We start from the raw sequence: 468,614 nt of genomic DNA on the forward strand, positions 1-468,614 counted from the left end.
TTTTTATCTCTTATCTAAAGGTACAGGAACTGTTCGTACTGTCAGTACAGAGTGGTTGAAAGCATAATATGAAAACAGTACATATTGGTATGAACATTGGAAAAATTTTCCCAACTGGCTGGAAAAAAACTACCTTGTTTGGATTAATGCAACTATGCACTACATGTAATAACAGCGATGGTTTCATTCAATAACCTAATCCGTGAGTGTGTAACATATAAAACACAATAGACTGCATGGGAACATATAAAACACAATAGACTGCATGGTATTGAATATTCAACTATATGAAAGGGAATTGCGGTGGATTTTTTGAGCACAGGTTCTATTTTTGGTACATAGCTATTCTGCAGTGTAATCGGATGACACGTATGCTTTTCAAGGGGGAAAAGGACAACTAAAACGTATTTAGAGGGATCATTTTAACATATCGAGCTATAGATATATATTTTTCTTTAACGTTTTGCGCAAACAACAACGAAGGTATGTTTCCTACGCAAACGCCTTTGTAATTGTTTGTTATGCTCAGAGTTAGTATAAAGCGTATATCACACAATGTTATAGTATATATAAAAGGATCAAAGTTGGTTCTTCTGAAACCTAATGACTGTTGTAATTATCTGGTCTCGTTCATGTCGACAAAGGCGGCACACTGAAATCTGTTTTGGCTTATATATATGCAACAGATTGGAAGAATTATATAACCGTATTTTTTACAATAATTTCTTACTAAGAATTGGTTTACGATCTGCGAGTCTTTGAATAATCTGATCATGGGTGACTGAGAGTCGTCCAGGAAGTGTTACCGTGGAAACCCGTCCCATTTGATCACCATGGTCCAGCAATGCGTACTTTTTTAAGTCACCCCAGAAAGCAACCATGGGCATGCAAACCAAACAACCAAACCACTGACCATCACTCTCAACCCCAGTCGCCTTGCACTGAGACTGTGACTGTGTTGATCATTGGCAGGTGTGTCGTGAGTCCCTAAGAAAGGGAAAAGTTACCTCACAGGATCTCAGCCAAAAGTGCAGTGCGTTTACTTTTGTGTGTGGCAGTAGTCTTGGGTGTGGCGAAAGAATTCACTCGTTACCAAGGGCGTAGGAACCGGGGGGCTGGGGGCGACAGCCCCCGAGTGAAAAATATGGGGGGGGGGCGGAAGTATCATTCCGCCTCCCTCTTCGCAAGTCAGAAGACCCCTTTTTTATTTCCAAATGAGAAAAACATCTCATTTGGAGCACCAAATTGCATCTAAGGCCAGGTGAAAATGCAAAATTATTTACAAGACGGAGTGGGTGTTCAAGTGTGCTATATTGCACCAAATTTCGTGTGAGGCCCTTGAAATGCAAAAAAACACCCCCTCCCCTTAGACCCCTCCCTCAGGCCGGCCATCAGTCTTCAGCCCCCCCCCCCACTCAAAAGTACCTTCCTACGCCACTGCTCGTAACTAAACGCACTGAGGGAATTGTTTCACTTCAACATTAACACCACGTGGTGTATACCGCTTATGTCATAACATTTGCGTTTATCCTACGTAATAAACTTCATGTAAGTCACTGAATGTATATACCTTATCATAGGTAACATAATGTGTTATTTTGCGTCATGTAACAGTAGTATGTGTCGGTACTCAACATCGTGAGAGTGTAACGTAATGTGTTTATCATTATGTATAATGTGAGATATGGATATATTTGCTCATCAGTGTGTTACACATGATGTGTTGGTTATGACGTCATGTAACATATTTTGCTACTTTTGAAAGTGGCATGGCATGAAGGTTTATCCTATTACACCATCTATTAGACGTAAATATGGTAAACTACTTTGCCACAACTTAGTAGCAATATGTTGATATCGCTTCATGTTTCATATTGTGATGCTTAAATTCATTTTAAATAACGTAAAATCATGCTTGCCACAAACTTTATAACGTTTGGTCGTTTTAAAAAAAAACAGTGCTATACAGTGCGTTTCTTTACCATATGTGTTACATGTATTATGTTACATGACGTGTTACATTTACCTCAAGTAACGTATTGTGTTACAGTGCGTCGGAAGCCCCCAAAAAATGCTGTTATTGTATGGACGTCCATGACCATACCCCATTTTAAACAATGACTATGGCAATTTGGAAGAAAAATATAGCAAATCCCTACCATACTTACCCCCCCCCCCTTCACCCGGAGAACCAATCCTCTCACAAAGTCTCACCGAAACTCATTCATCCAGACCTCACCGCGGTTTACGTAAATGCTTTTTTTTTACAAATTCTATTTCTCGAAAATGGGAGAGCGCAATCTACATAGATAGCGGGTCTTTTTGTGTGGAGCGCCCGTGTCATTGATACACTGCAAGTAATAATTTCAGTCTCTTACACTCGAAATTCCTTAAGTTTTCAAGTCCGCGGCTAGAGCTTAGTCGGTGTTTCCAACTGACATACTTTAATCTATAGAACGCCGAAAGAGTAATGTACTATGTGGTTTACTTCTATGCTGTCTGTCATAATGTTGTTGTCTCTTTTGATGTTGTTGTTTTATTGAATGTTGTTGTCTCCTCTAATGATATTATTTCCTTTGATGTTGTTGTCTTCTTTTAATGACGTTATGTCCGTTGATATTGTTGTTTCATTGAATGTGGTTGCCCCTTTGATGTTGTTGTCTCCTTCTACGCTGTTGTCTACTTTGATGTTGCTGTCTCATTTGATGTTGTTGTCTCCTTTGGTGCTGGCGGCGCTGTTCACTTTTATGACGTTAACATACGTATACAAATTCAAAGAATTTAGTTCCTCAGAAATAGCCAAAATGTCCGAGATGGACCTACTCGCCCATCTTGTTTAGGGCTTAGGTTATGCGAACAAAATGATAGCAGAAATGATGGAAATCTCTGTTAAATCGGTGAAGAACCCACGAAAGTCATTCAACCTATAAAAAAGAGATATATGTGGTCAAGTTACAGACACGCGTGTATGTAATTTGACCACATCGGACCTAGCCTAACGTTAGGTAAATAATATATAGCCTTAGTTAGTATACCAGTTTACCGAATTGCATGGGTTAACAACTACAGGATATGTGATGTCATTGTATGCGTTAACATAAGGAAAGCACAAATCTTCGATCATAATGCTAATCCTAATGCGTTTTTTTTAAAGGGCAGAGTAGTTTAGGTGCCGACTGCAAGGAATGTGAGCCATAGTGGGCTTTGCTATCCCATTGCTGTTCATGCCTCATGAATCATGTTGGTGTTTGGTCTTAAAATGCTAACAGTAACATTAGGCCTTACTTGCTTTCTTTCAAACTAGACAACTGACAGTTTAACTGCCAGGCACGGACCTTGTATAAATTCTGGAGACAACAACATCAAATGATACCACAGCATCAAAGTAGACATCAACGTCGAAGGAGACAACAACATCAAAGGAGACAACAACAACAAAGGAGGCAACAACATCAAAGGAGACAACAACATTGAAGGAGACAACAGCATCAAAAGAAACATCAAAGGAGAACACGGCATCAAAGGAGACAACAACATAAAACGGCAGACACTATAAAAGTAAACAACATAATACATTCCCCTTTCGGCGTTCCATACATAATAACCAACATACGATAGGTGATGGCTTGGATTACCATCGCACGTGTATTTTGAGCTGGTAGAGTAAGAAGTTTAGCATATATTGCTGTGACCTGATGTAATCTCCATATTTAACCAATTAATTTCGAAAATGTTCCAAGCATATAAACATGAGAAAGTAGTCTGAAACGATGACATAAATCGTCTCTTTCGGTCTTGCTAGGAACTTTTTGTCGGTTACGGATAAATTTCCGTTTTGGTTGTACGTCAGGGGCGGACCGGCCCATAATTTGTGCTACCGAACCATGAGACGTATTTTGGACGAAACTCTAACAAGTTTCGCGACTAAGAGTAAATCAACCCCTTTGGCAGCGCAACTTCAGCTAGCGACACCTTTGACACCTTGAAATTAGCGGAAAACAACGGTTCTGAATCGGTATACCGGTAAACCAATCCCCCTATAGAGTGATTGATGTACTTTATTACCGGTAAACCAATCCCCCTACTGATGAATGTACTCTATTACCGGTATACCGGTAAACCAATCCCCCTCCTGATGAATGTAGGCCTACTCTATTACCGGTATCCCGGTAAACCAATCCCCCTACTGATGACTGTACTCTAATACCGGTATACCGGTAAACCAATTCCCCTACTGGTGGATGTATAATCTATTACCGGTAAATGAAACAGTTTGTCAAATTGCTCCAACAATAGTTCTTTACGAATTAATCATGTTGATGAACGCCCTCTATTCGATATGCTTTGTTGTCCTGAAATAAGAAGCATTATTGTTGCTTGGGCGGGATGGGGAGGATGAGGGGGGGGGGATACAATTGTAGGCTAGATTTTTTCCTGCTATCTATAACTCGTTTGCATGCTGTTGTTAATGTGTCAAATTGCCCCAGCATTCAAGCAGACCACGCCATTTTTAGTAGGTCGATCCAACTTCATTCTTTGCATATAGAGGACCAAGATATTGGACATTTAACAATGACCTGTTCAATGACACGGTATAAGGGCTTACCGTTATGGATGACGGAAGCTTCAACGATGCGTCCCCAAGTATGTATGTATGTATATTAGATCTTCCTGCAAGCAGGAACTCGCAAAGAAGCCTCGTTGGGTTATTAAAGACGCAAGCTGACCGAAGTCAGTCTCTTACATTCATATTTAACGTCCATGAGCATGAATTGTTAATTGTCAACAACTCTGTAACTGGACGACATACATTAATCTGGGAGTGACTCGAACCGGGGACCTTATGATTGAAAGGCACCGGCGTTAACCACTGAGCTAACACTCCAAAAGTGGGAATTCCTCAAAGTGGGAATTCCTTAAGTTTAAAATTATAACTCATAGTATTACCTGTTCTAAGAGAAAGGGCAAACGAGCGACGCAAACATGCAGATGTGCTCATGAGAAAGATTGCTGCCATTGAGCAAAAGCTCTTTGAGAGTGAGACACCGGAGTTGCACACCCAATTAAGGAAGGCCCAACATGATTTAATTTTGCTCTTTGTGTACAAATTAAAGGGAAATAACTCTATCCAGAACATCACCACTAATGGTGGTATGAGGTTAACCGACAAAGATGACATTCTATAGAGAGAGAATTCGAAACTATTTCTCCACACTTAATTCTTCAGATTATTTATTATTTATATTATTATTTATTATATATATGTAGAGGATTTTGTTGACGGGCTCCCAAATCTAGCTTTGAGTAACGACGTATTCGTGCTCCTTTGAGGGAGAATTCTCATGACGAGTGCACGCAGGTACTTAAGTCACTTATTTAACAATGACAAAGGCACCTAGCAGCGACGGTCTTTCAGTAATTTTTCATAAGAAGTTTTGGCCCAGTATTGGTGATTTGGTGGTGGACGCGTTAAATCGTACATGGCGTGCTGTCGAAAAAGCAAGGCAGAGGAATTATGACACTCATTCTTAAACCTGGTAAGAATTCCACCGCGTTAAAAAATTGTCGTCCGATAACTCTATTAAATACTGATTATAACATATGTGCGCAAAGGCTATCGCAGCTAGGCTAAAATGTGTTATTTCTGTAAGGTCTTTAACCCTTTGCTATCGGGTTTCATAAACGGTAGATTCATAGGTGAAAATATACTTAATTTGATATTATACTATACTGACTATACTGATAAGAATAACATCCCTGGTCTCCTCTTTGTATTGGATTTTGAAAAGGATTTTGACAGTCTCGCGTGTAGATTTATTCACTCTACACTTTCATATTTTAATTTTGGTGAGAGTTTTAAGAGGAGCTGGTTAAGGAATTTTACAGCAATTGCAACACATGCATGTGTATGTAATAATGGTTTTACTACCGGATATTTCCCATTCCGCGTGGAGTAAGACAGCGTTGTCCGCTGAGTCCGTATCTGTTTATAATTTGTGTTGAGGTTCTGACATTTAAAATGATTCATAATAAGAGAGTTAAAGGTATTACTATTGCTGGCAGTGAAGCTAAAGTCCACAAGTACACTGATGACGCAGTTCTCTTTCTAGATGAGAGTAACGAGTCGATAAGAAAATCTCTTAGTACTCTCAGGGCCGTCATAAGAGATTACAGGGCCCTGGGCACAGCAATTTAGCGGGCCCCATCAATCAAGTGGGTTCAAAAGGGTCGTGTGGAAAAATTGGCATCCTGCCGACGACCCAAATATATATACCTCATCTTACGAACAATCGCTCAAGCATAGAAATGTCCAATTTTTGCCCCCCCCCCCTCCTCCCCCCGATGAGGTAGAGAATAATAGAAATATGAAACACCATAGGGATTTTCTGAATTCACTGTAGAGCTCTATAGAGCAAAATGACGTGAGACATCTTTAAACTATTCTTTCAACAAGGGGGTATATAATACTACGATTCATATGAGATCGATCCTATCATAGAAGAAAAAGCAGGCAGATTACGCAGATAGAAAATATATCAAGACAGTTCGAATCTGAGATACTTCATAGAAGATAGACTGAGATACGGTATCTCAGTCTATGATAGACTGTCTATCTTCTATCTTCTATCAATCTATATTCCAGCTGCTTACCATCCCTTCCCCACAAACACTGGACCCACCATATCTTAAAACCTCTGTGTTGAATCCTTCAACTGGGAAACTTGCGGCATTTCTTGATCGTAAACTGATTTTCAGGATGTCGTTTTCGATGCACATGAGAGAGAGCCGACTCAACCTTTGTTGTCCCATTCTGTTGCGGAGTTTATTCTTGATTAGTTTTAACCTTGAAAACGAACGCTCCCCGTTACAATTTGTAACCATCATGCATATCAAAATTCGGAGGGCAATTTCAACATTCGGGAACACATATTTCAATTGATCTGAAATGAGTTGCTGTACATGTCTTGGAGCGTGGTGCATTCTTCATCGAGGACGAGGTGGTGCTTGAATTGCTTGCATTCATTGAGTAATTCGTGGTAATCAAGATTTTCATAATAAACTTTAGCCAAATGTTCACAGCTCGACTAAGTTCATCACAGTCAATTGTTTTCAGCTGATTGAAGAAAGAAAACAGGTTTCCAATGTTCTCGTATGCTTCCGCGCGTTTGGTGACCAAACGCGCATTTAGAACACCAGACGCTCCACGGTTCGTGAGAGGTTCTTGCCGAATCATTACATCGTTAGCGTTGGTTTCTCGGTGCAAGTTGTCAACTCAATGAGCTTTCCCCTAAATAACCCAATTTTTGTACAGATTAAAAAACGGGGCCTCTGAGATCGCGGGGCCCCTGAGATCGCGGGGCCCTGGGCTAGTGCCCAGTGTACCCATGCGTTAAGACGGCCCTGAGTACTCTCCATGCCTGTCCCAACTCGTATGATTGTGCTTACTTATTCCTAATCCTCCCAACAGTTTTATTAAAACTGTTGAAACTATAAGTTTTTGACTTTATTTTGGGCTTGGAATCCCGACAAAGTGAAGCGCTCTACCTTAGTAAATTCAGTTAAGGACGGTGGTTTAAGGGATATATACATAGAAAGTTTTATTCACAGCCTAAAATGTTCACGGGCGAAGCGTTACTACTTTTTTAAGAAAAGTCACCCAGGAAAGAACCTGGGCACGAAAACCAAACTACCGAACGACTGATCCGCTTTCAACCCCAGTCCCCTTGCATCGGGACTGTGACTGTGTGATCATCGTGTGATCACTAGGGGATTACTGCGGTGGCAGTCCGAGTCCATAGAAGATCTGTTTTAATATAAGCTTATCCCCTTTCGGTAGAGAACTTACTTTTCACTGTAAGTTTCTTTCTCAAGAAATGAATAAAATTTCGAATATGTTTGTTAGGCAGGTGGTGCAGGCTTGGAGTAAAATAGTATACCATGAGTCATCGGATTGTTGTGAAAGTCAGATTATTCGGAATAATTAACATATTCGTGTAAATGAGAAAACCGGTTTTTTATAAAAGATTTGCTTGATTGTAACGTCTTGTATGTAGGCGACTTATTTGATCAGGATGGAGCTCTCATTTTGTAAAATGTCTTTGAAACAATTCCCGACATGAAAAAAAAAAAAAACATTTTTCTTGTAATGGGGGTCTAGTAAATGTAAATGGAGACAAAGAATGTGTGCATTGGAGATCAGACCTTCCCTCACATGACAAGGACAACTTTTTGAAGAAATCAGTGAATGCTCCATTTATGTCTAAGCAATGTTACTCCATTCTATTGAAGAAAAAAAAAACAGTGATTGCTTCATCTATGTCTAAGCATTGTTACTCCATTCTATTGATAAAACAGTGAATGCTTCACGCTATGTCTAAGCATTGTTACTCCATTCTATTGACAAGTATTGTCAGCATTCCCACTGCTCCAAAGAAGTGGAACAATTCGTTTACAGATATTTCGGACAGAGACTGGCAACAAATATTTCCCATGACCTTTTCGATCACTACCGAGCCAAACCTTCAATATTTTCAGTTCAGTTTCTTCACAGAATGAAAAAGGTTAATATTCCTTCCTGCACATTCTGTTCTATTGAGGACGAGACGATTGAACACTTGTTTGGGGGGGGGGGGAGGGGGTGAAGTGTCAATTCGGAGTTTATTCTAAATGCTGAAAATAGATTTCTTAATGAACAATTTTCTTACGGTAAAAGATGCGTTTTTAGGGTATGGGAACTTCCGATAACACCAGTAGAAGTTCCTACTCTCTCACATGAAATATTATATTTATGCATGTAAAATGCAGAAAGAAAAACATTCTCGTAAGGAATTCTTTTATGAGATGAAATTGGCTATTCAAGTGGACAGCACAATTACATTACTCGTAAGAAGCCAAAGAAATGCTGTGTTACTTATCCTGAACTAAGAAATGCTGAATACCAAGGAGCGGTTACGGTCGGCGGAACTCAAGTCATCCCAATATAACGAACAGCCCCGCGTGGCTCTAGAGCTCTTTACCGTAACGCAGCCTCTCTGATCCTCGGCTGCGGCTGTTCCAGTCATTCCTTCTTGCCGTAACATGTGAACCTGCCTGTACTTTTACTTGTAACAAACGCTTTTCCGTTCCCTGTAACTCTGCCCAGCACCGTACTTTATCAGAATTTTTTCACCTGCTTATACCTGAACTTTTATAAATATTTACCTGTGGAAAACGTACGCCTCAACAGCACCAGTCTCGTATCAAGCGGCCGGACCATCCCCTACACCACCGGACCCTAAGGTAATTTCTAAGGTCTACAAGACAACTCTTTCCAGGGCATAATTGTTCGTTCCAGGATTCGTTGGGTGGAACAGGGAGAAAAATACAAATTATTTCTTTACCTAGAGAATCGTCATAAATCTGTAAACATAAGCTCAAAAGTGTCGCAGGACAGCATGTTATTTTAGATGAGTTAGCTAATTTTTACAGGCAGTTTATATCGCAGTGTGAGTTGTTCTCCTTCGTTGATCCTCCAATATCTTCATTGTCCAAATCCTCTCACTGATGAGGATGACAACATTTGTGATGGAGAACTTACTACAGATGAATGAAGAGCTTCCTTATTTTCTTTCAATGATAACAAGAACCCGTGTAGTGACGGTTTAACTGCCGAGTTGTACAAGCTCTTTTGGCCTGATATTGCAGTTGGTCATAAATTCTTTAAATTTTGCTTATAACCATGGCAACTTGTCGCACGAGCAGTCTCGTAGTATCATTACTCTTCTGCCAAAGCCTGATAAGGACCTCACCTTAGTTAAAAATTATCTGAGTCCAATAAGTCTTTCGAATGTAGACTATAAAATTTGCCATGGCCTCTATAGAGTTAAACGTATTATCAGTAGGCTACTGTAGGTTGGTTGATTCTCATCAGACAAGGTTTATTAAAGGGCGATTTATTGGTGATAATATTTCAGTGAATTTTACACATGATAAACTATTCTCGTTGGTATGTCAATTTATGGTATGGTATTTGTAGATTTTGATAAAAGCCTTCGATAAATTGGAATGGAATTTTGCTTTTAAGACTCTTCAACTTTTTCAACTTCATAAAATATGGTAATGAAATGCGAATGGTTTAATATGCTGATGACACAACTCTTTTTCTTGATGGAAATGAGGCCAATTAAATGAAATTAGTAGGATTTTTCAACCCATTGAGAAATAGCTCTGGTTTAAAGGTTAATTGCAATAAAAAACGAATGTATTACCTATAGGATCGTTAAAGAGAAACAAACAAGTTACGTTTCATGGACAGGTATGATTTTAACTGTACCACTGGTCCAATTACTGTTTTGGTTATCACGATCGAAAAGGTTGAAGATAACTTTTACGGCTCAATATCATCCCCAAACTTTCCCGCCTGAAAACAATTCTCAATCTGCGGTCACAGCGTGACCAGTAAAATTACTTTGATCAAAACTTTTGCCCTTTCGCTTTGATTGAGGAAGTTTGTAATGCTTGGGCTGTCTGTAACTTTGGTATTCCATCATGCGAACTTATGGACCAGATCCTTTGGAATAATTCATGTATTAAGGTCATCATTTATGTCATTTTATAAGAAACGGTATGATAAAAGGTATTATTTATGTAAAGGATCTGCTCAATGAAGATGATACATTTTTGTCTTTTCCTCGGTTTCTAAACAAATTTAACATACGCTGCACCTTTTTTCAGTTCTTTGGTATTATTTATGCTATTCCTGGTTCTTGGAAGCGAGGCATCAATATTGTTACGCATACGTTGAAAGATGATTCTTTATTCCAAAAAATTCAGCCAACACCTAATGTTTCTCGATATATTTACAGTGTTTTAATTCAGCATCATTCATTGCCGCCAAGGGCTACCATAAATGGCAAAATGTATTCAATTAAAATCAGGAACAATAGCGGAATATTTATCTTTTTCCTCCTCGAAAAGATAGTCGACCACCTGTTCTGGGATTGTGAATATAGTTCTAACTTTATTTTGGGTATAAACTTAATCTTAAGCATCCGTATAACTCCCTAATTTTATATTGCAACATAAACTGTGGGGAAAGATTCAGAGAGTGAATGATTACAAGTTTAAGTTTGTACTTCAAGTGGTACAGCATCTGTACAAAGCAAGACCTGTAAACCAATTTCTTTTGAGATGTTGAAGAATGATTTTTGTAATAGTGAATTCTTAATTGGGTAATAATTTTGTTGTAAATGTTTTCCTAGGGATCCCTTATGTAACGTCCATTGGTGTATATGTAACTAGAAGCAAAACTGATGATCTTTTAAAGCATTATACTGGAATGAAATTTCCTTTAATAGTATAAACTTAAGTTCGTATATAATTTACTGAAGCCAATAATGTATTGCTTTTCCGTCCATTTATTCAAAATCTGCTTTATGTTACAGAATGAAAATATAATATAAAGTAATACTAAAATATTAATAATGTTACTCACAGTCACCAATGAATCATGAAGAGGCACAGCCAAATGCTTGAATGGACATGCAAATACAAATCACTACAAACGCAAAATAAAGATGAAACAACAGCCAACGACATAAGTCAACACAATTAGAGAAAGTATTTTGCATTTGCATAAAATTAACTTTGTTCTTATTCTTTTTTGTTGACATTAGGTAAATATAATTTCCATGTTTATTGCAAACTTAAATTTATAAAAGAATACCTCTATACAAAGATTCTTGTTCGGGCGATTAGTTTGGAAAATATAATTGTTCACATGTAGAATTAAAACGTTATGTGGTTGGTTACATCAATTCCCAAAGCCAAAGCAGATACCCTTTTTTTTGGGGGGGGGGGGGGGGAATAAAAATTGCATTCTTAACATAAATAAAAAATCTAAAATAGTTGAACTGACAATCCAAAAACTCTCTAGACTTTCAACCTGCGTTGTACAGAAGTTCATTTGGGAAATTGAAATAACATTCATGAACGTGTTAAACCAGTCATTATTATTATATACCAAATTTATATAGTGCTCTTTTCATGCTTAAGCATGCATGTCCAAGAGCGCTTTACAATGACAACAAAATGACAAAACCCTTAAAATATGAAGATGAAGAATAAAATTGACGCAGCTTGAATGTTAATATAAAATTATACATATATCTATACTAAGGAAATTTTTTAAAAACAATATAGATTTACAGTGAAATTCCTAAAAGGAAAAGTGAGTTTTATGTAATTTCTTAAGAGTGGCTAATGTTTTGGCATCACGGATATTATTTGGCAGTGCATTCCATAGCTTGCTAGCAGCAAAGTTTAATTGTCTGGGTATTGGCCGATCTCAAAGTTCTGTTAGGCTTGTACACTGTTAGCATATCAGTTAAGTATTGAGGTGCTTGAAAATGGATTGATTTATATGCATGTACTAATAGTTTGAACTCGACATGACGATGAACAGGCAGCCAGTGAAGACCTCTTAAGACAGGTGTGATGTGAGAGAAACCCGAAGTTCTTGTGATACGTGGCGCAGTGTTTTGGACACGTTGCAGCCTATTCAAAGTCGATTGTGGTGCACCAAAAAGCAGCGAGTTGCAGTAATCAAGACGCTTGTTGAACGTTTAATATTTTCCGTGTTGCCAGACCCCCCCCTCCCCCCCAAAAATAATAACACTTTCCAGATCTTAAGTAAACTTACTCGGACAACTAGGCAACACATGTAATAAGAAACATGCTGTGAAAGGGCAAAAGGTTTAACAAAAAAGTTGCGGCCAAAAGGTGTTTAATCCCTGGGGCCCATGTTTTAAGGCACTTTTTCAATATAGAACATTTGGTAAGAATATTTAAAAGGTACAAAATGAAAAAGAGATATCAAATAAGTTCACGGGACCATGCATGAGCAATCTCACTTGACAATTTGAAATAAACGTGGCTTCTCTTGTTACATAAGGTCCTAGTGGAAACATGTAAGATTTTGTTAAATTAATTGAAAGGCCTGACGCCTGCCTTAGCAAATTAAGAACCCTTATATTTCAAGTGAGAAATTTCTTGCTACCATCTAGAAATAAAACGGTGTCGTCTGCATACTGTAAAAACTTAACTTCCTGACCTCTAATAGTTATGCCTTTTAACTTTCATATTATTTATAAATTTTAAATCCAATACTTCGGCAGCCAGAATGAAAAGATAAGGACTCAATGAACAACTTTGCCTCACGCTCCGCTGTAGCAGGAAGAAACTAGTGGAGTGGCCGTTGTTACACAACACAGGCGTTGCTATCGTTGTTATAAAAAAGAACCTGACCCATTGTCTAAGACTGTTCCCGAAATACAAATAAGATATTGTTCTATATATAAACTTCCACTCGAGCTAATCAATAGCTTACTCAAAATCCATCAAGAAAGTAAAACCTGGAATGCCCTGATCAGAAGAATAATCTAATAAATCTTGGACGAAGCTAATGTTTTCACCAATAAATCTGTTACTAAGAAAATCTGTTTAATGGGGACCTAAACAATTAGGAATTATACATTTAATTCTAGATACAATTGCCTTAGAAGCAATTTTATAATTGTTAGAAGTGAAATAGGCCTATAATTTTGTAACACAGTGGAATCTTTAATTGGTTTTTCAATTAAGGTAATGATCCCCCTACTCTGCTCAGAATCCAGACATCCACAATTATAACCATAATTTTAAGAATCTTCAACAAACTGTCCTGTTGTTGGCCAAAATGCCTTATACAAATTAGACGAAAGACCATCCCTGACTGGAGTCTTATCGTTTTTCAACATAGAAAGTGTCTCGATACATTCATCTAAAGTAAGTTCACCTTCACATGACAACTGATCTTCCTCATTTTGAATTGGGAGTTCATCAAAATATTATCTTGATAGCAGCCCGTGGAAGATATAAAGGCCCTCATAGAAACTTCTATAATGGAGGATATGATCTTGTTGCATTAAAAGTGTACCACTAATAATTTGTAAATGCAATTAAAAGACTTTTCTAAATTTGACAAATATTTTGATATTTCCCCCCTTTATTTACTCATTTTGCGCGAGATATAATGATCGTACCGTGAAGTTTTTAACTGTAATATAGGCTTGTTTTGATCCTCCTTAAGTTGGGCACGAACCTCAGAACTTTCTCTAACAAAAAGTATAGCTGCTCCAGTGCGACAATCTCTAGCTTTAACTTTTAAATATTCCATAAGAGAACTTTTCTTAAGCTCATCATTAAGATGCCCTTTCATCTGACGACCCACCAAGCTATTGATGCCAATCATGTCAGTAAACAAGTCAGAACATGTTGCCATCGTGTTATGTTTATATCACAAAACTTTGAAAATAGAGGGCGTTTGAGTCATACTTATGCAAATATTTACACTGTCTTAGGCCTAACACTTTGTACTTTGAAGGCGATCTGCCTTATGACATGATATAAAATGTCATTCGACATCTGAGACTTTCTCATGTATATTCAGTCACTTAGAACTTTTTTAATAGAGGGCTTCATAATGACATTAAATACGATGTCATCTGATCTCATCCATATTCATCAACACTTCATCCTTATACTTAAGACCAACAGTCAAAACTATAGATCGGTCCTCCAGTATTTGACCTCTCTCATCAATATTTCATGAACAATTTATCCTAAAAACAAATGACTTAATAATAAAACATTAGCATTTAGTTCCTAAACAATAGCCTCATTGGCATAACAAAGAAAGTGTCCTACAGCGACGAACACACTACTTTTACCTACAGTTAAAATATTGAATTCTTTATATACAAAATTTCATTGACATTTCATATCATGAGGAAAGACAGAAAAATTATTAACATCCCGGTCCTTGAAAAGAAGTCAATTGGATTATTTTAGTCTTAAGTGTGAACCTTTGATACTTTAAATCCACAATGAAAACTTATAATACCCAATATTACCTTCATATAGTGCTAAGTACTCAATTTCCATATCTTTGTACCTTTTCTTTATATTTATTTCACTTTCAGCTTTCACATAAAGAAAAAAAAAGAAAAAATGAAAAGAAAAGAAAAAAGAGGCTTGCCTAGTAATTCTAATCATCTCCTCATAGCAAGCAATATGTTCTTAGATGCACTTGTGAGACTAGAGATATGTTTGAATAGAATCAAAAGTAAAATTCCCTAAACAAATTCTTGAATTCACACACATCAACTTTCAAGCATACTCAAGGGAGAAAATGCTCATTCCAGACACACGAAAAGCAAGCATTGATTGAATTATACACAAACCATAGTGACATTGTATTGGGGAACTATAGAATGCTTCCAGTAAGGTGCGTCGATTTACCTTTAATACCCGTAATTTCATTTATACCCATACCGACGGTTTTGAAATCTGTCATCAACGAAAATACCAGGTATATCCGAAACAACCTTGAATACCCGGTAAAATGTTAGCTTGTGAAAATACTGACCCATGTACCTCCCCCATGTATTGTTAAAATTGTGTGCATTATATATTGTATTCAAAATGGCTGCGCCCATGCATCGTTAATATCATTGGTTCAGTATATAATTCTTTTACTGAACATTTTGCTGAATATAACAATGTCATAGTATGTCCTCTATGAACATCTCAGAGGTTATTTACCTGCATTTTTCAGTTATCTTAAGATGCCGTACCTCAAATTAAGTTAACTTACAGTTTGTGGTCATGAGTTTTAGTTATTATGTATTCGTATCAGTCGAGGGTAAATCGAGATGGATAGGTACGTTGTTAATTTGTTACTAGAATTCAATTGTGGCTGTTTAGAGGCAGACAGAAGTGCAATAACTTAAGTGTTACCTCCACTATTTGTTTAATTATAAAGTGTTTATGTTATGAATCCTTGAAGGTGTGATTCATGCATTAATTACCATGTTTCATAGCCATTAACTATTCATTATGTATTTTAAAGTTGTTTCATAGACCTATTTATTATGTAAGGTAGTATTTTATCTTAACTGTTGATTGTCTGAGGTTTCATATATGGACATGTGCTTATGATTTCTTTTCATATTTTATATCAGTTCTCAGGGCTTAAGAATCCGTCAGGTGGCCGTTGTACCACCGTCCTCTTTAACGTTGTTTATATTATTAACTGGCTTTAATACCCACTAATGGCCTTATGACCCCAATAATAAATTGGAGCAGTACAAGCTATAGGTTTGGTCTCTTCTTTTATGTTGCACGTACAGTATCACACAAATCAATCCACGCATACCTGCTATTTGACAAAGGGAAAGAGCCACAAGATTTGCCATCTTAAGAAACTACAAAACCTTTCCATATTGAGTAATGGATATGAGAGGACAATCTGAACAACAAATAAAATCAACTACGACCAAACAATGTTAGTAATTTGGAGCTACAATGGTAACCATCAGAATTTATAACCTGATTTCTCTTTTAACACCCATTTCTGTTCTTTTTTGTAGAATTCCTCGCCATAAACCTTATATTCGTTACTCCTGTAATGAAATGAAAAGACGGAAAAACTTGTAAAATCTGAACAAACTTACAGTTGATACAACTTAATCTCCAGCCTTAATAATATGATATGGTGGGTGCACTTCCCTTTATCAATAACTTCCCACTAGTAGAAAGACACATTTTGTGTGCCTTGATGTACAAGCCCCAGAAATATTGGTAGGTATGTCTGTAAGTTGCCCAAGCCTAGTTGTCACATGCTGATTCCACCCCCCCCCCCACCCCACAGCCGGGATCAGTGTTTGATTATTGAGTTTCAAGAATCAGGCAAACACAACAATGACATAATCATACTAGAATTGATTCACTTTCCTATTACAGAAATTTTGGAAAGTAAGTGGACAATTAAGGTAATTTCAGATATGAGACATAACAGTTTGCTTAAATTGAACTATTATATTTTCTTAGGCCACCAAAACATTAAAAGCTGGATTTACTTCTGAAAGTTTCCCCCACACATGACCTTCAAGCTAAAACAAAAGACTACAAACTTAGTTCTTTCATGAGATCTCGCAAACATTTGAACAGAAAAATGAAAGAAAATCTCATGTCACTGGCAATAAAAAGCCTGGTTCCTGCTTCAAGTTAAGTTCTTGTAATCGCTTTCTCCTGAACGGGAGTGACCTACCAGTTGTGTTCAGTGCATTTAGTTTTGCTTAAATATAATTAAATCATTCCATACTTGTTCGTTCCTCCTGTTTATCGACTGATACAGAGAAGTTTGATGTGAATGATACTCACCAAGCGACTCTTATACGGGGATCCAAGTAGTACTTAAGGGTGGTAGCAACGTTAATATGCTCGCTCTTCTTTTTGTCTTCAACAGATAGTGTCAGCTTTTTCAGCTCTACACTCAGACTCTTGACCAACCTACAGGAGCAATCAACCAGCGTAAATTGTTAACAACTCATCAATACGGAAAGTACCCGTGCAACATTTCCTAAACAAAATTCGTCAAATCCATATATTCTTATGAATGTGCAGCTCAGGTGACCAAACTGATGATCAAAGAACTGCTGGATTCTCACACAGAGATAAAAGGTCTTTTGCTACATAGATCAAAGTAACCCTTAAACATTTCTTTGATGTGTCACACGAATGATGCTTAAATACTTTACAGTACCACATTTATCACTGATATTGCAAAGAAACAGAAAATATATTCAAGTACGACTGAAAACACATGACCATCAATGTTCAAACTTATATAAATAAGTGTGTACGAACGACGTTCATTGAAAGGCCAGCAACGGTCAAACTTTCGTACACTGTGTGTTGTACCACTGTTATTCCTTGGCCATGCAATGATTCTTAGATGTGAGATTTCCTTGGAGGTGGGGGTGGAGGTGGGGGCAACTTATTGACTAATACCCAGATTTCTACATTAGCATTATGTCCAAAGTCACCCTGTGGTTGACAGCAACTAAATACAACTCTTGTTGGGGACCAATCTGACAAGCATGTTAGTGCACATTTGGCATGATATTGTTTGCAATCAGAACAACTCAAGCTTTGAGTAGTTGTCATTTCTCATAGTAATCTGGACACCTTGTGGTGACAATCTATGACTTTACTTCCTCAAACATTCCAATCCATCTGATATCTGCCCCAGTTCACTTACTGTTCCATTTCCTCATTCCCACCCTGCATGTCCTTCTCGGCATTCTTTATGTCATCCTTCTTGGCCTTGACTTCTGCCTCAAGCTTCTCCATCTGTTTGTCAAAACCCTTTGGGGTAGAACGTTTATGGTTGCATAAAACTGCTGCAGCCTGGACAGCTTGATGGTCGGCCCGCTTCAACAATAGTAATCTGTCTTCATGTGTTTCATTCACAGTTTTCAAAGCTTCTAAGGACGACACATACAAGAAATAATAAACCGTGGGGTCTCGAAGATGATAACAATTAAGTTTTATAGAGATTACTAAATAAATGGTTTATCATTTTACTGAGACACGATGAAGAAGATCAGGAAGATTCAGGATCACCATGGGCTTCAGATATTATAAAAACCAAGTTTGTTTCTGAGTAAATATAATTTGGACAAGACAAGAAAAATACAAGACAAAGCAATAATTACCGCTTATGTTTTAATAATCACAAAAAATCTATTTGCGATAATTTGCAGGATTCCCCATTTCCGAACATTTCTATCTTCATACTCATTCTCCCAAAAACCTAAAATGTATTTTAATTGTCTCGAACTTCAAATCTGCTACTGAACGTAAACGTAAAGAAATCGATTGGATCTTTCGTAGTAAGTCTCACATCACCCGATCACCAGCCTCAACAAAGACTTAGGACCCCTTAGCAACCATCAGTTCTACAAACATATGTAATCCGTTTTATTGCTCCTTAATGCACTTCCTGTATAGTCATGGTTTATTTATTTGGTTCTTATTCCATCAATGCAACTTACACTTATCTAGCATCATACTTTCATTGTATGACATTTTGTACTTTTCATTCGACTGCTAAGTATTGCTGACAAAGGTCCCAGGGGGACCGAAAATTCCAATATATTTTCTAAAACTTTACTCCTTATTTGTCAATTATGAGTCATATCTTATTTCTCTGGTTTTCTCTAATAATAAATATATATATATATATATATATATATATATATATCTATATATATATATCTATATATATATCAGTGTTCTCCACTACCGGTTTTGTCCGGGCGCGCCGCCCGGACAAAATTTGAAAAGGCTGGCTAGCCCCCGGACATAAAGCTACCGCCCGGACGAAAAACTTGGTCGCCCGGACAAAAAAAAATACACTGGCACCTCGTCAAACATTTTCTAAAAGTCACTCATATTCTTTAAGAGTGACGAATTTGATCGAAAATACATGTTTTGTTTCTGCCGTGGCCGCGAAACCGGTACGAAACTTCTGTCAAATCAGTGACAAATAGCCTAGTAGCGCACGCCGCAACGTTCGGTGTCGGGTTGTGATAAAGTTAAAACAAATCCTCAGTACGGTCAGCTTATGAGGTGTACACGCCAGTATGTAGCCTGCAGACAGCGTTACATTTTGAGCAAATGAGCCTCCGGCAATAGTAGCGCAATCGCACGTGAATTTCGGAAACATGTCTGTTCCGTTTTTTCGGAAAAAAGCCTCGGAACGAGGCGCCAGCCCCCGATGAAGGACCTGCTGAAGGGGGTCAGGACACTGGAGAAGATGTTGAAATCCAACCAGATGCTGATCTCCCGTCCACTTCGATTTCGGGGGGGTCGCATGATCGCCAAATACCCAGCGCAAGGCCAAACGAAACATCAACTAGGGCATCAACAGTAAAACGCTCGCGTGTGACTCACAGAACAAGTGGATTCAATACCGAATGGCTGAGCAAATACAAGTGGCTGGAATATCGAGAAGGGGTTGGTAAGTCATTTCCCACTAGCCCCTCCCCGCCCACAAATAATAACGAAAATTTTGACAACATTGGGTGATCGTGGTGTTAAACAACCCTTTTTAATTACGGTCGCCATGGTCGCATTGGCAACCACAATTCTCGCCTGGCGATGAGAATTTCTGGAAAAATTAATGCTAGTCGCCAGCCCTATCATACTGTGGCGATCAGTTTTTGCAACTGAAAATTTCACCAATGCTTTACAAAAAACTGAAATATACTTACTGACTAAACGCACGTTGTTAAAAAATTAATATTGAATGGATTTCCCTTACAAAACTGTCGATATTATGAAACAAACTACGTTCGGCAAAGTCCTGTTTCTAGAATGCCTAACAATGAACAGCGTGCACGATACGTACATCAGTTTACAACTGCAGTGTTTAACCCTACTTAAATATCACTGTAGGCTGGCTTCATGTGTTTCGAATTTTCCCAGGTACCTTGCCAAACAACCACCTGTCTAACACCTGTTTTTTAACATTTTTGGCACGTTTCCAAAAAACCTTTTCATGGAGTAAACTATTTTGGCTCCACTCTAGAATTAATTAGGTCAGTCAGTAAAGGATCGGTAAAGTTATGCGAAATATTATCTTATACGTTCAAGAAAAGTAGGTTAATATCCCCGTAACATTAGGGTAAGTAAAACACACCTCAAGCCAACTGACTCCTTCGCATGAACAAAACAATCTATTCCCCATGATACACCAGGCACAGTCTATACCATACAGACATAGCACGATATCAAGGCCTCAATAGCTACAGTATGGCCATCTTTATGAAAGTAAAACGTGCAATCCCATGTTTTAGGCCTCTTGGCATGATTAACTAAATGCTAAATATTGTTTCCATGTCCTTGTAGAGAACGTCAACTTCGCAAAATACAATTTAAGTTGTGTTTTTGTTGTTACGTGAGATCCGTAACCGACGAAGTGGTTAGGCTATTTACTATACACTTAACTATGGTAGGATATTAATTTTTCCTTTTTTTGTGAAAATTCTAGAAAATACTTTCTTTTTCTGCTGCTCAACACCAGATGTGGTCTTATGGTTAATTCATAAATGGGTGTACTAGAGCCTTGTTTACATGAAATTAGTTGCATTTAGCACGATATGCCAGTTTCGCGTGAATTTTTCGAAAGTATTTTGCTCGATCTTTCGTAAAATACTTTCGAAAGGTGTACCAACTTACTTTTCGTACACAATTGTTAATTTCTCTACTGATTTTCAGAGTTTTGTTCTCTATACAGTGAATGTTGTAAAGGACGGGTTTTTACGAACTTCAAAAGTCATGAAGTTGATAAACTTTATTTCTTTTCAACTTTCTCACTGCAATTGTTATCCTGTTGGTGTTGAAATAAATAAAGACTAATTTGTTATTTGATCATCTATTTATCATTCTTTCATTCATTGTGTGCATCTGTGTAATAAGGACTGATAATTGGTTGATATGCCTGAACTTGGCAGTTATCCCAGTCAAGCACAGGCTTTGTTGGGTTAGCCTTGCACAGTGTAGAATAATTTTTCATTGGACTTAGGGCCTATTCATTACTACTCATATTTCAACAACAATTTTGAAGTGTTCTTATTTTTTTTCATTTGGCAAATGTAAGAGAAAATTTAAAACACTGCCTAAAAAATAGCAATTCCTGGAGATACATGCAAGGCAAATATAGCACCAAATGTTGCACCATTTGGCGTCTAGCCCACCTTTAGACCCCTCCCCCAGGACGGCGATTACCCCCAGGACCGCGATTACCACCCGGACAAAAAAATGACCTGCGGAGAACACTGTATATATATATATATATAAATTGAAATTGAAATCGTAATCGTAATGAGTTGTAAAATCCAGAACAATGAATATAAATATATATATATTTGAAATCGTAGCGAGTTGGAAAATCCAAAACAGTTAAAAAGCTTCCAGCCTCCACTGGGATTCGAACCCAGGCCTCTCGCTTTATATGTGGACACCCTAACAACTAGGCTATGGACGCTGATTGTATGTCCAGAGATTAGAAACCGGTTAGGAAGGTCCGAATTCCTCTGTAGGCATTTGTCACCTGTATCGAACAATACTAGTTCTGTTTTGGTGACAATATATTTGCCTTACTCTAGAGATCAAACATGATGCTAACCAACTATATACAGGGATGTAAGTGCAGCCCAAAAAAAAAACCGGAAAAATTTTTGGAGACCCCAGGTGAATGCCGTCCTAACACATCCTACTCCTAGCTCTGACTACTTGCACACTATCGTTATGTTAGGCTAGCTAAGAAGTATTAGCGCTAACACATCTTACCCCTAGTTCTTACTACTTACACACTATCGTTATGTTAGGCTAGCTCAAAGTTACGAATACGTCGCAGCGAACTACGGAATAAAAAACAGTCTCACATTCGAATGCGATCACAAAAATCGACTTTCATATGCGTATCCCGTAGATTTCCGCCGCTCACAAATATCACAAGCGTTAATTCCAAAACTTATGTCGAGCACCAGCAGTTATACGAAGATATTAATTAGCAGTCCAATCAACATGAATTAGGCAAGGTTTTTCAACGACAGAAATGAGCTATAGCGATTTGAAGTTCGCACGTACGCAACGATATTCACATGGCACAATGTTGTACAGTGCAATGCGATGATGCGAAACTGGAAATGGTGTTTTGAGTGATCGATAAGTGAAAATTGAAGTTAGCTTGCTGCAAGGGCCAGGCATTTTTGCCGCGTTGTGTCTTTGATATTCGAACAATATTCGAACAACTTTATTGGAATTAAAAAAAAACCGGATTTCCGTAAAAATACGGAAGACCTATTGGAATTAAAAAAGAAACCGGATTTCCGTAAAAATACGGAAGACTTACATCCCTGTATATATTTAACAAAGATTCAATCATTCACTTCCTGCTGCAAGAGTGCTCAAGTTACAACACGCTATAAATTACAGTATAGGTATACAATCTAACATGGACCCGCATATTGCACTTAAAGCATACCACCATTATGCATGCCCAAAGTCCCTCCTCCCCGACAACAAGGCAAAATATGGATGAAACAAGAGCCCAAGGGCACTGTGGTTCCTTGCTTGGGGTATATGACAATACACTACCCCATTCACAACTTGTCCCAAAATATCAACCATGTCACACCTTGGCATTGAGATTTAACTGCATTAAATGTCAAAATTTAACTTTGAACTTGTATGTAACTTCACACACAAAGGTCACCCGGAGGTCAACCAATTGACATTTTTGATCGGTGAGACCTAAATAGAGCATGACTGTAAAAATTCAAACATTTTTTCTTTGCCCATTTTCTCCCCCCATAATACTACTTTTTTAACATTAGCTGACCTTTGGTGACCTTGGATCACATGACCGTTAAGTTTGAAAATATTCCCCTATACCATTTGCAACTTGTCCAAAAAAATCAACCTTGTCACACCTTGGCACTGGGAGTTATTGCATTAAATGTCTGAAAATTAACTTTGACCTCGCACACGAAGGTCAAATGGGGGTCAACCCATTGACATTTATGATCAGAAGGTACCTTTAACATCTGAAAATAGCATTGAAACTGTAAAAATCCCCAAAACACGAAAAGGTCACCAGAGGTCAAATTGAGGTCAAGGGTCACCCAGATGCAGGTCGACAATTGGATTACATTGAAGCAACTCCCAACCCTAACGGACAATTTGTTCTCAAGTTATCGCAAAAATACTAGTTTCTTATCATTAATTGACCTTTGGTGACCTTGTATCATATGACCGTTAAGTTTGAAAATATTCCCCTATACCATTTGCAACTACTCCAAAAATATCAACCTTGTCACACCTTGGAACTGGGAGTTATTGCATTAAATGTCTGAAAATTAACTTTGACCTCATATAACTTCGCACACGAAGGTCACACAGGGGTCAACCTATTGACATTTATGATCAGAAGGTACCTTTAACATCTGAAAATAGCATCGAAACTGTAAAATATCCACAAAACACAAAAAGGTCACCAGAGGTCAAATTGAGGTCAAGGGTCACCCAGATGCGGGTCGACAATTGGATTTCATTGAAGCAACTCCCAACTCTAACGGACAATTTGTTCTCAAGTTATCGCAAAAATACTAGTTTTTTATCATTAATTGACCTTTGGTGACCTCGTATCATATGACCGTTAAGTTTGAAAATATTCCCCTATACAATTTGCAACTACTCCAAAAATATCAATTTTGTCACACCTTGGCACTGGGAGTTATTGCATTAAATGTCTGAAAATTAACTTTGACCTCGCACACGAAGGTCAAATGGGGGTCAACCCATTGACATTTATGATCAGAAGGTACCTTTAACATCTGAAAATAGCATTGAAACTGTAAAAATCCCCAAAACACGAAAAGGTCACCAGAGGTCAAATTGAGGTCAAGGGTCACCCAGATGCGGGTCGACAATTGGATTACATTGAAGCAACTCCCAACCCTAACGGACAATTTGTTCTCAAGTTATCGCAAAAATACTAGTTTCTTATCATTAATTGACCTTTGGTGACCTTGTATCATATGACCGTTAAGTTTGAAAATATTCCCATATACCATTTGCAACTACTCCAAAAATATCAACCTTGTCACACCTTGGAACTGGGAGATATTGCATTAAATGTCTGAAAATTAACTTTGACCTCATATAACTTCGCACACGAAGGTCACACGGGGGTCAACCCATTGACATTTATGATCAGAAGGTACCTTTAACATCTGAAAATAGCATTGAAACTGTAAAAATCCCCAAAACACGAAAAGGTCACCAGAGGTCAAATTGAGGTCAAGGGTCACCCAGATGCAGGTCGACAATTGGATTACATTGAAGCAACTCCCAACCCTAACGGACAATTTGTTCTCAAGTTATCGCAAAAATACTAGTTTCTTATCATTAATTGACCTTTGGTGACCTTGTATCATATGACCGTTAAGTTTGAAAATATTCCCCTATACCATTTGCAACTACTCCAAAAATATCAACCTTGTCACACCTTGGAACTGGGAGTTATTGCATTAAATGTCTGAAAATTAACTTTGACCTCATATAACTTCGCACACGAAGGTCACACAGGGGTCAACCTATTGACATTTATGATCAGAAGGTACCTTTAACATCTGAAAATAGCATTGAAACTGTAAAAATCCACCAAACACTAAAAAGGTCACCAGAGGTCAAATTGAGGTCAAGGGTCACCCAGATGCGGGTCGACAATTGGATTACATTGAAGCAACTCCCAACCCTAACGGACAATTTGTTCTCAAGTTATCGCAAAAATACTAGTTTTTTATCATTAATTGACCTTTGGTGACCTCGGATCACATGACCGTTAAGTTTGAAAATATTCCCCTATACCATTTGCAACTTGTCTCAAAATATCAACTGTGTAACACCTTGGCACTGGGAGTAATTACACTAAATGTCTGAAAATTAACTTTGACCTCATATAACTTAACATACAAAGGTCACCTTGGGTCAACTTATTGACATTTTTGATTGATGAGACCTAAATTAGACCACCAAACTATAAAAATTCAAACATTTTTTTCTTTGCCCATTTGCTATCCCCAAAATACTAGTTTTTTAACATTAATTGACCTTTGGTGACCTCGTATCACATGACCGTTAAGTTTGAAAATATTCCCCTATACCATTTGCAACTTGTCCGAAAATATCAACCATGTCACACCTTGGAACTGGGAGTTGTTGCATTAAATGTCTGAAAATTAACTTTGACCTCGTATAACTTCGCACACGAAGGTCACACGGGTGTCAACCAATTGACATTTTTGATCGGAAGGTACCTTTGATATCCAAATCTAGCATCAAAACCAAACATTTTCTTTTTTGCTCGTTTCCTCCCAAAATAAGCACATTTTTTCTAATGTGACCTTTGACCTTTTGACCTTGGTTTCAGATGTAGTTTAATCTCCTGATTCCAAAACACAAAACGACAAGTCTGTACAACCATCCTAACTCCGACCGAAAAACTTTGACCCCATATAACTTCGCACATAAAGGTCACACGGGGTCAACCTGATGACATTTATGATCAGAAGGTACCTTTGACATCTGAAAATAGCATCAAAACTGTAAAAATCCCCAAAAACACGTAAAGGTCACCAAAGGTCAAATTGAGGTCAAGGGTCACCCAGATGCGGGTCAACAATTGGATAACATTGAAGCAACTCCCAACCCTAACGGACATTTGGTTTTCAAGTTATCGCAAAAATACTAGTTTTTAATCATTAATTGACCTTTGGTGACCTCGGATCACATGACCGTTAAGTTTGAAAATGCTCCCCTAACCAGTTCACAACTTGTCCCAAAATATCAATCTTGTCGCACATTGGCACTGGGAGTTATTGCAGTTTTAATATTTTCGGTTTTTGGACCATAACTGACCTTTGGTGACCTTTGTGGGCACCAGAAACAATAGGGCACACCTTCTCCATATGGCGGATCTATAGTCCAAGTTTGGCCTCAATCCAACATTCCCTTATTGAGATAGAGCGTACCCAAGCAAGTGTCACAGACACACACACACACACACATACACACATACACACACACGCCAACCTGACTGCATAGGTTCCTTTTGCTAAAGCAAGGAACCAAAAAGGCTCCCGTAACGCCTTCGATATCACCATGGGCTGCTACAATGACGCAGAAATATGTGAACTTGTAGGCTTGTTTATACTGCATCATCTAGAACAACCTGACCAGCGTAGGCCTTTCAAGAGATGACGGTCTGTGATGAGAAACCACCCAGACCCCAAAGCATAAGAAAGCATCTAATCCAGATTTTCCAGTCATTTGGCTTACAAATAATCGTCCAAACTAATCTCACATCAGTTAACTACCTGGACATCAACCTTAACCTTGAAACCGGCATACACCAACCATATAGGACACCTAACGACCTACCCATGTACATAAACGCGGAATCCAACCACCCACCACATATAATCAGGCATATCCCCGTCATAGCAAAAGAATATCTATGTGATCATCAAACCGTCTTCAACACTACAGCTCACATGTATGACCAAGCCCTGAAATCAAGTGGATACACAGAATCAATACAGTACACTCAACTGTATCCCTTCTGGTGATCCTCCTTATCTATTCTGTATTTGTACCTGTATTGTATTCTTGTGTTTCAGGTTTTCATTTCATTTTTATAATTTACTCATTCCGCCGCTTTCAACATGTCTCACCATTTTCTTTTGCTTCAGAAGCTCAGAAAATTGATGCAGAAATCCCAGCGCTATTCTCTCCACCTTTGCAACTACAGGTTCTACTCTCTCTCCCGCATTATTCCCTCTACAGGTTACACACCAACCAGCACTAGGAACACTCCCTCCAGGACTCCAGAGAGGGTCAGGCCAACTTACTTTTATATACAAACAGATACATACATACATATATATATATATTATAGTAATAATAAAAAAGGTTTATAAGCACAACAAGTACAGAAAACTGTGTGCACAGCTGTGCTAGAAAACAATTAAATAAAACACATTGTAACGAAACAAAAGTTAGACCTGGTTGAGATTCTGGCTGAAATCAGAACCATTGACAAATAAGTAGTGTTTAATTGCCTCCTAAATGAAGCAGCATCTTGGACTTGTTTAAGGCTGTCAGGAAGCTTATTCTACAAATTAGGTCCAGCCTTCGCAAACGATCGATACCCATACAAGGATTTAACTCTTTTAATAACATAGTTCTGAGCACTACGGTCAGAGGTTACCAACAGATCATGGATATATTTAGGACCCAGCCCTCTAACAGTCTTAAACACAATCAGCATGATTTTAAAGTAAACCCTCACATGATCATATACTTCTATCATAAGTCATTCTTGCAGCAAAATTTTGAACAGATTTGAGTTTATCATGTAAATGTTGGTTGACACCAAAATAAAGTGAGTTACAATAATCAATTTGAGAAATAACCACGGATCTTGGACAAGAGTGCTTAACTCAGACTTAGTAAGATAGCACCGCCTTTTAGAAATATTTCTAAGATTCTTAAAACACCTGGATTTAAGTGAACAGAGTTGATGAAGAAAAGACATGGTATCCTCAAAATGAACACCAAGGTTACAAACAATTTGTTTAAAACGTACACAATCAACAGAGTTAAGAATGACACCCTTGATACAAATCAGTTTTAATATAGGAGGGGGAGCAAAAAAAAAAAAAAAAAAAAAAAAAAAAAAAAAAAAAAAAAATTATTTGGTTCTTGGATTGGATTTATTTGTACAGCCCCTCTTCAAACTCTTTGCGATATTCCCACAATAAATTTTTTAAACCAGTTTAGGACAATACCAGTACTACCAATTTCATTAGATAATCAAAAATAAGAACAGTAACGTCAATGGTGTCAAAAGCCAAGCTTAAGTCAAGGAGTACCAGCACAGTGGCATATCCACTGTCACTGGTGTAACGATATGGAAGCTTGTTTACTTGAATGACACCACTCTGTGGTTGTCAAGCGAAGCATCATGAAATTTTTGATAATTTTATCAAGCGTGTGAGTGGTTTAATGACCAATGTATCGAGTTATGTTTAATGTTCAAGGTCAAAATTGGCGAACTTGTAATTGTATGATCAACTGAGAGGGTAATACAGTACCTTTATCTAGGCTATTCTACTTTAGCGTGTTAGGCTGCCGTAGCATTTAGTAGTCATTGCACGTGCTGACGATAAAGGTAACGTACAGTAGGCCTACGCATGTATAACATTGGGGATTGCAGTGTTTAATACACACTATTTTATGTGTGAAAAACTAATAAAAACAACTTAAAGTGGGTATCGTCTAGCAGGGTTGCCAAATAACGTTTCGTGTTGTCACCACAGAATCAAAGTAAAGTTGTCACAGTGAAGTCGACAAAGTAAAAGACATCTAGTGATAGGCCAAACTCCCAAAGTACAGAAAAGTAATTGGAAAGAGTTTACGTCTGTATTTCAAGGTCATTGTTAGATTAGACTTTAGAAGTACAGTAGCATAATTTTGTAACAAAAATGAGTACTATTACAGTGCCATTACAACAAAACTTGGACCTCAAGGGTAATTTGAAGAAGAACTGGGATAAATTCAGATTGTTGTGGGATAGTTATCTTACTCTGACTGAGTTGGATCAAAAGATGAGAAAATCCATGTGGCAACATTTGTAACTTGTATAGGCCCTGAGGTGTTGGAAATCCACAACAATTTGCTGTATGAAAATGCTGTAGATCGTACAAAAATTGCAAAATTAATGAGCTTATGGGAAGCATACTGTATTGGGCAGACAAATGTAAGCTATGAAAGAAACAAGTTTAACAACTGCACCCAGGAACCAGTGAAATGTTTGACAAATTTGTTGTGAAACTGAGAATTTCTGCATCCTCGTGCGCATATGGCACACTAAAGGATCAATTGATTCAAGATCATATTGTATGTGGCATAGCTAGTCGAAATACTCAGAAAAAATTATTGCAAACAGCAGATTTGGATCTCCCAAAATGTATTAACATTTGTAAGGCGGCTGAAGTGGCTGCAGTACAAATAAAAGGTATGAGTGATCAAAGTGCTGAAGTCCATGCTGTCAGGTACAACCCTAAGTCAAGATGCCACAAAGGTAAATGGGTTGAAGACTGTAGGTACTGCGGAAGAAGTCATGAGGCAGACAAAATAAAATGTCCAGCATATGACCAATCTTGTTCGAAATGTGGAAATATGAATCATTTCGCAGTGAAATGTAAAACCAAATGGAAGTCAAAGAAAAGGAAAGATTTTCATAAAAGTCATTAGAAATCAGTCAAACAGGTTTGACTTGAGTAGTGACCAAGAGGCACAATTTACGAGTGAATCAGTTCTATCTGTTACATTGCAGGAAGATGTAAACAATGTTGATATAAACAGAGTGGGTCCATATGTGACCAAAGTATATGCCACGTTCCAAGTTGAAGGTTCACTTGCAAAGTTTCAAATTGATTCAGGGCATCAAGTAATGTGATACCTGAAAGGTATGTCCCTGAAGGCACTGAGGTCAAAGAGTCAGACCACAAAAATCTGAGCATGTACAACAATGATCCAATGCCAATTGTGGGGATTTGTAAATTGAGGTTGAGAAACATAAAGAATATGAAGAAATATTCTGTGCAGTTTGTTGTTGTGCAAGGAAACAAGCAAGTGCCACTTCTTGGATCGTGGGCATCACAGCAAATTAAATTGATTAAAGTGTTGTATGAAAACATAGATAACAAACCAACTCAAAGTTATGAAATAAATGGGGAAGTAAAGCTAATTGAGAAAACTAACTTACTGCTGAAAAAAGAAAATGTGATAAAAGATTATCATGATGTATTCACAGGCCTAGGGTGTATGCCAGGTAAAGTACACTTGGAAACTGATCCTAATGTCACGCCAGTCATTATACCACCAAGACGTGTTCCAATATCTATAAAGCCTAAGCTTAAAGAGGAGCTGAAACGATTGGAAAAATTGCATGTGATAGAGAAGGTTGACAAACCTTCTGACTGGGTGTCAAGTCTGGTTAGCATAATCAAACCCAATGGTAAACTGAGTGTTTGTATTGACCCACAACCATTAAATAAGGCTCTAAAACGGGAACACTACCCGTTACCCGTTATCAAGATATTCTGCCAAGTCTTAATGATGTTAAGGTTTTTAGCAAATGTGATCTGAAAGAAGGATTTCTCCAATGTGAGTTGGATGAAAGTTCTACCAAAATGACCACATTCCAAACCCATGAGTGAGGTACAAGTATAAACGCATGCTGTTTGGAATCTCCCCAGCACCTGAGCTCTTCCAACAGAGGCTAGATCAAAACCTTGAAGGGCTTGAGGGTGTTCATATCATAGCTGATGACATATTGGTCAATGGTAAAGGGAAAACAGAAGCCCAAGCAGACAAAGATCATTACCGAAACATGACTAAGCTGCTTGCAAGATGCAGAGAGCAATCTATCAAGATCAACAGAAATAAGTTTGAATTTAAGTGCAAAGAAATCAACTTTATAGGGTATGTTGTTACTAAAGACGGTCTCAAAGTCGACCCAAAGAAAGTTGAGGCAATCATTCATATGCCTAAACCAACCGACATCACAGCAGTAAAAAGGTTCTTTGGAATGGTGAAATACTTGTTTAAGTTCCTTCCAAGCTTATCGGACACGAGCGAACCGATTCATCATCTAACACATAAGGAAGCAAAATGGAGCTGGGGACAAGACCAAGACGCAGCATTCAAGGAGGTGAAGCGCAGTGTCAGCAGCACATCTTTGTTGAAGTACTTTGATCTGCAAAGCAAAACTGAAGGTCAGGGAGACGCATCGGAAAAAGGAATCGTTTTCACACTGATGCAGCAGGGACAGCCGTAACCTTTTCGAGTAGAGCGTTAACCACCGCAGAGACTCATAAATCTCACATATCGAGAAAGAACTTCTTGCGTTTATCTTCGGTTTGGAGCGAAACCACCAATTCATCTACGGACGCAAAATAAAGCTTTGGACAGATCATAAGCCATTGGTTTCAATCTCTAAGAAACAAATCACGACTGCCCCAGAGCGCCTCCAACGGCTACTTCTAAGACTGGTGCAGTATAATGATGTCGACATGAGGTACCAGCTGGGAAAGGAAATGTATCTAGGTGATACATTATTGCAAGCCTTACTCCAGAATGACGAACGATCTGCAGTGGAAGTTGAGACAGAAAGTGTAAACATTACAGACTTCCTTCCGGTATCTGAAGCAACTTGCAAGTTAATCCAGAAAAGTTGGTGTCAATATTTTCACCATCGATGGTACAGCTGGATTATCTCTGTATTGTGGACTACTACTTTCTGATTACTTCAAAGTTGACACACTGTTAAACAAGAAAGATGCGCCGGCAGTGATCAAAATCATGAGGCGATATTTCTCTACACATGCATGGTATACCAGTAACAGTACAGTCAGACAAGGGACGACCATTTTAGTCCTGTGAGTTTGCTGATTTCGCGTAGTCGTATCAGTGTCGACCACGTAGCCAGTTCACCGCTCTTCCCTCAAAGCAACATTGGTAAAGTCAAAAACGTGATAAAGACCGCGAAGAATTTGATCAAGAAAGCAAAGGAGGATAAGCAAGACATCTATCTCAGCTTGCTTAGCTTGAGGAATACTCCTTCTGAGGGTCTGTCATCATCGCCATCACAACGTCATTTCAGACGAAGGACCAGAACTTTTATACCTACTGCCAAGAAACTTCTCACACCTAAGGTTGTGAAAGAAGTCAAGCAGAAGAAAAAAGATTGAGAAATGAAAACCAAGCCGGACATTACAATCGTAGTGCTAAGCTTCTTCCAGAACTGAACAAAGGACAACAATACGTGTTCAACCATCAGGACGAGACAAAGTTTGGGAAATAGCTAGCATTGAAGAACTTGTCAACAAACGCTCCTACAAATCATCACAGAAAGATGGACGCAATTCAGTCGTAATCGTAAACATTTACACGCTACCAAAGAACCACTGATTGACAGACTTGAGCTGTTCTATGACTTAATGACTCACAAATTGCACTGCCAACCAGCATCTATTGCAGCAAACAACGACAGCAATTTTTCTCGAACACTCAAATTTTGAATACATGGCTCAGATCATCAAGCAGGATGAGAACTCAAAATAATCCTGAAAATGCATCATACATTCCATTCCATCCTATATCATACTCATCAGATAGTATTTAGTAGTTTTATTATGTGTTATGATAGATACTCCTGTTGACTGTGTTATGACACAAAAACATTTCAATATTTCTTCATGTCAACTTCAGAACAGAAATTTTTCAGGCCTCAATCACTGATGTAACGTGAGTAACCGAAAAAACAACTTTTTCTCTATGTGACATTTCTTTAACAAGTGGAAATCTGATAACCATAATTTCGTTAGTACTCATAGTCCCAAGGGTGGAAACAAGATCACTAATGAGGAGAGACCCATCATGTGTGAGTGATAGATCACAGAAATCTGTAACGTGAGTAACCGTGTAACATGAGCAACCAATGTGTACCTCAGTAACCAAGCTAACACACTGAAACAATGCAGGAAATGCCTATTATTGTCTTGTTAATAATTGCTCAATAAAAGAGGGCAGTGGGGGTTTGGCTAGGGTTAGTACAACACCTGGAGAGTACTCTCCCATCACCCATGAAGAAGATTCAGCAAGAAGCTAGGAGGGTGGCCACCAGACGACGAGTTGCATCCTACCGGGAGAAGAGGAAGGAGGCCATGAAGAAGTTGCCTTTCAGCAGTGCACGAGCATACTCAAAAGCAACAGCAAGAATACGCGACAGATTGCCCGAAACACCACATCGCCGGAAAGCTGTTAGTCGTAATCTCTGCAGGTCTGAGCTAGGCGACGACATTCACCCATCGACTACAACAACTTCTGCTATGCCACCAACCACTAACGCGAGAGGTCTCAGCGATGAAACTGTTGAAGTTATCCAGCAGTTTTATCAGCGAGATAACATCGGTCAGCAGGTGCCAGGCAAGAAGGATGTGGTCAACATCTGGCCAAAAGAAGGGGGCAAAATAAAGAAGCAAATGAGACATTTGACTTCATCCATCATGAAACGTTTGCCCTATTCCGGGAGGACTATCCCAACATCAAGGTCGGCAAGAGCAAATTTGCCGAATTACGTCCAAAACATGTCCAGTTAAGCAACAAGATAAGGTATACATGCATGTGCAGATATCATGAGAACTTTATGTATGCTGTAAATAGTTTACACGATGCTTCTCCAGAATTTTCTGCATACTCCCATGACCTACCCGCCAAGCTTCTCTGCCAAAATCCAACAAGGGAATTTTGGTTCAATGAGTGTGACCACTGTAAGAACGGCGCTGGGTTCATGATGAACTTCAACCACGACCGGGGAGCTGCAACATGGTATGTGTGGAAGAGTGAAGAAGAAAACAGGTTCACAACCTGCTCAGGGAGTGGCAATGCTGGTATAGAACTCGGTGACTGGTATGCCGTTGAATACGAAGGGGTATTGTACCCCAGTGTTATAGAAGCAAAGGGGGACCAGAACGATGAACAAGTGTCAGTGATGCAGCCAGCTGGGCCCAATTGGAAATGGCCAAACCCAAGGGACAAGATATTCTATATCAGGGAGAAACTCATCACCAAACTTGATGCACCAACCTTGGCCAATAACCGTGGGGACTTCAAATTTTCTGGCGCCTATTGAAGACTGAATAAATCAGCTCTTGAAGAGAAAGCCTCTTCCAAACATTACTCAATATTCAATCGAGTTGTTAATGTTGAACATATGTTACCAATTTCTTATTGATTCATGGTTGTTGTTCAGTTGGCCTGTTACTTCCCCAGAGACATTTAGTTCCCTGAGTATTATATCTGGGTAAATTAAAGTTTGACACACTGCTAGTCCTCAAATAAAACTTAATTACAATGTTCAGAATTTGCTGCCGATTTGTGAAGATATGATTCTTGCATTATCTCAAAAGGACATTGTATATATCTCTTTTAGATTGTAATATTATTGAATTACACTGGAGAAGATGTTCAAAATGTCAATTCCACTGATATATGGGTGTTTCCTAGTCATTATCCAGCAGCAAGTTTCTCACAGACTCTGATTCCCTATGTATTGTATAGGTGGACAAACTGTAACGTGAGTAACCGTAACGTGAGTAACCGTTGAATGCCTCCTTTTCAACGAGACGGGAAACCAGATGTGATTTTGATTGTGTTCAGTATTTGTATCATCACCTAAGGTCCAAAAAACATGTATTCATTTTCTTCAAATATAACCAGTATGAGGACACTTTTTGAATGCAGTTTGTTTTTGGCGTTGGGGTGATTTTCAAATGTAACGTGAGTAACCGACACTTTCATGTTCCTATATCCTACAAGAAACAAGATAATCAAATAGTGTTTTCGCCAATGTTCAGGTAAATTTGTTACCCTATCAATGCATAGAGAGCAGTCATTCAAATTAATGAATGGTGGAGCTATCAGACCATTTGTAAGCCAAAGTCTTCAAAAATGTAACGTGAGTAACCGTGGAATTGCCCCTATAGTTTTTAAAATTATTTGATCTAAGCCATTCCCCTTGATGACAGGAGAAATATCTGTAAGTTTTAGACCATCCATACTACCAGTGATGATCACAAATTAACAAGATGACATATGCAAGGAAGAAGAAAATCAATATTACTTTGTAGGAGATCTCTCGGAAATATGTCACTAGGGGAGCATTTAATTCCAGTATCACTAATTATCTCTCTTAACTCATCAATAGCATGTAAAGTGTATATGTATGTATATATATATATATATATATATATACATATATATATATATATATATATATATCACACGTATAAGTATAATCAGTAGAAGCAGAAAGTGCTCAATACCGTAGTAGAGCAATAATATCACATATAGACAAGATATACAATTTACACCATATTGCTACCCTGGGTTTCACGCACGCCTGCGTGAAACCCAGGGTAGCAATATGGTGTAAATTGTATATCTTGTCTATATGTGATATATATATATATATATACATACATATATATATATATACATACATATATATATATATATATATATATATTCATATATATTTTGCTACAGCATAAATTCAATGCAACCATCCATTATCACTGCTTTCAGTAAAAGCAACACTCACTCACCGTTTGTAAACTCCACTAGTTTGTCCTGTAGAGTGATTGAGGCATTGCAAGTCCTGAATACTCTAGTAGTCAGGCGAGGCATCTGTGTCTTCAGGTATGTGTTCAGTTTGGTCGGTGTCAGTTTATCAAACAATTCTTCACTTTCTTCTCTATGATGTTTAAATTCCTGAATTTTCTCATAGACCTACAAGATATGAAGGCAAGAAATGAAGTCATCTTTAAATGTTCAGATCGGATGATATTATTACTATTTTGTGTGGCTGTTTTGTTATTTTGTGTTCAATTATTTGGTACCAATAACTTTATACGGATGGTGTGCCAACCTCTAAAGACACAAAAAATACTATATAATTGTAAAGCCGGGAGTGGTCAGGTTGTCTGTGTGGTAACGCCCATTGCGGGAGATGGGGTGACACAAATGATTGAGTCAAAGATTGGTTTACTTGGCAAGCAGTGTAATAACACTCCCCTCTAGCGAGCTATAAATGTGAAAGAAGAAAACAAGAAAACCACTTAAATAGTTTCTTAAGGATTAAGAAACAGTATAGCCTGACCGTTCATGATAAGTAACACCCCTTTAAATTTTTAGAAATAAATTAGAAGACTCCTTTAAGCTGTCTCAGTGAGCTAAAATTAACCTGGCCGCAGAACAGCAGACCTGTCAACCTGTTTGACCCCAAAATAGGGAGAATAACATTTTTCAAAATAGGGAGAACAAGGGGAAAATAGGGAGGTTGGTAATTTCAACTGAAATGATATAAATACTCCTAAATAAGTATAGTCTACTTATGCAATACAATGAGAGAATCATCCAATCAGTGTTTCTTGTTGTAGTTAACAGCAGCTCGCTTCGCTTTGTACAGGGTTTCTTTAGTAGGCTTCCATTTGAAATAGGGAACAGTGGACTCTGGGTACTGTGACTTCATGGCTAGTATGCTAGATAGAGTCCCATCAAGCTTGAGACTTGACCGACTGTCTGTCTTGTTCTTGCGAACTACACTGAATAGCCTTTCCTGTTCAGCGTTACTGTGGGGAATTACTACATAGGACTAATTGTTGGCTATTTTCAGAAATGTCGCAAGTGTAGAACATAGAAAAACCGGGAGAATAGAATATGAAACCGGGAGGTTGGGAGATTTGGGTAAAAACCGGGAGAGTTGACAGGTATGGAACAGTAACAATTAATCTTAGACATATCTAGGTGATGTTCCTCAGACAAAATGATAACTGGAATTTACAAACAATACATGTGCAGTTTACCCCTTGACATAGGTATAAAATTGAACACCACTGGGGGTCTCACTTTCATATAACCCTAATCTTTGCTTCCAACAATATTACCAAACATATGGGCATTTTCCCTTAATATAAATGGCAGCTCAAGAACTGAATAAACATTTGGTTCCTTTCAACTCATTCTATACATTACTGAAACAATTCACTAAGAATCAATGGGATACAAATCAGTACCATACCTACACTGTTATGTGTGCAACAATTATGTTTAACGACACAAGGGCGCAGCCATTTTATAACAATGCTATGGTGAAGAATATCTGAGGGCACTATGAGTGAACACCTCTACAGTCACTAACTCATACAGCCTAAGTGTAATATAACCCGATAGGCTCCAGAGCTTACAATACACTTGCCCAGTCAGGGTATAATCTAAACATGCAAGCTATATACAAACATAATATCCCAGAGGGTCATTTGCCATAAGCCATGCCTATTAAACAATTAGTTAACATAAAATCTCAAGTCACATGTATGCAGTAGTAGAAGAAAAGTTAGTTCCTTTACTGTAACTTGTTCCCCCCCCCCCCCCCCCATTGGAACAGCGAATGTAACTTGAACACAAAGCTATAATGACAATCTACTCGTCCTTGTTCGAGCCCTACAAACAACAATTAAAATACAGGGTATTTGCCCTCGAGATAATCAATCTTAGGAAGACTACAAATGAAATACATATTTACCTCATAGAGCTTTTAAGTTGCCACGCAATGGTGAAAATAAACATTTTTTTAATCAATGAGGTGTTGCATGCACGTGTAGTATTACGAGCACTGAATAACAAGTAAAAGTTAACTTTGGTTAGAGACTTTTTGCAGGGTGTCCAACACTCAACTAAAGGAGCTGTGGGGAACCAAATAGGTAAAATAATGCATATTCTCACATCATATTGTGGCTTCTGACACAAGGAAATTAATTTAGTACACGATATTCTCTTTAATTTCAAGGTTCTTGCAGTAGTATGTATGCTCTCAGTTTGTCCTGAGACATACCGCGATTAGCAAGGTTCAACAACCTCATGAATATCAAGTAAAAAAAGTCATGAATAGTAATTACAAGAGGTCATTGACTATGCCGGCATTATGCTGGCCAGCATTTTGCTTTGAACACTTATTCGGAAGTTTGGCAGTAAAATGCAAACAAATGAAGTTTGTATACAAGTACCAACAATGTATAGCACTTTCTGTACTGAGAAACTTCACATTTTCAGCATTTCATGATAAACAAAAATTGCATAAACTTACTTTTTTCTCTACTTCTACTTTTTTCTGATATTCTACTTTGCTCTTTCCGACGAAATTAAACTCAACAAAACACTTGTTTCCCTCCTGCGGCAGCAACATGATATGCTTAACCATGAGATTGCAGCAGCCCACTGCGCCCTCCTCGTCCCCTTCCTCCTCCTCTTCGGCAGCCTCACCTTCTTCCGCCTTGTTACCAGCTCTAAAGGTCAACTGAATCCCAGCAACAGAGAAAGTCAAAAGAAAAGACGTCAGATCACTCAGGTCAGACGATTACATTTTATGACAAGATAATGCAAGCATTCCCAAACAATTGATGAACTTAAATTGTACAAACCACATGCACCAGAAATCACAGGATTTGGTGAACACTAAGTAATTGCTTCTTTTCTATAGACTTGCAAATAACACATGCATGCATACTTGGGACTTCCAGTTGGTTGTTTTCACATCTTCTATAAATCTACTTGTTTCATCTCCAGTATTCACATCTATCTATGTTGCCTCACACTATTTTTGGATACACTCATAAATATTTAAAAAAATATAAACATATAAAATAAAATTACTCTGAGGGTATGACATTTATGTTAGCAAAAGGCAATTTTTGACCTTGACACTTATATCATCTTATTATAATAACATTGTGATAACAAATATTGATTAATATCCCAGGATGTACACTGATCAATATCCCAGGATGTACATTGTACAATATCCCAGGATGTACACTGATCAATATCCCAGGATGTACACTGATCAATATCCCAGAAAGTACACTGATCAATCTCCCAGGATGTAGACTGATCAGTATCCCAGGATATACACTGATCAATATCCCAGGATGTACACTGATCAATATCCCAGGATGTACACCGATCAATATCCCAGGATGTACATCGATATCCCAGGATGTACACTGATCAATATCCCAGGATGTACACTGATCAATATCCCAGGATGTGGACTGATCAATATCCCAGGATGTGGACTGATCAATATCCCAGGATGTACACTGATCAATATCCCAGGAAGTACACTGATCAATCTCCCAGGATGTAGTCTGATCAATATCCCAGGATGTACACTGATCAATATCCCAGGATGTACACCGATCAATATCCCAGGAAGTACACTGATCAATATCCCAGGAAGTACACTGATCAATATCCCAGGATGTAGACTGATCAATATCCCAGGATGTACACTGATCAATATCCCAGGATGTACACCGATCAATATCCCAGGAAGTACACTGATCAATATCCCAGGAAGTACACTGATCAATATCCCATGATGTACATCGATATCCCAGGATGTACACTGATCAATATCCCAGGATGTACACTGATCAATATCCCAGGATGTGGACTGATCAATATCCCAGGATGTGGACTGATCAATATCCCAGGATGTACACTGATCAATATCCCAGGAAGTACACTGATCAATCTCCCAGGATGTAGTCTGATCAATATCCCAGGATGTACACTGATCAAGATCCCAGGATGTACACCGATCAATATCCCAGGAAGTACACTGATCAATATCTCAGGATGTACACTGATCAATATCCCATGATGTACATCGATATCCCAGGATGTACACTGATCAATATCCCAGGATGTACACTGATCAATATCCCAGGATGTACATTGATCAATATCCCAGGATGTACACTGATCAATATCCCAGGATGTGGACTGATCAATATCCCAGGATGTACACTGATCAATATCCCAGGAAGTACACTGATCAATCTCCCAGGATGTAGTCTGATCAATATCCCAGGATGTACACTGATCAATCTCCCAGGATGTAGACTGATCAATATCCCAGGAAGTACACTGATCAATATCCCATGATGTACATCGATATCCCAGGATGTACACTGATCATTCTCCCAGGATGTAGACTGATCAATATCCCAGGAAGTACACTGATCAATATCCCAGGATGTACACCGATCAATATCCCAGGAAGTACACTGATCAATATCCCATGATGTACATCGATATCCCAGGATGTACACTGATCAATATCCCAGGATGTACACTGATCAATATCCCAGGATGTACACTGATCAATATCCCAGGATGTGGACTGATCAATATCCCAGGATGTGGACTGATCAATATCCCAGGATGTACACTGATCAATATCCCAGGAAGTACACTGATCAATCTCCCAGGATGTAGTCTGATCAATATCCCAGGATGTACACTGATCAATATCCCAGGATGTACACCGATCAATATCCCAGGAAGTACACTGATCAATATCTCAGGATGTACACTGATCAATATCCCAAGATGTACATCGATATCCCAGGATGTACACTGATCAATATCCCAGGATGTGGACTGATCAATATCCCAGGATGTGGACTGATCAATATCCCAGGATGTACACTGATCAATATCCCAGGAAGTACACTGATCAATCTCCCAGGATGTAGTCTGATCAATATCCCAGGATGTACACTGATCAATATCCCAGGATGTAGACTGATCAATATCCCAGGAAGTACACTGATCAATATCTCAGGATGTACACTGATCAATATCCCATGATGTACATCGATATCCCAGGATGTACACTGATCAATATCCAAGGATGTACACTGATCAATATCCCAGGATGTACACTGATTAATATCCCAGGATGTACACTGATCAATATCCCAGGATTTACAATGAGCAATATCCCAGGATTTACACTGAAAAATATCCCAGGATTTACACTGATCAGTATCCCATGATGTACACTGGTCGATATCCCAGGATGTACACTGATCAATATCCCAGGATGTACACTGATTAATATCCCAGGATGTGCACTGATCAATATCCCAGGATGTACAATGATCAATATCCCAGGATGTACATTGATCAATATGCCAGGATGTACAATGATCAATACCTTATCAATGAAATAGAGTGCTACACCCCGTTGTCTGATTTCCCTGTCCGTGCTCTCCCAATCCTTTTTGTATGCATCTCTGATTTTCGGCAAACGTTTCTTCAATGTCCTGGCAGTCTCATATTTCATCCAATCTTTCTCTCCCTAAAACAAATGCAAATTTAAAAAACATGCAAATTTTGCCACCTTGTCAGAAATTAAAATGTTTAAAATTCAATTATTTTAATATAAACTATAGGTAAAAATATATGGAGGTCACAAAGACAATCTTCATTTATGTAGTGCCTTCAGAAGAACTTGCATGTCGCAAACTAAGCTCAGAAACATGGGACTCTTAGGGCCTGTTCAATCATAGCCAAATAGCTCCAGATTGGAAACATATCACAACATTTATAATAAAGATTGGTCTCAATGTCTGCAATAATTTGGTGAAAAATGGAGAGGAGGTAATGTAATCTCAAAAAGGTACATGAAACCAAGTGCCCTACCTTTGTCTGTCTAACCAAGCCCCCTCCCCCCAACCCCGACCTTAACAGCATAGCGTAACAACATGATATACCATAGCAAAACATAGAATAGCATTGCAAATTCTATTGCATATCTAATTGAGGACAACATAATATACAACATAATTTTGTAGAGCAAACTGACATCACTTACAACATGGTATAGAATACCAGAGGGCACAAGTTGTATATATCGTGCTACTAACCCCCCCCCCCCGCCACAGGCACCAGTTATCGCGGGCCTTCTCCTGAACTTTTCGGGAGCCGTTTCCGAAGCCCTCGTTTTTAAAGGTTTTTCGGGTGCCGTTTCATAAGCCTGCGCCACTCATCCAAAATGTACTTTCTTATGCAAACTGTCCAAAGTACAACATGTCACGGTCAAGCAACGACCTTTCTTACGTGAACTGTCCATCCCCTCATCATATTTGATATGATGGTCCCCTAATCATAGCGCTCCCGTTTGTAAGAGAAAAAATAGTATCAAAACATTGGTAGTTGCAAGACTGCCAATGCACTTATAGCCAGAATGACCTTTCCTGCATGAACTCTCCAAAGGAACTTACGTCACAGTCAAGCAGCACTAAAACACAAAAGTGCTTATCAGGAATGTTAGATCAAGAAGATATGATGATTGAAGATAAAAACTTTTGTGTTTTTTGGGGGCATGCCTGCATGCCGTTCATATAAAAGCCAATGCCGCTGTTGCAAATGCACTCAATTTCTCTGATCTTAGAGAGTGTCTGTTGGATTCAAATATTCAAAACGTCACAAGAACGTTGTGGCTGGTTGGGACGTTTAGACTAGCGCCCAAAAGCGGGAGTGCTGCTGGAGCCGCCTGGTAAAAATTTGCATACTGTACCTGAACAATGTCTCTAGTGTTACAGAGACTTTTCACTGAAACCCGCCGGGTACCATTTAGACCTGACAGGCTGCGGCGGTTAATGCAATAACTATAACCGGGACGTCATAAACCACGCTCATGATTGGAAGATGGCGGAGTGGCCGACAGACGAGGAGTAACAGAAAGGAAGGGTGTGAGAAACGATCTCAGACAATTTTTAAAGTACATTTTGCAGTGCTGCAAAACTCCTCCAAAATGCAAAGACTAAGGGCTTCTATTAAGATTATCGGCTCTTTTTAGGGCCACGATATTCCAGAAAGAGCAAGCTTTTCTCCTCCATTAAACAATACCATCTGTGTGTTTGTGTCTATTTTTTATTGATTTGTTTTTATCCGTATTCATAAATTGCATATTCACTAAGGATGATATCTGTCTCCACTTTGATGGTCTGGTTTTATTCACGGTTTAGTAGGTTCATATATTAAGGCGGGAGATGCAAAATTTGCATGCGTTGAACTTTTTGTCTTCGTTTGTTTTGGGGTTTTGCCCGTTTAAATAACGCGCAGAGTCGTTAAGTCACCACTAATGTCATAAGGAGGGTAAATTTCATTGTCTAGCACACTCCCTTAACTTTCTGAAACCGAGCCCAAAAAGATTTCCTCAAAGAGCAAAAGAGCACAACGTGAGCAAAAAGAGAGTAATTGAGTGTTTTGCGAGCAAAGTCTTTGAGCAATTGAGAACGTGCTCTAATTAGAATTATAGCACCAAGCAAAACCTCATGATGTGGTTCATGTGATGGGCACGAGTGCACAAAATAAGTGACTCAAAGAGCTAAAGAGCAAATCATGAGCAAAAGGAGAGTTATTGAGTGTTCGCAAGCAAAGTCTTTGAGCATTTGAGAGCGTGCTCATATTAGAATTAGCAAAACGAAAATGCATTTTGAGGTTAATGTGGTGAGCAAGCGAGCAAAGAGCATAAGAGCACACCGTGAGCAAAATGACAGTAGTTGAGTGTATCGCGAGCAATGTCTTTGAGCAATTGAGCACATGCTCATAATAGAATTAGAAACAAAACAACAACTCATGATCCTTGATTGACCCCTATACACTTTGGACATGGGGATCACAAAATATTTTGACCACAGGGTCAAGTTAAAAAAGAAGGCGATATTTGTAGTTTTTTTGTTTTTTTTCTTATTACTTTGTGTGCAACACACCGTCATGCAAGAAAGTACAGTGGGTACAAATAACAGTGATGTAGTGCATCAAGTTTTCTCGGTTTTTTCACGGTGCGGTCTCGGGCAAGAGCAAGATTCTTTCTTCAGATTGAGCGTATATAGTCACCAATGTCTTTTGACGACTTACAACTCATTGTCATCATCCTCCACGGTCACACCCGCTTTCCTTTTTGTTCTTCAGTCCATGATTTAAAACCTTCGTCATGGCCTTATTGAGTTGGATCATGGTCATCCAAGTTTCTACCGCATCGTACAAATGATCACCATCCTCCTCGATGTCCTCCTCATCAAGTTCCTCTTTGTTCTCAGTCCATGATTGATATCTTTGACATTGCCTGATTGAGTTCGAGCAAGTGCATCCTAGTCTCTATGGCATCATACGCACGTTCTCCATCATGTCATCGCTATCGTCACCACCATCATCACTACCACTACTGCAAGTACCATCTGATGTTTCGTGGCACGGTTTATCCAGCGCTTGTCCTTTCTCGGCGAGTTTCCTCCCGTTCGATGACTGTGCAGTTCCTTCTGAAGCTATTCCCTCTGCTTTGTGTCATTATAAAAATTGGGGCGAACGTCTTCCAAACAATAACTCTATCAAAGACGAGGTTCTCAAAAAGCGTCAACTTTGGTGATGAAATGTCTTCGAAAGCTTGGGGAATTCGTCGATTCGCTGATTCGTTTCTTCATTCACAAAGTAGGGTTTATATTCTGCCACATACATCTGCAAGCTGGCGTTGTACAATTCATCCAGGATTTCTGGAAAAGTTTGTTTGTCATCCATGATAACCAGTTGGAATATTGTTCTTGATTTGAACTCCTCGCTCCTTCTCAATATTGATGCGAAAGAAATCAAACTGAATTCCATCCTGAAATATTTCATCCTTTTTTAGGCTCATTGCCAACATAAAAATGACATCATTATCTGGTGGTGTTTCAACTCATGCGTTTCTTAAATTAGATGACAATGTCATCGAATGTGTTACGACTTGTTTACGCATTACTAATTATAAAAGATAACAACATCGATGACAACCTTGTGGCCACTTCTAGTTAGAAACTACATTGCTTGCCCGTGACCTTTTGTGCTTTGGACAGTTCACATTAGAAAGTACATTGGATAAGTGGTGAAGGCTCCCCCAAAACAGGAGACAGCCCCAGAAGAACGGGTGCCTGCGGAATAGTAACAGGAGAGACTGCACCTGGAAATAACCACACAGGGACTGAACCAATGGCTCCGGACTGTGCTGGCGAAGCCATGATGGCTCTACTTGATGTGGTGGAAAATATGACATCTGTGGGAACTCCACCAAAGGTACCGGACAAATGACTGAACTGCATTCCACCTCTAACGTGCTCAGCGATTTGCGAAGCCCGATTTCAAAGGCTTGAAGACAAGTTTGATGTGTGAATGGGGTAGATAGATCTTCTGCTTCAGCAGCAACAAGAACAACTGCAGAAGCAGGAAAAGATAATAAAGGCATTAAGAAACGACTTTCAGAGCGCACAACTTCTGTAGAGCAACAAATAGTTCAGTAACCTGCCGAAGTTTATCCTACACCATCAGTATCCGATGCCATCGGAGGAGCATTGGAAGCCGTCAACGATGAAGATAATTTAATTTCAGTTATTATCCAGCCCCTCAGACGTTGACGTCTCCGAAAAGACTGCAGGCAGTGCAGGATAGTGGTAAGTGGCAGGATAGCGATAATGGCTCGAAAGCTTATGGTGCCTTTTTCTTCAGTACATGAAAGGGTTAATGGTAATACTTCCAGTAAGGTTAATAAGCAGCAGCTTGATGTTAGCAGGCTGTGTGAGATACTGTAAGGTGGTTGATTTTTTCTTATGCCCCTGCTCCTTCTCCACAGGCAGAAGTGAGTGAGTGGAAGAGGTTGCGTACCGGTATTGATTTAAGGAATACACATTTAAGGCACACCGTCTGTGCAAAGCAGGTGTAAATATGTTAATTATAGATGGTAAGGGGGAGGCCGGGGGGGGGTGTATTGTTACGTGTTATAGGCATTGGCTCATAGCTTAAAAAACAGCATCAATGACGCAGTATCTCAATACTGGAAGTTCTAATTTCGATTCCTAGTTTCATATCTTTGCTCTGTCTCTACAATTATCAATATCAATCATGGTACAACAAATACAGAACTTGCATTTGCAACGAAAATTCTCTGCAGGTTACACTTCATTCCTGCGAGTGTTGCCTTTAGCGCCCATTGCCTGTTTGTCGAGAGAACGGCGTTGCAAGGTTTATTAATGTCATAGAATATTTAAGAACTTGTTTTTTATGTGATATCCTTCACCTTGGGTCAGTCTCTGTTGGACTTTTTGGTCATATAGTTTATGATATATCAGGTTCCTAGACATCAATCAGCTTATCTTCGTGATGAATTGAAAAGTATTTTTGTATACGTGAAATGTACATCTTATGTAGTAACTTCTTGTTAATTTTTCTTCACACTGGTGAATATTAATGTACGATTTAGTGCAAAGAAATAAAACAGGAATGTGTTTTTTCAAGGTTAATCAAAGTTTATTGAATCAAAGCAATGAATGAAATGGCGTGAAAAGTACTGAATTAAATTAAGAAGTCCAAAAAGTTACTATATCCCAAGTGCCCACATATAGGAGAATCCAACCTGCAGATGCAGAAAGAGTTCTGAAAATGAATGAAAACGAAAATAAAAACAGAACGTTGGATAATAGGAGACAATATATAAAGTCACATGACGAATGACTTCACATTGCTTTTAAATGCAACAAGCCCATATTACATAACATGTTGTAGTGGAACTTGTAAATGCATTTTCTCTCTGAAAATGACAGAAACATACAGCATTACAGGGTGAAGAACTTCGAAACAAAGTGAAATAGGCACATGCACAACCAAAAACCCCCCAAAAAATAACTGCTATATGAATTCACAAACAAAAGAATACTGCCAAAATGCGTTGCAAACACTGTACGTAAATTCAGTGCACACTTATCCATGGGGCAAAGTAGAGAACCAATGTTAACTTGTCACTGACTCGACCAACCTGTAAATTGTAATGCAGCCTACACTACAGTGACTTTATCCAGAATTAGCAGGTGGGCCTATGTATCTGGGTACACCGGATAAAATCACACAAGGGTAAAACTATACTTAGTACTAACCAGAGCCGACCAAGGCAGTACTTTTTCTTTAATATAAGCTTAGTTAATTTTCAAGTACTATTATATGTACTGGGCAAGTTGACATGAAGGTATTGCCAGTGCTGAAAACCACCAGTAACAGTTCTAGTCAGTAGTAAACTAATAATACCAGCATAGGCTTAGTATTGTGTAGTTGTACTATCACTACCCTTCTACTAAGTGCTTGAGTCCTCCAACATTCAAGGCAACGACATTGTATTCGTAAACAATGTCTTGAAAGCAAACATCATATTCATAATTCATAAAAACATGGTCCCGTAATATGAATACACTGCGCTATAGAATACTTAAAACTACAACCCTAGGCTACACACTATGGTAATGTGCATATACAAGTACATATGCAATTAACCACGATAGGATACGTTGATGCCCGTTCACAAGTACAACCTTAAAAAAGTCACTTTAATTCAACCCAGAATGCTGGAAAAACTCTGAATTTAGCCTCAAATCATTGTTTAATTTGTTTTAAAGGATCGACCGGACGATGGGTGGTATTTTCTTGAAAATGGAAAATGTGCAATTCGAAAGATGAAAGGATTTTACTCACGTTTCGTTTTTATTTTTCAAGCCGGGACAAAGAAATTTCTGAATTTCATCCACATTGTGAGTCCGACATCGTCGCAAACAGATATTTAATGAATATTCAACTTCTTTTGTTCAAAGTTTTGCTTGAAGCAATTCGATTGCTGCTTTATGAATATGTATTAAAACAGCTTTTCAGATGATATCCAAGCCGCAGTGTACTAAAATATAGTGATGGGCTTAGCTCCCACAATGCATTTCACCGCTTTTGCGAAGTGTTTAACGATTGCGCAATAACACAAGTTTCGGAGCGTGTGCAAAAATGGCTCGCAAAAACTGTTTTTGGGGCCGATTTGGCCCTATTTGGACATAAATCCGTGAAAAAGTCATAGAATGAGATAAAATTCTCGAATAAAAAATAGTAACTTTTGTCGGCCTATATGATATATCCTTGCTCTAGAAATTCCAGAGAAAAAAAACTTTGTATGAAGACACTGAAAAATTTTTAAGAGAAGAGAGAATCCCACTTACTGTTACAATATCTCTATACATGTAATGTATTGAGATAAAAACAGAACTTCCCTTCATAGTAACGAACTATCAATGTATGAGTGAGAGTATTCACATTTTTTTTTGTGGTGGGGGGGATAACTGTTCATTAAGAAAATAAAGAAGTAACGTTAATTATGGATGGTTGAGGGGGGGGGTGGGTTTAAGGTAAATCTCTCACATATTGGTGTTTCCTTGTTTTATCAAAGTATTCATAGTTTTTTTCGTGATAGGACAATATTGGCAAATTTAACCAAATTGGGTTAGTTTCCAGAGATCTATAGGCATTGATTCATGCTTTAGACAAGATTGATTTCCTATTAAAGGAATTGTCTGGTGGAAGATTTTGATACATTGTCCTTGTAGTTATTATTTTTCTCTTTCTAACCATGTAAAAATTGTCCCCATTCGACGTTTTCTTCTTGTAGAAATCTGGTTTTCAAATTCACCAGTTTCTCACCAAAAGTACCGTTTGTTCGAACGCTTCAATATGGTGATTGACGTAGTGCTTGCAGATAGGCAAAACAGGCGACTTGAAGTTAGCACTCCCAATTCCGCAGCAAATTAACTCACGTGTAAGCACATTGGATTGCCTCATATATATAACGTACATACTCGTGAACGTATATACTACGATGCTCAGTTGGTGTACTTGTATAGCATTACACATAGTACACTCACACTCAAACCACAGTTCATTAACTGTTCTTCGAAATCGCTGAAATAAAATTCACGGATCAAATTAACAGTAAAAGGAAACTTGTAAAGTATTCGTTAAACCGAAAGATGAAACTTGGCGGGATCGATGTCATCGCAGAACTGTCCGATTGTAAACGTTAGAGTAGCCTATACACGCGAAGATTCTTCGCGCTGGAGCTGGATACCGCGATGAATAAACAACGAAGAGCCTGCGTTTAAAACTTATCTTGTGTTACACAAAGACCACGAAACCATCGATCTACTACATATATTGCGGCTTAAGGAGTTTTTTAAATCATATCTAATTTATAAGAAATTTCACCGGAAATTATTGACGAAATTGATCGAATCGTTGTCAGAGCAGAATATAGCACTGAGAAGCTTAGGCTTCGCAGAACTGTCCGATTGTCAACGTTTGAGTACAGCCTACATGCGAGCATTTTTCGCGTTGGAGCTGGATAGCGCGATGTATAGCCTGAACAACTCAGAGTCTGCTGTTAAAATTTACCTTGTGTTACACAAAGACCACGGAACCACCGCTCAAGTACATGGCGGCTTAAGGAGTTTTTGAAAACATATCTAATTTTTAAGAAATTTCACCAGAAATTAAGGAAGAAATTTATCTGTATACAAACGCTGTTTTTGTTGTGATTACCGTATAGGTACTGTGCGGAGGGTGGGTTATGACGCAATCTGCTATGGCAGAGCTGACGTCACGTATTGTACTGTTCAAATCATATTTGAAATGTCTATCCATAACGATTAAAAAATCGTTTCTCTGTCAAACGCAACATTAGCGTTCTCATACTTTGACAACATGTTTGGAAAATTATTTACTATTTTTTAAGGTAACTTCTTTGGGCCACCAGACAATCCTTTTAACGGACTATCAAAGTAAACGTGAGTTTCATATTCTTATAGTGGTTTAGTGTTTATATGTTTCATAAATATATACTCTCCATCCCCCGCACAGTCCATATCCTCCGTTTTCTTTTTAAGTTCAAGAAACATGTGAGCATATTTTTAGACCTATTTTAATCAGGCTGACACTACCCTTTTATTACTAACTAAAATAAAAATATACATGAAAAACTGCCATCTTCGACCACATGTTAGCCTAACAACCACACAAAGTCAATGGGAAATGTAGCCTAACCCTCGGTTTGTAAAAAAAACTTTGCGTAGCTTTGTTTACACACTTTCCTTGCTGCTATCGTCACGCGCATGGTTGCCGAACACCACACTTAGCCTAAGCATCTCTTTATTCGCTGAAATTGTGACACAGTTAGCTAGAACTAAAGTATCTGTGAAATTCTGCGACCTTCGACCACATGATAGCCTAACAACCACACTAAGTCAATGGGAAATGTAGCCTTACCATCGGTTTGCACAAAAAAAAAATGTGTAGCTTTGTTTACAACTTTAAAGGAAATCGACAGTTGTTTGGAAGGTATGTGCTTTGTCTTAGAAAGGGAACGTTATATTTTACGTACACCGTTGCTGTGGCGATGGATTGAAGGTTTTAACTTCGATTACTTTTCAGTGGTATAATGGTTTCCTATTTGGTGGTAAGTGATTTTATCCACACACAAAAAAAAACATGATTTAAGGAAAGGCCACCTTCAGCGGAAGTAAACCTGTGTTTTCTATTGCAGTTGATGGGTTATTGGTTTTTCGTCATATATTCGGTAGCTTGACGTTATTTGCTAAATGATAGCAAATTTTTTTAATTAAACTTTTAATAAAGGCCCCCTATTTGCTATACGGTCCCAGCACTAGGAAGAGGGTAATTGTGCTTACTTGATCCTGATGAATGCTTACAACCATTTTCGGTAAACAGCATATTGAACTTTGGAAAAGAGCCCTCCTAAACCTTAAAAAAGCCCTCGAAAGTACATTAAGAGGGGTGTTTTTAACTTTTCATTTTCCAAAATAGCCCCCCAAAACCAAATCTTAATTCCTACCCTGCAGGGAGTGTTTTTCGTGTGTAAATCAAATTTCCCCATAAAAATATAAAAAGAACGGTAAAATAACTGAACACCTTTGTCACATGCTCTATGATCACACGCACATAGCGCGTCGGTTGGACTTAACTCCCATGTTTTTTGAATAATTTTTCAGCATCAATAAACAAGTTTAAAAGAACTTGCTGTTGTTACAGTAGTTACATTTTCACCAAAAATCTATAAGCCTAACCACCCCTACAGTATAACAACCCATCAAACTCAAAAAGGCATTTTGGGTTGAATATTATTCTGTTCAATTAGTGTTGGCTTGGATTGAGGACTACTCCAGTAAACTGATAAGGGTTTACAGTTTACATGAGATACCCTCATAATCAGTCTGTCCATAAATTTATGAGTTGAGTTACCATAATGATGATTGATTTTGCGAAGGGTGAGGAAGGATTCGAATAAGAGTAGGGGTTAACTAATTCTATTGACAAAAAGGAAAGCAAAGTGAGAGAGACCACCTTCTACTGATCTGCTTCATTAAAATAGCATCAGGACCTGGGACAGAAATTGTTTCATGTTTATTCTTTATGGCCTTGTTGCCCTTCGTAAAGATGCAAGTTGGGCCTTGGTGCCTTACCTCATGGCCTTGGTGCCCTTTAAAATTTTGCCGCATTCAAGGCCAAAGTGGCCTTGCCCTACAAATTGTGAAATTTGAGGCCTAGATAAGTGGTGAAGGCTCCCGAAAAACAGGAGACAGCCCCCGAAAAAGGGGTGCCTTTGGCTTCCAGAGGGGGGCAGTCTCCCTAAACGGCTCCCGAAAAGTGCAGGAGACTGCCCTGGAAAATCTGGTGCCTGCTGCTTCTTGAGGGGGGAGGGGGGGCGGGTGAACTAGCACGATATACAGTATACTACTGGCACCTAACATCATGTGATCTCAATGGCATCTAAATACGAAAAGTTTGAAAAATCATAATAATAATAAATAAATAAATACGTAAAAATTTGTTGCTTTTTAAACGATCCAAACAGGCAACTTTATAATTAAACTGAGCAGATTGTTACAGTCTGATCAAAATAAAAAGAAATATTTTGAAAGCTCATCATAACCAGAATTGAATAAGTGTTACCCAACTGAATTAGTAAGATGACCCCAATCTTTACATACTATATTATTCTATAATTAAACCCAAAATATTGTCATTACCTACTTCAATTGTCTTTCTTTGTTTTGTTTTATTTGTTTTTTACTGACCTGTGTTAGTTTTATTCTCAGTTTTGCCTGCTCCAGAAGGTATTTATACACATGGAAGTCGTACTTTTTCTGTTCATCCTTAGATACCTCCTATGCAATGGAGAAAATGAAATAACGTTCACCCATTCATTCATTTCCTACGCAATGGAGAAAATGAAATAACATTCCACCATAACTATGGGTAGGATATCTGCTTTTATGTATCTCATAGTACTTAAACAAGGTTTCAATTTAATTTTCCAGGATTGAGCATATACAGTAGGTGAGCTGAAATTGATATCTCAGCTTGGTTACTAGGACACGGTTGGATGACGCCAATCATTGCATGAAAACGAAGGCAATGTTCTGCAGTATACAAATACAGCACATTCTGTCAGCATGTCACAATATTTGAGTAAATGCTAGAAAAGGATAAACTCTGCATGAATGATATTTAATTCAATTTAACTGATTCCTCATGAATATTAATAGGTTTAAGGTAATTCTCATGAATAGGTAACTTGAATAGGTGACTCTCATGGAGAGAAACTAGATCCACTTGTTTATTGAGTAATCCTGTGAGAAATATCATAATTATCGATTCGAAAATTTTGTGACGTCGTGTTTGTTTCCAGGAATTGAAAGCAAATATGGCGCTTAATTAAAGGAAAAATGGTGGGGCTATGCAAATAAACCCAAACAAGGACATGTTGACTTCACACTAGGTCTTCCATGTGCACACAGATTGTTTTATAGTTATTGCAATATTAAATCAAATATAGTTACCATAGTAGTGACACATTAAATCCACATCAATTCTTTAAAATGAAGTACAGTTAGATTGAATAAATTTCCCACCTTATAATTCCTTGACAAAGTATAATTGCCCTACCACTAAGTCAAAAGAATATTTTTCCATAGAGTTATAGATATATATGTATAACACTAAGTCAAAAGAAGATTTTTCCATAGAGTTATACTTACAAATCCATGAGAGGATTACGCCACATTTATTCAATGCAAAGTACAGTTCTAATACTAAAACTGAAGAACGACTTACTGGCCGCAAAGATTCAAAGATTTGCTTGTTGATCTCTTTGATAGCTGTATGCATGTGGTCTATCATCCGAGTGTAGAGATCGCCCACCTCTTCGGCTTTGAGCTGGTGGACAGAATTCTCACCTACATATAATAAACAGACAAACAAAACTATCATCAGACACATTCAGAATGTAGTTGCCGCAGAGGTGACATCTGTGGATGTTTACCAGTAGTACACCTTCACACTGATAATAGTTATTGTTTCTTCCAGTGCTTCAACGTACAACAAAGCTGTCATGTCTTACTTGGTGTAATTTTACAATCCATTTTCACCTCCTCTCCACCACACCTCCTCTACCCCACCCTGCTCCTGCCCCCCCCCCCAGCAGGACACCATCCACATGCCCTTATTATTTTACAAAATTGTTATTTTATCCAACATAGATATATGTGTAGATGAAACTGAATGATTTATCCAAAGCACACAACTTCTTACTGCCATAGGAAAACTTGATATTGGGAGGAAAGGGTTCCTCGAGGGGGGCAAGGACAGGTCCCTTGTTATTCACATTCCTCCGCTCTTTCTCTATTATTTCTTCTTTGGGTTTTTCATCTTTACCACTTGATTCCTTGTCCTCGTTCTCTTTCAATGTCCCCTTTGACCTTGCCCCATCTTCAGAGTTGTTGGCAGGAGTCCTTTTCGCACCACCCTAAACAAAAGACAGTTAGAAGACTTGTCAATAACAAAGTAGCACATAGGACTTTCCATTGCTTGACTGTGAATTGGTCTTCCAAAGCTGACACTATATTGAGAACAAAACGCTGTTTGAAAGTACAGAAGTTATGTGGTTAAACATGACAATAGAAATAGCGATTGTAATGATTCTACTCACATTGGCAGGTTCAGACACGGTAAGTTTTATTACTTGTGCAACTGTTTTTGGCTCACCAACTTTAAGGTTATACTTTTCAATAGGAAAGTTTTTGTCAGTCAGAAATCAGAGTGCAAATTTTGACCGTTATTGGCAATCTTTAAACCCTTGGCAAGAGCGGTGAAATGCATTATGGGAGCTCCAACCATTACTCGATTTCAGTACACTGCAGCTTTGATATCCTCTAAAAATCCATTTTAATACATTTTCATAAAGCAGCAATCGAGTTGATTGAAGAAAACTTTGAAGAAAAGAAGTTGAATAATCATGAAATATCTGTTTGCGACGATGTCGGACTCATGATGTGGATGAAATTCGAAAATTTGTTTGCCCCGGCTTGAAAAATACAAACGAAACGTGAGTAAAAACCTTTCATCTTTCGAATTGCACATTTCCCGTTTTCAAGAAGGTACTACCTCCATTGCTCGGTCTATGGTATAAAGCAAGTTAAACAATGATTCTGGGCTAAATTCGGAATTGTTCCAGCATTATGGGTTGAATTAAAGTTACATTTTTAAGGGTGCTCTTGATCACAGGTATCAACGTGTCCTATCGTGGTTAAATGCATATGTACATGTGTATGCACATTACCATAGTGTGTAGCCTAGGGTTATAATTATAAGTATTCTACAGTGCAGTGCATTAATATTACGGGACCATGTGTTTATAATGATGTTAGCTTTCAAGACATTGTTTACGAATACAATGTCATATCCTTGAAGTTAGAAGAATTAAGCAGTTCAAAGTAGGGTAGTGCAAGCACAACTACACTGCACTTGTAGGTCTATGCTGGTACTATTAGTTTACTACTGAATTCTGCCACTGGTGGTTGTCAGCACTGGCATTACCTTCATGCCCAGTACATAATAGTACTTGAAATTAATAAGGCTTCAAAAGGTAATGCCTTGGTCGGCTCTGGTTAGTACTAAGTAGTTTTACCCTTGTGGATTTTATCCGGTGTACCTATACATAGGCGCACCTGCTAATTCTGGATCAAGTGACTGTAGGCTACATTACAGGTTGGTCAAGTCAGTGACAAGTCAACATTGGTTCTCTACTTTGTCCAAAGGATAAGGCAAAAGATAAGTCTGCACTGAATTTTCGTACAATGTTCAATAGGCATTTTGGCAGGATTTTTTTGTGTGTGAATTCATATTGTAGTTAACTTTTGTTCTTAGTTGTGCATGTGTAAATAGATATATTTACATGCTTCTTCCTCTCCTTCATCTGCTGTGTTCATTTTACTCTTTATAAGTAGTAGTGAAACTTTGAAAAAATTACTTCCTTTGTTCTGCCTGTTTGTAGTAAACAACTTCCAAACTCCTGCCCTTTTCTTATAAACAGTGTGTCCCATTATTAGTATGCAAATGTAGTATTGGATGGTTAACCCTGATTGGTTCTAAGTGTTGCTACTGGGACCAAGGGTCAATGAGAGGAGTTAAGTTGGTCACATGTTTATATGCTGTGGTTAAGGAGCTCACTTCCAGGAGTCTTAGAAAAAGATGCAGTTGTCTTGTGAGCCAGTCAACAGGGCATAAGTATAATCTGGGCATCTTGAGGTTAAGTTTGTCCACTGCGTAGATATATATAGAGTTGTTGTTAAAGGTGGGCTCGCTTGTAGATTCTGTCCTTTACACCACATAAGGGGCGGCTGCACCTCTTCAGAAAGGATTGGCAAAAAAGGAAAAAGAAATGAACAATAAAAAATAATATCAATACTACCCTCTACTGGTTCGTCGCTGTTGTCACGTAATTTCTCAGCAATCCTGTATTTACGGCTAGTAAGCAATATACGGGTTTGGGTTACTGGAGCGGTGGCCTTGAGGAAATTCCTAAATAGTTCTTGTCTGTGGCAGTTTCAGTAGTATGCGGTAAATTATTGCACCACGTTTTCTTGGATGCTGTGTGATACAAAACTCTGTGTTTTGTTTATATGTTCAGAACTGTTCACGACCAGTGGGCTGTTCAGTTCAGGTTACGGTTCAGTTTTGCATCAGACGTAGGCTTTGTAGTTTAACCAGGGAGCTGCTACTCTAGCAGCTCCCTGGTTTGACTATTTTTAGGCCTACATGGTGAGCAGTTGAAGTCCGAACTGTTCGAGTACTCTGGTTTCGTAGTTGATTCACTCATTAGTAAAGCTGTACATGCTTTATCAAATATCAAAAGTTTAGGCTATAGAAGTGCAGTAACCTAATGCTATTTTACTGTAACAAACCAGTGCATTTCAAACTTTTCCAGATGCACCAGTCTTGTACTAACTGGAGTAAAGTATTTGCAAATATTGTAACCAAAGTCGCAAGTCAATATTTTTTTACAGCTCAAGAAACTAATAGTGAATATAAGTCTGATACACACTGACAGTGTCACAAAAATAAAAACGCAAATACAAAGTGAAAAAATTGACTAACGTGATTACAACATTGGGTATCAAACGTATGGTCAAGTCCGTCATTTGTGAACAATTGGTATTTCATTCAATTTAGGTATGAATTATACATAGACACAGTCTTTATTTTTATATATGCATTTTCGTTATATATCAGGAGGGAAGGACAAAGCATTTTTTTGTCATACAGTATATCATTTATCATATATAGATAAATATATATTAATTATATTTGGGCTCCTGGCCACGGGCCCTTTAGGCGATCACAGAGCACTTGCCCTAGCTGCACCCCATCCTCGTAACCGGTGCACCGAATTAAAAATAACGAAACTTGAACGGTAAAAGGGAAGGAAAAGACATTGTCATAAGGGGCGGCTGCACCTCTTCAGAAAGGATTGGCAAAAAACGAAAAAGAAATGAACAATAAATTAATAGTTATTTCCACTGAACTATTGTACTCCAGAATTGAATATTATTATTAACAGACTTTATAGAGCTGCAGCACTTTGGTGCCTGTTGTTGTCACGATCGGCGTTCCAAGTTCCAAAACAGCCTTTTCAATAAACATTTACTAGCTACAGTTGTATCAATGAAAATTACTGGCTATATCAAAGACATTTCTGGCCTATCTTTGTATCTACAAGTATCAGAAGTTGAAAAGTGAGACTACTCTGTACATGTACCTTGCCAATTTTAAATACATTATGTAGTATTGAATTACGTACTATTTTAACTCGTTTGTTTTTGGGGTTAAAAAGTGATATCGAATGAGGTGTATCAAGTCAGCAAGAGGCCAGGGAACCAGAATGAACACTTGGGAAGGGCCGTTTCCTGCCATCTGGGAGGGGGTTGTAAAACCAAAAATTTTCTTGTACGCTCTGCACCAACTGATGGTGGCGCTCTGCTCAGATGGTCGTGCCTACAACTTTGAAAATCCTGGCTACGCCCCTGAATTATTATACTGCAGATTTCAATGTCATATAAACAAATACTACTTGCAATGTACTGTATGCTTCTGGTTTAATTCACTTAATTTAAAAGAATTGAATATAAAATGAATGTCAATCAATACATACATGTACAGGGTGTTTGATTAATTCAAATGTGAAGAACATTTTTGAAACACTTCAAAGTAGTTTACAAAAAAATACTTTTCACAAAGTTGTGTATAAACCACACAATTTTGGGAATTTTTCAAAGATGTCGAAATACAACATACTCCAAAATTCGGTGATTTGATATGGAATGACCCAAATATAAGAAACTCACCCTTGTAATATCCAGTGTCTGTATAAATTTAATTGTGACATGCTTTTGCTTAAGCTAGGGTTTGCAGTAACAGCGCGGATCGCACAAACAGTTCTCACAATCCCGCATCAAATTTGAAGCAGTGCGGGAGGGTCGCGCACAATCACCGGGAAATTCCCGCAGTCACTGGCAAATTACTTCCACTAAGCAATTTCAGTACCAGCGACAATAAACGAAAATTCCCACAAATCTCCGACCACATGGTAGCCTAACTTCACACCAAGTCAACATAAAATCTAACCTAGCCATCTGTTTGTTAGCTCAAGTTGTGTCGCAAATAAAAAATAAAAATATACATGAAAAACTGCCATCTTCGACCACATGTTAGCCTAACAATCACACAAAGTCAACGGGAAATATAGCCTAATAAGCCATAAAAAAAAACTTTGCGTAGCTTTGTTTACACACTTTCCTTGCTGCTATCGTCGCGAGCATGGTTGCCGAACACCACACTTAGCCTAAGCATCTCTTTATTCGCTGAAATTGTGACGCAGTTAGCTAGAACTAAAGTATCTGTGAAATACTGCGACCTTCGACCACATGATAGCCTAACAACCACACTAAGTCAATGGGAAATGTAGCCTTACCATCGGTTTGCACAAAAAAAAAATGTGTAGCTTTGTTTACAACTTTAAAGGAAATCGGCAGTTGTTTGGAAGGTATGTGCTTTGTCTTAAAAAGGGAATGTTATATTTTACGTACACCGTTGCTGTGGCGATGGATTGAAGGTTTTAACTTTGATTACTTTTCAGCGGTATAATAGTTTCCTATTTGGTGGTGAGTGATTTTATCCACACACGAAAAAATACATGATTTAAGGAAAGGCCACCTTCAGCGGAAGTAAACCTGTGTTTTCTATTGCAGTTGATGGGTTATTGGTTTTTCGTCATATATTCGGTGGCTTGCTAAACGATTGCAAACTTTTAATATAGGCCCCCTATTTGCTATACGGTCCCAGCACTAGGAGGAGGGTAATTGTGCTTACTTTATCCTGTTGAATGCTTACAACCATTTTCAGTAAACAGCATACTGAACTTTGGAAAAGAGCCCTCCTAAACCTTAAAAAAGCCCTCGTAAATACATTAATAGGGGCGTTTTTAACTTTTCATTTTCCAAAATAGTCCCCCAAAGCCAAATCTTAATTCCTACCCTGCAGGGAGTGTTTTTCAAGTGTAAATCAAATTTCCCCATAAAAATATAAAAAGAACGGTAAAATAACCGAACACCTTCGTCACATGCTCTATGATCACACGCACATAGCACGTCGGTTGGACTTAACTCCCATGTTTTTTGAATAATTTTTCAGCATCAATAAACAAGTTTAAAAGAACTTGCTGTTGTTAGTTACATTTTCACCATAAATCTATAAGCCTAACCACCCCTACAGTATAACAACCCATCAAACTCAAAAAGGCATTTTGGGTTGAATATTATTCTGGTCAATTAGTGTTGGCTTGGATTGAGGACTACTCCAGTAAACTGATAAGGGTTTACAGTTTACATGAGATACCCTCATAATCAGTCTGTCCATAAATTTATGAGTTGAGTTACCATAATGATTGCTGATTTTGCTAAGGGTGAGGAAGGATTCGAATAAGAGTAGAGGTTAACTAATTCTATTGACAAAAAGGAAAGCAAAGTGAGAGAGACCACCTTCTACTGATCTGCTTCATTAAAATAGCATCAGGACCTGGGACAGAAATTGTTTCATGTTTATTCTTTATGGCCTTGTTGCCCTTCGTTAAGATGCAAGTTGGCCTTGGTGCCTTACCTCATGACCTTGGTGCCCTTTAAAATTTTGCCGCATTCAAGGCCAAAGTGGCCTTGCCCTACAAATTGTGAAATTTGAGGCCTAGATAAGTGGTGAAGGCTCCCGAAAAACAGGAGACAGCCCCCGAAAAAAGGGGTGCCTTTGGCTTCCAGAGGGGGGCAGAGTCTCCCTATTCGGCTCCCGAAAAGTGCAGGAGATAGTCCATCGGGGCAGGCCTCAACATGTGCTTAAAAAACAAGTTTCGTTGCACATATTTAGTACCAAAGTTTGTTGCTTGGAAGTTGTAGAGGGATGTCCTAGGAACATTTTTCACGATGTTGAATGATTGGAGAGGTGTTAATTTTCGAGTAAACAACAAACAAATGACGTCACTCCTATACGGTGTATGACGATTACAACAAAGCAGTTCCTTGTCACAGCAACACGAAAACGGCATTAAATGTATTTGGACTTATTAGAACCAAGATGTTTTTGTTGACAGGTATAGAGGGATGTCCTGAGATTATCTTAGGAGTTGTTGGATGCTTGGAGAGATGTTATCTTGCGGGTAAACAACAAACTACCTCACTATGAAGTGTGGGCTAATTTAAAAATCAGCAACGACTATTCACAGAAACATGATAATAGTTTTCAAATGTTACTAAACCTATTTAGAACCAAGGTTTGATGGTTGGATGATGTGAAGAAATGTCCTTAGAATACTTGAAGAGTTGTTGGATGCTAAAAGAGGTAATACTTTACGAGTAAACAATAAACATATGACGTCATAGTCCATTAAGGCAGGCTTCATAACGTGCTTAAAAAACAAGTTTCGTTGCACATACTTAGTGCCAAGGTTTGTTGGTTGGAAGTTGTAGAGGGATGTCCTGGGAACATTTTTCGCGATGTTGGATGTTTCGAGAAGTGTTATTTTTCGAGTAAACAACAAACAAATGACGTCACTCTTGTACGGTGTACGACAATTACAACAAAGCAGTTCCTTGTCACAGCAACATGAAAATGGCATTTTAATGGTCTTGCACTTATTATAACCTACATGTTTTTGTTGACAGTTTTACAGGGATGTCCTGAGATTATCTTAGGAGTTGTTGGATGCTTGGAGAGATGTTATCTTGCATGTAAACAACAAATGACCTCACTAGGAAGTGTGGGCTAAATTGAAAATCAGCAACGACTATTCACAGCAACATGATAATAGTTTTTGAGTGTTACTAAACCTATTTAGAACCAAGGTTTGTTGGTTGGATGCAAGAAATGTCCTTAGAATACTTGAAGAGTTGTTGGATGCTAAAAGAGGGAATACTTTACGAGTAAACAATAAACATATGACGTCACTGTTATAGGTTGGACGACAATTAAAACTCAGGAGTTCCTTGTAAAAGCAACATGGAAACCAAATAATTTAAATGTTCTTGCCCTTATTTAGAAACAGGATGTGTTGGTTGAAAGTAATCGAGCGATATCAAATTGATACTTAAAGAGTTGTTGGGTGATAGGAGAGGTGTTATTTTACGAGTGAACAATATACATATGACGTCACTCTGATACGTTGAAAGATAATGAAAATAGAAGTTTCTTGTCTGAGCAAGATGATAAAATAATTAAACACAGTATTAAAAACCAGGATGTGTTGGCTGAAGTAAAAGAGGAATGTCCGAAGTATATTTTAAGAGTTGTTGGATTTTTAAAGCAGTGTTATTTTTCGAAAACATCAAATTTATGTTGTGTTAAACATAATTTGAACAAATGCATTTTAAACACTGTCCGTCTCCTTTAGTCTGCCTCGAGACTCACCTTTAACGCAAATGTACCTGGTCAAAAACACAGTGACCAGGCAAAAATATGTTTTTAGGTTTGGGAAAATTACAAGTAGCACCTTCCCATGAGAGTAGGACCGGATGACTCTGAGATCGTGGGGACAACTTGAAAAGGCGTAACGGTCACACAAAAATAAACATAAGGAATACATACTGTAGTAGGTTTACTACGCACATGAATCTTGTATTAAACACAATGGGGTAACTTAAACTTTAAAAATTTAAATGATATAATAAGGAAACTTACAGATCTTATCAGAGCTGTTAAGTCTAACAAGAAATCCACTTTGAAAATAAAATGCCTAAAAGTCCTAAGTTTGAACACAATCGCGGCGCGGGTCAACCAAATAAAGTCGCAAAATATAATTACTTCCTTGGGTTACTTCGATCAGGGGCAGGTTCACTCTGTTAGGGCGTTTCGGGGGTAGGTTTGCTCTCTGGAAGGCTCTAGACCACTCCCTGGTATCTGGGCCAATTGACCTATCAGCTGTCAATTAAGTTACTAAATAATTACCAGGCGCATTACTTAACCTGAATCTAAACTTATAAATGGGTCTCTTCAGTGTCCTTAAATAAATTTGTAGATACACATCCATCACCAAGAATATTCCTACCTAAACAAAATAGCTATTAAACTGTCTATTTCTCCATCAGTGATAGAGGCTTGGAGCCAGTACATGTATTCCTAGAAAACAAGGGCCACACAAAACAATTACTATGTTAAAAAATGACAAAGGTCACACAGGGCCACCTGACCACAAACTGTTGCCCTGTAGTAGTAGCAAAAAAGTGAAACTTTAGGGAACTCCTCAATCTACCAAAGTAAGTTATTCATTGTGAAATGTATAAAACAAAATAAGAAAAAGAACGGAAAAGATCAAATGAATAAAACAAAATTGGAAAATGAAAGAAAATGATCAACATAAACAACAACAAAACATTGACCAGGTTATGCTTTGGTTACACAAACAATCCTTTCTGAGTTATATGACTTCCTCGTCACTGTCAACATGACCAACACCCAAAGCCACTTGCTTAGGAAGAAGTAGTCTTCCTCTGTTATGTGTAGACAGAATGTCTTGGGCAATAGCATTGTCATCCTTTCATCACATCTCTGTTCAGCAGCTTCTTTGAGCCGTTTTTCATCATCTCGTGTCAGACACTGAAACAGCTGTTCTGTCTGCCCGCTAACAGATCTTCTTCCTTTCGAAAACTTGAGTCCTGATTGTGTCAGAGAAATCTCTGTAGAGGAAGCACCGCAAATATCCTTGTCTTTGGCACCGATAGGCCTGCACTTTTATCTGCAACAAATCAAAACCAAATTTGTTTGGTTGATACAGTATTTTGAATTGTCCTGTTGATCACACTGTGGTTCACATTAATTGTCTACACTGGAACTCAACTGACTAATAAGCCATCTGACATTCCATTTATTTCAGTGTAAGTCTGGAGCCATGAGCTTGGTAGGGCATAGTTACAAACCCACACACTACAAAGGTTTGAGAACATATGCAACGCTACTTGACAGGATTTCCCATACTAAAAGAAGACCTCCCCATACATGCATCAAAGTAAAATAAACCAAGCAAGATGGTTTGATATGAAATATTTTATTCCAAATTTTTAAAGTGCTGTAATAAGACTATAGGTGCAACTAAATTGAGTGCCATGCTGATGCTAAATAGCTGGAAACTTACATTTGCCAACTCGCTTTGTTAGGTGTACAAAATACAAGAAGGGATCTGGGACTAGGCAATTCTGTAGCATTGCCTAAGCCTATATACTTAGTGGCCGGTATATAAGCTACATTACACGCTACATTTGTTTGTGTGTGTGCCAGTAATAACAGCAGCCATAGAGACATGCTCTGGGCTTAGTAAGGCCCTGTTTTGACAAATTAATCCAAGACTAGAGGCTAGACCATAGGCCAACATTGAATATTGATAGGCCTAACGTTAGTCTGCCTATCGAACCTACACTGGTGTTGATTTCATTTCTTTGTTTCATGACAAAAAAAACATGAAATAAATGGTATCATAAAATAACAGATACCAGTATATAGTAGCTGTCGATCTATCCTTCATGGGTGCTACGTTAATCACTTCTAGTCTAAGGCAAACTACTAGTAGTATAGTATTGAAGTTATGTATACTTTCTTGTCACAGTAATGCTATAACGTGAGTATTAGTAACAGGCCTTGAATTACCTTCATCTTTCGTGTACTGAATCATGGAAGCACCGTCTAGGTACGAAAATTTGCCACCCTCAATACTGCTTCATATCTCGGCACATTTGACGTCGGTTTGCCAACTGTTGGCTGTAAATTTTGTTAGACTTTCAGCCCATCGTTCTCTTGTTATGCAGTACGTTATGCAGACGAATTGTAAACACGTACCAACGTTACATACACACAGTCTGTGCATATACATCACGCCGAGCCAAGCAGTTTCTGTATCAGCTGACATATCACATGCCATACAATAAGGATTTTTATTGGCTCTTGACTGAAAAATCGCTGCGTTCGGAGAAGTCCTAACAACGCAAAGCGGACTATAATGAGTCCGTCTTGAACTGCTCTTTACTCTTAAGATAACACTTCCCGAACCATCCAACATCGAGAATTGTAATTAGCATATGAAAACCCACCATAATATGTGATCAAACCTTGGTACTAAATATGTGCAACGACAGTGAACGATATCGAGCCTGCCCCGATGGACTAAGACTGCCCCCGAAAATCTGGTGCCTGCTGCTTCTTGAGGGGGGAGGGGGGGCGGGTGAACTAGCACGATATACAGTATACTACTGGCACCTAACATCATGTGATCTCAATGGCATCTAAATACGAAAAGTTTGAAAAATCATAATAATAATAAATAAATAAATACGTAAAAATTTGTTGCTTTTTAAACGATCCAAACAGGCAACTTTATAATTAAACTGAGCAGATTGTTACAGTCTGATCAAAATAAAAAGAAATATTTTGAAAGCTCTTCATAACCAGAATTGAATAAGTGTTACCCAACTGAATTAGTAAGATGACCCCAATCTTTACATACTATATTATTCTATAATTAAACCCAAAATATTGTCATTACCTACTTCAATTGTCTTTCTTTGTTTTGTTTTATTTGTTTTTTACTGACCTGTGTTGGTTTTATTTTCAGTTTTGCCTGCTCCAGAAGGTATTTATACACATCGAAGTCGTACTTTTTCTGTTCATCCTTAGATACCCCCTATGCAATGGAGAAAATGAAATAACATTTACCCATTCATTCATTTCCTACGCAATGGAGAAAATGAAATAACATTCCACCATAACTATGGGTAGGATATCTGCTTTTATGTATCTCATAGTACTTAAACAAGGTTACAATTTAATTTTCCAGGATTGAGCATATACAGTAGGTGAGCTGAAATTGATATCTCAGCTTGGTTACTAGGATACGGTTGGATGACGCCAATCATTGCATGAAAACGAAGGCAATGTTCTGCAGTATACAAATACAGCACATTCTGTCAGCATGTCACAATATTTGAGTAAATGCTAGAAAAGGATAAACTCTGCATGAATGATATTTAATTCAATTTAACTGATTCCTCATGAATATTAATAGGTTTAAGGTAATTCTCATGAATAGGTAACTTGAATAGGTGACTCTCATGGAGAGAAACTAGATCCACTTGTTTATTGAGTAATCCTGTGAGAAATATCACAATTATCGATTCGAAAATTTTGTGACGTCGTGTTTGTTTCCAGGAATTGAAAGCAAATATGGCGCTTAATTATAGGAAAAATGGTGGGACTATGCAAATAAACCCAAACAAGGACATGTTGACTTCACACTAGGTCTTCCATGTGCACACAGATTGTTTTATAGTTATTGCAATATTAAATCAAATATAGTTACCATAGTAGTGACACATTAAATCCACATCAATTCTTTAAAATGAAGTACAGTTAGATTGAATAAATTTCCTACCTTATAATTCCTTGACAAAGTATAATTGCCCTACCACTAAGTCAAAAGAATATTTTTCCATAGAGTTATAGATATATATGTATAACACTAAGTCAAAAGAATATTTTTCCATAGAGTTATAGATATGTATAACACTAAGTCAAAAGAAGATTTCTCCATAGAGTTATACTTACAAATCCATGAGAGGATTACGCCACATTTATTCAATGCAAAGTACAGTTCTAATACTAAAACTGAAGAACGACTTACTGGCCGCATAGATTCAAAGATTTGCTTGTTGATCGCTTTGATAGCTGTATGCATGTGGTCTATCATCCGAGTGTAGAGATCGTCCATCTCTTCGGCGTTGAGCTTGGGGTAATAATTGTTACCTACATATAATAAACAGACAAACAAAACTATCATCAGACACATTCAGAATGTAGTTGCCGCAGAGGTGACATCTGCAGATGTTTACCAGTCGTACACCTTCACACTTCCCAATGATAATAGTAGTTGTTTCTTGCAGTGCTTCAACGTACAACAAAGCTGTCATGTCTTACTTGGTGTAAACTCCAAAACTTACTGGTTTGGATATTTACGAGTGACGAGCTTACCTGTCTCGCCACAACCTTAGCACCCTCATTCTACCGCGCCTAGAATGTCCTGGTAACCTTTTAACACTGTGCACCCTCTGTGACCCGGCTTCACGGGTCACTGCCCATCCTTCTCATGAGACCAAAGCCCTCCAAAGTGGTCTTTGCCTTGGAGTCGAGTAGTAGTCCTCCCCGACAGAAGGGGAAGGCTACCCCCTCGACTCCATAACTAACATCGAAATTCTGACGCTTCCAACGGGAGGGGGAGTACTTCCCGTCCAGTAGGGAGGGAGACTACCCTCTACGACCCCGTCCACGTCTGACCCCTTAGCTCTAACAGAGAGGCCTAAAATAGCAGGAGATACTCTTAAGTTAGACCCAACGCCCTGAACACCGTAGTGTCGCTGTGGTGAGGAGACAGGTAAGTATAGTGACAACCAAAAGTGAGATATGTAACGTTACTTCATATACAGTACCGCTTTTAAGTAAATTGGAAAACCGCGCTCTTAATTGCGCTCTGTGCGTTTAAACCGCGCTCTATCTTTTGTTAAAACCCGCATTGAAATGCAGTTAATTGCGGGGAACTGTTTATCAGAGCGCAGATTCCGTCGGAAGGCTTCCCTAATTCTATTCATGTCAGCTAAAAGTGTGAAGTTCATTGTTACTGTCAGACGGTCAATGGCTGTAATCCTACTTAATTCCGTCCAATCCGGTAACAAAAGAATATCGATCGTCGCCGGTACAAAGAAGACCGAAGGTTTATACTCGGTCAAGGGAAGGGATAGTGTATAAGCACGTATCTTACACTGTTTAAATTCAACGTACAATACAAACGTTCAAATGGGAGCAAAACAGTTGGTTTGATGAGTGAAACGTTAGCAAACAAAATTCCCGCGATTGCTGCGAACAATAAAAATTGCCGTTTAATATTCAAACAGTTCTCAACGTCCGTTCGGAAATAACAATATTCCTGAAAATTATTCAGGAATCATGATTTTTCCTACCACAGATTAAGTGAGAAAGCCGAATTGATCATTTCCCGGGGCTAGAACAGTACAGTATACTGTTCTTGCAAGTAATACGGGCTATTCGCGCACATGTTACATTACGGAACTGAGTTGGCACTCAGTTGTATACTGCACTGAGACATTGCACGTTGTCACTGCCCTTGGAATTCTCAAAGTATACAGCTTCACGGGCACTGTTCAAAACAACACTTCAAACGTTTTTGCACGTTCTCATTTAGTATGCATGGGCCGATCCTACCTCTAAGCCTACATCAAAAGTTACGCCGTATACACCTCGCAAGAAAACCACGATAACCTTAAATGAAAAAACAATATTTTGCACTTGAAGATCTGACTTCCCTCAAAATGCAATGATAAGGTCTACCCCCAGTACTTCTTGATACATTGAGTTTCCAATTACTAGTCACAAATATTTTCTGAAAAAAAAGTACGATATTTTTCACAAAAAATTGATGATTAGATAAGTGCTTCCTCACAATCAACGAGCCGCCCCGAATTCGCTCCGCTTACGTAAAACTTCTATATATATTGCACGTGGAAAACCCGAGTTTTTACACACAGAATTCCCATTGACATTGGTCACGGAACATAAGTAGGTCATCGACATTCGAACTTGGCAACTTGCCCAAGTTCATTGCACCATGGCAACGACACAACAAATTGTACATGATTGTACATTTTCCCGCCATCTGGACGCCAAGTTATAACTTTTGGTGTAATATGCAAATTATGAATGGTAGTGTACTGCGCGGTTAAAACTTAAACTATTGCGACACACACAAATTCTGTGTGTTGTAAAAGTAACTTTTGTATCAAATGTAAAGTACTGTATGGTAGGCCTACTATAACTTCTAAAAGACGGTTTTCCTCAGGCAATAGGGAAAAGGGGTGTTTCGGTGAACTCGATCCCTTTGTATAGTACTTGGATACTTAAAATGACCATGTACATGCAGTTTCTATTTCTCTTTATGAAGCTCTGATCATCATTTTTATCCTTTGCGGATCTTTATTGGAATAAATTCGAAATGTATTGTTTGACGCCAGTATTGAACGGTAAGCATTTCTTAAATTGTTGACCGAGCTTCAAAATCCATTTTCAAACAAGTCTGTTAATTTTCATGAGGGTTTTATAAAAAATCGACATACAGCTAGGGAACGAAAGCTGTTCTATAGTATCCAAATAAAATACATGTTTCTCGTACTGAGATCTGAAAAAAAACGGGTGGCCATTTTTCTTCTTTTCATGCGCTGCTACTAGTTTGGAATATGTTCCAACCTTTACAAAATAATTTTTAAGGATAGTTTAGATTTCTTGTAATCCGGAAAGAAACTCGGGAATCAGGAAAAAGGAGGCCCATCAATTGCGCGGACAAGAAACATGTTTTGAATTTAACCGGCCCTGCTTCAAATTTGTTGGGTGGAAGTTCTTTTTTCTTTTCATTCTGTTGGAACCAATGGTAATTTATGTAAAAAATTCACACAAGAAACGCTTAGTAACACTTTTATTATTTCTTCAAAATGTTGCCAACTATTTAAAGTAAACTTATCCTCCGTCATAACAGAAATAAGACCTGACGTTGTGCTGTCGTCTCTTTCTGAACAGGGAGATCCATGTGGTCTTGCCAGATATTTAATGCATAAAATATTTACACCATATGAGCTTTTAAATTGTAATGTTAATGGGATTAAGAAAAATGCACTTGATAAGGATAGGGTATTTGCAATTAGGAAATGTATTATGGAGCAGTTTCATGTACCACTTCACATTCAGAAAAGAGTTTGGGGACAGTGCGTTAAAAAGATGGACACAGCCAACAGAAATGCTAAGAGATACTTAGCAATGGCAGTCAAATCTTGAAGTACAGTATTTTTTGGTATATTCCATTTTCCTCTATTTTTTGTCATCATATATTTAACTTATTCTTGATGTGAAACCTTTGAAGACTGTAGTCAAAAAGAACTACATGTTAATTTTGATCCCTTGCATGGTAATTTTAATATTTTACTTATTGTATTTTTCAATGTTGTTGCCTTTGTAAGTGCAATGTTTCCTAGTCTAATAGACAGTGTGTTGCTTTTAGTTTGCTTTTCTAAGCATGACACTGTTGTACTGTTTTCTTTTATATTATTAATTTATTTGCTTTGTGAGTGCAAAGCCATCACATTTAGTTTCCCGGCGATGTGGGACGCTCGTAGTGTCATTCCGGAGTCCCTGGCTGTCATCAGGACTTCCCAGGTCAGCTGGCATAACCTCTCGGAGTGGGTGCCCCCCTGTCTGTTTATGTACGCTACCATGGTGGTATTGTCCGTGAAGACGGTGGTTGCTGTGTTTTTCAGGTTTTCATGGAACGACCCTAAGGCCCGTTTGACAGCCAACATCTCTAGGTGAGTTGATGTGCCATGACTTTTCTACTGTGGACCACGTCCCCCAGGCTGTCAGGTTGTTCCAGTGGGCTCCCCACCCTGTCAGCGAGGCGTCCGTCGTGACCGATGTCTTTGGCAGACTGGTGGTGAAGGGGACCCCTTGGTCCCAGTTCTGTGTCGTGCCACCATTGTAGATGGGGGTGATTTCTTCCGATCGGCGGATCGGCGCTGTCTGGTCCAGGATTTGCAGGTTGGCCGTCTTCCGCAGGTGGAGTTGCAGCGGACGCATGCGTAGCCTGCATAATGTCACCACGTCGACCAGGCTGGCCATTAGCCCCAGGGCTTGGAGCCACGTTCCTGTAGGTGACTCTTGCGACGATATAATTTGGGCTGTGGCTGTTCTGACTGCCTCTATCCTTTGTTCTGAGGGACTGGCTATGCCTGTAGTGAAGTCTAGTCTGGCCCCCAGGAACTGGATCGTCTGTGTTGGTGTTAGCTGGGATTTTGTTTGATTGATTATCCAACCCAGTTCCTGAAGGGTTTGCACCATTTTCTGTACGTTGTGTGCCACATTGGACTTCGAGTCTCCTACTATGAGCCAGTCGTCGAGGTAGGCGTACAACGTTACTCCTTCTTTCCTGAGGTAGGCGATTACCATTCCAGCCACTCTTGTGAAGACTCTTGGTGCCGTAGACAGGCCGATCGGGAGTGACCTGAATGTGAATCTCCTTCCGGCGTATTGGAAGGCTACAGTACTGATTTCGCTTAACTCCCGTTAAAATTCGTTGAAAGAAAAATAACCGAAATTCTTCGTTTTTCACCGAAATTCCCCGATTTTTATCGTTTTTTATCGATTGGTTATCTCAGTCATTTCCTTCGTGGAATTTTCAACGGTAATTCTTTTTTAAACGAAATAGAAGGTCAATTTGTGGTTACGCGAAACGTCTGAAAACGCGTAACTTCGTTTATTAATATCAGTTAGACTTTGGTTCAGTCGTTTGAAAGAGGGAATATTTACACAAGCATTCTCATGCTTATATGAGTAGTAACACTCAAAGAAACGTGTAATTAAACTGACGGGGGACGTTTTCTGACTGTGAACCCCAAACACAGTGACATAAGTCTTAACTTCGCCAGGCCGTCACAGAGGTTGCAGTCAAAGCTATGTACCACGAGGCACCCTTCCAAATAAGTTGAAGTTCTGTTTAACCATTTAAATATCAGTGAATGGTATATAAACTTGGTTTACTTGCAGATTACGAAAAATAGTTATTTCTAAGAGATGTAAATTTGGTTTTTTATGAGAGTTGAAGTATGAAACTTTGTTTCCGAGCGAAAACATGTTACTTGAAGCAAAATAAAGATGCCCCGCCCATTCTGCGAGGACGCTTCCATTTTTCAAAAAGGCGTTTTCTCTTTTTATTTTTTCTATTTTGTTTACATTTTAAACATGAAAATTATTTAAAAATATGTGAAGAACTTAGTAATGTACTGCAAACTATCTATAAAAAAGCAGAAAAACGATGTTTTAGGCATGAATAATGTGTTCAATATAACTAGAGTAGTAGGCCAATAGTCATAAGCTCATGATAGTGTCGTCAATTTGTTTTCCCAGTTTATATTTGCGACATATATCACCCGTGTACATCGATCAATGGCATGTTGAAATCCCGTGTGAAAATATGTTGACCCCAAAAGACGCAAATGGTCGTTCTAGAAAGTACCGTCATAACATTAACAACACAAGGCCAGTTTGCTCTCTCAGGTCTGCACGTGTACAGCCATTTTTTTCACACATGGTATTATGCTGTGCATGCATTGCAGGCGGGATTGCGGCAAACATAAAAGAAAATGAATGAAAATGAAAAACTTACGATATTTTTCACAAATATTGATGCTTAGATAAGTGCTTCCTCACAATCAACAAGCCGCCTTAGAATTCGCTCCGCTTACGTAAAACTTCTATATGGGTCTGTTCACGTTAAAGCGCCCAAATTAGCATAAATGGCATTTGGAGCATGGTGACAAAATAATTAGATTCTAGAGATACAAATATTATCCCCATGGAGAGGGTCCACCTAGCTGTACCTACCATAGCATAGACAATTTCCTGAGATATGCATATATATATGCTATACTCCCAGAGGTGCCGAAATGTGGACGGAAAATGTTGCCGTTTTCAAACTGCACTATTTGTACTTCGAGCTATTCTCAACTCCAAAAGTGGATTACTCCAAATTTTGTCATGATTGAACTTTGTGGCTATAGGTTCCCTCTCATAAATATTTCAGAAAATTTCATCGAGGAATTATTGCGAAACCGGACCAGTGTTTCGGACATCACTTTTTCCGTCCACATTTATACACCAATTTGTGAGTGGCGTAGTTTGGGGTTAAATAACAAATGTTGAAAGTGGTGTGCTTTTTCGATACTGTCATAGTTGTATCAAATAAAATATATATCAGATGCATGTCTATTCAGCCACATTTTACTACACGATAAAGTTAAACAACATGCAAAATGTTTCCGTCCACATTTTGGTGGTGTCCGAAACATCATGAAGCAACTAATATATGAAGTATGTTAAAACCCACAAGACTATTTTGTTACTCTAATTAAAGCATAAGTACTCCCTCAACTACAGTATGTACATGACACATTTCCACTCATCCGTTTTGATTTTATAAACATTTAAATTTTTCCGTCCATGTGTGTGATGTCCGAAACACCAGTGATGTCCGAAACAAGTTTTAATTAATATTGCTTTATATTGCTTGAAAAAAAGACACAATAGATGAGCACTTCATATATTATGACAAGTTCTATTGTTACAAACATACATACTGCACTACTCAAAACTTTTTCCATCTTTACCAAATATTATAGCAAAATAACCTTAAAAGTATATTTCGGACATCACCATGTGTTTCGGACATCACTTTTGTGAATCCAACATATTGTAAAACAGCACTAGTTTCAACTGAATGATTCAATTGGTTGATTTCAGTGTGCTAGAATACACTAAGATCCTACAACAGAATGCTTCTTAACTTTTGGTGTCATGTGACCAACATGTATTCATCTTTTGATGACTTGTGACAAGTCTAAAATGATATTCTACATATTTGGGTATGAATGTTACTGGGAACATCAAATTACTTGGATTTTTGTAGAACTGACATCATTAACACTACAATTTTCCATCATTTAGTACTGAAGAAGTAAAAAAACCGTTTAGTGAATTTTTTTCTGACATAACTTGTAACAGGATACCATCACAGTATACAGTACATTAGAAAGTAATGCTCTAATTGTCTAAGCTATAGCAGAATCAAGCTATTTGTCACAACCATAGAAAGCATATTTATAGGCTAAAAGAACTACATCAAAGGGCACGTGGGTACCATGCATGGACTGTCATGTGATGTGTTCCAGCTTCCATGGCGGTACCAATTTGATATTTCCCAATATCATATTGAGAATTGTAAAGTTAATTACACACAATTGGAATAGGCCTAGAGTAGCTCATGTTTCTATCACATCGGTCTACAGCATAGTATGTCAACGTCACTTTGGAAAACTTAACACCGTTCAGTGTCGTCTGTCACTCTATATGTATGGAATCAGTGTGCATCTATAACACCCTATGTCAGAGCAGTTTAACTGTTGATGGGAACTTGATGGTTGTCAAGAAAAGCTACCAGTACTTTGGGAAGATGTTAGCTAAGTAGTAGGACCGTGGAACGTGTCTGGGGATCTAACCTATAAATGTTGGTCAACGACTATAACTATAATGTTAAGGTACGACATTGCTAGGTAACTGTGTGTTGTCTGCTTCTAGAAGCCCAAATATACATTTACTGTACTAGTTAGTAAATCACAATGGGCAATGTGGAGATTAATGCAGTATATCAGATTATTAGTACCACCCTGGAACACATTACAGTACATGACCCTCTTTGACTGGTACGCGGATTAACTGTGTGATGAAACCTCCAGGTTTACTTGATGGTGTCAACAGTATATACACAGAGTGGTGCATCATGCATGACCATGTTTTCATTCTGAGTTGCTTCAGACTTCAGAGCTTTAGTGATATGTATACAGATATTTATCATTATGAAACTTAAGGATAAAGCTGAACAATTTGCTGAGCTGCTGTATACCATAACATCTAGGCCTTATACTTAAATGTAAGTTTAGGCCATAAGCTTAAATACTAACAATCTTACAAAGTAAATCATTTAATTCATATGTGACAAGAAGTATTTGTACAAACCATGTAATACTTGTTTTTCACATTATAGCCAAGGCATCATTAGGCCGTGGTACATCCCTTGATTTCGTTTCATTCCGTGCAACTCAAAGAGGGAGGGGATAATATGTAAATGATAAATATGAAAATATTATTCTGAATGGATATTCAGTTGTCCCCACTTGCGATGCTGGTATATATGCTTAAAAATCGGTAAAAATCTAACAGAAATCGGGTCCTTTTGCGTTATTGTACGAGGCTATTTTCTACCAATCAGAAATGTCGTACGAGAGACATTCTTGCGGCATACACGAAATTTCGGCGAATCAACCAATCACAACGTTTGTTAATATTGACAGAACAATTGTTCCGAAAACAAAAATGGCCGCGTTCAGTAGTGGAGGTGTTACACGAAAGTCGCTTCGAGAAAACTGTATTATACACGTTAAAGATTGCTCTAAATCAAAATTTATTGAACTGACAAGTAATTCATAAGAGAGATTTAAGAAATTTGCCTTGGAGTGGACACAATTTGATTGCAAGGAGGCAGAAATAGCCAGAAATTCCGCGACGGCGATCGGCCTAACGTTAACAATTTCAGAATGTGTAGGGGAAGTTTTACTACATCGAGACATATGATGATACCACATTGAATATTACAAACGGTTTTGCGACATAACTAAAGTCAAAAGGCAGGCAAAACTCGCTGAAAAACGCGCTGCAGGTATGTACTAGTATTTTTGTCAAAAATATGTAAGATTCTGTATTAATCCATTTTTTTCCCCAACCAGCCCCTTAATTTTAGTTAGGCCTAGCCTAGGCGGCTAGGCCCTACCACTGTTTTTCCAAATTGCCCACTTGGAAAAAAATGTATGTTCGGCGTAGAGCTCAGCCAATTTGACTAAACTTGGCGAATTTTAACGTACACAATATAACCACTATGCAAAGGTAATATAGCGATAGAAATATCTTGCTGTGCAAGGCAAAATATCTACTAGTAGTAGGCCTATGTAAATTTTACCCTAATTCAAATCTGGCTTTTCGAATTCAATCCAGAAAAGATATGCTCACACACAGTATAAGGTCTATTAGTAAACAGTTTGACTGTGATGTAAACAACACCATTGACCAGCATATTTCTTTCAAATGTCTCAACTTGTGGGTTACACCAGGCTGACAAAGCAAATGACAGGTTTGATCAAAAACACTGCATATAGCCTACTGCATGTAGCCTACATAGAGCATATTTTATCAACAAAATTTAATTTTCTTGTTGTAATTTTCTTGTCATCATTCAAACATGAGCAATATACATAGTCCTGATACACTGATGGTATGCATGTACTTCTTAGTTCATTATGACTTATGGGAATGGGCCCTCCATAGGAAGAAGACATGTATAGATTAATTTTTTTGTTACGGCAAATACGGTAAACAAAATAAAAACAGTATTTATAAGGGTAGGCTCTATATATGCATTTTGAATTTGGAAATGTAACCTTTTCTGTCAACTTGTGTTAAGATTGCGAGGTAACTTTAAATGCCTTTAAGAAATTCAAAGATTTTGCTAGAGCATGTTGCTGAACATTGGCAATTTATTCTTCCTTCAAATTATTAAACATAAAAGTTAAACTCTAAATATTATTTTCCTTTTTGATTATTGAATGATCCCAATGATTAGGGAGTAAAAGTTGGGGGCAAAATGCTTTGAATCTTAAGTAACAAAAACTGTGGAGGCAAATAATCCTTGCTCAAAATTTTAAAACTTACCTTTCTTGTTGCAAAACATTATTTAACAGAGCTCTATTTTTTCTTTCAATTTTACTCATATAGAAACAGATGTAAACAAGCTGAATGATGACGCAGATGAAAACGAACCGCCAAGGAAACGCGCCCTCTGGTCCGACATAACAAGTGGTCCAAGAGAGTGGAGGGAACGCCACATGTTTCCGAATGAATGCTTCATCTGTCGTTCCGTCAAAATGAAACCTTATAAGTTCACAGGGAAAAGACTGGTAGTGAGACTTTTGAGGTGTGAGATTGTTAATGGTGGAAAGGATATAAGAATTGTATACCCAGTTGGTTGCTCTACGGGGCCAAGCGGGCATGAAACCCATGAAATGGATATCAAACTCAAAGACGCTTTTAGAAGGGATTCCAAAGGAACATAGGGCTAAGTCAGTTGATAAAACTAGACAGAGGTTGCCGTCAACAAAGACCTTAGGATTGACTTGGCATGCTGAGTCAGACAAATTTCAACTTAAGAAGCTAGTAATGGTTAGTAATGTTGAAACCTTAACCAAGCAAATTGTTTTAAGCAAGCTATCATCAGTGTTTGACCCTCTTGGAATTATTGGGCCTATTATAGAAGTAGCTAAGATTTGAATGCAAAATCATTGGGGAAAAAGAACTTGATTGGGATGATCCTAATGTAGGGGGTCTAGAATCAGAAATCAGAGGGTGGTTGGAAAATTTAGTTAATTTAGACAAAATTGATATTGGAATATGCTTGTGCCCAAAGGGTAAGGCAGACCAAAGAATGCATGTGTTTTGTGATGCTTCAAGTGATGCATATTCAGCTGTGGTTTATTTAACAACCATGGGGGTAAATGGAATCAGGGTGCAGCTAGTAGCTTCAAAAGCGAAGGTGGCTCCTGTAAAAGCTATAAGCATACCTAGATTAGAGTTGTTTATTTGAGAAACATTACAAAGATTTGTCGTGTGGAAATCCTAGATTAAGTTAAGTTTTGTGGTAAAGTAAATTTTACTTAAAAGCGGTTATAAATTCCCTTCAGACTGTACACAGTCCAAGATGTATTGCATTTGTATCAGTGAATTTTGGTATAAGAACATACCATATAAGCATACATGTTTAATTTAAGAAAGTGTTTCCGTGTGTTTGTGTCGAATGTAGACAGAAAGTGTTATATATAAGTTTAATATTATGTGATATAAATACTCCACAAATATCTTACTGTACATAGATTTGCAGTAATGAAGAAAGATTCTTGATGGTTAATGTATGAGACTGAGTAAAATGTATTAATTTTGTTTTGTTTTTTTATACTTGAGATAGAGTACCTCATGGAAGGGGAGAATGTTCTAGAGAGTAAAGCAGTCTAACAATTTTGCACCTGCTATGTTATGAAACTAGGCAAATGCTTTCAAAATGCCATCTATTGTTTGCCCAACCATTCTGTTTTTGTTATGTAAAATTAGCATGTTTTGTATTGAGTTACAGAATAGTGTGTTTTTAGACACAGTGGTCAGTTGTAAACTGTTCTTCAGAGAGAAAGGTTGAGTGAGAAATGAGTATAATACAAAACACAACTTGTAAAGACTGAGTAAAAGAGAAAGAGAAAAAGAGAGAGATGAGCAACGAAATAAACGAGAGAACAAGCAAATTTCCTTTTGAGTATTATTTCACTTTGTCTGGTAACAATCAGCCTTGGCAGTCATCAGGATGGGTAAGGATTTAATTTTTTCCGAATGAATGAAATGCTCATGATCAGAGATTGGAATTTTTTTGTTGTTGTAAATTACTAGAAAAAATTGTATTTGGGATGAAGTGGCCATATTTCAGGAAAATTGAGTATTTTACTTGGAGTGCTGTATCAATCCCCACCCGGAAGTGTGGTAGTTTTTTATTTATTTTTTTTATTTAATAGTGAATATTGTATTTGGAAGGATGTAAGCATTCTTTCAGGAAAATTGATGAAAGGGAGTCTTATTTTAGCAATACTTGGACTTAACTAGGAATGGTATCGTGTCGTCCAGGGGTGGTAGTATCTCTCATCTTCTTGCACCTCGAATAGAGTGGATAAGCATCTGTCTTTTGAGTCATCAAGCTTGAAAAAGTATTTCACTTTTGAATGAACAAAGTGCTCATAGTTTGAGTTGTAGTCAAATTTGGTTTGGGAGGGTATAGCATTCTTTCAAGGCAATTGAGAAAATCTTTATTTAAACTAAAGGAAGTCCATGTTACAACCTACTCAGTCCAACTTCTCTAAATACAAACAAAGATGTGGATGAAATTTTGAAGATTATTTGAAATTTCCTTCCTTTTTGTTCTCTACCATATATACTCAATCCTTTCAACTGGTTAAAATGGCCTTAATTAATTAACTGGCTTATAAATTAGTAGGATTTTTAATGATTAAGGCTTTTAGATAATTAACTAGTTAAAAATGTTTTTAAATAAGTAATCTAATTAACCAATTGGTTAATTAGCTAACATATTTTAGCAGTCATAATTCATTTATGATTTCATTCAAGGTCTGAAATAAAAAAAATTGAGTGCACTCCCATGAAACTTGCAGTGTTAGTGTAATTTCTCACTTCAGTAAAACAGTAGTAGTGGAACTGGTATATGGGTTTTAAGTATGGTGATGTAACCCCCTTTTCCATGAATTTTCTTCTCGCTTAACCACAACCATGCGTGGGGATAAAGCAATTTGTGATTAGCAACTCCTAATTCATCATTCTGTGATAAATTTAGCCCCTCCCTCGATCAGTTGCACGGAAATTGAAAACAGAGCACATAAATGCCCTATGTACCATGGCCTACATGATGAATCTCAATAAAGAAGGATATTTAAACTAGTACTTATAGTACTACTAGTGTAGGCTACTACTGTTGCTTAGCTGGGCCAGTGGAAGCAATCTTCAACATTGGCAGATCCAGCTCAAAGGTGCATGTGGAGCGGGTGGGAGCGGGTGGGTACCATTTGAAGGGGTGCAAAATAGTTGTTACTGCTGACATTACAAAATAGGACCAAGCATTCTAGTGGAGTTTAGGATATGATAACCCGGTCCTCCCCTCTGAAAATTGTTTAAATAGTAGACTCAATGATACTAGCTACAATTGACAGGTGGGTGCCAAATTAGCTACAGTATGTAGGGATGTCTCCTGTGTACATCTGTATATTTATTAAATGGTAAATATTTGCTGTTTGTTATTGCAGACTTCATCTAGGTAATGATGGAAATGTGGAAACCGTAAAAGTTGAAAAGAATTCTATAACCCTTTTGGGGGGAAAAGTTCTTTGCAAATGGTATGCTGGACAGGTAACGAATGTGGTGAAGAAGAGATTAACTTTATGCAAATGGTGATCAATGAATGGGGGTTACATCTCTATGTTCCGACGTCTCTATGTTCCGACGTCTCTATGTTCCGACGTCTCTATGTTCCGACGTCTCTATATTCCGACGTCTCTATGTTCCGACGTCTCTATGTTCCGACGTCTCTATGTTCCGACAAATTGTTTGGACTCTTAATTTTTTTTGACCAAAATTTTTTCGGACCCATTTTTTTGTGACCCAATTTTTTTCGGACCCCATTCTTTTTGGACCCAATTTTTTTGGACCAACATTTTTACGGACCCAATTTTTTTTCGGGCCCAATTTTTGTTCACCCCAATTTTTTTATGGACCCAATCTTTTTGAACCTAAATTTTTTGGACCCGATTTTTGGGGACCCATTTTTTTATCGGACCTTATTTTTTGGGACCTAATTTTGGGTCACAAAAGAATGGGGTCCGAAAAAAGTTGGGTCCCAAAAAGTTTTGGTCCAAAAAGATATTGGGGTCCAACAAAAACTTGGTCCAAAAGAATTGGGTACCCTAAAAATATTGGGTCCAAAAAAAATTTGGTCCAAAAAGATATTGGGTCCAAAAAATGGTGTCCGAAGAGATATTAGGTCCAAAACATAGGGTCCGAAAAAAAATTGGGTCCCAAAAAAGTTTGGTCCAAAGAAAAATTGGGTCCAAAAAAATTTTGGTACAAAAAAAATGGGGTCCGAAGACAAATTGGGTCACAAATGGGGTCAGAATAAAATTTGGTCAAAAAAAATTAGAGTCCAAACAATTTGTCGGAACATAGAGACGTCGGAACATAGAGACGTCGGAACATAGAGACGTCGGAACATAAGGATGTCACCTGAATGGGCACTATGTGTAGTGTTATGGAGTGTTAGCTCAGTGGTTAACGCCGGTGCCTTTCAATCATAAGGTCCCGAGTTTGTGTCACTCCAAGATCAATGTATGTCGTCAAGTTACAGAGTTGTTGACAATTGACAATTCATAATCATGGTCGTTAAATATGAATCTAAGAGACTGACTTCGGTCAGCTTGCGGCTTTGATATAAAGCCAATGATGGCTTCTTCGCGAGTTCCTGCTTGCAGGAGGATCTAAACTACATGTGTGTATTCTGGATATGTATGAATTGAGTATGTAGTAAACAGTGATAATTCATTTACATTAAACGGGGTTATCATTTACACCAAGCCTTCAGATTTTCACTTATCACCTATCTTTTCACCTATCGGCTCTGTCCAGATGTTCAATTTGAAATATGTGCCTCAGGGCATTTCTTTTCCCAAGAATTTACAGTGCCATTATTTTTCAGTCCACCTTGTTGATTTCCCAGTCTATGGTGTTTTAATAAACTGCATTCCCTCAAAAATTCATAATATCTAGTGTACAGTAAATCTGCTACTGTCTGACTGTTGTGTATATTTTGAAGCAGACTTTTGTTGCTTAAACAGGTTTGAATAGCAAAAATATTACTTCATATTGTTGTTACCTGCTGAAATATGTACTATTGTTATGCAGCTTTGTGAACATTTTTCCAAGGTGATGTCCGAAACATTCAGTGATGTCCGAAACGCTCATTAAGTAACTTTTAATGAACACTGAGGATTTGAACTATAATAAGTTCAAAACTGTCATTATACCTTGAAGGTAGCTTGTCAACAACAAAGACCCCTTTGTTTCAAATTTAATTTTGATATGATATGCGTTGTGTAGAAAACATTACAGTGATGTCCTAATACAGTTGTGGTGATGTCCGAAACATAGTCCAAGACAGTCTTATGCAAATCTATAAAACAAGGGTTTGCATTTTTCATTATTTCAAATGAATTTGATGCTGTTTGTTAGCATCACATATCGTGATGTACAGTCTGATATATACCGTATTGCTAAGTATTAACAAGCATGGCCTTCGTTTAAAAATTGTCTTGTTGATCACTTGTATCCCTTTTCTTTGTTTTGAACTTGGAACCTAGGAAGGGTCCATAGATCTCTTTTGGTACGGGTATCAACTTACTAAAATGCTTTTCTATTCATTATTATTGCCATTAAATGAACATCACTTGGTTTATTACTAAATATTAGGTTTAATATATTAGGTAAACCATTGGTGGGTGATGTCCGAAACGAGATCATTTTGGAGGGGTGATGTCCGAAACAAGAGTCAAGAAAAAAAAAATTCTGAGAGGACATGACCCAGAATTTTCAGCTTTTGGTTAATATATGTGCTTATGTTGTGGTTTAATTTTATGGTGTAATTGTTACTATTAATTTCAATTTTGTTCTTTAAAGAAAAACTTTTTAAACTTTATTTCAGGAAAAATTGAATATTTTCTAACGATACTCTAATATTTTTTACAAAACATCATCGATATTATTGAAAACTTGTCTTACAATAGCAAATTTTGTGTTAATAAAGAAAATAAAAACAGAATTCCCAAATGTAGCAGCAATGGAATGACACACCACCATTAAAAAAAGAACAAATTTGGGAAAATTTATAGATTGTCACACTTTCAACCATCTTGAATATAATTTCCAGAATAGTTTAAGCTCTGGTCAATTCTGATTCATAAATTGCAGATATTAGTTATGTTATTTACTTACAATAGAAGTTCTTTACTGTAATTTGAAAATTTGGTACCTCAGGCAACCAAATTGGGCGCTTTAACGTGAACAGACCCATATATATAACACATGGGAAAACCCTAGATTTTACACACATAATTCCCACTGACATTGGTCACAGAACATAAGTAGGTCATTGAACTTTGCCCAAGTTCATCGCACCATGGGAACAACACAACACATTGAACATGATGTTACATCTCCCGCCATCTGGACACCGAGTGTAAATTTTGATGTTATATGCAAATTATGAATGGTACTGCGCAGCGCGATTAAAACTTAACCTATTGCGACACAAATTTTGGCTGTTGTTGAATTAACTTTTGTATCAAATGTAAGGTACTGTATCATGTATGTGACACAAGAGAAAGAAAATGAAATCGGAGGCTGCTCAAACCAGTTTCAACTTGATTTTTACAACCCATCGCACAACACGTGCATGCGTAATTTGTTTTCTTAACATGACTTTTAATAAGTAAGCAGGAAAGGTGGGTAAGTTTACTAATTTAGGCGAGTTTTTGTTAAAAATCTTGTGATAGATAGACAAATATATTGTTTTTTTCTTCAAAAGTTACGATGTTGCCGAAGGCCGAGTGATATAAATTCAGTGATCTGAACTTCTGAACACCACGAATACTGATCATGTGTGTTATTCTTTTCAGCAATTATTACACGAAAGGTTCCCAATATTATTGGGCCTAATTAGTAATTAACATACATTGATCGAGTGTCTTGTTGCCTGAATTGCTACCTGCTAGGAAAAAAAAACCTTAATTATTGTACTCATAATGTCCTATTTTCATTAAAAGGCGATCGGGAAACAGCGTTTAAACGTTTAACCGACCGGCAGGCGATACGGTGAAACGGTTAGCGAAATATCTGTTGGGTCACACCCTTACTTAAATACACACAACAAAAACAACCTTATTCAATGAAAATATACTGAAAACCATATCGCAAAAACACAAAATCGCTTATAACTCGAAAACGGAAGGAGATATCGACTTTTGTCGGCTGTGTAGGGATTTCCTAAACCGAATTTTGATGCGCTCTATCCACCTGTGTCATTTATGAGCTTCTCTGACGTAAGCTGCAGTACGTAATTTCTCTATACCAGTTCCGCGAAATTTATTTACTGTACGCAATAAGCATCGTTCGCTATGTTTTCTTTCACAACGAATATTCAAAGTTGTGCTCCACACGCTTCACAGATATTGTTTTATGTCGTTCATTTTCAATTCTACTTTAAAATTACCTTTTTCGAACGATGCATTGCATGCTTTATTAAACATTCCTGATTAGTAAAACTAAGGAAGGATATTCAAATATGTATTATTTTCATTTGATATGATTTTATGAGCTGTTCCACTTGAAAAACGATGAAAAAACCGAAAAACAAAAACATTTACTTTTCAGGTGGCGCATACCGGGAGACTCATAAAAACTCCCCCTTCTCATTAAATTAAATGTACATGCCGTCAGGCCAGTTGAAAGCCGTCAGGCTAGTTGAAAGCCCTCCCTACTAATGTTTGATCAGCTCTTCCCAATATACAATACTCAAATAAGCAATGAAAATATATTCATTTTCCACAGATTTCTACCCAACGTGGGCCCCAAGTCACTGCTTTATTTTCTTAGTAGTCATGGATACAATTGTTTGCAACTCTCTTGCTGGCCAGGTGTTTTCAAGTTTTATTAATAGCACGACTTCTGATTGGTTCATTCAAGATAAACTTTCTATCCCTGCTGGATTGTTCTACTTATAATATGAATGAATATTTGGTTTTCAGGTAACATCCATTCCATTACGAACAGTAGGGGTAAAATAATGTTTGCTTCTAGAGGCAGAGAGCCAAAGGTTCAGATAAGTACTATGCTAATTAACAGATGGTAGGCGTGAATTTGACAAAGCCAGGTTTATGATTGGACTAAGCCTCTCAAAAAAAAAAGTTTGGTGGTGGGGATATCCAGGGTAGGGAATACACATGTTAGCAGCAAATTGCAGGTGGCCCAGACCCAGGCTGCGACCTAAATACCAGGGCAGTCCATCTGCATTCACGGGCAACTTACAGTAACGGGTTAGGGGGAAAATAACAGGATGTTTTTTTTGTTTTGCGTGCATTGAAGCTGGGGGAGATTTTTTGTACGGAATGCGCTCTCAGAAAAGTTTGTTTAGTGAGTGATGTTCTGTAGTAAACGGTACTGTAGTACGTCAAGTAACACAGGAATTTATTGGAAATAAAGATCTCTTTGATATCCAGCTACGACTGTTTCATTGTGGATATTTTTTTGTTTTATTTCTAGTTTTTCTGACGCTGCGTTCCTTGGTGAGCTAACCTAAACTTATCTTAGTTTAATACTAGCCTATAACTTAAGAGTCGTAGAATGTGCTTATTACGATCGATCAAGACTAGTTTTTATTATCCTAGCCAAATCATTTTTCAAACACCTAGTAAGGAACTTACTCTATCTACAATCAAACTTTTGTAACATTTGTAATATTCCTCTACAACTTCTGGTAGAGTCTGAAAACGGCTGTAATTAAACTAAGGATTCAACGCAAGTCACAACCTTGATATGTCTAGAATTGCCTTTGCGGTTTTTTATCGCGATAACTTTCGTGGAATTTTCGTTGAAACTTCGTTGACAACCGTGCCCGCAGTAGTCTAAATCTTGGCAACGAAATTATTCGTTTTTAACCGATTTTCAACTTTTTTTATCGATTTCCAACGTTTGTTATCGATCGTTGATTTTTTTTCAACGGGAGTTAAGCGAAATCAGTACTGTAGGTACCGTTGGTGGTGTCGATGTATTGGTATGTGTAAGTAGGCGTCCTGTAAGTCTACGCTTGCCGCCCACATGCCCTTTCTGAGTAGGGGTAGGATTAAATTTAGGGTCTCCATACGGAAACGTTTTGGTTCTACGTAATTCTTGTTGAGGGGCTTTAGGTTCAAGATGGGGCGCCAAGATAAGCTTGCACGGTTTCGTGAAAACTTAAACCGGTTTTTCTATAGCAAAAAACCGAATCTGGCTCAAAAACCGGTTTTTTTCCCCCTCCCGAATTGCATTGAAAACATCAAAATCTCGATCGCTAAGATGCGTATTTTTGAAGCTTTACCAACAGCGGGTTCAAGTCTGTTCGTTTGCAGTAAATTGTTAAAAATAAGAAGAATAAATTCAAGAAATGTTACTGCCTTCATGACTCTCATTTTATAACCCACGTTAACTAAACTGAAGTAAAATGTCGAAAAGAAATGTGTTAGTGAAATTTTTTCTTTAAGTTTTAACATCACGTACACGTATCGTTTGTCTTGTGTTTACTGTACTTCACGGAGTTCAAATTCGTGTTCAGAAAAAAATGTCACGGTCATGTTAAATTATATGTTATATTTTCGGAGATGAGGGCCGAGCGTAAACTCCATTATGACCAATTTGAGATCGTAAAAAAAAAAATGCCTTACAATGATTGGTCCAATGAAGGTACAGTACCAAATTGCACGAGGCTCTAGCCATGTTCCCAGGTGGTATCTTGGCGGTAAAATAAATTTCTCTTCAAGGAGTGAAGAGAATTTACCGTCTACACTTCAAGTACAAGTTGAAAAATATCGCTGGCAAAAGCGGGGATTAGGTCGGCAAAGAATATGTATGTATGTATGTATGTATGTATGTATGTATGTATGTATGTATGTATGTATGTATGTATGTATGTATGTATGTATGTATGTATGTATGTATGTATGTATGTATGTATGTATGTTGTTGTTATATAAATTGTTAACGTTTAAGTTGGAAACATGTGTTCTTCAACATTAACGAAAAACAAACTGAGAGACGCCTTGTCTGATAACTGATAAGAAGAACTGTTTAAAGGAAACTTACAAAGAAAATAAAATCTATTAGCATACAAAGGGGAATTTTCCCAACAGCAACATCTGTAATATCCAGCCATGTATGCAACATTTTTACTCCTTTAATATTCCTTGACTCAAGCCTGACGCCAGGTGTCTTTTGTGATTGTTCTAATGTTACTTGTTGCATCTTAGTTGTTAAACTCAGAACCCCCCCCCCCCCCCGTGATTGTTCTGATGTTACTTGTTGCATCTTAGTTGTTTAACTCAGAGCCCCCCGTGATTGTTCTAATGTTACTTGTTGCATCTTAGTTGTTAAACTCACAGAGCCCCCCCCCCCCCCTGCGATTGTACATGTCGTATGGTATTGTGTATTGCGCAATGTACCTTTCAAGTTTTAACGTTCATTTTTTGAACACGAACTGTGAACAATGTGTTTGTAAAGATTTTCTCTGTATCCTCTACTATTAAATTGAAGTTAAATAATAAGAACAACACAAAGAGGACAAACACGTTGGATATAACAATATATTTTGAACTGCATCTCGTCATTTGAGTGTGTACTTCTCACAACTACTAACGTTGGCCAACAAGGTCAGTTCAATACTACAAGGTACCTAACTGATGCACGCATATAAGGGCTGCATAGCCTAATGTTAGGCCTAGCTATCCACCCTCAAGCACTGGTTATGGCGTGTGCCCATCGTAGCTGACAATGTCGTCTATCAGAAAAGCTTTCTCTTGTTGCAATTTACTTTCATAATGCAAAAAGAACAGTAAATAGGAGAAACCAAAGTCAATAAACTTTGTTTTTTCCAGTATTTGCAATTCACATTTCGGTTTTTCCGGTTTTTTCGGTTTTCTTAAAATAAAAAATAGTACCGAAATTCGGTCGAAAAAAATCGGTTTCGGTACTAAAACCGGTTTACCGTGCAAGCCTACGCCAAGATCCGTCCCTCTTTTGTGTTAGAAACAGGGAGGAGCGGAAGAGGGGTCCCGCCTCTCCCGACACCTCTACAATTGCCCGCTTTGCCAGCAGGGCTGATACTTCCCCTTCTAGTGCTGCTTGTTGGACGGGGTCCGTGGGTATAGGAGTTGGTCTTCCCCCCTCCCCGAAGGGCAGAGTGGAGGTGAACTCTATCTTGTACCCTTGTGAAATCGTCTCCAATACCCACTTGTCCCCGCCCATAGTGTCCCATTGCTGGGTGGAAAGTGCAAGTCTCCCCCCACCTGCGGCGTTGCCGTGGTGAGGTGGGCACCCCTAGGGCCGAGCGGCAAACGGCGGTCTAGTGGAGGAGCGGTCGCCGTCCCGTCGGGTCGTCGCCGGGCTTCTGCCTGAGCCTCGTGTTCCCCACGGGCGAGGTGGTCGACAAGTTGTTTCTCTTGATCTGCCCCGTGGGGTTCCTCTCATGGGTGTCCTGAGGGACGTTCCTCTGCCTCCTCTGGTTGGTCTGGATTCTCTTGGGCGGTGCGGTCTTGCCCTGAATCTTTCCGAGGAGCGGAATTCCGATTTGGCTAATGTCTCTCTGCGTGAGACTTCCTCCTGTAGTTTCTGTTGAAAACTGCCAGCGAAGAGATCGTCTCACAAGGAGGGCAGGGCTAGCATTCTCTCCTTAGCTTCCACGGACGGCCAGCGGATGGAGGAAATGACGTTTTCCCTCCTGGCCTTCACTGAACGTATGGCGACTCTAGCGAACTGGTCGAACGCCAATCTCACAAGCGGTCCCAGGAGTAGTAAAAGTTGGCCTGCCTCGTTTCTGGACACATAGCTATCGTCCTGTGGAAGTTGTTGGTGATATCTCATAAGCACCTCCGCGGTCAACATAAGAACGGAAGTAAACTTCATTCCGGAGCGTGCAGCTAGGTCAACATCAACTAGTAGCTCCTCTAGCTTCTTCTGGCTAGGGTTTTTGAAGATGTGTGAGGAGGAGGGGCCTTGCTCGGACCTCAGCTTTTCTCTAGCCTCCTGCGGTATTTGTCGGGCATTTGAAGAGGGTTTTCCATGCTTCGTCTGGAACCCTGATGGCTCGTTCCGCTTTGGCCGGAAACGCGGTCCATCTCTTTTTGTCCGCGATCGCCTCGAACCTGTCATAACAGGAGGCGTCGACTGGTATGGTAGATCTCGGTCGGGTAGAGGTCTCCCCTGTAGCTGTGAGTTTAGAAACTTGGGTTGGTTTAGCTGTCACTTCGGGAGTGTCTTCGAACCCAAGGTGCTTCCGGAAGATTTCGGCCACCCGCGTGGTTAGTTCCTTGGGTAAAGTCCCTCCCGCCATGGGAGTCTCCTCTTCCTCGAAGTTGCCTGAAAGCTCCTCTTCCAGAGGGTCGAACTCCGGGGGGACGTCAGAGTTGTCCTCCAGACCCGAAAGATTTACGGAGGCTCTGCAGTCCAGAGTGTCCTCTCCGAGGGCGACTGCCTCCTGTTCCAGGGGCGGTTCCGGGACCGTAGTGGTCGTTGTTGCCGCTTTCCGGCTCCCAGCTTCTGCTTCCGCTTCGACTCTCTGTTGCTCCCTCTCGAGGAGCGGCTTAAGGAGACCTGTCAATTGGGCTAGCCACGAGGGTTCTTCCTCGTGACTTTGTTTGTGAGGTCGATACCTCCTCTTAGCCCTTCTGTATCCATCGTCGGAGGAGTCGGAAGACTGGTCTGATGCTGGCGACCATCCCCTCCTGGTGCCTCGTCTGGGAGATTGGGACCGTGATCGGGTGCGGTCCCGTCTAGCCGGCTTGCGTGAGGGATTCCTTCCTCTGCTGTCTCAGTAGGGGATCCCAGCTGGGGATCGTGATGGCTGTGGTTCTCAGTCCCCGCTCCGGGACCGGCTCTGGTTGGACAGCGACCCTCCGGCCGCTGGCTCTCTGCTATGTGCCCCGGAAGGAGCTCGGATTGGGATTGTCGGTACCCGTGATGACTGCCTCTCCGGCGGGTTATTTCTCTGCGACCCAGGTTGGGAAGCCTTCTCGGGGCCGGCGAGGCCGGACTTTTTCTCTTGGCCGGAGCCTTGCCCTTGTCTTTCCCCTAGGTCATAACTGATCCGGACGTCGCCGGGACCGTGGGAGGCACTTTCTCTCTCTTTTTCTCTTTCTCTTTCTCCTTCTCTTTCTCTCTCTTTCCCTTTCTCTCCTTCCTCCTCGGCCCCTTCTGGGCCCCTCTCCAACACCTCTCCTTCTTCTTCCTCTCCTAACAGTGCTCGGTCTCCTGTAGTTCGGGAACCACTGGGGTTGGGGAGCAGGTCAAGTATATCCTGAAGCTTGCTTCTCTGACCTGCTAGCCAGGTATCAATGTCTAGCCATTGGCTGGGGGTAAAGTTAATACACACCAGGCAGGGGTCCCTCCTCGTGCACGTACGGCACTTGGGACAGAGATCGTGTTCATCCCAGGCCCTCCCTTGGCCGGAACATAGAGCAATTAACACACTTCAACTGGCTCCTAGACATGACTGAAAACCCCGGTTAAGGAAGGAAAAATTCTAAAGAAAACGATAGGAGAAGGGGGAGGTGGGGGAGATAAAGAGGGAGAGAAGCAACAAGATCTGTGGGATAAACACAAAAACTTTAACACCGTGCCTCGGCTAGAGGCCCGCGGCTTACAAGGTAACAAATAGGCCTAAGCCAACCCACAAATTGGGGAGAGAACTAACAAAAATAAAATAACGAAGGGCAGGAGAAGAAAACGAGATTAACGAAAGGCAGGAGAAGTAAAGTGAACAACAACTAAACAGTGGGTGAGGGAAAAAACAACGCAATAGCGTATGTAGCCTAAAAGGCGGGAACTAGCGTAACTTTGGCGAGATGGAAGGGGTATACGGATAAACAAACGTGACCTTCACTCACCTCTTTATTGAGTTGGCTGCGCTGAGTATCATCACCTGTCGCACCATCGTCCGTTCCCGTATAATACAAGGGAGATAGCAATGAGTCCGGCCGCTGGACACAGTACGGGGCGAATTATTATACGTAAAATGATATGGATAAAATGGTAAAACAAACTACATCAGGTCCGATGAATTATGTTAACGAATTCCCCGCGCAGTGCACTGATAAATAATATAATGTTCACTCCATTCGAGAGATCGTTATTTCCGACGTAGAAATATAATGTTCCGAGGGAGAAAAATCCAATGTAAACAGATAAATTAATGAGCGAACAACTCGCGAGAAATTTAGGTCCGTTCACGACGATAGATCGTAGAGTTCCCCCCGATAATAAGAGGGCGCTCGAGTATATTACAAAAGAAATGAAAAGGTAGTAAATACAGAGTCGCTACATCAGCCCCCTCGCAGATCACAGATTATCCAAAAGTGATCGATAAAGCACGAGACAAAATGTCAAACAAATATGAAATACTCATATATTTACATGGGATTCTCAACCATAACGCGCTGGCCAATGAACGTGCCTACCAGAACGCGTTATTGCTCTGGGGTTGGGCGCAGCCTCATGCGATTGAGTCGTGGCTGCCGAGGTCGGTGTCGGTGTCGTCGATCGTTTCGGCACTGGTTTTGCTGTCGTTGTGGAGTAATTATGGTTTGCTGGGGTGTCGTCAGGCTCCTCCAACATATACACCACTTTCAATCGGTCGATCGATACAGCATCGTGTTTGCCGTTGATGTCCAGTACAAAGTACTTGTCAGTCCTCTTGATGACTCGATGTGGGCCACGGTATGGAGGTTGTAAAGGACGCTTCACGGGGTCGTCGCGTATCCATACGTGAGTGCATGTTGACAAGGCCTTGGTCTGTTGTGACGGGCGGGTATTCGTTCTAGTCTGCGTTGGAACTAGTTTAGCCATAGATCTCTTGAGACGGTCGTCATATTCAAAGGGGTCGAGTGACGATTCGTCTGAACTGGCGGTGACCAACTGACAGGGTAGTCGTAGTGTGGTACCAAAAACTAGCTCAGCTGCACTACATCCGATATCTTCTTTCAGCGTTGTTCGGATGCTGAGAAGGATCATGGGTAGGGTTTCTGTCCACTGGATGTTGTTACGTGCCTTGAGTGAGGACTTGAGGTGTCGATGGAAGCGTTCCACGAGACCATTGGCTGCAGGGTGGTAAGCTGTCGTACGGATACGTTTACTTCCCAACAGTAGTGTCAACTGCTTGAACAGGGCGGACTCGAACTGTGCGCCTCTATCGGTCGTGATTGTCGACGGAGTCCCAAACATGGCGATCCACCTCGTGACAAATGCTTTCGCGACTGTCTCGGCGGTGATGTCAGGAATGCAAATTGCTTCTGGCCATCTCGTGAAGCGATCAACAATGGTTAGAAGGTATCGGTAACCATTTGAAGGCGGTAACGGTCCAACAATATCGATATGGATGTGGTCGAATCGTGCGTCGGGTGTGGCGAAAGTACCGAGAGGTGTGACAGTGTGTCTATGAATCTTAGCTTGCTGACATCGCAAACATGCTTTAGCCCACTGACGGACGTCTTTGTTGATGCTCGGCCAGACAAACCGTTCCCTGATCAGGCGTTGTGTTGCACGAATACCTGGATGGGACATCGAGTGAAGTGCGTCGAAAACTGCCCGGCGGAACTTAGCAGGTACAAATGGTCGTGCATTACCAGTCGACATGTCACACAGTATGGTGCCATCCTTGGTCGGGAGAGGTACGTCACGAAGCTTGAGCGATGGTGACTCACGTAAGGCGATGATGTCGTCATCGTGCTCTTGCTGCTTGGCGATTTCTGCGAAGTCGATGGGCGTGTCAGAACGAGGTTGGTTTAAGGCGTTGACATGGACTCTGGAGAGAGCGTCCGCGACTACGTTGTCGACTCCTTTAACATGGCGTATGTCGTTGGTGAACTGCGACACGTAATCTAGTTGCCTTATTTCTCTCGGCGAGTAACGGTCGGAACTTGCCTTGAGTGCGAAGGTTAAGGGTTTGTGGTCGGTCAGTACGAAAAACGTCCTTCCTTCCAGGTTGTGGCGGAAATTCCGTATGGTTTGGTACGCGGCCAGGAGTTCACGTCCAAAAGCACTGTACCGAGTTTCAGTGGGGCTCAGCTTCTTGGAGTAGAAGGAGATCGGTTGCCACTGATCGTCGTGGTATTGTTGTAAGACCCCACCGATTGCCCCATCTGAGGCGTCGAACATAATGCAGATGGGCTTAGTTGGGTCAGGGTGTGTCAACAGTGTGGCGTTAGCAAGAGCAGTCTTACTAGCCTTGAAAGCTTCCGTCGCTCCGTCAGTCCAGATGATTGGCGCTGATTTCTTCTTCTTACCATCTAGCAAGTTGGTTAGCGGCAACAACAATTCCGAACATTGAGGTAGGAACCGCCGGTAGAAATTTACCAGTCCGAGATATTCCCGTAGTTTCCGTAGCGTTGTTGGACGAGGAAAATCCTGGACTGCTGCTACCTTTTCCTGGAGTGGTCGGATTCCGTCGGCGTCGACACGGTGGCCAAGAAAATTGCGCGCACTTACGCCAAAGGTGCATTTGTCGGGATTGATGACAACTCCGTACTCGTTGAGCTTGGTGAAAAGTTGCCGAAGATGGTGTTCATGCTCTTCAACCGATGCACTGGCGATGAGAAGATCGTCGATGTAAGCGTAGCAAAACGGAAGTCCTCGCGTGACCTCGTCGATGAAACGTTGGAATGTCTGAGCCGCGTTGCGTAGACCAAATGGCATCCTGATGAATTCGAAAAGGCCAAATGGTGTTGTTATCGCTGTTTTGCCCACGTCGGACGGCTCTACTGGTATTTGGTGATAGGCTCGGACCAGATCGATTTTCGAGAAAATCTTCGCGCCATTCAAAGAAGACGAAAAATCGTGAATGTGCGGAATGGGGTATTGGTCCGGTACAGTGACGTTGTTGAGTCCTCTGTAGTCTCCACATGGCCTCCAGTCTCCCGATTTCTTCGGGACCATGTGAAGAGGTGAAGCCCAGTTGGAATCAGATTGACGGATGATTCCGAGTTGGAGCATGTGGTCAAATTCCTGACGTGCAATCTTCAATTTGTCGGGTGCCAGTCGACGAGCACGCGCCACCACTGGTGGACCATTGGTCTTAATGTGATGTCTGACGTTGTGTTTAACAGGTGATTCGGTGAAAGATTGTCGAATGAGGTCAGGGAATTCAGCTAGTAGCGTTTTAAAGCGTTGGTCGGACTTCGGTGAGGCAAACATGATGTGGGAAGGGGCATGGTTGCTGCTTTTCCCATGGACACTGAGATTCGTGGTCTTGTCGATCAGTTTGTAGAGGCAAACATCGACCAGGAGCTGATACTTCCGTAAGAAATCCATACCGAGTATGGCTCTCGTGGTGTCGGCAACGATAAAAACCCAACGGTAGGTCCGTCTCAGCCCCAAATTCAGCGTTAGAGATCTCATGCCGTAAGTCTTGATTGGCGTGTCGTTGACCGCGAGTAGCTCGTGTGTAGCCGGTGTGTGTCGTCGGTCATTTGCCGTTGCGGGTAGGACACTTACCTCGGCCCCAGTGTCAATGAGGAAGCGTGTGCCGTTGTCTCTGTCGGTGACATAAAACAGGCGACTTTCCCCTCGGCCAGCAAGACCCGTCGCTACTAGTCGCTGGCCGTGGAGTTTTCCGCTTTAGTAACTCCTTTGTGGGTGCACGGCGGCCGGCAGTGATTGGCATCGTCACCAAAGGTGTGGTGGTACCAGCAAATACCTCCAGTTGGTGTACTGTCACGGGACTTGCGGTTGTTATTAGACTTGGGGCGCGACTTCGAACGACCACGACTTTGGTCACGTTGTTGTTTGGTCAGCGACGCCACCTGCTTCGTCAGTACGTCGATTTGTCGTTGAAGTTGAGCGATTCCGTCGCTCAGAGCTGGTGCTGTTGTGTTTTGCACTGCCGCCACTGTTGCAATCGGGTGCGGGATTACCACTTCCATAATTTTGTCCGCGAGAGTTGCCAATTCCTCGATGTTGGTTTTGTCGCTGGTTGTGGCAAGGACAAGTTGCACATTTGTCGGCAGTCTCTGTACGAAAAGCTGCTTCAAAATGTTGCCGTCGACTTTGTTGGAAGCAAGCAGCTGCTTCAATCGGCGGAGCAGTTGGGATGGCTTCTTGTCGCCTAACTCTTCGGCCGTCAACAACTGATGGAGCCGCTTCTGCTCGGACGCAGTTGTGCGTTTGATGAGCTCCTTCTTGAGCGATTCGTATGGGTCGGCTGGTGGGGGTTTCAGGAGTATATCGCGCACCTCTTGCGCTACCTCGGGCTGCAAGGAAGCGATGACATAAGCATATTTGGTTTTTTCGTCTTTGACCCCTCTCGTTGTATATTGGGCTTCCACTTGGGCAAACCAAATATGGGGGTCGTTCGGCCAGTAGGGCGGTAGTTTCAGGCTGACTGCTGCCAGGGGGGTGGGTGCCTGGGCGGGTGTTTCGTCGTTCGTTGACATCGCTCGCAATGAGGCTACGCCCGCTACCAAAAACAACCACTAGCGTTGGCAGGCAAACTAAAAACTAATCCCAAATCAAGCTAAACTATCGATATTATAGTATATATCATAAGCCAGTCAATTTACTCGACGATTAGAGCTTTAACATGGAGGCAGTTGAACCCCTACACTATAGGTAAATCATTGCACGGTTCCATCACACTATGGGTATATTAAGTCATTACTATCATAATACCCAAAAGAATATTTGTTCAAACCACTGCGTAGAATTCAGATTCCTGAGAATCCAGCTATATAATCATATTTCAGAATTCAGACTCAAAAGTCTCTAAAACAATGGTATACAGTGTTCCGAAACTAGCACTGCCTGACTTGATCACGTCAGGGGTCACCACTTCAGCGAGATAGAAGGGGTATACGGATAAACAAACGTGACCTTCACTCACCTCTTTATTGAGTTGGCTGCGCTGAGTATCATCACCTGTCGCACCATCGTCCGTTCCCGTATAATACAAGGGAGATAGCAATGAGTCCGGCCGCTGGACACAGTACGGGGCGAATTATTATACGTAAAATGATATGGATAAAATGGTAAAATAAACTACATCAGGTCCGATGAATTATGTTAACGAATTCCCCGCGCAGTGCACTGATAAATAATATAATGTTCACTCCATTCGAGAGATCGTTATTTCTGACGTAGAAATATAATGTTCCGAGGGAGAAAAATCCAATGTAAACAGATAAATTAATGAGCGAACAACTCGCGAGAAATTTAGGTCCGTTCACGACGATAGATCGTAGAGTTCCCCCCGATAATAAGAGGGCGCTCGAGTATATTACAAAAGAAATGAAAAGGTAGTAAATACAGAGTCGCTACATAACTACGGTAAACAAATCGCAGAACTGCTACCAATGTTAGTTTTCTGCACAGAAAAAACGGCGCGAACGCCGCTAACAAAAACCAGCCCTAAAAACCTCTCAAATAATAGGAAAAGGATACTTATCGGGCTGCAACGGTTAGAACTGCTTCTAAAAACAGTAGGTGGAAAAAATTTCCGATCCTAGAAACCAAAAGTGGACAGAAATCGATGGAAAATATCCGCTCGAAAAATAACGAAGTAGACGCTTTGGTTGGTAGAATGAGAAGGATGGGCAGTGACCCGTGAAGCCGGGTCACAGAGGGTGCACAGTGTTAAAAGGTTACCAGGACATTCTAGGCGCGGTAGAATGAGGGTGCTAAGGTTGTGGCGAGACAGGTAAGCGAGGAGCGAAGTAAATTTTTACAATCCATCTTCACCTCCTCTCCACCACACCTCCTCTCCCCCACCCTGCTCCTGCCCCCCCCCCAGCAGGACACCATCCACATGCCCTTATTATTTTACAAAATTGTTAATTTAACCAACATAGATATATGTGTAGATGAAACTGAATGATTTATCCAAAGCACACAACTTCTTACCGCCATAGGAAAACTTGATATTGGGAGGAAAGGGTTCGTGTAAGGGTGCAAGGACAGGTCCCTTGTTATTCACATTCCTCCGCTCTTTCTCTATTATTTCTTCTTTGGGTTTTTCATCTTTTCCACTTGATTCCTTGTCCTCGTTCTCTTTCAATGTCCCCTTTGACCTTGCCCCATCTTCAGAGTTGTTGGCAGGAGTCCTTTTCGCACCACCCTAAACAAAAGACAGTTAGAAGACTTGTCAATAACAAAGTAGCACATAGGACTTTCCATTGCTTGATTGTGAATTGGTCTTCCAAAGCTGACACTATATTGAGAACAAAACGCTGTTTGAAAGTACAGAAGTTATCTGGTCAAACATGACGATAGAAAAGCGATTGTAATGATTCTACTCACATTGGCAGGTTCAGACACGGTAAGTTTTAATTACTTGTGCAACTGTGTTTGGCTCACCAAGGTTAGAAGAAAAAAATCAGTCAGAAATCAGAGTGCAAATTTTGACCGTTATTGTGCAATCTTTAAACACTTGGCAAAGCTGTGAAATGCATTATGGGAGCTCCTACTATTGATCAATTTCTTGATTACTCGATTTAATACATATTAATAAAGCAGCAATCGAATTGCTTGAAGCAAAACTTTGAAGAAAAGAAGTTGAATAGTCATGAAATATCTGTTTGCGACGATGTCGGACTCACGATGTGGATAAAATTCGGAAATTTCTTTGCCTCTGCTTGAAAATTACAAACGAAACGTGAGTACAAACCTTTCATCTTTCGAATTGCACATTTCCCGTTTTCAAGAAGGTACTATCCTCCATCGCTCGTTCGATGGTATAAAACAAATTAAACAATGATTTGGGGCTAAATTTGGAGTTGTTCCAGCATTCTGGGTTGAATTAAAGTGACATTTTTAAGGGTGCTCTTGATCACCGGCATCAACGTATCCTATCGTGGTTAATTGCATATGTTCATGTGTATGCACATTACCATAGTGTGTAGCCTAGGGTTATAATTTTAAGTATTCTACAGTGCAGTGTATTAATATTACGGGACCGTGTGTTTATGAATAATGATGTTAGCTTTCAAGACATTGTTTACGTATACCATGTCGTATCCTTGAAGTTGGAAGAATTAAGCAGTTCAGAGTAGGGTAGTGCTAGCACAACTACACAGCACTAGGCCTATGCTGGTACTATTAGTTTACTACTGACTTCTGCCACTGGTGGTTGTCAGCACTGGCATTACCTTCATGCCCAGTACATAATAGTTCTTGAAATTAATTGAGCTTAAAAAAGGTAAGTGCCACTGCCTTGGTCGGTTCTGGTTAGTTAGTAGTTTTACCCATGTGTGATTTTATCCTGTGTACCTAGATACATAGGCCTACCTGCTTATTCTGGATCAAGTCACGGTAGGCTACATTACAAGTCAGTGACAAGTCAACATTAGTTCTTTACTTTGTCCTAAGGATAAGTCTGCACTGAATTTTCGTACAGTGTTCGCTAGGAATTTTGGTAGGATTCTTTTGTGTGTGAATTCATATTGTAGTTAATTTTTTTGTTCTTGGTTGTGCATGTGTAAATAGATCTATTTATGCTTCTTCCGCTCCTTCATCTGCTGTGTTCATTTTACTCTTTATGTAGTGAAGTGAAATTTTGTTGTGTGCACACGTTGTATATTTCCATGTATTACGTAATAGTCAGTTTGTAGCGTTAGTTGTTTGCACGTGTATTGCCAGTTCTGCATACACCTTTTTAATGGCAACAGCGCCTCTGCAGAGCTCCGGGGTTCGCCTTGTTATCCCTCTCATATTTTGTTTATATTCATTACTCTGGATCGTTAATTGTCCAGAAATACCTTTATCTTTACTATGTGGAGTCCGTGAGGAGATGTTCCCCTTCTTAGAGGCAGGAAGCCTCAGGTTTTGGATGGGTTTGGCTTCAGGCTTGAAGCCACTGGTTTCCCAAGATGACGGATCTCCTAATACTATATAGAGAGCTGGCTGGCGAGAGATGGAGTCTCCATGTCCGCGTCCTCGATGTCCGCGAGCGTGGAGAATTATTGTTATCCGCGAGCGAGTTGACTTCAGTATAGTAAGAGATTAAGCCATAAATATTGTTTCGTAAATGCCCTATTGTTATTTAATTGAATTGTAGTTTTAAGTGTTGCCCCTTTGGCTAGGTTGTACTTTATTGTTTAATGTACATGTTAGGTTGTGTATTTGGACCTTGGTCCTATGGGTTTATAGCGTGTGTTGTGTATTGTTAAGCACGTGGGTGTTATTGCGTACTTTTATACTGTACTATTACAGTACCGGTTAGGTTGGATTTTAGTTTACAGTTAAGTGTATTTTATTGTAACTGTATTTTAGTATTGTACTGCTCGCAGTGTAAAGAGCGTATTTGTATTTTGAACATGATTGTTACTGTTGTTTACTAAAGAGTTGTCTCAGAGCTTGTTCTTTAATCTTAGCCATTTTGGATAGCTATAGAGTGACAAGTCTCTTGAGAGTTTGTGGGTTCAGGAGGTGAAAATTCCTGCTGTCTAAGAACAGTTAGGTGAAAATGCCTATAATGGGTTGCAGCTGGCAACTGACCGTTATGAAGGTGCCAAAAGTCCTCGCCTGTTGGCAAACATATTGTATTATTTATGCAGGTTATATCATTATGTTCATTTTACATTGTTCTTTATACACTTTATACATTTTTATACAGTATTGTACGAGTGCTACGTTGTATTAATATTACGTGGATTTAGTATTAATGGTACAGATAGAGTTCTGTTATTGGTATTTCACAGTTTGAGCATAGGTTCTGTGCATATTACATAGTATTTCATAGGTTGAGTATAGGTTTTTCCCCGAGACAGGATAGTTTTAATTAAGCCATTTAAGTTCATCAAGCCATTTTAAATTGTCATGTGTCATGACTAATTCTTCATTTGTATATTATCATTTTGTAGAGTCTGTAATAAATCGTCAGCCGTTGTTTCAAAGCAAGAACACTCTTGCATCCTCATTTATAACTTATGAGTTTGAAGCGTAGGACCCTAAATCTGGTAATTTCCCCCGCCATCCGCGGTTCGCTTCATTTATAAGTAGTAGTTAATCTTTGAAAAATTACTTTCTTTGTTCTGCCTGTTTGCTCTGTCTGTAGTAAACAACTTCCAAACTTCCTGCCCTTTTCTTAGAAACAGGGTGTCCCATTATTAGTATGCAAATATAGTATTGGATGGTTAACCCTGATTGGTTCTAAGTGTTGCTACTGGGACCAAGGGTCAATGAGAGGAGTTAAGTTGGTCACATGTTTATATGCTGTGGTTTAGGAGCTGACTTCCAGGAGACTTAGAGAGAGATGCGGTTGTCTTGTGAGCCAATCAACAGGGCATGAGTAGAATCTGGGCACACTTGAGGTGAAAATTTGTCCACTATGTAGGTATATATAGAGTTGTTGTTAACTAAGCTGTCAACCTTGTCTGATGAAAACATATCTTAACATTTCTGGAGGAATTATTTGTTGGAGGAATTATTTGTAAATTATATATATACATCTTGTTTACTGTGCCTATTCACAGTAATGGAATTGATGGAGCGGAGAGCTGTCATTTAGTCGCTGTTTTGATATTATTGCATCTGGACTTCCTACTCTCCTTGGGAAGGGCACCATTCAAAGTTATTTGTTATTTACTGGAAGTTCATCTTTAGCTATCGCCCACCGTCCCTTTTTGTACCTTTTGTACTTGCGGACATTCATTGACCTTTAATTTTTATCATTTATGGTGCATACCAGTCATCAGGTGTCTACTGTTTAATTTAATACCTTTGGGGCCTAAAAAAAACATTCTATAAGACTTATTCACATGGTCAAGAGGTTTCTAGCTAGCAACAACAATAAACAGCCACGACAGGAATACAGTGCTACTGGAAGATACAGACCCGCCTGCCAGATAAGCCTACAGTATCTCTTATTTTATTAACATACACAATATACTAGTCTTGTGGCCACTTGACACTCCCTAGTTAATTGTACCTTTTATCCAACAATTAAGTGTAAATTGATACCTGTTTTTAAGTATAATTGTATAACAGTGCGTTCATTTGAAGTGTACTTTGCCAAGTTTCTTACGCTGCATATTTACTTAAATATTGAGGCCGAGTTCATATCTAGTTAACATATTGAATCTAACAGCAAGTGTTATTCTTTTATAAAGCTGTTGTATTCAAAATATAGTGGTTAGCTGTCCCCACACTTTGTAACCACTAGGGGGAATCCCAACAAGCCTGCTGGTCAGCTAGCAAGAACCCCATACAGTATCTCGCATTTCTTACATCAAGCAAAACAAAATGCATGATTTGGTTTATATGCCAACATAACGATGACGGCATATCATCTACAGTACAGTAGTGGTGTTACAACTCGTTTTGTGCATTTCTTAAATAAGATGACAATGTCATCTAATGTGTTACGACTTGTTTACGCATTACTAATTATAAACGATAACGACATCGATGACGACCTTGTGGGCACTTCTAGTTAGAAACTACATTACTTGCCTGTGACGTTTTGTGCTTTGGACAGTTCACATAAAAAATTTAAGTACGTTCTGGATAAGTGGCAAAGGCACCCGAAAAACAGGAGACTGCAGCCCCCGAAAACTGGTGCCTTTGGCTTCCAGAGGGAGGGGGGGAGATTCTCCCAAAACGGCCCCACAAAAATGCAGGAGACGCCTCTGAAAAAACGGTGCCTGCGGCTCCCAGAGGGTAGGGGGGTTGAAGTATCACGATACATGCAACTGGCACATAGCACCATGTGATCTCAATGGCATCTAAATACGTAATTTAAAAAAAAATAATAAATAAACAAATACATCAAAATTTGTTGCATTTGTGAGTCATATGAATTGATAGCAAACTGCGCTGTTGCACTGGTTTGCTTGTGTCTAAACTAACACTTGGCCTAGGCTTCGTTCTACTTGGCCTTTACAGTTGGCCAAGCTTAACAGTAAAGTAACTAATTCCAGTTGGTAGAGTAGCAAGGCCTAAAGTTAGGACTAATTTGGTTAACAACATAGATAAGTTTCCAGCTTCAATGCAACTACCCCCAAAAGCTCACATAAAAAAATTAAACCTAAGAAACAAATAGTATTATGTGATGTGAAAATTTGTTAAAATAGAATCGCAACTTTGACATATTAATGTCCATACCAATAGTACCAGGTTCACTAGCCTACGCTAAGCCTAACTCAGACTGTACCTGACTGAGATTATCGCTAGACATAATCCAATGGAGTGTGTTCCAAACAAAAAGTGGATATAACAGCCCTTGAAGTAGCAAAGAGACAACAGCGACTTGCAGAAATATACAGATGACAATTTTACGCCTGGAAATGGTATTTGTTGTCTGGTTGTGTTTTCCAAACTGTACGTAACATAGAGTACCACACAGTGCAACGTAACTGAATTCGAGTGCCACACTAGTCATACTGTATTCAATGCTTCGTCAGCAGCGTTAGTACAGTTTGGGCGTTCACCCAAGTATAACAACATCACCATATAGGGAATTCGTCAACGTCACCATATTGGGAAAACGTCACCATATTGGGAAAACGTCACCATATTGGGAAAACGTCACCATATTGGGAAAACGTCACAATATTTGAACAAAGTGACAATATAGGGAAATCCATAGTGCAAAGTCATCCAAAGTTAACACAATGATTTGACTACCTGTGATTTTAACACCTAGTTGGCCTACTTCCTATAAGGAGTAAGCTGCAGTAGCGTATGTTGCACTTGTTTTTCTTTTCACAGGACAAATTCACTACCAGTGAATGAAGCTATCATGTTGAAACAGCCATCCGTGATTTGACACGGAATGACCCTAATTATAAACGATAACAATGACTTCCTCCTGGGCAGTTCTAGTAAGAAAGTACATTGCTTGCCTGTGACGTTTTGTGCTTTGGACAGTTCACATAAGAAATTTAATTACATTCTGGATAAGTGGCAAAGGCTCCCAAAAAACAGGAGACAGCCCCCAAAAAACTGGTGCCTTTGGCTTCCAGAGGGGGGGGTGGAGAGTCTCTCGAATCGGCCCCACAAAAATGCAGGAGACGACCCTGAAAAAACGGTGCCTGCGGCTCCCAGAGGGTAGGTGGGTTGAAGTAGCACGATACATGCAACTGGCAAATAACACCATGTGATCTCAATGGCATCTAAATACGTAATTTAAACAAGAGCATCAATGACGCAGTATCTCAATACTGGAAGTTCTAATTTCGATTCCTAGTTTCTTATCTTTGCTCTGTCTCTACAATTATCAATATCAATATATATAATATTTTTGGTCATATAGTTTGACGTCAATGACAACAGTCAAATAAGAAGAGGCGAACAACTCGACCATATTCTTGATGCCCGCCTTGAGAAAGCTAGACCTATCGACCTACTGTAGGTTACTGTAGACTGTAGTGGTGACTACCATCAAAACTGTGTACACTTCCAATTATCAAAACAACCCACGTTTTTCCATCTCAATAATTTTGACATGAAGATTGCGTGGATTTATGACTTGGAAAAAATAATGTACATATGTAGAATATAAGTTTTAAATTGAAAGTGATGGGTGGCCTCCTCCTCCCCTAATAGCCACCCCAGTTCCTCTCCATTTTAGTATTTTCTTTTAATTCTTTGTATATTTGATGTCAAACATCACAGGTTCAAAAGAAAGCTAAACATACTTCTTATAACCTTATTATATCCTTATAAATAAGACATAACCTTATCCAATTTTTATAGTCTTATAAAAGTTGTAATGCTATGGCCGGCTCCTCTTTTATACATACTCCAGTGAAAATAAAATGTGATAGATTATAATTTTTGTTTTTAATTCTTTTTTTGGGGGGGGGGGGTTAAAGAAATATACCAAACAAGCTGTTAATTCATAATGATGCTTCATTCTAGAAATGCACAATATACACTCTATTCCAAATGAATAGTTGTTGTATTATCCCATTAACATTATGTTAAATATATGGAGTCACAGTTAATATATAAGTTGGAAACTTAACTTAAAAATTAAAACACACTGTAAGGCAATCAAACAAACTTACTGTACCATGGCCCAAAACTGCCTGAACACCACCAGTACAATGCTAATGTGGCTATTACTAAATGAAGGCCTAATATAGAATGCATTAGGCCTAGCCTAAACTTGTAGCCTTCAGCAGCACAACAAAGTGTATACGTAATTATACAAAATACCTGATGGGCAATCAAACAAACTTATCATGACTCTTGCTCTGAAAAACTACCTGAACAAAAGAACAATCCTTAAATTGATATTACTAAAACCATGGAGCTATAAACAGACAAAGTCCTAATATAAATTAAATGCACAACAATGTGTATATGGAATTAGTGTGCATTGGTCGTGAGGGTGACCATTTTCGTATATCTAACATGTAGCTGCCATGAGGCATAGCCAATCTGCTACAAACCAGACTTGGAGGCGGGGCTTGAGTCATAGCCAATCTGCTACACAAGACTTGGAGGCGGGGCTTAATCATCAAAAACAATGAAACAAACAAGTTTTGGAGCGTGTGCAAAAAGGCCTCATTTCAACTGTTTTTCAGAGGGATTTGGCCAAATTTGGACATAAATCGGTGAAAAAGTCATAGAATGAGATACAATTCTGGAATAAAAAATAGTAACTTTTGTTGGCCTATATGATATATGCTTGCTCTGGAAATTCCAGAGAAAAAGAACTTTGTATGAAGACGCTGAAAAATTTTTAAGAGAAGAGAGAGTCCCACTTACTGTTACAATATCTCTATACATGTAATGTATTGAGATAAAAAATAAATAAATAAATAAACAAATACATACATACATACATACATAAAAATTTCTTGCATTTGTGAGTCATATGATTTGATAGCAATCTGCCGCTATTGCACTGGTTTGCTTGTGTCTAAACTAACACTTGCCCTAGGCATCGTTCTACTTTGCCTTTACAGTTGGCCAAGCTTAACAGTATTTAGTAACTAATTCCAGTTGGTAGAGTAGCAAGGCCTAAAGTTAGGCCTAATTTGGCTAACATAGATAAGTTTCCAGCTTCAATGCAACTACCCCCAAAAACTCACATAAAAAAATGAAACCTAAGAAACAAATAGTATATATGTGATGTGAAAATTTGTTAAAATAGAATCGCAACTTTGACATATTAATGTCCATACCAATAGTACCAGGTTCACTAGCCTACGCTAAGCCTAACTCAGACTGTACCTGACTGAGATTATCGCTAGACATAATCCAATGGAGTGTGTTCCAAACAAAAAGTGGATATAAAAGCCCTTGTAATAGCAAAGAGACAACAGCGACTTGCAGAAATATACAGATGACAATTTTACGCCTGGAAATGGTATTTGTTGTCTGGTTGTGTTTTCCAAACTGTACGTAACATAGAGTACCACACAGTGCAACGTAACTGAATTCGAGTGCCACACTAGTCATACTGTATTCAATGCTTCGTCAGCGGCGTTAGTACAGTTTGGGCGTTCACCCAAGTATAACAACATCACCATATAGGGAATTCGTCAACGTCACCATATTGGGAAAACGTCACCATATTGGGAAAACGTCACCATATTGGGAAAACGTCACAATATTTGAACAAAGTGACAATATAGGGAAATCCATAGTGCAAAGTCATCCAAAGTTAACACAATGATTTGACTACCTGTGATTTTAACACCTAGTTGGCCTACTTCCTATAAGGAGTAAGCTGCAGTAGCGTATGTTGCACTTGTTTTTCTTTTCACAGGACAAATTCACTACCAGTGAATGAAGCTATCATGTTGAAACAGCCATCCGTGATTTGACACGGAATGACCCTAATTATAAACGATAACAATGACTTCCTCCTGGGCAGTTCTAGTAAGAAAGTACATTGCTTGCCCGTGACGTTTTGTGCTTTGGACAGTTCACATAAGAAATTTAAGTACATTCTGGATAAGTGGCAAAGGCTCCCAAAAAACAGGAGACAGCCCCCAAAAAACTGGTGCCTTTGGCTTCCAGAGGGGGGGGGGGGTGGAGAGTCTCTCGAATCGGCCCCACAAAAATGCAGGAGACGACCCTGAAAAAACGGTGCCTGCGGCTTCCAGAGGGTAGGTGGGTTGAAGTAGCACGATACATGCAACTGGCAAATAACACCATGTGATCTCAATGGCATCTAAATACGTAATTTAAACAAGAGCATCAATGACGCAGTATCTCAATACTGGAAGTTCTAATTTCGATTCCTAGTTTCTTATCTTTGCTCTGTCTCTACAATTATCAATATCAATATATATAATATTTTTGGTCATATAGTTTGACGTCAATGACAACAGTCAAATAAGAAGAGGCGAACAACTCGACCATATTCTTGATGCCCGCCTTGAGAAAGCTAGACCTATCGACCTACTGTAGGTTACTGTAGACTGTAGTGGTGACTACCATCAAAACTGTGTACACTTCCAATTATCAAAACAACCCACGTTTTTCCATCTCAATAATTTTGACATGAAGATTGCGTGGATTTATGACTTGGAAAAAATAATGTACATATGTAGAATATAAGTTTTAAATTGAAAGTGATGGGTGGCCTCCTCCTCCCCTAATAGCCACCCCAGTTCCTCTCCATTTTAGTATTTTCTTTTAATTCTTTGTATATTTGATGTCAAACATCACAGGTTCAAAAGAAAGCTAAACATACTTCTTATAACCTTATTATATCCTTATAAATAAGACATAACCTTATCCAATTTTTATAGTCTTATAAAAGTTGTAATGCTATGGCCGGCTCCTCTTTTATACATACTCCAGTGAAAATAAAATGTGATAGATTATAATTTTTGTTTTTAATTCTTTTTTTGGGGGGGGGGGGTTAAAGAAATATACCAAACAAGCTGTTAATTCATAATGATGCTTCATTCTAGAAATGCACAATATACACTCTATTCCAAATGAATAGTTGTTGTATTATCCCATTAACATTATGTTAAATATATGGAGTCACAGTTAATATATAAGTTGGAAACTTAACTTAAAAATTAAAACACACTGTAAGGCAATCAAACAAACTTACTGTACCATGGCCCAAAACTGCCTGAACACCACCAGTACAATGCTAATGTGGCTATTACTAAATGAAGGCCTAATATAGAATGCATTAGGCCTAGCCTAAACTTGTAGCCTTCAGCAGCACAACAAAGTGTATACGTAATTATACAAAATACCTGATGGGCAATCAAACAAACTTATCATGACTCTTGCTCTGAAAAACTACCTGAACAAAAGAACAATCCTTAAATTGATATTACTAAAACCATGGAGCTATAAACAGACAAAGTCCTAATATAAATTAAATGCACAACAATGTGTATATGGAATTAGTGTGCATTGGTCGTGAGGGTGACCATTTTCGTATATCTAACATGTAGCTGCCATGAGGCATAGCCAATCTGCTACAAACCAGACTTGGAGGCGGGGCTTGAGTCATAGCCAATCTGCTACACAAGACTTGGAGGCGGGGCTTAATCATCAAAAACAATGAAACAAACAAGTTTTGGAGCGTGTGCAAAAAGGCCTCATTTCAACTGTTTTTCAGAGGGATTTGGCCAAATTTGGACATAAATCGGTGAAAAAGTCATAGAATGAGATACAATTCTGGAATAAAAAATAGTAACTTTTGTTGGCCTATATGATATATGCTTGCTCTGGAAATTCCAGAGAAAAAGAACTTTGTATGAAGACGCTGAAAAATTTTTAAGAGAAGAGAGAGTCCCACTTACTGTTACAATATCTCTATACATGTAATGTATTGAGATAAAAAATAAATAAATAAATAAACAAATACATACATACATACATACATAAAAATTTCTTGCATTTGTGAGTCATATGATTTGATAGCAATCTGCCGCTATTGCACTGGTTTGCTTGTGTCTAAACTAACACTTGCCCTAGGCATCGTTCTACTTTGCCTTTACAGTTGGCCAAGCTTAACAGTATTTAGTAACTAATTCCAGTTGGTAGAGTAGCAAGGCCTAAAGTTAGGCCTAATTTGGCTAACATAGATAAGTTTCCAGCTTCAATGCAACTACCCCCAAAAACTCACATAAAAAAATGAAACCTAAGAAACAAATAGTATATATGTGATGTGAAAATTTGTTAAAATAGAATCGCAACTTTGACATATTAATGTCCATACCAATAGTACCAGGTTCACTAGCCTACGCTAAGCCTAACTCAGACTGTACCTGACTGAGATTATCGCTAGACATAATCCAATGGAGTGTGTTCCAAACAAAAAGTGGATATAAAAGCCCTTGTAATAGCAAAGAGACAACAGCGACTTGCAGAAATATACAGATGACAATTTTACGCCTGGAAATGGTATTTGTTGTCTGGTTGTGTTTTCCAAACTGTACGTAACATAGAGTACCACACAGTGCAACGTAACTGAATTCGAGTGCCACACTAGTCATACTGTATTCAATGCTTCGTCAGCGGCGTTAGTACAGTTTGGGCGTTCACCCAAGTATAACAACATCACCATATAGGGAATTCGTCAACGTCACCATATTGGGAAAACGTCACCATATTGGGAAAACGTCACCATATTGGGAAAACGTCACAATATTTGAACAAAGTGACAATATAGGGAAATCCATAGTGCAAAGTCATCCAAAGTTAACACAATGATTTGACTACCTGTGATTTTAACACCTAGTTGGCCTACTTCCTATAAGGAGTAAGCTGCAGTAGCGTATGTTGCACTTGTTTTTCTTTTCACAGGACAAATTCACTACCAGTGAATGAAGCTATCATGTTGAAACAGCCATCCGTGATTTGACACGGAATGACCCTAATTATAAACGATAACAATGACTTCCTCCTGGGCAGTTCTAGTAAGAAAGTACATTGCTTGCCTGTGACGTTTTGTGCTTTGGACAGTTCACATAAGAAATTTAATTACATTCTGGATAAGTGGCAAAGGCTCCCAAAAAACAGGAGACAGCCCCCAAAAAACTGGTGCCTTTGGCTTCCAGAGGGGGGGGGGGGTGGAGAGTCTCTCGAATCGGCCCCACAAAAATGCAGGAGACGACCCTGAAAAAACGGTGCCTGCGGCTCCCAGAGGGTAGGTGGGTTGAAGTAGCACGATACATGCAACTGGCAAATAACACCATGTGATCTCAATGGCATCTAAATACGTAATTTAAACAAGAGCATCAATGACGCAGTATCTCAATACTGGAAGTTCTAATTTCGATTCCTAGTTTCTTATCTTTGCTCTGTCTCTACAATTATCAATATCAATATATATAATATTTTTGGTCATATAGTTTGACGTCAATGACAACAGTCAAATAAGAAGAGGCGAACAACTCGACCATATTCTTGATGCCCGCCTTGAGAAAGCTAGACCTATCGACCTACTGTAGGTTACTGTAGACTGTAGTGGTGACTACCATCAAAACTGTGTACACTTCCAATTATCAAAACAACCCACGTTTTTCCATCTCAATAATTTTGACATGAAGATTGCGTGGATTTATGACTTGGAAAAAATAATGTACATATGTAGAATATAAGTTTTAAATTGAAAGTGATGGGTGGCCTCCTCCTCCCCTAATAGCCACCCCAGTTCCTCTCCATTTTAGTATTTTCTTTTAATTCTTTGTATATTTGATGTCAAACATCACAGGTTCAAAAGAAAGCTAAACATACTTCTTATAACCTTATTATATCCTTATAAATAAGACATAACCTTATCCAATTTTTATAGTCTTATAAAAGTTGTAATGCTATGGCCGGCTCCTCTTTTATACATACTCCAGTGAAAATAAAATGTGATAGATTATAATTTTTGTTTTTAATTCTTTTTTTTGGGGGGGGGGGTTAAAGAAATATACCAAACAAGCTGTTAATTCATAATGATGCTTCATTCTAGAAATGCACAATATACACTCTATTCCAAATGAATAGTTGTTGTATTATCCCATTAACATGTTAAATTTATGGAGTCACAGTTAATATATAAGTTGGAAACTTAACTTAAAAATTAAAACACACTGTAAGGCAATCAAACAAACTTACTGTACCATGGCCCAAAACTGCCTGAACACCACCAGTACAATGCTAATGTGGCTATTACTAAATGAAGGCCTAATATAGAATGCATTAGGCCTAGCCTAAACTTGTAGCCTTCAGCAGCACAACAAAGTGTATACGTAATTATACAAAATACCTGATGGGCAATCAAACAAACTTATCATGACTCTTGCTCTGAAAAACTACCTGAACAAAAGAACAATCCTTAAATTGATATTACTAAAACCATGGAGCTATAAACAGACAAAGTCCTAATATAAATTAAATGCACAACAATGTGTATATGGAATTAGTGTGCATTGGTCGTGAGGGTGACCAATTTCGTATATCTAACATGTAGCTGCCATGAGGCATAGCCAATCTGCTACAAACCAGACTTGGAGGCGGGGCTTGAGTCATAGCCAATCTGCTACACAAGACTTGGAGGCGGGGCTTAATCATCAAAAACAATGAAACAAACAAGTTTTGGAGCGTGTGCAAAAAGGCCTCATTTCAACTGTTTTTCAGAGGGATTTGGCCAAATTTGGACATAAATCGGTGAAAAAGTCATAGAATGAGATACAATTCTGGAATAAAAAATAGTAACTTTTGTTGGCCTATATGATATATGCTTGCTCTGGAAATTCCAGAGAAAAAGAACTTTGTATGAAGACGCTGAAAAATTTTTAAGAGAAGAGAGAGTCCCACTTACTGTTACAATATCTCTATACATGTAATGTATTGAGATAAAAAATAAATAAACAAATACATACATACATACATAAAAATTTCTTGCATTTGTGAGTCATATGATTTGATAGCAATCTGCCGCTATTGCACTGGTTTGCTTGTGTCTAAACTAACACTTGCCCTAGGCATCGTTCTACTTTGCCTTTACAGTTGGCCAAGCTTAACAGTATTTAGTAACTAATTCCAGTTGGTAGAGTAGCAAGGCCTAAAGTTAGGCCTAATTTGGCTAACATAGATAAGTTTCCAGCTTCAATGCAACTACCCCCAAAAACTCACATAAAAAAATGAAACCTAAGAAACAAATAGTATATATGTGATGTGAAAATTTGTTAAAATAGAATCGCAACTTTGACATATTAATGTCCATACCAATAGTACCAGGTTCACTAGCCTACGCTAAGCCTAACTCAGACTGTACCTCACTGAGATTATCGCTAGACATAATCCAATGGAGTGTGTTCCAAACAAAAAGTGGATATAAAAGCCCTTGTAATAGCAAAGAGACAACAGCGACTTGCAGAAATATACAGATGACAATTTTACGCCTGGAAATGGTATTTGTTGTCTGGTTGTGTTTTCCAAACTGTACGTAACATAGAGTACCACACAGTGCAACGCAACTGAATTCGAGTGCCACACTAGTCATACTGTATTCAATGCTTCGTCAGCAGCGTTAGTACAGTTTGGGCGTTCACCCAAGTATAACAACATCACCATATAGGGAATTCGTCAACGTCACCATATTGGGAAAACGTCACCATATTGGGAAAACATCACCATATTGGGAAAACTTCACCATATTGGGAAAACGTCACAATATTTGAACAAAGTGACAATATAGGGAAATCCATAGTGCAAAGTCATCCAAAGTTAACACAATGATTTGACTACCTGTGATTTTAACACCTAGTTGGCCTACTTCCTATAAGGAGTAAGCTGCAGTAGCGTATGTTGCACTTGTTTTTCTTTTCACAGGACAAATTCACTACCAGTGAATGAAGCTATCATGTTGAAACTTTTATGAAACTTATTACTACTGTATGTAGGGTTGGGCGATATTTGCTTTTTAATGTCACGATAAATTGTTCAAAAATTATCGCGATATTCCGATAATTACGATAATTTTTTCTTGTTGTGTTTAGTGTGTTCACGAACACACTAAAAACAACTGCCGATTTCCCACCGGTGTTTTCGCGCAGCAAACACACCGAGCATAATGGCGGGTTCAGGGGCCCGCCTTAGAGCCCCGTTGGGGTCAAGGGGTGGAACCCCTTGTGGGGGTCCAGGGGCGAAGGCCCCCGGAAAAGTTAAGTATTTTTGCGTGTCTGGCGATAAAAAAATTCGCAATTGAGGATTCAAAATACTGACTAACTTTATGAATTTAAATTGTCACGAAACTGATGAAAGTTTTAAAATGACAAGTTAGAGTAGCTATATTATGTGATAAAATGAAAAGAGAATTATTCTGTCTTACGATCTTTATAAAGTTTAACTTACAAAACTGTCGATATTATGAAACAAACTACGTTCGACAAAGCCCGTTTCTAGACTGCCTAACAATCAGTTTACAACTGCAGTGTTTAACCGTACTTAAATATCATGATAGGCTACATGTGCTTCGAATTTTCCCAGGTACAGTACTTTGCAAAACAACCCCCCTGTCTAACACCTGTTTGTTAACATTTTTGGCATGGTTCCAATAAACTTTTCATGGAGTAAACTATTTTGGCTCCACTCTAGAGTTAATTAGGTCTGTCAGTAAAGGGTTAAAGTTATGCGAAATATTATCTTAGACGTTCAAGGAAAGTAGGTAAATATCCCCGTAACATTAAGGTAAGTAAAACACACCTCAAGTCAACCGACTCCTCCGCATGAACAAAACAATATTTTCCCCATGATTCACGAGGCACAGTCTATACCATACAGACATAGCACGATATCAAGGCCCCAATAGCTACAGTATGGCCATCTTTATGAAAGTAAACCTTGTAATTCCATATTTTAGGCCACCAGGCGTGATTAACTTAATGCTAAATATTGTTTCCATGTCCTTGTAGAAATCGTCAACTTCGCAAAATACAATTAGTTGTGTTTTTGTTGTTACGTGAGAACCGTAACCGACGAAGTGGCTAGGCTATTTACTATACACTTAACTATGGTAGGATATTATTATTATTTTTTTTTGGAAATTCTAGAGAATACTTTCTTTTCCCCCCGCTTTACACCAGATGTGGTCTTCTGGTTTATTCATAAATGGGTATACTAGAGCCTTGTTTACATGACACTTGTTGCATTTAGCACGATATGCCAGTTTCGCGTGAATTTTTCGAAAGTATTTTGCTCGAGTTTCGTAAAATTAGAAAGGTGTACCAACTTACTTTTCGTACACAATTGGTAATTTCTCTACTGATTTTCAGAGTTTTGTTCTCTATACAGTCAATGTTGTAAAGGACGGGTTTTTTACGAAGTTCAAAAGTCAGTAAATGAAGTTGATAAACTTTATTTCTTTTCAACTTTCTTAACCATGGAATGCTAGAATAACATTTACACATAAAACGGAGAATTTTTTCTACATTTATTTCAAATTTCTTTCACAAGAAATTATCGTCATTTGTTCAATCCTCAAAAAATATCGTCTTCAAAAAAAATTATCGCGATAATAATAATTTTCGATATATCGCCCAACCCTAACTGTATGTAAGTTCAATGAATAAGTACCAAATTTTGTTTTACACAATCTATAAAATGTGAGACAGAAAGTTCTTGAAAGGAATGTGAGATAACAAACATGTGACATATCCACCTGTGATATTAGTTATATATTATCTAATCGACCATCCACTATTACCAATGTGATATATTAGTTTTGATCTAATCGACCATTATTACTCACTGTATGATATCACCTGTCATATGCCTGCGACCTACATGTCTAACTTAAACATGTGTTCAAATTCGGCCTTTGCTATCTTAAGATGACCAGGAGCTAGATGCCATGGTTGAGCAAAAAATTGGGGGTCCTCTGATAGTAATATGGTGTGTGACATTGTGTTTGACTTCAGACTTTGACTTTGGACGGGTCATCTGGTGTGACAAAGGTAGGGCTTAATGGTGTTACGATTGTTTTGATCCCATGAACCCATAATGAAGACTCCGAATCGATTTACCTACAATTCCTGACATCAAATAGTACTGAAAAATTGGCCAAAAAATCGGCACCCAAGATTGCTGTTGCTACATTGGCTATTGATGAATACCCAACGATAAGTACGCCGTAGTCCTTAGTCTAAGGTTAGTGACTTCTCACCATAAGTAGAAATAGGCGTGTGATTTGCTGCTTGTAATTGACAGACGTTGTATCTTGGTTTATCAGATAGGGTAGGCAGTAAAACACTTACTTCTGCTCCAGTATCAACAAGAAGACGCTTACCGCTACTACGATCAGGCTCCATGGTTTGGATGTCTGCCGTCTGCTTGAGAGTGAACGAGACTGTCGTCCACGCCCGTTCCTCTAAGTCGATCTTCCCCTATTGTGGTCATCCTACGGGTCAACTCTGTTACATGAATGGACAGTGAAGCAACCATGGAACGTAGGTCATCCATCTGTGTCTGGGTGGAGTTGTCTGAAGTTGCTTGGTTGGGTACTGGAGCAGCAGCCTGAGGTCGTGCCAGAGATTGTGCCTGAGAAGCAATACCTGCCACAGACCGAGGAGTTGGTGATCTCTAGAATTTTGTCTGCCAACATGGCCAGTTGTTCTATCTCCACACTGTCCCTTGTTGGTGCCAGGATGAGATGTGCCTTCATTGTTAACACTGGAGGAAAAGCTGCTTGAGTATACTGGGTTCTAGCATGGGCTCTCCCAGTTATTGCCTCATCCTTCTTAATAGTTAGGTAGGCTTCTTGTGTCCTAGCTCTTCTGTGATAAGTAATTGATGCAGCCTCTTTTGCTCGGAGGTTGACGTTCGGTGAGTCAACTCTGCTTTTATTTTACAATAAGGATGAGCACCTGGTGGATGAATCAAAAGGTCTCAACTCCTCCGCAACTTCTGGTTGAAGGCGACATAAGCAAATTTGTTGGATTCAATCACAATACTTGGAGTGTGAAATTGAGCCTCTACCTCGGCAAACCATACTGCGGGTCATTCGGCCAGAAGGAGGGTAACTTTTGGCATTTTCTGATTATGGAGGTCTCATTTCTCAGCAATTTAACATCCTACTTCCTTTCTATTACAGATGCCTATAGATTCTATCCCATAGAACATGAATATAATAAATTAGGTAACAAAAAACATAAATTTGTCTTGTGGAGTTAGGTCAACTTAAAAGTGTCAAAATATTCAATTTTTGTAGTTTTCACTACAAAAAATTCTATTTTTAGTGATAAATTGCTACTAAACCATTGCTTCAGGGTTCTTGATTCTTTCAGAGGGTATTACGTACCCTTCACCATGGTTTTATCTCAAATTTACCCTATGTGGACTATGGCATTACCATAGTTTTACCCTAATTAGCCATGATTTTACCCTAGCTGTACCAATTAGTTTCACCCTAATTGTACCATTTTCCTGCCATTCCTGGACTTACCGTCCTACTGCTTTACCTCAAGTCTTTTCATAGTGTTTAAAAACTACGTGTTTTCTTGTTACTATTTTCTTACAGTTATACGTCTCAAAGTTTTATGAAATATGAATGAGAAATAAAGAGACCAAAAAAAAAAAATGTGTTGTCATTCTTAAAAAAAGAAAGTTCTCTGACCAAAAGTCTTGTGCAATACGTACCAACGTGGAACGGTACAGCCACCACTTTACTGGTAACCTGTATTCGTAACCTGTATTCATGTGCATATTTATTTGCAGTGAACTTGACTTTGTTACAGGATGATTTGAAGAGAAATGGATACTTATACATGGTAAAGGTTTTTTTTTCAGCGAATATACTAGTTTTCAATATTGGAAATGATGATATTCATGCCACTAAAACAATTTTTCTACGGTCGAAATTTCCTTTCCACTCCTTGAGTCCTTTTTTGTGTCTTTTGTCAAAAACGATTGGATTAAACACCTTTCCTTCATCAAATTTAGTTATTACCAGACATAAATTGGTTAAATGACTGAGAAATTGACCTTCGAAATGATAAGTTTCACCTAATTAAATATTAATGAGGAGTGACGTCAAGAAACCCTGTGCATGTTCTACAAGAAAGCACTTTTCGCACCGCTGGAGACTGACTGGGTACGCCCAGCTAATAACAAGTTAGGTGAATGTGCTACAACTACAAACCACCTAGCGGTGAAGTCTGACATTCGCCTTCAGATTGAAGGTGATTTTCGCCGTTTATCTGGGGCTGCCTTTTTTGGACGGTGGTGTGCTGGGGAGGGGTTTTTCGTTTCGCTCCGTGCTGGTCGTCCTTTTGTGTTTTTTTGAATGTTTGAGGGGGGGGGGGTTGGGCGTTTTGTCTCTGCAGGTCGGCGGGCGTATGTTTTATTGGCTCGCTTGACCTGAGTTTCGTTTTTCAGAATGGGATGGTTCGGTAGTGCCGTTTGGCCGTGACGTTTTATATCCCGCATGGCGGGTCACGTTAAAAGCACTTCAAACTATTGAACATGCACGGAGCAATGTCACGTCGGGGTCACCAATTAAGGGTAACATATGATATATCATGTTCACTTACCCTAGTTTTTCTTACATGCTCCGATAGGCCTCCAACTTGAAGGTCCTCCCAAAGAAAACAGATGAGGCGCAACCCCGGGTAGCTGTGTTTATACAGCCAGCCATGGTGAGACGATAAACCTAACCGCTGGCAAAGCGCTCTACACTAACGTTAGGCAATACAACCTAACTTGAGGCACTTGCGTAATGATACTGGCACAGCCGCGATTACAGTAGTTAACATGCGCCCGAGTATAAATTTCAAACCTAGGTCCTACCAAGGTAAATGGTGATAATGGCTTGAATATTAAAAACCGTTCCTCCGAATAGTATAGGTAGCTCCTGGTTGAAACGTTAAATACAATTACTAACAAATATCTTTGGTACTAACTTCCGAAGGTGGAATATCTTTATTACGACGAATAATTTGCGTGTACACACGAGGAGAGATTCTTACTGCACGCTATGCATATGCGAATCCACATAAGTTAACGCATAAGTTGTACAATGAACTCTCTCTAGCCAAGCTTTTGTAGTGGTATGCCAAAACTATGTATGCAAATACGCACAGTCTGGGAGTAAACAGCAAGTAGAGCTTTGGAACGCGAAAAGGGTAAAACAAGTCGCTACAGAAGTAAAGGAAGGAATGGTGCCAGTAATGTACACAGTAAGTGGTCTTTTAAGTATGCTAAGAGTTGAAGATGAAAGTATAAAATGGACGTGTTAGTAATGTTCTATGTGCTGTTTATGTTGGCAAGAGTTTTAGATATGAAGATTAAGACTAATGTATGTATTTATGATGGTAGAGTGTTTTTGCTGTGGTTGGGGTTATTGTTTAGACAAATCTTCATTTAAGCATTTGTAGCCTACTGTTTTAAGAACTTGTTTAGTTTAGTATTCTATTTTTTTCATGAGTAGCACCTTAAATTTGATCATGGATCAACCATGAAGACATACAGGATGAGTTTAATATAATCCCTTTCCGCTTCCATAGATGCTATTTCACATAAGCCTACCCACAGGAAGAACGCCAAGGAAATTCTCAACCTTTAGCCTTTTACCTACAGTAAGTGATGGGAGCTTTGTTAACTACCATTCAATAATCCCAGTTCCCAATCAACCTCAGGTCAATTGCAGTGAATAATTTTAACGGTCGTCCGGGCGTCCGAGACGACCAGAAACATCGTCGGGCTACCAAACTTTTTAAAAATAATAAGGCAGGTAGTCCGGCGGGACTACCTCATAATTTAAACAACAACAGACTCAACTGCTGTTGAAATAAAGAAAAAAATGTCCCAAGTTACTGCCGAATGCATTCAAATATTTTATATTCTACCGCGATCACACCCCCAGGCCATATGCCTCCCCCCTCCACCAAAAAGTTTCGTACATCGGCCCCTCCACCAAAAAGTTTTGTACATCGGCATCGACAAGCCTAACACACACAAGTATATAGACATTGCAACGTTTCGGTGCCGACAGCAGCTCAGTAAACTTCAAGCAGTTGTCTTAAAGTTAATGCCTTTTTGTTTACCTTCGTTGCTTCCCCCACCAGTTGCTAATTCATCATAATTATTTAGGGACTGTTTTATTTAATTTCAGCAAATGTTTTATACCTTGAATCAGTAATAGTTTATCATCCTCTTCGCTTCGCGCTGCCCGCGGCGAATGATCGATCTTTTATTTTTACACAGTGAGTCAATGGAACTCTCGTATTGACTTAACTGTATGTGAGAGAAATCACACACTAAATCTCCATTGACGTGGTCGCCGTGAAGCAGGCAATCGACTTGCCTAAAGTCGATTTACTTATGTGCGATCCAGATAGCCCTGTTGATGCAAAGTAGTGGGATCCAATTCACAAAGTTACTTTAACAAACTAATGACATAACATGACGTTTAGCATAAACCACTTTAGAAACAGGAGTAATTGTCAATCTGGTAGTAAAACTTTTTTATGAATGGAAAGTTTTTTTTATTAATTTTAATTTGATCGCACGTGTTGCGGTCGATCACATCATCACAGTATGGTTGTAGGCTACTTCTACAGCCTATCTAGAGAGAAATGTCATGATTCATCCATAATAAATAAAAAAAATTAAAAAAAACCGCGAATAAGTTTAAATCGCGAAGTTTTTTGGCGGGATTTTTTTCCAGCGTTCGTAATACACAAGTTGCGAATAGCTTATGCCTTGTTTTTGTTGGATTAAGGAGTTCGTTATTACTATTACAATTGACACACCTAGTTGAATAAAGCACCGTCGTATGAAGTAAATATTTGTGAATAACTGTATTGGAAAATGTGGCGATTTTTGAATAATGTAGAGCCGCCAAAGAAGAAGAGCAAATCGGCAGAGGAAAAGAGAGCGGCAGGTAAAGAATATGACCAGACGAAGCGTCAGCGTTCATTTCAGAACTCCTGGCTGGCTCACCCTAATTTCAAGTTATGGCTACGCTACGATAAGGAAACAGCGCTGATGTTCTGCAACATCTGTGAGCAATGGGCTACATCAACAGGCCAAGCCATGGGCAAAACCGAGTTTGTGAAAGGGTGTTCATCACTGAGAATCGAAAGCCTCCACAAACATGCAAAGAGCGAAACCCACACCGGAGCGGTGGCCGCGAAAGGCGCTGCCGAGGCCCCTCCCGGTACGTCAACGGCCGACAAGCTGCTCCGGCAGATGAATCAAACGGTAATCAACCGACTGGAAGTCATGTTTCGTACATGCCATTTCTTGGCTAAAAAGGCACGCCCATTCGCGGATTTTGTGGAGCAGTGTGACCTGGATGAGGCAAAGGGGGTAGATGTTGGTCAGACCTACAGAACCGAACCAAAATGCAGGGAATTCACTGACGCAATCTCGGAGATCCAGCGGCAAAACCTCGAGAAAGAAATTTCAGACTCCAAATTCTTCTCTGTGATGTGTGATGAAGCCACGGATGCGGCTGTAGTGGAGCAGATCATTTTATTTGTACGGTAAGCATCTCTCATGTGCGGTGACTGAAAGACGTGGTGTGTTGGGGGGGGGGGGGTGGTTGGATGTTTGGCAGACCTGCGTTCTAATCAATAACCATACAGTAGGCTATAGGGCCAATTCATTTTCAGTGCTAATATCAATGTGAATAAGTCAACCTGTCCTAAATTTGGAGCCTATAGTATAGGCCTACTGAATTTTTTTAAACAGATTAATGATTTGCAATTTAAATAAGTTTACATGCTGTGTGAGATTCTGTAAAATTTGCAAATTCCGGGCCAATACCGATAATTTTTTACAGATGAATGTTATTTTCATGAAACTGATTTTACATGCCAGGATCGGGGGGGGGGGGGCTCAAAATAGCCTACCACACTGTAGTATATGCGAATTTCGAGCCTATACCGAAATTTTTTAATTAAACTGGTTATACATCTCGGGGTTATTCTAAATAGCCTAACACAATGTAGTTTATGCATATTTCGAGCCTATACCAGTATTTTTTCATAAACAAATCAAATCAAATTTTATTCTTGCAATTTATTGTTAGGTTTCAAAATGATGGTTAGTTTTTCATTTTATCCATTCACGATCCCAAAGAAACTAAGCATTATACTGATGTGTAGCTCATATTTCTGTTATATTTGTTATTTCAGGTATTCAAACTATGGAAAGGTAACAACCAGATTCCTCAGCATTCAGAAGTTGGAGCGGGCCACTGCTGCTAACTGTTATGGAGAGATCATAGCTGCACTTCACGAGTATTGTGGTATCCAGGAGCCAGAACTTTGGAGCAAACTGGTCGGATTTGGGAGTGATGGGGCATCGGTCATGACTGGAAGGAGGAGTGGTGTGGGAGCACGCATGAAGGAACATCAACCAAAGCTTCAGACAGTACACTGCATTGCTCATCGTCTTGAGCTAGCAATAGAGCAGGCATCCAAGAATGTCCCGATGGTGTGCAAGATGGACCAGTTCCTGATCAACATCTTCTTATTCTACCATAACAGTACTCTGAATAGAGGTCTGCTAAGACGCACAGCAGAAGCGTTAGGAGTTACCAGGTTCATATCAACCAGAACAGGTGGAACAAGATGGATTGGTCACACACAGAATGCACTGACCAACTTGTTGTTTGGTTATCCTGCGATAGTGCAACATCTCCTGGAGGTAATCATTGCTTTGTACTTAATGCTTAAGCTTGTCACCAACAACATCACCAATATCATAACTTCAACAAACTTAGGCCTATTGTATTTTCATGCAATTATTTATTTAACACTCTCAGATCAAAGAACACAACCAGACAAGCAATGATTCCAAAGGAAAGAGTGCTGGCTTCCTCAAGTTATTGCTATCCAGGCCATTCCTTGGGTTTCTCCACTTCATGGTAGATGTAACCAACATCCTGGGACGACTCTCTCGTACTTTCCAGAGAATGGACATGAATTTACCTGAAATGCCCAAACTTGTGAAAGACACGGTGACCTCTCTTGACAAGTTGAAATCACAGTAAGTGACTGACAATTACCTCCACTACTTTCTTATCCTTAGTTATCAGAACTTGTTTGGTTTTGATTTTGAATGTATACGCTCAAATTACTGAAGTTTCACTTTTCTTTCTGTTAAAGACAAGGACCTGCATTGAGACAGTTCCAGAGGGCAGCCACTGACGGTACGTTCCATGGCCACAAGATCGAGGGAGAGCCAATCAACAAAGCCGAGTGTGATCTTGCAGTCACCAGCATCACAGAGGCTATCAACATTAGATTTGACATTGATGCCATACAACTTGCAGCAGCCAAAGTCATCAGTTTCAAGTCCTGGCCCATTGAGGCAGAAAGAGGTGGGTTTTTCGTGTGCATGATTGAATCATGTAACATGGTATGATGAACAAATTTGACATTTGATCAAATGTAGTTCAGTATTCCAAATCTCCAGTAGGTTTGTTTTTCTTTTCTTTCAGACTTTGGTGATGCTGAGATTGCAGAACTGGTGGATTACTTCAGCCCAGTCCTTGAAAAAGCTGGCACGAACACAAATTCAATCGAGATGGAATGGTCAAGTGTCAAAGAAAGTGCTTACACAGAGTGAGTTCTCAATTAACAAATCAAATGTTTTGTTTGTTTTATATAATAATTATATCACCCTGTCCCCCTATCTATGCAAACCAAGCTCTTTAGAACTATTCCTAGTGATGTAGTATTACAGCACCAACTCAGTCAGCTAACTTGAACTTATTCCATTTTTCTCCACAGCTACAAACCAGTGTACAATGCATCATGGGAGCAGCTTGGAGTCAAGTATAGAGTCGATGCTGAAAATCTATTTTCACTGGTGGATCTCATCCTGACAATCCCTGCTCACTCTGTGGAATGTGAGCGGGGATTTAGTCAGATGAAACGCGTGAAAACCGACTGGAGAAACCAGCTGACAAGTACCGCACTAACTAGTACCCTGAGGATACTGATAGAAGGGCCGAGCATTAAAGAGTTCGACCCGTTACCGGCGATTATCTTTTGGAACTCAGTTGCCAAAAATGTGTGAGACGCCCTTTCCAGCCCCCATATGGGAAGAGGACCCCCGCTGTGGAAGCTGAAAAGGAGATAGTAGAGAGTGATGATGGTGAATGATGATGATGAAAATCCTGTGATTACAGTGCAGAGTGGTGATGATGATGGCGACGATCCTGTACCTGTAGTTTTGTAGAAAATCAATACATCACTGACTAGTCCCACATCTTGTCTAGTCCTTTATTCGAGTCATTGTCAAATCTACTCCGAAATTTGGAAGGACTACCTGGTTTTGCGCAGGACTACCAACCTTTCTTTGTTTGGTTGTCCTTCGGACTACCTCTTGAAATTGCTTAAAATTATTCACTGCAATTGTCTCTTCAGTAATGGAACTGACAGCATATCATCACTGCATGACAGCCTTTGACAGGCAAGCATTAAAGAATAATTGGAAATTGAACTATAACGTCTTTAGTACGCACGAGCATGGGCGTCAATCCTGGGGGGGGGCGGGGAACACGTCCTCCCCACATTTCGATGGGTGGGGGAAACACTATCAAATGTCCCCCACCCCACACATTTGAAAAGAGTAGTGTCGTGGCTCTAATTGGTTAGGGCTTACACATCTCAGGATTCATGTTTCATGATTCATGGATTCAAGTTCAGTTCTATGAAAAGTGACCGAGATTTTTCACATCGGTAGACCTGCATGCAACTCTCTGTTCTAACCCTAACCCGCACCTGAACCCTCTAGAAATACACCAGCGGAGAATCCCTGCAAGGTACGCTGGTGATGGCGAGCAACGTTGTGCAGTCCACTGAAAAGAAGTTCCGCAGTAAGTATTACAAGGTACTCGACAGCGCTGCTACCAATCTAGGTCATTACTTCGCGTCTACGGACATCATAGGCGTACGAGGCGGGGGGGGGGGGGGCAGGGGGCAGACTGCCCCCCCCAAATTCCCAGAGGACAATAAATTCGGGCAAAAGTCCTGAAAAATTCGGGTAGCCTACTAGCCTAAGAGGAGAAAAAAATATATATATAAATGTAGTAGCTTGCCCGAATCTTTTTCATATTTTTGCCCGAAAATTCCATGGAGAGCGTTCTGTGTTATTTGTTTTGTGACATTAATATTAATGTTATGAAATAGTGATACCATCTCTTTGATGTTACCGAAACACTCCATCGAGACACCTTACAGGGCCTCTTATGTATTTATCTAGGTCATGGATTCAGTTTTCCCACGAGAAGTTTTTAACTATCTTATTGAATCTTGGTACAGGGCCTTTTCCCAAAATAGATTCCATTATGTCTGTGGAACATTCGAGAAGGTTCTCTCACGTGGTATGGAAGTTTCCATAGAAAGGGGATGGACTTCCAAACTCCCAACCAATCAGGGCAGATCAGTGCCAGCGCACTTATTTTGATATCGTTAATTTAATACAGGATGGTCAGGTTATTGGCTGCCTACTGATTGTGCGCAGTGAGATTTTATGGAAGTAAGGTATAAAAGGAAAAGGAGGCCGAAAGTTTTATGACTTGGTCAGCAAATTTATCACTCCGCCGAAAGTTCATCACTCCTAATTGTTTAATTGACGGAGTCAAGTCAAGTCAAATCATTGTTGTTGTGATCTTCACGTTCTGTGCTCAAACTGACACAATGAAGGCAAATAAACGCTTGATAAAGTTAACAAATTTAATTACGTTCTCGTGCTTCGCTTGACAACCACAGAGTGGTGTCATACAAGTATACAAACTTTCATATCGTTACACCTTTCCTTCTTTAAAAAGAAAACTTTCTTAGATCTAACTTCTATTTTTAAACTCTAATTTCCTTTTTCAAAACTAATCATATTTCTTACCCTTAAAAGTATTAAAACATATTTACAAACACTTAACGCTTACAAGTGCTCATCAATGGCCTAATATAGGTCATTTACAGCAAACACAATCGGGTCTCTGCTTACGGTTCCTTTGGCTTCTTCTTAAATATGGTTCTGGTTCTTGAGTTGTGCTTGAACTCTCATTACATGCTGCATCGTTGTTGCTGCAATCGACACTGGTTGGCAGTGCGTTTTGTGAGTCATTTACTTCATAGAACAGCTCGCTTCTGTCAATCAGCGGTTCTTTGGTAGCTCGTAAATGTTTACGATTACGACGGAATTCACGTCCATCTTCTGTGATGATTTTGTAGGAGCGTTTGTTGACGAGTTCTTCAACGCTAGCTTTTTCCCATACTTTCTCTCGTCCTGATGGTTGAACGCGTACTGTTTGCCCTTTGTTCAGTTCTGGAAGGAGCTTAGCACTACGATTGTAATATCGTGCTTGTTTTTCATTTCTCTTCTTTTTCTTCTGCTTGACTTCCTTCACAACCTTAGGTGTGAGAAGTTTCTTGGCAGTAGGTATAACTGTTCTAGTCCTTCGACTAAAATGACGTTGTGATGGCGATGACGACAGACCCTCTGAAGGAGTATTCCTCCAGCTAAGCAAGCTGAGATAGAAATCTTGCTTATCCTGCTTCGCTTTCTTGATCAAGTTCTTAGCGGTCTTTATCGCATTTTCGACTTTACCATTGCTTTGTGGGAAGAGCGGCGAACTGGTTACATGGTCGAACTGATATGATTGCGCGAAATCAGCGAACTCACGGGAGGAGAAAGGTGGTCCGTTGTCTGACTGAACTGTAACTGGTATACCATGTGTAGAGAAATATCGCCTCATGATTTTGATCACTGCCGGCGCATCTTTCTTGTTTAAGAGTGTGTCAACTTCGAAGTAATCCGAAAAATAGTCCACAATACAGAGATAATCTGTACCATCGATGGTGAAAATATCGACACCAACTTTTTCTCCCTGGTGATCTGGTATGTCGTGGCTCACCAATGGTTCTTTGGATTGCTGAGTGCGGTATGTATTACAGATACTGCACTGTTCAACATAGTCTTTGACTTCTTTACTCATACCTGGCCAATAAACCGTATCTCTCGCTCTCCTCAGCGTACTTTCAATACCAGTGTGTGAGTTGTGAAGTTTTTCTTTAATGTCCCTTCTCAGAGGTGTAGGAATGACACATCTCTGTGCTTTGAATATGATACCATCATGGATGGAAAGCTCGTCGCGAATTTGGAAGTATGGGCTAGTTCCGGTTGGCAATAGCTTTTTGTCTTCAGGCCAGCCCTCTGTAATGTATCGTTTCAGATTCTGACAGACAGGGTCACTGTTGGTCGACTCCTGAATTTGCTTGCGAGTTGCTTTAGATACCGGAAGGAAGTCTATAATGTTTACACTTTCTGTCTCGACTTCCACTGCAGATCGTTCCTTATTCTGTAGGAAGGCTCGCGATAATGTATCTGCGAGATACATTTCCTTTCCCGGCTTGTACACAATGTCAACATCGTACTGCACCAGTCTTAGAAGTAGCCTTTGGAGGCGCTTTGGGGCAGTCGTGATTTGTTTCTTAGAGATTGAAACCAATGGCTTGTGATCTGTCCAAAGCTTTATCTTGCGTCCGTAGGTGAATTGGTGGTTTCGCTCCAAACCAAAGATTAACGCAAGAAGTTCTTTCTCAATTTGTGAGTATCGAGTCTCTGCGGTGGTTAACGCTCTACTCGAAAATGTTACCGGCTGTCCCTGTTGCATCAGTGTGAAACCGATTCCTTTTTCCGATGCGTCTCCCTGACCTTCAGTTTCGCTTTGCGGATCGAAGTATTTCAATACTGGTGTGCTGCTGACACTACGCTTCACCTCCTTGAATGCTGCGTCTTGGTCTTGTCCCCAGCTCCATTTTGCGTCCTTATGTGTTAGACGTCGAATCGGTTCGCACGTGTCTGATAAGCTTGGAAGGAACTTAGACAAGTATTTCACCATTCCAACGAATCGTTGTACTGCAGCAATGTCGGTTGGTTTAGGCATATCAACAATTGCCTCAACTTTCTTTGGGTCGACTTTAAGACCATCTTTAGTAACGACATGCCCTATAAAATTGATTTCTTTGCACTTAAATTCAAACTTATCTCTGTTAAACTTAATAGATCTCTCTCTGCATCTTGCAAGCAGCTTAGTCATGTTTCGGTCATGATCTTTGTCTGCTTCGGCTTCTGTTTTCCCTTTGCCAGTGACCAATATGTCATCAGCTATGATATGAACACCCTCGAGCCCTTCAAGGTTTTGATCTAGCCTTTGTTGGAAGAGTTCAGGTGCTGGGGAGATTCCAAACGGCATGCGTTTATACTTGTACCTCCCCCATGGGGTTTGGAATGTGGTCAACTTGGAAGAACTTTCATCCAACTCACATTGGAGAAATCCTTCTTTCAGATCACATTTGCTAAATACCTTTACATCATTAAGACTTGGCAAAATATCTTCGATAACAGGTAACGGATAGTGTTCCCGTTTTAGAGCCTTATTTAATGGTTGAGGGTCAATACAAACACGCAGTTTACCACTGGGTTTGATTATGCTAACCAGACTTGACACCCAGTCAGAAGGTTCATCAACCTTCTCTATCACATGCAATTTTTCCAATCGTTTCAGCTCCTCTTTAAGCTTAGGCTTTATAGATAGTGGAACACGTCTTGGTGGTATAATAACTGGCATGACATCAGGATCAGTTTCCAGGTGTACTTTACCTGGCATACACCCTAGGCCTGTGAATACATCATGATAATCTTTTATCACATTTTCTTTTATCAGAGGTAAGTTAGTTTTCTCTATTTGCTTTACTTCCCCTTTAATTTCAGAACTTTCAGTTGCTTTGTTATCTATGTTTTCATACAACACTTTAATCAATTTCATTTGCTGTGATGACCGCGATCCAAGAAGTGGCACTTGCTTGTTTCCTTGCACAACAACAAACTGCACAGAATATTTCTTCATATTCTTTATGTTTCTCAACCTCAGTTTACAAGTCCCCACAATTGGCATTGGATCATTGTTGTACATGCTCAAATTTTTGTGGTCTGACTCTTTAATCTCAGTGCCTTCAGGGACATACCTTTCAGGTATCACATTACATGATGCCCCTGAATCAATTTGAAACTTTGCAAGTGATCCTTCAACTTGGAACGTGGCATATAATTTGGTCGCATATGGACTCACTCTGTTTATATCAACATTGTTAACATCTTCCTGTAATGTTACAGACAGAACTGATTCACTCGAAGATTGTGCCTTTTCGTCACTACTTTCACTACTCAAGTCAACCTGTTTGACTGATTTCTTATGACTCTTATGAAAATCTGACTTTTTCTTTGATTTCCATTTGGTTTTACATTTCACTGCGAAATGATTCATATTTCCACATTTCGAACAAGATTGGTCATATGCTGGACATTTCATTTTGTCTGCCTCATGACTTCTTCCACAGTACCTACAGTCTTCAACCCATTTACCTTTGTGGCATCTTGTCTTTGGGTTGTACTTGACAGCATGGACTTCAGCACTTTGATCACTCATACCTTTTATTTGTGCTGCAGCCACTTCAGCTGCCTTACAAATGTTAATACATTTTGGGAGATCCAAATCTGCTGTTTGCAATAATTTTTTCTGACTATTTCTACTAGCTATGCCGCATACAATACGATCTCGAATCATTTGATCCTTTAGTGTGCCATATTCGCACGAGGATGCAGAAATTCTCAGTTTCACTACAAATTCGTCAAACAATTCATTCGGTTCCTGAGTGCAGTTATTAAACTTGTATCTTTCAAAGATTACGTTTGTCTGCCCAATACAGTATGCTTCCCATAAGCTCATTATTTTTGCAATTTTTGTACGATCTACAGCATTTTCATATGGCAAATTGTTGTGGATTTCTAATGCCTCAGGGCCTATACAAGTTACAAATGTTGCCACCTGGATTTTCTCATCTTTTTTATCCAACTCAGTCAGAGTGACATAACTATCCCACAACAATCTGAATTTCTCCCAGTTCTTCTTCAAATTACCCCTGAGGTCCAAGTTTTGTGGTAATGGCACTGTAATAGTACTCATTTTTGGCTAAAGTCTGATCTAACAATGACCTTGAATTTGAAAAACAGACCTTAACTCTTTTCAATTACTTTTATGTACTTTGGGAGTTTGGCCTATCACAAAATAACTCTTTTAGTACTGTCGACTTCACTGTCACTGTGACGACTTTACTTTGACTCTGTGGTGTCAACACGAAACGTTATTTAGCAACCCTTCTAGACGATACCCGCTGTAAATTGTTTCAGTATCATTATCATTTATTTTCACACAAAATACAACGCAATACTCGGAAACGTCTCCACACAGGCTATGTTCATAAACACGGCAATCACCAATGTTATACTGTACGTGCAAAGGCCTACTGTACGTTATCTTTAACGTCTACACGTGCAATAACTGTATTAAATGCTACGGCAGCCTAACACGCTTACGTAAAATAGCCTAGATTCGGATATTACCCTCAGGTTGATCATACAAGATCGCCAATTTGTGACCTTAGACGTTAAACAAAACCCTATACTTTGGTCATTAAACCACTCACTTCTGACACCATGTTGTGATCTTCACGTTCTGTGCTCAAACTGACACAATGAAGGCAAATAAACGCTTGATAAAGTTAACAAATTTAATTACGTTCTCGTGCTTCGCTTGACAACCACAGAGTGGTGTCATACAAGTATACAAACTTTCATATCGTTACAATTGTAATTTAGTTTTATTTGTTAAGAGAATCGACAGAGAAGAAATTATACCGAATCATTAATCAAATCCTATCTCGTCAAATTGTTTTTTGTGTGAAGTCATTGTTTTCTTCCGTTCGAGACATCTCCTGAAGAAGCGTAAATACGGCATCAAGACATCCCAGTACCTTTCTATCGCGAGTCCCGATATAGTTTTACTATCGGAGGAGCCGGGCTCGACACAATATTACATGGTGGAGAGCGGTTGCTTTCTTCAGGAACAAAACGGTAACGGAACTTTTCACAACTTTCGTTCGTTACGATCAATAACGAACAGGAGATTTTTTGGCCCGAAGACCTAACGAGGAACACAACGTATGTTCACGACCTAGCCTAACTGAAACACTCTACGAGGGAAGACGGCCTATACTAGCCTAAGCCTGTACACCGGATGCCGGAACCACTGATCTGTACACTAACGTTAATCAACCCAGCATGCAGTTCGCGTTTGAACATTCGCGCAACTAGTACGTAGAATACTACAGCTCTAAACATCAGAACTGAACATTTTCGCGATCTAAGCCTAGGCTCTACCCGATGTTATCGGCGAACGAATCTGAAGTTCTTACGAGATGTAGGCCTACCTGCTACTACCTTCTGCTGCTACTACCTGCCGCTACTACTACTACTGCTAGCCGAGGGACTTCAATCATCGTTTGCAGTTCCACTACCAGTTCTTAGTTAAACTTAAGGGTGAGTGAAGTCATGCCAATTTATATCCCAACCCCTATTTTGAGATCAGAGTGTAACGATAAGTTATTTTAATCGTGTCCATGTATTGAATATTTGTTTTTGTATTTAATTGCGGTCGATAGTGTGTCTAGGCTCATGTTGTATACTCGTAACTAGCCTAATTGTATGCGGCATAATGTCCGTCAGTGAACAGGAAACTTCGACCTCTGTTAATGTTATGCAGAAACATAGGCCCACTGATTTTTTGCCATCACGATTTCAGGGCGATGTAATTGATGCAGATTTAGCCGAAGCTCATTATTTGGGATTTGAAGATTATTTAGAGGTGCATAAATTGCCGTCCCAAACCACCCCTGAGGCTGTAGCGAAAGAATTTAATGAAATATGTCGCATATTTAAGTGAACACTTAAAGGCCAAGCCAGACTCTGGATTGAAAACAAAAATTTTTCAACTATTGCTGATATGCGCAAGCAATTCCTTGCTCGTTTCAGTCCAGGGACTTCTTCCTACGCTGAACCACAGGCATTTCATGCATTAAGCTATACGCCAGGTGATACAGCTCAAGCTCATTTGGCCAAAATTTCAAAAGCTGCAGCACAATTAAGCTATGGCGAGGACCAAATTAGAGATAAATTCATCTCGACCCTGCCATTGCAATGCCGCTCAGCAGTGTTAATGTCTGCATCACCAAAAGCAACAATTGCAGATTTGGTCATGAAAGTACAGTGCTATTTTGACTTACAAATCCAAAGTCAACCCACAGTTTCTTCCGAACCATTTATGGCAATGCACGACAAAGCGTCTTCTGTTCAGACTCCTACTATTTCTGCATCTTCTGAGATACACGAGTTGTGTACCAAAATTCAGGAATTAGAGACCAAGTTTGATCAGTCACGTAGGTCAGAATCGCAAGACAATCCAAAAGATATGAGGCAAAGATATAGTTCTCGTGATTCTCGTGGTCCTAGGACAGGTCAGAATAATAACAGGAGAAGGTTACCTTTTTTTAATCCTTCAATCACATGTCATTACTGCCAAAATCGAGGTCATTTTGCACAATATTGTCAAATTCGCCTAAGCCATGAAATGGAGGCTAATGTAAAGAGAGTACCAACACAGAATTTTCATTAGGGAGCACTTATGATTGCACTCATCATACAGTGACACCAGACAATGTACCAAGTAAGGGAAGATCGAAACGTAAAGCAAATAATATTTGGAAGAATAGTAATATTCCTAGTTCTAGATATACAGGGAACGACCGTAATGTGGATATTCAACTGGACACACGTAATTTTGTAAGAGGTACTTTACATGATGGTAAAGGAATTTCATTGTTGTTTGATAGTGGAGCGACACGCTCTATCATTTCTTCTTCTACAGTGCAAAATTCAAAGTATTTATCCTCTATACAACCAGTCTCAGTTGATGTAGTAAACCTAAAGTTGGGTAATGGTCAGTTTATTCATGCGTATAGCACGATAACATTTCAGGTCAAAATTCAGGGTCATGGATTTCAGCTTTCTGCTTTAATTGCTGCAAACCTGACAGGTATTGACTTAATATTAGGTAGTCAGACTCTGAAGGAATTGAATGGATCTTTGGACTTTACCACAAACTGTTTTAGAATTAAACAAGCCAAAGTTTTCCTTAGGCCAGTGCAGAGATTTGTTATTTACCCAGGTCAGCAAAGATACATTACTGTACAGGGACGTCTTCCACTATATGCACGAAATGCAGATGTGGTTATTAAACCGTTTCCTCTAATATCTCGTATGTGTCCTTCACGAATGTTAGTGAAAATGCATAAAGGTAGAACAAAGATTCTACTAAGGAACATGGGTAACCAGAAATTTTTTCTGAATCCTTCTCGCACAGTGGCTCATTTAAATTTAGCAGATATCATTACGGTCACAGAAGACATACCTACTGATTCTCTAGATTTTCTCAATGTCATGAGAGACATCGAAAAACCGTCTCTTTTTCGAACCAATTCTGACTCCAAAGAGAATCGTGATGAAACTTACACGATATAATTTACATCGTTATCCACATTTGACAGACGATGATCCCCTGGTTTCCAAATCCGAACAGGAGATCATGAGAGATAACATTAATTTGGAACAAAGTATTCAGAGTGCTTCAGAAACGGAAAGCATTTATGAATTTCTAGACTCACATAGAGATGCATTTTCTCCTTATGGTGAATTATCTCACTGTCCAAATTATGAGGCTGATATTACTCTTACTAATAATGAGCCATTTTACATACGTCCCTATAGACTTTCAGATGAGGACAAAGTCATTGTCGCCAGTGAGCTTGACAAATTAGTGCGATTAGGAATGTTAGCGGTAGGACATCAGTCTTATACTTCACCGGTTTTCCTCATTCCAAAGAAGGGAACAAAAGACAAAAGGGTTGTCACAGATTTTCGCTACTTGAATAGTAGAATAAAACGTCTCAATCACCCATTTCCATTACTGAATGAGACTATCCGTACCATAGGGTACTCTGGAGCCAAAATTCTGGGTGTTCTCGATTTAAAGTCTGCATCCTTCTGTCTGCCACTTACAGTAGTGTTCATGCACAACAATATACAGGTATTGCTTCATTTCATGGAGGAAAGCATTATTATTATAAACGCTTACCACAGGGATTGAATTTATCTCCAGCAATCTTTCAGTGGCAAATTAATGATAATTTGGCAACGATCCCAAATTCAAATAAGTTCTGTATTGCTCATCATGACGATATTATTGTGTACAGTGCAGACAAACGATCTCACAAACAACACCTACAGGCAATTTTTAAGGTTTTAATGGACAACGGATTGAAAATCTCTCCGAAAAAGTGTAGCATTTTTCAAAATTCAGTCCGATATATGGGACATTTGCTCTCAATAACCCCAGAAGGTGAGGCTTGTATCCAACCTTTGCATGACAGATGTGCAGCAATCAGGAACACACCGAAACCACACAATGTTAAGTCAGTAAGACGATTTGTAGGTGCAGTTAATTATGTGGCTTCATTTTTTCCAAATATTCAAGCACTATTGAGACCATTACATCAGTTGAGTCGTAAGAGAAAGGTATTTAAATGGACAGAAGAACATCAGTGTGCATTTAAAAATATTAAAGAGTTGTTGTGTAATCCACCTATATTGCATATGCCACAGAAATATGGTCGTTTTGTATTATATAGCGACACATCACGAGTAGCAACAGGATCATATTTGACACAAAGAGTTAATGGCAAAGAGAAGATTATTGCATATTACTCTAAGATATTACCACCAGCTTGTCAGAGGTATAGTGTAACTGAATTAGAAATGATGGGTCTATTTATTAATGTGACAGCATTCAAACATTTATTGCAAAATGTAGAATTTGAGGCATATGTTGATCACTCAGCCATTGTTGAATTGTTTAAGTCAAAACAAGAACCAGCAACTTCACGCTTACGCAAGCTTCTGTTCAAATTGTCAGAATTTACATTTCAGGTTAGTTACAAAAAGGGCTCAGAATTGGTTTTGGCAGATTATTTGTCTAGAGCACCACAGGAATTCCACTCTGAAATAGATCAGGTTGCTCAAGAGGTCAGTTCTTATGAGGATTTTTCAACTCCACCTAAGGAGACGTTTAATCCAATCATGACAAGGTCAAAGGCAAGGTCAATGGGAGTCAAAGTTCCAGATTTATTTCCGAATAAAGTCACAAAGGAGTCTAAGCAGGATTCCACAGCCAAAGAATCAACAAATAGAGTTAAAAGGACATCCGTTCCTAAGGCAACACATTCTAATGAGCATGTTACACAGAGACCACAATCTGAGTTACAAAAGAGGACTACACCAGTTATTTCTACTGATAAGAGAGATACATATAGTCAAAGGCCTACTATTACTATGCCGAGTGCAAATAGACATACATTTAGTCCTGACATGTTAGTTGTGCCAAATTTTACAAGTGTTTCTCAACCTACAGAGCCAAGATTAGTCTATCAGAGTAGACATAGAGTGCAAGAGATAATCAGAGAACCACCACCAGAATTATTTGTTCAGCCGAAGCCAGTCATAACAAACATTGATCATTTGGTTACAGGGCACATTCCAAAACAAAAGGAATTGAATAAAGTCATGAAGGCAATTCAAGGAAAGCTGATCAAAAACTATGATCTGCCATTTGATGTAAAAGAGTTGCAAATTCAACAACAAACTTGTCCTTACTACAAACCAATTTATGATTTTCTTGCACACGACATTATTCCAAGTAATGCTAAGCATGCTAGAACTGTTCGTTCTCAAGCAGAGGATTATTTGTTATGTAATAGTTTGTTATTCAGGATATTTTTGCATGAGACTAATGATGCTAAGATGACTCTTCAGTTAGTCGTACCTGAAACTATGGCGGAACAAATAATATCTCGATATCATGATGACTTGTTAAGTAATCATCAGGGTGTAATACGTACATATTTGACTATTAGACAGCATTTCTATCTGCGCAATATGTTTCAACGCATCAGTAATTATATTCAGGCATGTCTCCGTTGTCAAGAATTCCGTAAGAAACCGGACAAATTGAGACAATATCATGCTCGCATTCCTGATTCTTATCGTCCTTTTGACAGACTTAGTCTGGATTTCAAGACTATGCCCACAACGGCTACAGGATTTAAACATTTGATGGTTGTTTGTGATGAGATCACTAGATTTGTTGTATGTGTTTCTCTTAAGACTCTTGATGCTGAAACAATATGTGAAGCATTATTGCAGAGGGTAGTCACAACTTTTGGTCCACCGTCTTGTATTATAAGCGATGCGGCAGCTTCTCTTACAGGAAAATTAGTGGAGCTCTTGAGTAAAGCTTTAGGCATTGAACAAAAGTTCATCAGTGTAAACAATCATGGAAGCTTACAGGTTGAAAGACACATTCAGACTCTTTCAAATTTCCTCAAAGTGAACTTAAATCAGTTTGGTACGGATTGGGTACGATTTGTCCCAACATCAGCATATGCATATAACACATTTTCCTCTCCTCAGTTAGGTAGCTATAGCCCATTTGAACTTGCATTTGGACGTAAGCCTCCAAATCTTACAAATTTATCGTTCAATCCAATGGCAGGATTATCACAATCTCATGGAGAATATGCTGCATTGTTAAAGAAACGATTTGATCATTTGTCAAGGGTAATGTTAGTCTTACAAAAGAAGCAACAAGATGCTCAAAATGTTAAGATAAGTGCAAAACTGGACAAAGGTGCAATTTATTCAACGGGTCAATTAGTGTATCTATATAAGCCAACGTCTTCCTCCTTGACTGCAAACTCTCGCAAAATTGCTGCAGAATGGTGTGGACCACTAGTGATCCATCAAGTTTTAGATAGGACTCATTATTTGTTGGCCACTCTCAAAGGAGAAATTCTTAGTGATGTATTCAATTATAACAGGCTTAAACCATGTTTTGTAAGAGCATCTTCTGAAACTAAGAATATCACCAACATTCAGAAATTGCGTCAGGTCTTGAAAACAAAAGGTTCATCAAGTGAAAAGCTTTCACGAATGCGAAATGTTTTGAGTAGTAACACTTCTAATGCAGAAAATGTTAATGTCATGCAAGATGCACATATTGAGTTTCATGATGAGTTTGGTAACATTTTGCCAGGGGTAACTTCAGATCACATCATGTGTCTTATGACCACTAAGCCAATGAATGTTGCATCCTTTCTAGAGAATAGAGCACATAATGAAGGATTAGCACTTCCATATCCTTCCACGAAAGATAGCATATTAAGGCAAAAGAAAGTTTTTGCAAATGCTCCACACTGAAAACTTAAATTGGTTCACCGACTAACATAACGTTAGTCCATCTGGTGCCTCTCCCGACTAACATAGCCTTAGTCAGTTGATATACCGACTAATTTATTCCTTAGTCAGCTGGATTTCTTAGTGGGTCATCTTAGTCCGTCAACTTAGTCGATCAACAATTTCTTAGTCGCTAAATGTATATTAGTCAGTTACATTAGTTGGTGACATTAGTCGGTCTTTACCGACTAATTTATATGAGCCACCGACTAGTTTATAGCAGGTTTTACATTAGTCAGGATGGTGCCTCTCCCGACTAACCTTTCTTAGTCGGTATCGACTGACTAGTTGCACTGACTAGAATCACTGAAAGAATTAAACCCGACTAGTTTCACTGACTAGCATCACTGAAAGAAAAGAGAGCAGAAGAAACACAAATAATGTGTACATTGGCAGTATTATTTCTGATAAAACTTCTGATGTCTACAAAGGCTGACTTTCGACAGATAGAGAAGAAATCACTGTAAACAAAAATCTGAAAATATGATTTTATTCCAACAAAGTTAAGACAAGTTAATGGCTCAAACATGAATCGCAAAAGTATAGCACTGCACAATAATGCAAAGTTGAATCTTGGGCAAGGGTTCCTCATGACTTTCGTTTTAAAGTGGTACCCCAAATCGACACCAGTTAAGTCTTCAGGAACAAAGAGTGTTTCTCTTAACTACAAATGGCCTCCCACTTGTCTTCAGGAAGCCAAAATCTGCACCATTATTGACCTGTGAACAGAAAATATGATATACGTGTAAGCACAGATACAGATATAGCACATGATAACTCACATTATCATAAACATACATTTACATTAAAATTTTATAACATATTGGGAAGTATACATTTAAATCTAGGTCCCTCAAATTATAAGCCAGGAATAGCAGCTTTACCAAATAATTATTAGCTTTGCACAGCATAACACCAAGTTATTTTTCAAAGCTTAATAATTATGTTAATCATGTTAATAATGATCCCAATAGACCGGGAGCCCAGAGGGTTTGGTTAGCTGGGAAGGTAACCAATTGCCTTGTACATCACAATGTTCACAGTGCATTCCTGTATATGAAACCAGATGACTGGCAAACCGACTGTGGTGGGTGTGGCTGGGAGAGCAATTGTAAAGTCACCTGATAGCTAACCTAGATCAGTTTTCATGGTAACACATCAAAGTAAGTACAATGTGTCAGGTATGGCCCCAAGAGCAACAAATGGCCATCACCAGTAATTATTGGTGGTGGGGTACCCCTGCCAGTGATCTATAATTGACCCCTCAAGGCTGACCTAGGTCAGCTCATGAGGTAACCACTTGAAACCTACTGGAAAATGTTGGTCAGGACTTCAGATACAACTGCTGGGCATAGCCAGTAATTTTTATTGGTGGGGTACCCCTGCCAGTAGACCCCCAAAATGCCCATCCCCCATTGACCTAGATTAGCTCATGAGGTAACCAGTTAAAAACTACTGTAAAATGATTGGCAGAACTCTATATGTAAGGGATGGGCATTTCCAGTAATTTATATTAGTGTGGTACCCCTGCCAGTAGACCCCCAAAATGCCCCCCCCCCCCTCATTGATCTAGGTCAGCTCATGATTTAACCAGTTGAAAACTACTGGAAAATGATTGACAGGATTCTATATGTAAGGGATGGGCGGACTCTGGCAGTGGTGGCCCACCAATATAAAATACTGGAAATGCCCATCCTTACATATGAAGTGATACCGATCATTTTCCTGTAGGTTTCAACTGGTCAAATCATGAGCTCACCTAGGTCAATGAGGGGATGGGCATATTGGGGGTCTACTGGCAGGGGTACCCCACCAATAAAAATTACTGGCAATGCCCATCCCTTGTATCGGAAGTCCTAACCAACATTTTCCAGTAGGTTTCAAGTGGTTACCTCATGAGCTGACCTAGGTCAGCCGTGAGGGGTCAATTGTTGATCACTGGCAGGGGTACCCCACCACCAATAATAACTGGCGATGGCCATTTGTTGCTCTTGGGGCCATACCTGACACATTGTTCTTACTTTGATGTGGTTACCATGAAAACTGATCTACAGTAGGTTAGCTTTTAGGTGACTTTAAAATTGCTCTCCCAGCCACATCCACTATAGTCGGTTTGCCAGTCGTCAGGTTTCATATACAGGAATGCATTGTGAACATTGTGATGTACCAGGCAATTGGTTACCTTCCCAGCTAACCAAACCCTCTGGACTCCCGCTCTACAGATCAGTGAAAACTTGACCAAACTTATGAAGCTTGCACGTAAATGATATACTAGACTGTTTTTTTTTTAAAACAGGTTATGAAAAGTATCTTTAATATCATTAAACAGTTGGGTACAATAGTTAAACTCACTCTTCCATCTTTTTTCTCTATGGTACTTGTTCCTTTGCTTTTTGGGCTCTTGGATAAACTCTTTTGTTCTGCGAAGGGTACCAATATATCATCTTAAAACATGTCTTTAAGCCATATATAACACAGTTCTCCTCTTCTGTTGTTGCCTCCACACTGGTGTCGTACATCACAGGAAACCTCACCCTTGACTTAGATATTTGGCTTTTCAATTCCTGCTGGAAAAAAGAAACAGCAAAGTATTCATCATTTGAAGAAAAAAAAAAATAAAGTTGTCAACACAAAGTTATGTGAGATTTGCTTCCACTATAGTCTCAAAAAACAATCCCAAAGTTTGAAGCAGACTGTATAAAGCTGAAAATTTGAACGAGAGTGTCATCACCATTGCAACCAGAATCAAATGCCCAGAATACAGAGATAATAAAACATGGGCTAAATCTTTGTTTGTTTTTATGATCTTTAAAAATATAAAATTTTAGAAACAGAAATGCACTGAGCCAACTTATTTATAGGCCTAATCGTTTTTAGTTGTTATTTTGCTTGCTCACATAACAAGCCTGTTTAGACCTAGGCTAGAGGAGAATCAATACTTTGTTACACTAAGTTTGTCTTTCGGCCGTTTTGATTTAGTCTTACTAGTAGTACTAAAGTATATAATGGACCGGCGAAGACTAGAGAATACCCAGAGTTTTAGCAACTGCGTTAAACTGTATCATCTGATCTATTATTTACGTCAATGAGTTTCATTCAATCTAGGATCAAAAAGAGAAAACTAATTAATCTTAACCTTTAAACTTTGCTACTAAACAGATATGCTTGAATTACAAATAAATGTCAAAAAACATCATAATCTACGAATCGATGCATATACATATACATAAACAGAATAATTTGAATTCGCGCAAGTGAACCCTGCACTACATTGGACAGAAAAAAAACGTGCAATTATAGACCAAACTAAACATACTAAATTTTCCGTTACTTCTACATAAAATATCAATACAAATACAACAACTTACTCTTTTGGCAGTATACTAAAAGCACATGTTATAATAACTTCAGACTATCAAGCTTTCCTGAGAAAAAACGGTTAATACTTCTTACAGTAAACAAGTCGACCGTGAAGGAATGTCGCAATTGTTTCCTGAGCGTGACCGGAAATTAAATACTAAAAAATGATAAATGAAAAGGTTAAATAGAACTGAAGCCTGCATCCTAACTGCTCGCAACATATAATACCGTTGACTAGCCAACATAATTTGTTCAGCCTACTGTGACTGTACGTTTGAAGGTCTAGCCTTGCTTATTCAATATCACAAAGCCTACCCATTTAGATTCACATGGGAAATTACAGGAAGTCTTTACCAAATGAGTGTAGACTTCAAATAAACTATTGAGACTTATAGTTCCAGCATTTGTTTGGGAATAAATTAGAAGATTATGTGCCACTGTTCAGTCTAGCCCAATACACACATAACACATTGTTAATTGGTGTTTAGAATGCACACTGTAGTGTTGAGAATGCACTGCAGTACCCAGTAGAAGCCTATAGGCTACTCACTGTCATTGCACTTGTGTATTGCGAAACGCCAGCGTGACAACGGTAGCGTTACACTAACGATAATACATGAGTACTAGTGCCAGTGGCCTAACAATTAACTTTAATTTTACCTTCAAGTTAATGGAATAACAGGTAGGCCGATGATGGCAGTTAATACCTCCATTCTTCCAAAGACCTTCTTGGGTGATTTACGGTTGAAAGTTGCTTAGAGTGATCGTATGAAACTATGCCAAGTCCAGCAAGCTGCCGTTGCCTCTCGGTTTCCAAATTGAAGTGAATCGAATTGGGTTAAAATACATTAGTCCGTCGACACCGACTAAGCTACGATTATGGCGTAAATCGGGTGTCCGTATCGTTCTTAGTCCATGGGTTAAAATACCTTAGTCCGTCGCCACCGACTAAGCTGCGATTATATTTTTCTTAGTCAGTGTAAACTGACTAAGAAGCAGCGATGAAACGAAGATTTTTGCTAGTTCGTGTGCATTGACTAACGTTACAAACTAATTTAACGTTAGTCCGTGGCAATATTGACTAGTTTATTTTTTCAGTGCACAAGGAGACATGAAAGTCGAACGTGCTCGATACAAATTGGGTGAATTGCAGGTTCTGGTCACCTATCAGACACCATGTTTTCCAACAGGCTTTAAAAGTCATGATTTTTGGTGGAATGTAGGAAAATATTCCAACACAGGGGAAATAATGAATTTTCTCCATGGAAAGGGATTGAACATTACAGGCAGTCCAGGCAGGATGTTGCAAACATTATATGGTTAAGTATGTATAACTGCATATTGCCAAAGTTCAGATGAACAGGTGTTTTACCCACGATTGTATGAATGGAATGCGTTATGGCAATTACCTGCATACCTATTAAAGTGGAAGTCATTGTACTGTATGGTGTAACAATATAAGCTTTATTGTTAAAACCACCACCAAGTGACCTAGTTTCATCTTTTATAACAAATGTGTAATGAGTATACCTTATTTCTCCATATGAATTCGTTCAAACGTTTACCCGGCAATTAGAACCTATCCGGAATATTGGCAACATGGGTTTTCATATATTGAGAAATATTTTAAGGATATTTACATTTGCATCATTTATGTTATAATGAAGGCTATTTAGAGACAGCATTGGTGATGTGCAACTTTTGCTTACAGCAACAGTTATCGAAGCAAATGAAATTATAGATCTTTTGAGGAAGTTATGTATATATATTTTCTTTTCCTCAAATATTCATGCAAAAGTAAATTTCATCAAGAAGTTGAAAGACAAGATGTTAAGTATTATGTAATTTGAAGAAAGATTTGTTGATGTCATAGTCTATGGGGTCTCTTTTATGGTATCGAATATCTAGTACTTTGGTACTTTACTAGACTATCATTTCGGAGTGCATACCTAGGGTCACCATGCTATCGAGTCACATTTTGTTGATTTTCTTGAGGTGAATGTATATGATTCACAAGGTTTCAAAGCAGTTTTGAAACTATGCCTTCATTAAAGAGGAGGATTTGTAAATGAGTTTGTAATATTTTAAGGTTCTTTTTTAATGTACGAAATTTTTTATGGAACGCTGAGGTGTTCTGTTCAGTTAAAAGATAACTAAGTCAAGTTTTCTCTGATCTCTCCCAATTCACGGCATGATTTCACTTTTGATATAAATGTATTATTGATGTATGAAATGCATAAATGTATTTTGTAAGAGATACTGCATATTTTGCTGTGTCATGTAACTTTAAGATATCTTAATGATATATATTTTTTTTTAGATTACATCATATGATGTCATCAATATTGAAGAGGTACACTTCAATTTCAAGGAAATAGTGTCTATGTATATAACATATGATTATTTTAATAATTCGTAACCAAGATGTTAACCTTTGAGATATATGAAGACCATTTATCGAAGTCAATGAATATTAGTGAATGTGCTTACAGTACTCTACCTTCTTGAGATAATGATAAGTTAAAGCAGTATGATGTTAAAATTTTGGAGTATCCAAAAATTTTAAAAGATTGAGGGGGATGTTATGAAATAGTGATACCATCTCTTTGATGTTACCGAAACACTCCATCGAGACACCTTACAGGGCCTCTTATGTATTTATCTAGGTCATGGATTCAGTTTTCCCACGAGAAGTTTTTAACTAGCTTATTGAATCTTGGTACAGGGCCTTTTCCCAAAATAGATTCCATTATGTCTGTGGAACATTCGAGAAGGTTCTCTCACGTGGTATGGAAGTTTCCATAGAAAGGGGATGGACTTCCAAACTCCCAACCAATCAGGGCAGATCAGTGCCAGCGCACTTATTTTGATATCGTTAATTTAATACAGGATGGTCAGGTTATTGGCTGCCTACTGATTGTGCGCAGTGAGATTTTATGGAAGTAAGGTATAAAAGGAAAAGGAGGCCGAAAGTTTTATGACTTGGTCAGCAAATTTATCACTCCGCCGAAAGTTCATCACTCCTAATTGTTTAATTGACGGAGTCAAGTCAAGTCAAATCATTGTAATTTAGTTTTATTTGTTAAGAGAATCGACAGAGAAGAAATTATACCGAATCATTAATCAAATCCTATCTCGTCAAATTGTTTTTTGTGTGAAGTCATTGTTTTCTTCCGTTCGAGACATCTCCTGAAGAAGCGTAAATACGGCATCAAGACATCCCAGTACCTTTCTATCGCGAGTCCCGATATAGTTTTACTATCGGAGGAGCCGGGCTCGACACAATATTACATTAATAAAGGCCTGATGAATTTCTTTATTTAGCATCATGATGCCCGAATTTTTCCGTGTAACACCACCGTAAGCGCAGCTCATCTGGGCTACCACGCTCTTTGCACTACCGCCCAAAATTATTAACAGGGAACGCCGCTAACAATCGTGGTGACAAGTATGCATGGAGATTAGCAGTCTCTGAAGTGAAAAAAAAACCGCAGTAAACATTTTTTTCTCACTAGTCAACTGTATATCTGGACATCAGTAGTAGTAACGATGGTTTAGGACAATCTATTGTTAAGGGATTATATTAATATTGTTATTAATATTTTTATGAATATTTTTATGAATTTTTTTTATGAATTTTTTTATGAATTTTTTTTATGATTTTTTTTTATGAATTTATTCATGAATTTTATTTATTTATTTTCTAATTTTATTGATCTATTTTTAAAGTGGTGAGGGGATACGTTCACAGAATCATGAACCCCAAACACGACATGCCGTAGCCTTAACTTTTCACCACGCTAAGTTTCTAAGTTTTTTTTATTTATTTTTTTATTTTACAAGGCCAAGAACTGTTATTTTATTTATTTATTTTTAAAGTGGTGAGGGGATACGTTCACAGAATCATGAACCCCAAACATGACATGCCGTAGCCTTAACTTTTCACCACGCTAAGTTTCTAAGTTTTTTTTAACGAGGCCGGGTATTTTCACTATATAGGTAATTGTTCCATATGGAGATAAGGTGGATCATAAATATAAAAAAGAAAAAGAGAGACTAAGTAAGAATAAATAATATACATAAATAAATAACTATCGAGAACAATAAATAAATAAATAACTTAAATTAATGAAAAGAAAGAAAAGACAATGCATGTTTAAGGAAGTCGGATCAGTCTGCTCTTTCTGGAGAAATTGGTGGCCCTAAAAAAGAGCCGTTGGAAGCCGTTGGTAAGTTGTCCTACCATTCGATGATGGCCAACTCCTGCTCGAACTCCGCCGTCAACTTGTAGCGGAGTGCCTCTTTCTGTACTGCAAACCAGTCGAATTGGGCCAATAGCAGGTACCACAGTAAAAATCTAACCTGACGTGTCCTGTGTTCCGTTTCATTGGCCGGAGTTTGGTACTGGACGTCGTGCACCGAATCCTTCAGCCATATACGCTTATCTCTGATCCCACTGTGTCTGACTCTGACCGTCACTTCTTTTAGGAAAATCCTAAACTTGGCTCTGTTGCAAAACCTAACGAAAGTGTCGCTGTGAACGATCTTTTCAAACTCCTCCTTAAAGAGAAGTTTCAACTCTTCGCCGTACGCCTGGTATAATTGCCTAGCACTTGCCATTATGGTTATGGAAAAGTACAATTTGGAAGTTCAAGAACGAATGAAGTTTTGAATAAGATGAAAACTCTTTTTAAAGGAAAAAGGTAAGAAAAAGATTGCAGGTGCTCTTTGTTCACGAGTCTAAAGCTCCAGAGTGAAGCCGGTGATTATCTTTTAACCGACCATTAGGTGGTGGGGTACGCAGCTTAAAAAAAACGAGGTTCAAGTTAGGAGAAGTTTTAGGGATTACCGGTACTCTTTGTTTGACGTTCTATAAGGAGCTAATTTAAAAGCACGCTGGTACCATCAGAGGGTCTTCGGTGAATGAGGGGGTTTAACTCAGTCATTAGCAAAAAATAAAGGTTAAAGTTAAAAAACGAAAGTTGTGTAAGCTTGTCGAGGACTGATTTATGTTTGACGTTCGATAAGGAGCCTAACTCTAATGGGCGTTGGTACCAGCAGAGTGTCTTCGATGAATGAGGGGATTAACTCAGTCATTAGCAAAAATAAAGGTTAAAATTAGGTTTGACGTTCGATAAGGAGCCTAGCTCTAATGGGCGTTGGTACCAGCAGAGTGTCTTCGATGAATGAGGGGTTTAACTCAGTCATTAGCAAAAATAAAGGTTAAAGTTAAAAAACACGAAAGTTGTGTAACAACAAGTTTAAGTTTGTCGAGGGCTGATTGACAGATTGAGCCTGTAATGGATTTAAGTCTAGGGGGAAAGGATGTTAATGGCCTATCCTAAGTCGAATAACCAATCACGCGCTCAGATTGATTTCAGACATGCGCATTGAAGGATTGAGTGGTAGGGCCATCCTAAATCGAATAACCAATCACGGGTCTAATTGTTTTTAGACATGCGCACTAAAGAAATGAGCATGAGGGCCACGCCGTTTCAGTTTCGCGGGCCTCACTCTTACCCACGCGTTTGATCAAGATAGAAGTCATTTGACATCACCAACTTGACATCACCAACTTGACATCACCAGCTTCCCCCATCAACCCGTCCAGTTCCGTCCCCAGTCCGCCGCCGGTATCGCCAGATCCGGAGACTCTGTCTGACGACGACTCGGTTGTCGGGTCTCCGGAGGCTATGTCTGACAGCGACTCTGGAGGCTCGGTGATCGTCGAGCCGAAACGTGCCACTGGGACGAGCTGGTACGACGAGATGGGGGAACCCTCACTGAAAAGGTCGGCCTCAAGTGACGACTCCGACGACGATATGTCGTCTAGAGCGCGCTTGAAGCTTACAGAATCCTCGTCGGCGTAGTTTTGCCCCATTGCCCTCTCATGGCCCATTCATTTTCAGTTGCCACCTTCAACGTCAATGGCATGAGGGATCATCGCAAGCGCAGTCGCATTTTCCAATATTGTATTTCAATGGAAGTCGACTGCGTTTGCCTGCAAGAAACACACATTTTGGAAGAAGATGTCCCTCTATGGGCTTATGAGTGGGGTGGTGGGCTGCATGCTTCGTTTGGTTCGTCTTCATCCTGTGGCACTGTCATCCTCCTGTCACCTCGTCAGGCAGGTTGTGCCACTAGGGTGGAGACGGATCACGAGGGCCGATTGGTTTGCATTCTTTTCAAGTATCCACAGGGTAACATCTCCCTTTGCAATGTGTATGCTCCCAATCGGCCTTCTGCTAGACGAGACTTTTTTAACACACTGCCTTCCTTTGTTCCTGGTAGTGCTCCATGTGTCATGGTCGGAGACTTTAACTGTGTCCCAGACTCGGGTCTTGACAGACTCGGGGCTTCTGTGTCTGCTAGTCCCGACGCTGGGATCACAGAATTGGACAGATTCACTTCGGCACACCTTTTAGCCGATGTCTGGAGGCATGTGCACCCGTGTAGTACGGTGTATACGTGGGTGAGGCCTAACGGAGAAGATGCCTCCAGGATAGATCGAGTGTATGCGCCCGTAAGTTTTAAATTTTCGGGTTGCGAGACGCTCAGCTGTCCGCTCTCTGACCATGACACTGTGGTAGCACGTTTTGTTTTGCCTTCCATTTTCCCGATCGGGCGGGGCCTATGGAAGCTTAACTGTCGGATTCTTGGCGAGGCAGAATTCCGCCAAGGTTTCGAGACCAGGTACAAAGGATGGCAAACATTGAAGCCGGCCTTTGCTTCTACATCCCAGTGGTGGGATGATATCAAGTTGCGCATCAAACGCTACGCAATTCAGTATTGCGTGACCCGCGCACGACGTCGAAGAGAAAAATTCTCGAAGCTGTGCGCGGAGGTGAAGTTTGGGGACCCTTCGGCAGTCATCGCTTTGCAGACTTATCTCGATGAAAAGTACCACGGTGCCCGCGTCAGGGCCCGTGTCGAAGCGGTGGAAGCCGAGGAGCGCCCTTCACTGAGGTTTTACCAGTCCGTTAGCTCATCGGCGGGTGACAGACGCGTCCCGTCTGTGCGCGCTACCGATGGGACCGTGGTCAGTGACCCTCACGGCATTGTCCGCGTATATAAAGAGTATTATTCGAGTTTGTTTACGCGTGGCAATGTCGACTTGTCGGCACAGTCTGATTTATTGAGGGGAATCTCAAAAACCGTTCCCCACGATGTCAATGATATTTTGGGGGGGGGGGCGGAATAACCACTGTTGAGCTTTGGAAGGCGCTTTCGAAGATGAAGAATGGCAAGTCCCCGGGTTCGGACGGGCTTCCGAGGGAGTTCTACCGAACCTTCTGGGCAATAATAGGACCCGACATCAGAGCCGTCTTCGAAGACGCCTTCCAAAACGGACTGTTAAACGAAAGTCAACGTCTGGGCATGATTACTTTGCTGCCAAAGTCTGGGGACCCCTTAGATCCCCATAACAAGCGTCCGATCACCTTGTTAAATGTGGACTACAAGTTGCTGGCCAAGGCTTTGTGCAACCGCCTTGCACTGGCCATGCCGCATCTTGTTGGTGATCTCCAGACTTGTGCAGTGAAGGGTCATTGCATCCAGCAGAACTTGTGGTTGATGCGCGACTTGACCGACTTTGTTATTGAGCGTGATCTGCCATGTGCATTGGTGTCTCTGGACCAGCAGAAGGCCTTTGACATGGTGGATTGCGGTTTTTTAATGAATGTATTGGAGACGTTTCAGTTGCACCCAAATTTTCGTAAATGGATTTCTGTTTTGTATGAACAAAGTTTCAGTTCTGTTATCGTAAATGGGTTTTGTTCGGAGGTTTTTAACGTAGAGAGGGGGGTGCGCCAGGGGTGCCCTCTGTCTCCATTACTTTATGTTTTGTTTAGCGAGTCCCTCTCTCGTCTTTTGGAAAGGGACTCCAAACTTGTTCCATTCGTTGTGCCAGGGGGTGCCAAAGTGAAATGCGCTCAATATGCAGATGACGTGACATGTATTGTTTCGAGTCTCGGCTCCTTTCGCGCACTCTCGCAGGATCTATCTATTTTTGAGAGAGCTACCGGGGCGAAGTTGAATCCAGAAAAGACAAAGGGCCTTCGTCTTGGTAGCTGGAGATACAGAGACTTACCATTCGGTGCGTCGTGGTCGGATCAGAATATCAAAATTAATGGTATATGGTTCGGCTACGATGCACCTTGTGATGTCACCTGGAACGAGAGGGCTGAGGTATTTCAGAGCAGACTCGAAACCTTTGGCACCCGCTGGCTTTCGGTCTTGGGGAAAGTCACTGTTATTAATCGTTTCGTTTCGCCCATCTTGTGGTACCCGGGCGCGGTGTACCCTATTCCGCGTCGCGTCCTGGTACGGTTGGAGAGGGCGATTTTTTCATTCATATGGTCTGGTGGTACAGAGCTTGTCAAGAGGGCGGTATTGTACCAAAAACTGGAGAAGGGGGGACTAGGGGTGGTTCATCTGGGAAGTAAATTGACCTTTTTGTTATTTAAGCAGTTGTTTGTAGCGGTAACTGACCCAGGGTTGCCTTGTTCATATTTTGTACGTTTTTGGGGCGGTTTGCACCTGCGTCGATGGGTCCCGGCGCTGTTTAGCAACAGAGAATCGCATAGTAGTACTCCAAACAGGGTGGTGCGTGTCATCTGCTCCGCTCTGATTGAGTTGCCCCCTGTTGACCTGTCACAGCCGGCCCTCGTTCACAGTTCGTTGAGGGATAAGGCCTTGAATGCAATTTTTGTCCAGGGACGTCATTCTGCCGAAGTATGGCGTTCGGTGCATTCAAGGCTGAATGGTTGCAGGCTCCGTGATCTTGCATGGAGAGTTGCACACGGTGCCTTGGTGACCAACCTAAAAAGATATCATTGGCGATTGGGTGATGGACTGTGCCCTAGGACCGGCTGTGACAGCTTAGAGAGTACTGCTCATGTTTTTTGGCATTGTTACTTTGTAGTCAACTTATGGGAGTGGTTCCAGACCTGGACCGACCGTGTTACGGGAGACCGTTCATGGTCGGTAGGGCAGGGCTTTATTTTATACGGGGTAGACCCTCCAGTTTGTTCGGTAGCTGTGTTGCACCGCATCATTTTTGTTTGCTCTATAGTAAAAAAACATGTTTGGCGGAATAGATGTAATTTGGTTTTTAGGGGGAAATTTGCCAGTTGGCAGGCAGTCCTGGAGGCGGTGAAGTCTGACATTCGCCTTCAGATTGAAGGCGATTTTCGCCGTTTATCTGGGGCTGCCTTTTTTGGACGCTGGTGTGCTGGGGAGGGGTTTTTCGTTTCGCTGCGTGCGGGTCGTCCTTCTGTACGTTTTTGAATGTTTGAGTGGGGGGGGGGTTGGGCGTTTTGTCTCTGCAGGTCGGCGGGCGTATGTTTTTTTGGCTCGCTAGACCATAGTTTCGTTTGTCAGAATGGGATGGTTCGGTGCCGTTTGGCCGTGACGTTTTGTATCCCGCATGGCGGGTCACGTAAAAAGCACCAACTTGTCGAAATATTCGTTCTAAGTTTTCATACGCTCGTAAACTAAAAACCAAAATATCAAGCATGGATGCCACGAATCAAAAAATTGTTGCTGCTTCTTGCTTTGAGGATTTGGAAGTCATCGCTGCTGAGGAAATCCTGAACGAGGGGGAACGTGAGCAATTTTTTGAGCGCATGTGTGATTTTTTACGTCCGGAGGATCAGCCTAGCGATAACGTATCATCCAGTCAACAAGAAAGAGGTAAGACGTTCATTTCATTCGAATATATATTCACGTATAGGTTTAGAAGGAATCGTTTATTCAATTCAAAATAGAAAACATTCCAAATTAAACTAAATTCAGTAACAGTTACGATTAGACTCTTTAACCCTGTATTTAATTTTCTGCTCTGTGTTCTTAATGATTTGTATTTTATTTGTACGTGTTCTTAACAGATATGGTCAGAGAATGGTTAAACGAGTCGGGGTTGCCCAAAATGGATGCCTTGGAGACTATGGTATTAGACTGGCTAGTTGATGGCGGGGAATGTGAAGGGGTTACTGATGAAGAAATGATTTCAGTTATCCCTACGCTTCCTCCTGTCCATGAAAGTGCATCTACCGCCCTTATTCGACAACAAGACACAGACCAGGATATTGTAGGAAGGATCAACGAAGGATCTTTGCCTTCTGGACTCTCTACACAAGCGCCCCCCGAACAAACCGGAGAAGGCCGTAAACGCCTAAGGGATATCGCAGAAGAAGAAGGAGACATTGACCCTTCATCTGAGCATGACACCAGTCAAGACAGTTTCAGTAATTATGATGTAAGTGAATTTTATAATATTGATAAAGTGACTGAAAAATATGTTAAAAAATTCAAAGCGACATCAAACGATTACTGTATTACGTTTAACTTAATAGAGAATGACAGAGTCAATATTGATAATTTCCCCCAAATTTTAGGTCAGATATTTGATCATTTATTAGGTAATGAATTAAGTTCTAATATATCCCCTCACGATATGGTTCGCATTGTTATTACATCAGAACAATTAGATACACCTATTGCGTTACCGTTCATAAGACGTCGTGACGTGACAGTGGAGAAAATTATGGCCGAAATCCAGAAGGTTTTACAGTCCAATCGGGAATTATATCTAGACAGTGAACTTAGGCTGAATTTGATCCATTTGAAAATGCCTTCAGGTGGGGGTAGGTCTAACCGGTATAAATTTACCGGTAGACAATCAATTGATGATTTTTTTCGTGGTAAGCAATGCATCATTTCCATTCCACGGGGTAACGATGAACTTTGTTGCGCTCGAGCTCTAGTGACAGCCCTTGCTATAAAAGACAAAAATCACCCTAAGTTGAGTCAAATAAAAAAGGGTAGAAAGATTCAGCTCGAATTAGCGAAAGAATTACACGAAAATGCGGGGGTACCCCAAGGAATGTGCGGCATTCCAGAACTGCAAACTTTTCAAAATCATTTTCAAGGGTCGCCGTTTTCAAATAATTGTTTTAAGCGGTTTACAGTCCCCCGAAGTGATTTTCAAAGGCTCAGATTTAGCGATAGGGAAACAAATTTTTCTCCACTTGCACGACGGACACTATCATTTATTACTTCAACCAAACGCTTTTTACGGTAAAGGATACTATTGTCATTTTCACAATACATTGTACGATGATCGCTTCAGACACGTATGTGAGAGTACATGCAACGTTTGTTTTGCAGGAAATTGCAAGACCGAAGTGAATAATCAATGGATTCATTGTAACAAGTGTAAACGTGAATTTAAAAATGAAAACTGTTTTAGAAATCATATCAACGAAAAAAGCAAAGGTGATTCTATGACTGTTTGTGAACGGTTTCGACAATGTAAACACTGCGATCGGTTAGTGAGGTTAAGGAAAACCAGGGACGGGGGTTACAGCAAGCATAATTGTAATGAGTATTATTGTAAGATTTGTCATTTGACTGTAACAGATGGTCATAAGTGTTCTATTCAAGTGCATAAGGATAAACAAAAGCCTTTGGAAAAAGAAGGGGAAGAGGGTCAGGAGATGGGGGAAGTGTGTGCGCAACAGGGTTCAAGTCATAAAGAAGACAATGAACAAAACTCTGCCCCTCGCGCGTACGTATTTTATGATTTTGAGACCATCCAAGAAAGTGGAACACATGTGCCAAACTTATGTGTTGCCCAGGTGGTTTGTGAGGGGTGTATCTCTGAATCATTTGAGACTCTGTGTAATTTCTGTGGGGATAAACAAGTCATATTTTCGGGGGCTAACACTCAAAACAAATTCGGGGAATGGTTTATTAAAAAAGAGAATACGACTTTTATAGCGCATAATTTCAAAGGGTTTGACGGGTATTTTATTTTGGATTTTCTTTACAAATTAGGGTTGACGCCGAACATCATTACCACGGGCGGGAAAATTATGCAAATTGAACTGTCGAGTCAAAAGATTCGGTTTATCGATTCCCTTCATTTTATGCCTATGCCTTTAGCTGCTCTCCCCAAAACGTTTGGGATCGATGAGTTGAGGAAAGGCTATTTTCCACATTTATTTAATACCGAGGCAAATCAAAACTATGTGGGCCCTTTGCCCGATGCATCCTTTTACACACCAAATGCCATGTCGGTTAAAAAGAGAAAGGAGTTTTTGAGTTGGTATGAAAGTGAACTTCAGAAGAATGTCCCGTTTGACTTCCAAAAGGAAATAGTGTCGTACTGTATCAGTGATGTTGATATTTTGAGACGTTGTTGTTTATTTTTTCGTGAATTCTTCATGGCAATTACAGAGAAAGACTTGCGAGGCGTTGACCCTTTCAAACATTGCATGACGATAGCCTCCGCATGTAATTTAGTGTTTAGGCGTAATTTTTTGAAGCCTAATACAATTGCAGTCTTCCATCATCAAAAACAAAAGCAAAATTCTTATGTATCGCTTCAGTGGTTACGGTACGAAAGTGTTAGGAGGAACATATACATACAACATGCTCAGAATGAAGGGGAAAGGAAAATGGGACCGTACTGGGTAGATGGGTTTGCTACGGAGGGTAACGTTATTTTTGAATTTCAAGGGTGTTGGTGGCACGGATGTCCGACGTGCTATGACGAGGACACAATACATCCGTATCATCAAATTACAATGGGGGAGCTCTACAATCGGACTGTAAAGACAAAGCAATTCTTTCGTGATGTTTATCCGGGTCATGTTTACGTAGAAATGTGGGGGCACCAATGGAATCAATTAAAACTAGATCTGTCCCTCGATATGAAAATGTGCATTGCACAGGTACCAAGAAACCTCGAGCCATTGAATCCTCGAGAAGCATTTTTCGGGGGAAGAACCAATGGAGTCAAATTACTTCATGAAGTTCAAGGGGGTGAACAAATTAAATATGTCGATTTTTGTTCTCTGTATCCGTACGTCAACAAGTGTTGCTCCTATCCTATGTATCACCCAAAAGTGGTGACTGATGATTTATCACATGATATGTCTCAGTACTATGGATTAGTGCGGTGTAAGATACTACCCCCCAGAAATTTATTTCACCCAGTACTTCCAGTCAAAATACATAACAAACTGATGTTTCCCCTTTGTTTGAGTTGTGTTTCAAGTAAATGTCAAACCCCCTGTACACATTCTGATTCAGAAAGAGCACTCACTGGTACATGGGTAACGCTTGAAGTTCAGAAAGCGGTTGCAAAAGGCTACAAAATTTTGAACGTCGAAGTTGTATGGCATTTCGAGAACAGGGCACAGTATGATAAAGAAAAGAAAACGGGGGGTTTATTCACTGACTACATCAACACGTTCTTGAAAGTCAAACAGGAAGCTTCGGGGTGGCCTTCATGGTGTATCACTGCAGACGATCGAGACAAGTACATTGCAGACTATGCAGCAAACGAGGGCATTGAATTAGATTCAAGCAAGATTAACTATAATCCTGGGCTCAGAGCACCAGCTAAACTAATGCTGAACAGCTTTTGGGGAAAATTCGGTCAGCGGTCAGATTTGGAAAAAACCGAAGTCGTGAACAACGTGTCACGCCTTTACGAATTAATACAAGACTCTGACAAAACTGACGTAAGAAACATACGTTTAACTAACGAGGAAATCTTAGAAGTTTGCTACAAAGAGTACCAGGAATTGGCTCAACCCAATGCCCGTGTTAATGTCGTAATTGCAGCCTTTACAACTTGTCACGCTAGACTGCGTTTGTACGATGTACTCGATCGTTTGCAGGAAAGAGTTTTATACTTCGACACAGATAGTATAATCTATGTTACGAAGCCAGGGGAATGGGAACCACCCACCGGGGATTATCTCGGGGACTTGACTAATGAAATCGATCCAAAGGACGGACAGTTCATTGCTTCCTTTTGTACGGGTGGGCCAAAAAAATTACGCCTATACGTTAGATAGTGGCATGTCCGTATGCAAAGTTCGCGGAATTACTTTAAATTATGAAGACACTCAAAAAGTGAATTACAATACTTTGTATGAAATGGTACAATCAGTGAATGAGAAAAAACAACCTCCCGTCGTAACGGTCACTGATACACATAAAATCACCCGGGATGTCAAAAGAAGGAAGATCGTCAATAAGACGATGAAAAAAGATTACAGAGTCGTTTACGACAAAAGAATCATTTTAGATGAATTCAGAACCGTACCTTATGGATTTGATTTCTAAGACGTAATGTCATCAATGGGGGAGGGGGGTTATATGGGACGGTGGGAAAAAATGGAAGGTATGAGTAAAAGTCGTAAGATGTAAATAAGAGAGAATATTATATGTATATATATTTTGAGAATTTATTATTTAACGTAATTTTTTGTAAAATGAATTTCAATTGAAGAAAAAACATATTGAAATAAAAGAAAGAAAAAAGAGAAGGGTATTGACCCCCCCCCCCCACACACCCCATCATATTTCGTGTTTTGTTTCACTTGCTTTTGCGTCTTCTTTATTTATGTTCCTCTTTTGTATTTAAAAGCTAAGATGATATATGATGAACTAATGATTAAGGAAGTAATGACGGAAAATATAAAAAATAAAAATAATAAATAAATGAAAATAATTATTACAGGGCTTCCCATTTTAACCATTTATGCCGTTTAGACATTGGTCTAGCTGGAGATGATCTTCTACGAGAATTTCTTTTCCCGGGAGGAGTGGGTAATAATCGGGCGGGTGGATCCTTCAATTGGTGCATATATTGTCGCCTTGTTACATTTCCGACATAGGCTTCGGGAAAATTGATTGTCATTAAACCTCTCATAAACTGTTGCCACCCAATAGGATTAAAATCTTTACGCGATTGTAACAGATCGAGGATTAAGTCGGTGATGTTAGAACCGATTACTGGATTACCCTCATAGATTAACTCCCCTTTTAAATTCCAGTCGATAGTAGGTTCATGATCTGATAAACGCTGATGATGAATACGGTCTAACAAAAGTTTAGCCTTGTTTTTAATAGATTTTGGAAAATGTTTGATTAATTGATAATTTGGTTCCTCCTTGGAAGATTGATCCTTGTTAATAGGGGTAGTAGTTTGACTCTGGGACTGATCCATCGTCGTCGTCGTATCGCTCATAACACGCAGCGCGATAGGTTCCCCAACTGTTTTTTCTGCGTCCAAATAGCGTTGTAGAATCTGATGGTACAAGTCCACTTTTTCGTACAGGGTTAGGTCCTTCCTATCTAGAGTGTTTTTCATGGCTTCATCCAATTGGTGGAGTCGAGATGGTGTTTTATCCTGATTGGTTGCGTGAACCACTCGAGCCACATCCTGAGGCATCAGAACCATCTTCTTGGTATATTGCATGATATTTTATCGTTGCGTCACAGCACCTAGTAACATGCCTCCCAAAGATTGAATGATAGGTTTTAATATCAAACTCAAAAAGCCTCCCCTCTGTATTAATATATCCTTGCGCTTTTTATTGGATAGGCGTTTGTTGGATAGTTCCCTGAGATGTTTCTTGTACCGCGACAATTTCGACTTCTGGACGCGAGATAATGGCACATTTCCTTTTACAACATTGGCGGCGCATCCACATAAACTTTTGATTAACTGGGGGTCCGCGTGTTGTAGGAAAGCCTTTCGCTGTTTGGGGGAACATTTCGATAAAAAATCAATTTCCCGGGCATGGTTTCTCAAGCGACGTGATGGTGGTGCCATGTCTGCGTTTCAGATAAAAAATGAAGGCCTTAGATCTGTGTGTCTATGTTTTACCAGTTTGTGTTTATTTCCTTCGATCATTTGGGTACGTATGCATACTGCGTCTCATGTGGAAAAATGTTTGTACGAAGACGAAAATCCTCGGGCGTGTAAGGCTTTAAATCGATGAAGAGGTATCCGTATGGATTCTTGGTAGCATCTGCAAACGCTTCTTGCATAAATTTGACTTGACCGGGATACATCTGTTTGGCCAAATTTGAGACTTGGGTTTTGTCTCGGGTTTTTAAATAACACGATATAATGTGCATTCAGTGTGATATTACGCGTTTCCTTTGCCCCGTAAAAGAAATTTTGTAAAATATATATCACGGAAATATTTCTGTGATGTGATCCTTTGGAGAACAAATCAGTTATGCGTTGATCGTTCCCATGTGACGTCATAATATCGTCTAAAATCATCAACGTTTTGTAAGTTGGGTCAAGATATGTCTCCAAATCCGTCGGGAGACCTTCAACAAAACGGATGTTAGAGAGGGCAGCAGACAGCTCCATAAAAGCTGGCTGGTATTCCCCATAGCAATACACAATCCTCTCAGGCGTTCCTTCAATGACATCTTGCGTCAAAATTTTCTTTACAAACTGCGTTTTACCACAACCAGTAGGCCCTGCAATGACGCACGTAAAGGGATGTTGTAGTTTCGTCGAATGCATTTAGAGAAATGAACCCGTTTTCAAATGTTACCCTAAATATAAAGAGAAAACAAATGTCTCGACTACGAAAACGGTGCACAGTCGTCTCATGGCCGTTATCGTCATTAGCCTACGCATAATTGAATCCTGATTACCACGCACACTCCTTTTTAAAAATGATTCTGGCAATTTGAAATGCCAAATATTCGTCATCTACGATAGGTAGGGCGACGTCATAGCGTCGTTCGATAAATGCATTGACCAAAGAGTCGTTTAGTTGACGTTTAGTTGGAAATACCCCTCGACATAAAGGGCGCAACATTACGTCTGACTTGATGATCGTCATTAATTGTTTTGTATTCATGGTGATTACAGAGAAGAGCGTTAAAAGTCTATGAATACGTTGCGAGTTTTATCCACTTCTACCACGGCGTCATATTCAGCGTATACAACCACATTTACACTTCTGGTCAATGCGTGCTCAAATTGCATTTCAAGGCGCACATTACCGTTTTTGCGGAGATTAAAGTGGCCTCCGCTCGCTAGGTCAGGGGTCATGTCAAAGGCATACAACGTGTAACCTTTGGCGTAGTCACTTCGGCTGATCTGATTGCCTTTGTCACTAAACATACTATTTAATCCCGAATAAAGGGTCTGATAGGCCATGATGTAGCGGTCATCCGTAAAACTAGGGCGTAACGGTTTCCATGGTAGCTGTTCACCGTTGACGTATAACGCTAAAAAGTTCAGATGATGGTGATAAAAATTAAATGGGTTTCTGTTGTAAGCACCATTAAAAGCTTCCGTGTCAACAATTCCCAACACCACTCGTTTCGGTAGATTACCCAAGAACAAACTTTCCCGTTTGAAGATTAAGTTTCCTCTCGGGATGGAAAGCGATGTGACTTCTACTATGTTGATAGGGTATTTAGCAGTGCCTTGCTCCAAAGCCTTGGCATGTGCTAAAGCCACTTCAGGGTGAACTTTAACATGACGTACGTAAAGCGAAGCATCCACAATGCGAACTTTAAAAGATGCGTTTGCTTCACTGGACAAGAGACAAAAAGCATCTTTGTTACGGTGTAACTTCATTTTCATTTCAACACCACCTAATAACATCTTTTGCTGAACAAACATATCACAATGTAAGGGGCCAACCAGATCGACGACCTTACTATTCTTGACAAATTCGTATCTGGCTTTTAGGCCTTCATTCACCACTTGTTGATCTCCGTTGGGATTACAAGAATCCATTTTTCCAGCAGTATCTTTGTAGAACAGGCTTCCAGTGAGTTGAGATTCCTTGGCTTCCGGGCCATAAGAGAGCAATGTCTCCATCATCGCACGATAGGCGTAAGTATTCGTTGAAGGCGTTACCAGACGATCGTTTAACGTGACATCTACTTCGGAAAAGAGAGACTGTAATAACAAATTAACGGGACCAACGTTTGCGTCCGGCGGGAGATCATCGCCGTTACTTTGACTCAACTTTGCCCTCACGTGAAGAATAGTTTGAGACAGATCGAGATAATCCTCGGTCGATCCCTGCACGGAAAATTGTATCGGGGATGTATCGGTGATATTAGTGAGAGGATGATATTGAATCCAATTGCCCTTCACGATACTGGTTAGTGTTGGGGGTACTGTGAACAAATCCAACTCTGATTTCATGCACTCGCATGAATTATTGTGAACAAGGGCCATGATGGTGATGATGATGATGATTACACGTCGAAAATATCCAGAGACCTCTTCACTCGCTTGGTTCGTTGTCTTCTGACGTTTTTTGGCTTTGCTTTTCTTTTTAAAGGTTTCCTTCTCGAAGTTGATCCTTCCAGTACACTCGTGACCATCCGTTGTCCTGCTTGACCAAGTCGTCGCTTAGCAGAGGTTTTAATGTGTTCTCCTTGCAGCGCATCGTTCATAATTTCCGTTCCCGTATACAACGCCTGTTTGCCCAGTGTTTTAAAAATGGAAGGGCTGATCTGGCTAATCGCCCTAAGATACCTCCTAATCCGTGTCCTCTCTGATGGTGGTAACCAGTGAACACTGGAAGTCCACGTCCTACCTGGCGAAGGTAGTAGTCTTCAAATGAATTCTTCATATTGATACGTTTAGGATTAGGTAAAAAGGGAAGATTTACTCTGCTTGAAGTGGAGTTTCACGATCACACGCCCAAGTTGAAATGGAATCAATTGTCCGAGATCATCCCTTAAATCTATTTGGATGTTTTCGATCATTCGGGATCGAACGGGAATGTAATGCGGATTGGTGTACGACACCGTGATGTGCTCCCCTGGGCGTTTATCTCCTATTTTAACAACGCGCAGTAAGGGCACGTGAGCATCCCCTACCCTCTGATGATCGACTATGTCACTGTAAACAAAAAAACTGGTGACGCCATTGTGTACATCTGAGACAACGTCACCGATGTTGAATCCCTCCGTACATATCTTGTTATGGTCTAAGAAACCAAACATTTGACTGAGACCTTGAAGAGCGAGGCTGTAACCTCTTTTTACTCTCACCGCGGTTTTGAAAGAATGTTTGTTGAGATGTAGTTTCACGTTGGCTGTCTCCGCTGGGGTTAATTCGTCGTGAAAGGCATCTATGACTTCCTGTATGGTGTCATAATATCCCTCGGGTAAACAAATCTCTCTCTCGTTGAGGAGCATGCTACAATTTTTATATGTCACATTGTGCCAATTGAAAGGATACTGAATTTCACAAAGCGCTACTTCCCAATTCCCTGATAATACAATAGGCTCTGCCAACTGCGTCGTGAAACTAGAAAGCGTGTTACGTGGAAAATATTCGTATGAACTGTTGCTAGGCAACGTCACGTAAAAGTGCGATGCCATCATATCTTGTCCACGTCCTTCACCCAACTGTTAAATTTTGCTGGATATCCCTGCCATTTAACGAGATATTCAGTGCGGCCTCCTCGCTTTCGCTTCTTCAAAACTTTTTCGACTCTAAATAGGGCGCTCTCATCGACGTGAACACTTTGTAGTTCATGTTCATAAAAGTTACCCTCAATGGCCTCACCATCCCAGTCCTGGAGTTTGTATACGGGTATAGGTTTGGGTTTCCGCTTCACTACCGTGAATACTTCTTCACTCCAATTAGGTAAATAACCCTTTTCAAATTTGAGTTTTGATTTTGCAATTCTAACTCTTTCCTCTAAGTTAAATTTAAAATTGTCATTCGGTTTCCGTGCTATTGAAGGATATAACGTCTGCCACACCCAGGGGCGGATCCAGGGGGGGGCCGACCCGGCCCCGGCCCCCCCTTTTTGGAAATCAGTTGCGTTTTTTATGTGGGAGTACTTCAAATTCCTAATAGGCATAACTTGGTGGAAGAAAAGCCTAATATATCCAGCTGCTCTTCCCTGAAACGCGATCGTTTTTATTCCAAATTTGAAACTAAGACAATTATCAGGTCTACGCGACATCACGTATTAATTACATACGGCTCAGTACTATAGTGCTGACTATTACTGTCAGGGAAAATCAATGCACAGTTAGCACTACAGACCCCAAAGCGCCTATAGCGTTATAGGATCTTTGGTTAGCGCGGATGAGTGTTTCCACTTCTTTCTGTAAACAGTGAAACACCGTGAGGTCATCATGATTCACGCGTGTGCATTTGTGACTCCATTTCGGGAAAGAAAAATTTGACCTGTGGAAGCCTCTACTGACCGAGCCACACATCGTTTTTGAACGAGCTTACTGAGGCTGAAAGGTAAATAAATCATTTCGAAAAAATCGGGTCTTGATCTATAACTATTATAAGGCATATTGATAGATTGAATACTGGCTAGAGCTAGGATTACAATAGGCGTACTTGGTACTTACGAATAAAAAGCTGTTTCGCTGACAACGCGATCATATTGAATTAGTGTGAGGCCCAATTTCGCGAAATCAAAATAGAGAAGTCAAACCTGAAACTAAGTCTTAGACTATTCACCAAGTTGGGTAATAAAGTTAGGGTTGTACTATCCACAAGAAAACTAATGGGATTGATATTGATGTGTGGTTAGGTCATAACTAGACATTCTGGGAAATAGTATTCACCGATTTGGCGTGACGTCACTGTGTGCCCAAACAGAGGTGTTTGTTCTATCTAATCGGATACAAATAAAAAATAGCCTAGGCCTATGGTGAAAATTCCCCAAGGTCATTGCGCCAACCAGGGGTCTGGGGACCTCATGTCTGGAGCTGAAGACCCCTGTCACAAAGCAAAAAAAGACGGGAAGCTGAGCAAAAATTTCAGTTTGAAAGTTCCCGATTGTTCATGCTAGAAACAGCATAGCACTGTTTTGCTTCCAAAGGGCACACGACTCACCTTTGACCCCCCCCCTTCCCGCCCTGTGATTCATTCCGAACCAAATCAGCACACTTGGACCCCCATGGGGGACCCATGGCCCCTCGTCGTGATGCGGATGGCGCCACCACTGCCAAGGATTGGGTGACATTTCAGCTATTTTAGGTACTAATCTACTACAAAATGAGCTATTAGGGTAGAGTGTCTCAACTAAAACTTCGCCCTCCGCTAGCTGTGTATGTCTTGATACAGGCTAGGTGAAATCACTGTCAGTCTGTCAATGTTATTAATTTCCTACAATTATTTTTCAAAAGTTTGCAACTTTGTGGGATATTAAAGCACTATCTCTGTAGTTTATAATGTCATACTCATAGACGCGTGAAACACAAACTTCAATCAATATTGCGGATTACAGAGGCTGAGCAATTAGGCCTACTGTAAACATATTCATATTATCAAAACAGGATAGGCTACTGTAGGATAGGCTAAAACAATATTGGATTTTTTATTGTTTACATTTGTTAGAGATATAGATATAACCTACATGCATAACGGCACGCCGTCATCTAATGTCATATATGGGGACAAGGTTTATATATACCGCCTATTTGAAAAGAGTCTTACAAGTCCTATAAACTGTAGGTTAAAGCGTACTCATTCTCCCCAGGATGGAATACAGGCTATACTTTTTATGGTCTTGTTTTTAATTTGTGTCTAGTAACTCATTAATTGACTTCTTTTCCTGAAAATAGCTATTCCCTCATGACCTGCCCTCAAGCTCAAAATTGTTTCCATGTTTGTGTACAATTTTTAACAGCAGTAGGGGCCTACCAAAATGGTGAAAATCGATGATCTGTCAACAGCACTGATACCTTGCGATGTTGGTAACATCTGTCATACGGTCGGTGAATGGAGGGCGTTAACTGCTTCTGGAAATGGAAACTGTTTGTACAACAGTATTTCCATTTTACTTAATGGTAAGAAAAATGACAAAAGTGCACAATATTTTCATGTTAATTGTTCTATGTAAATTGTGTTCAATGGCTCCAGGATCCAAAATAAGGTGGGGTTAAAAGAGTTGTTAAGCCCAAATTGAAGGGGAAATGTGAAATAAATACTGAGAAAAATGTCATGTCATATGTATGTAGACAAAATACATAGTATGTATTATTTTTTTTACTAGAAAAACCTAGATGTTTGTGAATTGTTTTTATACTGTAAAATGAAACATTAAGGTGTTTTAGATTGTCATGTATTATGAAGAATATGCTTATATACATTACATTACATGTTAATAATTTTGCAATTTTTGAGTTAGTCTAAGAGCTGTATACACTGCAAAGTTTTGTTGTTGATTTCATTGTAGTGGGAAGCAATTAATTATGGAAAGCAGACTAATTGGTTATGTTCGGAATGGCTGCCCTACAGTGCTGATGGACACATACTACCCCTCTCTTAGCATTCTTGAAAGTGGCTAAAAGGCTGATAGTTTCACTAAACATCTGTCTGATGGCGACGTTATATGACGGTGCCATGTAGTATTTGCAGTACATGCCTGTCTCGTTGCAACCTGAACACTGTTTGAAAAGTACTGATGTGCCTATGCACATATTTAGACCTACATTTGCACCTACGAACGTAAGCAGTGTAGGTCTATATATCCAAATCATGCCAATCTTTGGCTTGTTTGATCCACGTCACACCCATAGACTTAGGAAGCTAGAAGAGTTGGCTTTTGGGAACTGTGAATTTTGCATACACTAAGCTTTTTATCAACAACAACAACAACAAATTTTCACGAATGAATAAAATACGATAAATAAATTATTTATTCATTTACTTATTATAATTATTAATATTTATTATATTTATTAACAGGTGACGAACGTTTGGCTACAGAGTTGCGGGTTTCTACTGCTGCAGAGTTAGTCAACAATGTGCGTAGTTACGCAAATCATCCACATATAGTTAATGTAGCCCAATCAATCAATGATCCAGTTAATGTACTGTGGCAATGCCTGTTAGGGCCAGATTCAAGTAAACTGCTTAGTACCACAACATTGGTTGACGCAATCCAAAATGAAGCGGAAAAAACTGCAATACCAAAGCGGTGGAGTTCGATGTTACATATTTTTGCACTAAGCACAATTCTGCAAACGGATATTGTATCTGTCTACCCAACAGTTAGCAATTACTCTCACAGATCTCTTCTTCATGCAAGAATACACCCCCTTAGGCAGTATGTTCAAGATAAGTTTCCATTGCCAAGTACTGAGATAGTTGTCATGTGGTCATGTGATGGAGTAATGGATATTACACCAGATACAATATTTACACCAAATCATGTAGTACCATTGGTGATATCATCGAGTCCTAACCCCGAGCAACCTCCGAAAGAGCAGCTTTCAACAAAATGTCATTCAAAAGGCAGTCATCAATCAAAATTATCCAGATACTTTTCTACACCACCAACCAAGAAGCAACGCACATTCGTTGAGGATAATGCAGCCTCTGCTCCGCAAAACGAGGGAACATCACAGATGGGACCTATCAAGCAAGTAGAACACAATGTGCAAGCCACATCCGTCACCAGTACAGGAGTCACACCGGACAGTACAGGAATTAACACACATGCACTGGTTACAGACATTAGTGATGTTATTCGTGTTATATGCAGCTCTATTACTGATGAAAACAAACTCTGGCTCATAGATCACCGGGAGCCAGAAAAGGCCTTCAAGTTTCCTCCTAGAAAATATAACGACAAAGGTGAGAAAGGAGGTGTAAAACAACGCTATTGCTGTAGGGAATGGTTTGAGTCACATGATTTTTTATGCTACTCAAAAGCTGACGATGGACTGTATTGTTTAAGCTGCGTTCTCTTCCCCATATCATCTAGTCGTGGGACGAGGGCCAGAAAACTTATCACAAGTCCGTATCAGAATTGGAAAGACGCCAGATCAGATTTAATCAAGCACTGTGGTCTCCATTACCATCAAAACTCGAAGGCTCTTATGGATGGATTTATTGAGAGAATGAACAATCCATCAATGATGATTGAAAATCGACTATCAGCTCAGCAAGCAAAGCTGGTGAAACGCAACAGATCGTTTATTATTTCTGTTATCAAATGCATTGAGTTATGTGGACGACAATGGATCTCATTGAGAGGCCACAGAGATGACGATACTATGGAGGGGACCCACAATAAGGGCAATTTCAAGGCTCTAATTGATCTACGTATCGATGCTGGTGACACAGACCTGCAAATACATAAGGAAGCATGTGCTCGTAATGCAACATATATGTCAAAAACATCTCAGAACGAATTACTCCTTTATATCAAGAAGTATATTCAAAAGACATTGGTAGAACAGATAAAAGATGGCAGCGGGTTTTATGGTATCTCCGCAGATGAAGTAACAGATATTTCGAACTGGGAACAAATCGGCCTTGTTGTCCGCTTCTTGAAAAACGGAGAGCCTGTTGAAAAATTAATAGACTTCATAGAGTGTGAAAGCTGCACGGGCAAAGTAATTTGTGATCGGATCTTACAATCATTGCAGCATGTCGGATTGGACCCAACATTGTGCAGGGCACAAACATACGATGGTGCAGCAAACATGGCGGGGTGTCACAATGGATGTGCGAAACATTTTCAAAAAGTCTCCCCAAGAGCGACATATTATCATTGCGCCAGCCATGAGCTTAATTTGGCTCTGTCTCATGCCTGTAAAGTCCCAGAAATTCATAACATGGTATGTGCACTGAAGTCCGTTGGTATATTCTTTAAATATTCCCCGAAACGACAGCGAACATTTGAAGAGAGCATTGTCAATGTGAGCGAGAAGACTGCTAGCCCTGAAGATAGTGGGCCTGAAAGTGAGGTTGATAGTAGTGATTCAGAAAATGATAGCTCCATTGATGATGAAATAAGCGAATGTGGTGAAGAGAGTGAGGAGAACGACGAGATGCAACCCGCCCCTGATAATCCTCAATTTCAAGCGGCAAAGAAGAAAATCAAACCCATGTGTGAGACTAGGTGGGTGGAGCGACATACCGCATTCAGTGATTTCGAAGATTTATACCAACCACTTCTTCTGTGTCTGGAAACCATTTCCACGAACCAAGGTGGCAGGACATGGGATGCCAAGTCAAAAACTGAGGCCAATGGCTTACTCCATCAGATAAAAAGCCCTACCTTCATCGCTGCATTTCAAACGGCCTCATATCTCTTTGGTTTCACAAAATCAATTAGTCAGTCTCTCCAAGGCAATTCAATGGATGTGGTCGATGCGTATAAACATATTAGTATCGTGAGAGATCAGTTGATGAGCATTCGACAATCAAAGCAGTCTTTCGGAAAAGTATACACCAAGATGCTAGCAATGGCAAAGGTGGCAAAGGTAAAGCTTAGCATACCCCGTAGATGCGGTAAACAGACAAAGAGGAATAATATGAAAGGCAAAAATCCTATAACCTACTACCGTCGAACTCTCTATGTGCCCTTTGTTGACGGCTTAGTACAGCAATTACGCGACCGTTTCCAAGGTATGTCTGCCCATGCACTTCAAGGATTGCTTCTAATCCCTACCAATCTGGAGAAACTGGATGACGAGTGTCAGCAGAAGTTACTGGAATTTTATAAGACCGACCTTCCTTCTCCAAGCAGTGCATTACAGGAGCTTGCAGTGTGGAAACGATTCTGGTAAATATTCATTTCAAATTGGATAAGGGCATGGGCGCACGTGCTGGAGTCTGAACATGTAAAAGGAGTCCAGTGATCGCGTTGTTCATCCAAGATCACACGTGACATCGGGCTTTCTCGACCAGCTTCAGTTGGCTTCCGGAACCCGTAAATACTAGGCTAAGCTACACAAAGTATTTAACACAGCAAACAGGTAAATCTGCCAACTTCTGCGTAGAAACCCACATACAATAGGTTATTTAGGGATAGTGCCTACTGCTAAAAAAAAATGCCTGTCTCCGTACGTCACCGGCGAAGCGAGGATTCGAGGGACGAAAAGACGTACAAAGGGCGACGCTGCTGGCTGCTATTGTCTGTGTATTTCAATCAGGTGCACCGGCGCATGGTATAAGAGCTGGAGTAGCTGCGCAACTTCTGAGTTCGGTGCGAAGCAGTGCGGAGCTCCTGCTGCTCTGTCGCAACAACCATCAGATAATAATTGAAGTACATGCATAGCCTACCTATCATGAGATCAACATTTCGTCTTTTCAGGAGCAGCAGAGTCGACAAACCTTCAACACTAAAGGCCAGTCTGGGCGAATGCAGTCCGTCACTGTTTCCAAACGTCCATACCATGATGATGTTGTTATTAATCACCCCCGTCACAAGTGCCAGTGTAGAGCGTAGTAACTCATCTCTTCGCCATATTAAAAATAGGTACCGCAGCACGATGACGGAGGATCGTTTAAATGCGTTGATGATGCTCTTTGTACATAGGGACATACCTTTGGATTATGAAGAGATTGTGGATGAATATGCTACTTGCCACCCTCGAAGGATGAGCTTTGTAAATCCTCTACAGTGATCCATTTCCTGTTCTTCCTAGTACGTTTCGAGGAATTGCTTATACTTGCAAGTTGTTATCACGCTGTTATTTTAATTTCTATGAAGGCTGTGGGCAAATCAGGTCCTCAGGAATTTGCAAAATGTGTTCAAAGTTAAGGTTAAGGTTCAGAAAATAGGTAACGGGTGCTCTCCCAATGGTAATCGGCTGCTGCCGATCCCTTAGTGATGCTAACAGCGGGAAACAAGAGCCAGAAAGTATTTTTCACTGACACATTATCCGAAATAGCAGAGTTTGGTAAGCCCTTGCCCACAACTTTCCTGGGAAAAATAATCACGCGGGCGAAGTGGGGGTTGGGGGGGGGGGGGGAACATTACAGCGCGTCGGGCGTTGTGGAAAACCTCCGTATTGGCTAAGTATATCATAATTATCACATTGAATATATTTTGTTTTATGTTTTTTCTTGGGTGAATCTGGTGTCATAATTTTCGCGCAAAAGAAAAAAACGAATCGACACAATCATAGTGTATCCATTGTAGTGCTCTACATGCACTGTTGAGCGCAAGGGCGGCGGAACCGGGGGCACAGGGGGCACGTGCCCCCCCCCCCCCCCGACTTTTCCTCAGGTTAAATATGTGCCCTTTTTCTACATAAAAATGGAGGTGTCTCAAGTTAGCAAGAGGCCAGGGAACCAGAATGAATACTCGGGAAGGGCCGTTTCCGGCCATCTGAGGGCATTGTAAAACCAAAAATTTCCTTGTACGCTCCGCGCCAACCGATGGTGGCGCTCCGCTCAGATAGTCGTGCCTTTACAACTTTGCAAATCCTGGCTACGTCCCTGACTTTTAATGAATTTCTGTGGGTCAAACTCAAAGCTATTTCGAATAGAAAAAAATTGTTAAGATATTAACAAGAAATAAACTCTACTTCGGAAGATTCCTACATTAGCAACTAGCATGATTTCACCTCATTCTGTCTTCAAAGAAAACTTGTTCCTTGTTTCCCAATTTGCACATTGGATATTGCAGTGCTAGTATGCATTTTTTCCTTGAGGGTGGGGGGGGGGGCGTTGATGGAGTGATGTGTATACACAAATAAGATAATACAATAAGAGTTATAAAGGGTACTAAATATCAGGCTTCATCAGTCCAATCGAATTTCTGCAAAGTGCCCTTTGATGTCGGTGCCCCCCCAGATTAAAAGTGCTTCCGCCGCCCTTGGTTGAGCGTTGTTAAATATGTGTCTATCGAGAAAATATATGTGCACAAAAAAGCTTGCCTGCAACGTTTCTGGTTTTTCTAGTTTTTGGCGAAATGTTTCACCATTTTGCATCTAAGCACTCACAATTAACCAAACCCCTAGACCCCTCCCCCAGGACGCAGATCACTAAAGTGCTACCATCGGGATGTCGGCCCCCCCTTTCTCAAAATCCTGGATCCGCCCCTGCACACCCGTCCTTCATTTTCCTTTGAAACGTCTATGGGTCGCATTTTAATGGATCTGTGATACGCACGATTGTAACCTTTTACGAGTTTGGGTAAAACGTCGATGTATTTCAGAGAATTGCGATAGGTAAAGTCTTTCCACATCCTCGATTTCAAAGTGCGGTTGAACCTTTCCACGACAGAAGCTTTAGTTTCATTGTTGGTCGTGAAATAATGAATGTTTTTATCTTTTAAAAATCTTTGAACGTTTTTATTTAAAAATTCCCCACCTCTGTCAGTATGAATTTGTAATGGCATTCTGCCCGAGGAAAACATGGTTTTTATAGCGTTCAATACGATAGGACCAGATTTATTTTTGATCGGTACTACCCATGCGTGCTTCGATAAGACATCGATGCACGTTAACAAAAATTTAAACCCCCGATTGTACCGCGAAAGAGAACTTAAATCAACCAAATCCATCTCCCATTGGTGATCCATTGCACTAACCAAAACTCTGTTTCTAGGGAAAAGTCTCCTTGAGCTTTTATGTAGCGTATACGTATTTTGTTTTTTCATCCAGTCAAGAATTGCCTTTCGGGTAAGCTGATGCACCCCTTCCTTTTTGACTTCTGAGTAAAGTTTGTTAACCCCTCCATAACTCGCAGGGTGTCGGGGGTCGTAATAAATCTTGTGCAAGTAGTCCTCGTGGTTTGCATCCATGGTGGGGGGAGGGACAAGGTTCTTTGTTATGAGAGGAGCGGACAGTGAATGATAAACTCGATATCATTATCCTAAATGGCTAAACAAGGTGTTGGTACTATATCATTTGTAAGGGGGGGGAGGGGAAGGGGAAATAATGGGGGAACGGGTAACATGTGAGGGAGGGATGGGATGGTGTAGCTTAATATTCCTGACAAATAGAAATAAAATTACGGAGACTTGTAAGCCAAAAAACGACAAACGAACAAATGTGTAACTGTCGCATATAGACTGTAATTGAGATTAAAAATTAAAAAACAAAAAAAATGCTTAAGATAATATTTGCTTAGCTTTTACTACAACACAATCATTTACATTTATTTTACCTAACATCTTAATTATGTATTGTTTACGTTACACATTTTTAATCATTATTACTTATTCTTAACATTATTCTTCTTAACAAATCAACATTTTCACGTAATACCCAATGCACACAATAATAACTTATCCACAATTCCTCTGGTGGCATATTTATCTTCAATGCACGACATTCCACCAGATATTTGGTCTTAAAAATATGTTCAATGTCCAAGTTTCTTACGGAATCATCCAGGAACATTGCGAGGCGTTCATCGTCCGTGGCCATGAGACACCAGTCGTGCTCAATCTGACTCGGATGGTCCACACTACAACCGTAACACAAATCATTGCATTTTTGTTTTATGGTATGCCAAAGCTCTTGGCAAATCACATTCTTTGCTAAACGTTGCAACGTCTTTTCGTGTTCGGTTGTCGTTGTCTGGACCTCATCTACGACGATGCCTTTTTCAAACAGCCTCTTTGGTTGACATCTGGGGTTTCGCCTCTTGATGTGCCTAGACACTTTGGGTGCCTCTACATCCGGTTGTCGTACATTGCCGATCGGGGTCTCCAGTTCTGCCTCCTCATCCGAATCCAATACCCAGATCACTTCAGTTTCATCCTGAAACATAGTACGAACAACATGTGAATACTAAATCCTGTTACAATCAGCAATCATCGCTGCGAGCTTTTCGTCAATGTCAGGCACAATACTCTCCAACCACATCCACTGCTCCCCCGTTATATTTATACCTTTCTTTGTCGGATAACATTTTCCAAACTTACTGTATCGTGTGTGTTCACGTAGACTGATAAATGTCTTCCCCATCCAACGAGATAAGCCTATCATTTTGAAAGGTTTTTCAAGCGTGTTAGTTTCATTCTCAGGTTGTAAATGATGTTTTTCATATACTGAACGTGAAGGCAAAGGGTTCTTTTCAACTTCCTTCAACGCATTACTGATACGCGTCATTAAAATTTTTAGTTCACCCCACTGTTTGACGGATAAAGTAAGCCCTGATTTTCCCGGTAGTAACGCATCACATCCATCCTTGCTATAAAATTGTCTTATGGTAACGTAAGCCTTGCCACGAAATGTATGTAACTGTACATGCGTATTGCCTTCGAGATGAAACAGAGCAGGTTTACTCACATGCGTTGGTTTGCAACCCGCTTCGTCGTAACCCTCTGTCAATGGCGATACCGTTGGTGGAGGTGACTGCGACGACCGCTTAGTAGGGCTCGGCCATTGTAGACGGGTTTCCTCGTCTTGAGGTGTTGGTGGCGTTACATCTTTTCCCAATTTGGCCATTTTAATAATGTTCAAGTCCAAAGGCACTGCGTTTTGACGGCGCAGTCTCTTCAAGCCTTGACGCACAGAGTCATCGGTACATAGTGTCGAAGTTTCGATTGAGGAAGCCATGATATGAATGTCGTCCAAATCAAGAATCCGTAAAAATGACTAAGTCCAAACTTTAAGATAGTTGAAACAGCAAAAATGTTCTAAGTCCAAACTTTTGAGAAGTTTGAAGCAGCAAAAATATTCTAAGTCCGAACTTTCAGATAGTTGAACAGCAAATATATTCTAAGTCCAAACTTTTGAGAGGTTTGAAGCAGCAAAAATATTCTAAGTCCGAACTTTTCAGGTAGTTGAACAGCAAAAATATTCTAAGTCCAAACTTTTGAGAGGTTGGAAGCAGCAAAAATATTCTAAGTCCGAACTTTTCAGATAGTTGAACAGCAAAAAAAAAAGTCCAAAGAGTTGAGATTGGCTGAGGAACGATGTGAACAGTGAGATGCTTCGATGCAGAGTGATCTTATAAAGGGTTTTACAACACACCAATATCTCTGTTTTTAATCTTAGAACAATGAAACGCCTGTAAGCCTTTTCCATCAAAAACATAAGGTTAAACACGTGGGTACCCTTATCCGCCCTTAATCATTGCTTTCATAATGAAGCTACGTCCATCTGTCTCCTTATGACACAAATAAACCCATATAGTGAAAAAAAATACCCTCATCCCATCTTCAAAGTGATTATTGGTTTTTTACAATAATCCGTCGCAATCATTTCTAAAGCTTTCTTTACTTCCGCTTCGCCATCGTTCTTATCATCTTACATAAGAGCACTCTACTTAAGCTCCTCATTAAGATACCTTTTCAATCATTAACACACCCCCCGCTGTTAAATGCCAATCATGTCAGAACTTGTTGCCAACGTGTCATGTTTCTCTCTCAAAACTTTGGAAAAGGAGGGCGCACTTAAGCCTAAAACTTTGTTAATAGAGGGCGTTCTGTCATATGACATCATACAATTTATTTTACTAAAACATAATGATAACAATAAAACATATCAAAATCATATATCAAAATCATATATCAAAATTCATAAAAAAAATTCATAAAAAAATTCATAAAAAAATTCATAAAAAAATTCATAAAAAAATTCATAAAAAATTCATAAAAAAATTCATAAAAATATTAATAACAATATTAATATTAATATAATCCCTTAACAATAGATTGTCCTAAACCATCGTTACCACTACTGACATCCCCGACATGAGTGTATATAAGAAACATTTTCTTTTTCATGGATGGTGGGGGGGGGGGGTGCCTATACAAGCCTAAAAGTACAGGTTTATCATATTCTTTGTTATCTTTTATACTTTTTTGTGAGACAAATTGCAGTCTCACCCGACACAGCGACATTTCCCCCCCTACGTGTCGTTTAACAATGTATGTTTTTCTGGGGGTAGCTGAGTACTGTGCTAAAATAATAAATACCGTAACTAAATTGGAGTTAAAAATAAACTGTCCTTGTTTTCCCCGTCAAAGTGATGTTACCATCTTTTCTTCTTCTAATTTACCAAATTTTTTGGGGAAGTGTAAATTTCTAAACGTGAGATTATAAAATAAAGAATGTTTAGATGCAACTTGCAAGGCCTCAGAAGTGCTACGCGCCAACTGATGGTGGCGCTCCGCTTAGATAGTGTCATGGGAAATTTTGGGCAAAAATGTTTCTGCCCCCCCCCCCAACCGAAATGGTCCCGTACACCTATGGACATAGACACACAGAACAAGTTGGCGTCGATGTTGCTGAATGGAGAATTTCACCCACATCTCGTGAGTTGGTTCCCTGAGCTCTCCAACAATCTTAAGCTTAGTCTTCCTTTATTTCGAGGCCAGTTCCACTCGTCGTCGGTTGAAGGGTATATAGAGAAATATTCTAGTCGATGAATCCAGCGGTATGGGCTATGTTTGGTGAAGGCGAAGGAAGCTATCCGCCGCGACTGCATGTGAGTTTCTCGACTTGCCGTCCTGGGAGTCATACCACAAATGGTGCATTTCCTCATACGCCATTATTAATAATTTAAATAACTAACTAGGCACAGCCCAGATCCGAGTTCGTATATTAAGCTTAGCGCAAATTTGGCCAAAAGTCGTCATACGCCAGCATGTTACACCACAAATGACTTTTAATACCACCCGTGACACACTACCAACGGGACTGTGTCAGTTTAAATGTTTTGCTAGGTCTACGAGAATACATTTCTATGAAATTTGAAACAAGGATGGCAAGACGAACCACTCTTATTACGCTTTCAGGACCTCACACATGCGCATGTATCGTCAGACTTAGAATAGGTCCCATGTGAGTCGTGGCTAAAGTGATGAAGGCATTAATATAAATCAGTGGTTGTTCGTTGGGGTCCTCACGCAAGTTACCTCGGTTGCTAGGTGGATTTGCATCTGGTAATCGGGTGAACTCTGGTCGGAGCGTACAATGTAACCACCGTGTACCCAGGGACGTAGCTAAGACCTGATGATTGGGGGTGGGTGTAGTGGCTGAAAATCCAACTGGTTGGGTTTTGAAGCCAGAAAATTCCGACCGCTGCTCTGTACTCCCGCCCCCCCCCCCCCACCAACCTCGCGATACTCGTCAACGATAAGGTCAGAGTCAGTCAGATACCCAATCTTTCGCGACTGTCCTTTGGTTCCGAACTTTTTTTCGATACATTTGTACCCACTGGCACTCATTTCACAAACTTATTATCCCCCACCCCCTCCCCAACCAAATATTTTTGTGAAAATTCGGGCAAAATGCTGATAACTTTTCGGGCACCTACTGAAAGAAAGATAATTTGCAATGTGTTTTTCAGTGGTTAAATTGATATTATTATTACCATTAATATTGTAACGACTTCCCTAATATTTCTAACCAATATGGTAATAAGACGGAAAGGGATTGTATGTTATCTGCATGCGATGTAAAAGCCGATGCATGTCTACATGATATGCACATTAACATGTGGAACGCGCGCGTAGAGCGCGAAAAATTTTGGTTATATTTTTCGGGCAAGTCGTTACAACCACCACCCCCCCCCCTCCCCCTCCTAAATCAAATTTGGCTCCTACGCCTATGACGGTAGTTCTATAAGGCATTTTTTTTTGGAATATTCAAAATCATTCGAAGTTTTGTACAGTGGAGTATAAGAATCGCGAGATACAATTTTTCTAAGTGGCAAGGAAAACGTGGTAAGAATGACAGATTAAAGGTCAATTTTGACCGAAATTATTCAATTTTTAGGTCATGCACAATCACAGGAATGATTGCATAGGCTTAGATAAACTAGAGTACGACAGTCGGAAATTCCGACTGTCGCACTCCAATTTTACAACTCTCGTCAGTTTTACCAAGTTTGGGGTGAGACACCCCCCCCCCCTATAGCGACGTCCCAGCGTGTACCCAGTGTTCTCACTGTGGAGTAAACTCCGGTATCACTCAACAAGGTAACATGGGATGCGCTGCCACGGAATATGCTCCCTATATAATTTCCCCAATGTGGGGGGAACGTGTCCCCCCCCCCCTGGATTGACGCCCCTGGTCCGGGGACATTTTGGGACATCGTTCCTATAGGCCTATATCTGAGGCCCTGGGGTCATTCCTTGACCGATTTGGTGCAATAAAATGTGCCCATTTCGAAGTGAATTTATTCACAGATTGTTAGTTGTCATGGGTTCGAACAAATGAGGGGTATTCTATCCTGAAACATAAGGAAAAATGGGAACCAGATGGGTTTCCAGTTCGCCGCATCATTTGTCAACTTGCACTAGTTCTAATGTTCAAGTCAATTGGAATCACTAATAAAAGAAAAAATCGTGAACTTTATTGCAGATTTCCTGAGTGACGAATTAATATAATTTTCTCCCGAAATCACGCAACCAGATAGCTGCTATCCAGCCTGGCAAGTGCCATTTCCAGCGATCTGGCAGGTACTGAAATCTGAAATTTTCTTGGTACGTATGTAAGTATTTATAAATGGTCAATTAGCTCTTAGCTAACACATCATTCATTCATGTGTTTTTACCTTTGCTATGATGGGTGTGGGTGGTGCACATTCAGTAACCTTGTGCGTGGCAGTCTTACTTAACCGAGAGCATCTTTAGTGCAAACCTGTGGGGTGTTGGTGGTTTTTGCAGTGAAACGTAGACAAACCATTGAGTGCGGGTTTGGGCTTTGAACAAAACATCAAAATGGAAAGGTTGTGGGAATTTCATCTATACCATCGTTCTTACACTCATGACAATTGCTAGTCGCAAACAGAGCATTATTGAAATTCAACGTATTTGAGGCAATAGCTTTCTCAGTGAAAGAAATGATGAAAGGCTGACGTCATGGTCGAAACATGTCTTCAAATGGGGATTTAGGCTCTAGTACATGTGAGCCCTAAAAAGTGTTTTCCATTCATCTTAATTATTTTAGCATATGAAATTCAATGCATAAAGTTATGAACAGTTGTTGATTTTCTAATTTGTTTGTAACTTTCTGAAATACAACGAAATATATTTTACTGCTTCCTAACTATTTGCTTATTTTACTACATTTTACTAATTCAATGCAAAGTATACTACATAAAATGCCTCGACGATGGAAAAAAGTTGCCGACAACTGCTGAAGTACAGTGGTTTGGCGCATTCAGTGTTTCATGTGGTCGAGGCACGTTGCAGCATTTGTTGAATGATATAGTGAACCATGATAACCTGAATACATCCATTAAGAAAAGTGAATGGTGATGTGGGGAGGAGGGGGGGGGGGGTTGAGGGTATCAGGTACACCAATGGGTAACTTACTGTATAGCCTTTGTATGTTTTGTCGTCGTCGTCGTCGTCGTCATTGTTATTGTGATTATTATCATCATTATCATTGTCAGTAACGTTATCATTTTCATGATCGTTATCATTATCACTGTCATTATAGTCGTCCTTGGCGTCTTGTTGTCATTGTCTTTATCGTCGTCGTCGTCGTCGTCGTCGTTAAAATCAAGTCTTCTGAAGGGTGTAGTGCTGTAGGCAACTGAGATCGTATACTCATTTTACAGTACACTTTCAATCAAGTTTATTTCAAGCTCGTTATCACATTTTTGTTTCTCTTACTATATATTTATACTATTTCTACCTTGCCATGTGTATTTTTACATTTATACTATATTTTTGGTTTAAAATAAAAAACAAAACAATAAAAGTCTGAGTCATTGTATTTCAATTGCTATAGTTCTCTGGGGTATTATATCCAGAAACAGACCTCTTTTGGATTCCTATGCGATGGTGATGTTGTGTGGATGTGTGTGGATGTGACACTTCCTTGTAAACACAATATCTCGATATTTGAGCTTGGCTTAAACTCATACTTTACATGTGGGTAACACATATTGAGTAGATTTCTATTGTGTTTAGTGGAAGTCAAAGTACGCCATGTGAGGTCACCAGAGGTCAAACTGAAACCTACTGGAAAATGATAGGTACCACTTCATATGTAAGGGATGGGCATTTCCAGTAATTTATATTGATGGGCCACCACTGCCAGAGTCCGCCCCCCCCCCTTTATTAACCTAGGTCAGCTTATGGTGTAACCAATTGAAAACTATACTGGAAAATGATAGGTAGGACTTTAGATTTAAGGAGAGCCATTTCCAGTAATTTCCACTGGTGGGGTACCCCTGTTCGTTGACCCAACATCTCCAGTAGGTTTCAAGTGGTTACCCCATGAGCTGACCTAGGCCATCCATGAAGGGGTCAATTATTTGATGACTGGCGAAGCTACCCCACCACCAATAATCACTGACGATGACCATGTGTTCCTCCAGGGGCCACACCTGACACATTGTACTTACTTTTATGGGGTTACCAATGAAAGCTGATCTAGGGTAGCTTTTATAGGTGAATTTAAAATTGCCCTCCCAGCCACACCCACCACACCAAGTTTGCCAGTCGTCTGGTTCCGTATACAGGAATGCACTGTGAACATTGTGATGTACGAGGCATTTGGTTACCTTCCTAGCTAATCAAACCCTTTGGGCTCCTGCTCTATTAGTAGCATGAACACAGTAACATATGGGTTTTCTCTCCTGACCAACGCAGTAAGTACAAGGCACCTCTCTTTCTTAGTTGACAAAAAGCCATCCATCATAGCTATAGCATATGAGAAAGAGCATTAACTTCTAGAAATAAGTAAACCCCATTGAATTCAATATTACATACTCATAGTTTCGGGGACAATGCCTTTGTGTACTAATACCCTGTAATACCCAGCTATGACACCTTGAAGCAGGAGTCATAACCAAGGAAAAACATCAGAAATGATCTCAGAGCATTTGAATGACTTGTGAATGTTCCTAGGACTCCCCTGTTTTGATTAAATTTCAGGAATATCCAGACCCGTATGGCTGTTAATGATGGAATCCATGATTACCCATGCGATAACCAAACTGGTTGTTTCAGTCGAATGGACACTTATACCCAATATTCCAGACAGCAACATTTGTGCCTGTGGGGTAAGCAATTTGACGAAGGTGGGGTTGGGGGATGGGATATGATGCCCTTATTTTAAATTGATATTACCCACAGTGGTTTCATGGGTATTGCACGTTCTATAATTAACCTATCAATTTCATGAAACGAATTTGAAGAAAACAAAGACCAAGGTGAAAAGACAAACAGATTTGGTGAAATCCGCCCAGGTCATTTGCATATTGAAATAGTGTGATGAATAGTTTATTTATTAAGTTGACATAATAAGCAACTGGTGGCATGAACAGTATAGTGTCATGGTATCACTTACCTGCAGTTGCTGCATGTGTAATTTGACTGATAATGAATGCTGGATGCTTGGTATCACAATCACTTGTAATGTTACCATATGCTTAATACATTGATAAGAAATGTACATCTTAAACAGTATGAGCTTATGACATCCCGCTCCCTCCCTTGCCTCCTCCCCTGCCCCCTCCTCCCTTCCCCCTCCCCCAAATAATCCTCACCTGGGTGAGAGGTGTTGAGTAATGCTTTTCAATGTGCAGGTTAGTTAATTCCTATATTAAAGTAAAGTAAATCTATGAAAACGTTTCTCTTATTGTCAATGTTATCACTAGTAGACGTGAAATGTAGGGCTTTCAGAGCTGTGGAAAGAAAAGTGGTGAGATATTAACAAATGTTGCAGTCAGGGACGTCGCTAGAGGGGGGGGGGGTGGGGATGTCTCACCCACAAACTTGGTAAAACTAACGATAGTTGGAAAATTGGAGTTCGACAGTCGGAATTCCCGACTGTCGCACTCTAATTTATCTAGGCATATTCATATATTCCTGTGATTGTGAATGACCTAAAATTGGAATTGTCATGACACTGACCGTATCGTTGACGAGTAGCGGGGGGGGGGGGGGGTTAGGGGAGGGGTATACAAGGCAGCAGTCGGAACTTTCTGGCTTCAAAACCCATCTTGGTGGATTTTCAGCCAATACACACACCCCCCCCCCCCTTAATCATCAGGTCTTAGCAACGTCCCTTGTTGTAGTTAAGCGTTTGTGCGTTTGTTTTTAGAACTTGTTTAGTTTGTGTTCTATTTTTTCATGAGCAGCACATGATTAGAGTATCAATGTAAAGCCTTGCCGCGGGCGTTCTCTGGGCAGGACAGCAAATAGATACGGGAAAATAGCTGTATGCACTAGGCTGTATATACTATACTCGCTTCTAATCGCTCTAATCGCTTCCCGATGAGTTATGAAACTTAATTCGCCCGTAGTACCAAGGCCTTCACAAAATCCGGCAACACACCACTTCATCGATAACAAGTGATCTGGTATATTAGTGACGTCTAGAGGTCGTGCACTGACCTACATGGAATGTGACCACTTCCGACTTTGCAATTTCCCAAAATCAGGCCCCGAAAACGAAGAAATTCCAAGGGCACTGCACTGTATGGATATCTAGCGATAACTAGAAATGAAAATCCCAAGATCTTCCCTAAACTGAAGGCAGATAGAGAATCGAAGCCTTCAGTGTGTAATGAACTTGTATTGTAGCCGCGACGATTCACCTACAAAAAGCAATGATCTACAGGAGATGCGATCAGGTCGAACATGATGTGTGACTGATGACAATCTTCAAAAAGGTTATGGATGGAAAAAAAAAAAACTACTGGGGAATTCTTGGTTCTCATGCAAAAGTGTACATCTGGTTGGTCAATTCAAGCCCGGGAAAAGCCATTTCCAGTGATCTGGGGGGTATCAAAACCAGACTTTTTGGGTACGCTGCGCGCCAACCAATAGTGGCGCTCCGCTTAGATAGTAATTCGCGCCCTCCGGGTAAGAAATTCCTAGATACGCCCCTGTACATATCTTGATATTTACTAGAACCTATTAGCTTTGTACAGTTCTAATGTGCAGTCTTTCTACCTTTTGCAGTACAACTCTATCTTTGTTGTTGACACTCTCCACTTTGGAGAAGGTTTCTGTGTTTACCTGTTCAGTAGTAACAATAAAAACAAACCAACTAGCTCGTTACAATATATAATAAGCTTTACGTCTTTGCTCATGTTACATACTAGAGGAGCAATATATGCAATAAACACTCACATGTCTTCCATGACAACCCCAACTTATCAGAAAGAGACCTGTAGAGTAGTTGGGCTCTCATGCAATTTTCCTCAACCCTTACAATTGTCTGAGGTATGAAAAATTCTTTCATATAAATGTCAACTTGCTAATAAAAAATAAAGATAACTACAAGATTAAAGGTCCAAGCACCAACACACTACTCAATGGCACTCATGTTAGAAACAAGTACGTTATCGTTCACTACCACATATTTTATTCAACTTATTATGTTATTATAAATATTCTAGCAGTTTCCAACAAAGGTGTTCTTGAAAAAAATATTATCTCTTTTTGTTTGTTTTGCACTTGCTTCATATTCAGCCCCAGTAGCTAATAAGTGTGATACTGGGTTTGCCACTCCTCTATTTGAATGCAGCCTTTCAAATGGTAGAGGTCAAAGAACATTTGAGACCTGTCACAAGACTTGCCTAACTGTTAAACCAGGTAAGGTGGATTTTTCACATGTTTGCTATCTCACATTTATTTCAAGAATTTTCTATTTCACATTTTATAGATTGTGTAAAAAAAGGCTGTACTTATTCATTGAACTTGCATGGTAATAAGTTTCATAAAAGTTTCAACGATAGCTTCATTCATTGATATTGAATTTTTTTTCTGTAAAAAGGACATGCTGTAGTGTGCAATGATTCTGTTAAAGTATCAACTACTGCACCATTGGTGCTCTTGTCATAGTAATGATTATGCACATTTTATCCATTTCTTCAGAGCTTTAACCTCTATATTTAGCTTTCCAAAATGTTCAAACAAACTTTCAAACGGTGTAACTAAGATTGAAATAAACATGTTAATCAATTTACCTTTTAATTCATTTGTTTGTATTATTTGTCTATACATTTTAATTATTTGTATGTATTTTAGATCCTCCTGCCAGCAGGAACTCGCGAGGAAGCCTCATTGGCTTATCAAAGCCGCAAGCTGACCGAAGCCAGTCTCTTACATTCATATTGAACGTCCATGAATTGTCAATTGTCAACAACTCTGTTACTGGACGACAATCCGGTTATATAGTTTGGACGAAAGGAAGAAAATTTCTACTTAGCAATTACTTGGCAGGGGCGTATCCAGGATTTTCTAACCCGGGGGCGCGAATTACTATCTAAGCGGAGCGCCACCATCGGTTGGCGCGGAGCGTACAAGAAAATGTCTGGTTTTGATACCCCCTCATGCAGATAACCGGAAATGGCACTTCTCGGGCTTGAAAATGACCAACCAGATGTACACTTTTGACTGAGAACCAAGTATTTCCCAATAGTTTTTTTTCCATCCATAACCTTTTTGAAGATTGTCACCAGTCACACATCATGTTCGACCTGATCGCATGTCCTGTGGATAATTGCTTTTGTAGGTGATTCTACGTCGCGGCCCACAATACCCGACAGCCCCACTTTTGAAGGTTTTAAGCCCATATTTTGTTCAGATTTTGAAAATTCACATTTCTCGTGAATAAACTATCTTTAAGGAATACCCATAATGTTGCACAAAATTTCATCTTTGGACAACCAATATAGAAAAATCTCATTCAACCCCTAACAGACAGGTCAAAATTGCACGAGTAGAGGGAAGTATGATGAAGAATGTTGTTCAGGAAATTTTCGAAACTTCAGACACAGTTAATTTATTGGTGTAGAAATATTAAGACCTCTTAAAACGGCTATTATAAACCTTCGTTGAAGGAAATGAAAATTACCAGATATTTACGATATCAGATGTCAGATATTTCGAAACCGAACACTACATACATAGTCGTAGGAGGCGGGGAGGTTGCAGCACCCTCCCCCCCCCCCCCCCAACCAGATATTTTTTTCTGAAAATTCGGGCAATATGCTGAGAATTTTTTTGGGGCACCTACTGAAAGAAAAATAAATTGCAATGATGTACACTGAAAAAATAAACTAGTCAATATTGCCACGGACTAACGTTAAATTAGTTTGTAACGTTAGTCAATGCACACGAACTAGCAAAAATCTTCGTTTCATCGCTGCTTCTTAGTCAGTTTACACTGACTAAGGAAAATATAATCGCAGCTTAGTCGATGGCGACGGACTAAGGTATTTTAACCCATGGACTAAGAACGATACGGACACCCGATTTACGCCATAATCGTAGCTTAGTCGGTCGGTCGACGGACTAATGTATTTTAACCCAAGTCGATTCACTTCAATTTGGAAACCGAGAGGCAACGGCAGCTTGCTGGACTTGGCATAGTTTCATACGATCACTCTAAGCAACTTTCAACCGTAAATCACCCAAGAAGGTCTTTAGAAGAATGGAGGTATTAACTGCCATCATCGGCCTACCTGTTATTCCTTTAACTTGAAGGTAAAATTAAAGTTAATTGTTAGGCCACTGGCACTAGTACTCATGTATTATGGTTAGTGTAACGCTACCGTTGTCACGCTGGCTTTTCGCAATACACAAGTGCAATGACAGTGAGTAGCCTATAGGCTTCTACTGGGTACTGCAGTGCATTCTCAACACTAAAGTGTGCATTCTAAACACCAATTAAAAATGTGTTATGTGTGTATTGGGCTAGACTGAACAGTGGCACATAATCTTCTAATTTATTCCCAAACAAATGCTGGAACTATAAGTCTCAATAGTTTATTTGAAGTCTACACTCATTTGGTAAAGATTTCCTGTAATATCCCATGTGAATCTAAATGGGTAGGCTTTGTGATATTGAATAAGCAAGGCTAGACCTTCAAACGTACAGTCACAGTAGGCTGAACAAATTATGTTGGCCAGTCAACGGTATTATATGTTGCGAGCAGTCAGGATGCACGCTTCAGTTCTATTTAACCTTTTCATTTATCATTTTTTAGTATTTAATTTCCGGTCACGCTCATGAAACAATTGCGACATTCCTTCACGGTCGACTTGTTTACTGTAAGAAGTATTAACCGTTTTTTCTCAGGAAAGCTTGATAGTCTGAAGTTATTATAACATGTGCTTTTAGTATACTGCCAAAAGAGTAAGTTGTTGTATTTGTATTGATATTTTATGTAGAAGTAACGGAAAATTTAGTATGTTTAGTTTGGTCTATAATTGCACGTTTTTTTTCTGTCCAATGTAGTGCAGGGTTCACTTGCGCGAATTCAAATTATTCTGTTTATGTATATGTATATGCATCGATTCGTAGATTATGATGTTTTTTGACATTTATTTGTAATTCAAGCATATCTGTTTAGTAGCAAAGTTTAAAGGTTAAGATTAATTAGTTTTCTCTTTTTGATCCTAGATTGAATGAAACTCATTGACGTAAATAATAGATCAGATGATACAGTTTAACGCAGTTGCTAAAACTCTGGGTATTCTCTAGTCTTCGCCGGTCCATTATATACTTTAGTACTACTAGTAAGACTAAATCAAAACGACCGAAAGACAAACTTAGTGTAACAAAGTATTGATTCTCCTCTAGCCTAGGTCTAAACAGGCTTGTTATGTGAGCAAGCAAAATAACAACTAAAAACGATTAGGCCTATAAATAAGTTGGCTCAGTGCATTTCTGTTTCTAAAATTTTATATTTTTAAAGATCATAAAAACAAACAAAGATTTAGCCCATGTTTTATTATCTCTGTATTCTGGGCATTTGATTCTGGTTGCAATGGTGATGACACTCTCGTTCAAATTTTCAGCTTTATACAGTCTGCTTCAAACTTTGGGATTGTTTTTTGAGACTATAGTGGAAGCAAATCTCACATAACTTTGTGGTGACAACTTTATTTATTTATTTTTTCAAATGATGAATACTTTGCTGTTTCGTTTTTCCAGCAGGAATTGAAAAGCCAAATATCTAAGTCAAGGGTGAGGTTTCCTGTGATGTACGACACCAGTGTGGAGGCAACAACAGAAGAGGAGAACTGTGTTATATATGGCTTAAAGACATGTTTTAAGATGATATATTGGTACCCTTCGCAGAACAAAAGAGTTTATCCAAGAGTCCAAAAAGCAAAGGAACAAGTACCATAGAGAAAAAAGATGGAAGAGTGAGTTTAACTATTGTACCCAACTGTTTAATGATATTAAAGATACTTTTCATAACCTGTTTTAAAAAAAAAACAGTCTAGTATATCATTTACGTGCAAGCTTCATAAGTTTGGTCAAATTTTCACTGATCTGTAGAGCGGGAGTCCAGAGGGTTTGGTTAGCTGGGAAGGTAACCAATTGCCTGGTACATCACAATGTTCACAATGCATTCCTGTATATGAAACCTGACGACTGGCAAACCGACTGTGGTGGATGTGGCTGGGAGAGCAATTTTAAAGTCACCTAACAGCTAACCTAGATCAGTTTTCATGGTAACCACATCAAAGTAAGAACAATGTGTCAGGTATGGCCCCAAGAGCAACAAATGGCCATCGCCAGTAATTATTGGTGGTGGGGTACCCCTGCCAGTGATCAACAATTGACCACTCACGGCTGACCTAGGTCAGCTCATGAGGTAACCACTTGAAACCTACTGGAAAATGTTGGTTAGGACTTCAGATACAAGGGATGGGCATTGCCAGTAATTTTTATTGGTGGGGTACCCCTGCCAGTAGACCCCCAATATGCCCATCCCCTCATTGACCTAGGTGAGCTCATGATTTGACCAGTTGAAACCTACAGGAAAATGATAGGTATCACTTCATATGTAAGGATGGGCATTTCCAGTATTTTATATTGGTGGGCCACCACTGCCAGAGTCCGCCCATCCCTTACATATAGAATCCTGTCAATCATTTTCCAGTAGTTTTCAACTGGTTAAATCATGAGCTGACCTAGATCAATGAGGGGGGGGGGCATTTTGGGGGTCTACTGGCAGGGGTACCCCACTAATATAAAATACTGGAAATGCCCATCCCTTACATATGAAGTGATACCATTTTCCAGTAGTTTTCAACTGGTTACATCATGAGCTCATCTAGGTCAATGGGGGATGGGCATTTTGGGGGTCTACTGGCAGGGGTACCCCACCAATAAAAATTACTGGCAATGCCCATCAGTTGTATCTGAAGTCCTAACCAACATTTTCCAGTAGGTTTCAAGTGGTTTCCTCATGAGCTGACCTAGGTCAGCCTTGAGGGGTCAATTGTTGATCACTGGCAGGGGTACCCCACCACCAATAATTACTGGCGATGGCCATTTGTTGCTCTTGGGGCCATACCTGACACATTGTACTTACTTTGATGTGTTATTATGATAACTGATCTAGGTTAGCTATCAGGTGACTTTAAAATTGCTCTCCCAGCCACACCCACCACAGTCGGTTTGCAAGTCGTCTGGTTTCATATACAGGAATGCACTGTGAACATTGTGATGTACAAGGCAATTGGTTACCTTCCCAGCTAACCAAACCCTCTGGGCTCCCGGTCTATTGGGATCATTATTAACATGATTAACATAATTATTAAGCTTTGAAAAATAACTTGGTGTTATGCTGTGCAAAGCTAATAATTATTTGGTAAAGCTGCTATTCCTGGCTTATAATTTGAGGGACCTAGATTTAAATGTATACTTCCCAATATGTTATAAAATTTTAATGTAAATGTATGTTTATGATAATGTGAGTTATCATGTGCTATATCTGTATCTGTGCTTACACGTATATCATATTTTCTGTTCACAGGTCAATTATGGTGCAGATTTTGGCTTCCTGAAGACAAGTGGGAGGCCATTTGTAGTTAGGAGAAACACTCTTTGTTCGTGAAGACTTAACTGGTGTCGATTTGGGGTACCACTTTAAAACGAAAGTCATGAGGAACCCTTGCCCAAGATTCAACTTTGCATTATTGTGCAGTGCTATACTTTTGCGATTCATGTTTGATCAATTAACTTGTCTTAACTTTGTTGGAATAAAATCATATTTTCAGATTTTTGTTTACAGTGATTTCTTCCCTATCTGTCGAAAGTCAGCCTTTGTAGACATCAGAAGTTTTATCAGAAATAAATACTGCCAACGTACACATTATTTGTGTTTCTTCTGCTCTCTTTTCTTTCAGTGATGCTAGTCAGTGAAACTAGTCGGGTTTAATTCTTTCAGTGATTCTAGTCAGTGCAACTAGTCAGTCGATACCGACTAAGAAAGGTTAGTCGGGAGAGGCACCATCCTGACTAATGTAAAACCTGCTATAAACTAGTCGGTGGCTCATATAAATTAGTCGGTAAAGACCGACTAATGTCACCAACTAATGTAACTGACTAATATACATTTACCGACTAAGAAATTGTTGATCGACTAAGTTGACGGACTAAGATGACCCACTAAGAAATCCAACTGACTAAGGAATAAATTAGTCGGTATAGCAACTGACTAAGGCTATGTTAGTCGGGAGAGGCACCAGATGGACTAACGTTATGTTAGTCGGTGAACCAATTTAAGTTTTCAGTGTAGCTAAAGGAAATGAATAGTTTAAAAATTATCTCCTTGGTAATTAAAATAAAGTTCTAAGCTTGGCCGACTAATTCGCCATTACTAATGTAAAAGAGAGTTTTGACATAATTGGACCTCCATGCCTTTTTCCCATCTACATAAGACATTTCGTTGTTTACATTAGCATCTGGCGGTATACTGCGCAACTTTCACGGACCGTACGGTAGACGATGGCATGTGATGTAATAACCGATGCTTGCTTATATGATATTGGCTCGAACATGTTGAACGCGCGCTCAGCGCGCGAAAAAATGTTGGTTATATTTTTCGGGCAAGTCGTTACAGCCCCCAAGTCCAATTGGGCTCCTACGCTTTTGACTATACACACATATACAGTTTTGAGGCTGTTCATCCTGGAACGCCGTTTTCATGCTCACTGATATGATGTGACATCTGCTCTTTGCTTTACAAATTCGAACAGGCGTGTAGCGAGGAATTTGCCAAAAGAGGGGCGAAGCCTGTAGGCAAACTATCTAAGCGAAGCGCCACCATGAGTTGGCGCGAAGCGTATAAGAAAATTTTGGCCGAAAATACCTCCCAGATCGCTGGAAATGACACTTCCAGGCCTTGTAAATTGCATGTAAGCCTTTATCTATTTTGAAATTACTAGCGATATCATAGACAAATTTTGTTCGGGGGGGGGGGGGGCTGTCGCCCCCTTCCCGAAATGCGTCATATTCTCCGACGACTCGGTCGAGTTCAAGACCAGCCACAGTTGGTTTCATAGCACATTGTAAATTTGTTTAAGGCGTCCATACACATACACGCGTTATGATAGACCATATATAGTATATATATAGATACATTAGTGAGAGAGGAAAAATGGAAACGTCAAAAATGGAGTTGTCTGTGTAAGGGGTAGGGTGAGGCGCACGCCTCTTCCGATCTCGATCCGTCACTGGCTACCCTGTGTATATAATAGGGATCAGCACTGTTATTATGTCACTGTTCCTCATTCTCTTTCCGGTGTCTTGGCGTTTTTCTTTTACTCCCTCCTTTTCTCCTTTTTCTCTCTTTCTTCTTTTTCTTTTCCCTTCCTTCCTCTCCTCCTCCTCTTTCCCTCCTCTTTTTTCTTCTCTTTTTCTTCTCTCCTCTTCATCTTACCCGGGGGGCGCGCGCCCCCAACGCCCCCCCCCCTGGATACGCGCCTGCAAAGTTGGATCTATAGACCAAGACTCATGGACAGTGTGGATATGAATTTTTGTAACCACATTTCTAGTTACATTTGGAACCGATCAGCCATCCTAATATATCGCAATCTGAAACTCGGTCATAGCGCTGTGGAAATTCCCTTTATTGCGACATCGTGTTACAAAAGGGGGAACTCCCATGACGTCACCCGACGTTCTACATACTGCTTGACGGCTGTTGAACAATGCATTGATTGGATGTGTGTCTCTTTGCAAGTTACATTCAGTTACGTTGCACTGTGTGGTACTATGTGGTACGTATAGTTTGGAAAACACTACCACCAGAAAACAAATACCATTACCAGCCTAAACTAGTGATCTGGGTGTATATCACTTCAGAACGTTTCCTGTTGCCTCTTTGCTACTACAAGGACTGTAATCTTCACCTTTCGCATGGAACACAATCCATTGGATCATGTCTGAGCGAGACTCGAGTTAGGCTTAGCCTAGACTGGTCAACCTGGTACTTCTACTATTGCAACCTATTTCGAAGTTGCGATTCAGTTTGCGATAAACTTCACATCAGAGATTATTTAAATTTTAGGTTTCAACACTTACCTATCAAAATGTAGACAATAGCCTAACATAAGGCGTAGGCGTAATATTTTTTATGTAGGATAGCATCATTTGGTGCATTTGCATTGAAACTTGAAACTTATCATGGATGTAAGCTAAATGAAACCTAAGTTGGCCTTGCAACTCTACCAAATGGAACTAGTTACTTTACTGTTATTGTTAAGCTTGGCCAACTGTAATAGAAAGTAGAACGATGCCTAGCCTAGGCTAAGTGTTAGTTTAGACACAAGCAAACCTTCCCAGCATTGAATAATCACTGTAGGCCTATGGCTTGTGGAATATTATAGGACTTAATTAAGCCAAATATTATAGAATGTAAGATGCAACACTCCATCAACAAGTCTGTGTAACAAGTCTACAATTTATTCAAAATATTATCTTTCTTTTGATCGATGATATTATAAATTGCACTTATTTGCCTGATCATCTGTTAGATACTTGAGGATGGGGCCTAACTTTAGAATCCGTACCATATGAATGGGAAAGCTTACTAGGGGCTAGGAATTAGGGTTAGGAAGTAGGGTTAGGGGTTAGGAAATGGTAGGGATTCTAAATTAGTAACAAGGATGGCGTTCTTGCTTATTCGCCCAATCACAATCAGTGATCTGATAGACGCATCAAGCCATGGAGGAAGATATTACATGTATGCCAGCTAGAGGAGAGTAGAGGTTGAAATCATATGATTATGCAGGGCTTCGTGGTTCAGTTTATTAGCATAGTAATCACAACATGATCATGGAATCATGATCAGTATCTTTGATGAACTATGTCTTACATCAAGAAGTATGCATAAGGAAAAAGCAGACCTAGGTCTATGTCTTCCATTTAACAGACTGCATAACTGTTGAAGTGGCAAAAAACTTGAAGATATGTTCTAGACACCTTTTAATTTCTTATTTGGTTCTTGATATTAAATATTCATTGTTAAATTGGAACCTAATGAAGTTTGCCTGTTTTACTACCCTGATAATTGGCAACCAGTTTGTACCTTGTTATCAGAAATATCCCTAAATGAGCACTGACGATTATGTCTGGATGATCGGTTCAGTATTTATAATCAAGAGTGCCATCGTGTTTTTAACCAATGATCAGGAAAATAGGTCTCACCATACAGAAAAAAACCTAAGATATTCTCTTTGTGGTGATACATGAAGGTTGCTGTTCCCAAATAAACTTCATATAAACTTGACTCTAAACATGGGACTCTACTATAAGTATGTGACTGTTGCCTAGTGTAGTATAAGACCTACAGCAATCTACAGTACTGTATGGGACCCACATTATGTAGAAATGTTTGATGCCATGTATTTTACCAAAAGGAAGAGTATAATTATAGTGTTCATGGCCTGTTGAGACAGTCTCTTCCCCAATGCAATTTTAAACAGCACTGAGTGAATATCAAATACCCCGGTGAAAACAAAGAAACTAACCTAAGTTTGATAAGAATCAGTGCTCCTGATTGAGTGAGAAACTTGTGTGATATGGTTTGACTGGAATTATTTTGCAGGAAGTTTTATTTTTGTAGAAAGAAACTGAAATTTAACTAAAAAGCTAAAGAGGAACAAATTGCTCAACTAAAACAATGTAGTTAATCATGATTCCACAAAGTTTGTTTGATAAAATTCTCTAAAAGTAAATTTATCATATATATATACTGTATATGTAGTAGAGATACAATAGCATATGTCATTGCCACAACCTGCTCTAGGATATTTCTTGTAAGATGATTTTTGAATAATTTTTTATAAATTTCAGGTGAAAAAAAAGCAACAATTCATCCTTGTTGTGCTTGGGTTAGGTGTGTGGAAACTCTTGCACAATGAGCACAGTTGGGTCAGAACTGGTCCAGGGGGAGGTGTCAAATAGGTTTAGCAGCAGCATCGGCAGCAGCATCGATATAACCTCAGAGGCCAGGGATTTGAGCCAGCTCGACATTATTTCAACTGTAGATGAAGATGATGAAGATCTATACAATGATAGTACAGAAGGAAGTTCCTCCGTGCTCTTATCACTGAAAGAGAGCTTGACTACCTCACTGGAGGCATGCGGAGGTAACATCACTCTACTTCAGGACCTCATAGGAGAACTTGCACATTTTGATGAGAATCTTCATGCCAAATGCACTTCCAGGGCTGTTCTGGATATTCTACCAAAGAATAGAAACTTAGGGGTGAGTGATGTTAGAACAATTCTGAGATGATAACAAAGAAACCAAACTTTTTCTTTCATGACGGAGATTTGCGGGAGTAAATTGATGTATATTTTGGCTACAAAATACTTGAGAGTCAGATTATAGATAGAATTAAAATTTAGTCAACAGACCCATAATACATCTGTAGGCTGTGCTGCACATGTTCCACAGCTTCAATGTTCCTTTGACTCTGTGGACTATAAGGATACTTTTAAGATTTATTTCCTGTGGTATAAATATAAATATCATCAACTCTGTAGTACATTGATTCAAAATTACTTGAAAAGCTTTGCTTTTATAAAAGGACTTTTTTAGTCAGAAATGGGATCCAGTCCTTCCGTTCATATCATTTTTTGTCTTTGTATCCCCCTAAGCCTTGCCCAGTGATGAATTTTAGTTTCTGGGATAAGAAAGGTTTGCCTGTCCTGCCAGAAAATTCAAATCCAACACTGACTTACATCAAGACGTGACGTCAGTATAGCACATTAGTCAGACTCAATACAATCTCACTCTATGCTTCGTCTTGATATGCTCATTGTTCTCCACTGTTCCAAATATATATAAGATTAAGTTGGATTGTAATTAAGATAGACGCGAGGTTCCAAATTCACTTCTCCTGAATGATGTAGGATGTAAAATCTCTGAACTGCAGTAGGACTGTGGCACTGAAAAAATTATGGAGTTTTTTCATATACCTAATAGACTGCCACTAAAAAATGCCTTTAACAGGTTAATTTCTCTTCATCAAGTACTGTAAGTACTATAATGCAGTTGGTGTTAGGTTGTACCTCTGTGTATGTATTTGGTGTTAGGTTGGATCTGTGTGTAGTTAGTGTAAGGTTGTACCACTGTGTGTAGTTAATGTTAGGTTGTACCTCTGTGCGTGGTTAGTGTAAGGTTGTACCGCTGTGGTGTAGTTATAATGTTAGGTTGTACCTCTGTGTGTGTAGTTGGTGTTAGGTTGTACCTCTGTGTGCAGTTGACCAGTGTTAGGTTGTACAGTACTTACCTCTGTGTGTAGTTAATGTTAGGTTATACCTCTGTGTGTAGGTAGTGTTGGGTTGTACCTTTGTGTGCAGTTGACTAGTGTTAGGTTGTACAGTACCACTGTGTGTAGTTAGTGTTAGGTTGTACCTCAGTGTGTGTAGTTGGTGTTAGGTTGTACCTCTGTGTGCAGTTGACCAGTGTTAGGTTGTACAGTACCACTGTGTGTAGTTAATGTTAGGTTGTACCTCTGTGTGTAGTTGGTGTTAGGTTGTACCTCTGTGTGCAGTTGACCAGTGTTAGGTTGTACAGTACCTCTGTGTGTAGTTAGTGTTAGGTTATACCTCTGTGTGTAGGTAGTGTTGGGTTGTACCTCTGTGTGCAGTTGACCAGTGTTAGGTTGTACATTACCTCTGTGTGCAGTTGACCAGTGTTAGGTTGTACAGTACTTACCTCTGTGTGTAGTTAATGTTAGGTTATACCTCTGTGTGTAGGTAGTGTTGGGTTGTACCTTTGTGTGCAGTTGACTAGTGTTAGGTTGTACAGTACCACTGTGTGTAGTTAGTGTTAGGTTGTACCTCAGTGTGTGTAGTTGGTGTTAGGTTGTACCTCTGTGTGCAGTTGACCAGTGTTAGGTTGTACAGTACCACTGTGTGTAGTTAATGTTAGGTTGTACCTCTGTGTGTAGTTGGTGTTAGGTTGTACCTCTGTGTGCAGTTGACCAGTGTTAGGTTGTACAGTACCTCTGTGTGTAGTTAATGTTAGGTTGTACCTCTGTGTGTGTAGTTGGTGTTAGGTTGTACCTCTGTGTGCAGTTGACCAGTGTTAGGTTGTACAGTACCTCTGTGTGTAGTTAGTGTTAGGTTATACCTCTGTGTGTAGGTAGTGTTGGGTTGTACCTCTGTGTGCAGTTGACCAGTGTTAGGTTGTACATTACCTCTGTGTGCAGTTGACCAGTGTCAGGTTGTACAGTACCTCTGTGTGTAGTTAGTGTTAGGTTATACCTCTGTGTGTAGGTAGTGTTGGGTTGTACCTCTGTGTGCAGTTGACCAGTGTTAGGTTGTACAGTACCTCTGTGTGTAGTTAATGTTAGGTTATACCTCTGTGTGTAGGTAGTGTTGGGTTGTACCTCTGTGTGCAGTTGACCAGTGTTAGGTTGTACAGTACCTCTGTGTGTAGTTAATGTTAGGTTATACCTCTGTGTGTAGGTAGTGTTGGGTTGTACCTCTGTGTGCAGTTGACCAGTGTTAGGTTGTACAGTACCTCTGTGTGTAGTTAGTGTTAGGTTGTACCTCTGTGTGTGTAGTTGGTGTTGAGTTGTACCTCTGTGTGTGTAGTTGGTGTTGGGTTGTACCTCTGTGCGTGCACTAACTCTGTACATGCACTCTAATTTGATGAATCTGAGTGATGTGATTAGAACATTTGATCACTCCAGAAGTATAATACTGTCTGAATCCGGGTAGAAAATTTGAAACTGGGTAACAGCAGTGCCGCTAGCATACCTGAGTACTCGGTGCAAACAGTGTGCAATAACATTATGCAACACAAATATAACTGTTGTGATCTTTGTGTCAGGATTCATCATCTTGCAAGTTTTCTCTGTTCTGTTTCCACAGGATGAAGGTGACTTCACTGTTATTGCTGCTGGAGTTGATATTCTTGTGAAGTATGGAGTCAACTTACTGAAATCAAAGAGAAACCCAAACTGGAGGTCCATCAAAATGTCAAACAGTGTCTTTATGAATAAAGTAAAGCCTCTACAGGTAAATAACCTAACTACACCATGAGTAGCAGGCATAGTAAATAAGGACATACTGGGGGTAAGCATGGGTCAGGGTAGAAGGGCGCATTGGGAACGAGTCCCTGCCTTGCATTGTCTGTAAAGAATCCTTTCAGAAAATCTTGTGTGGTTGTTAGTCATGAAACAACAAACTCTTGTTCCTAGTCACCAAATTCATGTTATGATAAATGGTGTTGTTAAACATGTTGGGGTTTTGCAGCAGTCACTCTTTTGATAATATAAATTGATATTTTTTATCAACTCTAATACCATAAATCAGAGAATCTCCCAACTAAAGACTTCTTTAATAGGAAACAAGCTGGTCATTATGCAGATTAATGCACCAAGTAAGGCCCCTTAGCTATAAAGCTGATTAATGGAGGTAGAAATTAAGAATTAGCAGAATGATCTAGATAAATATGCAACGCCCAAACCGCCCATGACATTAATCATTTCAATGTTTTTTACCTATTGTTTATATTTTGTATATATTCAATTACCATATTAGCCAACACACATTTTACAATATCATCCAGCATGCACGGTCTATGAACAATCTTTTGTGATAAGGGGCATGCACAAATGGGGATGGTGGGGGAGGGGGGGGGGTGGAATTGATTGCTCCCTTCTACCTTCAACATATAAAACTTTATGCCTCTGCCTAAATCAGTTGAGGGAGTGGGTGCTTAATTTGGACCATCCACCTTTCAAATCCTTGGCATGTTATTGTATCAGGCACCATAGGTCTTTCCATGTGAGTATGTATGACTATGTATTCCCAAGGTTCCCTATGTAGCTACACTAGCTATGGGGATGTAACATTCAAAATTGCACAGTGTAAAGTCTAGTTAGTGTTTGAGCTACAGTAGGTCTGTGTGCTAGAGTACAATAAGTCTTTGTTGTCCTGCCGAGTTGATCATGGTGTCTCTGGGTACACAAAAGCCATTAGAAAATATATATCTGATTTTGACCTTTGATCTGTGAAGTTTATATGCTTTAAACTGTTTACTTGCATTTTTGTGTATGTGTCATGTTAAGATGTACTTGCCGAGAAACAATATATGTGTGAGCTACATGACTTGCACACAATGTTTTTATGAAAGATTTATTGACAGTTTGCTGACCAGCGTTTTCTTGTAAATTTTATGATTTCTAATGCAAAGATGGTATACTGTAACTAGCTGAACTCTTCTCTGTGATTAATTGTGCATGTGATGTCCCTTTATTTTAAGTCACATACTGTAGTACACTGTTACAATGTATATGAATTCTGTGAACCAAATCCAGTAGGATGGTGCATAGATCTACAGATTGCATACATGACATCATCAAAACGCTCATCATTAATTACCGATGAGTACAAATTAAACGTAACTGCTAACAAAACTTTATGCACATGTGTGGTCGTTGAATCCCATCCGAGCCGAAAATTTTTGTTTTACAAAATTTGAATTACTGTTGATAGTTGTGACTGTCAAGTGTCAAGTTACAATAACATTTGACAATTTGACAAACATGATATAATCAAACTGCCATGTAAAATCATAAACTTGACAATTGGCACTTTAAAAACATGATATTTGTTGTAAATGACATCATTAAAGTGTGCATCATTATTTACCAACTAATTAACTGCTAACAAATTTGTATTCACATGTGTGGTTATTGAATCCCATCCTAGCAGAAAATCACTGTTTCCCAAAATTTTAATGAGGAAGTTGTGACTGATCTCTGTGTTCTATATGAGAGTCAATTTTATTAACGGATTGTAGGTAGCTGTTGATTTTAGCAACATGTACCGTACTCTTTCAACAAATTGATATTTGTAATAAAATTGCCAAGTTTCATTAAATTATTTATCTTGTCAAATTTTGCCAAATTGTTGAGTTTTAGAGTTGCATTAATTATGACACTAAATTATATATGTCAAAAATAATAATAGATATTGAGTTGACAACATGTCAAAAACATCACAAGTGTCTAGTAGTCTATTTGGACTAAAGTAATCAAATGGTGGAGTTGTTTTGTTATGTCATGAATGGCACCCTTAACATGAAAATTTACAATATATCAAAATAATATGTTAACTTAATAATGGTTGAGTTGTCAAGTTACGCTAACAATTGACAATTTGACAAACATTATATGTAAAATCCTAAACTTGAAAATTGACACTTCAAACACATGATATTTGTTAACTTGCAAAGTTACGCTATAACGTAACATCCTGAAAAAAGTGTCAATTCGTCCTGTTGTTTATGCATATGTTTCACCATTGTCTATTAACATCTGCAGTATGATGCTTTCATGAAATTCATCTGTTTTAATATGTATTATCTGAGCAAAAGAGAAGGTGATTTATCTTCATTCTACAGCACAGTGGCTATACATACTTCTGAATATCGTACTGGTGAAGTAAACAATACCAGGCACTTGTCTAAACTTAAGGAGTATATCAATAAAACAAATCATTAATATTGCTTTGATGTTCAAACTCGGGCCATTTTGTGATGTTTGAAGATCATTTGCCTTTAAACACTGAACTGAAACTACTGTAGAACTTTTGCAGATTACGTTGGCCTAGCAATGCTGCACAGCGGAAATTCCATGATCTAAAAATAGACTTCATAAGGATGTAAGATACATGTTCTTGAGCTAACCACAGTTCAACAGTAGAAGCAAAAACCAGTACACAACAATGCTATGTGGAGTGTGCAAACAGGTACAAACTGTACTGTAAGTAATCTGTAGGTGAAGAAAGGGTACCAGTAAAAAGATTTTAATAGTGTGACAAGAACAATCAAAGGTCATTTCAGAATAAACAGTGATAAAATCAAATGCAGTCATTACAGAGTTATGCTACACTCTACACATCATACTAACATCACACCAACCCAATGACATTACCCTAACATATGGAACTCTGTATAGAAGCAATCAATGGAATCACACATCGTAAATTGTTTTTTCCCCAAAGAAATTTGATGATCAAGGATAAATGGGATTTTCTGATGTGCAGTTGCTGGACTTTTGACAATGGTTTTCTATGCTTTTTTTGTGTTCATTCCAGGGTCATGGTGAAGTTCTAACAGCTCTTGGGTATACAGAACGTAATGCAACCAGTTACGACTTCCCCCAGTCATGTGAAAGCCCTGACCTGAAGAAAGTTGCTGAGGTCACAGCAGATCTCTTGATTCTGCAAAAGGAATTCTCAGAATTTTGTGCACAGACTCACAAAAACAGGAATAGCTTTTTAACCAACTTTTCTAACCTTAAAGTTGGTGAGCCAAGGCCTGAGATTATGCGACCAACCGATCTGAATAGTTCAGCTCTTCCAAATCTACAAGATGTCACAGAATCTCCCCAAATTTTCCTTCCTCCAGGTGAAGCAAAGGTATCCAGCCCAAGAACACCTGTTCCGGCTCCACGTCGAAATTTACCCCAATCTAGCACCCCTGACAGAGAAAAAGTTGCTGAATTTCCTCCCAGGACACAATCAGAGGTCAAAACATCCCAGACTGATACATCTAAGAAAATACGAGTTCCACCTGCTGGCAATGAAGTTCTGCAATCTGTAGATGGTACACTTGTAAAGTATCCACACGTTAGATCGCCAGGACATGTCTTACCAGAAGATGCCTCTGACATTGTGCCTTCTGTTGGAGTCATCAAGTTTCCTCCCAAGACGGCATACGGCCATGAGAAAGGTGATGAGGTATTTCCAGCCTCCCAGACTGAGACACCAAGATGGCCAGCTACACTGACACACACTAGTCAATCTGATACAGTTGTTCCAGTAAGAAAAGCACCTCCTCCTCCAAAAACAAACCAAACTAGCAAGTCAGACCAACTGATGAAGCCAGATGATTTCCTTGGGACTCCAGGTTACTCAAGGGTGCCGAATGTCTCACAAGGAGGAACAGAGCAGTTAAGTACTGAAGGAAACTCTCATCAATCTACAGCTAATCATCCTCCAAGAGATATTGAAGTGAGTCATCAACGTTGCGATCTTCATGGTGAAAATGAAGCAGGTGATTTTGTGAACAGACCTTCGGAACCAAACCAAGCTCAAGGGGACAATCAGCGGATACCACTTGAGAATAATCCATACTATATGAACTTTTCTGGTCCTCCACCTATACCATCCAAGTCCTTCAAGCAAAGACAAGAGTTCTCAGACACTACTAACCACCCTGTTGGCCCTCCTGAACCACATTACCAGCATGTTCAACAGATATCGAGACCTCCACAACAGGATATTGAGTGGAATTCATCTCAAGGTGGACAACACATGGGGAATCCTCCCAGGTTTCCACAGACGATTCAGTCTCATGGACACAACCATGGGAATCATGGAAAAAGGCCAGGAACTCAACCCACGCCACTTGCTCCAAGATTTCCAAATCAGATGAAATCTCCAGAAACTGACAAATTGCAAATGATACCTCCAAGTTCCCAACACCAGCAAGCTGGAGGAGGTCCTAGAGTTCCATTTCAAGAACAATTCTACAATTCTGGCCCAACAGGAGGATCCACATTCACTGGTGGTGCTCCAAGGTTTTCACCTCAACATGGCACTGGGAAAGATGTTCCCAATTTTCATCCAAATTTACCCCAACAAGATACATTACGAAACTTGCCTTCAGGTTTCCACGGCTCACAATCTGCCCAAAGAATGACTGGCTTCCCACAACAACAGAAATTTGAAAACAACAGACAGAAGCCAAACATGCCTCCTGGAGCACAACCAACACCATTTGTTAATGCTGCAATCTTTCCACCACAGTTTAACATTGGCAAACATGATCAGCCTCATCAGGTCATTTCTGCTGGCCAAGGCTCAAATGCACCGCTAGCTTCTGATCATAACAGAAACATCAACCTGTCAAACTCTGCAGGATCCCAAAGATTAGAAGAAGGTAAGCACATGCCTGGAAGCAGACTTGCAGAGTTTCAGACCCATGTCAATTTCCAAAGTCTCATTAAAACTAATGCATAAATGCAAAGTTTTGAGAGATAAAAAAGCATGGTAAGGTGATGTCTGCAAGGAAGCAACTGGCAATTTTTCATTCAGTTTATTCCACTGCTGCCACAATACACCTTCCATATAAAAAGGTTTCATCTGTTAGTTCCTTCTTAAACCCTCTGTTCCACAGATTATGCATCTTCTTGACCTTTTTATGTTAAATTCATACCACAGAATTGTGCAATGTATACTACCACCTACTAAATTAAGGTTTTCCGTAAAATAGGATCATATCCAACATGCATTAAGTATGATATGTGGCTTTTCTTATTTTTTTTGTGCTCACTTAGTTCCTCTCGAAAAGTGTGCAATGTGCGAAGGCAAACCAGGGATTATTCATTGTGATAAATGCCAGAGTGCCAGGTGTGAATCTTGCGATAAGAGATGGCATTCACATCCAAAGAGGAAAACACATCAGACTACCCGCCTCATCTCACACAAGGAAGTTCCTGCTGAAACTACTGCCAAGGAACAGGTACCAAAGGAGAGGCCTTGCTATATCTGCGGAGAAGAAAACATAATTGAGACCCATTGCAGAACCTGCTCTGATTTCTTTTGCCGAGAGTGTGACGATAGATACCATCGCAAAGGTGAAAGATCGATGCATGAAAGAGAAACAGTTGCACAAGCAAAAAGGCCTCCTGTGTTTGAACCTGCTAATGTGAGTAGAAAATCATTACAATTGATATTTCTATTGTCATGTTTGTTCAAATACCTTCTTTAATTTAAAATAGCTGTTTGTTCTCTATATAGTGTCAGCTTTGGAAGGCCAGCTCACAGTCAAGCAATGGGAAGTCCAATATATGCTTCTTTGTTATTGAAAAGTCTTCTCACTGTCTCTTGTTTAGGTTGGTGAGAAAAGGACTCCTTCCCCACAAGCTGGAGCAAGACCAAAGGTGGCATCTGGTGAGATATACAACCGCAAGAAATCACCAACAGAAGAAGATGTCCGTAGAACACCCACCCCAGTCCTGAGTGAAAAGCAGGTCCTTGAAAGTCAACTCGAAAATCTACTGCTGAGAGACGTCGACATCTTAGAGAAGATAGACGATTTGAAAAGAAAAACTCAAGGGAATACATCATCTGACATTGAAGCTCAGCTAATAAAAGAAGATAAAATACTGCAACATCGGCACCAAGAACTGACAGATCAGATTAATGATGTTGAAACCAAACTGCTTGATCTGGATCGTGGTTTTAGGAGAGCTGTACATCAGGAACAAAACCCAGTTGGGAGGGATCATGGAGCACCACCACGCCAGATTCCAGGGGTCAAGCCTCGTCCAGCAGAACAGAATGCCCCCCAAGTTCAGCATGGACCGGCTGTAGTTGTCAAGAGATGGAGATGTGAACACTGTACTTACTTGAACGAGGCAAGTGATGGAAACATATGCACAATGTGTAGCAGGACGACCACCAGTCCTCAGATAGAGGAGCACGTTACAGAGTATCCTGTGACTATCATCAGAGCTGAGGAGGTGATGACACAAAGTGGCCCTCCACATGGTCTTGAGAGACCCCTGCCAAGGACAATGAATGCACCCGAGAAACGCCCCGAACATGAGGTATGATAAATCTTGCTAAAGATAACCTTTGGGCCTACAGCAGGTGATATGAGTTTCTTACGTAAAGGTGGCTGGTTTGGCACCAAAACATTTTTACTTTAGACTTAACCTATAATATTACTCTATAATAATATCCAGCAACAGTGGAGCAAGAACCCAATACTAAAAAGTATGTTAACTACAGTTTGATCTCTTGGATTAATTTGTATGTATTTTTTTTTACATTTCAACTGTTGCCACAGAACCTGAAAGATAACCAAGTTGAAGTAACTAATGAATGAAATCATCTTTGCTGCACCCATTAGTTGTGACAATGGATGGAATCAGATGATATTAGAGTAGCTGGTTAGGTTTGCTGTTTCAATACCCTTTGCATAAAATGGTAAACACAGCACCAGTTGCAACATTTATCTTTCCACAGAGAGATCTGTTCTTGCATAACTTGATATGGGATACATCAAAATCAAAAGCAGGATAACTTAAATAATAATAATAACTTTTCAAAAAATCATAATATCTCATTTTAAATCATTGATTAAACATTGGCAGAGGTCAAAGTTCACCATGGAGTTTAAGGATTTCATCAACCCTAATCTGGTAAGCATAACAACAAGTTACAGAATTTTACTGAATGTCAAATGTATCATGTGGATCCTCACCACCGTTCCAAGATATGATATCATTCTTGGTGTAGGTCTGGGTTCAAATTATCCATAGTTCTTGTTTTAGCTTCCTGTTTACTGTACATATCAGTGTTATAGAGCTATGGTGGTCAATTCAACAAAGCAAGCAAACTCAAAACCTGTAAGTGTAGCAAATTGTGCCCCAGATACAGAATGTTGTTGTATATCTTTACCAGTAATGCGATGAAAATGTTTGATTGTGATCTATAGCAGCCAAGATATGAAACCAAGGAGGAAGAGAATGCGAGACGTACTAGAGAAGAGGAGCAAAAAAAACGAGACACAGAAGAAGTGAAAAGCCAGCAAGAGCAGGAAAATTTAACCCTGCGATTGTTGATTATGTATAGGGTAATTTATTTTACTGATTTCTGTCGGGAATTTCTTTACTTTCTTCACTGAATTAAATAATTGTGTTGTGCCCAGCGAAAAAGATGTTGATAGAAGATTTTTATTCATTTTTTGGGAATTTTTTTTCTTTCATTACATGTACCTCATTTATTTTAAGGATTTAAATAAATTACTCATTACACTTAAACACTGTCATAAATTCTCACAATTTCGAAAATGTATTTTGTGTCTCCTAATGATGTTTTTGGTGTCTTGTTATAGGCAATGACAATTTCACCAAGGGGCTTGCTATCTGTGGTTCATGTTGAAAGTTTGAAGAATATTTTTTGGTTAAGTTACTAGGATACGTAAAATAATGGATTAACATGAACCCTGCAGCCGATGCCATTTTCAATGTAGCCTTAAAGGAGCATTGCAGAGGTTCAGCATGCTATAAAATTGTAGTTTATAGGAAAATTGATTGCACTCCCATTTTATGGTTTTTCTTGGACTATGACATGTCAAGACTAATGAATAATGATAGCATAATGATTACGAATAAATTAAATAATTTTATTGTGACCTTTCTTCAGAACAAAGACAATTTTAATGCCAATAATGAGGAACGTTATTCACTGGAAGAAGTAGCCACTGCTTGGGCTGTTATGGAACGTGATGGTACCATGAACATGCAGCCCGTTGAATGGTTGGACAAACATTTAAAGAAACAGCTTGAGCTGTTTGGTGGAGATGTCCTCAGAGAATTTTGCAGAAGATACAATTTGAATCCCAAGGAATAGTAAGTCAACGTTGGTATTATGTTAGAGTATGTCTTATAAACTGATGGACATTTCAATGACAGGTATTTAGTTGTGATTTTGATCTCATTTAATTATATATATGTGTACATCCTCATGCTCAGACATCCTACCCAGCCTAATATGAATGACCTCTGTGGCACTAGATGAAGAATTTACCGTTTGAAACAAAGTGTTTTGTATGTGTTGCAATTAGAAGCTTTAAATCTTACATAATTGGCTGTGGTATGTAGTCTGCTCGCAAGAAAAATACATTCCATTTTCTTCCAAATGAATCTGCAATCTGATTCAGTCCAGGAACCTATTAAATGTATAAGTACAGTCTATTCAGTGATCAACATGTCGCTAATGCCAACAACTACGTTGCCTAACATTCAGATCTTGCAATCAAAACTGATCATCCTCTAAGTCCTTTAAGTTTGCTAATGAAATCATCTTTCTTTCGATATAGAAACAAAATTTTGGAAATTGCATTGAAAAATTTAAACTTACCATCATCATATCATCATATTGACATTGGGGTATGCTAGGCTTCATCTTGGAAGCAAGTTTTACTATCTGTGCACATATGTTATATCCAACAGTGACAAATCCTACACTACTACAAAAAAAAATATAATTTTTTTTTTTAAATGACTTCAATTATTGCTGAAGATATCATGTGCCTGTGTAGGCCTGTTGTTTGCTTCTTGAGTAACATTTCATATTCTTTCTTCATGCTGACTTTAATACAAGATCGGAAAAAATGTTAATGTGAGTTGGCTTCTTTTAAATTCTGTGTCACCCAAAGGAATTCTTAAATATCAAATCTATAATCATTATTTTCTTCACTATTTTATCAGTCATCAGTGGATTCCTAAGGAATATGTCCACCCAGCTTGGTTGAAAAATGATGGATTACGAGAGAAAACAGCAGATGAGTGCCTGGCTCTTCTCCAGGAGAAGGTACTCGAATATTTTCATTTTGAAGGCACGATTCTGTTAGTAACCTTAGGAGGATCTTGCAGTAATGTCCTTGGCTAGTTCATATGTCATGTTGTGTTCAAGAGGGACAGAGTGTTGTGCTTACAAATCTTTTCAATTGGAAATTTCACTCTGAAATTATCATATAAATTATGCTCAACAATGTACTGATTTGTGTGTGTATTCAAGGTTAAAGATATCTGTGCCGAAAACCCTGATGTTGATGATGAAGAACATGCTGCAAAGTTGCTCCTTGAGGGAGGATTTGATTCTGACAATCTAAGCTGGGGGCTTCAATTGAGTGCAGCTGAGGAGAAACAAGATGAAATAGACGGCTGGCTCGGGAAGATGTGGGATGTAGCCTACAGTGTTGAGGGCGCCATTGAGAAAATTGAGAACAGCATGCTAAATGAAGCTGACAAGAAAGAGGTAAGATGATTCGTACAAGAGTTTTCTATAAAATAGCAGAATTAGGCCCATCAACAGTATTAGACTGATCCAGTGGAGCTGTTGTCATGGCAGTGTGTATGGCTGCCTGTTGATCTGTCTGTCCATCCATAACAAGTTGTCGAAGTTGTAACATATAACAGCAGATGACAATGTCATCAAGAAGAGTAGGACTAAGGTACTTAATTTGGATCCATGAGAGATATCATGCAATGTCAACTCTACCTAGGTGTCACAGGCCTTGATTTATTAAATTCCAGGAGAGTAGTAAATTGCTCTCCTGGGACCAACTATGCATTCAAAATCGCTCTCCTGGATGAAATCACCATCGTCTTTCTTGTCTCCTGGGGGGTTTCAGGAGAGCGTTTCTCTCTCCTCAAAATATGCAGTCCCAATGCAGGCCTAGTAAGTGCTATTTATCATGGCATGAAGAGAAATAGAGTATATTATTTTGAACTCCGGCAGTTGAGTTGTCTTTATTTTCTCTCTAAACAAGCAATACAACGTATTACTATTTAGAGTGAAAACAATATCATTTGAAGATTTTAGATGATAAATGTACATAGAAAATATTGGTATAGGCTCCAAATTTACCTATACTACAGTTTGTTAGGCTGTAAGTTTCACATCTCCTTGTTACTATTGGGAGCGAAAACACTATTATTTGAAGATTTCGGATGACACATGTACATACAGGCTCTAAATTGCCTGTTTACATGACAATGTGCAATATCATGCAATACGACTTGTTCTTGCATGTAGTGGGGCGTGCACTAATCGGCACTGCTAAAAGTTACAACAGTGTATTCACTGACGAAAATTCAGAACGCAACCTCCCGCTTGTACATACCTGTTGTGGCTTACACTGTATTGTTGCCTGTATTGCAGCCATACCGGAGTCTGACTGATGCATACGTGACTCATATAAACGTAACAATGACACAATAAACTGTACAGCTCCAGGTGGTTCAGATCGGAATAACTGAAGATATTCTGAATGTTGAAACGAGTGATCATACGCAGAGCCTGTGGATTGTTTTTACTTTTCATGATGTGAGGTGCGCAGTTTCATTGCTCTCCTTAGGGATTTGAGGAGAGTAACATTTAGGAGCGCTGTGAATTGCTCTCGCGGATCAAATTTAAGGAGCGCAGAGGAGCGTGATTGTGCTGGCGCTCCTTATAAATCAAGGCCTGGTGTCAACTTGTTTCTTCTTCAACTGTTCCATCATGTCTCAGTCAAATTCGCTGAAATAATTTTGTTTTGGACTAAGAAATTACCATTTTTCTTATAATTTGTCAATCTATTCACTGCATATCATGGTTTTTAACAACTTCTCCTCTCTATCACAAAACCATAACTCCTCTATTCTCTCTCCTGCTTATCCCCCTTCTCTCCTTTCCTCTCGTCCTTCTCCACAGGTTGATTTTGTGTTAATAAGAGAATCATGGCCCTTGATGGATGTTTATATGGTTTTATAACCACCATGAGAGGGTATTTTTAACCCTTTTCTTTTGTTGACTATTTTATGTCAGTTGAAATATTTTTTTCATTTTATCCACAGAAAATTCGAATGATTTTGATGGCCGAAAAAAAATTGGTTTGGGCAGCCGTGGACACTTTCTTCCGTTTGAGGTATAAGGAAAACCATGAACTGGCAGAATGCTTGGATGCAGTGGAGTCATCTGGAGGGGATCTTCTAAGGGCTAAAGACTTCTTTAAAGATTGTTCTCTTTGCTTTACAACATTTGTCAGGAGCCAGGTAACAACCTTCTTAAACTAACATTCCTTTTCAGAGAAGACAAACTGAGAGAAAATTTGAACTGTGTATTGGTGTGCCAATTGGGGATATAGGTGGGCCTTGACTTAGACAAATTTCTGATCTGGACTGTTCAAGAATATCTCTTAAATGAAATAGGATATACATGCTGGTTCACTGTTCACATTTAAATGCTACAGAGTGGTTTTCAAAACAGTGGTTTAATTTCACTTTCCTAGACTATGCAAAGATGATTTTGGGACAAAAGCAATATTCTATTTATCATTGACCATTCACAATATCTGCGTTCTTCAAATATTGGTCAGTGAAAGTAGCTAGGTTTATTATCAAACATGAGTACATTAAACCAGCCCCTCACAATAATTGCAAAAAGAATGACTTTCAAATGAGAGACATTTGTGGTCTCAGATAAATCTTCCTATGTTGCTACATTTGTGGTCTCAGATAATATCTTCCTATGTTGCTTCATTTGTGGTCTCAGATAATATCGTCCTATGTTGCTTTAAATATTTCATGAAAAGACAAGTTATGGTGGAGATTTTCGTGTGTTACATTGTACGGGTGAGACAAAGCATGTAGGTTTGGTATCGGATTGTTAATAAAGAATAACAAATGTATTGTATTTTAAATCCCATTTCAAGTAAAATGTTTAAGTTCTTCTTCCTAATTAACATGGCATTGTTTGATATATGTCTTTTCTCATCTCTGCAGCTCATTGGGATTCCATCTTGCCAGTGCCATATCTGTACTGAATGCTTCACTCAAAATTTTACACTGCTGGCTAAAAACACACCATGCGTGTACAAATTTGCTTGTCCATCTTGCAATGAGCCTAAGCTTAAGGAAATTTCCGACGATGAATTTCACCAATATTTTACCTATCTGGGAATGTTGGTAAGTTCATTTTGAATCCATTATATCTCACAGTAAATTTACTCCTTTCATTTCACATTGGGGTCACAGTTTTTATTATGATTGGATACATCCCCTGCTAGCGGTGACAGTAATTGGCTGATTGATATATCCCTTGCTCGGGTGACAGTCTTTGGCTGATTGGATATATCTCCTGCTCGGAGTGGCAGTCTTTGGCTGATTGGATATCCCCTGCTCCGGGTGACAGTCTTTGGCTGATTGGATATATCCCCTGCTCCGGGTGACAGTCTTTGGCTGATTGGATATATCCCCTGCTTGGGGTGACAGTCAGACAGTCTTTGGCTGATTGGATACATCCTCTGCTCGCAGTATCAGTAATTGGCTGATTGGATATATCCCCTGCTCCGGGTGACAGTCTTTGGCTGATTGGATATATCCCCTGCTCGGGGTGACAGTCTTTGGCTGACTGGATACATCCCCTGCTCGCAGTGACAGTAATTGGCTGATTGGATATATCCCCAGCTCGGGTGACAGTCTTTGGCTGATTGGATATATTCCCTGCTCGGGGTGACAGTCTTTGGCTGATTGGATATATTCCCTGCTCCGGGTGACAGTCTTTGGCTGACTGGATACATCCTCTGCTCGCAGTGACAGTAATTGGCTGACTGGATACATCCCCTACTCGCGATGACAGTAATTGGCTGATTGATATATTCCCTGCTCGGAGTGGCAGTCTTTGACTGATTGGATATAACCCCTGCTCGGGGTAACAGTCTTTGGCTGATTGGTTACATTCCCTGCTGGTAGAGTCAGTCTTTGGCTGACTGGATACATCCCCTACTCGCAGTGACAGTAATTGGCTGATTGGATACATCCCCAGCTCTGGGTGACAGTCAGTGGTATGTTACAGCGAGTAGAGAGGGATACACTTAATGCGCTGCATGTTTTATTCCTAGCCAGAGGCAAAGAGAATCTATTCAATGTGGATGTTGTGTGTGTATGCGTGCGTGTGTTTGCGTAAGGTGGTTTACGGGGACCCGCATGTGACAACACACCTTCGCTATGGGGACTGTGAACATTGTGGGGACCTGTATCAGGTCCCCATAATGTTTTGCTAATAAAAAACTTATTTTGCATGTTTTAGATGAAAATAAGGATTTTTAATTTTTTAAAATTTTTTCTTCTGTCTTGAAAATTTTTCAACACACATTGTGGGGACCTATGGTATTTTTGAAGAGCGCCCCCCAAAATGTGTAACTCTATGTACAAATAGTATACAGAAAATTCAAAAGCCAGGCTCTGGTTACCAAAGCCACATTTCAAGGGCGCAGGCTGGTGTTAGCCTGGCAAAGAGGGGGGATGCCTTTTTTCAGGAAAGTGGAACTCGGTTTCAAAGAGCAAGTACATGTATTTACTCACATCATTAGATCCATCAATTGTATAACCGGCTTAGTGTTGGATAGAGCTTTTAGTATGAAAAGGAGTTTTTTTAGGGGTTTATAAGAAATTTTTAGTGCAGGGTGGGGTGGGGTGGGGAGGGGAGGGGGCATGGTGGCAATAATGCAAGCACCACTTTTGGTTGGCAAGCAGTGTATGGAGAAGGCTGTTGCTAAAATATGATCCCAGATTGCATGAAAATGGTATGTACTTCCCAACATTGTTTGCATCTATGCATTCTTTTGTCTGGGAGTTCATGTTTTAGAAGTTTACACCTCCATAAACAAATATAAATAGTTGGAAAGATTTCACTTAGGCTTACTAGTAGGTAATAATTGTGAATTGACCATTTGTCAATATCAATATACAAAAGCATGATACAGCCTCCTGAAATAGTAGCCATAGCCTGTATATGCTGAAGGTAATCCATACGGGGGATTTTGTCGTAAATTAATTGTTAGAACTCTTTTTTCTTCAAGGTTACAGAATAGCCTATGTAATAATATAAGAGATTTTCATAGTTTAAATACTCTCTTTCACCTAAATTTGACATACTCCTTAAGAGTTCTGTACATGCAAGTACAGAATTTATTGAAAACAAGTTCCAGGTATTCATGTATGACGAATTCAGATAAAGCATATTTTGAGTATGGACAGAATTTGGCACCTGAGCCATCTAGCGATTCCTATCAAGATCTGTCAACTTGTCACAATCCTAAACTGGTAAGTATAAATTTTATTGCTTCAGAACTATATCTGTACAAGTAATGTTGCTGTTGTAATCACTGTTTACTTTTTAGCAATTTAAAATTACACTTTAGAAGTTGCACAATGATGACTACTATTTCTAATAACATGTTTATGCTATTTATGCAGGCTTCATGCTAATTGGTAAAACCTGCAGTTACAATTGGTGGCAGATATATACTTTACATGATTGGCATAAAAGCTTTGTATTCATATAGGCTCAATGGGAATATAAGATACAACAAAATAGAACAGAGGTTCGGTGGTTCTGTGACACTCTACTAGGCAAGAAATTGCATTCCTTCCAACCGAGATAATTTGTTTTTATTTCACTTCAAATTGTGCCATATATACGGTTTTCTGTAACACTTTAATGACAAGTAGTGTTATATGCTATGATGATTGCTCTTCACCCTGGATTTGATTCCAGCAGTTGCAACTCCTATTGCTTAATTAATGTGGTATTATTTATCTTAATCCTAATTGCCCTCATGGAGATACAAGGAATGTACAACAGAAAGTTTGTAATATCTTGACATGGACATTTTCTTTATTTCTTCATATTTAGATCAAACAACTTCCACATCATCGAGGGAAAAGGAATTTTTTGTTCACTATAGATAGCTAAGGCAAGAAGCAGGTAAGTTCAGGGCATGCATACTACTCCGTAAATATGCATCAAAGTAATGCATTTACATCCCAGAGAGTATAACATTTTTAATAATATCAAACAATTCAAAGCTTTGATGTTACTCTAAAATGGTAAACTGTTTAATCTTGAATAAGGTCAGTGTAGAAAATTACCTTGTCTAACTTTTACCCGCTACCTCCCATATGTGAAACCATTATGTTGGGCAAGGGGGGGGGGGATGGTGAGGGGGCAACTGGGAAAGCAGGTATGCATGTTAGCGCTGTCATTCGCATAGCATATTTGAAAGCATAGGATTTTATGTGAAGTCATCCTTGTTGAATGGGATGGAGGGTCGGTGGGGGGGGGGGGGGGAAGGGGTGGATCCAAGTGACTTGGCTGCCCTCTTGGACATAATTTGCTTTTATCCCTGCTACATAAAGTTTGATATGTCTTGAAAATTACAGACTGTACACTATCACACTATCTAGCTCATTGCATGGGGCAGTTGGTGTCGGTTACTATGGAATCAGGTACCGTATACAGGGTTAGACCTCCATAATGCCCTAATATTGTGATATTATGTCTAAATAATGTTTTCATATCATTCCACTAGTTGAGTGGGAATGAGGGGTGGTTATGATTGGAAAGCACCATTAAGAAAATACACTGTTGCATATGCTACATTCATACAATTTGATATATCTCAGAGAAAATATGGTTGAACACTGTTGTGGTTTTCTCATATTGTTCCAGAAAGATTTTTTTACCATTTCCAACAGCATAGATTAAGGTGATGTATATTAAATGTAATGTAGAATGTCTTTTTTTTCAACTATTAGGGTCCCCATAATGTGTGTGAGAATTTAATGAACAGTCTAATATTAATTTTTGACCATCTTATTTCCACCGTTTCAAAGTTTCGATGTCATTCCAAATTGGTAAACTGCTTAGACTCAAATACATCAGTGTAGAAAATTACCTTGTACAACTTTTACAGGCTCCACCTATATGTGGATCCATCATGTGGTGCAGTTAGGGGTGCGGGGGGCGGGGGTTGCTGTGGAATGCAGGTACATAGGTTTGAGATCTCATTAATATCAAATATTTGAAAGCATAGGATTTTATGTGTATTCATCCTTGTTGAATGGGATGGAGGGTGGGGAGGGGTGGGTCCAAGGGGCTTGGCAGGAGACTATTTGCTTTTATCCCTGCTAAATAAAGTTTGATATGTCTTGAAAATTACAGATTGTACACTATCTAGCTCATTGCACAGAGCAATTGGTGTGGGTTTCGATGGAATCAGGTAACGTATTCAGGGTTATAGACCTCCATGATGCCCTAATATTGTGATATTATGTCTAAATAATGTTTTCATATCATTCCACTAGTTGAGTGGGAATGAGGGGTGGAGATGATGGGAAAGCCCTGTTAAGAATATACACTGTTGCATATGCTACATTCACACAATTTGATATATCTCAGAGAAAATAGGGTTGTACACTGTACTGCAACTGGGAAAGCAGGTTTGAGCTCTCATTAGGATCAAATATTTGAAAGCATAGGATTTTATGTGAATTCGTCCTTGTTGAATGGGATGGAGGGTCGGTGGGGGGGGTGGATCCAAGTGACTTGGCTGCCCTCGTGGACATAATTTGCTTTTATCCCTGCTACATAAAGTTTGATACGTCTTGAAAATTACAGATTGTACACTATCTAGCTCATTGCATGGGGCAGTTCAAGGTGTGGGTTACTATGGAATCAGGTACCGTATACAGGGTTAGACCTCCATGATGCCCTAATATTGTGATATTATGTCTAAATAATGTTTTCATATCATTCCACTAGTTGAGTGGGAATGAGGGGTGGTTATGATTGGAAAGCGCCATTAAGAAAATGCGCTGTTGCATATGCTACATTCACACAATTTGATATATCTCAGAGAAAATATGGTTGTACACTGTTGTGGTTTTCTCATATTGTTCCAGAAAGATTTTTTTACCATTTCCAACAGCATAGATTAAAGTGATGTTTATTAAATGTAATGTAGAATGTTTTTTTTTTTTCAACTATTAGGGTCCCCATAATGTGTGTGAGAATTTAATGAAGTCTAATATTAATTTTTGACCATCTTACTTCCACCGTTTCAAAGTTTCGATGTCATTCCAAATTGGTAAACTGCTTAGACTCAAATACATCAGTGTAGAAAATTACCTTGTACAACTTTTACAGGCTCCACCCATATGTGGATCCATCATGTGGTGCAGTTAGGGGTGCGGGGGGCGGGGGTAACTGTAGAGGGCAACTGGGAATACAGGTACATAGGTTTGAGATCTCATTAATATCAAATATTTGAAAGCACAGGATTGTATGTGTATTCATCCTTGTTGATTGGGATGGAAGGTGGGGAGGGGGTGGGTCCAAGGGGCTTGGCAGGAGACTATTTGCTTTTATCCCTGCTAAATAAAGTTTGATATGTCTTGAAAATTACAGATTGTACACTATCTAGCTCATTGCACGGAGCAATTGGTGTGGGTTACTATGGAATCAGGTACCGTATTCAGGGTTAGACCTCCATGATGCCCTAATATTGTGATATTATGTCTAAATAATGTTTTCATATCATTCCACTAGTTGAGTGGGAATGAGGGGTGGAGATGATTGGAAAGCCCTGTTAAGAATATACACTGTTGCATATGCTACTGTACATTCACACAATTTGATATATCTCAGAGAAAATAGGGTTGTACACTGTACTGCAACTGGGAAAGCAGGTTTGAGCTCTCATTAGGATCAAATATTTGAAAGCATAGGATTTTATGTGAATTCATCTTTGTTGAATGGGATGGAGGGTCGGTGGGGGAGGGTGGATCCAAGTGACTTGGCTGCCCTCTTGGACATAATTTGCTTTTATCCCTGCTACATAAAGTTTGATATGTCTTGAAAATTACAGATTGTACACTATCTAGCAAATTGCATGGGGCAGTTGGTGTCAGTTAGTGTGGAATCAGGTACCGTATACAGGGTCAGACCTCCATAATGCCCTAATATTGTGATATTATGTCTAAATAATGTTTTCATATCATTCCACTAGTTGAGTGGGAATGAGGGGTGGTTATGATTGGAAAGCGCCATTAAGAAAATACGCTGTTGCATATGCTACGTTCATACAATTTGATATATCTCAGAGAAAATATGGTTGTACACTGTTGTGGTTTTCTCATATTGTTCCAGAAAGATTTTTTAACCATTTCCAACAGCATAGATTAAAGTGATGTATATTAAATGTAATGTAGAATGTTTTCTTTTCAACTATTAGGGTCCCCATAATGTGTGTGAGAATTTAATGAAGTCTAATATTAATTTTTGACCATCTTATTTCCACCGTTTCAAAGTTTCGATGTCATTCCAAATTGGTAAACTGCTTAGACTCAAATACATCAGTGTAGAAAATTACCTTGTACAACTTTTACAGGCTCCACCCATATGTGGATCCATCATGTGGTGCAGTAAGGGGTGCGGGGGGCGGGGGTTGCTGTAGAGGGCAACTGGGAATGCAGGTACATAGGTTTGAGATCTCATTAATATCAAATATTTGAAAGCACAGGATTTTATGTGTATTCATCCTTGTTGAATGGGATGGAGGGTGGGGAGGGGGTGGGTCCAAGGGGCTTGGCAGGAGACTATTTGCTTTTATCCCTGCTAAATAAAGTTTGATATGTCTTGAAAATTACAGATTGTACACTATCTAGCTCATTGCACGGAGCAATTGGTGTGGGTTACTATGGAATCAGGTACCGTATACAGGGTTAGACCTCCATAATGCCCTAATATTGTGATATTATGTCTAAATAATGTTTTCATATCATTCCACTAGTTGAGTGGGAATGAGGGGTGGTTATGATTGGAAAGCGCCATTAAGAAAATACGCTGTTGCATATGCTACATTCACACAATTTGATATATCTCAGAGAAAATATGGTTGTACACTGTTGTGGTTTTCTCCTATTGTTCCAGAAAGATTTTTTTACCATTTCCAACAGCATAGATTAAAGAGATGTATATTAAATGTAATGTAGAATGTTTTTTTTTTTTCAACTATTAGGGTCCCCATTATGTGTGTGAGAATTTAATGAAGTCTAATATTAATTTTTGACCATCTTATTTCCACCGTTTCAAAGTTTCGATGTCATTCCAAATTGGTAAACTGCTTAGACTCAAATACATCAGTGTAGAAAATTACCTTGTACAACTTTTACAGGCTCCACCCATATGTGGATCCATCATGTGGTGCAGTAAGGGGTGCGGGGGGCGGGGGTTGCTGTAGAGGGCAACTGGGAATGCAGGTACATAGGTTTGAGATCTCATTAATATCAAATATTTGAAAGCACAGGATTTTATGTGTATTCATCCTTGTTGAATGGGATGGAGGGTGGGGAGGGGGTGGGTCCAAGGGGCTTGGCAGGAGACTATTTGCTTTTATCCCTGCTACATAAAGTTTGATATGTCCTGAAAATTACAGATTGTACACTATCACACTATCTAGCTCATTGCATGGGGCAGTTGGTGTCGGTTACTATGGAATCAGGTACCGTATACAGGGTTAGACCTCCATAATGCCCTAATATTGTGATATTATGTCTAAATAATGTTTTCATATCATTCCACTAGTTGAGTGGGAATGAGGGGTGGAGATGATTGGAAAGCCCTATTGAGAAAATACACTGTTGCATATGCTACATTCATACAATTTGATATATCTCAGAGAAAATATGGTTGTACACTGTTAGGGTTTTCTCCTATTATTTGAGGAAGATTTTTTTACCATTTCCAACAGCATAGATTAAGGTATATGAAATGATAGTTAATTTTATTTTTGTTTTCCACTTTTAGGGTCCCATTATGTATGTGAGAATTTAATGAACATCTACCATTAATTTTTGACCATCTTATTTCCACCATTTCAAGGTTTCCATGTCATCCCAAATTGGTAAACTGCTTAGACTCAAATACATCAGTGTAGAAAATTACCTTGTACAACTTTTACAGGCTCCACCAATATGTGGAACCATCATGTGGAGCAGAAAGGGGGAGGGGAGGGGGGTAGCAACTGGGAAAGCAGGTTATAGCTCTCATTAGGATCAAATATTTGAAAGCAAAGGATTTTATATGAATTCATCCTTTTTGAATGGGATGGAGGTTCGGTGGGGGGGGGGTGGATCCAAGTGACTTGGCTGCCCTCTTGGACATAATTTGCTTTTATCCCTGCTACATAAAGTTTGATATGTCTTGAAAATTACAGTTTGTACACTATCACACTATCTAGCTCATTGCATGGGGCAGTTGGTGTCGGTTACTATGGAATCAGGTACCGTATACAGGGTTAGACCTCCATAATGCCCTAATATTGTGATATTATGTCTAAATAATGTTTTCATATCATTCCACTAGTTGAGTGGGAATGAGGGGTGGAGATGATTGGAAAGCCCTGTTAAGAATATACACTGTTGCATATGCTTCATTCACACAATTTGATATATCTCAAAGAAAATAGGGTTGTACACTGTACTGCAACTGGGAAAGCAGGTTTGAGCTCTCATTAGGATCAAATATTTGAAAGCATAGGATTTTATGTGAATTCATCTTTGTTGAATGAGTTGAAGGGTCAGTGGGGGGGGGGGTGGATCCAAGGGACTTGGCTGCCCTCTTGGACATAATTTGCTTTTATCCCTGCTACATAAAGTTTGATATGTCTTGAAAATCACAGTTTGCACACTATCACACTATCTAGCTCATTGCATGGGGCAGTTGGTGTCGGTTGCTATGGATGGAATCAGGTACCGTATACAGGGTTAGACCTCCATAATGCCCTAATATTGTGATATTATGTCTAAATAATGTTTTCATATCATTCCATTAGTTGAGTGGGAATGAGGGGTGGAGATGATTGGAAAGCGCTGTTGAGAAAATACGCTGTTGCATATGCTACATTCATACAATTTGATATATCTCAGAGAAAATATGGTTGTACACTGTTGTGGTTTTCTCATATTATTCCAGAAAGATTTTTTTATCATTTCCAACAGCATAGATTAAAGTGATGTATATTAAATGTAATGTAGAATGTTTTTTTTCTTCAACTATTAGGGTCCCCATTATGTGTGTGAGAATTTAATGAAGTCTAATATTAATTTTTGACCATCTTCTTTCCACCGTTTCAAAGTTTCGATGTCATTCCAAATTGGTAAACTGCTTAGACTCAAATACATCAGTGTAGAAAATTACCTTGTACAACTTTTACAGGCTCCACCCATATGTGGATCCATCATGTGGTGCAGTTACGGGTGCGGTGGGTGGGGGTTGCTGTAGAGGGCAACTGGGAATGCAGGTACATAGGTTTGAGATCTCATTAATATCAAATATTTGAAAGCGTAGGATTTTATGTGTATTCAACCTTGTTGAATGGGATGGAGGGTGGGGAGGGGGTGGGTCCAAGGGGCTTGGCAGGAGACTATTTGCTTTTATCCCTGCTACATAAAGTTTGATATCTTAGAGAAAATAGGGTTGTACACTGTACTGCAACTGGGAAAGCAGGTTTGAGCTCTCATTAGGATCAAATATTTGAAAGCATAGGATTTTATGTGAATTCATCTTTGTTGAATGGGATTGGAGGGTCGGTGGGGGGGGGGGGGTGGATCCAAGGGACTTGGCTGCCCTCTTGGACATAATTTGCTTCTATCCCTGCTACATCAAGTTTGATATGTCATGAAAATTACAGATTGTACACTATCTAGCTCATTGCATGGGGCAGTTGGTGTCGTATACTATGGAATGAGGTACCGTATACAGCGTTAGACCTCCAAATGCCCTAATATTGTGATATTATGTATAAATAATGTTTTGATGTCATTCCACTAGTTGAGTGGGAATGAGGGGTGGGGATGATTGGAAAGCCCTAATCAGAATATATATGCTGTTGCATGTGCTACATTCATACAATTTGATATATTATAGAGAAAATAGGGATGTACACTGTTATGGCTTTCTCCTATTGTTCCAGAAAGATTTTTTTACCATTTCCAACAGCATAGATTAAAGTGATGTATATTAAATGTAATGTAGAATGTTTTTTTTTTCAACTATTAGGGTCCCCATTATGTGTGTGAGAATTTAATGAAGTCTAATATTAATTTTTGACCATCTTATTTCCACCGTTTCAAAGTTTCGATGTCATTCCAAATTGGTAAACTGCTTAGACTCAAATACATCAGTGTAGAAAATTACCTTGTACAACTTTTACAGGCTCCACCCATATGTGGATCCATCGTGTGGTGCAGTTAGGGGTGCGGGGGGCAGAGGTTGCTGTAGAGGGCAACTGGGAATGCAGGTACATAGGTTTGAGATCTCATTAATATCAAATATTTGAAAGCATAGGATTTTATGTGTATTCATCCTTGTTGAATGGGATGGAGGGTGGGGAGGGGGTGGGTCCAAGGGGCTTGGCAGGAGACTATTTGCTTTTATCCCTGCTAAATAAAGTTTGATATGTCTTGAAAATTACAGATTGTACACTATCTAGCTCATTGCACGGAGCAATTGGTGTGGGTTACTATGGAATCAGGTACCGTATACAGGGTTAGACCTCCATGATGCCCTAATATTGTGATATTATGTCTAAATAATGTTTTCATATCATTCCACTAGTTGAGTGGGAATGAGGGGTGGGGATGATTGGAAAGCGCTATTGAGAAAATACGCTGTTGCATATGCTACATTCATACAATTTGATATATCTCAGAGAAAATAGGGTTGTACACTGTTACGGTTTTCTCCTATTGTTTGAGGAAGATTTTTTTACCATTTCCAACAGCACAGATTAAGGTATATAAAATGATAGGTAATTTTTTTTTTTTTTTTCAACTTTTAGGGTCCCATTATGTATGTGAGAATTTAATGAACATCGCTACCATTAATATTTGACTATCTTATTTCCACCATTTCAAGGTTTCCATGCCATCCCAAATTGGTAAACTGCTTAGACTCAAATACATCAGTGTAGAAAATTACCTTGTACAACTTTTACAGGCTCCACCAATATGTGGAACCATCATGTGGAGCAGAAAGGGGGAGGGGAGGGGGGGGTAGCAACTGGGAAAGCAGGTTATAGCTCTCATTAAGATCAAATATTTGAAAGCATAGGATTTTCTGTGAATTCGTCCTTGTTGAATGGGATGGAGGGTCGGTGGGGGGGGGGGTGGATCCAAGTGACTTGGCTGCCCTCTTGGACATAATTTGCTTTTATCCCTGCTACATAAAGTTTGATATGTCTTGAAAATTACAGATTGTACACTATCACACTATCTAGCTCATTGCATGGGGCAGTTGGTGTCGGTTACTATATGGCATCAGGTACCGTACACAGGGTTAGACCTCCATAATGCCCTAATATTGTGATATTATGTCTTAATAATGTTTTCATATCATTCCACTAGTTGAGTGGGAATGAGGGGTGGAGATGATTGGAAAGCGCTATTGAGAAAATACGCTGTTGCATATGCTACATTCATACAATTTGATATATCTCAGAGAAAATAGGGTTGTACACTGTTAAGGTTTTCTCATATTATTTGAGAATGATGTTTTTACCATTTCCAACAGCATAGATTAAGGTGCATTAAATGATAGGTAAATTTATTTTTGTTTTCAACTTTTAGGGTCCCATTATGTATGTGAGAATTTAATGAACATCTACCATTAATTTTTGACCATCTTGTTTCCACCATTTCAAGGTTTCCATGCCATCCCAAATTGGGAAACTGCTCAATCTCAAATATATCAGTGTAGAAAATTACTTTCTCCAACTTTTACATTCACCACAAATATGCAGAACCATCATGTGGAGCAGATAGGGGGGAGGGGAGGGGAGGGGGGTAGCAACTGGGAAAGCAGGTTAGAGCTCTCATTAGGATCAAATATTTTAGAGCATAGGATTTTATGTGAATTCATCCTTGTTGAATGGGATGGAGGGTCGGTGGGGGGGGGGGGGGATGGATCCAAGTGACTTGGCTGCCCTGTTGAACATAATTTGCTTTTATCCCTGCTATATAAAGTTTGATATGTCTTGAAAATAACAGATTGTACACTATCTAGCTCATTGCATGGGGAAGTTCAAGGTGTCGGTTACTATGGAATCATGTACCGTATACAGGGTTAGACCTCCATTATGCCCTAATATTGTGATATTATGTCTAAATAATGTTTTCATATCATTCCACTAGTTGAGTGGGAATGAGGGGTGGGGATGATTGGAAAGCCCTATTGAGAAAATACACTGTTGCATATGCTACATTCATACAATTTGATATATCTCACAGAAATATGGTTGTACACTGTTGTGGTTTTCTCATATTGTTCCAGAAAGATTTTTTTACCATTTCCAACAGCACAGATTAAGGTGCATTAAAGATAGGTAATTTTATTTTTCAACTTTTAGGGTCCCCATTATGTATGTGAGAATTTAATGAACATCTACCATTAATTTTTGACCATCTTATTTCCACCATTTCAAGGTTTCCATGTCATCCCAAATTGGTAAACTGCTTAGACTCAAATACATCAGTGTAGAAAATTACCTTGTACAACTTCTACAGGCTCCACCAATATATGGGACCATCATGTGGAGCAGAAAGGGGGAGGGGACGGGGGGGGGGTAGCAACTGGGAAAGCAGGTTAGAGCTCTCATTAAGATCAAATATTTGAAAGCATAGGATTTTATGTGAATTCATCATTGTTGAATGGGATGGAGGGTCGGTGGGGGGGTGGATCCAAGTGACTTGGCTGCCCTCTTGGACATAATTTGCTTTTATCCCTGCTACATAAAGTTTGATATGTCTCGAAAATTACAGATTGTACACTATCTAGCTCATTGCATGGGGCAGTTCAAGGTGTGGGTTACTATGGAATCAGGTACCGTATACAGGGTTAGACCTCCATGATGCCCTAATATTGTGATATTATGTCTAAATAATGTTTTCATATCATTCCACTAGTTGAGTGGGAATGAGGGGTGGGGATGATTGGAAAGCCCTATTGAGAAAATACACTGTTGCATATGCTACATTCATACAATTTGATATATCTCAGAGAAATATGGTTGTACACTGTTGTGGTTTTCTCATATTGTTCCAGAAAGATTTTTTACCATTTCCAACAGCATGGATTAAAGTGATGTATATTAAATGTAATGTAGAATGTTTGTTTTTTTTTCAACTCTTAGGGTCCCCATAATGTGTGTGAGAATTTAATGAAGTCTAATATTAATTTTTGACCATCTTATTTCCACCGTTTCAAAGTTTCGATGTCATTCCAAATTGGTAAACTGCTTAGACTCAAATACATCAGTGTAGAAAATTACCTTGTACAACTTTTACAAGTTCCACCCATATGTGGATCCATCATGTGGTGCAGTTAGGGGTGCGGGGGGCGGGGGTTGCTGTAGAGGGCAACTGGGAATGCAGGTACATAGGTTTGAGATCTCATTAATATCAAATATTTGAAAGCATAGGATTTTATGTGTATTCATCCTTGTTGAATGGGATGGAGGGTGGGGAGGGGGTGGGTCCAAGGGGCTTGGCAGGAGACTATTTGCTTTTATCCCTGCTAAATAAAGTTTGATATGTCTTGAAAATTACAGATTGTACACTATCTAGCTCATTGCATGGGGCAGTTGGTGTCGGTTACTATGGAATCAGGTACCGTATACAGGGTTAGACCTCCATAATGCCCTAATATTGTGATATTATGTCTAAATTATGTTTTCATATCATTCCACTAGTTGAGTGGGAATGAGGGGTGGAGATGATTGGAAAGCGCTATTGAGAAAATACACTGTTGCATATGCTACATTCATACAATTTGATATATCTCAGAGAAAATAGGGTTGTACACTGTTAGGGTTTTCTCCTATTGATTGAGGAAAATTTTTTTACCATTTCCAACAGCATAGATTAAGGTATATTAAATGATAGTTAATTTTATGTTTGTTTTCAACTTTTAGGGTCCCATTTATGTATGTGAGAATTTAATGAACATCTACCATTAGTTTTTGACCATCTTATTTCCACCATTTCAAGGTTTCCATGCCATCCCAATTTGGGAAACTGCTCAATCTCAAATATATCAGTGTAAAAAATTACTTTCTCCAACTTTTACATTCACCACCAATATGTAGAACCATCATGTGGAGCAGATAGGGGGGAGGGGAGGGGAGGGGGGTAGCAACTGGGAAAGCAGGTCAGAGCTCTCATTAGGATTAAATATTTTAGAGCATAGGATTTTATGTGAATTCATCCTTGTTGAATGGGATGGAGGATCGGTGGGGGGGGGATGGATCCAAGTGACTTGGCTGCCCTGTTGAACATAATTTGCTTTTATCCCTGCTACATAAAGTTTGATATGTCTTGAAAATTACATATTGTACACTATCACACTATCTAGCTCATTGCATGGTGCAGTTCAAGGTGTCGGTTACTATGGAATCAGGTACCGTATACAGGGTTAGACCTCCATTATGCCCTAATATTGTTATATTATGTCTAAATAATGTTTTCATATCATTCCACTAGTTGAGTGGGAATGAGGGGCGGAGATGATTGGAAAGCGCTATTGAGAAAATACACTGTTGCATATGCTACATTCATACAATTTGATATATCTCAGAGAAAATAGGGTTGTACACTGTTAAGGTTTTCTCATATTATTTGAGAATGATGTTTTTACCATTTCCAACAGCATAGATTAAGGTGCATTAAATGATAGGTAAATTTATTTTTGTTTTCAACTTTTAGGGTCCCATTATGTATGTGAGAATTTAATGAACATCTACCATTAATTTTTGACCATCTTGTTTCCACCATTTCAAGGTTTCCATGTCATCCCAAATTGGTAAACTGCTTAGACTCAAATACATCAGTGTAGAAAATTACCTTGTACAACTTTTACAGGCTCCACCAATATGTGGAACCATCATGTGGAGCAGAAAGGGGGAGGGGAGGGGGGTAGCAACTGGGAAAGCAGGTTATAGCTCTCATTAGGATCAAATATTTGAAAGCGTAGGATTTTATATGAATTCATCCTTTTTGAATGGGATGGAGGTTCGGTGGGGGGGGGGTGGATCCAAGTGACTTGGCTGCCCTCTTGGACATAATTTGCTTTTATCCCTGCTACATAAAGGTTGATATGTCTTGAAAATTACAGATTGTACACTATCTAGCTCATTGCATGGGGCAGTTCAAGGTGTGGGTTACTATGGAATCAGGTACCGTATACAGGGTTAGACCTCCATAATGCCCTAATATTGTGATATTATGTCTAAATAATGTTTTCATATCATTCCACTAGTTGAGTGGGAATGAGGGGTGGAGATGATTGGAAAGCCCTGTTAAGAATATACACTGTTGAATATGCTTCATTCACACAATTTGATATATCTCAAAGAAAATAGGGTTGTACACTGTACTGCAACTGGGAAAGCAGGTTTGAGCTCTCATTAGGATCAAATATTTGAAAGCATAGGATTTTATGTGAATTCATCCTTGTTGAATGAGATGAAGGGTCAGTGGGGGGGGGGGGTGGATCCAAGTGACTTGGCTGCCCTCTTGGACATAATTTGCTTTTATCCCTGCTACATAAAGTTTGATATGTCTTGAAAATTACAGTTTGTACACTATCACACTATCTAGCTCATTGCATGGGGCAGTTGGTGTCGGTTACTATGGAATCAGGTACCGTATACAGGGTTAGACCTCCATAATGCCCTAATATTGTGATATTATGTCTAAATAATGTTTTCATATCATTCCACTAGTTGAGTGGGAATGAGGGGTGGAGATGATTGGAAAGCCCTGTTAAGAATATACACTGTTGCATATGCTTCATTCACACAATTTGATATATCTCAAAGAAAATAGGGTTGTACACTGTACTGCAACTGGGAAAGCAGGTTTGAGCTCTCATTAGGATCAAATATTTGAAAGCATAGGATTTTATGTGAATTCATCTTTGTTGAATGAGTTGAAGGGTCAGTGGGGGGGGGGTGGATCCAAGGGACTTGGCTGCCCTCTTGGACATAATTTGCTTTTATCCCTGCTACATACAGTTTGATATGTCTTGAAAATCACAGTTTGCACACTATCACACTATCTAGCTCATTGCATGGGGCAGTTGGTGTCGGTTACTATGGATGGAATCAGGTACCGTATACAGGGTTAGACCTCCATAATGCCCTAATATTGTGATATTATGTCTAAATAATGTTTTCATATCATTCCACTAGTTGAGTGGGAATGAGGGGTGGAGATGATTGGAAAGCGCTGTTGAGAAAATACGCTGTTGCATATGCTACATTCATACAATTTGATATATCTCAGAGAAAATATGGTTGTACACTGTTGTGGTTTTCTCATATTATTCCAGAAAGATTTTTTTATCATTTCCAACAGCATAGATTAAAGTGATGTATATTAAATGTAATGTAGAATGTTTTTTTTCTTCAACTATTAGGGTCCCCATAATGTGTGTGAGAATTTAATGAAGTCTAATATTAATTTTTGACCATCTTATTTCCACCGTTTCAAAGTTTCGATGTCATTCCAAATTGGTAAACTGCTTAGACTCAAATACATCAGTGTAGAAAATTACCTTGTACAACTTTTACAGGCTCCACCCATATGTGGATCCATCATGTGGTGCAGTTAGGGGTGCGGGGGGCGGGGGTTGCTGTAGAGGGCAACTGGGAAAGCAGGTACATAGGTTTGAGATCTCATAAAGATCAAAAATTTGAAAGCGTAGGATTTTATGTGTATTCAACCTTGTTGAATGGGATGGAGGGTGGGGAGGTGGTGGGTCCAAGGGGCTTGGCAGGAGACTATTTGCTTTTATCCCTGCTACATAAAGTTTGATATCTTAGAGAAAATAGGGTTGTACACTGTACTGCAACTGGGAAAGCAGGTTTGAGCTCTCATTAGGATCAAATATTTGAAAGCATAGGATTTTATGTGAATTCATCTTTGTTGAATGGGATTGGAGGGTCGGTGGGGGGGAGGGTGGATCCAAGGGACTTGGCTGCCCTCTTGGACATAATTTGCTTTTATCCCTGCTACATAAAGTTTGATATGTCATGAAAATTACAGATTGTACACTATCTAGCTCATTGCATGGGGCAGTTGGTGTCAGTTACTATGGAATCAGGTACCGTATACAGGGTTAGACCTCCAAATGCCCTAATATTGTGATATTATGTATAAATAATGTTTTGATGTCATTCCACTAGTTGAGTGGGAATGAGGGGTGGGGATGATTGGAAAGCCCTAATCAGAATATATATGCTGTTGCATATGCTACATTCATACAATTTGATATATTATAGAGAAAATAGGGATGTACACTGTTATGGCTTTCTCCTATTGTTCCAGAAAGATTTTTTTACCATTTCCAACAGCATAGATTAAAGTGATGTATATTAAATGTAATGTAGAATGTTTTTTTTTTCAACTATTAGGGTCCCCATTATGTGTGTGAGAATTTAATGAAGTCTAATATTAATTTTTGACCATCTTGTTTCCACCGTTTCAAAGTTTCGATGTCATTCCAAATTGGTAAACTGCTTAGACTCAAATACATCAGTGTAGAAAATTACCTTGTACAACTTTTACAGGCTCCACCCATATGTGGATCCATCGTGTGGTGCAGTTAGGGGTGCGGGGGGCACAGGTTGCTGTAGAGGGCAACTGGGAATGCAGGTACATAGGTTTGAGATCTCATTAATATCAAATATTTGAAAGCATAGGATTTTATGTGTATTCATCCTTGTTGAATGGGATGGAGGGTGGGGAGGGGGTGGGTCCAAGGGGCTTGGCAGGAGACTATTTGCTTTTATCCCTGCTAAATAAAGTTTGATATGTCTTGAAAATTACAGATTGTACACTATCTAGCTCATTGCACGGAGCAATTGGTGTGGGTTACTATGGAATCAGGTACCGTATACAGGGTTAGACCTCCATGATGCCCTAATATTGTGATATTATGTCTAAATAATGTTTTCATATCATTCCACTAGTTGAGTGGGAATGAGGGGTGGGGATGATTGGAAAGCGCTATTGAGAAAATACGCTGTTGCATATGCTACATTCATACAATTTGATATATCTCAGAGAAAATAGGGTTGTACACTGTTACGGTTTTTTCCTATTGTTTGAGGAAGATTTTTTTACCATTTCCAACAGCACAGATTAAGGTATATAAAATGATAGGTAATTTTTTTTTTTTTTTTCAACTTTTAGGGTCCCATTATGTATGTGAGAATTTAATGAACATCGCTACCATTAATATTTGACTATCTTATTTCCACCATTTCAAGGTTTCCATGCCATCCCAAATTGGTAAACTGCTTAGACTCAAATACATCAGTGTAGAAAATTACCTTGTACAACTTTTACAGGCTCCACCAATATGTGGAACCATCATGTGGAGCAGAAAGGGGGAGGGGAGGGGGGGGTAGCAACTGGGAAAGCAGGTTATAGCTCTCATTAAGATCAAATATTTGAAAGCATAGGATTTTATGTGAATTCGTCCTTGTTGAATGGGATGGAGGGTCGGTGGGGGGGGGTGGATCCAAGTGACTTGGCTGCCCTCTTGGACATAATTTGCTTTTATCCCTGCTACATAAAGTTTGATATGTCTTGAAAATTACAGTTTGTACACTACCTAGCCCATTGCACGGAGCAATTGGTGTGGGTTACTATAAAATCATGTACCGTACACAGGGTTAGACCATGCATACAAACCTTCTCTACATTTGGGGGACCATTACGTTGGCACATTTTGAACAGTACATTGGTGGACTGATTTGTGTCCTCTCAATAAATGTGGGACTTTCTGTCACACACCTTTAAAATACAAGTTCTATGATAGTGATGAAATGGAAACTGACCAGGCAGTTCTATTTTCCACATGTATATTCTTATCATTTATATCTGAATTTAACATAATAAAATTATACATTATAAAAAGTACATCAAAAGTGAGTCCGGTACCCCGAATATTGTGTGTTTCCTTATTTCAGATATTACTGTTCCATTGTGGTATAAGCCAGTAAAATTCTTTCTTATAATTCACTCCTCAAACAAAATCAATATTAATAGAATATGAAAACTTGAATAAATTGAAATTGACTGTGAATATTACCAACTAACTAACAGTGCAAACAATTGCATACCTCAATATTCTCATGCCAAATTAATACACTGAAATTGACTGTGAATATATGCATGTGACTTACTATGTGTACATATGCTTACCTCAATAAGGCGAACTTGGTCCAAATACTTTTGTGTGTTACTGTAGTATGACCATTTTAATCGATGATAACATACACTGAGCTTAAACATGTGTTTGTATTGAAAACAAGTCTTTGAACAAAAAATTCCAACTTTTACTTCATATTTCAGACAAAAAACAGTGCACCTTATATAACTCTTGATATACAGTACAGTGTGTGGGGGTACTGCATTTTATTTTGGAGTACTGTTTTAACTTTGGTGTCCTTGTATGTGATAATCTGAAATGAAAAATCAAGTTACTTGCTATGACTGAGCTCAAATATGTGTTTTTTGTTGTTAACAAATCTTTAAACTAAACTTTTCCAACTTTAACTTCTAATTTTAGAGACAAAACTAGCACAACTATCTTGATATACGGTACAATTTGGGGTACTGTTTTCAGTTTGGAGTACTAAGTTGTGGAAAATTTGCACAAGTCTGAGCTCAAACATGTGTTTTGTATGTATTGAACCAAAAAAAAAAAAAACACATATTTGAGCTCATATTTGGCCTAATGACAGTCCAAACACTGACCAATCTCAATTGTATTTATACATACCACTTTAGTACACATGTAGTGTCTCTGGGAATGTTCTGTCCATCAAGGATACAAAAATAAAGCATTAATCCTCCTTTTTGAACCCAGGGATGCCATCATAATTTGGGGATTATTTTGCACGTGGATGTCTCATTATTTTTTATTTAAATTTTCGACCATGAATGAGCCTGAACCTATTACACAGTGTAGTGTTTAGCAGGTTACATAGAAGGTGCCGTGATGAATCACTCGTATAACAAGGATAGTATCATACCAATGAATGCCTACATAAAGTATATATATAGTTTGATAACATGACCACTGAAGATTATGGGATTCACTTCAAAATTCCCTCTTTAGCGGCATGTGGCCTATCACATAGCTATAAACCTGGTTTTTGAAAATCAAAATATTCCCATACACTGTTTGTCAGTCTTCAATCTCAGCATCGGGCATAAATCTGATGTCCCTTTAACTACTGTAGGCCTACACGCCTGTTGTATGTGTTTTTTATAATTAACATCAATAATGCCCTACAAAACTCAGAATCACTATCATATCTACAGCATTTATTTATCAGCCTAGGAACTACAGCAGAGCTCTCCAATGTAAAAATTATGGTTAAAGTTCTCTTGATTTCTAAAGCTACATATAGATGTTAAACACACCTAACTGCATGCAATAATCTCTAATCTGTTCTGACACCTCTACAGTATGTTCCAACCTTACATATACATATATGTCGATTTACATCAGTATGCAGGGCAAGGGCGGCGGAACCGGGGGGGCACAGGAGGCACGTGCCCCCCCACTTTTCCTCAGGTTAAAAATGTGCCCCTTTTCTACATAAAAATTGAGGTGTCTCAAGTTAGCAAGAGGCCAGGGAACCAGAATGAACACTCGGGAAGGCCGTTTCTTGCCATCTGAGGGGTTTGTAAAACCAAAAATTTTCTTCTAAGCTCTGCGCCAACCGATGGTGGCGCTCCGCTCAGATAGTCGCGCATACAACTTTGCAAATCCTGGATGCGCCCTTGACTTTTAATGAATTTCTGTGGGTCAAACTCAAAACTATTTTGAATGGAAAAAAAATTGTTAAGATATTAGCAAGAAATAAACTCTAATTCGAAAGATTCCTACATTAGCAACTAGCATGATTTCACCTCATTTTGTCTCAAAAGAAAACTTGTTCCTTGTTTCCCAATTTGCACATTGGATATTGCAGTGCTAGTATGCATATTTTCCTTGAGGGGGGGGGGGGCGTTGATGGAGTGATGTGTATACGCAAATAAGATAATACAATAAGAGTTATGAAGGGTACTAAATATAAGGCTGCATCAGTCCAATCTAATTTCTGCAAAGTGCCTTTTGATGTCAGTGCCCCCCAGATTAAAAGTGCTTCCTCCGCCCTTGATGCAGGGGCGTATCCAGGATTTTCTAACCCGGGGGGCGCGAATGACTATCTAAGCGGAGCGCCACCATAGGTTGGCGCGCAGCGTACAAGAATATTTCTCGTTTTGACACCCCTCAGATTACCGGAAATGGCACATCTCGGGCTTGAAAATGACCCACTAGATGTTCACTTTTGCCTGAGTAAATCAAGTATTTTCCCAATTTCCATCCATAATCTTTTTGAAGATTGTCACCAGTCACACATCATGTTCGACCACATCGCATCTCCTGTGGATCATTGCTTTTGTAGGTGATTCTACGTCGCGGCCCACAATACCTGTCAGTCCCACTTTTCAAGGTTTTAAGCCCATTATTCGTTCAGAATTTGAAAATTCACACTTCTCGTGAAATAAATTCACTTCAAAACATACCCAAAATGTTGCACAAAATTTTATCTATGGACAGCCAATACAGAAAAACCTCCTTCAACCCCTAACAGACCGGTCAAAATTGCGCGAGAAGATGGAAGATTGTTTAGGAATGTTGGTCAGGGAAATTTCGAAAATTCAGACACAGTTAATTTATTGGTGCATGGGCGCAGATCAGTCGTGGATAATGGTGGGGACGCGTGTCTGTTCTCTGATACTATCTAAGCGAAGCGCGACCATGGGTTCGCACGTAGCGTACAAGAAATTTTTGGCAAATATACCTCCCAGATCACCGGAAATAACACTTCCCAGACCCAATGATGCTCCCAAGCCTCCTTAAGTTTTAGATCTCATGGCTTAGAAATTTAGTTTGGGGAAATGCATGGGCATCAACAGAAAAAAATCAGGGGACAAATAATCCAAGTAGAATTTTGTATACGATGGGTCTGGTTTCGTAACTCATCGGGAAGCGATTAGAGGGGCGGGCGTAGGGTTGTGGGGCACGCGTTTTCATGCAGGTGGGAACAATCTCAAGAAGTAATGTGTTCGTCCGCCCCAGGGGCGTATCCAGGGGGGGCGCAACAGGCGTGCGCACCCCCTATTGGCCGTCACCAAAAAAAAAAAGTTTAGCCAAAAATATAAAAAAATTGATGACGACCTTTAAGTGAGATGTCGGTGATCGCTCAACCCCCCCCCCCCTCCCGTATGCTTTATATTTTGTTTGCCAGAAAAAGGTTCTGGCGAAGTTCGGCGGCATAATAGTTTTAGAAACATAGATGGTAATTGTGTTTGTATTATCACTATAAACACTAAGTGACATGCCAGCCATACTAAATTGTGCATTTTGTGTTCATATTTACTGGAAATGTTGCTTATTATTAAGGTCGAAAAATGGATCACATATGGCCATGGGCGGCGATCCTGGGGGGGAAGGGGGGATATATCCCCCATGAAAATGGATGGAGGGGATGTAATACACCATATCCCCCCACCAAATGCCAGGGATAAGAATATTTTCATGCCTACATTTATGCATCATTGTTAATGTACGGCTCTTTTTTAGCTTCATATCTCGCCTACCATAAACGCAGTGCGATCTTTTCAAATAAAGCGTCTTTATAAAGCAAGAATAGTTGACTGTAGGCTTCATTGGCCCTATAACAACAAAATGTATTATTGCGCCCACGGTATTGATATAGTACATATATGCACCCTCGGGAAGTGCCGTTTCTGGCCATCTAGAGGGTTTGTTAATCCCAAAATTTTCTTGTACGCTTCGCGCCAACTCATGGTGGCGCTAAGCTTAGATAGTCAACAAGGTCATATCCCCCCCCACTCGGAAGTACGGATCGCCGCCCATGCATATGGCACCATTTTGCATTTCACCCCTTCTTCGAAAGCAAAAATTGTCCACCCCCTCCCCTTAGACCCATCCCCCAGGACGGCGATCATTCATGCCTGACGCCCCCCCTATTGGAAAATCCTGGATATGCCCCTGGTCCGCCCCCCCCCCCCGCCGGCAATGATACACCTTTGGATCCACTACATGATATTAGCAGGAAATGTGCTCAATTCTCAAATCGCATGCGGAATTTTTTATTTTTAGATTCATTGTATGAGTTACGGTACTAGGGGTGGGGTAACAATTAGCATTAAGTTCGCGTTGTATAACATTTTATCTCTGGATGAGTGTTGCATCGAAGGACATATGTCTAGTGCAGTTCGGATATAGATCCTGGGCTAATACCGAAATGCGTCATGTTCCCCGACGACTAAGTCGAGTTCAAGACCAGCCACAATTGGTTTCATAACACAAATTTACAATTGTTTAAGGCGTCCATACATACACACGCGCCATGATATACTATATATAGCATATATATATATATAGCATATATATATCTATAGCATATATATATATATAGCATATATATATATATAGCATATATATATATATAGCATATATATATATATATATACATATATAGCATATAAATATATATATATATATATATAAACATTAGTGAGAGGAAAATGGAAATGTCAAAAATGGAGTTGTCGGTGTAAGGGGTAGTCTGAGGTGGACGCCCCTTCTCGATCCGTCACTGACTACCCTGTGTATATAACAGGGATCAGTGCTGTAATTATGTCACTGTTCCTCTTTCTCTTCCTGGTGTCTTGGGGTTTTTCTTCTGTTCTCTCCTTTTTCTCCTTTCTCTCTTTCCTCTTTTTCTTTTCCCTTCTTTCCTCTCCTTCCTCCTCTTTTTCCCCCTCTTTTTTCCTTTTTTCTTCTCTCTTTTTTTCTCTCTTTTTTTTCTTACCTGGGGGGGGGCGCGTGCCCCCACACCCCCCCCTGGATACGCGCCTGGTATGTCAATTGCCCACGATTTGATACTGAGAGCCTACCATAAAGACCTAGCTAGCTCAGTTATACTTTACAACAGAGGTCATAAATATTTCATTAGCTGTTTTCATTTTCAAGGAGAGTATAGTGGATTGTAAATGGACTATGTATGTACCCAAAGCTTATAGTTTTACTGTAAGGTGACTGCCAGGCTTTGGTTTCTGAGGTTAGCTTGAGAGACAGATAGGTTAGGGGTATGATAAACAGTACAGTAGAAGCCAAAGTAGCTCACTGGTAATGTGATGTGATGTGAAAAGTGGATTTGGTCACTCAAGGCTGCATAAGACCCACTAGTAGCAGCTCCTTATGACCAAGTTTCAATAATGTACAATGTATGATGAGAGGGATGATGAAACCTATTCAACCATACTCTTGTCCTTTATATTCATTTTTTTTTTGTAATCTCATGAACAGGCATTTTGGTTAATGGTTTGTCTGAACTACTGTAACTGAACTAACTGAATCAGCTGCGTGGTGACTAAACAGCCCCTTCCAGACAAGGAACATTGCAACTTTTTCTCTTCTTATAACTTCCTTTTGCCACAGTTTGGTCCATGTGCAAGATAAGGTGTCACCTGTATTGGGGGTCTTTCAGGGAATTCTGGGGTCCAAACCCGACAACTGAAGTTGATGTGACAAACTACAGGATAAAGCTTGCTTAACTGGTATAACACACAATATGGTCATAGAGGCTCCCATACTATGTCTAGTTTGCTTAGTACATAATTACATACAGTTTGCTTAGCCTGGGAAGTTGCTACAGACTTGCTTGGCACATTCACCAGCTAAAACTTATAAAAAAAATGTGTTAATCCTGCATTTTTTGCTTCTGCTCAAAGCTAAGCTGGTTGACTATAGGCCTAGAGCTACTACAATCCCTATTCCTTGGAAATTTAAACAAAATGAAATGTTCATGGTCCATTAACTTAATTTCAACATTTCATCCCTGCAATACATGTTCACCTGTTATAACATAGCCACACTGCAAGCATAGGCTATACACATGCATATGATGACTTAACACATTGTTATTGTTTGCACTGTGTGAATATAAACTGTATGAAAAGGCCTGAAGTAGCTGATGGTCACTGAGTGTGTTGTGAGTATGGCCAAGGTCATACTAATGCAGAGGTGTTATTACCTTGGAGGTCAGTTAAGTGATCAGCTGAAAGAGGGCAAAGATTCTACAGGGATATGTTCTCTGTGCTACATATGGCATGGAGAGAAACCTATTTGTGTTCGAAGACATACACCCATAGCTCCCAACTCTTGAGAAGGCAAATGCGGGTCCATGCCACGAATCGCCGTCCTGGGGGAGGGTTATAAGGGGAGGGGGTGTCCCCCATTTTGAATTCTTTTGTCACCCAATATTTTCTGAGAAATATGCATTTTTTTGTGTGTAACATCAATAAATTGAATAGTAGGTGATAATTCATTCTTCCCGTGGCATGAAAATGTTCGCTGCTCACCCCAATGAAAAGAAATATAGGCTAATTTGTGGTTCAAATGATGCTGTAAAGGAGGTTTTATACTCTATTATGCTGGTGACATCCCTATGTTCCGACGTCTCTATGTTCCGCCGTCTCTATGTTCCGACAAATTGTTTGGACTCTAATTTTTTTGACCCAAATTTTTTCGGACCCAATTTTTTTTGGGAGACTCAATATTTTTTGTCCCCCATTTTTCGGACCAAATTTTTTGGGGGGACTTAATTTTTTGGGCCCCAAATTTTTTGGGACCCAATTTTTTTGGGGGGGACTCAATTTTTTTGGACCAACAATTTTTCTGACCTACCTTTTTGGGGACACAATTTTTTGGACGCACCAAATTTTTTTCAGGAAAAAAAGGGCCCAAAGTTTGTTATGACCCAAATAGTGCTTGTGACCGAAAATTGCTTGTGACCCGAAATTTAATTGTTTGTACTCAAACTTTTTGGGACCAAAATCAGTTTGGTCAAAAAAAATTTTGGTCCGAAAAAAGTTGGTCCGAAAACATGTTGGTGTCAAAAATTTTGGTCCAAAAAAAAATTGGTCATAAAAATATGTTGGTCTAAAATAATTTTGGTCCGAAAAAAGTTGGTCCGAAAACATGTTGGTCAACAATTTTGGTCCAAAAAATTGAGTCCGAAAAAATTTGGGTAAAAAAAATTAGAGTCCAAAAAAATTGTTGGAACATAGAGACGTCGGAACATAGAGATGTCGGAACATAGAGATGTCGGAACATAGAGACGTCGGAACATAGAGACGTCGGAACATAGAGATGTAACCATTATGCTAAATGCTAAAGAAATGATGGTTGCTAAGTCAAAATTTGATGCAATTTTTTTATGTATACTTGACAATGACAATGCGGGTTTTTCGGACACTTGCGCGGGTCAGCGGGTTTGGGTGTTAGAATGCGGGTCCAACCCGCGAAATGAGGGTCAGTTGGGAGCTCTGTACATCTACCCTGAATGCACTCAAATGGACTGTTTTAGTCACTATGACAGCATCGATCTTCACAAATGCAGTTATTACTGCTCACTTAAGCCAAGTAGGGTGCACACAAATCATTCCTACGCCCATTTATGACATATATGCAACTATAATTCAAAGAGTATAATTCAAAGATAGCATGGAATTAGCCGCGCATTTAGCTCACTGATATAGACCACCTCATCCCATGTTTTCCCAAGTATTGACCTTAACTTTTCAGTATTTTGCAAGGTATACCAAGTTTGTGTAATGCCAATTTAAGACCAGTTTCCTACTCACGCATTGAAAAGACTAGCTAGGTACCCTCAACGTTTTCTTTTTCCGAATTTCCATCAGTGTTTTCCAATAGTGGATGAGATAACTTTGTATATACTTTGATGCACCCTGCACACATTACTCAACAGTGTAACTGGTTCTAATACTAATGTGTGTTCCTGTAATATACATGCATTGCTTCAATACAATGAATTTCAAACATAACTCTCAAATGAACTGGTATATGATAAAAACAATTTCAGAAAGAAGTCAAAGATATGTGTACATGTTAACTTTTCAGTATTTTGCAAGGTATACCAAGTTTGTTGTAATGCCAATTAAAGACCAGTTTCCTACTCACGCATTGAAAAGACCAGCTAGGTAACCTCACCGTTTACTTTTTCAGAATTCCATCAGTGTTTTCCAAAAGGGATGAGATAACTTAGCATATACTTTAATGCACCCTTCATTATTCAAAATTATGATTGTACCTTTAAAATAGACACAGTAGTAATGCAGTTTATATAGGTTTCATGATATCTTGACAAAATAAGAAATTCATGTCAGTGATTAAAACTGTGAGCTGTCTGCACACATACCTCAATAGGGGGACTGGTTCTAATACTAATGTGTGTTTCTGTAATATGTATGCATTGCTTGAATACAATGAATTTCAAAAATAACTCTCAAATGTACTGGTATATGATAAAAACAATTTCAGAAAGAATTCAAAGATATGTGTACATGAGATAACTTTGTATATACTTTGATGCACCCTTCAATATGCAAAAGTTATTGTATCCTTAAATTAGATCCAGTAGTAATATAGTTTTAAAAGCGTTCCTGTTCCCACAGACTTTTACCTCATATTTCAGACAAGAAACAGCACACCTTATATCAATCTTGATCTACAGTATAGTGTGTGGGGGCACTGATTTTTATATTGGAGAATTGTTTTAACTTTGGAGTCCTTTTATGTGAATATTGGAAGTGGCAACTCAAGGTAGTTTCTATGTCTGAACTTGAATATGTGTTTTTTATTGAAAACAAGTCTTTGAATTAATATTTTTCAGCCTTTACATCTTATCTCAGACAAGAAACTAGTCAACCTACATAAATCTTGGTAAACAGTATAGTGTGTGGGGGTACTAGCAATAGCTCTAACCTACATATAGCTGCTTTCCCAGTTTCCCCTTCCAGCAACCCCCCCCCCCCTTATTGCCCCACATGATGGCTACACCCACATATAGGTGGAGCCTGTAAAAGTTGGACAAGATCATTTTCTACACTGATGTATTTGAGATTAAGCAGTTCATCAATTTGGAATGACATCAAAACTTTGAAACGGTGAAAATAAGATGGTCAAAAATTAATATTAGACTGTTCATTAAATTCTCACACACATTATGGGGACCCTAATAGTTGGAAAAAAAAACTTCTACTTTACATTTAATATACATCACCTTAATCTATGCTGTTGGAAATGGTAAAAAAATCTTTCTCAAACAATAGGAGAAAGCCATAACAGTGTACATCCCTATTTTCTCTATGATATATCAAATTGTATGAATACAGCACATGCAACAGCATATATATTCTGATTAGGGCTTTCCAATCATCCCCACCCCTCATTCCCACTCAACTAGCGAAATGACATCAAAACATTATTTATACATAATATCACATTATTAGGGCGTTATGGAGGTCTGACCCTGTATACGGTACCTGATTCCATAGTAACCCACACCACTTGCCACATGCAATGATCTAGATAGAGTGATAGTGTACAAACTGTAATTTTCAGGACATATCAAACTTTACGTAGCAGGTAGAAAAGCAAATAGACGACCAATAGGGCAGCCAAGTCAATTGGACACCCCCCACCCCTCCCCTACCCTCCATCCCATTCAACAAGGATGAATACACATAAAATCCTATGCTTTCAAATATTTGATCCTAATGATAGCTCTAACCTACATATAGCTGCTTTCCCAGTTTCCCCCTCCAGCAACCCCCCCCCCCCTCCCTTTTGCCCAACATTATGGTTCCACATATGGGTGGAGCCTGTAAAAGTTGGACAAGATCATTTTCTACACTGATGCATTTGAGATTAAGCAGTTCATCAATTTGGAATGACATCAAAACTTTGAAACGGTGAAAATAAGATGGTCAAAAATTAATATTAGACTGTTCATTAATTCTCACACACATTGGGACCCTGATAGTTGAAAAAAAAAACCCTTTGACATTACATTTAATATACATCACCTTAATGTATGCTGTTGGAAATGGTGAAAAAATCTTTCTCAAACAATAGGAGAAAGCCATAACAGTGTACATCCCTATTTTCTCTATGATATATCAAATTGTATGAATACAGCACATGCAACAGCATATATTCTGATTAGGGCTTTCCAATCATCCCCACCCCTCATTCCCACTCAACTAGTGGAATGACATCAAAACATTATTTATACATAATATCACATTATTAGGGCGTTATGAGGGTCTGACCCTGTATACGGTACCTGATTCCATAGTAACTCACACCACTTGCCCCATGCAATGATCTAGATAGAGTGATAGTGTACAAACTGTAATTTTCAGGACATATCAAACTTTACGTAGCAGGTAGAAAAGCAAATAGACGACCAATAGGGCAGCCAAGTCAATTGGACACCCCCCACCCCTCCCCTACCCTCCATCCCATTCAACAAGGATGAATACACATAAAATCCTATGCTTTCAAATATTTGATCCTAATGATAGCTCTAACCTACATATAGCTGCTTTCCCAGTTTCCCCCTCCAGCAACCCCCCCCCCCCCTCCCTTTTGCCCAACATTATGGTTCCACATATGGGTGGAGCCTGTAAAAGTTGGACAAGATCATTTTCTACACTGATGCATTTGAGATTAAGCAGTTCATCAACTTGGAATGACATCAAAACTTTGAAACGGTGAAAATAAGATGGTCAAAAATTAATATTAGACTGTTCATTAAATTCTCACACACATTATGGGGACCCTAATAGTTGGGAAAAAACCTTCTACTTTACATTTAATATACATCACCTTAATCTATGCTGTTGGAAATGGTAAAAAAAATCTTTCTCAAACAATAGGAGAAAGCCATAACAGTGTACATCCCTATTTTCTCTATGATATATCAAATTGTATGAATACAGCACATGCAACAGCATATATATTCTGATTAGGGCTTTCCAATCATCCCCACCCCTCATTCCCACTCAACTAGTGAAATGACATCAAAACATTATTTATACATAATATCACATTATTAGGGCGTTATGGAGGTCTGACCCTGTATACGGTACCTGATTCCATAGTAACCCACACCACTTGCCACATGCAATGATCTAGATAGAGTGATAGTGTACAAACTGTAATTTTCAGGACATATCAAACTTTACGTAGCAGGTAGAAAAGCAAATAGACGACCAATAGGGCAGCCAAGTCAATTGGACACCCCCCACCCCTCCCCTACCCTCCATCCCATTCAACAAGGATGAATACACATAAAATCCTATGCTTTCAAATATTTGATCCTAATGATAGCTCTAACCTACATATAGCTGCTTTCCCAGTTTCCCCCTCCAGCAACCCCCCCCCCCCTCCCTTTTGCCCAACATTATGGTTCCACATATGGGTGGAGCCTGTAAAAGTTGGACAAGATCATTTTCTACACTGATGCATTTGAGATTAAGCAGTTCATCAATTTGGAATGACATCAAAACTTTGAAACGGTGAAAATAAGATGGTCAAAAATTAATATTAGACTGTTCATTAATTCTCACACACATTGGGACCCTGATAGTTGAAAAAAAAAACCTTTGACATTACATTTAATATACATCACCTTAATGTATGCTGTTGGAAATGGTAAAAAAATCTTTCTCAAACAATAGGAGAAAGCCATAACAGTGTACATCCCTATTTTCTCTATGATATATCAAATTGTATGAATACAGCACATGCAACAGCATATATATTCTGATTAGGGCTTTCCAATCATCCCCACCCCTCATTCCCACTTAACTAGTGAAATGACATCAAAACATTATTTATACATAATATCACATTATTAGGGCGTTATGGAGGTCTGACCCTGTATACGGTACCTGATTCCATAGTAACCCACACCACTTGCCACATGCAATGATCTAGATAGAGTGATAGTGTACAAACTGTAATTTTCAGGACATATCAAACTTTACGTAGCAGGTAGAAAAGCAAATAGACGACCAATAGAGCAGCCAAGTCAATTGGACACCCCCCACCCCTCCCCGACCCTCCATCCCATTCAACAAGGATGAATACACATAAAATCCTATGCTTTCAAATATTTGATCCTAATGATAGCTCTAACCTACATATAGCTGCTTTCCCAGTTTCCCCCTCCAGCAACCCCCCCCCCCTCCCTTTTGCCCAACATTATGGTTCCACATATGGGTGGAGCTTGTAAAAGTTGGACAAGATCATTTTCTACACTGATGCATTTGAGATTAAGCAGTTCATCAATTTGGAATGACATCAAAACTTTGAAACGGTGAAAATAAGATGGTCAAAAATTAATATTAGACTGTTCAGTAATTCTCACACACATTATGGGGACCCTAATAGTTGAAAAAAAAACCCTTTGACATTACATCTAATATACATCACCTTAATCTATGCTGTTGGAAATGGTAAAAAAAATCTTTCTCAAACAATAGGAGAAAGCCATAACAGTGTACATCCCTATTTTCTCTATGATATATCAAATTGTATGAATACAGCACATGCAACAGCATATATATTCTGATTAGGGCTTTCCAATCATCCCCACCCCTCATTCCCACTCAACTAGTGAAATGACATCAAAACATTATTTATACATAATATCACATTATTAGGGCGTTATGGAGGTCTGACCCTGTATACGGTACCTGATTCCATAGTAACTCACACCACTTGCCCCATGCAATGATCTAGATAGAGTGATAGTGTACAAACTGTAATTTTCAGGACATATCAAACTTTACGTAACAGGTAGAAAAGCAAATAGACGACCAATAGGGCAGCCAAGTCAATTGGACACCCCCCACCCCTCCCCTACCCTCCATCCCATTCAACAAGGATGAATACACATAAAATCCTATGCTTTCAAATATTTGATCCTAATGATAGCTCTACATATAGCTGCTTTCCCAGTTTCCCCCTCCAGCAACCCCCCCCTCCCTTTTGCCCAACATTATGGTTCCACATATGGGTGGAGCCTGTAAAAGTTGGACAAGATCATTTTCTACACTGATGCATTTGAGATTAAGCAGTTCATCAATTTGGAATGACATCAAAACTTTGAAACGGTGAAAATAAGATGGTCAAAAATTAATATTAGACTGTTCATTAATTCTCACACACATTATGGGGACCCTAATAGTTGAAAAAAAAAAAAAAACCTTTGACATTACATTTAATATACATCACCTTAATCTATGCTGTTGGAAATGGTAAAAAAATCTTTCTCAAACAATAGGAGAAAGCCATAACAGTGTACATCCCTATTTTCTCTATGATATATCAAATTGTATGAATACAGCACATGCAACAGCATATATATTCTGATTAGGGCTTTCCAATCATCCCCACCCCTCATTCCCACTCAACTAGTGAAATGACATCAAAACATTATTTATACATAATATCACATTATTAGGGCGTTATGGAGGTCTGACCCTGTATACGGTACCTGATTCCATAGTAACTCACACCACTTGCCCCATGCAATGATCTAGATAGAGTGATAGTGTACAAACTGTAATTTTCAGGACATATCAAACTTTACGTAGCAGGTAGAAAAGCAAATAGACGACCAATAGGGCAGCCAAGTCAATTGGACACCCCCCACCCCTCCCCTACCCTCCATCCCATTCAACAAGGATGAATACACATAAAATCCTATGCTTTCAAATATTTGATCCTAATGATAGCTCTAACCTACATATAGCTGCTTTCCCAGTTTCCCCCTCCAGCAACCCCCCCCCCTCCCTTTTGCCCAACATTATGGTTCCACATATGGGTGGAGCCTGTAAAAGTTGGACAAGATCATTTTCTACACTGATGCATTTGAGATTAAGCAGTTCATCAATTTGGAATGACATCAAAACTTTGAAACGGTGAAAATAAGATGGTCAAAAATTAATATTAGACTGTTCATTAATTCTCACACACATTGGGACCCTGATAGTTGAAAAAAAAAACCTTTGACATTACATCTAATATACATCACCTTAATGTATGCTGTTGGAAATGGTAAAAAAATCTTTCTCAAACAATAGGAGAAAGCCATAACAGTGTACATCCCTATTTTCTCTATGATATATCAAATTGTATGAATACAGCACATGCAACAGCATATATATTCTGATTAGGGCTTTCCAATCATCCCCACCCCTCATTCCCACTTAACTAGTGAAATGACATCAAAACATTATTTATACATAATATCACATTATTAGGGCGTTATGGAGGTCTGACCCTGTATACGGTACCTGATTCCATAGTAACCCACACCACTTGCCACATGCAATGATCTAGATAGAGTGATAGTGTACAAACTGTAATTTTCAGGACATATCAAACTTTACGTAGCAGGTAGAAAAGCAAATAGACGACCAATAGAGCAGCCAAGTCAATTGGACACCCCCCACCCCTCCCCGACCCTCCATCCCATTCAAGAAGGATGAATACACATAAAATCCTATGCTTTCAAATATTTGATCCTAATGATAGCTCTAACCTACATATAGCTGCTTTCCCAGTTTCCCCCTCCAGCAACCCCCCCCCCCTCCCTTTTGCCCAACATTATGGTTCCACATATGGGTGGAGCCTGTAAAAGTTGGACAAGATCATTTTCTACACTGATGCATTTGAGATTAAGCAGTTCATCAATTTGGAATGACATCAAAACTTTGAAACGGTGAAAATAAGATGGTCAAAAATTAATATTAGACTGTTCATTAATTCTCACACACATTGGGACCCTGATAGTTGAAAAAAAAAACCTTTGACATTACATCTAATATACATCACCTTAATGTATGCTGTTGGAAATGGTAAAAAAATCTTTCTCAAACAATAGGAGAAAGCCATAACAGTGTACATCCCTATTTTCTCTATGATATATCAAATTGTATGAATACAGCACATGCAACAGCATATATATTCTGATTAGGGCTTTCCAATCATCCCCACCCCTCATTCCCACTTAACTAGTGAAATGACATCAAAACATTATTTATACATAATATCACATTATTAGGGCGTTATGGAGGTCTGACCCTGTATACGGTACCTGATTCCATAGTAACCCACACCACTTGCCACATGCAATGATCTAGATAGAGTGATAGTGTACAAACTGTAATTTTCAGGACATATCAAACTTTACGTAGCAGGTAGAAAAGCAAATAGACGACCAATAGAGCAGCCAAGTCAATTGGACACCCCCCACCCCTCCCCGACCCTCCATCCCATTCAACAAGGATGAATACACATAAAATCCTATGCTTTCAAATATTTGATCCTAATGATAGCTCTAACCTACATATAGCTGCTTTCCCAGTTTCCCCCTCCAGCAACCCCCCCCCCCTCCCTTTTGCCCAACATTATGGTTCCACATATGGGTGGAGCTTGTAAAAGTTGGACAAGATCATTTTCTACACTGATGCATTTGAGATTAAGCAGTTCATCAATTGGAATGACATCAAAACTTTGAAACGGTGAAAATAAGATGGTCAAAAATTAATATTAGACTGTTCAGTAATTCTCACACACATTATGGGGACCCTAATAGTTGAAAAAAAAACCCTTTGACATTACATCTAATATACATCACCTTAATCTATGCTGTTGGAAATGGTAAAAAAAATCTTTCTCAAACAATAGGAGAAAGCCATAACAGTGTACATCCCTATTTTCTCTATGATATATCAAATTGTATGAATACAGCACATGCAACAGCATATATATTCTGATTAGGGCTTTCCAATCATCCCCACCCCTCATTCCCACTCAACTAGTGAAATGACATCAAAACATTATTTATACATAATATCACATTATTAGGGCGTTATGGAGGTCTGACCCTGTATACGGTACCTGATTCCATAGTAACTCACACCACTTGCCCCATGCAATGATCTAGATAGAGTGATAGTGTACAAACTGTAATTTTCAGGACATATCAAACTTTACGTAACAGGTAGAAAAGCAAATAGACGACCAATAGGGCAGCCAAGTCAATTGGACACCCCCCACCCCTCCCCTACCCTCCATCCCATTCAACAAGGATGAATACACATAAAATCCTATGCTTTCAAATATTTGATCCTAATGATAGCTCTACATATAGCTGCTTTCCCAGTTTCCCCCTCCAGCAACCCCCCCCTCCCTTTTGCCCAACATTATGGTTCCACATATGGGTGGAGCCTGTAAAAGTTGGACAAGATCATTTTCTACACTGATGCATTTGAGATTAAGCAGTTCATCAATTTGGAATGACATCAAAACTTTGAAACGGTGAAAATAAGATGGTCAAAAATTAATATTAGACTGTTCATTAATTCTCACACACATTATGGGGACCCTAATAGTTGAAAAAAAAAAAAAAACCTTTGACATTACATTTAATATACATCACCTTAATCTATGCTGTTGGAAATGGTAAAAAAATCTTTCTCAAACAATAGGAGAAAGCCATAACAGTGTACATCCCTATTTTCTCTATGATATATCAAATTGTATGAATACAGCACATGCAACAGCATATATATTCTGATTAGGGCTTTCCAATCATCCCCACCCCTCATTCCCACTCAACTAGTGGAATGACATCAAAACATTATTTATACATAATATCACATTATTAGGGCGTTATGAGGGTCTGACCCTGTATACGGTACCTGATTCCATAGTAACTCACACCACTTGCCCCATGCAATGATCTAGATAGAGTGATAGTGTACAAACTGTAATTTTCAGGACATATCAAACTTTACGTAGCAGGTAGAAAAGCAAATAGACGACCAATAGGGCAGCCAAGTCAATTGGACACCCCCCACCCCTCCCCTACCCTCCATCCCATTCAACAAGGATGAATACACATAAAATCCTATGCTTTCAAATATTTGATCCTAATGATAGCTCTAACCTACATATAGCTGCTTTCCCAGTTTCCCCCTCCAGCAACCCCCCCCTCCCTTTTGCCCAACATTATGGTTCCACATATGGGTGGAGCCTGTAAAAGTTGGACAAGATCATTTTCTACACTGATGCATTTGAGATTAAGCAGTTCATCAATTTGGAATGACATCAAAACTTTGAAACGGTGAAAATAAGATGGTCAAAAATTAATATTAGACTGTTCATTAATTCTCACACACATTATGGGGACCCTAATAGTTGAAAAAAAAAAAAAAAACCTTTGACATTACATTTAATATACATCACCTTAATCTATGCTGTTGGAAATGGTAAAAAAATCTTTCTCAAACAATAGGAGAAAGCCATAACAGTGTACATCCCTATTTTCTCTATGATATATCAAATTGTATGAATACAGCACATGCAACAGCATATATATTCTGATTAGGGCTTTCCAATCATCCCCACCCCTCATTCCCACTCAACTAGTGGAATGACATCAAAACATTATTTATACATAATATCACATTATTAGGGCGTTATGAGGGTCTGACCCTGTATACGGTACCTGATTCCATAGTAACTCACACCACTTGCCCCATGCAATGATCTAGATAGAGTGATAGTGTACAAACTGTAATTTTCAGGACATATCAAACTTTACGTAGCAGGTAGAAAAGCAAATAGACGACCAATAGGGCAGCCAAGTCAATTGGACACCCCCCACCCCTCCCCTACCCTCCATCCCATTCAACAAGGATGAATACACATAAAATCCTATGCTTTCAAATATTTGATCCTAATGATAGCTCTAACCTACATATAGCTGCTTTCCCAGTTTCCCCCTCCAGCAACCCCCCCCCCCTCCCTTTTGCCCAACATTATGGTTCCACATATGGGTGGAGCCTGTAAAAGTTGGACAAGATCATTTTCTACACTGATGCATTTGAGATTAAGCAGTTCATCAATTTGGAATGACATCAAAACTTTGAAACGGTGAAAATAAGATGGTCAAAAATTAATATTAGACTGTTCAGTAATTCTCACACACATTGGGACCCTAATAGTTGAAAAAAAAAAAAACCCTTTGACATTACATCTAATATACATCACCTTAATCTATGCTGTTGGAAATGGTAAAAAAAATCTTTCTCAAACAATAGGAGAAAGCCATAACAGTGTACATCCCTATTTTCTCTATAATATATCAAATTGTATGAATACAGCACATGCAACAGCATATATATTCTGATTAGGGCTTTCCAATCATCCCCACCCCTCATTCCCACTCAACTAGTGGAATGACATCAAAACATTATTTATACATAATATCACATTATTAGGGCGTTATGAGAGTCTGACCCTGTATACGGTACCTGATTCCATAGTAACTCACACCACTTGCCCCATGCAATGATCTAGATAGAGTGATAGTGTACAAACTGTAATTTTCAGGACATTTCAAACTTTACGTAGCAGGTAGAAAAGCAAATAGACGACCAATAGGGCAGCCAAGTCAATTGGACACCCCCCACCCCTCCCCTACCCTCCATCCCATTCAACAAGGATGAATACACATAAAATCCTATGCTTTCAAATATTTGATCCTAATGATAGCTCTAACCTACATATAGCTGCTTTCCCAGTTTCCCCCTCCAGCAACCCCCCCCCCTCCCTTTTGCCCAACATTATGGTTCCACATATGGGTGGAGCCTGTAAAAGTTGGACAAGATCATTTTCTACACTGATGCATTTGAGATTAAGCAGTTCATCAATTTGGAATGACATCAAAACTTTGAAACTGTGAAAATAAGATGGTCAAAAATTAATATTAGACTGTTCATTAATTCTCACACACATTGGGACCCTAATAGTTGAAAAAAAACCCTTTGACATTACATCTAATATACATCACCTTAATCTATGCTGTTGGAAATGGTAAAAAAAATCTTTCTCAAACAATAGGAGAAAGCCATAACAGTGTACATCCCTATTTTCTCTATAATATATCAAATTGTATGAATACAGCACATGCAACAGCATATATATTCTGATTAGGGCTTTCCAATCATCCCCACCCCTCATTCCCACTCAACTAGTGGAATGACATCAAAACATTATTTATACATAATATCACATTATTAGGGCGTTATGAGGGTCTGACCCTGTATACAGTACCTGATTCCATAGTAACCCACACCACTTGCCACATGCAATGATCTAGATAGAGTGATAGTGTACAAACTGTAATTTTCAGGACATTTCAAACTTTACGTAGCAGGTAGAAAAGCAAATAGACGACCAATAGGGCAGCCAAGTCAATTGGACACCCCCCACCCCTCCCCTACCCTCCATCCCATTCAACAAGGATGAATACACATAAAATCCTATGCTTTCAAATATTGATCTTAATGATAGCTCTAACCTACATATAGCTCCTTTCCCAGTTTCCCCCTCCAGCAACCCCCCCCCCCTCCCTTTTGCCCAACATTATGGTTCCACATATGGGTGGAGCCTGTAAAAGTTGGACAAGATCATTTTCTACACTGATGCATTTGAGATTAAGCAGTTCATCAATTTGGAATGACATCAAAACTTTGAAACGGTGAAAATAAGATGGTCAAAAATTAATATTAGAATGTTCATTAAATTCTCACACACATTATGGGGACCCTAATAGTTGGAAAAAAAAAACCTTCTACTTTACATTTAATATACATCACCTTAATCTATGCTGTTGGAAATGGTAAAAAAATCTTTCTCAAACAATAGGAGAAAGCCATAACAGTGTACATCCCTATTTTCTCTATGATATATCAAATTGTATGAATACAGCACATGCAACAGCATATATATTCTGATTAGGGCTTTCCAATCATCCCCACCCCTCATTCCCACTCAACTAGTGAAATGACATCAAAACATTATTTATACATAATATCACATTATTAGGGCGTTTTGGAGGTCTGACCCTGTATACGGTACCTGATTCCATAGTAACCCACACCACTTGCCACATGCAATGATCTAGATAGAGTGATAGTGTACAAACTGTAATTTTCAGGACATATCAAACTTTACGTAGCAGGTAGAAAAGCAAATAGACGACCAATAGGGCAGCCAAGTCAATTGGACACCCCCACCCCTCCCCTACCCTCCATCCCATTCAACAAGGATGAATACACATAAAATCCTATGCTTTCAAATATTTGATCCTAATGATAGCTCTAACCTACATATAGCTGCTTTCCCAGTTTCCCCCTTCAGCAATCCCCCCCCCCTTTTGCCCAACATTATGGTTCCACATATGGGTGGAGCCTGTAAAAGTTGGACAAGATCATTTTCTACACTGATGCATTTGAGATTAAGCAGTTCATCAATTTGGAATGACATCAAAACTTTGAAACGGTGAAAATAAGATGGTCAAAAATTAACATTAGAATGTTCATTAAATTCTCACACACATTATGGGGACCCTAATAGTTGGAAAAAAAAACCTTCTACTTTACATTTTATGTACATCACCTTAATCTATGCTGTTGGAAATGGTAAAAAAATCTTTCTCAAACAATAGGAGAAAGCCATAACAGTGTACATCCCTATTTTCTCTATGATATATCAAATTGTATGAATACAGCACATGCAACAGCATATATATTCTGATTAGGGCTTTCCAATCATCCCCACCCCTCATTCCCACTCAACTAGTGAAATGACATCAAAACATTATTTATACATAATATCACATTATTAGGGCGTTATGGAGGTCTGACCCTGTATACGGTACCTGATTCCATAGTAACCCACACCACTTGCCACATGCAATGATCTAGATAGAGTGATAGTGTACAAACTGTAATTTTCAGGACATATCAAACTTTACGTAGCAGGTAGAAAAGCAAATAGGCGACCAATAGGGCGGCCAAGTCAATTGGACACCCCCACCCCTCCCCTACCCTCCATCCCATTCAACAAGGATGAATACACATAAAATCCTATGCTTTCAAATATTTGATCCTAATGATAACTCTAACCTACATATAGCTGCTTTCCCAGTTTCCCCCTCCAGCAATCCCCCCCCCCCCTTTTGCCCAACATTATGGTTCCACATATGGGTGGAGCCTGTAAAAGTTGGACAAGATCATTTTCTACACTGATGTATTTGAGATTAAGCAGTTCATCAATTTGGAATGACATCAAAACTTTGAAACGGTGAAAATAAGATGGTCAAAAATTAATATTAGAATGTCATTAAATTCTCACACACATTATGGGGACCCTAATAGTTGGAAAAAAAACACTTCTACTTTACATTTAATATACATCACCTTAATCTATGCTGTTGGAAATGGTAAAAAAAATCTTTCTCAAACAATAGGAGAAAGCCATAACAGTGTACATCCCTATTTTCTCTATGATATATCAAATTGTATGAATACAGCACATGCAACAGCATATATATTCTGATTAGGGCTTTCCAATCATCCCCACCCCTCATTCCCACTCAACTAGTGAAATGACATCAAAACATTATTTATACATAATATCACATTATTAGGGCGTTATGGAGGTCTGACCCTGTATACGGTACCTGATTCCATAGTAACCCACACCACTTGCCCCATGCAATGATCTAGATAGAGTGATAGTGTACAAACTGTAATTTTCAGGACATATCAAACTTTACGTAGCAGGTAGAAAAGCAAATAGACGACCAATAGGGCAGCCAAGTCAATTGGACACCCCCCACCCCTCCCCTACCCTCCATCCCATTCAACAAGGATGAATACACATAAAATCCTATGCTTTCAAATATTTGATCCTAATGATAGCTCTAACCTACATATAGCTGCTTTCCCAGTTTCCCCCTCCAGCAACCCCCCCCCCCCTCCCTTTTGCCCAACATTATGGTTCCACATATGGGTGGAGCCTGTAAAAGTTGGACAAGATCATTTTCTACACTGATGTATTTGAGATTAAGCAGTTCATCAATTTGGAATGACATCAAAACTTTGAAACGGTGAAAATAAGATGGTCAAAAATTAATATTAGAATGTCATTAAATTCTCACACACATTATGGGGACCCTAATAGTTGGAAAAAAAACACTTCTACTTTACATTTAATATACATCACCTTAATCTATGCTGTTGGAAATGGTAAAAAAAATCTTTCTCAAACAATAGGAGAAAGCCATAACAGTGTACATCCCTATTTTCTCTATGATATATCAAATTGTATGAATACAGCACATGCAACAGCATATATATTCTGATTAGGGCTTTCCAATCATCCCCACCCCTCATTCCCACTCAACTAGTGAAATGACATCAAAACATTATTTATACATAATATCACATTATTAGGGCGTTATGGAGGTCTGACCCTGTATACGGTACCTGATTCCATAGTAACCCACACCACTTGCCCCATGCAATGATCTAGATAGAGTGATAGTGTACAAACTGTAATTTTCAGGACATATCAAACTTTACGTAGCAGGTAGAAAAGCAAATAGACGACCAATAGGGCAGCCAAGTCAATTGGACACCCCCCACCCCTCCCCTACCCTCCATCCCATTCAACAAGGATGAATACACATAAAATCCTATGCTTTCAAATATTTGATCCTAATGATAGCTCTAACCTACATATAGCTGCTTTCCCAGTTTCCCCCTCCAGCAACCCCCCCCCCTCCCTTTTGCCCAACATTATGGTTCCACATATGGGTGGAGCCTGTAAAAGTTGGACAAGATCATTTTCTACACTGATGCATTTGAGATTAAGCAGTTCATCAATTTGGAATGACATCAAAACTTTGAAACGGTGAAAATAAGATGGTCAAAAATTAATATTAGACTGTTCATTAATTCTCACACACATTGGGACCCTAATAGTTGAAAAAAAAAAAAACCTTTGACATTACATCTAATATACATCACCTTAATCTATGCTGTTGGAAATGGTAAAAAAAATCTTTCTCAAACAATAGGAGAAAGCCATAACAGTGTACATCACTATTTTCTCTATAATATATCAAATTGTATGAATACAGCACATGCAACAGCATATATATTCTGATTAGGGCTTTCCAATCATCCCCACCCCTCATTCCCACTCAACTAGTGGAATGACATCAAAACATTATTTATACATAATATCACATTATTAGGGCGTTATGAGGGTCTGACCCTGTATACGGTACCTGATTCCATAGTAACCCACACCACTTGCCCCATGCAATGATCTAGATAGAGTGATAGTGTACAAACTGTAATTTTCAGGACATATCAAACTTTACGTAGCAGGTAGAAAAGCAAATAGGCGACCAATAGGGCAGCCAAGTCAATTGGACACCCCCCACCCCTCCCCTACCCTCCATCCCATTCAACAAGGATGAATACACATAAAATCCTATGCTTTCAAATATTTGATCCTAATGATAGCTCTAACCTACATATAGCTGCTTTCCCAGTTTCCCCCTCCAGCAACCCCCTCCCTTTTGCCCAACATTATGGTTCCACATATGGGTGGAGCCTGTAAAAGTTGGACAAGATCATTTTCTACACTGATGCATTTGAGATTAAGCAGTTCATCAATTTGGAATGACATCAAAACTTTGAAACGGTGAAAATAAGATGGTCAAAAATTAATATTAGACTGTTCAGTAATTCTCACACACATTGGGACCCTCATAGTTGAAAAAAAAAAACCTTTGACATTACATCTAATATACATCACCTTAATCTATGCTGTTGGAAATGGTAAAAAAAATCTTTCTCAAACAATAGGAGAAAGCCATAACAGTGTACATCCCTATTTTCTCTATGATATATCAAATTGTATGAATACAGCACATGCAACAGCATATATATTCTGATTAGGGCTTTCCAATCATCCCCACCCCTCATTCCCACTCAACTAGTGGAATGACATCAAAACATTATTTATACATAATATCACATTATTAGGGCGTTATGAGGGTCTGACCCTGTATACGGTACCTGATTCCATAGTAACCCACACCACTTGCCCCATGCAATGATCTAGATAGAGTGATAGTGTACAAACTGTAATTTTCAGGACATATCAAACTTTACGTAGCAGGTAGAAAAGCAAATAGACGACCAATAGGGCAGCCAAGTCAATTGGACACCCCCCACCCCTCCCCTACCCTCCATCCCATTCAACAAGGATGAATACACATAAAATCCTATGCTTTCAAATATTTGATCCTAATGATAGCTCTAACCTACATATAGCTGCTTTCCCAGTTTCCCCCTCCAGCAACCCCCTCCCTTTTGCCCAACATTATGGTTCCACATATGGGTGGAGCCTGTAAAAGTTGGACAAGATCATTTTCTACACTGATGTATTTGAGATTAAGCAGTTCATCAATTTGGAATGACATCAAAACTTTGAAACGGTGAAAATAAGATGGTCAAAAATTAATATTAGACTGTTCAGTAATTCTCACACACATTGGGACCCTAATAGTTGAAAAAAAAAAACCTTTGACATTACATCTAATATACATCACCTTAATCTATGCTGTTGGAAATGGTAAAAAAAATCTTTCTCAAACAATAGGAGAAAGCCATAACAGTGTACATCCCTATTTTCTCTATGATATATCAAATTGTATGAATACAGCACATGCAACAGCATATATATTCTGATTAGGGCTTTCCAATCATCCCCACCCCTCATTCCCACTCAACTAGTGGAATGACATCAAAACATTATTTATACATAATATCACATTATTAGGGCGTTATGGAGGTCTGACCCTGTATACGGTACCTGATTCCATAGTAACCCACACCACTTGCCCCATGCAATGATCTAGATAGAGTGATAGTGTACAAACTGTAATTTTCAGGACATATCAAACTTTACGTAGCAGGTAGAAAAGCAAATAGACGACCAATAGGGCAGCCAAGTCAATTGGACACCCCCCACCCCTCCCCTACCCTCCATCCCATTCAACAAGGATGAATACACATAAAATCCTATGCTTTCAAATATTTGATCCTAATGATAGCTCTAACCTACATATAGCTGCTTTCCCAGTTTCCCCCTCCAGCAACCCCCCCCCCTCCCTTTTGCCCAACATTATGGTTCCACATATGGGTGGAGCCTGTAAAAGTTGGACAAGATCATTTTCTACACTGATGCATTTGAGATTAAGCAGTTCATCAATTTGGAATGACATCAAAACTTTGAAACGGTGAAAATAAGATGGTCAAAAATTAATATTAGACTGTTCATTAATTCTCACACACATTGGGACCCTAATAGTTGAAAAAAAAAAAACCTTTGACATTACATCTAATATACATCACCTTAATCTATGCTGTTGGAAATGGTAAAAAAAATCTTTCTCAAACAATAGGAGAAAGCCATAACAGTGTACATCCCTATTTTCTCTATAATATATCAAATTGTATGAATACAGCACATGCAACAGCATATATATTCTGATTAGGGCTTTCCAATCATCCCCACCCCTCATTCCCACTCAACTAGTGGAATGACATCAAAACATTATTTATACATAATATCACATTATTAGGGCGTTATGAGGGTCTGACCCTGTATACGGTACCTGATTCCATAGTAACCCACACCACTTGCCCCATGCAATGATCTAGATAGAGTAATAGTGTACAAACTGTAATTTTCAGGACATATCAAACTTTACGTAGCAGGTAGAAAAGCAAATAGACGACCAATAGGGCAGCCAAGTCAATTGGACACCCCCCACCCCTCCCCTACCCTCCATTCCATTCAACAAGGATGAATACACATAAAATCCTATGCTTTCAAATATTTGATCCTAATGATAGCTCTAACCTACATATAGCTGCTTTCCCAGTTTCCCCCTCCAGCAATCCCCCCCCCTCCCTTTTGCCCAACATTATGGTTCCACATATGGGTGGAGCCTGTAAAAGTTGGACAAGATCATTTTCTACACTGATGCATTTGAGATTAAGCAGTTCATCAATTTGGAATGACATCAAAACTTTGAAACGGTGAAAATAAGATGGTCAAAAATTAATATTAGACTGTTCAGTAATTCTCACACACATTGGGACCCTAATAGTTGAAAAAAAAAAACCTTTGACATTACATCTAATATACATCACCTTAATCTATGCTGTTGGAAATGGTAAAAAAATCTTCTCAAACAATAGGAGAAAGCCATAACAGTGTACATCCCTATTTTCTCTATGATATATCAAATTGTATGAATACAGCACATGCAACAGCATATATATTCTGATTAGGGCTTTCCAATCATCCCCACCCCTCATTCCCACTCAACTAGTGAAATGACATCAAAACATTATTTATACATAATATCACATTATTAGGGCGTTATGGAGGTCTGACCCTGTATACGGTACCTGATTCCATAGTAACCCACACCACTTGCCACATGCAATGATCTAGATAGAGTGATAGTGTACAAACTGTAATTTTCAGGACATATCAAACTTTACGTAGCAGGTAGAAAAGCAAATAGGCGACCAATAGGGCAGCCAAGTCAATTGGACACCCCCACCCCTCCCCTACCCTCCATCCCATTCAACAAGGATGAATACACATAAAATCCTATGCTTTCAAATATTTGATCCTAATGATAACTCTAACCTACATATAGCTGCTTTCCCAGTTTCCCCCTTCAGCAATCCCCCCCCCCCTTTTGCCCAACATTATGGTTCCACATATGGGTGGAGCCTGTAAAAGTTGGACAAGATCATTTTCTACACTGATGTATTTGAGATTAAGCAGTTCATCAATTTGGAATGACATCAAAACTTTGAAACGGTGAAAATAAGATGGTCAAAAATTAATATTAGAATGTCATTAAATTCTCACACACATTATGGGGACCCTAATAGTTGGAAAAAAAACACTTCTACTTTACATTTAATATACATCACCTTAATCTATGCTGTTGGAAATGGTAAAAAAAATCTTTCTCAAACAATAGGAGAAAGCCATAACAGTGTACATCCCTATTTTCTCTATGATATATCAAATTGTATGAATACAGCACATGCAACAGCATATATATTCTGATTAGGGCTTTCCAATCATCCCCACCCCTCATTCCCACTCAACTAGTGAAATGACATCAAAACATTATTTATACATAATATCACATTATTAGGGCGTTATGGAGGTCTGACCCTGTATACGGTACCTGATTCCATAGTAACCCACACCACTTGCCCCATGCAATGATCTAGATAGAGTGATAGTGTACAAACTGTAATTTTCAGGACATATCAAACTTTACGTAGCAGGTAGAAAAGCAAATAGACGACCAATAGGGCAGCCAAGTCAATTGGACACCCCCCACCCCTCCCCTACTCTCCATCCCATTCAACAAGGATGAATACACATAAAATCCTATGCTTTCAAATATTTGATCCTAATGATAGCTCTAACCTACATATAGCTGCTTTCCCAGTTTCCCCCTCCAGCAACCCCCCCCCCCTCCCTTTTGCCCAACATTATGGTTCCACATATGGGTGGAGCCTGTAAAAGTTGGACAAGATCATTTTCTACACTGATGCATTTGAGATTAAGCAGTTCATCAATTTGGAATGACATCAAAACTTTGAAACGGTGAAAATAAGATGGTCAAAAATTAATATTAGACTGTTCATTAATTCTCACACACATTGGGACCCTAATAGTTGAAAAAAAAAACCTTTGACATTACATCTAATATACATCACCTTAATCTATGCTGTTGGAAATGGTAAAAAAAATCTTTCTCAAACAATAGGAGAAAGCCATAACAGTGTACATCCCTATTTTCTCTATGATATATCAAATTGTATGAATACAGCACATGCAACAGCATATATATTCTGATTAGGGCTTTCCAATCATCCCCACCCCTCATTCCCACTCAACTAGTGGAATGACATCAAAACATTATTTATACATAATATCACATTATTAGGGCGTTATGAGGGTCTGACCCTGTATACGGTACCTGATTCCATAGTAACCCACACCACTTGCCCCATGCAATGATCTAGATAGAGTAATAGTGTACAAACTGTAATTTTCAGGACATATCAAACTTTACGTAGCAGGTAGAAAAGCAAATAGACGACCAATAGGGCAGCCAAGTCAATTGGACACCCCCCACCCCTCCCCTACCCTCCATTCCATTCAACAAGGATGAATACACATAAAATCCTATGCTTTCAAATATTTGATCCTAATGATAGCTCTAACCTACATATAGCTGCTTTCCCAGTTTCCCCCTCCAGCAACCCCCCCCCCCCCTCCCTTTTGCCCAACATTATGGTTCCACATATGGGTGGAGCCTGTAAAAGTTGGACAAGATCATTTTCTACACTGATGCATTTGAGATTAAGCAGTTCATCAATTTGGAATGACATCAAAACTTTGAAACGGTGAAAATAAGATGGTCAAAAATTAATATTAGACTGTTCAGTAATTCTCACACACATTGGGACCCTAATAGTTGAAAAAAAAAACCTTTGACATTACATCTAATATACATCACCTTAATCTATGCTGTTGGAAATGGTAAAAAAAATCTTTCTCAAACAATAGGAGAAAGCCATAACAGTGTACATCCCTATTTTCTCTATAATATATCAAATTGTATGAATACAGCACATGCAACAGCATATATATTCTGATTAGGGCTTTCCAATCATCCCCACCCCTCATTCCCACTCAACTAGTGGAATGACATCAAAACATTATTTATACATAATATCACATTATTAGGGCGTTATGAGGGTCTGACCCTGTATACGGTACCTGATTCCATAGTAACCCACACCACTTGCCCCATGCAATGATCTAGATAGAGTGATAGTGTACAAACTGTAATTTTCAGGACATATCAAACTTTACGTAGCAGGTAGAAAAGCAAATAGACGACCAATAGGGCAGCCAAGTCAATTGGACACCCCCCACCCCTCCCCTACCCTCCATCCCATTCAACAAGGATGAATACACATAAAATCCTATGCTTTCAAATATTTGATCCTAATGATAGCTCTAACCTACATATAGCTGCTTTCCCAGTTTCCCCCTCCAGCAACCCCCTCCCTTTTGCCCAACATTATGGTTCCACATATGGGTGGAGCCTGTAAAAGTTGGACAAGATCATTTTCTACACTGATGCATTTGAGATTAAGCAGTTCATCAATTTGGAATGACATCAAAACTTTGAAACGGTGAAAATAAGATGGTCAAAAATTAATATTAGACTGTTCAGTAATTCTCACACACATTGGGACCCTAATAGTTGAAAAAAAAAAACCTTTGACATTACATCTAATATACATCACCTTAATCTATGCTGTTGGAAATGGTAAAAAAAATCTTTCTCAAACAATAGGAGAAAGCCATAACAGTGTACATCCCTATTTTCTCTATGATATATCAAATTGTATGAATACAGCACATGCAACAGCATATATATTCTGATTAGGGCTTTCCAATCATCCCCACCCCTCATTCCCACTCAACTAGTGGAATGACATCAAAACATTATTTATACATAATATCACATTATTAGGGCGTTATGAGGGTCTGACCCTGTATACGGTACCTGATTCCATAGTAACCCACACCACTTGCCCCATGCAATGATCTAGATAGAGTGATAGTGTACAAACTGTAATTTTCAGGACATATCAAACTTTACGTAGCAGGTAGAAAAGCAAATAGACGACCAATAGGGCAGCCAAGTCAATTGGACACCCCCCACCCCTCCCCTACCCTCCATCCCATTCAACAAGGATGAATACACATAAAATCCTATGCTTTCAAATATTTGATCCTAATGATAGCTCTAACCTACATATAGCTGCTTTCCCAGTTTCCCCCTCCAGCAACCCCCTCCCTTTTGCCCAACATTATGGTTCCACATATGGGTGGAGCCTGTAAAAGTTGGACAAGATCATTTTCTACACTGATGCATTTGAGATTAAGCAGTTCATCAATTTGGAATGACATCAAAACTTTGAAACGGTGAAAATAAGATGGTCAAAAATTAATATTAGACTGTTCAGTAATTCTCACACACATTGGGACCCTAATAGTTGGAAAAAAAAAACCTTTGACATTACATCTAATATACATCACTTTAATCTATGCTGTTGGAAATGGTAAAAAAAATCTTTCTCAAACAATAGGAGAAAGCCATAACAGTGTACATCCCTATTTTCTCTATGATATATCAAATTGTATGAATACAGCACATGCAACAGCATATATATTCTGATTAGGGCTTTCCAATCATCCCCACCCCTCATTCCCACTCAACTAGTGGAATGACATCAAAACATTATTTATACATAATATCACATTATTAGGGCGTTATGAGGGTCTGACCCTGTATACGGTACCTGATTCCATAGTAACCCACACCACTTGCCCCATGCAATGATCTAGATAGAGTGATAGTGTACAAACTGTAATTTTCAGGACATATCAAACTTTACGTAGCAGGTAGAAAAGCAAATAGACGACCAATAGGGCAGCCAAGTCAATTGGACACCCCCCACCCCTCCCCTACCCTCCATCCCATTCAACAAGGATGAATACACATAAAATCCTATGCTTTCAAATATTTGATCCTAATGATAGCTCTAACCTACATATAGCTGCTTTCCCAGTTTCCCCCTCCAGCAACCCCCTCCCTTTTGCCCAACATTATGGTTCCACATATGGGTGGAGCCTGTAAAAGTTGGACAAGATCATTTTCTACACTGATGCATTTGAGATTAAGCAGTTCATCAATTTGGAATGACATCAAAACTTTGAAACGGTGAAAATAAGATGGTCAAAAATTAATATTAGACTGTTCAGTAATTCTCACACACATTGGGACCCTAATAGTTGAAAAAAAAAAAACCTTTGACATTACATCTAATATACATCACCTTAATCTATGCTGTTGGAAATGGTAAAAAAAATCTTTCTCAAACAATAGGAGAAAGCCATAACAGTGTACATCCCTATTTTCTCTATAATATATCAAATTGTATGAATACAGCACATGCAACAGCATATATATTCTGATTAGGGCTTTCCAATCATCCCCACCCCTCATTCCCACTCAACTAGTGGAATGACATCAAAACATTATTTATACATAATATCACATTATTAGGGCGTTATGAGGGTCTGACCCTGTATACGGTACCTGATTCCATAGTAACCCACACCACTTGCCCCATGCAATGATCTAGATAGAGTGATAGTGTACAAACTGTAATTTTCAGGACATATCAAACTTTACGTAGCAGGTAGAAAAGCAAATAGGCGACCAATAGGGCAGCCAAGTCAATTGGACACCCCCACCCCTCCCCTACCCTCCATCCCATTCAACAAGGATGAATACACATAAAATCCTATGCTTTCAAATATTTGATCCTAATGATAGCTCTAACCTACATATAGCTGCTTTTCCAGTTTCCCCCTTCAGCAATCGCCCCCCCCCCTTTTTGCCCAACATTATGGTTCCACATATGGGTGGAGCCTGTAAAAGTTGGACAAGATCATTTTCTACACTGATGTATTTGAGATTAAGCAGTTCATCAATTTGGAATGACATCAAAACTTTGAAACGGTGAAAATAAGATGGTCAAAAATTAATATTAGAATGTTCATTAAATTCTCACACACATTATGGGGACCCTAATAGTTGAAAAAAAAAAAACCGTTGACATTACATTTAATATACATCACCTTAATCTATGCTGTTGGAAATGGTAAAAAAATCTTTCTCAAACAATAGGAGAAAGCCATAACAGTGTACATCCCTATTTTCTCTATGATATATCAAATTGTATGAATACAGCACATGCAACAGCATATATATTCTGATTAGGGCTTTCCAATCATCCCCACCCCTCATTCCCACTCAACTAGTGGAATGACATCAAAACATTATTTATACATAATATCACATTATTAGGGCGTTATGAGGGTCTGACCCTGTATACGGTACCTGATTCCATAGTAACCCACACCACTTGCCCCATGCAATGATCTAGATAGAGTAATAGTGTACAAACTGTAATTTTCAGGACATATCAAACTTTACGTAGCAGGTAGAAAAGCAAATAGACGACCAATAGGGCAGCCAAGTCAATTGGACACCCCCCACCCCTCCCCTACCCTCCATTCCATTCAACAAGGATGAATACACATAAAATCCTATGCTTTCAAATATTTGATCCTAATGATAGCTCTAACCTACATATAGCTGCTTTCCCAGTTTCCCCCTCCAGCAACCCCCCCCCCTCCCTTTTGCCCAACATTATGGTTCCACATATGGGTGGAGCCTGTAAAAGTTGGACAAGATCATTTTCTACACTGATGCATTTGAGATTAAGCAGTTCATCAATTTGGAATGACATCAAAACTTTGAAACGGTGAAAATAAGATGGTCAAAAATTAATATTAGACTGTTCAGTAATTCTCACACACATTGGGACCCTAATAGTTGAAAAAAAAAAACCTTTGACATTACATCTAATATACATCACCTTAATCTATGCTGTTGGAAATGGTAAAAAAATTCTTTCTCAAACAATAGGAGAAAGCCATAACAGTGTACATCCCTATTTTCTCTATGATATATCAAATTGTATGAATACAGCACATGCAACAGCATATATATTCTGATTAGGGCTTTCCAATCATCCCCACCCCTCATTCCCACTCAACTAGTGGAATGACATCAAAACATTATTTATACATAATATCACATTATTAGGGCGTTATGAGGGTCTGACCCTGTATACGGTACCTGATTCCATAGTAACCCACACCACTTGCCCCATGCAATGACCTAGATAGAGTGATAGTGTACAAACTGTAATTTTCAGGACATATCAAACTTTACGTAGCAGGTAGAAAAGCAAATAGACGACCAATAGGGCAGCCAAGTCAATTGGACACCCCCCACCCCTCCCCTACCCTCCATCCCATTCAACAAGGATGAATACACATAAAATCCTATGCTTTCAAATATTTGATCCTAATGATAGCTCTAACCTACATATAGCTGCTTTTCCAGTTTCCCCCTTCAGCAATCGCCCCCCCCCCTTTTTGCCCAACATTATGGTTCCACATATGGGTGGAGCCTGTAAAAGTTGGACAAGATCATTTTCTACACTGATGTATTTGAGATTAAGCAGTTCATCAATTTGGAATGACATCAAAACTTTGAAACGGTGAAAATAAGATGGTCAAAAATTAATATTAGAATGTTCATTAAATTCTCACACACATTATGGGGACCCTAATAGTTGAAAAAAAAAAACCGTTGACATTACATTTAATATACATCACCTTAATCTATGCTGTTGGAAATGGTAAAAAAATCTTTCTCAAACAATAGGAGAAAGCCATAACAGTGTACATCCCTATTTTCTCTATGATATATCAAATTGTATGAATACAGCACATGCAACAGCATATATATTCTGATTAGGGCTTTCCAATCATTCCCACCCCTCATTCCCACTCAACTAGTGAAATGACATCAAAACATTATTTATACATAATATCACATTATTAGGGCGTTATGGAGGTCTGACCCTGTATACGGTACCTGATTCCATAGTAACCCACACCACTTGCCACATGCAATGATCTAGATAGAGTGATAGTGTACAAACTGTAATTTTCAGGACATATCAAACTTTACGTAGCAGGTAGAAAAGCAAATAGACGACCAATAGGGCAGCCAAGTCAATTGGACACCCCCCACCCCTCCCCGACCCTCCATCCCATTCAACAAGGATGAATACACATAAAATCCTATGCTTTCAAATATTTGATCCTAATGATAGCTCTAACCTACATATAGCTGCTTTCCCAGTTTCCCCCTTCAGCAATCCCCCCCTCCCTTTTGCCCAACATTATGGTTCCACATATGGGTGGAGCCTGTAAAAGTTGGACAAGATCATTTTCTACACTGATGCATTTGAGATTAAGCAGTTCATCAATTTGGAATGACATCAAAACTTTGAAACGGTGAAAATAAGATGGTCAAAAATTAATATTAGACTGTTCATTAATTCTCACACACATTGGGACCCTAATAGTTGAAAAAAAAAAACCCTTTGACATTACATCTAATATACATCACCTTAATCTATGCTGTTGGAAATGGTAAAAAAAATCTTTCTCAAACAATAGGAGAAAGCCATAACAGTGTACATCCCTATTTTCTCTATAATATATCAAATTGTATGAATACAGCACATGCAACAGCATATATATTCTGATTAGGGCTTTCCAATCATGCCCACCCCTCATTCCCACTCAACTAGTGAAATGACATCAAAACATTATTTATACATAATATCACATTATTAGGGCGTTATGGAGGTCTGACCCTGTATACGGTACCTGATTCCATAGTAACCCACATCACTTGCCACATGCAATGATCTAGATAGAGTGATAGTGTACAAACTGTAATTTTCAGGACATATCAAACTTTACGTAGCAGGTAGAAAAGCAACTAGACGACCAATAGGGCAGCCAAGTCAATTGGACACCCCCCACCCCTCCCCCGACCCTCCATCCCATTCAACAAGGATGAATACACATAAAATCCTATGCTTTCAAATATTTGATCCTAATGATAGCTCTAACCTACATATAGCTGCTTTCCCAGTTTCCCCCTCCAGCAATCGCCCCCCCCCCCCTTTTTGCCCAACATTATGGTTCCACATATGGGTGGAGCCTGTAAAAGTTGGACAAGATCATTTTCTACACTGATGTATTTGAGATTAAGCAGTTCATCAATTTGGAATGACATCAAAACTTTGAAACGGTGAAAATAAGATGGTCAAAAATTAATATTAGACTGTTCATTAATTCTCACACACACTATGGGGACCCTAATAGTTGAAAAAAAAAAAACCTTTGACATTACATTTAATATACATCACCTTAATCTATGCTGTTGGAAATGGTAAAAAAAATCTTTCTCAAACAATAGGAGAAAGCCATAACAGTGTACATCCCTATTTTCTCTATGATATATCAAATTGTATGAATACAGCACATGCAACAGCATATATATTCTGATTAGGGCTTTCCAATCATCCCCACCCCTCATTCCCACTCAACTAGTGAAATGACATCAAAACATTATTTATACATAATATCACATTATTAGGGCGTTATGGAGGTCTGACCCTGTATACGGTACCTGATTCCATAGTAACCCACACCACTTGCCACATGCAATGATCTAGATAGAGTGATAGTGTACAAACTGTAATTTTCAGGACATATCAAACTTTACGTAGCAGGTAGAAAAGCAAATAGACGACCAATAGGGCAGCCAAGTCAATTGGACACCCCCCACCCCTCCCCGACCCTCCATCCCATTCAACAAGGATGAATACACATAAAATCCTATGCTTTCAAATATTTGATCCTAATAAAAGCTCTAACCTACATATAGCTGCTTTCCCAGTTTCCCCCTTCAGCAATCCCCCCCCCCCCTTTTGCCCAACATTATGGTTCCACATATGGGTGGAGCCTGTAAAAGTTGGACAAGATCATTTTCTACACTGATGCATTTGAGATTAAGCAGTTCATCAATTTGGAATGACATCAAAACTTTGAAACGGTGAAAATAAGATGGTCAAAAATTAATATTAGACTGTTTATTAATTCTTACACACATTGGGACCCTAATAGTTGAAAAAAAAACCCTTTGACATTACATTTAATATACATCACCTTAATCTATGCTGTTGGAAATGGTAAAAAAAATCTTTCTCAAACAATAGGAGAAAGCCATAACAGTGTACATGCATCCCTATTTTCTCTATAATATATCAAATTGTATGAATACAGCACATGCAACAGCATATATATTCTGATTAGGGCTTTCCAATCATCCCCACCCCTCATTCCCACTCAACTAGTGGAATGACATCAAAACATTATTTATACATAATATCACATTATTAGGGCGTTATGAGGGTCTGACCCTGTATACGGTACCTGATTCCATAGTAACCCACACCACTTGCCACATGCAATGATCTAGATAGAGTGATAGTGTACAAACTGTAATTTTCAGGACATATCAAACTTTACGTAGCAGGTAGAAAAGCAAATAGACGACCAATAGGGCAGCCAAGTCAATTGGACACCCCCACCCCTCCCCGACCCTCCATCCCATTCAACAAGGATGAATACACATAAAATCCTATGCTTTCAAATATTTGATCCTAATGATAGCTCTAACCTACATATAGCTGCTTTCCCAGTTTCCCCCTCCAGCAACCCCCCCCCCCCCTCCCTTTTGCCCAACATTATGGTTCCACATATGGGTGGAGCCTGTAAAAGTTGGACAAGATCATTTTCTACACTGATGCATTTGAGATTAAGCAGTTCATCAATTTGGAATGACATCAAAACTTTGAAACCGTGAAAATAAGATGGTCAAAAATTAATATTAGACTGTTCATTAATTCTTACACACATTATGGGGACCCTAATAGTTGAAAAAAAAAACCTTTGACATTACATTTAATATACATCACCTTAATCTATGCTGTTGGAAATGGTAAAAAAAATCTTTCTCAAACAATAGGAGAAAGCCATAACAGTGTACATGCATCCCTATTTTCTCTATGATATATCAAATTGTATGAATACAGCACATGCAACAGCATATATATTCTGATTAGGGCTTTCCATTCATCCCCACCCCTCATTCCCACTCAACTAGTGAAATGACATCAAAACATTATTTATACATAATATCACATTATTAGGGCGTTATGGAGGTCTGACCCTGTATACGGTACCTGATTCCATAGTAACCCACACCACTTGCCACATGCAATGATCTAGATAGAGTGATAGTGTACAAACTGTAATTTTCAGGACATATCAAACTTTACGTAGCAGGTAGAAAAGCAAATAGACGACCAATAGGGCAGCCAAGTCAATTGGACACCCCCCACCCCTCCCCGACCCTCCATCCCATTCAACAAGGATGAATACACATAAAATCCTATGCTTTCAAATATTTGATCCTAATGATAGCTCTAACCTACATATAGCTGCTTTCCCAGTTTCCCCCTTCAGCAACCCCCCCCCCCCTCCCTTTTGCCCAACATTATGGTTCCACATATGGGTGGAGCCTGTAAAAGTTGGACAAGATCATTTTCTACACTGATGCATTTGAGATTAAGCAGTTCATCAATTTGGAATGACATCAAAACTTTGAAACGGTGAAAATAAGATGGTCAAAAATTAATATTAGACTGTTCATTAATTCTCACACACATTGGGACCCTAATAGTTGAAAAAAAAAACCTTTGACATTACATTTAATATACATCACCTTAATCTATGCTGTTGGAAATGGTAAAAAAAATCTTTCTCAAACAATAGGAGAAAGCCATAACAGTGTACATGCATCCCTATTTTCTCTATGATATATCAAATTGTATGAATACAGCACATGCAACAGCATATATATTCTGATTAGGGCTTTCCAATCATCCCCACCCCTCATTCCCACTCAACTAGTGAAATGACATCAAAACATTATTTATACATAATATCACATTATTAGGGCGTTATGGAGGTCTGACCCTGTATACGGTACCTGATTCCATAGTAACCCACACCACTTGCCACATACAATGATCTAGATAGAGTGATAGTGTACAAACTGTAATTTTCAGGACATATCAAACTTAACGTAGCAGGTAGAAAAGCAAATAGACGACCAATAGGGCAGCCAAGTCAATTGGACACCCCCCACCCCTCCCCGACCCTCCATCCCATTCAACAAGGATGAATACACATAAAATCCTATGCTTTCAAATATTTGATCATAATGATAGCTCTAACCTACATATAGCTGCTTTCCCAGTTTCCCCCTCCAGCAATCCCCCCCCCCTCCCTTTTGCCCAACATTATGGTTCCACATATGGGTGGAGCCTGTAAAAGTTGGACAAGATCATTTTCTACACTGATGCATTTGAGATTAAGCAGTTCATCAATTTGGAATGACATCAAAACTTTGAAGCGGTGAAAATAAGATGGTCAAAAATTAATATTAGACTGTTCATTAAATTCTCACACACATTATGGGGACCCTAATAGTTGAGAAAAAAAACCTTCTACTTTACATTTAATATACATCACCTTAATCTATGCTGTTGGAAATGGTAAAAAAAATCTTTCTCAAACAATAGGAGAAAGCCATAACAGTGTACATCCCTATTTTCTCTATGATATATCAAATTGTATGAATACAGCACATGCAACAGCATATATATTCTGATTAGGGCTTTCCAATCATCCCCACCCCTCATTCCCACTCAACTAGTGGAATGACATCAAAACATTATTTATACATAATATCACATTATTAGGGCGTTATGGAGGTCTGACCCTGTATACGGTACCTGATTCCATAGTAACCCACACCACTTGCCCCATGCAATGATCTAGATAGAGTGATAGTGTACAAACTGTAATTTTCAGGACATATCAAACTTTACGTAGCAGGTAGAAAAGCAAATAGACGACCAATAGGGCAGCCAAGTCAATTGGACACCCCCCACCCCTCCCCTACCCTCCATCCCATTCAACAAGGATGAATACACATAAAATCCTATGCTTTCAAATATTTGATCCTAATGATAGCTCTAACCTACATATAGCTGCTTTCCCAGTTTCCCCCTCCAGCAACCCCCTCCCTTTTGCCCAACATTATGGTTCCACATATGGGTGGAGCCTGTAAAAGTTGGACAAGATCATTTTCTACACTGATGCATTTGAGATTAAGCAGTTCATCAATTTGGAATGACATCAAAACTTTGAAACGGTGAAAATAAGATGGTCAAAAATTAATATTAGACTGTTCAGTAATTCTCACACACATTGGGACCCTAATAGTTGAAAAAAAAAAACCTTTGACATTACATTTAATATACATCACCTTAATCTATGCTGTTGGAAATGGTAAAAAAAATCTTTCTCAAACAATAGGAGAAAGCCATAACAGTGTACATCCCTATTTTCTCTATAATATATCAAATTGTATGAATACAGCACATGCAACAGCATATATATTCTGATTAAGGCTTTCCAATCATCCCCACCCCTCATTCCCACTCAACTAGTGGAATGACATCAAAACATTATTTATACATAATATCACATTATTAGGGCGTTATGAGGGTCTGACCCTGTATACGGTACCTGATTCCATAGTAACCCACACCACTTGCCACATGCAATGATCTAGATAGAGTGATAGTGTACAAACTGTAATTTTCAGGACATATCAAACTTTACGTAGCAGGTAGAAAAGCAAATAGACGACCAATAGGGCAGCCAAGTCAATTGGACACCCCCCACCCCTCCCCTACCCTCCATCCCATTCAACAAGGATGAATACACATAAAATCCTATGCTTTCAAATATTTGATCCTAATGATAGCTCTAACCTACATATAGCAGCTTTCCCAGTTTCCCCCTCCAGCAACCCCCCCCCCTCCCTTTTGCCCAACATTATGGTTCCACATATGGGTGGAGCCTGTAAAAGTTGGACAAGATCATTTTCTACACTGATGCATTTGAGATTAAGCAGTTCATCAATTTGGAATGACATCAAAACTTTGAAACGGTGAAAATAAGATGGTCAAAAATTAATATTAGACTGTTCAGTAATTCTCACACACATTGGGACCCTAAAAGTTGAAAAAAAAAACCTTTGACATTACATTTAATATACATCACCTTAATCTATGCTGTTGGAAATGGTAAAAAAAATCTTTCTCAAACAATAGGAGAAAGCCATAACAGTGTACATCCCTATTTTCTCTATGATATATCAAATTGTATGAATACAGCACATGCAACAGCATATATATTCTGATTAGGGCTTTCCAATCATCCCCACCCCTCATTCCCACTCAACTAGTGGAATGACATCAAAACATTATTTATACATAATATCACATTATTAGGGCGTTATGGAGGTCTGACCCTGTATACGGTACCTGATTCCATAGTAACCTACACCTCTTGCCACATGCAATGATCTAGATAGAGTGATAGTGTACAAACTGTAATTTTCAGGACATATCAAACTTTACGTAGCAGGTAGAAAAGCAAATAGACGACCAATAGGGCAGCCAAGTCAATTGGACACCCCCCACCCCTCCCCTACCCTCCATCCCATTCAACAAGGATGAATACACATAAAATCCTATGCTTTCAAATATTTGATCCTAATGATAGCTCTAACCTACATATAGCTGCTTTCCCAGTTTCCCCCTCCAGCAACCCCCCCCCCCTCCCTTTTGCCCAACATTATGGTTCCACATATGGGTGGAGCCTGTAAAAGTTGGACAAGATCATTTTCTACACTGATGCATTTGAGATTAAGCAGTTCATCAATTTGGAATGACATCAAAACTTTGAAACGGTGAAAATAAGATGGTCAAAAATTAATATTAGACTGTTCAGTAATTCTCACACACATTGGGACCCTAAAAGTTGAAAAAAAAACCTTTGACATTACATTTAATATACATCACCTTAATCTATGCTGTTGGAAATGGTAAAAAAAATCTTTCTCAAACAATAGGAGAAAGCCATAACAGTGTACATCCCTATTTTCTCTATAATATATCAAATTGTATGAATACAGCACATGCAACAGCATATATATTCTGATTAAGGCTTTCCAATCATCCCCACACCTCATTCCCACTCAACTAGTGAAATGACATCAAAACATTATTTATACATAATATCACATTATTAGGGCGTTATGAGGGTCTGACCCTGTATATGGTACCTGATTCCATAGTAACCCACACCACTTGCCCCATGCAATGATCTAGATAGAGTGATAGTGTACAAACTGTAATTTTCAGGACATATCAAACTTTACGTAGCAGGTAGAAAAGCAAATAGACGACCAATAGGGCAGCCAAGTCAATTGGACACCCCCCACCCCTCCCCTACCCTCCATCCCATTCAACAAGGATGAATACACATAAAATCCTATGCTTTCAAATATTTGATCCTAATGATAGCTCTAACCTACATATAGCTGCTTTCCCAGTTTCCCCCTCCAGCAACCCCCCCCCCCCCCCTCCCTTTTGCCCAACATTATGGTTCCACATATGGGTGGAGCCTGTAAAAGTTGGACAAGATCATTTTCTACACTGATGCATTTGAGATTAAGCAGTTCATCAATTTGGAATGACATCAAAACTTTGAAACGGTGAAAATAAGATGGTCAAAAATTAATATTAGACTGTTCAGTAATTCTCACACACATTGGGACCCTAATAGTTGAAAAAAAAAACCTTTGACATTACATCTAATATACATCACCTTAATCTATGCTGTTGGAAATGGTAAAAAAAATCTTTCTCAAACAATAGGAGAAAGCCATAACAGTGTACATCCCTATTTTCTCTATGATATATCAAATTGTATGAATACAGCACATGCAACAGCATATATATTCTGATTAGGGCTTTCCAATCATCCCCACCCCTCATTCCCACTCAACTAGTGGAATGACATCAAAACATTATTTATACATAATATCACATTATTAGGGCGTTATGAGGGTCTGACCCTGTATACGGTACCTGATTCCATAGTAACCCACACCACTTGCCCCATGCAATGATCTAGATAGAGTGATAGTGTACAAACTGTAATTTTCAGGACATATCAAACTTTACGTAGCAGGTAGAAAAGCAAATAGACGACCAATAGGGCAGCCAAGTCAATTGGACACCCCCCACCCCTCCCCTACCCTCCATCCCATTCAACAAGGATGAATACACATAAAATCCTATGCTTTCAAATATTTGATCCTAATGATAGCTCTAACCTACATATAGCTGCTTTCCCAGTTTCCCCCTCCAGCAACCCCCCCCCCCCGTCCCTTTTGCCCAACATTATGGTTCCACGTATGGGTGGAGCCTGTAAAAGTTGGACAAGATCATTTTCTACACTGATGCATTTGAGATTAAGCAGTTCATCAATTTGGAATGACATCAAAACTTTGAAACCGTGAAAATAAGATGGTCAAAAATTAATATTAGACTGTTCAGCAATTCTCACACACATTGGGACCCTAATAGTTGAAAAAAAAAAACCTTTGACATTACATCTAATATACATCACCTTAATCTATGCTGTTGGAAATGGTAAAAAAAATCTTTCTCAAACAATAGGAGAAAGCCATAACAGTGTACATCCCTATTTTCTCTATAATATATCAAATTGTATGAATACAGCACATGCAACAGCATATATATTCTGATTAGGGCTTTCCAATCATCCCCACCCCTCATTCCCACTCAACTAGTGGAATGACATCAAAACATTATTTATACATAATATCACATTATTAGGGCGTTATGAGGGTCTGACCCTGTATACGGTACCTGATTCCATAGTAACCCACACCACTTGCCCCATGCAATGATCTAGATAGAGTGATAGTGTACAAACTGTAATTTTCAGGACATATCAAACTTTCCGTAGCAGGTAGAAAAGCAAATAGGCGACCAATAGGGCAGCCAAGTCAATTGGACACCCCCACCCCTCCCCTACCCTCCATCCCATTCAACAAGGATGAATACACATAAAATCCTATGCTTTCAAATATTTGATCCTAATGATAGCTCTAACCTGCATATAGCTGCTTTCCCAGTTTCCCCCTTCAGCAATCCCCCCCCCCTTTTGCCCAACATTATGGTTCCACATATGGGTGGAGCCTGTAAAAGTTGGACAAGATCATTTTCTACACTGATGCATTTGAGATTAAGCAGTTCATCAATTTGGAATGACATCAAAACTTTGAAACGGTGAAAATAAGATGGTCAAAAATTAATATTAGACTGTCATTAAATTCTCACACACATTATGGGGACCCTAATAGTTGGAAAAAAAAACCTTCTACTTTACATTTAATATACATCACCTTAATCTATGCTGTTGGAAATGGTAAAAAAATCTTTCTCAAACAATAGGAGAAAGCCATAACAGTGTACATCACTATTTTCTCTATGATATATCAAATTGTATGAATACAGCACATGCAACAGCATATATATTCTGATTAGGGCTTTCCAATCATCCCCACCCCTCATTCCCACTCAACTAGTGAAATGACATCAAAACATTATTTATACATAATATCACATTATTAGGGCGTTATGGAGGTCTGACCCAGTATACGGTACCTGATTCCATAGTAACCCACACCACTTGCCACATGCAATGATCTAGATAGAGTGATAGTGTACAAACTGTAATTTTCAGGACATATCAAACTTTACGTAGCAGGTAGAAAAGCAAATAGACGACCAATAGGGCAGCCAAGTCAATTGGACACCCCCCACCCCTCCCCGACCCTCCATTCCATTCAACAAGGATGAATACACATAAAATCCTATGCTTTCAAATATTTGATCCTAATGATAGCTCTAACCTACATATAGCTGCTTTCCCAGTTTCCCCCTTCAGCAATCCCCCCCCCCCCTTTTGCCCAACATTATGGTTCCACATATGGGTGGAGCCTGTAAAAGTTGGACAAGATCATTTTCTACACTGATGCATTTGAGATTAAGCAGTTCATCAATTTGGAATGACATCAAAACTTTGAAACGGTGAAAATAAGATGGTCAAAAATTAATATTAGACTGTTCATTAATTCTCACACACATTGGGACCCTAATAGTTGAAAAAAAAAAAACCCTTTGACATTACATCTAATATACATCACCTTAATCTATGCTGTTGGAAATGGTAAAAAAAATCTTTCTCAAACAATAGGAGAAAGCCATAACAGTGTACATCCCTATTTTCTCTATAATATATCAAATTGTATGAATACAGCACATGCAACAGCATATATATTCTGATTAGGGCTTTCCAATCATCCCCACCCCTCATTCCCACTCAACTAGTGAAATGACATCAAAACATTATTTATACATAATATCACATTATTAGGGTGTTATGGAGGTCTGACCCTGTATACGGTACCTGATTCCATAGTAACCCACATCACTTGCCACATGCAATGATCTAGATAGAGTGATAGTGTACAAACTGTAATTTTCAGGACATATCAAACTTTACGTAGCAGGTAGAAAAGCAAATAGACGACCAATAGGGCAGCCAAGTCAATTGGACACCCCCACCCCTCCCCCGACACTCCATCCCATTCAACAAGGATGAATACACATAAAATCCTATGCTTTCAAATATTTGATCCTAATGATAGCTCTAACCTACATATAGCTGCTTTCCCAGTTTCCCCCTCCAGCAATCCCCCCCCCCCTCCCTTTTGCCCAACATTATGGTTCCACATATGGGTGGAGCCTGTAAAAGTTGGACAAGATCATTTTCTACACTGATGCATTTGAGATTAAGCAGTTCATCAATTTGGAATGACATCAAAACTTTGAAACGGTGAAAATAAGATGGTCAAAAATTAATATTAGACTGTTCATTAATTCTCACACACATTATGGGGACCCTAAATAGTTGAAAAAAAAAAACCGTTGACATTACATTTAATATACATCACCTTAATCTATGCTGTTGGAAATGGTAAAAAAAATCTTTCTCAAACAATAGGAGAAAGCCATAACAGTGTACATCCCTATTTTCTCTATGATATATCAAATTGTATGAATACAGCACATGCAACAGCATATATATTCTGATTAGGGCTTTCCAATCATCCCCACCCCTCATTCCCACTCAACTAGTGAAATGACATCAAAACATTATTTATACATAATATCACATTATTAGGGCGTTATGGAGGTCTGACCCTGTATACGGTACCTGATTCCATAGTAACCCACACCACTTGCCACATGCAGTGATCTAGATAGAGTGATAGTGTACAAACTGTAATTTTCAGGACATATCAAACTTTACGTAGCAGGTAGAAGAGCAAATAGACGACCAATAGGGCAGCCAAGTCAATTGGACACCCCCCACCCCTCCCCGACCCTCCATCCCATTCAACAAGGATGAATACACATAAAATCCTATGCTTTCAAATATTTGATCCTAATGATAGCTCTAACCTACATATAGCTGCTTTCCCAGTTTCCCCCTCCAGCAACCCCCCCCCCCCTCCCTTTTGCCCAACATTATGGTTCCACGTATGGGTGGAGCCTGTAAAAGTTGGACAAGATCATTTTCTACACTGATGCATTTGAGATTAAGCAGTTCATCAATTTGGAATGACATCAAAACTTTGAAACGGTGAAAATAAGATGGTCAAAAATTAATATTAGACTGTTCAGTAATTCTCACACACATTGGGACCCTAAAAGTTGAAATAAAAACCTTTGACATTACATTTAATATACATCACCTTAATCTATGCTGTTGGAAATGGTAAAAAAAATCTTTCTCAAACAATAGGAGAAAGCCATAACAGTGTACATCCCTATTTTCTCTATAATATATCAAATTGTATGAATACAGCACATGCAACAGCATATATATTCTGATTAAGGCTTTCCAATCATCCCCACCCCTCATTCCCACTCAACTAGTGGAATGACATCAAAACATTATTTATACATAATATCACATTATTAGGGCGTTATGAGGGTCTGACCCTGTATACGGTACCTGATTCCATAGTAACCCACACCACTTGCCCCATGCAATGATCTAGATAGAGTGATAGTGTACAAACTGTAATTTTCAGGACATATCAAACTTTACGTAGCAGGTAGAAAAGCAAATAGACGACCAATAAGGCAGCCAAGTCAATTGGACACCCCCCACCCCTCCCCTACCCTCCATCCCATTCAACAAGGATGAATACACATAAAATCCTATGCTTTCAAATATTTGATCCTAATGATAGCTCTAACCTACATATAGCTGCTTTTCCAGTTTCCCCCTCCAGCAACCCCCCCCCCCTCCCTTTTGCCCAACATTATGGTTCCACATATGGGTGGAGCCTGTAAAAGTTGGACAAGATCATTTTCTACACTGATGCATTTGAGATTAAGCAGTTCATCAATTTGGAATGACATCAAAACTTTGAAACGGTGAAAATAAGATGGTCAAAAATTAATATTAGACTGTTCATTAATTCTCACACACATTGGGACCCTAATAGTTGAAAAAAAAAAACCTTTGACATTACATTTAATATACATCACCTTAATCTATGCTGTTGGAAATGGTAAAAAAAATCTTTCTCAAACAATAGGAGAAAGCCATAACAGTGTACATCCGTATTTTCTCTATAATATATCAAATTGTATGAATACAGCACATGCAACAGCATATATATTCTGATTAGGGCTTTCCAATCATCCCCACCCCTCATTCCCACTCAACTAGTGAAATGACATCAAAACATTATTTATACATAATATCACATTATTAGGGCGTTATGGAGGTCTGACCCTGTATACGGTACCTGATTCCATAGTAACCCACACCACTTGCCACATGCAATGATCTAGATAGAGTGATAGTGTACAAACTGTAATTTTCAGGACATATCAAACTTTACGTAGCAGGTAGAAAAGCAAATAGACGACCAATAGGGCAGCCAAGTCAATTGGACACCCCCACCCCTCCCCGACCCTCCATCCCATTCAACAAGGATGAATACACATAAAATCCTATGCTTTCAAATATTTGATCCTAATGATAGCTCTAACCTACATATAGCTGCTTTCCCAGTTTCCCCCTCCAGCAACCCCCCCCCCCTCCCTTTTGCCCAACATTTTGGTTCCACATATGGGTGGAGCCTGTAAAAGTTGGACAAGATCATTTTCTACACTGATGCATTTGAGATTAAGCAGTTCATCAATTTGGAATGACATCAAAACTTTGAAACGGTGAAAATAAGATGGTCATAAATTAATATTAGACTGTTCATTAATTCTTACACACATTGGGACCCTAATAGTTGAAAAAAAAAACCTTTGACATTACATTTAATATACATCACCTTAATCTATGCTGTTGGAAATGGTAAAAAAAATCTTTCTCAAACAATAGGAGAAAGCCATAACAGTGTACATCCCTATTTTCTCTATAATATATCAAATTGTATGAATACAGCACATGCAACAGCATATATATTCTGATTAGGGCTTTCCAATCATCCCCACCCCTCATTCCCACTCAACTAGTGAAATGACATCAAAACATTATTTATACATAATATCACATTATTAGGGCGTTATGGAGGTCTGACCCTGTATACGGTACCTGATTCCATAGTAACCCACACCACTTGCCACATGCAATGATCTAGATAGAGTGATAGTGTACAAACTGTAATTTTCAGGACATATCAAACTTTACGTAGCAGGTAGAAAAGCAAATAGACGACCAATAGGGCAGCCAAGTCAATTGGACACCCCCCACCCCTCCCCAACCCTCCATCCCATTCAACAAGGATGAATACACATAAAATCCTATGCTTTCAAATATTTGATCCTAATGATAGCTCTAACCTACATATAGCTGCTTTCCCAGTTTCCCCCTCCAGCAACCCCCCCCCCCTCCCTTTTGCCCAACATTATGGTTCCACATATGGGTGGAGCCTGTAAAAGTTGGACAAGATCATTTTCTACACTGATGCATTTGAGATTAAGCAGTTCATCAATTTGGAATGACATCAAAACTTTGAAACGGTGAAAATAAGATGGTCAAAAATTAATATTAGACTGTTCATTAAATTCTCACACACATTATGGGGACCCTAATAGTTGAAAAAAAAAAAACCTTTGACATTACATTTAATATACATCACCTTAATCTATGCTGTTGGAAATGGTAAAAAAAATCTTTCTCAAACAATAGGAGAAAGCCATAACAGTGTACATCCCTATTTTCTCTATGATATATCAAATTGTATGAATACAGCACATGCAACAGCATATATATTCTGATTAGGGCTTTCCAATCATCCCCACCCCTCATTCCCACTCAACTAGTGAAATGACATCAAAACATTATTTATACATAATATCACATTATTAGGGCGTTATGGAGGTCTGACCCTGTATACGGTACCTGATTCCATAGTAACCCACACCACTTGCAACATGCAATGATCTAGATAGAGTGATAGTGTACAAACTGTAATTTTCAGGACATATCAAACTTTACGTAGCAGGTAGAAAAGCAAATAGACGACCAATAGGGCAGCCAAGTCAATTGGACACCCCCCACCCCTCCCCGACCCTCCATCCCATTCAGCAAGGATGAATACACATAAAATCCTATGCTTTCAAATATTTGATCCTAATGATAGCTCTAACCTACATATAGCTGCTTTCCCAGTTTCCCCCTCCAGCAACCCCCCCCCCCTCCCTTTTGCCCAACATTATGGTTCCACATATGGGTGGAGCCTGTAAAAGTTGGACAAGATCATTTTCTACACTGATGCATTTGAGATTAAGCAGTTCATTCATTTGGAATGACATCAAAACTTTGAAACGGTGAAAATAAGATGGTCCAAAATTAATATTAGACTGTTCATTAATTCTCACACACATTGGGACCCTAATAGTTGAAAAAAAAAAACCTTTGACATTACATTTAATATACATCACCTTAATCTATGCTGTTGGAAATGGTAAAAAAAATCTTTCTCAAACAATAGGAGAAAGCCATAACAGTGTACATGCATCCCTATTTTCTCTATGATATATCAAATTGTATGAATACAGCACATGCAACAGCATATATATTCTGATTAGGGCTTTCCAATCATCCCCACCCCTCATTCCCACTCAACTAGTGAAATGACATCAAAACATTATTTATACATAATATCACATTATTAGGGCGTTATGGAGGTCTGACCCTGTATACGGTACCTGATTCCATAGTAACTCACACCACTTGCCCCATGCAATGATCTAGATAGAGTGATAGTGTACAAACTGTAATTTTCAGGACATATCAAACTTTACGTAGCAGGTAGAAAAGCAAATAGACGACCAATAGGGCAGCCAAGTCAATTGGACACCCCCACCCCTCCCCTACCCTCCATCCCATTCAACAAGGATGAATACACATAAAATCCTATGCTTTCAAATATTTGATCCTAATGATAGCTCAAACCTACATATAGCTGCTTTCCCAGTTTCCCCCTCCAGCAACCCCCTCCCTTTTGCCCAACATTATGGTTCCACATATGGGTGGAGCCTGTAAAAGTTGGACAAGATCATTTTCTACACTGATGCATTTGAGATTAAGCAGTTCATCAATTTGGAATGACATCAAAACTTTGAAACGGTGAAAATAAGATGGTCAAAAATTAATATTAGACTGTTCATTAAATTCTCACACACATTATGGGGACCCTAATAGTTGGAAAAAAAACCCTTCTACTTTACATTTAATATACATCACCTTAATCTATGCTGTTGGAAATGGTAAAAAAAATCTTTCTCAAACAATAGGAGAAAGCCATAACAGTGTACATCCCTATTTTCTCTATGATATATCAAATTGTATGAATACAGCACATGCAACAGCATATATATTCTGATTAGGGCTTTCCAATCATCCCCACCCCTCATTCCCACTCAACTAGTGAAATGACATCAAAACATTATTTATACATAATATCACATTATTAGGGCGTTATGGAGGTCTGACCCTGTATACGGTACCTGATTCCATAGTAACCCACACCACTTGCCACATGCAATGATCTAGATAGAGTGATAGTGTACAAACTGTAATTTTCAGGACATATCAAACTTTACGTAGCAGGTAGAAAAGCAAATAGATGACCAATAGGGCAGCCACGTTAATTGGACACCCCCCACCCCTCCCCGACCCTCCATTACATTCAACAAGGATGAATACACATAAAATCCTATGCTTTCAAATATTTGATCCTAGTGATAGCTCTAACCTACATATAGCTGCTTTCCCAGTTTCCCCCTCCAGCAACCCCCCCCCTTCCCTTTTGCCCAACATTATGGTTCCACATATGGGTGGAGCCTGTAAAAGTTGGACAAGATCATTTTCTACACTGATGCATTTGAGATTAAGCAGTTCATCAATTTGGAATGACATCAAAACTTTGAAACGGTGAAAATAAGATGGTCAAAAATTAATATTAGACTGTTCATTAATTCTCACACACATTGGAACCCTTGTAGTTGAAAAAAAAACCCTTTGACATTACATTTAATATACATCACCTTAATCTATGCTGTTGGAAATGGTAAAAAAAATCTTTCTCAAACAATAGGAGAAAGCCATAACAGTGTACATCCCTATTTTCTCTATGATATATCAAATTGTATGAATACAGCACATGCAACAGCATATATATTCTGATTAGGGCTTTCCAATAATCCCCACCCCTCATTCCCACTCAACTAGTGAAATGACATCAAAACATTATTTATACATAATATCACATTATTAGGGCGTTATGGAGGTCTGACCCTGTATACGGTACCTGATTCCATAGTAACCCACACCACTTGCCACATGCAATGATCTAGATAGAGTGATAGTGTACAAACTGTAATTTTCAGGACATATCAAACTTTACGTAGCAGGTAGAAAAGCAAATAGACGACCAATAGGGCAGCCAAGTCAATTGGACACCCCCACCCCTCCCCGACCCTCCATCCCATTCAACAAGGATGAATACACATAAAATCCTATGCTTTCAAATATTTGATCCTAATGATAGCTCTAACCTACATATAGCTGCTTTCCCAGTTTCCCCCTCCAGCAACCCTCCCCCCCCCGCTCCCTTTTGCCCAACATTATGGTTCCACATATGGGTGGAGCCTGTAAAAGTTGGACAAGATCATTTTCTATACTGATGCATTTGAGATTAAGCAGTTCATCAATTTGGAATGACATCAAAACTTTGAAACGGTGAAAATAAGATGGTCAAAAATTAATATTAGACTGTTCATTAATTCTCACACACATTGGAACCCTTGTAGTTGAAAAAAAAACCCTTTGACATTACATTTAATATACATCACCTTAATCTATGCTGTTGGAAATGGTAAAAAAAATCTTTCTCAAACAATAGGAGAAAGCCATAACAGTGTACATCCCTATTTTCTCTATGATATATCAAATTGTATGAATACAGCACATGCAACAGCATATATATTCTGATTAGGGCTTTCCAATCATCCCCACCCCTCATTCCCACTCAACTAGTGAAATGACATCAAAACATTATTTATACATAATATCACATTATTAGGGCGTTATGGAGGTCTGACCCTGTATACGGTACTGATTCCATAGTAACCCACACCACTTGCCACATGCAATGATCTAGATAGAGTGATAGTGTACAAACTGTAATTTTCAGGACATATCAAACTTTACGTAGCAGGTAGAAAAGCAAATAGACGACCAATAGGGCAGCCAAGTCAATTGGACACCCCCCACCCCTCCCCGACCCTCCATCCCATTCAACAAGGATGAATACACATAAAATCCTATGCTTTCAAATATTTGATCCTAATGATAGCTCTAACCTACATATAGCTGCTTTCCCAGTTTCCCCCTTCAGCAATCCCCCCCCCCCCCTTTTGCCCAACATTATGGTTCCACATATGGGTGGAGCCTGTAAAAGTTGGACAAGATCATTTTCTACACTGATGCATTTGAGATTAAGCAGTTCATCAATTTGGAATGACATCAAAACTTTGAAACGGTGAAAATAAGATGGTCCAAAATTAATATTAGACTGTTCATTAATTCTCACACACATTGGGACCCTAATAGTTGAAAAAAAAAACCTTTGACATTACATTTAATATACATCACCTTAATCTATGCTGTTGGAAATGGTAAAAAAAATCTTTCTCAAACAATAGGAGAAAGCCATAACAGTGTACATGCATCCCTATTTTCTCTATGATATATCAAATTGTATGAATACAGCACATGCAACAGCATATATATTCTGATTAGGGCTTTCCAATCATGCCCACCCCTCATTCCCACTCAACTAGTGAAATGACATCAAAACATTATTTATACATAATATCACATTATTAGGGCGTTATGGAGGTCTGACCCTGTATACGGTACCTGATTCCATAGTAACTCACACCACTTGCCCCATGCAATGATCTAGATAGAGTGATAGTGTACAAACTGTAATTTTCAGGACATATCAAACTTTACGTAGCAGGTAGAAAAGCAAATAGGCGACCAATAGGGCAGCCAAGTCAATTGGACACCCCCACCCCTCCCCTACCCTCCATCCCATTCAACAAGGATGAATACACATAAAATCCTATGCTTTCAAATATTTGATCCTAATGATAGCTCAAACCTACATATAGCTGCTTTCCCAGTTTCCCCCTCCAGCAACCCCCTCCCTTTTGCCCAACATTATGGTTCCACATATGGGTGGAGCCTGTAAAAGTTGGACAAGATCATTTTCTACACTGATGCATTTGAGATTAAGCAGTTCATCAATTTGGAATGACATCAAAACTTTGAAACGGTGAAAATAAGATGGTCAAAAATTAATATTAGACTGTTCATTAAATTCTCACACACATTATGGGGACCCTAATAGTTGGAAAAAAAACCCTTCTACTTTACATTTAATATACATCACCTTAATCTATGCTGTTGGAAATGGTAAAAAAAATCTTTCTCAAACAATAGGAGAAAGCCATAACAGTGTACATCCCTATTTTCTCTATGATATATCAAATTGTATGAATACAGCACATGCAACAGCATATATATTCTGATTAGGGCTTTCCAATCATCCCCACCCCTCATTCCCACTCAACTAGTGAAATGACATCAAAACATTATTTATACATAATATCACATTATTAGGGCGTTATGGAGGTCTGACCCTGTATACGGTACCTGATTCCATAGTAACCCACACCACTTGCCACATGCAATGATCTAGATAGAGTGATAGTGTACAAACTGTAATTTTCAGGACATATCAAACTTTACGTAGCAGGTACACTTCTACTTTACATTTAATATACATCACCTTAATCTATCCTGTTGGAAATGGTAAAAAAAATCTTTCTCAAACAATAGGAGAAAGCCATAACAGTGTACATCCCTATTTTCTCTATGATATATCAAATTGTATGAATACAGCACATGCAACAGCATATATATTCTGATTAGGGCTTTCCAATCATCCCCACCCCTCATTCCCACTCAACTAGTGAAATGACATCAAAACATTATTTATACATAATATCACATTATTAGGGCGTTATGGAGGTCTGACCCTGTATACGGTACCTGATTCCATAGTAACCCACACCACTTGCCACATGCAATGATCTAGATAGAGTGATAGTGTACAAACTGTAATTTTCAGGACATATCAAACTTTACGTAGCAGGTAGAAAAGCAAATAGACGACCAATAGGGCAGCCAAGTCAATTGGACACCCCCCACCCCTCCCCGACCCTCCATCCCATTCAACAAGGATGAATACACATAAAATCCTATGCTTTCAAATATTTGATCCTAATGATAGCTCTAACCTACATATAGCTGCTTTCCCAGTTTCCCCCTTCAGCAATCCCCCCCCCCCTTTTGCCCAACATTATGGTTCCACATATGGGTGGAGCCTGTAAAAGTTGGACAAGATCATTTTCTACACTGATGCATTTGAGATTAAGCAGTTCATCAATTTGGAATGACATCAAAACTTTGAAACGGTGAAAATAAGATGGTCAAAAATTAACATTAGAATGTTCATTAAATTCTCACACACATTATGGGGACCCTAATAGTTGGAAAAAAAAACCTTCTACTTTACATTTAATATACATCACCTTAATCTATGCTGTTGGAAATGGTAAAAAAATCTTTCTCAAACAATAGGAGATAACCATAACAGTGTACATCCCTATTTTCTCTATGATATATCAAATTGTATGAATACAGCACATGCAACAGCATATATATTCTGATTAGGGCTTTCCAATCATCCCCACCCCTCATTCCCACTCAACTAGTGAAATGACATCAAAACATTATTTATACATAATATCACATTATTAGGGCGTTATGGAGGTCTGACCCTGTATACGGTACCTGATTCCATAGTAACCCACACCACTTGCCACATGCAATGATCTAGATAGAGTGATAGTGTACAAACTGTAATTTTCAGGACATATCAAACTTTACGTAGCAGGTAGAAAAGCAAATAGGCGACCAATAGGGCAGCCAAGTCAATTGGACACCCACACCCCTCCCCTACCCTCCATCCCATTCAACAAGGATGAATACACATAAAATCCTATGCTTTCAAATATTTGATCCTAATGATAGCTCTAACCTACATATAGCTGCTTTCCCAGTTTCCCCCTTCAGCAATCCCCCCCACCCCCTTTTGCCCAACATTATGGTTCCACATATGGGTGGAGCCTGTAAAAGTTGGACAAGATCATTTTCTACACTGATGTATTTGAGATTAAGCAGTTCATCAATTTGGAATGACATCAAAACTTTGAAACGGTGAAAATAAGATGGTCAAAAATTAATATTAGAATGTCATTAAATTCTCACACACATTATGGGGACCCTAATAGTTGGAAAAAAAACACTTCTACTTTACATTTAATATACATCACCTTAATCTATGCTGTTGGAAATGGTAAAAAAAATCTTTCTCAAACAATAGGAGAAAGCCATAACAGTGTACATCCCTATTTTCTCTATGATATATCAAATTGTATGAATACAGCACATGCAACAGCATATATATTCTGATTAGGGCTTTCCAATCATCCCCACCCCTCATTCCCACTCAACTAGTGGAATGACATCAAAACATTATTTATACATAATATCACATTATTAGGGCGTTATGAGGGTCTGACCCTGTATACGGTACCTGATTCCATAGTAACCCACACCACTTGCCCCATGCAATGATCTAGATAGAGTGATAGTGTACAAACTGTAATTTTCAGGACATATCAAACTTTACGTAGCAGGTAGAAAAGCAAATAGACGACCAATAGGGCAGCCAAGTCAATTGGACACCCCCACCCCTCCCCGACCCTCCATCCCATTCAACAAGGATGAATACACATAAAATCCTATGCTTTCAAATATTTGATCCTAATGATAGCTCTAACCTACATATAGCTGCTTTCCCAGTTTCCCCCTTTAGCAATCCCCCCCCCCCCTCCCTTTTGCCCAACATTATGGTTCCACATATGGGTGGAGCCTGTAAAAGTTGGACAAGATCATTTTCTACACTGATGCATTTGAGATTAAGCAGTTCATCAATTTGGAATGACATCAAAACTTTGAAACGGTGAAAATAAGATGGTCAAAAATTAATATTAGACTGTTCATTAAATTCTCACACACATTATGGGGACCCTAATAGTTGAAAAAAAAAACCTTTGACATTACATTTAATATACATCACCTTAATCTATGCTGTTGGAAATGGTAAAAAAAATCTTTCTCAAACAATAGGAGAAAGCCATAACAGTGTACATCCCTATTTTCTCTATGATATATCAAATTGTATGAATACAGCACATGCAACAGCATATATATTCTGATTAGGGCTTTCCAATCATCCCCACCCCTCATTCCCACTCAACTAGTGAAATGACATCAAAACATTATTTATACATAATATCACATTATTAGGGCGTTATGAGGGTCTGACCCTGTATACGGTACCTGATTCCATAGTAACCCACACCACTTGCCCCATGCAATGATCTAGATAGAGTGATAGTGTACAAACTGTAATTTTCAGGACATATCAAACTTTACGTAGCAGGTAGAAAAGCAAATAGACGACCAATAGGGCAGCCAAGTCAATTGGACACCCCCCACCCCTCCCCTACCCTCCATCCCATTCAACAAGGATGAATACACATAAAATCCTATGCTTTCAAATATTTGATCCTAATGATAGCTCTAACCTACATATAGCTGCTTTCCCAGTTTCCCCCTTCAGCAATCCCCCCCCCCCCCTTTTGCCCAACATTATGGTTCCACATATGGGTGGAGCCTGTAAAAGTTGGACAAGATCATTTTCTACACTGATGCATTTGAGATTAAGCAGTTCATCAATTTGGAATGACATCAAAACTTTGAAACGGTGAAAATAAGATGGTCCAAAATTAATATTAGACTGTTCATTAATTCTCACACACATTGGGACCCTAATAGTTGAAAAAAAAAAAAACCTTTGACATTACATCTAATATACATCACCTTAATCTATGCTGTTGGAAATGGTAAAAAAAATCTTTCTCAAACAATAGGAGAAAGCCATAACAGTGTACATCCCTATTTTCTCTATAATACATCAAATTGTATGAATACAGCACATGCAACAGCATATATATTCTGATTAGGGCTTTCCAATCATCCCCACCCCTCATTCCCACTCAACTAGTGAAATGACATCAAAACATTATTTATACATAATATCACATTATTAGGGCGTTATGGAGGTCTGACCCTGTATACGGTACCTGATTCCATAGTAACCCACATCACTTGCCACATGCAATGATCTAGATAGAGTGATAGTGTACAAACTGTAATTTTCAGGACATATCAAACTTTACGTAGCAGGTAGAAAAGCAAATAGACGACCAATAGGGCAGCCAAGTCAATTGGACACCCCCCTCCCCTCCCCCGACCCTCCATCCCATTCAACAAGGATGAATACACATAAAATCCTATGCTTTCAAATATTTGATCCTAATGATAGCTCTAACCTACATATAGCTGCTTTCCCAGTTTCCCCCTCCAGCAATCCCCCCCCCTCCCTTTTGCCCAACATTATGGTTCCACATATGGGTGGAGCCTGTAAAAGTTGGACAAGATCATTTTCTACACTGATGCATTTGAGATTAAGCAGTTCATCAATTTGGAATGACATCAAAACTTTGAAACGGTGAAAATAAGATGGTCAAAAATTAATATTAGACTGTTCATTAATTCTCACACACATTATGGGGACCCTAAATAGTTGAAAAAAAAAAACCGTTGACATTACATTTAATATACATCACCTTAATCTATGCTGTTGGAAATGGTAAAAAAAATCTTTCTCAAACAATAGGAGAAAGCCATAACAGTGTACATCCCTATTTTCTCTATGATATATCAAATTGTATGAATACAGCACATGCAACAGCATATATATTCTGATTAGGGCTTTCCAATCATCCCCACCCCTCATTCCCACTCAACTAGTGAAATGACATCAAAACATTATTTATACATAATATCACATTATTAGGGCGTTATGGAGGTCTGACCCTGTATACGGTACCTGATTCCATAGTAACCCACACCACTTGCCACATGCAATGATCTAGATAGAGTGATAGTGTACAAACTGTAATTTTCAGGACATATCAAACTTTACGTAGCAGGTAGAAAAGCAAATAGACGACCAATAGGGCAGCCAAGTCAATTGGACACCCCCACCCCTCCCCGACCCTCCATCCCATTCAACAAGGATGAATACACATAAAATCCTATGCTTTCAAATATTTGATCCTAATGATAGCTCTAACCTACATATAGCTGCTTTCCCAGTTTCCCCCTCCAGCAACCCCCCCCCCCCTCCCTTTTGCCCAACATTATGGTTCCACATATGGGTGGAGCCTGTAAAAGTTGGACAAGATCATTTTCTACACTGATGCATTTGAGATTAAGCAGTTCATCAATTTGGAATGACATCAAAACTTTGAAACGGTGAAAATAAGATGGTCAAAAATTAATATTAGACTGTTCAGTAATTCTCACACACATTGGGACCCTAAAAGTTGAAAAAAAAAACCTTTGACATTACATTTAATATACATCACCTTAATCTATGCTGTTGGAAATGGTAAAAAAAATCTTTCTCAAACAATAGGAGAAAGCCATAACAGTGTACATCCCTATTTTCTCTATAATATATCAAATTGTATGAATACAGCACATGCAACAGCATATATATTCTGATTAAGGCTTTCCAATCATCCCCACCCCTCATTCCCACTCAACTAGTGGAATGACATCAAAACATTATTTATACATAATATCACATTATTAGGGCGTTATGAGGGTCTGACCCTGTATACGGTACCTGATTCCATAGTAACCCACACCACTTGCCCCATGCAATGATCTAGATAGAGTGATAGTGTACAAACTGTAATTTTCAGGACATATCAAACTTTACGTAGCAGGTAGAAAAGCAAATAGACGACCAATAGGGCAGCCAAGTCAATTGGACACCCCCCACCCCTCCCCGACCCTCTATCCCATTCAACAAGGATGAATACACATAAAATCCTATGCTTTCAAATATTTGATCCTAATGATAGCTCTAACCTACATATAGCTGCTTTCCCAGTTTCCCCCTCCAGCAACCCCCTCCCTTTTGCCCAACATTATGGTTCCACATATGGGTGGAGCCTGTAAAAGTTGGACAAGATCATTTTCTACACTGATGCATTTGAGATTAAGCAGTTCATCAATTTGGAATGACATCAAAACTTTGAAACGGTGAAAATAAGATGGTCAAAAATTAATATTAGACTGTTCATTAATTCTCACACACATTGGGACCCTGATAGTTGAAAAAAAAAACCTTTGACATTACATTTAATATACATCACCTTAATGTATGCTGTTGGAAATGGTAAAAAAATCTTTCTCAAACAATAGGAGAAAGCCATAACAGTGTACATCCCTATTTTCTCTATGATATATCAAATTGTATGAATACAGCACATGCAACAGCATATATTCTGATTAGGGCTTTCCAATCATCCCCACCCCTCATTCCCACTCAACTAGTGGAATGACATCAAAACATTATTTATACATAATATCACATTATTAGGGCGTTATGAGGGTCTGACCCTGTATACGGTACCTGATTCCATAGTAACTCACACCACTTGCCCCATGCAATGATCTAGATAGAGTGATAGTGTACAAACTGTAATTTTCAGGACATATCAAACTTTACGTAGCAGGTAGAAAAGCAAATAGACGACCAATAGGGCAGCCAAGTCAATTGGACACCCCCCACCCCTCCCCTACCCTCCATCCCATTCAACAAGGATGAATACACATAAAATCCTATGCTTTCAAATATTTGATCCTAATGATAGCTCTAACCTACATATAGCTGCTTTCCCAGTTTCCCCCTCCAGCAACCCCCCCCCTCCCTTTTGCCCAACATTATGGTTCCACATATGGGTGGAGCCTGTAAAAGTTGGACAAGATCATTTTCTACACTGATGCATTTGAGATTAAGCAGTTCATCAATTTGGAATGACATCAAAACTTTGAAACGGTGAAAATAAGATGGTCAAAAATTAATATTAGACTGTTCATTAATTCTCACACACATTGGGACCCTAATAGTTGAAAAAAAAAACCTTTGACATTACATCTAATATACATCACCTTAATCTATGCTGTTGGAAATGGTAAAAAAAATCTTTCTCAAACAATAGGAGAAAGCCATAACAGTGTACATCCCTATTTTCTCTATGATATATCAAATTGTATGAATACAGCACATGCAACAGCATATATATTCTGATTAGGGCTTTCCAATCATCCCCACCCCTCATTCCCACTCAACTAGTGGAATGACATCAAAACATTATTTATACATAATATCACATTATTAGGGCGTTATGGAGGTCTGACCCTGTATACGGTACCTGATTCCATAGTAACCCACACCACTTGCCACATGCAATGATCTAGATAGAGTGATAGTGTACAAACTGTAATTTTCAGGACATATCAAACTTTACGTAACAGGTAGAAAAGCAAATAGACGACCAATAGGGCAGCCAAGTCAATTGGACACCCCCCACCCCTCCCCGACCCTCCATCCCATTCAACAAGGATGAATACACATAAAATCCTATGCTTTCAAATATTTGATCCTAATGATAGCTCTACATATAGCTGCTTTCCCAGTTTCCCCCTCCAGCAACCCCCCCCCCCTCCCTTTTGCCCAACATTATGGTTCCACATATGGGTGGAGCCTGTAAAAGTTGGACAAGATCATTTTCTACACTGATGCATTTGAGATTAAGCAGTTCATCAATTTGGAATGACATCAAAACTTTGAAACGGTGAAAATAAGATGGTCAAAAATTAATATTAGACTGTTCATTAATTCTCACACACATTATGGGGACCCTAATAGTTGAAAAAAAAAAAAACCCTTTGACATTACATCTAATATACATCACCTTAATCTATGCTGTTGGAAATGGTAAAAAAAATCTTTCTCAAACAATAGGAGAAAGCCATAACAGTGTACATCCCTATTTTCTCTATAATATATCAAATTGTATGAATACAGCACATGCAACAGCATATATATTCTGATTAGGGCTTTCCAATCATCCCCACCCCTCATTCCCACTCAACTAGTGGAATGACATCAAAACATTATTTATACATAATATCACATTATTAGGGCGTTATGAGAGTCTGACCCTGTATACGGTACCTGATTCCATAGTAACTCACACCACTTGCCCCATGCAATGATCTAGATAGAGTGATAGTGTACAAACTGTAATTTTCAGGACATTTCAAACTTTACGTAGCAGGTAGAAAAGCAAATAGACGACCAATAGGGCAGCCAAGTCAATTGGACACCCCCACCCCTCCCCTACCCTCCATCCCTTTTAACAAGGATGAATACACATAAAATCCTATGCTTTCAAATATTTGATCCTAATGATAGCTCTAACCTACATATAGCTGCTTTCCCAGTTTCCCCCTCCAGCAACCCCCCCCCCTCCCTTTTGCCCAACATTATGGTTCCACATATGGGTGGAGCCTGTAAAAGTTGGACAAGATCATTTTCTACACTGATGCATTTGAGATTAAGCAGTTCATCAATTTGGAATGACATCAAAACTTTGAAACTGTGAAAATAAGATGGTCAAAAATTAATATTAGACTGTTCATTAATTCTCACACACATTATGGGGACCCTAATAGTTGAAAAAAAACCCTTTGACATTACATCTAATATACATCACCTTAATCTATGCTGTTGGAAATGGTAAAAAAAATCTTTCTCAAACAATAGGAGAAAGCCATAACAGTGTACATGCATCCCTATTTTCTCTATAATATATCAAATTGTATGAATACAGCACATGCAAGAGCATATATATTCTGATTAGGGCTTTCCAATCATCCCCACCCCTCATTCCCACTCAACTAGTGGAATGACATCAAAACATTATTTATACATAATATCACATTATTAGGGCGTTATGAGGGTCTGACCCTGTATACGGTACCTGATTCCATAGTAACCCCCACCACTTGCCACATGCAATGATCTAGATAGAGTGATAGTGTACAAACTGTAATTTTCAGGACATATCAAACTTTCCGTAGCAGGTAGAAAAGCAAATAGGCGACCAATAGGGCAGCCAAGTCAATTGGACACCCGAACCCCTCCCCTACCCTCCATCCCATTCAACAAGGATGAATACACATAAAATCCTATGCTTTCAAATATTTGATCCTAATGATAGCTCTAACCTACATATAGCTGCTTTCCCAGTTTCCCCCTAAAGCAACCCCCCCCCCTCCCTTTTGCCCAACATTATGGTTCCACATATGGGTGGAGCCTGTAAAAGTTGGACAAGATCATATTCTACACTGATGCATTTGAGATTAAGCAGTTCATCAATTTGGAATGACATTAAAACTTTGAAACGGTGAAAATAAGATGGTCAAAAATTAATATTAGACTGTTCATTAATTCTCACACACATTATGGGGACCCTAATAGTTGAAAAAAAAAAACCGTTGACATTACATTTAATATACATCACCTTAATCTATGCTGTTGGAAATGGTAAAAAAATCTTTCTCAAACAATAGGAGAAAGCCATAACAGTGTACATCCCTATTTTCTCTATGATATATCAAATTGTATGAATACAGCACATGCAACAGCATATATATTCTGATTAGGGCTTTCCAATCATCCCCACCCCTCATTCCCACTCAACTAGTAAAATGACATCAAAACATTATTTATACATAATATCACATTATTAGGGCGTTATGGAGGTCTGACCCTGTATACGGTACCTGATTCCATAGTAACCCACACCACTTGCCACATGCAATGATCTAGATAGAGTGATAGTGTACAAACTGTAATTTTCAGGACATATCAAACTTTACGTAGCAGGTAGAAAAGCAAATAGACGACCAATAGGGCAGCCAAGTCAATTGGACACCCCCCACCCCTCCCCGACCCTCCATCCCATTCAACAAGGATGAATAAACATAAAATCCTATGCTTTCAAATATTTGATCCTAATGATAGCTCTAACCTACATATAGCTGCTTTCCCAGTTTCCCCCTCCAGCAACCCCCCCCCCCCCTCCCTTTTGCCCAACATTATGGTTCCACATATGGGTGGAGCCTGTAAAAGTTGGACAAGATCATTTTCTACACTGATGCATTTGAGATTAAGCAGTTCATCAATTTGGAATGACATCAAAACTTTGAAACGGTGAAAATAAGATGGTCAAAAATTAATATTAGACTGTTCATTAATTCTCACACACATTGGGACCCTAAAAGTTGAAAAAAAAAACCTTTGACATTACATTTAATATACATCGCCTTAATCTATGCTGTTGGAAATGGTAAAAAAAATCTTTCTCAAACAATAGGAGAAAGCCATAACAGTGTACATGCATCCCTATTTTCTCTATAATATATCAAATTGTATGAATACAGCACATGCAACAGCATATATATTCTGATTAGGGCTTTCCAATCATCCCCACCCCTCATTCCCACTCAACTAGTGAAATGACATCAAAACATTATTTATACATAATATCACATTATTAGGGCGTTATGGAGGTCTGACCCTGTATACGGTACCTGATTCCATAGTAACCCACACCACTTGCCACATGCAATGATCTAGATAGAGTGATAGTGTACAAACTGTAATTTTCAGGACATATCAAACTTTACGTAGCAGGTAGAAAAGCAAATAGACGACCAATAGGGCAGCCAAGTCAATTGGACACCCCCACCCCTCCCCGACCCTCCATCCCATTCAACAAGGATGAATACACATAAAATCCTATGCTTTCAAATATTTGATCCTAATGATAGCTCTAATCTACATATAGCTGCTTTCCCAGTTTCCCCCTCCAGCAACCCTCCCCCCCCCCCGCTCCCTTTTGCCCAACATTATGGTTCCACATATGGGTGGAGCCTGTAAAAGTTGGACAAGATCATTTTCTACACTGATGCATTTGAGATTAAGCAGTTCATCAATTTGGTATGACATCAAAACTTTGAAACGGTGAAAATAAGATGGTCAAAAATTAATATTAGACTGTTCATTAATTCTCACACACATTGGGACCCTAATAGTTGAAAAAAAAACCCTTTGACATTACATTTAATATACATCACCTTAATCTATGCTGTTGGAAATGGTAAAAAAAATCTTTCTCAAACAATAGGAGAAAGCCATAACAGTGTACATGCATCACTATTTTCTCTATAATATATCAAATTGTATGAATACATGCATGCAACAGCATATATATTCTGATTAGGGCTTTCCAATCATCCCCACCCCTCATTCCCACTCAACTAGTGAAATGACATCAAAACATTATTTATACATAATATCACATTATTAGGGCGTTATGGAGGTCTGACCCTGTATACGGTACCTGATTCCATAGTAACCCACACCACTTGCCACATGCAATGATCTAGATAGAGTGATAGTGTACAAACTGTAATTTTCAGGACATATCAAACTTTACGTAGCAGGTAGAAAAGCAAATAGACGACCAATAGGGCAGCCAAGTCAATTGGACACCCCCACCCCTCCCCGACCCTCCATCCCATTCAACAAGGATGAATACACATAAAATCCTATGCTTTCAAATATTTGATACTAATGATAGCTCTAACCTACATATAGCTGCTTTCCCAGTTTCCCCCTCCAGCAACCCCCCCCCCTCCCTTTTGCCCAACATTATGGTTCCACATATGGGTGGAGCCTGTAAAAGTTGGACAAGATCATTTTCTACACTGATGCATTTGAGATTAAGCAGTTCATCAATTTGGAATGACATCAAAACTTTGAAACGGTGAAAATAAGATGGTCAAAAATTAATATTAGACTGTTCATTAATTCTAACACACATTGGGACCCTAATAGTTGAAAAAAAAAAACCTTTGACATTACATTTAATATACATCACCTTAATCTATGCTGTTGGAAATGGTAAAAAAAATCTTTCTCAAACAATAGGAGAAAGCCATAACAGTGTACATGCATCCCTATTTTCTCTATGATATATCAAATTGTATGAATACAGCACATGCAACAGCATATATATTCTGATTAGGGCTTTCCATTCATCCCCACCCCTCATTCCCACTCAACTAGTGAAATGACATCAAAACATTATTTATACATAATATCACATTAGGGCGTTATGAGGGTCTGACCCTGTATACGGTACCTGATTCCATAGTAACCCACACCACTTGCCCCATGCAATGATCTAGATAGAGTGATAGTGTACAAACTGTAATTTTCAGGACATATCAAACTTTACGTAGCAGGTAGAAAAGCAAATAGACGACCAATAGGGCAGCCAAGTCAATTGGACACCCCCCACCCCTCCCCTACCCTCCATCCCATTCAACAAGGATGAATACACATAAAATCCTATGCTTTCAAATATTTGATCCTAATGATAGCTCTAACCTACATATAGCTGCTTTCCCAGTTTCCCCCTCCAGCAACCCCCCCCCCCATCCCTTTTGCCCAACATTATGGTTCCACATATGGGTGGAGCCTGTAAAAGTTGGACAAGATCATTTTCTACACTGATGCATTTGAGATTAAGCAGTTCATCAATTTGGAATGACATCAAAACTTTGAAACGGTGAAAATAAGATGGTCAAAAATTAATATTAGACTGTTCAGTAATTCTCACACACATTGGGACCCTAATAGTTGAAAAAAAAAAAACCTTTGACATTACATCTAATATACATCACCTTAATCTATGCTGTTGGAAATGGTAAAAAAAATCTTTCTCAAACAATAGGAGAAAGCCATAACAGTGTACATGCATCCCTATTTTCTCTATAATATATCAAATTGTATGAATACAGCACATGCAACAGCATATATATTCTGATTAGGGCTTTCCAATCATCCCCACCCCTCATTCCCACTCAACTAGTGGAATGACATCAAAACATTATTTATACATAATATCACATTATTAGGGCGTTATGAGGGTCTGACCCTGTATACGGTACCTGATTCCATAGTAACCCACACCACTTGCCCCATGCAATGATCTAGATAGAGTGATAGTGTACAAACTGTAATTTTCAGGACATATCAAACTTTACGTAGCAGGTAGAAAAGCAAATAGACGACCAATAGGGCAGCCAAGTCAATTGGACACCCCCCACAACTCCCCTACCCTCCATTCCATTCAACAAGGATGAATACACATAAAATCCTATGCTTTCAAATATTTGATCCTAATGATAGCTCTAACCTACATATAGCTGCTTTCCCAGTTTCCCCCTCCAGCAACCCCCCCCCCCCTCCCTTTTGCCCAACATTATGGTTCCACATATGGGTGGAGCCTGTAAAAGTTGGACAAGATCATTTTCTACACTGATGCATTTGAGATTAAGCAGTTCATCAATTTGGAATGACATCAAAACTTTGAAACGGTGAAAATAAGATGGTCAAAAATTAATATTAGACTGTTCAGTAATTCTCACACACATTGGGACCCTAATAGTTGGAAAAAAAAAACCTTTGACATTACATCTAACATACATCACCTTAATCTATGCTGTTGGAAATGGTAAAAAAAAATTTTCTCAAACAATAGGAGAAAGCCATAACAGTGTACATCCCTATTTTCTCTATGATATATCAAATTGTATGAATACAGCACATGCAACAGCATATATATTCTGATTAGGGCTTTCCAATCATCCCCACCCCTCATTCCCACTCAACTAGTGGAATGACATCAAAACATTATTTATACATAATATCACATTATTAGGGCGTTATGAGGGTCTGACCCTGTATACGGTACCTGATTCCATAGTAACCCACACCACTTGCCCCATGCAATGATCTAGATAGAGTGATAGTGTACAAACTGTAATTTTCAGGACATATCAAACTTTACGTAGCAGGTAGAAAAGCAAATAGACGACCAATAGGGCAGCCAAGTCAATTGGACACCCCCCACCCCTCCCCTACCCTCCATCCCATTCAACAAGGATGAATACACATAAAATCCTATGCTTTCAAATATTTGATCCTAATGATAGCTCTAACCTACATATAGCTGCTTTCCCAGTTTCCCCCTCCAGCAATCCCCCCACCCCTCCCTTTTGCCCAACATTATGGTTCCACATATGGGTGGAGCCTGTAAAAGTTGGACAAGATCATTTTCTACACTGATGCATTTGAGATTAAGCAGTTCATCAATTTGGAATGACATCAAAACTTTGAAACGGTGAAAATAAGATGGTCAAAAATTAATATTAGACTGTTCAGTAATTCTCACACACATTATGGGGACCCTAATAGTTGAAAAAAAAACCCTTTGACATTACATCTAATATACATCACCTTAATCTATGCTGTTGGAAATGGTAAAAAAAATCTTTCTCAAACAATAGGAGAAAGCCATAACAGTGTACATCCCTATTTTCTCTATGATATATCAAATTGTATGAAAACAGCACATGCAACAGCATATATATTCTGATTAGGGCTTTCCAATAATCCCCACCCCTCATTCCCACTCAACTAGTGAAATGACATCAAAACATTATTTATACATAATATCGCATTATTAGGGCGTTATGGAGGTCTGACCCTGTATACGGTACCTGATTCCATAGTAACTCACACCACTTGCCCCATGCAATGATCTAGATAGAGTGATAGTGTACAAACTGTAATTTTCAGGACATATCAAACTTTACGTAACAGGTAGAAAAGCAAATAGACGACCAATAGGGCAGCCAAGTCAATTGGACACCCCCCACCCCTCCCCTACCCTCCATCCCATTCAACAAGGATGAATACACATAAAATCCTATGCTTTCAAATATTTGATCCTAATGATAGCTCTACATATAGCTGCTTTCCCAGTTTCCCCCTCCAGCAACCCCCCCCCCCCCTCCCTTTTGCCCAACATTATGGTTCCACATATGGGTGGAGCCTGTAAAAGTTGGACAAGATCATTTTCTACACTGATGCATTTGAGATTAAGCAGTTCATCAATTTGGAATGACATCAAAACTTTGAAACGGTGAAAATAAGATGGTCAAAAATTAATATTAGACTGTTCATTAATTCTCACACACATTATGGGGACCCTAATAGTTGAAAAAAAAAAAAACCTTTGACATTACATTTAATATACATCACCTTAATCTATGCTGTTGGAAATGGTAAAAAAAATCTTTCTCAAACAATAGGAGAAAGCCATAACAGTGTACATCCCTATTTTCTCTATGATATATCAAATTGTATGAATACAGCACATGCAACAGCATATATATTCTGATTAGGGCTTTCCAATCATCCCCACCCCTCATTCCCACTCAACTAGTGAAATGACATCAAAACATTATTTATACATAATATCACATTATTAGGGCGTTATGGAGGTCTGACCCTGTATACGGTACCTGATTCCATAGTAACCCACACCACTTGCCACATGCAATGATCTAGATAGAGTGATAGTGTACAAACTGTAATTTTCAGGACATATCAAACTTTACGTAGCAGGTAGAAAAGCAAATAGACGACCAATAGGGCAGCCAAGTCAATTGGACACCCCCCACCCCTCCCCTACCCTCCATCCCATTCAACAAGGATGAATACACATAAAATCCTATGCTTTCAAATAGTTGATCCTAATGATAGCTCTAACCTACATATAGCTGCTTTCCCAGTTTCCCCCTCCAGCAACCTCCCCCCCCCTCCCTTTTGCCCAACATTATGGTTCCACATATGGGTGGAGCCTGTAAAAGTTGGACAAGATCATTTTCTACACTGATGCATTTGAGATTAAGCAGTTCATCAATTTGGAATGACATCAAAACTTTGAAACGGTGAAAATAAGATGGTCAAAAATTAATATTAGACTGTTCATTAATTCTCACACACATTGGGACCCTGATAGTTGAAAAAAAAAAACCTTTGACATTACATTTAATATACATCACCTTAATGTATGCTGTTGGAAATGGTAAAAAAATCTTTCTCAAACAATAGGAGAAAGCCATAACAGTGTACATCCCTATTTTCTCTATGATATATCAAATTGTATGAATACAGCACATGCAACAGCATATATTCTGATTAGGGCTTTCCAATCATCCCCACCCCTCATTCCCACTCAACTAGTGGAATGACATCAAAACATTATTTATACATAATATCACATTATTAGGGCGTTATGAGGGTCTGACCCTGTATACGGTACCTGATTCCATAGTAACTCACACCACTTGCCCCATGCAATGATCTAGATAGAGTGATAGTGTACAAACTGTAATTTTCAGGACATATCAAACTTTACGTAGCAGGTAGAAAAGCAAATAGACGACCAATAGGGCAGCCAAGTCAATTGGACACCCCCCACCCCTCCCCTACCCTCCATCCGATTCAACAAGGATGAATACACATAAAATCCTATGCTTTCAAATATTTGATCCTAATGATAGCTCTAACCTACATATAGCTGCTTTCCCAGTTTCCCCCTCCAGCAACCCCCCCCCCCTCCCTTTTGCCCAACATTATGGTTCCACATATGGGTGGAGCCTGTAAAAGTTGGACAAGATCATTTTCTACACTGATGCATTTGAGATTAAGCAGTTCATCAATTTGGAATGACATCAAAACTTTGAAACGGTGAAAATAAGATGGTCAAAAATTAATATTAGACTGTTCATTAATTCTCACACACATTGGGACCCTAATAGTTGAAAAAAAAAACCTTTGACATTACATCTAATATACATCACCTTAATCTATGCTGTTGGAAATGGTAAAAAAAATCTTTCTCAAACAATAGGAGAAAGCCATAACAGTGTACATCCCTATTTTCTCTATGATATATCAAATTGTATGAATACAGCACATGCAACAGCATATATATTCTGATTAGGGCTTTCCAATCATCCCCACCCCTCATTCCCACTCAACTAGTGGAATGACATCAAAACATTATTTATACATAATATCACATTATTAGGGCGTTATGGAGGTCTGACCCTGTATACGGTACCTGATTCCATAGTAACCCACACCACTTGCCACATGCAATGATCTAGATAGAGTGATAGTGTACAAACTGTAATTTTCAGGACATATCAAACTTTACGTAACAGGTAGAAAAGCAAATAGACGACCAATAGGGCAGCCAAGTCAATTGGACACCCCCCACCCCTCCCCGACCCTCCATCCCATTCAACAAGGATGAATACACATAAAATCCTATGCTTTCAAATATTTGATCCTAATGATAGCTCTACATATAGCTGCTTTCCCAGTTTCCCCCTCCAGCAACCCCCCCCCCTCCCTTTTGCCCAACATTATGGTTCCACATATGGGTGGAGCCTGTAAAAGTTGGACAAGATCATTTTCTACACTGATGCATTTGAGATTAAGCAGTTCATCAATTTGGAATGACATCAAAACTTTGAAACGGTGAAAATAAGATGGTCAAAAATTAATATTAGACTGTTCATTAATTCTCACACACATTATGGGGACCCTAATAGTTGAAAAAAAAAAAACCCTTTGACATTACATCTAATATACATCACCTTAATCTATGCTGTTGGAAATGGTAAAAAAAATCTTTCTCAAACAATAGGAGAAAGCCATAACAGTGTACATCCCTATTTTCTCTATAATATATCAAATTGTATGAATACAGCACATGCAACAGCATATATATTCTGATTAGGGCTTTCCAATCATCCCCACCCCTCATTCCCACTCAACTAGTGGAATGACATCAAAACATTATTTATACATAATATCACATTATTAGGGCGTTATGAGAGTCTGACCCTGTATACGGTACCTGATTCCATAGTAACTCACACCACTTGCCCCATGCAATGATCTAGATAGAGTGATAGTGTACAAACTGTAATTTTCAGGACATTTCAAACTTTACGTAGCAGGTAGAAAAGCAAATAGACGACCAATAGGGCAGCCAAGTCAATTGGACACCCCCACCCCTCCCCTACCCTCCATCCCATTCAACAAGGATGAATACACATAAAATCCTATGCTTTCAAATATTTGATCCTAATGATAGCTCTAACCTACATATAGCTGCTTTCCCAGTTTCCCCCTCCAGCAACCCCCCCCCCCCTCCCTTTTGCCCAACATTATGGTTCCACATATGGGTGGAGCCTGTAAAAGTTGGACAAGATCATTTTCTACACTGATGCATTTGAGATTAAGCAGTTCATCAATTTGGAATGACATCAAAACTTTGAAACTGTGAAAATAAGATGGTCAAAAATTAATATTAGACTGTTCATTAATTCTCACACACATTATGGGGACCCTAATAGTTGAAAAAAAACCCTTTGACATTACATCTAATATACATCACCTTAATCTATGCTGTTGGAAATGGTAAAAAAAATCTTTCTCAAACAATAGGAGAAAGCCATAACAGTGTACATGCATCCCTATTTTCTCTATAATATATCAAATTGTATGAATACAGCACATGCAACAGCATATATATTCTGATTAGGGCTTTCCAATCATCCCCACCCCTCATTCCCACTCAACTAGTGGAATGACATCAAAACATTATTTATACATAATATCACATTATTAGGGCGTTATGAGGGTCTGACCCTGTATACGGTACCTGATTCCATAGTAACCCACACCACTTGCCACATGCAATGATCTAGATAGAGTGATAGTGTACAAACTGTAATTTTCAGGACATATCAAACTTTACGTAGCAGGTAGAAAAGCAAATAGACGACCAATAGGGCAGCCAAGTCAATTGGACACCCCCCACCCCTCCCCTACCCTCCATCCCATTCAACAAGGATGAATACACATAAAATCCTATGCTTTCAAATATTTGATCCTAATGATAGCTCTAACCTACATATAGCTGCTTTCCCAGTTTCCCCCTCCAGCAACCTCCCCCCCCCTGCCTTTTGCCCAACATTATGGTTCCACATATGGGTGGAGCCTGTAAAAGTTGGACAAGATCATTTTCTACACTGATGCATTTGAGATTAAGCAGTTCATCAATTTGGAATGACATCAAAACTTTGAAACGGTGAAAATAAGATGGTCAAAAATTAATATTAGACTGTTCATTAATTCTCACACACATTGGGACCCTGATAGTTGAAAAAAAAAAACCTTTGACATTACATTTAATATACATCACCTTAATGTATGCTGTTGGAAATGGTAAAAAAATCTTTCTCAAACAATAGGAGAAAGCCATAACAGTGTACATCCCTATTTTCTCTATGATATATCAAATTGTATGAATACAGCACATGCAACAGCATATATTCTGATTAGGGCTTTCCAATCATCCCCACCCCTCATTCCCACTCAACTAGTGGAATGACATCAAAACATTATTTATACATAATATCACATTATTAGGGCGTTATGAGGGTCTGACCCTGTATACGGTACCTGATTCCATAGTAACTCACACCACTTGCCCCATGCAATGATCTAGATAGAGTGATAGTGTACAAACTGTAATTTTCAGGACATATCAAACTTTACGTAGCAGGTAGAAAAGCAAATAGACGACCAATAGGGCAGCCAAGTCAATTGGACACCCCCCACCCCTCCCCTACCCTCCATCCGATTCAACAAGGATGAATACACATAAAATCCTATGCTTTCAAATATTTGATCCTAATGATAGCTCTAACCTACATATAGCTGCTTTCCCAGTTTCCCCCTCCAGCAACCCCCCCCCCCTCCCTTTTGCCCAACATTATGGTTCCACATATGGGTGGAGCCTGTAAAAGTTGGACAAGATCATTTTCTACACTGATGCATTTGAGATTAAGCAGTTCATCAATTTGGAATGACATCAAAACTTTGAAACGGTGAAAATAAGATGGTCAAAAATTAATATTAGACTGTTCATTAATTCTCACACACATTGGGACCCTAATAGTTGAAAAAAAAAACCTTTGACATTACATCTAATATACATCACCTTAATCTATGCTGTTGGAAATGGTAAAAAAAATCTTTCTCAAACAATAGGAGAAAGCCATAACAGTGTACATCCCTATTTTCTCTATGATATATCAAATTGTATGAATACAGCACATGCAACAGCATATATATTCTGATTAGGGCTTTCCAATCATCCCCACCCCTCATTCCCACTCAACTAGTGGAATGACATCAAAACATTATTTATACATAATATCACATTATTAGGGCGTTATGGAGGTCTGACCCTGTATACGGTACCTGATTCCATAGTAACCCACACCACTTGCCACATGCAATGATCTAGATAGAGTGATAGTGTACAAACTGTAATTTTCAGGACATATCAAACTTTACGTAACAGGTAGAAAAGCAAATAGACGACCAATAGGGCAGCCAAGTCAATTGGACACCCCCCACCCCTCCCCGACCCTCCATCCCATTCAACAAGGATGAATACACATAAAATCCTATGCTTTCAAATATTTGATCCTAATGATAGCTCTACATATAGCTGCTTTCCCAGTTTCCCCCTCCAGCAACCCCCCCCCCCTCCCTTTTGCCCAACATTATGGTTCCACATATGGGTGGAGCCTGTAAAAGTTGGACAAGATCATTTTCTACACTGATGCATTTGAGATTAAGCAGTTCATCAATTTGGAATGACATCAAAACTTTGAAACGGTGAAAATAAGATGGTCAAAAATTAATATTAGACTGTTCATTAATTCTCACACACATTATGGGGACCCTAATAGTTGAAAAAAAAAAAAACCCTTTGACATTACATCTAATATACATCACCTTAATCTATGCTGTTGGAAATGGTAAAAAAAATCTTTCTCAAACAATAGGAGAAAGCCATAACAGTGTACATGCATCCCTATTTTCTCTATAATATATCAAATTGTATGAATACAGCACATGCAACAGCATATATATTCTGATTAGGGCTTTCCAATCATCCCCACCCCTCATTCCCACTCAACTAGTGGAATGACATCAAAACATTATTTATACATAATATCACATTATTAGGGCGTTATGAGAGTCTGACCCTGTATACGGTACCTGATTCCATAGTAACTCACACCACTTGCCCCATGCAATGATCTAGATAGAGTGATAGTGTACAAACTGTAATTTTCAGGACATTTCAAACTTTACGTAGCAGGTAGAAAAGCAAATAGACGACCAATAGGGCAGCCAAGTCAATTGGACACCCCCACCCCTCCCCTACCCTCCATCCCATTCAACAAGGATGAATACACATAAAATCCTATGCTTTCAAATATTTGATCCTAATGATAGCTCTAACCTACATATAGCTGCTTTCCCAGTTTCCCCCTCCAGCAACCCCCCCCCCCTCCCTTTTGCCCAACATTATGGTTCCACATATGGGTGGAGCCTGTAAAAGTTGGACAAGATCATTTTCTACACTGATGCATTTGAGATTAAGCAGTTCATCAATTTGGAATGACATCAAAACTTTGAAACTGTGAAAATAAGATGGTCAAAAATTAATATTAGACTGTTCATTAATTCTCACACACATTATGGGGACCCTAATAGTTGAAAAAAAACCCTTTGACATTACATCTAATATACATCACCTTAATCTATGCTGTTGGAAATGGTAAAAAAAATCTTTCTCAAACAATAGGAGAAAGCCATAACAGTGTACATGCATCCCTATTTTCTCTATAATATATCAAATTGTATGAATACAGCACATGCAACAGCATATATATTCTGATTAGGGCTTTCCAATCATCCCCACCCCTCATTCCCACTCAACTAGTGGAATGACATCAAAACATTATTTATACATAATATCACATTATTAGGGCGTTATGAGGGTCTGACCCTGTATACGGTACCTGATTCCATAGTAACCCCCACCACTTGCCACATGCAATGATCTAGATAGAGTGATAGTGTACAAACTGTAATTTTCAGGACATATCAAACTTTCCGTAGCAGGTAGAAAAGCAAATAGGCGACCAATAGGGCAGCCAAGTCAATTGGACACCCGAACCCCTCCCCTACCCTCCATCCCATTCAACAAGGATGAATACACATAAAATCCTATGCTTTCAAATATTTGATCCTAATGATAGCTCTAACCTACATATAGCTGCTTTCCCAGTTTCCCCCTAAAGCAACCCCCCCCCCTCCCTTTTGCCCAACATTATGGTTCCACATATGGGTGGAGCCTGTAAAAGTTGGACAAGATCATTTTCTACACTGATGCATTTGAGATTAAGCAGTTCATCAATTTGGAATGACATTAAAACTTTGAAACGGTGAAAATAAGATGGTCAAAAATTAATATTAGACTGTTCATTAATTCTCACACACATTATGGGGACCCTAATAGTTGAAAAAAAAAAACCGTTGACATTACATTTAATATACATCACCTTAATCTATGCTGTTGGAAATGGTAAAAAAATCTTTCTCAAACAATAGGAGAAAGCCATAACAGTGTACATCCCTATTTTCTCTATGATATATCAAATTGTATGAATACAGCACATGCAACAGCATATATATTCTGATTAGGGCTTTCCAATCATCCCCACCCCTCATTCCCACTCAACTAGTAAAATGACATCAAAACATTATTTATACATAATATCACATTATTAGGGCGTTATGGAGGTCTGACCCTGTATACGGTACCTGATTCCATAGTAACCCACACCACTTGCCACATGCAATGATCTAGATAGAGTGATAGTGTACAAACTGTAATTTTCAGGACATATCAAACTTTACGTAGCAGGTAGAAAAGCAAATAGACGACCAATAGGGCAGCCAAGTCAATTGGACACCCCCACCCCTCCCCGACCCTCCATCCCATTCAACAAGGATGAATAAACATAAAATCCTATGCTTTCAAATATTTGATCCTAATGATAGCTCTAACCTACATATAGCTGCTTTCCCAGTTTCCCCCTCCAGCAACCCCCCCCCCTCCCTTTTGCCCAACATTATGGTTCCACATATGGGTGGAGCCTGTAAAAGTTGGACAAGATCATTTTCTACACTGATGCATTTGAGATTAAGCAGTTCATCAATTTGGAATGACATCAAAACTTTGAAACGGTGAAAATAAGATGGTCAAAAATTAATATTAGACTGTTCATTAATTCTCACACACATTGGGACCCTAAAAGTTGAAAAAAAAAACCTTTGACATTACATTTAATATACATCACCTTAATCTATGCTGTTGGAAATGGTAAAAAAAATCTTTCTCAAACAATAGGAGAAAGCCATAACAGTGTACATGCATCCCTATTTTCTCTATAATATATCAAATTGTATGAATACAGCACATGCAACAGCATATATATTCTGATTAGGGCTTTCCAATCATCCCCACCCCTCATTCCCACTCAACTAGTGAAATGACATCAAAACATTATTTATACATAATATCCCATTATTAGGGCGTTATGGAGGTCTGACCCTGTATACGGTACCTGATTCCATAGTAACCCACACCACTTGCCACATGCAATGATCTAGATAGAGTGATAGTGTACAAACTGTAATTTTCAGGACATATCAAACTTTACGTAGCAGGTAGAAAAGCAAATAGACGACCAATAGGGCAGCCAAGTCAATTGGACACCCCCACCCCTCCCCGACCCTCCATCCCATTCAACAAGGATGAATACACATAAAATCCTATGCTTTCAAATATTTGATCCTAATGATAGCTCTAATCTACATATAGCTGCTTTCCCAGTTTCCCCCTCCAGCAACCCTCCCCCCCCGCTCCCTTTTGCCCAACATTATGGTTCCACATATGGGTGGAGCCTGTAAAAGTTGGACAAGATCATTTTCTACACTGATGCATTTGAGATTAAGCAGTTCATCAATTTGGTATGACATCAAAACTTTGAAACGGTGAAAATAAGATGGTCAAAAATTAATATTAGACTGTTTATTAATTCTCACACACATTGGGACCCTAATAGTTGAAAAAAAAACCCTTTGACATTACATTTAATATACATCACCTTAATCTATGCTGTTGGAAATGGTAAAAAAAATCTTTCTCAAACAATAGGAGAAAGCCATAACAGTGTACATGCATCACTATTTTCTCTATAATATATCAAATTGTATGAATACATGCATGCAACAGCATATATATTCTGATTAGGGCTTTCCAATCATCCCCACCCCTCATTCCCACTCAACTAGTGAAATGACATCAAAACATTATTTATACATAATATCACATTATTAGGGCGTTATGGAGGTCTGACCCTGTATACGGTACCTGATTCCATAGTAACCCACACCACTTGCCACATGCAATGATCTAGATAGAGTGATAGTGTACAAACTGTAATTTTCAGGACATATCAAACTTTACGTAGCAGGTAGAAAAGCAAATAGACGACCAATAGGGCAGCCAAGTCAATTGGACACCCCCCCCCCCTCCCCGACCCTCCATCCCATTCAACAAGGATGAATACACATAAAATCCTATGCTTTCAAATATTTGATCCTAATGATAGCTCTAACCTACATATAGCTGCTTTCCCAGTTTCCCCCTCCAGCAACCCCCCCCCCTCCCTTTTGCCCAACATTATGGTTCCACATATGGGTGGAGCCTGTAAAAGTTGGACAAGATCATTTTCTACACTGATGCATTTGAGATTAAGCAGTTCATCAATTTGGAATGACATCAAAACTTTGAAACGGTGAAAATAAGATGGTCAAAAATTAATATTAGACTGTTCATTAATTCTTACACACATTGGGACCCTAATAGTTGAAAAAAAAAAACCTTTGACATTACATTTAATATACATCACCTTAATCTATGCTGTTGGAAATGGTAAAAAAAATCTTTCTCAAACAATAGGAGAAAGCCATAACAGTGTACATGCATCCCTATTTTCTCTATGATATATCAAATTGTATGAATACAGCACATGCAACAGCATATATATTCTGATTAGGGCTTTCCATTCATCCCCACCCCTCATTCCCACTCAACTAGTGAAATGACATCAAAACATTATTTATACATAATATCACATTAGGGCGTTATGAGGGTCTGACCCTGTATACGGTACCTGATTCCATAGTAACCCACACCACTTGCCCCATGCAATGATCTAGATAGAGTGATAGTGTACAAACTGTAATTTTCAGGACATATCAAACTTTACGTAGCAGGTAGAAAAGCAAATAGACGACCAATAGGGCAGCCAAGTCAATTGGACACCCCCCACCCCTCCCCTACCCTCCATCCCATTCAACAAGGATGAATACACATAAAATCCTATGCTTTCAAATATTTGATCCTAATGATAGCTCTAACCTACATATAGCTGCTTTCCCAGTTTCCCCCTCCAGCAACCCCCCCCCCCCCATCCCTTTTGCCCAACATTATGGTTCCACATATGGGTGGAGCCTGTAAAAGTTGGACAAGATCATTTTCTACACTGATGCATTTGAGATTAAGCAGTTCATCAATTTGGAATGACATCAAAACTTTGAAACGGTGAAAATAAGATGGTCAAAAATTAATATTAGACTGTTCAGTAATTCTCACACACATTGGGACCCTAATAGTTGAAAAAAAAAAAACCTTTGACATTACATCTAATATACATCACCTTAATCTATGCTGTTGGAAATGGTAAAAAAAATCTTTCTCAAACAATAGGAGAAAGCCATAACAGTGTACATCCCTATTTTCTCTATAATATATCAAATTGTATGAATACAGCACATGCAACAGCATATATATTCTGATTAGGGCTTTCCAATCATCCCCACCCCTCATTCCCACTCAACTAGTGGAATGACATCAAAACATTATTTATACATAATATCACATTATTAGGGCGTTATGAGGGTCTGACCCTGTATACGGTACCTGATTCCATAGTAACCCACACCACTTGCCCCATGCAATGATCTAGATAGAGTGATAGTGTACAAACTGTAATTTTCAGGACATATCAAACTTTACGTAGCAGGTAGAAAAGCAAATAGACGACCAATAGGGCAGCCAAGTCAATTGGACACCCCCCACAACTCCCCTACCCTCCATTCCATTCAACAAGGATGAATACACATAAAATCCTATGCTTTCAAATATTTGATATTAATGATAGCTCTAACCTACATATAGCTGCTTTCCCAGTTTCCCCCTCCAGCAACCCCCCCCCCCCCTCCCTTTTGCCCAACATTATGGTTCCACATATGGGTGGAGCCTGTAAAAGTTGGACAAGATCATTTTCTACACTGATGCCTTTGAGATTAAGCAGTTCATCAATTTGGAATGACATCAAAACTTTGAAACGGTGAAAATAAGATGGTCAAAAATTAATATTAGACTGTTCAGTAATTCTCACACACATTGGGACCCTAATAGTTGGAAAAAAAAAACCTTTGACATTACATCTAATATACATCACTTTAATCTATGCTGTTGGAAATGGTAAAAAAAATCTTTCTCAAACAATAGGAGAAAGCCATAACAGTGTACATCCCTATTTTCTCTATGATATATCAAATTGTATGAATACAGCACATGCAACAGCATATATATTCTGATTAGGGCTTTCCAATCATCCCCACCCCTCATTCCCACTCAACTAGTGGAATGACATCAAAACATTATTTATACATAATATCACATTATTAGGGCGTTATGAGGGTCTGACCCTGTATACGGTACCTGATTCCATAGTAACCCACACCACTTGCCCCATGCAATGATCTAGATAGAGTGATAGTGTACAAACTGTAATTTTCAGGACATATCAAACTTTACGTAGCAGGTAGAAAAGCAAATAGACGACCAATAGGGCAGCCAAGTCAATTGGACACCCCCCACCCCTCCCCTACCCTCCATCCCATTCAACAAGGATGAATACACATAAAATCCTATGCTTTCAAATATTTGATCCTAATGATAGCTCTAACCTACATATAGCTGCTTTCCCAGTTTCCCCCTCCAGCAATCCCCCCCCCCCTCCCTTTTGCCCAACATTATGGTTCCACATATGGGTGGAGCCTGTAAAAGTTGGACAAGATCATTTTCTACACTGATGCATTTGAGATTAAGCAGTTCATCAATTTGGAATGACATCAAAACTTTGAAACGGTGAAAATAAGATGGTCAAAAATTAATATTAGACTGTTCATTAATTCTCACACACATTATGGGGACCCTAATAGTTGAAAAAAAAACCGTTGACATTACATTTAATATACATCACCTTAATCTATGCTGTTGGAAATGGTAAAAAAATATTTCTCAAACAATAGGAGAAAGCCATAACAGTGTACATCCCTATTTTCTCTATGATATATCAAATTGTATGAATACAGCACATGCAACAGCATATATATTCTGATTAGGGCTTTCCAATAATCCCCACCCCTCATTCCCACTCAACTAGTGAAATGACATCAAAACATTATTTATACATAATATCGCATTATTAGGGCGTTATGGAGGTCTGACCCTGTATACGGTACCTGATTCCATAGTAACCCACACCACTTGCCACATGCAATGATCTAGATAGAGTGATAGTGTACAAACTGTAATTTTCAGGACATATCAAACTTTACGTAGCAGGTAGAAAAGCAAATAGACGACCAATAGGGCAGCCAAGTCAATTGGACACCCCCCACCCCTCCCCGACCCTCCATCCCATTCAACAAGGATGAATACACATAAAATCCTATGCTTTCAAATATTTGATCCTAATGATAGCTCTAACCTACATATAGCTGCTTTCCCAGTTTCCCCCTCCAGCAACCCCCCCCCCCTCCCTTTTGCCCAACATTATGGTTCCACATATGGGTGGAGCCTGTAAAAGTTGGACAAGATCATTTTCTACACTGATGCATTTGAGATTAAGCAGTTCATCAATTTGGAATGACATCAAAACTTTGAAACGGTGAAAATAAGATGGTCAAAAATTAATATTAGACTGTTCATTAATTCTCACACACATTGGGACCCTAATAGTTGAAAAAAAAAAAAAACCCTTTGACATTACATTTAATATACATCACCTTAATCTATGCTGTCGGAAATGGTAAAAAAAATCTTTCTCAAACAATAGGAGAAAGCCATAACAGTGTACATCCCTATTTTCTCTATGATATATCAAATTGTATGAATACAGCACATGCAACAGCATATATATTCTGATTAGGGCTTTCCAATCATCCCCACCCCTCATTCCCACTCAACTAGTGAAATGACATCAAAACATTATTTATACATAATATCACATTATTAGGGCGTTATGGAGGTCTGACCCTGTATACGGTACCTGATTCCATAGTAACCCACACCACTTGCCACATGCAATGATCTAGATAGAGTGATAGTGTACAAACTGTAATTTTCAGGACATATCAAACTTTACGTAGCAGGTAGAAAAGCAAATAGACGACCAATAGGGCAGCCAAGTCAATTGGACACCCCCCACCCCTCCCCTACCCTCCATCCCATTCAACAAGGATGAATACACATAAAATCCTATGCTTTCAAATATTTGATCCTAATGATAGCTCTAACCTACATATAGCTGCTTTCCCAGTTTCCCCCTCCAGCAATCCCCCCCCCCCCTTTTGCCCAACATTATGGTTCCACATATGGGTGGAGCCTGTAAAAGTTGGACAAGATCATTTTCTACACTGATGCATTTGAGATTAAGCAGTTCATCAATTTGGAATGACATCAAAACTTTGAAACGGTGAAAATAAGATGGTCAAAAATTAATATTAGACTGTTCATTAATTCTCACACACATTATGGGGACCCTAATAGTTGAAAAAAAAAAAACCCTTTGACATTACATTTAATATACATCATCTTAATCTATGCTGTCGGAAATGGTAAAAAAAATCTTTCTCAAACAATAGGAGAAAGCCATAACAGTGTACATCCCTATTTTCTCTATGATATATCAAATTGTATGAATACAGCACATGCAACAGCATATATATTCTGATTAGGGCTTTCCAATCATCCCCACCCCTCATTCCCACTCAACTAGTGAAATGACATCAAAACATTATTTATACATAATATCACATTATTAGGGCGTTATGAGGGTCTGACCCTGTATACGGTACCTGATTCCATAGTAACCCACACCACTTGCCCCATGCAATGATCTAGATAGAGTGATAGTGTACAAACTGTAATTTTCAGGACATATCAAACTTTACGTAGCAGGTAGAAAAGCAAATAGACGACCAATAGGGCAGCCAAGTCAATTGGACACCCCCCACCCCTCCCCGACCCTCCATCCCATTCAACAAGGATGAATACACATAAAATCCTATGCTTTCAAATATTTGATCCTAATGATAGCTCTAACCTACATATAGCTGCTTTCCCAGTTTCCCCCTTCAGCAATCCCCCCCCCCCCCTTTTGCCCAACATTATGGTTCCACATATGGGTGGAGCCTGTAAAAGTTGGACAAGATCATTTTCTACACTGATGCATTTGAGATTAAGCAGTTCATCAATTTGGAATGACATCAAAACTTTGAAACGGTGAAAATAAGATGGTCAAAAATTAATATTAGACTGTTCATTAATTCTCACACACATTATGGGGACCCTAATAGTTGAAAAAAAAAAAAACCCTTTGACATTACATTTAATATACATCACCTTAATCTATGCTGTCGGAAATGGTAAAAAAAATCTTTCTCAAACAATAGGAGAAAGCCATAACAGTGTACATCCCTATTTTCTCTATGATATATCAAATTGTATGAATACAGCACATGCAACAGCATATATATTCTGATTAGGGCTTTCCAATCATCCCCACCCCTCATTCCCACTCAACTAGTGAAATGACATCAAAACATTATTTATACATAATATCACATTATTAGGGCGTTATGGAGGTCTGACCCTGTATACGGTACCTGATTCCATAGTAACCCACACCACTTGCCACATGCAATGATCTAGATAGAGTGATAGTGTACAAACTGTAATTTTCAGGACATATCAAACTTTACGTAGCAGGTAGAAAAGCAAATAGACGACCAATAGGGCAGCCAAGTCAATTGGACACCCCCCACCCCTCCCCGACCCTCCATCCCATTCAACAAGGATGAATACACATAAAATCCTATGCTTTCAAATATTTGATCCTAATGATAGCTCTAACCTACATATAGCTGCTTTCCCAGTTTCCCCCTTCAGCAATCCCCCCCCCCCTTTTGCCCAACATTATGGTTCCACATATGGGTGGAGCCTGTAAAAGTTGGACAAGATCATTTTCTACACTGATGCATTTGAGATTAAGCAGTTCATCAATTTGGAATGACATCAAAACTTTGAAACGGTGAAAATAAGATGGTCAAAAATTAATATTAGACTGTTCATTAATTCTCACACACATTATGGGGACCCTAATAGTTGAAAAAAAAAAACCTTTGACATTACATTTAATATACATCACCTTAATCTATGCTGTTGGAAATGGTAAAAAAAATCTTTCTCAAACAATAGGAGAAAGCCATAACAGTGTACATCCCTATTTTCTCTATGATATATCAAATTGTATGAATACAGCACATGCAACAGCATATATATTCTGATTAGGGCTTTCCAATCATCCCCACCCCTCATTCCCACTCAACTAGTGAAATGACATCAAAACATTATTTATACATAATATCACATTATTAGGGCGTTATGGAGGTCTGACCCTGTATACGGTACCTGATTCCATAGTAACCCACACCACTTGCCACATGCAATGATCTAGATAGAGTGATAGTGTACAAACTGTAATTTTCAGGACATATCAAACTTTACGTTGCAGGTAGAAAAGCAAATAGACGACCAATAGGGCAGCCAAGTCAATTGGACACCCCCCACCCCTCCCCGACCCTCCATCCCATTCAACAAGGATGAATACACATAAAATCCTATGCTTTCAAATATTTGATCCTAATGATAGCTCTAACCTACATATAGCTGCTTTCCCAGTTTCCCCCTCCAGCAACCCCCCCCCTCCCTTTTGCCCAACATTATGGTTCCACATATGGGTGGAGCCTGTAAAAGTTGGACAAGATCATTTTCTACACTGATGCATTTGAGATTAAGCAGTTCATCAATTTGGAATGACATCAAAACTTTGAAACGGTGAAAATAAGATGGTCAAAAATTAATATTAGACTGTTCATTAATTCTCACACACATTGGGACCCTAATAGTTGAAAAAAAAACCCTTTGACATTACATTTAATATACATCACCTTAATCTATGCTGTTGGAAATGGTAAAAAAAATCTTTCTCAAACAATAGGAGAAAGCCATAACAGTGTACATCCCTATTTTCTCTATAATATATCAAATTGTATGAATACAGCACATGCAACAGCATATATATTCTGATTAGGGCTTTCCAATCATCCCCACCCCTCATTCCCACTCAACTAGTGAAATGACATCAAAACATTATTTATACATAATATCACATTATTAGGGCGTTATGGAGGTCTGACCCTGTATACGGTACCTGATTCCATAGTAACCCACACCACTTGCCACATGCAATGATCTAGATAGAGTGATAGTGTACAAACTGTAATTTTCAGGACATATCAAACTTTACGTAGCAGGTAGAAAAGCAAATAGACGACCAATAGGGCAGCCAAGTCAATTGGACACCCCCCACCCCTCCCCGACCCTCCATCCCATTCAACAAGGATGAATACACATAACATCCTATGCTTTCAAATATTTGATCCTAATGATAGCTCTAACCTACATATAGCTGCTTTCCCAGTTTCCCCCTTCAGCAATCCCCCCCCCCCCCTTTTGCCCAACATTATGGTTCCACATATGGGTGGAGCCTGTAAAAGTTGGACAAGATCATTTTCTACACTGATGCATTTGAGATTAAGCAGTTCATCAATTTGGAATGACATCAAAACTTTGAAACGGTGAAAATAAGATGGTCAAAAATTAATATTAGACTGTTCATTAATTCTCACACACATTATGGGGACCCTAATAGTTGAAAAAAAAAACCCTTTGACATTACATTTAATATACATCACCTTAATCTATGCTGTCGGAAATGGTAAAAAAAATCTTTCTCAAACAATAGGAGAAAGCCATAACAGTGTACATCCCTATTTTCTCTATGATATATCAAATTGTATGAATACAGCACATGCAACAGCATATATATTCTGATTAGGGCTTTCCAATCATCCCCACCCCTCATTCCCACTCAACTAGTGAAATGACATCAAAACATTATTTATACATAATATCACATTATTAGGGCGTTATGGAGGTCTGACCCTGTATACGGTACCTGATTCCATAGTAACCCACACCACCAGGGGCGGCGATCTGTTTCAAATATTGGGGGGGACATTTGCTTGGATGCAGGCCAATTACTATCAAAGCGGAGCGCCACCATTGGTTGGCGCGCAGCGTACAAGAAAATTTCTGGTTTTGATAGCCCCCCAGATCACCGGAAATGGCACTTCTCGGGCTTGAAAATGACCAACCAGATGTACACTTTTGCCTGAGAACCAAGTTTTTCCTAATAGTTTTTCTTTCATTCATAAACTTTTTTCAAGATTGTCACCAGTCACACATCATGTTCGACCTCATTGCATCTCCTGTGGATCATTGCTTTTGTAGGTAATTCTACGTAACGCTACACAATACCCGTCAGCCCCACTTTTCATGGTTTTAAGCCCATTATTTGTTCAGAATTTGAATAATAAATTCACTTCAAAACATACCCATAATGTTGCACAAAATTTCATCTATTGACAACCAATATAGAAAAAAATCCCTCAACCCCTAATAGACCGGTCAAAATTGCACGAGTAGAGGGAAATATGATGAAGAATGTTGGTCAAGGAATTTTCGAAAATTCAGACACAGTTAAAGTATTGGTGTACAAATATTAAAACCTCTTATAACGGCTACTATAAAACTTCGATATCATAAAATATACCCAAAAAGTATGCTCGAGGGGGAGGGCGGTCTCCACCCTTCACCCCCCCCCCTCCCTTGGCCACGCACCTGCGGTCAGAAATCTTGTAGGAAACAGGCCAAATAGAAACCCAGTGACCCATATCGATGTGGATCATATATGATTGCGTAATTACACTCATACACAAGATGCAAACCAAATTTCATTACGGATGCAGTCCGTCTAGCTATTCATTTCGAGAAAAAAGTAAAAACTACTTTCGGTCATATATAGTAACAAATTGTGACACGGTTAGACAGGCGCCTTGCGAGGAATTTGCCAAGGGAGGGGCAAAGCTTGTACCCAGACTTTCTAATTGTAGCGCCACCATAAGTTGTAGCGAAGCGCAAAAGAAAATTTTCGCCGAAATTGCCTCCCAGATCGCTGGAAATGGCACTTTCCAGGCCTTGTAAGTTGCATCTTAGCATTTTCTATTTTGAAATTACTAGCGATATCATAAAAAAATACAAAACATATGCTTAAAAAAAACTATGCCACCAAATATTGGGGGGGATATTAGATACTATATCCCCCCCACCTAAAATATTGGGGGGGACATGTCCCCCCCGTCCCCCCCATGATCGCCGCCCATGCACACCACTTGCCACATGCAATGATCTAGATAGAGTGATAGTGTACAAACTGTAATTTTCAGGACATATCAAACTTTACGTAGCAGGTAGAAAAGCAAATAGACGACCAATAGGGCAGCCAAGTCAATTGGACACCCCCCACCCCTCCCCGACCCTCCATCCCATTCAACAAGGATGAATACACATAAAATCCTATGCTTTCAAATATTTGATCCTAATGATAGCTCTAACCTACATATAGCTGCTTTCCCAGTTTCCCCCTAAAGCAATCCCCCCCCCTTTTGCCCAACATTATGGTTCCACATATGGGTGGAGCCTGTAAAAGTTGGACAAGATCATTTTCTACACTGATGCATTTGAGATTAAGCAGTTCATCAATTTGGAATGACATCAAAACTTTGAAACGGTGAAAATAAGATGGTCAAAAATTAATATTAGACTGTTCATTAATTCTCACACACATTATGGGGACCCTAATAGTTGAAAAAAAAAAAACCCTTTGACATTACATTTAATATACATCATCTTAATCTATGCTGTCGGAAATGGTAAAAAAAATCTTTCTCAAACAATAGGAGAAAGCCATAACAGTGTACATCCCTATTTTCTCTATGATATATCAAATTGTATGAATACAGCACATGCAACAGCATATATATTCTGATTAGGGCTTTCCAATCATCCCCACCCCTCATTCCCACTCAACTAGTGAAATGACATCAAAACATTATTTATACATAATATCACATTATTAGGGCGTTATGGAGGTCTGACCCTGTATACGGTACCTGATTCCATAGTAACCCACACCACTTGCCACATGCAATGATCTAGATAGAGTGATAGTGTACAAACTGTAATTTTCAGGACATATCAAACTTTACGTAGCAGGTAGAAAAGCAAATAGACGACCAATAGGACAGCCAAGTCAATTGGACACCCCCCACCCCTCCCCGACCCTCCATCCCATTCAACAAGGATGAATACACATAAAATCCTATGCTTTCAAATATTTGATCCTAATGATAGCTCTAACCTACATATAGCTGCTTTCCCAGTTTCCCCCTTCAGCAATCCCCCCCCCCCCCCCTTTTGCCCAACATTATGGTTCCACATATGGGTGGAGCCTGTAAAAGTTGGACAAGATCATTTTCTACACTGATGCATTTGAGATTAAGCAGTTCATCAATTTGGAATGACATCAAAACTTTGAAACGGTGAAAATAAGATGGTCAAAAATTAATATTAGACTGTTCATTAATTCTCACACACATTATGGGGACCCTAATAGTTGAAAAAAAAAAAACCTTTGACATTACATTTAATATACATCACCTTAATCTATGCTGTTGGAAATGGTAAAAAAAATCTTTCTCAAACAATAGGAGAAAGCCATAACAGTGTACATCCCTATTTTCTCTATGATATATCAAATTGTATGAATACAGCACATGCAACAGCATATATATTCTGATTAGGGCTTTCCAATCATCCCCACCCCTCATTCCCACTCAACTAGTGAAATGACATCAAAACATTATTTATACATAATATCACATTATTAGGGCGTTATGGAGGTCTGACCCTGTATACGGTACCTGATTCCATAGTAACCCACACCACTTGCCACATGCAATGATCTAGATAGAGTGATAGTGTACAAACTGTAATTTTCAGGACATATCAAACTTTACGTTGCAGGTAGAAAAGCAAATAGACGACCAATAGGGCAGCCAAGTCAATTGGACACCCCCCACCCCTCCCCGACCCTCCATCCCATTCAACAAGGATGAATACACATAAAATCCTATGCTTTCAAATATTTGATCCTAATGATACTGTAGCTCTAACCTACATATAGCTGCTTTCCCAGTTTCCCCCTCCAGCAACCCCCCCCCCCTCCCTTTTGCCCAACATTATGGTTCCACATATGGGTGGAGCCTGTAAAAGTTGGACAAGATCATTTTCTACACTGATGCATTTGAGATTAAGCAGTTCATCAATTTGGAATGACATCAAAACTTTGAAATGGTGAAAATAAGATGGTCAAAAATTAATATTAGACTGTTCATTAATTCTCACACACATTGGGACCCTAATAGTTGAAAAAAAAACCCTTTGACATTACATTTAATATACATCACCTTAATCTATGCTGTTGGAAATGGTAAAAAAAATCTTTCTCAAACAATAGGAGAAAGCCATAACAGTGTACATCCCTATTTTCTCTATAATATATCAAATTGTATGAATACAGCACATGCAACAGCATATATATTCTGATTAGGGCTTTCCAATCATCCCCACCCCTCATTCCCACTCAACTAGTGAAATGACATCAAAACATTATTTATACATAATATCACATTATTAGGGCGTTATGGAGGTCTGACCCTGTATACGGTACCTGATTCCATAGTAACCCACACCACTTGCCACATGCAATGATCTAGATAGAGTGATAGTGTACAAACTGTCATTTTCAGGACATATCAAACTTTACGTAGCAGGTAGAAAAGCAAATAGACGACCAATAGGGCAGCCAAGTCAATTGGACACCCCCCACCCCTCCCCGACCCTCCATCCCATTCAACAAGGATGAATACACATAAAATCCTATGCTTTCAAATATTTGATCCTAATGATAGCTCAAACCTACATATAGCTGCTTTCCCAGTTTCCCCCTCCAGCAACCCCCTCCCTTTTGCCCAACATTATGGTTGCACATATGGTTGGAGCCTGTAAAAGTTGGACAAGATCATTTTCTACACTGATGCATTTGAGATTAAGCAGTTCATCAATTTGGAATGACATCAAAACTTTGAAACGGTGAAAATAAGATGGTCAAAAATTAATATTAGACTGTTCATTAAATTCTCACACACATTATGGGGACCCTAATAGTTGGAAAAAAACCCTTCTACTTTACATTTAATATACATCACCTTAATCTATGCTGTTGGAAATGGTAAAAAAAATCTTTCTCAAACAATAGGAGAAAGCCATTACAGTGTACATCCCTATTTTCTCTATGATATATCAATCTGTATGAATACAGCACATGCAACAGCATATATATTCTGATTAGGGCTTTCCAATCATCCCCACCCCTCATTCCCACTCAACTAGTGAAATGACATCAAAACATTATTTATACATAATATCACATTATTAGGGCGTTATGGAGGTCTGACCCTGTATACGGTACCTGATTCCATAGTAACCCACACCACTTGCCACATGCAATGATCTAGATAGAGTGATAGTGTACAAACTGTAATTTTCAGGACATATCAAACTTAACGTAGCAGGTAGAAAAGCAAATAGATGACCAATAGGGCAGCCAAGTCAATTGGACACCCCCCACCCCTCCCCGACCCTCCATCCCATTCAACAAGGATGAATACACATAAAATCCTATGCTTTCAAATATTTGATCCTAATGATAGCTCTAACCTACATATAGCTGCTTTCCCAGTTTCCCCCTCCAGCAATCCCCCCCCCCTCCCTTTTGCCCAACATTATGGTTCCACATATGGGTGGAGCCTGTAAAAGTTGGACAAGATCATTTTCTACACTGATGCATTTGAGATTAAGCAGTTCATCAATTTGGAATGACATCAAAACTTTGAAGCGGTGAAAATAAGATGGTCAAAAATTAATATTAGACTGTTCATTAAATTCTCACACACATTATGGGGACCCTAATAGTTGAGAAAAAAAACCTTCTACTTTACATTTAATATACATCACCTTAATCTATGCTGTTGGAAATGGTAAAAAAAATCTTTCTCAAACAATAGGAGAAAGCCATAACAGTGTACATCCCTATTTTCTCTATGATATATCAAATTGTATGAATACAGCACATGCAACAGCATATATATTCTGATTAGGGCTTTCCAATCATCCCCACCCCTCATTCCCACTCAACTAGTGGAATGACATCAAAACATTATTTATACATAATATCACATTATTAGGGCGTTATGGAGGTCTGACCCTGTATACGGTACCTGATTCCATAGTAACCTACACCTCTTGCCACATGCAATGATCTAGATAGAGTGATAGTGTACAAACTGTAATTTTCAGGACATATCAAACTTTACGTAGCAGGTAGAAAAGCAAATAGACGACCAATAGGGCAGCCAAGTCAATTGGACACCCCCCACCCCTCCCCTACCCTCCATCCCATTCAACAAGGATGAATACACATAAAATCCTATGCTTTCAAATATTTGATCCTAATGATAGCTCTAACCTACATATAGCTGCTTTCCCAGTTTCCCCCTCCAGCAACCCCCCCCCCCCTCCCTTTTGCCCAACATTATGGTTCCACATATGGGTGGAGCCTGTAAAAGTTGGACAAGATCATTTTCTACACTGATGCATTTGAGATTAAGCAGTTCATCAATTTGGAATGACATCAAAACTTTGAAACGGTGAAAATAAGATGGTCAAAAATTAATATTAGACTGTTCATTAATTCTCACACACATTATGGGGACCCTAATAGTTGAAAAAAAAAAAACCTTTGACATTACATCTAATATACATCACCTTAATCTATGCTGTTGGAAATGGTAAAAAAAATCTTTCTCAAACAATAGGAGAAAGCCATAACAGTGTACATCCCTATTTTCTCTATAATATATCAAATTGTATGAATACAGCACATGCAACAGCATATATATTCTGATTAGGGCTTTCCAATCATCCCCACCCCTCATTCCCACTCAACTAGTGGAATGACATCAAAACATTATTTATACATAATATCACATTATTAGGGCGTTATGATTGTCTGACCCTGTATACGGTACCTGATTCCATAGTAACCCACACCACTTGCCCCATGCAATGATCTAGATAGAGTGATAGTGTACAAACTGTAATTTTCAGGACATATCAAACTTTACGTAGCAGGTAGAAAAGCAAATAGACGACCAATAGGGCAGCCAAGTCAATTGGACACCCCCCACCCCTCCCCTACCCTCCATCCCATTCAACAAGGATGAATACACATAAAATCCTATGCTTTCAAATATTTGATCCTAATGATAGCTCTAACCTACATATAGCTGCTTTCCCAGTTTCCCCCTCCAGCAACCCCCCCCCCCTCCCTTTTGCCCAACATTATGGTTCCACATATGGGTGGAGCCTGTAAAAGTTGGACAAGATCATTTTCTACACTGATGCATTTGAGATTAAGCAGTTCATCAATTTGGAATGACATCAAAACTTTGAAACGGTGAAAATAAGATGGTCAAAAATTAATATTAGACTGTTCATTAATTCTCACACACATTGGGACCCTAATAGTTAAAAAAAAAAAAAAAACCTTTGACATTACATTTAATATACATCACCTTAATCTATGCTGTTGGAAATGGTAAAAAAAATCTTTCTCAAACAATAGGAGAAAGCCATAACAGTGTACATCCCTATTTTCTCTATAATATATCAAATTGTATGAATACAGCACATGCAACAGCATATATATTCTGATTAGGGCTTTCCAATCATCCCCACCCCTCATTCCCACACAACTAGTGGAATGACATCAAAACATTATTTATACATAATATCACATTATTAGGGCGTTATGAGGGTCTGACCCTGTATACGGTACCTGATTCCATAGTAACCCACACCATTTGCCCCATGCAATGATCTAGATAGAGTGATAGTGTACAAACTGTAATTTTCAGGACATATCAAACTTTACGTAGCAGGTAGAAAAGCAAATAGACGACCAATAGGGCAGCCAAGTCAATTGGACACCCCCACCCCTCCCCTACCCTCCATCCCATTCAACAAGGATGAATACACATAAAATCCTATGCTTTCAAATATTTGATCCTAATGATAGCTCTAACCTACATATAGCTGCTTTTCCAGTTTCCCCTTTCAGCAATCCCCCCCCCCCTTTTTGCCCAACATTATGGTTCCACATATGGGTGGAGCCTGTAAAAGTTGGACAAGATCATTTTCTACACTGATGTATTTGAGATTAAGCAGTTCATCAATTTGGAATGACATCAAAACTTTGAAACGGTGAAAATAATATGGTCAAAAATTAATATTAGAATGTTCATTATATTCTCACACACATTATGGGGACCCTAATAGTTGGAAAAAAAAACCTTCTACTTTACATTTAATATACATCACCTTAATCTATGCTGTTGGAAATGGTAAAAAAAATCTTTCTCAAACAATAGGAGAAAGCCATAACAGTGTACATCCCTATTTTCTCTATGATATATCAAATTGTATGAATACAGCACATGCAACAGCATATATATTCTGATTAGGGCTTTCCAATCATCCCCACCCCTCATTCCCACTCAACTAGTGAAATGACATCAAAACATTATTTATACATAATATCACATTATTAGGGCGTTATGGAGGTCTGACCCTGTATACGGTACCTGATTCCATAGTAACCCACACCACTTGCCACATGCAATGATCTAGATAGAGTGATAGTGTACAAACTGTAATTTTCAGGACATATCAAACTTTACGTAGCAGGTAGAAAAGCAAAGAGACGACCAATAGGGCAGCCAAGTCAATTGGACACCCCCCACCCCTCCCCGACCCTCCATCCCATTCAACAAGGATGAATACACATAAAATCCTATGCTTTCAAATATTTGATCCTAATGATAGCTCTAACCTACATATAGCTGCTTTCCCAGTTTCCCCCTAAAGCAATCCCCCCCCCCCCCCTTTTGCCCAACATTATGGTTCCACATATGGGTGGAGCCTGTAAAAGTTGGACAAGATCATTTTCTACACTGATGCATTTGAGATTAAGCAGTTCATCAATTTGGAATGACATCAAAACTTTGAAACGGTGAAAATAAGATGGTCAAAAATTAATATTAGACTGTTTATTAATTCTCACACACATTATGGGGACCCTAATAGTTGAAAAAAAAAAAAAACCCTTTGACATTACATCTAATATACATCACCTTAATCTATGCTGTTGGAAATGGTAAAAAAAATCTTTCTCAAACAATAGGAGAAAGCCATAACAGTGTACATCCCTATTTTCTCTATAATATATCAAATTGTATGAATACAGCACATGCAACAGCATATATATTCTGATTAGGGCTTTCCAATCATCCCCACTCTCATTCCCACTCAACTAGTGAAATGACATCAAAACATTATTTATACATAATATCACATTATTAGGGCGTTATGGAGGTCTGACCCTGTATACGGTACCTGATTCCATAGTAACCCACACCACTTGCCACATGCAATGATCTAGATAGAGTGATAGTGTACAAACTGTAATTTTCAGGACATATCAAACTTTACGTAGCAGGTAGAAAAGCAAATAGACGACCAATAGGGCAGCCAAGTCAATTGGACACCCCCCACCCCTCCCCGACCCTCCATCCCATTCAACAAGGATGAATACACATAAAATCCTATGCTTTCAAATATTTGATCCTAATGATAGCTCTAACCTACATATAGCTGCTTTCCCAGTTTCCCCCTTCAGCAATCCCCCCCCCCCCTTTTGCCCAACATTATGGTTCCACATATGGGTGGAGCCTGTAAAAGTTGGACAAGATCATTTTCTACACTGATGCATTTGAGATTAAGCAGTTCATCAATTTGGAATGACATCAAAACTTTGAAACGGTGAAAATAAGATGGTCAAAAATTAATATTAGACTGTTCATTAATTCTCACACACATTGGGACCCTAATAGTTGAAAAAAAAAACCCTTTGACATTACATCTAATATACATCACCTTAATCTATGCTGTTGGAAATGGTAAAAAAAATCATTCTCAAACAATAGGAGAAAGCCATAACAGTGTACATCCCTATTTTCTCTATAATATATCAAATTGTATGAATACAGCACATGCAACAGCATATATATTCTGATTAGGGCTTTCCAATCATCCCCACCCCTCATTCCCACTCAACTAGTGAAATGACATCAAAACATTATTTATACATAATATCACATTATTAGGGCGTTATGGAGGTCTGACCCTGTATACGGTACCTGATTCCATAGTAACCCACATCACTTGCCACATGCAATGATCTAGATAGAGTGATAGTGTACAAACTGTAATTTTCAGGACATATCAAACTTTACGTAGCAGGTAGAAAAGCAAATAGACGACCAATAGGGCAGCCAAGTCAATTGGACACCCCCCACCCCTCACCCGACCCTCCATCCCATTCAACAAGGATGAATACACATAAAATCCTATGCTTTCAAATATTTGATCCTAATGATAGCTCTAACCTACATATAGCTGCTTTCCCAGTTTCCCCCTCCAGCAATCCCCCCCCCCTCCCTTTTGCCCAACATTATGGTTCCACATATGGGTGGAGCCTGTAAAAGTTGGACAAGATCATTTTCTACACTGATGCATTTGAGATTAAGCAGTTCATCAATTTGGAATGACATCAAAACTTTGAAACGGTGAAAATAAGATGGTCAAAAATTAATATTAGACTGTTCATTAATTCTCACACACATTATGGGGACCCTAAATAGTTGAAAAAAAAAACCGTTGACATTACATTTAATATACATCACCTTAATCTATGCTGTTGGAAATGGTAAAAAAAATCTTTCTCAAACAATAGGAGAAAGCCATAACAGTGTACATCTCTATTTTCTCTATGATATATCAAATTGTATGAGCACAGTACATGCAACAGCATATATATTCTGATTAGGGCTTTCCAATCATCCCCACTCTCATTCCCACTCAACTAGTGGAATGACATCAAAACATTATTTATACATAATATCACATTATTAGGGCGTTATGGAGGTCTGACCCTGTATACGGTACCTGATTCCATAGTAACCCACACCACTTGCCACATGCAATGATCTAGATAGAGTGATAGTGTACAAACTGTAATTTTCAGGACATATCAAACTTTACGTAGCAGGTAGAAAAGCAAATAGACGACCAATAGGGCAGCCAAGTCAATTGGACACCCCCCACCCCTCCCCGACCCTCCATCCCATTCAACAAGGATGAATACACATAAAATCCTATGCTTTCAAATATTTGATCCTAATGATAGCTCTAACCTACATATAGCTGCTTTCCCAGTTTCCCCCTTCAGCAATCCCCCCCCCCCCCCTTTTGCCCAACATTATGGTTCCACATATGGGTGGAGCCTGTAAAAGTTGGACAAGATCATTTTCTACACTGATGCATTTGAGATTAAGCAGTTCATCAATTTGGAATGACATCAAAACTTTGAAACGGTGAAAATAAGATGGTCAAAAATTAATATTAGACTGTTCATTAATTCTCACACACATTGGGACCCTAATAGTTGAAAAAAAAAACCCTTTGACATTACATCTAATATACATCACCTTAATCTATGCTGTTGGAAATGGTAAAAAAAATCATTCTCAAACAATAGGAGAAAGCCATAACAGTGTACATCCCTATTTTCTCTATAATATATCAAATTGTATGAATACAGCACATGCAACAGCATATATATTCTGATTAGGGCTTTCCAATCATCCCCACCCCTCATTCCCACTCAACTAGTGAAATGACATCAAAACATTATTTATACATAATATCACATTATTAGGGCGTTATGGAGGTCTGACCCTGTATACGGTACCTGATTCCATAGTAACCCACATCACTTGCCACATGCAATGATCTAGATAGAGTGATAGTGTACAAACTGTAATTTTCAGGACATATCAAACTTTACGTAGCAGGTAGAAAAGCAAATAGACGACCAATAGGGCAGCCAAGTCAATTGGACACCCCCCACCCCTCACCCGACCCTCCATCCCATTCAACAAGGATGAATACACATAAAATCCTATGCTTTCAAATATTTGATCCTAATGATAGCTCTAACCTACATATAGCTGCTTTCCCAGTTTCCCCCTCCAGCAATCCCCCCCCCCTCCCTTTTGCCCAACATTATGGTTCCACATATGGGTGGAGCCTGTAAAAGTTGGACAAGATCATTTTCTACACTGATGCATTTGAGATTAAGCAGTTCATCAATTTGGAATGACATCAAAACTTTGAAACGGTGAAAATAAGATGGTCAAAAATTAATATTAGACTGTTCATTAATTCTCACACACATTATGGGGACCCTAAATAGTTGAAAAAAAAAACCGTTGACATTACATTTAATATACATCACCTTAATCTATGCTGTTGGAAATGGTAAAAAAAATCTTTCTCAAACAATAGGAGAAAGCCATAACAGTGTACATCTCTATTTTCTCTATGATATATCAAATTGTATGAGCACAGTACATGCAACAGCATATATATTCTGATTAGGGCTTTCCAATCATCCCCACCCCTCATTCCCACTCAACTAGTGAAATGACATCAAAACATTATTTATACATAATATCACATTATTAGGGCGTTATGGAGGTCTGACCCTGTATACGGTACCTGATTCCATAGTAACCCACACCACTTGCCACATGCAATGATCTAGATAGAGTGATAGTTTACAAACTGTAATTTTCAGGACATATCAAACTTTACGTAGCAGGTAGAAAAGCAAATAGACGACCAATAGGGCAGCCAAGTCAATTGGACACCCCCCACCCCTCCCCGACCCTCCATCCCATTCAACAAGGATGAATACACATAAAATCCTATGCTTTCAAATATTTGATCCTAATGATAGCTCTAACCTACATATAGCTGCTTTCCCAGTTTCCCCCTCCAGCAACCCCCCCCCCCTCCCTTTTGCCCAACATTATGGTTCCACATATGGGTGGAGCCTGTAAAAGTTGGACAAGATCATTTTCTACACTGATGCATTTGAGATTAAGCAGTTCATCAATTTGGAATGACATCAAAACTTTGAAACGGTGAAAATAAGATGGTCAAAAATTAATATTAGACTGTTCAGTAATTCTCACACACATTGGGACCCTAATAGTTGAGAAAAAAAACCTTTGACATTACATCTAATATACATCACCTTAATCTATGCTGTTGGAAATGGTAAAAAAAATCTTTCTCAAACAATAGGAGAAAGCCATAACAGTGTACATCCCTATTTTCTCTATGATATATCAAATTGTATGAATACAGCACATGCAACAGCATATATATTCTGATTAGGGCTTTCCAATCATCCCCACCCCTCATTCCCACTCAACTAGTGGAATGACATCAAAACATTATTTATACATAATATCACATTATTAGGGCGTTATGAGGGTCTGACCCTGTATACGGTACCTGATTCCATAGTAACCCACACCACTTGCCACATGCAATGATCTAGATAGAGTGATAGTGTACAAACTGTAATTTTCAGGACATATCAAACTTTACGTAGCAGGTAGAAAAGCAAGTAGACGACCAATAGGGCAGCCAAGTCAATTGGACACCCCCCACCCCTCCCCTACCCTCCATCCCATTCAACAAGGATGAATACACATAAAATCCTATGCTTTCAAATATTTGATCCTAATGATAGCTCTAACCTACATATAGCTGCTTTCCCAGTTTCCCCCTCCAGCAACCCCCCCCCCCCTCCCTTTTGCCCAACATTATGGTTCCACATATGGGTGGAGCCTGTAAAAGTTGGACAAGATCATTTTCTACACTGATGCATTTGAGATTAAGCAGTTCATCAATTTGGAATGACATCAAAACTTTGAAACGGTGAAAATAAGATGGTCAAAAATTAATATTAGACTGTTCAGTAATTCTCACACACATTATGGGGACCCTAATAGTTGAAAAAAAAAAACCTTTGACATTACATCTAATATACATCACCTTAATCTATGCTGTTGGAAATGGTAAAAAAAATCTTTCTCAAACAATAGGAGAAAGCCATAACAGTGTACATCCCTATTTTCTCTATAATATATCAAATTGTATGAATACAGCACATGCAACAGCATATATATTCTGATTAGGGCTTTCCAATCATCCCCACCCCTCATTCCCACTCAACTAGTGGAATGACATCAAAACATTATTTATACATAATATCACATTATTAGGGCGTTATGAGGGTCTGACCCTGTATACGGTACCTGATTCCATAGTAACCCACACCACTTGCCCCATGCAATGATCTAGATAGAGTGATAGTGTACAAACTGTAATTTTCAGGACATATCAAACTTTCCGTAGCAGGTAGAAAAGCAAATAGGCGACCAATAGGGCAGCCAAGTCAATTGGACACCCCCACCCCTCCCCTACCCTCCATCCCATTCAACAAGGATGAATACACATAAAATCCTTTGCTTTCAAATATTTGATCCTAATGATAGCTCTAACCTACATATAGCTGCTTTCCCAGTTTCCCCCTTCAGCAATCCCCGCCCCCCTTTTGCCCAACATTATGGTTCCACATATGGGTGGAGCCTGTAAAAGTTGGACAAGATCATTTTCTACACTGATGCATTTGAGATTAAGCAGTTCATCAATTTGGAATGACATCAAAACTTTGAAACGGTGAAAATAAGATGGTCAAAAATTAATATTAGACTGTCATTAAATTCTCACACACATTATGGGGACCCTAATAGTTGGAAAAAAAAACCTTCTACTTTACATTTAATATACATCACCTTAATCTATGCTGTTGGAAATGGTAAAAAAATCTTTCTCAAACAATAGGAGAAAGCCATAACAGTGTACATCCCTATTTTCTCTATGATATATCAAATTGTATGAATACAGCACATGCAACAGCATATATATTCTGATTAGGGCTTTCCAATCATACCCACCCCTCATTCCCACTCAACTAGTGGAATGACATCAAAACATTATTTATACATAATATCACATTATTAGGGCGTTATGAGGGTCTGACCCTGTATACGGTACCTGATTCCATAGTAACCCACACCACTTGCCCCATGCAATGATCTAGATAGAGTGATAGTGTACAAACTGTCATTTTCAGGACATATCAAACTTTACGTAGCAGGTAGAAAAGCAAATAGACGACCAATAGGGCAGCCAAGTCAATTGGACACCCCCACCCCTCCCCTACCCTCCATCCCATTCAACAAGGATGAATACACATAAAATCCTATGCTTTCAAATATTTGATCCTAATGATAGCTCTAACCTACATATAGCTGCTTTCCCAGTTTCCCCCTTCAGCAATCCCCCCCCCCCCTTTTGCCCAACATTATGGTTCCACATATGGGTGGAGCCTGTAAAAGTTGGACAAGATCATTTTCTACACTGATGTATTTGAGATTAAGCAGTTCATCAATTTGGAATGACATCAAAACTTTGAAACGGTGAAAATAAGATGGTCAAAAATTAATATTAGAATGTTCATTAAATTCTCACACACATTATGGGGACCCTAATAGTTGGAAAAAAAAACCCTTCTACTTTACATTTAATATACATCACCTTAATCTATGCTGTTGGAAATGGTAAAAAAATCTTTCTCAAACAATAGGAGAAAGCCATAACAGTGTACATCCCTATTTTCTCTATGATATATCAAATTGTATGAATACAGCCCATGCAACAGCATATATATTCTGATTAGGGCTTTCCAATCATCCCCACCCCTCATTCCCACTCAACTAGTGGAATGACATCAAAACATTATATATACATAATATCACATTATTAGGGCGTTATGGAGGTCTGACCCTGTATACGGTACCTGATTCCATAGTAACCCACACCACTTGCCACATGCAATGATCTAGATAGAGTGATAGTGTACAAACTGTCATTTTCAGGACATATCAAACTTTACGTAGCATGTAGAAAAGCAAATAGACGACCAATAGGGCAGCCAAGTCAATTGGACACCCCCCACCCCTCCCGACCCTCCATCCCATTCAACAAGGATGAATACACATAAAATCCTATGCTTTCAAATATTTGATCCTAATGATAGCTCTAACCTACATATAGCTGCTTTCCCAGTTTCCCCCTTCAGCAATCCCCCCCCCCCCTTTTGCCCAACATTATGGTTCCACATATGGGTGGAGCCTGTAAAAGTTGGACAAGATCATTTTCTACACTGATGTATTTGAGATTAAGCAGTTCATCAATTTGAATGACATCAAAACTTTGAAACGGTGAAAATAAGATGGTCAAAAATTAATATTAGACTGTTCATTAAATTCTCACACACATTATGGGGACCCTAATAGTTGGAAAAAAAAACCTTCTACTTTACATTTAATATACATCACCTTAATCTATGCTGTTGGAAATGGTAAAAAAATCTTTCTCAAACAATAGGAGAAAGCCATAACAGTGTACATCCCTATTTTCTCTATGATATATCAAATTGTATGAATACAGCACATGCAACAGCATATATATTCTGATTAGGGCTTTCCAATCATCCCCACCCCTCATTCCCACTCAACTAGTGAAATGACATCAAAACATTATTTATACATAATATCACATTATTAGGGCGTTATGGAGGTCTGACCCTGTATACGGTACCTGATTCCATAGTAACCCACACCACTTGCCACATGCAATGATCTAGATAGAGTGATAGTGTACAAACTGTAATTATCAGGACATATCAAACTTTACGTAGCAGGTAGAAAAGCAAATAGACGACCAATAGGGCAGCCAAGTCAATTGGACACCCCCCACCCCTCCCCGACCCTCCATCCCATTCAACAAGGATGAATACACATAAAATCCTATGCTTTCAAATATTTGATCCTAATGATAGCTCTAACCTACATATAGCTGCTTTCCCAGTTTCCCCCTCCAGCAACCCCCCCCCCCCTCCCTTTTGCCCAACATTATGGTTCCACATATGGGTGGAGCCTGTAAAAGTTGGACAAGATCATTTTCTACACTGATGCATTTGAGATTAAGCAGTTCATCAATTTGGAATGACATCAAAACTTTGAAACGGTGAAAATAAGATGGTCAAAAATTAATATTAGACCGTTCATTAAATTCTCACACACATTATGGGGACCCTAATAGTTGGAAGAAAAAACTTCTACTTTACATTTAATATATATCACCTTAATCTATGCTGTTGGAAATGGTAAAAAAATCTTTCTCAAACAATAGGAGAAAGCCATAACAGTGTACATCCCTATTTTCTCTATAATATATCAAATTGTATGAATACAGCACATGCAACAGCATATATATTCTGATTAGGGCTTTCCAATCATCCCCACCCCTCATTCCCACTCAACTAGTAGAATGACATCAAAACATTATTTATACATAATATCACATTATTAGGGCGTTATGAGGGTCTGACCCTGTATACGGTACCTGATTCCATAGTAACCCACACCACTTGCCCCATGCAATGATCTAGATAGAGTGATAGTGTACAAACTGTAATTTTCAGGACATATCAAACTTTACGTAGCAGGTAGAAAAGCAAATAGACGACCAATAGGGCAGCCAAGTCAATTGGACACCCCCCACCCCTCCCCGACCCTCCATCCCATTCAACAAGGATGAATACACATAAAATTCTATGCTTTCAAATATTTGATCCTAATGATAGCTCTAACCTACATATAGCTGCTTTCCCAGTTTCCCCCTCCAGCAACCCCCCCTCCCTTTTGCCCCACATGATGGTTCCACATATGGGTGGAGCCTGTAAAAGTTGGACAAGGTTATTTTCTACACTGATGTATTTGAGATTAAGCAGTTCACCAATTTGGAATGACATCAAAACTTTGAAACGGTGAAACTAAGATGGTCAAAAATTAATATTAGACTGTTCATTAAATTCTCACACACATTATGGGGACCCTAATAGTTGAAAGAAAAAAACCTTCGACATTACATTTAATATACATCACCTTAATCTATGCTGTTGGAAATGGTAAAAAAAAATCTTTCTCAAACAATAGGAGAAAGCCATAACAGTGTACATCCCTATTTTCTCTATAATATATCAAATTGTATGAATGTAGCACATGCAACAGCATATATTCTGATTAGGGCTTTCCAATCATCCCCACCCCTCATTCCCACTCAACTAGTGGAATGACATCAAAACATTATTTATACATAATATCACAATATTAGGGCGTTATGGAGGTCTGACCCTGTATTCGGTACCTGATTCCATAGTAACCCACACCACTTGCCACATGCAATGAGCTAGATAGAGTGATAGTGTACAAACTGTCATTTTCAGGACATATCAAACTTTACGTAGCAGGTAGAAAAGCAAATAGACGACCAATAGGGCAGCCAAGTCAATTGGACCCCCCTCACCCCTCCCCGACCCTCCATCCCATTCAACAAGGATGAATACACATAACATTCTATGCTTTCAAATATTTGATCCTAATGATAGCTCTAACCTACATATAGCTGCTTTCCCAGTTTCCTCCTCCAGCAACCCCCCCCCCCTTTTGCCCTACATGATGGTTCCACATGTGGGTGGAGCCTGTAAAAGTTGGACAAGGAAATTTTATACACTGATGTATTTGAGATTAAGCAGTTCACCAATTTGGAATGACATCAAAACTTTGAAATGGTGAAAATAAGATGGTCAAAAATTAATATTAGACTGTTCATTAAATTCTCACACACATTATGGGGACCCTAATAGTTGGAAAAAAAACCCTTCGACATTACATTTAATATACATCACCTTAATCTATGCTGTTGGAAATGGTAAAATAAATCTTTCTCAAACAATAGGAAAAAGCCATAACAGTGTACATCCCTATTTTCTCTATAATATATCAAATTGTATGAATGTAGCACATGCAACAGCATATATTCTGATTAGGGCTTTCCAATCATCCCCACCCCTCATTTCAGCTCAATTAGTGGAATGACATCAAAACATTATTTATACATAATATCACAATATTAGGACGTTATGGAGGTCTGACCCTGTATACGGTACCTGATTCCATAGTAACCCGCACCACTTGCCACATGCAATGAGCTAGATAGTGTGATAGTGTTCAAACTGTAATTTTCAAGACATATCAAACTTTACGTAGCAAGGAGAAAAGCAAATAGACAACCAAGAGGGCAGCCAAGTCAATTGGACCCCCCCCCCACCCCTCCCCGACCCTCCATCCCATTCAACAAGGATGAATACACATAAAATCCTATGCTTTCAAATATTTGATCCTAATGATAGCTCTAACCTACATATAGCTGCTTTCCCAGTTTCCCCCTCCAGCAACCCCCCCCCCCACAACTTCTGCCCCACATGATGGTTCCACATATGGGTGGACCCTGTAAATGTTGGACAAGGTAATTTTCTACACGGATGTATTTGAGATTAAGCAGTTCACCAATTTGGAATGACATCAAAACTTTGAAACGGTGAAAATAAGATGGTCAAAAATTAATATTAGACTGTTCATTAAATTCTCACACACATTGGGACCCTAATAGTTGAAAAAAAACCCTTCTGCATTACATTTAATATACATCACCTTAATCTATGATGTTGGAAATGGTAAAAAAAAATCTTTCTCGAACAATAGGAGAAAGCCATAACAGTGTACATCCCTATTTTCTCTATAATATATCAGATTGTATGACTTTTGTACACTGTCGTGCTGGAGATGGTTGGGAAAGTGACATAGGAGCCCTATTTAGACCATTTTATGTAGCAAATGCTACATTTCTGTAGTTTGATATGTCTTTGAAACTACAGATTGTACACTGTTTTGAAGTTCATTGCATGGGGCAGGTGGAATGGGCCCATGGGGAATCAGGTACTTCATACTTCGAGTACTTTATTCAGGGTTTGACATTTCATAATGGCCTAATATTTCAATGTTAATGTCTATTTAATGCTTTGATGTCATTCCACTTGTTGATTGGAAATGGGGGATAAGGTGACCACCCAATTAAGCTATATGCTGTTGCATATGCTAGATCTATAAAGTTTGGCATGCCTTGGAAAGTACACTACCTTTTAACCTTTTCCCCTATTCTTTGTCAAATATTTTATCATATTCTCACATAGATATTGTTTTTCTGCTCTCTTACAGACAAGGGCTGGCTGTCTGGCACAGTACTATCATATAAATGCTCAAGTTGGTATATCAAGGCTGCTTGGTTCCATATTATATAATGTTGTGTTGGGACCTCCGGATATGAAATAAACATGTTCTTGGATTTTGTCAGCTGGGTTGGTTTCAAGCAATCAATTCTTGCATAGTGGATATGTCAGCACTATAGCAACAGATCATACTGATTGGTGAAGTTCAGCTCTATGCACAATATTCATTTCAGAGAATCTTTGTTTCTTGTGTTCAGTTCTTTGATTATCATACATTTTGGAGACCATTGAGCACATTGTATTATATCACCATGCATTGATCTTGATATTATGTTGATGTTTATTAAACTGAGATGGTATGTGTTTGAGGAGTTTTAGTACTAAAGAAAATATTATGATGCAAGAGAAAGGCATAATTAGAAAATTTACAAAACATTTGTGAACATCATACTTTGTCAATGTGACAGGAAGATTAGCTATGATGAAATATAATATATACCATACCATATATTATACCAGTGAAAATTATACTTTTTTAAAGATAAAGTGATGTACTGTTGATATTTGTCTTGAAACAGTTCCATATGTATGGACAAATCTGTTGCAATGTAGATACATAGGGTGCATCATATGCCAAGAATTGAATAAAATTCTACTGTATATATCTACAAGCTGACACCTATTAATGCATTTTCATTATGTAACCCTCTACTTCCTCTACAATATCTGTAATATCCTCTCTATGTTTCCACACAGTTGTATAAAAGCTCTTCTTTGGTTTTTTTTGTGCTACTATTTTACAGGGCACGAAGGGTGTTGTTTTGGCTGTGTTTTTTCCAAGGAGGAAGGTGGATTACCCCCCTCCCCCCGGTTCCCCACCTTCACCTTATGCTGAAATTATCCCCCTATTTTGAATCAAATTTAGTCAAGTGGTGATGCCAACCAACATGGAGTGTTTGAACAGCAGCTTGGTTTTGAACTGTTATTTAGGTAAACAGTTCAATTAAATGTTTCCTGTGTGGGAGAGGACAAAGGTGCCCACTTAAGGCTTGGAAAAGTTGGCCAGTATTGTTATCCTATATTTACCATTGCATTCTTTCAAAATTGCATGGAATTAAAATTTGAGGGATGTATCAGGAAATAAGTTCCATATGCAACAAACCAATATATGGCATCCTTCCATGACAATTGTGAAATGCCAGATGTCTTTTTCAATCATTATGCCTCCTCCTCCTCCACTCCCCCCCCCCTTCCTCCACCCCAGAAATTACTTCCAATAACACTATGGAATATAATTACATTGGTAATGATTAAAATTATGTGGCTTGAAGTGTTTTTTTTTCATTTTTCGATATCAACCTTTCTGCAAAATCTATAATGTGTCCCTAATGATCATTATTTGAAGTAACACACTATTTTCCCCATCATACCCCCTTCGGCATCCCAGGAATGGATAATAAGCACATTTCGATCATGAACAGTTAGAAGTAGTGCTTCTCAAATGATATCCAGCTGATACCAGTTTCAAACAAGTCTGTGGCCAACTCACTTGTCATGTGTGAAGTAATTTTTTCCCTCATCACCCCCCCTTCCCCTTCCCCATGATATACTGACAATGGTACAGAAGCATGCTACATTGATTATGATTGAAATAACAAACTTCCAGTGAGGTCCCCATAAACCAATTCAATGTGTGTTAAGTCAGTAGTGAGTCCCCACAAGTAATGTGGAATGTCTTGTATAGTAACACTATAACAAAAGTAAATAAAAACATAAATAATACCTAACTTAATTTTGGATGGAAAGGTCATTACAAATTCAAAGTTTGAAGCCTCTGTGATCATTGTAACTAACGGTCCCCATAATGATAGCCAAAAGGTTGAGTCCCCGTAAACCACCTTACGCCTGTATGCGTGTATGTGTGTGTGTGATGCTTTGCTGGTAAACAAGGTAACTCAAAAACACTGCAGTGAACTGCATACTTGGTATGTTTGAAGACATATTGTTTTCTTTGGAGGTCAACAGTGGTTAAAGTGTAAGCACATTGTCAACATGATAACTCACAAATCATAAAATGGATGAACTTCATATTAAGGGTATGAATGCACTATGTTGAGTAGAATACACTCATTGCTTTCTGTGAAGGTTGACTGTCCATGAAGGTCAACAGAGGTCAAAGCATCATCACTTGCATAGGAAAGTTCGGACTTACTTCATACTTACAGTATCAATCAGGCGGTTCTATATACCTAAAACTGATAAAGAAAGGAATCACAAAGCCTTCTGGTGTAATATCTACTATTGAACTTCTCTCTTTCGATTGATTTTCTCAGCTGAAACAGCATCTGAATCCTGCAGACTTTGAGTTATACCAACAGAAGCTGGTGACTTCGGGTTTGATAAAGGACGAGAACTTTCGCTGGTGTGCAAATGTAAGCATGCATGTCCTCAAGCAACCAAACCATTGTCCAAGTGTTACATTATTTATTCAGCCATGGAAATCAAAAGATATTGATATATGAAAATGCTTGAAAGGTTGATATTTGAATTACACTTCGTAGTGAATAGATTGGAAATGTTTGAAATTTCAGTTTTGGTGAGCATTAGGTAAAGAAGGTATCTTTCAAAGAGATCAAACAAAGTGGTGAAATAAGAGTTTGTTGTCTCGTTGTAAAATGTTCTTTTTCATTTGATGGGTTTTCAGGTTAAAAGTAATAACATCATGATAAAGTTTCAATACACAAAAAAATTCAAGCATGTATCCTCATCTGTGCACTTAGATATGATTGGCTAAAATCAACTCATGTCACATAGACACAATGAAACAGTGAGGGATATGGATGTTTTTCAGGAAATATGCTTGCAGAAAAATATTTGTAAATTTGCCATTCAGTTGATTTCAAAATCTTATTTTATTTTTCCATTTTTGAAAACAGGGATGCAGTAATGGATTTATAAATGAAAGGGATGATGTGAAAATCCAGTGTACAAATTGTAAAAAGTTCCAGTGCTTTGATTGCCAAAAACCAGTAAGTTTTGAATAACTGAAAGGAATATATGTGCATTGAAGGACTTCTTTCCCTTTTAGACGATGTTCAGAATATTTGTACTCTTTACAGAAACAAAAAGAAGTTTGTACAGCTGACTAATATCATCTTCAATGTAACCATTTACTTTAATATTTCATTTGGTGCTAGTTTTTATGGTTCTGATGACCAATCATTTGCCATCTTGTTGACCTGCATGAGGGCTGATCATGATGTATAAAATACATGTTAACATGGTCTCTCAAGAAAGGGGCTCTTGGGTGGGCTTCATAAATGTTATGTGGGAGCCCAATATTGATTGAAATGAAAATCCCATATTGGTTGAGTGAAGTCAATGGTCATTTTAAGTCAACTCATGGTGATTTGAAAACCTTTTGATGTTGATATATCCAGGAGAGAATTATGAACAAATTGTACACAAATGAATGTAAAGTCCTTCAAAGGATAGAAATTCCTTTGGGTTTGACCAAGGTCAAAATGAGATGTTAGGTCATGCAAACATCAAACATTTTTCGTTTCATTTGGATGCTTCAAACTAAGATTTGAGTTTGTACAAGTAATGCTGTTTGGGCCAAGCAGTACTTGATTTAATTAGAACAAATTAAGATGTTTTAAGGGCATTTTAACCCCCCTTCACGATAAAATAAAATTTTGTTGGGACTAAGAACCTGGAAATTGTGTGCCCTTGATAGTCAGAATCCCTTTTTACGCAAGGAAAGCTAGAATTAGGTCTTCTGTTCATTTGTGCAGTGGCAAGAACAACATGAAGGCATATCCTGTGAAGAGTTTGAACAATGGAAGAAAGACAACGATCCAGAGTTTCAGGCTCAGGGCTTGGCTGCACATCTTAAAGAAAATGGAATAAGTAAGTCTGGTAGATGTATGTTAGCAGGGTATTATTTATCCTGTATCCAGAGCTGCCAACCAGTACGATTTTAGCATATTTCGTACGATATTTAGAAGTAAATACGACAGTACGATATTTCTTCAATAAAATACGATTTTCTGAAGATCTGAATGTGTTTAGTGTATATTGTGCCTATTCAATGGCAAATTGCCCATTCTCCCCTATAAACAGGCATGAGCTTTTTTTTTTAGAATTTCCAAAAACAGCGTTACTGTATCATGAGATCCATCATTCGCATGTTCTTCATTTCCCATGCATATCCAACCTTCAGGGGGACAGAACATATTATCCTAACACACTGTAGCATACGCAAACTGGAGCCTATACCGCATTTTTTTCTTTGGATTTTCATAACGTTCTCAACATTACTGCAACAATATTTTCTTAAGTTTCCAATGATATTCATATCTGGAAGCTCTATTGTACAAGATTCTCGTTCAAGTCCAGGTTAGATTAATGAGGTTTTCATAGCCTATTGTGTGGGGATAAAGCACACATTCACATACACACCCATTGACTTTAAAAAGTTTTAGTTTTGTACTGGTGGTTGAAAATTGAGCTTTCTAGTCATCAATGTTTCACAATTTTCTGTTACTCAGATTGTCCCAATTGCAAGATGCGCTACGAACTTGCTAAAGGTGGTTGTATGCACTTCAAATGCGCCCAATGCATGCATGAATTCTGCTGTGGCTGTAATCTGCCATTCCTGAAATATGTAAGTATGAACAATCCAAATTTGAAACTAAAGTAATTTGTTTTTTTAAATCCATGCAGACACAAATTGAGTTCAATAGAGGTCAACACAATAACTGCCAACGTATGTAAAGCTCACAAAAAGTGTGGCAAGAAATGACTGAGCCTTTTGACATGCTTTCTGGTTTTTAAATTGGGGGAGATTGTTGGCCCTGTGGAAGATTTTGATTAAAAGTTACTTAAATTGCCCTAGGTTATGAATGTAAGTAAACTTTTGTATATGACTACATTAAATAATGATGGTCAATATTTGGTGTTAAGAATCATCTGGCCTTACCTCTGACAATTTCTATGTCCCATACTACCTATCTGTGCTGAGTTTGCAAGGAATACCCACTCTCCCTATAAATTGACTACTAACAAAGTTATAAATATTCTCATCCACTCTTTTAAGGATTGAACAAGAAATGTAGACCATTTTTAAAAGTGAAGTAAAATAGGGGATCAAAGTACCATTTAGCTGTAAAAGTTATTAATACTGACCTGAAACTTGGCAAGCTAATTCTGCTGAAAGTTTCCAGTAAATTCCTGGAAGTTTGCTCTCTCCAGCATACTCGCAGAGGTGTGTTCAATTGGACAATGAAGTCTAAGTGAGAAAAAAACGTTTTGACCTATATTGTACTTGGCATATTCAGGGTCAATGGGGATGTACATTTTTCACATTGCAAACACGTACAGGTATAGGTAAACACTTCCTTTTTTTGCATGTTATTTGTTAAAATGTTATCTGTTTTTCTATGCAGCCAAACTGTAGGAAATTTCAAAGCTGTCAGGGGAAGGGTCTTCATGCTCATCACCCCAGGGACTGTCTGTATCACCTTAGAGACCAAGAATGTGAAACTCTACAGAAACTTCTCCAGGTAAGCTGTCATTGATCTGGTCACTGTATGTTCTCTCTCCATTACTTGTTCAAACATAAGTGGACTGTTTATAATACCATGAAAGTAATTTAGACTTAGTGTGCATTCAAGCAATTCAGAGGTTTTCCCATAGTTTGGAGAAAACAGGTGGGAATTTTCTACTAATACAAAACCTGAGACTTCCAAGGAATTTATTTATGGAGTGGTGTACAGTAAAAGGAGGTAAGAGTACTGGCCTACTTCTTGTTTTGCAAATGCAAAGCTCATGTTACTTATTTGTTACTTTCATGACATAATAATGGAAATATGATGTTATGTTAGGAACCTGAGAGAATTATGGCACTCTTATAACAGACTTCAACAATGGAGCCTATTCTTACAACACATTTGTAACAGATACACCTAGCTTAATTTGTATATAAGATTTTGTGCAGTGTTATGTTGCTACATAGCAAGGCTGATGGCTAATGACACCTTTTTGGACCCAGAGCATTCATATGGAACACTGCACTACTTATTACAGCAAATCTTTTGAGAAATGGACTAAGTTCTAGGTCCAAATCACACAAGTTGCTTGCTCCATTAATAGGTGGGGGGGGGGGGTATTACCAGGGAAATGCTTTTGCCAGGAAATACCATCCGGATAATAAATTCCAAAATTGCAAATTGAACTTGGAAATACGTATGACTAGTTTAAGGTTTATGCCTAACAACCCTCTTAGAATCATAGATTTGTTAAGCCTTCTGTTTATCATTTGTTTTATTTGTAAAGGATAATGGTGTAGAATACAACAGAGCCAATGCTGCAGCTAACCTACCAGAAGAAGATGGCTGTCCAGTCAAGGAGCAAAGAGAAGACCCAGATGGATTGGTAGATGTTAATTGTGGAAAAGAGTTAATAGCTGCAGCCGGACTCTGCCTGTAAGATTTGTTTGACTCTCTTTCTATTATTTTAACACTTCTGGAAGTGACATAAAGTCTGTCTTGCCCTATGATCTAATTCAGGTTAAGTAACAGAATTTTGATGACATATGAGCAAAAAGAAGATAAGCAATCACTGTTTAATGGATATTTCAAGTTTTAGGAATTTACACAAACAGAAATCCTCAATTTAAAGGTGCTTGAGTATAAGATGCTATTGTTGGATAAATTAGTCATCTGACACACACCAAAGTGTTTGAGTTTCGCACAGTTTGAGTTCTTCAAGACAATGCTAACAGCCAAAGGTCCTGACAACTATTTCTTCCTGACTTGTATGATTATCAATTGCTGGAAACAAGTTTGGCTGTCATTTGACACCCCAGCCTATATGTCTCAAGTAAGATTTTGATAGACACAGCAATGGATGGCAAGACAAGGTTTGCACCTTTACACAAAGAAATGAGCCTTTATCCTAAACATACTTTCACCACATATCCGGTCTGATACTGATACGAATGTTGTCCTAATTGTCATTTGTATTGAATTATTACCTTATGTATTTTAATATGCATATCATATGTAACATTTCCTTAACTGGAAGTTTGTTGTCAAAGTGCTTTTCAAACGTAGAATATTGATGGATAGGAACATCCTAAAATCATATCCACTGATCATACTTCAGTTGATTTTGTTTTTATAGAATTTTACCACATAGCAGGAAAAACAAGTTTTTTCCACAAAAAGTTCAACCTTGATATTTACATTGAGAAGTAAATCATTTCTTGCAATCTCATATATGTATAACTCTAGGAAATATGGACAATACACCATACAGAGTTTGTTACAACAATTTTTTTGATTATTATGTGATATTTTACTTCGATAGGACTCACTACAAGGAATACCTCGTTAGTTTAATCAACCAAAGTAAAATAGATCCAGCCGACATTTTAACAGCAGATGAATTAGGAGCAGCACTAAGGAGAGATGGGCAAAATATTCCTGTAAAACAAGCAGGTGAAGCCAATGAAGCTTATCAGGAAAGATTGAGACAGGTGAGTTTGCAATATTCTACATGATTTGTGAACAATGGCAATTTTAAGACCAGAAAATAGTTTGCTCAGTTGTACTGACTCGAAATATTCATGTGGTAGCTCTCAATGCACTATCATGTTCTATGATGTTATGGTTGAATTTTTTTATAATTGGTGAGGCTGCCATATATCCGTTACAACCAGCATCAAGTATTTTCACAAGCCCTCGCCATCAAGTTTGTTACTATTCAATTTATGACCTGGTCATGAGAAGTTTTCCCTATTGAAGCTTGCATTAAACTTCTTCAATGCATAGTTTTCAAGTTATTCTCTTTATTTTGAAGTATTCTGTCGATTGTTGTTCACACGGTCCGAGGAACTGTTGCAGTTTTCCTTGCCTTAATTAAACTGTTGTAAATCTTACAAGTAACCTTTCAAAACAGTGAAGTTCAGTTTAAGCCTTCCTTTGACAAGAGTTGAGTGACAGTAGTAACATCTATAACAGAAGACAGTAGAGTTCGCATGTCAATATGAATTACCAGCACCCTCTTGTAAACATGTATCACCTTTATAAGTTCTTTGATAGGTAGTTCTTGGAATCCAATAGTATAAACATGAACCTTGATGGCAAATTCTGAATAGATCCCACCCCATCCTCTCTCATCCAGCAACTTCCCTCCATCTCAAGCACCCCCCCTCCAGCTACTTCCCTGCCCCATCCAGCTACTTCCCACCTCCCTCCAGCTACTTCCCATCTCCCTCCAGCTATCTCCTTCCCCCTCCAGCTTCTCCCCTGCCCCTCCAGCTAGATAATGCCTCCATCCAGCTACTTCCCTCCATCTCAAGCTACTTCCCTCCCCTTCCAGCTAAATCCCTCCCCCATCCAGCTACTTCTGTCCCCCTCAAGCTACTTCCCTCGCCCTCCAGCTAAATCCCTCCCCCATCCAGCTACTTCCCTTCATCTCCTTTCTATTTTATCCTTCCTGCAAATGTTTGATTATTACAAAATTCAACAACAAAGTAACCATGTTCACAATTTCCCCGAAGGGTCTGCACCACCCCACCACCTCCCTCCATGTGAAATAAGACTGGTCATCCTCCCTTAAGTAGCCACTCTTAGGGGTCTAAGAGGGTCATACCTTGATAGCAGCATGTCAAAGAGGATCATACCACATTGCATTTGAACTTATCGGAACAAATTGTACATCAAACCGATTAGTTGACAGTATGTTTTAGATACATTTATAGATTATTTTCCTTCAATAAAACAAGGACTAGACATGGTCTAAATTATGAGCAAATGTACTCTTCTCCTGCAGCTCCTGAAAGCACAGATACCGCTTCATGAAGGAGGAGAAGCAGTGGCAGCAAACAGATTGTAAGGAGAAGAGACAAACCAGAGAGAGAGAGAGAGTGAGATGGAGAGAACTAACTTTCAAACATTCATATTATATTAAATGCATGTGTAACCTGAAATCACTCCCAGAGAATTCATCACGAAAAGTTCACTAAAGCTTGCAGACGCTGTCAATCTTGAATTTTATGATTTGTGAGTGTGTGAATATTTAATATTTTGTTAGTGAATATTCAAGATGTATTTTAAGAGCGTTAGTATCTCTTTTTATTTGTTTACATCTTCACCCAATTTCGAAATACTCTTCCCATAAGCTGGCTCTTTCTTCTTCTTTTTTCTTTTTGTGCTTTGAAAAATTAAAGCAAACTGCTGAATCTAAAGAGAAGTATACCACTGCAGCATAAATGATTCATACAAACATTGGAGATATCTGCAATCAAGAGTATTTAAAACTTGTACACAGTAAAAATGATATATAAATGCCCTTATTAAGGAACAAAGACTGAGCTCAGCACACCTCACTTCACTTTATCAGATACATTGCTCAAAAGCTTCTCTTAGACTTCTGAAATCACATCTATTTTTGACTTTGTTACTCCATTTTCAATTCAAAAATAATAATAATAATAATAATAACTAAGATTTATAATGCGCTACTTATAAACAAAATAGTTGTCAAAAGCGCCATACAGTACAAGTAACTTAATAAACAGACTGATAATGGGTAAATTCATTAAGCTACTGCACACGTTATGAAATATTCATTTTGTAAAGTAACTCTTTTGAAATCCCCGATTAAAATTGCTGGTATTTTTGTGTCTTTCTTGTTCTCAGTCCTTAAACTAGAAGTAACTTTGTTAGGATCTTATAGTGTTCTCATTAAATATGATGTGATGTTTAATATTTTGGAATAATTTATCCTGTAACCTTATGTGTATAGCAATCGAAAACTTGATATGATCTGTGAAAAATTAATGTGGACAGGATCAAAAGTGTTCTTTTACTTTCTCCTTAACCATTTTAAGAAAGTCCATGACGACCATAATGGTGTAAATTTGACAATTTCCCTACCACTCAACCAGGAATTATTATTTTCAAGCTTTGGGTCAATAGGTCATAGATATTTCGCATTCTTTTCATATACGAAAAAATATTTAAGGTGAAGATCATCTGTACATATGCAGTCATGCAGCAATTGATTAGTTTTAAAGTAAATTTTCAAGTTTTAAAGGAAATATTCTGCAACAACTTTCTTATTTTAACATTTACTCAATTTGCTCTCATTTGTTAATCAGATGAAATTTAAGAGTGAAACAATGACACAAGTAAAGTGTGTACTCATTATAATCATTTTGTTGCAGTATGTTTTCATTATATGTTTTCATTTTTGCCTTCTTTACTGCTTCAGTTAGCTTGACTATATTGTCAACAAGGTGGACTTTCATTTCTAACATATGCATAGCACATGTATGATATGAAACAGTTCACTTTAATGTTTTTGAAACATTTTAAACTAATTAACTGTGAATTGTATTTTGGAAAATGCCCTTTTTCTCAGGACAATTGCCTATTGTTCTTGAACAGCTGGAACAATAACATATGATTCAGTTATTTACATGACAAAAGGGTTAGGCAGCATGATAAGGTAGTGAATGTTAACTCAATTTATATTGCAGTCATGCTCTTACATTTCTTCATGTTTCAACTTTCCTTTATTATTAAAATGTATTGCCCATACTGGATCAGAATACATCTAAATATTGCATAATTATTGAAGACTCAGTTTTGCAGTTTTGTTTCTTTGGTTTGAACTCAGTCAGCCTCCTGGTATGAAAAAATAGCCTCGATAAACATAAATGCACGCAGGAACTGAAACAGGGTGTGGTTGGGTGTGTGTTTGGTGCACTTGTTTTGCATTCAGAGTGTGAAAGGAATTTCAAGTTCTCAGAAGAATTCTATTGTTAAGCGGTATTGTTCAGTTGAGTGTATATTGATTCAAGCTATGGCAAAGACAATTGGATCCTCTGCCTGAATGTAAAACACATTGTTCGTTTGTGTGTGTGGGGGGGGGGGGACACTTGGCACTTAAAGGTTAGTACGATAGATGCATAGCCAGCCTTCGTTGTGTGAGGGGGAAAAGCAAAATGTTTCCCCATTTTAAGAATAAGGGAATAAAGTTTTTTTAAAGAAGTAAGTTTAATAATGCTTGTATTGTGGTGATGATTCATGACACCACATAGGCTTTACCTGCTATTATGAATTCAAATATAATATATCATGTGACCATATTTCTCATCTCCGTCAATTGTTTTGGCCTTACCCTTAAAAGTCACCGAAAATTCCGGCTCCGCAAACCTCGATGGCGGCTGTCATTCGAACTTGTTATTCAGTCAATATTAAATTTAACCCTACTGTTAACAAGATTGCGGTACATTTCTTACCAAAATTAAATTAATCGCACTTGACAGAACTTGCCTATTGCAAATCAAAGGTTAAGCATGGTGTACTGGTTAGGTTCCTGGTTCAAACCCACCCCAAAAAATTCCAGATAATCTCGAACTATTCAAAATTGCGGCTACTTTGCAACGTCGTTGAGTTGTGTGTTTCCATCAATTTGGTTATCTTCTGGTAACCCCTGTAAGGAAATGGGGTTTGCTTCTGTTCTTTCAATGGTTTCGTTGGTTATGATGTCACGTGCCACACGACAAATACATGTAACAGTGTAAAGTGTCAAAGGTCACGAAGTCAGTAATATTCATGGTTCATTACTTCAAACTTGCGTGAGTCAAGAGTGATGACATCCTGTTGGTCGTATATACACAAATGTTGTGATGAGATTTACAAGTGCAGGATGGCCTACTTGTTGATACTTCGTGAATCATATCTATATACAATCTCGTAATGTCAGTGACCTCTGTCCACTGGCCAGGTAAGTCTACGATACAAATTAGAAAAGTAATATACCACAAGAACTGTTATTATGTTTGTATTAGAGGTAAACTCGTAGTTCGTGTTCTTGTAGCCCGTTAGTGCACTGTTACCCTATATAAATGTACGCAGTGGGAAGGAAAACGTTCATAATTATAATATATATATATATATATATATATATATATATATATATATATATATATATATATATATATATATATATATACATATACATATATATATATATATATATATATGTATATATATACCTCATTTGCAAACATTTATAACATATATATATATATATATATATATATATATATATGTTATAAATGTTTGCAAATGAGGTGCAGAATGGAAAAAGATAATTATTGTAACATATTTGCATTTCACACATTTTCACATAAAGTAAAATCTTTCTATCAGTCTTCCAATTCTATATATATCAATAACATGTAGTTGGAAGGTTGAAAATCCAGTAAACTACACCCGCCTCAATTTATTCTGTAGAAAGCAAACAAGGATGGTAGCGGTTTGGAATTGGTAAAAGAATATGGCATAATTAAAATTATTTTTCACATGCGATGGTTAAGTTTATCTGACGGAGAATTCCTCAATTGCCTTAATGTCTTATTTCTGACGTAACGATGATGATGTTTGAGGGGGGGGGGGGGGTTAGGGGGTTTCCGGCTTCCAAAATTTACCAGAAAAATGTTTGATATGTTTTAGAAAGTAGGTTCTGTCAGCCCACAGGAAAACCTTTGGGCCCCTTCAAAAGAAGTCTAGCTAACCCCCTGGCGGTATCTGATGCATTTGTATAACGTAAAGAGTCATCTAGGTCATCAAAAGAAGCATGCACTAGTGGGCAGGCAGATGACTTTTCGAACCTAATTCTCTAAAAAGAAAATCCTATTTTTTTGGGGGGGGTACATTTTATGGGCCGGGGATGGGGGATAGCTGCGCCACTTTACACAGTCTGCAAGACACTTTCTTGTTGTAACCACCCACCACCGATATTGGATAGTTGCCATACTATGGATAAAGCAGATCAAATGTTCGATATTTAAACCTCATCTATACGGGGGTACCAATTAGCGATTGCCTGTAGCTTTATCTATTAGGTGAACAGTTATCTTGCAATATGCAGTTATTAGTATCTGCGTGAATAGATGTGATCAGTAAACATTTAGACTCTGGGATATTTTGAACGAGAGAGAAAAGCTTTTGGTTCTTTGTACTACTAGGCTATGTTTTTCGGGGAGGGGGAGGAAACGTCACAATGCACTGCCCCTCCCCCACCCCCTCTACGTGGTCGCCCATGAATACGTACTGAAAGATCAGGCTCATAACCTGCGCCAAGAACTCGAATTTAAGAAATATTCAATAAAAGGTCCACCCCAATTGGCAAAAATATCATTAAGTAAAATGAGAAGTGGCAGGGTCGAGAATACATAAACAAGTCGATGGCGTCGAGGTGCTCGGGCTCATATCCCAAATGTTTACTTTTCATAATAATACTGCATAAAAACAACAAGTGATGATGCTTTCGGTTCGTACGTGCATTCCAGTAGAAGTAACTACTTCATAAAAGCCATTAATTCCGTCTGTAAATTTGTTTGAACAAGTTCCTGTTGAGTTTGGTTCGTCATCGTTTAGTCTGAAGTTCAAGCTCACGCGCACTGTATTACTGCAGTCACCGTGGTAGAATCATCTGCATATGTCTTTCATAAATTGTGTATAGTTTTGCAAGACAAGTGTATATTATTTCACAAGCTCTGGTTGTCGCGAACAAACTAATGCACGATAGTCTGAAGGGGAAAAGTTAGATTCTGACAAATGATAGTGTTTCAAATGGAACCAGGATATTTGTTAAAACTTTTGGCTTCAGGCAAGTTTGAATATTCCATCTTTTCATATGTTGCGACAATATGAATTTTAATGTAAGGGATATTTCTTCAAGGTCATTGCTTAAGACAACAATGTGGTGATGGTTCTAATGACATTATCATTGATTAGTGTTATCGCAGGAGACAAAATGAACTGTAAGATCACCTATCAATAACTTGTGTCATTGGGTTTCGTGGTGGTAGAAACGAATTGTGAAAACTTTGAAAACAAGTAAACATGTTAAAAGGCCGGAAGGAAAAATGTCTGTAACTTCGTGCTTGACTTTGAAGAACACGGAACTATAGTGGGTACGAGTTACCGTACACCACCATAGAGTATAATACGCAGGACAACGGTTTGTGTTTATAGTCAGATACATTGACAACACGACAACACAAAATGTCTATAAAATTAAACAATGGGTACTAAAACACCATAAAGTAACCATGTTTTCTTTTCCTCGGCTGGTTAGTACTGGAAAAGAGACACATTTTAACTAGATTAAGGACTGTGTAACCTCATACAACTTTTGACCCGAAAAGGCAATTAACTTGGTGATAGCATATGAGAACATTCAACAGTAACATGAAGTTTGCACAACATTTCGAAGCGTTGACCGTTATTGACTTCAAGTGATCAGCAATTAAAGGTTCTTGCACTAATGCCAGGGACGTAACTACAGGGGGAGGGGTGGGGGAGTGTCTCACCTAGCAATAATTGGTTAAGTTTCACTAGTTGGAAGATCGGTGGTCAAAAACACGAAAGTTGGAAAATTTTATCTATGCAACATATCTCACTCGCCCTCTTGACAGGATCATTCTGATTTTTGAGCCAATAATATTAGGTTTTTTTCTCATATACGGCGTTCGATTTAGTACCTTTGCATATTTCTAAGTGCCCAATAGCATACTTAATGTACAAATAATTTACAACACACTCGTATTATGATGCGGTACGGCACGGGCCCCTCCTTAAGAATCGACCCACTTAGAAAATGATTATTCTAAGTGTGATATTATGATTCTACAACCCCCCCCCCCCAATCACAAGACCCTAGCAAGTTCATGCGTGCTTTATGTAGGTGTTTGTATGGTTACAAGGTTTTTAACCTGTGTCATGTGTTTCACGACACTTTCACTTCTGTTGAGCTCTAATCACATTTGGACGCCACAGGACACAAACTCTTCATTATACTCACAATAGTGTAGCAAGTATGCATGTAATTCAAGCTTTCCAATTTGAGCAAGCAGGTTTACAGAGTTTGAACCATGTTGGTGCAGACTCACCCGAAAATGTGCGTATACAATGGTCTCACCGCAATTGCTAACTGAATTACCAAAAATCACGGAGGTACAACACCCAATTCCCAGGCATACACCAAAGTTTGATTCCACGGTTTAGCAGAAGTATGCTTACCATTTGTTTAACCTTAAAAAGAACTTACGTCAAAAAATCAAGTTGTTTATTTAACTATTTTACCTAAAAAATTGTGGCATAGTATTACAACTTTTCTCTTAACATTTTAATCGTACACACACATGGAATCATAAGTTTAAATGTCGCTAGTTTAACACATGAAAGGAAAGCCTACAACGAACAGATATAAATATCAATCGAAGGAAAACTTGAGTTGGTCTCACTAAGTCTTGGCCCCCACATTCATTCAAATTACGTTTAGTATCTTTCGTCCAGACCAGAGTCATTTGAGGTCATGAAAAATACAATTTTTAAAACCTTGTAACCAGTCTCTCAGGAAGGCAAACTAGGATATATCAATCTTTGAATCTGGATGTCCTAAGCAAGCAATATTAAGTATGAGGACCATCGTGTCTTTAGTCAAAATCAGAAAACCTTGTAAAGAAAGTATAGGTAACTTTGAATGGTTGGCGCATACTTAGTAAAGTTGCTCAATTGTGTGTACTGCAGATGTAGAAGGTCGTCGGACGTCAAAGATTCAAGACATGTTTGATTGCTCAAAAATCGACAGGTTCCATCATCGTACCTCGATGCAGTTTTTCATTTCGGGTTTAAAATGTGTAACAATTATCTTCGGGCATTTAATGTGATTATCTATCGTATAACGTATGATCGTATGTAAATTATAGGGATAAGGGTTATAGATTACATTTTGTAATTTAAAGCTGTTTTATGGCTTCAATAAACTTCGTCCGATTATTTCAGTGTTGCTTTCAGTTTAATGGCGGTATGTGAATGGTGATTTGAATTGATCGTAACTGTTCGTAAGTATGGAGGCATTCAAGTCGTGGAGCGGTCTGCATGGCCGAACAGATATAAACACCAGCTGCACAGAAGATGAGGAAGATATCTACAATGAGAGTTCAAAGGGAAGGTCGTCTGTGATCCTAATGCTAAAAGAGAAACTGGTATTGGCCCTTGAGAAAAGCCAAGGTAACATCAAGCCATGTCAGAGCCTTATTGAGGAACTTGCCTACATCGATGAACCTCTTCGAGTGAAATGCGCTAATGGTGTTGTTCTAGACTTCATATCAAAGAATTCAAACTTACAAGTGAGTACATATTGCATTTTCAATTCTTATACAATTTAGAAGAAAGTTTTCTTATTATTCTAAAATGTGGCACGGTATATGAAGAAGTAAGAGATGACGGGAGCCAGTAATTGACAACTATAAATCTGCACCACATGAGCTAAACAATTGGATAACACTAATATATTGAATGTGTAAAAAGCCAAAGAATTGATTGCCAAATCGTTTATAAATACCTTTATCAATAGAAAAATGTTTCGCAAGTTTAGTAAACATGAACAAATGTTAACTCGCCTAGCCATATGCAAATGTGCCCCTATATTTGCCAAAATATGATTAGAAGTTTTAATAAAATAACTATAGCGATTAGCATACTGGGGTATTTATGGAAGTAACATGGTTAGTTACTGTAGCTAGTTCAATGCCAATGTTCAGACCATTTTGTATTCGACCCATTGTTCATTTGTCCAATGTTGATGTCTGTCCATTTGTCTAGTTTAAATGTGTCCTTAACCTGATTTCATATCAGTTTGCTTGTGAAGGAGATCCGGCTGGGATCGAAACGTCTTGCCCTGTAACTTATACATTACTTACACATATTTTTAGCAGTATAGATAACAGTTTGTGCCCTCTTTAAAATATAAAGTATGTCAACCCACGTGTCAAAATATTTTGTTTTCACAGGAAAAGAGTAAAGTTAACGTTATTTCCGCTGGAGTGGATGTTCTTGTCAAGTATGGAGTCAATTTACTGAAAACAAACAAACATCCAAGTTGGAGGGCCATCAATATGTATAATAGCACATTTGCACACAAAGTGATGCCCCTGCAGGTAAGCGACAATAAATATGCACCATTACAGTTGTCAAGTTATACAAAATGTTGAATTGACACCCAACCTTTTAAAGTTAAGTATCAACAAACATGTATGTACAAATGATGTTCACTTTAGTGCGGAGTTATGGATGAAGGGCGTGAATCCTGCTATTATATAGCCCATAATCAATTGCCGTTCTAGATTGGAGTTTGTGATGAAATATGCCTCGTTATGGATTAATTGCTTGAGGTTACAGGTAAATGATTATATCATAGCTTGCCAATTCAGACGGGTGTTTGCTACATAATTTCTATCTTCAAAAATTAAGTTAGATAAACTCAAACTAAATTATAATTATTTCATCAATTTAAACCCTCATCACGTTAATGGCACATCATAAATATGTCAAAGATCATAAACCAAAGCTTTCAGATGATAAGTATAGTATAGCGGTGAGAGAAGATGAGATTATATCGACGGGTTACACGTTATGGATTGGGTTAGGTGTCATCTTTGAGGACTTCCTTTAGTATAAGCCTATGTTATTGAGCAAATTAACGATAACACTGGGAGCCCACGGAGTCAAACTCCGACTCATATTATGTAATAACACATCATGAACTCCACTGGTAAATGCATTTCATATATTTTGAGTTTCAATTTCGAAAGAAGTGAAATCGTTGTCTCTCTTGTTGATATTTTCTGGTATCTACAGGGATACGATGAGGTTTTGGCTTCAATTGGATACGCAGGTCGTAATCGAACTAGCTATCATTTCCCAGATTCCTGCGAAACTGTAAATCTGAAAAGAGTCTCTGAGGTTACAGCAGATCTCTTGGTTCTACAAAGGGAATTCTCCCAGTACTTTAATCAGACTCACGTCAACGGAGAGCGTTTTCTAAATAACTTCTTGAATTCCGACAAAACCTCTCGTTCAACTGATCTGGATATAACTCGGTATCTCGACCAAGTAGGACTTGATGACCCCAACAAGAAATCTTGCTTCATCTGTGGTGAAGAAAACATATCAGTCCATTGCATAACCTGTTCGGAATGTTTTTGCGATGAATGTGATTCCAGATACCACCGTACATCTATCCGGTCAAGTCATGACAGAAAAAAGATTGGACCATTTAACATAAATTCCTCGCAAGGCGGTTTCGTTGTAAGCGTATTCTACTCCCTAATATAATAACTGGTTGCAATGTACATATAATTAGTTCAACTGTTTTTGTTTTTTTTACAAATATTTAGATATCCTTTCTGTAATCATAGATCATAATTACTCAGCACCATTTGGTTTAGTTAATTAACATACGTTATTTACGTTACGAAATAATATTTATTATAATGACTATATATGATGCTGGACATACAAAGTATGTATTTCAAGCAGGCGAAGAGGGAAGAGAACCTGTTTACTGTCAATGATGGAATCAATTGTACGGTCTCTTCCAGAGTCTTTAATATATCAAATCAGTTTTAGACTAAAACTGTGACTATTTTTATGTAATGTTTTTTACATTCTAATGTTTCAGATAAGTCTTGAAAGTAGTCCCGAGGATGCCATTGAAAGGATTGAAATGAGCATTGTACATGAATCGAAAAAGAAAGAGGTGTAATGATAAATGTATTTAATATATGATAGTAATACGAAACTACATATTGTTTCTTTCATATTGAGAAGCATTGAACAATCTATAACAGAACTTAAACTTGCCACATTCAGCTTCGTTCTAATCGACAGAAATAAGGCAAGAAAAAAACATGCGAAAAAGTGGAATGTTATATATTTCTATCGAATAGTATTTGCATGCAGGAAAATACAATAATAACAATGTCCTCGTTAAAACGAAAGAAAAAGCTGCATAGATGTTTTCACCTTATGTTAACTGATAATTAAAGATCCTGGTTAGCACCACTGGGGGGTATATACCATCGACAGTGGTAAAAAAATATGTAATGGAACTGATTTGTTTGTTGCTTGATGTTTGTTCACTGGTGAGCTGTGAGAGCACGAACTTGTCCGTTTAATACTTCTACATCAGATGTAAAAATGTTAAATATTTCCACTTCACATGTAGAAATGTTAGTGTTGAAACGAGCTGTTAAATCAATTATTGCAAAGTATCGAACCAGATTTTAGCTTTTGGTTTCTCTTAAAATTAAGAAGTCGTGGGTTGAAACAGAGTGTGCTGATACTGCTAATTAAGTTGAGTTAAGTTTCCCTTGAACCTTTAAATACTACATATTTTGTCTTACTTTGATTTCATTCTTATTCACTTCAGTTAATTCGAAGAGTTTTAATGTCTAAAGAAAACATAAAAAAGGCTGCTATGGACACATTCTTCTATCTTAGGTATGAAGAACAACATGGGCTGAAAGACTGCATGGAAGCAGTGAAATCATCTGGAGGGAATCTAGCAAGGGCTAAAAACTTCTTTAAAGATTGTGCTATTTGCTTTGAAACTTTTGCTATGAGCCAGGTATAGGAATCATTCCTTTCTTTAAAAATTTATATTCCTTCTTATTAGTATATAGAGTCTCAAGCTATTAAGGCAACCTGAATTGATGTTTAGGGATTGTATGTATTTAGATCCTACTGCAAGCAGGAACTCGCGAAGAAGCCCCATTAGCTTATCAAAGCCACAAGCTGACCAAAGTCAGTCTCTTAGATTCATATTTAACGTCCATGAGTATGAATTGTCAATTGTCAACAACTCTGTAACTGGACGGCATACATTAATCTTGGAGTGACTCGAACTCGAGACCTTATGATTGGAAGGCACCGGCGTTAACCACTGAGCTAACACTGAGCTAACACATATTCATAGAACTGTCTCAGACTTATTAAAAAGATGTGAGCTCAGCTAGGATATAAAACATTTCATACGTCCGTCTATACTACAATTAATTATTATGTGCATTCTTATTTTAGTATAATATTATTATATCTAGCTTGGAGAGACATAATTCAATTACAACGCATGACATTATTATGTTTATCCTTTATCAAAACAGCTCATTGGGACTCCATTCTGCCAGTGCCATATCTGTACTGAATGCTTCACTAAATACTTTACAATACTGTCCCAAACCACACAATGCATGTACAAATTTGCTTGTCCATCTTGCAATGAGCCTAATCTTGAGGCCAGTTCCGATGAGGAATTTCAAGATTATTTTGCGTTACTGGGAATGGTGGTAAGTTGCATCTTGGAACTATAAATTAAAATATAACATTTTATGTTACAATTCTGCCTATTTACATAAAGTGTAACCATAGTAATCTTCAATATTGCATGTGTGTATTTTATGAGGTGGGAGTCGTTTAGTTTAAGAGTTAAAGTTATATAAAAGCAGCACTCTTCTATGATTTGAATAACTGTTTTGTTTTTAGGGCGGGCGTAATAGGGGTAAAGTGGGGATGAGGTGACAGATGGGAGATGTGGTTGTATAAATGAAAACTAAGGTTTGATTGACTCAATATTTTGCAAGCTGAGTTGAACTGTATCTCCTTGTTAGGCTGAAAGTCATTAATATGTGACATTGAGTAGAAACGGATACACTTAATGCTGCATTTCGTTTAGTATGTACCATTGAACTTCTCTTTGTCGATTAATTGTTTTCAGTTGCAACATCATCTGAATCCTGTAGACTTTGAATTATACCAAGAAAAGCTTGTGACTTGGGGTTTGATAAAGGACGAGAACTTTCGCTGGTGTGCAAATGTAAGCCTACATATCCTCAAGCAACCAAACCAAACCAAGTGCTTAAATATTCAAAAAAGTTATTAAATGTACATATATTAATATGCTTGAAAGGTTTATTTTAGAGTCACAATTCCTTAACGGATAGATTGGAAAAGTTTAAAATCTTTCAATATTTGGTGTGCATTTGGTAAATGATCTTTCCTTGTAACACCATGAAGGTGTGTTCAAAGAGATAAAAAAAAGTGGTGAAATAAGATCTGAGTTTCTTTTCTCGTAAAATGTTACTTTTAATTTCATGGATCGTAGGGTAGAATTTATAACATCATGATTTATTTTCAACGCACATTTTAAATTTCAAGCATTTATCATCATATTGCTCTTAGATATGATTGGCTCAAATCAACTAATGTGACACAGACACAACGAAAAAAATTAGGGATATGTAATGTTTGCTAGGAAATGTGTTTTCCTTAATTAATTAACCCTGCAGTTGTTTTCAAATATTATTTTCTTCTATAACAGGGATGCACTAGTGGATTTATAAATGAAAGGCGTGATCTTAAAATCCAGTGCACAAATTGTAGAAAGTTCCAGTGCTTCAATTGCAAAAAAACGGTAAGTTCTGCCTGACTGAAAAGAATATATGTCCATTGAACTACCTCTTTTTCCTTTGATAATGTTGTAAACTTTACAATCAGAATTGTTCATACGGTTGACTTATATCATTTTAATGTTTCATGTAACCATTTTCTACAAAAGTATTTGGTGCCATTTTTATGCTTCAGATAACCATACATTTGCAATCTTGATGAAGTGCATGAGAGTCCATCATAATATCAAAATACACGTAAACATGGCATCTCAAGAAAAGGACACAATGGTTAGCTCAATAAATGGTATATGGGTGCCCAACAGTGATAAAAAGCATCATAGAAGTTGAGTGAAGGTCAATTGTCATTTGAAGACAACTTTATAATGAAAAGAAACCCTTTTCAAAGTTGGTATCTCAAAGAGAGAACGAAGGATAAATCGTAAACAATTGAACGTAAGGTCCCTCAAAGGACCAACAAGGCCTATATGACAAACCCTCTTGAACATTTTCTTGATACCTCTAAAATGGAAACTTCAGATGTTAGGTCATCGAAACGTCAGTTTCTTTTTAATTCTGGTGATTTAAAGAACTTTGCGATTGTGAGTTTCATTGTTCAGCTCAAGCATTATTTGATTTAGCACAGATTAATATGTTTTGAGGATATTTTAACCAATTCACGATAAGGTAATATTTGATGGAACTAAGAACATGGAAAACGTGTGCCCTCTATAGTGAGAATTCCATTAAACCAGGGAAAACTTGAACTAGGTTTCCTGTTTTATGTTACAGGTATGTTATGTTTAAAGTTTAGGGAGATCTTGAACTTCCTCTGTTTATTTGAACAGTGGCAGGAACAGCATGATGGCATATCATGTAAAGAGTTTGAACGCTGGAAGAGAGACAACGACTCAGAGTTTCAAGCCCAAGGCTTAGCTGCACATCTCAAAGAAAATGGAATAAGTATGTGTTTCTGAAACTTACGTCTGGAAGAAGTGTTAGTTATTTGCTGCACAATTGTCAGACAAATGTTCTCATTGATTGGCTCAAACGTTATTATGTTCAAATGTTCAAACGATGTTGGTAGAGAAAATGAACATTGATAACATAGTCATATATACATTAAATCATCTGACTAGTTACTGTCATCTGATGACAGAAAGGATATATTGTCAAGATTGTCAGCACCAACAGGCTATCTCTCTGTAATTAAATTAATAATATGTGTTAGTTATACTGGATGACAATGCAAAGGCGTTGGCATATTGATTGCTTTCTAGTCATCAATGTTTCACAATTTTCTGTTACTCAGATTGTCCCAACTGCAAGATGCGCTACGAACTTGCTAAAGGTGGATGTATACACTTCAAGTGCGCCCAATGCATGCATGAGTTCTGCTGTGGCTGTAATCTGCCATTCCTGAAATATGTAAGCATGAACAAATATCAAACTAAAGTCATAATAAAAATAATAGGGTGGTTGGAATTTGATATTTTAGCATATTTAGCACAAAAAGAAATCGTTGATATCGTGTTGGCGTTTCTTGTGTGTATATGTGACACCACTTGTAAACACCGTAACTTAAGAAAAGTACTTAATTGGTTGAATGAATTTCATAGTTGTTGTGTGGATCCATATGTGTGAGTGCAAGAATTATTTTTGGTTTGCAAGGAAGTAAAAGGTTGCTTGAAGTCAGCAGATATCAAAGTATGAAAACTATGTTAGCACTCAACTCCAAAATGAAAGATTAAAAGATCTTCATATTTTTAAGCAAATTCACTACGCTAAGTACAAACAGCCTATGATATATGTATGTAATACAGAGGTTAATTGAGGTCAAAGTATGAAAATGTTGTGAACACAATAACTCCACTACTCAGACTTGAATGAGTTGAGATCATCTTAGTGAGTACAAATACCCCTGTGCTTTTGAGGTCAATGTTCATTAAAAGTTATCTAGTCTGGAAACCTTGCAAACACAAAACTTCAGAGGCAATTCCTTACAGAACTTGTTACCCCTTATCTAAACCATCTTAGTAAGTACTTGAGACTTTGTGCATATTATGGAGGTCATAAGTCATATGTGGTTGGTAAAGCCTGAAACTTTGTATATGTAATAAGTTCAAAATTAAAGATGGAATGAATTTCCAGTGCTGTATGCAGATGACATTCAATGAGTACAAGAAGACTTGTGCATCATAAGTACAGTAGGTCAAATATCATTTGAGTTCAACAGATGTCAATGTCTGAAAGCCTACTAAACACAATTACTTCAAATGCAGGAACTCCATGCCTTTGTGGGTAGGTCCACCTCAGTGCAAGAAGCCCATTGCATTTTGTGGAGGTCGAGTTCAAAAGAGGTCAATACAATAACTGCCAAAGTATACAAAGCTCACATGAGGTGTGTGGCAAGGAATCACTGGGTTTCTTGTCTTGCTTTCTGGTTTCTAAACAGAGGGAAACTACTAGCCCTGTAGAACCTTAGGATATCCCCGCTCTAGGTAATGGATGATCGTAACTGTTAACCGAATACATTCATTAACAATGGTGATCAATATTGAGCTTCTGGAATCATCTGGCCTTGCCTCTGACAATTGTTGAGTCCCATAATACCTAACTGTGATGAGTTTGCAAGGAATTCCCAACCTTCCTACTGGACAACATATGAAGTTATAGACATGCTCATCCACTGTCTTTAAGTATCAAATATTTTGTGCCGTTTCCCCATGATTGATCAAGAACTAAAGATCATTTTTAAAAGTAAAATGTGGGGTCAAATTACCACTTAACTGTAAAGTTTTTTTTAATATTGACCTGAAACTTGGCACCTAGAAGTTGCTGATAGCTTTCCAAGTACATTCCTGGAGGTTTGCTCTCTCCAACATACTCGCAGCGGTGTGTTCAAATGGACAATAATGTCCCAGTGAGAAAATATGTTAAAAATAAACGGTATATGTTGTTCTATGCAGCCAAAGTGTAGGAAATTTCCAAGCTGTCAGGGGAAGGGTCTTCATGCTCATCACCCCAGGAACTGTCTGTATCACCTCAGAGACCAAGAATGTGATACTCTACAGAAACTACTCCAGGTAAGCCGTCATGGGTCTGGTCTCTGTATGCTCTCCAGTCTCCGCTCCCATTACATATACAAACATGAGTGGACTTTTTACAATACTCTGATCTTGAGATAAAAAGACCCTTCTAACAATGAGAGGGTTTTCCAGTGTTTGGAGGAAACAGGTGAAATTTTTCTAATTAAAGAAAGTATGGCACTTCCAAGGAACCTATTTATCGAGTCGGGTGCAGGGTGGCAAGAATGCTGGCCTACTTGGAAAGAACTTGTACGAAGTCACCCTCTGTACGACGCACCAACCACGGCGGGCAGTTGGAATAATTTTTTTTATTAAATCACAAGGTTGATATAATATGCAACAGATGCTAAAGAGCGCGAGAGCGATTGGCCAAGGTTAAGGCGTATTGCTTGTATCCAGAGAAATGTCACAATGTAAACATTTGTCTTCCCAAATTCTTCCGTATCGAATTTTCATGAACTTTTTAGGCTTTTTGTTAATTGTTTGTGTTGTATTGATAGGCTAATGGTGTAGAATACAACATAGCCAATGTTGCAGCTACTCTACTAGAGGAAGATGGCTGTCCAGTCAAGGAGCAACGAGAAGGCCCAGATGGTTTGGTAGACGTTACTTGTGGAAGAGAGTTAATAGCTGCAGCCAGACTCTGCGTGTAAGATTTGCTTTACTTTCTTTCAATTATTTAAACAGTGACATTAGTCCAACATTCCTAAATATTCAATTCAACTTAACTAACTGTAATTTTGTAGATTAAGTAGACATCAGCACACATAGAAAGGCAAGCATACAAATAAACGATCAACGTTGAACTGATAATTAAATTATTATGAAATTGCTCCAACAGAAATCCTCAATTGAAAGCTGTTTGTTACTTTGCATCAGTTGTTCTGCACTGCAGCATAAATCATTTGTAGAAATGCATAGAAACTCCCTAAAATGATTAGAAAGATTTTCAACAAAACAATCATTTTACTGAACGAAAAGTTTCCTGAATGTAACCCAATAACATCAGCTGTATCAGCAATATGAAGATGTTACTGGTGCATTCGGTGAAATCCAGTATATTGTTTATACTTTAATCTTGTGAAGAAAGTATTAACGTGAGTTGTTACAATCTTCTTTAGGTTAAACACACACTATGCTACTTACATGGTGTACTTAACATGAAATCACAACTTTTTGGATAAATTAGACATTGAGATCCATGACAGTCTTTTAGTTTTTGCACTTTTGAATTCATGAACACGATTTTAACAGTCAGAGTTTCCTTATACTTTTTCTTTCTGGCTAGTTATCATCCACTACAGGACACAAGTTTGGCTGTCTTTTGAAACAACAGTCTATGTCTCTCATTTTAGTCTGGAATTTGGTGAATTTTGAGGGCACTCTTTTGATAGACACAACAAATAAATGACAATACAGACAGTTTGCGCACCCTTTCCAGAAAGAATTGGGCCATTAGCCTAAACATATTTTCACCACCTATCCGGTCTGATACTAATACAAAAGTTATTATGATTGTCATCTGTATTGAATTGTTACCTTATGTATTTTAGTATGCATATCATATGTGATCTTGCCTGAACCGGAAGTTCGCAGTCAAAGTTCTTTTCCAACGTAGAATATTGACTGAAAGGAACATCCCGAAATTAAATCCACCGATCATACTTAGTTGATTTATTTTTTATAGAATTTTTACTACTAAGCAAGAAAAACAAGGTTTTTTAATATAAGGATCGACTTTGATATTAACATTGAGAAGTCAATCGCTTCTTGTTATCCTGTATATGTTGCATGCTAGGACATATGGACAAGACAACATACATAGTTTGTTACAACAGTTATATGATTATTGTGTGATATTTAACTTCCATAGGACTCACTACAAGGAATATCTAGTTAGTTTAATCAACCAAAGTAAAATAGATCCAGCCGATATTTTAACAGCAGATGAATTAGGAGCAGCACTAATGAGAGATGGGCAAAATATTCCTGGAAAACAAGTAGGTGAACCAGATAAAGCTTATCGTGAAAGATTAAGACAGGTGAGTTTGCAATATTCTACATTATTTGTGAAAATGGCAATTTTAAGACCAGAAAATAGTGTTTACAAAATTGGTGGACAGATTTTCCAGTTGTAACGGCTCAACTTTTGACCTGATCATGTGTTGCCCTCCCGATAAAAGCATGCATTTAACTTTTTAAATGCAAATTTATGAAGTTATTCTTTACGTTTGGAAGTATTATGTCAATTGTTATCCAAATGTTCCGAGGAGCTGGTGCAGTTTATTTACCTAACGTAAACCGTTGGTAAGCTCTAACAAATTACTATTCAATACTTCATTGAAGTTCAGTCTTAGACCTCATTTGACAAGACGTAAGGGACATTAATAACAGATAAAACATATCGAACAGCAACCAGCAGAGTATGCATCGAGTTTGTGCATCTGTTACAAGGAATGAGAAGCAAGTTTTGTCTCATTTCTTCAGTCTTCACGTTGATTTCATTTGATATTTATGGGATTAAGTTTTTATTAACTAAAATATTCAGTAGTGCTTGTCACAGCAACACATAAGATTGGTCATAGTTTATAATGAACAACTACACTAGCCCTATGGAGGATACTAAGTGCTTCAGTATTGACTTGAAATGTGGTAATAAAATGAATTACCGTCAAACCCATGTAAACTTGTAGAAAATCTAGCATGCTATTAAAACCTGAGATCAAACACCTTTATAAGTTACTTTATAGTTAATTATAGATTTCAATATTATACAAATGGAAACTTGATGGCGAATTCTGAATAAATTTCTCCACCATCCCTCGTCTATCTACTCTCTCCCTCTCCCCCCCCCCCCCTCCCCTAACGCCTTCTCCTTTGCATAAGGCAACATCAAAGTACAATCTACTCAATTTCCTTAAGCGACCCCTCCCCCAACTGTAATAAAACCGTTCATCCTCCCTGAAGTACACACTCCTAGATGTCAAAGATGGTTATACCATGTCGTATTCAATACTTCTGGTACAAATGTTACATCTCAGAGTCATCATGTTGTGTTCTTAAGGGATTACAGCGGATGCTAACAAACCGTTCAGTGACAATATATTTTGGACACAGTTATATAAGTAAATGTATTTTTTCTTTCAACGAATGAGTATAAGACATCTCACTTATCAACAAATGCACTCTTTCCCCACAGCTCCTCAAAACACAGATACCACTTCATTCGGAATGAGACCGAATAGGGGGCAGCAAACAGATTGAGACCAAGAAGGGGGCAGCAAACATATTGTGAGAAGAGGAGACAAACCTGAGAGAGAGAGGGGACAACCTTTCATACATATAAAGTATAGTCGTTCAATGCAGACGTTTCCCGAAATCTCTCACAAAATGTTCTTCACAAATGTTGTGATTCATGACAATGTGAGGAATATTTTGTTTTAACAGCTTTAGTGTCTTATTTGTTTACATGTTTACACAATTTCGAAAAACTCTTCCCATAAGTTGATTTTTTTCTCTTTCAGCAAGAAATTAAAAAAAAATAACAACACTCTCATTAGAGTAAATTTAAAGTATGTTGTGCTCAAAAAGATAAAATATTAAACTTTGTCATACTCTGCTGCAGTTTTGCATTGGAACAATTAAGAGAGCTGCTGAATCTAAAGAGAAGTATACAACTGCATCATGAATGATTCATACAAACTTTGACAAAACTTACGAACAAGAGTACTCAAAAATTTACACAGTCAAGATAATAGTAGGAAATAGAGGTACCTTATTAAGCAATAAAGATTTAATTATACCTACCGGACAAAGAAACTTTGCATGGCATTGCTAAATTAATGTTAACTTTGTGGCTAAACATTTTGTTACCACACTTAAGATCAATGACAATATATAGATATTGAGAAGCCTGAAGATTTTATCTTCATCCATTGATAGGACAGTATACCTCATCTTAGTAGGTCAGATACACGACTCAAAATCGAAATCACAAGTATTATTGACTTCGTTATGCATTTCTAAGTCAAAACTTACTTTAAGAGAACAGACTGATAATGGAAAAACTTTCTTAAGGTACTGTGCATTTTATCAAATATTCTTTTTGAGAGCAATTCTATTGAAATGTCTTATTAAAATTGCTGGTATTTTCATTGCGTGTTCTACATCCGAGCTCCAAGTAACTTCTCTAGAATGTTAGTGTTCTCTGTAAGTATCATGCGATGTATAATAACTTGGTTTAATTTATCTTACAACTTACGACTTTACATTGTGAAAATGAACTTGAACAGGGTCAAAAGTTCCTTATACTTTCTCGTTGTCGTTTTGATTGTTTCATCTTTAAAGCGAAGCATTTTCACCTTTTCTTTCATACATAGGTTACACAGACCTGATACCCCCCCCCCCCCCCTTCCATGTGTTCTACTTTTTTGAGCATTTCTCTTTGATCCCCGTATATGTTTAGATAATTCTGTTTCGAATTATCTAAACTTAAATTATCTCATATCAGCATGTCGTCATTGTAACAAACCCAAGGCAGGTAACTGTGTAAAGAAGAAGTAATAGGCCATAGGGTTACAGTACAGTTGCCTTCTGATTGTCGTACTACACGTTCGTGCGTGAAACTCATATATGAAATTTTATCAGCTTTTTTTTTCGATGAGTGAGGGTATATAGACATATCTAAGAGATAAACAATTAATATACTTTAAACACAGTTCATCAGAGCACATATACCACTTCACGCGGAAGGAATCTAAGTAATTAAGATATTGTATAGGCCCTAAGTGGTGAGAAAGATCTGGAACAGATGCAAGGCTTTCGTGTACATGCATTAATCTTTATAGAACGTTCAAACATAACAAGTACAAATAGAAAAGCTTAAAAGACATATTTTCGAGGGATTTTTTGTCATTCGTAGATTTATCATTTCCCGTATTTGACAATTTAACTTTTTCTTTGAATATACAAATCGCATTTTACCGTTTTATGTTGCAAAAAATTACCTTCAACGGATTCTGTTCCTTAAATGGATAGGATATTCTTGCCGCTATGTAGCTAGAATCAAATGAAACTTTGTTACGATTCACGAAAATGATCATATTAACTATGTAGTACTCTGGTGAGATTTGTTTAATTAACAGTTAATGTGAACCTCAGTGTGGAATCTGCAGGGTAGTTTACTATTATTCAAGTGCATTCAGTGTTTCACACAATCACCTGTGATGTATGTGAACTGGAGATCCCAGTGTTCATATTAAACATGAAACTTAAACATGCCCTGAAGAACTGACTGCAATAGACTATTTCCATAGTAAAGTCATGGCGATTTACCTTGTCCTTGCATTTATTTGTTTATAATTGTTCAAACCATTCTTAGCATTAACCACTTTGCCAAAATATAACCTTACATTTGAGCTTACCTGTTGTATCAACGACCCTTAGTTCGCTCTCTGTGGTAACGTATTACTTAGGAACCCGTGTTACTGTTTGCATGATGTTTCTTATAGATTTTGTTATTCTTGCTTTGATAGGAATGCGTATCTCACTTCACTACATCAATGTATACCTCGTATTGATCTACAATTGTCTTTTCTCTTTTACATTCGTCAATGAAGTCATTTTAATAATAACATTACAGCATCTTATCAAGGTTTACCATGCCTAGCAAAACGTTAACATTCTCTACAATTACTTTCATGTATAAAGCAGGGGGAAATGAAAATTCAGTAATTACGTAGAAATTCATTTGGCAAACTTGCATATTGTTCAAAGTTTCTTTCCCTTTTTGACGGCTTCGGTTATATAGTTTCGAGGTGTTTCTAAAATTTCGTATTGCGGAGGAGCCACAATTTGTAGCAGTGCGAAGCACAGGTGTGATAGAAAATGCAATTTCATATATTTGAAACACTTCTTCCAGTAACATCTGAAATATAATGGGTTACCGTTCACTATCACGCACGTTCGGTAAGATCAGATTAAACCATATATTCTGGAGAATGAGCATTTTCCCCACTAAATATTCCTTACAGTTGGTTCATCTTGCTACAGCTATAACAATAATACGTTACGATGACGTGAATAAACAGACGATGATGGGACAGCCAGTCAATATCCATCTACGCTTCGACGCATAGAATGGTAAATTAAAATTTATACCACAGTCATGCTGTTTCATTACATCATGTTTCAAATTTCCTTTGTTATCTCATCGCTAACTCAGGGAGGATGAGATTTCGTAGTTTCTTTGCCAATTGGGCCATATACAGCTTTGTTAGTTACCATAGCAACAGTTACAATGGTAATGGTTCGTTTTTCTGAGTAGCTACTCTCGGAGAGGGGGTGGTGAGGGGATACTCATGGTGTACCCCAGGTGACCGGCCGTTCATGACTGAGGGAGAGGTCACAACGTGTTCATGTGTGAGTGTTTGTGTGTGGCTAGGTCAAATTGCGTGTCAAAAACTCCTGCTAAACGGATGGGCCGATTTTCTTCAAACTTGATAGGAAGGTACACCGGTGTGAACACTTGTGTCTAGCAGTCATCGGCACCAAAGCTCACTATAGGTCAAATTTAGTGAAATCACTATAAATTGCTATAACTCCAATGGGAACATTGAATTGACATCCTTCACAGGTATATTGGAATGTCAAGAAGGGATGCACCGTATCCAATTTTTTTGATCCAGCCGGAACCGGATTTTTTCATTACACAAAAAAAATCATTAATAAGAAGTAGAATTATGAAACAAGGAGCAAATTTTGAGGTGAGGTATACGCATATTATAAAGAAGGTGAAATTAAGACCCCATTTATGAGATTAAATATGACTTAAAGTGGTGTAATCTTCATTATTTAATAACATAAGCTTGTCAGACCATTGAGAAATAAATTAAATTAAATTAAACATGTTAAACCTAATTTTTCCTTACGTTGAATGCTTTTATTAACTTTGGGAAATAGTTAACATTGATTTCAGTTAATACCAACACCTTTTTAGGAATAATTCAGGCCAGATTTTGAAAAAGATCTGGCCATATTTTGAAAAATAATCCGGCCGGATTTTGAAGAATATCCGGCAGGAACCGGAACCGGATAATTGCTCACTATCCGGCCGGATAGTCCGGCCGGACCAGATATCCGGTGCGTCCCTAATGTCAAGTACTATACAAGTTTGTGTCAAAAACTCCTAATAAACGGTTTGCTGACGATGAAATATGCAACAAAACGAATAACAAGTTTACTCTCATCTATTTGAAATATACGGTACATCAGAACTACCGTTACTTCCCCCAATTTTTGTAGGACCTTGACCAAACATGTACGTATGAAAAGGCGTGGGCGTTATCCTGTAATCCTTCTTCCTGTTAAATAAATGGTCCCGTGAACCTCTTCAAAGGGCAAATAAAATATGTCACATCATTCACAAGTGATCAAAGGCATGTAAGTTTACTGGCAATAAGAGAGAGACGTTTGGCCAGTCATAGGAAATTCAGATGAAACCTTTTCTCGCGTCCTTGATCCACTCTTTAACAATCTAGTGGCTCCATACCAGGTACACAACGTCGTGTTCCACGTTTCTATCGCTCGACATGATTCTTTTTAGCAAATGTGTTGTCAATAACAGAAAGCCCGAAGATGTAAGTTTTAAGACAGAACATTAACCGGCAGTCAGGTAACTCGGTGTGTTGTTAAATTGCTAATGTTGTTGTTACATCCTAGCACCCAAACTGACCGCTCATTACTGAGTAACAATTTAGTAAGTTCAATATGTTGTAAATTAGTTCAAACCATAGTATACATTATCTCACCCTTTTTTTTCATATTTCCTTTTCTCTTTATAGAGATAAATGATTCATTGAATTAGTGAGACAGTTGGTTAATGTCTTCAATGGCCACCCATAGTCACCTACGCAATGTAATGCAGATTAGATAATCGTTTGTGCATACTCATTCTGGAACGACGCATTAAACCCACTGCTGATAGATCATGTGCAAAGTTCCATTTCAAACTTATTCAATTGTTTCGTTTTATTCGGATTACTGTAATGTCTACTTATGGTCTTGGAGTGAAGTTCATCCGTCGACTGAAGAATCAAACAAGAGAAAAGAGGTATTCCGTGGAGGAAGTCTCCAGTCAGGCTTGTATATGTAGTAATAGAAATTTTTAATGTATATTATACTATACTTATACACAACTTTAGGCTAACCCACAGTGTACTTGGACGTTTTTATCATTCTGGAATTCCCCGTCTGAGTATATCGTCATCACTCTAAGGACAATAGGTTGGGTACTGAAAACCAACTGTTAATAACACAGTGGCGTTTGCAGGACTTCGAATGCGTGGGCAAATTCATAATTTCCACGACTTATGTAAGCAGGGGCCCGAACCTTTATTGAAGGGCTAGAGGCGAATAAAGTATTTTAAAAAGGAGAGGGTTCTAATCTGGGGTAACTGAAGTCGATTCCCGTGCACAGAAGGGGATCTGGGAGATATCCACAGGAGGAACTTGTGCATTATGCTGCGGAGAGGGAGGGGCGTAGTATACAACCGTTGTAGTGGTCTAAGTCATTCCCTGCTGAATGCAAAAATCCACCAGTTGAACAAGTTTTCCAAATATGCCACTGCCAATACACTCTTAGTCAGCACCCCTGCCCTCCCCCACATTGGGACTGTGAACATGTGAATATGAATGTGAATATGAATACGAATATATACCGCTGTATCACGATTCCTCTTGAAGAGAGAACGTACTCTATATTACGCAATCTAGACCGTGAAATACGCTGTGAAGAAACGTAATTTTCTGACAACTGACCATGCGATATGTACGGTTGTACCAACGTATTATTCAGCTAAGTGTATGTTAAATATACAAAAGGCGTACTGAAGTGCTTTAGAAGCCATCAGTGACGTCTTAGCTGTTTTAGAAATCTACCAATGGTCGGGTTTGGTCAAACGTCATTTGTTAAACAAGCATTTTTGGCGGACAACAGCAGATCATAATTTCCTTCTGAGGGATGGATATATTGTGTATATTATCTATACAGTTGAACACCGGATTGTCTGATGAAATACGAAGACCAAAGAAATCATTGGGCCGGTTCCAGGTAGGATGTGAAATTCGTTAAATGTGTAAAAAGAAACCACATATCACCAAGTCTCACTTAGGCTACCTTGTACATGCATAAACATAACATATGACTTTAAACACCAAATAAGCTAACCATATGACCAGATCAAGCAAGCGAGTGACATAGCTTATCGAATGTCCTGTATGGGTGAATTCCTGTACCGGCATTTAAATATTTAACAGCAGCACTGTATTCTTTGACCTATGAGTAAAGCAAACATGATACAATTGTCTTCTTTGTTGCGGTTTAGTGCAGTGTTCAAGTTTATATTGTCCTTTTCCCCAAAGATATCATAGCCTGCGTTACTATGGTTGGCAGTGCAGCACGAGTCCTCGCCAAACGTCACGTTGACTACATTGGTAAATGATCCAGCTACACCGTTCAGTACTCATCATCGGTGAGTCCACTATAATGCCTTCCACTTTCAATTCAACTAACCATGTTGTTCATTAAAATTTTAGGTGGTGTATTGGGAGGGCAAATTGGGCAATTGCCTTGGCCCCAGTTTTGTGAAAAATCTCAGAAGTCCCCACTTTTCATAAACAAGAGTTGCCCGTTTTCTTAATAAAAAGTGCTCTTTTTTTCGATTTTGGTTATTAGAAAGATCAGAAAATTTTATGAGGTTTTAAAATGTTTGTAAAAGGTTTAGTTAACTGAAGTTTTTCTTTAAATTGGTGCTATTTACTATGCATGTACTGATGAGTGTAAATAAAATGTAACATTCTACAGGGATTTGTTTGGAGAAAGTGCAATTTAAATAGCGTCGAATTTTGTTGACATCTATATACTTGTTTCCTAGATTAGTAAACATCAACAGACGCAGACCATCAGACATTCTGTATTGCCCCATTCCTTTCGAAATTCTAACAGTCAACTTGAATTGCTTTTAAAACTGCCGGCATAAATGCGTATAAATGCTTAGAATCTCACATATGTGAATAATGTTGTCCTTTCTGGGGTTTTTAAATTGTAGTAAGACTGGATTAGAGAAGATATATTCAATCTTCAAGATATAGGAGCAAGACCAAAGTTTTCCTGGTGGGATGAAATAACAAACAATATGGAAGCAAGGCGACACAGGTCAATCCGGATGGCATCTCCACCTTTAACTGTCTTCAGAAAGAAACAGATCCTTGAAAGTAAACTGGAAGGTCTAATGACAAGAGATGTTCATGTCCTAGAAAGGATAGATGCATTAAGGGAAACAGTCAAAAGCCAGATGCATGTACTTGGCACCAGTCAGATTAGGAATGACGAAAGGGTCTTGTTACAACAACACCAATACCTGACGGATCAGATTCATGATATCGAGTCTGAACTCTCAATGTTTGGCCTGAGCGACCAAGGGGAAATGAGATCAAGATGTCATCCACAAGGGACCGAGAGACTTGCTCCACATTACGTAAGTTAAATCCAGTTTGCCTGGTCTTCCACTCAAAATACTTTGCCAAAGTTGAATTTGTATTTTCTTAATTTCATGACTGCTGTTAATGAAATGTAATGAAAACACACATTTCAATCCCTCGGATATAATGATTTAGAGCATCTGGTAACCTTTCTTAAAAATTAATCATTTTTAATATATTTTACATCCAAGTAAATACTGCGGTTGTGGCCAATCTGATTCTTTTCACAAGCGTTGCATTTTAATTAATATGGAATTTCATTATTCCTTTGAATAAGATGACTTGGCACTACGATTGTCAACCATTAATTGACCAGTAATAGACCAACAGATGAGAGCACTGTTCAAGATGAGGTATTATGATCTTATCAACAGGGTCTGTTTCCAGCAGTTGATTGGCTTATGTTGCAATCTTTCAATATTTGAAGCAATGGTTGCAGTAGCATTATATCAGACCTGTGGTGTGACATCACAGCAATTATTCAATTTCAAGATCTGTGTCTGTGTCTCATTGTTCCTTTGCCTAGTTACCGGATCTACCAAACTTTGTAGTCCACGAGCACCCTCACATCATTACTTTACAATCATCATAAAATGCATTGGTTGTGATTTTTTTTTTGTATGTGAAGTCATGTGTCTCTCGCTGTTATATTTAGAAAGTTAAGTGAACTAAAGTTTCAAGATATTTTAACTTTAAGAAGACATAAGCAGTAAACGTAACAAAGTAATGACAACTTAGAATTCAAAATACCACAAAAGAAATGGAAATATGTTTGGCAGCGCTCGAAGTGTCCATTCACCGTCTATTGTGTTCAAGGGGAGTCTAATTACAATATTGCTGATCTAGGGTAAAATTTATTGGGTATTCACTATAGCTTTTCAATGATTTTTAAAACAAAAATGATTTCTTCTTTGTAATGATCACCTTGACTCATTTCTGGCCACAGAACGAAATTTATTAAAATGAGTAAATTGATTGCTGAAGAAAATAGTTGCACAACACTTGGTCTAATAATGTTTGTTTATTGCCCTAGGCACGTCCTATAAATGTTGATAGGCTATTAACATACCAACAGTATCTTTCTTTACCAGCCTAGTTAATGCAACTGTTAGTTGACATGCAAACCTGAATGACTTACACACAACCACCATTTGTCAACTCTCGTTTGTTTCCTGTAAAAGATATATTTACATTATACTCTGCATGAAGTGTTGTAACGTTGGTTTGCAATTGTTTCCGAATAACTTTAATACGGGTTTGATGTGGTTCTCCCACATTTTAATACCTGCTTGTTTTCATTCTTCCAGCATACTTTTTCCGAAGATAGATCCTGCTCACGAAAATACCATAGCCACAGTAATTGCAACTCCAATAGTAATTGCTGAGACATATGCATACTTGCCTTCACTCTCTCTCCTTTTAAAGTTAAATATATTTAGAAATAGTTGGGTTTACAGTTCTTCGCTTGTCATCATAATAGTTAATGATAGCGAAGGAACTTTGGCAAGAAATCAACGAGCTGTTTGCCTTTCTTGTTTCTTTATTAGAATGCAGGCATGTTTTGCTCAGGCCCTGAGGAAAGTTTTTCACAAAAAGAATTTGCTACTGCCCGGAAAATTATTGAACGTGGGGATAACAAGACTATGGAACCCGTTGACTGGTTGAAAATGCATTTAAAACAACAACTGAATCTGATTGGTGAAGATGCCGCCAAAGAACTTTGCAGAATATACCAATTAAACCACAAGAAAAAGTGAGTTCATGTTCAAATTAGTTAAATATAGTTTTGTAAAAGTTAGAGAGCCTGACGTTTCGATTCATCAGAGAATAACTTATACGAGGACAAACGAAGAACACATTAAGAGCGCTGGTGGACAGACAATTAAACTGGGCAAAACAGACACTCGCATTAGAAAAACAGACAATGAATAAAGCAATGGAATGGATATATGGCGTGTGGTAATAAAAGACATACGTTCGAAGTTTTTGTTGGATCATAATGACACCTTTGATATATTTTTCAGTTAAATGCAAATTCACCGTCGCCAATGATGAATCAAATACCACAATACCACATGCCTTAAGTCTTTACTTCTTAGTTTGTCAAATAAGACAAAAAAAAACATTAAACTTTTGTTTTTGGCTCTGCCGCAGCAATTTTCGCACTATCCCTGCCGATTATATCCACCGTGCTTGGTTGAATAATGATGGGATGCGAGATGAAACTGCAACTGAATGCGTGACCTTTCTTCAGAATATGGTTAGTACTTACCTTAACTGCTTTGAAAAGAGTAAGTGGATACAGACTGGAACAATGGTAGGATGTGGGAGGTTTAACGTAAGATTCAATTTATGTGTATAAATGTGCTGGTATGCAGATATGTATGTTCTTGGATGGGTATGGTTACTTCTATTTGTAATTTGGAAATGAGGTATGCTCAATCAAGTATGGCTGCCACCTAACTTCAGTAACATCGACTTGATGTTCAAGAAGGTTATTGTCTTCTTCGCTTTTCTTTATCCAAAATAGACAAAATCAGCAAACTTTTGGCATTGTTTTCTTCTATCGTTCATATTTTCGTCCAAATATAGGTGGAAGAGTTCTGTGATGACCATCGTTTTATCAAAGGGAATGCTGCGGCGTTGTTGTTGTTTCAGAATGGATTTGACTTGAGTAATGTGAACTGGCAGCTTCTGAGACAAGCAGTGGGAGAAGATGTTGAAGAAATAGAACAATGGCTTAGAGACTTTCTAAATGGAAGCGTAAATAACATTGAGGTTGCTATTTCAAAAATTGAGAAGGGCAGCCTTATGACATGTGACAAGAAAGAGGTAAAGTGACATATTGCGGTACATGATTTCGCTAATCAAATAAACACGGAGTTGCAATTTCAATGGAAACACCTTTAATTAATAATTGCTTATAGAATACATAAAAATATTTAAAATTCGTCTCTCATTTATGACCTCCGCACTGAACGAAAGAGCATTCAGTCCTTTTATCTGTTAAACCTCAGTTGTCGTTGTTGGTGTGCAGTTTGGCAATATTTAATTTGTGAACGTTTCACGTATATTCAGCCTTTGTTCTTGGTAGTCATAGCCTCAGTCTACGACTGAATGCTGGCCTTCCATTTTGAACTTCCTCAAGCCATCAGTCACTGTCACTGAGCGACTTTCAAAGCAATTTGAGTCAATCATCTACATCAAAGGGATCAATCAAACAAATTCGCGCTAGCTTGTTTCATGTTTTTTTTTTCATCTTTCATGCTCTTTTTGTGTATGGACGTCAGGAATCTATAGTACCCTTTAGTCCCTTTCGAGCCATCTTATAAATATATACTTACTAGTCAAACATATGGGCAGTTTTTAAGACTCAGTTAGTTGAATTAACCGTTGAGAAATGGTATAGTATGTTTTTTGGTAAGTTTACAAAATTAGAATCTGCTGACAGGTCTAGCATGTGTTATGGCAAACTTCACTTTATACTGAATAACAGTTTATTCTTATTCACATGTACACTGGGTGAATTATATCCCTTGATTATCTGTGTAAAGGTTGTTAGTGAATTTAAAGTTTCCATTTAATTCGAACTTTGACCTCTCTGAGGTCAGCGAGACACATTCAGTTCATATTACGGGGCAACTATCTACAAATTTGGAAGCAAATCGGCCCAGCAATTCAGGAGGAGTTTTCGACACAACTTTATAACGTTAGATTTAGCATTTGACTATGTGACATATGAACTCAATTATCATAGCAACCACATTTGTACAGTACTTGGCATTTAGATTATAATTGTGATGGTTGATTCATTGTTCACTTCCTTCAGTTTCGATCTGAGGGTCTGTGAAACACAAGTTCCAATCATCGGGAACCTTGCTACTAAGTTTGAAGATAATCAGCTGATGTAGCACACACAAACATGCCCACACATGCGTACACACACTCACAAGGACATCACTTTATCCGACCCCAGTTATGGACTTCCGATGTTCCCGTGACTCGCTACTCCGGAACAGTAACTGATTACTATAGTAACCTTTGTTATGGTAACTGAAAAAGCCGTTATATGTTCCAATAACCAACCGTGTACAATATCTCATCCTACCTTTAGTATCGAGGAGATGAAAATGAGTTGAAAAAATGTCCCAGCGTAATTGCTTTAAAATACTGCTAACTGAAAATAATACTTTTTTAAGAAAAGTCACCAAGGAAAGAACCTGGGCACGAAAAACCAAACAACCGAACGACTGATCCGCTCTCAACCCCAGTCCCCTTGCATCGAGACTGTGACTGTGTGATCATCGTAAGGTGTTTATCACGATCCTCCTCGAAAGGGAACAGATACTACACATGATCTGAGCCAAAACGCCGCGATACACTTAAGAATAAGTCGCCCGAGAAAGAACCTGGGCACGAAAAACCAAACCACCGAACGACCGATCCGCTCTCAACCCCAGTCCCTTTGCATAGGGACTGTGACTGTGTGATCATCGTTGGGTGTGCACCACCATTCCCTTCGAAATGGAACAGATACTACACATGATCTTAGCCAAAAGGCCAAGTAGAAGTGATGAGGAGATGTTATATCAAATACTTGCGAAAGTACAGATGATTACGTATAGTCGTATACATCTGGAAAGAACTTGGTTCAGTCCTGAAGAGACGTAAGTCTAAAAGTGTGTGACAGAGGGTAAATTGCAGCAAATAGAAAGTATACAGCAAATAGGAAGCTCAAAGTTGTATTAAAATACTTTACTTTAGACATCCAAGCAGGTGCTAAACATCAATTCAGCAATAAAAATGTTCGATAAGTGATCATTTTAATATCTGTATGATCTGAAATATGATTCCCTTTTTTATACTGGTTAAGTATCAAATTCCAAGGGAAATTCATCCTCCCGACTTCTATCCAACACTGCCAACGTGTTAACGCCAATGTCATTTCAGAAAATCCGATGGTTATTAATGGCTACAAGGGGCATGAATTGGGCAGCTGTGGACTCTTTCCTCTACTTGAGGTTCAACGAAAATTATAAACCGGTAGATTGCTTGGAAGCAGTGGATTCATCTGGAGGGAATCTTATCAGGGCCAAGGCTTTCTTTAAAGAGTGTTGTATCTGCTATCAAACTTTATTTAGGAGTCAGGTAAGAACGATAAGGAGAGGAAGGCTGCAATATCAGCAGCTAGTTGTGATGTATGTCGAAGTTTAAAGTGCTTGTGTTTTGAAATGTATCTACTGTCCAGAGATACAATGGCAATTGGTATGTCTAGGTACGATACTTTCATATCTGGTCAAGGTAAAAACATAAACATTGGATTATAATTTGCTACTTCATTAGCAGAATACTTCATATGCAGAATTAACAATTCATAATCATGGACGTTAAATATGAATGTAAGAGACTGACTTCGGTCAGCTTGCGGCTTTTATAAGCCAATTAGGCTTCTTCGCGAGTTCCTGCTTGCAGGAGGATCTAAAATACATACATACATACACCCATACATGCACACCCACACACACACACGCATACACGCATACATACATACATACATACATACAGAGTAGCTGAAACGAGATCAACTAAGGCAACTCTATACCCCTTGCTTAGTTACTTCCAAAGGCGGTATCTGTAGTATTTCTGTTATTGTGCTTTATATATGATTCCTTTTGTTCTTTCTTTCATGCTTCTTCAAAATATGATAACATCAAAAGCAAATTTGAATCCACGTATGCCCGTTTTCGTGTCATGTCAATTGAATATCTGTTCAAGGTCTAATAAGAGAGAAATGTCACTACATGGTGTTCGTTGTACACTGTTACTTAGGTACTGCTATGACAGTATTAGTCTAACAGTGCATAATAATATCCTATCTTGCTTGGGGAATCTAGTGCACGTGTAAGTGATATGGTCCATACTGACTGAATTCTGTTTTAATTCCCTTCTATACAGCTCATTGAGAATCACTTTTGTCAATGCTTCCTCTGCGGAGAGTGCTTTTCTCAACATTTTTCAATATTGGCCAAAACACAATATTGTATCTACAAGTTTGTTTGTCCAGCATGTGATGAACCTAAGCTTGAGTTTTGCTCAGAAGAGGATTTTATTGGATATTTTTCGAACCTAGAACAGCTGGTAAATATCTTCTTACATTCATCATCATTAATAAAATATATAAGTATTTATACTCAAAACTCAATTTGGAGATACAAATTTCTCATAAATTTACTTAACGTTGAAGAGTTATGTTATTTATAACATTTGTAAGTAAACGACGCTAAGCAAAAAAGGAATACTTTGAATTATAAAGCCTGAAGTTACTAAGAATAATTATCATAACATTGATTGATTTTTGCAGTTACAAAAGCATATGCAGGAGGCAGATTATACACTCTTTCAACAGAAGCTCCTGACTTGGAACTTGAAGAAAGAGAACAATTTTCGTTGGTGTGCAAATGTATGTATATTTTAACACATTTCACTACTTCCACTCCAATATTTCTGTCACGTCTTGTTATGAAGCGTTTTTGGAGGGGTTTCATTAATGGTCAATCAAGTGGGATTCGGGAGGTAACCATTTGAAGTTTCGGCGTGATAAATATATACTTTATATTATTTTTTGCGAGTTAGTTGTTAACACATTACATTCATGTAGTCACATATATTTTTTTCAATGTCCACGGCTTGCAATTGCTTTTACTGCCATTTTCGTCAATACCATATAAATCTGTCGATAAGACACGTAAGCAAAATATTACTCCAATAACAATTGTCTGCCTTATTACATGAGGTTACCATGGGCATACACAATTCGAACCTGTGTCTGGTATATATCCCCTGCCACATTTACCTTTTCCTCAGTTCAGTTCACAGTTAAATTGTTACCTTAATTATAACTGTGATTATCCTTAAAATAAATACCAAAATTCTCCCGGAAAATTAAAAAAAAAAGTCAAATAAACTTCTGCAAAGATATATATATAAAAAATCTGCAGTTGAATTTTGCTCTGTCTCCATTGCTTTGTATTTGATGTTTTTGCACTTTGTGCTTTCTTTGAGATTCAAGAACCGTCGATGTCACTTGTATTTTGTATATCATTGTGTATCATTGAAACTGGTAAGATTATGACATGATGACATAAATATGAATCTCTTTCTTGCCCAGTGGAAATAATCATATCAACAAATGATAAACAAACTCACCATAACGTTTGCTACCGTTCTAATAGGTTTGATCTTATTCTTATTTGATATTTTGTCTCTTTTTTCTCCCAAGGGATGCACTAATGGATTTATAAGTGATCGGAATGTGAAGAAAATTCAATGCACAAACTGCTTAAAATACCAGTGTTTTTATTGCAATAAGCCTGTAAGTCCCTGATTTACTCTGAAGCATTGTCTTTGAGGTGTTTGGGTTTCTTTACTTCACAAGAAAAATACGTTTCTGGAATCTGATTCAGTAAACTTAATGTGTTAATTATGTTATCATCATTTGCAAAGTTGAATGTATATGATACAAGAACGCTGTACATGTCTAATGTGGTCTATATACTGCTGTTCCAGTACCTTACCAAATGAGATCTTCGAATGGTATCTTATTGTTTTACTGTGTCAAATCGACATCTTCAATTAAGATTGTTCTGCTTTACTGAGTCAAATCGACATCTACAAGATTGTTTGTCATGGCCACGAATTTGCAAAAAAAGCGAACAACAGAACTTGTTAAGTTGTATATTTAAACGTGGTGAAGAAAATGGTGTACCTTTACCTTTTTTTTATTTTACAGTGGCTGGATCAGCATAAACACACAACATGTGAAGAGGTGGAGAACTGGAAGAAAAATAGCTACCCAGAGTTTCAAGCTCCAGGCTTAGCTGCTCTTCTGAAGAAAAATGGAATTAGTAAGTCTGTTTATGTTGTCAATTCTGCAAGATATCAATGTGCTTATTTGTTTATAGCGATTAACAATAATTGTTAGTCATTGTACATTTGGACATTGAAGTGACGTTTTCGTTAATATTTAATTTTTTGCTCCTTCAGATTGTCCACGATGTAAGATGCGTTACGAACTTGCTAAAGGGGGATGCATGCATTTCAAATGCCCTCAGTGTTTGCATGAATTTTGTTGTGGTTGTAATCTGCCATTCGTAAAGTATGTAAGTATCGGATAATGGACTCGAAATAGACTCTTAAGCCTCTTCAGCAGGCAGTCTTCCACGACTGCAATATGACTTATTTTTATTTTTTCACCATTAAAAGTTTATTATTTAGTATTGAACTGTTTTAAAGGATATGTCATAATGAGCCCAGCGCATTGGTTACTGTTGGTCAATACCTACATTTTAGTATACACAATGAGCAGAACGACATTGTCTATATGATAGGCAAGTATGAATTTTGTTTATTATGAAGTGGGATAAAAGTAGATACTTCAATTTCTTTTCACAGTTAATGTGTCTGATATTATGTGTGGTTGTGTTTGTTTTTATATGTCGCGATGCTGTTTTGTTGTTGTTATTATTCTACGTTGTCATGTTAGTATATTTTTTATATGTATTTGCAATGTTGTATTTATTATGATCTTCTATGTCGTTGTATGTTACATATTGTTATGATGCTAATGTGTTGCTCTTCGCAGCCAAACTGTAGATTTCCAGCGTGTCAGGGGAAGGGTCTTCATGCTCATCACCCCAGGGACTGTCTGTATCACCTCAGGGACCAAGATTGTGAAACTCTACAGAAACTACTCTTGGTAAATAATCACTTTTTATCATTTGGCCATTCCCTGAATCCGATCATCGTTCCTTACACATGACTCGGATGAGTAACTTGATAATAATGTATTGATACAAATGTTTTGAGTAGGTTTCCATCGTGTATTGCATCTCTGCTGATGTGCTATGGTGTGTGTGTATGTGAGCAATGTATGACATTAACATATTTAACATACATTTTTACTGTAACAATTGGATTGGAAATGTGTGTTTCCAGCCATAACGATGGAGGGGACCGTAATGTTCTATAGAGAGATTTTTGTTTGGTAGGGCTTGTGATATGGGTCCGTTTTTTCCCAACTTGGTTTCATATTTGTGTGTTTGTTGTAGGACAGGGTACAATACCCCGTGGGCTTAGTTACCCCGCAAATGTACTAGGAAAGACATGTATCTTCTTAGTCACCTGTATGAGTGTATGATAATTAATAACGAAACTTTTAATAGGAGTTGAAAAAAAGCTGGCTTGTACAAAGTATTATAAGGTATTATTACATATTTTGTTTCGGACTTGTTACATTGACAGACCTATGGTGTAGATATTAACCGAACCGGGACAGTCAATCTAGAGCAGGTCAATGAATGCCCAGTCAAGGAGCAGCGTGAGAGCCCAGATGGATTGATCGATGAAAGTTGCGGCAAACCGATAAAAAATGAAACTGGCCTCTGCGAGTAAGATATTAATTTATTTTGAATCATTTTCATAATCCAAGTTAATCAAACGCTTATATTCTCCATCGTTATATGTGATTATAACTTAAAGAAAACAAATATAATTACACAGTCACGCTAATTACTTTTATTGTTCAATACAATGTGTATCCAACATCGCCAGTGGTACAAATTTGCTTTCATTAAATAAAGCAATAATAACCGAGTTAACTTTAAATGATTGTTGTTGTTGGTATATAGCTTACAAACGCTTTAGTTGTGATCATTTGTGATAATCACCTTCACAGGTCTCACTACAAGGAGTATCTGGTTAGCTTGATAAACCAGAATGTTATAGATCCAGCAGATATATTGACCGTAGATGAATTGCTTGCAGCACTACGGAGAGACGGAGTAGAAGTCTCGGGGAAGAGATTGGATGAAACGGACTACGAGTATCAGACAAGACTAAGACAGGTGAGTTCTGTAGCAGATATCACAAATGCGTTAACCACTAGAACACGCTAAAACGCAATAAAGGCAAATGATTCAGAATGATATCACAAATGCGTTAACCAATACAACATGCTGAAACACAAAAAGGCACATGATTTAGATTGACATCACAGATACATTAACAACTACAACATGCTAACACACACAAAAGGCACATAAAATAAATTGATATCACACATGCATTAACCACTACACAACATGCTAAAACACAAAAAAGGCACATGATTTAGATTGATACCAAAAATGCATTAACCACTACAACATGCTAAAACACAGTAAAGATACATGATTCAGATTGACATCACAAATGCATAAACAACTACAACATGCTAAAACACAACAAAGGCAAATGATTCAGATTGATATCACACATGCATTAACCACTACAACATGATGAAACACAATAAAGACATATGATTCAGATTGATATCACAAATGCGTTAACCACTACAACATGATGAAACATAGTAAAGGCACATGATTCAGGTTGATATCACAAATGCATTAACCTCTATAACACGCTAAACACAATAAAGGAACCTGATTAAGAGGCATACACTCCAACGGCATACTTTATCATTGATGTTTAGTGCTGTTCCTCGTACGGGAAAGGTATTTGCCAAATTTTTGAAATTAATTTAGCAAGTGCATGTTTTTTTGGTAATCAACTGTCCTTTACGACAATAAAACATTTGAAAACGTTTGAAAATTGATTATATGATTCATTTAGTTTCTTTATCGATGCCAATTGATGTATTATTATAAACCAGTTTCCATCTTTCTCAACACAACCTAATATAGGGTACATTGATTCTTGATAAGGACAAAACATTAAGCCAGTTTTTCCCTTTATATTGGTAAAAAGGCCTCTTACAAAACGTGTAATGTTTTTCTCTTTCAACAGTTAATAAAACAGAAGATACCACTCTACTTTTAAAGATATCAGGTAGCGGCAACTATAAATTTCACAAGAGATCGTAAATAACTGTACAAGGAATTCAGTGTAGAGTTCTTGCATGCAGATGCAATTGAATTTTGAGGAACCCATTCAAATTAATTGACGTTGTTATTCTTAACTTTAGAATGACCTTAATATGAATATTGAGCAGACCATCGTTAATATTCTTGATGAATTGTTTAAGCTCCACGCAGCTATTATTTGACAAAATATAACTTTTGTTGCTTTAACTAATTAAACATATTAAATATTAATAGTGTATAAAATATGTATTCTAATACCTTCTCTTCATCGCATGGATTACAAGCATGGATTACATTTACTTCAAACAAATGTGTCATTATTAATATACTCTGTACTTAGTAAGCAAAAATAATTTGTACAACTTGACAAAGAAAAAGGTAACATTATTTTAACTTTAATTCACGATTAACTTTATCTATTATTTTCAGAAATTATACAACATGTTTGGAACTTAGTCACTGGAATTATTATTCGTATACTTTCCGATTTACTGAAAATCTTTTGTATGAATTTCATATTCAACAACCTTGCTGATGGCTCGTACCTAATATCCAAGTAATGAGTAAATAAACGCGAATCGCGTCTGTGTAGCTTAAGCTGGAAATCCCCCTGTCAGAGGGTGAAACTATCAATAAGAAAACCAAGCTCGAATCAGCATGCCGCCATGGTAACAAACCCAAGACACCTAATCGACCTGTAAAAAAGAAGTAATATGCGATATGGTTGTAGTACAGTTGCCTGATGGTAGCCATCTATGTATATATCTATGTATATGTCTATGTATATATCTATGTATATATATATATATATATATATATATAATATATATATATATATATATATATATATATATATATATATATATATATATATATATATATATATATATATGAATATGTATATGCTCGATATGTTCGAACTCTTTAAGAATAACACCCACTCCGATAGAAAACTTCGTCGCCAATGTTGTATCTTCCGCATGTAAGATATTAACGAAGTAATAATAACTTGGTTAAACACGTTATGGAAGAACTCAAATAATCTTGTTAAGCACTGTATTCGAGAAGATCATTAAAGCCACTGACATATTGTGATATGGTGACATAGAACAAATAACCATATGGTTATAAGTGTTCAGTTACTCATCATTAGTCTTATCTAGAGAATGGCCACCCGAGTATCGGCTCGCATGCTATTGAACTTTGAATGAAGTATAAGTAACTAATTAAAGTTGTCATGCGATACCTTAACTTAAACACTAGACATATTGATGTAAGTCATGTGTATTGGTACTCTTTGAGAGCACCTTATTTTTCCTATATTATAAATGTTTCTATTTTTCATGTTTAAGCAAGGTAGTCCCTGGTATGTGCGCTGTAGTCTGTGTATGTAGGGTATAATCTTATTGGTTGTTTTTTTTCTTCTTTATTTTTCATTCTATTAATTTGACTTTGGATTGGATAGGGTTAATAGTTTGTCTAAATGGGATGTGAAGTTTATAAAATACCAATACCTATGGTACATTCACATTATGGATGCATCCAATTGTGGAGTATAAACTTAGACGTAAATTTTAAAGGAAAACAAAACATTAAGTATCAGCGTGCGACAATGATGTCACACCTGTTTGCTCCAAGTTAGCTTTTGGTACGACAGGTGGCAACTTCAACTGTCAATATCTCAAAAATGATACATAGAAATTGAATTCAAATTTCATCAGAATGCTTAGATTATATTAAAGAGGAATATAATAAATAAAAAAGAAAATTTGACTTCGACTATTCTTTAAAATGTGTTCAAACTTCATCGTAGCCGTTTTCCGCCAACACACAGCGGGTAAGATTTAGAAATATGGTAATTGTACTTAATATGTCTACGAGAATTGCCTGGCCAACATGAAATTTCATCCGTGCATAACGCCCATTATAGGACGGGATCCGAGGGTCTTTTCCAAGTTACATCCTAAACGAAATCGGCAATGTTGTATACAACGCTAATGCCCATACACATAATTTTGAGTGCAAGGGGAGGGGGGAGTTGGGTTGGTAAGTTATCGATTGTGTCCTGGGGAGTGCTCTTTTAAGAGTGTGACACTATCTTTGATGAGCTCCAGGTAGCGTGAAATATTTTTGTTTGCTAATAACAACCCAAGGTAGCTGAATGACATTTTCCTGACCTTGAAAATGTCATCACTGCCCTCACCCTCTCGGTACGTGACTGACACCTATTTTTTGACTCTCATTACCACTTTGTTACACTTCCTTATCTTCCTCACTCAAACGTCGAGTCAAAGTTTTCTCTCTTGGCAAAAAGGTGTGGCCATGCCCCCACCCCCACCCCGTCGCGATAACCATGCGTGAAGCAAACATCCACTTGTAAAGACAAATTGCATTTGATTAATTTATCATCAAATTTACAGTCAATAGTTTCAGTTTGCAGTATGCTAGATTTTATGGGCTCACTCTTTAAATACATCATTCTTGTAGAGATGAATTTATGCAAAGTAGGTTAATGAAGTAAAAATGAAAACATGAAATTAGATGATAGTCACAAACATAATATTCTGAATCTATATCAGCCTGGGCAAGAAGTGATTATACATGGGATAATAATTGAGGAAATTTAACTGGAATGATAACTCTCCCTTTGAAGCTCTGAGGCAACTAAAGATAATCGCTGCTATCTAGAACATCCTTCAAGCAGGGAGGTGTTATACTAAATTAGAATAACATACTACGGTCATTCTTCATCAAACAATATGTACTTGAAACTCTCATAATCCACATAAAGAACATTCTCTTGGGAGTTTGGTAAAGATCTCAATAAAAAAAATGCGGAATTTTCCCTATAGATTTCCACACCCGAATAATATTAAAACAGTACGATTATCTATATAATGCTTTAAATGTACAACTTGATACCGCCAGAAGTTTAATCTTGATTGTAAATTACAAATAAAACGGCTGATTCTAATGCATCCAACGGGTTTGTCGCTAAGACTTATACAGGACTCCATAACACGAATGAAAAGTTACAAAAGGAAGCAGACTGCGCTCGGTTATATGTTTTACTATAAGAACTTATTTTGAACAAAATTTCCAGAACCAAGAAACACGCCTATTTGTTATTTAATAAAGTAATGATGTGATAAAGAATTTCGAACGTCAAATCGCGTCAAAATGCAAAATATGTGGATTTCCACCGAACGACTGGCAGTGCAAAGTGAATGGCCTGTCTTTGCTTAAACGTGTAACAGCTGACGAATTTTTCTCTGATGATATGTGTATCCCTTTAAATTGCACTAAGTTCCATCAACTCTCAATTTCAAGTGATAGACAGGATTATTGTCGCCAACAAGTTCACTGCAAAGAAAATCGACTAGAAATGTCTTCTGGGGTGTTCTGTTAACTTCACTTACAAACTCCCTCCCTTGGTCAGAGATGAGAATATCAGTGCAACCGAATCTGTGCAAAATGCAAAGTTGAAAGCAATATATGAGTAGTGAATGCCACACTGTAAGTCATACATAAAATAAATTCTCATCTTGAAAGATTCACTACAAAAAAAATTAACATTCAACATGTTGGTTGAGTGTAGACTGTTAGTGTACAACTGAGCTATATGCTCAGGCATTGAGTTAATTGGATGATCTTTTATTGTGACACCATGTTTTTGGGCTTACTGGTTCAACTTTCTTTATTGGAGCTTCTTGCATTTTTGGCGTTGCATATATCACACAGTGTACTTCAAAAACTGAACATTTTAACCATACGAGCCAATACAACATTTGTGATATATTAACTCAATTAAATATCATACATTTTATATCGGAATATACCAGGAGTTTGATGCCTTTTGCCGGGTGGTGCTCAATTGATTTATGTGTGCAATGTCTAAATGTATAATGCCAATCAAACATTAATTGTCCTGAATCAGGATCCATGATGGTTCAAAACACCCTCTGTATGACTTAAATGCAAAAAACAAAATAATGCTAGCTTAACATTTTAGTAAAATGTACTATTATACCATTTTGCATCGAGAGACCTAAAAAATTCCTTATTTCTCCAAAGAAAAGAGGACCCTACCCCAGGTTTTAGAAATTCCCCTCCCCCCTACCCATACACACACAAATACATTAGCAATTTCCTCACAAGACCTAACAGAGAAATGGTACCAAAATTCAGTTGATATATATTATCACTCTTATCATGTTGAAGTTCCTGCCAAAACAGCCAAGTAGTAATAAGTTCACACTATCTTAACAGAAAGTTCCCTGTGGTTACAATATCAAACTGTCCAACACTTTTTGAACAAACAATATAGGTAATGTCTAGCTGTGGAATGTGGTCTTAATTATTTACTTATCATTTGCTTGAACAAATAAACTGTGTCTGCTTAAGAGAAACAGGTCCAGGCAAAATCTCTATTGGGGATGTAGACTAATAAAGACAATTGTCTGGCTATATGCCACTTAAATGTTAATAGTTCTGTATCAAATGTGGGTAAGAACCACAAAATGTAGCCGTTACAAGTATATATATATATATATATATATATATATATATATATATATATATATATATAGGAACAAAAACTACGATGTCGATTTCTTTCTGCACATGAATTGGACATATGCCAATTACGTCCAATCAGAACACTAGAATGAGCCAATGAGAGCAAGAGAAAACTCATTTGTGGTGGAAAACTGACATATGCCAATGTTATTGGACATTTTGTTGGACTTATGACAGGTTAAATGCGCACCATAAATGTTTGATATGTGGAACTAAATGAGAAAGTATCAAATGATTTATAGTGTACAACAAATAGGGATTGATACGCGAAAAAAGAGCACCTAGTAGGCCTTTTACTCCATCGTTATGCCGGGCTGTCGGAAGCCAGACCCTGAGACAAATCACCGTTTTAATGTCTTCAGTTTAAAACTGAGAACGAAATGTTGCCTACTTCATATTTCTCCGACCCCACTGATTGAACCGTGCCTTGCTGCTGTAGCCCCCGACCGACCCATTGATCCGTCCTGAGTAGACTACTTATTCCAGTAAGTATGCCTTTTATGTGTTATTGCCTTCAGCGAACGGTACAAAAGTCATACATAAGTTCATGTATATGGGATCTTTCTTTCTTCCGTATTCAGTCATATGAAGTTCGTACAAAGTCGTCACGGTTGACAGCCAATGCCAAACAATTAGAATTGTTTACACAATTACACAGTAAGCTGAATTGCACCGTATGACAGTATAGGCCTGTGTTGTTATCATATACAAGCCATTTAGTGTATTGTAAGATTGCAAGTATTACGGTAACACCTATGGACTACTTTGAACTGTTACATTCTTTCAAATTCCACAAATATAGCGACAGATAGATCTCCAACTACTGACAATCATTTACCAAGTACTTTACACCTCGGCAACTTGAAGTAAAAGACATCGAAACCGCTTGGTATGTTAATTTTCTGTATACAGCCTTACAGCCTTTGTAATCAACGGCTTTAACACCATACTTCCTAAGTTCGTGAAGACCAGTTAACAAGAGGTTATTTAATCTTTTACTTACTGTATAACCAAATAGACACAATAATTGAATATGATGGTTTTCCTTAATCTCTGAAATTCAATAGAAAATATCAATCTTCTTTGCTTGAAGAAAAGCGATTGGTTATATCAAGATTTAAGGTATTATTTTGGCTGTTGCTTAGCAAGAGGTAATCTGGTCACGGTACAGCAATATAACTTGGCCTCAAGGGAAAGTCCACTCTCGTTCAGACCACTTTAAAACTGGAATTATCAATATTTAAGACATTACCAAATGAAAGTAATTCTTCTCATTATAATGCTTGCTTTCAGGCAGTTGGTGGTCATAGTTGTCAGTCCTTGACACCCTCCCCCTCCCCCTGGGGCCGGGCCTTTTTATTAGTACAGTACACCGATCGCAGGTAAAAATATCAATACAAATGCGTCACTTATACAGTTTTGGATATATAAACACAAGAACTTGACCTCGCGTGACAACAACAATATGTCATGAATTATAAGCTTGAAACTTGTTTTCATTTCGATGTACAGTGTTCAAAAGTGTCGACGTTGATCGTAAAAACACAAACACATCAACACGCAAATAAACAACGAGACAAAAAGGAAAAGACTTTTGCTGATCCGAAAAAATACGGTGTTCCAGATGAGAGAACGACATCGAAAGACTGTCGACAATAAAATTCGAAAAAGAGAGTTTATCTCTAATTTTGATGGATCAATTAGTTAATTTATTTATTGTCTAAGCTTTAGACTTTTGTTTCGAATAATCGTCAATTTTTTCTCAAAATCCTGTTTTAAACTTGAAACTCTCAAAGGCAAATTGTTGGGATGAAAAGTCACAATTTCCAAGATCTTTACAAAGAATGCAACCAAGTCCAACAGACTATTTTAACGATGTTGTGGTACAAATGTTTTATTTTGGATATTCACGTAAATGATATAGAAACGCGTGTTTAGTTTATCCAATATATCTGGTAGGTTGCTACTTGCTAACTAAAAAATACTACCAAGAATAATGACACAAAAAATGACCAGTTGAAGGCCCAGTTATCTTGTTAATTCAAAGAATCCAGCTGAATTAAGTCCAACTCAGTGGAGTGCCCTAGCCTTGAGGAAACTTGGGAGGCATAAAACATTCTATCGGTCCACTTCATAAAGTTGGATAGGCATACAACAACCCTGCCTCTGTTCCTACTTTTATGATTGTTTACGAATGTATCAATGAAAAAGGGAAATTTGAGTGTGCTTGCTGACGTTCTTTCAGGAATACTATGGAACTGATGATTAATTATATTTCTAGTTACAACTTATTTCGCTACTCTTAATGTACTCTGTTACTTTTCTCCGTGAGCAGGCGTATTCACCTTCCGTGATTTGACGAGCAAATGCATATTTCTGCCCCCCCCCCCATTTAAACAGTCAGAGAATTTAAGTTGAATTAACGCTCACATTGATATAAGTTTCCATGACACCATATAGTCTCCAGTCTTTAATTTAGGGGTTGCACAACATTTTACGAGGGTTATCATGTGATAGCAATTTTTCATGCACGATTAACACGCAATTTGACAAAATAGAGGAGAAGTAGGGACGATTAATACCCATAGACTGGTTAATGCCTTTATGTTTGGGATGAGAGTTTAGTAGAAAAGGACAGGGGAACAAATACTAATGGTACTTACATTGACGTACTACGCGAACGGCACAATAAGAACATGGATGGAAAATATCTTAAATGCTTGACGTGGAATAATCACGTTAATTCAATCACTACAAAGATTGCCCTTGATGTTGGTGTTTCTCTCTAATTTGAAGCATTTATTAACGAGACTGTCACGTTCTTCGTTCTTTATATTTTACTCTTGTTCATTTCCATCTCACTTATTGCGTGACAGTTTGGTGCGGTAATGTGTATTTCTGACGCTTCAAAAGAGAGAAATTCGTCTTATTTCTTTTGCTTCCTTTAAAGATCACACCAGCAAGCTATTTGCTCTCTCAATCTCCTTAGATTTTCCAAACATATTAATGTTAACGATGTTACTTTTGCTTACGGTTTCTTAATAATCATAATCCTCCTGTTTTCACAGGATATTTTACGTAAAATAAAGATAAATCATAATCATAAAACCATTTGATATTGGGTATTAATCAGATGATATAACGTTTCCTTTGTTTTAGTTTTCCTTCTGGTTAATGGATTTACTAGTTAAGCATGTTAAGGTTTTTAAGAACACTTTCTTCAAATTTGTGAATTTAAAATTTAAAAGAATATAAAAACAAACTCAATACGTAACAATCGAGAAAGGAGGCTTTATTGGATTTATTACTTGAAGAGTAGAAATGGGAAGAGTTTTCATTTGTGATATAAAGTATTAGAAACAAGAAAAGGTTGTATCGGAAGTAACCAAAATCGGCAGATCAAAGGGCTTGTAATCCTAGTGTCATTTGTTCCTATCCTGGTCAAGCCTTAACTCTCTCTTCCGTTAACACGGTGCAATCCATTAACACGGTGCAAAATTCTTTCAGAATAAGATCATAATTCGATACATTTGGTATTATTTCTTAAGTTGACAACTCATATTGGTCAGTAAGCTGAAAGGATCCACAGCAATTTTTTACGTCATTAAGGCCAGATATTCCAGCTGCAAAATGTCAAAATACCGATTTGTTTCCACAGGATGTTGTCAACTTTACCGTTTTCCCCATTGGATTATATGTTTTTACCTACTATGGAATCAGTTTACCTAAAACAACAGAACGCACAATTGGAAATCTATCAGGATGTCTGATAATGAGTTTGTGGGAGGAGGAAAGGATCTACAGGTAAGTACATTTCTTTAAAAGATCGAAATCCCTGATTGTTGTCAATTGTTAACTTTGTTATGTAGTATGTAGCTAAAAACACGATAATTCGTTATGTTATAATTTGTTTGCGAACATCCACGATTCCGAATACCATGTAGCTTTTCACATCCGTTTGAAACGAGAACAGCTTTTGAGCTTATTTTTGTTGAGAAACCAACTACAATACTGCTCAACTTATCTCAATAACACCTTACACGGAAATATAATTGTGTGTTACTAGAGGTCTTGGTTAGTTGCTTAAAAATAATTATAAATACAACAAGATGCACATTAAATTAGCTCGTCAGGGCGCTTAATGAGTTTTAATGAGCATGTTGACATTGTCATCATGTGAGGTGGGAGGGGGTTGAAGGATGGCAATAAGCTATTCCACAGATTTCTACAAAGCAGTTTTCAGTAATCTCATTCACAACTTTCTTCATATGCTTTCTATCCTTCCAGGGTCATGGTAACGTTTTGGTAAGACTTGGAAATACAGAGTTTAATCCGAATAGCTTTGATTTCCCTAAGTCCTGTCAACACCCTGATTCAAAGAATTTCTCTCATGTTGCCGCAGATCTGTCGATTCTACCAAACGATTTCTCACAATCCTGTGATCAGACTCAAATAAACCAAGAAAGATCGAGATCAAACTTGTCTACTTTAGAACGAGGTAATCCAAAATCAGACATTACTTCATACCTTAATGAAATAGCTCTTGAGAAGGAACAAGATGTGGCAAGAACACAGGAAGTTCTCGTACCTTCAAAAGAAGAAGCAGGGACACACAATACCCGTCCTAGAACGCCTGTTGCCACCCCTCGTAGAAGCTTAGAAAAATCGAAAAGTCTACATTATAATAAGACTGAGACTATTCCCCCGAGAGAGATTACGAAGTCACTAAGTCTTAATAGAATCACTCTAAAGAAGATACAACATGTCCAAAGAACACCAAGCATTGGCGTTCCTGAAAACAAAACAGGACAAACAAGTACTAGTACAAAATCACCTGTTTCAGCGCCTCGTCCAAGTATGACCATAGCTGAGGTACCACATCATGATACACTATTGATATTTCCCAAGGAGGTTGCCAAGCCCACTCATCCGGGTGGTATCGCTCTTGAAAAGAAACAAGATCTCTCTAAAACATCGGAAATTGTCCTTCCTGAAGAAAACACAGAATCAACTAGTACCAGTACAAAATCACATGTTTCAGCGCCTCGTCCAAGTATGACCATAGCTGTGGTACCACATCATGATACAATATTGACATTTCCCAAGGAGGTTGCCAAACCCACTCATCCGGGTGGTATCGCTCTTGAAAAGAAACAAGATCTCTCTAAAACATCGAAAATTGTCCTTTCTGAAGAAAACACAGGATCAACTAGTACCAGTAAAAAATCACCTGTTTCAGCGCCTCGTCGAAATATGACCATAACTGAGGTACCACATCATGATACAACACCGACATTTCGTCCCAAGGAGATTACCAAACCCACTCATTCGGGAAGTATCGCTCTTGAAAAGAAACAAGATCTCTCCAAAACATCGGAATTTGTCGTTTATGTAGAAAACACAGAATCAACTAGTACCAGTGCAAAATCACATGTTTCAGCGCCTCATCAAAATATGACCATAGCTGAGGTACCACATCATGATACAATATTGACATTTCCCAAGGAGGTTGCCAAACCCACTCATCCGGGTGGTATCGCTCTTGAAAAGAAACAAGATCTCTCTAAAACATCGAAAATTGTCCTTTCTGGAGAAAACACAGAATCAACTAGTACCAGTAAAAAATCACCTGTTGCAGCGCCTCGTCGAAATATGACCATAACTGAGGTACCACATCATGATACAACACCGACATTTCGTCCCAAGGAGATTAACAAACCCACTCATTCGGGAAGTATCGCTCTTGAAAAGAAACAAAATCTCTCTAAAACATCGGAACTTGTCGTTCCTGAAGAAAACACAGAATCAACTAGTACCAGTACAATATCACATGTTTCAGCGCCTCGTCCAAGTATGACCATAGCTGAGGTACCACATCATGATACAATATTGACATTTCCCAAGGAGGTTGCCAAACCCACTCATCCGGGTGGTATCGCTCTTGAAAAGAAACAAGATCTCTCTAAAACATCGGAAATTGTCCTTCCTGAAGAAAACACAGAATCAACTAGTACCAGTCCAAAATCACCTGTTTCAGCGCCTTTCCCAAGTATGACAATAGCTGAGGCACCAGATCATGACACAATATTGACATTTTGTCCCAAGGAAATTGTCGAACCCACTTATCCAGGTGGTATCGTTCCTGAAAAGAAACAAGATCTCTCTAAAACATCGGAACTTGTCCTAACTGAAAAAAAATCAGAATCAACTAGTACCAGTTCAAAATCACCTGTTTCAGCGCCTCGTCCAAGTATGACAATAGCTGAGAAAACACATGATGACACACTACTGACATTTTCCAAGGTTGCCAAACCCACTCAACCGGGTGGTATCGCTCTTGAAAAGAAACAAGATCCCTCTCAAACATCGGAATTTGTCCTAACTGAAGAAAATTCAGAATCAACTAGTACCAGTACAAAATCACATGTTTCAGCGCCTCGTCCAAGTATGACCATAGCTGTGGTACCACATCATGATACAATATTGACATTTCCCAAGGAGGTTGCCAAACCCACTCATCCGGGTGGTATCGCTCTTGAAAAGAAACAAGATCTCTCTAAAACATCGAAAATTGTCCTTTCTGAAGAAAACACAGGATCAACTAGTACCAGTAAAAAATCACCTGTTTCAGCGCCTCGTCGAAATATGACCATAACTGAGGTACCACATCATGATACAACACCGACATTTCGTCCCAAGGAGATTACCAAACCCACTCATTCGGGAAGTATCGCTCTTGAAAAGAAACAAGATCTCTCCAAAACATCGGAATTTGTCGTTTATGTAGAAAACACAGAATCAACTAGTACCAGTGCAAAATCACATGTTTCAGCGCCTCATCAAAATATGACCATAGCTGAGGTACCACATCATGATACAATATTGACATTTCCCAAGGAGGTTGCCAAACCCACTCATCCGGGTGGTATCGCTCTTGAAAAGAAACAAGATCTCTCTAAAACATCGAAAATTGTCCTTTCTGGAGAAAACACAGAATCAACTAGTACCAGTAAAAAATCACCTGTTGCAGCGCCTCGTCGAAATATGACCATAACTGAGGTACCACATCATGATACAACACCGACATTTCGTCCCAAGGAGATTAACAAACCCACTCATTCGGGAAGTATCGCTCTTGAAAAGAAACAAAATCTCTCTAAAACATCGGAACTTGTCGTTCCTGAAGAAAACACAGAATCAACTAGTACCAGTACAATATCACATGTTTCAGCGCCTCGTCCAAGTATGACCATAGCTGAGGTACCACATCATGATACAATATTGACATTTCCCAAGGAGGTTGCCAAACCCACTCATCCGGGTGGTATCGCTCTTGAAAAGAAACAAGATCTCTCTAAAACATCGGAAATTGTCCTTCCTGAAGAAAACACAGAATCAACTAGTACCAGTCCAAAATCACCTGTTTCAGCGCCTTTCCCAAGTATGACAATAGCTGAGGCACCAGATCATGACACAATATTGACATTTTGTCCCAAGGAAATTGTCGAACCCACTTATCCAGGTGGTATCGTTCCTGAAAAGAAACAAGATCTCTCTAAAACATCGGAACTTGTCCTAACTGAAAAAAAATCAGAATCAACTAGTACCAGTTCAAAATCACCTGTTTCAGCGCCTCGTCCAAGTATGACAATAGCTGAGAAAACACATGATGACACACTACTGACATTTTCCAAGGTTGCCAAACCCACTCAACCGGGTGGTATCGCTCTTGAAAAGAAACAAGATCCCTCTCAAACATCGGAATTTGTCCTAACTGAAGAAAATTCAGAATCAACTAGTACCAGTGCAAAATCACCTGTTTCAGCGCCTCGTCCAAGTATGACCATACCTGAGGTACCACATCATGATACACTATTGACATTTCCCAAGGAGGTTGCCAAGCCCACTCATCCGGGTGGTATCGCTCTTGAAAGGAAACAAGATCTCTCTAAAACATCGAAAATTGTCCTTTCTGAAGAAAACACAGAATCAACTGGTACCATTCCAAATTCACCTGTTTCAGCGCCTCGTCCAAGTATGACCATACCTGAGGTACCACATCATGATACACTATTGACATTTCCCAAGGAGGTTGCCAAGCCCACTCATCCGGGTGGTATCGCTCTTGAAAAGAAACAAGATCTCTCTAAAACATCGGAAATTGTCCTTTCTGGAGAAAACACAGAATCAACTAGTACCAGTACAAAATCACATGTTCCATTCCCTCATAACACTTTTACAATAATCAGCACCCCAAATGTTGGGACACTTACTCAGAAGTCAGAAGATGGATTACCTCAGACATCCGTTAACATTGAAAATACAAAGCGTACGATGAGTACACATCTTACGTATCCACAGGTAATATCCTCACAACCTTTACCATCGAGACTTCAGGAAGAAGAACTGGGTGTTGCTTCTGTCCAGGAAGAACCGAAAATGCAGGATAAAAATGTAAAACAGGCTAACAAAATTTCTCCACTTATTCCATCGAGGATAGCACCTCCTCCTCCTCCAAACATTAACCAAAATAGCAACTCACATCAACCAAAGAAGCCAGCTGATTGCTTGGGAAATCGAATTGTTCTCGGGAGCGATGATGTTTCGAAAGCAGCAACACTTAACATACGAAATTTCCAACGGACTGCTCAACGATCTACTGAGCGGATTCCAACCAAAAGAAATTATGCTAACCAGGAACCAACACATGGGATGTACTTCAGTCTCCGGAAACCAACACCTCACGAGAATTATCATAAGGAATTCCAAAGAGAGAATTCGCTTGAAGATGATATCGCTACACAAATTAGACCTCAACAAACTTTTCAAACCTTTGGCAAAAAGTCGAGTAGTCAAAATGAACATTCACTGCTATGCCCTAATGACGAAATTACAAAAGTATCTCCAGAACACCAACAGCAACCTAAATTACCCCCTAGAATAACATCTCGAAGTCAGTCTCTGAATCGAGACAAATTGCAAACGCCGCCGCAAACAGTTGAAACCTTTGACAAAAAGGAGAGTCATCAACTTTCAAAGTCTGATATTCTGTCTCCAAGACACGACGAAATTCGAAAAGTATCTCAAGAACATGAATTGCCACCTGAATTACCCATTAAAATAATATCTCGAGGTCAGTTTCTAAACCAGAACCAATTACAAAACTCCTCACCAGTTATACAACAGAACTCAGTTACAGGGGGTTCGGTATTGCAGCGGCAACCAGAACTGGAGAAGCACGTTAACAGACATATGATGATCACAAGGGCACACCCGAAAACACTAGCAGCTGCTCAAAATATTTCACCTCTACGTGACACCGAACAAAATAGAGATCATTTTTACGAAGTTATTCCCTCATCACATGGGCAGTTATTATTCAATGAGAAGCAAATGGGCAATGCAGAAAGTTCAAAGAAAGTAAGGTCTATAAACTTGGAAGGTAAGTGCATTACCATTTATGATTCTACCAGGGATTTTTTGTTACCAAATGTGGCCACGATGATCTTACAATGTTTATCTAGAAGTTCTTAGTTTAACAAGTTCCTATAAAAATTAAATAACACGGAAAGACAAATTGTAATCCTCTTCAAAAGAGATAACCGCAATGATAAAAAACGACCATTGCTTTAGAGCTGATAAAATCACTTGATTTATTGAAGTGGTCAGGTATAATTACTTCTCACTGGTATTCAGGTAAGCAGTATCCGTATTTACTATTAAAACAAAATGTCATTCCGTGAGATATTTTCCTTTCTTGCGATAATGATAATGATAACTATATCTAGTAAATAAGCATTGTATTATCTCTTTTGGGTGAAATAATTGATTTACTAATCAATATAGAGGTCTGACGCAAATACGCAGCAAACACAAAACGTTATCATAACATTTTCAAACGAGCCTCTAAAATATCTTATTGTAACGTTAAATGTGGTGTTATAAAAACTTCGGCATAACGTTTTTATGAGATATTAATGTTATATTAATTTTTTGACGCAATTTATTTTTAAATAATAGCCTGAATACGTTTTCGTGACATATTTATTACACCACAAATAACGTTATCAAAACAAAGGACGAAACGTTTTAATAACGTTTTAAAAACGTTTTTGTGTTTGCTAGGTATAATATTGGTGTCTAACCAATTGATTATGGAACTATTGCATTACTCAAGTTACCAATCATAAAGTGCGTCCTAATGGTTAAATCGGACTATAATACTGAACCTCCATATAGTTAGCATGAGAAAGACACTTCAAGTAAAGATCAGAATCGCGCATATTGTTCTTGAATTTAATTTAATTAAATGTGCCTTAAAGTAAACATTTCATAGTAATTTAAAAAATACATTGTAAGCAACAATTATAATAAGGATTAAGCCCTTTCTTCTTCTCTCAATTTTGCAAATAACACCTCGACACAACAAGGTTCGCAGCTTCAAGAACATGAATTGCCACCTGAATTACCCCCTAGAATAATGTCTCGAAGTCAGTCTCTGAATCAAGACCAATGGCAAGAATCCTCATCAGTTATACAACAAAAGTCAGCGAAAGGAACATCTCTCATTGAGCGGCAAGTAGAAGTAGAGAAGCACATTCAAAAGCATACGATGCCCTCGGGGACCCAACCCACACTACTTGCTGGAGCTTCACATGTTTCACCACAGAATGACATTAAAGAAAAAGCGTCTCTTTCAGACGACTCGTCTACTTCCAGTCTCCGGAAAACAAAACCTAAATCACCTAATCAATCTCACAAAATACTTTCGCTTGCCAAAGCTATATCCATACCGGTAAGGTCACCAAAAACAGTTGAAACCTTTGACAAAAAGGAGAGTCGTTTAGATGAAAGAACAAAGATATTTCCCAAATTGTCACAGCCTGTAACTATGTCTCCAAGACACGAACAAATTCGAAAAGTATTTCAAGAACATAAATTGCCCCCTGAATTACCCCGTAGAATATTATCTAGAAGTCAGACTCTGAACCAAAACCAATTGCCAAACTCCTCACCAGTTAATCTGCAGACCTCAATTAAAGGAGGTTCTGTATTGGAGCGGCAACCAAAACTAGAGGTGACCCCAGGAGCAAAACCAACACCAATTGCTGGGGCTTCACAGGTTTCACCACAGAATAACATTAAAGGTAAAGCGTCTCTTTCAGAGGACTCGTCTACGTCCACGCTCCGGAAACTAGAATCTAAATCTCCTAAGCAATCTCACAACATATCTATGCTTGCCCAAGCTATATCCATACCGGTTAGGTCACCACAAACAGTCGAAACCTTTGACAAAAAGGAGAGTCGTTTAGATGAAAGAACAAAGATATTTCCCAAATTGTTACAGCCTGTAACTATGTCTCTTAGACACAAACAAATTCGAAAAGTATCTCAAGAACATAAATTGCCTCCTGAATTACTCCGTAGAATATTATCTAAAAGTAAGACTCTGAACCAAAACCATTTGTCAAACTCCTCACCAGCTGTACAACATACCTCAATTACAGGAGGCTCTGTATTGGAGCGGCAACCGAAACTAGATATGCCCCCAGGAGCACAACCAACACCACTTGCTGGGGCTTCACAGGTTTTACCACAGAATAGCATTAAAGGTAAACCGTCTCTTTCAGAAGACTCGTCTACGTCCACGCTCCGGAAACCAGAATCTAAATCTCCTAAGCAATCTAACAAAATATCTTTGCTTGCCCAAGCTATATCCATACCGGTAAGGTCACCACAAACATTCAAACCCTTTGACAAAAAGGAGAGTCGTTTAGATGAAAAATCAAAGAAATCTCATCAACTTTCAAAGACTGATATTCTGTCTCCAAGACACGACGAAATTCGAAAAGTATCTCAAGAACATGAATTGCCACCTGAATTACCCCCTAGGGAAATATCTAGAAGTCAGTTACTGAACCAGGACAAATTGCAAAACTCCTCACAGGTTATACCACAGAACTCAATTGCAGAGGGTTCTGTATTGGAGCGTCTACCAGAACTGAAAAAGCACGATATAAGACACATCATGCCCACAGGGGCACACCCGAAAACACTAGCTGTGGCTCAAGATATTCCACCTCTACGTGACACCGAACAAAATAGAGATCATTTTTACGAAGTGATTCCCTCATCACATGGGCAGTTAGCATTCAATGAGAAACAAATGGGCAATGCAGAAAATTCAGAGAAAGTAAGGCCTATAAACTTGGAAGGTAAGTACATTACCATTAATGATTCTACTAGGGATTCTTTGTTACCAAATGTGGCCACGATGATCTTACAAAGTCAATCTAGAAGATGTTACTTTAACAAGTTTCCATAAAAGTTTAGTAACACGGAAAGACAAATTGAACTCCTCTGCAAAAGAGATAACCGCAATGCTCATCGAAGATCATTGCTTGAGAGCTGATATATTTAGGTGGTCAGGTATAATTACTTCTCACCAGCACTCAGGTGAGCAATATCCGTATTAATTAGAACAAAATGTCATTCAGAAGGATGAGGAGTATATATAACTATATAAACATTGGATTATCTCTTTTGGTTGAAAATATTCAATTTACAAATAAGAGGGCTGCCGCAAACTATCCCGTTACACAAAATACCGATCATAGTGTTCGATGTAATGTTTTAATGAATATAATACTTACGCTACCATGGAAAAGACTCTTCAAATAAAGGTGGCAATCTCGCATACTGTACTTGACCTTTCATATAAATTAGAATATGCCTTGAAGTAAACATTTCACAGTGATATGCGAGAAACCATTGTATCAATTAAGGTTACACATTTACCTTTTCTTTCACTTTTGGAAATAAGCTCTCGACACACCAACGCTCGCAGCTTCAGTAGCTGTCAGAAGCATAAAAGAGGTATAGCAGAAAACGTAACACTTTTGTAACCAGCATAGCAAGTTAAAACATATTGAACTTTTTGAATAGTGAATAAATTTGGGAGCATCATTGGGTGAACATTTATTGCTACGAACATTTATAAAACAAATATCTTATAAGTGTCATAGAACCAATGTCTTGAAGGTGTTTTAATATAAATACCTATAATACCTCATATTTACAGTTATGATACAAATGAAGATCTGACATCGTATTACGATAGTTAGAAGCAGAATGTCTTTATATTTTTAAAGATTACACTTTGAAACAAAGATTACTTGCACTCGATTGTTTTTACTTTATTACGTCAGGCATAACTTATTTAAAAGTCATCTTTTATTGTAGCTCTTGGCATTGGGTTGTGTCATTCAGCTGGCTGATATTCGCTATCGCGTATCATCAGAGAACTCTAAACTTAACTAAATGTTGAGTTATTATTATATGTGTCCCTCAATTTGAATATACGTTGGTTACATGTTATGTTTTGAAGGACTTGGTTTAATCGCTCACGCATGTTAACACCAGAATCAGTTGTATTCCTTCATTTAGTATATGAGTATTCTTTAATGTTTATTTTAGTCCATCTAAAACAAATGTTTTTTCTACTTCTGTAGCGCGAACTGTTGAAGAAGTCCACGATCACGCACAGAGGGCCCACGAGGTAATGCTTTCTAAGACGCATGGTTGAGCGTATCATTGAGTTCCATTTATAAACCTGATTTTCTATTTTCTACTTCTGATCCAGATGTGATTGAGCGTTGCCATTGGAGAGATCACATAGTCATGCATGGTAGACTAACAGCTTAGATAACCTACATTAATATAACTTCTACTCTCTATGTTTTTCCTTTTTCTGTCGTTTACGCAACGTGATTGTGACAATTTCACGTGCTCAAATTGATCTGAAGACGACCATTTATTGTGGCGATTCTTAACAAAATGTTTATTGTAACAATGTCCGAGTTCGAAGAAGAGTAAAAATCATGCCGAAGGATATTCACATTTGTACTATATATTACTTTCGGTCAGCTGTATTACATGAGTAATTGTTACGACTTGCTTTCACAGCTTCAAAATAATACCTACAAGGCAAACCAATTGGCCAAGAGCTTGAGGAAGCATAAACAATTCTTTCAAAAGAAGCGGGATGGAAGAAGCCTTTTGGAAGCTACGATTGAAGAGATTGAGAAGAGATGGAATGAAAACAAGAAAAAAGAAGTAACGAATATCTGTCATAGTCATTTTCCAATGATTGTTGGAGTAAAATAGATTTCATACGTCGTAAATTACTTACCTTAATACGCTTCTCACGTGTTAAGTGGATTGATGGATTGAGAATTACAGGAACACAGAACATGAACCATAATTTGTTGATTACAAGAATTACGTTATAGTTTGATATGGTCTCTCAATGTATCCTCTCAATAAATAACTGTACCTTAAGTTGAAATGCTTGCTGCTGTAACAACGATATTATGGTTCGACATTTAACGGAATTTTATAGTTATTTTCTAAGCCATTCCATTCTATGCGTGGGACAAAAACCAGATTTCAAGGAACATTATTTTTACACATGTATCGAGGTATTTGCTACAACTATCTGCACGTTTAGAGGAAGTCTACCTTCAAAATGTGTTTTTCTTGTTGAATTTGTACCATTTTCAGATTGTTCGAAAGCTACTGAAAGAAATACTAACACCTGAAGCCATAGATACTTTCCTTTTCTTGAGGTACGAACTACATTATAAGCTCTCAGATTGCTTCGAAGCTGTAGAATCATCGGATGGAGATGCCCTTGCTGCTATGGGTTTCTTTCAAGAGTGTTCTATCTGCTATGAAGTAACTATAATGAGTAAGGTGAGCACCTTTGTTTCTTACCTGAGTGAAAACGTTGGGGAATTATTGAATAATTCAATGAATAATGTCTTTTTTAATTGAATAATTGAGATTAAAGTGTTGAGCGAAATTTGCTGCTTATTTTGCTTTCTCTGCTTTGTTAATTAGGAAACAAAGTTCGCTTTCAGCTATATACAATCTTGGAATCTTGGTATTAGTAAGAGTTTCTGCATCCAGAGACACAGCAGACACATTTATGTGGCCACTACTGCTATTTGATTACACTTTTACCTTATCTCGTCTTTTGCATGTAGATAACTGGAAATCCAAATTGCCAGTGTCATGTCTGCATAGGTTGCTTTACCCAACATTTTTCATTGTTGGCCCAAACAACACCATGCATGTACAAATTTGTTTGTCCCTCGTGTGAACTGCCTGATCTCGAAACATGTTCTGAAGAGGAGTTTCATGATTATTTCTCGATGCTAGGAATTTTAGTAAGTATCTTCTTTTTTTTAAATTCATGGCAAAACAATCAGCGTTACTATTGATGGTCCTGAGTGTAGTCAACGTAACTTTTGACAAATTGATCCGTTTCTATTTACTCTTGCTTTTTGTTTCTATTTCATTCCTACTTCTTTCTTGCTCGTTTTTACAGCTTAAACTACATTTAAGCAGTTCAGACTGTGAACTATACCATCAAAAGCTTGTGAGCTGGAAGCTAATGACAATTCCAACCTTCCGTTGGTGTGCAAATGTAAGAATCACATTTAATAAAAAGCTTTTTATAAAGTTAGTTACATAGATTTATCTATCTAAATATATTTATCTTACTGGTGTGGTTATTTAATTTCCATGTCACTGTATCTTTGATTAATATTTTGTTTTATATTTCGGACTGCATAAGCAAAGACCTGTTTTCATCAATATCTAATATCATCAATATTCCACTCTTTATTATTTGACTGTATGTTTACTTTCTGTATTTAACTACCATTCTATTTGAAACTTTGGTAGACTTATTGATGGATATTGCTCGATAATTGAAATGAAAGTATGGGATGACATTATGTGGTACGTTCTATTAAGCTGCAACTCTCACTTTGTTTCAATGTTTCCTATAGGGCTGCGGTAATGGATTTATAAATGAACGCAATACTAAGAAAATCCAGTGCTCAAATTGTGGAAAGTACCAGTGTTTTGGCTGTAACAAACCGGTAAGATCATTTACATATACGGAGCTTATATATATGTTTTTCTTTGGAACGCGTCACAAGTATCAAATTCTAGATCTTGAAAATATGAGTCAATTAATGATCAATAGTTGAACTTTGTGTTAATGATTGCTGTTTGCTTTTGTGTACACACAACTTTAGACACAACTATGAAAATTTCTACTTTGAAGTTAACGACAAAATATTTCAAGAATCGTTTGTTTTTTTGCCATCTCTTTATTCATACAGTGGCTAAAACAACATGAAGGTACAACATGTGAAGCCTTTGAGAATTGGAAGCAAAAGAACGACCCAGCATTTCAAGCTCAGGGCTTAGCTGCACATCTAAGAGAAAATGGAATAAGTAAGTATTTCTTCTCAATTTTAGCACACACTTGGTGGCATAATGTTAATAACTGACGTTTTTAGTTACGTTAACAATAGAAGGAAAGATCTTGAAATTGAATATTCATAAACGTCATGAGCCTATGTAAAGCATGTAACTTAACTCTGTAATTATCTTGTGAAGACTTTAAAGATTGTAAAGATCTTGGTAGAATGAAGAAGTATACTGAAAGGATGACATTGGGTCGAATTTTAGCTTTAATGTATAAAGAGGGGAAAAATTAACGTTGAAATTAACATTCGACATTGGGTCGAGTTTTAGCTTTGATGCATGAAAAGGGGATAAATTTACGTCATCCAAGGTAAAGATTGTAACTTTAATCTGGAATTATCTTGTGAAGAGTTTAAAGATTGTAAAGATCTTGGTAGAATGAACTAGTATACTTAAAGGATGACATTCGGACGAATTTTAGCTTTAATGTGCAAATAGGGGAAAGTTTTAAACATGTGAAGACGTGCCCGTTTACAATCACGAACTTATTAATGACGTCAGTCCAAACATTGTTCAAACCCCAATAAAAAGCAACTGCTTTAGCGCCGTATACACAAAAGGGCATCCGAGAACAATGTTGCAAATGCAGTGGCGTAGCACAGAGGTTAAATGCTAATGGAATTTGTTCAGCACTCATGATTCGTGAGATACTTGGTAATGATTACTTGCACTGAAAATGTCTCTAAAACTAAAGGTTTTGGCATGTAACATGCATCGATAAAACATTTTGTTAATTATCTATAACTTCCTGAATATGGAACATTCACAACTCAGTTCTAAAAGCTAAGGAATCTAACAATTTCTGAAGTTTCATTAATGATATTAAATCACCATCTGATGCCTATTTTGAAACGTTTCCTTTATTGCCAAAGATGCTTATTAATATATTTAAGATGAATTTTTTCTTACTTGGAAGAAGAAAAGTTAACCTTCCATAGCAGTACCAACATATACAAATAAAGTATATGGGCTGCAATTCATACTTTATCCTTTTCATTCAGATTGCCCACGATGTAAAATGCGTTACGAACTTGCTAAAGGTGGATGTATGCACTTCAAATGCTCTCAATGCATGCATGAATTCTGCTGTGGATGTAATTTGCCATTTTTGAAATTTGTAAGTACAGACGAAATGACATCAGTTGTTTTAGTTGTTCTTGAACTCCGAAAAGGACTATGCCAGTTTTACATCAGTACGCAACGAACAGTATTTCATGAAAACATTCAAGAGTTCACTAGACCAATTCTGGAAAGTTAGAAAAGCGAGAACTTAAATGTGGTGATTAGAAAATATGTATTATTAAAATGATGCTTTCCTAAATATTCCAGTAATAATTGATAGCGTAATGGATTCCTACTTTAATTTAAACGCTGGTTTGCTAATATTTCATTTCGTTTGATGACTTTAATGCAGCTAAAGTGTCCAAAGATAAGCTGTGTTGGAAGAGGACTTCATGCCCATCACCCCAGGAACTGCCTGTATTACCTCAGGGACAAAAAATGTGCAACTCTACACAAGCTACTGAAGGTAATTGAACCGCCTCCCCACTTCACTACCCACATCCACCCACCCCTTCTCGCTCTATAATATCCTTATATCTCATTCCATCCACAACCCTGCGATAAATTTGGAGATATTGTGCTTCCTTGAACATTTGTGAAAAATTGGTATTGATGTTGTTGCTCTTCTCACACCGCTTGTGGGCTGAACAAAACTCGGTAGGTTGCGTAATAGATGGAGGAAGAGGGGTACCACAACAATTCAGTTAAGTTTTTAGCCTGCGACACAAAATCTAATGTTGATGAGCACAATGTTCCGCAAACTCAGCATAATCAATCATGACCGATGGACTTCAAACTAAGCCGGTGTATGCCTGGGCATTAGATATAGATAGTACCTCCAACGACAATTACCCTGCCGGTCAAAAGTACAATAAGGAAACATGCACTTTAGCCAATATGATCATTCCAAAATGACCAAATATCTCATAAAACCTTAGATATACGAATTTCAGTGTTTTTTAGCATTAATTAACAACGGCAAATGTCACGAGGCCAATGGTGGTTTAAGGTTATACTTGGCAAATTTGTGCAGAAGTGTATGCTATAAAATCCTCTTAAACAGCACCCTCGAGGGACTTCATCTTTGGTGGACTTATGCGTGGATATAGTCTATTTTGCCTATAGGTGATGACGTAATAAGGTCAGTGAGAGGTAACTAAAACTAGAAAACTATTTTTGCGCATACATGTGTCTAACAGAAGACAAACTGATCGAAACCACAATTTCCAAGCGGGAAACATTTCATTTTTTATGTTGCATTCATCGACATCAAGTTCCAAAGGTCACAAGGTCTATGGAGGTCAAAGATTAGCATAACCCACTTTATAACCGAATTGTAAAATAAATTTTGGACCAATATTGCATTGATCTTTAAAAAGTCGCCCGTGCAATCTATTCCACACATAGTTTTACCATTTCCTCGAATTGACAGAACCATAAAGTTAATTTCAAACGTGTTGTTGCTCCAACTAAGCATCCGGAGGATAAAGGTTGCCCAGTCAAGGAACAACAAGAAAGTCCAAATGGATTGGTAGACGCTAATTGTGGAAGACCGTTAGAAGATAAGACCGGACTCTGCGAGTAAGATACATCTTGAATCTTCTTTTCTTTTCATTTTTTGTTCAGACTAATTCTTCGGTTTGGATTGAATTTGTTGCATCGTGGTGCCATACTGCTTGTTAATCTAAGTGAACGAGGGGTAATGGAATTGCGAGAGGCGACCCTTCTGTCTATGTCCCTCATCCTAAGATTTAAGCGTCATACAAACCCACGATTTCACCTACTGTCTACTATAAAGCTTAAGCTCCACTGACTTCAAGAGGATCATCTCTTCTCTGGTATTGTACGGGTTCCACTTAGTAGAACACTGATGTACTAGCTTGGCCTTCAGACTTAGCTTATCTCTACCTTCAGTATACATATATGCCTAAAGTTTTAAGAGTAAATGAATGAATCAATTGGAATGGTTTCAACATTAAAACGTTAGTATACGTACACCCAAACAGTCAATCCATATGTTTAACCTTGTTTATCTTGTATTTGACATCTGGTTTTCTACAGGTACCAAGGAAATAAAATTACCACCAAAATTCATGATCTGAAATGTTGAAGTATTGTAAGAAGTATTTACAACCTCAATATTATTCAATCGCATTGAAAAGTGTAAGTAAATTAATGTTTTGGGTGAATGTTTTAAAAAAAAGTAAAATATTGAATATTTACTATATAATATTCTGATATTGATACCGACAGGATTCACTACAAGGAATACCTTGTCAGTTTGATAAACAAATATAACATAGATCCTGCAGATATTTTGACTACCACCGAATTGGGAGCAGATCTGAAAAGGAATGAGCGACCTGTCCCGACACTGGTTTCAGGTGAAACGGCAGAGATGTATTGTAAACGGTTAAGAAAGGTGAGTCATATGTGTGACTGGTCCATTTAGGAACCAAAACTATGAGTAGCTAATGTTCCACAACATTCCTTTATATATGACTACATTTGATTTTGTCTTGTCGCGCGTATCTTCTCCATTATTCAAGGGATTTACAGTACCGAAAGAACAAGGCAATTAGATACGCTAAAATGATTACAAAATTTCGCGATATTAAATTAAAGTTTGTGAAAATCTTGGAAATTCCGTGGTTTTATTATGTCGTTGACTGATCCAGAGAATCTTCGGTGAATTTCGGTATAATCGAAAGCTATTCTTCTTTTACTGCAGTGCATAAAGTACCTTTATAATGGGCTCTACATTTTAGTATTCCATTTCTTCAGTACTAAATTATCGAATCTCCATTAGCACTCTAAAGGATGTATTGAAAGAGTTTCCAATTACTGACCAGTATAAGACATAATATGTAAACATCTTTCTTTATCTGTAGTATTCCTTCACACAACAGCTCTTTCCATACTTGAAAATAAACAAATCAACTGGCAATTGGGGTTTTTCGGCAGACTCTTTGATTTGTGTTTGACAAATTTATTGCTCTTTGTTTTAAATTTATTTTGTTAGTATTATCCCTCGCCAAAGTAGTCACTCGTTTGACCATAGCTATATTAAATTTATAATAATGAGGTTATAGTTGAGCAAAATGAAAACTTCCAATTTAGTTTTAAATGTGATTAATAATAATGTTTATTATACTGTCTTTAGATTCGAATGACATCATTGATTAGTTGCTGATTAACATTCGTTCAGAGAAACAATGTGGGACGATGATCGATTTAAATCTACTTGTATGTAATACACGGTAAATGGTTGGTGAAATAGCTAACTAAACTAACAAAGTTACTTTAGGTGAACTCGCTTGAGCTCGGATCACTTCATATATATATATATATATATATATATATATATATATATATATATATATATATATATGTCCTAGAATTCAATTCATGCTGTAATATAGTTTGTAAGTATGATCAAAATCAACTCATTTATTGCAACTCATTAAATAAAGAGTAGAATTATATAGTTTGTTACATTGATTGTTCAATTAACAATGCATAGAATTAATCAGAAAAGAACTTTACGAATAGGTAAATATATTCATTTATAGATTATTTACCAAAAAGACTACTTTTCTCAACAGCTTTTGAAGAAGGAGGTACCGCTATGGCGCTTATCGGATGTAACTACATAATTATAGTTTTACGAAGAGACTGCAAGTCTTCACTGAGAGAAAGCCTATACAAGTTTCATTTTCATATTCACTTCACTATTGTCACTTCAAATTTCTATATCTTTTAACTTGTAAACTTGTACGAATAATACATAAATGATTATATAGGGAGAATTTTGAATTTTTGAAAATATAACAAAGAGTTAAAAAGATTATAGATAACATAGGGAAAACTTAAATGAATACTGAGTGCTCTCCAAGCTTTGCTGCTGAGATGTGAATTCTGATTGCCAACTTACCCATTCGCGTTTTTTTAATTTGACTGCACAATCATCAGCGTTGTCATGAAACATGACAATATCCATATTCTTTATATTTTGGAATTTCTGTAAAATAAAAACACTCACGCATTATTAATTAAGACATGCTGTTACATTTGTCATGTATGAAGCAATCCATCAAAATGAAGAACTGACAACGTTTAAGTTGATCGACTTAACAACGTGAACAAAGAGTTTAAAAATTCCTTGATAAACACTTCTATATGTCACTTGAAGCAGATGCTTGCGTTTTTCGTTGCCGCAGGTACCATTTAAACACCACGATTTGGGTAGGTTATTTTACATTGTAAAGATTATTAGAGGAGACTTGGGGCCACACTTGGAAGAAGACACCCCCCCCCCCCCCTGCACAAATATCTTCTTTCATTATTACAGAATGTTTCCTAATTAAAAAGCAAGATTTGCATACAGGTTGATTTAACGGTAAAATGTATCAGTTCTCATCTTTTTGTCAATTTTGTGCAGTATGCACCAACTTTATGTGCAATAAACACAAAATTATTAATACTTCAATATACAAAATACAAAACACATAAAAATGCATTAATATGTTTTGATACATCGAGGAGATTCACACGTAAGGTTAACAAAGAAACTTGTAAACGGGATCCTCAAAATAAAGTCAATAAGGTTAACAAACAGAAGGAACACGAACGAAAGCAAAGAAATATAGGCCTAAATGACATATAACGGATCTCCATAAAACAAATGAGAGACAAGTTATGATTGAACAAAGAGCAGGGTATATACCTAGACTTGCACTTAGCCAGAGAAGGTGCTTTTATAACTATTACAATTATTTGGGACAGAGAGGCAATGCAATGCTTCGTGGATGTTAGGCAGAGATAAATTTAGGTAGGTTAAGATTATCGTTATGTCTTGTATTGCAGTGTACCTGAATATACCATGCAGATGCTAAGTAAATGCTCTATTTGTGGTTGCAAATAATTTTTGTCAACCATACCGTGCTATTAAGATAGATCAAGCAATGACCTTTGTGTTTCCCAAAATGTATTGTCTTATTATTTCAATAGAAACATACCACATGTACTAAGAAAGTTTTCAAACGTATTTCTTAATAAACCCTCAGTTTATCCCCTACATGAACTGACTTAGAACTATGCATGTAGGCATCACGTCATGTAACATATTAGATCAAAATACAATTTTTTTGTACGGGGGGGGAGAGGGGTCCGTACCTTTTAAGATGATATGTGGCGCCAACGTCGACGTTTAATTTAGCCAAAGATAAGTTCTTTCCCCAAACTTTTTCATTTTGATATTTATTGTAAGTGGCACTGTTTATGAATATTCAAGATGACTTATAAAAATCGTCATCGTCGTGAAAAATTCGATTATGAATAAAGAAACAGTTTTAAAGTATATTATGTTTTGTAAAAAAAAATCAATCCGCCTTGGTGTTTCCTTGATAAACTTTTATGATCTAATATCTATAAATGAATATCCTCGTGTGGAAGAGGGCATTCGAGAAACAAGAAGGAGATAACTCTATAGTGACATCTCAAACTAATTGCATTCATAGACCAATCGAAGCAGGACGTTCTCCAAAAAGACCCTACACCGTAGCATATCCCTTTAAAACTTGACAAATTACTATAGAAATCATTTATTGATCGGATAGAAGTACATCCTATTTTACAATTAATTTAATTGCCGGACCAATATCCACGGCGCATAAAAAAAGAAAAGTAGGACTAAGAAAAAAATGGCAAAAACTAAAGAACCAAAATGAAACATACTTCAAAAATGTGTTTCAGAAGATTAATCGGGTACAAAAACAGACAAGGGAGAACGCATAGAGGAAAAGCCTACACCAGTATCGCATTCGCTGATTGATCTACCGGACATCTCTATAATTACGGTATAGCGCCTTTGATCTAGTATATATAGATCAGTGTTATAACACCAGTTCGCAATGCATAAATATGCGGTATAGCAGTGCTTTTACGCGCAATTCGTGAATTCTGTGCAATCTGGGAGGTATTTTTTCAATAATTTTCAATAATGATGACGGCAAATAGGCTAAATATGACTACTCTGGCATGGCAGGGGTCTTGTTTTCAAGCTCGGGAAGTGCCATTTCCTGCAATCTGGGAGGCCTTTTTTTTTTAAATTTTCTCCATTACGCTACGCGCCAACCATGGTGGCGCGTAGCGTAGTTTGACCTACCAAACGTCCTGCCGATAATTATGATAGATGGCCACACTCTGATATGCCGTACCAATCCCAAATAGCTGACGCCCCTGTTAAATCGAACAGTTTGGTATCGGTCCTGAGGAATAATTTTGCCCGCCTTCACTTCCTGAAATGTCTGAAATATACACTTTGTTTATCAAGTAAGCCTAAAAGTTTATCCCGGCTACAATGTGGAAGTCCGCCCCCACTTCCATATCACAACCTCAGAAACAGATGCAAGTGATGTGAAATTTCGCATAATATTTTAATATGGAGCGAGGGGGGGGGTCATAAAAAAATACATATATCAACGTATATATATATATATATATATATATATATATATACATATATATATATATATATATATATATATATATATATATATATATATATATATTTTATAATATCAAAATAGAGTTATAAAATGTTGACGATATCTTGATACTTTGGCATAAAAAAAAACACATAAGATGAGGGTAATAAACTCACTTGAACTGTACCATCCAATATTTTAGCAATATGATATTTTCACTTTTTACTCGAAAGTCAGCGATCAGTCATATTGATAGATCAGTAGATGAAATTTACATAATTGCTCAATTTATGAGTTTATTGCACAATGATTGAATTACTCCTAGCTAATTGAAGTAAATATTTGATCATGATGTCGTAGTTTACAGGCGCGGATCCACCGGTGTGGGTGGCCAAACCCCCTGCCCCCGCTTTTTTTCAACCCCACACAAAAAATTAAAAGTACACTCTAGCACAACGGTGCGTGTAGATTGTATAGACTAACTTATAGACCTAATTTATAGCCTACATAAGCCACAGAATGTACCATTTGACGTCTAAAGTTTTTTTTTTTCTGGTGGAGGACCTCACATTCTGCCCCGCATGGAGGTCGGCTGCAGTGACCACTGGATCCACTATTGTGTTATCTGTCATTTCTCTGACGAATGTTGCGTTCTTGGTGCCTGATTAATGTTATATGATAGTTGTGTCGCAAAATTTGATGAGTTGCTCATTTATTCAAACTGAGGAAATTCATCAATGAATCTCTTTCCCCATGCCAATCCCCTCCCCCAAGCCAACTCCATTTCTCCCATACCAACACGATCCCTCAACAAGCCATCTATCTCAGCATATCTCAGCATAGGGTTCCATTTTTATATAGGTTGTTTGATGATCGAAAACTCGAAGGAACACTTAAATGATGATCGGGGTAAAGTGGCTTGTCGCGAGGTCCCTTCTGATAACACACACCTCTTCTCTCCCTCCCGACCCCCAATAGACAAGAACGAACCCCTCGCCTTAGGCTCCTTTCCGATCACCTTATATCTGATACGATATTATGAGTTAAAAAACCGACATGACGTGTTATTATCGTCAATGTTTTCGCGGGAAGGGGTGGTATAGAAATCGAAGAGGCATGTGGGATCCATATCCACCTCGTGGATGTGGGGTTCGGTTTAGTACCCTTTATCATCGAATTTCCTGTTTGATTTTTCTGATTAATTCTTCAGCCAGAATTCAACTGATTGATATAAAATAGTTCGAATAACGTAACCACTGACCAAAAATCCCGTTACCACAGCAACCTCATTCAATTGACTATTTCTTAACCAACTAACAAAATCTTGTCAACCCACATGTTATTGTCTCTTTGCATTTTTTATTTTTTTCACCTTTTCCGTAAATTCCAAGTCTGTGCAATCACGACCAGTTTTAGTAGAAAGACTCAAGCTGAAGCCTCGTGACGTAACCGACAACGAGTTCTTTTAACCAATTGAATGTCAGAGATTAGCATATGAATATTCATAACGTCGAGTTCATTCCTTTTATGGGGTGAAGAAGCCCGAGAACGCCCCTTACGAACTTCCGATTGCTGCGTAGAGTATGATACATGAAAATTTGGAAATAGAGAATTCGGCAGAAAGTGTTTTGGAATAGATTATTCCGTTCAACATTCGATGTAAACCTTCGGTAGGTTTGATTCTACATTACCGTCAATATTCTCGGAATCTAGGTGACTTCTTTCCGCCGTTGTCTATCAATTGTGTATACAAATAGTACACGCACTATCGAGCTTTTACTATTTACATTGAGGAAGCACACGTAACAAGGTGTCACTGAAACTGGCCAGTGCGTTTTACACTATACGTATACACTCGAAGGCAAGCGTTCGTTGCAAGTGCTACGGTAGAATTTGACAACCGTTTTTCATCTTTTTCTATTCTGATTATCAAAAGGCTTAATAAATCACAGAGAATAATACAAAATGTCGCCTAATATTGACACCGATGGAATTTACCAGGCATACACAGATGTCAGGGACGACAACAACGAAACTGCATGGTAAAATTTTTTTTATTTTTTAAAGTTAGAATAACAAGCTCTAGTTCCCACCTGTGCATCTCACAAATGTTAATGAGCAGACCTAAATCATTTGATTACCTTCTTCAGTGTAGCTTCATTTTTCTTCTTCTTTGCTTTCCCCTGAATTTCAACGGTCGTATGTGGAAACTTTGCTCAAATTGTATAACAGGATCTGTACTTAGTATAATATAGGCCTACATGCAGTAGTTTGGAATATAGCATTGATCGTTACTATATATACTGTCAATTAAGGTGCTCTCAGATGTAGGCCTATTGTTTAACTCAGCGATCACTGTATGCAAATTCATAGGTCGATCGTTAATTGTAGGCTACATACCGTAATTCTAAACTCACAATATCAGGAAAATGGACATTACGTTATCTTTACAGTAAATATATAGCCTGTCACGAAATTATCACAATACACTCGGACTGATTAAGTGTTTGAATTGCCACGCCCCTTTTCAAGAAGCACGTGCTTTGTTAAAGTAAAAATTCCTTTTATTTGTAACAGTTCCATTCGTTTCATTACTGACGTGTACAATCATATTGTATCATTTTAATTACTTGAGGGACTTGTGAAACACATTCAGCACATTTTTATTTTTGCTTTTTCATTCACGTTTGGAAAGTCTCAAATGTAGATTACCAGGAAGTGAAAACAATTTAACATTCCAATGCGTACGTTATGTCACACCGATGCATGAGCAGATACTGTACGTCTTGTATAAGCCGGGCATTGTGTAACGAGAACAATGTCTTTGGTATTGAATTTAATAGACCGAATTCTCACCGCGGTCAATACTAGCTTTCAAAGCTGTTTATCAGAATTGCCCAGATTAATATTACACAGTTTAACTGTGCATACCGTTGGCATTGATACTAATTTATGTCGGATTGTCAGTCTTTCAGTCAGACAAACCTTTGTTACTTTTTTTTTTTCATTTCGGGTTGAGGAGCCCCTTTACAAATACATTCATTTGAATATATCAGTCACTTTAATACATAACCTGTGGTTATGACTCATGAAGAGTCAGTCGTTGAATCGAGTGTTTTGTGTGCATTGCTTCACTTTTCATGAACTGTCTGTGCTCAACGCGTGAAGCTGACAAATTATTACACATCAAACTGACAATAGCCCTTCTTCACCTCGAATGCGAACGTTGGCTGTGCATCAGAGACTGCCATAACTGGGGTACCCACCCTCCACCCTCCCCCACATTCATATTCATGTGCACCAAAAAGAAAACGACTGGAAGTAGAATAACTGTGAAATTTATTTTTGTAGTAAAATAGTGTCAGATTCTAAATTTCTCTGTGAGGGGACATGCAACCATCGGTAGTTTATGCTTCCTAAATAGCTTTGCGCAAGTAAACATTAAAATGTAATGTATACACTATAGTACCTTGTCATGAACAAATTTATATGTTTTGTAGGTAATTTTTATTGCCAAAAGGTTTCAGAATGAAGACCCATCGAGGCCCCTCCGTGGACCCGCCCCTGAAAACATATTGTCCCAACAGCTTAGGCCCTGGTTAGGGTCCAACTTTGACAGTCATAGTTTCTCCGTCACACAGTGAATCTGTGAGACACGTGTTGAATCATTCAACTATACTATTTTATATTCTGAAGTAACAGGGCAAAACAGCTACTTCAGTACAGAGTTAGGTATGTATACTTGAATTATTCAACACGTGTCTCACAGATTCACAGCAATATGACTGTCACAGTTGGACCCTAACCAGGGAATAAGCTGTTCAAATGCAATGGTAAACCATACTGAAGTTGGTTTTGTGTGTTACAAGGACACCAAAACTGACACAATACTCTATCTTTCTTGAATGACGGATACGAAGGTCAGTGCTTATAGGGTCATCGGCGTCCTATAGCGTAGTGTATAACCAGGGAGCTGCTACTCTGTCTTTATCAGGTGACCAACCGATAACAGACCTATCGTGTGTATTTCCGATCCAAATCAACTGATTGTAGACAATAAATTAGCTTATCATTCACCATCGGAATATTAATCTCTGAGCAAAGTCAAGTTTGCCAAAGTTCCTAATCAAACGGGGTGCATAGACGTGTAGTTGCCGACTAGGTAGCTTTGCAACTAATAAATAAAATAAATTGGAACTATTTTGGAACATGAAATTTCAAACCAAAAACTCTGCAGCTTGATCACTCCGTATGCTTCAGTCACACCTATGGAATTTATGTATATTCTTCCACTATAATGTTTACAATTTCCTTCTAAGTTTCTACCATTTTCAGGATTACACAATTACATTAACCTCTCTCTCCACACCGTTTACACCCGAATAGATCAGAAGGATTCATAAACGCTCAAACAAATCGCAAAAACGTATCGATTAAGCTTCACTCATCACTGCCTTGGTAAATTCCCCACCCCTCGTCCCCACCCCCAACCCATTCCTCATCAGAGTTAAGGAAAACTATATTCCTCTGCCGTTGTATTGTTATACAGTATGTTATAACAGGGGATTGCATGCAATATGTGGGCGATTTGTATGACGTCATTAACTACCCTATATGCCCTCCCACCCGTAGATGGTTCCGGTTCAACTTCAATATAGTGCCCGATAGAAAATCGTCCACGCAGTTTACATTTGAAAAGGTGTATAACTCGAAAAGTCATAACCCTTGATTAAAAGACATAAAGAGTAGTATGTAATTGAAGTAACTCCAAGGGTGACTGTGTTCTTCCGGTAAAGGTATACCACTTCCTATAGTTTAGCCCCTACTGCATCCGTTTTCACCGTGATAACTTGAAAAATGCCACGAACGGAAATAACATTTGGTTTATGGTATATGTGATATGATTAATGAACTGTTACTGAACCTACACCGAAAGGCATTAATTAATGTACTCGAGTACACAATGTGGAGTTCCCCCCCTCCCCCCCCCCCCCCCCGCTTTCCGAGATTGGCCTTTGATGTGGTTTTTCGGTAGAAGCCAACACCTTAGGGTTAGTTCTATATACGTGTATGAATGGGCAATCATTGTGTCACTTTAGAGAATTTTGAACTAGCTCAGCGTCAAGTTAGCTACCACCTAATTGTATCAAACAAAATCTCAATCGGCCGACAACCCCTCATCACCCCCTCCCCACCCCCACATCTCCGATCGACGTACATTTCTCAACTTGGAGGCTGTTGTGTTTTTTTCTATCTTTCTTACAAATTGACATGTCTCCCTACTAAAGAGCTGTTTTGCATATACATTGTCATGTGACGTGTCATATTTGTTTCTTCTTTCTTCAGGGCATTAGTTAAATATGCAGAAGACAAATCCATGGTATTACACGGAGTGGGTACAGATTATGAAGAAATGATTTCAGGTTTACAAGGTACGTATTGCATAAGCTTCTGTATGAACTATCTAAACTGTCTATACACTCTTCTGTTTGTATATATGTGTAAAGCAGAAACCTGCAATACGAAATGTTTGCCACAGCACAAGTAACGTTGGCAGTAAAGAGCTAAACCAATGGCGCTAGACATCTCAAAGTTTGGGACTCTCTTTAATTAACCGAAAAGAACGATATGTACAACTATCTAAATGAAGGACGCTTATTCAATCTACTCAAAAACCTCTTCATATGTGTATTCCACGACTATTTCAGTGCATTGATTACCCAACCTTATCCTATAGGAAGGCCGGGGGAGGGGGAGGAGGGTTAAGGGACAATTATTACACCTCAAACCTCTTGGTTGTGGTCTTTATATTTCCTTAAGTATATTATGAAAATAAGAATACTTAATTCATTATACCATACTTTCCCAGGTATTCCTAATTGCCAAGGCCACGGGAGTGTAGCCCCCCCCCCCCCCCACCCCAACCTCAATTAGGGCGTGTATAAAGCTGATGAATAATTTTGATTTTTGAGCGCACTGACTGCGGTGCGTGTTTGTTATATATTGTTTAGTCATTGGCTGTATAAAATATGATTATGAATCAAAGGTTATTATAAAAATGAACAGAAACACCTGCGCCTATTAGTAACTGGACACCGCAAATAACACCCAAAAGCCGCCGAATGATTTACAGCAAAAGTATTGCATATAATTTTCAAAACTTAAACACCTCCATAATATATCTTTACATCACACTAGAACTATGGACTGTTAGCTTAGTATAGGATATCTGATAAAGAATTACATGTACTCTGTTCTGCTCTATAGTGTAACGTACATCGACAAGAAATTGTAAGTCTTGTCATTGAGAGCAGACAATGCTATAGTGTTCTAGCAAACAAACTGAATAGTTGAAAGGTCAGCAAATTAATAAATTATGTCCGAATAGGTTAGAAAATCCACGTCTTAGTGACGTCATTTGCACTTTTCATCACGCATTGCTCTGCCCCGTGTGAGACAATTGTCTAATTCGTCACTCCACAATGTCGGGGGAATAATCTTTCTGGAACGAAAAAATACGTAGGCCTACACTTGGAACCCAAAATTCCGCTTTACTAAACGCTTTTGGCATGCTTACTTGTGACCTTGAACGTGTAGTTAATGCATTATTCCAATTATACGAAAGTGTTGCGTCTTAGTACGAGTGCTTCACTGCATACAACTTGGCACTATGACGTCGTAGGCCTTCCAAATTCAATTGTTTCATACAGTGGTTGCGAAAAGAAAGCTCTTGGAATAATTGTTGAGCAATGAAGGAGAAGAAATTAAAAGTCCACTATCTATAGAGGTCATGCACTTGTTAGATCAATGAATTGGGTAACCAAGAATTTTCGCCTGTCGTAAATTTACCTGTCAAAGTGCCATTTTGATTAAGTTGGCCTATACACTACCCCATTCTCTATCATACCGCTTCAATTTGGCATATTTAACGTTGTTAAGCTTCTTAGATTACTTATTCGAATGTTAATTTCAACATTAATTACCCAGAGTATGCTTGAAAACTCAAATAATGGTCTCTAATATTCAAATATAATTGAGAATTTACTGATATATTCAAAACATTTTCGCTCACCGCGGTTTTCTAACGTCCCGTTTATTACTCCTTCGGTCTACGGATATTGTCAAGGGTCATACTCTCAAGCGATTAAGAAACGCGCAAAAAAAACAAAAAAACAGCCTGACTATGGGTCTAGATAGATGAGTTATGACAAAGCTATGTAAACACGATCCAAAGGCCTATGAACTTGAACCAAGCTGCTTGCCACTACCTACGCAGATATATAGAACTTCCTATTTAGTTCTATTAAAGCAAAATAAAGTTTTGTTTTATTTTTGTTTTCTTTCGTTTGTGCAGTGTTATTATGCTTAGAACAGAAATCAATTGAGGACAATTGGTTTTGCAAATAGGGCGCACAAATGTATAGCACATTTTATCAGAATTTGTCGTGCAAATGTTATTTTTTCTTTATGTGGAGAGAAAACTAACAAATTTTCTTATTTGTTAACAATTTTCTCTTTGTAGTTAGCATGCTCATTTTACGTACCGTTAAAAATCATGTAACCATGGAAACAAATGGCTATAGCGTAACTGTGACCCTGTATAGTTAGAAATGACAACTACAGTAATGTGTGTATATATGTATAATCACGCTCTAACCGCAACCGACCATGCCTCGTTGACCAATTATCAATTAACCGAATAAAGTGATTTACTCACCTGTATTATTAGACAACACATCATAAGTTGCCATAGCAATCCAGCAGTCACATATCTTATGTATATGAATATTAGGCCTAGATGTATCAAATGACAGAATGTATAGTTAGTCACATAAAATCACACCATTGCATTGGAACAGCTCACTTAACGGACGAACTAACAATCGTTGTTCAGTGTTACTCAGTCTAGCCTATACCCATGTTACGCAACTTGAACACAAACAAAGTGTATAAGCTGATAAGAAAACCTTTTATGTTATTCCAGGGAACAAAATGATGGGAGAAGAGAAAGTCATGAGATCTTCCCAATGAGCTTCATCCTCCACTATCCATATCCATATAATCGTCGTCGACGTCATAAAACATCATCAATTTTTTCCACTTGATAAGCAGGAAATTGCTTGAAAATACAAATAATTTAACATGGTGTTACATTGATTGATATTATCTGTGATGTTGGGATAAGCTCATTCTTCCCAGTCCCCCCCCCCCCCGCCCCGCGACCTTGTTTTGGTTTTTGTTGCCTTTCTTTAAGGTATGTTCATATGTCGTGCAGTGTAATCGTTAACACATGCCTTGGTTTTGTAGTAGAAAAGTACTACAAGGGAAATCTCTCTACATAAATATTTTTTGCTCCATTTACAGAAGACGAAAGGGCATATGGATATGTTCGTCTGGTGGTCGGAGATGAGTTAAGTAAGCGGGTCAAATTTGCTCTAATAACCTGGATCGGACCAAGCGTCAGCCCCATGAAAAAGGCAGCGGTCAGCACAGATAAAGGTACCATCAAAAGCGTGTTTCAGGTAAGGAACAAAACCTAATGCAAGGCAAATTAAGCTACGTTATCGAGTTTGCTTCTTGTGAGGTTGAGAATGATATGAAGGTGATGGGGAGGGTGTGGTGTGCGGGTGGCAAATTCCAGTGTGAATGGACATCCTGTCCTTCAAAATATCTATCAACATCTTTCTTAAAAATGAGGATCTTGAACATATCTTTAGTGCTGCCATTTGTCATTGGGGGGCATGGAGCCCAAACACCCCCTACATGGGAGTTGACTTCACCGACCCACTTCCGCATACAAGTCTTGAACCGTTTCCGACCCAAAGTATTTTTTGCTCTATAAAGTAACCAAAATGCAGTATAACTCCCTTGCTTTCACTTTACCTCTCAAGATATTTTCACGATTGTTGGCTTTTCTTCATTACAGCAATTTCAAATTGAAGTACAGGCAGATGACCTGCGAGAGTTGAAAAAGAGTGAATTAGAAGCCCTGATTAGGAAAGCTGGAGGTGCCAACTACGGAACCGGTGTACGGGACTGATTTTAGCATTCGCTGTAATATACTAATATATGAATCTTATTGACGTTCTGCATGACTTGACAATACTGACAGAACTGTCAAAGAAATTGTTTTTTTTTAAAAAAGAGTATTTTACTTCATTATTTTGTGTGAGTAACAAGATGGTGTGCTCGTCTTTTACGCAACAGCAACGATAGTAAAGATACACGCACGTCATCCATTGATATCCACAGTCACCATATGTAGGCTATATTCACTAACTTTGGGATCAATGTGGTGAATTGTGATTGGTCAGTCGTTTTATGACATCACAATCATTTCTGGGATATGCCAAAAGGATTGTGCAATTGACAAGCCTCTTAACCCATCAACTTTTTGTTGTTTGAAAAGCTTTAATTTCAAGCAAAGTTTGAATAGCATTGCATTGCATACCTAAGTACTAATATATTTCTGTTAATGCAAAACTGGTTGTTTAGGCGTTGAGATACGGTGCATTGAGCTATTAAATCTAAGAGCAAATTATAGATTTTCAAAATTTTTAGAGAAGTGAAAATTAAGTGCTTTGTTTCCTTCTGTATATGGTTAATTGTATGATATCCATGGACAAGCATATATGTTCTCGCCAAGTAATTTACAGAAATTTCTAACTGGAGTGACCCTTGCAATATGTCCACCCTCTATGGCAAGGTCCCCCCCCACCTGCCCTCTCCTCCCTCACCACAGTTAATAATTTCAAACCACTGGGATGAAATTAATCACAAAATGAAATTTGGTTAGATATGCAAATCAAGTAATTAGTACTAGAATTAAATCTCACGTGACCATAAATTAGTCTTTCTCATTGTTGTCTAGGCGCAATATTTTACACTAGATGTGATAAGCATGCATGTCTGTGATGGACAGACAGACAGACAAATTGAGGTGAGTGAACGACACACACACCCTCACACGTAGTATTAGAAGTACTATCGTTTGTACGTGAGGAGATTTCGAGAGAGGGTGGTGGCCAATTGGCTAAGGCGTCGGACTTGTGATCCAAGGATTGCCGGTTCGATTCCTGCCTAGTTCATTACATTTTGTCCTTGGGCAAGATGCTTTATCTCACTTGCCTCTCTCCACCCAGGGGTTTAATGGGTACCTGTGAGGTAACTTGTCATTGGGCGCAGTATATGACTGATGCCGACTGGAGGGATTGTGTCTGGGACAGGTTATCATTGACCAGGGGTAATATAACTTCTGTAAAACTGGTATAAAGCAAATATTATAATTATTATTCTGTAGACTGTCAAGAATTGTCTCGATAAATGTTAAAATAGTAATCAATTTTTTTGATACTGGTTATCCGATTATTTATGCACGAGATGAATTGGAATCTCAAGGCATCTTTCCGTTTCTTCTATTACCCTTTGTTATAAGTGAGAGCTTATACAACTACTGCAATTCTTAGTACTTTTTTTTATTTTTGAAAAGTGTGGACCAGTACAATAATGACTAATAAAAATAAATAAAAGAGAAACATGCATTAATAATGACTTGTTTTATTCATTACTCTGTGTTGTAGTTTCTATACTTGAGGATAAAACTACTTTAATATTGGGATGTATTTAAAATGCATTGAATTAATGAGTTCATAACTCTATACAGATCTTTCAAATTTCTGTTTTCAGGCATCCAATGCTACATTTCAAATGTTAAAAACCCATATGATACACATAAATCCTATTGTGGATAAAACACTGGTCTTTGGTGGTAAGACAGAGTGGACAGGAGAGGGGAAACACAGGAAGGGGGAAGGAGGGGAGAAGGAGGGGAGGGGTAATGACATGATGGGTGAAGAGAAAGATGAGAGAGATGGTCAGCAATATACGTTAGCAATCTGCTTTTATCAAGAAAGAATATGCAGTCTCTATACACTGATCTACAGTCAAAAAGCCTGTCAGCCAACACACAAAGTACTCACCAGGTCATGTGTATATATCTATACCTGTTGATTGGCCAGAAGTCATCACAAATACATTGTAACAGTCTCTTGTTACATTCAGGCAGTTCAATCTTTTTTCTAAACATCTGAACAGATGTGATTATGAAACTTGCATTTACACCCCTAAAACTGCTGTTTCCAAGCTTAAACTCCATTACCAACATATCTAGAACTAGCTTCCATTATTTTCAAGTCAATTATGGGTGAAAACCAGAATGGAACTGGTCTTAATATTCTCTGAGAATGTTGAAGGTCAACTATTAACTATACCCATATTGTATCATATTGTAGCTTTTACCTGAACAGTATTACATTACTGGTTTCATCTTAAGGAGCCCAATTTTAACAAACCTAGACAACAGAACATTTTCCGAAGTTTACCCTAACCAAGCTTTGAGGAATGAGAACAATCAATATTGGCCCTTTGAAAGGCATTGAAGACTCGCCCCAAACCGCGTGCCGCGCTCTGAAAAGTTAACTTTTCATTGCTTACAAGTGAAGTTTTCTTCTTGTCGCTACAAAATGCAGACAGTAATGAAACGTGATACCTTGTTATCTTTTATCTAGACCTGAAATGTCCATCCCTGCTATATACACTGTGTTTTGGGTATTGACCGTAGCTGTATGTATTGACTGTACACTAGTGTCTAATTACCAACAGTAGCAAGCTGTGTGTGTATTTTCTGGAATCGATGGTGGTGTTCTGTTACACCTCATTCGAAACTAGGTCAGATTACCGGCATGAGACGTTTCTTTGTGCGCAAGTCTTCACACTTTTTAAATTACAGAACACACACACTATATAGGTATTTATTTAATTATCTGAGCAGTAATACTCCTTTAATGTTTTTATCACCAAGTCAATAGGAAGCAGAGGAAGCTCTTTGAGAAATCTAATCCCAAATCTGTTTGAATTGTCTCCCTTCCTGCAGTCAACCATACCAAGGACTGTAAACAACACAGAAACAATTGGTACCTTGTAGGGTTACAGAGATATATTAGGGTATAATACAACTCTCCTACATGGATGTACAGTATAGTATAACACTAGAATAACATGAGCAGTATAAGACCATGCAACTTTCCTACATGGATTTACAGTATGGTATTGGGGAATAACATTTAAGCAGTATGAGATAATTAGTTTTGCATCTTGCTATTCTTAGATCCCTAACAAGGTTTCTCAATTGCCATACGTCAAGGGGCCAATATCGCAAAACTTACCGGAGAGGGAAGCCTACCCCCTGTCCCCTCCCTATCCCCACCTCCCCTCCCTATCCCCACCACCCCTCCCATTCCCCATCACCCCTCCCTATCCCCATCACCCCTCCCTATCCCCATCACCACTCTCTATCCACATCACCCCTCCCTATCCCCACCACCCCTCCGTATCCCCATCACCCCTCTCATGCTTATCTGTTTCGCTCGATCCCTAAATCAAGACAAAATTACAAAATACCACCAATTTTTATGAACAACTAAAGATCTTTGACAACACTTTCTTTTCATTTTGATCAACAACACCTTACATCTGTTGTTCTGCACTACGTGCAAATTGATGTTACCTGGGTCTCTTTGTTTTGATATTCTGATGTATGAAAGAAATATATCTGCTCATTTCCATTAAAAAAATTAAAATATTTCAGAAACTCATACCAGACGGTATTGTTTCCCTCTGCTGAACATGCTAGTCATAAGCGACAATAAACTCACATAAACATATCTTTATAATACTTCAAAGTTTGCTGACGATTCTCAGTTAGCCCCTTGATTCAGTTTCTTCCTTCAGTTGTGGATCTGTTACCTGTATAGAATGGTCTGTGGCCCATTTAGGTAATGGCGTTGAAAATTCAAAATCAGGTCCCTGGAGACATAAGCATAACGAACACGATGACTTATCTTATTATTTCAAACAGAATTATTCCAAAGAGAATGTACTACTTTGTGGAACCTTTTTTTTTCTTTTTTTTTTACGGTACTTGCATATTTATGATATGCAGTGCTGCACATCAAATAATTTGACTATCCATGACTTTTGGAATATTCAAGTATGAAGAGAAACTGACTAACTTTTGCAAACAGTACAGTGCATAGATCTGTGCATTTGCAGTTACAACACATACAACATGGCAATTGTTTAATCAATGATAATCATAACACTTTTGTTTCACCAAATGAACAATAACAAGTAATTAAGTATTACTTTCATTTAATTCCCCCAGAGACTGCTGTCCAGACACTTTTGCATATTCAGTATAAATCACATGAACAATCAACCGCATGAAGAAGATCGCTATCAATTTTCAATTTGATCATTTCCATTTTTTGCAAAGATTATTTCATAATGATTAATTCCAACCTCAAATAGAATCAAAACTGAGATTACCAATGCTGAGGGCCTGCTGCCATAATCATAGTTTGATTAGTGTTCACATTTTGCTTAATTCTGAAATATATATACATTTCCATTCTGTGCACAAAGACCACACTATACCTGTACATCTCTACAATTAATTTTGCAATTTAGCAAATGAACCAACCTGAACAGCTCTGTGCCTTGATATTCCAGATAACAATAATTGTGCCTGATTACAAGGTCATCAAATTAGCCTTTAAATATATAACTTGTCAAAACCCATTTAATAGATCTAATTATCACTGTACTGAAAGAAATAGGAACAAGTACAACACAACCTGACAATGGTTTTGAAAGGATACTAAGCCCCATAGCCATTGTGCTGTGCATTTATACGAGACCTGTTTTAAATAGATTGACTTTTAGTGGTCATCAGTATTATTCCAAAAGATGAGCTAAAAAGACACTTTCACAGCCAGAGAATTTATAATCAGAAAGACATTTATCGATCCAGTCTGGGCCTTGGAGCCCGAAGGAGAGTAATAATTGCTAGAACTGCAATTAAACTTGCTAACATTTGAGGGTAACAGAAATGGATCCTCAACCATAGCAATCAGTCACAATCTGGACAGTAAGGGGGGCAGGGGGGGGGGGGGGGGGGGGGGGGTGAAGGAATAATTTTAATGACTAATCACAATACTGAATCAATCTGCACCACAAGACTATGCACAAATCCTTGTCAATAGGTTTCCCCAGCAGCAACACTGCACAGTATACACATACAAACTTTCTCAAGGATTCCAGCCTTAAATTGTGTTCTTTCAGCAAAAGACCCACAGAAATAAGGCCATCAAGTTATAATAGAAGCCTATTTGGATATAACAAAGGAAACTCACTGTCCAAGACCAGCTTTGATTGAACTTAAAGAGAAAGCACTTCATTCTACTTTTGGAATAAATAGGTTTCAGACGATAAAAACCATGAGCTATAGATTATAAATCACCTTTAATTCACCAATTCGGGGATTACTTAAAACCTAGTTGCACAAAGAGTGTACAAAACACGTTGGACAATGAAGGTAAGAGGAATCGGAAAGCTTGGATGTAGGAATGGTTCTGTCTGCTTAAACGATATTGGTTTGCACTCTCCTACTTTAAGAGAGAATCATGCACAGGATATATGCGAGGTCAGAATGAATTCTGGGTACTTCCTGAAATACTGCGTCTTTCAAATCTAGTTCAATCTCACCAATCCGATATAAGGACGGCAGCAGCTATTTCCTGACAGGCGCAATTTTTGTGAATCGGAAGTTGCAACAAGAGGAAACTAGAATTCAACAACATTTCCACAATTTTTGTATCACAGAGACAATTGTCACAGACCTCTTTATTGTTTATTAACTTCCTTTCAATGTTTTGCAGTACTATTTTACAAATTACAGTGTTATGACACTAATGGTGCTTAGTCTAAAACTTAACATTCAAACTGGTTTCTTAATAATAGACACCAGACAACTACCTAACAGTCAACATTTTCATATGACTCTTAAGACATCCTCCTTTCCACCACCTCCCCACCCTCCCACCAACTCCACACCCCTCCCCACCAACTCCCCACCCCTCCCCCCCCCCTCCCTTCTGATATGGGAGATGTACAGCAGTAGTCAAACATAGGTTGGGAAGAGTATATAATCCCTTTGATCCCTTGTGTGAAAACTGAAAACAGTGATGAATGGTTGACCTCACAAAGGATTAGCTGAATGTGTGAAATCAATGTCACCAGTTTTCAGGGATGAAATTAGTATCCATTATAACATAAATTGAAACAAATTCAATTATGTTCATGTTTGAGATGTGGATCAAAGCAATTCTCTGATAGATGATAAGGCCCACATGAGACACAAGGCGACGTTCATACTCGGTAATGTAGACAATTCACTTTAATACTTGCTAACATGTACTTCACTATCCTTGCCTGTTTCCTTCTCCCTTCTCTCTAAATTCCCTCTTTCCTACCTATCTTCTTTGTCCTTTATTGTATTGAATTTGGTGTAGTTTGTTTTCATTTCAACATGGCCACTAGATTAGACAACAGTCTCTTCTGTTGTTCTACGCCCTTCATATGTATATTATCCAACTACATTGTATTGAACTACATTGTATCCAACTACATTGCTACATTGTATTGAACTCTTGTGTAGTTTGTTTTCATTTCTACATGGTCACTGGCTTAGATAACAGTCCTTTCTGTTTATCTAGCACCCTTCATAGGTTTAGTTCCAACCGTTTTGATATTGTATTTAACTTGTACAAACATACTGTATGAGAAATAAATTTGGAACTTGACGTTGAAAAATTTGAAACAATCCACATTTAAAAGGCTCTGTACATGTGTATACTACACTACGATACCATAGGTGTGAATCTATCTCCACTCTTTTATCGACATTTCACCATTATTCCTTCAAACGTTTATCGATGGTGGAAATTTTGCAATCGAGCCGGCCAAACCAATATACCATAGATGGTGTATGATACTCTTCTCTGGTTTTACGGACTGTTTTAAAATTAAAACCTGAGACCAGATTACACACGTGGTGTTATTGAACACTCAGAATAGAAGGTGCAAAACTCTTAACTGACAGAATCCGGCCGGGTGATATAGACACAGTCCCTTAAAAGACCAATCTGAACTGGATAACTCTAGACCAGACAAACAAGATTATCGAAAGCTCACAGAATCTATCAGAGTCAAGCCAACTGACCACAATGTTCAATAGCAACGTTTAAAGGTCACATTTTACCGTTTGTACAGTCCAGACTAAACAAAACACAACATGTCACAAAACATTTAAAGAATTTTGTTTGCAATGTCAACAAAGTTCAGCAAAACAGACACTTCCTTACACAAACTGAATTTCACATCAACGAATCATCCTAACAACACATAATTACCAACAACAAAGTAGGTTTCTGTTTAGAAGTCAACACCATGATCACCTATAAAAAGAAAATACATCCTTTTTGTTTGGGGGGTGGGGTGGGGGAGGGTGAGACAATTTTTGCACAAGAATCTTTGGAAAGTACAGAAAATGTTTCCAGTACAAAAAATGAAAACATATATAATCACTATTTGGACCGTGAAAATTACCAAGTAGCCCCAAAATGAAGCTCTCCCACTTCGAAATTTGCACTCAAGCCCAATCACTATCTTTCATTTGTTCAAAAACCCTTCTAAAAACTCTCAACCAATTCAAACAAAAAAATACCCAATCACTTTCCCAATGTTTACTCCTTGGAGACTGTGAGTAAATATTTGGGAATTTAAAAGGTATTAGGCCATGTTTGAGACTTATATACAGCACACTTAACCAATGTTTGCTCTCGTAAATCTTTCATTTTCTTCCGGTATTAAAATTTCACTAGATGTATGGAGTTAATCAATGGCTAATCTATTGCTGGACAATTCATCCATGCGACTCAGAAAGGTAGAGCAAAAACAGTCAAATTTTACACTTTTCGTATATTTTCTTTCTATTTTTTCTTAACATGCATTAAGGCAGACACACGACTACTTATTTTCAATCTTGAAATGTTACCTGGTTACCAGGTTACTAGGTAACCAGGTTACTAGGTTACCAGGTTACTAGTGTGCTCTCGATTTGTTAGAGCGAGAGTACATTTGTTGTGCAGAGACAGGTAAGTTAGGAGTGAAGTAAATGTTCTGTGTATAAATCAGCTGTGTAGTCATACATCCATTTTGTATTGCATCTTTCTTTGCAGAACCAAATCATATTTCTACGTAATAGGAACTGATTCTGTTGTATGTTCCTCATTTCTGAAGAGATCTTTCTAACACAGTGCTCACTGCCATACAGAAAGGAGAGTGCAGAGTTGTAAAAGGAGCAAATCAAATCATTAACACTACTTTAACAAGTCAACTCAGGTCAGGTCCTTGGGCCCGGTCAAGCCCTTCCTTTACGTTAATATTAATTCTGGTATTTCACTCCAAATCCCTGTGCTTAATGTTTGTATCAAAAACTCTACAAATTCTTTCTAACTTTGGGGAGAACAGGTGGTTCAACTCACAACTGGTTACAAAAATGACCAGCAAGGGATAGAAAGGGGGTGGGGGGGTGGGGATAAATAATTAAAAAACTTCTAAATATTCATCTTACCTGATAAGTGAGAGCATGTAAGTATATCATCATCTCATCTGGCTTAGGATCTGGCAGAGGTGTAACGCATTCCCGGCATAACATCTTAGCAATTTCATTAACAGCGCCCTCAGTGCCATCATCAGCTAGTTCCATGAGCTTCTGTTCGTTTACCTCAAGCACACCTATACCGCTTAACGTTCCATCCATCCTAGTCAATTCTGAACATTTCTCTGATGTTAGACTGTTTTCTCCTTCGGTCATCGTATCAGATTTTGTAGCGTTGATATGTTCGGTATCACATAATGAATATTCAGAGGTTTCTTTGGTAACCCTTGGCGATGATACAGTACTCTCTGACAGACTGGAAGATACCTTGATTTGAGAGGAGCAATCTCTATCCTCTGCAATTCCTCCATCGTCACAGTTTCTATCCATCCTTTGACTTTTAGACGACGTCTGACCGTCATCCAGGGTATCATCAATGGATTCCAGTTTCTTATGAGGTTGTGCCTCATTACCATGTACAGCTATATCCTGCTGAGGTGAGGTACTACCTCTACCTTCTATATTCCTCAATGAATCCTGCTTGTCGTTGATCTCTGCGGCAGCTTCTTTCCTCATTTCATTGATCTTCGTTGTTTTTTCCTCGTCATGCTGGTCTACTAATCTCGTCAACAACTGGGAAAAGAAAAAAGAACCACAACTGAGATTTTTTGAAATATTTCTGAGAAGTGGATACACACTCTGAAATCTCCTGCCTAATAATTTTGATAAGAGAGGATTTAAAACATCTGCTCTCACAACCTGAAACCATCCTCTCCCTAAATTACGCTAAATATAAGATGAAAGTAAATATAAGATGCTTAGTTCCTGCTCCCACCACTAAAACTACTTCCTATTTAAGTTCTAACTGATGCAGAACCTCTCCCCAATCTTAAAGTAGTTAGATTTATTGTCTTTTAACTTCAGATATTGGATTCTTAACTTTCCACGTTTTTCACCTCTATTAATTGAAATCCAACATTTATTTGCCTCCACTAAAGTCAAACAAACTTGTACATTATCTTAGATGGGGTATTTACTCATTATTGGTTTGTTGTCACATCTTTGCTTCTCTGCTATTATACACAATATTGTTGACAGAAACCTTGTTTTTAGAGAATCTTTATAATAGTGTCATCCCCTCATATGTCAAGGTTACCAATTCTTGAATATAATAATATCGTTCAGCCAATTTCCTAAAATTTAAATGGACCGCAAATTTCCAATAGTTTTGTCACCCCTGCAGTGAGGAATGACAGCAAATCTGTAATAGGTCCTTCAAAATCAATCAGTCAAACGGTCAATGTCTCAGTGTTTATAACTGTGCTCAATACATTTTAGATACGTATCTAACAAAAATTGTTTAAAGTCTGGTAAATGGGTTCCAGTGGTAAGCATGTTTTCTCTGAAAATAAGAATAAAATATTGCCAGGTATGTTTTAAGAGTCTGTAGACTCCTGGTCACACAAACTTTCTTGAGATAATCAGTAACTGTGATATATCCTAATAAAAACATAGAAATAGAGAATAATTTATCCAACATTGCACAACAAAATACCATGCGAAATGGTCAAATTGCTATGTAATTTCAAACACTGCACTTTTTATACCATTGAACAATTGTATTTTACATGTGAAAAAGATTACAGAGCTGTCAAACGTACTACACAAAGTGTGAACAATCAATATATTCCCTCACCAATGTGCTTCCAAACAAAGTTTACACACCGAGTAAATTTCAACTTTCTTTCTAGTTGTTCAAGATTTTCTTTCTGTAAATTAACCTAGCGCATTGTCATTTGATCTTCTTCAATTATGAATAGGAATTATTATGAAGAAACTATTTCATTGTAAAAGCAACACACTGATCAAACATGTTGAAACCTTTGCAGTTCTCCAACTAGTGTGGGTGTTTCATTTAAAGTAGCTTTCAAGCACACTCCAAGTACCCATAGAACCTTCATGACTCAACGTTAGTTTAATAACACACCTAGACATATAGAGAATACAACCCAACAACAATCACTAGACAATATATAATATATTCAACCAATCACATTACACCTTCACAGAATAGCATTATTTGAAAAGGGTCAGCAGACAGTAGCGAGGAGAATGTAATCCAAACACAAAGGTGTCTTACCTCTTCGTCTGAGAGGTCCTTGCACCCTCCGTGGCCTCTGCCAGCACCCCAGACGGTGTTATTGTACAAAGGATCATTTTGAATGGGGTGACCCAGATACTGAAGATGAACTCTGATCTGGTGCATCCGACCAGTCTCTGGAAAGCCTAGCAAAGATCAAAAAAATAAAGAAAAAAAAATGAAAAACTAATCATGTACTATGTCTACAATCTGAATACGGTGAACTAATTATTAATCATGAATAACAAATTGCTGAAGATAATTTGAAAGATTACCTCTTCTCTTTCCGTTTTTTTTTTCTGTTTTCTTTATAAAAATATTCATTTATTCAAGTCGAGATAAAAACTATATTATCAAGCAAGACCCACAATGAATTGAAGATATTAAATCAAAAGACAATTTATCTCACTTTAAAAAAAAACATTTTTCTATTTTACTGATGAAGGGGAATACAGCATAGACACTTCAAATCCAAATGTATTCTATACTCAAAAAAAATTGAAATATTCGAAAATTAGCCTATATCTAAAAAATCTGGGTACTACTACCATTTCATAATGATATCAAGACAAATACTGCAGAAATGATATCAAAGAGTTTAGTGAAATAATCATGTTCATCATATTCTATGATATATTCTGAGAAACAGAAATATTATCAAAATAGTTGCAGCGTATATAAAATTAGAAATTTCCTTGATGTTTTATCTGAATTGATAATTAATCCATGTCGGTTCACTACTAAACAAGACTTTCTACATTTTCTCACAATATATCTTAGAGTTATTGAGCTATTGAATATGGACAATGAATCATCTTACAACAAATACAGAAAATTCTGGAAATCAAACTCTGGATCCTTCTTATGGATAATACAATATGTCCACATTTTGTGAAAAAGTACATCTGTTTTGCGCTGAAGTTCTACATACATTAAAATTTTATATTTTAATTTATAGATTGATATCTGAGAAAGAACGAAAATCAAATGTGGCTCATTCAACAAAAATAACTGGGCAGTTCCTGCAAGAAACCGTCTGCATCGCATAACACCATTGCAGATGGCACTTCACGCTAAAACCTGTCAGGTATATTAAGAGACGGCCTCCAATAAGTTGCCATTTCAGAAAAGACTATAGTAGATACAAAAGAAAACCTGTAATTATGAGAAGCAGACGGTTTTGTGGGGAAAAATTTATGAAGTTTTGAAAACACTTTTGGGTTGATCTCTAAACAAAGATAAAAGAACTAAAGAATATCATCACTTTGTGAATAAAGGCACTAGGGCAATCGTAAATGTAGATTGACGGCACAAAACACCTGATGTTTTTTTTCATCAGACATGATACAGTGGGATTATACTGTATACACTATATATCAGTGGCGTAGGAAGGTACTTTTGAGTGGGGGGGCTGAAGACTGATGGCCGGTCTGGGGGAGGGGTTTAAGGGGAGGGGGTGTCCCCCTCCCCTTTGGAATTTTTTGCATTTCCAGGTGGCCTCAGATGCAATTTGGTGCAATATAGCACACTTCAACACCCACTCCATTTTGTAAACTTAATTTTGTATTTTCACCTGGCCTTAGATGCAATTTGGTGCTCCAAATGAGATTTTTTTTCTCATTTGGAAATGAAAAAGGGGTTTTCTGACTTGCGAAGTGGGGGGCGGAATGATACTTCCGCCCCTCCACATTTTTCACTGGGGGGGCTGGCACCCCCCAGCCCCCCCGGTTCCTACGCCCTTGCTATATATATAGTCTCGGTTATAGCACCTGGACAATAAAAGCGGCTGACATGAATTGCCTTGACGCTTTAGGTAGAGAAATTTGGCGACGTTTGCTTGGTCTCACATGGAAAGACCATGTGTCGAATGATGAACTAAACACGAAGATCGCAGGGCGATGGCTGTTCTCTTCTGAAACTGTTCTTCAACATAACGCAAAATGGTTCAGACATGCAGTACGTTATGGAGGCCTTACATGTGCTGTACTCTGTGGGCTACCCTGTGGTTACAAACGTAAGCCAGGCCGACCGCATTTACGATGGATTGACAATTTAACCAATTGGTCTGGCCGTTCTGCAGCCCAGCTACTCCAAGATGGCAGGCACCGGATTAACATTATAAAAGGTTACAAACCTAAGATTGTTTATAATCTTCGCGGAGGTCAACGGGCCAATTTGGCTTATGACTATTGATTGATATAGTCTCAAACTGTACAATGATCAAGAATGTCCTATGTACCATCACACAATATTCATGCACACTTGACTCTTAGCCAATAAATTTGTAAATTAATTGACAGCAATGTACCACACTCCCTGAAATGGAAAAAGCCTTACACTCAGTAAAACCATTCTCTACATCAAGTAAAAGACGTGGGCAATCTTTGTCTTTTCTGAAAAATACTATATTATCCACAAACCTCAAATGTCTACCTTGAAAATTCTAAATGAACTTGCCAGTGGCTGTAGGCACAGGACATAACACCTCTTAAGAAACATATATTATGTAACTAGAGATAAACTTAACTCATGGAATATTTTATTTGTTTATCCATTCATTCAGCTTAAAACATACATTTTGCTTTATCTTTTGACATTGCATAGTTCAAGTTTGTGAATCTTTTAACTCACATTGTAATGCAGTGCACTTCCAACATTTTTACGTGCATGAAGTTTGGTATGATATTCTTGATCATTGTACATTTTGAGAGTGATGACAGTGGGAGGACTTGTCCATCTATACGAAACAAAGTGGTATTAATGTGCTTCTTAATATTTTATAATAGTTATTATATGTGCATGTAAATATAGATACAGATATAAGGTTTTATTTAAACTGAACCCATAGAACTGGTGCTAGAAATCGACTCTCATTTAATACGAAAAACAGAAAAAGAGGGGGAATTGAGAATGTTTCAAACTTCTTCACATTTCAACTACAGATCTTGAGTCTAGCACAGTTGAATCTAATGAAGGGTCACTCCAGTTTTCATAAAGGTTGCAAGAAATGAAAGCTGTTTCAAGTACACTTGTAAACAGTTCCATTCAAAGTCACCACACTCTAGAGGCATTCATCTCTATTTCAATGAGATACAGAGTGGATGTACCATAAGTACAATCAACATCGGCACTTCTATGCATTATAAATGAAGCTATATATTAAAATGTTTATGCAGTTCAAAAAAAAAATCAGTATTATCACTTTCATTTTCTAAGTGATATACATACTGTATGTCTCACTTTCATGAAACATATATATAGAAACCACACTCACATATGCCTACAGTGTGGCATTTCAAGATTAAATGACTAAACGTTTAAGTAGCTTAAAGAGAAAACAGGATTAGACACAGTTTCCTTTTATAGTAAGCAATGCTGCAGGCATATTGTATAGCACTGAGTATGCAATGCAGAGCCCATATTTTCTCTTTATAATTTTCCTGAAAGGTATCTGATATCAAGAGGATAAGTTTCAGTATTAAAGCATTGACTAGTGCTGCATAGCTGTGTGCTTTATACTGATGTAATGTATATCTTATAAGTATTCCTGACCTTTAAAGCAAGATATCGTCAATTGGGTTTATTCGTATATCTTCGCATTGCTATCTTACAGCAATTGAACACTGCCTTTAATTATGATAACTAGAAAAGTTGCCATTTGCAGATAATCATATAACACACCATAGTCCTGAATTCCTGATCTTCCTCTTCTCCCATCTCCCACCCCATCCCCCAACCCCCTCCCCCACAATCTCTCCCTACCCTAGGCTATTTTCATATTTTTCCCACTGAAAGTACATCAAGAACATTATTTCAAATTATGCAACGGTGGCCTCATACAATGTGTTACTGACATGTATGTATCTTTAAACATTCCAGCATCGTGCTGAATTCCAGAGATTTACAAATGACTCGTAATGAAAAAGCAGACATTTAATCTGTTAGACCCCCCTATCTCCCCTGGCCCTGCCTCCTCTCCCCTTTTCCTAGCCCCTAAAGAAAAGAAATACTGAAATCAAGCATCCTCATATATGTTCAATATCACCTTTCTTTTCGTGACACAATAGGGAAGTTTCCCGAGCTAAGACATTAAATAGTCCATGCCGGGCATACAAGCACTTTGCTTACCATGCTTCCTGCACAACTGACATTTTCACAGAAAAGACTATTACAAATACACTCACAACAGGAAGCGAAGGAGAGTGATTTACTGTAATTTCAAACTTGGTTAAAATTGCAAGTCCATGAATGTTTCAACGGTCAGATATTTTGTCTTCATGTTTCATATTTTAAGGGATTTGCAATTTTTGGAAATGAAAAGGACATCAAAAAAACAATTTTGGGAATTGCTTTAAACACATGGTCACCTGAGCAGAGTTTGCTGGTATGGACTTATGTAGTAACTTCACCAAGATATATTAAACACCTATATATCCTGGTATGTCACAATACAGAGGTTCCTGGTACATTATCGCAGTTGTTTTATGTGCCAACGATAAATGAATGCCCCAATAAACAGTAACAGGCTGACAAAGGACGTTGTACACAGACAAACACAGGCTGTACTATGAAGAATGATAACTTCCAACAGCAGTGTCTTATAACATTGAATGCATAGAAGAGAAAATCACAGAGCAAATATAGAGTGATTTCATGCATAATACAATAAGGGACTTGATAAAACTTTCAAGAATTCATCTCCCCTTTTAGACTTTATGTCTCTTCAGCTCATAAATCAAACTACAGTAGACTAGAGAATCGTTGTATTAAGTAATGCTGTATGAAGAGAAAAGCTGTAATCTGGGTATGTTTGTATATATATACTGTAACATAGAAAACTCTTTGAGTATCAGAAGATATGAACCACTATGCAAATATCCATTCAGAATATGACCATATCTCAACACAAAATCTCTTAGATTTGTAAATATCATTTCCTGATCTTTACATGTTTCATAGCCAATATATATATTTACATAACAATCACTACTAGGAAAAGTGAACCATACTGAAACTTTCATCTCTAATGCATTCACTCTCAATGTCACATACAGCAAAGCACTTTAATGTTTAATTAACTGAACCCTCATCCATGAACAATGGTCTTCTTTGTATATCATTAGTTTTGGAGAAAAAAAATAAACAAAACAAAAAAGCCTGAAAGCTACAAAAAAAAATTGGAACATAGACAAAGGGGAATAAATTCCCCACCTATAGATTAAAAGGGGCAAGAGTAGGAACAAGATTATAGCTTCTGCCCCTCCTCCCCACCCCCCCCCACAATTTCAATTATATATACTCATTTGCATTTATCGTTTACCTTCATTTCATTAACAAAAGTCTGTTCAGAGTATCTCTTTCGAGATCTGGCTTTAGGAATCACAAATGTTTTCGAGTTGGTTAGCATCATGTTTGATCTCTAGAGCAAGGCAAATATGTCACCAAAACAGAACTAGTATTGTTCGATACAGTTGACAAACGCCTACAGTGGAATTACGATCTTCCTTACTGGTTTCGAACCTCTGGACGTACAATCAGCGTCCATAGCCTAGTGGTTAGGGTGTCCTCATATAAAGCGGGAGGCCCGGGTTCGAATCCTGTATATATTTTGACATCTAGTCTTTAGACTCCCACTGCATATATATATAGTATCCAGTCTATAGACTCCCACCTGCAGTAACCTGCAGTTGCAGTTGACCTACAGTATCGTGGCACCTTTGTCAATGCCTAATGATGTATAAATCATACACAGCAATAAAATGAGTAATTTAGTGGTAAATTAGAAACAGACAGTCAGCTACTTATAAAGACATTATGAAGAGGAAATGGGAATGGTTTAATCATCAAAACGAAACTAACTTATCAGTTTTAGGAATTTTGAACCAGGGCAACACTCTTTTAACTTTGTTACATGTCATAGGTTTCAGAAAGCCTTCACCCAGTGTTACAAATCTAACACAATTAAAGCTGAAGGTCTGATCCTCCTAGTCTATCACAGGGTTTCAAATCATAGGGTGTGATTAGTGTTACAAATCTAACACAATTAAAGCTGAAGGTCTGATACTCCTAGTCTATCACAGGGTTTCAAATCATAAAGTGTGATTAGTGTTACAAATCTAACACAATTAAAGCTGAAGGTCTGATCCTCCTAGTCTATCACAGGGTTTCAAATCATAGGGTGTGATTAGTGTTACAAATCTAACACAATTAAAGCTGAAGGTCTGATCCTCCTAATCTATCACAGGGTTTCAAATCATAGGGTGTGATTAGTGTTACAAATCTAACACAATTAAAGCTGAAGGTCTGATCCTCCTAGTCTATCACAGGGTTTCAAATCATAGGGTGTGATTAGTTTTACAAATCTAACACAAATAAAGCTGAAGGTCTGATCCTCCTAGTCTATCACAGGGTTTCAAATCATAGGGTGTGATTAGTGTTACAAATCTAACACAATTAAAGCTGAAGGTCTGATCCTCCTACTCTATCACAGGGTTTCAAATCATAGGGTGTGATTAGTGTTACAAATCTAACACAATTAAAGCTGAAGGTCTGATCCTCCTACTCTATCACAGGGTTTCAAATCATAGGTGTGATTAGTGTAACAAATCTAACACAATTAAAGCTGAAGGTCTGATCCTCCTAGTCTATCACAGGGTTTCAAATCATAAAGTGTGATTAGTGTTACAAATCTAACACAATTAAAGCTGAAGGTCTGATCCTCCTAGTCTATCACAGGGTTTCAAATCATAGGGTGTGATTAGTGTTACAAATCTAACACAATTAAAGCTGAAGGTCTGATCCTCCTACTCTATCACAGGGTTTCAAATCATAGGGTGTGATTAGTGTTACAAATCTAACACAATCAAAGCTGAAGGTCTGATCCTCCTAGTCTATCACAGGGTTTCAAATCATTGTGATTAGTGTTACAAATCTAACACAATTAAAGCTGAAGGTCTGATCCTCCTAGTCTATCACAGGGTTTCAAATCATTGTGATTAGTGTTACAAATCTAACACAATTAAAGCTGAAGGTCTGATCCTCCTAGTCTATCACAGGGTTTCAAATCATAGGGTGTGATTAGTGTTACAAATCTAACACAATTAAAGCTGAAGGTCTGATCCTCCTAGTCTATCACAGGGTTTCAAATCATAAAGTGTGATTAGTGTTACAAATCTAACACAATTAAAGCTGAAGGTCTGATCCTCCTAGTCTATCACAGGGTTTCAAATCATAAAGTGTGATTAGTGTTACAAATCTAACACAATTAAAGCTGAAGGTCTGATCCTCCTAGTCTATCACAGGGTTTCAAATCATAAAGTGTGATTAGAGTTACAAATCTAACACAATTAAAGCTGAAGGTCTGATCCTCCTACTCTATCACAGGGTTTCAAATCATAGGGTGTGATTAGTGTTACAAATCTAACACAATTAAAGCTGAAGGTCTGATCCTCCTAGTCTATCACAGGGTTTCAAATCATAGGGTGTGATTAGTGTTACAAATCTAACACAATTAAAGCTGAAGGTCTGATCCTCCTAGTCTATCACAGGGTTTCAAATCATAAAGTGTGATTAGTGTTACAAATCTAACACAATTAAAGCTGAAGGTCTGATCCTCCTAGTCTATCACAGGGTTTCAAATCATAAAGTGTGATTAGTGTTACAAATCTAACACAATTAAAGCTGAAGGTCTGATCCTCCTACTCTATCACAGGGTTTCAAATCATAGGGTGTGATTTATAGTGTTACATAACAAATTTAACACCAAGTGCAGTCTAATGTAAACAGGGGCCTTGGTTTAGTGTTGGACAAAAAGTTTGAAGGAGTTTTATTAACAAATAGGTCATGAAGAATGCAATAAGGCATAAACTGCAGAATTTATGCCAATCAAACATTTAAGTCAGCAAAAAACATTAAATTGGGGGCGGGGAGTTTTAAATTGTCTGTACTGGACTTAATGATTCACAATTAGTTGACTAGGAGCTTTCTAACATACAGGAGTCTCGGAAGCAGTTCTCCGCTGGATTTTTGCTTTCTGAAGTCCAAAAATATGGGGGCTGGTTACCTAGAACCAAGATACATGAAGGTCTTGCCAGCACTACAGAGTACAAAACTAGACACTTTGGGTGGTAGAATGAGAAGGAGGTAGGTTGACTGGAGGTGACCGTTCAACAGGGGGAGGGGGGCAGTGTCAAAGGTTACCAGGTCTCTCTAGAGACTCTCTAGAGCTAGGGCACAGTTGCTGTGAGGAGACAGGTAAATGTGGAGTGAAGTAAATTTAACATACATACATTTTTAATTGCATAGATCTCTTAGTAGGAGGGGTTTCCAACAAAGTGTGAGTACTGCCTGGCTCAGTTATAGGCCATCAGCTGAAGCTCAAAATGTGGCTGTAAAATCAGTTTCGTTCCAGCAACACCGGGTCTAGATTTTTAATGCATTTTTGGGTAGTTTAATGCATCACAAACATTATATCAAAAGTTCTCCAAAAAATTTCCTGCAGTATTTTTGTAAGAAACCCTTGAAAATGGGTATGTTATGTAGACATTACGTGCTACAATGCTATGTATTAGGAACACATGTGCTAACGTTAGATTTGGTACAGTGGTGCATACATACCACTCTTTTCTTATATGTTAAATTACGACTGATATATTTTTTTTGTATAATAGTTGGGTCAGGGTTACAAGAATGGTGGAAGAGGATTCTGGTCTAAGGGTCAGTGAGGGTTGTTTTCAGGCATTACAAGTTGTGCCCCCCCCCCCTCCATTTTCGCCAAAATGGTAAAAAATCACATTTTCAACTTTGAAATATGAAATACAATTTTTGCACATTATAACTTAAGGGTTTTAATTATAAAAATGTACCACTTTTAATAAACTCAGATATAATGCTTTGTAATAAATCAAATATTTTTAGATTTTCCCCCTATATTATGAATGCATTTCATCTGTGCATGTATGCGTAAATATACACATATAATGAAAAGTTCCTCTCCATAATTGTTACACTCCCCATCCAAACTGTTTTACAAATGCGACCCCCTCCCCCTCTACTTTACATGTAGCTAAATCCCTAGTTACAATGAGATGTACCAATGCCCCAAGACCAGTGAGCTATTTCTTTTGTATAAATCAATATATAAGTTGGCACACTAAGACGTCATGGCATATTGTAGATGTGAAATAAAGTTATAGTCGGTATATATCCGTTACCTTAGTACTCTTTCTACAGTCTCCTGCAAAACTAGGTACTTTCTCCTTGTTACTGAAACGACATGTTTATAATTCGTATTCCTGCAAAAGCGTTTCCAAGGGAGTAAACGCATAAAAGAAAAGATCGACAAGGTTTCGAATGGTATTTTGAATAATAATAGTTCTATATTCTACAAATAATATGAATAATAAAGGTGAATGGTACAAATAAGTGAATAACGAAGACAGTTAACTTAAGCCCCAGATAGAAAGAAATAATGTATCTATTAAGACTGGGTCGATACACTCAATGGTGTAGTAGAGCTGGGCCTTTGCGATGATTCAAGATACAGGTTCTTCATCAAAAGGCGCGGCGCGGAATTAATAAGTGATTAAAAGTTCATCCAAGGACAGTTGTACTAGTCTTAACAGTATCCACTTCAATTCACTGCATGGAAGTCAGATATGGTATGGAAAAGGGAAAGTCTATTCCGTAGTAGAGGTGAAGATAATTAGATGAAATAAAAGTCACTAAAGACTTGAATATCCTTCAGTCAAAACTTGAACAGATGCACAGAACATATTAACAATATGAATAAAACAGGTAACGAAATGTTACGGCAAACAATAAAGAACCGTGATATTGGAACAGGGTCAGGGGCAATGGTTCCCCAACAACAGTATATAAACCTTTGACTGGTTTCAGTAAATGTAGTTGTGAATATGCAAGAGGTAAAGCATGCCCATAACACCCCCCTCCCCCCTCCCATCCCCTCTAAAAAAAAAGTGTGATTTGAAGAAAATGTGGATATTTATCAAATGTGTGGTAGGTAGGGTAATCTAGGTAAAATTACTTATAGCTAAAATGAATATATGAATAAGATCATGTTTACTGGTTCCTTTAAACTCTGGGGAACAAAATAATGACAACATGACTTTGAAAAAGTTAACCCTCTTCACAAACTTCAAACTTGATTAAAATTTCAGACTAAGATATCGAGATTTAACACCATCACAGTTCATCCTCCAAATCATCTTCCCCTGCATCAACAATCTCAACATCTTCTTGGAAGTTGCTGCAATTTCTATATATACATAGGTCTGTACACGGTAGTTGTGCATTCATTCAGGAACATCTTCCTTTAAGACATTTGCCGACTCTACAGCTACTGCTGACACACTGAAGCAAAACATCTGGGTCAGGTGGCTTCGTCATCCAAGTGATTATAAGGTCATCATTTTCAAGTTTACATCCATGTCCACTCTGGTGAGAGTGCATCAATCCTTGGCTGCAATGCCCTACTGTGAATAGCAGCCTGGTTGGTGCAGCGCTTAACATGCTGGATCAGAGCATCTTTTGTTGGTGGTAAACTCTGCTCTGAGGAGGAGATGAACAGAACACCTTGTACCATGAAATTGGATATTTTTGAGTCTCACATTTTATGATGGGGTACCAATATACTTATAATTCAGCTAGAAATATGTTGCAAATTTCTTTAATAATTTCAATGGAAAGATTAACCTGATATTGCATCTCAAAGCGTTTAGAGAATTTTTTAATTTTCCTTGGGGGAGGACCCCCATATTCCAAAAGTCCTAGATCCACCCCTGAACACTCAATGAACCACACATTGAAGAGAGTACTTTACCTTTCAAGATCTGTATGTCTTCCTTGTCAAGAATTGTATCTAGTTTCTTCAACATAGAGAGTGGTACCTCACTTCAATGGCAACACGGTCTTTTCCTCTAATATTCATAAAATCTGGGCTCATCTTTTTTCCGCTCTGCTGCTTGTCGAAGCAATACCTTAATAAAATGAAATAAAAAAAGCAAATTGTTTTGCATTTTCTGTTGATCAAAATGTAAGTTTGAACAAATAAGAACTAAGACAATTTTATTTATATACCATGTGATCTGCTCATCTTCTATGGACAAACAAAGACACATTCAAATTTTGCAAACCAGTGTCATGCAAAAAAGAATTAAAACAGGCTTTTTTTGACAGTGCAGTACATTATCTCTTAATGTTATGGTTTAAATTATACAATGGTAGATTATATCTGTTACTATTTACTAATAATAAAGGAGACAGATACTTGTTCATTTTGGTAAAGCTAGACAGGCTGACCATAAGACCTTGCAAACCTAACCTTATTGCACCTTTGTTACACTTATTTTTCTAACTAATATAATATCTCTATCATTCAAATAAAGGGCCACAGTAAGAAAACTATGAAGCCTGTATTTAACACTTAGGCTAGTGCCCCAGATGGAGAATTTGAAACAAATTTCCGTTCCTACCACCTTATAACAAAACAAATCAGATGACCATGCCACTAAGTAATTATATTATGTTCAGGTCCAACACTGTGCCCTTTGACTTGGATTCTATCCCTTAAGAGCTACTGATCTTGCATTATGCAACTTCTCTTAACACTTCAACTATGCCACAGAAGTACAAGTAGAGTCGTGTAGTATGCTTAGGCTTACCTCCATCGAAAGTCTCTGTCTGCTGCAGCTTGTCCCGTTTACAACGCCTAGTAATGTATTGTTTCTTTTCAGGCAATAGACCAGAGCTTCTGCTTGGTTTCCTCGATCTTTTCCGTCAATTCTTCGTTTAAAATCATATGGGGTCTCCTCTGGAACTGTCCGTTTTCTTGCAGCAATGTGCTTGCTATCAATGAACCGCCTGTAACACTTATCGTGGAACCCCATCATACTATGCTGTTGAACACACGCTTGATCGTAGTAGGCCATGGAGTAATCAGTAGTACGGCGATATCACTGTCTCCGCCGCTGAGATTAAGCCAATCTTTAGCGCAGGAAGTAACTTTATTCCATCGTTTATTCGTCAGTGCCTTGAATGCTTCAAATTTTATAGATTCAATGTGCACTGAGCACTGTAGATTTCCGTGTGTCGGAGACTGACTAGCGCCCGTGGGAGCCGCCATGTTTGTTGTTTTCTACAAAGATTGCACACAGAACTCATGGCTCATTGGACAATTCATATCACATGGTACAGATATCTCACTGGCGCACAACTTTTGAACGTAAAACGGCAGGTTGCTTAACATACGCAATAAAAAATATAGTTCGATCTTTCGAGCGGAATTGCAAAAAAACTGCAGGAAAGTACATGGAGAACTTTTGGATCATTAATCTTAGTTAATTTATGTATTCAATGCTGTAGAGAAATTTTAGACCCGCAGTTGCTGGAACGAAACAAGCGAATTTCGACCTTCAGCTGATGGCCTATTAGAAGAATGCCTTGTTTTCACAAGGTGTTAAGGTGTCATAGTCAAACCAAGGAAATTCCAATACAGCCCCCTTCGCCTCCCCCTCCCTCACCCTCCCCTTCACCCTCCCTCCTCCCAGTAGATATGGGGATAATTTAAGCACTTTCCTACAGGATAATAATGAACAAATTAAAATCCAAATAAATGCAGTGTTCCCAGAATTCTGATATCACCAAAATTTATGATATATATTTTCAGTTTCTATTTCCATTTCTTTTTCAACATATTTTAATGTCTAACACAATAAAGTTCCAGTATAATGATCAAATTCAAAGGTCTTAAAAAGGTTATGTATTGAAATATTACTGTTACAATGCTTCCTACTTTTCTCAACTGAGAGTGATATGGGATATCTATGTCAAGTATTATGAGCCCTCTCAAAAGTTGCTTTTCTTATAGAACTGTGTTTAATACCAAAGAGAGAAACAACTGTAAACAAACTGCTAAATCTACTGCAAAAGGCCTATGTAGGTAAATTTATAAATTAGAGGGCGCTGGCATTTCAATCCCAGCAGGATTTTCTTTCAAAGGCACATACTTCTAAAACGAAAACAGATTAATGACATATTCAAAATATACAGATAAACAGACAACTAAAATTGGACCTATAAAACAATGATTAGAGTAAAAAACAGTCTGTACAAATGAGATGAAACAGCTAAAGAGATGAAAGGTACTATGTTTAAAACAGTGTTCAAATTTTCACCACTTCTGACCCCCAACTGACTGCTGACCTCTACCAAAACAAGTATCCTTCTTGCACCCAAATGAGATGCATCGACATGCCAACCAAATATGAGATCTTCCACGCTTGCCCTCTCGAGATACCATGTTGACCAAGAATGGTATCAGCCAGGCCCACACATACAGACACACACAGACACATACACACACACGCCCACACACAATCATGATTGCAAAGGTTACCAATGTCATTACAAATGACAAAGAGTAAACACGACACCCTTAACATTGTAAACGAACAGTGATAAAGTCAAAGAGGTTCACATCAATTACACTTCAAAATTAACCATTCCCTTTAAAAGTATTGCATGTCTTAAAATTATTCATGCAAAAATTTGTCTAAGAACAAAATACTTTAAAAAAAGGAGCAATTTTTTAAGTTACTTTTTTAACACAACTTTCATCAACCCGACACATTGTCTGAGGTTTGAGTTTACTCTTGTTCTGACAAATATTTCAGTAATATATATATATATACTTTCAAACAAAGTAACTACCGTTTAACAAAACCCTCTTTATGCAGTCAGGATTTTGTTAACTGTGTCAATGTATGTAAACTCAGCAGTTAAAAGCATAGTGCATTCGTTAAAAGGGTGACAGAAAGCTGGTTATGTGTTCCACCACAGTAGTGTGATCCACACGCACAACAGGTCAACTACTTGAGAACCGGTGACAATGTAAAGTAATGCAGGCAGGTGTCAGTGTGTTGATTCCCTTCACAGCACCTTTATATCTCATAGTTATTGTACTGTGTTAAACACTATAACAGTTTATTATTACAAAGCACAGCTGGAGCCCATTGTAGTTTAGTACTGCAACCTTTAATGCTTACGATCTATTCATGCTGGTAAGTCAATAGTCAATAGTGTCACGTGGCATTCATATAATTGACAGGTCAGACAAGAGACATACTTTAAAAAGATAATTGCAGGAAGTTTGTTTCACCCTTCCCAGAGTACTTGAAACGAGAACAGTCGATAGATGATATATAATTCATTTAACAACTAATCACATACGATAGCATTCAATCATTGTTTGAAGTTGTTCAAGAAAGGGACATAAATAAAACTAGGGTTTTCCCCCCTTTGATTATGAAATTAATTAAAAGCATGCAACTACTATCTCTTACACAATATAAGACAAATCATCATAGCCTGTGGTCAAACTATAACTTCCCTGTTCATAGTTTCTAATCCCTAATGTTGTACCTCATTGAGACCATCAACTGTCTGTTTTAACATTTGACGAAGTCTGCCATCAATTTGGAAGAATTATGGGACAATAAGTGAAATGAAACTTTAAAACAGCTGATTGTATTAGACATTACTGTACGTAACATGACTGTACACAACAAAGCAGTACATATATATTATATTTCCTATCAGTGCCAATCAATTAACTAGGGCCGTGCTCCATATTCAATGCTACAAAGTGTTTCTTCATATCAAACTACGCACGGGCAGCTTGTTAATGAGATAAAAAGATTAGATAAAGAGATAAGATAAAGGATTGTCAAATAACAACAAGAAGGACAATTGCCCCAATTCCCAACACTCAAAGTCAGATCGGGATTCTGTTGGAAGCTGGTCAGTTTCTTGTTGTTTTATCTGTGATATTTAGTACTCTATCACCTGAAGTCCAAGAATAATTCTTTAATTTTTATTTGTGATAGTTTTGTCTTCATAATGAATAGTAACTGCTCCATTACCATTATCAATGCACACCAAATAGACAAGTCATATGAACCAATCAAGAACTTCTAATAACAAATTATCCTTTTGCATGATATATGTATATTCATATAGTGCTGAATCTACCAACATGGACTAATGTTTTTGGTATTTTCAGCCAAATTCAAGAAAGGCTTATCAGTCTGAAGAAACAATATCAGAGGGATACAGGGCAGAGTTTACTCAGAGCTACAGGGCAGAGTTTACTCAGAGTTACAGGGCAGAGTTTACTCAGAGTTACAGGGCAGAGTTTACTCAGAGTTACAGAGCAGACTTTACTCAGAGTTACAGGGCAGAGTTTAGGTTGTCCTTAAAGCAAATCTGGTCACCCAAAAACTAAGTCACAGACAATCTGACAGCCTTTAGAAATCAATACTGTAGGCCGAGGGTAAGTCAGGTGTGTTATCTCCCAGTGTTTGGAATACTATTTTTGCATCCGTCAAGTAATACTAAATTTCTTAAACATTAAATGAAAGTAAGGAAGTTGACAAAACTCTCAATAATAACAGAACAATACAAACAAGCACAGGGTTCCAACCAAATAACTGACAGAGTCCATGATTTTCCTGCTTCTTCTGTTACCACTTGCCATGTCTGATGCTGATAGGAACAACATTTCCGTTTTAACAACTATCCGTGAAATAAATTCCATTTATAACCTGTCATTAGGTTACCATTTCCTTTGTTTCTTTCTTTTCTTGTCCTATAGAATTACTCTTGGCTTCTCACTTTAATACATGTACAGAGCTTCTTTGTTTCGATACACTATTACATTGCAAGCAAACCTCACACAACTATTTCCAAGGCTTGCCAAATGGGAAAAAAAACAACATATCCTCCGAAGTAGGAATAAAGATTTGAATCAGATTCAAAAAATCATGCCTAACAACAACAGTATCAAACAACAGTCCATTCTGTACTTCCTACTGCAAAACAATTTACAAAACTGTTCTGAAGAATGCTTAGGTAAAATATATCAATTGTGTTTCTGTATTGCTCATTTTAATAGGCCTGTCAAAAATTCGAAAAATAGAAAAGTGCTAATACTTAAGCTTGTGTAGGTCAATATATCAAACTCCTGGGTCCTGACCTTTTGACCACAAAATAGGCAGATACTGCCTCAGGTTGTCTTGAAAGAGCAGAGATTGACAAATGCATTACTACCTACAGACATTCCAGTAGTCTACATGATTTGCTTGTGTGCGTGTGTGTGTATGTGTGCGTTTGTTTTGTATTCTGACCGAGGACTTGAACAGAAGAATTCCAGGTCCTCGGTTGTGATTTCTAAAGAATCACCACGTCCTCGGAAGAATTCTATTGTGTGGGGTATTGTTAAGGTTAGGGTACGTGGATTTGAACAATGGAAAATACAATGGGATCCTCGGTCTGAATGTAATACAAACATGTGTGTGTGTGTGTGTGCTGCTGTCTTACCATTGACAATTTCATCTTCACCATGGCAAAAATATCAAATATCAGGCCCTTCAAATTTTCATAGAAACCTTCAAACGTGCTTTATGCTCTCATTGTTGTGACAAAAACAACCCCTGAAATAAATGAAAAAACTGCCCATGTTGTTGGGAAGTGTGGAATCAGAGCCTGATGAGATACGTCAATACTTACATTTGACAATGCTGGTCTCTCCATCGTAACTGATTCTCTGGAAGTTGGTCTTACAAGGTTTGCCATCAGGGCTGACCCTACAGATTCCAATCTTGTGAGACACGATGAAAATAGGCTCATTGCATTCCACACTGTGACTAAAATTAAAGAGGATAAACACATTCTCTTTACACAAATTTTCTTCATATTTTCACTAATGTTCGTACCAAATGATGAAGCAACTTATTATTCTTAAATCATTAAATTCATTAAGTCATTACACTGTACAGCTTATTCATGGTTTCAAATTGACACAATGTTATAACAGTAGCTACTAACAGGCTCATTGATGACAATTACAGTATGTATTTATACATCGAAGTAATACACTTTTTATTCAGCAGAAGTTCCCTTGTTCAGTAAGAAAAATAAACTTTACTCTCTCCTGGTTCAATGAATTGTCAATCAGTGTAGCAAGATTTGAGAATAAATACAGCTGTCGCCAATTGCTTGAACCCTTTGATGTCAAAAAAAAATTGCATAAAAGCATCTAGGATGCATGATCGTGCAAAATGGAGATGGGTATTCTCATATGTAGAGATAACTGGATATTTTACATGTTCCGCATTGGTTCTACAATAATACACCACCAAAGATAGGCTAGTATTAAAGACAACTGTCGAAACAGACTTTCCTTGAGACCGATATAGATCACTGAGAAGCCTATGGTTTGACAGACAAGCCTAACAGACATAGCATTCAATCTTACATTCTGTCAAAAACTTATTTCTTGTTTTATTGTGTTTTGTTTCTTGTTTGTTGTTTTACTTTATTTTGGACCAGGACAATGAGCGATCTTGAGCAATATGTAGGGACCAACCTCCAGCTGAACTTTATATGCGTTAGACAGTTCATGATGAACAAAAAAATTCAGCTCTGAAAACAGTACTATTTAAATGCATTTGTACCTCAACTGAATAGTTCAACTTTTCCTTGAAAAATGAAAAACAAATCCAAATTCAAATAGAAGATGATCTTTTGATGGTCAGGTTCAAATGTAAACTATTTTTTTAAATTGCATAAAAAAAGTACTTTACAATAGCAAATCATAAAAAGTAAAATCAACATCCTGCAATTTAAATTGCAACTATTAAAATCTAGATTATCTAACTATAAACTCTGACATACCTTGGAAATTCACCAACAACTTTACACACATAGGTTTTCTTTAGCTTCCTCTCCCTGACATATGCATCAACTCTCTGAGAGACAGCTTTGGTTCTGAAAACAAATAAGAATCAGTTGTTTCTTCAAACTGACATGGCAATAAAACTGCAATAAATAATATACAAGAAAAAATGGTAAAGATACATGAACCAGCAAGGAAACAGAAAAAAAAAATACAGTGAGAAAATTTTATAGACAACTTGCAATTTTCCATAATGTTCTAGTAAAGACAACAAGTATTTCTAACTGGTTCTGTAAGACATTGACAGATTCTGTTAATTCTTTTCTTTCAATAGCTCTCATCATGCATACTTAGCTGTCCTTAACTTAAAGGGTGTGAAGACTCGCGCACAAAGAAACGTCTCATGCCAGTAATCTGACCTAGTTTAGAATGAGGTGTAACAGAAGTGTTAGACACCACCATCGATCCCAGAAAATACACACACAGCTTGCTACCGTCCGTTATTAGACACTAGTGTACAGTCAATACATACAGCTACGGTCAATACCTACAACACAGTGTAGCCTACATAGCAGCGTGGACATCTCAGGTCTAGATAAAAGATAGCAAGGTATCACGTTTCATTACTGTCTGCATTTTATAGCGACAACAAGAAAACGTCACGGAAAGTTAACTTTTTTCAGAGCGTGGCACGCGGTTTGGGGCTAGTGTTCAATGCCTTTAAATACATCTAGTGCCACTGTTTGTTGGGGGTTTTTTTTCCTTACATTTTCTGCATTTTTAAATGGATATGGTTCTTTTTCATTATGAAGCTTAGACAATACCTATGACCATATATACATGTATATGAAGTGGATGCATTGGTATGTATCGACATGGAGATCAACCAATTAAAATGGCCGCAACTCAGCTATATGTATAATGAAATATTGCTAATTGCTCAGCCAACCTTGTGTATCCTGTTTGAGAAAACACACATAATTATGCATAAATTAAATTTGAAATCGGAAATTAATACCCAAACAATAGGAATGTGAATAGTTTATACTTTTATAATTCAAACATTTAGGAATAATTTCTTACTTTGCAAACATGAGTAGTCCTGACGTGAGCCTATCGAGTCTATGGATCGCTGTTGAGGAAGACGAAATATGGTTTCAAGAAAAGGAACGCAAAATAACATACTGCAGCTTAAAGCTAATCCACCCAAACATGGAGACCTCAATAACTCCATGATCCAACTCTTTGATGGATTTTAGAAACAGCAATGAATTTTTCACAGATTGATTAAACTTGATAAAGCATTTGTTTCCTTCAGGTGAGTACTCCTCATATGTATTCTTTTTTCTGCATTTCTTCTTAATGTTTATGTTGTTTTGTCCTCATTTTTAATTTTCATATCAATATTTGCATTTCTCTCAGACTGTGTATTGAGAAGTATGCATCTCATCCTACACACAGCAATTTCCGGTTTTATTCTCTTTGATCGCTTGCTCCAATATTTGAGGCAGGCTTCAAAATGTAGACAGGTGTTTACTTTCATTCATATCTAAAGTTTGACATAATATTTCGCCAAGAATCCCATAGTACTGTGGACGATGAAACATTTCGGCGTAATAAATGGGATGTTAAACTTTTGTTTTCACGCAAATCCATGCGTAGTAAAGGTGTCTGCATTTTATTAGAGCCCCCTATTGACATTGTTAGGCTAAAAATGTCAACAAGACGACTGTTATGCAATTGTGGATGTTACCTTAGCCGATTGCATTTAATATAACTACGCTGGTCTGTTTGTATGGGGCAGATCTGGTCCAGCCCTTTGTTTATTAAAATTTAATCTTCTAAATACATGCAAGGACCAAAACTCTGGAACAATATCCCTCTAACTATCCGGCCATCCCAGACGGTTACTACTTTCAAAAGTAATCTCAAACTCATATTTTCTAGAGTCATTTTGATCATTGTATTTGTACTGTGTTTTCATTTCTGCCATGTATTTGACAATATGTTTTTGTTCTCTTTTGTTGTTAAGCGCTATAATCCTTTGCGCTATATCAAACATTGTATTCATGATTATTATTATTAATTTATGGCTTTTATGGGGATTATTGGCGGGGTGTAAACTTTATTCTCAGTTTAGAGTTTCATAAGCTGGAAATTCAATAACTCCCTCCTTGATGACATTAGTTATAATAATTTTATAATAATGATATTATTTTTATGAAAAATCCACGACACTGATAATTTTAATCCTTCACTTTTTAGGTAGGAATTGATTAATTTGTAAAAGGGACTATCGTTTTCAGCAAGAAAGAGGCGGTGCAACAAAAAAGAGCTTCCCACTCACATTTCTAATTTGGAAAAAGATCATAATGCAATTAGTCTAACGAAGCTAATCATTCTTTATAAGAACAAATAAACTTCAGCATTTATGAGCGGAAACTGAAATTGGTATTCTAGTAGGGCAAGGTGGGGTGATAAGAAAGTATCAAATATGTCCTAAATTTGGAAAATAGAAACAAGTTCGTAAACACCAATTGCTTCTTTCGTCAGGATAATGAATTCAACCGAGGATATTTTTAAAATGCTCTGGAGTACTTTTATTATTCCCTTTACAAAGATGAACATCATGATTTCGAATGTTTTCCGGAGTGAAGTAGAACTAAAGAACTCTTTGACCAATATAGAGTCCAATTCATGCTACATAGAATTGACAACTGAAGAATACAATGATCCATAAGGAGGTCACGTTTGCTCATGACACATTAAATAAGGACAGTAAGGATATCTCTTACCATGGTTTTCCAGACAAATTTAATTCTCCATTAGCCTCTGAAGAAGATCCCACTGGGACTGAAACATCAGGCCCTCTAACGTTTTCACAAAGTTCACTTACTGCCCTTGTGCTCTCTATAGGGGCCTTATTTCAGCCATCCCTACTAGTTGGTAAAACTAACTGGGTGTACCCATATTAAACGAAAGTCTTTGAAGTTTGCTGAACAATAAGGTATGTGTTTTCTTAGTTTGTTTACAGCAAGAGTATTAAATAAAAGCCAAAAGCATTACAAAATGGGACATCACTTGTAATGAGAGTGATGACGTTTGGTGCAATATTTGCCTTTGACAATGGTATTCCATCACAGTAGCTCAAGTTCAATAATTCCATGTTAGTTTTATGCACTGTATTCTTGGGACAGACGCTTAGTTTTATTGAAGAGGGTCCCAGGGGTCCCAATTTTTGAGGCAGGACATGAGAGAGAATAAAACGTGTCACTTACTATGGAGGCGGGTCAAGTTGTGCTCCTTTGCCAGAAGAAACACTATAGTATTGTGTCTGTACTTCCCACATGGATGGACCTGGGTTAAAGATGATAACACAAAAATATTAATACATCAAAAAGAACATAAATTTACATCAAATTCAAGCAATGGACGTATTGCCGATGATTACAGAAGTGCATTTACATTTTCCAGAGTACGACTGTAAGGATATGAAACTGAGAATATTGATGTAATCTACAAACATAGAAGGATCCTGCGATGGTTCCTATCACCTTGGTGAAGCGTTTACAACTGACACCTTTGTGTCACGTTTAGAGCTTTGATGTTCTTATCTACTGCTGTTAATGTATGCGGAGCGACCCCTGGTTACACTGTATGCAGAGCACCATGGTTTCTGACTGTTACCACACCTCCCCACCCCAACCCCACCAGCATAGATATGGTAATATACAAAATAATATATATACAACTTTATAATCATAAAGGCACAATCAGACTCAACAAAACTAGTTTACCAGTGGCTGAACATTTTAATCTTCCACAACACAATATCAACTGTCTTAAGTTTGCCATAATCCTGGGTAATTTGTCTGACCATAATAAAAGAAACTAGAAGGAAGTCAAATTGATCCTTTAAGTATGTTCACACTGTCATGGTCTCAATAGGGATATGGCTTTTCTATCCTGGTTCAAGCACTTTGAGCAGTCTGGGACTTAGGGTGGACTAACGTGATTTCAATCACTCTTTATACACCTGACGAAGGACCAGGGTGTTGGAAAATTTGCGTAGCGGGTAGTTATATCTATTCTATTCTAAATATTATGTTGGATTTAACAGCATTTCATGTTGTCCTTATCTTTTCTATTATATATATATATATATATATATATATATATATATAAATAGTAGTGGTCCATACTGATAATATAAAAGATAAACAAGCGAATATGTAATATTCGCTTGTTAATCTTTTATATATATATATATATATATATATATATTATTAGAGAAAACCAGAGAAATAAGATATGATAAGGAGTAAGTTTTAGAAAATATAATGGAATTTTCGGTCCCCATGGGACCTTCGTCAGCAAGACTTGGCAGTCGAATGCAAAGTACAAAATGTGACACAATGAAAGTATGACGCTAGATAAGTGTAAGTTGCAATGATGGAATTAAAACCAAATAAACCATGACTATACAGGAAGCGGATTAAGGAGCAAAGGACGGATTACATCTGCTTGTAGAACTGATAGTTGTTAAGGGGTCCCAAGTCTTTGTTGAGGCTGGTGATGTGAGACTTAATACGAAAGATCCAATCGATTGCTTTACATTTACGTTCAGTAGTTGATTTGAAGTTCGAGGCAATTAAAATACATTTTAGGTTTTTTAGAGAATGACTATGAAGATTGAAATGTTTAGAAACTGGGAATCCTGCAAAATTATCACGAATAGATTTTTTGTGATTATTAAAAAGTAAGCGGAACCGGGAGCCTGTTTCACCTACATAAATGCCCTCTTTGCAAAGTACACAATAGAAAATGTGAATAACATTAATAGAATCACAAGAGTGGGAAGGGGTCTTAGACTAGAGTCAACATTGGGAATCTTGACCACGGTGCCTGGGGTAATATGGGGCATCTAGGTTTACCGCAAGGAAAATTGCCTGCGGAACAGGCTCCCGGTTCCGCTTGCGTTTTAAATAGAATTAAACTATTTCCATCATCCAATGAGTCTAAAACATGACTTTAGGACATCAAAACATACTCTGTTAACGTATGTTATGGTGTCTCCTTTTTTGGTGTCTTCATAACATACGTTAACAATATATGCACTTTGAATGTAAATTATTGAGAAGACTGAGAACTTCCATGTTAGGAAACACTTCATTTCCAAGTAGTTCTAAGGTACTCTATCTAACTAGTTGATGAAATTTTTCATTGAGCCAGTGGCTTAGTTCTATAACTCCAAATTCCTGTTGTGTTGTTAACGTATGTTATGGTGTCCTAAATGATCAGCCTCATTAACTTACAATGGAATGTGATAAGTACTTCAATTTTTTTTTTGTGTCATAAGATATCATTTGACATTGCTCATATATATTCCCCTTCACTTTAATGGAGAAGGGGCTATGTTTATAGACAACTGTAGGACACCGAGTAACATACGTTAACATCATCACTTGTCTTTTTTATTTGCCTCAAATCCACCTTTCTTGATACTGTATTATCTTTTAACATTACTAATTGTGTTCTACATTCACCGGAGAACCAGAATCAGCACTCAAAAAGATACCTTTGTGTAATTCATTTTTGAACATGCATGTCACACTTAAGTAACCCAGTATCATATTATGACATATATATATATATATCCTGTGCTTCACCAAATTCAAATTTTTATCTGAATTGTATATATATATATATTCCTTTAGTGTTCTGTACCCGCCTTGTGTACATGCGTATAGATTAATTGGCAGAAAGACTGAACACCTGATTTACAAAAGAGATATAATATTGATGATTATTATTTACTCACTGGAATTGATGGAGGTTTATTAACCACTACAAACTCATCTGTGTTTTCCACTATTTCAATAGGGTCAGAGGTCACAGGAGGTTCGTGTCTGTGAACTTTAGAGTGAAGAAAATCGTTGCTCTTTACGACGTAATCTGCCGTTGTTTTTTGTCCGTTGACCTTAATCAACCCCATCTGAATCGCTTTGGCCTGAAAACATGAAAACAATAGAATCACAACAGGGACAAAACAATAGATAAATACAGATTTAGAATACAAGCAACCATTTATTAAGAAAAACTTACAAAACCTAGGTCTGTTTAATTGTTAACGCTTAATAACTACTGATTATGGTTTCTTCTCACCCAGAAAGCAGGGCACCATCAGCTGATACTTAAAGGTCGTCACTATCGGTTCCACATATGCTAGACATTAAAAATAATGGTCATTCAACAAGCATTTTACTGTCGCCGTCAAAGTATATTTCCTCACTATAACATTTCACAGTCTGAGTCTGAAGATAATCATTTTCTATTAAAGCATTCTCAGCCTAGCCTCAGTGATGATATTTGTTTTGGAAGAGAAAAACATGACATAAATTTAAATACTGCAAGCAATCAAATCCCAACAATTTGCAGAAGATTTGACATGGTGAGGGTGGAGGGGGTTGAGGAGAGGGAAGTGGAGGGGAGGGTGAATATTATTGCCTTGGTCTTTCTGTGTATAAGTTTTTAAAAGATAAAAAAGTAGCTCATTTTACTGATGTGTTTTTTGACAGCAAATTTAGTCAGAGGAGGTCGAGACCAGTTTGTCCATGGTAATACTTGTAATTTAATGCAAATTATGAGTCAGGGCTAAAATTTATCGGTCGTCCAATCGTCCGAGATGACCAAAAATCACGTCGGACAACCTAAAACCCTGCTTCGGTGGTCCAACAGACGACTAGCTTATTTGCCATAAATGTTCAACACTTCGAACAACACTCGGAAAATCCCCATTCTTTTAAATCAAATCTGCCCAAAAAAGTGAGAACAGCTCGTTGGTATTGCCCTCCATATTAGAAACAACATAAGAAATAAATCACATTTTGGTACGTTCTGTACACCCTTTGCATTGCTAACTTGCAGTTAGCACATTTTTTTATTAGTAAAGAAAGAAAGTGCAAATATGCACTAATGGTTACATAAAGTTTGGTTAATTCGTACACTACAGACCCTGGCGGCCGTGACCACGCTTGCTTCCTACCTCACGGCCGCACACACATATGATAGGCTAGCTGATGTATAAGGTGTATGCAGTACTATACCATCCATGGGGGCATACCGCATGCTTGGTTATGTTGCTGCAGTGTACTTGCTGTATACCCTGGGCTTACCCTCTGTCTCTGGACATGATCGGGAATGATTACGGAAATCAGTATTCACTACCAGAGAATTCCTGCAACCCAACATGATTTATCATGAACAGTGTCATACACCACATTAAATGTCTATAACATTACACTACACTTCTGATCTCTGTAAGATTAGTCACTAAGAGTAAGACTTAAACCTCAGGCTGATAGACTAGGCCTACATAGTCTAGTTACTGTACTAACCTACAAGGCTACATGTAAATTGATACATTGTAATATTACTGACGTATGGCTCTCGCGCAAGGCGCGCCACTTTAAGAAAGTGTTGGAAAATCGCAGGATGTACGTAACTAACATAATAGTCCCTAGGCATATTTTTAGTAAATTTAGTGCACGCATTGTGTGAGGTGTACCATGTCAGGCAACTCCAGAAGTATTTTTTGGTGCTTTCATTTGACAACCAAAAATCCTTCGGATGACCAATTATGAAGGCAAGGTTGTCCGAAGGACAAACTTAACATTTTCTGAAAAATTAGCCCTGTGAGTGCAGGGTAAATACCAAAATAATCTGTATTGCACATTCATAAATGCCTTAACCAACTTTCTGTATACTGGACCAGTCTCGAATGCGATTCGAGACTGGTAGAGTGTATAGAGAGGAGAATTGCCTCAGGATCGAAATGTTAGACAAACACTGGTTTGTTGCCGTGGCAATCATGAAGTCATAATTAAAAGAAATGAAGACATGGTGAAACGTTGCCATGAGTATATGCAAATATGTTTATGGGCAAAGAAATGTTCCAAATTGCAAAAGAATACTGTACAGTATATATAGCCTACTTGCAATTAACTATACACCTATCACTGCATACGTGCTACAGTGATAACTGAGCTAAGCAACAGCAGGTTTGATTCAAGAACCATATCAACTTAGAGTGGCCACCGCTGCAAAGCAAGTATCCGCTCCAACTGCACAGACTCCTCAACAGCACAAAAAAGGTCAATGTCAGCAACCTTATTGAAGTGCTTCAACGAAGAACCGAAGCGTAAAGCATCCTATGTTGACACTAACAGTAACAGAAGAAACCTTGTTGCTAAGCCTAACAATAACGTTAGCACTACTACTACTACTAGCAGTAACAACATGACTGACCAGGGACTAGGCCTAGCGATCTTTCAGACTCGCAATAACACTGCGGTTACTACAAGTACAAACCTGTCGAACAATGGGGCTCGGAACCTCTTCAAAAACTGCTCATTCTCAGGCCCAGGAAACGTTTATTTGAACGGTTCATCTACCGACCAGGGATAGACGAGTTCTACTCAAAAGAATGTTAGCAACAGGCAACGTTGCTAGCCTAACTGTTGTAGCATTTACAGACTTTCCAGAACACACACAACTCAGCATCTGTTTATTGCACAATTTGACCTAGTAGGTCAAAAAAACGTTTGAAAATGTTATCTTTAGAAATTTGTTCATCTGTTCTTATTTAATTTGCATTTCCCTCCATTTTTTAGTGTTTGAATTGATTAAAGTACAAAAATTTAAGACCAAACAACACTGCTTCATTCGTATTTTTTCACTCTTAATGTTTGTCGGAAGAAAATGCTGTTTTACATGAGGTGACTATTACGTCATTCAGGAAAAAGATCAAGGGAGGCATAAGGAGAATTAAATACAGATCAGCAAAAATTAGCGAAAAAAATGCCGTTTTCTAACATTTGTGAGGGTCATTTATGAATGGGGATAAAAACGAGGGTACCTGGTCTTAAATTTGATTTGAGACCTCTGATGACGTCATCGAGAAGGGCAGCGGACCGAGGCGATAGCCTCGGTCCGCTCAACCTCCTCGATGACGTCATCATCGGTCTCAAATCAAATTTAAGACCGGTTCCCCTCGTATTTATCCCCTAATTAACATGTGATCAGATGCAATCTATTTTTATCTAAATTGCAAATTATTGAAAGAACTATTCTACTTACATAAAATTCTGGTGTTTCTAGTCGGAACTCTGTCTTGAATATGTCCAGTAACTTTCTCTCATACCATCTACCTTTTGCGTGAGTTTCAAAGGCATAGACATAGGGGACAACCCTTCTGAAACCTAACAAAGAGGAAAGAAACACCATGAAAGAAAGAAACAAAACAAATACAGATTTATTAACTAATGTTGACATGTGGACAAAAAATGGCCGAGGATCACACAGGGACTTGACTCTGGCCATGAGAAATCAATGTTGCTGCTGGTAAACAATGTATTGTCAAGAATAAATTCAACACAACCAAAGTTTTAGCATTATTTTGATAAGTTAAACCCTTGATTCTTCTCTAAAGTGGACCACAGTAGCTAGCCTGTTACGATGTAAGGGCAATGCTTTCCAAATGCTCTCCTTTCTTTTACAATCTTCTTGTTAATTTATCCTTGAAAGTAGGATGTTTGCTAAGCTGTGAAGGTTGTCTGTACAGGTACAGTAGGTAGAAATTCCTCAAAATTCACTGTTTTTGTAGAAATAAAGGTTGGTTAACTAGTTTTTCTCAAAGAAATCAAAAAATGTTTGCAGCACTCTGTTGTTGCCACATGCACAAAATACCACCAAGATTCGGAAAATTTCCAGCAATATTTTTCAGTGATAATCTTTGGCCAGTGGCCACAGGAATATATCGCAATAACTAAGATGATTTGAAGTGTTTGAAACTCCTTAACATATCATAAACAAGATCAAGGTATTCTGCAAACCTGCATCAAGAAAGTAGCTGGTTTCACCAAACCGTTCTTCGTAGCTAGACTTAAACATCTTCTTTGGATGATTCCTAACATCTTTAGATAATGGTTTTCGTTTTCCTCTAGTAGGAACAATCTCTTCATCCTTGCAGTTGACTAATATTTGCTTGGCAGTTGTTGCCTCTACAGACGATAAGGACATCATTTTCAATCTCCCAGAGAGAGATCCTAGTATGCTTGGCAATCTCAAAGACATGTACCACTGATTTGTCTTTGCAAAACACAGAAACTTTGATGGCACTGGATCTGAAAATTGATAAGGTAGAAATATAAAGAAACAGAATCTCAACATATGACCTTGATTTGCCGTCAGTTTTATATTATTAGGAATTGGCATTAGCTACTTAATGTTACTTAACTTTGCATGGCCATGTTATATGATCTTGATATTAATTTTTTGGAAGAAAATCAGTCCTCAGTTATATTTAAATGAGAATGGTTGCCCAGGTCCATTAAAGAGTATGAAAGAGTAAGACAAGCATGTTAGGCATTGTAACAGGATTAAAAAGCTTCTGTGGTAAGCATCCCCTTTTCTCATTATATCTTTGCTGTGGCATTCTTTTCAGACTTTTAACACTTTCTCAACTAGGAGTAGGACCTAACATAGTCAGTGAAAAAGAGATTATATTCAATCATCTCAAGTTAGGACAGTCATTTACTCAGTGCAGCCTGAGACTCCCAACGTATGCCACACAGTATAATAACTGCCAGAGCCGGGTTTACTAAATCAGAGAAATAATTGGTTATACTAATTACATTTGATGTTTGCACTGGTGGGTAAGTAAAGCAGAGATGCCAAGGTCAGATGTTTTTTAGGCGGGTGAAAATTGTCTGGTGCTGTTGGTTACGTACACCATCTAAGCGGAGCGCCACCATGGGTTGGCGCGAAGCGTACAAGAAAATTTTGGGATCTTACGGCCCCTCAGATGGCCGGAAACATCACTTCCCGGGTCATCTAAGCTGAATCTATACTGTCTCCATATTTGTATTGTGTCTATTTTTTTTCATTCCAGAGGAAAAAATATCTTGAAATAAAAAAAATCTCTGAAATTTTGCGGACGCTGTAGCGTTCACGTGTGTCGTAACGGTATTATTTTTCACGAATCGTATAGGTAACGTTGCTTTCAGCCGGGCATATTTAGCACGATCGGCTCTGAGTAATTTCCGATCCTGGCTGTTCTGAGATAATTCGCATTTTGGTGTGATGAAATGAATTTCACGCTAGCAATGATACACTTTCACAGGAAAAACTCTGTGGGCCTACAATGCGGGAGATTCTTCAAAAATGCGGGAGTTTTTGGGAAAATGCGGGAGATTCGGACAGGTGGGCGGGTGACGACCCGAAAATGCGGGTGACACCCGCCCAAAGCGGGTGACTTGGCAGCACTGGTAAAGCCGACTTGACCATCAATACTAATAATTTGCACTTAGGCCATAGGCCTCATGCAATCCTTTTAAGTTATTGCCTTCACTTTTACACAAGTACTGTGTGAGAAAGTCTGCAGTTTCACGTCCTCCTGAGCTATGTTATCAGGACAACAGGGAGTCTGACACTTTTGATCTGTGTTGCACGACAATGGGGACCACCATCATTCCTACAGAGGTGACCTAGATTAGACCCAATTTACTTGTGGAGTAATTATAGAATACAGGGCCACTCGATGATACTATCTGAGCATCCGGATGCGCGGATGCTCAGTCTCACCCCAGTACGTATTTGAGTATAAAATGTCAAAGTCCCAGTTCTTTCTTTTTGAGTGGATGCGCGGATGCGTGGATGCGGAGTCAAAAATTTCTTAAGTCCTTTCCTAGTACTTCTGTGGTGGAATTTTAGAGGGCGTCACACATGTACGGATGCCTTTTAAGAACGACACACTCTTGATGTGGAATATCTTCGTACATACGGGACTTTCAGTATTGGAAATACGTGATGGTATGTGTCGAAACTTTTCGAAAATTATTTAAGTCCATTCCTAGTACTCCCGGAGTGGATGCGCGGATGCGCGGATGCGGAGTCAAAATGAAATACGTGATGGTGTATCGTATATGGGGAAACTTTCGAAAATTATCTAAGTCCTTTCCTAGTACTCCCAGGGTGGATGCGCGGATGCGCGGATGCGGAGTCAAAATGAAATACGTGATGGAATTTTAGAGGGCGTCATACGTGTACGGACATGTACAGACACACCGCGCATCCGCGCATCCGGATGCTGGGAAGAGTTAATGAATGGCCCTGTATTCTATAATTGTACCTTACTTGTTGCTAATGTTATACTATAGCCCACATATCCTAACTAGGCCTACGTTGGTATTTGTGGCACGTGGATATTAATTTACAATACGAAATGTTATTCATTATTGACACGGTGGAATCCTACCTCTTTCTTCGTTATGTGCATCAGCCTTCCTTTCCTCGAGGTGTTTTTGCATTAGTTGAGTTTTGAAGAAAAATTCGGGCTACTCTGAGGTTCCCACACTGGAGACATAACACTAGTGGTTATTGTGCAACTTGTGTCTGCTGCATGTAAACTTTAATGTAGTTCTAAGGCCCTGCCCAGAAAAGGATTTTTTCTATGCTAAATTTATAACCTATGACAATGGTGAAAAAAATCACATCTAGCATGCCTTATTACGCTTAGCAGATTATTCAATTTAGAAAATGGTCAATTATAACATCAAGTGCAATTTCATAAACAGAGCCTCATTGAAGGTAGCAGCCACTAAGAGCAGACACTAACAGCAGCCACTAAGAAAAAAGGACAGTAAGACATGACACACAGTACTACAACTGCGGTGCCTCATTGAAGGTAGCAGCCACTAAGAGCAGACACTAACAGCAGCCACTAAGAAAAAAGGACAGTAAGACATGACACACAGTACTACAACTGCGGTCGTGTGTGTTTGTTATAACCAGTGTTACCAGCGACAGTTGACGAAAAAACGCTAGATTGGCGAAAATAAAACCCCAAACGCGCTGTATATACTTAATGTGTAATGATCAGAAAAATGATTTTTTTTTCAAAATCGATTAACTTTAGTTATGGAGCCTACTAGGATGTCCGGTTAGCACCATACTAAAGTAGACAGGTTCATCTTTCACGTGGTATACCTCTACTATCGGTAACAAAAATGATTTCTTGACCAAAAGTGGCCTTAAAGTTTAAACCCCGATACGGACATCACTAAACGCGCTGTATCTAAGGTGTAATGATCTAAAAAAATGATTTTTTTTCCCTTCAAAATCGATTAACTTTAGTTATGGAGCCTACTAGGATGTCCGGTTAGCACCACATTAAAGTAGAAAGGTTCCTCTTTTACGTGGTATACCTCCACTATCGGTAACAAAAATGATTTCTTGACCGAAAATGGCCTTAAAGTTTTAACCCCGATCCGGACATCTCTAAACGCGCTGTATATACGTTATGTGTAATGATCAGAAAAATGGTTAATTTTTATTTTTTTCAAAATCGATTAACTTTAGTTATGGAGCCTACTAGGATGTCCGGTTAGCACCACATTAAAGTAGAAAGGTTCCTCTTTTACGTGGTATACCTCTACTATCGGTAACAAAAATGATTTCTTGACCAAAAGTGACCTTGAAGTTTTAACCCCGATACAGACCCTTCTCTAAACGCGCTGTATATACGTTATGTGTAATGATCAGAAAAATGGTTAATTTTTATTTTTTTCAAAATCGATTTACTTTAGTTATGGAGCCTACTAGGATGTCCGGTTAGCACCACATTAAAGTAGACAGGTTCCTCTTTCACGTGGTATACCTCTACTATCGGTAACAAAAATGATTTCTTGACCAAAAGTGACCTTGAAGTTTTAACCCCGATACAGACCCTTCTCTAAACGCGCTGTATATACGTTATGTGTAATGATCAGAAAAATGGTTAATTTTATTTTTTTCAAAATCGATTAACTTTAGTTATGGAGCCTACTAGGATGTCCGGTTAGCACCACATTAAAGTAGACAGGTTCATCTTTTACGTGGTATACCTCTACTATCGGTAACAAAAATGATTTCTTGACCGAAAATGGCCTTAAAGTTTTAACCCCGATCCGGACATCTCTAAACGCGCTGTATATACGTTATGTGTAATGATCAGAAAAATGGTTAATTTTTATTTTTTTCAAAATCGATTTACTTTAGTTATGGAGCCTACTAGGATGTCCGGTTAGCACCACATTAAAGTAGACAGGTTCCTCTTTCACGTGGTATACCTCTACTATCGGTAACAAAAATGATTTCTTGACCAAAAGTGACCTTGAAGTTTTAACCCCGATACAGACCCTTCTCTAAACGCGCTGTTTATACGTAATGTGTAATGATCAGAAAAATGGTTAATTTTATTTTTTTCAAAATCGATTAACTTTAGTTATGGAGCCTACTAGGATGTCCGGTTAGCACCACATTAAAGTAGACAGGTTCATCTTTTACGTGGTATTCCTCTACTATCGGTAACAAAAATGATTTCTTGACCGAAAATGGCCTTAAAGTTTTAACCCCGATCCGGACATCTCTAAACGCGCTGTATATACGTTATGTGTAATGATCAGAAAAATGGTTAATTTTTATTTTTTCAAAATCGATTAACTTTAGTTATGGAGCCTACTAGGATGTCCGGTTAGCACCATATTAAAGTAGAAAGGTTCCTCTTTTACGTGGTATACCTCCACTATCGGTAACAAAAATGATTTCTTGACCAAAAGTGACCTTGAAGTTTTAACCCCGATACAGACCCTTCTCTAAACGCGCTGTATATACGTTATGTGTAATGATCAGAAAAATGGTTAATTTTTATTTTTTTCAAAATCGATTTACTTTAGTTATGGAGCCTACTAGGATGTCCGGTTAGCACCACATTAAAGTAGACAGGTTTCTCTTTCACGTGGTATACCTCTACTATCGGTAACAAAAATGATTTCTTGACCAAAAGTGACCTTGAAGTTTTAACCCCGATACAGACCCTTCTCTAAACGCGCTGTATATACGTTATGTGTAATGATCAGAAAAATGGTTAATTTTTATTTTTTCAAAATCGATTAACTTTAGTTATGGAGCCTACTGGCATGTCCGGTTAGCACCACATTAAAGTAGACAGGTTCATCTTTCACGTGGTATACCTCTACTATCGGTAACAAAAATGATTTCTTGACCAAAAATGGCCTTAAAGTTTTAACCCCGATACGGACCACTCTCTAAACGCGCTGTATATACGTAGTGTGTAATGATCAGAAAAATGGTTAATTTTTATTTTTTCAAAATCGATTAACTTTAGTTATGGAGCCTACTGGCATGTCCGAATAGGACCACATTAAAGTAGAAAGGTTCCTCTCTCACGTGGTATACCTCTACTATCGGTAACAAAAATGATTTCTTGACCAAAAATGGCCTTAAAGTTTTAACTCCGATACGGACCACTCTCTAAACGCGCTGTATATACGTTATGTGTAATGATCAGAATTTCTTTTTTCTCTTCAAAATCGTTTAACTTTAGTTATGGAGCCTACTAGGATGTCCGAATAGGACCACATTAAAGTAGAAAGGTTCCTCTCTCACATGGTATACCTCTTCTATCGGTAACAAAAATGATTTCTTGACCAAAAATGACCTAAAAGTTTTAACTCCGATACGGACCACTCTCTAAACGCGCTGTATATACGTTATGTGTAATGATCAGAATTTCTTTTTTTTCTTCAAAATCGTTTAACTTTAGTTATGGAGCCTACTAGGATGTCCGAATAGGACCACATTAAAGTAGAAAGGTTCCTCTCTCACATGGTATACCTCTTCTATCGGTAACAAAAATGATTTCTTGACCAAAAATGACCTTAAAGTTTTAACTCCGATACGGACCACTCTCTAAACGCGCTGTATATACGTTATGTGTAATGATCAGAATTTCTTTTTTTTCTTCAAAATCGTTTAACTTTAGTTATGGAGCCTACTAGGATGTCCGAATAGGACCACATTAAAGTGGAAAGGTTCCTCTTTCACGTGGTATTCCTCTACTATCGGTAACAAAAATGATTTCTTGACCAAAAGTGGCCTTAAAGTTTTAACCCTGATACGGACATCTCTAAACGCGCTGTATATACGTTATGTGTAATGATCCAAAAAATGATTAATTCCTGTGTGGGCAATTGGGCCTTTGAGGTTGCTGCATGGGTCCCGTTACAGTTAAAATATGAAGTCGTTGGTATTTTTGGATACCGCAATGTCCAATAGGGCCAACACCTCTAAACGAATTATCCTGCTTTTTGTTAACATAATCAAATCACGTGTGGGCCATGGGCCCTTTAGGCCATGGTAGAGGATAAATTTGTAGTCATAGGTTTTTCTTTTTTTAATACCCGACAACCTTATGGTCCAGCGCCAATAAAAAGAAATCATACTGCTCTCTTTTCACATGATTAAATCATGTGTGGGCCACGGGCCCTTTCTGGCTGCTGTATGGGTCCTGGTACATCATAAAGTTGTTGTTATTAGTATTTTTGGATACCCCAATTTCCAAAGGGTCCAATGCCACTTTAAGAATCACCCTGCTCTCATTTCACATAAATGAATCATATGTGGGCCACAGGCCTTTTTTGGTTGCTGCCTGCATGGGCCCATGTACATCATAAAGTTGCTGTAATTAGTATTTTGGGACACCCCAATGTTTAACTGGTGTACCGCAAAATGAATTATCCTTGTCTCTTTTCGCATGATTAATACCATTTTGATGGGCCCTTCTGCAGGGCCCGTCACAAGGTACAATTACTTTCATTGCTATGGTTCTAAAAGTATCTTACTTTGAGTTTTATCCAGCGCTTTTGCCTTGCGTCTTTCACATGATTAAATCAACATTTGAGCCCCCTATTTTAATTGAAGGCACATTTAGACTACATACACGCACATTGTGTGGCACGGCAGCAACACATAACCTTGAATCCTGGTCATAAACGGACATAAGCTGCCCATTAAACCCTCTGTCTCTTTTCAAATCTTCTGGGTTCCCGGTCCAGTTGAGTATCGAATCGATGCAGACTGGGTTGAAAGTAAACGCGGGCCAAGTGCAGTGCAATGCAATAAACTAGGCTCACATCACTGCAAGATGCGAGCCATCATAATGACGTCACAGGTCGATTTACTGCAAATTTATCCTCTACCATGGCCCAGACAACCTCAAGGGCCCATGGCCCACGCGTGATTTGATTATGTGCAAAGACACAAGGATTATTCTATAGTTGCATTGGACCCTTTATACATTGGAGAAACCAAAAAATACCATCTACGACTTTTATCTGTACCGGGCCCCAGGCAACAGCCATAAAGTGCCCATGGCCCACACATGATTTGATTATGTTAACAAAATCAGGATAATTCTTTTAGAGGTGTTGGCCCTATTGGACATTGCGGTATCTAAAAATACCAACGACTTCATTTTTAACTGTAACGGGGCCCATGCAGCAACCTCAAAGGCCCAATTGCCCACACAGGAATTAATCATTTTTTGGATCATTACACATAACGTATATATATGTTGAATTTGACATGTTGATAGACGTAATGACATATTGGTATTTTGTCTCGATATGTTCATATGGAATTGTAACATGTTGATATCGAATTGGACATATATATTAACTTGGACACTCCACTTTCTTTTTCGACATTTATGGAACGTTTGGCTCTCCGTACTCTTCGACTGTCTTTGTGTTATGTTTTCACTTAGTTTTGTATGATCTGATCATCTGATCACTGTATCGTCTCTGTATTCCAATCAAGTCTTGGTAATAAACAGAAAGTAATTCATCAATTCTTTTCATGTTGCGATCACTCAGCTGATTAGATTTAAGAACTTTCATTCTCGATTCAGCATGACCAATTGTTCGTGGTACCGAAACTTTACGAACGTTTCTGGTAATATGTAATAGATTAACTAAACGACTGGCAAATATTCTATACTCTATAAGGTCACTTTTATGTATATACTCCATAAGATATATCTACCCCGAGGTCACCTTTGTCATTCAGTTATACACGAACCATCGAATAGAAGAGAAGTATAATCTCACCTACGCGTATTGAATGTGTTTTATTATTTTGTCTCACCCTGTACTGAAGCGGGATCACGACAAAAAGTGGCGACGAGGATTAATTTTCTACAGGAAATATTTTTCTTCAACTTATACATCTTTCATTATTAATTATGGCTTTATTTGGGAAGCTAGAGGAGTTTCGCGAAGGAAGGGAAGAATGGATCCAATATGTTGAGCGCCTTGAACATTTCTTCGCAGCTAACAGTATTGCGGATGAAGCAAAGAAACGTTCCATCTTTCTCAGTATTGTGGGACCCGATTCCTATAAATTGTTAAGGAATTTAGTTTCCCCGGAAAAACCAGGTGAAAAAACATTCACAGAGTTGGTTGAAATTATGACCAAACACCAAAGCCCCGCTCCATCGGAGACAGTTCAACGTTGTAAGTTCAACAGCCGATTTCGAAAATCCGGTGAGTCAATCGCTACCTTCGTTTCTGAACTGAAGTCGTTATCAGAATTCTGTAATTATGGTAACACTCTTAATGATATGCTTAGAGACCGATTGGTTTGTGGGATTAACGATGATAGAATCCAACGTAATTTGTTGGCTCAACCTAAACTCACATTTGCTAAAGCATTAGAAATAGCCACTAGCCAAGAAACGGCAGCCCGGAACGCGCAACACCTGAAGGAGGCCTTTCAACAGCCCCTGGCGACACCTCTGACCCAAGAGTCGGTCATGCACATCCCTAAAGGTCACAAAGGTCAGAAAGTTACCTCGCAGTCCGAGAAATATCGCAATCGAAAGGAGTGGTCGTCAAAACAAAAGTGTTATCGCTGTGGAAACAATAATCACGAGCAGAAGGATTGCTGGTTCAAAGATAAGGACTGTCATAATTGTGGAAAGAGAGGACATATTGCCAAAGTTTGTAGGAGTAAGATATCTAAGGTGAAGCAGGTCAATGAAGACACTGGACAAGCTAACGATAAATTATTTGATCTGTTCAACGTAAATGACGGTAGAGCACCATTAGCGGTGGACATAAAGATTGATGGACAGAGTGTAAGGATGGAAGTGGATACAGGAGCTTCTATGTCGATTGTTTCAGAGGAAACTTTCAAGGCTAATTGGCCAAACAAAAAGTGGCACAAAACAGATATTATTCTTCGGACGTATACCGGAGCCACGGTAGAAATTTTAGGTGAAACTGAAGTGACCGTCGAATATCAGCGACAAAAATGCAAGTTGCGGTTAATCGTTATTCGTGGTGAGGGAGCAAGTCTTCTTGGTCGCGACTGGCTTCAGAAAATTCGGCTTGACTGGAATAGTTTCTACGTCAATAACGTGACCAGGGAACGACTGTCAGATTTGCTGAACGCCCATAGTGAAATTGAAAAGTTAGTGAAAGAATGCCCGGTCTGTCAAGAAAGCAGACCTAATCCCCCTAAAGCACCATTACATTCATGGCCACAACCCAATCGACCATGGTCCCGAATTCATATAGATTTTGCTGGACCGTTCATGGGACACATGTTGTTGGTTATAGTTGATGCTTACTCAAAATGGATCGAAGTTCATGTAATGAATAACTCAACTACCAAATCCACCATACAAAATTTGCGTAAAACTTTTTCACAATTGGGAGTACCTGAAATGATAGTTAGTGATAATGGATCATGTTTCACAAGCTCAGAGTTTAAAACGTTTTGTGAAATGAATGGCATTCGACATGTAACTACTGCCCCATATCACCCGGCATCAAATGGACTGGCTGAACGAGCAGTCCAAACTGTCAAACAAGGGGTAAAGAGAATGAGAGATGGAAACTTACAGGACAAAGTCTCACGATTTCTCTTCAAATACAGAATAACCCCTCAAACCACGACAGGAGAATCTCCGTCACAATTGTTAATGGGTCGCTCCTTACGTTCTCGTATGGACCTGATCCACCCAGATTTATATCAGAGAGTTCAAGCAAAACAGGAACAGCAAAAGAGGCAACATGACAAGTCGAGTGTCAATCGATCATTTGAGTTAGGTGACAAAGTTTTTGCTAAGAACTTTGCGATCAGAGGTCAAAAGTGGCTTATTGGTCACATCGTTGAAAAGACTGGACCGATTTCATTTAAGGTTAAGTTAGAAAACGGTAACGTGGTAAGACGACATCAAGATCAGATTAGGAAATGCCATTTGAGTAACTCAGTTAATCCATTACCACCTAAGGACACCAACATTCAGCCGCCTTCAATCATAGAGATTGATGCCAATGATTTGCCCGTAGCAGATAATTCTGATTCTGACACAGAACCACCTCAAGCAGTTGGTGATGTTGCCGAAGCCTATGACGTTGAGTCACATGCTTCAGACGTACCTGATTTAGATAATACACCTAAGTCATACCCAAAGCGTAATCGCAAAAGGCCTGATTATTACCGGCCTTAATTATTGTAAATGAAATGTATATACTCATCTATAACCTTGCCACAGATAATTTCAAAACGAGAAACTTAATGTTCTAATTAAGAGGGGAGGAGTGTAATAGATTAACTAAACGACTGGCAAATATTCTATACTCTATAAGGTCACTTTTATGTATATACTCCATAAGATATATCTACCCCGAGGTCACCTTTGTCATTCAGTTATACACGAACCATCGAATAGAAGAGAAGTATAATCTCACCTACGCGTATTGAATGTGTTTTATTATTTTGTCTCACCCTGTACTGAAGCGGGATCACGACATAATACTATTTATATCCACATCTATATTTATATGTCGGTTCAAGTCACCGAGAAGTAACCCAGACCAAAAAGCAGATGACGGTAATAAAACAGTATCCAATTCTTTCATAAGTACTGGAGAGTAAAATAGATTGGGATCATACATTTGTTCTTGTATTCACTGGCGGATCCAAGGGGGGGCCAAGGGGGGCCATGCCCCCCCCCCCCAAAGGTGAGCAAAAAAGTGTTTCCGAACATCCGCTAAATCGTATGATTGGAAATTTAAAAAATCGAGAGGAATAGCAGTGGTAGACTAGTCTAAACCTTTTTGTTTTCTGGTTTAAAATTAAATGCAGAGCTCCCAACTGACCCGCGATTCGCGGGAATTAGACCCGCAGTCTAACACCCAAACCCGCTGACCCGCACAAGCGTGCGAAAAAACCGCATTGTAATTGTCAAGTATACATAAAAAAATTTGCATCGAATTTTGACTTAGCAACCATCATTTCTTTAGCATTTAGCATAATAGAGTATAAAACCTCCTTTACAGCATCATTTGAACCTTTGAATTGGGGCGAGCAGCGAACATTTTCATGCCACGGGAAAGAATGAATTATCACCTACTATTCAATTTATTGATGTTACACAAAAAAAAATGCATATTTCTCAGAAAATTTTGGGTGACAAAAGCCTTTCTAAGTGCCACCATTTTACATGTAGGCATCACCAGGATTCCAAAAAAATTCAATAGGGGAGGGGGACACCCCCTCCCCTTATACCCCTCCCCCAGGACGGCGATTCGTGGCATGGACCAGCATTTGCCTTCTCAAGAGTTGGGAGCTATGTAAATGTATGAGCATGAGGATTTACAGTTTAACACCATTTTGCAGTTACAGGCTGGTTGTAAGAAATTTATAACCTATGAGAAATAAAATTTCTTGAGAAAGATGATCCCAACTTTCTTTTATAAATATTTTAGAAAATTACACCTGGGAAACATTTTTTTTAGAAGTAAATTAACATCACCATTGTACACTTTTGTCGCACCAAATTGCATCTGAGGGCATTCAGCAATAGAAAATTTTCCAAAGGGGAGGGGGCACCCCATCCCCTTAGACCCCTCCCCCATATCACTCTAATGCCACTTTGGCCCCTCCCAAACAGAGGCCCTGGATCCGCCAGTGCTTGTATTTGATATGCTACTGGATGTAACTAAGTGTGAATATAGGGTTTGTCATGTCTCATAGAGAGTCTGTTTAACTTATAAGACGTTTTATTGTTGTGATAATATTACAAATTATACTTTTACAAAGAGGTAATGAGAAGAGAGATTAATATCGTCAGTCATTCTTTAGAACCTCAAGATCATACTGCAGGATGATTCGTACTAGTTAACAAAAGTATCCGATCGTGTGTTAAATGTACAATGTATTCCACACAGACTTCATGTTGGTTATATGTGGTCTTATGGTACGATGTGAAGATTTTCTTGTCATGCCTCAAAAAGGTAAATGACTAACTTCTTTTGAAAGAGAATACAGTACGACAAAAAGTTATCAATTTTATTTGATTACATATTTTGTCTATATAGTCTGATATTTCGGTACAGGTGGAGCACAGAAGTAGATTTGATACAAACAGTAGCTATGGAGCACAAATATTCAGTTTGTTCCGACAAGAAGGACAAAATCATAATTAAATCTAATCAAGAAATCAGTTTTGTTAGGGGTCTGTATCGGGGTTAAAATTTTAAGGCCATTTTTGGTCAAGAAATCATTTTTGTTACCGATAGTAGAGGTATATCACGTGAAAGATGAACCTGTCTACTTTAATGTGGTGCTAACCAGACATGCCAGTAGGCTCCATAACTAAAGTTAATCGATTTTGAAGGGGAAAAAAATTTGGGATCATTACATGTTACGTATATACAGTGCTTTTAGAGATGTCCGTATCGGGTTTAAAACTTTGAGGCCATTTTTGGTCAAGAAATCATTTTTGTTACCGATAATAGAGATATACCACGTAAAAGAGGAACCTTTCTACTTTAATGTGGTACTAACCGGGCATCCTAGTAGGCTCCATAACTAAAGTTAATCGATTTTGAAAAAAATAAAAATTATAAATTTATCTGATCATTACACATAACGTATATACTGCGCGCTTAGAGATGTCCGTATCGGGGTTAAAACTTTAAGGCCATTTTTGGTCAAGAAATCATTTTTGTTACCGATAGTAGAGGTATACCACGTGAAAGAGGAACCTTTCTACTTTAATGTGGTGCTAACCGGACATCCTAGTAGGCTCCATAACTAAAGTTAATCGATTTTGAAAAAAAATTAAATTAACCATTTTTCTGATCATTACACACTACGTATATACAGCGCGTTTAGAGATGTCCGTATCGGGGTTAAAACTTTAAGGCCATTTTTGGTCAAGAAATCATTTTTGTTACCGATAATAGAGGTATATCACGTGAAAGATGAACCTGTCTACTTTAATGTGATGCTAACCGGACATGTCAGTAGGCTCCATAACTAAAGTTAATCGATTTTGAAAAAAATAAAAATTAACCATTTTTCTTATCATTAAACACTACGTATATACAGCGCGTTTAGAGATGTCCGTATCGGGGTTAAAACTTTAAGGCCATTTTTGGTCAAGAAATCATTTTTGTTACCGATAATAGAGGTATATCACGTGAAAGATGAACCTGTCTACTTTAATGTGGTGCTAACCGGACATCCTAGTAGGCTCCATAACTAAAGTTAATCGATTTTGAAAAAAATTTAAATTAACCATTTTTCTGATCATTACACACTACGTATATACAGCGCGTTTAGAGATGTCCGTATCGGGGTTAAAACTTTAAGGCCATTTTGGGTCAAGAAATCATTTTTGTTACCGATAGTAGAGGTATATCACGTGAAAGATGAACCTGTCTACTTTAATGTGGTGCTAACCGGACATGCCAGTAGGCTCCATAACTAAAGTTAATCGATTTTGAAAAAATAAAAATTAACCATTTTTCTGATCATTACACACTTCGTATATACAGCGCGTTTAGAGATGTCCGTATCGGGGTTAAAACTTTAAGGGAATTTTTGGTCAAGAAATCATTTTTGTTACTGATAGTAGAGGTATACCACGTGAAAGAGGAACCTTTTTACTTTAATTTGGTCTTTTTCGGACATCCTAGTAGGCTCCATAACTAAAGTTAATCGATTTTGGAAAAAAAACAATCATTTTTTGGATCATTACACATTAGATATACAGCGCGTTTAGAGATGTCCGTATCGGGGTTAAAACTTTAAGGCCATTTTTGGTCAAGAAATCATTTTTGTTACCGATAATAGAGGTATATCACGTGAAAGATGAACCTGTCTACTTTAATGTGGTGCTAACCGGACATGCCAGTAGGCTCCATAACTAAAGTTAATCGATTTTGGAAAAAAATAAAAATTATAAATTTATCTGATCATTACAAGTAACGTATATACAGCGCGTTTAGAGATGTCCGTATCGGGGTTAAAACTTTAAGGGAATTTTTGGTCAAAAAATAATTTTTGTTACTGATAGTAGAGGTATACCACGTGAAAGAGGAACCTTTTTACTTTAATTTGGTCTTTTTCGGACATCCTAGTAGGCTCCATAACTAAAGTTAATCGATTTTGGAAAAAAAACAATCATTTTTTGGATCATTACACATTAGATATACAGCGCGTTTAGAGATGTCCGTATCGGGGTTAAAACTTTAAGGCCATTTTTGGTCAAGAAATCATTTTTGTTACCGATAGTAGAGGTATACCACGTAAAAGAGGAACCTTTCTACTTTAATGTGGTGCTAACCGGACATGCCAGTAGGCTCCATAACTAAAGTAAATCGATTTTGAAAAAAATAAAAATTAACCATTTTTCTGATCATTACACATAACGTATATACTGCGCGTTTAGAGAAGGGTCTGTATCGGGGTTAAAACTTTAAGGCCATTTTTGGTCAAGAAATCATTTTTGTTACCGATAGTAGAGGTATACCACGTAAAAGAGGAACCTTTCTACTTTAATGTGGTGCTAACCGGACATGCCAGTAGGCTCCATAACTAAAGTTAATCGATTTTGAAAAAATAAAAATTAACCATTTTCTGATCATTACACATAACGTATATACTGCGCGTTTAGAGATGTCCGTATCGGGGTTAAAACTTTAAGGCCATTTTTGGTCAAGAAATCATTTTTGTTACCGATAGTAGAGGTATACCACGTAAAAGAGGAACCTTTCTACTTTAATGTGGTGCTAACCGGACATGCCAGTAGGCTCCATAACTAAAGTTAATCGATTTTGAAAAAATAAAAATTAACCATTTTTCTTATAATTACATGTTACGTATATACAGCGCGTTTAGAGATGTCCGTATCGGGGTTAAAACTTTAAGGCCATTTTTGGTCAAGAAATCATTTTTGTTACCGATAGTAGAGGTATACCACGTGAAAGATGAACCTGTCTACTTTAATGTGGTGCTAACCGGACATGCCAGTAGGCTCCATAACTAAAGTTAATCGATTTTGAAAAAATAAAAATTAACCATTTTCTGATCATTACACATTACGTATATACAGCGCGTTTAGAGATGTCCGTATCGGGGTTAAAACTTTAAGGGAATTTTTGGTCAAGAAATCATTTTTGTTACCGATAGTAGAGGTATACCACGTAAAAGAGGAACCTTTCTACTTTAATGTGGTGCTAACCGGACATCCTAGTAGGCTCCATAACTAAAGTTAATCGATTTTGAAAAAAATAAAATTAACCATTTTTCTGATCATTACACATAACGTATATACTGCGCGTTTAGAGAAGGGTCTGTATCGGGGTTAAAACTTCAAGGTCACTTTTGGTCAAGAAATCATTTTTGTTACCGATAGTAGAGGTATACCACGTAAAAGAGGAACCTTTCTACTTTAATGTGGTGCTAACCGGACATGCCAGTAGGCTCCATAACTAAAGTTAATCGATTTTGAAAAAATAAAAATGAACCATTTTCTGATCATTACACATTACGTATATACAGCGCGTTTAGAGATGTCCGTATCGGGGTTAAAACTTTAAGGCCATTTTTGGTCAAGAAATCATTTTTGTTACCGATAGTAGAGGTATACCACGTAAAAGAGGAACCTTTCTACTTTAATGTGGTGCTAACCGGACATGCCAGTAGGCTCCATAACTAAAGTTAATCGATTTTGAAAAAATAAAAATTAACCATTTTTCTTATAATTACATGTTACGTATATACAGCGCGTTTAGAGATGTCCGTATCGGGGTTAAAACTTTAAGGCCATTTTTGGTCAAGAAATCATTTTTGTTACCGATAGTAGAGGTATACCACGTGAAAGATGAACCTGTCTACTTTAATGTGGTGCTAACCGGACATGCCAGTAGGCTCCATAACTAAAGTTAATCGATTTTGAAAAAAAAAAAAAATTAACCATTTTTCTGATCATTACACACTACGTATATACAGCGCGTTTAGAGATGTCCGTATCGGGGTTAAAACTTTAAGGCCAGATTTGGTCAAGAAATCATTTTTGTTACCGATAATAGAGGTATATCACGTGAAAGATGAACCTGTCTACTTTAATGTGGTGCTAACCGGACATGCCAGTAGGCTCCATAACTAAAGTTAATCGATTTTGAAAAAAATAAAAATTAACCATTTTTCTGATCATTACACACTACGTATATACAGCGCGTTTAGAGATGTCCGTATCGGGGTTAAACTTTAAGGCCATTTTTGGTCAAGAAATCATTTTTGTTACCGATAGTAGAGGTATATCACGTGAAAGATGAACCTGTCTACTTTAATGTGGTGCTAACCAGACATGCCAGTAGGCTCCATAACTAAAGTTAATCGATTTTGAAAAAATAAAAATTAACCATTTTTCTGATCATTACACATTACGTATATACAGCGCGTTTAGAGATGTCCGTATCGGGGTTAAAACTTTAAGGCCATTTTTGGTCAAGAAATCATTTTTGTTACCGATAGTAGAGGTATACTACGTAAAAGAGGAACCTTTCTACTTTAATGTGGTGCTAACCGGACATCCTAGTAGGCTCCATAACTAAAGTTAATCGATTTTGAAAAAAATAAAATTAACCATTTTTCTGATCATTACACATAACGTATATACAGCGCGTTTAGAGAAGGGTCTGTATCGGGGTTAAAACTTCAAGGTCACTTTTGGTCAAGAAATCATTTTTGTTACCGATAGTAGAGGTATACCACGTAAAAGAGGAACCTTTCTACTTTAATGTGGTGCTAACCGGGCATCCTAGTAGGCTCCATAACTAAAGTTAATCGATTTTGAAAAAATAAAAATTAACCATTTTTCTGATCATTACACATAACGTATATACAGCACGTTTAGAGATGTCCGTATCGGGGTTAAAACTTTAAGGCCACTTTTGGTCAAGAAATCATTTTTGTTACCGATAGTAGAGTTATATCACGTGAAAGATGAACCTGTCTACTTTAATGTGGTGCTAACCGGACATCCTAGTAGGCTCCATAACTAAAGTTAATCGATTTTGAAAAAAATAAAAATCATAAATTTTTCTGATCATTACACATAACGTATATACAGCGCGTTTAGAGATGTCCGTATCGAGGTTAAAACTTCAAGGTCACTTTTGGTCAAAAAATCAGTTTTGTTACCGATAGTAGAGGTATACCACGTGAAAGATGAACCTGTCTACTTTAATGTGATGCTAACCGGACATGCCAGTAGGCTCCATAACTAAAGTTAATCGATTTTGAAAAAATAAAAATTAACCATTTTTCTTATCATTACACATTACGTATATACAGCGCGTTTAGAGATGTCCGTATCGGGGTTAAAACTTTAAGGCCATTTTTGGTCAAGAAATCATTTTTGTTACCGATAGTAGAGGTATACCACGTGAAAGATGAACCTGTCTACTTTAATGTGGTGCTAACCGGACATGCCAGTAGGCTCCATAACTAAAGTTAATCGATTTTGAAAAAAATAAAAATCAGAAATTTATCTGATCATTACACATAACGTATATACAGCGCGTTTAGAGATTTCCGTATCGGGGTTAAAACTTTAAGGCCATTTTTGGTCAAGAAACCATTTTTGTTACCGATAGTAGAGGTATACCACGTGAAAGATGAACCTGTCTACTTTAATGTGGTGCTAACCGGACATGCCAGTAGGCTCCATAACTAAAGTTAATCGATTTTGAAAAAATAAAAATTAACCATTTTCTGATCATTACACATTACGTATATACAGCGCGTTTAGAGATGTCCGTATCGGGGTTAAAACTTTAAGGCCATTTTTGGTCAAGAAATCATTTTTGTTACCGATAGTAGAGGTATACCACGTAAAAGAGGAACCTTTCTACTTTAATGTGGTGCTAACCGGACATCCTAGTAGGCTCCATAACTAAAGTTAATCGATTTTGAAAAAAATAAAATTAACCATTTTTCTGATCATTACACATAACGTATATACTGCGCGTTTAGAGAAGGGTCTGTATCGGGGTTAAAACTTCAAGGTCACTTTTGGTCAAGAAATCATTTTTGTTACCGATAGTAGAGGTATACCACGTAAAAGAGGAACCTTTCTACTTTAATGTGGTGCTAACCGGGCATCCTAGTAGGCTCCATAACTAAAGTTAATCGATTTTGAAAAAATAAAAATTAACCATTTTTCTGATCATTACACATAACGTATATACAGCACGTTTAGAGATGTCCGTATCGGGGTTAAAACTTTAAGGCCACTTTTGGTCAAGAAATCATTTTTGTTACCGATAGTAGAGTTATATCACGTGAAAGATGAACCTGTCTACTTTAATGTGGTGCTAACCGGACATCCTAGTAGGCTCCATAACTAAAGTTAATCGATTTTGAAAAAAATAAAAATCATAAATTTTTCTGATCATTACACATAACGTATATACAGCGCGTTTAGAGATGTCCGTATCGAGGTTAAAACTTCAAGGTCACTTTTGGTCAAAAAATCAGTTTTGTTACCGATAGTAGAGGTATACCACGTGAAAGATGAACCTGTCTACTTTAATGTGATGCTAACCGGACATGCCAGTAGGCTCCATAACTAAAGTTAATCGATTTTGAAAAAATAAAAATTAACCATTTTTCTTATCATTACACATTACGTATATACAGCGCGTTTAGAGATGTCCGTATCGGGGTTAAAACTTTAAGGCCATTTTTGGTCAAGAAATCATTTTTGTTACCGATAGTAGAGGTATACCACGTGAAAGATGAACCTGTCTACTTTAATGTGGTGCTAACCGGACATGCCAGTAGGCTCCATAACTAAAGTTAATCGATTTTGAAAAAAATAAAAATCAGAAATTTATCTGATCATTACACATAACGTATATACAGCGCGTTTAGAGATGTCCGTATCGGGGTTAAAACTTTAAGGCCATTTTTGGTCAAGAAACCATTTTTGTTACCGATAGTAGAGGTATACCACGTGAAAGATGAACCTGTCTACTTTAATGTGGTGCTAACCGGACATGCCAGTAGGCTCCATAACTAAAGTTAATCGATTTTGAAAAAATAAAAATTAACCATTTTCTGATCATTACACATTACGTATATACAGCGCGTTTAGAGATGTCCGTATCGGGGTTAAAAGTTAAGGCCATTTTTGGTCAAGAAATCATTTTTGTTACCGATAGTAGAGGTATACCACGTGAAAGATGAACCTGTCTACTTTAATGTGGTGCTAACCGGACATGTCAGTAGGCTCCATAACTAAAGTTAATCGATTTTGAAAAAAATAAAAATTAACCATTTTTCTGATCATTACACACTACGTATATACAGCGCGTTTAGAGATGTCCGTATCGGGGTTAAAACTTTAAGGCCATTTTTGGTCAAGAAATCATTTTTGTTACCGATAATAGAGGTATATCACGTGAAAGATGAACCTGTCTACTTTAATGTGGTGCTAACCGGACATGCCAGTAGGCTCCATAACTAAAGTTAATCGATTTTGAAAAAAATTAAAATTAACCATTTTTCTGATCATTACACACTACGTATATACAGCCCGTTTAGAGATGTCCGTATCGGGGTTAAAACTTTAAGGCCACTTTTGGTCAAGAAATTATTTTTGTTACCGATAGTAGAGGTATATCACGTGAAAGATGAACCTGTCTACTTTAATGTGGTGCTAACCGGACATGCCAGTAGGCTCCATAACTAAAGTTAATCGATTTTGAAAAAATAAAAATTAACCATTTTTCTGATCATTACACACTTCGTATATACAGCGCGTTTAGAGATGTCCGTATCGGGGTTAAAACTTTAAGGCCATTTTTGGTCAAGAAATCATTTTTGTTACCGATAATAGAGGTATATCACGTGAAAGATGAACCTGTCTACTTTAATGTGGTGCTAACCGGACATGCCAGTAGGCTCCATAACTAAAGTTAATCGATTTTGAAAAAAATTAAAATTAACCATTTTTCTGATCATTACACACTACGTATATACAGCGCGTTTAGAGATGTCCGTATCGGGTTTAAAACTTTGAGGCCATTTTTGGTCAAGAAATCATTTTTGTTACCGATAGTAGATGTATACCACGTGAAAGAGGAACCATTCTACTTTAATGTGGTGCTAACCGGACATGCCAGTAGAGTCCATAACTAAAGTTAATCGATTTTGAAGAGAAAAAAATCATTTTTTGGATCATTACACATTAGATATACAACGCGTTTAGAGATGTCCGTATCGGGGTTAAAACTTTAAGGCCATTTTTGGTCAAGAAATCATTTTTGTTACCGATAGTAGAGGTATATCACGTGAAAGATGAACCTGTCTACTTTAATGTGGTGCTAACCAGACATGCCAGTAGGCTCCATAACTAAAGTTAATCGATTTTGAAGGGGAAAAAAATTTGGGATCATTACATGTTACGTATATACAGCGCGTTTAGAGATGTCCGTATCGGGTTTAAAACTTTGAGGCCATTTTTGGTCAAGAAATCATTTTTGTTACCGACAGTAGATGTATACCACGTGAAAGAGGAACCATTCTACTTGAATGTGGTGCTAACCGGACATGCCAGTAGGCTCCATAACTAAAGTTAATCGATTTTGAAGGGAAAAAAAATCATTTTTTGGATCATTACACATTAGATATACAACGCGTTTAGAGATGTCCGTATCGGGGTTAAAACTTTAAGGCCACTTTTGGTCAAGAAATCATTTTTGTTACCGATAGTAGAGGTACATCACGTGAAACATGAACCTTTCTACATTAATGTGGTCCTATTCGGACATCCTAGTAGGCTCCATAACTAAAGTTAATCGATTTTGACAAAATAAAAATTAACCATTTTTCTTATCATTACACATTACGTATATACAGCCCGTTTAGAGATGTCCGTATCGGGGTTAAAACTTTAAGGCCAATTTTGGTCAAGAAATTATTTTTGTTACCGATAGTAGAGGTATATCACGTGAAAGATGAACCTGTCTACTTTAATGTGGTGCTAACCGGACATGCCAGTAGGCTCCATAACTAAAGTTAATCGATTTTGAAAAAATAAAAATTAACCATTTTTCTGATCATTACACACACAGCGCGTTTAGAAATGTCCGTATCGGGGTTAAAACTTTAAGGGAATTTTTGGTCAAGAAATCATTTTTGTTACTGATAGTAGAGGTATACCACGTGAAAGAGGAACCTTTTTACTTTAATTTGGTCTTTTTCGGACATCCTAGTAGGCTCCATAACTAAAGTTAATCGATTTTGGAAAAAAAACAATCATTTTTTGGATCATTACACATTAGATATACAGCGCGTTTAGAAATGTCCGTATCGGGGTTAAAACTTTAAGGCCACTTTTGGTCAAGAAATCATTTTTGTTACCGATAGTAGAGGTATACCACGTGAAAGAGGAACCTGTCTACATTAATGTGGTGCTAACCAGACATGCCAGTAGGCTCCATAACTAAAATTAATTGATTTTGAAGAAGAAGAAAAAAATATCAATATTTTAAAACGTTTAGGCCACTTTTGGTCAAAAAAATCGGTTTTGTTACCCATAGTAGGTATTACACGTGAAAGAAGAAATTGTTTTCTTTGATTTGATGCTAACCGGACCTCCTAACTAGGTCGATAACTCAAATTAACCGATTTTGAAATAATAATACGTTTGGATCATAACACATTACCGCGCGTTTCGAGCTAATTTTCCCATTTGCATCCCACTCCTGTTAGGATCGAACGGTTTGTAGCCATCGAATTTCAATAAATCAAAGTGTTACTGGCTGTTTTTTCATACCACTTGTAAGAGGAATAACTTAACATCGTCATTGTACCCCTCTTGACTGTTGCATATTCTCATAAATTAATTGTTTAGACATTTGAAAAAAAAAGAAAAAAAATGGTATAAAAATTGCCGCCATTTACGCCTTTCTCCACAAGATTTGGTAGGATCACAAGTTTCAGTTCAATATGGATGCAGATTTCGTCCACCATTAAATTCCAAAATTATATTACATGAAAGAGCAACAACTCATCTCTCATATGGTGCAATTATTGGCATTTTACAGTATTCATAGCGTTAATTATTATCGCTTTAAAACAGGTACGAAAAAGTAGCAGTCTTGTTATTGTCCGCTAATTTAGGCTGCCCTTAGTGGCTGCTGGGGATCAACTTTCCCGCCACAGCGTACCCAGCGCTCGTCACAGTGTACAAACATCAGTGGCCAACGGCGTGTAACGTTGATGTATACACTATTGGCTGCTGTTAGTGGCTGCTCTTAGTGGCTGCTACGTTCAAACAGGTAACTGCGGTCGTGTGTGTTTGTTATAACCAGTGTTACCAGCGACAGTTGACGAAAAAACGCTAGATTGGCGAAAATAAAACCCCAAACGCGCTGTATATACTTAATGTGTAATGATCAGAAAAATGATTTTTTTTTCAAAATCGATTAACTTTAGTTATGGAGCCTACTAGGATGTCCGGTTAGCACCATACTAAAGTAGACAGGTTCATCTTTCACGTGGTATACCTCTACTATCGGTAACAAAAATGATTTCTTGACCAAAAGTGGCCTTAAAGTTTAAACCCCGATACGGACATCACTAAACGCGCTGTATCTAAGGTGTAATGATCTAAAAAAATGATTTTTTTTCCCTTCAAAATCGATTAACTTTAGTTATGGAGCCTACTAGGATGTCCGGTTAGCACCACATTAAAGTAGAAAGGTTCCTCTTTTACGTGGTATACCTCCACTATCGGTAACAAAAATGATTTCTTGACCGAAAATGGCCTTAAAGTTTTAACCCCGATCCGGACATCTCTAAACGCGCTGTATATACGTTATGTGTAATGATCAGAAAAATGGTTAATTTTTATTTTTTTCAAAATCGATTAACTTTAGTTATGGAGCCTACTAGGATGTCCGGTTAGCACCACATTAAAGTAGAAAGGTTCCTCTTTTAC

At 38.3% G+C, this 468,614-nt stretch overlaps 13 protein-coding genes and 4 long non-coding RNA genes across 32 annotated transcripts in view; 11 read left to right on the forward strand and 6 right to left on the reverse strand.

Moving 5' to 3' along the window:
* Positions 1 to 1,981, forward strand: part of LOC139965689 (uncharacterized) — a 9,736-nt gene extending 7,755 nt beyond the window's left edge. Inside the window, exon 4 of the long non-coding RNA XR_011792360.1 lies at positions 1 to 1,981. This exon is cut by the window's left edge and continues 1,914 nt beyond it. This is a non-coding gene — a long non-coding RNA (uncharacterized lncRNA).
* A 14,412-nt stretch (positions 1,982 to 16,393) lies between these two features.
* Positions 16,394 to 103,002, reverse strand: LOC139965696 (DNA topoisomerase I, mitochondrial-like). Its single transcript, XM_071968318.1, has 13 exons — positions 99,977 to 103,002; positions 94,729 to 94,942; positions 65,363 to 65,484; positions 64,277 to 64,366; positions 53,413 to 53,626; positions 52,936 to 53,057; positions 51,897 to 51,986; positions 41,129 to 41,272; positions 38,210 to 38,419; positions 35,670 to 35,853; positions 18,122 to 18,347; positions 17,242 to 17,370; positions 16,394 to 16,481 (listed from the first exon to the last, which is right to left on the reverse strand). The coding sequence occupies exons 1-13, from the start codon at positions 100,202 to 100,204 to the stop codon at positions 16,394 to 16,396; spliced, it is 2,061 nt and encodes a 686-aa protein (XP_071824419.1). The 5' UTR covers positions 100,205 to 103,002.
* On the forward strand, positions 73,402 to 76,739 carry LOC139965691 (uncharacterized). Its single transcript, XR_011792361.1, has 2 exons — positions 73,402 to 74,059; positions 75,169 to 76,739. It is a non-coding gene; the product is annotated as an uncharacterized lncRNA (long non-coding RNA).
* LOC139965690 (uncharacterized) lies at positions 92,414 to 94,616 on the reverse strand. Its single transcript, XM_071968310.1, has one exon. It carries the CDS (start codon positions 93,264 to 93,266, stop codon positions 92,424 to 92,426), a length of 843 nt encoding a protein of 280 aa, XP_071824411.1. The 5' UTR covers positions 93,267 to 94,616; the 3' UTR covers positions 92,414 to 92,423.
* A 12,391-nt stretch (positions 103,003 to 115,393) lies between the features above and the next one.
* Positions 115,394 to 119,796, forward strand: LOC139965692 (zinc finger protein 862-like). Its single transcript, XM_071968311.1, has 6 exons — positions 115,394 to 117,236; positions 117,891 to 118,404; positions 118,523 to 118,746; positions 118,866 to 119,080; positions 119,201 to 119,324; positions 119,493 to 119,796. Exons 1-6 carry the CDS (start codon positions 116,560 to 116,562, stop codon positions 119,779 to 119,781), a joined length of 2,043 nt encoding a protein of 680 aa, XP_071824412.1. The 5' UTR covers positions 115,394 to 116,559; the 3' UTR covers positions 119,782 to 119,796.
* Positions 119,797 to 153,079: 33,283 nt separating this feature from the next.
* On the reverse strand, positions 153,080 to 154,399 carry LOC139965728 (uncharacterized protein F54H12.2-like). The gene has a single exon (XM_071968388.1). The coding sequence runs from the start codon at positions 154,397 to 154,399 to the stop codon at positions 153,080 to 153,082; it is 1,320 nt and encodes a 439-aa protein (XP_071824489.1).
* A 4,928-nt stretch (positions 154,400 to 159,327) lies between these two features.
* On the forward strand, positions 159,328 to 162,573 carry LOC139965744 (52 kDa repressor of the inhibitor of the protein kinase-like). Its single transcript, XM_071968416.1, has 2 exons — positions 159,328 to 161,729; positions 162,261 to 162,573. Exons 1-2 carry the CDS (start codon positions 159,328 to 159,330, stop codon positions 162,571 to 162,573), a joined length of 2,715 nt encoding a protein of 904 aa, XP_071824517.1.
* A 2,396-nt stretch (positions 162,574 to 164,969) lies between these two features.
* On the reverse strand, positions 164,970 to 167,034 carry LOC139958603 (uncharacterized). Its single transcript, XM_071955788.1, has 2 exons — positions 166,195 to 167,034; positions 164,970 to 165,663 (listed from the first exon to the last, which is right to left on the reverse strand). The coding sequence occupies exons 1-2, from the start codon at positions 166,462 to 166,464 to the stop codon at positions 165,103 to 165,105; spliced, it is 831 nt and encodes a 276-aa protein (XP_071811889.1). The 5' UTR covers positions 166,465 to 167,034; the 3' UTR covers positions 164,970 to 165,102.
* A 9,835-nt stretch (positions 167,035 to 176,869) lies between these two features.
* LOC139965714 (uncharacterized) lies at positions 176,870 to 181,785 on the forward strand. Of its 2 annotated transcripts, none has more exons than XR_011792366.1 (3): positions 176,870 to 177,314; positions 178,768 to 178,982; positions 180,605 to 181,785. It is a non-coding gene; the product is annotated as an uncharacterized lncRNA (long non-coding RNA). The 2 variants fall into 2 exon arrangements; XR_011792367.1 differs by lacking the exon at positions 176,870 to 177,314 and adding an exon at positions 177,331 to 177,966.
* A 1,016-nt stretch (positions 181,786 to 182,801) lies between these two features.
* On the forward strand, positions 182,802 to 334,259 carry LOC139965702 (uncharacterized). 2 transcript variants are annotated; one of them, XM_071968345.1, is made up of 20 exons: positions 182,802 to 183,061; positions 184,930 to 185,344; positions 187,966 to 188,112; positions 191,200 to 193,048; positions 193,446 to 193,816; positions 194,004 to 194,720; positions 195,617 to 195,751; positions 196,324 to 196,529; positions 197,391 to 197,493; positions 197,701 to 197,940; positions 199,521 to 199,718; positions 200,448 to 200,630; positions 325,941 to 326,039; positions 326,544 to 326,636; positions 327,405 to 327,519; positions 328,161 to 328,276; positions 329,058 to 329,174; positions 329,947 to 330,095; positions 330,982 to 331,150; positions 332,449 to 334,259. In XM_071968345.1, exons 2-20 carry the CDS (start codon positions 184,994 to 184,996, stop codon positions 332,509 to 332,511), a joined length of 5,421 nt encoding a protein of 1,806 aa, XP_071824446.1. In that variant the 5' UTR covers positions 182,802 to 183,061; positions 184,930 to 184,993; the 3' UTR covers positions 332,512 to 334,259. The 2 variants fall into 2 exon arrangements, with proteins under 2 accessions (XP_071824446.1, XP_071824445.1); XM_071968344.1 differs by having other exon boundaries at positions 182,803 to 183,061; positions 195,614 to 195,751.
* A 2,848-nt stretch (positions 334,260 to 337,107) lies between these two features.
* Positions 337,108 to 352,906, forward strand: LOC139965704 (E3 ubiquitin-protein ligase RNF31-like). Its single transcript, XM_071968349.1, has 15 exons — positions 337,108 to 337,302; positions 339,483 to 339,829; positions 340,493 to 340,639; positions 341,340 to 341,789; positions 342,163 to 342,240; positions 342,913 to 343,110; positions 343,646 to 343,828; positions 344,257 to 344,355; positions 344,860 to 344,952; positions 345,775 to 345,889; positions 346,239 to 346,354; positions 347,896 to 348,012; positions 348,516 to 348,664; positions 349,889 to 350,057; positions 351,215 to 352,906. The coding sequence occupies exons 2-15, from the start codon at positions 339,548 to 339,550 to the stop codon at positions 351,248 to 351,250; spliced, it is 2,232 nt and encodes a 743-aa protein (XP_071824450.1). The 5' UTR covers positions 337,108 to 337,302; positions 339,483 to 339,547; the 3' UTR covers positions 351,251 to 352,906.
* A 147-nt stretch (positions 352,907 to 353,053) lies between these two features.
* LOC139965705 (E3 ubiquitin-protein ligase RNF31-like) lies at positions 353,054 to 370,024 on the forward strand. Of its 3 annotated transcripts, XM_071968352.1 has the most exons (17): positions 353,054 to 356,125; positions 357,436 to 357,545; positions 358,122 to 358,550; positions 360,102 to 360,307; positions 360,709 to 360,814; positions 361,147 to 361,386; positions 363,505 to 363,702; positions 364,510 to 364,692; positions 364,916 to 365,014; positions 365,834 to 365,926; positions 366,344 to 366,458; positions 366,598 to 366,713; positions 367,196 to 367,309; positions 367,855 to 368,000; positions 368,288 to 368,456; positions 369,400 to 369,441; positions 369,906 to 370,024. In XM_071968352.1, exons 3-16 carry the CDS (start codon positions 358,209 to 358,211, stop codon positions 369,430 to 369,432), a joined length of 2,160 nt encoding a protein of 719 aa, XP_071824453.1. In that variant the 5' UTR covers positions 353,054 to 356,125; positions 357,436 to 357,545; positions 358,122 to 358,208; the 3' UTR covers positions 369,433 to 369,441; positions 369,906 to 370,024. The 3 variants fall into 3 exon arrangements, with proteins under 3 accessions (XP_071824453.1, XP_071824452.1, XP_071824451.1); XM_071968351.1 differs by lacking the exon at positions 369,906 to 370,024 and having other exon boundaries at positions 369,400 to 369,537; XM_071968350.1 differs by lacking the exons at positions 369,400 to 369,441; positions 369,906 to 370,024 and having other exon boundaries at positions 368,288 to 369,389.
* Positions 369,987 to 447,882, reverse strand: LOC139965706 (pseudouridylate synthase RPUSD2-like). Of its 8 annotated transcripts, XM_071968354.1 has the most exons (14): positions 447,717 to 447,881; positions 445,294 to 445,584; positions 444,539 to 444,660; positions 441,222 to 441,410; positions 438,679 to 438,757; positions 436,484 to 436,532; positions 435,400 to 435,492; positions 434,233 to 434,369; positions 417,649 to 417,794; positions 415,482 to 416,141; positions 395,395 to 395,481; positions 386,853 to 386,910; positions 372,896 to 372,941; positions 369,996 to 370,171 (listed from the first exon to the last, which is right to left on the reverse strand). In XM_071968354.1, exons 1-14 carry the CDS (start codon positions 447,766 to 447,768, stop codon positions 370,129 to 370,131), a joined length of 2,052 nt encoding a protein of 683 aa, XP_071824455.1. In that variant the 5' UTR covers positions 447,769 to 447,881; the 3' UTR covers positions 369,996 to 370,128. The 8 variants fall into 8 exon arrangements, with proteins under 8 accessions (XP_071824454.1, XP_071824455.1, XP_071824462.1 ...); XM_071968353.1 differs by lacking the exon at positions 372,896 to 372,941 and having other exon boundaries at positions 369,987 to 370,171; positions 447,717 to 447,882; XM_071968361.1 differs by lacking the exons at positions 372,896 to 372,941; positions 386,853 to 386,910 and having other exon boundaries at positions 370,045 to 370,171.
* LOC139965700 (uncharacterized) lies at positions 374,650 to 395,303 on the forward strand. Of its 4 annotated transcripts, none has more exons than XM_071968339.1 (17): positions 374,653 to 374,943; positions 377,713 to 377,858; positions 378,342 to 381,113; positions 381,315 to 383,496; positions 384,485 to 386,269; positions 387,566 to 387,612; positions 388,020 to 388,169; positions 388,617 to 388,808; positions 389,102 to 389,284; positions 389,446 to 389,544; positions 389,912 to 390,004; positions 390,251 to 390,365; positions 391,400 to 391,515; positions 391,813 to 391,926; positions 392,893 to 393,041; positions 393,714 to 393,882; positions 395,066 to 395,303. In XM_071968339.1, exons 2-17 carry the CDS (start codon positions 377,817 to 377,819, stop codon positions 395,114 to 395,116), a joined length of 8,259 nt encoding a protein of 2,752 aa, XP_071824440.1. In that variant the 5' UTR covers positions 374,653 to 374,943; positions 377,713 to 377,816; the 3' UTR covers positions 395,117 to 395,303. The 4 variants fall into 4 exon arrangements, with proteins under 4 accessions (XP_071824439.1, XP_071824440.1, XP_071824441.1 ...); XM_071968340.1 differs by having other exon boundaries at positions 378,342 to 379,721; positions 379,923 to 383,496; XM_071968338.1 differs by having other exon boundaries at positions 374,650 to 374,943; positions 378,342 to 383,496; positions 392,935 to 393,041.
* Positions 399,559 to 408,496, forward strand: LOC139965712 (coactosin-like protein). Its single transcript, XM_071968370.1, has 4 exons — positions 399,559 to 399,990; positions 403,295 to 403,380; positions 406,313 to 406,470; positions 406,875 to 408,496. The coding sequence occupies exons 1-4, from the start codon at positions 399,914 to 399,916 to the stop codon at positions 406,986 to 406,988; spliced, it is 435 nt and encodes a 144-aa protein (XP_071824471.1). The 5' UTR covers positions 399,559 to 399,913; the 3' UTR covers positions 406,989 to 408,496.
* Positions 426,388 to 430,095, reverse strand: LOC139965713 (uncharacterized). 2 transcript variants are annotated; one of them, XR_011792365.1, is made up of 3 exons: positions 429,330 to 430,095; positions 428,489 to 428,645; positions 426,388 to 428,217 (listed from the first exon to the last, which is right to left on the reverse strand). It is a non-coding gene; the product is annotated as an uncharacterized lncRNA (long non-coding RNA). The 2 variants fall into 2 exon arrangements; XR_011792364.1 differs by lacking the exon at positions 429,330 to 430,095 and having other exon boundaries at positions 428,489 to 428,886.
* A 5,660-nt stretch (positions 447,883 to 453,542) lies between the features above and the next one.
* Positions 453,543 to 454,749, forward strand: LOC139965747 (uncharacterized). The gene is made up of 2 exons (XM_071968420.1): positions 453,543 to 454,641; positions 454,727 to 454,749. Exons 1-2 carry the CDS (start codon positions 453,543 to 453,545, stop codon positions 454,747 to 454,749), a joined length of 1,122 nt encoding a protein of 373 aa, XP_071824521.1.
* The last annotated feature ends 13,865 nt before the right edge of the window (positions 454,750 to 468,614 follow it).

This window comes from Apostichopus japonicus, chromosome 3 (genome assembly GCF_037975245.1).
Source record: "Apostichopus japonicus isolate 1M-3 chromosome 3, ASM3797524v1, whole genome shotgun sequence".
In the NCBI taxonomy this organism is placed as follows: domain Eukaryota; kingdom Metazoa; phylum Echinodermata; class Holothuroidea; order Aspidochirotida; family Stichopodidae; genus Apostichopus; species Apostichopus japonicus.

What these genes read in the sequence shown, in the direction of transcription:
- LOC139965692 (XM_071968311.1), top strand. Translation starts at nt 116,560, where the DNA reads ATGTGGCGATTTTTGAATAATGTAGAGCCGCCAAAGAAGAAGAGCAAA. An exon ending in CTTGACAAGTTGAAATCACA is followed by an intron (nt 118,747 to 118,865) that starts GTAAGTGACTGA and finishes TTTCTGTTAAAG; the next exon opens with ACAAGGACCTGCATTGAGAC. An exon ending in GCCCATTGAGGCAGAAAGAG is followed by an intron (nt 119,081 to 119,200) that starts GTGGGTTTTTCG and finishes CTTTTCTTTCAG; the next exon opens with ACTTTGGTGATGCTGAGATT.
- LOC139965700 (XM_071968336.1), top strand. Translation starts at nt 377,817, where the DNA reads ATGTCTGATAATGAGTTTGTGGGAGGAGGAAAGGATCTACAG. An exon ending in AAGGTCTATAAACTTGGAAG is followed by an intron (nt 383,497 to 384,484) that starts GTAAGTGCATTA and finishes CGACACAACAAG; the next exon opens with GTTCGCAGCTTCAAGAACAT. An exon ending in TCTCGATGCTAGGAATTTTA is followed by an intron (nt 389,285 to 389,445) that starts GTAAGTATCTTC and finishes TCGTTTTTACAG; the next exon opens with CTTAAACTACATTTAAGCAG.
- LOC139965728 (XM_071968388.1), bottom strand. Translation starts at nt 154,399, where the DNA reads ATGGCCCTTGTTCACAATAATTCATGCGAGTGCATGAAATCAGAGTTG.
- LOC139965702 (XM_071968344.1), top strand. Translation starts at nt 184,994, where the DNA reads ATGAGCACAGTTGGGTCAGAACTGGTCCAGGGGGAGGTGTCAAATAGG. An exon ending in AATTTGAATCCCAAGGAATA is followed by an intron (nt 196,530 to 197,390) that starts GTAAGTCAACGT and finishes CTATTTTATCAG; the next exon opens with TCATCAGTGGATTCCTAAGG. An exon ending in ATGAAGCTGACAAGAAAGAG is followed by an intron (nt 197,941 to 199,520) that starts GTAAGATGATTC and finishes TTTTATCCACAG; the next exon opens with AAAATTCGAATGATTTTGAT.
- LOC139965704 (XM_071968349.1), top strand. Translation starts at nt 339,548, where the DNA reads ATGGAGGCATTCAAGTCGTGGAGCGGTCTGCATGGCCGAACAGATATA. An exon ending in TTGCGTTACTGGGAATGGTG is followed by an intron (nt 343,829 to 344,256) that starts GTAAGTTGCATC and finishes AATTGTTTTCAG; the next exon opens with TTGCAACATCATCTGAATCC. An exon ending in ATCGTGAAAGATTAAGACAG is followed by an intron (nt 350,058 to 351,214) that starts GTGAGTTTGCAA and finishes CTTTCCCCACAG; the next exon opens with CTCCTCAAAACACAGATACC.
- LOC139965712 (XM_071968370.1), top strand. Translation starts at nt 399,914, where the DNA reads ATGTCGCCTAATATTGACACCGATGGAATTTACCAGGCATACACAGAT. An exon ending in AATGATTTCAGGTTTACAAG is followed by an intron (nt 403,381 to 406,312) that starts GTACGTATTGCA and finishes CTCCATTTACAG; the next exon opens with AAGACGAAAGGGCATATGGA. An exon ending in CCATCAAAAGCGTGTTTCAG is followed by an intron (nt 406,471 to 406,874) that starts GTAAGGAACAAA and finishes TCTTCATTACAG; the next exon opens with CAATTTCAAATTGAAGTACA.
- LOC139965705 (XM_071968350.1), top strand. Translation starts at nt 358,209, where the DNA reads ATGGAAGCAAGGCGACACAGGTCAATCCGGATGGCATCTCCACCTTTA. An exon ending in CAATTAAACCACAAGAAAAA is followed by an intron (nt 360,308 to 360,708) that starts GTGAGTTCATGT and finishes GCTCTGCCGCAG; the next exon opens with CAATTTTCGCACTATCCCTG. An exon ending in ATTTTCGTTGGTGTGCAAAT is followed by an intron (nt 365,015 to 365,833) that starts GTATGTATATTT and finishes TTTTCTCCCAAG; the next exon opens with GGATGCACTAATGGATTTAT.
- LOC139965747 (XM_071968420.1), top strand. Translation starts at nt 453,543, where the DNA reads ATGGCTTTATTTGGGAAGCTAGAGGAGTTTCGCGAAGGAAGGGAAGAA. An exon ending in GCGGTTAATCGTTATTCGTG is followed by an intron (nt 454,642 to 454,726) that starts GTGAGGGAGCAA and finishes TAACGTGACCAG; the next exon opens with GGAACGACTGTCAGATTTGC.
- LOC139965744 (XM_071968416.1), top strand. Translation starts at nt 159,328, where the DNA reads ATGGATATTACACCAGATACAATATTTACACCAAATCATGTAGTACCA. An exon ending in GCAGTGTGGAAACGATTCTG is followed by an intron (nt 161,730 to 162,260) that starts GTAAATATTCAT and finishes TCGTCTTTTCAG; the next exon opens with GAGCAGCAGAGTCGACAAAC.
- LOC139958603 (XM_071955788.1), bottom strand. Translation starts at nt 166,464, where the DNA reads ATGGCTTCCTCAATCGAAACTTCGACACTATGTACCGATGACTCTGTG. An exon ending in CGGGTTGCAAACCAACGCAT is followed by an intron (nt 165,664 to 166,194) that starts GTGAGTAAACCT and finishes ACTATGTTTCAG; the next exon opens with GATGAAACTGAAGTGATCTG.
- LOC139965706 (XM_071968353.1), bottom strand. Translation starts at nt 447,768, where the DNA reads ATGCAAAAACACCTCGAGGAAAGGAAGGCTGATGCACATAACGAAGAA. An exon ending in CAACTTGACCCGCCTCCATA is followed by an intron (nt 436,533 to 438,678) that starts GTAAGTGACACG and finishes CTTCCTCAACAG; the next exon opens with CGATCCATAGACTCGATAGG. An exon ending in GGACTACTCATGTTTGCAAA is followed by an intron (nt 435,493 to 436,483) that starts GTAAGAAATTAT and finishes ATTTGTTTTCAG; the next exon opens with AACCAAAGCTGTCTCTCAGA.
- LOC139965696 (XM_071968318.1), bottom strand. Translation starts at nt 100,204, where the DNA reads ATGACTAGTGTGGCACTCGAATTCAGTTACGTTGCACTGTGTGGTACT. An exon ending in TATCAAGTTTTCCTATGGCG is followed by an intron (nt 65,485 to 94,728) that starts GTAAGAAGTTGT and finishes TATTATATGTAG; the next exon opens with GTAACAATTATTACCCCAAG. An exon ending in AAGTAGAAGTAGAGAAAAAA is followed by an intron (nt 35,854 to 38,209) that starts GTAAGTTTATGC and finishes CATATCTTGTAG; the next exon opens with GTCTATGAGAAAATTCAGGA.
- LOC139965690 (XM_071968310.1), bottom strand. Translation starts at nt 93,266, where the DNA reads ATGTCAACGAACGACGAAACACCCGCCCAGGCACCCACCCCCCTGGCA.